We start from the raw sequence: 544,972 nt of genomic DNA, 5'->3' as shown, positions 1-544,972 counted from the left end.
AACACACACACAGAGCCGGGTACACAGCCATGTCCATAATATCACACACAGAGCTGAGCACACAGCCATGCCCATAATAACACACACACAGAGCCGGGTACACAGCCATGTCCATAATAACACACACACAGAGCCGGGTACACAGCCATATCCATAATAACACACACACAGAGCCGGGTACACAGCCATGTCCATAATAACACACACACAGAGCCGGGTACACAGCCATGTCCATAATAACACACACACAGAGCCGGGTACACAGCCATGTCCATAATAACACGCACAGAGCAGAGTACACAGCCATGTCCATAATAACACACACACACACACAGAGCCGAGTACACAGCCATGTCCATAATAACACACACACAGAGCAGAGTAAACAGCCATGTCCATAATAACACACACACAGAGCCAAGTACACAGCCATATCCATAATAACACACACACAGAGCCGGGTACACAGCCATGTCCATAATAACACACACACAGAGCCAAGTACACAGTCATGTCCATAATAACACACACACAGAGCCGAGTACACAGTCATGTCCATAATAACACACACACAGAGCCGGGTACACAGCCATGTCCATAATATCACACACAGAGCTGAGCACACAGCCATGCCCATAATAACACACACACAGAGCCGGGTACACAGCCATGTCCATAATAACACACACACAGAGCCGGGTACACAGCCATATCCATAATAACACACACACAGAGCCGGGTACACAGCCATGTCCATAATAACACACACACAGAGCCGGGTACACAGCCATGTCCATAATAACACACACACAGAGCCGGGTACACAGCCATGTCCATAATAACACGCACAGAGCAGAGTACACAGCCATGTCCATAATAACACACACACACACACAGAGCCGAGTACACAGCCATGTCCATAATAACACACACACAGAGCAGAGTAAACAGCCATGTCCATAATAACACACACACAGAGCCAAGTACACAGCCATATCCATAATAACACACACACAGAGCCGGGTACACAGCCATGTCCATAATAACACACACACAGAGCCAAGTACACAGTCATGTCCATAATAACACACACACAGAGCCGAGTACACAGCCATGTCCATAATAACACACACACAGAGCCGGGTACACAGCCATGTCCGTAATAACAAGCACAGAGCCGGGTACACAGCCATGTCCATAATAACACACACACAGAGCCGGGTACACAGCCATGTCCATAATAACACACACACAGAGCCAAGTACACAGTCATGTCCATAATAACACACACACAGAGCCGGGTACACAGCCATGTCCGTAATAACAAGCACAGAGCCGGGTACACAGCCATGTCCATAATAACACACACACAGAGCCGGGTACACAGCCATGTCCATAATAACACACACACAGAGCCGGGTACACAGCCATGCCCATAATAACACACACACAGAGCCAAGTACACAGTCATGTCCATAATAACACACACACAGAGCCGAGTACAAAGCCATGTCCATAATAACACACACACAGAGCCGGGTACACAGCCATGTCCATAATAACACACACACAGAGCCGGGTACACAGCCATGTCCATAATAACACACACACAGAGCCAAGTACACAGTCATGTCCATAATAACACACACACAGAGCCGAGTACAAAGCCATGTCCATAATAACACACACACAGAGCAGGGTACACAGCCATGTCCGTAATAACAAGCACAGAGCCGGGTACACAGCCATGTCCATAATAACACACACACAGAGCCGGGTACACAGCCATGTCCATAATAACACACACACAGAGCCGGGTACACAGCCATGTCCATAATAACACACACACAGAGCCGGGTACACAGCCATGTCCATAATAACACACACACACACACAGAGCAGAGTACACAGCCATGTCCATAATAACACACACACACACACACACACACAGAGCCGAGTACACAGCCATGTCCATAATAACAAGCACAGAGCCGGGTACACAGCCATGTCCATAATAACACACACACAGAGCCGGGTACACAGCCATGTCCATAATAACACACACACAGAGCCGGGTACACAGCCATGTCCGTAATAACACACACACAGAGCCGGGTACACAGCCATGTCCATAATAACACACACACAGAGCCAAGTACACAGCCATATCCATAATAACACACACACAGAGCCGGGTACACAGCCATGTCCATAATAACACACACACAGAGCCGGGTACACAGCCATGTCCATAATAACACACACACAGAGCCGGGTACACAGCCATGCCCATAATAACACACACACAGAGCCAAGTACACAGCCATGTCCATAATATCACACACAGAGCTGAGCACACAGCCATGCCCATAATAACACACACACAGAGCCGGGTACACAGCCATGTCCATAATAACACACACACAGAGCCGGGTACACAGCCATATCCATATTAACACACACACAGAGCCGGGTACACAGCCATGTCCATAATAACACACACACAGAGCCGGGTACACAGCCATGTCCATAATAACACACACACAGAGCCGGGTACACAGCCATGTCCATAATAACACGCACAGAGCAGAGTACACAGCCATGTCCATAATAACACACACACACACACAGAGCCGAGTACACAGCCATGTCCATAATAACACACACACAGAGCAGAGTAAACAGCCATGTCCATAATAACACACACACAGAGCCAAGTACACAGCCATATCCATAATAACACACACACAGAGCCGGGTACACAGCCATGTCCATAATAACACACACACAGAGCCAAGTACACAGTCATGTCCATAATAACACACACACAGAGCCGGGTACACAGCCATGTCCATAATAACACACACAGAGCCGGGTACACAGCCATGTCCATAATAACACACACACAGAGCCGAGTACACAGCCATGTCCATAATAACACACACACAGAGCCGGGTACACAGCCATGTCCGTAATAACAAGCACAGAGCCGGGTACACAGCCATGTCCATAATAACACACACACAGAGCCGGGTACACAGCCATGTCCATAATAACACACACACAGAGCCAAGTACACAGTCATGTCCATAATAACACACACACAGAGCCGGGTACACAGCCATGTCCGTAATAACAAGCACAGAGCCGGGTACACAGCCATGTCCATAATAACACACACACAGAGCCGGGTACAGAGCCATGTCCATAATAACACACACACAGAGCCGGGTACACAGCCATGCCCATAATAACACACACACAGAGCCGAGTACAAAGCCATGTCCATAATAACACACACACAGAGCCGGGTACACAGCCATGTCCATAATAACACACACACAGAGCCGGTTACACAGCCATGTCCATAATAACACACACACAGAGCCAAGTACACAGTCATGTCCATAATAACACACACACAGAGCCGAGTACAAAGCCATGTCCATAATAACACACACACAGAGCAGGGTACACAGCCATGTCCGTAATAACAAGCACAGAGCCGGGTACACAGCCATGTCCATAATAACACACACACAGAGCCGGGTACACAGCCATGTCCATAATAACACACACACAGAGCCGGGTACACAGCCATGTCCATAATAACACACACACACACACAGAGCAGAGTACACAGCCATGTCCATAATAACACACACACAGAGCCGGGTACACAGCCATGTCCATAATAACACACACACAGAGCCGGGTACACAGCCATGTCCATAATAACACACACACACACACAGAGCCGAGTACACAGCCATGTCCATAATAACAAGCACAGAGCCGGGTACACAGCCATGTCCATAATAACACACACACAGAGCCGGGTACACAGCCATGTCCATAATAACACACACACAGAGCCGGGTACACAGCCATGTCCATAATAACACACACACAGAGCCGAGTACACAGCCATGTCCATAATAACACACACAGAGCCGGGTACACAGCCATCTCCATAATAACACACAAACAGAGCAGAGTACATAGCCATGTCCATATTAACACACACACAGAGAGCCGAGTACACAGCCATGCCCATAATAACACACACACAGAGCCGAGTACACAGCCATGTCCATAATAACACACAAACAGAGCAGAGTACATAGCCATGCCCATAACAACACACACACACAGAGCCGGGTACACAGCCATGCCCATAATAACACACACACAGAGCCGAGTACACAGCCATGTCCATAATAACACACACACAGAGCCGGGTAAACAGCCATGTCCATAATAACACACACACAGAGCCGGGTACACAGCCATGCCCATAATAACACACACACAGAGCCGAGTACACAGCCATGTCCATAATAACACACACACAGAGCCGGGTAAACAGCCATGTCCATAATAACACACACACAGAGCCGGGTACACAGCCATGTCCATAATAATACACACACAGAGCCGGGTACACAGCCATGTCCATAATAACACACACACAGAGCCGGGTACACAGCCATGCCCATAATAACACACACACAGAGCCGGGTACACAGCCATGTCCATAATAACACACACACAGAGCCGGGTACACAGCCATGTCCATAATAACACACACACAGAGCTGGGTACACAGCCATGTCCATAATAACACGCACAGAGCAGAGTACACAGCCATGTCCATAATAACACACACACACACAGAGCCGAGTACACAGCCATGTCCATAATAACACACACACAGAGCCGAGTACACAGCCATGTCCATAACAACACACACACACAGAGCCGGGTACACAGCCATGTCCATAATAACACACACACAGAGCCGGGTACACAGCCATGTCCATAATAACACGCACAGAGCAGAGTACACAGCCATGTCCATAATAACACACACACACACACAGAGCCGAGTACACAGCCATGTCCATAATAACACACACACAGAGCAGAGTAAACAGCCATGTCCATAATAACACACACACAGAGCCAAGTACACAGCCATATCCATAATAACACACACACAGAGCCGGGTACACAGCCATGTCCATAATAACACACACACAGAGCCAAGTACACAGTCATGTCCATAATAACACACACACAGAGCCGAGTACACAGCCATGTCCATAATAACACACACACAGAGCCGGGTACACAGCCATGTCCGTAATAACAAGCACAGAGCCGGGTACACAGCCATGTCCATAATAACACACACACAGAGCCGGGTACACAGCCATGTCCATAATAACACACACACAGAGCCAAGTACACAGTCATGTCCATAATAACACACACACAGAGCCGGGTACACAGCCATGTCCGTAATAACAAGCACAGAGCCGGGTACACAGCCATGTCCATAATAACACACACACAGAGCCGGGTACACAGCCATGTCCATAATAACACACACACAGAGCCGGGTACACAGCCATGCCCATAATAACACACACACAGAGCCAAGTACACAGTCATGTCCATAATAACACACACACAGAGCCGAGTACAAAGCCATGTCCATAATAACACACACACAGAGCCGGGTACACAGCCATGTCCATAATAACACACACACAGAGCCGGGTACACAGCCATGTCCATAATAACACACACACAGAGCCAAGTACACAGTCATGTCCATAATAACACACACACAGAGCCGAGTACAAAGCCATGTCCATAATAACACACACACAGAGCAGGGTACACAGCCATGTCCGTAATAACAAGCACAGAGCCGGGTACACAGCCATGTCCATAATAACACACACACAGAGCCGGGTACACAGCCATGTCCATAATAACACACACACAGAGCCGGGTACACAGCCATGTCCATAATAACACACACACAGAGCCGGGTACACAGCCATGTCCATAATAACACACACACACACACAGAGCAGAGTACACAGCCATGTCCATAATAACACACACACACACACACACACACACAGAGCCGAGTACACAGCCATGTCCATAATAACAAGCACAGAGCCGGGTACACAGCCATGTCCATAATAACACACACACAGAGCCGGGTACACAGCCATGTCCATAATAACACACACACAGAGCCGGGTACACAGCCATGTCCGTAATAACACACACACAGAGCCGGGTACACAGCCATGTCCATAATAACACACACACAGAGCCAAGTACACAGCCATATCCATAATAACACACACACAGAGCCGGGTACACAGCCATGTCCATAATAACACACACACAGAGCCGGGTACACAGCCATGTCCATAATAACACACACACAGAGCCGGGTACACAGCCATGCCCATAATAACACACACACAGAGCCAAGTACACAGCCATGTCCATAATATCACACACAGAGCTGAGCACACAGCCATGCCCATAATAACACACACACAGAGCCGGGTACACAGCCATGTCCATAATAACACACACACAGAGCCGGGTACACAGCCATATCCATATTAACACACACACAGAGCCGGGTACACAGCCATGTCCATAATAACACACACACAGAGCCGGGTACACAGCCATGTCCATAATAACACACACACAGAGCCGGGTACACAGCCATGTCCATAATAACACGCACAGAGCAGAGTACACAGCCATGTCCATAATAACACACACACACACACAGAGCCGAGTACACAGCCATGTCCATAATAACACACACACAGAGCAGAGTAAACAGCCATGTCCATAATAACACACACACAGAGCCAAGTACACAGCCATATCCATAATAACACACACACAGAGCCGGGTACACAGCCATGTCCATAATAACACACACACAGAGCCAAGTACACAGTCATGTCCATAATAACACACACACAGAGCCGGGTACACAGCCATGTCCATAATAACACACACAGAGCCGGGTACACAGCCATGTCCATAATAACACACACACAGAGCCGAGTACACAGCCATGTCCATAATAACACACACACAGAGCCGGGTACACAGCCATGTCCGTAATAACAAGCACAGAGCCGGGTACACAGCCATGTCCATAATAACACACACACAGAGCCGGGTACACAGCCATGTCCATAATAACACACACACAGAGCCAAGTACACAGTCATGTCCATAATAACACACACACAGAGCCGGGTACACAGCCATGTCCGTAATAACAAGCACAGAGCCGGGTACACAGCCATGTCCATAATAACACACACACAGAGCCGGGTACACAGCCATGTCCATAATAACACACACACAGAGCCGGGTACACAGCCATGCCCATAATAACACACACACAGAGCCAAGTACACAGTCATGTCCATAATAACACACACACAGAGCCGAGTACAAAGCCATGTCCATAATAACACACACACAGAGCCGGGTACACAGCCATGTCCATAATAACACACACACAGAGCCGGGTACACAGCCATGTCCATAATAACACACACACAGAGCCAAGTACACAGTCATGTCCATAATAACACACACACAGAGCCGAGTACAAAGCCATGTCCATAATAACACACACACAGAGCAGGGTACACAGCCATGTCCGTAATAACAAGCACAGAGCCGGGTACACAGCCATGTCCATAATAACACACACACAGAGCCGGGTACACAGCCATGTCCATAATAACACACACACAGAGCCGGGTACACAGCCATGTCCATAATAACACACACACACACACAGAGCAGAGTACACAGCCATGTCCATAATAACACACACACACACACACACAGAGCCGAGTACACAGCCATGTCCATAATAACAAGCACAGAGCCGGGTACACAGCCATGTCCATAATAACACACACACAGAGCCGGGTACACAGCCATGTCCATAATAACACACACACAGAGCCGGGTACACAGCCGTGTCCATAATAACACACACACAGAGCCGAGTACACAGCCATGTCCATAATAACACACACAGAGCCGGGTACACAGCCATCTCCATAATAACACACAAACAGAGCAGAGTACATAGCCATGTCCATAATAACACACACACAGAGAGCCGAGTACACAGCCATGCCCATAATAACACACACACAGAGCCGAGTACACAGCCATGTCCATAATAACACACAAACAGAGCAGAGTACATAGCCATGCCCATAACAACACACACACACAGAGCCGGGTACACAGCCATGCCCATAATAACACACACACAGAGCCGAGTACACAGCCATGTCCATAATAACACACACACAGAGCCGGGTAAACAGCCATGTCCATAATAACACACACACAGAGCCGGGTACACAGCCATGCCCATAATAACACACACACAGAGCCGAGTACACAGCCATGTCCATAATAACACACACACAGAGCCGGGTAAACAGCCATGTCCATAATAACACACACACAGAGCCGGGTACACAGCCATGTCCATAATAATACACACACAGAGCCGGGTACACAGCCATGTCCATAATAACACACACACAGAGCCGGGTACACAGCCATGCCCATAATAACACACACACAGAGCCGGGTACACAGCCATGTCCATAATAACACACACACAGAGCCGGGTACACAGCCATGTCCATAATAACACACACACAGAGCTGGGTACACAGCCATGTCCATAATAACACGCACAGAGCAGAGTACACAGCCATGTCCATAATAACACACACACACACAGAGCCGAGTACACAGCCATGTCCATAATAACACACACACGGAGCCGAGTACACAGCCATGTCCATAATAACACACACACACAGAGCCGGGTACACAGCCATGTCCATAATAACACACACACAGAGCCGGGTACACAGCCATGTCCATAATAACACGCACAGAGCAGAGTACACAGCCATGTCCATAATAACACACACACACACACAGAGCCGAGTACACAGCCATGTCCATAATAACACACACACAGAGCAGAGTAAACAGCCATGTCCATAATAACACACACACAGAGCCAAGTACACAGCCATATCCATAATAACACACACACAGAGCCGGGTACACAGCCATGTCCATAATAACACACACACAGAGCCAAGTACACAGTCATGTCCATAATAACACACACACAGAGCCGAGTACACAGCCATGTCCATAATAACACACACACAGAGCCGGGTACACAGCCATGTCCGTAATAACAAGCACAGAGCCGGGTACACAGCCATGTCCATAATAACACACACACAGAGCCGGGTACACAGCCATGTCCATAATAACACACACACAGAGCCAAGTACACAGTCATGTCCATAATAACACACACACAGAGCCGGGTACACAGCCATGTCCGTAATAACAAGCACAGAGCCGGGTACACAGCCATGTCCATAATAACACACACACAGAGCCGGGTACACAGCCATGTCCATAATAACACACACACAGAGCCGGGTACACAGCCATGCCCATAATAACACACACACAGAGCCAAGTACACAGTCATGTCCATAATAACACACACACAGAGCCGAGTACAAAGCCATGTCCATAATAACACACACACAGAGCCGGGTACACAGCCATGTCCATAATAACACACACACAGAGCCGGGTACACAGCCATGTCCATAATAACACACACACAGAGCCAAGTACACAGTCATGTCCATAATAACACACACACAGAGCCGAGTACAAAGCCATGTCCATAATAACACACACACAGAGCAGGGTACACAGCCATGTCCGTAATAACAAGCACAGAGCCGGGTACACAGCCATGTCCATAATAACACACACACAGAGCCGGGTACACAGCCATGTCCATAATAACACACACACAGAGCCGGGTACACAGCCATGTCCATAATAACACACACACAGAGCCGGGTACACAGCCATGTCCATAATAACACACACACACACACAGAGCAGAGTACACAGCCATGTCCATAATAACACACACACACACACACACACACAGAGCCGAGTACACAGCCATGTCCATAATAACAAGCACAGAGCCGGGTACACAGCCATGTCCATAATAACACACACACAGAGCCGGGTACACAGCCATGTCCATAATAACACACACACAGAGCCGGGTACACAGCCATGTCCGTAATAACACACACACAGAGCCGGGTACACAGCCATGTCCATAATAACACACACACAGAGCCAAGTACACAGTCATGTCCATAATAACACACACACAGAGCCGGGTACACAGCCATGTCCATAATAACACACACACAGAGCCGGGTACACAGCCATGTCCATAATAACACACACACAGAGCCGGGTACACAGCCATGTCCATAATAACACACACACAGAGCCAAGTACACAGTCATGTCCATAATAACACACACACAGAGCCGAGTACAAAGCCATGTCCATAATAACACACACACAGAGCAGGGTACACAGCCATGTCCATAATAACACACACACAGAGCCGGGTACACAGCCATGTCCATAATAACACACACACAGAGCCAAGTACACAGTCATGTCCATAATAACACACACACAGAGCCGAGTACAAAGCCATGTCCATAATAACACACACACAGAGCAGGGTACACAGCCATGTCCGTAATAACAAGCACAGAGCCGGGTACACAGCCATGTCCGTAATAACAAGCACAGAGCAGGGTACACAGCCATGTCCATAATAACACACACACAGAGCCGGGTACACAGCCATGTCCATAATAACACACACACAGAGCCGGGTACACAGCCATGTCCATAATAACACACACACAGAGCCGGGTACACAGCCATGCCCATAATAACACACACACAGAGCCAAGTACACAGCCATGTCCATAATATCACACACAGAGCTGAGCACACAGCCATGCCCATAATAACACACACACAGAGCCGGGTACACAGCCATGTCCATAATAACACACACACAGAGCCGGGTACACAGCCATATCCATATTAACACACACACAGAGCCGGGTACACAGCCATGTCCATAATAACACACACACAGAGCCGGGTACACAGCCATGTCCATAATAACACACACACAGAGCCGGGTACACAGCCATGTCCATAATAACACGCACAGAGCAGAGTACACAGCCATGTCCATAATAACACACACACACACACAGAGCCGAGTACACAGCCATGTCCATAATAACACACACACAGAGCAGAGTAAACAGCCATGTCCATAATAACACACACACAGAGCCAAGTACACAGCCATATCCATAATAACACACACACAGAGCCGGGTACACAGCCATGTCCATAATAACACACACACAGAGCCAAGTACACAGTCATGTCCATAATAACACACACACAGAGCCGGGTACACAGCCATGTCCATAATAACACACACAGAGCCGGGTACACAGCCATGTCCATAATAACACACACACAGAGCCGAGTACACAGCCATGTCCATAATAACACACACACAGAGCCGGGTACACAGCCATGTCCGTAATAACAAGCACAGAGCCGGGTACACAGCCATGTCCATAATAACACACACACAGAGCCGGGTACACAGCCATGTCCATAATAACACACACACAGAGCCAAGTACACAGTCATGTCCATAATAACACACACACAGAGCCGGGTACACAGCCATGTCCGTAATAACAAGCACAGAGCCGGGTACACAGCCATGTCCATAATAACACACACACAGAGCCGGGTACACAGCCATGTCCATAATAACACACACACAGAGCCGGGTACACAGCCATGCCCATAATAACACACACACAGAGCCAAGTACACAGTCATGTCCATAATAACACACACACAGAGCCGAGTACAAAGCCATGTCCATAATAACACACACACAGAGCCGGGTACACAGCCATGTCCATAATAACACACACACAGAGCCGGGTACACAGCCATGTCCATAATAACACACACACAGAGCCAAGTACACAGTCATGTCCATAATAACACACACACAGAGCCGAGTACAAAGCCATGTCCATAATAACACACACACAGAGCAGGGTACACAGCCATGTCCGTAATAACAAGCACAGAGCCGGGTACACAGCCATGTCCATAATAACACACACACAGAGCCGGGTACACAGCCATGTCCATAATAACACACACACAGAGCCGGGTACACAGCCATGTCCATAATAACACACACACACACACAGAGCAGAGTACACAGCCATGTCCATAATAACACACACACACACACACACAGAGCCGAGTACACAGCCATGTCCATAATAACAAGCACAGAGCCGGGTACACAGCCATGTCCATAATAACACACACACAGAGCCGGGTACACAGCCATGTCCATAATAACACACACACAGAGCCGGGTACACAGCCGTGTCCATAATAACACACACACAGAGCCGAGTACACAGCCATGTCCATAATAACACACACAGAGCCGGGTACACAGCCATCTCCATAATAACACACAAACAGAGCAGAGTACATAGCCATGTCCATAATAACACACACACAGAGAGCCGAGTACACAGCCATGCCCATAATAACACACACACAGAGCCGAGTACACAGCCATGTCCATAATAACACACAAACAGAGCAGAGTACATAGCCATGCCCATAACAACACACACACACAGAGCCGGGTACACAGCCATGCCCATAATAACACACACACAGAGCCGAGTACACAGCCATGTCCATAATAACACACACACAGAGCCGGGTAAACAGCCATGTCCATAATAACACACACACAGAGCCGGGTACACAGCCATGCCCATAATAACACACACACAGAGCCGAGTACACAGCCATGTCCATAATAACACACACACAGAGCCGGGTAAACAGCCATGTCCATAATAACACACACACAGAGCCGGGTACACAGCCATGTCCATAATAATACACACACAGAGCCGGGTACACAGCCATGTCCATAATAACACACACACAGAGCCGGGTACACAGCCATGCCCATAATAACACACACACAGAGCCGGGTACACAGCCATGTCCATAATAACACACACACAGAGCCGGGTACACAGCCATGTCCATAATAACACACACACAGAGCTGGGTACACAGCCATGTCCATAATAACACGCACAGAGCAGAGTACACAGCCATGTCCATAATAACACACACACACACAGAGCCGAGTACACAGCCATGTCCATAATAACACACACACAGAGCCGAGTACACAGCCATGTCCATAATAACACACACACACAGAGCCGGGTACACAGCCATGTCCATAATAACACACACACAGAGCCGGGTACACAGCCATGTCCATAATAACACACACAGAGCCGGGTACACAGCCATGTCCGTAATAACAAGCACAGAGCCGGGTACACAGCCATGTCCATAATAACACACACACAGAGCCGGGTACACAGCCATGTCCATAATAACACACACACAGAGCAGAGTAAACAGCCATGTCCATAATAACACACACACAGAGCCAAGTACACAGTCATGTCCATAATAACACACACACAGAGCCGAGTACAAAGCCATGTCCGTAATAACAAGCACAGAGCCGGGTACACAGCCATGTCCATAATAACAAGCACACAGAGCCGGGTACACAGCCATGTCCGTAATAACAAGCACAGAGCCGGGTACACAGCCATGTCCATAATAACACACACACAGAGCCGGGTACACAGCCATGTCCATAATAACACACACACAGAGCCGAGTACACAGCCATGTCCATAATAACACACACACAGAGCCGGGTACACAGCCATGTCCATAATAACACACACACAGAGCCGAGTACACAGCCATGTCCATAATAACAAGCACAGAGCCGGGTACACAGCCATGTCCATAATAACAAGCACAGAGCCGGGTACACAGCCATGTCCATAATAACACAAGCACAGAGCCGGGTACACAGCCATGTCCATAATAACACACACACAGAGCCGGGTACACAGCCATGTCCATAATAACACACACACAGAGCCGAGTACACAGCCATGTCCATAATAACACACACAGAGCCGGGTACACAGCCATCTCCATAATAACACACAAACAGAGCAGAGTACATAGCCATGTCCATAATAACACACACAGAGAGCCGAGTACACAGCCATGTCCATAATAACACACACACAGAGCCGAGTACACAGCCATGTCCATAATAACACACACACAGAGCCGGGTACACAGCCATGTCCATAATAACACGCACAGAGCAGAGTACACAGCCATGTCCATAATAACACACACACACACACAGCCGAGTACACAGCCATGTCCATAATAACACACACACAGAGCCGAGTACACAGCCATGTCCATAATAACACACACAGAGCCGGGTACACAGCCATGTCCATAATAACACACACACAGAGCCAAGTACACAGCCATGTCCATAATAACACACACACAGAGCCGAGTACACAGCCATCTCCATAATAACACACAAACAGAGCAGAGTACATAGCCATGTCCATAATAACACACACACAGAGAGCCGAGTACACAGCCATGCCCATAACAACACACACACAGAGCCGGGTACACAGCCATGTCCATAATAACACACACACAGAGCCGGGTACACAGCCATGTCCATAATAACACACACACGGAGCCGGGTACACAGCCATGCCCATAATAACACACACACAGAGCCGGGTACACAGCCATGTCCATAATAACACACACACAGAGCCGGGTACACAGCCATGTCCATAATAACACACACACAGAGCCGGGTACACAGCCATGTCCATAATAACACGCACAGAGCAGAGTACACAGTCATGTCCATAATAACACACACACACACAGAGCCGAGTACACAGCCATGTCCATAATAACACACACACAGAGCCGAGTACACAGCCATGTCCATAATAACACACACACAGAGCCGGGTACACAGCCATGTCCATAATAACACACACACAGAGCCGGGTACACAGCCATGTCCATAATAACACACACACAGAGCCGGGTACACAGCCATGTCCATAATAACACACACACGGAGCCGGGTACACAGCCATGTCCATAATAACACACACACAGAGCCGGGTACACAGCCATGTCCATAATAACACACACACAGAGCCGGGTACACAGCCATGTCCATAATAACACACACACAGAGCCGGGTACACAGCCATGTCCATAATAACACACACACAGAGCCGGGTACACAGCCATGTCCATAATAACACACACACAGAGCCGGGTACACAGCCATGTCCATAATAACACACACACAGAGCTAAGTACACAGCCATATCCATAATAACACACACACAGAGCCGGGTACACAGCCATGTCCATAATAACACACACACAGAGCCGGGTACACAGCCATGTCCATAATAACACACACACAGAGCCGGGTACACAGCCATGTCCATAATAACATACACACAGAGCCGGGTACACAGCCATGTCCATAATAACACACACACAGAGCCGGGTACACAGCCATGTCCATAATAACACACACACAGAGCCGGGTACACAGCCATGTCCATAATAACAAGCACAGAGCCGGGTACACAGCCATGTCCATAATAACACACACACAGAGCTGGGTACACAGCCATGTCCATAATAACACGCACAGAGCAGAGTACACAGCCATGTCCATAATAACACACACACACACACACACAGAGCCGAGTACACAGCCATGTCCATAATAACACACACACAGAGCCGAGTACACAGCCATGTCCATAATAACACACACACAGAGCCGGGTACACAGCCATGTCCATAATAACACACACACAGAGCCGGGTACACAGCCATGTCCATAATAACACACACACAGAGCCGGGTACACAGCCATGTCCATAATAACACACACACAGAGCCGGGTACACAGCCATGTCCATAATAACACACACACAGAGCCGGGTACACAGCCATGTCCATAATAACACACACACAGAGCCGAGTACATAGCCATATCCATAATAACACACACACACAGAGCCGAGTACACAGCCATATCCATAATAACACACACACACAGAGCCGAGTACACAGCCATGTCCATAATAACACACACACAGAGCAGAGTACACAGCCATGTCCATAATAACACACACACAGAGCAGAGTGCATAGCCATGTCCATAATAACACACACACAGAGCCGGGTACACAGCCATGTCCATAATAACACACACACAGAGCCGGGTACACAGCCATGTCCATAATAACACACACACAGAGCCGGGTACACAGCCATGTCCATAATAACACACACACAGAGCCGAGTACACAGCCATGTTCATAATAACACACACACACATTCACACACACAGAGCCGAGTACACAGCCATGTCCATAATATCACACACAGAGCTGAGCACACAGCCATGTCCATAATAACATGCAGAGCCGAGTACACAGCCATGTCCATAATAACATACACACACACGAGTACACAGCCATGTCCATAATAACACACACAGCCTAGTACACACCCATGTCCATAATAACATACAGAGCCGAGTACATAGCCATTTCCATAATAACACACACACACACACACACACACACACGTACACAGCCATGTCTATAACACACACAGAGCCAACTGCCTGCTCCCCATTATAACACCTCCCAGTCTGCTCAGAGCCCCACAACTAACTCCAGAGCACCATCAGCCACACACTTCATTCCTGAATGCCCCCAGCCTCATACTTAACTCCAAGGTGTCTCCAAACCTTTTTGTCACCATAACCCAGCACAATTCATTCCAGAGTGCCTTTAGCCCCACAAGCCACATGCCAGAGTGTCCCGTTCCACACGCCTCATGCACCTGATTTCAGTGTTCCCCCAGTCTCAGGCACCATATGCCAGAGCACTTACAGCCCCATGCACCTAATTCCAAAGTATCTCCAACCCTACTCTCTGCATTCCATAGTGCTTTCAACCCTGCCTGTCTCATTCCAGAATACCCCCAACCCCACATGTCTCAATCCAGAATACCCCCAACCCAACGTGTCTCATTACAGAATACTTCCAACCCCACGTGTCTCATTACAGAATACTCCCAACCCCACGTTTGTCATTACAGAATACTCCCAACCCCACGTGCCTCATTACAGAATACTCCCAACCCCACGTGTCTCATTACAGAATACTCCCAACCCCACGTGTCTCATTACAGAATACTCACAACCCCACGTGTCTCATTACAGAATACTCACAACCCCACGTGTCTCATTACAGAATACTCCCAACCCCACGTGTCTCATTACAGAATACTCCCAACCCCACGTGTCTCATTACAGAATACTCCCAACCCTACGTGTCTCATTCTAGATACTCCCAACCCCACGTGTCTCATTACAGAATACTCCCAACCCTACGTGTCTCATTCTAGATACTCCCAGCCCCACGTGTCTCATTCTAGATACTCCCAACCCCACGTGTCTCATTCTAGATACTCCCAACCCCACGTGTCTCATTCTAGATACTCCCAACCCCACGTGTCTCATTCTAGATACTCCCAACCCCACGTGTCTCATTCTAGATACTCCCAACCCCACGTGTCTCATTCTAGATACTCCCAACCCCACGTGTCTCATTCTAGATACTCCCAACCCCACGTGTCTCATTCCAGAATACTCCCAACCCCACGTGTCTCATTCCAGAATACTCCCAACCCCACGTGTCTCATTCCAGAATACTCCCAACCCCACGTGTCTCATTACAGAATACTCCCAACCCCACGTGTCTCATTCCAGAATACTCCCAACCCCACGTGTCTCATTCCAGAATACTCCCAACCCCACGTGTCTCATTCCAGAATACTCCCAACCCCACGTGTCTCATTCCAGAATACTCCCAACCCCACGTGCCTCATTACAGAATACTCCCAACCCCACGTGTCTCATTACAGAATACTCCCAACCCCACGTGTCTCATTACAGAATACTCCCAACCCCACGTGTCTCATTACAGAATACTCCCAACCCCACGTGTCTCATTACAGAATACTCCCAACCCCACGTGTCTCATTACAGAATACTCCCAACCCCACGTGTCTCATTACAGAATACTCCCAACCCCACGTGTCTCATTCTAGATACTCCCAACCCCACGTGTCTCATTACAGAATACTCCCAACCCTACGTGTCTCATTCTAGATACTCCCAACCCCACGTGTCTCATTCTAGATACTCCCAACCCCACGTGTCTCATTCTAGATACTCCCAACCCCACGTGTCTCATTCCAGATACTCCCAACCCCACGTGTCTCATTCCAGATACTCCCAACCCCACGTGTCTCATTCCAGAATACTCCCAACCCCACGTGTCTCATTCCAGAATACTCCCAACCCCACGTGTCTCATTCCAGAATACTCCCAACCCCACGTGTCTCATTCCAGAATACTCCCAACCCCACGTGTCTCATTCCAGAATACTCCCAACCCCACGTGTCTCATTACAGAATACTCCCAACCCCACGTGTCTCATTACAGAATACTCCCAACCCCACGTGTCTCATTACAGAATACTCCCAACCCCACGTGTCTCATTACAGAATACTCCCAACCCCACGTGTCTCATTACAGAATACTCCCAACCCGACGTGTCTCATTACAGAATACTCCCAACCCCACGTGTCTCATTACAGAATACTCCCAACCCTACGTGTCTCATTCTAGATACTCCCAACCCCACGTGTCTCATTCTAGATACTCCCAACCCCACGTGTCTCATTACAGAATACTCCCAACCCTACGTGTCTCATTCTAGATACTCCCAACCCCACGTGTCTCATTCTAGATACTCCCAACCCCACGTGTCTCATTCTAAATACTCCCAACCCCACGTGTCTCATTCTAGATACTCCCAACCCCACGTGTCTCATTCTAGATACTCCCAACCCCACGTGTCTCATTCTAGATACTCCCAACCCCACGTGTCTCATTCCAGAATACTCCCAACCCCACGTGTCTCATTCCAGAATACTCCCAACCCCACGTGTCTCATTCCAGAATACTCCCAACCCCACGTGTCTCATTCCAGAATACTCCCAACCCCACGTGTCTCATTCCAGAATACTCCCAACCCCACGTGTCTCATTCCAGAATACTCCCAACCCCACGTGTCTCATTCCAGAATACTCCCAACCCCACGTGTCTCATTCCAGAATACTCCCAACCCCACGTGTCTCATTCCAGAATACTCCCAACCCCACGTGTCTCATTCCAGAATACTCCCAACCCCACGGGTCTCATTCCAGAATACTCCCAACCCCACGTGTCTCATTCCAGAATACTCCCAACCCCACGTGTCTCATTCCAGAATACTCCCAACCCCACGTGTCTCATTCCAGAATACTCCCAACCCCACGTGTCTCATTCCAGAATACTCCCAACCCCACGTGTCTCATTCCAGAATACTCCCAACCCCACGTGTCTCATACAGAATATCCCCAACCCCACGTGTCTCATACCAGAATATCCCCAACCCCACGTGTCTCATTCCAAAGTACCCCCATGCACCTCATTCCAGAGTACCCCCCAGCCCCACATGTTTATTCCAGAGTACCCCCAACCCCACGTGTACCATTGCAAAGTACTCCCCCCAACAGCACACAGACACATTAATTCATAACCAAGTGCTCTCATGGTATTTGACAGTCAATAAATCACTATATTGATTACATTGATGGTGTGTGCCCTGCGTCTATGAGTTTGGTTTTAGGTGTTGAATAACACAAAGTGTGTTTGCTAAATTATAAGCATAGAAGAATGAAAAAGTTATTTTCAAGGTAGCCTGGTATATTACAATAAATTAAAAAGAAACATCTTCAACAATGGCAATCACTTACTTTATGAAGGAATTTAGATTGCCAGAAACACACGCTGACTTATTGTTACCCTTAAAACCAATACATGTCATAATGTCAGTTAATGTGCTCACATTCCACACAGCAAGATGCATCCTTGTCTCTATTGTTATGTTGTTAACAGAATATTTTGAACAGCGATTAAGGAGACAAAAGAAAGATCACTTCTAAACATCTATACATGAGGTGGACTAAACAAAGACAGGGAATAGAGACTTAAGGCCAAAGCATTGTCCTTGAATTGCTATGAACATTATAAGAGATAAGGTTTAAGGGTACATTAGCCAGCCCCCAAACAAGCGAGTAATTTTCCCTTTGCTTTCATACATAGGTAGGTCTACCTTTTATTTATATAGTGCTCGTTCAGTCCATTGTATCAAATATTCACTCAAACATTAATGGTCTAACTGCATTCTGTCCTCAACCCATATTGTGTTTTGTTAGGTATCAACCGCATGTAAATAGTTTGACGTTACTACCAAATGCAGATGGGTGAAGCAACCCCCACAGATGGAATGTTAAGTGAAATGTGTCAAGTTATCATGTCTATGAATTGATTATACCATTAGAAGTACTATAAGCACCTCTTGAACCTGGCTAGTTTACTTTTTAGCTTGCTTAATGTGTAAAATGTTGTCTGTAAGAGGTCTCGTGTTTAATAAAATTTTTCTGGATTCTTGAATCGCTAATTGTGTTTTTGTTTGCTTACCCTGAATATCAATATAAACTTTTTTGTATAATGCTTAACACTTGAAACTAGCCAAGATATCATTATTTCTTATTACGGTGTTGTTCTTGTAATAATGAAATAGAGCTATTTAAAAAAAAAAAAATGGTTGTATGGACCATAGTGTGCACGGTATCTGACAGAAACTCAAAATGAAATCATTCCTCCCTCTGTAACACTTTTGCCAAATATTCCACTTTTGCAGCACCAATACCCATGACATAGGTAGCAACAGTCCAAAATTCGCAGGGATAGTCCCCGGCTCCCTCCTTGCTTTTTTTATTTTTTTGCACATGTCAGTGCTTTTTTTGTCCTAATGGACGAAAACAAAATATTTTTTTTACCGAATTGCGTTCGAAAACGAATGGTTTGCTGACGAAATTCGGGATTGACGAATGAAATTGTTATTTAGTACGAAATCATTCGTACAAAACCAAAATTTCACTGGTGTACATGTCTAGTTGGTGACAAAACAATTGGGATTAAATATTGGAGAACAGAGGACGTAGGGCTGGAGATGGAGAGTGAATATAGGACATGACCTGCCAGGTATTACATTAATAACAAATATTAGAACAGTGTACAAGTTGATGAAATGGCCAATTTATAGTCAATACATTTATCAGCTTTCAGTTCTAGTTTTTCGCTTTGTGCATCATACATCATTCACCTGTCACCGACACGGTATGATGTCATAGTGAATGAGTTACATCACAAAGACAATCTTCACTAAATGGGTTGTTGTAAGAAGAATGTGTGACCACTTGCAACCAGATGCTACCTGGGTAAGGTATCTAAATGAACAGCTGGGAAGGAGGTGTTTTTTTTTGAGAAATATAATTTCATACAACACAAATGTTACCTTTTGGGAGAACACGTCCATCAAGGTAAGTTGTTTTTCTTCCTCCCAAATGCATGCCAAAGTCTAAATGTATTAAAATGTTTGAATGGTTCACCATGAAACATGTAAGAGATTTCTGTGTCTGTCTGTACAAGAAGCACAATGCAGAATCAATGAAATCGCCAACAATTAACGAATAACACTTTCAGGGTTATTCACTTAAGTGGGAATTCAAAGTGAATTTCAACTTCAAAGATTTACTCCAACCACCATGACCACTTGCGTGGTGCTAGGAGTATGTAGGCGCCGTGTTTCAGCTTAAGACACTCCACAAACAGAGATATTTGTAACGGACCCCCTATCCTCTGGCTGGGTATATCCATTGTGATTCTGCCAACCCCCAAGTGAAGCAGTGATTAGAGCTCTTGGTTATCCAAACATCAGCCGAGACTTGATGAAGGGTATCACAGGAATGAACAGATGTTTATGTGGTTACACATGGCTTTTATGCACAGGCCCCATGCAAGGGGTCTCCAACCCAACCCCCCCCAGGGCAATCCCTCCCATGATCCTCTGTGCCTGAGAGGCAATTCAGTCCCCTCTCAGGTACAGAGGAATCCACAATAGTTCCAAATCCCCCAACACACATTTGAACTATTCAAAAAGGGGTTAATTGATTGTATGGAAGGACAGAGCTCACAACCTGAGTTGCTCTTAGAAAGGGAGTCCTTTGATATATAGACGCAGGTGGCCACTCAGTGCAGCATTTACTTTGATTAACACACAGAATACATTTCACACCTTACAGTCTATAAAGCTGCGCTCCCCCCATCCCCCCCCTCCTTTGTTGACCCACAGTTGCATATAAAAAAACATATACAGGCACACAACAAAGCCACATCTAGACAGACAGACAGACAGACCCACACACACACAAGCACATTAAACCTACCTGTCACTGGAGGCTGTTGCTGGTGGTCAGACAGCCATCTTTCATCCTTTCCAGCAGCAGCATGGGCTGCTGCTTAACGGTGGGGACGGGGCTTATGTGCGGGAGGCGGGCTTCGTTTGGGGGCGAGGCCTGTGCCCGGGAAGCTGCTGAGTGCTGAAAACACCCAGCACTGTTCCAGCTGCTCTGTCCTGCATTCCCTCGGGCTGTAACAGGCTGTTACAGGCTGCCCGAGGGAATAGAATTTAGACACATGGCCAGCAAGTTGCTGGCATTTGGGGGGGCACAGCATGATGTAGGGCGGGCCATGGCGCCCTCTACCCCCCCCTAGCGACGCCACTGGGCCCGTCCTTGGTCTATGGCTATCAAGGCCCACCGAACATTTTCTGCATAAACCATCATTGCCCACCTGAAATCCCAAACCGCCCACTAGTGGGTGGTAGGGACCAGGTTGACTACCCATGCAGTAAAGGGTACTGAGAACAGAAACCATGATAGCGCATAGTAAATGGGGCCAGAGGAGTTTAAATACTGCTGTGTGTGATTTGATTGGTCCACGTCATGCCTGCAACCCCAGAATGTGTTTGAACGAGGATGCCGGTCTGATGTGTACCAATCTTAGCCGGAAATGAAGTTATGTCTCTTGTGTGTCTTTAACCCCTTAAGGACACATGACATGTGTGACATGTCATGATTCCCTTTTATTCCAGAAGTTTGGTCCTTAAGGGGTTAAGAACACACTTGAAATGCAAGCATTGCTCTCAATGCTGGATTGGAGCCACGCGCATGGTTATTTCGTTTGTCAAGCGGCCATACGGAGGTTCCAGGTTGGCTCAAGGACCGGGTATATACCGTTAAACTATCCAGCCCCTTCTATGCTCCTTCAAAACTGCCTATATGTCCCACAATCAAACCACCAAGTAAGCCATTATGATTGCCTTGGATAAATGCGACACAATAAATATACTTCACCTATATTCCTCTATGGTGAAATCACAACACTTCTAGAACTGGTATACTAAGACCAAAAGGGAGAAAATCAAACAAAGAAAAGTTCTTAGAACATCTTTTAAATCCCAGTTTAATGAATGAAAGCACCCACAGCATCAATAAAAGATCCAAGCTTAACCTGGCACTAATGGACAAACGTTACTGCTGTATTTTCTCACTGTGGGACATGGCGTGGGAATGAGCTCCTTAGCTATTACGGCCGCTGCAAACGCTTGGAGAACAATCACTACAGAAACCTAAGTACTGGTGATCCAAAATCAGCATGTTCTTCAGAAAAGGGAAACACTTTATAATTTAATAGGATTATATGTTTGTTTTTTAAACACAAATTCTGTGAAATACATGTTGAATAATGTAAGCCATTTAGTAAATAACCGTAAACTCAGACTTTTGCAGTCCTAACAATGAACTGTTGGAGCGATGGGGACTGTGCTTTTATAGAACCGATCTCGGTTAATATTATTGCAGTATGGTTGTGTGCAGAGCAGTTGAGGGAGAGTACACATATCTTGGTGTATACTCCACTTTGTGCTATGTTGATCCATAATAAGGAGGGGGAAAAAAGTTAAAGCCAACTAACTTAACCTGATGTTAAGCTTTCTCCCAAAAAGTTAAAAACATAATTGACTCAAAAGTGGCAAATAGAATTAACCTTGCACCAGAAGCTATTGCCAACGTGTAATTAAGTGTTCTTGCATTGCAAGACCACTTAATGTTATCTCACATATATATTATTCTTATTATAGCCAAATTTACCACCCTAACTCCTCCCACAATTTTTACACTACATAGACAGCAATATACCGAAACGTGCGGATTGTTCCCGATTGGTGTACTAATCCTTTGTGGAACGTTTCGCCGAATGGTTCACGATATATCGTCGTTTTTGTGGTGAAATTGGTCCCATAGGAATCAATGGCGAAATGTTCAAAGCTAGAGTGGGAGCTGACAAAAGCAGAAAAATCAGGACATGATTTCTAAACTGCCACCACTCCCTCATTTTCAAACCCACCTAAACAATCTTATCTTATATCAAAACGTTCAGCTATCCCTGCTGCCACTAAAAATGTCCACGGCTAAGCCATAGTCCTGATAGTTTTCACAATATGACCATTTGTTTGCAACTCACGCTGTCCATTGACATTCATTGAAACTTCACTCTAGCCAGCTCAAATTTGAAGGGCAATATCTAAACTCTGAGACTGTGCCTTCATTTTTAATATTTCAGAGACATACTATGCATCAAAATGTAGGTCTGGGTCTTGTGATTCTCACAATATAAAGCTCTTCACTTCATCTTCACTAACATATGACCGTTTGAAGATGGCAACCGCCAGTGAAGTGAGCAATTTGGAGCAGTTTGTTTTTAACCGCTCTTCTCTGCCCTATTTGAAATCTTTTAGTTCCTGTTGGCAGTTGGTGGAATGTTCGGGGGATTTGAAAGATTTGAAAGCTCTTCTGTGCCCTATTTGAAATCTATTAGTTCCTGTTGGCAGTTGGTGGAATGTTCGAGGGATTTGAAAGTTCTTCTCTGCCCTTGCTGTAGAGTGAGTGAACCACACTCTAACCTTTCAACAGTTACTCCAGCCACTCCAACCACACAACAGTTACTCAAGCCACTCCACCCAGTTACTCTGCCCACTCCAGTTGTAGACTACTGGTGGAGGCAAAAACACTTCACACAATTTCCCCAGAAATTGTAGCTTTTCTAGTTATAATATATTATAATTATTATAACTTTACAAACAAAAAAACAAAAAAAAATCATCCAGGCATTTTAAAGACATTAAGTGAATTTGATAAAACATCTTCTCTCAATTAATGCTTGAGGTTAAAGGAACACTCCAATGGCAAGGTTTTTCAATAATTTAGCAGATATGCCCTCATTATAAACATGCATACAATAAATTATGCATTTTTTTCATTGGGAGTGTAATTAAAACAGCCTGCAAAAGCTGTAGATCTCTTATCTGCAACCTTTGCAAGCCCTTCCCTTTCTAACCCCGCCCAGACTTTCTGTGGCTGTCCTATCACAGGCTTCCCAATGCAGCTCAATGAGAAGTCTTTACAAGGCAGGTGCTCTGGGCTATTGCTGCCTCTTGAGTTTAGTTCCACTGACAGCCCGGGGGAGTAATCATTTTAATTTATAAAAGTGCTCATTTCTATTAAAACTAGTACTTTTCATAAAATGAAAAAAATAGGACACACTTCATATGTAAAGCACTTCAGCAAATATTAAACACTGGGTTTAATAGTTTTACAATGTATTTAGTGTCTTTCATCGCCATGGACGATTGCAGTAGAATGTACTGCTCTTACCAAAGCTCAGGAAGGGTAACATTTCAGTTTAGGAATAGCTTTACTGGGTATGGAGTGAAGGGGTTTTTCATCGTTAATGTTTCTCGATTTACTCCAGAAAATATAGTGTTTCCACAGAATAAGTCAGTATGCCGTATGGTATATAACAAATGGCATGGCGGTGTCTATGTCTAAGGAGCCATTTTCCTCTCCCTTGAGTCTGTTTGTTTTCTGGTGCACTGCTTAGCCAAATAGCCAGTTGCATTTTTTTTTTTAACCCCTTAAGGACCAAACTTCTAGAATAAAAGGGAATCATGACATGTCACACATGTCATGTGTCCTTAAGGGGTTAAAGATTTCTTATTTTTGACAACTATAATTGGAAATCATTCTGAATGTGTACATCTATAGAGGATTAATAAGGATTTGATGCGGGAACAGATAAATTAATACCCTTGTGACCAAAGACGTACAGTGTGTATTGTGGTCGTTATACAATTGGTCAAAAGTTTATTTTTAAAGCAGGTCTCGCTGCAGTTTGTGAGACTAGGCTATTTCAGGATGCTGTCTGGAGGTCCCTTCTGGCAAATGATAAACAGGATGGTGACCACCAGCCCCTGCGTCACAAGTCTATCAGTATAAGGTACCAGGATGATATCCATTTAAACTGGTGCTCGCTGCAATTTCTGTGACAGTTTAGTTATAGCCCAAATGCCATAAAAACAAGGCAAACATAGAAATAATTCTGCAATCTATAGATTCTGTAATAGATAATATAAGACATAGTAGTATACTCCGTAAAATAAAATGTCCCAGGCCAATGATTTATTTTAGGATTTTGCTCACTGAATGTAGAGCCTTTTAAATGCTCATTTTAAGCACTTCTGTGTCGATACCCAGGAACCAGGCTTCTTCCTGAATAGATCAATAAAAAGATTAAAATCCAAATATAAGCATATAAAAGTTCCGTTAGTTTCCAGTTTCAGACATGTAAAGGTAGTCACAGCATTGCACTTTTAGGCATTATGTCTCAACTCCTCAATGTGTTCTCGATTTGTTTAATACAGACCTTTTCCCGCAATTTATTTCTCCATAAACTTGACTTCATCAGTATTGCTGTACTCGGGAGATGCAGCTGAATACAAATCTGGGGTCTGTGAAATATTAGGACATACAAGACATGTGAAATTCACCATCAGAAGTCATTATTTGGAAAAAATAATATACTGCTAAATTTGTCATAAAATCACAAAGAAATGACAAAGAGAAATGATTTAAAATCCCCCGTATTAAATAGACTCTAGTGTCTATTAATATATACCTTTATTTAGTTGTTTTCGATTTTCTGACTTATTCTGTGATTTACAAAGTCTCAACGTGCTAAATTGTACACAGGCTTAGCTTTAAATCCTCATTTCACTGCAATTTGTCCTACACCTTTCAAAATGTAATTCAAATCCTAGACACGACACATTCTAAAAATCAGGACTAACTCTATTCCGTGTTGTTTTTCTTTAGTTGTTTAGTAATAACCCAAATAGATTATATGTATTGGGGGCACTTAAAGAGAAAGCATTAAATAACAGTGGAATGAACACATAGCAAAGGTGCCAAAAAGACCTCGGTCTCATGCGCATGTAGTCTTAGAAAACCTTCGGTCACGGAGGGGGTTAAAGAACATTCAAATTAAAATGCAGTGTGCAGCGGTGATGTACCCTCTATGTCATTAGTGAAAGGCTTCCTAAGGTCAATTAGATAAATGAGACAGTGCTGAAGGTCCCTTCTGCTGTAATGCCCGAATGATTTGCAGTTTGGAACTTCATGATTAAACAGTGAACAGTCAGTGAACAGTCAAACCGTAGTGGAACCCTTGAAGGTGATTTTGAAGATGGAGGAGCCACTGGGTAGCACAAATAGCAATCAGAAACAATTAGGAGAAATTGGGCAAGTGGTTTATTCTCTTGTAAGGACGCAGGGAAATTATTCTTCACATTTCAGGCTTGTCGTCTTTGAAGTGTGGCTCCTAGCAAAGTCATTAGAAGTCCGACTCCAATCAGAAGATACTGCGGTCTTTTATGGCTTAAGTGAATGGATTGATTGTCTATGCTGATGAGCTTTAAAATTGCTTTGTAAAATAAAAAATAAATAAAATGGTAGTTTTGTCTCCAAGCCTGATCATCATGATGTTTCAATCTCTAAAATAAATAAATACCAAATTTCAAAAACGACATAAAGGATTGAAAGGTTTCTTAAAATAAGACCATTTTATGTTGTTGCTGGTGATCCTGTTTGGATTGCAAAGTAAACGAAGATAAGCAAATTATATGTGTTTTTATTTATTCAGGTGGTGCGAGCGTTTAACGTTATTATGTAAAGACAATACAGACAAAATAATGGCAGATTTTACAGATAGGGCATATATGTGATGTGAATAAATTAGGACAAACATTTTTTTTTCCAGCAAAGTAATATCCTAAACCTTTTTTTTTTTTTCATTATTATTTTTCTTATTTAAAAGAAAAATTGATCATTTTTAATATTTTTTTTAAGTGATAAAAACCTACTGCTGTTACATATTACCTTCTTGACATTTGTGGAATTTTGTTTAAAAATGTTATAAAGATTTTTGGTTGCTGCCCCCCCCCCTTGCTGCCTATTGTGTTCTTATACTCCACCTTCTCTAGACTGTAACCTCCTTTGGGTAGGGTCTTCATCGTTTCTCTATCATTTTGTAAATGTCTAATTTATTGATAAATTTCCCCCTTTCATAATATTGTACAGTGCTGCGGAATAAGTTGGCGCTATATAAATACCAATAATAATAATAATAAAGAACCACATGGCCAGACTTGTTCATGATACTACATTGTATTTGCTACAGTGCACAACCGCACATATTTGATATTTCTGTGCCAAAGTTCAATAAAATGAAATTTAAAACGAGTACTCGAAGAACCATAACCACTGGTGCTTTCCCACAGTAGGTACCATTTTGAATGCTTTTAGACCTACCTAGGTTCCCCGGGGACCTGTAGTCCATCTTGCTTTTGAATTGTAGCTAAAGCAGAAGTTCCCCGTCTACTTTAGATCCATAAATTTAATCCTCATTTGAACTGATTTTATTGACCTAGACTAGAGCATAAGCGGACAATCTTAGCCAATAAATCCCGGCCAAAGTTAGTTGGATTTGATATATGTAATGAAGTAATAAAGATCTCTTAAGAAATTCTTTAGTGATATCTGAAAAGGGAGAGGAACTGTGGGTGTGAGGGGCTTAGGTAAGTGTCAAACCATTCAAATTTGTTTGAATAATTACCATGGGATTGAGCCCTTATCTTATAGTAACACAGACAAAATAATTTCCTGGTTTACACTACAGTAATTAAAGGCACCCAGTTTTAAAATACAGAAAGCTTTATCATGGAGCAGATTTTGGTAAAGATTCTGAGACCTATTGCTTGCACATATGGATTCAATACTAATGAACTTCAGAGAAGCTGAGAAGCCACGATTAGCAATTTGATAATGTAATGCCGGATCCAATTCGAATAGGGTTATATGCTAAAGTGTGAATTGACAGTAAGTCAAGGTGAATTCAAGGAGAATTGAACATGATAGGCCAGAATAGCTCAGTTAAAGAAATTCTCCAAGTAAGCTATGGGTACCGTTAGAGTACAGAGACCACCATGGAAGGAAGAGTGGGGTGGTGGAGAGACCTTTATGGGAGTGGGAGGGGGGGGGGGGTGAGGAGAGACCACTAAGGGAGGGAGGGGGGTGGAGGAGAGACCACTAAGGGGGAAGGGGAGGGGGAAGAGGAAAGATCACTAATGGAAAGGGGGGAGAAGAGGAGAGTACACTAACAGAGGCGGGGAGGAGAGTAGAGTCCACTGAGGTGGGGGAGAGGAGAGACCACTAAGGGACAGGGGAGGAGAGGAAAGACCACTAAGGGACAGGGGAGGAGAGGAAAGACCACTAAGGGACAGGGGAGGAGAGGAGAGACCACTAAAGGGCAGGGGAGAGCTCTAAAGGACAGGGGGCAGGGGAGAGCTCTAAGGGGGGGGGTGGGGGTGGTAGGAGAGAGCACTAAGGGATGGGGGGAGCACCAAGGGGAAGGGGGAGTTAGGAGAGAGCTCTAAGGGATGGAAGAGCACTATAGGAAAGGGAGTGGGCAGGGCCAGACTGGGGATACAAAGCAGCCCTGGAAAAAAAAATCTATGCCAGCCCCATAAGTCATTGCGCCATATATATATATATATATATATATATATATATATATATATATTGCTTTTTCTAATATAATATATTGGTCCTTTCAGAGTAAAACATTTAATTATACAGTAAGCATACTCACATGTAGACACAGACAATCTCACTGACACACACAAGCTCATTGATACACAGCCTCATAGACAAACAATTTCACTAATATACATAAGCTCATTGACATAAAAACACAAGCTCACTCACTAGCAGGCACACACACACACACACACACAGGGATGGACTGACAGCTTTCTGGGCCCCCGGACAAAATTAGATCCAGGGCCCTTCAAATACAAAATATTAAAGGAGCACTATAGTGTAAGAAAAACAAACGTGTTTTCCTGGCACTATAGGATAATTAGGTCCCCCCCCCCACCCTTTGGGCTGAAGGGCCATGCGTGCATTTAAACCGAACATTGGAAAGCATTACTCAATGCTTTAATATGGATGTCCAGCGTCTTCTCACTGTGATTTTCACAGTGAGAATCGCAGAAGCGGCTGTCAGTGAGACAGCCACTAGAGGCTGGATTAACCCTCAGTGAAACATAGCAGTTTCTCTGAAACTGCTATGTTTTCAGCTGCAGGGTTAAAACTTGAGGGACCTGGCACCCAGACCACTTCATTGAGCTGAAGTGGTCTGGGTGTCTATAGTGGTCCTTTAAGGACTAAGTAAATGTTAAAAATGATTTTAAAGTAAGTAGTCAAGCCGTTTAAGAACAGTTTGACAACTTACCTGGGGTCTGCTGGGATATCAGGCTGTAGTAGGGCATAGGAGCAGTGGTGTGTGTGAGTGGTGCAATGTGTGAGGGCTTGTGGGGCACTGTGTGTATGGGGGGCTGTGTGTGTGTGTGTGTGTGGGGCAATGTGTGTGAATGTGTGTGTGGGGCAATGTGTGTATGGGTGGCCAGTGTATATATGGGTGGCCAGTGTATGTGTGTGGGGGTGCGTGTGTATATATGGGTGGGCAGTGTATGTGTGTGTGTGGGGGCAGTGTGTGTGTGTGTGTGTATGGGTGGGCAGTGTATGTGTGTGGGGGCAGGCAGTGTATGTGTGTGGGGGCAGTGTGTGTCTATATATGGGTGGGCAGTGTATGTATATATGGGGGGCAGTGTGTGTCTATATATGGATGGGCAGTGTATGCAGTGTGTGTATAAATGGGGCAGTGTAAGCAGTGTGTATATATGTGGGGGCAGTGTATGTGTGTACATATGAGTGGGCAGTGTATGCAGTGTGTGTCTGTATATATGGGGGGCAGAGTATGTGTGTATATATGGGTGGGCAGTGTCGCAGTGTGTGTATATATGGGGGGGCAGTGTATGTGTGTATATATGGGGGCAGTGTGTGTGTATATATGGGTGGGCAGTGTGTATGTGGGTGGGCAGTGTGTATATGGGTGGGCAGTGTGTATATGGGTGGGCAGTGTGTATGTGGGTGGGGGCAGTGTGTATATGGGTGGGCAGTGTGTATGTGGGTGGGGGCAGTGTGTATATGGGTGGGCAGTGTGTATGTGGGTGGGGCAGTGTGTATGTGGGTGGGGGCAGTGTGTATGTGGGTGGGGGCAGTGTGTTTGTGGGTGGGGGCAGTGTGTATATGGGTGGGCAGTGTGTATATGGGTGGGCAGTGTGTGTGGGGGGGCAGTGTGTGTGTGGGGGGGGCAGTGTGTGTGTGGGGGGGCAGTGTGTGTGTGGGGGGGGCAGTGTGTGTGTGGGGGGGGGCAGTGTGTGTGTGGGGGGGGGCAGTGTGTGTGTGGGGGGGGGGCAGTGTGTATATGGGTGGGCAGTGTATGGGAGGACAGTGTGTGTGTATGGGCCTGCTTACCTGTACAATCTGATGTTTTCTTCCTCCAGCAGCAGTGGGGCAGACAGGCTCCTCTTCTCATCCTCCATCCCTGGCTGTAAGTATGCTCCGTGTGAGAGGAAAGCAGGGGGTGTGATGTCACTTCCTGCCCCGCCTCCCATCCTCACACTGAGCAGGGAGAGCAAGGTATGCTGCCAGGTCTCTCACTGGATGGGGGGGTTCCAGTCATTATGGGCCCCCTGCAACCTTTTCCTGGATTTTTTTTTGCATAACTTCTGCTGTGGAGATCTCTGATCTCCACAGCAGAAGCATGGCTGTGCTGCCGGGCCCCTGACTGCCTCGGGCCCTCGGTCAGTGACCGATCTGCCCGACCTGTCAGTCTGCCCCTGCACACACATACACATGCAAGCAAGCTCACTAGCAGGCGCACACACACACAGCTTAATGTAGTGGTTCTGGTGTCTATAGCCTGTCCCTGCAGGCTTTTGAATGTAAACACTGACTTTGCAGAGAAAAGGCAGTGTTTACATTGCTTCCTAGTGACACCTCTAGTGACAGACACTCAGACGGTCACTAGATGCGCTTCCTGTGTCAGTGCGGATTGGCTGAGATCATCAAGCTTAATGATCTCAGTCATAGAGGCAGAGACCAGCACGACGTTGGAAAAAAAAAAAAAAAGGTGAGTAAAACACTATTTTTAAAAACACACACAGACACCACGACTGACACACACACCACAACTGACACACACACACACACCATGACAAAGACACACACACACACACACACCATGACTGACACACACACCATGATACAGACGACACAGTCAGACACACAGCATGACACATACAGACACACACACACAGCGTAACACAGACAGACACACACACAGCGTGACACAGACAGACACACACAATGACACAGACACACACACGCACACTGCATGACACAGACAGACACACAGCATGACACAGACAGACACACACACCATGACAGACACAAACCATGATACAGACACAGCATGACACAGACAGACACACAGCATGATACAGACACACACACACACAGCATGACACAGACAGATACACAGCATGACACAGACACACACACACAGCATGACACAGACACATACACACACCATGACAGACAGACACACACACAGCATGGAACACACACACACTCCCACTGACATACATATTTTTTAGTACCTGTGGGTGCGCAGACTGGTAGCTGTGCTGGCGGCCGCAGGGAGAACTTGAAAGGCGGCCGCAGGGGAAGCTCTTCATGAGGCCGGAAGCAGGCTCTTCTGGGGGAGCAGGCTGTTCTGTCTCCGCTCCCCCTCCCTCGCGCGCAGCTTAATGAGACCGGAGCCGGAATATGACGTCATATTCCGGCCCCGGTCTCTTTCTAGCGCGCGAGGGAGGGGGAGCAGAGACAGAACAGCCTGCTCCCCCAGAAGAGCCTGCTTCCGGCCTCATGAAGAGCTTCCCCTGCGGCTGCCTTTCAAGTTCTCCCTGCGGCCGCAGGTCACCCGGCCCCAGGTGCCGACGGCCCACCGGGAAATATCCCGGTATCCCGGTGGGCCAGTCCGGCCCTGGGAGTGGGAAGATCACTAAGGGACAGTGGGGCAGGGGAGAGCTCTAAGGGACACGAGAGAAGAGCAGTAAGGGACAAGAGGGGAGAGAAGCTGAGGAAGGGGGGAAAGAGAAGCACAAAAGGGCTGGTAGGACTCAGCCCCTATCCTACCCCACAAACTCTCTCACACTACACACACACAATGCTTCCCTATACATACACAGAAACAAACGATGCTTCCCTTACACACACAGAAACATACAATGCATCCCTTGTACACATACACAAACACACAATGCACAGTGTCCCTTTAACTCCAGAAGAATGCCTTTCTAGACGAAAGGCACGGGCAGAGTCCGGATTAGAAACAAACCAATCAAGACTAATAGTTAAAAGCAGAGAATTGAAATGTGTATCAGAGCTAATTTTATATTTTAGTATATATAGCAACCCGAATGAATGGATCTATGAAAAGAGTAGAATAATTCACTGTTTTTTAATTTTATTTTTTATCAGCCTGGCTTAAATAAAAAAAGAGGGCTGCTTAAAATAACTAAAAACCATGTAAAAGGTCAGGAATTCACAAATTTTCTATGCCCCGAAGATTAATTCTGGTTTAACCTTTTCACTGTACATGAGGTTGAATCTTCTTTTTAAGTCTGACTAATTTTGGCATCAGAAAGCCAGCTTCCATTTTGTAACATAAGGAATGTAATAGGCATAGAATGCTGAAGTCGGATTAAGATTGTATTTTGTATCATTGTATCCTGCATGCAACCTATATGGGTGGCGTCAACTCCTTCATTTTTATTTATTGGCACCTTCAAGACGAACATTTTACTGTAAAAGTCTGATGATTAATTTGACAGTTGCCACTTGTGGGTAGTTGTCACTTGTGGGAAAGTCATTCTACTCCTATTAACTAGAATAGATTATATAAAAATCCTAGGTTCAGCGCTCTGTTCGTCCTTATTGTCCATAAAACAGCAAGGATGCTAATAAATACCCACATTCCCTCCAAATAAAAAATAAATAAAAGACACAAATATGTAGTTTGTACAGAAAAGGTAGGGATTAGTAGTGCCCACTAATAATATGTGAAAAGAGACTTATGCAAAATAATACTTAGGTTTTCCATTCTTCTGTTTGAGTGATACGGAGACTTGCATGTCTATGTAATGTTTGGAGAAGTAGAGAGGACCATGCAAGGTTCAGAAAGGTTTGTGATTCAGAAAGCTGACATTGTACTTGTAGGGCGGATGAGTGTCAATCAGTCTTGGTAGAACAAGCCCAAATGAAAAAAAATGCCAGAGGAAAAATTATCTTTTAATTTAGCAATCCCATGTTTGTTTTGAAATTGTCTGCCCCAAGAAGATCACCAGAAAAAGAAACAGATTATCTTGTCTGCAAAATGTAAGACATTTGTGGATATTTGGGTGCAAGTCTCACTTACCATCAATGCAATGACACTTTCCTTCTAAGGCTGTTCTAGGAGTCTGACAATCTAGGCAGCGATCCGAAGAATTCATCACTTTATAGTGAAACATCATATAGGCTGGACTGACGGCAGAACCTGTAATTTTCTGGGATTATCTAACTGCATTTAAAAAAAAAAAAAACTTTTAAATCACAGTCCAAAAGTAATTTAAACTGAGATTTGCATAAAACGTTAAGGACAATATACAAGTTCAATATATTTATTATTATTATATTATTTATATAGCTCCAGCAAATTCTGTAGTGCTGTACAATGGGTGAACTAACAGACACGTAATTGTAACCAGAATACTGCACGTACAGGAACATGACTGCTGACCCATACCAGTCCCCAAAACCTTTGCCCCCCAATAACACACGACACATAGTTACATAGTTACATAGTTAGATAGCTGAAAAGAGACTTGCGTCCATCAAGTTCAGCCTTCCTCATATTTGTTTTTTGCTGTTGATCCAAAAGGCAAAAAAAAAAACCAGTTTGAAGCACAATTTTGCAACAAGCTAGGACAAAAAATTCCTTCTTGACCCCAGAATGGCAGTCAGACATCATTCTGATGGATAAGGGCAACGGCCACAGCTTTAACATAACCAGTTTTAAAACGCTGTCCAACTCTGTCAGCTATTGGGTGGTTGCCCAACAGACAGTTCTCCCAAATTGTGTTCCATGAGCTTTAACAGCCGGCTACTCGCCATCAACTCCGTGCAGGCTGTCGTCTCCCCAAAGTTCCTTTTCCATCTGCGCTGTCCAGGGAAAACCCGCCAAACTGTGACAACACAAAACAAACCAGACAAGCCACAACACCAGAAACATGGTGGGACGGTGTGAAAACAGCCAGGAGCCCTCAACTGATCCTCCTGACTGGTAAGTCCCCTCCCTCTCCCTTTTGCTAAGAACCCCAACTTTGCTACAATTGTAACCTTCTTGACCCAGCCCACAATCTGAGGTATGACAGTTTTAGTGTTTTTGGTCGATAATTTTAATTAATTAGGCCCCATCATAATTGTCAGCACCAGGCCCAATGGGCTCTTAATCTGGCCATGCTTACTGGTACTGCCTGTGCACATACAGCTGTAAGAGTCTTAAAGGCAAGCATGTTTGCTATTTATTTTGTTTTTAATTATTAATTTATTTATTTTGTACATATTTTTCATGTAACTCATCTGTATGGTGCATTATAATAGTGGGTCTGGAATGTACCTTGAAATATCTAGTCTGCATTATTAATTGAAAAGGATTTTCACACTGGTTAATTGAACCTGTTAACATATTGCATTAGTAAAATGAGTGACATGCCTTCATTAGATAAAACTAAATCTTACCACCACTACGTAAAAGACAAAATACAAAATACAAAACAAGACAATCAGGAAACAGGTCACGGCCGACCTGCAATGCACTCATCTCCGATCATTTCAATATATCAAATAAACATAAAATCAGATACAGTAAAAAAAAAAAAGCAATTGTCCTTAACAGTGCAAACCTGCTGGGGGGACCACGCATAACAGAGAATGTACACAGTTACTGTTCTGCAATGTGAGAACTCAAATTGCAGCTTCAAAAGATTTATTTCAATGTAGCCATTATGATTTTAAAGTTTACCTTGCTTTACAGAGTATTGTTTGCAAGGTAAATCAACATATTAATCATCAAAATTTTAACTTCTAGATCACGGACGAGGTTATTTGTTTTATTTAGCTACAAATCTTTCTATTCTACTGATTATTAATATTGTTCTAAAATCCCAGCTTATCTTTATTTATTTTAAGCAATGTATAGATGGATGTCTGAGCTTTGTCTATTGTTCAAATTTTATATAGTATAAAAAGATCTGCAGTGTTTGACTCTGCCTATTGTCACTGGCTTGCCCCTGGTTCACCGTTTGCCACAGTTTACTTGTAATTCTGTGTTTCAGGATTCATTTATGTGTATTCTTTTATTTTATACACACTTGTTCAATGGGAGTAGCGGACTATTCTCTTTATGTATCATATTGGTTGATTGTCTTTCTTTTCTTTAAAAGAGTACAAACAAAACACAAAAAAAATATATAAATTAAACAAACACTTTCTAAAATGAAAGAGCGCAACAAATTAGGCCAGGAGTGTTTGCAAATGTTTTTTTCATTAATTGAACATGTAAACATGCTACTGATGCTGAGAATCCAATAAAAAGTGTAAAAAAAATTAAGAATTTTGTGCACAATATATCACGTCTCACAGATGTACTTTTACAATTTTGGTACGATGATTTGCAGTAGACATGTGCAATTCGTTTCGGTCCGAATATGAATTCGGACGAATTTCGGGCATTCGGGTACTTCCGAATGTCCGAATTGCCGAGGTCCCGAAATTACCGAATTTCCGAAGTGTCGAAGTTGCCGAAGTTCCGAAGTGTCAAAGTGCCGAAGTTCCGAAGCACAGTATTGCCTAAGTACTAATATACTTACCCAGTGAAAGAAGAAGAATGTTACATTGTATACAATTTTAAATAAAAAGTATACAAACATAGCCAGGATACAGCTGTAAGCATTTGCAACACTTACAACGATCAAGTAACATACATTCATATAAAATGTAAGTTACTTAGCCTGTCAATGTAATGACAGGAATGAATAAGTAGATAACTCCCTAATTCCCACGGTATTAGGGAGCTATCTACTAAAAGGCTGAAAGACCTAAATTGGTCTTTCAGACAAATTTACTAATACTAAGTAAAGATTACTTAGTATTAGTAAATTATGCCCCTACTCGCTATACAGCAAGTAGGGGCATGTCTATTATAAAAAAAAAAAAGGTCCCCCTTCCCGAGCCACCACCCGTGCTTTTAAACTAAAGGGGGGACCAATTGCCCCCCCGCCCCCACCCCTGAGCAGCGGGTGGGAGCCCTAAATTATAATAAGGGGGGGACCTAATGTCCTCACCCCTGGCCTCCACCCCTGAGCGGTGGGTGGGGGTCCTAAATACTAATAAGGGGGGACCTAATGCCCTCCCCCCTGAATGGTGGGTGGGGGCCCTACAGTAAAATAAGGGGGGGGACCTAATGTCCTCTCCCCTGGCCCCCACCCCTGAGCGGTGGGTGGGTGCCCTAAATACTAATAGGGGGGGACCTAATGTCCTCCCCCCTGACCCCCACCTCTGAGCGGTGGGTGGGGGCCCTACAGTAAAATAAGGGGGGGGACCTAATGTCCTTCCCCCTGGGCCCCACCCCTGAGCGGTGGGTGGGGGCCCTAAATACTAATAAGGGGGGGGACCTAATGTCCTCCCCCCTGGCCCCCACCCCTGAGCGTTGGGTGGGGGGCCCTAGAGTAAAATAAGGGTGGGACACCTAATGTCCCCCCCCGGCCCCCACCCCTGAGGGGCGGGTGGATGCCCTAAAAAAAGTCCCGTCCTCCCCCAGGTGACTAGGGGTCCCCCAAACCCCTAGTCACCCCCTCCCCCCAAAAAATTATCCCCCTACCTACTCCCCTCACGCTAAAAATAATGAGGGGGGGACCTTTAACTAAGAACCTGTAAAAAAAAAATAACTTACCATTCGATGTTTTCTTTCTTCTAAAATCTTCTTTTTTCAGCCCCCAAAAAGGGCAAATAAAAAAACATAATAACCGACGCAATAAAAAAAAAAAAACGAGCGCAAAAATAAAATAATCCTTCTTCACCCATGGAGGGCTCACGCAGACTGAGCTCTGCAGGGCGGGGGGAGGCTTATAATTTTATTTTTAATGTGTATTTGGAAAAATGATCTGGCTCAGAAAAGCCACAGTTTGTCTATTTCAGCCTGTGTGTTTGCTAATCATTTCCAAATTCACTATAATTCAGTATTCAGTAAATAAACCCTCTAAAGATTGATAAAGGACACCACATAATAGCAGGACAAATGGGTATACGGACAAAACAAACACAGAATAGTATTTTAATATTTTCAGAAGAATAGCAATTTCTTAAAATGTTTATCCTACCTCCACATAGACAAAGTAACCTGTTTATTTCCTGTAATCAAACTCCAACACATGAGAGTTTGAGCAGTACAAGTGTTTTACTTACCGGTAATTAAAAATGCAAAATGTAGGACACGACAAATTGAGTGGAGTACATTTATCTTACTTTAAATTAATCAAATATTAATCGTTTTCAATATGTCGTTAATATAATATTCATATTAATGAAAGTAAAGTAAAAGGCCTCTGACCACTGGTACCTTTTAGGGAAAGCCAAGATTATTAACCAGATTGAGAATTGCTGCAAATTCCAAGTAAACTTTAAATTTAAGGTTAAAATATCCAAAATGAAAACAGAGTTGGCTTGAACAACCTTTCTAATTTGGCTATTTTGGCCTAAGTTTAGAAATTCAAATTTTATTTCACTCTGAATTCTCGGCAATTTAAATTTAAATTTAAAAAACAAGTATGAAAATAAATGAATGGTATTTTTTGTACAAATTAAATAATGTTTAATGAGTACAATTCTTGATGTAAATAAACCATTTCAATATAAGTTTTGATTATGATATTCTAAATACTGGTGTTGCAGAACTTTGTCTTTAAAGAGTAGCTTTTTGGAATCGGATCGAATCACGGCAGAGAACTCTACTACTCACCTTACCTATGACAGACGAGGTCTCCAGAGCTGTCCCAGCACTATGCTCTCCTCCGGGACCAAGAGCCGAGATAGACGACATGTCCACCAGCCGCCCACAAATCGGTGGGGCCATTCCCAGAGCCACACAGGACATTAATCCTACCACTGGAGGGCTGGGTGGTGACCGGGCATCGACTTGCGCGCTGGACTGGGCCTGGGGAGCAAGGATGCGCCGACCTGCTGATTCTCACGGTCTGGGCGATCCTCTAGTGCACCCGGGAGGCGGTGGAAGCGCCATTAAGCTGCATACGAACACTAGCAAAGTCGATCACCCTCTGAAGCTTGCGAGAGGAATTTGTTGAAATCTCTCTGCTGCTGAGAATCTATAATGCCCTTGTTATGTGGTGTAGTCAGTTGTCTAGAGTTTTACTGCACTTCCTCCTAGGTTGTTTAGTTTCAAATGCAACTAACCTTTCACTACTTATTTCTTGTTATGGTATCTCGATTCATGAATGTTGTTTTATACCTGGTCGTGTTAATCTCCTTACCCCCTTCAGTTAATCAAGCATGTTTTATTCACAAGCATGGCCACACTCAATATGTTCGAATATTCCCCTACGCCATGTTTTCTTCACTTATATCACTACATGTTTGACTAACTTGATTGCTATTATTTTATATTTAAAAAAAAAATAATAATGTGCAGTTCCTCTTGACATTTTGTTCCCTAACTTTAAGCCTGTATTCAATCACTTTGCATTACATCAAATGTCACGGCCACTATATTTCACTGCACAAAAATAAAGAATATTAAAAAACAAAAGTCAGGAACTATGAAATGTATTTAAAAAATCTCTTTGTGTGTTAATACATTGATGTGAAATTCAGACACTTGCACAATATTACTGCGGATTATATGGGGGTGGTGGGGAGTCTAATATGTGAAAAAAAAAAAAAAGTAGGATAGTCTCCAATTATGAGGTATGCAGAATATTGTTTTTATTACTAATTTTGCAACATGCAATAATTGAGAAATATTGAGGACATGTTAATGTAGTCACAATGTTTATAATATTGCTTGTATAGTTATTGTATTCAGATCACACAAATGGTGGAGTATGTAACTAAACAAAGGTGAACATTTTCATGGTCTCATATATTGTAACCATATTTTTTTTTTTTTTAGTTAAACTATTAATATAATTATTTATAAACCATTAACATGCTCTTCAGTCTTTTAGCTTGGAATTATACTACATTTTAAATAAGCATATCAAATTAATCATTTTACACTCATCCAACGTGTGATTTCTGCATATAGATAAGTCACTATTCTCTGTTGTAAATTGACAAAACAAACACAATGACAAAAACTGCACATATTCGTAAGGATTTTGGTTAAAAGTATACATTATAGAAATATAAATTATTCCACGATTACCTAAGGTGGATTTATGAGAAATCATGGTTACAAAAAATGTGACTACCGGTTTCCTTTAGATTATTATAAAAGGTTGCCATATATGTTATATTTCCAAATATGGAGTATTGGAAGCTATTGAAAAAAATGTTGTGGTTGTCATGTGGACAAGCATAGTTTAAATTAGTATTGGGCAGGAATATAACAATGGAAAAGGCTATCTGTTGTGTAGAATAACAATGGGCCATTTTCTGCAAAGTACTGCAATCGGCAGATAAAAAATATTTAGAGGTCACAAAAAATACCACAACTACAGAGACATTGCAATACCATAGTCCGGATATGTGGAGCAATATAGACAGGAACCACAGAGATACATTGTATTCCCAGCAGTATATCAATAATTTATAAATGAGTCAGCCAACATCAACATCTATACACATTTAATGGATAAGACAGAGCTTTGCAGACACTTACAATACCCATGAAATCCACAATGTGTATGTGTGTATATTATATACACACGTAGGGTATAACATTTGAATTCCTGTACTACAGGCTAAGCCCTAATAGTTACATGCCATTGCAAGGGGTACTCAACAATGGCTTAAGGGAATGGATTTTGGCTTACTTTGCATAAGGCAGGCTTCCCCAATCTCCGGCACTCCAGATGTTGCTGAACTACAACTCCCATGATTCTCAGCCTATCTATTTTATTCATAGAATCATGGGAGCTGTAGTTCAGCAACATCTGCAGGGCCAGAGTTTTAGGAAGCCTGGCATAAGGGCTGAGCTGTAGTATAAAAGATGGTACAATATTCTTGTACTGAACAGACTGATACAGGATGGAGACTCTAATCAAATAAATCATATCCAATATCTTTTGACCTCATGTATGGGTTCTGAGGCTTGAGTCCGCAATCGCTGCTTTAACCAAGTACTGAGTTAAGGGTCTGAATACTTGTGTCAATGTGATATCTTTTTTTTCTGTTTAATGTATTTTCAGTGGTGATAAATTGTTAGTTTCTGCTTTGTTATTATGGGATATTGAGTATAGAGTGATGTGGAAAATAAAATCCATAATGTAAACAATTGTAGCATAATGCTGCTACATTATAAAACGAGACACAATGAAGGGGTCTGAATACTTCCTGAATGCACTCTTAAGTGATTTATAATGCTTTATGTAAGAACTGTGACATTCTGTTGGGGAAGTTGGTCAGTAAGAGGTGAAGGGAGCTGATTTAGTCAATAGCGGTGTGTCGAACTATATTTCCATAGACATTAACTGTTATCACATGATCTGATAATATAAGGAATGGAAAGTTGAACAAAGAGCCAATGGCTCATATTACAGCTATAACAGCCTTGCAGCAAATATGTGCTTGGGTGAGACGACAAATTAAAAGATGTTAAGGTATATAAAGACTACTGACGACTAATGATTTTATCTGCCCCTGTGTACTTATCTTAAAGGAACAGTTACTTCTGGCAGGGTACCGTCACATTGGCACGAAACATGTTGTGCTGCTATCTATAACGGATCAAAATCGCAGCCTTGGAAGTGACAGCATCGCTAACTTGCCTTCAAAATGTACACATATCTCAAAATACACTTAGAATGAAATCATATATGCATTATATATGTATAATATATTATAAAATGCTTTAATTATAATATATTATACATATTTAGGAAATAAAATACACACACACACATATATATATATATATATAAAAATATACACACATAAATACACACACGTATTATGTGTGTGCGCGCGTGCATATATATATATATATATATATATATATATAAATAAATTGGAGAATTTTTTTTTTTTTTTAAAACAAATAAAAACACTAACTTTGGCCAGTGTTTGTTATTAAGTGGCTACAACAAAAGACTGGAAATACCCCATTTGGAATACCCTGGGTTATCTACATTTGAAATGGTATGCCACGATGTTTTTTTTTCACATTCCTGGACTACCAGGAAAGGCAACACAGACCCAGCAAACCAATCTGATAAACTGAATTGGGCAAGCCCTATATTGACCCTGTAACTTTCCAAAACACCATAAAACCTGTACATGGGGGGTATTGTTATACTCAGGAGACTTTGCTGAACACAAATATTAGTGTTTCAAAACAGTAAAACTTATCACAACGATGAAATAACCAGTAAAAGTGCAGTTTTTGCGTAAAAAAAATGCAAAAAACCCCAAATAAAACCGCTAACTTTAGCAAACCAATCTGGCAAATTTCAATGTGCAAACATGGAAAAGGGGAAAGCCCTACATTTGACCTCTGTAAGTTTGCAAAAAAAAACATCAAACCTGTGGATTGGGGTTGTAACTCAGGAGATGTTGCTAAACACATATTGGGGTGTTTGTTGTCAGTAACACATAACAGGAACTGAGAACCGATGCCTAAAGTACAATGTGAGAGAAAAATAACACAATAAATGACTACCCAAAAGTTTGATGAAGACTGGTGCTAGAATTAGTGCATGGAAAGTGTTAAAATACCCTAGGGTGTCTACTTTTCAAAAATATATGGTTTGATGGGGTAAATTACATTGTCCGGCTTCAAAAATGTCCCAAATAGGACATGGGTGCATGATGACCAGCTGTAAAAATTCCAAGTTGGAAAACTGGAATGCGCACCCTCCAAATAAGGTCTATTAGCCCCCAGAGAACCAGACACACCTATACATGGGTAGTATCACTGTACTCGGGAGATGTTGCTGAACACATATTGGGGTGTTCTTTGGCAGTAGCCTTTAAAGTTCTCCATACATGTATTCTTAAATTGCTATATGTGTCAAAAAAAAAAATCACCAATTTTTTAAAAATGTTTTTCATTTGGCATAGATTGGTGGTAAAATGGTTGCATGAAAAGAGTCAAAATACCCCAGGTTTAATACCTTAGGTTGTCTTCTTTTAAAAAATATATACATGTAAAGGGTTATTCAGGGATTCCTGACAGATATCAGTATTGCAATGTAACTTGTGTTAATTTTGAAAAAAAAAATGGTTTGGAAATAGCAAAGCGCTACTTGTACTTATAGCCCTATAACTTTTCAAAAAAGCTAAACAACTTACATGGTGGGGTGGAACAGATAATGCCTGACGTTATTTGCGCCAATAATTCAGGCAAGGACACTTCTCTGACAAACAATTTCTCAGTTTCAGTTTAGCATTAATATGCTCATTATTAGCATTTATGTTATCATTATTAGCATTTATAGATCATTATATTCTGCATTATTCTGGGGGTATAACAGTAAATCTGACTCCATAATGTGCTTTAGGCACACTGAGCCACGTTAAATTATTTTGTCTTGTTTTAGACAATCATTAATTCTGCCTGTGTTTGACTTGTGCATCAGGAGATATAAAATGGAAGTAACTCTACATTTAGCGCTGTTAATTTCTCTTATTTTAAACTGCCAAGAAATTAGTGTTGTACCTATGTCTACGTTACACAAATAAGAAATCATTGCTGATGTTACAAATTTAAGTTTCCTGGAACAAAAATGGGAACAACACTTGGCTGCTTACTGTAAGGGTGTCTGTCATTGTCCACTTGTCATTGTTGTTGTTTGAGTACATTCTGGGAAACTCAGTCCTACAAGACAGAGAATCAAGGCTGGATGCCCATGGATTAGTGCATTGATTGCTCAGATGAAGTACATTAATTCTAGAAGTAACAGAAAATACTGCAAATCCCCAGCAAAGTTATCTACAAGAATAGATTCAAGGATCAAATAATTATCCAAAGTAATCGAGAAATATCCATTGAAAATGTGCTACAGCTAATACAGTTATGTAAAAAATACAATTCTGTAACACTGCAGGTTCAATAGATTGTTAGAATAACCTAAGGAAACATAATGACATACATTCTGTTTTATACTTAGAAAAAAAAAGACATCCATTGTTTAAATTCAAGGAACACCAATTGTTGCTACTGGATTATAAGAAATGTGTTAATTAAATGAATGTAGGGGCGGGGCCTGACTGTGATGGCGGCCGGACGCATTTCCAGAGAGCTCCGGGTAAATCGTCGAATCTAAGCTACTTACCCGCACTACCGGAGCTCTCTTGGGACCAGACAGTGCAATACTGCACACCAAGGACAAACGACCGTCTTTGCACGCCCGGTAGCAGCCGTCCAGACTCAGCTCTCAACGGGCCGGAGTGGGGCCCAGCAAGCAGCACGGAGGGGAGAGGCGGCCGCTCTCCCAGCCAGGCACAGGCGGGCCTCTGACCGACCCTTGATGGCACCCTGCAACCCCCCCCTTTGGACCGGCGGGGGAGATCCCGGTCCCCACCCTGGAGGCCCACTCCCTTCGCCAGGATTAAGCGACCCTGCTTCAAACAGCATGGCCACCCCGCATGGCATACCAAATATGGCGGAGGCTGCGGACCCCAAGCTTGACTACGGCACTGTAATGCCTAGAACGCTGGCATTCCTGGACAAACTCCTAACCGACTTCTGGGGGACGCTGTCCCTCCAACAACCGGCACCTGCCCCACATACCTCGCACGAGCACCTACCTAAACCCACTCCCCGGCAGCCTCAAAAGATACGCAACACAAAGGAAACTCGAAAATGGCGCCAAAGACGGGGGCAGCGGAGCACAGAGAGCGGGAAGCGCAAACCTGCATCAGACAAGGGAGCCTATGGAGCCGTCAGCCAGAAAGACAAGCAGAATGAAGCAGGGAGAGGAGAGCAGGGGATGCAGAAGACGACAATAATCATCACGGACACTGCATCAACCTTGGTCGAATCACTGTGCCTCATAAGTCATTTCAATACCTGGTATTGCACTCTGCCACAGAAGACACAGCACAGAGACTTTACTCAACCCACGCAGGGAATCGGCTGAAGAAGCATGGGGTCCGGGACTTAACCTCTGGTATCATTCCATTTCAATCCCCCCCCCATGCTTGCACTTGTTATGCTTTATTTTCGAGACTGTGTTTTCAAAAGCTGAGCTGCATTCTGTACATAGTGCAGCCAATCTGTCCTTTACTGTCTTTCCTCCCCACACACCCTCACACAGAGCCTGTTTCAACACTAAACTCTGCTCACCCCCAGTGGTCATCTGCTTACTGGTATAATTACGTTTAAACGACACCTACCACTTAACAAGCAACTGCCCAATGCCCATAGAAGCAACTGCAGGAGTGCCATGACCAGCATGTAACTTAATGTTTAAATTACACACAGGCAGCTCCTACCAAATGTGAGTTATACTACCTCTTGATAGGCAAGACATACCAAAGCGTAAATAATCGTATCAACTTACAATTTAATTATAAAATTGTGCATGCACCAATATATCCCATAATGTTACAATTGTTTATACAAAGCGTGAGGATTGCTGTTGGGGTACCCCACGCATGTTGTTTCTTATATGCACTGCAAAAAATAAAGAATTAAAAAAAAAAAATGAATGTAGGAACACTAATAATTTGCCGCTACCAGGAAATAACATTACCAAGGTTTTTGCTGCTTAAGCAACACTTAAAGGGACATTATAGTTCAAAAACAACCGCTTAGGTCGTCGGCCATCCTTACCTCGGGTTAGAAAGGTAATTCACTCATGTTTTTCCAGTGTAGTTCGGGGCTCCTAGTGTCTGGCCGTGCCCAGATCCGCTTACTTGGCTGACATAATGAGAATAGATGATCTCAGCCAATCACCATATTTTCCCATAGGCAAGCATTGGATTGGCAGAGATTGTCAATTCTGATGATATCAGCTAAGAAGGCAGGGTGGGGGTGGAGCCAAGGGCTACACTGGCCAATCAGCATCTACTCATACAGATGCATTGATTCAATTCATTTCTATGAGGAAAGGGGGGTGTCAGTGTGTGGGGACACTGAATGTAAGTGCACTGCCCTAGGATGCACCTCCAGTGGCCATCTGAGGAGTGGCCACTTGATGTGTTCCTAGTCTGTAATGTAAACACTACCTTTTCTCTGAAAAAGCAGTGTTTACATTAAAAAACCTGCAAGGACATACTGTACTCGCCAGAACAAACACATTAAGCTGTAGTTGTTCTGGTGACTATAATGTCCTTTTAATAATTATAAGTTTAGTTCCATTTTCTGTTAATCCAAATGAAAAGAATGTAATTTAGTGCTATACTCTGTAGTCTTTACATACTGTCGGAACTTGGGAATAAATGAAGCAAATCATTAAGAATGACAACCCAATTCAGGTACAAATATATAAAATTTTAAATGAAACCTGGTTGGTGTATATTTTAAAACATTTAAAATAAATTGTAATCAGTAAACTGTTGTTGTGAAGAATTGACAAGTTAATTGCAAATTTATGGACTAAATAACAATTAAAAACATTCTTCAAATCAGCTATTTCCATTACTCTTGTATTCTCAATTTAATGGCTAACAAATAAGAAGCACGTAAAATCAGAAATAACCATCATGTATGTTGTTGCTAATATTTAAAGTACATCAGAGCCATCTAGTGGAAATTTGCAGAATATATATTTGCACATATTACAAGTGTAATGGAACTACGTAAACTCACACATCACACTAGGCCAATCCAGACCGTGAGCACTTATTTTTTTGTCAATGCCGTTTTTTTGTTTTTTTATTTAAAATTTTTTATATTTTGATTTGTTTTTATTATTATTAATCATAGCTTATTTTCTTTTTTGATTATTGTTTTTTCACGCATTCATTTTTCATTTCAGCTTTTCAAATTTAATTTTGGGACTATGATATTTTGTGGTAAGGTGCTTCAGGTTCCCTCATCATGTGTATATGTACAGGATTTCGCCGAGGTTATGCTCTACCAGGGTGACCACGGCACAGTGGTTCTTGTGCATGCATTTTTTGCTGCAATGAGGAATTTCGGAGGCCATGTTTTGGGTGGCTGATTTATCGGCTTTCAGGATTTAGCCCCATGATTATCTTGGGTAAGGTTCTTGCCGACGAGGACCGCATGGGAGAGGAGTATTAGGTTGGACATCGGTTACGACGGATTTTGTTTCTGTATAAGATCTCGGCGACCATCTTTCTGATAAGGATCTGGAGCCTATTATATGACATACGTGTGGTAATCGGAAACCCATGGAACTTAACGGAGGGGTTATTGAATGGGTTTATAAGGTGAGACTTTGGACATTATGATTCAGGTCTACCTTAAGAAAATTCTGGAGACGAAACCTGTTTTTGATTTTGAGCAGTTTGTGCGAATTGTCATACTACAGCCTGGACCTCTTCCAGTCATCAAAACAGAGGATCTCCTGCTAATTTAAGGGATACGATATTTCAGTGAGTGTGGAGGATTTACCATTGGGAACATCTCTGGAGACATCCTGCAGCACTTGATTGTAGATATTTTAACCTACGTATGTGCCCTTCTATACTTAGTGTTGGTAAGTGAAATATGATCCTCTTATTATCATGTGTGGTTTTCCACTATGTTTTACATTTTTCTATATTTTAAATATCCGATTTACATTTGGATCATTTTATACCTATGCATGGACTTTGAAGATCCCCAATAGTATATGTAAGCCAATTTATTTGATTGGTGTTTTCACACATTTTACATAGTCTTGAGATTACTGTGCACCACACTAATTTTTGCATTTTGTTTTTTCATTTCATGGTTTTGGAGTTTTGGTTTTGTGAGTGCAACTGGCGTACACACAATTTGTTTTGCATCAATGTATTAGAGTAGTGAGTGAAAGAAAATTAAGCTCAGTCTCTCTCAACAGCTGGTAAGCAGTTTTTTTTCTCTCCAGGTTTGACTCCCACTGGAGATTTGCGACACTTCCTAATGCATAACGAGGCTTCAGAAGAAGATTGGGAAAGCACAGATCCTTGGTTCCAACTACATACATCATGACACTACATCCAGAGTCTGTGGCCAGTTAAACTGCTGAATGCTTTTGAGAATTTCTTGGAACCTAGAATGGGTGGCTTTGTCTCACTGTTATCCACTTTTCTAATACTTACGGTTTCCTGTAAGAATTGACAGGACTGCGGCATCCTATAGCCATCAATGAGGCAGCACAAGAAAGGATTCTGTTAAAAAAAAAAAAAAAAAAAAACTGGAGCCTAAAGGGATTTCTTCAGGACAGATTCCAAGCTAAGAAGGCACATTGCTTCATTTAAATGGAGTATTTCAGCAGAGATGGGTGGCACAGTGCTTTTAGTGTCCATACAACACTTTTCAGTTCCAGTCTTGGCTTTTATCTCTAATTATGTAGATTTCTAGAATGCTTGACTTAACTTGAATTATGATGTATTTACCTCTGGAACATAGAACTTGGCTTTCCTCCATGGAGGTGTTTTTCTATTAAATGAAAAGTGAGCAGGAGTTGGGGGAAGGTACGAAAAAAAAAAAAAAGAAGAAAATGTAGCCAATGTAGACACAAGGAAGAAGAAATAAATAGGGGCTCTTATCCCATATTGCGTGTCAATTCTCTAATATGTTTCAAATAAAAATGAACTTGTTTGAACAAAACAGCTATGTCTTAAAACAAAAACTTAGCAGATAATAAGTAGGGAAACATTACAGATTATTGTAAAAAGACCCAAAATTGGAATTTAATTAAATCTTAAATGCATCTCTTGATAAAAACATAACCATTAATAACATTACGGTCTTAATTTAACATCCTTATTGGAATTAAGTTTCATACAGCGGACTCTGGATGCTGAGAACAGAATCGTCAGATACAGGCCAATCGACAGTTTAGGCACCACATAGAGATGGTCAGAAATTATCCATGTTGGATTGACAAAGAGTAAAGTAATAACGCCTGGTCACAAGAAGGACAAAAATCACACCCGTGACAAAACCCATGGAAAACTGGAGTTAATGCAATGCATGTCAAGCCACAACGTCGTACAAGGCAGAAAAAACAACAACCATACATTGAGTGTGCCAAGACATAGATAAAACATATGCATTTTTTGTAATGGTCTTATTTATTGTTAAATCTCCCCCTTTTAGAATATTGTAAAGTGCTATGGAATCTGTTGGCGCTACGTAAACGCCAATAATAATAATGCATATAATATTAGAGGACAGACAAACAGTACAGTGTCCTGCACACCCACAGTGTAATAATATGACTCCTTATCTGGGGACTGGCGGGTGCCGCTTGCTTCCTCTATAGAACCTGACTAACAGTCCAGAGGCTGGTGTGTTCTAATCCCACCATGGCACCGAGGGTCCATCTCCAGACAAGTAAATCCAAGGATCCTGGCACCAGCAAGAGGTTTAACAAACACATAAACAACATGGCGGGCAGGGAAAGACGAAACAACATGACGGAACAGACCCGTGCTATCTTTTGTCCTCGTACTAGCCACAATTGTTTCTCCAAGGAAATTTTAACCTCCATGTTTAGTATTTTGGGGCTTTCATATCTTTTCAGAGACAGTAATACATGTTCATATCAATGTGATTGTTATTTAGTATGGATCAATGCATTTTCCTTCATAAAAAATAATTAAAATATTCACTTATTTTATCCTTTCAATAAATATTTACATTCCTTTAAGAATTACACATATTACACAAATGATTTATATATATTTATATTGGACATTCAATAACTTAACCGGTAATGTTCGATCTGTGGTAAATCTTGTGTTGGTGAGTAAATCATTGCTGATAAAAAAATATTACTAGTTCATTCTTCATTTGTTTCCTCTGCTCTTATTTTCCATTTTTCCATAGGCTCCCATTTCCCTGTAGCATGAAGAGAAGAAGAGAAGATAGATAGACCGTGTAAAATTCCATATACTTACTATCTCACTGTAAGCACGTAGCAGTGTGGAGGAGATAACTAGCTTAAGAACTGGGCAACTGTTAGGTATGACTACAGGTTAGAGGGGGGCGTAACCAGTTCTAATTTTGTCTATCCTTAGAGATGTGAAGATTGCATTAGCATAAGACAACATTAGCTATTTTGCCATACATTTTCGGATTTGGTTTTCAATTAACCACAAACTCCAAAGATATAGAACTTACAGAACAGCAATTAGATGGCCTTAAAAATAGTTAAATAGAGTAATCCTCATGTACTACCTCCTATACAAACATAGAGCGAGGGCCAAAGATTTAGCACCCACGCTAGCCCACAGAGAGTGCCCATTTCCTAGCCGTCAGTAATAAATTCATGAGAGCATATGACCCGATGGAATCACCTGCCATTTTTGGTTTGGAAAATCCCAAATCTACTGAATTTATATACCACACAATGGAGGCTAAAAACAGTAACATGCTTTAAAAAAAAAAAACAAAAATACTTGGAATCATAGCAGAATGCTGGTAAGAAAATCCTTTGGATAACAGATTGTTAACCTTTGCCACTCTCAAGTTCATGGACCACAATTCCTTTCATACTAAATAATTCAGCTATTTAGTTGTAGTCCACAGATAACATGCCGAATGATACATTTAAAACTCACAAGAAAAATATGGAAGTTGACCCTTTTTAGTTTTGGCAACCAAGTCATTCTATTTCAAAGAGCTGTTTGACCAACGTTGTCACTCTGGAACATATATATAACAGAATAGTTACTGTGAGATCATACACACCTTACTTCATGTTCCTGATTGTTCTGGTATGGGTGCAAGACTCTGTTTTGCCCATTCTGCTGCGGCAGATAGCATGGAGAGATATTTATTCCACCTCGGAGTTGTTTAAACTCTGTATAGAGGGTACGAGGATTATTTAGAACACCTGTAGCATGGTGTTTGGATTTTTTATCTGAAATGTAACATTTATATTTATTTAGCATTAAAGAACAATAATAAAACCATATTCCACAATAAGTTTACTATTTAGATATACAGGGAGTGCAGAATTATTAGGCAAGTTGTATTTTTGAGGATTAATTTTATTATTGAACAACAACCATGTTCTCAATGAACCCAAAAAACTCAATAATATCAAAGCTGAATATTTTTGGAAGTAGTTTTTAGTTTGTTTTTAGTTATAGCTATTTTAGGGGGATATCTGTGTGTGCAGGTGACTATTACTGTGCATAATTATTAGGCAACTTAACAAAAAACAAATATATACCCATTTCAATTATTTATTTTTGCCAGTGAAACCAATATAACATCTCAACATTCACAAATATACATTTCTGACATTCAAAAACATAACAAAAACAAATCGGTGACCAATATAGCCACCTTTCTTTGCAAGGACACTCAAAAGCCTGCCATCCATGGATTCTGTCAGTGTTTTGATCTGTTCACCATCAACATTGCGAGCAGCAGCAACCACAGCCTCCCAGACACTGTTCAGAGAGGTGTACGGTTTTCCCTCCATGTAAATCTCACATTTGATGATGGACCACAGGTTCTCAATGGGGTTCAGATCAGGTGAACAAGGAGGCCATGTCATTAGATTTTCTTCTTTTAAACCCTTTCTTGCCAGCCACGCTGTGGAGTACTTGGACGTGTGTGATGGAGCATTGTCCTGCATGAAAATCATGTTTTCTTGAAGGATGCAGACTTCTTCCTGTACCACTGCTTGAAGAAGGTGTCTTCCAGAAACTGGCAGTAGGACTGGGAGTTGAGCTTGACTCCATCCTCAACCCGAAAAGGCCCCACAAGCTCATCTTTGATGATACCAGCCCAAACCAGTACTCCACCTCCACCTTGCTGGCATCTGAGTCGGACTGGAGCTCTCTGCCCTTTACCAATCCATCCATCTGGCCCATCAAGACTCACTCTCATTTCATCAGTCCATAAAACCTTAGAAAAATCAGTCTTGAGATATTTCTTGGCCCAGTCTTGACATTTCAGCTTGTGTGTCTTGTTCAGTGGTGGTCGTCTTTCAGCCTTTCTTACCTTGGCCATGTCTCTGAGTATTGCACACCTTGTGCTTTTGGGCACTCCAGTGATGTTGCAGTATGGTTGCAGTATGAAATATGGCCAAACTGGTGGCAAGTGGCATCTTGGCAGGTGCACGCTTGACTTTTCTCAGTTCATGGGCAGTTATTTTGCGCCTTGGTTTCTCCACACGCTTCCTGCGACCCTGTTGACTATTTTGAATGAAACGCTTGATTGTTCAATGATCACGCTTCAGAAGCTTTGCAATTTTAAGAGTGCTGCATCCCTCTGCAAGATATCTCACTATTTTTGACTTTTCTGAGCCTGTCAAGTCCTTCTTTTGACCCATTTTGCCAAAGGAAAGGAAGTTGCCTAATAATTATGCACACCTGATATAGGGTGTTGATGTCATTAGACCACACCCCTTCTCATTACAGAGATGCACATCACCTAATATGCTTAATTGGTAGTAGGCTTTCAAGCCTATACAGCTTGGAGTAAGACAACATGCATAAAGAGGATGATGTGGTCAAAATACTCATTTGCCTAATAATTCTGCACTCCCTGTATTAAATACATAATATGATATTTAACATATTACAGCAACATGCACATCATTGTATGTATAACACACGGGCACGCTATGCATATCTATGGCTATGTAGCATGCTGATTGGTTGGCTATGTGTGTGAGTAGCATGCTGATTGGTTGGCTATGTGTGTGAGTAGCATGCTGATTGGTTGGCTATGTGTGTGAGTAGCATGCTGATTGGTTGGCTATGTGTGTGAGTAGCATGCTGATTGGTTGGCTATGTGTGTGAGTAGCATGCTGATTGGTTGGCTATGTGTGTGAGTAGCATGCTGATTGGTTGGCTATGTGTGTGAGTAGCATGCTGATTGGTTGGCTATGTTTGTGAGTAGCATGCTGATTGGTTGGCTATGTTTGTGAGTAGCATGCTGATTGGTTTGCTATGTGTGTGAGTAGCATGCTGATTGGTTGGCTATGTGTGTGAGTAGCATGCTGATTGGTTGGCTATGTGTGTGAGTAGCATACTGATTGGTTGGCTATGTGTGTGAGTAGCATGCTGATTGGTTGGCTATGTGTGTGAGTAGCATACTGATTGGTTTGCTATTTGTGTGAGTAGCATACTGATTGGTTGGCTATGTGTGTGAGTAGCATACTGATTGGTTGGCTATGTGTGTGAGTAGCATACTGATTGGTTGGCTATGTGTGTGAGTAGCATGCTGATTGGTTGGCTATGTGTGTGAGTAGCATGCTGATTGGTTGGCTATGTGTGTGAGTAGCATGCTGATTGGTTGGCTATGTGTGTGAGTAGCATGCTGATTGGTTGGCTATGTGTGTGAGTAGCATGCTGATTGGTTGGCTATGTGTGTGAGTAGCATGCTGATTGGTTGGCTATGTTTGTGAGTAGCATGCTGATTGGTTGGCTATGTGTGTGGGTAGCATGCTGATTGGTTTGCTATGTGTGTGAGTAGCATGCTGATTGGTTGGCTATGTGTGTGAGTAGCATGCTGATTGGTTGGCTATGTGTGTGAGTAGCATGCTGATTGGTTGGCTATGTTTGTGAGTAGCATGCTGATTGGTTGGCTATGTGTGTGAGTAGCATGCTGATTGGTTGGCTATGTGTGTGAGTAGCATGCTGATTGGTTGGCTATGTGTGTGAGTAGCATGCTGATTGGTTGGCTATGTGTGTGAGTAGTATGCTGATTGGTTGGCTATGTGTGTGAGTAGCATACTGATTGGTTGGCTATGTGTGTGAGTAGCATGCTGATTGGTTTGCTATGTTTGAGTAGCATACTGATTGGTTTGCTATTTGTGTGAGTAGCATGCTGATTGGTTGGCTATGTGTGTGAGTAGCATGCTGATTGGTTTGCTATGTTTGTGAGTAGCATACTGATTGGTTTGCTATTTGTGTGAGTAGCATGCTGATTGGTTTGCTATTTGTGTGAGTAGCATGCTGATTGGTTGGCTATGTGTGTGAGTAGCATACTGATTGGTTTGCTATGTTTGTGAGTAGCATGGGGATTGGTTGGCTATGTGTGTGAGTAGCATTCTGATTGGTTTGCTATTTGTGTGAGTAGCATGCTGATTGGTTGGCTATGTGTGTGAGTAGCATGCTGATTGGTTTGCTATGTTTGTGAGTAGCATACTGATTGGTTTGCTATGTGTGTGAGTAGCATACTGATTGGTTTGCTATTTGTGTGAGTAGCATGCTGATTGGTTGGCTATGTGTGTGAGTAGCATACTGATTGGTTTGCTATGTTTGTGAGTAGCATGGGGATTGGTTGGCTATGTGTGTGAGTAGCATGCTGATTGGTTTGCTATGTTTGTGAGTAGCATGCTGATTGGTTTGCTATTTGTGTGAGTAGCATGCTGATTGGTTGGCTATGTGTGTGAGTAGCATACTGATTGGTTGGCTATGTGTGTGAGTAGCATACTGATTGGTTTGCTATTTGTGTGAGTAGCATGCTGATTGGTTGGCTATGTGTGTGAGTAGCATGCTGATTGGTTTGCTATTTGTGTGAGTAGCATGCTGATTGGTTGGCTATGTGTGTGAGTAGCATACTGATTGGTTTGCTATGTTTGTGAGTAGCATGGGGATTGGTTGGCTATGTGTGTGAGTAGCATTCTGATTGGTTTGCTATTTGTGTGAGTAGCATGCTGATTGGTTGGCTATGTGTGTGAGTAGCATGCTGATTGGTTTGCTATGTTTGTGAGTAGCATACTGATTGGTTTGCTATGTGTGTGAGTAGCATACTGATTGGTTTGCTATTTGTGTGAGTAGCATGCTGATTGGTTGGCTATGTGTGTGAGTAGCATACTGATTGGTTTGCTATGTTTGTGAGTAGCATGGGGATTGGTTGGCTATGTGTGTGAGTAGCATGCTGATTGGTTTGCTATGTTTGTGAGTAGCATGCTGATTGGTTTGCTATTTGTGTGAGTAGCATGCTGATTGGTTGGCTATGTGTGTGAGTAGCATACTGATTGGTTGGCTATGTGTGTGAGTAGCATACTGATTGGTTTGCTATTTGTGTGAGTAGCATGCTGATTGGTTGGCTATGTGTGTGAGTAGCATGCTGATTGGTTTGCTATGTTTGTGAGTAGCATACTGATTGGTTTGCTATGTGTGTGAGTAGCATACTGATTGGTTTGCTATTTGTGTGAGTAGCATGCTGATTGGTTGGCTATGTGTGTGAGTAGCATACTGATTGGTTTGCTATGTTTGTGAGTAGCATGGGGATTGGTTGGCTATGTGTGTGAGTAGCATGCTGATTGGTTTGCTATGTTTGTGAGTAGCATGCTGATTGGTTTGCTATTTGTGTGAGTAGCATGCTGATTGGTTGGCTATGTGTGTGAGTAGCATACTGATTGGTTGGCTATGTGTGTGAGTAGCATACTGATTGGTTGGCTATGTGTGTGAGTAGCATACTGATTGGTTTGCTATTTGTGTGAGTAGCATGCTGATTGGTTTGCTATGTGTGTGAGTAGCATGCTGATTGGTTTGCTATGTTTGTGAGTAGCATACTGATTGGTTTGCTATGTGTGTGAGTAGCATACTGATTGGTTTGCTATGTGTGTGAGTAGCATACTGATTGGTTTGCTATTTGTGTGAGTAGCATGCTGATTGGTTGGCTATGTGTGTGAGTAGCATACTGATTGGTTTGCTATGTTTGTGAGTAGCATGCAGATTGGTTGGCTATGTCTACGAGCAGCACGTTGACAAACAGAACGTGTAACATTATGAATGGTCAGCCGAATGTATGGATAACAAGGTAATAGACTTACTGTGTGTATCTGTATAATGCTGACTGGATGAATATATGTCTAACAGGCTGACTGGCTGAATGTGCAGCATGGTGATTGGCTATATGTGCAGCACGAGGACTGAGAGTGTGTTAGATCACTAGCCATATATATGTGCAGCAACAGGACTCATTATTAGGCTTGTAAATTCAGATTTGGCTGAATTAAGGCAATCTGTTTGGGCAAATTCTGAATCGTGGAAGCACCATATGGACATATACTTGAGAAGTGATTGATGGGGAAAAAAGAGGATTGATGGCTAAGGGATACCCACTAAATGTTGATTTTATCAAGTGAGAAGTGACCAAGAGAGGGAAAAACGGAGGAGCAGTATAAAAAAAAAGTATATATTAATATATTAGAAATGTAGATTTTGTAATGCTTCTCCTCTCTGTAAAATTTTGCAGTACACTTTTACAAACTTTTTTAGTTTGCCTGTATGTTTCTCCAAATAACCGAACCATCAACACGAACGAGCGTCAAACATCACAAATGAAATATAAATTTCGGAAAAAATTATTCAGCCAAACCGAACAATCGCAACGTGCATAAATCTATGATTACCTGTTGGCAAATCACTAGCTGTGTATATGTACGGCATTAGGACTGATCATGTGTTGGTAGATCACAAGCAGACACACATTTCCTGCTACAGCTGTCTTTGTGCAATTGCTAAATGCACACTGATATCTTGGTCCTTGTTTAATTGTTACTGATTGACATTTTGTTTGCCAACATTAAGCGTATGTTCAGAAATAGGTCTGTAAATTTTAATACATGAGCTTAGAAAGAGAGCTATGTTTAGTGTTGTTCAATTATGTCAACAGTCCTTGTAAGAAAATGATTTGAACAGAAATTAGCACTTAACAGCCACTCTACTCATCACAGACCAGTCAAGAGCTCAGAGTGTGAGGCTTGAATGGAAGTAGGAATAGGTGCCATAATTAAGGTTCTTTTTTTATGTTCTGTAGCCATTACCATACGCACAGAACACAAGCATTTAAATGTATTTACCAAACAGTGAATGCACTGCAAATGACTTACACCTATTTGCCTCATTTCCAAGACTTTCTTCATGTGCATTACTTAAATGAATGTCAGCTCCAGAAAAGTGATTAACTCGTAAAGGTGGAGGTCCGATCATGATGAATGATGGGACAGGATACACTACATCCACACCAGAATTTGGAAGTGATAACGCCTGCAAAAGAGAAGAAAATAAATATTTAAATGTATAAAATGTAAGACATTTTTATTCTATGAAGAATTTTTAATTCTCTATTTCAGAGATTTTAATAGGAATAAAACACTAAATTCTATGTAAAAATTATATTTGTTGTCTTTCTTTTTATTCAGTATTTTTTAATTTCAGAGGCATTCAACAATGACCCATCATCTTCTGTTTGTCTACAATTCCCATTATACAGTGGGGGCTCTGGAGCAGGATTATATATATATTATTAACATATTTTTATTTATTAATTACCCTCCTCTAGCACCAGCCTAGCCTTCAATTGGCACAATGACGTGTAAGCGCACATGATCAGGCCTCTATTCTGTTATATTTTACATTATTATTATTATTCTTTTTTTTTTTTTCTGAGAATGTGTGGAATGCCAGGTCTTTCTCCCATCTCCCCCATTTTACTCTCCTTTTTTTTTCGGGAGTGCAGTAAAGGTTGGGTAAAAAAAAAATAGCACTGAATAGTCACAGAAGTTAAACACACTAATAAAGTAAGCATTTAGGATGATAACAGAAAATGTTAAAGGATCACTATAGTGTCAGGAAAACAAACCCGTTTTCCTGACACTATATAATCCTTGGGGGACCCTCACCCTCAGGGTCCCCCTCCCCCTTCAGCCACTTACCTTAATCCTGCGCTGGGCCGGGTGACCTCTCCTCCGCGCCGACGTCAGCTCCAGAGTGGAGCGGAATGCGCATGCGCGGCCGTAGCTGCGCGCGCATTCTAACAGTCCATAGGAAAGCATTTCTCAATGCTTTCCTATGGACGTTCTGCATTTCAGCATCCAGCGTCACAGAAGCGCCTCTAGTGGCTGTCAGGAAGACAGCCACTAGAGGCTGGATTAACCCTGCAATGTAAACTGTTTCTCTGAAACTGCTATGTTTACATGTGAAGGGTTAAAACCTGAGGGACCTGGCACCCAGACCACTTCATTGAGCTGAAGTGGTCTGGTTGACTATAGTGTCCCTTTAAAGAGGAACTATAAGCACCATAACCACTAAAGCTGACTGAGTGGTTATGTTGCGATTTACTTCAAATATTTTACCAGAAAGGGTACTGTGGGTGCTGTTTTTTAAGCTACTCAAACTGATTAAGGCTGGTGAAATAGCTCAGTGGGCTAATGCATCAGCAGAATCTGTTCTAACCCTTGGGTCGCAGGTTCACATCCAGTCAGAGTTGACTCAGCCCTTCATCCTTCCGAGGTAGATAAAATGAGTACCATTAAATTGGGTGATAGTAACAACCCCTGGATGTTGGGCTAAGGTAACATCCCCAGGACGTACTTGGAAACCAGAGTAATCTGAATTTGTGGTTAAATACTTTGTTATTATTGTTATTATTATTTAACAAAATCCCAGGGTAAGCTGTTAATACATAGCACAATAGCCACTACAATGAGTGGCTATTATATTTTTGTTTGACTTTTCCTTCAATATTCTCTTTAATATTTTGATAGATATGCGTACAAATTCAGTTAGGAAGTTCCTGGGTCACAGTGGCTAAAGAACATAAAATTTGCAGTATTATTCCAGATGTACTCATTAGCATTTGTGTACATTTATAAAAAATGAATCCTTTTCACCACATACGTTACATGTTTTATATGCATGTGACATACATACAGTTGCTGATCTGGACACATGCTGTGTCACCTGATCACTTGCAGATTCCTGTATACTGACTGTATGTGACATGTTGTTCAGTCATCCAAATCCAATTCTTAAATGGGTGCCCTTAATTCTCATTGGGAATTCCACCTTCTTCTTAGATATATGTACAAATCAAATAAATGCCCACATGTCGCTCCCCACTAATTTCAGAGCAAGGTCATGACAAAAAGTGATGACAGTATGGACTCTCTAGTAATTACAATTATATGTTCTACTGTAAAGTAAAATTAACAAATATACCAACATGTGCTGCACAATAAGATATGGTAAGTATATGTGTAATACACCTGCAGATAGATTGTATGTGTGTACATAAAAATACATTTAGACGGAAAACACGAACCCAATTAAATGTTCTTTTCATTTCATATGAGCAGTAATAAGCGAACAGTTCATTTTGATTTTTGCTCAGAGGCCCAATCTCTTTGAAAGCTATAATCTGACAAGCATTGTATTAGACTATATACCTTTACACGATTTTCTGCAGCAGAGGTCATACCGGTATATATTTTAGCAAGCTTAGAAGGATTCCATAGCCCAGAATTCCAACTACAGCCCGCACAAAGCTTTCTTCTATAGCAATGCTTTATGAATAGATCCAAGGAACCAGTGCATTAATTTCCCAATGTTTCCTACCCATCTCTCTACCACTTACAGTCTTAAATAACAGAAATGCCAGTTACACCAATCAGAAATATAGGCCACATTACAGGAGTAGCATCACCATGCTATTTTGCAATGCACATACCTGTTACCATAAAAATTAAAACATTTTTACATGGGTTAGCGACCTGCTATGTCTTTATCTATTTGTCCTTGTAGACAGGGTTAATGGACCTACTGGGGCACATAATACAATTTACATTATGGGAAATTAATGATTTATATAACACTCTACATAGCATTTGCAGCAAAAACAAAAAAAACAACCGTCCCCCCCAAAAAACCCACAACAAACAAGTGATTACAGGGAGTAACTGATCCCATTGCTTCCAAAACTTACCTTTTGACACAACTGTTAGTTGTTTTTTGCTTGTCATTGTCGGTGAAATATACTTTCCATTAAAATTAATAGGCCTGCTGAACATTATGAGAAAGGAGTTCACTAATGTGTGGGATGGCAGGGTTAGCTATCACTGAGCTATTGCTAATACAGTATTTATTGTATTATAAAAAATCAAAAAAAAATCTATAGAATGGGGAAAAGGTCATTGCTAGTTACACACATTATAACCTACAATATTTAAAAGGAAAACAAACAATTTTAAATCCCTGTTTATAGTGTGTTTATTACTTGTTGTTCCAGGAAATGCATCTCTGCCCTTGCTCTCTCCTCTGCGGTCACTGCAATTCCATCTAATATTTGCAGATTTTGCAACCGAAGCACAAGAAGCGGACGGTGAAACGTTTTACTGGAAACCTAAAGCACAAATAAAATCCCGGTTAGTATATTTTAAGAAATTTTCAGTAAATAGAATGGCGAGTAATATTTTAGGCATTGGTAACACATATATACTTAATTCTTCTTAAAGGGAAACTGGAAAACCACTTTAAAGGACCACTCTAGGCACCCAGACCACTTCAGCTTAATGAAGTGGTCTGGGTGCCAGGTCCAGCTAGGATTAACCCTTTTTTTCTATAAACATAGCAGTTTCAGAGAAACTGCTATGTTTATAATAGGGTTAATCCAGCCTCTAGTGGCTGTCTCACTGACAGCCGCTAGAGGCGCTTCCGCGCTTCTCACAGTGATTTTTACAGTGAGAAGACGCCAGCGTCCATAGGAAAGCATTGAGAATGCTTTCCTATGGACTGGCTGAATGTGCGCGCAGCTCTTGCCGCGGATGTGCACTCAGCCGATGATGGCGAAAAAGAGGAGGAGAGTTCTCCGCGCCGAGGGAGCCCGGCGGGGGGAAAAGGTAAGGGATTAACCCCTTACACCTCCTAAAGCGGGAGGGGGGCCCTGAGGGTGGGAGCACCCTCAGGGCACTATAGTGCCAGGAAAACGAGTGTTTTCCTGGAACTATAGTGGTCCTTTAATAAGTTGGAGGTTGTGTTACTTACAAAGACCCTGGCCTTTTTTTCTTACCCTGTAAAGCAGATTAAAAGCGTGGTTTCCATTTTGCCTAAACCACACCCCTAGTGGCTGCCATGAGCCTGATCAGGCACTGAATTACGGGTTTAAAAGCTTTTTATTTATTTCTTTGGTGGGGTTGAATCTAAAACCATAACATCAACATCTAACTTTAAAAAAAAATGTTTATTTTTAAAGTTAGAGTGTTCCTTTAACAAACCATTGTAAAGAAAGCAGTTTGCCCCTATTTATTTGTAATATAGGGGTGGTGAATGGGGCTTAGCTTGGCCAAGTACCTTCATGGTTCTCTTGCCTTTGTTTAGCCCCTGGGCCCCAGGCAGACATCTGACATCACCTTCGGGTTAATCCTGCTATGCCCAGAATGATTTTACATACTCCATCAGCAATCTATCTGCACAGAACACATTAGGAGCTGTGACACATGTCTGCATAGGTTTACCGACACACACAATGAGATGCAGATGTGTGACTTCGATTCCCTTGCTCGTATTAGTTATACACATTAGATTAAATGATTGCATGGGAAATGCCTGCAAACTCTAGCCATTGCTGATTTATTTTAAGTTATTGTGTTCACGCTGTACATACAGATCATTGCCCTTTCGTGTCTTTGTACACTGAATCGCATCCAAATGCTTGCTCTTTCCTACTCAATCATTGTAACTATAATGTGGTATACATTAGAAAATGGTAGTGTGATTTCTGATCTAGCAGCCTTTTTTTTTAGTATACAGGAAGAATAAAAGGTGTGAATGATGACGGGGAGGTTTAAAATGTTTGGGGTTGAGGGAGAGTGTAGTATACTAATAGAAGAGAAAAAAATAAGTCAATTTATTTCAAGGAACACTCTAGTGTCAGGAAATCAAATATGTTTTCCTGACACAATAGTCTTAACCTATTTAGGTCTCCAGCCCCCCTTGCATCGCTTTGAAAAGGTGTTTGTACTTACCCTTTCTCCCTCACTGCGCTTATGTCGCAGTAGCTGTTTCCGACTCCACGGCTGAGATCATCAAACTTACTGATCTCAGCCAATCCAATGCCATGCTACGCCAATCAGCATCTCCTTATAGAGGAGTTCCACGTTGCGTTCAATGTTGGTTGTGATTGCGCGCTGGGCCCTCCTTGGTAGTCGCAGTGCTTGACGCGAGTCTGTGCGCCAATGCAAGCGACGAGACGGAGGTTAAAGCCTTACACGCATGCGCACGTACCAAATTGGACGCAAAGATTTCCGGTATTTAAGAAGAAAACACAGAAGGGGTCTTTAGATTCTTTCCAGCTCCTGAGGAAGTCCTGACTACAACGGGACGAAACGCGTAGAGCCACGAGATCCACAACTCAGTACAAAGACCTCAGTACCACCACATTATCTGCATTGGAAGGTATTCCTTAGTCCCTAGGAGTCGAGACCAGTGGGGCTTTCGATTGGTTTGGGATATTTATCCTGGTCTTGCAATATTACTGTGTATATGTTTTTTGTTCTTACCGTTTTTATATTCAAGCAATAAACTATGTTATTTTAATATACGCATAGATTTGATTTAAGCCAATTATTGTTTAATCCCACTATTTATTGGGTACTTAGTACCCTCTGGTGTATGTTTGGGTACTTACCCGTTTCTACACTCATTTTTTTCTAGTTGTTTATAGGGGCCTTTAGGAGTGTGCCTACTGAGCGGCAGCTTTTTACCCTTGCACCCATACCAGCTGGATCTACCCCTATATTGTTTTTCACAGTGCAGTACTGACCCAGGAAACACCTCTTGTGGCCACCCGAGTGACTGCCACCAGATGTGTTACTAGGCACCAATGTAAACACTGCATTTTCTCTTGCATTGAAAAGCCTGCAAGTAAAGGCTATAAACATGAGAACCACTACATTAAAGTTCCTTTAATTTTGTTTAGTTAAATAGTGCTTGCAGAGGGCAAGACACATTTCTTGCATTACACATGGGTGGAAATGGCTTTTGAGAACCCGATAGAACAGGGATAGGCAACTCCAGATGTTGTAGACTACATTCCCCATAATGCTCTTACACCCATAATGCTGGTAAAGCATCATGGAAGGTGTAGTCCAAAACATCTGGAGTGCCGAAGGTTGCCAATGCCTGCGATAGAATATGAATCTAAAGGAAAGAAGAATAGGGGATACACATTCCAAATGACTTTTAGTGAAATGTCACCTACTTCAGCTTCCAACATAGACTTTTAATGACAAGCTTTGATTGTATTTACCGGATTTCCAGAAATGGACAGTTCTAACAGAGCAGGGAGGGCTTCAAGTTTTTCCACATCTGATATTTCCTGTTCAAAAGAAAAAACGCTCTGTAATAGCTGATAATGCTATACTGTGCATTAAAACATTTTGAAGAATAACAAAGTACCAGGATTTTATCATATTGAAAGATACAATATATCCCTAATATTAATTGTATTCATCTAGTACAGTAAGCTGAAACACCTTTGCTTCCAATATATGTTAATAAATATGTATTTAAGAATGTATGTTGATATACTCGTCTGTTTAGTGTGGGTGTACAAACTTACATAGATGAATGTTAAAAGGTTTATCAAAACCTGTTACTTGAAAATGCTATCTAGAATAGAACTCTGCTGCAGACGTGGTTGTACACTAGTCCAAGAAAACAATACTGAACATCTACAATAGGCTCTCTGAAGAATAGTTTTCTTTTTAGCTTTAGAATAAAAGTGATGTTTTTATTTTCTTTTCTTTAAACACATTCAGTAAATACGTCAGTACTTTGCTAGAAGAGTTATGAAGACATCCATTCATTATTAAACCCTGCGTTCTCCAACTGTCTTACAAATTAGGGCAAAGAGAAAAAGCAAATGAAAAATGAACTCCCAGCTGCCCCATACCTGTCCTCTAATTTTATGAGCCATGAAGTACCTGTATTTTATTGAATCCCAGTAATAGTTTCTTTAGCTTCATGAGAGGAGGTAAATTCAGTTCTCTGATTCGGTTTTCCTCTAGATGGAGAAAGACTAGAGAGTGCTGCTTAGCAAATGAAGTTTCGGTAACGCGTTTAATACGGTTATGGTCCAGTACAAGCTCCTGCAGAAACTCTAGACTTTCGAGTCCTTCCACTTGGCTGATTTCATTTCCTGATATGAGAAAATGTGCTTAGCTAGTGTTTTGTTCCTTTGTGAAGTTTAACACAAAAGACTGCTAATAATTTAGGAAATTGTGTTATAAGGGGATTGAAACATTAGTTGTTAACTTTGGCATCATTAGAAAAGTACTTTACAACCATCAACAGTCAAGTTCATCAGTGAAATAACATTGCCTCTCTTACTGAAATTGCATTTAACCCTGGACCTGGCACCCAAAACTTGGTCCCTGTTGGCTGACACTGATATATCTTTAGCAGTAAAGTAATACAACAATGTAACTTGGTATCTATTGTATGCCAAACATATATCCAGCAGTAAATGACACAACAACATTTTTGGGTCCCCAATGCATTTTTTAATTGAATATAAGGATGGATGAATGGATGGATAGATCGGTGTGGCAATTTCTTTCTTAAATTTTCAGGTTTAGAGGCGGATGTTAAGTTTAGGAACCTATGGCTATATAGGTAAGGAGAGAGAATAATGTTTTTTTTTTTTAACATTTTTACAGGACCTGTAGAGAGAGGAGAGGTGTGGCGGAACCAACCTTGCCACTTGGCATTAGTGAAGCCTGTTTGCCCGCCTCCTACCCTGTGATTATGGTCCCTGGGAGGTCTGGCCCTTGAAATAACTGATTTGGGCATTGTATTATGCTGCTACTGGCCCTTTAAGAACCATCTGGGGACATACTGTGGAGTTACTGGGTGGCCACCATTTCATGTATCAGAAGCACATGGTGAGAACAATGGATGGCGGCCATTTTAACTCACAGACACTATTGTGACTTTTCTACACGGTGCAATCTCGCCGGTATTTGGTGCACAAAGACATCGTGCAGTAGTTTTAACCTATACAACAGGTAATTATACAGTAATTATTTTTTATATAATCTGTAAATGTTCTGCGGAATCTCCATTAAACTGTATCTTCCAAACTAGTGAACAGATTTTGGATATGTGTATACTTTATATGGGGTTATTGCATGTTTTGGGGTCCCTGTGACATGTTTTATAAAACTGTATTCCTCTGCCTGTGATAATAAGATTATCCATTGTGTTCAGTAATCATATCACAGGCAGAGGGGAGGATTTTGTGTGGGAGTGTCTGTGTGTATTGTACAGATTGATTGGTTGTTTTGTAAAACCCTGTGGGCTGTACTATGTTTGTGGATTGGGAATTGTGGCGAAACCAACTTCGCCACTGTGAACTGGAGAAGCCTGGTTGCTAGCCTCCTGCCCTGCGACTACGGCCCCTGGACATATTGCTCTATAAAAACTATATGTGGGCATGTAATGATTTATATTACTGCTACTGGGCCTTTAAGGGTCCTCCGTGAACTTATTGGGACTTTTGTGATACTGTACCTTTAAGACTGTAGAACATGGTACTTTAACCCTGCTAAATATTATGTAGGTATTTATGTGTTCAGTTAAACTGGGGATATGTAGAAATGTGTGTTTTATGTGTTAAATGTATCAGTATGTAATTTTATGTCTTTTACTGTCTTTTTGCAACCATGTGGTTAATGGAGTCTGACTCTAGTCCTAGATAATTGGATTACTTCTCCAATTATCTCCAGGGCAGAAGGGAGGAAGCCGGGATGCATTGTGGGGGATGTTTTACTTCTGTTTGAGCCAGATTGTGCCATGCTGCAAGCCAGGGCCCAAAAGATACTTTTAGTAACTTTTAAACCCCTGGTCGGATTCATGCCATTTTTTAATATGTTGTTCCCCTGAATGGATTGATTGTGGATATGTATTTTTATGTGAATGTGATGTATGGTTTTAAAGTTATGAAAGTTGTGTAAAAGTACATTTTAAACTGTATGCATAATGGGATTATGTGTCACACTAAGGGGAGGGGATGTGTGGGAGGTAACATCTATGTCATTGGTTCTTTTATGCCTCCCCCTGGGTGTGGCCTGTATGTGTGAGTTGGAAATAAAAGCCAGGCTGGATGAGCCAGTCCTCAGTTCCTGTTTAACCCTCAAAATGAAGTGTCGTCTCGTTCTTGGGGGGAATTGGATTGTAAGCTGACTGCCAAGAGTGTAAGCCGATTGTATGCTTTTCTTGTTCAGCTGTTCCAGTTCGGAGTGTTATTTCGTATCCAGATCGGGAGTTTGGTGTTCTGCAGTAGCTGTGCCTGTCTATGGAAAAGGGGATTATCGCCTAAACGGATTTTTCCCTTTTATGCTGAAACGGTCCGTTACAATTGGTGGCAAGCGGCGGGATCGTTCCTACAACCAGAGGGACAGCTACAGACAACACCATTCCTGGATTACAAAGTGAGGGCAACGCCAGTACCCGTACAGCGCCCCTACCTACAAGGAACCAACTGCAGCAGAGCAAGCATGGCACCCAGCTACACTCAAGAGGCGTATGACAGAGAGGTCACCGCGGTACTGGCTTTATGCGGACCCAACCTCTCAGAGGATCTAATACAGCGTGTGAAGAAAGCGGTGCGAGAGTACTTGCCGTGGGAATCAGAGCGGGCCAGGGGGTTTGCAGACCTCCCTCCCCAGCGGCAATGTGTGCCCCAGGGAGCTGATGGTGTCGTCCATCCTCCCCAGCAGCCGTGTGTGTCCAAGGGAGCCGAAGGTGCAGTCCTTCCTCCCCAGCGGCAGGCTGAGTTACAGGGGGCAGAGGTTGTTGTTCCTGCCCCCCCAGCAGCAAAGTGATATGCCAAGAAGGCAGTGTGAAGTGAAGGGAGAGGAGAGCAGCGTCCTCCCTCCCCAGCGGCAATGTGTGCCCCAGGGAGCTGATGGTGTCGTCCATCCTCCCCAGCAGCCGTGTGTGTCCAAGGGAGCCGAAGGTGCAGTCCTTCCTCCCCAGCGGCAGGCTGAGTTACAGGGGGCAGAGGTTGTTGTTCCTGCCCCCCAGCAGCAAAGTGATATGCCAAGAAGGCAGTGTGAAGTGAAGGGAGAGGAGAGCAGCGTCCTCCCTCCCCAGCGGCAATGTGTGCCCCAGGGAGCTGATGGTGTCGTCCATCCTCCCCAGCAGCCGTGTGTGTCCAAGGGAGCCGAAGGTGCAGTCCTTCCTCCCCAGCGGCAGGCTGAGTTACAGGGGGCAGAGGTTGTTGTTCCTGCCCCCCAGCAGCAAAGTGATATGCCAAGAAGGCAGTGTGAAGTGAAGGGAGAGGAGAGCAGCGTCCTCCCTCCCCAGCGGCAATGTGTGCCCCAGGGAGCTGATGGTGTCGTCCATCCTCCCCAGCAGCCGTGTGTGTCCAAGGGAGCCGAAGGTGCAGTCCTTCCTCCCCAGCGGCAGGCTGAGTTACAGGGGGCAGAGGTTGTTGTTCCTGCCCCCCAGCAGCAAAGTGATATGCCAAGAAGGCAGTGTGAAGTGAAGGGAGAGGAGAGCAGCGTCCTCCCTCCCCAGCGGCAGTGTGTGCCCCAGGGAGCTGATGGTGTCGTCCATCCTCCCCAGCAGCCGTGTGTGTCCCAGGGAGCCGAAGGTGCAGTCCTTCCTCCCCAGCGGCAGTGTGTCCTGCAGGGAGCAGGGACAGTCAGTCTCGCACCCCAGCAGCCGGACAAGAGAATGAAAGGGGAGACAGCTGGTTCCCCTTTCCACCAGCAGAGAGAGTGCCAGGGAGAGGAACCTGCTAACCCCTCTCCCCAGCGGCAGTTTACCATCCAGAGAGAGGAGCTTGTTACACCCTCTCTCCAGCGGCAGCCTAACCCACCAAGGGGAGATGTTAAGCCCCACATCTGTGCAGATGGGACCGTAGTCTCTGCACTTCCAGCACCAGGGGTAGGGACGGTTGGTCCTACCCCCCCACGACAGAGCTGTGTATCCCAGGGGGAGACAGTCCTTCTCCAGCAACCAGGCTCCAACCAGACTACTCCGGTGGTAGTGCTGGCACCAGGACAGAGTACCGCTGGTCTCTGCCCACTCAGCAACCCACCAAGGCAGCCTACCGGTCCCACCCACAGCCGTGGTGAGACACCTGGACATGGACAAGATTCTCCTCTACCCAGGTGTGGTGGCCATTTATTGTGGGTGGGCTGTACTGTTTTTTCTGCTTTGCGGGTGGGTTGCTGGACTAACCAGGGCACTGACCGGCAGGAGGTCAGATACCCTGTTAGTCTAATTGGTAAAGGGGAGAATTGTGGCGAAACCAACTTCGCCACTGTGAACTGGAGAAGCCTGGTTGCTAGCCTCCTGCCCTGCGACTACGGCCCCTGGACATATTGCTCTATAAAAACTATATGTGGGCATGTAATGATTTATATTACTGCTACTGGGCCTTTAAGGGTCCTCCGTGAACTTATTGGGACTTTTGTGATACTGTACCTTTAAGACTGTAGAACATGGTACTTTAACCCTGCTAAATATTATGTAGGTATTTATGTGTTCAGTTAAACCGGGGATATGTAGAAATGTGTGTTTTATGTGTTAAATGTATCAGTATGTAATTTTATGTCTTTTACTGTCTTTTTGCAACCATGTGGTTAATGGAGTCTGACTCTAGTCCTAGATAATTGGATTACTTCTCCAATTATCTTCAGGGCAGAAGGGAGGAAGCCGGGATGCATTGTGGGGGATGTTTTACTTCTGTTTGAGCCAGATTGTGCCATGCTGCAAGCCAGGGCCCAAAAGATACTTTTAGTAACTTTTAAACCCCTGGTCGGATTCATGCCATTTTTTAATATGTTGTTCCCCTGAATGGATTGATTGTGGATATGTATTTTTATGTGAATGTGATGTATGGTTTTAAAGTTATGAAAGTTGTGTAAAAGTATATTTTAAACTGTATGCATAATGGGATTATGTGTCACACTAAGGGGAGGGGATGTGTGGGAGGTAACATCTATGTCATTGGTTCTTTTATGCCTCCCCCTGGGTGTGGCCTGTATGTGTGAGTTGGAAATAAAAGCCAGGCTGGATGAGCCAGTCCTCAGTTCCTGTTTAACCCTCAAAATGAAGTGTCGTCTCGTTCTTGGGGGGAATTGGATTGTAAGCTGACTGCCAAGAGTGTAAGCCGATTGTATGCTTTTCTTGTTCAGCTGTTCCAGTTCGGAGTGTTATTTCGTATCCAGATCGGGAGTTTGGTGTTCTGCAGTAGCTGTGCCTGTCTATGGAAAAGGGGATTATCGCCTAAACGGATTTTTCCCTTTTATGCTGAAACGGTCCGTTACAGGAATAAAAGAGGCTGTATGTGCCAGTACAGTCAGTTCCTGCTTAACCCTCAAAGTGAAGTGTTGTCTCATTATTGGGGGAGGATTTATTGTATGCTGTTCCAGTTTGACTGCTAGGAGTGTAAACCTATTCGCATGGTTTTTCCTATTCGGCTGTATACAGCATTCATATGCTTGAGAGAATTTATATGTTTCTCCGGTTCGGTGGTTGTGGTGTCTGCTGCAGTGCTTGGAGTCCTCAGGAAGTGCTAGGAGCATCCTTCAACGGAGGTACCCAGTCGGGGTGCCCGTCGATCCGTTACAAGAGGTAACTAATTTCCTCTAGCTCTCATAATAATACTTTTTGCCAAATGTAAAACAAAGTAAACGTATGACGAGTTACCTAACTCAGAGCTTACCCTGTAAATATAGCGATTTCAGATGGGTTAACCGGTTTAGCTGTAGTTGTGGCAAGTTGCTGATCCCGTTGTAGCCCAGATGAAGCACTTCTAAACTTTGCATTATTGGTGTCAGAGGTTCGCTGAACAAAGGATCCCTGGAGTAGCACAACAAACAGTAAAACTGTATTTTAAACTGAAATGTTCTGGTGATGTTCAATACAACATAGCTTGATACTTGTTTCTGCTACCAATCAGTGATTGATTCACGAAATTCCAAATTGTTGCAATTTAAAAATGTATGCTAAAGTACCAACGCTGTGACTACAGGTGAGGTGGTGGATTTAGACATAGGGAGGGAGAAAGGGTTTGGAAATATGGATGTAGACTGAAGGGCTGGTACTGAGACAGGGGTTGGCACAGATAGAGAGAGGATCTGCTCAAAAACAATATATTCATTTTTTCCCAAATGAGGTCTGACCCTCTGTTGTTTTGATATCCATAAGCAGAATGCTTGAGGACATTTGATAGCTGAATGGGCAAATAAAATACATTTTAGAATAACAACAAACTGAACTAAGGCATTGTAAAACAGGGAGGACTTACCACTACTTACAGAGGTGTAGATAGGTGGAATCAATGTTGGCACCCCCACCCGAATTATGAACCTTTGTGTGTGTATCTCATGGCCTAATTCCCCTTCGAACTGGTGTGTCTCTAAAACCAATTCACTTCTTGTGTGTCTCTCATCCCCCTTTACTTCTGGTCTGTTTCTTAACCCTCTAACCCTTTTTGTCCACCCTCCCCCACACATACACCTTGACATTCATGCATACATAGGTATGTAATCATACATGCACTCACATACAAACATGGACACGTACAGTCACAGACACACAATCAAACCGAGTCGCAACACAAATAATTACACAATTATGCACTCACGTATACCTAGATACACAGTCAAGTTAGGTCAAACTGGAAAAATTTTCCAAGTCACTCATGACACTAATGTGGACTGAATTCTGGAAGTTCCTGATGGATTCGCAGCATTTCATAGTTAACTGAATTAACGTGAGATGTGCTATATATTGTCCAGAATAATCGATATATATATATCTGAGAACACATTTAAAACAGTATATTATATGTGTTACTTGTTTCCCCTTGATGTTCCTTGCTTCCCATATCCACTAGAATTGACAGTTTGGTGAAGGATCTGCCGGTTTGTTAAATATTGAGATTTCTGTCTTGGCAGTATTGATTCAATGTGGTTATAGTTAAGGTACAGGATCTACATAAGAAAAGAAGAAAAAAAAGTCTTCGATTAGGATTTCTACAGAATGATCATTCAACAGAAAATCACGTTTTAATTAAACTCTACTTGTTATTACTTGTTACAGTGAGAAAATGTCACCCATCATTAAAATGACATCGAAATTGTCCAAATATAAAGTATACAGAATCCCAAAATGTTGAAATAAAGCAATTTTCTTCAAAGGGACACTATAGTCACCAGAACCACTACAACGTAATGTCTTGGTTCTGGTGTCTACAGCCTGTCCCTGTAGGCTCTTCCATGTAGTCAATGCCTTTTCAGAGAAAAGGCAGTGTTTACATTGCAGTCTAGGAACACCTCTAGTGGCTGTCACTCAAACGGTCACAAGAAGTGCTTTGTAGTCCGAAAGTCTGCAGAGCTGGCGTTCAGAGTCTCCAAGCCCTGTATGGAGGCGCTGAATGTTCCCAATAGAGATGGATTTATTCAATGCATCTCTGTTGAGGAGATGTTGATTGGCGCAGCGCAGTGTTTAACAGCACATGCAAAATAGCCTCCTGATTTTTCTGCTATCAGTGGGGGGGTATGTATCCAGTTGGTCATTAACAGTCTGGGATAGAAAGGATTCAATAATGTTTAAAATATATTTTTCATTGTATAATTAAATGGACACTTTACTGTACAAATACAAAACAAAAATAAATAAATTACTGTTGAGTATATATACCCCTAATGAAAACAGGCATTTAATTATGCAGTTTTTCATTGTTGTGGTATATCTAAAAGCAGCTTGCAAAAGCTGCAGATCTCTTGTCTGTAGCCTTTGCAAGACCTCCCCTTCTAACCCCGCCCAGACTTTCTGTTTCTATCCAATAACAGACTTCCCAATGCGGCGCAATGAGAAGTATTTGCAAGGCAGATGCTCTAGGCAACTGCTGCCTCTTGGGTGTATCTCTACTGAACTAAAGAACCAGGAAGTAACTGGACCGGGTGTCTGATTGACAGCCAGGGGTGTAACTAGGTTCATTTCATAACAAGTGCCATTTTCTATGTGAATTTGCATTTTATTTTTCTTTTCTTCAGAGGACAACCCTTTGAGACCCAAAGCATCTCAGCAAGCTAAACTGCTTTAGGTGTCTGGAGTGTCCCTTAAATAAGTGCTTGGGTTAGGCTTATTAGACTACAATGAATATAATCCCAAAAATGGTGTCTCAAACTAGAAATGGTTATTCACTAAAACTGTGTATTGCTGGGAATTTTAAAAGATCAGAATATTTACTAAACCGTGTAATAAAACACATTCAAGTCTTAATTAAGATAGCTCAGTAGTAATTACTAGATATATTGTTAAAATAGATAAAATTGAATCTTACCTTTATATTTGAAAGAAAAATTAATCCACTGAACGATTCAAGTTTATTATTCTCTAAATTGACTGTATGAATATTTGTAAACTGCTCTGCTGGAACAAGTGACACAGATCTGGATCATAAAAATATATAGTAATAAATAAACACTTTTGCGATTTCATTCTTATTGAAATTTATTAGTGATACAGAATAAAAAAATATCGCAAAACAGAAAAACAAATGGCAAACTGGGGGAGAAGAAGGAGAGATGAAGATGAAGGAAGAGGAAAAAAAATAGGGAAAATTGTAAATATTTAAATTAGATATGATGTCATCAATAACCACATCAATTAGATGAACTGGTTACTATGCCTACAGCATCCCTTTAAACCACAATCCCAGGGTAATAGATCTCCTTTTTACTTTTAAAATGTAGACATGAAAATTTTGAGATAAAAAATGTAGTTATTCCTTATTGATATTCAATAATGGCATTATATTAAAATGCTTGCAATGCAGATTGTAAGTACACCTCTAGGTACTGTAATGATACTGTATCCCCATGTTGTAGGTATAGGTGGCGTAAGTAAGACATAAGGGGTATTTGAAGAGAGGGTGCACAAATGCCTATTTAAACCCCCCTACTCACCTTCCTCCGTCCCGTACGTTTCCAGCGACTCGCATGTCCCCACCCTCCACTCCCTCTATCTGTACTTTCATTACACCTCATGGGTGGGCCCTCTTTTATTACAGGCCTACCACGACGTCGGTTCCGGCACACCTCAACCGACTTATTTCCATTTTACTTCCTATACAGCCTTATTTGCCCCTCACACAATAATAATAAATACATGTTTTTACAACGATTCCAAAGCGTTTGATCAGAAAAACCAAATAAATAAAATGTGTATATTTTATAATATAATATATAAATATTTTTTGTAGCTAGTTTTCAAGCATGACTTGGGTTCTAAATATTTTTAGCCAAGTTAATCAAACTAATTTGATCACAGCTGGAAGAATGCAAAGTGAGCTGACCTGTCCACAGAGCTCTCACTCACTGTAGCAAAATACAAAGAATATTTCTGTGGGATTACCTTATGATTCCATTTTTCTTTTAGCCACACTTTTATGAAACAATTGGCATTACCACCACCAGGTACTTTTACTATGCCAATTCCTACAATTTGTAATCTTCCCTTAATGAGCCTTGAATGTGTCAGTGAAGGTAATACGCAATACAGTGAAATTCACAATCAGCATAAATGAAATCATTATGTCCATTAATTGAATTTGCCACATACTATAAAAACGATTAGATATAGGCAGGGCCGAACTGGGAAAAAATTCGGCATTTTTTTATCACAGCGGCCCACTAAGAAGTGGGCGGGGCAGAGAGGGTGTGTTTTGTCATCACTAATGACAAACACGCCCCCTCTCAAAGTGAGCATGTTGGTTCAATGCTCTTCCAGGGCAGACCATGCGCAGAACTCTGCTAAAGAGCTCTAGCATGAGAAAAAAGCCCTGTGTTTGTTCTGCACAGCGCAAGCAAATTTAATAACATGCTTACACTGTGTTTCCTTGCAACTTGTCTCTGGTGTATTTATAAATGGATACCAGGAGACAAAAATGCCAGGAAAGAGTATTGTGCATGTGTTTGGAGCCTGCTTGTGGGATTGTGTGTGTGTAGAGTGAGCTGATTGTGGTGTGGTATTGTGTAATAAGGTCGGTTTTAGTCGTGTTGCGTTTGCGGTGTAATGTAATGCATATGTGGCTAGGGTCTGTAAAGAATGTGTGTATAGGGGATGTAGCAAGTGTGTGCATACAGGCTATAGTGTGTGTGTGTGTGTATAGGTGATGTAGTGTTTGTAGAGAGTGTGTGTTTAGGGGTGTGGTATGTGTTTGCTTACAAGGAATCTGGTGTGTGTATAGGGGATCCAGAGTGTGTGTGTGTGTGTGTATATATATATATATATATATATATATATATTGTATGTATAGGAGTCTAGTGTGGGTTTTGAAGGACCCACAATGTGTATAGGAGACCTAGTGAGTGTGCGTATATAACGGATTCAGTGTATATAGGGATCTAGACTAGTGTGTGTATGTGTGTAGATGATCCAGAGTTGGGTAAAGGATCTAGTGTGTGTGTGGAATGTAATGTGTTTAGGGGTGCAGTGTGTGCGTGAGGGGTGCTATATAATAGAAATCTGTTTGGAAATATTGTGTATGTGTGTGATGCAGTGTATCGGGGGGGTTGTGTTGTGTATGTGAGGAGTGCAGTATGTGTGTGTGAGGTGTGATGTGTGTGTGGGTGCTGTGGGTGCTGTGTGAGGGTGCTGTGGGTGCTGTGTGTGTGAGGGTGCTATGGGTGCTGTGTGTGTGAGGGTGCTGTGTGTGTGAGGGTGCTGTATGTGATTGATTTGTGTGAGGGTGCTGTGTGTGATGTGTGTGAGAGTGCTGAGTGTGTGGGTGATGTGTGTGATGTGTGTGAGTGCTGAGTGTGAAAGTGCTGTGTATTATGTGTGTGAGAGGGCTGAGTGTGAGAGTGCTGAGTGTGAGAGTGCTGAGTGTGAGAGTGCTGAGTGTAAATGTTGTGTGTTGGGGTAAATAGACAAATATAAAAATATAAGGGGAGTAAATAAACAAATAATAAAACTAGGGGGTAAATAAACAAATAAAAAAAACTAAGGGGGGGGGGGTAAATAAACAAATAAAAAAACTAAGCAGGCATTAAATTCCCCCCTCCCTTTTTACCTTTAGCCTGGGAGGGGGGGACAGGCATGGTGGTATCTGGGAGGGGGGGGACCAGCACTCGCACACGATCCCTGGTGGTCCAGTGGTGAGTGAACTCTAGCCTGCGGGCTAAAGTTCATTCTCGCGAGATCTGGTTGTTGCCATGGCAACGCTCCCGATCTCGCGAGACGAACCCGGCGGAGCTGCAAGATAAAACTCTGCCGGGTCCTCTCCCTCCCTCCCCAGCCGCAGGTCTATTTAAATGGTCCGGTGAGGGAGATCTTTGATCTCCCCACGGCCCATAAAGGCACACAGGGCTGCCATCAGAAATTTTGGGGCCCCTGACACAGCTCAAGGTCTGGGCCCCCTGGCGCCTGCAACCGAGTCCCCCCCCCCCCGAGTCCGCCCACAGGGATGCAGTGTCTGCAGGGCCGGTGCAAGGATTTTTGCCGCCCTAGGCAAAAGTAAAGTTTGCCGCCCCCCCATGTGACATCACAGTGCCCCACCCATATGATCTGCCATGTTAACTAACACAGTGCTGCAGTGCCGCCGTGTTTACAATAAAAGGCCTGCAGGGACAGGCTATAGACACCAGAACCACTACATTAAGCTGCAGTGGTTCTGGGGACTATAGTGTCCCTTTAATGTGAGGTAAATTAAAGATTAGTGCCACGAATAATATACTAGATTGCCTACTTACAACCAGATGAGCAGGGCCGGTGCAAGGATTTTTGCCGCCCTAGGCAAAAGTAAAGTTTGCCGCCCCCCCCCCCATATGACATCACAATGCCCCATGTTAACTAACGCAAGTGCTGCAGTGCCGCCGTGTTTACATTAAAAGGCCTGCAGGGACAGGCTATAGACACCAGAACCACTACATTAAGCTGCAGTGGTTCTGGGGACTAAAGTGTCCCTTTAATGTGAGGTAAATTAGAGATTAGTGCCACGAATAATATACTAGATTGCCTACTTACAATCAGATGAGGATGGTGATGGGCTCTAGCTGCAGTCTGGCTCCACTCGTCTAGTGTATAACAGGCTCTCTGGAGGCTGTTTGTGTTCTGGGAGAACGGAAAGCAGCTCCATTTTTTTAAAGGCCCTTTACACAGCTCATGGTCTGGGCCCCAGGGTCCACCTTCATGTTCCACCAAATAGTTTGTTCACAGGAGTAGGGGATGTCCTGATATGTGTGTAAGGAATGCATTGTGTGAATCTGTGTTTGTATGTGTAAGGGCTGCAATGTGTGTTTCTGTGTATGTACGGGATGCAGTGTGTGCGTCTGTAAGGGGTGCATTGAGTGTGTGTAAGGAATGCATTGTGTGTTTCTGTGTGTGTAAGGGATGCATTGTATGTAAGGGTTGAATTGCTTGTGTGTGTGTGTCTGTGTGTGTAATGCATTGTGTGTTTTTCTGTGTGCAAGGGGTGCATTGTGTGTGTGTGATGGACGTCGATCTCTCCCTCCTCCCTTGTCACTCTCTTCTCCCCCTCTCGTCACTCTCTTCTCTCTCCCCCCTTGTCCCTCTCTTCTCTCCCCCCCTTGTCCCTCTCTTCTCTCCCCCCCCTTGTCCCTCTCTTCTCTCCCCCCTTGTCCCTCTCTTCTCCCCCCTTGTCCCTCTCTTCTCCACCCTCTTGTCCCTCTCTTCTCCACCCTCTTGTCCCTCTCTTCTCCACCCTCTTGTCCCTCTCTTCTCCCCCCTCCCTTGTCACTCTCTTCTCCCCTGCGTGTCCCTCTCTTCTCCCCCCTCCCTTGTCACTCTCTTCTCCCCTCCCCACTCTCATTCCCCCTCCTAACCCCGTCAATTCCACTCCCTGTCAATTACTTCCCCCCACCTTGTCAATTTATTTCCCCTCCCTTTCAATTTATTCCCCCACCCTGCCTGTCCATTTATTCCCCCACCCTCCCTGTCCATGTATCCCCCCCTCCCTGTCCACCCTTCCCCTCCCTCCCTGTCCACTTATCCCCCCCTCCCTGTCCATTTATTCCCCCCCCCTCCCTGTCCATTTATTCCCCCCCTCCCTGTCCATTTATTCCCACCCTCCCTGTCCATTTATTCTCCCTGTCCATTTATTCCCCCCCCCTCCCTGTCCATTTATTTCTCCCCCCTCCCTCTCCATTTATTTCTCCCCCCCTCCCTCTCCGTTTATTTCTCCTCCCCCCCACTCTCTCCATTTATTTCTCCTCCCCCTCCCTCTCCATTTATTTCCCCCCCTCCCTCCCTCTCCATTTATTTCTCCCCCCTCCCTCCCTCTCCATTTATTTCTCCTCCCCCCCACTCTCTCTCCATTTATTTCCCCCCCCCTCCCTCTCCATTTATTCCCCCCCCTCCCTCTCCATTTATTCCCCCCCCCTCCCTCTCCATTTATTTCCCCCCTCCCTCCTTCTCCATTTATTTCTCTCCCCCCCACTCTCTCTCCATTTATTTCCCCCCCCTCCCTCTCCATTTATTCCCCCCCCTCCCTCTCCATTTGTTTCCCCCCCCTCCCTCTCCATTTGTTTCCCCCCTCCCTCCCTCTCCATTTATTTCTCCTCCCCCCCACTCTCTCTCCATTTATTTCCCCCCCTCCCTCCCTCTCCATTTATTCCCCCCCCTCACTCTCCATTTATTCCTCCCCCCTCCCTCTCCATTTATTTCCCCCCTCCCTCCCTCTCCATTTATTCCCCCCCCTCCCTCTCCATTTATTTCCCCCCCCTCCCTCCCTCTCCATTTATTTCCCCCCTCCCTCCCTCTCCATTTATTTCCCCCCTCCCTCCCTCTCCATTTATTTCTCTCCCCTCCCTTTATTCCCCCCCCCTCCCTCCCTCTCCATTTATTTCTTCCCCCCCCCCCTTTATTCCCCCCACCCTCCCCTACCTATGTTGTAGCGTGGCCGAGCTCTGTACTGTCCGCGGGTACAGGGAGCATTTGTTTCCTGTACCCGGCCGGACTAAAAGGAAGTGAACACTCAGTGTTCACTTCCTGTTAGTCCGTCCGGGTACAGGAGACAAATGCTCCCTGTACCGGCGGATCATACAGGGCTCGGCCACGCTACAGTGAGGGAGTGACAGGAGGGAGCGCTGAGCGCTTCCCTCCTGTCAGCTCCTCTCTTCATGCTGCGCCCGGGCGGTGCGCCCTCACGGACGCACCAGCCCGGGCGAAGCTGCAGCTGCCTGAGGCTCTCTGCAGAGCGCTCGGGCGGCTGCAGCATTAGGGGGGCCGGCGCTCCTGGCGGCGCCCCTTCCCAAGGGGCGCCCTAGGCGGCTGCCTAGTCCGCCTTAATGGTAGCGCCAGCCCTGCAGATGAGGATGATGATGGGCTTCAGCTGCCGTCTGGCTCCACTGGTCTGGTGTAGAACAGGCTCTCTAGAAGGGGTTTGTAACTGTGGACACAAAAATCAATGCTCTGGGAGAACGGGAAGCAGCTCCATTTTTTGAGGGCCCTTTACACAGCTCAAGGTCTGGGTCCCAGGGTCCACCTTCATGTTCCACGAATGAGTTTGTTCACAGGGGTGTGTGGGGGGATGTCCTGATGTGTGTAAGGAATGCATTGTGTGAATCTGTGTTTGTATGTGTAAGGGCTGCAAGGTGAATTTGTGTATGTATGGGATGCAGTGTGTGTGTCTGTAAGGGATGCTCTGAGTGTGTGGAAGGGGTGCATTGTGTGTTGCTGTGTGTAAGGGATGCATTGCTTGTGTATGTGTGTCTGTGTGTAATGCATTGTGTGTTTTTCTGTGTGCAAGGGGTGCATTGTGTGTGTGATGGATGTCAATCTCTCCCCCTACCCCCTCCAATTTCCTTCTTCTTCCCCCCTCCAATTTCCTTCCTTCTCCCCCCTCCAATTTCCTTCCTTCTCCCCCCCCTCCAATTTCCTTCCTTCTCCCTCCCTCAAATTTCCTTCCTCTCCCCCCTCCCTCAAATTTCCTTCCTCTCCCCCCTCCCTCAAATTTCCTTCCTCCCCCCCTCAAATTTCCTCCCTCCCCCCCTCAAATTTCCTCCCTTCCTCTCCCCCCCTCAAATGTCCTCCCTTCCTCTCCCTTCCTCTCCCCCCTCAAATGTCCTCCCTTCCTCTCCCCCCTCAAATGTCCTCCCTTCCTCTCCCCCTCCCTCAAATTTCCTCCCTTCCTCTCCCCCCCTGAAATTTCCTCCCTTCCTCTCCCCCCTCAAATTCCTACCTCTCCCTCCCCTCCCTCAAATTTCCTTCCTCTCCCCCCCCAAATTTCCTACCTTCCTCTCCCCCCTCAAATGTCCTCCCTTCCTCTCCCCCCTCAAATGTCCTCCCTTCCTCTCCCCCCCTCAAATGTCCTCCCTTCCTCTCCCCCCCTCAAATGTCCTCCCTTCCTCTCCCCCCTCAAATGTCCTCCCTTCCTCTCCCCCCTCAAATGTCCCCCCTTCCTCTCCCCCCCTCAAATGTCCTCCCTTCCTCTCCCCCCCTCAAATGTCCGCCCTTCCTCTCCCCCCTCAAATGTCCTCCCTTCCTCTCCCCCCCTCAAATGTCCTCCCTTCCTCTCCCCCCATAAATGTCCTCCCTTCCTCTCCCCCCCATAAATGTCCTCCCTTCCTCTCCCCCCCATAAATGTCCTCCCTTCCTCTCCCCCCCATAAATGTCCTCCCTTCCTCTCCCCCTCCCTCAAATTTCCTCCCTTCCTCTCCCCCCTCAAATTCCTACCTCTCCCTCCCCCCCAATTTCCTCCCTTTCCCCCCCACTCATTCATATTTCCTCCCTCCCCCCATTCATATTTCCTCCCTCCCCCCCTCAAATTTCCTCCCTTCCCTCTCCCCCCCACTCATTCAAATCCCCCCCTCCCTCAAATTTCCTCCCTCTCCCCCCCACTCATTCATATTTCCTCCCTCCCCCTCCCTCAAATTTCCTCCCTTCCCTCTCCCCCCCACCCCCACCCCCACTCACTCAAATTTCCTGACACCCGGCGGGCGCGCGAGGGAGCACTCTCCTCTGAGTGCTTCCTCTTCAGCTCCCTCGCGCGCCGCGTACTGATGCCGGAGCCGGAAGATGACGTCATCTTCCGGCTCCGGCATCAGTACGGTGCGCGAGGGAGCTGAAGAGGAAGCACTCAGAGGAGAGTGCTCCCTCGCGCGCCCGCCGGGTGTCAGCAGGGCCAGCCTCTGGGGGGCCCTGAGGTGACCGGCTGCTGGGCCCCCCAGGAGAAGAGGCTGGCCCAGTGGGAACATACCGGGTCGCAGGGCCCCCTGCGACCCGGTATGTTCCCACTGAATGTGGGGCCCGGACGACCTGAGCAGTCCGGGCCCCCCAGGACCGCCGGGCCCATGACAACCGTTGCGGTTGTCATGCCCTGATGGCGGCCCTGAAGGCACACAGCGGGGCCGGCGCTCGGATAGTGCCGGCCCTGCATAGAACGGCAGGGGATGTCCTGTGACCTCCCCTGCGGGCCTCGGCCCATGGCCACCGGGCCCACCGGGCATTTGCCCAGTGTGCCCGATGACCAGTCCGGGCCTGGATATAGGTATCAGACTATATAGCCTCTGTAGAGTTTTGGAGCTGAATACAATCATTTAAAGTATGCGATTACTTCTCTAAGCCTATGTTGCATAAAATAAATTATATAGGGAAATCCCAAGCACCTGACAACCCCTGCACGGCCAGGATCATTCACTAAAGTATGAATTGTCAAAAATAAAACTATAGCTGATAATTTTACAGTTCAGCAAATTTGGTCTACAATTTAAAATCGACTTAGAAAATGTGATAATACAGGCTTTAGTAAATAACTCTCAGGTTATATTCATTGAATTACAAGTTCTAGTGAATTAAAGGAGCACAATACAAATGTATTCCTGACCCTATAGTGTTAAAACACCATCTAGCCCCCCTGGCCCCTCTAAATATAGAAACATCTTATCTTTATTGCAGTCTGCTGCTGCTGGCTGGGCCTAGAACTGCTGCTTGGTTGACATCAGAGGTGGTGGTCTGAGCCAATCACAGTGCTTTCTTATTAGACTGGCGGAGACTGTCAAGGAGGCACAGCCAGCACAAGCCCAACACAGCCCTGGCCAATATGCATCTCCTCTTATAGATACAGTTCAGTTTCCCCATGCAGAGGGAGGAGACATTGAATGTCAGTAACACTGTGCAGCACTGCCTCAGGAAGCACCTCTAGTAGCCATCTGAGGAGTGGCCAGTGGAGATATCCCTAGGCTGTAATGTAAACACTGCATTTTCTCTGACAAGACAGTGTTTACTGCAAAAAGCCTGAAGGGAATGATTCTACTCACCAGAACAAATGAAATAAGCTGTAGTTGTTCTGGTGACTATAGTGTCCCTTTAAAATTCAGGCTAAAATAGTCAAGCTGTAACTATAGCAGAGTTGGATGAATATTTCTAGAGCAGTTATATTAACCGTTCACATTTTACTTTCTGTACATTCTGTTGTGGCCTAAAATGAAAATTAAAGTGGCAAAGCTATGATGCGAGATATTTCGGCTGGGGTCCATGACAAGCAATTAGTATTCCTTCCGTTTTTCAGGCCATTGCATCAGAAAGGTAAACATGAGGGCACCATTAATATCTCTGCACAAATCATCACTGGCAGAAAGATGAAGGGAAAGCAAGCCTCGCTGAAGAAGTATAAATAGCCTACTTTATACATTATTCCTCCCAATTTCTCCCTCTTGTGAAACACAGATAGCTCCAGGCATTCGGGAGCTGACCTTTCCACCAGTGCACACAATGCGCTGGGGGCCTTTACATTTGTTTGTACGTATCTGGAGATAGATTTCCTTTATCACTTGTTAGGTGACATTTAGATACGGTTTCTAAGCAATTCCACCGAACATATTTAAATGTTCTGTGGTGACAATTTGCAGCCATGCAGTGTTTTAAAAAAAAAAACTTATACTTGGATGACTTTGTGCTAAGAATATAAATATATATATATTTAAAATGTATTTTATTTTCTGGCTTTCCAATAAAACGCAGGCCCACAATTTTATGTAAAGAAAAAAATTCTACCTAAATAACCCTTTACTTACCGTTTTCTCCAGCGCGTTTTCTCAATGCTCCCAGCTGCCCACTCCACCTCTTGTCTTCCCGCAGGCCCACTTCTTTGTGACTTCTCGTCCCATTACATGCTTCTCATAGAGAAGCATTGAGGATGAGCAATGCATGAGTGGCAAACTACACACTCGGCCAATCACTTCTCTATAACAAACATCAGTGCAGCAGGCATTGTGCAGATAGGACATTCTTCGTCCTCATGCAAAGTGTGAGGGCGTTGAATGTCAAAGAATGTAGTCTGACTCGATTGTAGATGCAGAAGCAGCATCTAGCGGCTGTCACGGAGATATTAGAGGCACTTCACCCCAACACTCTTCATATACAGGGGCTCCAGTAAAGGTCTCATAAAAAAGAAATTCTAGATCATAATGCATTTGTGCATTAAGTCACACAAAAAGTGATTCTCGAAAATAAGCCTACTAGCCATAGATGTGCATGACCGTGTGTCTGCAGTTACATTCCTACTGTAACATTATATTCCATTTCTTGTGTATGGTAAAGCTATACCTGATAGATGATGTTCTCCAATTTAATTCTGTAAGTTCAAGGAAGTTCTGATGACCAATCTTCTCAGCAATCATATCTGATGAAAGTCTGCCTCCGAACACATCCTTAGCATTTTCACTCTCTGTCGATTCCTTCCAATAATTGAAGAGTCTATTAAATATCTTGAATAAAATATTATGCCAAGTAAAAAACTAACTTTTACTACACCTACACCTACTTTACTACACATATTGTCAAATCTTTAACAAAGCAATCATTTAAAGCAAGCATGCCAATCTCAAAGGCTAACACGGGCCAAGTAAACAGGGTTGTGCATGAGTGGCAAAAAGCTGCACGGCCAATCAGCATCTCCATGCAGACCCAATCTAATACACTGCCCTCTCCCCTCATTCTAATACGCTTCTCACAAATCCAATACATTTCCCCCAAATCCAATACACTGCACTCTTCACCGAATTTAATACACTGCCCACTTCCTCCCCCAAATTGATACACTCTCCCCCCTCCCGAATTTAACACACTACACAGCAAGGTCCCCCAAGTTCTTGTCCTCCAGTTCCAGCTATGCTATTCTCTGCAAGCAGGCCAGACAGCCACTCTGCCCTCTTGTGACTGTGGGAGGGAAGATAAGAAGCAGACAGGAAAGATCTTACCTGTCTTGCGGCTTGTCGTAGCCACAGTACAAAGTGGCCCCAGGCCAGGCGGGCCACAATTATATTTATTGTGGGCAACATGCGGTCTGCAAGTTCGATATGCTTGATTTAAAGGGACACTATAGTCACCAAAGCAATTAAGTAATTTGTACCTACTGCAAAAAGTTTTTAAGGAGCCAGGTGTGCCCTGCCGCTGTCCCATGGTAAGATGTCATACTGTTTAGTACAGTTACCTGGGTCCCCCTGTGCTATATCCGCTGCATCCAGTCTTCTAAGTAGGAGAAGTCTTCTCAGTAGGAGAAGCCAGTTTTATTCTCTTTAAAGCAAAACAGGACTTTGCAAGGCTGCAATCATTGTCCGAGGGAGCTCAGCTGATACTCTCAGCCAATGATTGTGGGTCAGTATTAGTAATGTAAGTTGTCAAACAATGCTAAAATGTGCTTCAGTCAAACACATTTGGCTTCTGCATGTGGCTTTAAAAACTGTAGCAAAACGGTTATAGATTATATATTATCGTAATGCAGGGTACTATTCTATTCTTTAGGATCCCAGTATTATCCAGGGGAAAAACTGCCGGGGGGCAGGAGGCAAGGGCATGCACTCAAGATGGTGTTATTGTTTTTGTCCTAACTGTCAGATAAATATTTATTTATTCTAATTTAATAATAAAGAGACAAAAAAGTATTTAGATGCAAGTCTATCCAATTCCAACAAGCAATTTCCACATCAAGGTCAAAACTCTCAGGCTAATTTATAAGCAGACAGACAAGACCAGTTGAGCACATTCTGCCTCTAAAAAGCAAAACACACGCATGGAAAAACAAGTACATGACAAGAGAACCTACAACCTAAATCTCAGAATTATTACCTGCATTCTCTTTAATCAGTCTTTAATTGAGCGTGGAACCAGATGTGGCCATAAGGCCATTGAAGTGTAAATTATAGACAGGCTGTTGACGTGTAAGTGATATTAAAATAAACTAATTTTAAGTTTTGCGAACAGGTCTTTTTCATTACTTACCACGGCCCTTCCATCCAGAGCTTTCAGTGTTGGATGATGGAAAATAACAAACAATCTGTAGTCATTTTTCAATGAAATTGGATTCCCCAACAAATCCAAGATGACTAAATTGGTCAAGCCCTGATGGAGGAAACATAGTTACAAGTTAAATAAGTATTTGTCTTTTTTAAATGGTAGAAATGCTTAATGTAGTTGTTCTGGTGTCTATAGCCTGTCCCTGCAGGCTTTTCAGAGAAAAGGCAGCGTTTACATTGCTGCCTAGTAACACCTCTACTGGCAGTCATTCAGATGGCCACTAGAGGTGCTTCCTGTGTCAGTGCTGCACAGTATGCAGCACCTACAATCAGTGTCGGCACGCTCTGCATGGAGGCTCTGATCATTCCTCACAGAGATGCAACGATTCAATGCATCTCTATGGGAATATGCTGATTGGTGCATCGTGGCGTTTTGCCACAGAAGCACAATAGCCTCCCACTATGGGAAAGCATTGTATTGGCGGAGATCTTCAAGATTGATGATCTCAGCCCTGGAGGCGGAGCCAGTCGCGGCGATACCAGTGAGGGAGAAAAGGTGAGTTAAAAACACCTTTTCAAAGTGATGCAATGGGGCATGTGACCTAAATAGTTAGTTTAAAACTATAGTGTCGGGAATACAGGTTTGTATTCCAAACACTATAGTTCCTTTACTATCTCCTCAAGAGAATGAGAGACCTGAAAAGAAGGTTTCCCCTAACAGACTGGGTTTCATGATTTGGGGGCTGTACTCCCACAGTGGCTTCACATGGAACCTGGCTTAACATTTTCTTTAATACTTTAAAAGTCATAAGATAATAAGTCAAAGCACCAGCATTTTGTAAAGAGGAAAGAAAACACACAACCTAAACCCAAAACTGGCTGTATATGGAATTTGACAAATCTCAAAAGAATTATTTAGGTATTACACATTACCGTATTTATCGGCGTATAACACGCACTTTTTCTCCCTGAAAATAGGGGGAAAATGATGGGTGCGTGTTATACGCCGATATCCCATTATTACTTACCTGTCTTGAAGCATGGGCCGGTGTTCAGCGCGCACCGCGGTACTGGAACTTCAATTGCACACTATTGTGTGCACACTTCCTTTCAGTCCCGCCGGAAACCGGAACCTGCAATTGAAGTTCCAGTACCGCGGTGCGCGCTGTGAAGCCGGCCCACGCTTCAAGACAGGTAAGTAATTATGGGACAAGGGGAGGGAAAGTGCACTAGGGGACACTATGGGAGGGGGGGGGCACTATGGGAGGGGGTGGAGAATACTATGGAAAGGGGGGGGACACTATGGGAGGGGGGGGGGAGAATACTATGGAAAGGGGGGGAACACTATGGGGGGGGAACACTATGGGAGGGGGGGGAGAATACTATGGAAAGGGGGGGGAACACTATGGGATGAGGGGGGAACACTATGGGAGGGGGGGGAACACTATGGGAGGGGGGGAAGAATACTATGGAAAGAGGGGGAACACTGGGATGAGGGGGGGAGCACTATGGGAGGGGGTGGAGAATACTATGGGGGGGAAGAATACTATGGAAAGGGGGGGACACTATGGTATGAGGGGGGGAACACTATGGGAGGGGGGGAGAATACAATGGGAGGGGGGGGAGAATACTATGGGAGGGGGGGAGAATACTATGGGAGGGGGGGGAGAATACTATGGGAGGGGGTGGAGAATACTATGGAAAGGGGGGGGAACACTATGGGATGAGGGGGGGGAATACTATGGGAGGGGGGGAAATTTCCTGGAATTTCCTTCTGAAAATGAGGTGCGTGTTATACGCCGGTGTGTGTTATACGCCGATAAATACGGTAATTAATGCAGCCATGGCGATAGATCAGGAAAAAGAAAAATTGTTTCCCTACTTCCCATTATTTCCTTTTCCTGATCAATCATTACAGTAACATTACATTCCCAATTTTTTATGGGGTGAGCAAGTTTGTTACGAAGTTTGTTACGAAGACGGTTAGACAGGCGGTTCACACTGACATCAGAGGTTTTTACATTTAAACTCCATCTTGTTAATGTTTACAGCAATGAAAAATCTGAACATATTAATAGCAATCCATCCAAGTGGGAACAATCACATTACACATTACCCAACAGTTTAATAATTTTAGGATTATTACAGGACTACCATAGGATCTGCAGACAGAATATAAAAGCATAACGCTACCATGGGCCATGATGTTTGCGTTCTATCCAAATTATTTCATTTAAATAAACAGTTTAACCCCTTAACCTTAAGGACACGACATGTGTGACACGTCATGATTCCCTTTAATTCCAGAAGTTTGGTCCTTAAGGGGTTAAATGAAGGGGGGGGGGGGGGAGGGGGGGATTAAAAATCACCCATTCAGTAAAAAGTACCTTTACATAGTAGATTTCCTGATTGTTATCAATTTTATTATAGCTTAAGTAGAGTTCGAATAATGTAGTGGCTTTTTGCAAACCAGCCAGAGAGGTGATGTTATTGTATTCAGCAGAGAGGAAGTGAAGATGATTCAGTTTATCAATATCGCCATCAAAGCTTGCCAGCTGATTGTTATTGATGCTAAGATGTCTTAGTTCAGTCAATTTTGACAGTCCTGGAGGAAAAGAAGAAGAAAAACAAAAAACAAGATTGGTACAAGCCAAAGTAAAAGAGATGTCAATACTTTAATGAAAAGCTTTGGTTTATCTGTGCTTTCTCTCATGAGGGACAAAACTTGAATTCTAGCTGTATTTTTATTGGGTAGAAACACAATGAAGCTAATGAAGGTAACTCTCAAAGGTAATTATTGCAGTTTATCAAAAACCTTTGCAGGGTTAAGGGACCTGGAACATTGAAGTGGTCTGAGTGCCTATGGTGTCTCTTTGTATACAGACATTACTGTCCATAAGAAGCGTATATAAATAGTGCTGGGAAAATTGCCAGCAAATGTATAGACATATTTAGCGGCAGATTGCACCTACCTCCCCCATGATAAATGACACATTGAATAGGATTTGATGTACATGCACGGCATCTATGGACAGAAGATGCTTGTACACCATCCCACAATGCCATATTTTGTTTGTCCATGATGTGATTTTAGGTTCTGAGCACAAACATTTGACAGTGTTTTATTGAAAACCTTTCAACTAACGGCCATGATGCTCCATGGGGATGCGGGGCCCGAACAGGGAATACTTACCATTTGGCCAAGCGTACAGCTCGATCTGCTGGTTCACGTGGGCCGCAATCCTCTTCCCTGCATAATATTAGACGCTGCCCGATGGCGCAGCTTTTATAAATTCAAAAGTGTTGAATGGCGCAGCTTTTATAAATTCAAAAGTGGTGACGTCAAACCCACCGTTAAAGTGACCACTTCATCCAGACAACCTCATTAGCAATCATTTTGGAGTCACAGATGACGTGGACCAATCAGCAACATTGTTAGCCTATATAATGCTAATTTGGACTCTTATTCTTTGACCTATCGTGGTTTCTGTCCTGATAAAAGTTACTGTTTACAGTAAGTCTATCTTTTGATATTGACCACAGCTTGTATTTGACTTTGCGTTTTTAGGGTACCCTGATCCGGCTTGTTTCTGGCCTTTAGTATTTCTGTTATCCTGACCCGGCTTGTTAGTCTGTTTACCGCATTTTTATATTGCCGACCTTGGTTTTCCGGATTCGGTCTTTATCTTTATTAACATTAAGTTAGCCACTCCAATGCCCAGTAATACATCTATCTAGAACCTTTGTTTGTGGGATTTGCTATTCCTGTAAGTTGGGGTACAACCCCCGTGACAAACTATATATTGGTGAACAGTCCAACTATCATAATATTGTGATAAAATAGGCTGTATTTTAACATGGGACTGTTACCATAATAATGTTCTTCTAATGATAAATACAATTATAAGACAGTTATATGCCAGACAACTACAGATACAGAGGTTTGATGTATAAGCACCTTCCAGATTCACGATGCAGTTTCCATCCAGAGAGAGTTCTTCTAACTTTACACAGCGTTCAAGTCCTTCAATTTTTGTCAGAAAATTGTTGCTGAAAGATGCCCATCGCAAATTTTCTAACTTTTCTAAATTTGTTATTCTGAAGATATTCTGGCCATCAAAATTCACTGATGTAATCTAAAAGATATATTTCTGATTAAAATTTACAAACATACATAATGCCGTTAATTTACTGAATTTGGGAAATGCCAAAAATAGCCAACCAGTATTACTTGGTTTTTTGGGGGGGGGGGTTAAAATTCTTTATTTTTCTTGTGCGTGTAATTACAACAAGCTTGCAGCGCCACGACAGCATGTACAAGCTTTTCAGTGTCATACAAGCAAACAATGTCATGGCAGTTTAAACAGCACATTTACATTTTTTAAGATATAACAGGCTTGGTACAAGTGATAGTTGAGTTATGCATGCTTAGTTGAGTAGTTATTATGCAAGTATTAAGTTACATGCTATGTAGAATAACGTTGTATAGATTTCTCTACACTGCTTAAGATTTACCACCAGGGGGCAGAGAGTCACTGAGCTTGCCGGATAGAGCATATATGTTGGCTTAGACATTTTTAAATGGTTTCTATGCAGATCTGCAGATATAAAACAACTGTGTTTAAATCTAAAATAATATTAAAAGGTAGATGCTAACTAAACAATAAACAGTGCGCTGCTAAAACTTTAATTCTTCATGGTTAGCAGCCGCTTGGTTACTCCTGCAGCTGTGCTGGATCGGCTGGTTTCCAGGTTGTGGTCAAGTCTCTTGTGTTTCCTGCTGGATACTTGGCTGCTCAGGAACTTGTTGGTCAGGAATGTGTTCGGTCTTATGCTTCTACTTTAGGTGCAGAATGAAGCCTGCGTGTTGTGGCTGTTGCTCCTCTTTGAGTAAGTGGAGTGAGAGTCCAAATAAAGTCCCCTTAAGTCCACCAGTAACCGTTGGAGTCGCTGTCTCCGATAATGCAGGTGGGAGCTTGTTCTCCGGCTCGTAATGGGCGCGGTGGCCATCTTGGATTTTGCCAATCGGTCCCAGCTTAAACATTTCGCCGCTCAGATGGTGTAGGTGTTCGTTGCTTCCCCGGTGGGGTCCGGGATAAACCCCCCGGCCCACAGGGGGGGTGAACGGGGCCCTCAGTAGGTGCTTGGGAGGTCCCGCCGGACTAAGAACGGGAGATCGGCCGTTTCTCCCGCCAAAGCCTCACGACGGGCCTCAATCCCAGCTGCCCAGTCAGCATTGCCGGTAGGACGGGGGCCGATATCGACTTCTGGAGGGGTTGCATGAGTCCCCTCTGCCTTCTTGGGCTGCTGCCTGTTCTTTTTTGGGGGGGGAGAAAAGGTAGTTTTGGGCTGATTATGAGTGTCTCATTGTGGAGCCGAGGTGCTCCACGTCCATCCAGCGCGGCGGTCAGGCCCCGCCCCCCTCCTTGGGATTTTTTATGACCTCACATATGGACACAATCAATACAAAGTGTAGACATTTTGTGTTTTTTATCCTAAATAATTAGCTGCATTTTGTGCACCGCTGGAAACGTACAGCATTTAGCAGGAACACAGCACTACTGATATTTGGCCATAACGGTAAGCAGAAACACAACATTTATACTGCTTTAAAGGACCACTCTAGGCACCCAGACCACTTCAGCTTAATGAAGTGGTCTGGGTGCCAGGTCCAGCTAGGGTTAACTAATTGTTTTATAAACATAGCAGTTTCAGAGAAACTGCTATGTTTATCAATTAGTTAAGCCTTCCCCTATTTCCTCTAGTGGCTGTCTCACTGACAGCCGCTAGAGGCGCTTGCGTGATTCTCACTGTGAAAATCACAGTGAGAGCACGCAAGCGTCCATAGGAAAGCATTATGAATGCTTTCCTATGTGACCGGCTGAATGCGCGCGCAGCTCTTGCCGCGCATGCGCATTCAGCCGACGGGGAGGAACGGAGGCGGAGAGGAGGAGGAGAGCTCCCCGCCCAGCGCTGGAAAAAGGTAAGTTTTTACCCCTTTCCCCTTTCCAGAGCCGGGCGGGAGGGGGTCCCTGAGGGTGGGGGCACCCTCAGGGCACTCTAGTGCCAGGAAAACGAGTATGCTTTCCTGGCACTAGAGTGGTCCTTTAACAGTTCATTTCCTTCTAGATGCTGAGAGTTCACAATCCGTTCCCATCAGAAGAAGAATACTCCACATACATAAAGCAATTCAGCTTGCTTAATGTGTCTGGAGTTTGTATTATATAAGTTTTTATAACTGGGGAGCAGAAACACCCTCCTGGCTGTCAATCCAAAAGGTTCACTTTCCTTAGCTCCACAGAGCCAATGGAAGTGGCCGGTTGCCTTCCCTTCTTCTCAACGAGCATAGGAAAACTGCGATTGTGTGTGCGCGCATGCTAGCAGCTCTCAGCGAGAAGCTTTGAAATAGTGTGTACGGCTTGCAAAGGCTGCGCACAGCAGGTTTTCCCATATAACCCCAATGAAAACATGCAGAACTAATAAAAAAATTGCTAAATCTACAAAATTGTAAAAAAAATTCAATGGAATTCTGTAAATAGAAAATGTTTGCACATCCTTCCCCATCTCCACCTCCTACAGACTCCAAATTGTAAAACTGAGGAGGAAATTATGCAAAGGGCATTACCCAAAAGCATTCACCTATAAGTGACCCCGTCCCCCACCTTACAGGTTTAACATTATGCCCTGAAATAGTACAGATCATACCTCTATAATTTTGTGAAAATAATGTCTATTGCAAGTCACTGACAGTTAAATTAAAAGGATTATCTTTCCCCAAGAATCTATTGCTTCTCGACGTTTTTTTTTTCCTTTTTCAATTTATTGCTTGGGTTGCTTTGGCAACTGTTATAAATGTGCATCTCATAATATCTAGAGAGCTGAACACTATGGTTATCAGATAAGATACATTTTTCTCCCAGCAATTCTGGAATCAACATTTGAAATTGAACTGACAGAGATGCTCTTAACCTTTCATTGTTGGAAGAATTGCATGATTTCACTTGATTGGTCACATCAGAATACAGAAAAGCTGTACTTAGGAAATTTGAGTTTCTGAGCCTCTATCCCAGTCACACATGTTTTCTTTTGCTCAGAATCGCTCTTAAAAAAAATAAACCGTAAAGGATTTTGCTGCACTGTCCTACTGATTAAATGTGTTCGGTAGCCTCCTATTTCTATCTCTGTGACTCCCTTTTAGAGACTAAGAAAAAAAAAAACAATAAAACTAATTTCTGATCTTTTCCATCGTACAAATATGGAAATGTGACATTATCAGTAAGAATCTGTTAACTGCAGGCAATATTGGAATTGGTAAAAATAAAACATGATACATTTAAAACTAAATATACGGCAAGTACTGTCATCAATACTCATTACCTCCCTAATGAACTTCTTTGATTTTGATTGGTATTGGCATATTATATTGACTGCCATAAGTTCGATTTCGATGTATACTATACAGATAGATCATTTTATTTTTTTCAAGTCTGTTCTCCAAGTTAATTTCTTTTTCTTTTTAATTTGTGCTTGTTTAGGTTTGTTTTAAGGATTTCTTACCATGCTATAGCAGTTGGCATTGACTTCACCTGGTAAAATGCAGTTTGGGCTGATTCGAGAGAGGATTTGAGCAGAAGGCATTATACTAAGGCAACGGGGTCGTAAATCATCAGTTCTACAGTTCGTCATCAGTGACATCTGCAAAAATAAACATAAGAATGTCAATTTTACTTCTTAGCAGGAGAGAAGAGTAGGTCAAGTAGATTATTTTATCTTTCAGACACAGCTATGGATAATCCTTTTAGCCAAAGGTCCAAGCATAAACTTTACACTTCAAGCTTGCGGATTTGGGAGTAATTATTGCCTTTTCCTTCACCACTAATGCCCAGTCGATCGAAGAAATGACTGGCAAAAGACGCACCTAAAACTCTTCTTCACACGACCATTTGAGTCTGTTCACCAAACAGGGTAATTGTGTAGAACAGATATGGCATTTGCAAATAGTTGTCCAAAATAGCTTAATGGACCAAAATCGGCAGCTAAGCTATTGATTGAAATCCGTTATTTTGGCTTAAATAACGATTCAATTCCATTCTCAATTCTCTAAAATTCTAAATTTAGTGAATAAAACATCTTGCAAACCTTCAAAAATCACGTGGGCTCTAAAATAAATAAATAAAATAAAGATGGGGTTTTAGGGGTAATTTAATAACAAACACTCATAAATTGTTTTATTACAGATTTCACTTTACTTTTAAAATAAAGCCATGTTCCACAAGCTGGCAAGCCAATGTACACAGGCCGGGTTCCCTCATTCTGTGATTACTGGAGGTATATGCTGCTATGTACAATAACCTCTGCTATGTCTAACATTCAGCTCATTTGCTAATATATCTTGTGGTATACGTTTTCCACCATACTATGGGATTGATTATTTTATTTTTTTAAAAGTGTTTATGGTTGACCAACCAGAAATGTGTGCCAAATTCTGAGACCACAGTCTCAAGAGAGCCTTGGAACCCTAAATTGGTACATTACATTGCTGGCAAATGTTGATAGTTCTAAACGACAATATATTCCTTCTGGTTTCCACTTTGTGTACAGAGAAATATACTCCAAAAAACATGCACACTTGTCTAACCTACGCTATCATCCTTATGGACTATGGAGCTACATTTGTCTCAGTGACCACAATTTAAGAATTTTACAGCATCAATGAGAGAAATTCTAAAACTGATATTTTTTTCTAACCAGAGAGATCCTTGTTCCAGAGAAAAACAGCTCAGCTTCAGTAATGTCATCTTCGGTAATCAGGAGTCCATTCAAATGAGTCAGTGACTTTAATTGCCCAATCGCAATCTTGTTCACTAAAGATGGCTTAAAAAGAACACAAGTCAAAATGTAAATAACTAGAATTATTACACCTTAAAACTTAAATCAGCACTAATTCTACCCACAACAAAAAGTACCTTTTATAAGTTTTATGAGGTTCTACATAAGGCAAATAATGAGAATGTTTTACGAGAAAAATCTACAGAAAATATTACAGAAAGTCTTCCCTCTGAGAGGTTTTCCCAAAACTAGGTCATGCATTCAAAGCTGCATTCAAACCCCATGAAAGGGGCTGCTGCAATTGTTCATCTTCGTCAGCCCATAACATCCTTATTACAGTATAAACAGGTTTTCTTTTCTTGTTTTCCATCTTGGCTGCCGGATAATGAAGACGGTGAGAAATGCTTTTGACAATCACAACGGTGAAAAGGCTAAAACCCACGTGTTACACAATCCATTAGATTTCAAAATAAACAAAAATATATATGGCAAACATAGTGTGCGGTGAAGCCAAGTAATTGGCATTTTGTTCAATCAGAGATTATGTTCTTATCAGATGGTGCAGGCAACAAGGAGATAACGATCACAGTGGTTAGAAATCTTCTTTTCAAAAGGACTGGAACATTAATGTGGCAAATTACCAGCGCCAGTCATTGCTTTTTCCTATACCTTACTGCGTTTTGAAAACATCACAACGTCAAATGTTTTTATTTTATGTCAAATGTAATCATGCATTGTTATTGTCGTACTATGAACAAAAGTTAATAGCAGAAGTAATATTAGGGCATTAATAAAACATACTTATTACTGCACGTGCACAGTTTACAGATGACAAGAATATCACATTTGACAGCATCTATAGAAAATATAGCCAAGCAGAACATTACGAAGCAATTTCTCTTTCTGAAGTGTAATGAAATTAAATGTTCCCTAAAAATGGAGCTTTGATATATTCACAATATATGTATTGATGTAAATTTAGTAACCCTTGCAAGTAATTCTCTTTTGAACTTAGAAAAAAATGACTTGAGGTATGGGCACATCTAGAACATGGCTGGTATAAATTCTAGATGCCAAACACATTTCTTAAATCTGCTTCAAGGGGATATCTGAGTAATCCCCTAAAATGGTCACCTGTGAGTGGGTTTGGAGTTCTCATACCATGGAGTCTTATGGACACTCTACACACAGAAAACAAAAATAAAATAATTAGGGGAGTGGGCAGTCAGAAAATCCATTTCTTAACCGTGGTGCATTTCATATGGTCAGGGCTGGCGCAACCATGGGGTGGCACAGTGGCAGCCATATGGTGCACTGGCCAGGAGGTGCAATTTTCGTGGTGATCATCAGAAAGGAGGCAAACAGCATTCTTCCCACTGTCAGTCACTTCATGTAGTGTGCACACGCTTGAGAATCTTCTGTATCCTCTACCTGATGAGACTACAAAGGGGCTGTGGGAAGAGACACAGAGGGGGATGGGGAAGGTAGAAAAGAGACACACAAAGGGACTGGGGGTAGTGGGAGACACATACAGAGGTTGGGGGAGAAAGAGAGACACAAAGGCCCTGGTGGAAAGTGAGAGACACACAAATGGACTTGGGGGAAAGTAAGACACACAAGGGAGGTTGTAAGAGACACAAGGGGGAAAATTATGGATAAGATACACTAAAGGGTGGTGTAAGACACAAAAGAGGGAATAAGATACACAAAAGAGGGTAGAAATTCAAGAGGGGAGTTAAGAAAAACATGTGAAGATGCATTTTTTTTAAGGGAGAGGGCAGGGCGAAATGCATCTTTGCCTGACTAGTTCAAAATTCCGGCTCTTCGTATGGTTTAAGTAGTCTTCTAAGATCTGAAACTGCACATTTTTTTGTGCGAGTGTGCTGTATGTGCAAATTTAGTTCTTTATGCAGCACCACTAGTAAGAATGGAAGAAATTCCAAAAATTCAGAAGACCAACAGAACCTTTTCAAACCCTACCTGGAATCCTGACACATCGTTTGAGAATCTAAAAGCTGAGGGAGAAGATATGGTACCAATAGATACACTTTAAACATGCCTTAGTGGAAGCCTCTCACTGGAAATCATGAATACCTGTAGGGACAGGGCCCGCACCTTTTCTGGAAGGGGCTGATCGCTAAAAAAAAATATCCTCTCTCAAAAGTCCAGACTAGGGACGTGCAGAACTGCTGGCAAAGCTATGTATGACTCTTTGCCCTATCGCCCCTTTCTTCGGAAATTAAATACATTTGCCAAGTTCATAAAGGTTTATTCAATTCTTAGGACTTTTTTTCACTACACTTACCTTGAGCCATGGGTTACATTGTATATTCAAGGACTGAAGCTGCGTTGCTTGCTTACACAAAGTACTTATTTCTTCTTTGGTCTTTGTTAACTGGTTCCAACTCAAGTCTAAGTATTTCAGCTTTTCCAAAGCTCTTAATCCTTCCAGTGTGAGCACTCGATTATGGCTGGCATCCAAATATTCCAAGGAAGGCTGAATTTCATACAACAGAAACGGTTTAGCATGTTGATAATTTTGTTAATGTCCAAAAACACATAACGTGAAATGGCTAAAACTGATGACATAAGTGACAAGTGCTAATAAATGAGAAGACAGACGGAGTTGTTGTTAGAATTTCAGTATGTTTCTGTACCCAACAATGAAGATGGAAGGAAGCCTTTTTACAAAATGAGACTAAGTTCAGTGTCATTGGAGCTCTGAGTAGTTTCTTCATAATTTTTCACCTGTGAAGTTAATTATCATAATGGTCAGAGTGTTTACCAGGAAGAATATATCCCGATTTCCTTCTGTTTTCAGGTATGTCCTAAGGCAAAATCATATTTACCCAACCCTGCAGATATGTGGCTGACAAAAGAAAATCTCTACTACAATCAATAATGATAAATAAGCAGCATTACTCACCAGGTAGGAAATATCTTCCAAGGTAGAAAATTCATTAAAACTTATAACGAGCTTTCGAAGGCCATTAAGTTTTGCGATTTCCTTTAATTTGCTCAGACTGTTGCCATGTAAATTCAGAACCTGTTGAAAATGAATTTCAAAAAAATGCAATGTATCTTTTTAGACCTTTTTTATTGAGAATGTATGATATGAGAATTGAACATCACATGCATGGGCGTCCAGGGGGTTGGCAAGGTTACCCCACCTTCCCCCCTTGATTTTTCAACTTGCCCCCCCCCCCCAATACAGGATTACCTGAAGTGGGTACTTTATTAAATAAATGTAAAAAAGCCAGCACTTGTCTGCACTTACAAATATTGTGTGCTCAGCCACACTGCACACTAAGCAGCTGAGTGTTCTGGGCTGCAATATAGAGCAGGGATAGACTATCACTTCCCCCTCCTACCTGCAGGTGGCACCAAAAAGCACTGAGTTCTCTGCAAGAACTACCAGTCCCACGCCACTCAGCCAAACTACCACCAGAGCAGGTAGGGAGAGAATGATTATACAATTGGGAATGGAGGGTATAGAGAGAGACAGAATGAAGGAAGGGAGGGGGGATATGAAGGCAGTTGAAGGTGTGTGTAGGCAGGGCCGGATTAACATAGGGGCTAATGGAGCTGCAGCTCCAGGCCCAGGCCCAGGCCCAGGCCCATGGAATAGGCCCATTTAAAAAAAATAAAAAATTTTTTTTTTTTTTTTTACACACTACTCTTAGGTTTGCCACCTGACTGGTATTTTACTGGCACAGCCGGTATTTGAGGCTGCCTGGCCGTGCCGGTATTGCAGTAATAAGTAATACCGGCAATACAAATGCAGGTATTTTTCTCAGAATAAATGAGAAAATAAATATATTACACTGCAATACCAGCACCGGCCAGTAGTGGTCACTGTGTGTGTGGAGAGAGGCAGGGATAGGAAGTTACAGCATATCCCTGCCTCTCTCTACTACTCACTGATCCGTGGGGGAACAGCAACACAGCACAGAGTCCAGACAGCAGCTCTACAGCTCAGGTAAGTGAGGGATAGGGGGAAAGGCAGCAGGGACACATGGGGACACTGAGACATCAGGGGACACTGAGACACCTGGGGACACATACACTGGGAGACCTGGGAACACAGACACTTGGGGACACTGGAAAACATGGGGACGCCGAGACACTAGGGGACATATGGGGACACAGACACTAGGGCACACAGACACTAGGGGACACATGGGGACACAGACACTAGGGGACACATGGGGACACAGACACTAGGGGACACTGAGACACTAGGACACGTGGGGACACAGACACTGGGAGACCTGGGAACACTGAGACACTTGGGGACACTGGAAAACATGAGGACACTGAGACACTAGGGGACACTGGGATACATGGGGATGCTGTGAGACATAGGGACATTGAGAGACACTGAGACATGACTGGGTCTCGCCATGTCTCCCAGTGTCCCCATGTCCCCCAGCCAGTGTCCCTAGTATCTGTGTCCCCAAGTCTCCCAGTGTTTGTGTCCCATGTCTCTCAGTGTGCCTAGTGACCCCATGTGTCCCAGTGTCCACATGTCTATGTCCACAACTACCCCCATGTCTCCCAGTGTCCCCAAGTGTCTGTCTCCCAGCCAGTGTCCCCTAGTCTCCTATTGTCTGTGTTCCCATGTCTCTGTGTCCCTAGTGTCTGTGTCCCCAGTGTCTGTGTCCCCAAATGTTTCAGTGTCCCCATGTCTCCCAGTGTCTGTGTGCCTCGTGTCTCGGTGTGCCTAGTGTCCCCATGTCTCCCAGTGTCCCTATATGTCCCAGTGTCCCCATGTCTATGTCCACAATTGTCCCCATGTCTCCCAGTTTCCCCAAGTGTCTGTCTCCCAGCCAGTGTCCCCAGTGTCCCCTAGTCTCCCAGTGCCCCCTAGTCTCCCAGTGTCTCTGGGAGTGTCTTAGTGTCCCCAAATGTTTCAGTGTCCCCATGTCTCCCAGTGTCTGTGTCCCTAGTGTCTCAGTGTCCCCATTTCTCCCAGTTTCACTAAATGTCTCAGTGTCCCCATGTCTCTCAGTGTCCCCATGTTTCACTGTGTCCCCAGTATCCTAGTGATGGGGACACACAGACATTGGGACCCTGGGAGAAATGGGGACACTGAGACACTGGGAGACTAGGGGATACTTCCCCATAGGATTGGCTGAGACTGTCAACTAGGCAGATCAGGGGCAGAGCCAGCACAAGTCCAGCATAGCCCTGGCCAATCAGTATCTCCTCATAAAGATACATTGAATCAATGCATCTATATGAGGAAAGTTCAGTGTCTGCATCCAGAGGGTGGAGACACTGAATGGCAGTGCTGCACACCTCTAGCAGCCATCTAAGGAGCAGCCAGTGGAGCTATTTTCTCTGAAAAGACAGTGTTTACTGCAAAAATCCTGAATGGAATGATTTACCAGAACAAATACAATAAACTGTAGTTGTTCTGGTGACTATAGTGTCCCTTTAAGCTTGGAAGCTTAAGAGGGATGTATGGGAACAAAACTTGTGTGGATTGTCTGACAATAAAATTAGTTTAGGTAATTGTCTCTCTAACCATTGGTCTCTCTAACACTGTGGCATGTCCCCTTTCTTCTACACTCACTACATACACCTTTTATCTGTCTCAGACTATACATCAGGAACTTCTGCCTGCTAGTAAGAAGGTAAGGAGACAAGTGGACACGTGAGTGCTAGGGGACAGTCCTTAGAAAGCATGGAGTGAGCGCATCATTAGACGCATTTATGTCAAGCTCAGGGTGCTGCCTGCATAGTATGCCCTTAGTTGGACAGCCTGCAGGATTGGCAGGTAGCGTGACATGCATTCATGCCAGGCTGACCTTCCAATTCTTTGGACAAACATGCCCCCTTTTTGGGCATGTTCACTCCTTTTGGCAGGACTGGTCACGTGATTCGCGCCAGTGGCACACCCTTTTACCCTGCCCATTGACTTCCTGCTTCACTGGACACTGCTGTTAGGGGTTATGGATTTACTTGTAAGATGAAAGCATAAATTAGAGAGAGATTGGCATAGAGTATGTGTTTTCTTCTAGCTGCATCCTATGAGTTTCCCTCCAGCACCATCTCCATCAGATACATGATGCTTGGGAGGTATGACCGTTTTAGTGTTTTTGGTCGATAAGATTCCGTAATTAGGCCCATCATAATTGTCAGCACCAGGCCCACTGTGCTCTTAATCCGGCCCTGTGTGTAGGGAGTTAGAAATGGACACAAGGTATTGTGGAGATTTTTAAGAAAGCTGAAGGTGTGTGTGAAGGGGATATGAGTAAAGGGGCAGATGTTGGGGAGGGGGAAGGTGTGTGTCTAGTGAAAAGTCTAGCAATACGAATAAATGTTGGCTGCATGCTGTCTGATTATAATAGAGACGTGTGGGGAGACTATAGAGAAAGGCGAAAGTTTGAGGGGTGAATATGGAGAAAGCTGAAGATGTGGGGGGGATATTAGAAAAGGGAAAACAAAAGTTGGCGGTATAATATATACATAAGGACAGAAAGTGGGGGATGGAATGTGGAGAAAAGAATACTAGGGGAGTATGGAGAGAGGGACACCACTGGAGGAAGGGACAATATGGGTAGACGCTCACTATTACAGAGTAATGTGGGGGGGGGAGGGTAGGTAAATGATCATGTGATATAAGAATGTTATTGCCGTTCATACACTAAATATTACATTAAGGAGCTCTGCAGAAAATTAAAATACACACAAGGTCTTCATGAAACTATGATTTATAGTAAATTGAAAAGGGTGACTGGCAGGAGAGGCGCACACAGCACAGCGTTTCCCTTCCTGCCAGTCAATCCATGAAGCGTGGCTGAGCTGGGTAGAAGAAACAGAATACCCTCTACCGCGGTCTGCTCTGCCACACTACTTGGAGGAGGGAATGGTGGTAAGACACACAGAGGGGCTGGGATGTGAAATGAGGCACATGGAGGGGCTGGAAGGTGAATGAGACACAAGTAGGGGTTGGTGTGATGAGACACATGGAGGAGCTGGGAGGAAAAAGAGACATTTCTTCTTTGGTCTTTGTTAACCAGAGGGGTGAAGGAAGGGGACCAAGAGACACACGGGCAGAGCAAGGGGATCAAGAGACACACAAAATGGTGGGGGGTAGAAATATTGAGGGTATGGGGAAGAAGACAATGACACAGAGAGGGGCTTGCGAAGGGGATAATGACACACAGAGGAGCTGGGGAGGGGACAGGGATACACAGAGGAGGCAACTTGATTATTTTATTAAGCTTTTGCATAAGGTTTCTCAACCCTTTGCAATGTATGTGCTTTATGCGATAATGACTATGCCCCTCCCCTTCATAACAGGACACTGTCAAAAAGGGGCAGAGCATGGATGTCATTATAATTATACTCACCTCCCCCCCGGAAAAATTCCTGCGGACGCCCATGATCACATGACATTGGTGTACGTAAAGACAACGTTCTCTTTTTAGCTTTTAAACAACTGTATGGAGGAAAATGGAGGGAGGGGGGCTGTGTGGATGGTAATGGAACGGTGAAATAGTTTTAAGATAATGGATTAGACTGTCAGTGAGTCCATCCCTCCAAGAACTAAACCATAAAACCCACAAACTCTAGAAACGACATATTTGCCATATGTCTCTTGACTCTGGAAATCATGGAAGGTAGGTTTGTTTGTTTTCTGTTAAATTGCAGAACCAGCTACACCCAGGACTCACAGCACACAACCCTGCAGGACTTGCCATAAGCAGAGGTAGCATTTCTGGATGATCACTTCCTTCCCACCCACCCGACCCCACACCCCAAACCCCCCATGGTAATCATTACATTTATAGATGGCTCAAATTACCTAGCTTTCCTGTTAAACCAATTATGTCCACCAAGCCCTCCACACCCAAAAAAGCTATACTCACACAATACCTCTTTAACCCTTAACCCTCCTAACCACAGCTCTTAAAAACACAGCACCTATTCTCCTACTAATGTTCTCACTTCTATTTTTCACTTTCTCTCTCACTTCCCTCATCATTAAAATCTCTCTATCATTTCACTTACCTGTTCCTGCTAACACCATCTTCATTGCTCCCTCCCTGCTCCCCTCATCTCTGTATTCATCACATGCACTTTACTCATATTTATCCAGCCTTTCTCCACACACCCCTCCTAAATCCCTTAAATACAAGCTCTCATCCCCAACATTTAAATCTTACTCCCACCTTCTCTTCCTTTCCATCCTACTACTCCTAGCAGCAGGTGATGTCTCTCCAAACCCTGGTCCCTCCACTACTCAGCCACCTGGTTCAAACACCAGAAACCACAACAACCTAATACCCATTCCATGTAATTCTCACTATAATTCCTCTTTTAAAGCTGCCCTCTGGAATGCACGCTCTGTGTGCAGCACCTTTAAATCTACTTCCATCCATGACCTATTTATCTCACACTCCCTAAACCTACTTGCACTAACAGAAACATGGCTCTCTCCCTCGGATACTGCTACCCCTGCCTCACTGTCCTTTGGTGGTCTTCACTTTACCCACAATCCAAGACAAGCGGAGATTAAAGGTGGCGGTGTAGGTTTTCTTCTCTCACCCCACTGCTCCTTTAAAACCCTGCCCACCCCCCCTTCCCTCTCTTTCCCATCATTCGAAATTCATTCAATTCGCCTTTTCAAACCCTTCTCTGCTAACATTGCCGTCATCTATCGTCCCCCTGGTTCCCCTCTCCTCTTCCTTGACCACTTTGCTGCCTGGCTACCCTACTTCCTCTCTTCCAACATTCCATCCCTAATTCTTGGAGACTTCAATATTCCCATTAACCCACCTTTAACCCCAGCAGCCTCTAAACTACTTTCAATTACTTCCTCCCTTGGACTATTGCAGTGGGCTAATTCTCCCACTCATGTAGCTGGCAATACCCTCGACCTTATTTTCTCCTATTCATGTACATTATCTAATATCTGCAATACTCCATTTCCTCTCTCTGATCACCACCTCTTATCGTTTGCTCTCAATTACCCCCTCACCCAACAACCTCAGCCTAACCCCCCTCAGCTCAGGAGGAACCTTAACTCTATTGACCTCCAGCAGCTGTCGGCTGACATTGATTCACAACTGCTATCCATCCCTTCCCTCTCCTGTCCCTCACTGGCCATCTCCACATATAACACTACCCTCACATCTGCCTTGAACACTGCAGCCCCACTCCAAACATGCACCTCGAGGAGAACACGACCCCAACCTTGGCATAATAAATCAACACGCTATCTGCAGAGTTGCTCCCGCTGTGCTGAACGCTCCTGGAGGAAGTCCCGCACCCAGGCAGACTATCTTCATTATAGATTCATGTTGCTTTCGTACAGCGCAGCCCTTGCCCTCGCCAAACAGTCCTACTTTTCCTCTCTCATTAGTTCATGCTCCCGCAATCCCAGACGTCTCTTTGACACTTTTAATTCCCTTCTCCGCCCTGCTGTGGCCACCCCCCAAACTAACCTTACAGCTGATAGCTTTGCATATTACTTTACTGACAAGATTGAACAGCTAAGGAAACAATTCTCCCCTCCTTGCCGTTCTCTTTCTCAACCACACATAAATCATGCTTTCCCTACCCTTCAGACTTTCTCCCCAGCTACTGAACAAGAGGTGGCTGCACTTCTCCATTCCTCTCGCCCCACCACTTGCCCACTTGATCCTGTCCCATCTCACCTCATCAGATCTCTCTCCCCTTGTCTTGTGCCTATCCTAACACACATCTTTAACTGCTCTCTCTCTTCTGGCACTATTCCTGCTGACCTTAAACATGCCACTGTAATACCTATCCTGAAAAAACCATCTCTTGACCCGTCCTCCCCCTCTAACTATCGTCCCATATCCCTGCTCCTCGTACCCTCCGCTCTGCCCGCGACCACCTCCTGACCGCTGCTCGCACCCGTACGGCCAACTCACGCTTGCAGGACCTCTCACGGGCGGCTCCTCTCCTATGGAATAACTTGCCTACTGCCATCAGACTCTCCCCTAGTCTTCAATCATTTAAGAAGGGCCTTAAAACCCATCTCTTCAGGAAAGCGTATGGCCTCCCAGAGTAATCTCTCCCTTACATACCTGTCTCTTGCTCTCCTATGGGATAGTGCTTTGCTCTCTCCTCCAGCTCTGCTTCACTCCTACTTGATATTTCCTATCCTAATGTTTCTAATACCCCACCTCCTATAGACTGTAAGCTCATTTGAGCAGGGTCCTCTTATTCCTGTAAGTTTTCTTGTAATTGTCTAATTTATTGTTACATCCCCCCCCTCTCAAAATCTTGTAAAGCGCTACGGAATCTGTTGGCGCTATATAAATGGCAATAATAATAATAATAATAATAATAATGTCAAACTGGAGTGGAATCAGTTATGCGGAGATTGGTATGGCTGTGCGGAGTGTTGGTGTGAGATTTCCTCCCAGAATTTCTGAATCACTGTGTGGTGTATCACCAAATTAATATATATATATATTACACAAGGTTCGTCTACATTAAAAGGTATTTATTTAGAAGGCAACAACACAATACTATAAATGTATCACAAACACACAGCCCAGACCCACGGAGCAACAACCCTTTTAAATCTATCTATCTATCTATCTATATATAGTAATCCCCTTCCCCACACATTTGATCTCACCCACGGTTAGGCCTTCACATCTAGTAATGGCTCACTGCTGCAAGTCCAACATCACATCCACCAAGGAAGAAAAGGAAGCAACAGAGTATAACATGGTTCCCCATGCTAGCACATGGCGTCTGCACATCTGCTCAGCAGCACAGCCAAGAAGGAACAGAGAGGAATGAGGATAGAGGGGGAGTGGTTATCTCTTTCCTGACTTGTAAAGGTATTGAATTACCGTATCAAAGGTTAAGCTTATCCCCCTGTAAGAAAGATCTACATGAACTTGGTCACATGACCCCTGGTCACCATGTTAGTTTGATGACAGAATGTCACCACACACTGGACAGTCCCAGAAACAGTGTTGCATATGTGCACTTTTGGCTGGACATTTAAAACATTTTGTGTTGGGTTTTCTATTCATGGCACAAATCTTGAAAGGAGGACGTTGACAATAATTGAATTAAAAATGTGTGTGCTTTCAAAATGTATTGTGTGAGAGTCTACTAGCGATTGAGAGATGCCATTTGTATTTTTTTCCCCAGTAAACGGTGTGCAGAAAGAGAATAGAGTGTAGACGTTGTTTAAGTATGGGTAGGTGTGTTTAGGAGGACGTTGTCGAGGAAATTATACCAATTGGTGTCGGAAAGAACTTTTGGAGATGCAACAGCCAAGACTGGCAAGACATGGTTGAGGAAGAGGTTAGCTTCAGTTGCTGAGGTGATAGAGAGGGACCTTCCCGCAATCCACAGGCGTAAAGTGACTGGGTATGTTAGAGCAAATTGGATGCCATTTTTGTAAAGTTGAGTGCAGATTGGGGCAAATTCTTTTCTGGGTCACTTGAGCCGAATAGTCCTTAAATAGGAGCACTTTTAGTTTTGGTATATAACTTGCTTGGGGTCTCTTCTATATGCTGTTAATATCGTTAATACATCATTTTAGTTGAGGCATTTTTCTATGACAGTATATCTACTAATCAGTGATTTTTATTAATTTGACATTTGGGCAGTGGAGTGTCCCTTTAATATTAATTGAGGAATAAGGCAAAAGAGCTCTGGACACACAGTGAGACATGTTGGAATGTTATCTCAAATACAGATACTTGGTTTCAGCAGGCAACTTTCCTTACTGTATATTAGCCATGTTATGCCAATTCCATAAGAGCAGGAGTCTTCCCCCTCACTCAGTCCTACTTATCGGACATCATTGCTTTCATACAATTACTACTTACTGTTATCTGGCTGTAAATATTGGCTTTAGCTACTGATAGAATAGTGGTTTCATCCAGGCTGACGATTTTTGGTTTCGGCTTAGAGACTGGCTCCATTTTAATAATGGTCTCATCAATCTGTAGTTCATGTGATAAATCTTCAGTTTCAAAACTGTTTGCTTTTGGAAATAAGGATGAATGTTCCTAGAAACAGAAAAGAGGTTTGATAAAGCTGTAGCATAACTACAGGAATAACTTAAAAACAAAAATCATAATGACCCCCCAACAGAGCAACTTTAAATGTATTTATGGAAAGTGGGTCAAATATTTGGCTTATTTTTCCAGGAGAGAATGCCACTTGTCACCTTACACCCTAATCCTTACTTAAAGGGAAACTCCAGTGCCAGGAAAACAATCTGTTTTTCTGGCACTGGAGGGTCACTTACCTGAGGCAGCGGCGATGTCCCTCGTTGCTGCCTCCTCCACCGCTGCCGCTCCTCCCTGTGATTCCGTCGGCCGGTGGGCGAGACTGATCCTGCCCACCGGCCAAGGAGACCTAATTACGTCTCCCAATAGGAAAGCATTGAAAAAGATTTTCAATGCTTTCCTATGGGGAAATGAGCGACGCTGGAGGTCCTCACACAGCGTGAGGACGTCCAGCAACGCTCTAGCAAGGAAAATCCTTGCTACCGTGTTTCCCCGAAAATAGGACCTACCCCGAAAATAAGCCCTAGCCGAATTTTCGGGGTGGGTTGCAATATAAGCCCTACCCCGAAAATAAGACCTAGGCATTTTACCTTTGCGGCCCGGCGGGATTTCCTTCTTCTATGAGGAGGAGGGGGAGGAGCGTTGTGGGCCGCGGCATCGCGCAGCGTGATGACGACGTGCGCAGCGTGATGACGACGTGCGCAGCGCCGTCAGTCTGCCTTCACGGATCTTCAGCGGAAGGATCCATTCCGGGCGGTGAGGCACCCAGTGGTCGGACTCTTTGAACTGTGAGTAGATACCGGTATTTTATGTCTGGGACTTAATTAATTAAAGGGGGGGGGGGTGAATTAATTAGAGGGGTGTGTGGATTAATTAGAGGGGGGTGTGGATTAATTAGAGGGGGGTGTGGATTAATTAGAGGGGGGTGTAGATTAATTAGAGGGGGGGGTGTGGATTAATTAGAGGGGGTGTGTGGATTAATTAGAGGGGGTGGATTTATTAAAGAGGGGGGGTGGATTAATTAAAGGGGGGGTGGATTAATTAAAGGGGGGTGGATTAATTAAAGGGAGGGTGGAATTAAAGGGGTGGTGGAATTAGAGGGGGTGGATTTATTAAAGAGGGGGGTGGATTTATTAAAGAGGGGGGTGGATTAATTAGAGGGGGGGTGTGGATTAATTAGAGGGGGGTGTGGATTAATTAGAGGGGGTGTGGATTAATTAGAGGGGGTGTGGATTAATTAGAGGGGAGTGTGGATTAATTAGAGGGGAGTGTGGATTAATTAGAGGGGGTGTGGATTAATTAGAGGGGGGTGTGGATTAATTAGATGGGGTGTGTGGATTAATTAGAGGGGTGTGTGGATTAATTAGAGGGGGGTGTGGATTAATTAGAGGGGGTGGATTTATTAAAGGGGGGGTGGATTAATTAAAGGGGGTGGATTAATTAAAGGGAGGGTGGATTAATTAAAGGGGTGGTGGAATTAGAGGGGGTGGATTAATTAGAGGGGGTGGATTTATTAAAGGGGGGGTGGATTAATTAAAGGGGGGTGGATTAATTAAAGGGAGGGTGGATTAATTAAAGGGGTGGTGGATTAATTAAAGGGGTGGTGGATTAATTAGAGGGGGTGGATTAATTAGAGGGAGGGTGAATTAATTAAAGGCGGGTGGTTTAATTAAAGGGGTGGTGGATTAATTAAAGGGGTGGTGGATTAATTAGAGGGGGGTGTGGATTAATTAAAAGGGGTGGATTCATTAGAGGGGTGGATTTATTAAAGAGGGGGGTGGATTTATTAAAGGGGGGTGGATTAATTAAAGGTGGGGTTCAATGTACATACCGGTACCGTAAATAAATAAGCCCTACCCTGAAAATAAGCCCTAGTGTGTTTTGTGTGACTAAAATTAATATAAGACCCGGTCTTATTTTCGGAGAAACACGGTATAAATCAGGAAGTGACATCTAGTGGCTGTCTAGTAGACAGCCACTAGATGAGGAGTTAACCATGCAAGGTAATTATTGCAGTTTATAAAAAAAACTGCAATAATTACAGTTGCAGGGTTAGGAGTAGTGGGAGTTGGCACCCAGACCACTCCAATGAGCAGAAGTGGTCTGGGTGCCTGGAGTGTCCCTTTAAATGCACACTCCAGTCACCATAACAACTTCATCTAAATTAAGTTGTTATGGTGCCAGAAGGCTCATTTAAAAAAAAAGGTGCCTCTTGTTTATGAATCATTGGGGAGCTACTGATTGGCTTAGAGTATCAACTGATACCAATCAATCATCGGTGCCCCTGCCCAGCAGCACTCCGCACTTCCTAAAACTGAGATTCAGAAGTTGAATGCTGCCTGGGAGACCTGCAGATTGCGCTGGAAGCACACTTCGTGGCTAAATCATTCGAGAACAATTTAACCCCCTAAGGTACACGTGGCCAGGGGGCCTCCTGGAACCACAACAACTTCTTGAAGCAGTTATTTACAGTCCCCTCACTGACTATCTCTGTATGTCTGCTCCAAAAACATCACACAAGCTTCACACTATTTTCATAGTGAAATGTTCAGACTTTTTCCTACCCCCCACCACCCCATGACGTACCATAGGGACATATTCAAACTCAATGACGTATTCTGGCAGAACTAGTTCAGGATCAAACACAAACCATTCGCACTGTCGTAGACGGCACTCACAATTTCTGTGTTCTTTTGAGAAGCAGATTCCTACAAGAAAAATAACAGTAAATTTGAGTAAAAAAAAAAAACAAAAAAAAAAAAACAGAAAAAAAAAGGAATATTCGAAACCTATTTTGTTGCTGCTGATAAAAAAAAAAAAAAAAAAAAAACACTACAAAATTAAAAAATATAGGAAATGTCTTAAACATGTAAAATGATTCTGGAGGTGTTGTACATTATTATGAGCATTTCTGTAGCACCAACATATTCTGTAGCGCTTTACATTATAGAAGCGGAATATTTGACAAGTAATTTACCTACAGTATATAACAGAGACAAGGGGTTAATAAAGCCCTGATCAAAAAAAAAAAAAGCTTACAATCGGGGGGCGGGGCCTGACATCTAACATGGCTGGACGTGGTTTCCTGTAGCTCCCCAGACTCAAGTAGAGAGCAAGCAATTATATGCAAAAATCCCTGCTTACAATAATCTTGATCTACCGGTTGACATCTGTGCAACACGACACACTCTTCTGAGGCTGAAACCGAGAGATTTCACGCATACCACACAAGTCCGAGTCAGAGGCCTACTGAGATAGTGGCACGGAAGGCCGGGAGAAGCGTCTGATCTCCTGGTACGCGGCGCAACTTTCCATATTGGACAGTGACGGCCCTGTAACTCCCCCCCCACACACATGCACTCTTAGCTGGAAATGAGAGACCAGAGACGTGTACAACCGGAGGGGCCACTTCAGGGCAATCGGCGTAACCAACCCAAGCAACCTGTTACTAACCCACCAGGACCGAGAGCCAAACGAGGCTTAACTGCCTCACATCGCCCACGCAGGCAGAAGATTACCCTTGAGAAGTGGACACTACCATCTGAATCCTCCGTCCCTCTGCAGAAGGCTTAGTGTCACGAAAGCACCCTACTTCAAGAGTGTGCATGACGTAGTTGTGGTGGTGAAAGGGTTTTAAAGTTCACTATTTGTCTGCACTAGGCCAGAAATAATAATAAAATCCCCCTTAACACCACCCACACTTAAGCACAATAATATAAATATTACTATTTTAACGCTGCCACCACCAAGTCAATTTATAAATGGGGTGCCATGGTCCCCCTGGTAACTTAATAATAAAAACCCACCAAATTTAACTTACCACAATATCTATGTAATTGCAAAACACTAATTAGTCTCTTCAGGTAATGTGACTCTTTACCAAACAAAGGCAGAACTTAATAAAGGAACATTTATTATGAGCAAATAATCACAGTGCATACAAAAATATAGATGGCAATCAAATAATTTACACCAACAACAGATAAAAACAAAAAGGATAAAATAACAGAAAAAAATAAAAATAAATAAAAAGCTTACAATCTACAAGATAATGGAGCTCTGAGACTGCAGGGGCACAATCTACACACCACAGCCACTTCATTAAGCTAACATTCTTCTTGTTGCTTAGAGTGTCTCCTTAAAGATATAGAAATTACATCCAAGATCAGCTCAAGCCTGGCACAGCCAGGGCACACAATGCAAATGACGATAAATAAAAACAATTCTCCTCTTCTCTGTATGATCTGTTTGTTTCTCTAGGATGACTGCGAAATGCAAAGGGCAGCATAATAGATAAATGCAATCAAGTGAAACTGTGAACACTGCAAGTTCAAAAGGGAAGAGAAGCAGAAAAGGACGGAAATGGTGGAGAAAAGACAAGCAAGTATAGTAAAGAAAGTAAGTGAGAGAAAGTTAAATAATCTTCTGGGGTATTCCATGCCCTAACCACTTTTTTTTTTTTTTAACAAAGATCTTTCCAATTCAGGGCAGTTTAGGGACAGGTACAAAATGTGCCATTTCTAAAGATCTATGCATGGTCGTCAGAATAACCATGTTTCCATAAGAGGATATTTAAAAGATAAAATGCATTAGAATATGGGTCCACCGTTTATGAAGTACAGTCAAGGGGTCAAGCAATCTACAGTGAAGCCTTAGATCGAGCACTCATAGAACAAGATAAAACAGATTCAAATGAAAATTTAATCATTTTAACCAATCAAGGTACAAAATTGCCTTTTTGCAGAAATGGCAATGCTTACCTTAAAGGGTTAAAGACAGCCGCTACATTTCATATGCTGAAATGAGAGACACACTTAAAGAACAAAGACCTTAAGAAGACAGGGGCTGTAACCTCAAGAACGGTTACTTCTTAGTTGTTATGACAGATTGCTGGCACTGTAAGCGCTAAAATCTATTTCAATTTCAACATGTTTTAGTGTATATTTTAAAATACAAAAAATATATATCTATACTACACTACATCTGCATGATACATGCTTTTATTTTTTCATGTATTATATGGAGAGAAGGTCGGCAAAGTACTTTTGGTATAATTATTCCTGCATCTCACCACCATTAGTAAGAGCTCCACTCCTTTTCTTGATTTGTTTTTCTATGTATCACAGAGCTGGGGGTGTATGATAAAAGTGTGAAGCTGCTGTTTGATCTAAGATAGGTTTCAATTTCTAACAAACTAACCATATCTACACATATATGGTTAGTCTATTTGACATCTTTGCAAACAAAATTACAATTACCTTTTTATTTGGAAAAACTTACCATCACCCGGAGAATATAAATCACTGTTCTCATAGTTTTGTGGTTTAAAGACAGAATTTGCCGTTTCATAATTCTCAGGTATAATTGGAAGATTTGGACATGCCTGAACACTGTTTGCAATGAAAACTTTGGAGATGACAACTCTACCTATGGAAAAATAATAATAAAAAACAAAAAACAATATTCCATGATGTAAGTGATGTTTAATTTCGGTATTTCAATTTGTAAATTATAATAGTAATAATACAACTAAACAGACATTCAAACAAACCGTTTTAATGGAAAGTAAATCATTAAAATCGAATGTCATGGACACCTGGATATTCGTGGTGATTGACAAGTATTATGAAACCAAAAAAAAGCAATTTGGTTCTCAAAACGAGATCAATGCTAGATTTAAAACACCTTTTAAAGTGAGGAATGATGTGCAACTTTGATAAACTACAAAATATTAAAATTTCAAAAAACAAATATCACATATAAAAGATATCAATATCTCAAAAATATTAAAATATTTTTCCAAATTTTAAATCATTTTAAAAGTTTATCCCAAAATATTAAACATGAAAGTCACTTCCACCAAAAAAAAAAAACACAACAAAAACACACAACAGTAATAGTTTCATCAATTGCATCTTAAAAGGACACTCCATGTACTGTAATCATTAAAGTGTCAAGTACTATAACAAATACAATGCACTTCAGAGGTCAGGGTGCTTGGAGTGTTCCTTTAAGCCAATTCATAAAGGAGCATAAGTACCCTTTAATAATCAAGCATGCAACGTATAAATATATTTCAGCTAGCAAAAAATAAATGCTGTTAATTATATGTTACTAATTTTAGAAGTTCAAAACAGCCTAGTTGCAATAATGTGCAAGTTCTTCCGTAAGTGCTTTTGTTAAAATAGATGTTGTCACAATTAAGCCAAATAAGGAATGATATCAAAGTATTATTTATCTATCTGTGGTAGCTCACAGATTTCCTAATAAATGTGTCTACTGAACCATGTTCTCTTTTTGACACAATTCCAAAAAAATCCTGAAGTGATTAAATAAAATACGAAGATTTTAATTGCATTCGTTGGTAGTACGGGAAAGGCACTTGACGCGTACAGTTGGGTTGAAAATGTCATTTATTATGTATTGTATCATTTTTGTGGTGGGGTAATTAGGTTACCATATTTAAAGAGCTCTGGATCGTAATATCTGGATTCCTTGGTCACTGCCTGCTTTCGTAAAAACTCTAATCTGGAGCCTTCACAAAAACCCATACTGTTGGAAAGCAGAACAGGCTCGTCTTGTTTCTGTTCATACATCTGCGTAAAACATAACATGACACATTACAGACTAAAACAATGGTGAATTAAAACAAATACATCAACATCAACACACTATGCCCACGTACATGCTAATGTTCAGTAACTGTGCCGGAGACGTGAGAAAATGTTAACCTCTGAAAAACGGCAATCTGTTCTTTAACCCCTTAAGGACACATGACATGTCTGACATGTCATGATTCCCTTTCATTCCAGAAGTTTGGTCCTTAAGGGGTTAAAGACTATTGCACTAATTTAGGGATATTACTGTGTTCATAGAGCTGTTGGCAAAATACCTTTAATTATCATATTGTAATAACAGGAAAGGGTAATATTGATTCTTTAAGATTTTAAACAAAAAAATGTTGATGTTTGTCATGCATTAAGTAGGAACAAATAGATTCAAGAGATTCCCAAAGTTGAAAGTCTCCCTATTATAGTGTAAACTAATGGTCAAATATACTGGATTAGTAATGTTGCATAAAAGAAAGTATATAAAATATATATTTAAAAACATAAACCATTCATGTGTTATAGTTGTGTCTCATGAAAACTACAGAAAATTCAGTTTCCTAGGCTTTAATGTATATCGCCTCACTGGTTCATTATCTCCCAACAGTGTTCATCTACTGGTTGCCTAAAGATTAAAGGGATACAATGTTCACTAAAACAAGTTTAGCTCATTGAAGCAGTTTTAGTGTATAGATCATGCCTCTAAAGTCTCACTGCCATTTAGGAGTTAAATCACTTTTGTTTCTGTCCATGTAGCCGTAATCACACCTTCCCTGCCTGTGACTGACAGCATGCATGAAAAAATATAATTGTTTTCATTTTCAGTCAGGTGTTAGCTTACTTTAGAAGTTTGTATCTCCTGCTCTATAAATTAAACTTTAATCACGCACAGGAGGTATCTGCAGGGAGTTTATAGAAGTTGTTATAGTGCCTGCAGCCCTTATTTAACTCCTAAATGGCAGAGAAAGGCACAGTGAGACTGCAGGGACATAATCTGTACATTAAAACGACTTCATTAAACTAAAGCTGTCTTAGTGACTCTACTGTCCCTTTCAGTATCAATCATACAGCTTTTACTCAATAGCTTCTCTGTTGTGCTGCATACACTACCTCAATTCTGATTCGGTATCAGAAGAAAAATACTGCAGAAGAGGGATAATAAAAGCCCAGATTAATAGGTGGACCTGGCCTGCACTAATGTCCCTGTGCTTGGTACACCCTCTGTGCATCAAAAGCAAAATACTTAGGGGTCACTTATAGACTAAACATGCACAGCCCGCTACCCTTCCCTCCCCTGCAGCATTAACCTGCTCTATGAGCTATGAAAGAACTTAACTATCAGCATCTCAACGAATGGCCGCTCAAGAGACACACATTTATAAACATAATGCTAAAGTGTATAAAGTAAAATAACTATAGCTTTGTTTTTATTTTAGCACCACATGAATATATACTTTGAGCTAAGCCCTTTTCCAGTACTAGTTGTGAAATGACCTGGCTTTTGTTTACACCCAGATCTGTATTCGGATACATTAAGTACATGGCCTGATTACTGCTTAGTACTTGAACAGGTGATGTGCATTAGCCAGGTCATCCTTTATCTAATAAAACAGAGTTGTACAAAACCCCTTGAATATCAATACTGACTTTTTTTGTTTTTACCTTTGATTGTTTGGTGGTTCTGAAACCGTCCCGAAGACATTTTAACAGATCCTTCTTGTTTACAGGGGATTTGGGGTAAAATACTTTAAAAAGATAGTCCATCATCTTTCTGTAGTTCCTTGTAAAAAAAAAATGTAGAAGAAAACGTATTTATATCATAGTAGAATATCAGAGGCATAGCTCAGTGTGAAATACCTCAACTGGAATCTGTCAAAGATGCTTTGGGAACTTTTCCCCTTGAACCATCACGTTTAGCTGTGGACTGGATTTTCCCCCTCACTTTGTTTACAGAATTAACAATAAAATGACTTACTTGGAGAATCCGGTTTGTTCAAGATCCAACAAATACTGCAATTTATCCTCAAATTGTTTCCTAAGAATCCGATTGTGCACTCGAACTATCCGGTTTATTTTCAAGCGGGAGATACCAAAAGCTTTAAAGTCCCTTTCACAAAATCGTGATAAGATCAAATCAGAGCAAGATTTAAACCTGTGGATCAATACAAAAAGGAAGCATCAACTGACACCAAGAGCACATAACCGAGCCAAAACGGAGCAGTACAGCTGCAATGCAAAACAAATACTGCCATATCTCTACCGGCTCAGCCAAACTACAAAACAAATACTGCCATATCTCTACCGGCTCAGCCAAACTACAAAACAAATACTGCCATATCTCTACCGGCTCAGCCAAACTACAAAACAAATACTGCCATATCTCTACCGGCTCAGCCAAACTACAAAACAAATACTGCCATATCTCTACCGGCTCAGCCAAACTACAAAACAAATACTGCCATATCTCTACCGGCTCAGCCAAACTACAAAACAAATACTGCCATATCTCTACCGGCTCAGCCAAACTACAAAACAAATACTGCCATATCTCTACCGGCTCAGCCAAACTACAAAACAAATACTGCCATATCTCTACCGGCTCAGCCAAACTACAAAACAAATACTGCCATATCTCTACCGGCTCAGCCAAACTACAAAACAAATACTGCCATATCTCTACCGGCTCAGCCAAACTACAAAACAAATACTGCCATATCTCTACCGGCTCAGCCAAACTACAAAACAAATACTGCCATATCTCTACCGGCTCAGCCCAACTACAAAACAAATACTGCCATATCTCTACAGGCTCAGCCAAACTACAAAACAAATACTGCCATATCTCTACCGGCTCAGCCAAACTACAAAACAAATACTGCCATATCTCTACCGGCTCAGCCAAACTACAAAACAAATACTGCCATATCTCTACCGGCTCAGCCAAACTACAAAACAAGTACTGCCATATCTCTACAGGCTCAGCCAAACTATAAAACAAATACTGCCATATCCCTACAGGCTCAGCCAAACTACAAGACAAATACTGCCACATCTCTACAGGCTCAGCCAAACTATAAAACAAATACTGCCACATCTCTACCGGCTCAGCCAAACTACAAACCAAATACTGCCATATCTCTACCGGCTCAGCCAAACTACAAAACAAATACTGCCATATCTCTACCGGCTCAGCCAAACTACAAAACAAATACTGCCATATCTCTACCGGCTCAGCCAAACTACAAGACAAATACGGCCATATCTCTACCGGCTCAGCCAAACTACAAAACAAATACTGCCATATCTCTACCGGCTCAGCCAAACTACAAAACAAATACTGCCATATCTCTACCGGCTCAGCCAAACTACAAAACAAATACTGCCATATCTCTACCGGCTCAGCCAAACTACAAAACAAATACTGCCATATCTCTACCGGCTCAGGCAAACTGCAAAACAAATACTGCCATATCTCTACCGGCTCAGCCAAACTACAAAACAAATACTGCCATATCTCTACAGGCTCAGCCAAACTACAAAACAAATACTGCCATATCTCTACCGGCTCAGCCAAACTACAAGACAAATACTGCCATATCTCTACAGGCTCAGCCAAACTACAAAACAAGTACTGCCATATCTCTACAGGCTCAGCCAAACTACAAAACAAGTACTGCCATATCTCTACCGGCTCAGCCAAACTACAAAACAAATACTGCCATATCTCTACCGGCTCAGCCAAACTAGAAAACAAATACTGCCATATCTCTACCGGCTCAGCCAAACTACAAGACAAATACTGCCATATCTCTACCGGCTCAGCCAAACTAGAAAACAAATACTGCCAAATCTCTACCGGCTCAGCCAAACTACAAGACAAATACTGCCATATCTCTACCGGCTCAGCCAAACTACAAACCAAATACTGCCATATCTCTACCGGCTCAGCCAAACTAGAAAACAAATACTGCCATATCTCTACCGGCTCAGCCAAACTAGAAACCAAATACTGCCATATCTCTACCGGCTCAGCCAAACTACAAAACAAATACTGCCATATCTCTACTGGCTCAGCCAAACTACAAAACAAATACTGCCATCTCTCTACCGGCTCAGCCAAACTAGAAACCAAATACTGCCATATCTCTACCGGCTCAGCCAAACTAGAAACCAAATACTGCCATATCTCTACCGGCTCAGCCAAACTAGAAAACAAATACTGCCATATCTCTACCGGCTCAGCCAAACTACAAAACAAATACTGCCATATCTCTACCGGCTCAGCCAAACTACAAAACAAATACTGCCATATCTCTACCGGCTCAGCCAAACTACAAAACAAATACTGCCATATCTCTACCGGCTCAGCCAAACTACAAAACAAATACTGCCATATCTCTACCGGCTCAGCCAAACTACAAAACAAATACTGCCATATCTCTACCGGCTCAGCCAAACTACAAAACAAATACTGCCATATCTCTACCGGCTCAGCCAAACTACAAAACAAATACTACCATATCTCTACCGGCTCAGCCAAACTACAAAACAAATACTGCCATATCTCTACCGGCTCAGCCAAACTACAAAACAAATACTGCCATATCTCTACAGGCTCAGCCAAACTACAAAACAAATACTGCCATATCTCTACCGGCTCAGCCAAAATACAAAGCAAATACTGCCATATCTCTACAGGCTCAGCCAAACTACAAAACAAATACTGCCATATCTCTACCGGCTCAGCCAAACTACAAAAAAAATACTGCCATATATCTACCGGCTCAGCCAAACTACAAAACAAATACTGCCACATCTCTACCGGCTCAGCCAAACTACAAAACAAATACTGCCATATCTCTACAGGCTCAGCCAAACTACAAAACAAATACTGCCATATCTCTACCGGCTCAGCCCAACTACAAAACAAATACTGCCATATCTCTACCGGCTCAGCCAAACTACAAAACAAATACTGCCATATCTCTACCGGCTCAGCCAAACTACAAACCAAATACTGCCATATCTCTACTGGCTCAGCCAAACTACAAAACAAATACTGCCATATCTCTACCGGCTCAGCCAAACTACAAAACAAATACTGCCATATCTCTACCGGCTCAGCCAAACTACAAAACAAATACTGCCATATCTCTACCGGCTCAGCCAAACTACAAAACAAATACTGCCACATCTCTACCGGCTCAGCCAAACTACAAAACAAATACTGCCACATCTCTACCGGCTCAGCCAAACTACAAAACAAATACTGCCATATCTCTACCGGCTCAGCCAAACTACAAACCAAATACTGCCATATCTCTACCGGCTCAGCCAAACTAGAAACCAAATACTGCCATATCTCTACCGGCTCAGCCAAACTAGAAACCAAATACTGCCATATCTCTACCGGCTCAGCCAAACTACAAGACAAATACTGCCATATCTCTACCGGCTCAGCCAAACTACAAACCAAATACTGCCATATCTCTACCGGCTCAGCCAAACTAGAAACCAAATACTGCCATATCTCTACCGGCTCAGCCAAACTACAAAACAAATACTGCCATATCTCTACTGGCTCAGCCAAACTACAAAACAAATACTGCCATATCTCTACCGGCTCAGCCAAACTACAAAACAAATACTGCCATATCTCTACCGGCTCAGCCAAACTACAAAACAAGTACTGCCATATCTCTACAGGCTCAGCCAAACTATAAAACAAATACTGCCATATCTCTACCGGCTCAGCCAAACTACAAGACAAATACTGCCACATCTCTACCGGCTCAGCCAAACTACAAAACAAGTACTGCCATATCTCTACAGGCTCAGCCAAACTATAAAACAAATACTGCCATATCTCTACAGGCTCAGCCAAACTACAAGACAAATACTGCCACATCTCTACAGGCTCAGCCAAACTATAAAACAAATACTGCCACATCTCTACCGGCTCAGCCAAACTACAAACCAAATACTGCCATATCTCTACCGGCTCAGCCAAACTACAAAACAAATACTGCCATATCTCTACCGGCTCAGCCAAACTACAAAACAAATACTGCCATATCTCTACCGGCTCAGCCAAACTACAAGACAAATACGGCCATATCTCTACCGGCTCAGCCAAACTACAAAACAAATACTGCCATATCTCTACCGGCTCAGCCAAACTACAAAACAAATACTGCCATATCTCTACCGGCTCAGCCAAACTACAAAACAAATACTGCCATATCTCTACCGGCTCAGCCAAACTACAAAACAAATACTGCCATATCTCTACCGGCTCAGGCAAACTGCAAAACAAATACTGCCATATCTCTACCGGCTCAGCCAAACTACAAAACAAATACTGCCATATCTCTACAGGCTCAGCCAAACTACAAAACAAATACTGCCATATCTCTACCGGCTCAGCCAAACTACAAGACAAATACTGCCATATCTCTACAGGCTCAGCCAAACTACAAAACAAATACTGCCATATCTCTACCGGCTCAGCCAAACTACAAAACAAATACTGCCATATCTCTACCGGCTCAGCCAAACTACAAAACAAATACTGCCATATCTCTACCGGCTCAGCCAAACTACAAAACAAGTACTGCCATATCTCTACAGGCTCAGCCAAACTACAAAACAAGTACTGCCATATCTCTACAGGCTCAGCCAAACTACAAAACAAGTACTGCCATGTCTCTACCGGCTCAGCCAAACTACAAAACAAATACTGCCATATCTCTACCGGCTCAGCCAAACTAGAAAACAAATACTGCCATATCTCTACCGGCTCAGCCAAACTACAAGACAAATACTGCCATATCTCTACCGGCTCAGCCAAACTAGAAAACAAATACTGCCATATCTCTACCGGCTCAGCCAAACTACAAGACAAATACTGCCATATCTCTACCGGCTCAGCCAAACTACAAACCAAATACTGCCATATCTCTACCGGCTCAGCCAAACTAGAAAACAAATACTGCCATATCTCTACCGGCTCAGCCAAACTAGAAACCAAATACTGCCATATCTCTACCGGCTCAGCCAAACTACAAAACAAATACTGCCATATCTCTACTGGCTCAGCCAAACTACAAAACAAATACTGCCATATCTCTACCGGCTAAGCCAAACTAGAAACCAAATACTGCCATATCTCTACCGGCTCAGCCAAACTAGAAACCAAATACTGCCATATCTCTACCGGCTCAGCCAAACTAGAAAACAAATACTGCCATATCTCTACCGGCTCAGCCAAACTACAAAACAAATACTGCCATATCTCTACCGGCTCAGCCAAACTACAAAACAAATACTGCCATATCTCTACCGGCTAAGCCAAACTACAAAACAAATACTGCCATATCTCTACCGGCTCAGCCAAACTACAAAACAAATACTGCCATATCTCTACCGGCTCAGCCAAACTACAAAACAAATACTGCCATATCTCTACCGGCTCAGCCAAACTACAAAACAAATACTGCCATATCTCTACCGGCTCAGCCAAACTACAAAACAAATACTGCCATATCTCTACCGGCTCAGCCAAACTACAAAACAAATACTACCATATCTCTACCGGCTCAGCCAAACTACAAAACAAATACTGCCATATCTCTACCGGCTCAGCCAAACTACAAAACAAATACTGCCATATCTCTACAGGCTCAGCCAAACTACAAAACAAATACTGCCATATCTCTACCGGCTCAGCCAAAATACAAAGCAAATACTGCCATATCTCTACCGGCTCAGCCAAACTACAAAAAAAATACTGCCATATATCTACCGGCTCAGCCAAACTACAAAACAAATACTGCCACATCTCTACCGGCTCAGCCAAACTACAAAACAAATACTGCCATATCTCTACAGGCTCAGCCAAACTACAAAACAAATACTGCCATATCTCTACAGGCTCAGCCAAACTACAAAACAAATACTGCCATATCTCTACCGGCTCAGCCAAACTACAAAACAAATACTGCCATATCTCTACCGGCTCAGCCCAACTACAAAACAAATACTGCCATATCTCTACCGGCTCAGCCAAGCTACAAAACAAATACTGCCATATCTCTACCGGCTCAGCCAAACTACAAAACAAATACTGCCATATCTCTACAGGCTCAGGCAAACTACAAAACAAATACTGCCATATCTCTACAGGATCAGGCAAACTACAAACCAAATACTGCCATATCTCTACAGGCTCAGCCAAACTACAAAACAAATACTGCCATATCTCTACCGGCTCAGCCAAACTACAAACCAAATACTGCCATATCTCTACCGGCTCAGCCAAACTACAAAACAAATACTGCCATATCTCTACCGGCTGAGCCAAACTACAAAACAAATACTGCCATATCTCTACCGGCTCAGCCAAACTACAAAACAAATACTGCCATATCTCTACAGGCTCAGCCAAACTACAAACCAAATACTGCCATATCTCTACCGGGTCAGCCAAACTACAAAACAAATACTGCCATATCTCTACCGGCTCAGCCAAACTACAAACCAAATACTGCCATATCTCTACCGGCTCAGCCAAACTACAAAACAAATACTGCCATATCTCTACAGGCTCAGCCAAACTACAAAACAAATACTGCCATATCTCTACCGGCTCAGCCAAACTACAAAACAAATACTGCCATATCTCTACCGGCTCAGCCAAACTACAAAACAAATACTGCCATATCTCTACCGGCTCAGCCAAACTACAAAACAAATACTGCCACATCTCTACCGGCTCAGCCAAACTACAAAACAAATACTGCCACATCTCTACCGGCTCAGCCAAACTACAAAACAAATACTGCCATATCTCTACCGGCTCAGCCAAACTACAAAACAAATACTGCCATATCTCTACCGGCTCAGCCAAACTACAAAACAAATACTGCCATATCTCTACCGGCTCAGCCAAACTACAAAACAAATACTGCCATATCTCTACCGGCTCAGCCAAACTACAAAACAAATACTGCCATATCTCTACCGGCTCAGCCAAACTACAAAACAAATACTGCCATATCTCTACCGGCTCAGCCAAACTACAAAACAAATACTGCCATATCTCTACCGGCTCAGCCAAACTACAAAACAAATACTGCCATATCTCTACCGGCTCAGCCAAACTAGAAACCAAATACTGCCATATCTCTACCGGCTCAGCCAAACTACAAAACAAATACTGCCATATCTCTACCGGCTCAGCCAAACTACAAAACAAATACTGCCATATCTCTACCGGCTCAGCCAAACTACAAACCAAATACTGCCATATCTCTACCGGCTCAGCCAAACTACAAAACAAATACTGCCATATCTCTACAGGCTCAGCCAAACTACAAAACAAATACTGCCATATCTCTACCGGCTCAGCCAAACTACAAAACACATACTGCCATATCTCTACCGGCTCAGCCAAACTACAAACCAAATACTGCCATATCTCTACCGGCTCAGCCAAACTACAAAACAAATACTGCCATATCTCTACCGGCTCAGCCAAACTACAAAACAAATACTGCCATATCTCTACCGGCTCAGCCAAACTACAAAACAAATACTGCCATATCTCTACAGGCTCAGCCAAACTACAAACCAAATACTGCCATATCTCTACAGGTTCAGCCAAACTACAAGACAAATACTGCCATATCTCTACAGGCTCAGCCAAACTACAAAACAAATACTGCCATATCTCTACCGGCTCAGCCAAACTACAAAACAAATACTGCCATATCTCTACCGGCTCAGCCAAACTACAAAACAAATACTGCCATATCTCTACCGGCTCAGCCAAACTACAAAACAAATACTGCCATATCTCTACCGGCTCAGCCAAACTAGAAAACAAATACTGCCATATCTCTACAGGCTCAGCCAAACTACAAAACAAATACTGCCATATCTCTACAGGCTCAGCCAAACTACAAACCAAATACTGCCATATCTCTACAGGCTCAGCCAAACTATAAGACAAATACTGCCATATCTCTACAGGCTCAGCCAAACTACAAAACAAATACTGCCATATCTCTACCGGCTCAGCCAAACTACAAAACAAATACTGCCATATCTCTACCGGCTCAGCCAAACTACAAAACAAATACTGCCATATCTCTACCGGCTCAGCCAAACTACAAAACAAATACTGCCATATCTCTACCGGCTCAGCCAAACTACAAGACAAATACTGCCATATCTCTACCGGCTCAGCCAAACTAGAAAACAAATACTGCCATATCTCTACCGGCTCAGTCAAACTGAAAGACAAATACGGCCATATCTCTACAGGCTCAGCCAAACTACAAAACAAATACTGCCATATCTCTACCGGCTCAGCCAAACTACAAAACAAATACTGCCATATCTCTACCGGCTCAGCCAAACTACAAAACAAATACTGCCATATCTCTACAGGCTCAGCCAAACTACAAACCAAATACTGCCATATCTCTACCGGCTCAGCCAAACTACAAACCAAATACTGCCATATCTCTACCGGCTCAGCCAAACTACAAACCAAATACTGCCATATCTCTACCGGCTCAGCCAAACTACAAACCAAATACTGCCATATCTCTACCGGCTCAGCCAAACTACAAAACAAATACTGCCATATCTCTACAGGCTCAGCCAAACTACAAAACAAATACTGCCATATCTCTACCGGCTCAGTCAAACTACAAAACAAATACTGCCATATCTCTACCGGCTCAGCCAAACTACAAAACAAATACTGCCATATCTCTACCGGCTCAGCCAAACTACAAAACAAATACTGCCATATCTCTACCGGCTCAGCCAAACTACAAAACAAATACTGCCATATCTCTACCGGCTCAGCCAAACTACAAAACAAATACTGCCATATCTCTACCGGCTCAGCCAAACTACAAAACAAATACTGCCATATCTCTACCGGCTCAGCCAAACTACAAAACAAATACTGCCATATCTCTACCGGCTCAGCCAAACTACAAAACAAATACTGCCATATCTCTACCGGCTCAGCCAAACTACAAAACAAATACTGCCATATCTCTACCGGCTCAGCCAAACTACAAAACAAATACTGCCATATCTCTACCGGCTCAGCCAAACTACAAAACAAATACTGCCATATCTCTACCGGCTCAGCCAAACTACAAAACAAATACTGCCATATCTCTACCGGCTCAGCCAAACTACAAAACAAATACTGCCATATCTCTACCGGCTCAGCCAAACTACAAAACAAATACTGCCATATCTCTACCGGCTCAGCCAAACTACAAAACAAATAATGCCATATCTCTACCGGCTCAGCCAAACTACAAAACAAATACTGCCATATCTCTACCGGCTCAGCCAAACTACAAAACAAATACTGCCATATCTCTACAGGCTCAGCCAAACTACAAGACAAATACTGCCATATCTCTACCGGCTCAGCCAAACTACACTGAATTCCAGCCATGCTCAGTCCCAGAACCACTGGGGATCACGGCCTTCTTGATTCCTGTGATCCTTTAGAGTGAATTTGCTCACTGATGTAAATTTGGCTACTTAACTTGGCTTGTTTGAGTATACTGTTCGCTGGTAACCAGATTTAGGCTTGATATTCTAGTTCAACACTTTTGATTTCCCAACTTGTGCACCACCTTTGGGCTTTCTGTATATATGTATTCTGATAGCCTAAATTTCCTCAAGTCCACAAAAAGCCGGCTATGTAACATTTTTCTCTGTTTTCTCAGTTGACCTCTGTTTGTGTTCAGAAACTCAGCCAGAGACCAAATCAGGCTACCAGCTGCAGGTTAACAAAGCAAGGCTGCACAAAGGTCCATTCAGCAATCTGGACTAACAGAACACTGCCAGAATATAGCACAAGCTGCAGATTCCCCAGTAGCAGACAGACAGGGAATGTGAGACATTTAGTAATATTTTCCAACGCAGCACTCTGTCTGAATGGATGACAGGAAGTCTATCTAGTTAGAAAACGACTTTGTAAGTATGCATTTCAGCAAAAAGCTAATTTATGGAAGTTCCGACTTAAGCAAATAATCTTCAATTCTAATTTGTACAATTAAAGCACCTGCAAAACATCAGCATGCAACATGCTATTCAGAACCATCATGCATCATTCTTTAACTCACAGCAGATGGAGACACTGGGCTAATTATTCAGCTTAAATAGGAATGGTTCTAAATTAATCTTACCAGGCATCTGATGGAGAACCTTCTTCAAAGCGCACATTCCCTACGGTCTCAAGCTCTGTCTGAAGGAACTGGACCAAAAGATCAAAACTCTCTTTTGTCTTCAGAACTTCGTTCTCATAGAAACGGTCTATCCTAACACATGAATTAAACATAAGAAAAGAAGAAGAAGAAGAAGAAGAAAAAAAAAAAAGACAGATTAACTTTTATTTTTGTACTTGGATAACTGTATTTACATGTGCCAATGTATCAATAACTAGATAGTTCTAAAAGTATCTGAATATATAACAAGGCCTGGTAATGGCTGAGCGAGACCAATCAAACTATAATTGATTAATAGGTTGTCAGCCACTACGGGAGATGTTGAATGAGCCCTGCCTGGAATTTCCATTCTGGGTAGCCTCTGGGACTGGTATGATACATAAATATGATAGAACTCTAATGGCCCATGTGAACTAAAACATGATCTCTCCTTAAAACTAGGAACTACCCATACAGAAAGCTATTAAAATAGGACAGAGTTTAAGAGAGACACACAGTGAAAAAAACAATATCTTTTGCTGAATATTAAAGGATAACCCCAAAGTGGTACCTTTGTTCGGCATGCCTAGGGGGCATTAAGTGTGCTCTGATTGAGGAGGTCTTTGACTCACAGACTATAAGAAACTACAAAGTTTAAGGGTTATTGTGTATTACTTTTGCACCTTGTTTTTTCTGCTATCCATAAGTTTAAAGGGTAATCCAGATGTGGACCCCTTGCTCACAGTGCCTAGAGAGATATACGCTATGCCTCACTGATGATGCCTAACAAGGCTGAAACGATTTTCTGGGGTTGCTGTATCTCTCGTGCAGAGGGAACTTGCTGGCATTTCGGATCTGGACTGTCCGTATGGGTGGGACCAGTCTGATATGCTTCAGATATGTTCTCTCTGTAATGGCACAAGATGAGCTAAAACCAGCTTGAGATCTGAGCGGGGACCCACCGAAGGGCAGGCTATTTCAGCTGCTGTCCGTTCTCAGTACACTCTTGCGCCTTGTTTTTTGCTTTCCTGCGTATCGCCTTTCATTTATTACCTGGACTGTCATTTGTAAGTGGGACCAATGTAATAAGTATTAGTTGAGGAAATTCTTTAAAACTGCACGAATGAGCTTAAATCAACTGAAATGTGACCTTGAGATTAAGGTTTTGTCTGTTCTGAGTAAGAATTTCTTACACATTGCTTTAACCCCTTAAGGACACATGACATGTGTGACATGTCATGATTCCCTTTTATTCCAGAAGTTTGGTCCTTAAGGGGTTAAAAACATATATGAACCATTTTTGAAGGGACTTACAAAGCTATTCTAGAGAAACCCCTGAATATAATATTCTACTCCTACAATTGTATATTATTGAAAACAAATATTTGCTTTAAAGTTTTCAACAATAAGTCTGCATCTGGCTTATTTGACATTTGAACACCCCATTCAGCATGTTTTAATTACAACGCAATCTTTTATATAGCCCTAACCATTATAGTAAGTGCTAGTGTTTCATGCTTTGTATTTCTGACACATTAACAAATGTGCTACTCTATTTTACCCGTGGAATCTGCTAAAGGAAACCTGAGGCTAAATTGTTGTTTTGTTTAGGATTACGACAAGACAAGATCGACATCATGCGAACATCGAGGTTAAAATCAGGTGCCTATATTAATGGGTTTTCATGTACCAGTGAGGGAGTCTTGATGACTGTGACACGGCCACTCAAATGAGAATGTCGTGGTGCTGCCTTTGCCTTTCGAGAAAAAAAGCAAGTAGACAACACAGGCAGAGGCCAAAATGTTTTTTTCTTTTTGGTTCCAGTTAAGGTGTACCTAAATATGTGTTAAGGGAAGACCCACGATTCTCTGCTTTTGCCCATAAACTTATCAAGAACGTGTTGCTTAAATTCTGCATGACCCACCTCTATAAAGATTAATGGCGCCTGTCCCATGACTCTTTTTAAATTCAGTTCTTCAGTTTCAGGGATAATGTTTGCACACTTTTATTTTGGTTTGAAACATTATACTTTAGTAATAAATGTATGTACCGGTAATAATAATCTATATGTTTACTTTTAGACATATATATATCACACACATTATATATATATATATATATACACACAGCACAGTTCTATGGAGTTGAAAACAATTGCTGTAACAGAAAAGCCAATAAATGTTTGATGATAGCACAGAGTTGCGGTTTCATCTTATTTCTAGTTGTGTTGACTATGAATACTCCAATAACGTTGCGTACTGTTGGAGGCGCTCTGTCCAGAATAGAATCCTTCCCTTTAGGGAATCTATTTTTTTGCACATCTGTTCCTTCAGATTTGAATCATTCCTCGCACTTTCCTCCCGAGACATGCGAACGGACTCTTCAATGTCGTCTTGACTTTTACAGCTGCCGTGTGAGACAGGAGCTCTCCTCGGAATATTACCGGATAACTGCTGGTAGTGAAGTTCGTTTTCTAGCTGAAATAAAGAAACAGAACTGAAATTCCAACATTAAGTTCATTACGAAAATGAACAATATTAAGACAATAGAAACAACAGCAAAAAAAGTGACTAATAACATCTGAACAAACAAATAAAATGTAAGACATCAATCAAGAGTAGGAAGAAGCAATACGAGTAAAGATCCAAAATGGATTACGGAAAAATAGAATACCGGTAGTTCAAATACAATATAAAAAAACTAAAAACAAACCAATAATCCTGAAAAGGATAAACATATTATAACAAAGCCCTTACATATTTACATATACACATATATACAAAATACACAAAATGTAATAATGTTGATTGGCAGCACATTAACTTGTTCAGTATTAGTGGCAAAATGGAATAAGGGAAGATATGTGAGAGCAGACTCGCTCTGTTCTGTATTTACTTATTTTAATCTAATATTTGGCACTCCAAACATATGCAAGATGGAGCCCAAATTATTTTGACACTCTGCCGTAAAGTTAACAATGTACAATGTATAAGCTGCAGGATTCCAGATTGATTTATCACCTGATTTACTGTCTGCAGCATCTGACCTCCATACTGCATGTTGCCCATCAATTTGTCCATACATTAACCAGAAACTACTGCTACTGTGTTTGCACAGCAAGCATCAGTAACAAACAGGCCGCTCCCTCACCAGAGAGAAGTTCTATCAATCATGAGGATAAAACTGCTTTAAAGTGGATAGCAGCCACACTGCCCATTCCCAGTCTGGCTTTTCTGCAAAGCTTTCCATGCATTTTAGAAGAGTGATCCTATTTTATTTTTTGCCTAACCCAAACTCTCAGCAACCTGCTGCACCTTTTAGCTGTAGGCACTATAAACATTTAATCTCACTGAAGTGGTTATAGTGCCTGGAGTCCCTCGGTGCCGCCCCTCCATTCAGTGTTAAATAGTTTTTGAATAGTTTAATACTGTATGAGAAACCCTGTCTTCCCATAGCCGTCGGGCTGGAGGTGTGGATAAAACAGATAACACACTTCATTCTAGCCATAACGATTCATATCAGCAGTGCGCACTGTGATAGGCTGAATGTGGTCAGCTGACATTCTCAGCCAATCACGGTTGCTCATTGCTACTGAGGCTAATGTTTCCCAATTGTTAGCCCAAGCAGCACAACATTTAAAATGGTTTAACGCTGAATGGAAGGACAGTGCCAAGGACCTCCAGACCTATAACCACTTTAATTAAACAAAGCAGTTATGGTGCCTACCGAGTCCCTTTCAGGAGCTAAAGAGGTTTCTACAATGGATGACCAGGGATAAATGTATCTTACAAAAACATATCCTCAGAGCTTCAACAAGAGCTATATTTCCAGTACGAGGTAGAACTGGAACTCGGGATCAAGAAAACACATGATCACATCTAATTTTGCTTACTTAAAAAACAAACAACACATCGACAGTGAGATAGGACAGGGGCAAAGCAACTACAGAACTCCGTCAGCATAAAAATAGCTCAGACCCAGAGGTGTGGAGTTAAAACTCATCATTACTTTCTTTTCGGTTATGTTGTTTAGTTTTTCTTTTGTTTTTTGTTTTTAAATAAACTCAACATTGACCTATGATCTACTACCAGAGAACCAAACATGAGTACCTGACACCCAAATATCCTGTAAAATAAATCATATGGCGATAGATGTTATGTTATTCGAACATGTTGTGAAACTTGATCACCAATTGTTCATATTAACACTGTAATTACCGTAACCGTAATGTCAAATACCTATGCATGTCAATTCTTTATGTCAATAATAAATAAAGAATTATTAAAAAAAAAAAAAAACTTACATTTTTCACCATGAATTGAAGTTCTTTCATTTGTTCTTCTGGTAAACGTTTCACTGCGTATTTGATTTGATTAACTTTTTCAATCTCTTCCTCTTGTTGTCTTTGGATGGCCTTAACACGCATGTTGTAGTACATCATTTTTTTCAGTACTGTGGACTTTCAACAAAAACACAGTATTATTATAGAAAATAGGTTTATATTAGCTGCTGATTTAAAACATCACCTGCACAGTTCAGGCACTTACAGGGTTTTTACTAAAGTGATAATTGTTTGGATTTCTGAATGAAATTCAAATTTTGGATGGACTATATAAAACAAGGATTCACAGGGTATCTGTATTGGGGTGAGTTATATATAAAATGTTTGTCGTAGAAAATGGAAGTGATGGGAAGAATATGTAAAATGGGATCGAATGTACGAAATTAGGGAGGAGTAGTCTAAAAATGGGAATGATATGGAAGATTATGAACGGGATATATAAAATGGGAATGATATGGAAGATTATGAACGGGATATATAAAATGGGAATGATATGGAAGATTATGAATGGGATATATAAAATGGGAATGATAGGGAAGATTATGAACGGGATATATAAAATGGGAATGATATGGAAGATTATGAATGGGATATATAAAATGGGAATGATATGGAAGATTATGAATGGGATATATAAAATGGGAATGATATGGAAGATTATGAATGGGATATATAAAATGGGAATGATAGGGAAGATTATGAATGGGATATATAAAATGGGAATGATAGGGAAGATTATGAATGGGATATATAAAATGGGAATGATAGGGAAGATTATGAACGGGATATATAAAATGGGAATGATATGGAAGATTATGAACGGGATATATAAAATGGGAATGATATGGAAGATTATGAATGGGATATATAAAATGGGAATGATATCGAAGATTATGAATGGGATATATAAAATGGGAATGATAGGGAAGATTATGAACGGGATATATAAAATGGGAATGATAGGGAAGATTATGAACGGGATATATAAAATGGGAATGATAGGGAAGATTATGAACGGGATATATAAAATGGGAATGATAGGGAAGATTATGAACGGGATATATAAAATGGGAATGATAGGGAAGATTATGAATGGGATATATAAAATGGGAATGATAGGGAAGATTATGAATGGGATATATAAAATGGGAATGATATGGAAGATTATGAACGGAATATATAAAATGGGAATGATAGGGAAGATTATGAACGGGATATATAAAATGGGAATGATAGGGAAGATTATGAATGGGATATATAAAATGGGAATGATAGGGAAGATTATGAACGGGATATATAAAATGGGAATGATATGGAAGATTATGAACGGGATATATAAAATGGGAATGATATGGAAGATTATGAATGGGATATATAAAATGGGAATGATATGGAAGATTATAAATGGGATATATAAAATGGGAATGATAGGGAAGATTATGAACGGGATATATAAAATGGGAATGATAGGGAAGATTATGAATGGGATATATAAAATGGGAATGATATGGAAGATTATGAACGGGATATATAAAATGGGAATGATATCGAAGATTATGAACGGGATATATAAAATGGGAATGATAGGGAAGATTATGAATGGGATATATAAAATGGGAATGATAGGGAAGATTATGAACGGGATATATAAAATGGGAATGATAGGGAAGATTATGAATGGGATATATAAAATGGGAATGATAGGGAAGATTATGAACGGGATATATAAAATGGGAATGATATGGAAGATTATGAACGGGATATATAAAATGGGAATGATAGGGAAGATTATGAATGGGATATATAAAATGGGAATGATATGGAAGATTATGAATGGGATATATAAAATGGGAATGATAGGGAAGATTATGAATGGGATATATAAAATGGGAATGATAGGGAAGATTATGAATGGGATATATAAAATGGGAATGATAGGGAAGATTATGAATGGGATATATAAAATGGGAATGATAGGGAAGATTATGAATGGGATATATAAAATGGGAATGATAGGGAAGATTATGAACGGGATATATAAAATGGGAATGATAGGGAAGATTATGAATGGGATATATAAAATGGGAATGATAGGGAAGATTATGAATGGGATATATAAAATGGGAATGATAGGGAAGATTATGAACGGGATATATAAAATGGGAATGATAGGGAAGATTATGAATGGGATATATAAAATGGGAATGATATCGAAGATTATGAACGGGATATATAAAATGGGAATGATATCGAAGATTATGAATGGGATATATAAAATGGGAATGATAGGGAAGATTATGAACGGGATATATAAAATGGGAATGATAGGGAAGATTATGAATGGGATATATAAAATGGGAATGATATCGAAGATTATGAATGGGATATATAAAATGGGAATGATATGGAAGATTATGAATGGGATATATAAAATGGGAATGATAGGGAAGATTATGAATGGGATATATAAAATGGGAATGATAGGGAAGATTATGAATGGGATATATAAAATGGGAATGATAGGGAAGATTATGAACGGGATATATAAAATGGGAATGATAGGGAAGATTATGAATGGGATATATAAAATGGGAATGATATCGAAGATTATGAATGGGATATATAAAATGGGAATGATATGGAAGATTATGAATGGGATATATAAAATGGGAATGATATGGAAGATTATGAATGGGATATATAAAATGGGAATGATAGGGAAGATTATGAATGGGATATATAAAATGGGAATGATAGGGAAGATTATGAATGGGATATATAAAATGGGAATGATAGGGAAGATTATGAACGGGATATATAAAATGGGAATGATAGGGAAGATTATGAATGGGATATATAAAATGGGAATGATAGGGAAGATTATGAACGGGATATATAAAATGGGAATGATAGGGAAGATTATGAATGGGATATATAAAATGGGAATGATATGGAAGATTATGAACGGGATATATAAAATGGGAATGATAGGGAAGATTATGAATGGGATATATAAAATGGGAATGATAGGGAAGATTATGAACGGGATATATAAAATGGGAATGATAGGGAAGATTATGAATGGGATATATAAAATGGGAATGATAGGGAAGATTATGAACGGGATATATAAAATGGGAATGATAGGGAAGATTATGAATGGGATATATAAAATGGGAATGATAGGGAAGATTATGAACGGGATATATAAAATGGGAATGATAGGGAAGATTATGAATGGGATATATAAAATGGGAATGATATGGAAGATTATGAACGGGATATATAAAATGGGAATGATAGGGAAGATTATGAATGGGATATATAAAATGGGAATGATATGGAAGATTATGAACGGGATATATAAAATGGGAATGATAGGGAAGATTATGAATGGGATATATAAAATGGGAATGATATGGAAGATTATGAACGGGATATATAAAATGGGAATGATAGGGAAGATTATGAATGGAATATATAAAATGGGAATGATAGGGAAGATTATGAACGGGATATATAAAATGGGAATGATAGGGAAGATTATGAACGGGATATATAAAATGGGAATGATAGGGAAGATTATGAATGGGATATATAAAATGGGAATGATATGGAAGATTATGAACGGGATATATAAAATGGGAATGATATGGAAGATTATAAATGGGATATATAAAATGGGAATGATAGGGAAGATTATGAACGGGATATATAAAATGGGAATGATAGGGAAGATTATGAACGGGATATATAAAATGGGAATGATATCGAAGATTATGAACGGGATATATAAAATGGGAATGATAGGGAAGATTATGAACGGGATATATAAAATGGGAATGATATGGAAGATTATGAACGGGATATATAAAATGGGAATGATAGGGAAGATTATGAACGGGATATATAAAATGGGAATGATATCGAAGATTATGAATGGGATATATAAAATGGGAATGATAGGGAAGATTATGAACGGGATATATAAAATGGGAATGATAGGGAAGATTATGAACGGGATATATAAAATGGGAATGAAAGGGAAGATTATGAACGGGATATATAAAATGGGAATGATATGGAAGATTATGAACGGGATATATAAAATGGGAATGATATGGAAGATTATGAACGGGATATATAAAATGGGAATGATAGGGAAGATTATGAACGGGATATATAAAATGGGAATGATAGGGAAGATTATAAATGGGATATATAAAATGGGAATGATAGGGAAGATTATGAACGGGATATATAAAATGGGAATGATATCGAAGATTATGAACGGGATATATAAAATGGGAATGATATGGAAGATTATGAACGGGATATATAAAATGGGAATGATATGGAAGATTATGAACGGGATATATAAAATGGGAATGATAGGGAAGATTATGAACGGGATATATAAAATGGGAATGATAGGGAAGATTATGAACGGGATATATAAAATGGGAATGATATCGAAGATTATGAACGGGATATATAAAATGGGAATGATATGGAAGATTATGAACGGGATATATAAAATGGGAATGATATGGAAGATTATGAACGGGATATATAAAATGGGAATGATATGGAAGATTATGAACGGGATATATAAAATGGGAATGATATCGAAGATTATGAACGGGATATATAAAATGGGAATGATATCGAAGATTATGAACGGGATATATAAAATGGGAATGATATGGAAGATTATGAACGGGATATATAAAATGGGAATGATATGGAAGATTATGAACGGGATATATAAAATGGGAATGATATGGAAGATTATGAACGGGATATATAAAATGGGAATGATATCGAAGATTATGAATGGGATATATAAAATGGGAATGATAGGGAAGATTATGAACGGGATATATAAAATGGGAATGATAGGGAAGATTATGAACGGGATATATAAAATGGGAATGATAGGGAAGATTATAAATGGGATATATAAAATGGGAATGATAGGGAAGATTATGAACGGGATATATAAAATGGGAATGATAGGGAAGATTATGAATGGGATATATAAAATGGGAATGATATGGAAGATTATGAACGGGATATATAAAATGGGAATGATATCGAAGATTATGAATGGGATATATAAAATGGGAATGATATGGAAGATTATGAACGGGATATATAAAATGGGAATGATAGGGAAGATTATGAACGGGATATATAAAATGGGAATGATAGGGAAGATTATGAATGGAATATATAAAATGGGAATGATATCGAAGATTATGAATTAGATATATAAAATGGGAATGATAGGGAAGATTATGAACGGGATATATAAAATGGGAATGATAGGGAAGATTATGAACGGGATATATAAAATGGGAATGATATGGAAGATTATGAATGGAATATATAAAATGGGAATAATGGAAAAGTATATAAAATGTGATGCATGGTTAAGTAAATGACATTTGGATTTTGAAAAAGTTAAAAAGATAAATGAAATGAAAGATAAATTAAATAAAGAGAAAATGGCAAAACGGAATAAGGAAAGATATGCGAGAGCAGACTCTCTCTGTTCTGTATTTACTTATTTTAATCTAATGTTTGGCACTCCAAATGTATGTGAGATGTAGCCCAAATAATTTTGACACTCCTCCATAAAGTTTACAAATCTATAGTTGATTCTTTAAAGTGTGTTTAGTCTAATGAGTATTAGCAAAGCAATTTATTCTATCAAACTCAAGGAAGGAAGTGTCGAGTTTACTGGGTAATCACTGTCCACATTTTAAATAATGCATACTTTACAACTCTTCCTACAAACTGACTTACTTGTTTACTTGAATTGAGACTTATACAGGTAGTATGCTTGAGACAAAACAACAACAATTATCTTAAATGCAATTTGCTTTGCATTGGAGAGGGGAAAAAAACACAAAAAAGCATATCGAAATATCTGCTGTAATGAACAGTTTGATGTCTGCTCACTTACATCAGCCAAGTCCTTTATCTGTTTGTCAGACACATCATATGTATCAAGTCTCTGTAGCTGCGGTATATGATATAAGACATGGGTGGCATAATTACATAAGAGACAGACAGGATTGGGTCTAAATTGGGGATCCTTTAGGCTCAAATCCTTTAAGTTTGCCAGTCTTGCCAAATTGGTTATTTCCTGAAAAGAAGATAATAAGAAAGTACTGAGAAAGCAAGTTGCAAGTTTAACAGACATTAAAATATACAAATAAAAAAATGATATTATACTTTGGTGGGTTCATATAAATATTCACTTTTCCACATATCTATATATCTAATCAGTACCAGAAACCTGTATTCTGACAATTACCGCAGTCTACGCCTTAAAGTATATATCAAGGAAGACGCCTCAGGCACCCTGTGTTCAGATATAAAGCATTTTATTGGACCATCTTTGTCAAGCGAAAACCACACAGAACAGTGAACAACTGTCAGTAACTCTCCAGATCCTTCCTAATGTTGCAGATGGGCAAAATAGACAAGGCATGGTACCAGGAAAAACTGTGCCAAACAGAGGAACATAATAACATCTACTGAAACGCAGTAAATGACTCCCCATAGTGGGTGGAACCCAATCATAGAACCGTACCCAGAAATACTGAAGCTATGTCAATTATTTCTAGAGTTCTATTGACATGCCCACTGTCTGTTTGCTTCAATGCAGTTAAAGGACCATCTTGGTAGAGTCAGTATAATCCTAGGATAACTATACTGTACCTGGAAAGATGAGATTTTATTGCCAGACAGATTTAACCTCTCAAGTTGTACATTGAGATCCAAGCACTCACCTGCAAAAGCGTAAAAGTGTTAAAAACACATTTTAATGACATTTGCAATTTGATGCTTATTTGAAAATCTAGTTGACAATTGCTCATTCACAAATGTATATATGGCTTGAGAACAAGTGTTAAACCAAAAGATGAGCACACTAGTTTTTTTCATTTATTTGAATTAATTGTTAAATCATAATCCTAAATCTATTTTAACCAATTATAAGAACAATATCAATGAATATACCATACGAACCTTTATAATCATCTCCTTGTTGCATAAAATATAATTTACATTATTCAAGTACTATTTATGGGGCACCATAGATAGATAGAAGGATGAGAGAGAATGTCCAAAGTCACAATCAAATGCCAAGCCAAATGCAAAACCCCACTATCTAACCAACTGGTGCCTTCTATCATTAGGAGTAAATGGACTAATTACAATTAGAAAACCATGAGAAAGGGATTTCTGGCACTTTATTGGCTTACCGATTGAATGTATCAAATTCCCAGCAAGATTAAGCTCTTTCAAATTGTGCAACTGATCCATTCCCTAGAAAAAGAAAAAAAAAACCAAACAAAAAAAAAAAAAAAAATCACAATAAACACATATTTTATGTATGTATATATGTATTTATATTCATTCTAGATATTGAAATGTATATTTAATTAATAGGCCAGGCATATATGTGTGGATGTGATTAATGATTTATAAACAGACATCAATTTTAAAGGGACACTATAGTCACCAGACACATTACAGCTAAATGTAGTGGTTCTGGTTTCTATAGCATGTCCCTGCAGGCTGAGCAATGAAAACACTGCCTTTTCAGAGAAGTAACAGCTCTAGTGACAGTCACTCAGATGACCACTAGAGGTGCTTCCTGGGTCAGTGTTGCAGAATAGACTCCCAATGCTTTCCTACGGGAAAGCTTTGGATTGGCTAAGGTCGAACCCTGAGACAGGTAAGCAAGATACATTTTTACTCCACTCTGGAGAGAGGGCAAACACCGAAACAGATAGAGTACCGTATATACTCGAGTATAAGCCGAGTTTTTCAGCCCATTTTTTGGGCTGAAAAACCCCAACTCGGCTTATACTCGAGTCAAGGTCTGTATTATGGCAATTTGCATTGCCATAATACAGACTGGGGGAGAGGGGGGCTGGCAGAGCTGTACTTACCTGTTCTGCAGCTCCTGTCAGCTCTCTCCTCCTCTGCGCCGTCCGGTCAGCACCTCGGTCAGCTCCCAGTGTACAGGCTCTCGCGAGACTTACAGTGTAAGCTGACAGAAGAGCAGAACGGACGGCGCAGAGGAGGAGAGAGCTGACAGGAGCTGCAGGACAGGTAAGTACAGCTCTGCCAGCACCCCTCTCCCCCCACTGAACTGCCACTGGACCACCAGGGAAGGAGAGCCCCCCTCCCTGCCATATATCAAGCAGGGAGGGGGGACGAAAAAAAAAAATATATAAATAAAATAAGAAATAATAATAAAAAAATAATAATAATAAATTTTTTTTTAATAATAACAAAAAAAAGGGGTATAAGGACCACTATGGGAGGGGGGGGGGGTATAAGGACCACTATGGGAGGGAGGGGGGGGATAAGGACCACTATGGTAGGGAGGGGGTATAAGGACCACTATGGGAGGGAGGGGGGGGGGGATAAGGACCACTATGGGAGGGAGGGGGGGGATAAGGACCACTATTGGAGGGAGGGGGGTATAAGGACCACTATGGGAGGGAGGGGGGGTATAAGGACCACTATGGGAGGGAGGGGGGGGATAAGGACCACTATGGGAGGGAGGGGGGTATAAGGACCACTATGGGAGGGAGGGGGGGGGGATAAGGACCACTATGGGAGGGAGGGGGGGATAAGGACCACTATTGGAGGGAGGGGGGTATAAGGACCACTATGGGAGGGAGGGGGGGTATAAGGACCACTATGGGAGGGGGTGGGATAAGGACCACTATGGGAGGGGGTGGGATAAGGACCACTATGGGAGGGAGGGGGGGTATAAGGACCACTATGGGAGGGAGGGGGGGGGGGGTATATGGACCACTATGGGAGGGATGGGGGGGATAAGGAACACTATGGGAGGGAGAAGGACCACTATAAGAGGGAGGGGGTGGGATAAGGACCACTATGGGAGGGGAGGGGGAAGTAAGGACCACTAGGGGAGGGGAGGGTAAGGACCACTAGGGGAGGGGAGGGTAAGGACCACTAGGGGAGGGGTGAGTCAGGACCACTGGGGGGGGGGAGTGAAGGAACACGGGGGTGGGGAGGTAAGGACCACTGAGGGAGGAGGGGGGGGAAGTCAGGACATATGGGGGGGGGAGGGGGCGGCAAATATCCTTGCACCGGCCCTGCACACACTGCATTCACACACTGCATTCATACACACACACACTGCATTCATGCACACACACACTGCATTCATGCACACACACACTGCACTCATACACACACACTGCACTCATACACACACGCTGCACTCATACACACACACTGCACTCATACACACACACTGCACTCATACACACACGCTGCACTCATACACACACGCTGCACTCATACACACACACATACGCACACACTGCATTCATTATACACACACTGTAAATAAATATTCAATTAATATATTTTTTTTAGGATCTAATTTTATTTAGAAATTTACCAGTAGCTGCTGCATTTCCCACCCTAGTCTTATACTCGAGTCAATAAGTTTTCCCAGTTTTTTGGGATAAAATTAGGGGCCTCGGCTTATATTCGGGTCGGCTTATACTCGAGTATATACGGTACATGTGAGCAGTGATTTAGTAAATCAATACCTACATTAGGAAATTTCAGATAACATATTAAACAGTGTTATTACTAATATGAGAGCTGTGGAGAAGTGTCAGACGTAAGTACAGCGAGACATGCATCACAAGTATTATTTCCTATTCTAACACTCATTTTAAACGTTTGTTTTTCAGTTCACTACAATTCAATGTTTAATGAGCATTACCACTTAGAAATGTCAAATTTAAGATCAAAATATCCAAAATGGAAAAGTTATCCAAGTCAGCTTGGCTTTCATTTCAAATCCCCATTGAAATGCAATTTGAAATAGTAAATAACATTACGAAAGTTACATTTCTAGGTTGTTAAAACAGACATATAACCTACAATAAATCATTGCTAAGTGAGGCAGCGCAACCCACAACACATCCTTCTAACTTTTCAAATTGCCAAAACCAGACTATTTCATTTTTGATTATGTGGCTGGAGGCTTGGCCATGTGGCAGGGCTTTTCAAGAAAGTTTTGATTATATAATACCGACCGGTAAGTATTTTCTGTTACATAAATATTTATCAGTAGGTATCTGCCCATGTAAACTATTTTTTTTTTTAAAGTTCTGTTCTAAAATTGATAAAACTAATTTATGTAACAGAAAATCAAGTTTAGAACCTGATCAAAGTATTTAATTTACACAGAACTATTTTCACAATATAAACAAATATGTTTAGTAGTTTAAAACACATTAGCGGTGACACTCTGTTATACACTCCTACACCCTACCTCACCCCCCAAAAAATGGTATTCATTAGAAGAGGGACCAAGAGGCATTGACATTCCTAGAGAAAGAGACTTGGAGTTTTTCACAATGTTTAAAAGGATACCATATGTGTCAAAACAACTTTAGCTCAATGAAGCTGTTTGGGTGTATAGATCATGCCCCTGCAGTGTCACTGCTTAATTATCTGCCATTTAGGAGTTAAATCACATTTGTTTCTGTTTATCAAGTCCTAACCACACCTCCCCTGGCTATAAGTGACACAGCCGGCATGAAAATCAGACGTTAACTTGTTTTAGAAGTTTTTATTTCCTGCTCTGTAAATTTAACTATAATTACACACAGGAGGCTCCTGCAGGCACTAGGCAGTTATTAACATGATAGGAGATAAGAAGTTCTAAATTAAACAAAATGTGCAATAAAAAGTTTAAACATGACATGTCTCTTTACAGAAAGTGTTTAGGAAAACTCTGCAAGTCACATGCAGGGAGGTGTGACTAGGGTTTCATAAACAAAGTGTTTTTACTCCTAAATGGCATAAAATTGAAAAGTGAGACTGCAGGAACTTGATCTATACACCAAAAAAGCTAAAGTTGCTTTGGTGCCAATAGTGTCCCTTTAAATATTTACATAATATTAACATTCTGGAGACATGATAAATATACCTTTATCACTTTAATTTCATTCTCGTTCAACCATAAAACCTCCAGCTTTTGAAGTGTTTCCAAGCCTTCAATGTTTGAAATATTGTTATGATAAAGAAAAACCTTTTTCAAATGCGTGCAGTGATGAAGTCCTTCAATTGTCTATAAGAAAAAAGAAAAAATACAATTAATTCAAGATACAATCTGTCTGACTTTTCTTTTGTAAAGGCAAGCTAACAAAGACAATATCGTAAAGGTTTATTCTTTTAAATATATGGCATATTTTAAGCGTATGGGGAAGATTTATCAAAGTGTCAATGACACTTTTACGTCACATTTTCTGTGACTTTTTAGTGTAAATGTTCATCATCAGATGCAAATTCTGCAATCCAACTGTGTGTTTTTTTTTTTTTTATGCCATTTTTTGCAATGCAATGAATTTATCAATATTTCCATCACATTTGCCAACAGAAAAGTCTTCTGTTTCACTTCTCTTTTTTTCCAGCAGCTCTAAATATAGTTGTCATCACTTTTTGTTAAACACGATCAAAATAAAGAAAGACTTAAACCATTTTTTAGAACACTTAATAATAATAATCCCCCTGTGTGTCTTGCAATCGCACCGGTTTATTACCATTGTCAGACTAAGCTAAATAGTAGCAGAGCTCCAAACATTAATAGTCATGAGACTGGAAAATAAGAGGTACTGTACACTGAGCGGGCCTGTCTGGCCAGCCCCAACCTACAGGACCCTGCAAAGAGGGCTGCTCTCTGCAGAACCCTAGTCCCTGTTCACAGCGCAAGCTTGTCTAATGACGCACTCACGCTGTGCTGATTGGGACACTTCCCTGGTGTCCCCGGATGCATGACACCAGGGGAAAAAATTGGGACAGTGGGATAGGGAATTCGAGACTGTATTTAGCATTAGACGTGATGAAAATGTCTACCGTAACTTACCGTTAAGTTACATTCGGCTATCCATAGCTCTTGAAGTAACGGACATGACTCTAAGCCCTCAATGGCTTGTATATTTTGACCAACTAAAATAAGGTGGATCAGATTTGGGAAATAAGAAAGTCCCACCATTTTCGGATAACCAGAGAAAAACATCTCAAGGGTTGTTGTTCCCGGCCCATCTTGTTCGATATTCTCTGGAATTAAACCATTGCATGTACACTGCAAATATAAAAAAAAAAAAGAGAAAAGGGAAGGGTCACATTTTATTGCAGATTGGTAAATGTTTCTCAAACAGGGACCCCAAATAGTGTATTGAACACCATTTAGAAAACAGAGCATTAACCAGCAATATAAGAGTAAATTGTTTGATACTCTAACAAAACAGTATTTTTTTCCATCTCAGTTAAGGGTATATTTAATTGATACATCCATACATACATAAACATACATATTCCTTGTAAGAACATGCTGCATGTGGACGTCCATGTATGAACCCAAACTTAGGTCAGATTTGCTAAGCACCAATCTTTGAAATTACAAAATTTGAATTCTAGAAGGGAACTAGAAGTACATTATCACTTCTTAAACAATGCAACAAAGAAATAGTAGAATCTAATTTTGGTAACATGTTTAAACAATGTGTGAGGATTACAGAGGCAGGGCAAATATATAAAAAAAAAAAAAAATTATATATATATATACAAAAAAAAGTTACCGTATATACTCGAGTATAAGCCGACCCGAATATAAGCCGAGGCCCCTAATTTTATCCCAAAAAACTGGGAAAACTTATTGACTCGAGTATAAGACTAGGGTGGGAAATGCAGCAGCTACTGGTAAATTTCTAAATAAAATTAGATCCTAAAAAAAATATATTAATTGAATATTTATTTACAGTGTGTGTATAATGAATGCAGTGTGTGCGTATGTGTGTGTGTATGAGTGCAGCGTGTGTGTATGAGTGCAGCGTGTGTGTATGAGTGCAGCGTGTGTGTATGAGTGCAGTGTGTGCATGAATGCAGTGTGTGTGTGTGCATGAATGCAGTGTGTGTGTGTGCATGAATGCAGTGTGTGTGTGCATGAATGCAGTGTGTGTGTGTGTATGAATGCAGTGTGTGAATGCAGTGTGTGCAGGGCCGGTGCAAGGATATTTGGCGCCGTAGGCAAAACATTTTTTGCCGCCCCCTCCCCCCCCATATGTCCTGACTTCCCCTCCTCCTCCCTCAGTGGTCCTTACCTCCCCACCCCTGTGTTCCTTCACCCCCCCCCCCCCCCAGTGGTCCTGACTCACCCCTCCCCTAGTGGTCCTTACCCTCCCCTCCCCTAGTGGTCCTTACCCTCCCCTCCCCTAGTGGTCCTTACCCTCCCCTCCCCTAGTGGTCCTTACCCTCCCCTCCCCTAGTGGTCCTTACTTCCCCCTCCCCTCCCCTAGTGGTCCTTATCCCAACCCCTCCCTCTCATAGTGGTCCTTATCCCCCTTCTCCCTCCCATAGTGTTCCTTATCCCCCCCCATCCCTCCCATAGTGGTCCATATACCCCCCCCCTCCCTCCCATAGTGGTCCTTATACCCCCCCTCCCTCCCATAGTGGTCCTTATCCCACCCCCTCCCTCCCATAGTGGTCCTTATACCCCCCCTCCCTCCCATAGTGGTCCTTATACCCCCCTCCCTCCAATAGTGGTCCTTATCCCCCCCTCCCTCCCATAGTGGTCCTTATACCCCCCCTCCCTCCCATAGTGGTCCTTATACCCCCCTCCCTCCAATAGTGGTCCTTATCCCCCCCTCCCTCCCATAGTGGTCCTTATACCCCCCTCCCTCCCATAGTGGTCCTTATACCCCCCTCCCTCCCATAGTGGTCCTTATACCCCCCTCCCTCCCATAGTGGTCCTTATACCCCCCCCTCCCTCCCATAGCGGTCCTTATCCCCCCTCCCTCCCATAGTGGTCCTTATCCCCCCCCTCCCTCCCATAGTGGTCCTTATCCCCCCCCTCCCTCCCATAGTGGTCCTTATCCCCCCCTCCCTCCCATAGTGGTCCTTATCCCCCCCCCCCCCCTCCCATAGTGGTCCTTATACCCCCCCTCCCTCCCATAGCGGTCCTTATACCCCCCTCCCTCCCATAGTGGTCCTTAACCCACCCCCACCCTCCCATAGTGGTCCTTATACCCCCCCCTCCCATAGTGGTCCTTATACCCCCCCCTCCCATAGTGGTCCTTATACCCCTTTTTTTTATTAATTTTTTTTTTATTCTTATTATTTTTTTTATTATTTCTTCTTATTTTATTTATATATTTTTTTTTTTCGTCCCCCCTCCCTGCTTGATATATGGCAGGGAGGGGGGCTCTCCTTCCCTGGTGGTCCAGTGGCAGTTCAGTGGGGGGGAGAGGGGGGCTGGCAGAGCTGTAACTTACCTGTTCTGCAGCTCCTGTCAGCTCTCTCCTCCTCTGCGCCGTCCGTGCAGCTCCTTCTATCAGCTCACACTGTAAGTCTCGCGAGAGCCGCGGCTCTCGCGAGACTTACACTGGGAGCTGACCGAGGTGCTGACCGGACGGCGCAGAGGAGGAGAGAGCTGACAGGAGCTGCAGAACAGGTAAGTTACAGCTCTGCCAGCCCCCCTCTCCCCCCAGTCTGTATTATGGCAATGTAAATTGCCATAATACAGACCTTGACTCGAGTATAAGCCGAGTTGGGGTTTTTCAGCCCAAAAAATGGGCTGAAAAACTCGGCTTATACTCGAGTATATACGGTAAACTGTACCTTGCACTCAGGCTCCAACATTATCAAACCAGGTGCAGCACCAAGGCTTAAACATCCAAATAGAAAAGTAGTTGGTTGCACTCTCGGATTTCCATTAAAATATAACTTTTATTCCAATTACTAAAACAGATCAACGTTTCAGTCATGGATCCTGATGAAAGTCAACAAGATGGACTGAAACGTTGATCTGTTTTAGTAATTGGAATAAAAGTTATATTTTAATGGAAATCCAAGAGTGCAACCAACTACTTTTCTATATATATATATATATATATATAAAAATAAATAATAGCTTGGCACTCTCCTGAAAAATATAATAGGATACCTGCCTGGGTGCAATCCACGTTGCGTTGCATATATAACACGATAGAGAATATAGGATGCACTCACAGGACTTGGTGAAAAAAATCTTGTTGTTTTATTTAATGCAGGTGTGAACCCAAAACCGACGTTTCGACCTCTGCGGGTCTTTATCAAGATATATATATCTCAAATGAAAAATAAAAATGCATAACATGGCATGATGCTGTTTATTAATAGATATATATTGTTTCCTATATAAATAAACAGCATCATGCTATGTTATGCATTTTTATTTTTCATTTGCTCTGGATTTTGGGAAAACAAGAATTAACATGTCCTTAAAGCGGCTCTGTCACTTCTTTTTTTTCAGATCATCAGTGTTGACTGTCACACGACCACAAGAGTCAATGGAGGTCTGTGTAAGCAGTGGGCAGGGGTGGTGTAAATTCATGCACAAGCCCAGAGAAGGGCAGAGGGCAGCATTTCTGGGCACCGCCATCTTAGTACACTGTAAGATGGAGGAACTGTATGAAAGACCCAGCAGGACGGCCACATCAATAAAAGGGTACATTGTGCCAGTCCTGAGGTTTAAAAAAAGTTTGGGATGTCAGGGGGCAAGAGGAAGGAATCCCTTAGCTGGCAGAAAAGGGATCCAATAAGTGACAGAGCCACTTTAAGTTACGTACATTTTTATACGGTTTGTAAATGCTTTTACACTTGAATGTGGGTATTGTTCTCACTGTGAATATTTTGTACCACTATAGATAATTTCTGTGTTATTCTGTCTGTGCTTACTGCATGTGAATACCTTCAACTCAGCATTTAAGATGCTACTCTCCTCCCCCCCTCTGTTTGCCAACACGCCACCTTATTCTTTCAGTATTATAAAAAGGCATCTTACCAGCTCTCTGATGATTTCTTCGGAATTAAGATTTTCACTTGCACTCATTTTCAAGGATTAGGGCTTAAAATAGATGCTATGATCATCCCTGTGTCAATAATAAATATTATACCTGGAAAATTAAAAATAAAAAAAACATAATAAAGGTTAAAATGACAATTAACTGGAGATGGCTACAGGTTTTTAATCAGAATTCTATGGCTTTGAAAATATAATTACCGATTACATCACATAGACAGATATCTATTGGTTTGTCTGTTTACTGGAACCTTCTTGGGGTATACATCACGGTTAAAACGTTCTTCTGAATTGGTTTATGGAAAATGTCATAATTTCCCTGAAATTGAAATTCTGAAACAAAGATATTTAGGAATTGAAATTAAACTCAAGAGAAATTAGTGGTCAACTTCAACAATAGTTTTATTTGTTAAAACACAAGCCCTAAAAAGACACAGTTTCTAAATTATGCAACCCAACCATGGATAGAACACCAACATCTGCTGTGTTGTGTGGGAGGATGGCAGGACAGGTGCAGGATGCTTTAAACGAGGAATGGGAGACACAAGAGCATACATGTAATAGATAGTGCAGAAAGGAGGTGGAATTAATTTGGCGTCATAGGCGGTAGAGATGAGGAGGAGGGGGAGAGGTAAGTTTAGCAGACTGAGAACGGAGTACATATATTTAAAAAAGTAAAAAAAAGAAAGACAAATGGTAACTTTAAATGAACACTAAAGCGTTAGGAACACAACGTCATCACCAAGGTCTGCTCCGGCGCGACCATGCACGCATCCAAGCTTCCCCATAGGAAAGCACTGAATCAAAGATTTCCTATGGGGGCGTCTGCATCATTTTACTGAGTTTTTCCCTACAAGCGCCTTTAGTGGTCAATGAAGTGGTTTGGGTGCAGTTGTCCTGTCATTTTAACCCTACAATGTAAAACATTTGCAGTTTTTTGCTTTAGAAACGGCTATGTTTACAAATACACTTTAGTCATCAGAACCACTACAGATTAAAGGGGCACTGTAGGCACCAAGACCAGTTCAGCTCATTGAAGTGGTCTGGGTGCAAACACCCATCACCCTTAACCCTGCAGTGGCAATTATTGCAGCTTTTATAAACTGCGATAATTACCTCTGAGGGTTAACTCCTCCTATAGTGGCTGTCTACCAAACAGTCACTAGAGGAACCTCCGGAATTGAACTTTTGGTCGGTTATCTGACACTGGACGTCCTCATGCTCTGCATAAGGACTTCCAGCGTCAGATTTTCCCCATAGGAAAGCATTAAATAATGATTTCCCTATGGGGAGATCCTAATGCGAGTGCGGCCGTTGCTGCGCATGCGCATTAGGTCTCCCCCACCGGCAAGGGACATCGGCGCTGGACCCAGGTAAGTGACTAAAGGGGTTATTAACCCATTAAGTGCCGCGGGAGGGGGCCTTGACAAAGGGGAAATCTATAGTGCCAGGAAAATGAGTTTGTTTTCCTGGCACTATAGAATCCCTTTAATGTAGTGGTTATATTGTATATAGCATGTCCCTGCAGGCTTAGTCCTGTAAAAGCCTCATTATACCTCTAGTGGCAGTCACACACACGGCCACTAGACGTGCTTCCTAGTTTAGTGCTGCACAGTGTGCAGCACTTGCATTTAGCACTGAACGCTTCCCATAGAGATGCATTGATTCAATGCTTCTCTAAGAGTAAATGCTAATTGGTGCAATTACCTCTTGATGCTTTCCTATGGGAAAGTATTGGATTGGCTGAAATCATCAAGATCGATGATCTCAGCCATGGAGGCGGGGCTAGCCACAGAGATACCAGCACAGAGATGGAGAAAAGGTACGTAAAATACCTTTTAACTTCTTACTGAGGGGGCCAGAAACCAAAATATGTACTCTAGCACTATAATGTTAGGAATATATGTTTGTATTCCTAACACTATAGTGATCCTTTCATTTTAAAAAGCCTAATTATTATTATTATTATTATTATTTATATAGCGCAAGCAAATTCTGTAGCGCTGTACAATGGTGTCAACAGTATAAGGAAATCTTTAAAACTAATCGACTGGCAGGAGCTATTTACTGACAAAGCCAGAAGATAAATTCAACGTCTATAAGGCCGTATAATTGAATAGTTCAACTTGGCTGTGGGGGTGAAAGCACCACTAGTGGCGGTCAGACAGCCACTAGAGGCATGTTAACCCTGCGATGAAGAGTTTGCCAATAAAAGGAAGATCAGAACAAGACAGAAATTCGGTATTTTCTTATTCTCAATATATAGCAAAGAGGACTCTATGGCTGTAAAACCCCAGTTGCAAAAGCCTTATAGCAAACAAGTGATTGGTTAACACGGGATAAAGTGCTACAGTCATTAAAGTTAAAGCAACTGTCACCCCTCCCCCCCAAAACTGAATATTTCATAAAGAGAAAAAAACTGAAAAATCTTTATGAAATGCTCACATTGACTGTTGAAATTCCACTGAAAATCCAAAGCAGTCAAAGTCTATCATAAGACTAAGTGGGGGTTACTCCGTCTTATGTATTGCCCTCCTTTTAACAAAGCTTGACAAAAGGTGGAGCTAAAGACACAAAGTTCACTAGTGACCGCTATAAGGAAAAAGGCAATGTCCACGGATCCTCCACAGATCCTCCAAAGTGTTTTACTCTTGTGCATGTCCAAGAGTACAGCACTGATGTGAGCTCCTGGCACATGAAGCGCCAAGGGCTGAAGGGTCCCTTGAATAATGAAGCCAGTGGCCGTGAGGGACTGCTTCAGATAATTAAAACCTACCTTTGCCTGCTGCCCCTTGCCACTGCATATCAAGTGGCGATGTCACCATGGGGAGTCTTTTCAAAGTAGGCAAAAACCCTAGAAGTGACAGCATGCTTTAACGTAAATAAAACCCTAGGGTCAGACGGTATTCACCTACAAGTACTTAGGGAGCTCAGTGTACAAATATCCAAACCACAGTTTTTAGTCTTTCAAGATTCTTTTCCTTCAGGAATCATACCAGAAAACTGGAGAAAAGCAGACGTGGTACCTATAGTTAAAAATCTGTGGTACGGAAGTTATTTGAAAGGATGTGAGCTACTTAGATTTTACACATTAGGTCTCCCCATTGGCCAACATCAGCGGTGGAGTGCAACCCAGCATCGGTACTGAAAATATGCAAGTAAAAGAATAAGTTTTTAACTCTTTCAAGAATAGGTGGGGCACTTTAATGTTATAAATACATCTTTGTTTTCCTAACACTAAAGTGTTCCTTTAATGAAGCAGTTTTTGTGTACAGACCATGTCCTTGCAGTCAACGCACAATTATCTGCCATTTAGGAATTAAACCACTTTTGTGCCAGTTTATGCAGCTCTAGCTACACGGCCCCTGGCTGTGACTGACACATCCTGCACGAAAAAATAATTAGATTTTCAATCAGATCACTGTGTGTTTACTTGAGAAATTCTGATCTCACACTATGCGGATTCAGGACTTGAATTTTGGATAGGCAATGACCTCACCCCCCAAGACAGTACTAGTGGGTACCCAGAAAATATATAAAAAATATTTATAATTTTCCTCTCCCTATAACTTACTTTAGTAACATGGCTGAGCAACATTGAAATGACAGTTCTAAGAGTGATCGTGTTTTCTCAGGACGCTTTACGGGGACACCATATCTGATGCCATGTCCACGTTCTATTAGTAGTCACAGCAACTGGTGCACCAATGAAGCATCCGGAGGACGGTCACTCACTGGACTGTCATTTCAAGACAGCACGGCCATGCTACCAAAGTAAAATAGGGGGGGAAAAATAAAAATATTTTTATAGACTTTCTGGGTATCTGCTGATGCTGTCTTCGGGCTGGGGGCACTAGACCGGTGACCCTCCCCTCCTTCTGGATATGCCTCTGTATTCTGTTAAATTAACTAAAATCACAAACAGGAGGCTATGGCAGGCTATTAACAAAGGAGAAGATAAGAAATTCCAAATTAAAACACACTGTTCAATTAGGGAAGCTAAACATATTGACCATTTTCAGGATGTGTGTAAGGGGGCTGTGTGAGTCTAGGTCAGGGAAGTTGTATTGATTCATGTAATAAAAAAAAAAATATTTAGTTTCTTTATAAATTAATGGGTTAAGAACCCACCTTGTATATACTATGCATTGTTGGCCATGAGTTTTAAAAACCGATATTACAGAACAAGAAAAGGACAAGCTACAAAATTAATAAGGGGACTGGAAAACATTAGTTATGAAAAAATACTAGAAAAACTGCATTTGTTTTCTTTAAAATAAAATCAAATCATCTCAGAGGGGGTATGATCGCACTATACAAATATATACAGGGTCAGTACAAAGCACTGTATGTTAACCTGTTCAATAGTAGGAATATGTAACAGACAAGAAAGGTGTTTTTGGTAACAGCAGAAGAAATTCTTCCTTACAGTAAGGACAATAAAGACAAAGGTTGTCTAATCAAATTCTATAGATATCTTTTCAAATGGGCCTGGATGTATTGTTTTTTAAACAGAATATTCAAGGATATAATTAATATGTATGAAAACAGCTTGTTGATCCAAGGAGAAATCTGATTGACATTATGAAATCAAGAAGGATTTTTATTCTGTTTTTTTAATTATGGCTTACTTTCTAAATTAAAAATTCCATCTCTGATTACCTGCTATATCTTGTATTAGTATCACGTTACATTGCACTGTATTTCACAATAACCTAACTCAATCTTATTTTTTATGTAAACACTATTGTTGCCAATCACTATCTTATTCACAAAAGGTTAATTGCAGTAAATGCATTTAGACACTAGGTGGCTATATAACCATTGAATAGACCTACAGGCTGAGTGCATATCGGGTTGCCTTAAATGGAGCAGTCATAGTCAGACTAGCCAGGGGCTACATTTTACAAAGCCGCTCATCTTGTATTTTCCCATAAAAATATTTATAGTGTAGCAGCACAATAACAAACAGTATTATTGATTTGGGAGTGCATATTAGGTAACATTTTAGTTTAACCCATTTTGCAAGCATTTTACATTTGGACATTTTGCTATTTGCTACAAAGTGTTTCCAATTAATTATAACAAGAAAGACAGTACAAATAATGCATTTTAATGCTATACATTTAAAGAGAAATACATTCTTTTTATTCTTTTAAATTAACGATTTCTGTGAAGTCAATTTGGATAGCATTTACTTTAAATAGCTGAAGGAAATTAATAAATGAATCATGGCGGTAATTCCATAAGAACATTGTGGGTTTCCTGTGGCAACAAACACCTGTTATATAGGAGATTGCCCGTGTACTAACAGCTTTCTGCATAGATGCCGCTTTTCTTGGACAATATAAAATAATTCAGCTTCTCAGAACAGGCAATGTTTACATTTGGCTGAAACGGTTCTCTACAGGTTGGCTATCCGACTTTTCTGCCTTTCAAACCTTCACTTCGTGGATTCACTGCTTCTCTTGCAAGACTTCTCTTGAAAGCACTGGATTGGACCAAAGATTATCAAGCATGAAGATTTCATCATGGGAGGATGGGACTACAGTGAGGAAACTGGCTCGGGATTACCGCTAGGTACAAAGGTGCACTCTAGGCACCACAACTACTTAATCTCATTGAAGTAGTTATGGTGCGTGGATTCTCCTACTTTTCAATATTTTTGAAACAGTGAATGAGGGTCCCCAGCCACACGCAGCTTGGCCCCACTGGAGGTATTGGCTAAAGCGAAGTTTAAGTGCCTTAGCATTCATCTCACCAATCGGAGAGCAGTCGGGTGACACTTGCAGCTAGTCACTGCAACCCATTGCTGTCCAGGCGTAATGTGAAAGCATCATCAGGCAGCTGGGGACTTTCATTTGGTTGAATTTAAATCTGAAAATCTAAACTAAAAAAGGAACAACTAACTTAAAAACATATTTAAGTTTAAAAACTGAGGGATCCCATAACGGTGGCCCAAGTAATCATACAGAACAATCCTTCAAAGGGACTCTGTAGGCACCCAGACCGCTTCAGCTCATTGAAGGTCTCTGGGTGTAGTGTTCATTTTGCCCTTAGAGGTAAAATGTTAAAAATTGTAGTTCCAGAGAAACTGCAATGTTTACATTGCAGCAGTAAGTCTGCCCTCAGTGGCTGTCTGGATCGAAACGGACCTTTGTTCCGGTATCTGACGCTGGACGTCCTCACGCTCTGCATGAGGACATCTAGCGTCAGATATTTCCCAATAGGAAATCAGTGAATCAGTGATTCCTATGGGAAGGTCTAATCCGCGTTGCACTCGCCACACTCGTTGAAGGACATTAGAGGAGGCGGAGGGTCGACCCAGCGCTGGGATAAGGTAAGTAAATAAAGGGTTTTTAACCCTTTATTTAAAGCGGAGGGAAGGGTGCAAGGGAGGGGGGAGGCAGGAGGAGCAATAGTGCCAGGAAAACAGTTTTGTATTTCTGACACTATAATGTCCCTTTAAAAGCAAATTCAAGGTTTAAAACCCTGGGACTATTTCTGGTCCTCACTGGTTCCCTGGTGTAGTAGAACACAATATTATTAGAGTTCATGCAACATGAACTATCTACAATCTGGTTGATGGTGGCAGGAGCACATAGACACTTCATTATTACTGCACCAATGAATGTTTATTACTAAATCATAAAGAATGCTAACTTAAATTAGTTAAATTGAAATGTATTTTATTTTAAAATAACCAGATGTACAATGTAGCGGAGAGCTGATATTCCACAGCTATTCTCCACTTAAGATCCCAGTGAGGCTCAGGAACAAGTATTATAAATCCATAGAGTAGTACTTCCAGCAGGCAAAATAATCCAAGAATATCCCAACATCAATCCCAATGACTGGACGACACACAGCATCAGGAGCAGAACTGACGTTTATTCCCACAGCCTCCTTTTAAGACATTCTCCCATGCAAGGGAGGGATTTGCAATAATTAAGACAGTAGCCAATACAGCAATAGTTAACTCCCACACATCTCCTCCCCTCAGTGTGACACATAATCCCCTTAACTGTACTGTACATTTCCCCCAAACCTGGATGTACCCTAAAATAAGCAGATAGCCTAATACTTAGGGTACCGCCTGGTAGCCCTCATCTACATATCCAAAATTCACCCAGATCGGACCAGGGGTTCGGGAGTTAGGTGGAGGGTGAAGTTTGACCGACCGCACACGAGGTGGTATCCGGAAAAGGTTCCATGTGTTTTGGCCCTGCGGTCGGTCTCCGTTCGGCAGTTAAATTGCATAGAAATCCTTGCCATCCACAGCTATTAATACCTTCGCCTTTATTCCCTTGTTCGGTACATTGTTTTAACCGAACGGGGGGCTGTCTAGTCCCTCCGTTCGGGAGTTATGGCACTCAGGGGGTCTCAGCAGTGTTCGGTTGTTTGAGTGTCCGATTTGAGTTCCAGACACTCGACGACCAAACACCGCTGAGATTTTTGTGCATAAGATGGCCGCCGCGCGTGGTTCGTTTTCCGAACAGCGGCCACCCAGGCACTTAACAAATATCAATTAGCCTGCGGTTTTGAGAAGTGTGAACGCTTAACGAGGCGCACACTTCTCACTGGGGTGGTCTGAGGGTTCGGTAGTTTCATTTGTATGAAAACTACCGAACCCTCATACGAAAAATACATACATTTTTACAATACATAGAGATACAATTAAACGAATGCAGTTTTACACGAATTATACAGGACAGGCTTAATACAATCCGCTACATACAATAAGGTGCTTTATTTTCCACCAGATAACGAGCAACTAAAAATAATTCAGAACTAGAGATTTTAATCAGGGTCAGGAAGGACAAACTATTCAACAGCCACTAGAGACACTTATTCTGCAACTACCAAGTGTCACCAATGCAGTTTACCAAAAAGTATTGAATTATATGCTTTCCTGTGAGAAACAAATACGCCACTTGCTGCACACCTTGTCCCCCATGCTCTATGATGTGCATTGGAATGGACATTTATTATGGAAACAATGCCTCTATGATAATGTCACAGGCAGAAACACTGGGGGAGCCTCGACACTGGAAAAAAGGTAAATGAAACTTTGAAATTCCAATGCAATCCATAGATACCATTAAAGGGACACTCCAGACCACTTCTGCCCATTGGAGTGGTCTGGGTGCCAACTCCCACTACCCTTAACCTTGCACCTGTAAATATTGCAGTTTTCATAATATACAATAACTGCAATATTTACATTGCAGGGTTAACTCCTCCTCTACTGGCTGTCTACTAGACAGCCACTAGAGGACTCTTTCAGGTTTATAGCACAGATTTTCTGTGCTATAGCGTCGCTGGACGTCCTCACGCTATGTGAGGACCTCCAGAGTCGCTGAAATCCCCATAGGAAAGCATTGAAAGCATTTGCCACGCATGCGCATAAGGTCTCCCCCTCCGGATGACGTCGGCGGGTGAGGAGCATGGGCGTACCCTGAACCAGCGCCGAGGGACATCAGCGCTGGATAAAGGTAAGTCACTGAAGGGGTTTTAACCCCTTCAGCAACTTGGGATGGGGGGTGGGAGGGAGAGGGGACCTGCAGTGCCATTAAAATTTATTGTTTTCCTGGCACTGGAGTGTCCCTTTAAACAAAGTAGGGACTGGGCCAGGGCTGGGGCTGTTGTGAGAAGTTTTAGGTGACTTACTAATAATGTATACAACTAAAATGTAATTTAGAACAAGATGTGTTATTTACACAGACTGATTTCTAAACACATTTATTGTAGTTTAAAGACTCATTACTGGGAGTATTATTGCTGTGGAGCTCTGTTATACACTCAGACACATTACTGGGAGTATTATTGCTGTGGAGCTCTGTTATACACTCAGACACATTACTGGGAGTATTATTGCTGTGGAGCTCTGTTATACACTCAGACACACCAACATAATGAGAAGGACAGTAAGGTAGAAAAGAAGGACAGAAGGATTAGGCCCAAAATAGGGACAATCCCTCCTAACCAAGACACCTGGGTGGTATGATGCTACTATACACATCATGTGGGACAGTAAGAAGTGCAATACGTCCACCAGTCCCGATTACATGTGCCCGCTCCATACATGACCCCAATACACACACAGTCTACATACACCGCCCACATTACATGGACCCTCTATATATACAAGGCTGTGTCTGTGGGCTCTCTGTATACTGGGCGCTGTGTCTGTGGGCTCCCTGTATACTGGGCGCTGTGTGTGTCTGTGGGCTCTCTGTATACTGGGCGCTGTGTGTGTCTGTGGGCTCTCTGTATACTGGGCGCTGTGTGTGTCTGTGGGCTCTCTGTATACTGGGCGCTGTGTGTCTGTGGGCTCTCTGTATACTGGGCGCTGTGTGTGTCTGTGGGCTCTCTGTATACTGGGCGCTGTGTGTCTGTGGGCTCTCTGTATACTGGGCGCTGTGTGTCTGTGGGCTCTCTGTATACTGGGCGCTGTGTGTCTGTGGGCTCTCTGTATACTGGGCGCTGTGTGTGTCTGTGGGCTCTCTGTATACTGGGCGCTGTGTGTGTCTGTGGGCTCTCTGTATACTGGGCGCTGTGTGTGTCTGTGGGCTCTCTGTATACTGGGCGCTGTGTGTGTCTGTGGGCTCTCTGTATACTGGGCGCTGTGTGTGTCTGTGGGCTCTCTGTATACTGGGCGCTGTGTGTGTCTGTGGGCTCTCTGTATACTGGGCGCTGTGTGTGTCTGTGGGCTCTCTGTATACTGGGCGCTGTGTGTGTCTGTGGGCTCTCTGTATACTGGGCGCTGTGTGTGTCTGTGGGCTCTCTGTATACTGGGCGCTGTGTGTGTCTGTGGGCTCTCTGTATACTGGGCGCTGTGTGTGTCTGTGGGCTCTCTGTATACTGGGCGCTGTGTGTGTCTGTGGGCTCTCTGTATACTGGGCGCTGTGTGTCTGTGGGCTCTCTGTATACTGGGCGCTGTGTGTCTGTGGGCTCTCTGTATACTGGGCGCTGTGTGTGTCTGTGGGCTCTCTGTATACTGGGCGCTGTGTCTGTGGGCTCTCTGTATACTGGGCGCTGTGTGTGTCTGTGGGCTCTCTGTATACTGGGGGCTGTGTGTGTCTGTGGGCTCTCTGTATACTGGGCACTGTGTGTGTCTGTGGGCTCTCTGTATACTGGGCGCTGTGTCTGTGGGCTCCCTGTATACTGGGCGCTGTGTGTGTCTGCGGGCTCTCTGTATACTGGGCGCTGTGTGTGTCTGTGGGCTCTCTGTATACTGGGCGCTGTGTGTGTGTCTGTGGGCTCTCTGTATACTGAGCGCTGTGTGTCTGTGGGCTCTCTGTATACTGGGCGCTGTGTGTGTCTGTGGGCTCTCTGTATACTCGGCGCTGTGTGTGTCTGTGGGCTCTCTGTATACTGGGCGCTGTGTGTGTCTGTGGGCTTTCTGTATACTGGGCGCTGTGTGTGTCTGTGGGCTCTCTGTATACTGGGCGCTGTGTGTCTGTGGGCTCTCTGTATACTGGGCGCTGTGTGTGTCTGTGGGCTCTCTGTATACTGGGCGCTGTGTGTGTCTGTGGGCTCTCTGTATACTGGGCGCTGTGTGTGTCTGTGGGCTCTCTGTATACTGGGCGCTGTGTGTGTCTGTGGGCTCTCTGTATACTGGGCGCTGTGTGTGTCTGTGGGCTCTCTGTATACTGGGCGCTGTGTGTGTCTGTGGGCTCTCTGTATACTGGGCGCTGTGTGTGTCTGTGGGCTCTCTGTATACTGGGCGCTGTGTGTGTCTGTGGGCTCTCTGTATACTGGGCGCTGTGTGTGTCTGTGGGCTCTCTGTATACTGGGCGCTGTGTGTGTCTGTGGGCTCTCTGTATACTGGGCGCTGTGTGTGTCTGTGGGCTCTCTGTATACTGGGCGCTGTGTGTGTCTGTGGGCTCTCTGTATACTGGGCGCTGTGTGTGTCTGTGGGCTCTCTGTATACTGGGCGCTGTGTGTGTCTGTGGGCTCTCTGTATACTGGGCGCTGTGTGTGTCTGTGGGCTCTCTGTATACTGGGCGCTGTGTGTGTCTGTGGGCTCTCTGTATACTGGGCGCTGTGTGTGTCTGTGGGCTCTCTGTATACTGGGCGCTGTGTGTGTCTGTGGGCTCTCTGTATACTGGGCGCTGTGTGTGTCTGTGGGCTCTCTGTATACTGGGCACTGTGTGTGTCTGTGGGCTCTCTGTATACTGGGCGCTGTGTCTGTGGGCTCCCTGTATACTGGGCGCTGTGTGTGTCTGCGGGCTCTCTGTATACTGGGCGCTGTGTGTGTCTGTGGGCTCTCTGTATACTGGGCGCTGTGTGTGTGTCTGTGGGCTCTCTGTATACTGAGCGCTGTGTGTCTGTGGGCTCTCTGTATACTGGGCGCTGTGTGTGTCTGTGGGCTCTCTGTATACTCGGCGCTGTGTGTGTCTGTGGGCTCTCTGTATACTGGGCGCTGTGTGTGTCTGTGGGCTCTCTGTATACTGGGCGCTGTGTGTCTGTGGGCTCTCTGTATACTGGGCGCTGTGTGTGTCTGTGGGCTCTCTGTATACTGGGCGCTGTGTGTGTCTGTGGGCTCTCTGTATACTGGGCGCTGTGTGTGTCTGTGGGCTCTCTGTATACTGGGCGCTGTGTGTGTCTGTGGGCTCTCTGTATACTGGGCGCTGTGTGTGTCTGTGGGCTCTCTGTATACTGGGCGCTGTGTGTGTCTGTGGGCTCTCTGTATACTGGGCGCTGTGTGTGTCTGTGGGCTCTCTGTATACTGGGCGCTGTGTGTGTCTGTGGGCTCTCTGTATACTGGGCGCTGTGTGTGTCTGTGGGCTCTCTGTATACTGGCCGCTGTGTGTGTCTGTGGGCTCTCTGTATACTGGGCGCTGTGTGTGTCTGTGGGCTCTCTGTATACTGGGCGCTGTGTGTCTGTGGGCTCTCTGTATACTGGGCGCTGTGTGTGTCTGTGGGCTCTCTGTATACTGGGCGCTGTGTGTCTGTGGGCTCTCTGTATACTGGGCGCTGTGTGTCTGTGGGCTCTCTGTATACTGGGCGCTGTGTGTCTGTGGGCTCTCTGTATACTGGGCGCTGTGTGTGTCTGTGGGCTCTCTGTATACTGGGCGCTGTGTGTGTCTGTGGGCTCTCTGTATACTGGGCGCTGTGTGTGTCTGTGGGCTCTCTGTATACTGGGCGCTGTGTGTGTCTGTGGGCTCTCTGTATACTGGGCGCTGTGTGTGTCTGTGGGCTCTCTGTATACTGGGCGCTGTGTGTGTCTGTGGGCTCTCTGTATACTGGGCGCTGTGTGTGTCTGTGGGCTCTCTGTATACTGGGCGCTGTGTGTGTCTGTGGGCTCTCTGTATACTGGGCGCTGTGTGTGTCTGTGGGCTCTCTGTATACTGGGCGCTGTGTGTGTCTGTGGGCTCTCTGTATACTGGGCGCTGTGTGTGTCTGTGGGCTCTCTGTATACTGGGCGCTGTGTGTCTGTGGGCTCTCTGTATACTGGGCGCTGTGTGTCTGTGGGCTCTCTGTATACTGGGCGCTGTGTGTGTCTGTGGGCTCTCTGTATACTGGGCGCTGTGTCTGTGGGCTCTCTGTATACTGGGCGCTGTGTGTGTCTGTGGGCTCTCTGTATACTGGGGGCTGTGTGTGTCTGTGGGCTCTCTGTATACTGGGCACTGTGTGTGTCTGTGGGCTCTCTGTATACTGGGCGCTGTGTCTGTGGGCTCCCTGTATACTGGGCGCTGTGTGTGTCTGCGGGCTCTCTGTATACTGGGCGCTGTGTGTGTCTGTGGGCTCTCTGTATACTGGGCGCTGTGTGTGTGTCTGTGGGCTCTCTGTATACTGAGCGCTGTGTGTCTGTGGGCTCTCTGTATACTGGGCGCTGTGTGTGTCTGTGGGCTCTCTGTATACTCGGCGCTGTGTGTGTCTGTGGGCTCTCTGTATACTGGGCGCTGTGTGTGTCTGTGGGCTTTCTGTATACTGGGCGCTGTGTGTGTCTGTGGGCTCTCTGTATACTGGGCGCTGTGTGTCTGTGGGCTCTCTGTATACTGGGCGCTGTGTGTGTCTGTGGGCTCTCTGTATACTGGGCGCTGTGTGTGTCTGTGGGCTCTCTGTATACTGGGCGCTGTGTGTGTCTGTGGGCTCTCTGTATACTGGGCGCTGTGTGTGTCTGTGGGCTCTCTGTATACTGGGCGCTGTGTGTGTCTGTGGGCTCTCTGTATACTGGGCGCTGTGTGTGTCTGTGGGCTCTCTGTATACTGGGCGCTGTGTGTGTCTGTGGGCTCTCTGTATACTGGGCGCTGTGTGTGTCTGTGGGCTCTCTGTATACTGGGCGCTGTGTGTGTCTGTGGGCTCTCTGTATACTGGGCGCTGTGTGTGTCTGTGGGCTCTCTGTATACTGGGCGCTGTGTGTGTCTGTGGGCTCTCTGTATACTGGGCGCTGTGTGTGTCTGTGGGCTCTCTGTATACTGGGCGCTGTGTGTGTCTGTGGGCTCTCTGTATACTGGGCGCTGTGTGTGTCTGTGGGCTCTCTGTATACTGGGCGCTGTGTGTGTCTGTGGGCTCTCTGTATACTGGGCGCTGTGTGTGTCTGTGGGCTCTCTGTATACTGGGCGCTGTGTGTGTCTGTGGGCTCTCTGTATACTGGGCGCTGTGTGTGTCTGTGGGCTCTCTGTATACTGGGCACTGTGTGTGTCTGTGGGCTCTCTGTATACTGGGCGCTGTGTCTGTGGGCTCCCTGTATACTGGGCGCTGTGTGTGTCTGCGGGCTCTCTGTATACTGGGCGCTGTGTGTGTCTGTGGGCTCTCTGTATACTGGGCGCTGTGTGTGTGTCTGTGGGCTCTCTGTATACTGAGCGCTGTGTGTCTGTGGGCTCTCTGTATACTGGGCGCTGTGTGTGTCTGTGGGCTCTCTGTATACTCGGCGCTGTGTGTGTCTGTGGGCTCTCTGTATACTGGGCGCTGTGTGTGTCTGTGGGCTTTCTGTATACTGGGCGCTGTGTGTGTCTGTGGGCTCTCTGTATACTGGGCGCTGTGTGTGTCTGTGGGCTCTCTGTATACTGGGCGCTGTGTGTCTGTGGGCTCTCTGTATACTGGGCGCTGTGTGTGTCTGTGGGCTCTCTGTATACTGGGCGCTGTGTGTGTCTGTGGGCTCTCTGTATACTGGGCGCTGTGTGTGTCTGTGGGCTCTCTGTATACGTCTGTGGGCTCTCTGTATACTGGGCGCTGTGTGTGTCTGTGGGCTCTCTGTATACTGGGCGCTGTGTGTGTCTGTGGGCTCTCTGTATACTGGGCGCTGTGTGTGTCTGTGGGCTCTCTGTATACTGGGCGCTGTGTGTGTCTGTGGGCTCTCTGTATACTGGGCGCTGTGTGTGTCTGTGGGCTCTCTGTATACTGGCCGCTGTGTGTGTCTGTGGGCTCTCTGTATACTGGGCGCTGTGTGTGTCTGTGGGCTCTCTGTATACTGGGCGCTGTGTGTGTCTGTGGGCTCTCTGTATACTGGGCGCTGTGTGTGTCTGTGGGCTCTCTGTATACTGGGCGCTGTGTGTCTGTGGGCTCTCTGTATACTGGGCGCTGTGTGTCTGTGGGCTCTCTGTATACTGGGCGCTGTGTGTGTCTGTGGGCTCTCTGTATACTGGGCGCTGTGTCTGTGGGCTCTCTGTATACTGGGCGCTGTGTGTGTCTGTGGGCTCTCTGTATACTGGGGGCTGTGTGTGTCTGTGGGCTCTCTGTATACTGGGCACTGTGTGTGTCTGTGGGCTCTCTGTATACTGGGCGCTGTGTCTGTGGGCTCCCTGTATACTGGGCGCTGTGTGTGTCTGCGGGCTCTCTGTATACTGGGCGCTGTGTGTGTCTGTGGGCTCTCTGTATACTGGGTGCTGTGTGTGTGTCTGTGGGCTCTCTGTATACTGAGCGCTGTGTGTCTGTGGGCTCTCTGTATACTGGGCGCTGTGTGTGTCTGTGGGCTCTCTGTATACTCGGCGCTGTGTGTGTCTGTGGGCTCTCTGTATACTGGGCGCTGTGTGTGTCTGTGGGCTTTCTGTATACTGGGCGCTGTGTGTGTCTGTGGGCTCTCTGTATACTGGGCGCTGTGTGTGTCTGTGGGCTCTCTGTATACTGGGCGCTGTGTGTCTGTGGGCTCTCTGTATACTGGGCGCTGTGTGTGTCTGTGGGCTCTCTGTATACTGGGCGCTGTGTGTGTCTGTGGGCTCTCTGTATACTGGGCGCTGTGTGTGTCTGTGGGCTCTCTGTATACTGGGCGCTGTGTGTGTCTGTGGGCTCTCTGTATACTGGGCGCTGTGTGTGTCTGTGGGCTCTCTGTATACTGGGCGCTGTGTGTGTCTGTGGGCTCTCTGTATACTGGGCGCTGTGTGTGTCTGTGGGCTCTCTGTATACTGGGCGCTGTGTGTGTCTGTGGGCTCTCTGTATACTGGGCGCTGTGTGTGTCTGTGGGCTCTCTGTATACTGGGCGCTGTGTGTGTCTGTGGGCTCTCTGTATACTGGGCGCTGTGTGTGTCTGTGGGCTCTCTGTATACTGGGCGCTGTGTGTGTCTGTGGGCTCTCTGTATACTGGGCGCTGTGTGTGTCTGTGGGCTCTCTGTATACTGGGCGCTGTGTGTGTCTGTGGGCTCTCTGTATACTGGGCGCTGTGTGTGTCTGTGGGCTCTCTGTATACTGGGCGCTGTGTGTGTCTGTGGGCTCTCTGTATACTGGGCGCTGTGTGTGTCTGTGGGCTCTCTGTATACTGGGCGCTGTGTGTGTCTGTGGGCTCTCTGTATACTGGGCGCTGTGTGTGTCTGTGGGCTCTCTGTATACTGGGCGCTGTGTGTGTCTGTGGGCTCTCTGTATACTGGGCGCTGTGTGTGTGTCTGTGGGCTCTCTGTATACTGAGCGCTGTGTGTCTGTGGGCTCTCTGTATACTGGGCGCTGTGTGTGTCTGTGGGCTCTCTGTATACTGGGCGCTGTGTGTGTCTGTGGGCTCTCTGTATACTGGGCGCTGTGTGTGTCTGTGGGCTCTCTGTATACTGGGCGCTGTGTGTGTCTGTGGGCTCTCTGTATACTGGGCGCTGTGTGTGTCTGTGGGCTCTCTGTATACTGGGCGCTGTGTGTGTCTGTGGGCTCTCTGTATACTGGGCGCTGTGTGTGTCTGTGGGCTCTCTGTATACTGGGCGCTGTGTCTGTGGGCACTCTGTATACTGGGCGCTGTGTGTCTGTGGGCTCTCTGTATACTGGGCGCTGTGTGTCTGTGGGCTCTCTGTATACTGGGCGCTGTGTGTCTGTGGGCTCTCTGTATACTGGGCGCTGTGTGTGTCTGTGGGCTCTCTGTATACTGGGCGCTGTGTGTCTGTGGGCTCTCTGTATACTGGGCGCTGTGTGTGTCTGTGGGCTCTCTGTTTACTGGGCGCTGTGTGTGTCTGTGGGCTCTCTGTATACTGGGCGCTGTGTGTGTCTGTGGGCTCTCTGTATACTGGGCGCTGTGTGTGTCTGTGGGCTCTCTGTATACTGGGCGCTGTGTGTGTCTGTGGGCTCTCTGTATACTGGGCGCTGTGTGTGTCTGTGGGCTCTCTGTATACTGGGCGCTGTGTGTGTCTGTGGGCTCTCTGTATACTGGGCGCTGTGTGTGTCTGTGGGCTCTCTGTATACTGGGCGCTGTGTGTGTCTGTGTGCTCTCTGTATACTGGGCGCTGTGTGTGTCTGTGGGCTCTCTGTATACTCGGCGCTGTGTGTGTCTGTGGGCTCTCTGTATACTCGGCGCTGTGGCCGTGTTAATGCCTGTTTGGCGCCGATAATCCCCTGGGCCCAGTAAGCCCAGCCATCACTCCCCAATACTCACTCAGTAATCGTCTAGCGGCCCTGCGCGTCCGTATCCCAGGCAACGGTAACCATGGCAGCAAAGCTCTCCCGTAAAGCCAGGAAGAACCAGCGAATGGGCGGTAGACAGGGAGTCACGTGGTATGCATATAGTCCCGGCAGTGAGGACTCCTACCTGCCTGCAGCTACACCTGGGTTTGTATTAATTATCCTTTCGCCTGGACCGCGTTACCTGCTCACGGTTAGTTTGCACTCGAGTTACAGATATCCTTGCGCAAGCTTGATGGCATTGCCCAGCAGTGTGCACAATGCAGGTCACGTGGTCACACATGACTGGCCCTAGTCACACTGCATTGTGGGCATTAATAATTATAATACTACCACTGATAACTTGAAAACCCCAGTGTGAAACATCAGGGAAATAATCCTTGGCTGACAAATATTCTCCTTTCCCCACTGAACTATTTTATGATTGTGCATTTTAGTGAAACAAATCACCTTAGAGTCCAGTCCTAAAAATACAATAAATGTGTCAGGATTGCATCATTGGAGTAATTATTGCATCAAGTGTGAGATAATCTTATTATTAAAGCATTCAGCAACACATTAAAACACTTAAAAAAATCAATAAATAAAACTATCCTGAATGTGTGTTTTGTGTAGCGCCATAGAGTTGCCACCTTTTTGGGAAAAAATTATTTGCTAATGGCAAATATTGCCGTTGTTTTTTATTTTAAATCGAGACCAGGATTTAATTATTTCGGTCAGGCTGAAGTTCGGACCACGTTCATACTCGTTCAGGTTCTGAATTACAAAATCTGGATATTGTTAAATTCCATCGGGATTTTGCAGTCCGAACGCTTGACAAATCTTGACATATAATAGAGCTTAGGAAAACTCCACTTCTTTTGTCAAGTATAATTTTACCATCGTACTCTCCTTTCCATCGAGTCTATGTCGCCAGCTCCATATCTTCGATTCCAAGCCGTGCGTATTCCGAGAATGTACAGGATATAGAGCCCATCGTATACTATGTGCAGACAATGGAACTGGCGGTACGGTAAGTGAAGATGGCAGCCCCTTGAAAAAGAATCCAGTGCCTAAAAGTATCTTAAAAATTAAAGGTGATTAAGGCAGGTAATGTTAAAAATAGACATATTAGGGACATAAGGAACTAATGGGGGGTAAACAATAAAGGCTCTGTTATAACAGACCCACTTTAAATTGCAAAATACATTTAGAAACATTTGTTTTTGGTGGCGGAGCTTGCTACCTGACCTGTATGGATGCCATTTCTATCAGCTCCCAAATCTTGCGGACTATATCCATTTAATTTTGGATTTTCCCACTTCCATCCAGCCTTGTCACATACCCAGTCGGCATCAGCGCAGCAAACCGCATCGTCCGATGCCTTTCTTTCAGCCACAAAGGCTGCAGAAACAGAGATGAAAGGCTGGGCCTACCACACGCCATCGATCCTGGGCATCGAGGAAATCTTGCACGGACACCCGGCAAAGCACATCGACACCACTCACTCTCCGGAACTACCCGACACCATTGCTCATATGCCGGCTATGGGACAACGCCCCCAAAAACCCCAAGGTACGACTGGAGACAGGGACATAGGCACTATGCTGAAAAGGCCCGCACAGTCTAAGCCTGCACCCGCGGCAGCAACACCGTAGCCTGTCCAGGCACCCACTACAGCTCAGCAAAGACCAGATTCATCTGGGCCCCCCCAGACAATACAGCCGGACAGGGCACAAAATAAAGTGCAGCAAGAGCCTGACCTCTCTAGGCACCCCCAAACGCCACAGCTTGACAGGCCACACATCCTGGCACAGCAAAGCTCTGACTCACTGGGGCACCCCCAGGCACTACAGCCTGACAGGGCACACACCCCAACACAGCACAGGCCTGACTCCCCCGGGCACTCACAAGCACCGCAGCCACCACCACCGGAGTCCTCAGATGACTCTGCTACCAACTGCAAAGCGCAACCTAAAAATCCTTTTAGCAGACATCCACGAACTCCTGGCAGCTGACTCAGCCCTCCTAAAGACTGAACTACGCACAGTCACGGAAAGGGTGAGCGCCACAGAAGAAGAAATGGTGACAGTCCATGCTCACATAAACATGATGGGAGAATCTATCCAACAAATCCAGCAGCAACAAACGTATCTGTCAATCAAAATGACAGCCATGGAAGACCAGCAATGCTGCTCGCACATAAAGACCCGGGGCACCCTTATGGCGGTATCGGCCAAAGAACTGCCACATTACTCCAGGCGCCTTCTAACTACAGTACTTCCCTATGTAGTGGCAAAGAAAATTAGCATTAAAAGGATATACCGCCTGCCTGGTTCTCACCACCTAAAGACCCCAACAGCCAGAGATGTCATCCTCAGATGTGTCACAGTGCAAGACACCATTGACACCATTTAAAAGGCAAGACACCATTGATTTTAGAGAACTCCTCACTAACGCTATTTCAAGACCTATAGAAAGCCACCCTCCTGTGGTGCAAATCTTATGGACCGCTCACCACACAGCTACGCTCAGCAGGCATAACCTACAGGTGTGGTGCTAACGAGACTCTAGAGGTAACCCATGATGGAACTACCCATGTTGTAACCTCTGTTGAGGGAGCATCTCCCCTCCTTGCCACCCTGGGACTGCCTAACTCAACGGCTATGCCACAGGGGAGCCCTCATATAGAGGCATGGGACCCCAGAAGCACCATCCCGTTGGAACCGAGACCCAGCGGATCACAACACCCTGTACCATGAGCGGTGTGGACTGATACCACAAGTTTTGCTAACAACTGTTTTGAGTTCCTAATGTTTATTTAATTTTTTTTCTTCCACCACAGGTCAATATTTAATTCACCCTATCTCATAAGGAGCCCAGACTCTTTAACTCAATGAGAGCCAGTCCAAACTTGGCGTATGAAACACCCCTTCCCCCCACCACCACCGCCCTCTTGGTTACGGGTAAACAATCTAGATGCATCACTCACAAAAATACGCTCCACTCCACTAAAGCATACAGACACCCTAAACCAGCACAGCACAAAGAACCAAACCAAATGGCATCGTTCTAACGCAATCCTGTTACTTTACACCTTAATGCTCACATGGAGTACTAATCCCACCAGAACCACAATACACATGCGCTGCCTCAGTACACCATGTCGCATCCCAAACCCAAGGGTACACAAAACATCTTGACACCTCTGTATCGATCAGAATGTATTGTTTAACATGTTAATGTTGTTCCAGAACCTATTATTGCTTTACCCAAATTATGATGCAAATCTCTAACGACATTGTATCTGTCCTTTAATGGTGAACTTCCGTACACGCATGTATGTGAAACTTAAATATGACGCACCAAAAATGAAAAATAAAGAATTTGGGGGGGGCGGAGCCTAACCGCCGAGCTGGGAAGACGCTCCGAGAATCAGCTCCCGACGAAAAACTACCTAACCAGGGGTAAATACCCCCAAAACTGGAGCGTCTACCAGCCGGAGAGCATGGGACACATCAGGGAAACCCAGGGCTACACAGAGACACCAAAGCTGAGCTCCACAATGCCCGGGAACCCACAGACGCAAATGGGTCCTACATGCGGACGAGCAGGGGAGAGACGGCCACTCTCCCCATTGGTAAAGCCACGCACAGACTCCTCAGCATTCTTACCTCCCTCCCCCCCCCCCCCCCCCCCCCCCCCCATGGACCGGCGGGGGTCATCCCGGTCCGCGCTGCAAGTCTGGAGCAGCCAGCCAATCCTGAACCACAAGCTTGACCACGAAGTATGGAGGTGCAACCCCACACGTGGCGCACCCAAGATGGCGGCTGAAAGCATACTGCAAGAGCAGGGCATACTGCCAAAGCGAACACCTCAGAAGGACCTCTTGCAGCGTCTGGAGGAGATCTTCACCCGCTTCTGGGACACACTCAGAGAAAGGCAGCTGGCGGCTCAAAGCGACACACTTACCTCACGGACTGCAGGTGAGACGAGCCGCAAGCGGCGGGAGACTGGGGGCAGTCCCTTGGGCACCAAACCTCACCTCTCAACTACCCATACAAGAAATGGCCCACCCAGGCTGCAGACTACAGGGGTAATCACCCGAAAGCATCGCCCACACTTACGGAGACGCAAGCACCGCAAAAAACAGAGGACCAGAACCTCCGTCACTCCCGAAAGTGGAGTAAACCCGGGCCCTAGAGGTAGCCGAGTTTGTAGCCAAAGGATGCAGGCCTGTACAACAGACTGGGACTGGAGGGACGCCCTCAACGTCATCCACAGAGCGGCGGAAAGCCGAGACCCACTGCAGGGCGCCTGCTGCTTCCTGAAGGAAGGCATAGGATGAAGAGACATTGCACCAATCATGCCACGCAAATGGGACTGCAAAGCTTAAAGGACGGCATGCCACCCAAGACCCCAGACCACAGTGAACATATTACAAGCTTTAGCATGTTTATCAGCTGTTTAGCATAGTCTAAAATAGTTATTCTACCTAGCACATAGGTAGCAAATCAGTCCTTACCTAATGCATATCTTTACTGCAATTGCGCACGTTTTAATTAATTTCGTTATTTTTTCACTTTCCACTTACTGATTTGCTTCCTATTACTGCCTTAGCTTTGCAGCTTAGCATTAGGTGCATCACCAATTTGTATTTAATATATTGATCCCCAGGCTCTGCAAGTTATTAGCCAGGATACTATACAGGGAGTGCAGAATTATTAGGCAAATGAGTATTTTGACCACATCATCCTCTTTATGCATGTTGTCTTACTCCAAGCTGTATAGGCTCGAAAGCCTACTACCAATTAAGCATATTAGGTGATGTGCATCTCTGTAATGAGAAGGGGTGTGGTCTAATGACATCAACACCCTATATCAGGTGTGCATAATTATTAGGCAACTTCCTTTCCTTTGGCAAAATGGGTCAAAAGAAGGACTTGACAGGCTCAGAAAAGTCAAAAATAGTGAGATATCTTGCAGAGGGATGCAGCACTCTTAAAATTGCAAAGCTTCTGAAGCGTGATCATCGAACAATCAAGCGTTTCATTCAAAATAGTCAACAGGGTCGCAAGAAGCGTGTGGAAACACCAAGGCGCAAAATAACTGCCCATGAACTGAGAAAAGTCAAGCGTGCAGCTGCCAAGATGCCACTTGCCACCAGTTTGGCCATATTTCAGAGCTGCAACATCACTGGAGTGCCCAAAAGCACAAGGTGTGCAATACTCAGAGACATGGCCAAGGTAAGAAAGGCTGAAAGACGACCACCACTGAACAAGACACACAAGCTGAAACATCAAGACTGGGCCAAGAAATATCTCAAGACTGATTTTTCTAAGGTTTTATGGACTGATGAAATGAGAGTGAGTCTTGATGGGCCAGATGGATGGGCCCGTGGCTGGATTGATAAAGGGCAGAGAGCTCCAGTCCAACTCAGACGCCAGCAAAGTGGAGGTGGAGTACTGGTTTGGGCTGGTATCATCAAAGATGAGCTTGTGGGGCCTTTTCGGGTTGAGGATGGAGTCAAGCTCAACTCCCAGTCCTACTGCCAGTTTCTGGAAGACACCTTCTTCAAGCAGTGGTACAGGAAGAAGTCTGCATCCTTCAAGAAAAACATGATTTTCATGCAGGACAATGCTCCATCACACGCGTCCAAGTACTCCACAGCGTGGCTGGCAAGAAAGGGTATAAAAGAAGAAAATCTAATGACATGGCCTCCTTGTTCACCTGATCTGAACCCCATTGTGAACCTGTGGTCCATCATCAAATGTGAGATGTACAAGGAGGGAAAACAGTACACCTCTCTGAACAGTGTCTGGGAGGCTGTGGTTGCTTCTGCACGCAATGTTGATGGTGAACAGATCAAAACACTGACAGAATCCATGGATGGCAGGCTTTTGAGTGTCCTTGCAAAGAAACGTGGCTATATTGGTCACTGATTTGTTTTTGTTTTGTTTTTGAATGTCAGAAATGTATATTTGTGAATGTTGAGATGTTATATTGGTTTCACTGGTAAAAATAAATAATTGAAATGGGTATATATTTGTTTTTTGTTAAGTTGCCTAATAATTATGCACAGTAATAGTCACCTGCACACACAGATATCCCCCTAAAATAGCTCAAACTAAAAACAAACTAAAAACTACTTCCAAAAATATTCGGCTTTGATATTAATTAGTTTTTTGGGTTCATTGAGAACATGGTTGTTGTTCAATAATAAAATTAATCCTCAAAAATACAACTTGCCTAATAATTCTGCACTCCCTGTAGTGCTCTTGAGCTGCCATTATGTGACACCATTCACAAACCTTATCTCGCTAATCACGGACTTGCACACACTCCTGCGGGCAGTTGCCTCCCTGTACCCCTAGTGGTATTCCCTGGCACCCAAGCCTGCATGTCAACCAATTAACATGTTTAATATGTCTTTGTTGCCTATTTTGTTTTTATTCTTAGTTGGAGGACCCACAGGCTCCCACTATAGACACCAGGACTAAAGCATAATCAAACCATTGTTTAGATACTAAAGCGATGACACTCAATATAACTATTAACTCTAAGCTACTGTTACCAAACGACAAGTAACTCATTATGACAAATGTAACTAGCCAGTTTGTACCTAGCCTGTTTTATTAACCAAAAATGTGTGCGTTTCATCTAAATGCTACACAACAGTTAACAAATATGTGTGCTCAAACTGTCTGAAAATGCTGTTGTGGCATTACTGACACGCTCATGTTATTCATGCACAGCAAAAATAAAGAATATAAAAAAAAAAAAAAAAAAGATTTTTTTTTTAAATAATTGTTTTGGAATTGATACCTACGTGGGTTGTTTACATCAATTATTACATTCAAATAATGTAGTTGCCAATAGAATGAATATGTTTACCCAAGACTAATGCTGATAGGGCAATAAAGATGTTGTTACGTTGGACATAATGATTAAAGAACCTTGGAACACTATCCAAATTCTGTTGGTAAACAATTATATACAACGCTGCTTTTTTATTGAAAAAGTAGTTATTCGTTGATATTAAGACGAATGACTACTTATGTCTTGAGCAGTTATTCGTTGATATTAAGACGAATGACTGCTTATGTCTCCAGAAAGTATATCAGTTTTGCTATGACATACACGGTAATTTCAACATATATAATTATTTGATATGCACTAAGTATTGTGAAGCGTGATAAATTATTTAAAAAGCTTGCTAAAAATAATACTGTGGAAGTCTCTGAGTGCTTGGGATACTTTCCAAGTACCATGCAGTCCACGTGACTCACAGTTGTGCATCATATAAGTGATTTTAACTAACTGCCTTAAAAAACAAATCAGTCCAAGAACAAACTGTTTTATTCTAAACCAATTTATTGGAAATCGGTTGTTTGTCATAATCTGAACTTTATAAAACCATGCTGTATCCATTCGTAATATTGCCATTCTCAATTAACTCCTGAATATTATTCCTTAATAATCCACCAAATGATTTCCCAATCATAAAAGTTGATGTTTTAACTCCTTTTTAATTATAGTGGCCATATGCGCTATAGTTGCTGTAAGTACTCCTCTAGAGAGTACTTCTCGTCATTCAATTCAGCATGTTGGGATCATTGTTGAGAAGAGGGGCCTATGTTGGGAATGGTTCCCAAGCAGGGCCAATCACACCAGAGGAAGCGGGGACATAAACAGGGGCCACAGGTTAGTTTTAATCTATTGTATCTCCCACAAACACTGGATCGTAGCATTATTTACATAATTTTATTTTAAGATCTCATCTAAATAATAAAATATAAAAAAATAAAAATACATTTTATTGTAAAGCGTTGAGGAATAAGCTGCCGCTATATAAATACCAATAATAATTACTATTATTATTATTACTGGCATTTATGTAGCGCCAGCATTTTCCGTAGCGCTTTACAATATTATCAAAGGGGGAGATTTAACAATAAATGAGACAATTTCAAGAACTTACAGGAACAATAGGTTGAAGAGGGCCCTGCTCAAACGAGCTTACAGTCTATAGGAGGTGGGGCGTAAAACATTACAGGACAGGAGGTAGTAATCAAACAAGGTAGGGTGAAGCAGAGCTGGAGGAGAGAGTAGAGTGCTGCCCTTTAGGACAGAGCAAAGGAAAGGTACGTTAGGCAGAGGTTACGCTGGGAGGCCATAAGCTTTCCTAAAGAGATGGGTTTTGAGGCACTTTTTAAATGATTTTAGACTAGGGTAGAGCTTGATGGTTGTAGGCAGGCTATTCCATAGGAAAGGAGCCATCCGTGAGAAGTCCTGCAAGCGCGTGTTGGCCGTACGTGTCCGAGCAGCGGGCAGGAGAAGGTCACGGGCAGAGCGGAGAGACCGAAAGAGATATAAGAGGGGCTAGAATTGGTGCTTTATAGGTGTGGATTAGTACCTTGAATTGACTCCTATAGGATACAGGAAGCCAATGTAAGGACTGACAGAGGGAATAGGAGCGACAGGAGAGGAATATCAGTCTGGCGGCAGCATTCATTACAGACTGTAGCGGGGCAATATGACTTGTGGGAAGACCTATTAGGAGAGGGTTACAATAATCCATGCGAGAAATTACTGGAGCATGGACAAGCTCCTTAGTAGCATCTTGCGCAAGAAAAGGTTGGATGCGAGCTATGCTTTTAAGGTGGAATCTACATGATTTGGTTACAGACTGGATGTGAGGCCAGAATCAAGTATAACGCCAAGACAGCGCACTTGCAAGGATGGACTTATATGGATACCACTAACTTTAAGGGAGAGTGAAGGAGGAGGATCAGTATTAAGAGGAGGAAAGACAAGGAGTTCAGTTTTAGAGAGATTGAGTTTCAGAAAGCGGGAGGACATCCAGTCAGAGATGGAAGAAAGGCAAGCAGTAACACGTTGCAATGTTAGATAGATAGATAACGGCAATGTTAGCAGAGATGGGGTTTGAAACGGCGAATTTAATTAATTTCAAATGATGAGAAAGAGAGGGAAGGGTGTGTGTAGAGGTTTGAAGGAGTAGTGAGGTGAGAGCAGAAACCCTACATCACCACCCTTGCTTTCAGAGTGTCTTGGGTTGTAGGAAAATTGAAGACCACCAAAGGATAGAGAGGCAGGGGTAGTGGTGTCAGAGGGAGAGAGCCATGTTTCAGTTAAGGCCAGTAATGATGAAGTGGTTATACCTAAGTCATGTCAGGTTTACTTTAATATATATAAATATATTTAAAAAGATCTATTCAATAAACAGTAAGCTTCTATGACATTACGCACAAGTATAAAATGAGGACAGCTGTTCTCGATATATCATTCCAGAGTGGCTATTTTGACCTCAATTTTGCAGCCCGAGTGTCAATTCACCAAAAACAGGTTTTTTAAGGATTCCAATATATATATAGAGAGAGAGAGGTTGGGTCCTATCGAATGTGATATAAATTCATGCTCTATAGTACTGGAAGATCTGTAGTTTGCCACAAATAGGATTATGACACCTAAGCTTATTACTGTACATTCTTATCCAGAGAATAATCTTGCACATTGCTCTCTAAGGACACATCTAAAACAGAAAGCTTTTATTATTAATTTCATTCTAATTTTCCGAGTCTCATGGGCTGCGCTAAAATATTTGCTGAGAAACTGAAGGCAAACCAGAAAGAAGGCAAAAAAAGAAAATATGACTGAGTTATTCTCTAAATACAGCAAATTAACTCTGAATGAAAAAAACTGAGGATAAAAGCGCCACTCTGGGACTATAGCTGAGCAAAGCTATTTTATCCTTAATTTTGTAATGCAGATGTATTTCTCTAATTTGGAGACAGGAGAATAGACCCCTCTGTGTTCAAGCTCGAAATAAGGAGGTCCTATATCGCCATCATGCTTTAGTTCCCCCGGTATCCAATATTTGGCGACACCAGGGAACTGTCCCCGGGATAGCACATCGCAAGCACATGCGCAGCGGGCACTAGGACCATGCAGAGAGAACTTCAGCCTTGTTTCCTGCAGGGTCCTGAAGGCTGGGGGCCAGCCAGGCAACCTGTCAGCCCACCACGGGCATCATTAGTGATAATTCTGCGTCACTGGCGACACACCGTCAGAGGCCCGTCTAACCCAATTCACTGCTACAGGACCGTATGTTAGGAGGTATGTGTATATGTTATATGTTACTCTTTTCCTTTCCTGATGATTACACAATGGGAAGATAATGATTATAAATGAAATATACACATTAGAGCAACATGTCATGTTATTTAGTAAATAGTAAATAATCTGTTAAAAAATGTTTTATTTTTTCAAGTTTATTTCATTTTTGTCATATGACATTTGCATGTATGTCCATTTGTTCCAAAAAGCACTTTTACCTTAATGTGTCCGTGGGATGCAAAGTGCAGCTAATGTATTAAATGAGACATTCAGAGGGTCAATAGCTGCAAGCAATTCCAAGCAGAGTGGATGAATGGTAGTCAGCTAATTAGAATGGATATGTTGGGCAATGGGCAGCCAGTCCCAGGCTACTCCCCAGGATTACTTGGGAATCGGCTTAACAGAAATTCACAGAGCTGTTAAAGGGACACTGTAGGCACTATAAACATTTCTTCTCATTGAATTGGTTATAGCGCCTGGATCTCCTGGGGCTGCCCCTCCATTCAGTGTTAAACCATTTTTGTACAATTTAGAGCTGCACTATCATCACCCCAGCTTCCCGAAAAATGTGTGTTTAATAGAGATAGATTCTTTATGAAATATTCATATTGACTGGGTTGGAATTTCACTGAACATTTCAACCCAGTCAAGAGATATACTGAGACAAAGTAGAGACAACTCTGACACTACGCTTGACACTGGGCAGAGTTACCGTTGTCTAGAAGTGTCAATACCCCATCCATGACGGCATGCAGGAAGTTGACTTTATGTATCGAGAATTTCGCAGGATCCTCTATACACCTCAATACTGTACTCTCGTGCATGCGCAAGAGTACAGCAATGATGTCGGCTCTTGGCACTGAAGAGGACCCGCCGGAGGAAGAGTAGAACTCACCTTTACCTGCCCCTCCAGCCACCAGATCACCAGCGACGATGTCACAGTTGGGGGTATTTGCAAATTCCGCAATGTCACCAGACGGTGAAAGTGTCGCTTTAACATTAAAAAAAGGTCCCTGGCTTCCCACAGCCTAGCCCCCACTGGAGGTGTGGCTAAGGCAGAGATTTAACACTTGCTTCTAGCCATACCAATGCATACCAGCAATGGGTACTATGGTAGGCTGAAAATGGTTAGCCAATCACAGCCGACCACTACTGCTCATACTAACAATTTCTCATTAACCTAAGCTGTGCAAGGAGATGGGTTGCTCGGGGCTCTTGTTTAGCAGGAAAACAAAACTGTTTAACTCTAAATGGAAGGAAGGGACCCGGGGAAACAGTCAATACAACCTTCCATGCAGGTATGTTAAAGGAACACGCCAAGCACCATAACCACTACAGTTTATTGTAGCCCAAACTGCGACCTGCCTCCGCTATCATTGCCAAAGAGCCAGAAGTTCCTAAGCAGGAGCTACTGTTAGCTCTCCTGAGCTAAGCCCTGCAATGCAGACCTTTACAGAGGGTGGTCAGCTGATGTTTATGGTGCGCGGAGGGTATCTTCAATAGGGCCCATTAACTGCAGGCGAGCATTATTGTACATAATGCAGTCCTTGTAAGGACTCACTAAAATATAATACTCATCACAATCCAAGCATGACATGCACTTGCAATGCGGCCAAATGCCATCTTTAACCTTAAATAGTTGATTTTACATAGATCATCTCTATGATCACATCTCAAAATATGTACAAAATGTGTTATGTGGTTATGATTTGCTCCTATTTTTGTAAATATAGAAGTAGGTGTGCATTCATGTGTATGTGTGTTACTGTATGTCATAGTTAAAATGTAAATCAAAAAGATTTGTGTCAGGGTGATAAATTTTCTATAAGTAGCCAGTTCCATCTCATTTATTTTTGGGGTATTATTTTTGTCTGAGGCAGCCTTGCTTGTCAAACTGGATCACTTGCCAGCTCTCAAGATGATATTCTATGCAATCTCTCTAGGTAACCTTTAATATTATTTTGCACATAACTGGCAGTATGCACTTAGCTTTTCAGAGCATCTTGGGGTAAGCTGATGTATAACGTTGACACCTCTCCATGTTAAATAAGAGACACAGATTTAAAAAAAAAAAAAAAAACATGTTAGCGATGACAGTGGCAAATAGTTCGGATTTGGTTTTTTTTTTGTTTTTTTTATAATTCTTTCATTTAAGCTCTGGATCAAATTCATGCCCGTTCTTGGCTGAAATACAAAATTCCATCAACAATGCCCAGATTTTGCAGCCCAAATGGTTCCATATGCAGCCGGATGGTTTTGCCCCATTCAGTGGGGGATCATTTGAACTTTTGTGAATAACCTAGATAGTCTTTAGTAGCCAAATCACGTTTTCTTCTAACAGAATGGCATAATTTCTGTATTTCTGATGAAAAGGAATTAAATAGAGGTTAGAAAAGTTGTGCTAGTCATTTACTTACAATGTTGTGAAAAAAGTACTTAAAAAGTAAACACAAAATTCAGTTTTTTAAATGATACGTCTCTGATACGTTGAGCTGCCATACAATCTACAATACAATACAATTCATACAATGGTACCGCTCATGCGCACAAAATATAGTAAGTGCATCTCTTTTTCTATATTCTATGTTAAAAGACATACCACACCATACACATCTCCATAGTCCTAGCCTTTTTCTCGTCTGACAACAGTTCAAGGCGCTACTCCTATTTCCTATTGTAAATACAAGCTATGTTCGATCCGATCCAGTCCAGGTTTGTCATAAACTCGAAGAGGTTTGTTTATTCTGTTTTCTTTTTCTTTTTTATTTTTGCCATTATCAAAGTGGTACTGTTACTGGAAATCTATATCCATAAATCAATTTAAAATAATAATTGACTCATATAATTAAACTATAGTAAGTTTGGCTAAGGTTCAACACTTGACGATCTGCCAGTTTATCAGCATGGAGGTGGCCATCTTGAAATTCCATTACAATTTTTAAATCCAGAATGACATTTAATCAGGGAGGTTTAACCATAGGAATACCCTGGGTGGCCGTCTAGGGCCCAGTGGTTAGACAGGGGCCTCGAAACCATGAATTTGCTTGGCCCCATTAACCTTTCCTATGTGAAGAATAAAGGGGAAGAAATGGTACGCTGCCTGGGGGCCCATAGGATCTTGACCCTTCTAGAAAAACAAGGCAACAAAGAGCTGGGGAGGTAGATACAGTGCTAGCGTCATGGCAGCTCTCCAGTGATTAAGCTTATAAAAGAGGCAGGAGGCATTCTGGAAGAGGTGACCAATTTGGTAATAAATAAACCAGCGCAGCATGTAGAGCCGTACGTTTTCTGAGACCCCATGAACAATCACAGGAAGGGAGGAGAAGGCACGGGAAGAGGCATGTTACGTGAATGCTTCGCTATGCTGTCACAACACCTCCCAACCGCTTACACTTGCGGCGGCCTTTACTGCTTCTTATTGCAGCAGTATACATTACAGTATAACCTAAAATCCTGAAAATAACAGTTGTTTTTTGGGGGCTATAGGTTCCCTTCTGTCCACCCGTTTTGGTATTAAAAAAATTTAAGTTACCTAATCATTACTTACTTAGTTTCCAGCTCTGTAGCTGCCCGCCCCGCCATCAAAGATGTCACCTTGCTTGCTGACATCTTCCTCGTAGAGAAGCACTGTATTGGATATAGGTTTACGCGTCCAAACGCCTTGTTGCTCCAATCAAATGTTACTATCAGCAGCATTTAATTCCCGAACTGAGTTTTCATTGGTTCTGCCAATAGAGATGTATTTAACCCTGCAATGAAACCATTGCTATTTCTACAATACTGCAATGTTTTATATTGCAGGGTTAAAATAACAGGACCACTACACCCAGACCACATCATTAAGATTAAACATATCAGTTTTGGCATTAGCTCTAGACAGGGGGTGCTGGGGGACTCAGGTAAAATCTGTATAAGTATTTACTATTAAACTGTGCCAGGGGACCTCGACACCATAAGGACTACAGTGCATTGTAGTGGTCATGGTGCCTAGGCTGACCCTTTAAATATTGTGCTGTTGAAATTAATTTCCTTTATGGTTTCCCTCAAATTAAGCAGTGGGCAGCTAGCCAAGATATACGTTGTATATCATTGTGGCAACAAGGGTGTGTTATTTATACACTGCCTGCAAAGTCATTGCCTATAATAAATCTGTTAAGACATATACTTTTAATTTGCTTATTGAATAACATTTGGCTTAAAGTAATTCACATTCTTGGTAAGACAAATTGAAATGCTGACATTTGTTTTTCTGTTTTTTATTTGAAAAAGAAAGGCACTATAACCATGCTATCTCATCAAATTGGTTATAGTGCGTGGAGTCTCTGGGCACTGTCCCTTTATTCAGTTTATTTTTTTCAACATTGAATGAGGGTGCCTGGCCATCCATAGCCCAGTACCAATGAGAGAGGTTACACACTTCCTTCTAGTCAATCAATACCAAGAATGGGTGCTGTGATAGGCTGAAAGCCATCAGCTGACACTTTCAACCAATCACAGCCACTAATTGCTGCTCAGGCTAATACTTCCTGGTTAGCCAAGGCACCACTGAGGGGATGGGCTACTGGGGACTCTTATTTACCATGAAAAAAAAATTGAAAACGGTTTAACGCTAAATGGCGCCAGGTGACTCCAGACACTATAACCATTTCATTGAGATGAAGCAGTTGCAGTGTCCCTTTAAGTATTTCCGAACCCTTGCTCCATATGAAGCACCAGTATATTAAATAGACGTTCATGTTCTGTTTAATATTGAAACTTTCTTTGAAGTCATCTTATTTTATATTGTTCAAAGTTATTCCTTGGTTAAATGGGTTGCAGACCTCCGGCCTAAAAGCTCTGGAGAGGGTTAGAAGAAAGCTGAACTGAATTATATGCGACTTTTTACCAAATGTGTGAGGATTCACTTTTAGGCACTGAGAATTAGACAGCAGACATTTAAATAGGACAATGTGAATTAGACAGCAGACATTTAAATTGGACAATGTGAGTCAGCAGACATTTAAATTGGACAATGTGAATTAGACAGCAGATATTTAAATTGGACAATGTGAATTAGACAGCAGATATTTAAATTGGACAATGTGAATTAGAAAGCAGACATTTAAATTGGAAGGTTTGCATTCATCTCTGTCTTATTCATTTATTAGCGTAACCTTTGCAATTTCAGGCCAGGAGGTTTTTTATAATAATAATAATTATTATATTTACACATCTATAATTGTAACTGTAATTTCCTATGATCTAATTTATTCCCTATTTTAACAAATGTGTTTCTGAGGTTTAGAAATGTAAACAAAATGCAAGAAATGACACGGCTGTATTTCTGACTATCCTGGAACTGAGCGGATTCTCCCCACACAGCCCTTCTCCTGCCCCCTGGCCCACACAATGCTGCAGACTAGTTGTCTGGCCAAATCCTGCTCTTCTCATCGAGTTGCTGTTAATCTGATATTGTCATCCAAAACCTGAGAGCTGTTTGAATCCAGCAGTGTGACTCTGACGGACAATATCACACTCGGCATCTGGAAACAGACTACACCAATACTAGACATCTGTTACCCAAATGCATAATATTCATATGGTTATAATGAAGCGGGCTGGTTATCAAAGAAAAGTGCATCAGCCCTGGAGCTATTTAAAGGGGCAGTGCTAGCACCATAAGCACTACAAGCTGATGTAGTAGTTATGGTGCCATCAGTCTGCAAGCATCATCTGCCAGTTCTGTAAATTTGAAATGCAATATCCATATTAAAAATATGCTTAAGAGTGGCAAAAAAAAAGTAAAAAAGCAGAGTATAATTATTTGAATATACTGCACCATGTTTTTGTGGTTTATATTTACAGAATTGTATTACATTAACATCCGTAAGGTAACATGGAGGCCAAAATAGCCACTCTGCGCCTATAGCTTACGTAGAGATGTTCTTTTTCTTCCAGATCAGCTATTTTTGCCTCCGTCGTATCATTTGGATTTTAATTTGCTACAATTTGAAGTTCAGTAAATAAAAACTTCTAGTTTTTCTTTTACCATCACCCTCGTGTTTACCGCTTCTGTTTCTGCATTACTCCTACCACCTACATTTGATATTCATTATAAACTAAAAACGAGATGTATCAACACAAATAATAAAAAATAAAAAAGGCAAATACCAAACATGTGACATGCAGTATAATATATCTTGTATACAGAATCTGTGTTACAATACCCCAATTCTACACATTTAAAAAGTAATGATGGCATTGTCTAATAGATATGCATACTACCTTTATCTCTTTACCCCACTCTAGAATGTAAGCTCTTTGGACCTTGAACACTTTGTTACTGTGCGTCCAGCTCGTCTTGTTGCAAATACATGTCTGTTAGCCCACCTATAGTAAGGCGCTACAGAATTTGTTGGTGCTTTATAAATAATAATAATAATAATAATAATATATTATTGCAATTCTTCTGGTGGCAGGAGAGCAATTCCATGCACATACAAACACACCTTCTTTGTATTTCTATTAAAAGCCTCAAATAAAATATAAAAACCATATACAGTAATGTCCCATTTTTACAGCATCCCAGTAACCCCTCCAAGGATGCTCTGCCTGCAATGCACAGCAGGCTCCCAGCAGTGGAAGGGTAGCAGAGGGGGGCGTGGCTTGCTATGGTAAACGCTCGGCTGTGATTGGCCGCTCGCGGGGATGACGTGGAGGTGGAACTAGTGGAAACTACACAAGCCATTTCCACCTGCGTAACGGTCCAGTGGTCGTGGCGCCCTGTGGGAGACACTGCAGCAGTGACCGCTCCCTCCCTCCGTCCGTCCGTCCTCCTCCTCGGCCAGCACGCTCAGCCCGGCCGCCATGGCTGCTAATCCGGGGGATGTCAGCCCTCAGCAGGAGGGAGCTGCGGCAGGAGCCGCCTGGAGCTCGCCGGACCCGAGAGGGACCTTCAGGGCTCAGCCAGCGCAGCATCCGCCCGTTACCATGGAGACAGCATCCACAGGTAAAGTGGTACCCAGGGAGGCAGCCCATCACATCCTGCATCCCCTATAGAGCATCCCCCCCCAGCGGCAGCCTGTGTGCTGGGGAACTCATCACAAGTCAGCACAATTAACACAACACTGAGATAATCCACTAAAAAAAACCATAAAAACTAAAAAAATATTAATGTGTTTTAAAATAGGGGGGTTTCCTCCCTCTCCCTCTGGGTTTAGTTCTGTGGCTCCATGGTGGCAGTGTTGTTGATGTTGTACATTTCTAAATGATCAGTATTTATTTTATATATATATATATATATATATATATATATATATATATATATATATATATATATATATTTATATATATTTTGGAGGGAAACTAGGGTGCAATGTTTTTGTACATGTATATGTGGGGTCAGCAGTGTGTCTGCTAAGAAAACTACAGGTGAATGGTTGATTTGCAGAATTAAACATCTCTAGTATACATGTAGGAAAGTGACAGGTTCTTTTTTTATTATTAGATGCATTGGAGCATGGTGGATGCGGTTTTCATGTTGGATCATAATTAGGCACACCCACTTTCTCCTAATGATACAGGATTTGACACTATTTTTCAAGTTTTTATTTGTATTTTCTAGTTTAAACAAGGCTTCTAAAATGATTTAAAAAAAAAATAAAAATCCCTGAAAGACATTACAGCTCACACAAAATGCAGCTTGTCAAACTGTCAGATCTGATGCCTTTGTACTGGTAATCTCATCTAGTAGATAATTTAGGTAATTTTAGTCCAAATAAAGTTTAGCAATGCAAGGTTCTCGCTCAAAACCCCCCACATCTAAGTCTCTAGAAATTTGTAATTGTATATAACTTGAGAAAATAAAACCTCATATCGATCTAATGCTTGAACGCATACAGCTATTCTCTAAAAGTAAGATATATGTGTTCTTATTTCTGTAAAACACTTTAAAATAAAAAATGGGTGTCTTTGGAAAACTCAATATTCGTATGTATAATAGAAGTATTGTGTTTTTTCTTAGGAAGAAGTCTAATAAACCTGTACTGCTCTTTAATCAGTACTGCCACACGGACAGTACTGTAATGTAAATAAAGGAATTCAGTTCTAATAGTTAAAAACTGTCAAAATAAGTACAAACAGCAAAGTGATTAACGTTATTTGTTAATTGCTTTAATGCCTCTTTCATTTTATATAGTAAGGTTATTCTCTAAACAGTGATCTGGGGTGAGTTGACACTTTCAGACTGACCTAATGAGATTAGAAAACTAATTTTGCTGAGATTTTAGTCTGTTATTTCTCCAGAGCCCACAGTGCTTAGTGAGTACACTTTTTAGTGTGCTTGATGCATGTTGTCTACAATCTATTTCATTTAGACGTTGCCTGGAAAATTGTATTGCACTTAAATATAGCACACGGGTCACTAAACAACCTTTAATGCCATGGTTTAAATTCAATGAGCAGCTACAAAGTGACCTATATATAGCCATGCATACTCTATATACAACTGGCAAAATGGATATACGTAGAGAGACCCGGATTAGAGGCATATATATGGAGCTACAACAAGCAGAGAGACGTTGGATACACTGAGAAGGTCTTCTGAATGTGGCATAATACAGAATACATAATGCTCTATTCATAGTGACACTTTACAGAGAAATGGCACTATGCACATGTTATACATTATATATGGAGACGCAGACACACCATAGACAGAGACACTACATACAGACTAATAATACAGAGGCCCAGATACATGTAGCAGTGTGACACTATACAGAGACAAAGGTGGTCTCCTTGTATTCAGAGGGACATTGTACAGACACCAGGCACATAATTACAGATGGAGCAAAAGCCACTCTGATTGACATACTACAAAGATTGACAGACTGAAGACACACACACATTGATCGATACATGGAATGCGCCTTTTGGACAAAGTTAAGGACTAGCTTCACATTATATTTACTATAATATAATGCTTATAATGTTCTCACTACAGCACCTTACACAAGAGCTTTGCTATTTTTTCATTTACTTTACAGATTGCTACATTTATCATCTGAAAGATTAAGATTTATTAAATGCTCATCACAATGATTTATATAAACAGTGCTAGACGCTAATAATTTGCCATTCTGATATGTATATTTAAAATAACATATAGTTGTATGCTGCATTGATAGTGTCCCAATGGCTTACACCTGTGTTAACATAGGTAAAATATGTTGTTCTGTTCTGTATGGCAGTGATGTAAAATGTCTGCCCCTCTCCCTCCGGATATTGTTGGCCTACAAATCCCAGAAGTCTTTGAATGTAGTAGATGGCCAGAGTTTGAGATATCTGCTGTTGGGTTAACAATGGCATAAAGGACAGTTGGACCCATTTATGTAGAATTAGGTAAAAAGAGGAAATTTGTATTATCAGCCTGTGCACAGATATTACCCGAAAAGAAAGAATCAGACTCAAGATACCAATAATGAGAACAGTCATAAATATGTCAAAATGCTTGTGCTGGCAGGAACAGAGCGATAATCATTGAACAAGCCAAGTAAGCAAAGCCAGAAGCCATAAATCTTTAGAGTAAATACAGGCCGGGTCAGAGCATGTGAACTATATTGAATCATGATGGGCCCGTATGTTTCTATTTGCACTACAAAAATAAAGAATTATATAAAAAAAAAAAAAACTTTATTGGATTGGTCACATGTGCAACAACCACACAAGTCCACAGAGCATTGGAGTCACCAGTCTCGCCACTGACTCTCCATTAAGAAAATCTGTATTAAAGATACACTCCACACAGCTGGAAAAGTGGCCACAGACACCACAGATTGCTTAGACTAGTGGCTATGGAAAGAGTGTTTGCGTGGCGTCTCATTTGTTTTTGTCAGACCACTTTTGAGAAGTGTGACAAAAGCTCTCCTGGCCACCAGCTGCCATTAAAGAGATATACAATATTTCCATCCACATTCACTATACACAGCAGCCAGTCTTTGGAGTATAAATATGTAAGCTTCTTCCTTAATAACAAGTTCCTATGCACATAGATATTCTGTTCCTACATTTTGGAACTCTGGGACCCCTCTGACCAGAGAACCCCATTCACTACATAATATATCAATACTCCCTCTTTCTCTCAAAGCTACACTTAGTTCAAATGGGTGTCATTTACAACTGCTCCTGTGAAGTCGAAGAGATACCTCAGGCTGAACTGGAGAGCCTTACTTCCCCACCTCTTTAATTCTTTATGGATGCAATGTGTGAAAATTCTGAAAAATATTAATTTATTGAATTTTATTTCTGCAAAATTTCAAGATTCCATGAGTTTCCCCATTTTGTCATAGTCCTACCATTGCAGACCCCGTGGGATATGTATTTTTTTAAATCAGTTTTAGAAATTAATTAAATTGCTCAACAAGTAATAATGGCTGTTGCTCAGCCTCTATTAGTTTTATGTTGTTTTCATGAATTCCTTCTGTGGCTTAGTAATAGCAAAGTTATTAAAGCTGAAGAATTTCACCGAGTCCTTGTTAGCTCTTTAGATCCAAACAAAGTTTTTTGCTCACTCTGAAGTGGTTTTAAAATTGGCTTCAGAAAGGATAATAAAAATGCCTTCCTGACTCCAAAATGCCAAATTAATTTATTATATTGACTATTTTAACTTTTTATATTCTGAAAATGCATGTAGGTCTCTTTTAAAGGGATCTATGACATTTGACATTATGACTTTTCTAGCAAGTGAGTTCTGTATCTTTGTTTTATTTAATGGAAAAAACAACAACTTTCCTCCATCTTAAAGTCTAAACTGGTGCCTTGATTCTATTCTATAATGGCCATGTCACTAGAAAGGTGTATTAGTTCTGCATATATTTCATAATGTTACTGTAACCTTCAAAGACAACTTCGCTAGCTTTTCTTTATAACAGGAATCTCCCATTACCTTTTCTTAGCTGCTCTTATCCCTTTCCGACTCCATTATTATGCGTTTGTTAACTGGTGCTTTCCCCCCCTATTTCTTAGTCATTCTGGTTCCATAACATCCAGAGTACGATTAGGGTGATGCTAGGCAGCTGCCTAGGGCCCAGCGGGTAGACACGGGCCCCAGAACAATGTATTTGCTTAACCCCATTAACCATCCTTATGTAAAGAATGAAGCAGGGCCCGAACTAGTAGCTTGCCTCAGGGCCTCATGAGATTTTAATCCTCTCTGCTGACATCAGCCTGATTACGTACCATGTTTACCATATTGGGAGGACCAATAGTACGCCGTGCTATTCTTTTATCTCTGTTTCGACTCTCTATCAGGCCTTGGTGTACAGCTTATGGGGAACGTCTGATGCCAAACATTACACTATGTTGTGGGGTTGGTTGCATACTGAACCAAAATAGATGTTCTTTTCCAGATGATAGGATTATGAGAATTCATTTAGCCAAAAATATGACTCTTATTAAGTAGGAAAATAAACAGGTGATATTCTTTACATATGCACCCAATATTTCAAAGTGTAGACTTAAACAACCCATGGCAATAAAAGGGAGGTCAGTTCTCACCTTGAATCTTTGTTCATAGCGCGATATGTGTGAGGAGGTGTAATGTCCCCTTGTGGATCCAGCATAGTTGCTTTCAAATATTTTAAAGTTGCCTATTTTAATTTATTGGACTTTGAATGTTTTGTGTCCCTAGCTCGCACATGTTTCAGGATGAAAGGAACACTCCTGTCACCATAACAACTTAATCTTAGTTGTTATGGTGTCAGGATGCCACTTTATTGATTAAAATGTTCTTGAATGGTTTAACCAGAAGCGCCGGTTCTGCAGTTCCCCCAGGCCGCATCTGACTTCTGATATTGAATAGAGGTGCTGCTGACTGGTTAGAGTGGTCAGCTGACGCTCTAATATGAATGGGGAGATACTGATTGGCAAATCAGTGACACCCCGGCCCGCAGGCACTCCGTGCTTTGTTTAAAAACAAGAAAAAATAGAGGGACAAAACAAGTGAAATTTAAAAGAGAAACCTGCATATTGACAGGGCTGCTTTAAGTATTACCAAATGTAAGGTTCTGTGATGACCATCATTACACAGTATAATATTCAGTAAATTTTATTTTAGCAATTTGCTAAGGTTGCATTGTGAATATGTCAGCGGCTGATGGTGTTTACTATATGACTTAATGATGATTACTTTTGTTCATAATGCTTATCATTAATTAAAGTAATGCTAGATATCATTAACCTGAAAATGATTTTGCATGGTACGCGGCTTTATATTTCCTCAACTCAATTATGTGCAACATATTTTATTTTAATATGAGCTGATATAAATTAGTATGATCACGTCACAAGCCCATAACATAAAATCCCAGTGTCTCTGTTATAGCACAAACGCTCATTCACACTTTGGCTTTGATTTTATATTTTTGGACAAGCTTTTTAAGTGATCACAATCCGTGTGAAAAAGGTTTCAAATGATTTATCTACAGAAGTCACTAGGTGACGATGACCTGCAAAACTTAGGCCCAAACAGCTGATATCTAATTCAGCTGAGATGGGATGGATGGCCTAAATTTTACAAGTTTGATGTCTGTGCAACACAGCTTGCTGTTAAGAGAGTACAAGGCAGACTGACAATAATATTGTACACAAATATTTTCAACGCCAAGCGTTTCTTTCCTGCCCCAGTTCCACAAATCGTGAATCCTCCACTTCCTCTGGCAAGTGACTGGATTATTTTTTCTACATGAAAAATATATGTAATATGTGCATATTGTGTTTTAACCATCAACACATTCCATCTGTGAAAGTCCTGCATTATTTGTATGCATAAATTATTTACTGTTCTCACAGTAATTGCTTTTTTAAACTCAGTACCACATCCCCTGTAGACTCCTTGACTTGGAAAATGCCTGCGCCAGATTTGGGTGTATATTATTACCCTTGCAGTGGGTGTGGGTTGGAAAAAGTGCTAAATTTATGGTGACCAAACTACCACTTTAATTTAAGATGATTGAGTACTACAAGAAAGCACAGATTTTATTGCAACATAGAATTTACTATAATTACCTCTAAGAAAATGAAATATGATTGCACTAGTTATGAAACAATGATCGCTGCACACTCTTAAAGAAACACTCCAAGCACCATAATCACAACAGCCGGAAACTGGCACCCAGCAGCCCCCAGGTTTGTTGTCAATCTATTGGCAAATATTTTGACTATTTACATGGGGGGGTGCCAGAGCACTCCTGGCACTATAACCACTGCACTGTGTTGTAGTAGTTATGGTGTTTGAAGTGTTCCTTGAGATTTAATATTGAAGATCAGTACTCCTACAAGACGGTTCTCATTTTTCTAATGTCCATACAATCAAATATTTAAAGTAAACCTTTCATCAAATAACCGTGTAAATGACAAGGTCAACTTTTGGGTAGGCATTACAATACAATTTATATGTTGCGTCGGCTAAATCATTATTGATACACTTACCTGAAATATTGTTCCTCGTCCAAGATGGCCAGCAGTGGATTTAAACAAGTGCATGCGCATTTCCATCATTTACTAGTGACGAGCTCCAGAAAAGTCCAGACTGACTCACACATGGTTAAATGGTGGACTGCATCAAAGCCCAAGCACTTTACCTGTAAATGGAGGTGAATGTTAAAGGAACACTATAGTGCCAGGAATTCAAATGTGTATTCATGACACTATAGGTCTAAATAGCTGTTTAGCCTCCCAGTCCCCCATACTTCCCTCCCCCCTTGGCTGATCTCATCAATCTTGATAATCTCATCCAATCCACTGCTTTCTCATAGGAAAGCATTTGGAGGCTATCACGCATGCATGACAAAACGCAACGCTGCACCAAGCAGCATCTCCTCATAGATATACTTTGAATCACTGCATCTCTATGGGGAACGTTCAACGCCTCCGTGCAGAGCGTTACACGTTGTGCAGCACTAACCCAGAAGGCATGTCTAGTGAGTGACGGCCACTGGAGGTGTCCCTACGCAGTAATGTAAACACTACCTTGTCTCTGAAAAGGCAGTGTTTATATTAAAATGCCTGTAGGTACTGACTACACTGAACAGAACAACTACATTAAGCTGTAAGTATTCTGGTGACTATAGTGTCCCTTTAAATGAGCACTTAATTCAGCCAGACCATTTTATCTCAATTAAGTTATCTTCTGGGTGCAGTAGCTGTGTCCTTTTAACCCGCCAATGTAAGACACTGCAGATTCTTAGGAATGGTCCTTTATGAAGAGCATTGGATCATACCATTGTGGCACACGGGGGCAGAACCTACATAGAACTGTGAAGTTCGCAGTAATGTAAACACTACCTTTTCTCTGAACACTAGGAATACTGAGTGTCCCTTTAAGGGGAACAATTCAATAAGGCGGTGTTAAAACAAACAGTTTGAAGTTTACAAACACAATGAGACCTGTATTCTATGAATAGATCCAAACGTGTTGAACTAAGTGGTTTATGCTCACTACAAATCACAGTTTATGGTACCACCAGTTATTTCAAGTTAATGGTGGTCACCCCAGACTTTGTTCAGATACAAATGAGTAAATATTGCAGAGAAACACTATATTATTTATACCATTGATGCACATTTTAAACCATAGTACTGATAATACTAGCGTGAGTCTCTTAGTGAATAGGATGTACTTTCTCTCCTTAGCTATGTTCTGGCCCATCACATTTCTCAGCATCTATAATCCTTATCGGGTCTAATCCAGGTTCTGGAAATACAACATCACCAGATAGCCAGTCCTACGGTGTGTATTGCATTATGAAATAATCTCAGCCTGGAAGACACCCTACTCAATAACTATGGGACCTCTCTATAAATCTTACACCTAATATATACGCAAATGAGTATGTTGGATGGCTGAGAACATTATCATGGAGATCCACCACTCAGGCAGATCTTAGAATCTGGAAGGAGCTTTGCAGTCACTGTTACCTTTTAGTACAATGTCTGAATTCATCATTTGTGTATTTTAGTTTTGCATCATCCTGATGTCATTACTAGTATGATGTCATCAGTGTATCTGGATGTCAGATATTTATTTGTCTTTAAAACAGGAATTCATAAGTAGTTTATTGTTGTTTTCTGTAAATACAATTTAAAACAGGTAAAATTGTTACAAATATTGCATAAAACATCCCACATCCTGACAAATAATTGCAATTTGTAACAGTATATTATAGACAGATCAGATACGATATAATTCACAAGGAAAGTTGTTATTTAAGAATATTTTAAAGTAGAGTTTATCAGTTATACATTGATGTATTCCTTTACAACCAGTTTGTTTTAACACTACTTTCTTTATTATTACTTGTGTGTTTTCTCCGTAAAGTTACTGCATTTAATTTTTTTTTTACCTTTGCACTTTGGGCAGAGATACAATAAAAAAATAAAATAAAATGTACACATAGGCGTGCGCACGGGGTGTGCCGGGTGTGCCTGGGCACACCCTAATCCCCGCGGCACGTCTATGGATTGTCCTGCAGGAACAGCGTTCCTGCACTGTTATTTGCGCAGGAACGCCGTTCCTGCAGGCACTCAGCGCAACTTAATGTCCCCCTTCCTCCCCCTGTGTCCCCCCGTCCTTATCAGCCTCTCTCTATATCAGCCGCGGCGAGGGAGCTGTGAGCTGTGAGCTGTGTGCTCTCTGCTTCCTCTCGCCGCGCGCTGTTTGCTGATGCTGGGAGCCGGAATATGACGTCATATTCCGGCTCCCAGCTACTGTAGACAGCCCGCGCGGCGAGAGGGCGCAGAGAGCACACAGCTCACAGCTCACAGCTCCCTCGCCGCGGCTGATATGGAGAGAGGCGCCCGCCCCACTGGACCCCAGGGACAAGTCCATGCCAGCACTCCAGGTAGGGAGGCTGGGTGGACAATTTTTTTTTTTTTTTTTTATTAAAAAAATAATTTGTGAATGTCTGTATGTGTGTGTGTGTGTGTCTGTATGTGTATGTGTGTGCAGGGCTGCCATCAGAAATTTTGGGGCCCCTGACAAAGCACAAGGTCTGCCCCCCCCCTCCCCGACCCCTACCTCCCGGGCCCGCCCACGCCCTACCTAGTCCGCTGACAATGATGCGGGACTGAATGTGGTGTGTATAGTGTAAGTGAATTAGAATGTGTGTAATGGATGTAGTGTTTGTGTGTATTAGATACTGTTTGTGCAGTGAATGCAGAGTGTGTTAGTGTAGCGGATGCAGTGTGTATAGTGAACGCAGAGTGTGTTTGTGTAGTGGATGTAGTGTTTGTATGTACTAGATGAAATGTGTTTAGTGGATGCAGTGTCTGTAGTTGATGTAGTGTGTGTATTAGACGCAGTGTCTGTGTATAGTGAATGCAGAGTGTTTCAATTTGTGGTGGATGTAGTGTGTGTACTGTGAATACAGGATGTTTGTGTAGTGGATGCTGTGTGTACAGTTAATGCAGAGTGTGTGTCGTATAGTGAATCCAGAGTGTGTGCATAGTTTAGTGAATGCAGAGTGTGTGTTAGTGTGTAATGAATGCAGAGTGTGTGTTAGTGTGTAGTGAATGCAGAGTGTGTCAGTGTAATGAATGTAGTGTGTGTGTTAGTGCAGTGAAAGCAGAGTGTTTGTAAATGTGTAATGAATGCAGAGTGTGTGTTATTGTGTAGTGAATGCAGAGTGTGTCAGTGTAATGAATGTAGTGTGTGTGTTAGTGCAGTGAAAGCAGAGTGTTTGTAAATGTGTAGTGAATGCAGAGTGTGTGTTAATGTGTAGTGAATGCAGAGGGTGTGTTAGTGTGTAGCGGATGCAGAGTGTGTGTTAGTGTAGTGAATGCAGAGTGTTAATGTGTAGTGAATGCAGAGAGTGTTTGAGTAGTGGATGTAGTGTGTGTACAGTGATGTAGTGTGTGTTTGTGTAGTGGATGTAGTGTTTGTATGTACTAGATGAAATGTGTTTAGTGGATGCAGTGTCTGTAGTGGATGTAGTGTGTGTATTAGACAGTGTCTGTGTATAGTGAATGCAGAATGTTTCAATTTGTGGTGGATGTAGTGTGTGTACTGTGAATACAGGATGTTTGTGTAGTGGATGCTGTGTGTACAGTTGGTGCAGAGTGTATGTTAGTGTAGTGAATCCAGAGTGTGTGTCAGTATAGTGAATCCAGAGTGTGTGCATAGTTTAGTGAATGCAGAGTGTGTGTTAGTGTGTAATAAATGCAGAGTGTGTGTTAGGGTGTAGTGAATGCAGAGTGTGTCAGTGTAATGAATGTAGTGTGTGTGTTAATGTGTAGTGAATGCAGAGAGTGTGTTAATTTGTAGTGAATGCAGAGAGTGTGTTAATGTGTAGTGAATGCAGAGAGTGTCTTAGTGTAGTGAATGCAGAGAGTGTGTTAGTGTAGTGAATGCAGAGAGTGTGTTAATGTGTAGTGAATGCAGATAGTGTGTTAATGTGTAGTGAATGCAGAGAGTGTGTTAATGTGTAGTGAATGCAGAGAGTGTGTTAGTGTGTAGCGGATGCAGAGTCTGTGTTAGTGTAGTGAATGCAGAGAGTGTGTTAGTGTGTAGCGGATGCAGAGTGTGTGTTAGTGTAGTGAATGCAGAGTGTGGTAATGTGTAGCGAATGCAGAGTGTGTGTCAGTATAGTGGATGCAGTGAGTGTGTTAGTGTGTAGTGTATGCAGAGTGCATGTTGTATTAGTGAATGCAGTGTGTATTGTATTAGTGTATGCACTGTGTGTGTTAGTGTATGCAGTGTGTGTTGTATTAGTGTATGCAGTGTGTGTGTTTGTGTATGCAGTGTGTGTTGTGTCAGTGTATGCAGAGTGTGTTGTGTTAGTGTATGCAGTGTGTGTTGTGTTAGTGTATGCACTGTGTTGTGTTAGTGTATGCAGTGTGTTGTGTCAGTGTATGCAGTGTGTGTGTGTTGTGTTAGTGTATGCGGTGTGTGTGTTGTGTCAGTGTATGCGGTGTGTGTGTTGTGTTAGTGTATGCGGTGTGTGTGTTGTGTCAGTGTATGCAGAGTGTGTGTTGTGTTAGTGTATGCGGTGAGTGTGTTGTGTCAGTGTATGCGGTGAGTGTGTTGTGTCAATGTATGCAAAGTGTGGGTTGTGTAAGTGTATGCAGTGTGTGTTGTGTCAGTGTATGCAGTGTGTGTTGTGTCAGTGTATGCAGAGTGTGTTGTGTCAGTGTATGCAGAGTGTGTTGTGTCAGTGTATGCAGAGTGTGTGTTGTGTTAGTGTATGCAGTGTGTGTTGTGTTGGTATATGCAGTGTGTGTGTTGTGTCAGTGTATGTAGTGTGTGTTGTGTCAGTGTATGTAGTGTGTGTGTGTTGTGTCAGTGTATGTAGTGTGTGTGTGTTGTGTCAGTGTATGCAGTGTGTGTGTGTGTGTGTGTTGTGTCAGTGTATGTAGTGTGTGTGTGTTGTGTCAGTGTATGCAGTGTGTGTGTTTTGTCAGTGTATGTAGTGTGTGTGTTGTGTTAGTGTATGTAGTGTGTGTGTGTGTTGTGTTAGTGTATGTAGTGTGTGTGTGTGTTGTGTCAGTGTATGCAGTGTGTGTGTTTTGTCAGTGTGTGTGTGTGTGTTGTGTTAGTGTATATAGTGTGTGTGTTGTGTCAGTGTATGTAGTGTGTGTGTGTTGTCGTGTCAGTGTATGTAGTGTGTGTGTGTGTTGTGTCAGTGTATGCAGTGTGTGTGTTTTGTCAGTGTATGTAGTGTGTGTGTGTGTTGTGTCAGTGTATGCAGTGTGTGTGTTTTGTCAGTGTATGTAGTGTGTGTGTTTTGTCAGTGTATGTAGTGTGTGTGTTTTGTCAGTGTATGTAGTGTGTGTGTTGTGTCAGTGTATGCAGTGTGTGTTTTGTCAGTGTATGTAGTGTGTGTGTGTGTGTGTGTTGTGTGTGTGTGTGTGTGTGTTGTGTGTGTGTGTGTGTGTGTTGTGTCAGTGTATGCAGTGTGTGTGTTTTGTCAGTGTATGTAGTGTGTGTGTGTTATGTCAGTGTATGTAGTGTGTGTGTTGTGTCAGTGTATGTAGTGTGTGTGTGTAAATTTGCAATGAGGAGGGGGAGGGGGTGTCATTTTAACATTATTTAAAAAAAATTAAAAAAAATTAATTAATTAAATTGTTTCTCCCCCCTCCCTGCTTACCTGTGTCTAGGGAGGGGGGAGATTCCATCCACGGTGGTCCGGTGGCATGGTGGGGCCCCCCGGTTCCCTGTTACCGCAGAGGGGGCCCAGGCCTCCAGCTTCTCCTCTTCTCTCCTCCAATAACTCTCGCGAGACCCGCGGAGCGTTGCCATGGCAACCGGGTCTCGCGAGAGTTATTAGCAGGGAGGAGAAGAGAAGAGGCTGGAGGCCTGGGCCCCCTCTGCGGTAACAGGGAGCCGGGGGCCCGCGGCTGCACACATAGATAGCGATATTCGCTATCTATGTGTGCAGAGAGGGAAAGTGGGGCCCGGGACTGCCAGAGCAGTCCGGGCCCCCCAGGGCCGCCGGGCCCGTGACAACAGTCACGGTTGTCACCCCCTGATGGCGGCCCTGTGTGTGTGTGTCTGTGAATGTGTGTGTGTGAGTGTGTGTGTCTGTTAATGTCTGTGAGTGTATGTGTGTGTGTCTGTGTGTGTCTGTGAGTGTATGTGTTTGTAAGTGTGTATGTGTCTGTGGATATATGTGTGTGTCTGTAAGTGTGTGTGTGTCTGTGAATGTATGTGTGTGTGTGCCTGTAAGTGTGTGTGTGTGTGTCTGTGAATGTATGTGTGAGTGTATGTAATTGTGTGTATGTGTCTGTGAATATATGTGTGTGAGTGTATGTGTGTGTACGCGTATATATATATATATATACGCGTACACACACATACACTAACAGCACCCTCACAAACACATACAGCACCCTCACACAAACAGCACACACAGCACACTAACAGCACCCTCACAAATACACGACACAAACAGCACCCTCACACACACATATCACACAAACAGCACCCTCACACACAGCACACTACCAGCACCCTCACCCACATAGCACACTACAAACACCCTCTCACACACACACACACACATCAGTATATGTATGTGTGTGTATGTATATAGATATAGATGTATATAGATCTTGATAAAGACCCTGAAGGGTCGAAACGTTGATGTTGAAGTTGTGATTAAACACTTTATCCACTGTTGAAAAATCCAAGCGAGTGCTCCTGATTCTTACCTTTTATATATATATATATATACATGCGCCGTGTGTTTGTGCTTTAGGGTGCACACCCTAATGCAATTGGCTGCGCACGCCTATGAATGTACAAATCTGTGAACAACAAAAAACTTTTTACATAAACTGATGTTTTTCTACAGTTAACCACCTCACAGCTGATACGCTGGTGTTTTTATTTCAATGGACATCCAAATGACAAAATATAGGGCAAAATAACTAAGTTCGGAAAAAATATCTAACCATTTAATGGTCAGTTCTTGTACTTTTCATTTTGCATTCTTCAGATGTCACGCAAAATGCTAATTTTCTTTTACTATTACTGACTTTAGTCTTTTTCACAAAACTTTTTATTCTTCGTTCCTCATAAGCCCTTGTTCCTAATTTCTCATTAAACCCTTACCCATTTACTTCAAAGAACTAGAAATCTGTCTTTGTACTTTTCAGCTAGCCTCTATACAAGGTGCACCTTTACTGATTGGGTATCGCCAAAATGTCTGGCTAATTCTACTTTAATATGTCAACTAAAAAAATAAATGTCAAATAGCAAACTTAGGACACCTTGGGATTTATTCACTAAACAAGGAAATGTAGTAAATGGCAACATAAATTTGTACAACTTCTGTAGCCTCAATTTTGCCATTCACATTTTTAATTTGGAGTTTAGTGGATATACCACATGTGCATACTGTTACGCGAGTGGATGGCCAGTGATAGGTTGAGTACATCAGTTGACGCTCACAGCCAATTAGCGGCATCCAATGCTTCCCCTCTCTGCTGAGTACATTGGCAGATCAGCGAAGGGAAAAATCAATGCGCATGCGCGTCCAGGGAATACCTTAGGTGTTAAGCTGTTTGAAAATGGTTTATCACATTCAAGGAACACTCCGCACACCTATAGCTTGCTGACATACTTTATGTGTGAAGAGTGTGTCCTCTTTTTAAATTTTACGGGAAAAAAAATTCAGTTTTTAATAGAAATTGGCACTTTGTAAATTAATGTGATTGGACAACCATAGAAAGTCTGACCTGGGGAAGAAGGGGAGGACTTGCAAAGGCTGCAGACGAGATCTGCAGCGTTTGCAGGCTGTTTTAGATATATACCCCTATTAAAAAATTAAAATGCATTCATGTTTTCATAGTGCATATATATTTTTTGTATTAGGGTAGCAGAATGTCCCTTTAATATAAAACGGCACCCAAGGATGTTGAGGGAAGAACGTCCTTTCAAAATGCTCTACTTCACTAGTGCCATCTCTCTTGGAACCCCAGGTTTGCCTCAGTGTGATTCTTATATACAAATATGATTCCTGCGGGCAATCTCCCACTATTCCTGGGCGGCAGCAATGACTATGGTACACATCAGCGCCAATACATACAAATATAGTGTGATTCCTGCTTAGAAATGTTGTGAGATATGAATCAGATTTGAATAATTTTTACAGTTATAAAAGTTACATATAACCACAAAAGGCTGTTTATTACTATTACTAATACTGTATAAGCAGTACCATGTATAGCATTCTCTCCGTGGCTATAACATGCCTTACTAAGTTTCAAAAAGTGATACATTTTGTGTACCCACTTCTCCCAGTTTGATTTTAAATTACTTTAGGGAGCTGAGTAATTGGATAACTGTCCTCGATATATTTTGTCGTTGTCATGGGACCTAACATAAATACATTCAGTAAGATAGAACTTGGTTTGGCACATTTGCCATTAGCAATCTTCATTTCAGTAGTGTCTGAAGATGTGCGTGGAATAATAGTTTATTTAAAATTTACACGCTAGTATAGATTTTGCACCAGGCTTCTCCCTTGTAGAAGCAGCAGCACTTGCATTGATTGTAGGTATGGGTCGATACTGCTGCATGCAATCTGCAATGTGAATTCATTTCATTAATATGTATGTGATCATTGGATGGTTTATCATTTTATTAGATCCTTGCATTTTTTTGTGCTAATTTGCCATCATTTATCATGTGCACAGTCCATAAAACATGAAGCCATATTCATGTTTTCATTATTCTGCTGCATAAACAATTTGCCTGGTAGTTCCATCATAGCCGAATAAATGTTTTCAGCCATGTCTGCCTTCTGAATAACACTGTAACTTCATATGAATTTATAGGGACAGTCCATGCCCCATTACCATCACCACAACCACTACAGCTTATTGTAGTGGCTGTAATTCAGGACGTCATTGTGTGCAGTCCCTCTTGCTTTTGTCATACAATTTTAATTTTATTTTTTTTACCTAAAAACATAGCTCTCCATTTAACAATCACAGCCTATTTTTGAGTACCAGTTAAAAAAGATAAACACTATTTTAGGGAATGGACACCCCAATACACATAAAATATAATGATTGAGCCCTGCAGGCCTTAATAAACGCTACATAAAAAAAAAAAAATCAATATACAATACGATGTGATTGGACCAGTCATTAAGAGATCATGTGATAGACTGTGCTCATGTGACCAGTGGTCATATGATCAAAACACAATCCATAAACACAACAAAAAATTGTTTTTCAATCAAATGCACAAATATATATAAAAGAACAGTGGAAGAAAACGCCACTAAACAAGTTACATAGTGAAAAGAACGTTTTGCTGTATATATTACATATGATCACTACTTGAAAATATGTGGAAAATTAATGTTGTCTCAGTAACATGCGACATGTAGTCCCTACAGTAGAAGAACATATGTAGGTGTAAATTCATCTGAAAATGGATTAGCATGGTGTCACGGTAATATACCCCAACACGCAGGAATAGTTCAGATAGTCAAGAGACAAGAAACCAGGGTACGTCTTACCGGACCTTAGAATGGCCGGACTAGGACGAGTATAAGAAAGACAGAGTCTAGAACAAGCCGAGGTCAAGGGAACTGAGAGACAGCGTAACGTAGAACAAGCCGAGGACTGGTACACAGAGGACAAAACAGCGGATAAGCAAGCAAGGATAAAGAGAGAGCGGAGTCAGGAACAAAGCCAAGGTCAAGCACCAAAAAACCAACTGAACGATACAAGCACTAAAGGGAACTGGACAGAAACCACGATAGGGCAAGGAGCAAAGGAAACAGGTGAGTATAAATACCCTAATGTTCACTTTGATTGGCCCCTGTCATATCCACGCCCCCAAAACGTGAGTGTATGGGGAACGTGGCATGACAGAGGCCAATGGGAGACTGATTCTAATTTAGTCTCCCACTGTCCCTTTAAGAGCGCGCCCGAGACGCGCGGCGCGCTCTTAGTGTCGGGCGGGACACGTGACCGCTTCTCGCGGTCACTGCCCGCCTGACTGATCTTATCGTTGGCTGAGCCGCGCGGGTCGTGCAGGAGCAGGACCGCGCGCGGCGAGAAGAGAGGACCCCGGCCGGCCCCTGGAGAGGGTAAGTACCGCTACAGTACCCCCCCCTGAAGACACGCCCACCGGGCGGGGAGGAGCAGGCCTGGCAGGAAAACGAGCGTGGAAAGAACGCACAAGGCGAGGAGCGTGAACAGCGTCAGCGGAAATCCAACTGCGTTCCTCAGACCCATAGCCCTTCCAATGTACCAGATATTGGAGGCGACCCCGAAGAAAACGAGAGTCAATTATAGCCGCCACTTCAAATTCCTCATGGCCCTCCACAGAAACCGGAGGAGGAGGGACATGCCGAGTATAACGGTTGCACAGGAGGGGTTTTAACAAGGAGGTATGAAACACGTTAGGAATGCGTAGATTCCTAGGAAGATCCAATGCATACGAGACAGGATTAACCACATGCAAGATACGAAAAGGACCAATAAAACGAGGGGCCAACTTCATAGAAGGCACACGAAGACGAATATTGCGAGTAGAAAGCCAAACCCGGTCTCCCACAGCATAGGATGGAGCCGCCCTGCGATGCTTGTCTGCCTGAACCTTCTGGCGAGCAGCTGAAGCCACCAAAGAACACTGAACCTGCTCCCAAGTATTACGTAGACTAGCCAAATGTTCGTCCAGAGCTGGCATGCCCTGTAAGGAGAATGCAGCTGGAAGAACCACGGGATGCCGGCCATAAACAACGTAAAAAGGGCTGTTACCGGAGGATTCATGAGCAGCATTATTACGAGCAAACTCAGCCCAAGGAAGAAGGTCAGCCCAATTGTTCTGATGGTGGGACACGAAACAACGAAGATACTGCTCTAGAGATTGGTTGGCACGTTCAGCAGCTCCATTAGACTGGGGGTGGTAGGCGGAAGAAAACGAGAGGGAGATACCCATCTCTGTACAAAACGTTCTCCAGAATCTGGAGATAAACTGGCTACCCCTATCGGACACGATCGAAATGGGAATACCATGCAACCGAAACACCTCCCTGGCAAAGATAGAGGCAAGTTCCTTGGATGATGGCAATTTGACAAGAGACACAAAATGAGCCATCTTAGAAAAACGATCCACAATCATCAGGATGACAGTTTTACCATTAGAGGGAGGTAATTCAACAATAAAATCCATGGATATATTGGACCACGGCCTCTCGGGTATGGGCAACGGATGCAACAACCCACAAGGAACTCTGTGGGAGGACTTCATACTGGCACAAGTACTACAGGCATTAACGTAATCGGTGACGTCCTTGCGCAAGGAAGCCCACCAGAAATATCTAGAAACTGCTGAGAATGTCTTAGAAATACCGGGGTGTCCAGCAGTTCTAGTGTCATGATATAATGACAAGATGTCTCGTCTCTCCGGTATATCAACGAATAGCTTATCAGCAGGCCTCTCCCCAGGAGCCAAGTTTTGTTTAGCCTGAATAGCTTGTAAGAGGGAAGACGAAATAGAAAGAACAGTAGTAGCTATTATTCTGTCAGGCGGAATGACAGGGGTAACATCGACCTCGAGTTTGTCAGTAGTCTCGAATTGTCTGGACAGAGCGTCAGCTTTAGTATTACGATCACCTGGTCTGTATGTGATTATGTAATTAAAACGAGACAAAAACAGAGACCACCTGGCCTGCCTAGAAGACAATCTTTTTGCTTCACTGAGATAGGAGAGGTTTTTGTGATCTGTTAAAATGAGGATGGGATCCCTAGTACCCTCTAGCAGATGTCTCCATTCCTTGAGCGCCAAAATGATAGCAAGGAGTTCACGATTGCCTACATCATAATTCTTCTCTGCTTTGGACATCTGTCTGGAAAAGAAGCCACAAGGGTGTAACGGCTTTTCAGGTGAATCTCTTTGAGACAAGATAGCACCTACCCCTATCTCAGAAGCATCAACTTCAAGAATAAAGGGCAGTGAAGGGACAGGATGCTGTAAAATAGGAGCAGAGGCAAATGAAGCCTTCAGGAATTCAAAGGCCTCGAGTGCTTCTGGTTTCCAGACATGAGTATTACCATCCTTCTTGGTCATTCTGGTTATAGGTGCTACAATGGCAGAAAACCCTTTAATAAAACGACTATAATAATTTGAGAACCCCAGAAAACGCTGAATGGCTTTCAAACCCTGAGGTAGAGGCCATTCCATAATGGCAGACAGTTTCTTGGGATCCATACGAAAACCCTTGGCAGAGATTATATAACCCAAGAATTGGACTTCAGATTGATCAAATGAACATTTTTCGAGTTTGCAATAGAGACCGTTAACCAGAAGAGTTCTCAACACTAATTTAACATGCATGTGATGAGTCTGTAAATCAGTAGAATAAATTAATATGTCGTCCAAGTATACTATAACGAATGTATGTATATATTGACGTAGGACATCATTAATAAATTCTTGAAAAACTGCTGGGGCGTTACAAAGGCCAAAGGGCATCACAGTATATTCGTAGTGGCCACTCCTGGTATTGAATGCGGTCTTCCATTCGTGATCCTTTTTGATACGTATGAGATTGTAAGCACCCCTAAGGTCCAATTTAGTAAAAACTGTGGCCTGTTTAAGCCTATCAAATAGTTCTGTGATCAAAGGTATGGGGTACGCATTTTTGACGGTGATTTTATTTAGGCCCCTATAGTCAATACAAGGCCTTAATTCGCCATCTTTCTTAGATACAAAGAAGAAACCAGCCCCTGCCGGGGAAGAGGATCTTCTTATAAATCCCTTCTCTAAAGATTCCTTAATATATTCCTCCATAACCAGATTCTCCTGAGGAGATAAAGGATATATTCTCCCTTTGGGAGGCATCGTACCAGGTAGTAAATTAATAGCACAGTCGTAAGGCCTGTGAGGTGGCAATTTTTCAGCCTCCCTTTTATCAAAAACAGATTTAAGAGACAGGTACTGAGGGGGTATGACCGTAGGCACGGGAGGAATATTAGTAGAATTCAAAGGGGTGATTTTAACAATACAAGACTCTTGGCAAGAATCACTCCAAGAAACTATTTGTCCTGACTCCCAATCAATGGTGGGATTATGAGTACGTAACCAAGGATACCCTAACACGAGGTGAGAGGAAGGAGAAGTAATGATCTGAAACCGAATGGTCTCAGAGTGTAACACCCCTGTAGACATATGTAGTGGAACAGTTTCATGTGTGATAACTGGAGAGCATAATGGTCTACCATCTATGGCCTCAACGGCCAAGGGTGTCTCCTTCTCTCTGGTGGGTATGTTATTCTCCTTGACAAAACTGGAATCAATAACGTTTTCGGCCGCTCCGGAATCAACCAGGGCTAGTATATTCCCTACTATGCAGTTACTACCAAGGTGCAGGGAAACAGGGAGAAGTAATTTATTAAGAGGCAAATGTGAGGACTGTGATGTCACACCCAAGGCCAGTCCTCTATACGGTCTTAGGTGCAATAGTTTCCCGGACGCACGGGACATTCTTGTCTCATATGACCCCTCCTACCACAATAAAGACAAAGTCCCTCCTTTCTCCTATAAAGCTTTTCAGCGTCAGTAAGTTTGGCAACCCCTAACTGCATAGGTTCCTCCTCAGAACCTTTAGATCCCTCGGGAGTCTCAGCTCTAGGTGAGTTAACGGGAACAAAACGTCTATTTCTGGACCTGGTATATAACCTGTCACGGATCCTGTTATCTATATCGATAAGATAGTCAATCAGGTCCTCCAGGGGTACAGGAAGGTCCTTAGCTGCTACCTCATCCAACATAGTTTCAGACAGACCTTCCATAAACGCAGTAGTAAGACCATTATTAGTCCAATCTACCTGTGAGGCAAGGGTACGGAACTGAATAGCATAATCGGCTACAGATTTAGATCCTTGCTTTATTCTCATTAATGCCCTGGCGGCATTTTTTGACCTTTTAGTCGTGTCAAATGTTCTACGAAACGCTGTGAGGAAGCTATTGAAGTCGTGTACCATAGGCCCATTAGCCTCCCAAATAGGATTTGCCCATTCTAGTGCCTTATCCGTAAGCTGGTGCATAAGAAAACCCACCTTAGATCTATCAGTGGGAAATGAACGTGGGTACATTTCAAAGTGGAATTCCACTTGATTAAGGAATCCCCTACATGTCTTAGCGTCCCCTCCATACCTAGGTGGCGGGGTTAGATGTGCTGAAGCATTAGGCATATTAGCTGTGTCTGGTATAGGGTTTACAGGAGGCGCAGGTACAGGTACCGGAGCTGATCTGGATAACAGTGTCTGGATGGCTTGAGCCATTTGATCCATACGGTGATCCTGTTCTGCGAATCTAGCCTCATGAGTGGTCATCTGTTGTCCTAAACCTGCGGGGTCCATGGCCCTATCGTAATGTCACGGTAATATACCCCAACACGCAGGAATAGTTCAGATAGTCAAGAGACAAGAAACCAGGGTACGTCTTACCGGACCTTAGAATGGCCGGACTAGGACGAGTATAAGAAAGACAGAGTCTAGAACAAGCCGAGGTCAAGGGAACTGAGAGACAGCGTAACGTAGAACAAGCCGAGGACTGGTACACAGAGGACAAAACAGCGGATAAGCAAGCAAGGATAAAGAGAGAGCGGAGTCAGGAACAAAGCCAAGGTCAAGCACCAAAAAACCAACTGAACGATACAAGCACTAAAGGGAACTGGACAGAAACCACGATAGGGCAAGGAGCAAAGGAAACAGGTGAGTATAAATACCCTAATGTTCACTTTGATTGGCCCCTGTCATATCCACGCCCCCAAAACGTGAGTGTATGGGGAACGTGGCATGACAGAGGCCAATGGGAGACTGATTCTAATTTAGTCTCCCACTGTCCCTTTAAGAGCGCGCCCGAGACGCGCGGCGCGCTCTTAGTGTCGGGCGGGACACGTGACCGCTTCTCGCGGTCACTGCCCGCCTGACTGATCTTATCGTTGGCTGAGCCGCGCGCGGCTCGTGCAGGAGCAGGACCGCGCGCGGCGAGAAGAGAGGACCCCGGCCGGCCCCTGGAGAGGGTAAGTACCGCTACACATGGCAGTTCATAGGTTGATGTAATGCTATAAATGAACTAAACATCAAAATAAGATAATTGACCCACACAATCAAACTTGAATGTCAAAAACAAAAATATAGATCATTTACTACTACATGATAAAGGTAATTAAAAGGAAAAATGGAGAACAAACTCCCTATTTAAGACCCTTCCGCTGTAAAGAATCAACGTGTAAATCCAAAATATATCTAGTTCCTGCAGTACATTAATTTAACCCTGTCACCTATCCTTCATAGTGAAACATTCAATCATATGAAAGTGTGGCTGTGAAATTGTAGGATATGTGAAATAACGTGTTCGTGAACAGATGCATCACGGTAAACTTGTGTTTTGTCAAGCAATGTTTTATTCTCATCAGAGTTTTGTCCCTGCAAATTTATCCACATGGACATTACAACGCCACTTGATAAACATGTAAATTACCCTGTGTGCCGAACGAAATAACCATTCGTGTGGTCCGAATTCTAGCAATGAGAACACTTTCCGGCTCCGCATGGTCCATGCCAGTCGGGCTTCCCGGTCACGCATGTTCTCTGGTCACAGGCATGACGTAGAACAATCAAATCACACCTCCTCTGACCCCATTTACTGTGCCCTATTGTGGTTTCTGTTCTCAGTACCTTTTATCGCATTCCTTGTTACATTGTGATATTTCTGGTATTGACCTTGGCTAAGTTATTGACTCAAGAGTTTCTCTGTAGCCCTTTCCTGGCTGGTTGATGTGTATGATATACCATTTTTCTTTTCCGCTGTCTCTCTGTTATCCTGACCTTGGCTTGTATTTGACTACGTTTCCTCTCTTTTGTACGCTAAGCCCATTAACTCAATGGATGTTTTTTTTATCCTAGACTCTGCGTGTTAGAGTAATTCCCAGTGACAGAAACATTATTACTAAGCTCCCTGTAGTTGCTGACAAGAGGTATCCTACATGAGCCCTGCCATATTGGTTTCAATCGATTTCTAAATATACGACACCTCTCCACTATTTCTGTGCAGACAAAAGAAATTAACGTTAGAAGCTACATTTCAGCAACCCTACAACAGCCAATTATAGGATGGTCCGTGCAACACCATGGCAGGAGGAAAGGTGATCAAGACGACAAGCGTATGGAAAAGAACAAAGTCCTTTTTCCTTTCCCCAAAAAAGGAACCAAAACTTGCTATCATAATAGGAAGAAAATCTAATGTCTCGATTCCTAGTAAAGTGAGATCATAAATCACAAAGCAACTGTACAAGCTGTGCACGGTACATCCTAATAGAATAAAAAGAATGGGGAAGAAATAATATATATCCAGAAATAGCAAGTAATTTAGAACAACTGGTGCACATAACTAAGACAAGAGAAAGCTAAACTAAGCAACTGTATTAAAGGCAGATGGATGGAGGTATGTCATCAATAACGGGTTACCAAACTTGAGCTAAAAGAGAAAAACTAATCAGCGATAATAACCAGAAAAAAAGTATTTGGGGAGAAATCTAATCATTATATCATGGATATGCCTAATGCTTATTTTCTGTGAATAGTCCCAAACCGCGTCTTCCCGTGGGTGGACTGGTCCAAAATAGAGTGATGGCAAGTGGAAAATGCTAGTGGAAAAACCTACACATTATCAGAGGGTTCTGGGGAAATAAATACTGATCTAAACACCCGACAATAAGGAGTCAAACCTGGAGTCTCTGAGACACGTTCCCAAGTATGCTAAGGTTTAACCAATGTATATTAAAGTAGGAGGATCGTCATATTTTTTCTGATAGTTCTGTATATATTATGCAGAGTATAACCCAATGAATATCTGTTGTAATAAAATCCTACATTTCTGACCGATTGGGGGCAGAAAAGAATGGATCCATTTGTACATAGAAACATGTCATTTTTTTTTTTACACATGAATACCCCCACCAACTAATAATTCAATGCTTATTTTAGCATTGACGCCAGTAGGGAGATTACAGGTAGACTGTTCAGTTCTATAATAGTTTTCTAGGCCCAGTAAAGTTAAGATAAATGAGCCCATTTAAGTTTTAATTTTTCGGTAAAAGGACATCTCTCTCAATTTCCTGGCAGTCAGACTTGTTTTGTGAGATCGAAAGCAGTGGTGAGTACCTCTCCGCAGATCCCGGTATCAGCAGAACATGCCAACCCAGAATCCTGATTTATTCCTGTATTCTAGATACACTATATAACTGCTGCTTCAAGGAATTGGATTGCTGTCAGCTAGGGCTTGAGGAAAGAAGAAAAATATATCATTTTAACACTGCAGGCTTCAATTATTGAATCACTTCAATCACCATAACCACATCAGTGATTTAAAGTGGTAATGGTGCCTGGGTCTGTATATGCAGTATTTTGCTATGAAACTTTGCACATACAGAGTTTTATCCCCTCTGCTCTAACTCCACCTCCAGCAGTTTCATTGGGTCGTCATTATCCAGCCCGGAACAAGAATTCTGGGCTGACTACTATTAATTCTGCGCATATTTAGGTCATATAACCAAGCAACTCAATCATGCAATTTATTATGGTTTTGAAACGCCTTGCATCTCATCATATATTGTATCAGGCACTTAATATTTGTTTTTATAATATATGATAGTTTTATCTGTTGTTATATATGTCCATTAGTGAAAGCCAGTACCATGACGTCATCACGTCAAAATTATGTGACTAAAACGTCATTTATTTTATAGGCTTTTGGTGTAGCCTATTAAATAAAAACACACCAGGACTGTTTAGATGTATTGATAAAGCCTTATTTTATGTGAAATGCGTTGGTGTATTTGTTTTTTTTTTAATTCTTTATTTTGGTTGTGCGGGTAGGTACATCATAACATCAAACGGCACAATAGCGTGCATATATATTAGTATGATTGACATTTGGCATGGGAAATCACACAGTTTTATAATTATGTATTGAAGCTTAGCATAACATGTGACATGCAAAGATAACGTTAAATATGCATATAACTGAAGAATGTATTACAAGGGTATTATATGTTTTAAGCAGGCAAAATACCTAACATTAAGCACAGATAAGCTAGGTCTGTAACCGTATATTGGATCCGCGATATAGGTATATCAGATAACTCCTATCGTTGAAAATACGTTAGACTGTAGTGTTAAACTACCGTGTAAACTACTCGGCATACACTGTAATAGAGGTGAGATGTCTCCCCGCCGTATATGCTGGTATCCTGGCTGTTATCAGGTTGAATTATGTCACACCTTAACACCCGGTGACAGCCTTGGTTAGGGGAAAATATATACATTAGCAGGCTACTCTATGGAGACACGTATCATTTAGGCGCATTTCCCAATAGCGCCTGTTCTTAGTTCTAGGGGAGAGGATGTAATTACTTTGGCAGGTCACGTTAGCGGCCCCTATGGAGTCAGATCAGGCACGTCAATCACTCTGATTAGCAACACCTATGAAAATAAGGTAGACGCTGCTATGGGGTGCTTATAACAATTCAAGCTAGAGCAAAGTAATTCCTTAGATGGAACGGGATGGCAATTCGTATGTAGTAAAGATAAAACATTATTTCTGATATTTTACGTTCCGATTAATGTCAGCGCGTAAAGTAAGGTAAATGCTTATTAGCGATATATATCGCATGGGTTGATTGCAGACTTGTAATCTAAAATCCTTCTGAACATACTACCAACGAAAACGTTTCAAGCTGACATGTCTGGATCTACATCTAATCATTCTGCCCCAAGTTAGGTCAGATGATATGTACCCATTATAGTATCCAGTATGCGGAAGGTAAGAGCATTGGGGTCGACCGTGATAACCTAATCATGGCTTGTAGGTGGGCATAGTAGGGTGCATGCGGTTATCAAGTAAATAAAACAAATAAAAACAAATTGTGTAAAGACTGGCCAAATAGAAGTAACAGGCAGGCTATGTATGTTGCTTGCAGTAATCTAGCCTGGGATCATAGAGCTATAGGTGGGCACAATTTGCTAAGTGAGGCATAATTAATACCATGCAAAATAAAAAAAAACAAAAAAAAAACAGCAAGTGCCTATGTGTCAATTTAAGGACAAACAGTGCCTAATCTATGCAATTAAGTGTAATTGGGTCTGTGATTGGGGAAGCGCACCATGGGGGCAGTATTGCTCAGTCCAAGTGTCCCGGTTCATCGTATGCCAACCCTGGATAAAGCTCTGGGGTGGTAATTGTGTTGAAGTTGGCTTTCAGTGGTAATGAGAGCAGGACTGAACCGTTATAATTCAACCACCATATGCGTGCTGGTTGTTGGGACCGGTAGTCCATGTGGTCGCCCATCATTGTTCAAGTGGTGATGGTAGCGTAAGAGTCCGGTGTGAGGCCTTGTGGGACAAACGGGACAGTCCTGGTTGGGTCCCATCGATGTTGCAGGGAGGCTTGGCTCTGCTGGCCTGTTGGTTTGAGGGAGTCCATAGTTAGGCCTAAGGAGTGCAGGAGTGGCGCCGCGTCACTTAAGTCTCGTATCTGATGTGATTCAGGTCCCTGTTGGACCGCGAGGGTGTGAGACGGCCGCCAGCAGTAGCTGAGGCCTTTTTGGTGGAGGAGGGCGGTAAGTGGCTGGAGGGACCGTCTCCAAGCTAGGGTGTTGTTGAAGAGGTCTGCGTAGAAATGCAGAGCCTTGCCCTCATACTGTGGAGGCGTCTTACCCCGCAGGGCGTCCAATATCGCCATTTTGTCAGAGCCGTTCCGGAATGCGATTATGGTGTCCCTGGTTGATCCAGCGGGCGCCTTTGGTGACTTGGGGACCCGGAAAATGTGTTCTGGGCGAATGTGCTCAGCCTGTGCCGGTGGCAGTATCCTTGCGAGCAGGCGTTTGATGGTCTGTGGTAGGTCTGCATCTGCGGCGTCCTCTGGGAGCCCCCTGAGTTTCAAGTTGTTACGCTGCCTGGCATCTTCATTCTCGGCCATGTGGTGGTTGTGAGAGCGTAGCCGCAGCTGCAGCTCCTGCACGGTACGTTTGAGTTCCCTTATGTCCTCAGTGTGCGTTTCGGTTCGGTTCTCTATGGTAGTTAGGCGGTTTGTCACCCCCTTTAGGTCTCCCCTCAGTGCAGTGATCTCCTTGTGGATGTTGTTGTGGTGGTCTGTTAGCATTTGCTTAAGGATCGCCACTGTCACTGGTATGGAGTCTTGTGTGGCGTTGGTCGGTGGTGAGGGTCGTCCCGTAGTGTGGGTCGGTAGGTATTCCTCACCTGAGAGGTCATCAGAGAAGTCCGAGCAGCCTCCGTGGAGTGCTGCCATGTTGGCTTCACTTGCGCCTCGGGCCTGCCGCCACATGTCTTCTATGGTGAGTCCCGGGTTGGTTTTCCCCGGATTTTTTTTGCCGGTTTTGCAACCCATGGTGTTGGGGTGTGTGACGAGGGCTTTTGCCGTGGTCTGGTTGCAGGTTGGATGGGCGTTTGCCCGTTTTTCCTCGCTTGGGCCTCGGAGCTCTAGAATAGTGCGACCGCTTGTCTCGGCTGTTAAGCTCCGCCCCCGCGTTGGTGTATTTTAAATAGTTATTATTATTATTTTTTTTTGGATGTGACAATAAACTACTTCTAAATTATATTCTGGATCTTCAATGTCTTGCTGTACCTGGGCTGTTATATCGATGGTGGGAATACATATGCCAATCTCATATTGCTCTCTAATCAGCGATTTAGGTTTTATACTTATTTGTATCTGCCTATTGCTGCAGGTAGCAATATATATATATTCTTTTTTTTGTGTTTTACATATCTATATATTTATCAATGGAATTTGCCCCTATAACATCTTAGAGTAGGGTGTCATACTACAGGACATACTACACAAGGGGTGCCCAAAAGATAGATCCCAGATATTAATATATATCTATATCCAATGGTGTAGTACAGGGGCCCAATGATAGATCCCAGATATTAATATATATCTATATCCAATGGTGTAGTACAGGGGGCCCAATGATAGATCCCAGATATTAATATATATCTATATCCAATGGTGTAGTACATGGGGCCCAATGATAGATCCCAGATATTAATATATATCTATATCCAATGGTGTAGTACAGGGGCCCAATGATGGATCCCAGATATTAATATATATCTATATCCAATGGTGTAGTACAGGGGCCCAATGATAGATCCCAGATATTAATATATATCTATATCCAATGGCAGGGCCGCCACCAGAAATTTTGGGGCCCCTAACTGAGCTCAGGGTCTGGGCCCCTGGGGGCCCGCCTCCAAAACCGCCCACAGAGACCGTCTCCAAATCCCGCCCACAGGAATACACACACAGACACAAACACATTCACTGATACAAAAGGACACACACACACACACACACACTGATAAATACTAACAGACACACATACTGATACGCATATAGGCATACATACTGACACACAAATACTGAGACATACACACATATACAGACACACAGGCGTACATAGTGACAGACACATACTAACATAGATACAGACACACATGCATAAGGACATACAGACACATTCATAATGACATACAGACAGGCATTCATACTGACATACACACATTCATACTGACATGCAGACATACATACACTGACATTCATACACACATAATGACATGCATACAGATAGACATACATGCATACATACATACAGACATACATTCATACTGGCATCCATACAGACACTGACATCCATACATACACACATTCATAATGACATACATTCATACTGGCATACATGCATTCATACAGACACACATTCATAATGACATGCAGACATACATACAGTGACATGCATACACATAGACATACATGCATACAGACAGACATACACACATTCATAATGACATGCATACATACATACACTGACATTCATACACATAATGACATGCATACAGATAGACATACATTCACACACAGACACACAGACATAGACAGACATACACACGCACAGACAGACATACACACAGACAGACAGACATACATACACACACACAGACAGACATACACACAGACAGACATACACACAAACAGACAGACAGACATACACACAAACAGACAGACAGACATACACACAAACAGACAGATAGACATACATACACACAGACAGACATACAGACAGACATACATACACACAGACAGACATACACACAGACAGACATACACACAGACAGACATACACACAAACAGACAGACAGACACACACAAACAGACAGATAGACATACATACACACACATACATACATACATACATACACACAGACAGACATACACACAGACAGACAGACATACACACAGACATACACACAGACATACATACACACAAACAGACAGACAGACATACAGACAGACAGACAGACATACACACAAACAGACAGATAGACATACATACACACAAACATACATACATACACACAGACAGACAGCCATACACACAGACAGACAGCCATACACACAGACAGACAGACATACACACAGACAGACATACACACAGACAGACATACACACAGACAGACATACAGACAGACAGACAGACAGACATACACACAGACAGACAGACAGACATACACACAAACAGACAGATAGACATACATACACACAGACAGACATACACACAGACAGACAGACATACACACAGACAGACAGACATACACACACACAAACAGACAGACATACATACATACATACACACATACATACATACACACAGACAGACATACACACAAACATACATACACACAGACAGACATACACACAGACAGACAGACATACATATACACAGACATACATACACACAGACATACATACACACAGACATACATACAGACAGACAGACAGACACACACAGACAGACATACAGACAGACATACGACACAGACAGACATACACACAGACAGACAGACAGACATACACACACACAGACAGACATACACACACACAGACAGACATACACACACACAGAGCTCATTTTCCAGCCACCCTCCTGTTTCTTACCTTGTCTTTGCAGGAGGGTGGCTGGCTGGGGCTGATGGGACTGTCAGTCGGCTGGCTCTCCCTCTTCATTGTCGGGCGGGCGGGGCTCTTCCTCTTCATTGTCGGGCAGGCGGGCGGGCGCTCCCTCCTCCCGCGCGGAGTGAACTGGGAGGAAGTGACCACTTCCTCCCAGCAGCACTTGCGCTGCGGCGGCAATTTATTTTTTAAAGGGGCCCGGTCGCGCTATACCACGGCCACAGCGCTGACCGGGCCCCTGAAGATATGGGGCCCATCGGGTGGCCCTAAGGCCACCCGATGGGCCCCATCAGCGTGCGGGCGCCGCAGTTCCGCTGCTACACGTGGGGCCCGGGCGGCCGGGACCCCCAGGGCCGCCGGGCCCGTGACAACCGTTATGGTTGTCACCCCCTGATGGCGGCCCTCTCCAATGGTGTAGTACAGGGGGCCCAATGATGGATCCCAGATATTAATATATATCTATATCCAATGGTGTAGTACAGGGGCCCAATGATGGATCCCAGATATTAATATATATCTATATCCAATGGTGTAGTACAGGGGCCCAATGATGGATCCCAGCTATTAATATATATCTATATCCAATGGTGTAGTACAGGGGCCCAATGATAGATCCCAGATATTAATATATATCTATATCCAATGGTGTAGTACAGGGGCCCAATGATGGATCCCAGATATTAATATATATCTATATCCAATGGTGTAGTACAGGGGCCCAATGATGGATCCCATATATTAATATATATCTATATCCAATGGTGTAGTACAGGGGCCCAATGATGGATCCCAGATATTAATATATATCTATATCCAATGGTGTAGTACAGGGGCCCAATGATGGATCCCATATATTAATATATATCTATATCCAATGGTGTAGTACAGGGGCCCAATGATGGATCCCAGATATTAATATATATCTATATCCAATGGTGTAGTACAGGGGCCCAATGATGGATCCCAGATATTAATATATATCTATATCCAATGGTGTAGTACAGGGGCCCAATGATGGATCCCAGATATTAATATATATCTATATCCAATGGTGTAGTACAGGGGCCCAATGATAGATCCCAGATATTAATATATATCTATATCCAATGGTGTAGTACAGGGGCCCAATGATGGATCCCAGCTATTAATATATATCTATATCCAATGGTGTAGTACAGGGGCCCAATGATAGATCCCAGATATTAATATATATCTATATCCAATGGTGTAGTACAGGGGCCCAATGATGGATCCCAGATATTAATATATATCTATATCCAATGGTGTAGTACAGGGGCCCAATGATGGATCCCATATATTAATATATATCTATATCCAATGGTGTAGTACAGGGGCCCAATGATGGATCCCAGATATTAATATATATCTATATCCAATGGTGTAGTACAGGGGCCCAATGATGGATCCCATATATTAATATATATCTATATCCAATGGTGTAGTACAGGGGCCCAATGATGGATCCCAGATATTAATATATATCTATATCCAATGGTGTAGTACAGGGGCCCAATGATGGATCCCAGATATTAATATATATCTATATCCAAAGGTGTAGTACAGGGGCCCAATGATGGATCCCAGATGGTTTTAAACTACAGTTTTCTTAGAATGTGCACATCTGGGAAACTATCTTTTGGGCCCCATGTACTACACCATTTTATATATTTATATGTATATTATTATTATTATTTTTTTTTTGTTATCCTTTCTGAGATCCAAAGCCGTAACCTTTATCTGCCCTGTAAGCCATGGATTAAAAGACATTTGATTTGGACAAACAGGTCTGCATGAATTTTTGCACAAATCTACTAGGCAATGAATAAGTTAATCAGATTTCATTATTATTGGGTTTAGCTGAGAAAGGACTATAACCACCGGAGGAGTAGCAGCCAGCTATGGAGTGAGCAACATTAATTAGGATGTGCAATTGATCATCTTGGTTAATTCAATGTACCAATACCTCTCCTTATTGTATTTGTCTGATACATAGCCAATTCAAAACAGAGCTGTGTTCTTGCACATCTTTTTGTGGTCTTAATACATAAAGTTATATAATCCAGAGATTTAATTTCCGTAATGCACTCCCAGTTGCTTGAAATGGCTGGCCTGCTTCATACCATTACTGTCAGAATGTATTATCGTTTTAATAAGTAGTTTTTAGTTCTAATGGGAGCACAAAGAAAGATGCCATCATAAATCAAGATCAGTCTGAAATGTCACATTGCAGATTTGATGAATATGGTACCGGTGATATCATTGTCATTTTCTGAATCAAACCAACCAGTAAATAACATCGTCGTCATTCTGTGCTTTCATTTCCCATGATACCCTCATCGTTCGGATTTAAGCTTCTCCAGACCTGCCCTCCGCAAATGCTTGCAAGTACTTTATAGATTTACCATGGTAACCGGCATCAGTAAGAAGACAATAATGCTCTGGAAGATTAGTGTAGAAGAATGCATTCTGCTTTCAACTCACATGTCACATTTCGACAGTCCAATCAAAGCCAGAGGGAAAAAAATGAATCTTTCCTGTAAGGCTACAAAGCTGAATACATTCATAAGTACCATGGACAGCACCAAAGAATATCTTGGTTTATATAAGTGATGGCCCTCCAGGTGCAGTGGACTGACACCCATGATGATCAGTCAGTTCTTTGGAACGTTAGACACTGCTGGCTTATAATTTGTAATAGGCTCAACTAATTATTTGATGGCATGAATTTTTCGAAACATTTTGTTAAATCTTCAGATGTTCATGGTTTATCTGCATTTTGTTCAGTACATCACGTGTAACTCTCTACTAACTGGCTATCGCTTTAGTAGGGGTGTGGTAACTGATGCACTGAGTTTATTTTGTGTTGGGGACCATTTTGTTTTCGATTAAATGGACACTCCACACCCCTAAAGCACTTTAGCTTGCTCAAAAGCTTTATGCGTGAAGAGTGTGTCCTCTTTATTTCATTTTGTAAAAAGTGCAGATTTCAATAGAAACTGCCAATTTTATACATTACCCTTAATACACCCCATTGGTTTTTCAAGCAGACAACAGGTTCTGTTACTTCCTGATTTGATTAGATCAGTGGAGCTAAACTCAAGAGGCAGCAATTGCGCAGAGCACCAAATACTTTTCATTGAATTGCATTGGGAAGTCTGTGATTGGACAGTTACAGAAAGTCTGGGCGGGGTTAGAAGGGGAGGGCTTGCAAAGGCAGATCTGCAATTACAAGCTGTTTTCAGATACACCTCAGTTAAAATATATATATATTTTGGGTATATCTACTAAACAGTGATATTTATTTTGGATTTGGGCAGTGAAGTGTGCCTTTAACTTGGTAGTTTCTATTCAAGTATTTAAATAATATTGACAAAGTTACTTTAAAAAGTTAATAGGTATTAAATAAAATGTGACTTTGGATTAACTAGCTATGATATGGAAGTGTTAGCTAGTGTTTATGGTGCATAGAGTGCCCTTTAAGTTTGTTTTGCATTATATCTCAATCTGTAGGTAATAATTGGAAGGATATCAGCTCAATCAGTTTATACCAGGGGTGCCTAAAATGTAGATCCCTAGATGTTTTAAAACCACAACTTCCATGATGCTTTGTCATTCTAAAAGTATTCCAAAGGAATGCAAAGCATCAAGGGTGTTGTAGTTCTACAACGTCTGGAGATCTACCTTTTTTTGTACCCCTGGCCTATAGCTATACCAAGCCTCTAGACTCAGACATATTATTTTACAGCCTCTCTCACAAACTCAGTCAATGCTTTATAATAGTCTAACAAAATGTGTCTCTGGCTGCCCTTTTCAAACATAGAAATACAGCCGTATATGAGTTGTATTTCCCAAGAATCTCACCCAGCTATCTATAAAAATAATAATCTGTGAATCTCTGCGTAGGCTATCACAGATCCCTGTGTATTGAATACAACTAGTGATTTACCGTTCACAGTGTGGATGGCATTTCAAAATCTGCCGTTTTTATATTCTTCCATAACACATTTTTAACTACATTATATACATTTAACCCCTTAAGGACCAAACTTCTGGAATAAAAGGGAATCATGACATGTCACACATGTCATGTGTCCTCAAGGGGTTAAAATGTGTTTTGTTTCTCAGCATGATTGGCCTGTGATTAGCTACCTAACATCATTTACCCTACCCTAGGTGGGCCTAAGCATGAGAATCTTGATATTATTAAAAAAAAAAAAAAAAAGTGCATTGACTCAGACATGTCATGTACTCTATCAGCGAATACTTTTTGTGAAACCTTTGCACTGTCTGTGTTTATATGTGAAATTTGCAAAGCACTACACAAAAAAAAAAATAAAAAAGTGTTTTGTTTCCTTACCGATGACAAATAAAAAAACATATATATTTTTTTAAATCCATAATTCTTGATATTCCGTCTTGCTGTGATGCCAAATGTCAGTTACGATAGCATGCCATCTGTTCTTTCGATATTTATAAAGCACTTTTTAACCAGTTAAAAGCCAGGAGTTTGGCATTGCATTACCTGTTTATTATAAAACAAAAAACGTTGTCAGATATAATGAGAACTGAGTGGGATTTAGAAGCCAGAAAACACATACACGCAGAAATTTGTATACAGTACCGGGGGAAAAAAATAATAAAATCATGGCTACCTTGGTTCTGGGATTCGTGTTACTTTTGAATGAAGAACCGTAAATAATGTTTATGTACCTACAATCAAAAACACAGGGAAGATCATGATTGCCTTGTGTAAGAGTTGCTTGAATTGTGGATAACTATAAAGGAGGGCCAGTTCATCAAAGTACCACTCAAAGTACCAAAACCACTGTAGTGCTCTGCCAATGCCCCCTGCCAATGTAAGCAGTCAAACAGTTTTAGAATGGTTTCCCTTCTCACCTGGGTGCTCCCTGTTTCTCCTTTTCCAGTCTGAGAGCTAGGTGCTTCTATTAGCTCTCTTGAGTAAAGGCTCGCCATGCACGGGCAGCTTATTGGCTGAGAGCAACGGCTCATCTCTCTCAGCCAATGAGCTACGCCCTGCACCACTGGACTTAGCTTAGGCAGAGAGCTCACTGAGATGTGGGGAATGGCACTCCGCAGAACCCTGACTACTTTCACTGGGGAGCACCATAACCACTACAGCACACTCACTGGGAAACTGGAGACAATAAATATCTGCCATCTGTTACTTCTAACAACACATACCTCCCAACTCTGACATCCCGAGAAGCGGAGAGGAGGTCAATGGGTTTGATCACATTACTGGCTCCACCCAAAGGGGGTGTACCTTCCTGGAAAAGAGGTGGGTCCACCCAAATTGCTGAAAGGTCAGCCTAGTTTGAATGAATGCCAGGGTGCCTGCCAATCATGTAAGGCCAGCCCACTGAGGGCAGACCATACATGGAGCACTGGTTCAGGGTCTCTACAGGGTCCTAGTACCTTCAAAATAGCACAAGCACGTCAAATGATGCGCTCGCGTTGTGCTTGTTGGGGACGGTTCCCTAGTGTAGGAAATCGTGACTCTCTCGCTAAAATTGGGACAGTTGGGAAGCCCAAAACAGGTTATGAGTGATATTGAACAACAGCACTGGAAACAAGCCCTTATTAGGAAAAATCAGCTTGGCTGAATTGATGATTTATGTTCCAACCTGACTATTTTATTCTATGTTTTGCAATTGGAATGTGAATCTTGACGTAACTCACTGTTTAGTAAATATTCACCGTAACAACGCTGCTATCTGTCTGAGGACTCCCGTTCACCCAGAACTGAAAGGAAGGTTCAATATTTACCTAGACTGACCCATACATTCTTGGAAAGTACTTTCTCTTGCCATGGTAATTGAATGTTTAAATACTTGGATCTGTTTGTGCTTTCTGGTTGCTTAAGCAGTTGAGTGAATCATTGAACAAATATTTAATTTCACATCCCTATTGAACCTTTTTCTTCCCCCAGATGGAAGCACTAGCCAATATTTGCTCATTTTCTAAAGCTTTCTTTTAAGATTTCTTGTAGCCAATATTACTTTTCCTTGTTGTTGGTTCTAATTTTATTTTCACATATTTTTAAGTGTGTTTCCTTTAAAAATGTTGTTAACTCAGAAATGTAATAGTCACACACGGAGAGTTAAATTTATTTAATAGCGTTCTCTAGGTAACTGAAAAAAAAAAATATTCATAGGACACCATCCAAGTCCCACCATCCAATAGAACATTACAATCAGCTATAAACTGCTTTAATCTTTTTGAAACAAATGATGTTCCATCGTCTTGGTATTGCCCTCTTCACCTCCTGGAGGAAAAACAGAAACGGTTTATTTTTTTAAGTGAATTTTATATAGACAGGGTTATTCGCTATAGTGAGAATTCAAGGTGAATTCAAAGTTAAAGGTTCACTATAGTGTCAGGAAAACAAACTTGTTTTCCTGACATTATATCATTCTTGGAACCCCCCCACCCTCAGGGCCCACCTCCCGTGACGCTAAAGGGGTTAAAACCCCTTCAGCCACTTACCTTTATCCAGCGCCGGTGACCTCTCCTCCCTGCGGACGTCAGCTCCCGAGTAGAGCGGAATGCGCATGTGCGGCAAGAGCTACGCGCGCATTCAAATAGTTCATAGGAAAGCATTTCTCAACGTTCTGCACGCTGGGTGCGAATTTCACATCCAGTGTCACAGAGGCGCCTCTAGCGGCTGTCAGTGAGACAGCCACCAGAGGTTGGATTAAGACCTAATGTAAACATAGCAGTTTCTCTGAAACTGCTATGTTTACATCTGAATGGTTAAAACCTGGGCGACCTGGCACCCAGACCACTTCATTGAGCTGAAGTGGTCTGGGTGACTAGAGTGTCCCTTTAATATCAAATTTAAGTTAGGCTGTTGCCTAAATCTTTAAAGCCAATTTGAATTCAAATTGAATTCTCATTCTCTATTTAGTAAATAACTGACGATTTCATTAGAACATACAACATTTTATTAATTGTACAATAATAGGGCAAACTATTCTAAATGAATAAAACGTATAAATGTGTATAATAATGGTGTCTACTTTATAGTTGCTCTTGCAAGCAATTAACCAAAGGCTTTATAAATCTGTAACGTAGCATCCTGCTCCGTGTCCTTGAGTTTCACCCCTCCTAGATCAATCGATTTCTTTAGTAATGCAATCCATTTTAAGCTTCATAAAGGCCGTTTTGGAACAGACTCAAAGTGTTCATTGATTCTTATGACTTATTTTTGGAGGTGTATAATATATTTGCGTTATAATACAGCTTGGTATCATCACAGAATTAAGCCGTAGGAGTGCCAAAAGTAGATGCGTTTAAATTGTTTTACAAAATATGAACTTTTTCATGTTATGAGATTTTTCGACAGCCACCAGTTTTGTGTCCAATTCTAGCAAGATATATTGAAGCAATTATCACAACTTATTTTATGAGCTACTGAGCTCTGGTACACGTTCAACACTAAATTCTGATGTGCTGGTGCCAGTTAGCAAATGTATCAGGAAACCTGTAAATATTATAGGTTTTACAACCATCGCAGGGTCCTAGGGTAAATGTGCAGATTTTGGATATAGGGACCTTCGTAAGCATGAATAATTCACAGCTTTACTTACTGGCATGCATGCCTCCAAAGGTGTGAGATCAACACTGCAGGGCGGGAGTTGGGGGGTGAGCGCGCAATCGTCAATGACTTGATTCAGATGAGCCTGCCCTGAAAAGGGGTGTTTTCACCCCTGCCCATTTATGGGGCATTTATTAACTGGCCCCCAATCTACAGGACCTTGTTTAAATGCTCTCTGCAGGGTGCTAGTGCAGGGTGCAGGTTCACTGTGCAAGTGTGTCTAATGATGTGCTTGCGCTCTTCTGCCCGAGGACTGTTCCCTGGTGTCCCCAAAATCAGGACTGTCCTGACAAAATTGATACTGTCCAGCCACACTGTTGTAAAGCCTGTGAATGTCAGTTGAAATTCATTGCTTATGTTCGGATTATTTAAGTGTAAATTTAGCCATACAGAGTTCAGTTTGCTATAATATAGAGTTTATTGAATAACCTTTCATATGTAGGGCTATTCAGTAAACTAGGAATTGTTAGGAATTCTCCAGGAAACTGCAAATTTTACGCCAAAATAACAAAACTAGAAACATAGCAGTATCTTTCCTGTACCGTTATCCTGGCCAACATTTTGCAACTCTCCGGTAAATTCATTGTATGCGTAATAACCCCAACCGTGAATCTCGCTCATACTGGACTTTGTAAAATATAGACACAAATCAAAATTACATTTCATTTATTAGTCCATTAGATTGGATTGACTGTTGACTGTGAAGTAATGGTGCATGAAGCGATGTGCACGGGAGCGAGCCAGATCAGGGATATTTAAAAGTTGTATTCATTTTATTTACCTTGCTTTGCTCGTTGTGAAGCTATGAAGATGGACTTTCTAAACGCCCGAAGCACACCAGATACAATATTTATTTGAAGAGGAAGCTTCTAGAAGCACTGACTGACCTAGATTTGTCTGCAAACTGTGATACATATTACAGATTAATGAGTTCGTAAGGGAGGAAACGGGAAGAACAGGAAGAATGTAATGAATCCAGTGTGTTTTTGGTGAAGACTTCATCATACCACAGATAATGGAAAAGAAATGACAGAGAGATTGATGATTATTACGACTAAAAGATTAATAAGATATATTGCAGTTTCCCAGAACAGAAAACTTAGAATTCAGCACAAAAATAGGGTCTTGTAAAACAAATCTAAATATAATCTAAATATGTTTAACAAGGAAGTCAATTCTGGTATGGACAGGCAAACTAACAGTCTCTTCGTCAAGAAAGTTTAAAGATAAATGGCGCCACAATAATACCAAGTTACCAGTGCAGCACAAATTCACCCAAGTGGTATGCCAAAAAAAACTTATACATACATAAAATCTTAATGAGAAATAAGGTGATAGCGCAAAAATGGTAAGTGTATTGCACACTGGCAGAGGTAGGCAGGATAAAACCTATTAATAAAAACATAAACGCGACATAGCGCAGACTGTACAAAGTGGTATCTGTATAGCAAATATAAAGGACACTCACATATTTAAGAGCCCTTCAGGTTGGCTCTGAACTCAGTAGGTATGATAAAACCACTCAAAGTATTTCTGTGTAGATGGTCCCAGCTGTATTTTTCTCAGATGAAGGTCAGGAACCATAAATTATATAAGTAATATACTTTATTACAATAAATAAACAAACACAACAAACTTAGGGGTAAAAGCGAATAGCACAACGCGTTTCGACCGTAGCTGGTCTTCCTCAGGTGCATGTCCTATTGGGTTCAAAATTTTCTGTTTTATACCATAGTTGATTAAAAGTTAATTTTGTATTTACACAGACATGCATGTTGTTGTTTTAAAATAGTAATCGGTTTTGACAGTATTTATCTTGAACATATCATTACAACGTTTCAGTCACCAGACCTTCATCACAGAAACAATGTTTTCCCAATAAACCTGCGGTTCTGGTGAATTACCAGTAACAGTGAGTATTGAGGAAAGGATCCCGCTCCTGCATTGGCTGCAGTAGAGTAATTATGTTTTTGATTATGTGATATAAATCATTAATTCTGCAGTCCTACTTGCTATAGATCTACAACCAGTGAGGCTGCTTCTTCTTGGCATTAGTCTAGGCTTCTTGCTTTCATTGTTTAGATTTGAGTGTGTTTTATTTTTGTTCCAGAGATGAAGCAGTATTTTTAAACATTACATGTGAGCAGAATATTTTTGGACAGTAGAGATATAAAGATTCTGAAAGCTCGGCTGCCTCATGAATTATTCCTGAGTAGTAATCAGGACAGGATGACTCTGTGCGAGTTTTTGATTTGAAGATGACTGACACAAGGTCTGGTTACACTGAGCAGATCCGCAATGTGCCACATGGCTAAATTTGCACTATAATAAAAAAAAAAAAAAAATAATAGATGACATGCTCATCGTCATTCCAAAACTTCTTCTGCCCCTCAGAAAACACCTTTTATTAGAGCTATGGCTAATAATAAGATTTATTGCTGGGTTTTACTAAAGGAGGTGTTTAGAAATTAAAGGAACGGTAAATATAATTTTGTTTTCATGAATGCATCAAAACGTACTCACCCGAATCGAAATAGTAGCGGTAAGTTCTGGGGCAGTGTTTCTATAAGGAATGCTTCTTCTAACTCAACATCTCAACATAATGAAGCAAATTAGGAGTCTGCCTTGTTAGCTGCCTGTCTTGGCTTACCATTGATTTTCCTGCCCTTCTCGTGTGTCACATGTAATGGATGGTGAAATACAACATTAAATCATCAGTTACACATTTAGTAAATCTGGTGAGTTTATGCAATGCGTCATGTATTGATGAATCAAATGACAGTGCCAGGGAGCAGCAGCAAATGTCCCCTGGGTTGCTCTAATTTGTAAGATTTTATTTAGCTTTTTTTTCTTTTCTTTTTTTTTCTTTTTTTTTAAACCTCACATTTGGTTGTTTGGTTTTAAACCTCCTCCTGGGTTGCTGGGCATTCATACATTATTATATACTTGTGATGTTTAGGTAGCTCCTTTTCAAGTGTGTGAGAAGTCAGTTTTTATTGAGGAAGTCAGATTATTAAAGGAATTTAAAGGAACACTATAGTCACCTAAATTACTTTAGCTAAATAAAGCAGTTTTAGTGTATGGATCATTCCCCTGCAATTTCACTGCTCAATTCACTGTCATTTAGGAGTTAAATCACTTTGTTTCTGTTTATGCAGCCCTAGCCACACCTCCCCTGGCTATGATTGACAGAGCCTGCATGGAAAAAAAAAACTGGTTTCACTTTCAAACAGATGTAGTTTACCTTAAATAATTGTATCTCAATCTCTAAATTCAACTTTAAAGGGACACTCCAGGCACCCAGACCACTTCTGCCCATTGGAGTGGTCTGGGTGCCAACTCCCACTACTCCTAACCCTGCAAGTGGAATTATTGCAGTTTTTTATAAACTGAAATAATTACCTTGCAGGGTTAACTCCACCTCTAGTGGCTGTCTATTAGACAGCCACTAGAGGGAACTTCCTGCTTCATAGCACAGGAAACCTGTGTGAGGACCTCCAGCGTCGCTCAAATCCCCATAGGAAAGCATTGAAATTCGTTTTCAATGCTTTCCTATGGGGAGACGTAATGCGCATGCGCGGCATTGCCGCGCATGCGCATTAGGTCTCCTCGGCCGGTGGGCGGGATCAGTCTCGCCCATCGGCCGACGGAAGAACAGGGAGGAGCGTCGCGGAGGAGGAGACAGCGGCGAGGGACATCGTCGCTGCCTCAGGTAAGTGACTGAAGGGGTTTTCACCCCTTCAGTAACCGGGGATTGGTGGGTGGGAGGGAGAGGGACCCTCCAGTGCCAGGAAAACAGATTGTTTTCCTGGCACTGGAGTTTCCCTTTAATCACATACAGGAGGCTCTTGCAGGGTCTAGCAAGCTATTAACATAGCAGGGGATAAGAAAATCTTAATTAAACAGAACTTGCAATAAAGAAAGCCTAAATAGGGCTCTCTTTACAGGAAGTGTTTATGGAAGGCTGTGCAAGTCACATGCAGGGAGGTGTGACTAGGGTTCATAAACAAAGGGATTTAACTCCTAAATGGCAGAGGATTGAGCAGTGAGGCTGCAGGGGCATGTTCTATACACCAAAACTGTTTAATTAAGCTAAAGTTGTTCAGGTGACTATAGTGTCCCTTTAAAATAGAGTACTCCAATTTAATCTCAATATTCCCTGTGCCCTAGGCAGACATTTTCCAGATTAACCATGTATAGTAAAGTGGCAGAATAAAGTTAAGAATCATAGATTTTCTCTCTGCCATGATACTTACACATAAAATAATGTTAATACATTATACATTGAATGTTAAATATATAATAAATTATTCCTGTGAGATAATCTTCAACCATTGAGCACTGAACTCGTTCTATATAGTTAGCATATCACCGAACTGCTCAGACCTGATTCCAGATGAAATGGTGTTGTGATATTGTGGGTAGTCTGCCGTTGATTTTGATCAAGTCATTCCTTCCTGATATTGTTTAGTGAGTGGATTAAGAGGCAAACATTTTGCCTTTTATTTCTGCTCATCTTTTGCTCTGGTCCTTCACTTCCTGGGATTTGTTTTTATGTTATTTTCACTCGTCGTCTAAATTTGAGAAATATGTGTTTGTGAGATCTGAAAAATTTAATTAAATGTAGAAATCCACACACTTATATTTACCTTAAAGGAACACTTTATTATTACTGTATTACTGGTCCTATAGTGTTAAAAACACTATCTAGCCCCCATCCCCCTTGCCTCCCTAAATATAGTAAAATCTGCCTTCTTGGCTGATCTCATCCGATCACAATGCTTTCCCATAGGAAAGAATTGGATTGGATAAGATTGTAAGTTTTGATGATCTCAGCCAAGGATGCGGACCAAACGCCACCCTGACCAATCAGCATCTCCTCATAGAGATGCATTGTATCAACGCATCTCTATGAGGAAAGTTCAGTGTCTCCATGCAGCACTGACCCAGGAAGCTCCTCTAGCAGCCATTAGAGGAGTGGCCACTGGAGGTGCCCCTAGGCTGTAATGTGAAAAGACAGTGTTTACTGCAAAAAGCTTGAAGGGAATGATTATTCTCGCCAGAACAAATAAAACACGTTGTAGTTGTTCTGGTGTCTATAGTGTCCCTTTAATCCTGAAAAAAATGTAATTGCTGTAATCTCTGCCCCTGTTTATCATTTAACAAAGTATTTGTACATGGTAGTCGCAATATCGAGAGTATGTGTCCTCTTCCAATGCAATGTGTGCCCTGATTGCGCCTGAACTGAACTGAATTGTGATGTCATTATTCAAAATCTTTTATACAAATTTGAAGAATCTCATCCCAAAACAACTTCACCTTAACAAAGTGGTTATGGTGGCAAGAGTGTCTCAACCCCGAATTTGGTCCTAAGGCACTCGACAACACCGATATCTAAATTCCTTCCACGCAATCAGTGCACATACTATACACTGTTGGGGCTCTATCCTCTACAATAATTATTTTAAGATTTTTTTGTTTGTAATCAGATCTAGGACATTATGTCCTCTGGAAGAGCTACAGGCAGGGCATGTGTATGACTTAGTGTTCCTCCTAAATCAGTGCTTACCTTAGACTAGCAGATAGTTTCTTATACAGAATAGGTGCCCTTGAAGGCACAGCTTAGCAATTCATAGGACGACTGGTAAAAGCACTATTTAGGATAACAGTCATGCATTTAGTGATTTGATCTCTTTATCTGGTACCAGAGATTCCCAGGCTGAGTTCCTTGTTTTGTAGAGTCTATAACCTAAGCACAGTGATACGGATAGGTCCCTTCAAGGGAAACTGAAACAATTGTATACCAAACTATAGTTTCGATTAAAGGACCACTATAGTGCCAGGAAAACATACTCGTTTTCCTGGCACTATAGTGCCATGAGGGTGCCCCCACCCTCAGGGTCCCCCTCCCGCCGGGCTCTGGAGAGAGGAAGGGTTTAAAATCTTACCTTTCTCCAGCGCCGGGCGGGGAGCTTTCCTCCTCCTCTCCTCCTTCCTCGCGACGTCATCGGCTGGATGCGCATGCGCGGCAGGAGCCGCGCGCGCATTCAGCATCTATGGACGCTGGCGTCTTCGCACTGTGATTTTCACAGTGAGAAGCACGCAAGCGCCTCTAGCGGCTGTCTGTGATGCAGCCACTAGAGGCTGGATTAACCCTAATATAAACATAGCAGTTTCTCTAAAACTGCTGTTTATAAAAAAAAAAAAAGGGTTAACCCTAGCTGAACCAGGCACCCAGACCACTTCATTAAGCTGAAGTGGTCTGGGTGCCTATAGTGGTCCTTTAAGTGGTTATATTTACTCTTCTGATACTTTGTGTCTCTTAAGATTGTCAGTTTCAGATTCACCGGCATCTCTAAACTAACACTATAAATGTCTTATACTTGGGCTCATCCTGCAATCCCAGAAACAACTAATAGGCTATTAATTCATCTCACATATATTTTTCATCTTATATTGGATAATTTGATATTAGTCTTTTTTCTTTTAAAAAATATATTTTTTCGTTTCTTTAAACATTAGTTTTTTGGTCTATGCTATTGATGGTTTTAGAATTAAAGGACCACTATAGGCACTCAGATCACTTCAGCTCAATGAAGTGGTCTGGGTGCCAGGTCCATCTAGGATTAACCCTTTCTGCTGTAAACATAGCAGTTTCAGAGAACCTGCTATGTTTCACTGAGGGTTAATCCAGCCTCGAGTCTAGTGGCTGTCTCATTGACAGCCGCTAGAGGAGCTTTCTGCGATTCTCACTGTGAAAATCACAGTGAGAAGACGCTGGACGTCCATAGGAAAGCATTGAGTAATGTTTTCCTAAGGGCGGTTTGAATGCGCGCATTCGGAGCTGACGTCGGCAGAGGGAGGAGAGTTCCCTAGTGCCCAGGGAGACCAGCGCTGCAGAAAGGTAAGTGGCTGAAGGGGTTTTAACTCCTTCAGCCCAGCGGGAGGGGGGCCCCTGAGGGTGGGGCTCCTAATGACCCTATAGTGCCAGGAAAACAAGTTTGTTTTCCTGGCACTATAGTGCTCCTTTAAGCAATATCTTTTAGTTTATCTGTTGATTTTCAACAGTAATATTTTAAAGGAATTTATGAAATGTTATGTTTTAATAAATTGATACTAGTAGGTGAGTACCTTTCTATTCAATTACTCTTTACCTAGGGTTATCCCCTTTCTTCTTGCCGCAGCTTTTCTGATATTCTCAGTTGCTATCCCTTTCCCCATTAAAATACTATACACTGTAAAAGGCTTACTGAGCGATACATACATCTACTGTGTAGAAAACACTACAAGACATGCACTGGACGGATTCTGATTTAAAGCATTGGTCAGCAAAAAAAGAAAATCAGAGAGAAGGACACAACATACTTCAAAGAAACATCTTTTCCTAATTGGATTTGACAAATCTAATTTCATTAGATTGCCTCCAGTAATGTGCGACAAATCCATCGTAAATAAATTCATTTGAAGCATTCTGCAATCTGAATGTAAACACATTTATCATGTCTCTCCTAAATAAGCAAATACAATGAAACAATCCCTATAATATTGTGAGTGTGAGTCATCAATTCTAGTGAGGATATCAACAATCGTCTTTAAGGATCACGCTTTATCTTAGACTTGACTTATGCTCATCATTTATTGCCCGGCTTATTTCTTACTGTAGGGCTTTTATTGAGTATCAGAGAATCGAGTCTTACAAATTATTGTATTGTATTATTATGTGTTATCTGGTGAAACATTCTAAAATGCAAACTGAAAAAATAAACATTTTACAAGAGCTCTATAGGGTCAGAAACACAAACCTGTATTCCTGACCCTATAGGGTTAAAACCACCATCTAGCCACCCTGGTCCCCTCATGCCTCCCTAAATATAGTAAAATTTTACTTGCATTCAAGTCTGCAGCTGCTTACTTTGTCCCTGTTTCCGTTAGACCTGCCCACTGCCTGCTGACGTCAACAGAAGTTGTAGCCTGATCCAATCACAATGCTTCCCCATAGGATTGGCTGAGACTGACAAAGAGGCAGATCAGGGGCAGAGCCAGCACAATTCAAACACAGCCCTGGCCAATCAGCATCTCCTCATAGAGATGAATTAAATCAATGAATGTCTATGAGGAAAGTTCAGTGTCCGCATGCAGAGGGAGGAGACACTGAATGTTTGGATGCATTTTAGGCAGCCATGACCCAGGAAGGATCTCTAACAGCTATCTGAGGAGTGGCCAGTGAAGTTATCACTAGGCTGCAATGTAAACACTGCATTTTCTCTGAAAAGACAGTGTTTACAGCAAAATGCCTGAAGGTAATGATTCTACTCACCAGAACAAATTCAAAAGTGTCCCTTTAATTATGAAAATGAATTTGTTTGTTTTTTGTCGCTTGAGATCCTTTATCAATTTATTTTCATAGATTTCTTAAAAAAACAAATGTGAAAACACTTAGCTGTAGTCAAGAGCCAAGACAGACTCTCCACTGCAGCCCGATCTGCCCTCGCTGCAGTCATCAATTGAACACGATCTTATTAATCCATCCATTGTTTCTCTTAGAGCTACATTGCAGACAATTCACCAACAGCAAAACAGTCGAGGTAAGTGTATATTCTACTGCTAACGGACAGGACTCCATTGAAGGTCACCCTTAGATCCCTCTACAACACTATTGGTGCACAAGTAGCTGTCAGGCTGCTGTAGGACTGCAATTCCCATGATCCCTTTATTCACCCAACTGAAGACTGGAGAAAGCATTGTGGGAGATATACACAGCACTTAGCACTACCTGTTGCCAATATTTGCTCTTCAGTCATCCTGAAGAGAATCTAAATGTATTTGTAATTTAGAGAACCACTGTAGTTGGAATTTCTTTAAAATTAAATTTTATCCTTAATTCAAAGTAATCTTACTTCTAATATAACTGGCCACTTACCGTGGAGAGGTAGAATGAACACCATAATCAGGACAAAATCTAACAGTGTGTACATTGTGTATATCAAATGGTCTATATGTTGCCATAGCAGCATTAAAAAGTAAAAGCCATGTTTGTGAAGTCAAAGCAAGTATAATTCTGGTACAAATTGCTAAACAATGATAAATCACCATGGAAACCAATAGAATCTTTCTCCATATTTCGATTTAGCACATTATCCCAGAATTCCTCCAGTTTTGCTTTGAGAAATATTGTCCTACGTTAACAGCTCAAAGGGGTAAAGCGATCATTAAAATTGTTTCATACTTAGCTATCAATGCAGGCCAGTATGCTCTACTCATAGACATTGCTTGGGGGGCTGAAGCCCCTAATGTGGGACTGTTTAGCCAAGATCTCTACAATTAGCGGAGAGGGCAGACACCTATTATAAAAATAATGATTAGTAGTGTAGCACTCTGCTAGGCTTCGGAGGGGGACTGCCCGAAAGGGGGTGCTGGAGAACAGAACGTTGCTACTCGCCCCTCTGTTAGCTAGGTTGCGTGGTGGGATTGCTACTCGCCCCTCTGTTAGCTAGGTTGCGTGGTGGGATTGCTACTCGCCCCTCTGTTAGCTAGGTTGCGTGGTGGGATTGCTACTCGCCCCTCTGTTAGCTAGGTTGCGTGGTGGGATTGCTACTCGCCCCTCTGTTAGCTAGGTTGCGTGGTGGGATTGCATATCTGCAGCACATTTTTCATGGGTTTAGAGGAGTGGACATGACATAGAAAGAGTGGATATGTCATAACATTTTTCTACCTGTTATCAGTATATGGGGCATCAAGGCAGGTGATCATTCTCCGGCAGCCATTGGACTTCCATAACAAGTTGTACCCGGTGCAATCTCAGTGACCGCGGCATACACATGATGTTAATGGACTGTCTCACTCCTGAGGCCAAAAAGAGCCAAACGTCTAATACAGCTATGCTTTCATGAAATTCCCATTAAATTCAATAGATGTTCTAATTTTAATAAAAAATAAATAAAAAATGAATTGAAATCCTAGGCATTGTTACAGTCAGGACTAATGAACAAAACTTTGGGAAAAATAAACTGTTTTGTTTCTTCTTTTTCCCCCATTTTTAGTATTTTGTTCATAACTAGTTTTGTGTTAATTACACAGATAGGGTTAATTACACAGATATCAGAAGAAAGCCTTCGCGAGCCTTTTAAAAAATAGTGTAATTTGTGTATATGGAACAGACACAAAGGAAAAAGGCCTCAAAATGACAGCATTTGGGAAAATGGGGTTGCATGCCACTTGTGGGATGCGCATGTCGTTCTATAAGTTCTACTCTGACACGTTTTTATTTTTGTGGCATATATATGGAATGAAAATGTGGGAATGTGTTAACCATAAGAAAGGAAGAATATGACCGTGATAAATAATGTATATGGGCATGTGGCTCTAACAACAATTTTATTTCAGCATGGCTTCCCCCGGTGCTTCTCTCCTTTTACATAAATGATGTTTTAAAACACAGTGACTCAGCGGGGGCACTTTGACCCAGATTTACTAGATGGTAATGAGTTTTAGGCTCAAAAGGTACAGAGCTGTTCAATTAACTGTTTGTTTTTCAGAGAGGAGATCAGCTTATCCTATTTTACATCAAGGTCCTGCTTCATTCTTCTCCACCAGCACATGCCAACACAAAGCAGCACACGCATTGCCACCAGTGTCCCCTAACATGCAGACACACCCTGTCACAACACAAACAGGTACACACATTGCCACCAGTGTCCCCTAACATGCAGACACACCCTGCCACAACACAAACAGGTACACGCATTGCCACCAGTGTCCCCTAACATGCAGACACACCCTGCCACAACACAAACAGGTACACACATTGCCACCAGTGTCCCCTAACATGCAGACACACCCTGCCACAACACAAACAGGTACACGCATTGCCACCAGTGTCCCCTAACATGCAGACACACCCTGCCACAACACAAACAGGTACACGCATTGCCACCACATTGGTTTTCTGTTGGTTTTTTTAAGTAGTGCCCGGTTAGAGATATAAAATGATCCATGATGTGGAGAACAAAGTGACATAAATGGGATTTTAACAGTTCTCAAATAGAGCTAAACTGAGAGTACGAAATTTAGCAATTAATTATAGGTGAAGTTACAGACAGGGTTATAAACTTCCTGTTACAAAGGAGTACAGAAACCTGAGTGTGTTTCAATCTAATATGTTTCATACAAAGTTGACCTGTGAGCTTACAGTCACTTGCACTAAGAGCACACAAAATGTGATGATTATTATTTATTTATATTTGTGAAATGCTCAGTTTAATTTGTAAATGACTGCTTAGATGCATTAATTGCCTACTGGTTTCTGGTTTCAGCAAGCCATTAAAATAATACTTAACAATTAAAATCACTTTTCCAGCAGTTGGATGTTTCCATTACACAAGATTCATTATTCGTGTAAAAACTTAATTATTGCAGAGCTGCTTTAAAGGGACACTGTAGGCACTATAACCATTTCATCTCATTAATTTGTTTATGCAGCCTGGTGACTCTGGCATTGTCCCTCCATTTAGTGTTAAACTATTTTTGAGCAGTTTAACATTAAATTTGTGTCCTTGGCTTCCCATAGCTTCACCCCCACTAGAGGTATGGTTACTGCAGATATTGCACACTTACGTCAAGCCATACCGATCAAGCCAACAAGTGGATGCTGACACTCTCAGCCAATTACAGCCGCCCATTGCTGCTCAGACTAAAGCTTCCTTATTAGCCCAAACAGCACAGTGGTGATGATGGGCTGCTGGGTACTTGCGTTTATTATTGAACCATTAAAAACTGTTTTAACACTGAATAGAAATATGGTGCCAGTGGACTCCAGACACTATACCTACTTCAATTAGATGAAGCAGTTACAGTACCTAATAGACTTGTGCACCGTGTTGGTTGGTTGGTCATGGTTTATGTTAGCTCTTGTCTGGAGTCAAGTTTGTATTCCAAACACTATAGTGTTCCTTTAAATAAATCACTATGTAAAATGTTACCGTTATAGGTTTGAATTTTGAGTTCCAAAATTGCCGTAACAGTAATTTTTGTATTTAAAGTAAGACTGTCATGTCTTATCATTTTTAATATTATAATATTATGTTAACTTATTCCTATAGCTACATTTAACAAATATGTATTTATGTGATTTTATAAATAAAATTAAACAAAGGAATCCACAGTTCTTTTTCCTGCAACTGGGCGCCTCCATCTTAGCTCCCTATCAATCATCGTTAGAAGTTCTGTCTTTGCACCTGGCAGTCCGCATAGAGAGAGCATTCAGAGAAAAGGGGAAAGGATACAATGTTTCTACTTAACCGCCTTATTTGCAAAGTGTGCCCTGGCTATGCCTTTATTGAACTGGATTGTGGTGCCATTTTCTAAATCTAAAATTAATTTCAAAGTAAAAAGAGCATCTCCTGAAAAAAAGGTTAACACAATTGATATGTGATTTAAAGTGTTTTATTCAGTGGTAGAATTTCAAGGCAAGCCACAGTTCCTTTAATATATTTTTCTTATTCCGTACATTGAACTAGTTTCCTTTGCATGTGTGTCTGCATTTTTTGTGAGGGATTAGGAGTAATATAGAAATTTAGATTGTGTATTCTGATTGTCTACCCACTGTGAAGTCTGATTTGTTTATTTCTTCATAAAAAGCTCAGCAACACAAATCTTCAAAATAAGATAACTAGCTGATTAAAAACTGTTTCTTTCTTTGTTTAGATTATACCAAAACTTTCGACATATCGGAACATAAATCAAAAAAATTAACTGATGAGGCAGACGATGGAGCCCTTTATACCTCTCTGACTTCCATCGGGCATTTTGAGTCTCAAGCCAATTCGGCCTACTATACTGGCATCCTAAAGAAAGGAAATGGAGGTACGTCTTTAGATGACTCCGAGCAATTCAACATTGGAAGTCATTCCCCTCAAGAAATCCCAATATTCGAGTCTCGTGGCCTGTTTAGTTCAGATTCAGGAATTGAGATGACACCTGCGGAAAGTAGCAATAAAATGTTGGCAGATCCTGTGGAAGAGGATAAAATAGATGTGTATAAATATATGGACATAAGCAGATCACCAGACGTAAAACCTCAGCAACCACTTGACCGAGAGGTAGAGGAAAAGAAAATAAGTAGTCTGAGCTATGGGTCTCCTGAACAGCGGGAGCATGAAGTTCTCATAAAGTCTTCTCAGAAATACTATCACAATGATGAAATATCTCAAGATCTGTCTTTTGTTTCATATATGGAAGATCATGACTTGGGAGCATATAGTTCCACAAAATTCAAAGACACTAAAGCATCCCCAATCAAAATTACACTTACTGGGACAGAACCTCTGGTAGAAGCGGATTTCTTCGGAACTCTCCAAGAAAAATCTGAAAAGGGCTTAAAACCAAGTCCAGACATGGTACCAACTGTCACAGTTTCAGAACCGGAGGATGACAGTCCCGAGTCTCTGACACCTCCAGAAACAGGTAAACAATTTGCCTTATTGTGCTGTCTATCCTTCTTAGCACTAGAAACCAGCATACAACCAGAGCAGTATTTAACCCCAAGGGGTATCTTCTTAGCTGGCAGATTTTAAGAAGGCTCACTCTGGGCAAGTAGCAGATCTAGTCTCCATTTCCAGCATACAAAGGACAGAACTTATTGTATTGTGGTTTGTATATAATATTTACACAATTGGGGGCAGACAATTACAGAAGAGTGTAGGCCTGATGGAGGACTTAAAGAAGGGTCAGGGAAACTAGGTAGACCTGGTCTGAAAGTCCACTTCTGGAACAGTAGAGACATGCTCTAGGTTAGTGAAACAAGAGGGGAGGGGAAAGTTATGTACACATAAACACTGGCTACATTGTAACTTAATTATAGACCAACAGGGCAGTATATACCAACAATTTGTGACAGGAAGCCACAGGACATGGACTCAGGTCTGCAAAGTTCAGTTCAAGCTAATGCTAAAAACTGCCCTGGGTCTCTGGGCCGGATGCCACCCAATCCTCTACACTTGCCGTACAATCTTTCCAGGGTAGGTAAATGTCAGTGAAGAAGAGGAGTGGCTGTATTGCGGACCCTGTTATAAATGTATCCACCAGAGGGAGCGTGTATCATAATAAATATTATATGGTACCTTTACCTTTTTGTGTTACCAAAAGTATCATAAGGAACATAGGAGAAGGTTTTGTCTTCTTTAAGCGGTTAGTGACAACAGAAGTCTGTGCTTTCAGTAGCCTGCCATCGTACTAACTGTATATAATCCCCATAGCTTTGCCACTCTCGCAGATAATTTCTGACTATCACTGTTTTTCATTTGAGAGCTTTGTTTCTGCTGTAGTTCTTTAACGAGGAGAGGGGCAAAAGTTAGGTAATAGGTTATAAGTATAAGCTTAGGGTTATAGCAATCATACAATATCTTGCACTGCTAACAAAGAATGCAATACTCAAATTGATTATTCTTTATCATTAGGGCACTTGGCAGTGAGGAGTTGGTGGATGATACTTAGACCTACAGTTTTTGACCCATAAAAAACAATCCAGGATCGGGTGGACCCCCTGATTTTTTTTTCATAATTCAGCCCTAAAAATTCCCAAGTCTAAAATGTATTTGCAAACTCAAACAAAAAATTGCTGTTTTTGGTTCAAGGATTGTTTACTGTCAGTGTGTATGAATGTAGGAATATGTGTGGCCTGTTAGTGTGTGGAAATCCATTTGAGTGTAGTGTCTGTGTATGTGAATGCAAGATTGGTTATAGGTGGAGGGTCTGCACAAAGGGCCAATCTGTATTTTACCCCAGCAGGAGTGAGATGTTTATGGTACAAAAGTACTCCCAACAACCACAGCACCTGCACTGTTCCAATAAAAAAAACAGGAGAACTCCTTATAAGAAGGGTCTCCGCTTTCCCCTATATCCTAATTGTTGATATAGACCTCTATGCAATTGGCATTTTGGAGGCCAGTGGTGACAGTGCAGTAATATATTGACATTTCTGAGACTCAGAAGCAATAATGATCACATCCCAGGCCATTTGTGGTTTACTAAATACACCCTGTGATGGCCCCCTACGGTTTAGGCCAATATTTTGGATGATAGTCTTGGTTTAGTAAGACGATAAGTGTAATAATTACGAGTTACACAGTGGATTCTCAATGCTAGTCTTTTAACACTTCCTATTGTCTGTTAACATGTAGATTTTCTGTTGTTTACTTCCAGATGGATATTCAGAGCAGATTGCAGAAATGCAGAGTAAATACAGAATATCTGAAGATGAATTTAACTCTGCCATGAAAGCAAAGGAAGGGACAAAAGGCTTTTCTTATGAAACAAATGCAGAGCTGAAATCTGAAAGTGTTTATACAGATAAGCAGGATTATCAAAGCATGTCTGTGAAACCAGCTGCGTCCTCTCCAGTAGATAATGAAGCCTCTAGCGCTGAATCTGGAGACTCGGAAATTGAGCTGGTATCTGAAGATCAACTGGCAGCCGAAGATGCCATGCACTCTGCCTACATGACCTTCAGCCACATTTCTGGTCCTCCACCTTCACCGGCCTCACCGTCCATTCAATACAGCATACTAAGAGAGGAACGCGAAGCTGAGCTGGACAGCGAACTTATCATAGAGTCATGTGATGGTTCCTCAGCCTCAGAAGAAAGTCCAAAGAGAGACCAAGACTCCCCCATGATGAAACCTATGATGATGATGGACATTATAGAAGAAGAAAATGGCTCAAGAACTGAAAGTTTTGATGCCATGGACTTTGAATTGTCCAGCTCCACAGAGAGGAAGCTAAACATGGAAAACTTAGCAGAATCTGCAGCTTATTTAAAAAGTGCATACACTACAGAATCAAAAGCAGATTTACCGCTGATGAAGAAAGATGACAGATCGCAACAGAAAAAAGCATCAGAACCCCCAACTTACCAAAGCAAAGTATCTGGAAAGACGGTTGCTGTTCTGCCAGCCGCCCCGGTGCCATTTCTCAGTAAGAAGAAAGGTAAGTACAATTTTATTTTCTAGACTGTAGCATTCAACTTGTGTCTGGGGGGGGGGGCTGTGGAGACCGTAATTAAAGGACCACTATGGGCACCATAACCACTTCATCTAATTGAAGTGGTTATGGTTTCTGGAAATCCCTTGCTTTGTCTTACAGTTCAATGTTAAACTTAGACATGATGCCAGGGTATTCCTTTAACAGGAGGTGGCTATGATGCTTAGAGTGTCCCTTTAACTCCTTGTTCTAGTGCAATTTCAATCATGCAAGTCGCTGGCTAAAGCCCTTAACATGACATGAGCTTTAACCCCTTAAGGACACGTGACGTGTGTGACATGTCATGATTCCCTTTTATTCCAGAAGTTTGGTCCTTAAGGGGTTAAATGAGTTTTTTATCGTAGGTGTAATTATGTTCCTCAAATTACTAACTTTAAAATACGATTAAAATAAGATTTTTTGTAACTGTACTCTGTTTAAGACTTTAAAATTCTTTCTTCTATTATATATACCGGTAGTTATTTTTGAGAGTAGAATTATTACATGGCTGAATCACTGATTTTTTTTTAATTGTGCCGTGATGTTATTTTTTTGCATTGTCACTGGGCCAGATTCCCTATAAAAGAACACAGAGCCACGAGGGGCATATATAAAATATTGCAGCATTATCGGCAATACACACTATACATCACCAACGAGACAGCAAGAGACGGGGGACATGCCTTATGCATTTGCAAACCCTCGGACTGATAAAATCCCTTCCGGTTCTGCTGTGTTTGAAAAGAGCAAAAAAAGAGCTCAACTGAAGGATTTTTCCAATGCAGCTGTATTGTTTTATTGTTTGATTTTTCAAATCACCAGATTCACTGATTAGTGAATAAATACTTTTATTCATGTGTTTTACTCTGCTAAATCGCGTGACCGTACTTCCTTTCGATTGTCCATGGTTTGTCCTATGATGGAGAGCTATGAGCAGCATTGCGTGGCTAAAAATGTCCGCCCTGTTCTACTTTGCTATCTTTCATTTTACCTACTGTAATAAATCTTCGATCTCAAGAGAACAACAATGGAAATGTAATTTCCCCCTGAGAGATTCAGCTCTGGAGCAGGTCCTGCCTTTTGCAGACTCATCTAGCTCCTCAGTATAATATGCTATAACCTAATATACAGGCAGATAGGGTGAAATATGACAAGAGGGGTATAAGCCTGTGTGCGTGATTGTCTTCTGTCTGTCTTAGTGCTCATGACTGATTGCCAGTTCCTCCCAACAGCCCCAATTCTAGGCATATCCGCCCATAACAAATAATGGTTCTCCTCTTTGGGCCTGCCCCTTATCACAAGTTAACACCTCCCAGTGATGGGTAGTATGTTAAAAAGATCTTCGGATTTTCTGATTGTCCGAGTGAAGGACAGGTGTTCACCAGCGGTTGCTAAAATCCATCTGCAGAATGTAACATAGACCAGTAGAATTCTGGCCAGACAGTTAAAGGGACACTTTAGGCACTACAACCACTTAAACTAATTAAAGTGGTTATGGTGCATAATGTTCCCTGCCACCTGCTCAGTGTCATATTGTTTTCTGTTGTGGTACTGGATGTGGGTCCCCAGTGCCTAGAGCCAGCTGCTCTCTGCATCTGGGGCTATTGTTTTCTTATATGGGAGAAACAATGGTCAGCAGTGAAAGGCTGGGAGTATTATGTTAGTGCTTTCAGCCTATCGCTGCTTCCCATCACGGGTAAGAGTTGTTTTGGCTAATGTGTTATAGCCTCCGCGTTAGCCGTGCCTTGAAATAGGAGCCGACTCACAGCGACTTTCTTGCCACCACTTCCTTCTGTCAATGTATGAAGGGCAAGGATTTATTATACACACGGGTTGAGGAATGAGGATTATATTAAACTATTAATTATTCATGATTAATTTCCAGTTTGACTTATGAAATATTGAAGTTATAAAATGAATTTCCCCACTTCCATGGGCATTAAATTTAAATCATTGTATCTGCCACAAGATTTTCCAAACTGGAAACGTTCATCGGTAGTTCACCTAAAATGTGTCTTTTATTAGAACGCTGAATTGCAACAATTAAGAAATTGCTGTTTTAAATCGCTGTTGGAATGTACTTGCTTTGAATATCATTCATTTATAACCGAAGCATAAATGTTATGGGATATTCTGCCCACGCTGGCCCAGTGCTTATTAAAACAGGACGTGGCCATTCTTTATTTCCCTTGCCCTAGCAAATCCTAGTTGTGCTGCAGTCGTTATACATTGTGTGTTTGCATTGTGTTTTTGCTTAATGCGCAGTTTGATCACATGATAGAGGCAGTGTTATGAATGGATTTTGCCTGTTTTTGAAGGGCAATTTATTGTTCTCTGAAAAAGAAAGTATTTTTTTCTATTCCAAAATACATAAATAAGCAGAGAATGGGGGAACAAAATGAAAATCCAAACAAATATTGACATATAAACGTGTTTATTTAATTAAAAAAAAAAGCAAATGGTCACAGCGCCAATCGGTGCAGTGATATGATAGCGACGCCAGACGCATCCTTAGGTGACCTCTTACTGTGCAGTGAATGCCGCTTCAGTCTGCCTCCCATGCTGCCCCATCTCCTTCCGGCGTTTGGTTGAACACTGGCTGCCTCATGCTAGCACCGCCTCCTCTAGTCTCATTAGTAAAGTAAACATGCTTATGTCATAGCGCTGACAGCAGCCATGCACATTTTGGCATCACATGGGCAGAACTCAACAATCACTGACCTCGTCAGGCTATTAAAACTCATTTTAGCTTTTTTTACGGGCTTTGTCGTGGTTTCCATTTGCTGGATACCCTTGACCCCGTTTTTCTTGTTTTTCTTGCCCTTGTTTTATTATATTTGTCTCATTCTGTATCCCCGACCTTGGTTTGTTTCAGACTGTTCTATTTCACGTTAGGTCCGACCACGCTAAGGCACAATAATAGACATTTTTCACCTACATCTATTGACCCTCTATTTGCTAACTGAGGCACTGCGTGTTGGGTCATAGTGTATTCTGACAGAAATATCGCATATGTAATTAGAATATAGAGTGTTAAAACCAGTGAGTTTAATCATCACAAACATTATACAGTATCACATTGTAGAGCGTTCTATTGAATCTGATGATATTTTCAGCCAATTAATTTTCATCGACTCCATTCATTCCTCAGGAAAGCTTGTATAACTGTTTGTGTTTTCTGTCAATAAGATTCTGTAATTAGGCCCATCATAATTGCCAGGACCAGGCCCAATGGGCTCTTAATGCGGCCCTTACACAGATACACATTCCCAGACATATATACAAAGATATGCATTCATAGACACACACACAGATGGACATACCAATACATATATTCAAAGATATGCATTCAGAGACACACACACAGATACACATTCCCAGACATATATAAAATGATATGCATTCAGACACACACACACACACACACACACAGATATACATTCCCAGACATCTATACAGAGATATACATTCATAGACATACACAGATACACAGACAGATACATTCCCAGACATATATACAGAGATATGCATTCAGAGACACATACAGATCCACAGACATATACACATTCCCAGACATATATACAGAGATATGCATTCAGAGACACACGCAGATACACAGACAGATACATTCCCAGACATATATACATAGATATGCATTCAGAGACACACACAGATACACAGACAGATACACATCCCCAGACATATATACAGAGATATGCATTCAGAGACACAAACAGATACAGACAGATACACATTCCCAGACATATATACAGAGATATGCATTCAGAGACACATACAGATCCACAGACATATACACATTCCCAGACATATATACAGAGATATGCATTCAGAGACACACGCAGATACACAGACAGATACATTCCCAGACATATATACATAGATATGCATTCAGAGACACACACAGATACACAGACAGATACACATTCCCAGACATATATACAGAGATATGCATTCAGAGACACAAACAGATACAGACAGATACACATTCCCAGACATATATACAGAGATATGCATTCAGAGACACACACTGATACACAGACAGATACACATTCCCAGACATATATACAGAGATATGCATTCAGACACACACAGATTCACAGACAGATACACATCCCCAGACATATATACAGAGATATGCATTCAGACACACACTGATACAGACAGAAACACATTCCAAGACATATACAGAGATATGCATTCAGAGACACAAACAGATACAGACAGATACACATTCCCAGACATATATACAGAGATATGCATTCAGAGACACACACTGATACACAGACAGATACACATTCCCAGACATATATACAGAGATATGCATTCAGACACACACAGATTCACAGACAGATACACATTCCCAGACATATATACAGAGATATGCATTCAGACACACACACTGATACAGACAGAAACACATTCCAAGACATATACAGAGATATGCATTTCTATATAGACACACACACAGATATACATTCCCAGATATACATACAAAGAAATGCATTCATAGACACAGACACATACACATTCCCAGAGACACACAGACACACACTACTAGACACATACACACATAATGAAATCTATCCTTATTGGTTTTAGCTCCTAGGTGCAGGAGGGTGTGTTCCCTGGTGTTTAGGGGAGCAGACTCCTCTTGCTCTCCTTTGTGGTGTCCTTCGAGAATCAGAGGATTTGCAGCCAAGCCAAGTAGATGGAATGGCAGCCATCACTGAATCCTGGAACTGGTGCTGTGTAGGGGTGCGTCTAATCCGACTGGCATTATAGCTACCCCCTATTAAAGTACTGCCTGTACCCCATGATGGCAAATATTGTTCATGCTTTTATTGTAAGCATTTAATGGCTAATGGTGACCATTTCAATTTAATGCTAACCTGCTGCTAGTGTCCCTAGCTTTTAAATACATAATGTATTGTACTAAAAGGTTTAATGCAGATCTTGTGACTACCCCCAGACTGAGTTAGCAAAAATGTCCTATATGTGTAATTGAAATCCGCACTGAGCATCTTCAGCTTAAAACTGCTCCTGACGGCTAAATATAGCATCAGATCATTAAACGGTGCCGGACTTATTGACAAGTCGCCTTGGATAATGCAAGTCATATCTACAGAGAACGTGAAATAAGGCTCCTCTATCTCGAGCGGGATGAACAGTGCATGTATCTCTCTTCGTTATTATCTCTGTACCTGAGACAGTGTGACTCCCTGATCAATGGATCCCTATCCCTGATCTCTTACAATGTAACAGTCCAGTAATAAAGCTGTGTAGATCTGGTGCAGAGACTCCCTGATCAATGGATCCCTATCCGTGATCTCTTACAATGTAACAGTCCAGTAATAAAGCTGTGTAGATCTGGTGCAGAGACTCCCTGGTCAATGGATCCCTATCCCTGATCTCTTACAATGTAACAGTCCAGTAATAAAGCTGTGTAGATCTGGTGCAGAGACTCCCTGGTCAATGGATCCCTATCCCTGATCTCTTACAATGTAACAGTCCAGTAATAAAGCTGTGTAGATCTGGTGCAGAGACTCCCTGGTCAATGGATCCCTATCCGTGATCTCTTACAATGTAACAGTCCAGTAATAAAGCTGTGTAGATCTGGTGCAGAGACTCCCTGATCAATGGATCCCTATCCCTGATCTCTTACAATGTAACAGTCCAGTAATAAAGCTGTGTAGATCTGGTGCAGAGACTCCCAGGTCAATGGATCCCTATCCGTGATCTCTTACAATGTAACAGTCCAGTAATAAAGCTGTGTAGATCTGGTTCAGAGACTCCCTGATCAATGGATCCCTATCCCTGATCCCTTACAATGTAACAGTCCAGCAATAAAGCTGTGTAGATCTGGTGCAGAGACTCCCTGATCAATGGATCCCTATCCCTGATCTCTTACAATGTAACAGTCCAGTAATAAAGCTGTGTAGATCTGGTGCAGAGACTCCCAGGTCAGTGGATCCCAATCCATGATCTCTTACAATGTAACAGCCCAGTAATAAAGCTGTGTAGATCTGGTGCTGAGACTCCCTGATCAATGGATCCCTATCCCTGATCCCTTACAATGTAACAGTCCAGCAATAAAGCTGTGTAGATCTGGTGCAGAGACTCCCTGATCAATGGATCCCTATCCCTGATCTCTTACAATGTAACAGTCCAGTAATAAAGCTGTGTAGATCTGGTGCAGAGACTCCCATGTCAATGGATCCCTATCCCTGATCTCTTACAATGTAATAAAGCTGTGTAGATCTGGTGCAGAGACTCCCTGACCAATGGATCCCTATCCCTGATCTCTTACAATGTAACAGCCCAGTAATAAAGCTGTGTAGATCTGGTGCAGAGACTCCCTGATCAATGGATCCCTATCCCTGATCTCTTACAATGTAACAGCCCAGTAATAAAGCTGTGTAGATCTGGTGCAGAGACTCCCTGATCAATGGATCCCTATCCCTGATCTCTTACAATGTAACAGTCCAGTAATAAAGCTGTGTAGATCTGGTGCAGAGACTCTCTGGTCAATGGATCCCTATCCCTGATCTCTTACAATGTAACAGTCCAGTAATAAAGCTGTGTAGATCTGGTGCAGAGACTCCCTGGTCAATGTATCCTTATCCCTGATCTCTTACAATGTAACAGTCCAGTAATAAAGCTGTGTAGATCTGGTGCAGAGACTCCCTGATCAATGGATCCCTATCCCTGATCTCTTACAATGTAACAGTCCAGTAATAAAGCTGTGTAGATCTGGTGCAGAGACTCCCTGATCAATGGATCCCTATCCCTGATCTCTTATAATGTAACAGCCCAGTAATAAAGCTGTGTAGATCTGGTTCAGAGACTCCCTGGTCAATGGATCCCAATCCATGATCTCTTACAATGTAACAGTCCAGTAATAAAGCTGTGTAGATCTGGTGCAGAGACTCCCTGATCAATGGATCCCTATCCCTGATCTCTTATAATGTAACAGTCCAGCAATAAAGCTGTGTAGATCTGGTGCAGAGACTCCCTGGTCAATGGATCCCAATCCATGATCTCTTACAATGTAACAGTCCAGTAACAAAGCTGTGTAGATCTGGTGCAGAGACTCCCTGGTCAATGGATCCCTATCCCTGATCTCTTTGTCACGACTACTAGTGTGGTCCAGCACGCAGAAACTATGTAACCATATACATAAGAAAGGAAAGAGAAATGAAAGGACAGAGCGTAAACCGGACCTTAGAATGGCCGTACTAATACGCTAGAGACAGAGAATGGTCAAAGGGAAAGCCGAGGTCAAGGAAGCCAGAAAATACTCAATACCGTTTAAACAAGCCAAGTCAAGGAAACCAGAAAATCGGAATAACCAGGGAAACGCCAAGATCAGGATACCAGGAAATCAGAAACACGAAAATAGCACTCTCAGGAAACCAGGAAACGGAAACCACGACAGGGCAAAGTACTGGGGTGAATTAGGGGTTTAAATACCCCTCTCTATGCTATGATTGGTCAGATGGCGACCTCTGACCCCAAAACGTGCGTGTGCGTTGACGTCGTGACGTCACGCACACGTTGGTATAATTCTCGGGGGCGGGGCTATCCATAGACGCGACCACGTGGTCGGCGCCATGTTGGATTCGGGCGTGATGCCCGGAAGAACTGAGTGAGCGGTTCCCGGCTCGCAGGTAAGCTCGTGTTGTCGGCGCGGTCGTGCCGGTCGGGCACGGCCGTGAGGCTCGGCGGGCCGGTGACCGCAACACTCTTACAATGTAACAGTCCAGCAATAAAGCTGTGTAGATCTGGTTCAGAGACTCCCTGATCAATGGATCCCTATCCCTGATCTCTTACAATGTAACAGTCCAGTAATAAAGCTGTGTAGATCTGGTGCAGAGACTCCCTGGTCAATGGATCCCTATCCCTGATCTCTTACAATGTAACAGTCCAGTAATAAAGCTGTGTAGATCTGGTGCAGAGACAGCTGTAACTCTGTAACATCAGCGTTGAGCAGTTTAGCCCTGTGGCATAAAGTCTATAAAGAAGGAATACTTTTTGAACACAGTCTATGCCTGCATTGTCCGAGCATTGACTTTGCGCCCTCATTAAAATTGTTGTGTAAAAATCTCAAAGAAGATGCATAGAACTATAGAAGGATTTTTGCAGCCTTGATTTTCCAAGTGGCCATATGTGGTACTGCAGGTAAAAATATTCATATCTCAGCCCCAAGTAGCATTTGTTTCACTATTGTCCTAGCCCAAGGATAGACAACATTCGGCACTCCAGATGTTGTGGACTACATTCCCCATAATGCTCTTACACCTAAAATGCTTGTAAAGCATTGGAGGTGTAGTCCAAAACATCTGGAGTGCCGAAGGTTGCCTATGCCTGTATTTAGCTAGCCCATTGACATCTGCGGACCTCTCATATGACATCAACCAGAAAGTATCTGGACCAGTAACTGTCTCCAACAAGGTTTGATGTCCCTATACATCCTTTATAAATGGCCTTATTTTATTGGTTTAGAAATGAGAATAGATTGTATTATCACATATAATTGTTTATATCATTTCATAATGAGCTCACCGAAATATTTATTGGTGAACTGTTTTAAAAATCAGCAAACACAGCATCTATAATGTTGTGCTTAGTGAATAACTGTACAGTTATAGCAATTAAAAGCTCCAACAATAGTTTAATGGTTTTGTGAATGCATGGAATTTCATTTCATTTATTTATTTTGGACATTACATCATTCCCCTCTCCCATGTGCCATCCTTTCCATGCTTTGAGGGGAATCGTTTCTGGTAGATTAGTGGTGGGTATGAGTGGGCTGTTCTCTAACACCCTTCTCCCTGGCATGACCTATAATTTATATACCAGTTCTGCCCAGAGTGACGGTCAGCAGCACAGTGTGGCAAGGGGCACCAGGAGGTGACGAAACTATAACTGAGCTGGGAATTCAAAGTTCTCATTCTCTATGGCAAAGCATGGGCTAGGCAGAAGAGCCCCTGATCACCCCGGATTCTCTAGGATACCAGCTGTGCCATGCAGTGCCACACAGTGCAGATACCGGGCTGACTGGTAAATAACGCAGTCTGGAAGATAAGTTCCCAGAGCACCTGACCTGTGGGCGAATCTGTGTTTCTTTGTTAAATATAATCATGGTGCCTTAACCCCTTAAGAACCAAACTTCTGGAATAAAAGGGAATCATCACATGTCACACATGTCATGTGTCCTTAAGGGGTTAAGGAACCCTTTGAGTGCCAGATGTATGACCAGCACTTTGGAAAGCAATGTGGGTGGTAGATTTCCATATTGTGATTTTCTAACGAATGTGTCTGATTAGCAGCCCATTGTAATGCAAAAGGTGAAAGTAACTTTGTGTTTTAAATCAATTATTTATTTCTAAAAGACGTGTTCTAATAGAAAACTATACATTCAATTACTGTATATGAGGGCTGAACAAAATGCGTGATCTGTTTTCATATTATGAGTAAAACGCTTTGAATGGGATTTAATTAACTATCAAAAGCTTTATTCAGACCGAGAATAGGGGAGTTTTATATTTTCAGCACTCTCTTTGTATTCCTGCTATAGCAGAATCATTAATATAGAGAACAGTGTCTCAATTCTTTATATTAACAATTTAACTCTAAGAGATACTGTATACTATGCAGTAAGAATTAGGCGTCTTTGCTAGTTTAGCTAAATACTTATCAACTTGCGCCCTCCAGTGGCAAAAGTTAGGAAACACAACATCTTTTATGTCCACATTTGTACAGCTGTAAAACACCAGGAGCAGTTATTCGTTGTTCTGTGGGGTTTTATTGTAAATGGAATTAAATGTTCCGTTAAAGGGTATTCAGGTTGACAAGCCCATGTGTCTCTTACATAATTACATACAATAAAACAAAGGAGTGAATTTAGTGAATAGAAAGCTCATTGTTTTATTTCAGAGAGATTGCGAATAGTGAGTGGCTTGAGTTTTATATTTCAAGGGAGACAATACAGCCAAAGGGACTCCCTTTTATTTAATGCAATATACAGGTAATACAAAGGAATAGAAATCAATGATAAATTATATCAAATTTCAAAGAATAAACATGCCATGAAAGTTTCCATTTTAGGGAGCGTTCTGTGGATACAGGCAGCTCCCTACTTCACCGACAATCCAATCAGGAGCTTCTCACTCTGATCAATGGCATCTTATGTTATGCCATAAACTCCTGTGCAACTGGTGTGGTGGGATAAGCAGTGTCTTCTCCCAGAGTATTTTCACTTATCACATAACGCCATGCTGAGGATTCTATCAGTTTACAGCACACAGACTCATTTATTCTTGGTAGCACTGGGATTTGGGATGTTCTGCTGCCCCTGACCACCTGTGCTGTGTCTCTCTGGGGTGGACCAAGAGATGCTGTCTGCTTGTGTGCACGCTACACGTGCTGAGATTTAAAAATGTGCAAAAGGAAAGTGTATAATGTTAAAGAGACACGACTCCCTCCCATTGTCATGCATTTAAAAAGATGCACAAGTAATAAAGAGATGCCCATTTGTGAAGATCCCTGGTTTCTTATAGATCTGCTATAGCTTCTGCAGTGACGTCTGCAGGGAGCAGGACATGACTAAGACCTCTCTGCCAATCCCGGTCCTCCCATTGTTTTCAATATTAGTGACTTTGTAGTGTAGTTATATTTGTTTAAACCATTTAAAGCATTCTTTTTCACTCCCCTGTTTATAATGTTGATCCAAAAGAAGCCAAAGCCAGACATTTAACAGATTTCTGATTGTTTCCCAAAGTAGGAAATGTTTTGTTTTTTTACTCGAAGCACCATAACCACTACATCTGTAATGTGGTGAATTTGTAAGGCGTTATTCTGTTTTACAATGGGTTAGCTTCTTACCCCGGGTCTGCTGGGAGCCGCTCCCATACTCCACTACAGCTTACTGAGAACTGAAGCTCCAGCATAGGGTCTTCCATTAGTTCTCCTGAGCTAAACCCTGCAGTTCTGTCATCCAATGAGCTAAGCCCTGCAGTTCTGTCATCCAATGAGATAAGCCCTGCAGTTCTGTCATCCAATGAGCTAAGCCCTGCAGTTCTCTCAGCCAATGAGCTAAGCCCTGCAGTTCTGTCATCCAATGAGCTAAGCCCTGCAGTTCTCTCAGCCAATGAGATAAGCCCTGCAGTTCTGTCATCCAATGAGCTAAGCCCTGCAGTTCTCTCAGCCAATGAGCTAAGCCCTGCAGTTCTGTCATCCAATGAGCTAAGCCCTGCAGTTCTCTCAGCCAATGAGATAAGCCCTGCAGTTCTGTCATCCAATGAGCTAAGCCCTGCAGTTCTCTCAGCCAATGAGCTAAGCCCTGCAGTTCTGTCATCCAATGAGCTAAGCCCTGCAGTTCTCTCAGCCAATGAGATAAGCCCTGCAGTTCTGTCATCCAATGAGCTAAGCCCTGCAGTTCTCTCAGCCAATGAGCTGAGCCCTGCAGTTCTGTCATCTAATGAGCTAAGTACAAACAAAATAGATATCTACAGTGGGGAGAATAGAAACAACTCAGAGTAGTATGTCCAAACCAGTGAATATATATGGTTCAAGATTGCACTCACACAAGTTAGTTGATTGCAGGCATGTCAAAAAAAGATATAAAGATGAGGTTGGAATAGTATGAACTCCTCAGACTCCAAACAGAGGGCATGTGGGAAACAAGAAAATATATACAACAATAAATGCAGACTTAAAAGACCAATTATTGCGCTAGATTAAATAACACTTACACACTGGAAGTGTAGTTCAGGCATATAATGGTCTCAGACGATAGTTGCTCCAAAAATTGAAGGTGACTTCTTGGTAATAATATAAACAAATTTATTAAATGTAACAAAATAATAAAATAAAAATAGAAAAATAAATGAATAAAACATAAATAAATAAGAATTAAATGAATAAAAGTCCCACAGGGGCCCAACCCTACGTGTTTCGTCCGGTAATCCGGACTTCCTCAGGGGTATCGTCTGTTAAATCCTCAAAGTGGAGTCAGTCTGTTGTCTGGCTGTTCGCGTCTTTTAAACCTCACTTGCCGCTCTTTTTTCGACCGCAGACCAATCCGACATCATGGGCAGCAGCTGTACTCCACTTTGAGGAAGACGATATATTATTACCAAGAAGTCACCTTCAATATTTGGAACAACTATCTTCTGAGACCATTATATGCCTGAACTACACTTCCAGTGTGTAAGTGTTATTTAATCTAGCGCAATGAGCTAAGCCCTGCAGTTCTGTCATCCAATGAGCTAAGACCTGCAGTTCTGTCAGCCAATGAGTTTAGACCTGAAGTTTTCTCAGCCAATGAGCTAAGCCCTCCAATTCTCTCAGCCAATGAGCTAAGCCCTGCAGATCATTCAGCCAATGAGCTAAGCCCTGCAGTTCATTCAGCCAATGAGCTAAGCCTTGTAGTTCTCTCAGCCAATGAGCTAATCCCTGCAGTTCTCTCAGCCAATGAGCTAAGCCCTGCAGTTCTCTCAGCCAGTGAGCTAAGCCCTGCAGTTCTCTCAGCCAATGAGCTAAGCCCTGCAGTTCTGTCAGCCAATGAGCTAAGCCTTGCAGTTCTCTCAGCCAATGAGCTAATCCCTGCAGTTCTCTCAGCCAATGAGCTAAGCCCTGCAGTTCATTCAGCCAATGAGCTAAGCCTTGCAGTTGTCTCAGCCAATGAGCTACGCCTTGCAGTTCTCTCAGCCAATGAGCTAAGCCTTGCAGTTCTCTCAGCCAATGAGCTAAGCCTTGCAGTTTTCTCAGCCAATGAGCTAAGCCTTGCAGTTCTCTCAGCCAATGAGCTAAGCCTTGCAGTTCTCTCAGCCAATGAGCTAAGCCCTGCAGTTCTCTCAGCCAATGAGCTAAGCCTTGCAGTTCTCTCAGCCAATGAGCTAAGCCTTGCAGTTCTCAGCCAATGAGCTAATCCCTGCAGTTCTCTCAGCCAATGAGCTAAGCCTTGCAGTTCTCTCAGCCAATGAGCTGTGCCTTGCAGTTCTCTCAGCCAATGAGCTGTGCCTTGCAGTTCTTTCAGCCAATGAGCTATGCCTTGCAGTTCTCTCAGCCAATGAGCTATGCCTTGCAGTTCTCTCAGCCAATGAGCTAAGCCCTGCAGTTCTCTCAGCCAATGAGCTAAGCCTTGCAGTTCTCTCAGCCAATGAGCTAAGCCTTGCAGTTCTCAGCCAATGAGCTAATCCCTGCAGTTCTCTCAGCCAATGAGCTAAGCCTTGCAGTTCTCTCAGCCAATGAGCTGTGCCTTGCAGTTCTCTCAGCCAATGAGCTGTGCCTTGCAGTTCTCTCAGCCAATGAGCTGTGCCTTGCAGTTCTTTCAGCCAATGAGCTATGCCTTGCAGTTCTCTCAGCCAATGAGCTATGCCTTGCAGTTCTCTCAGCCAATGAGCTAAGCCCTGCAGTTCTCTCAGCCAATGAGCTAAGCCTTGCAGTTCTCTCAGCCAATGAGCTAAGCCTTGCAGTTCTCAGCCAATGAGCTAATCCCTGCAGTTCTCTCAGCCAATGAGCTAAGCCTTGCAGTTCTCTCAGCCAATGAGCTGTGCCTTGCAGTTCTCTCAGCCAATGAGCTGTGCCTTGCAGTTCTCTCAGCCAATGAGCTATGCCTTGCAGTTCTCCCAGCCAGTTGTATTGGAGGCACGGAGTGGCGCACAGTAGTCCCCAGGTATCACGACAAATGTCCTAAAATGGTTTGACTCGTTACAATTGGGGGTGCCAGGACATTCCTTGCACCATAACCACTATACAAGCGCAATGTAGTGGTTATGGTGCTTGGACTGTTCCTTGAACTACTAGTCCTGGTATCCCCAACCAGTGTGACCTGCTTCTCCTTTATCCTGTATCATTGTCAGTGTATAACCATTACCTGCCAAGTCATGTGTTTCCCACCAGGTGTCTTTTAATACTGGTTATGCCGTACTGTTAATCATATGGCAACAGGTCTCGCTCTACGATTCAATCTCCGGAACCTCATAAAAAATAAATAAATAAAACTAACCAGTATCACCCTATTCTGTGCTAATCCCATGGAGAGTTATGGAGATTTTCACTGTCTCTATCAGATCTTAATTTTACGTTTTGTGTGTGTACCATGCAATTCAGTGTTCAGTTCACTGCAGATTACAATTTAAACCCCAATATCTATGATGGCATCATGCAATACAGTGTCTTAGAATGACTGCAAAAAATCCTGAATTTTTAATACATTTAATAAACCCATCATTTTACCTTACCTGTTCAATGTGTATGCAAGTCAGCAGAGTTTCCTATTTAGAGTTCAGAGCATCTGGGCATCCTCATCTCCCGATGTTCGAACATTCTACACAGTTTTTTAACATGACGGAGCAAATACACATTGCTACGTAACATTTTACAGGATTTTACAGCCATACAGTCCTCATGTAATCCTTATCATTTTATTACATAATGTTTATTAATAGAATGATTGCCCTGTTAAATGGTATCATACCGGTACGCTGGTCATGGGCACCGAGACAGCCAAGGTACACCTTCCCTGCCTGACTTTGTCTCCATGATGTGTGTGACACCGATGGCTTTGTTGCGTAATTTTAAAAGTCCATCTCATGCCTAAAGTAATGTGTATAGACTGGATGGAGACAAGGTGGGTAGAGAAGGAGGAACGAATCGAGGCACCCGTTAAGGGACTAGGGAGTGCAAACGGTCCATGGGTTATAGGATGCAATACTGGTGCTGGCAACCCACGCTACACCTCTGCCCTAGTTAATTAACTGAAAACAGTGAAAAGATTGTTGTGTCTATTCCATAAACTTGTGCACAGAAGGAGTTTATGGGATATACAGTTTAATTGCCAGATTTCTGTTGAAGGCTGTGCTGCAAGAGGTACCAAGGCTGCTATTATCATCATTCCTGGAAAAAACAACTTGAATTAAGGTATGTGTGCAGTGCAACGTCTTTTAGCGTGTGGTAATTACTTTAATCATGGTTTCTAATGAATGTAACTACTAGTGGCCAGGTCTGCTTCCCATGCTTTCCAGGTACGTTGCTGCTTCACAGAAAAAACTAAGAGAATTCATTAAGCCGATGTGGGTTCCTTATTCCAAAATGCATGACTTTACATTTATCTATATTGAATCTCACCTGCAACTCACCTGCCCAGATCTATAATATTTTACATTTATGAAAACAATATTGTAATATTGTGATATGTTTTCACAGTAACAAGATGCTGAGTACTGTTTTGTTTGATATTTTATATATATATATATATATAAACACACACACAAACACACACACACACCAGATCATGTGAACATGGTTTGACTACGTACTGTGGTTCAGCACCGAGGACTCTTGCCCCATAACCACTATAGCACACTGTAGTGGTAATGGTGCCAGTTCTATCCCTTTAAAAGCTGTGCATACCTCAGTTTCATAGTTCCAGTTCCCGGTAAGGTCATCCTCCCAAGGGGAATACAATGATTGATGACAGCACTTCCTAATAATCTACCAATTTGGTTAAAACAATACGCCAGCACTCTGATGCGGTCAGTTATGTTATGTATTGCAATTTAATTCAAGTATTTATTAAAAAAACATCACTGATTTTAAATAGTTTTTGATAAATATGAATTTGAAGAATGTTATTCGATTATTATTTTGTATTTAAACTGTATGTTTTTTTTTTTAAATTCATGGATTGTCTAATATGCATACCCAAATATTTTAAATGTATAGAAATGGACAATATAAATATTGCTGACAATATGCAGTGCAGCTTTAACTAGAGAACCCGACATCTTTGTGTAGTTAAAAAAAAATATATATATATATATATATAACAGCTTAGTTAAAATTCACTCTGTCACCCAGCAGCACTGCTGTTGCCATGGAGACACAGTCTGCGCTTGCTTGCAATCAATAATTTTGCTTTGCTCTAATTCTTAGAAGCCAAAAATAGCCTCTCTCCTTTTTTAGTCTTTTTGTACAAAAATACGTGTGTCGGAGAAAAATGAGACAATAACACTACTCGATAATTGGCAAAATAAACTGATTTTTATTTGATTTTATCATTTGATTAACTGTTTGTGACTGTATGGATTTTTGCTTTGCCACTAGATTACGTAATTATTAACCATTTCATTGCAGCATTGGTGCAGTGCAGTCTGCCTTCGTGTCACTGCAGATGACATTGTTTGCAAGGTATCGCTATGGCGATCTGTCTTTGTACAACATGGGTTCTTCTACAACCTCCTTGATTCTATTCCTATCACCTTAGATCTTATAGCGACACGTTGAGCTGTGGCAGCTCAGTTGTTGTCGGACTATAACTACCATCATTTTCCTTCAGCCTATGACCAATGGCTGACTGAAAATTACAAGGGTTTTAGATTAACAGCAGGTAGGTAGCAGAGTGCAGTTCTCCACCCATACCTGCACATTTGGTTTAATTAAAAAAAATATAATTCTAGAAGAAACATGTTCCCTTTAAGCAGCAGCGTGGATACAAAGCAGGCAGTGAATGGTGGCATTGTACGGACTGTCGCCGTGGTGGCCGATTTGATGCTCTGAATGTTTCTGGATTACTGGAGCATTGGATGAATTTAGACCCTGCATCCTCACACCCCCTCAGTATAACTTACTCTCTAAGATTAGTGTTAATGTTACATACCACCCAACTTTCCCTATTTAGGAGGACAGTCCCTAGTTAGGCCCAGTAAACTTACTTTTCTATTCAGATGTCTGTCTTTTCTAGGAGCTCCATATTGTTGGCGAGTCTAAGTGTATAACTCACAGTAATGTGTCTTTAACCCCTTAAGGACCAAACTTCTGGAATAAAAGGGAATCAGGACATGTCAGACATGTCATGTGTCCTTAAGGGGTTAAACCACAATAAATGTGTTCAGTAAACAAGATACATTGTTCTCGTTCTAAAATACATCTAATATCTAAAAGTTACGTTGATTGTTATTACTAAGGCACCTCAAATTTATCAGGATAGCTTTGTTCCAGGCCATAAGCCAACTCACACCCCTAAAATGAAAGTGTCCCCTCTTCGTACATCTGAAACGTTCGGAGGTAGGATGTTAGGATTAGTTAGGGTTAAGGTTAGTGCACGTATTGGAGTTAGTGTTAGGGTTATATAGAATTTGCCTTTAGTTGCACTTGTTGCATTAAAATTATAATAGACAAAAGTGATAAAAAAAAATTAGATTTGTTTTCCCTTCATTTATATATTTTTCATACTGAATGATGAGATAATTATATCCAATCACTGACTTCCCAATGCAGCTCACCGCCTCTTGAGTTTATATCCACTGAGGTAACCAAACCAGGAAGTACCAGGACCTGTTGTCCGATTGACAGCCAAGGGGGTGTAACATGCAGGGCCGCCATCAGAAATTTTGGGGCCCCTGACAAAGCACAAGGTCTGGGGCCCCCGGGCCCGCCCACGCCCTACCCAGTCCGCTGACAATGATGCGGGACTGAATGTGGTGTGTATAGTGGAAGTGAAATGTGTGTAATGGGTGTAGTTTTGTGTGTATTAGATACTGTTTGTGCAGTGAATGCAGAGTGTGTGTTTGTGTAGCGGATGCAGTGTGTATACGGAATGCAGAGTGTGTTTGAGTAGTGGATGTAGTGTGTGTACAGTGATGTAGTGGATGTGTTTGTGTGTACTAGATGCATTGTGTTTAGGTGATGCAGTGTCTGTAGTGGATGTAGGGTGTGTATTAGACGCAGTGTCTGTGTATAGTGAATGCAGAGTGTTTCAATGTGTGGTGGATGTAGTGTGTGTACTGTGAATACAGGATGTTTGTGTAGTGGGTGCTGTGTGTATAGTTAATGCAGAGTGTGTGTCAGTGTAGTGAATGTAGTGTGTGTAATAAATGCAGTATGTGTTAGTGTAGTGAATTCAGTGTGTGTTAGTGTGTAATGAATGCAGAGTGTGTGCCAATGTGTAGTGAATGCAGAGTGTGTGTGTGTTGTACTTGTGAATGCAGAGAGTGTGTTAGTGTGTAGTCAATGCAGTGTGTGTGTCAGTGTAGTGTATGCAGTGTGTGTCAGTGTAGTGGATGCAGTGTGTGTCAGTGTAGTGGATGCCGTGTGTGTCAGTGTAGTGAATGCAGTGTGTGTCAGTGTAGTGGATGCAGTGTGTGTCAGCGTAGTGGATGCAGTGTGTGTCAGTGTAGTGGATGCAGTGCGTGTCAGTGTAGTGGATGCAGTGTGTGTCGGTGTAGTGTAAGCAGTGTGTGTCAGTGTAGTGGATGCAGTGTGTGTCAGTGTAGTGGATGCAGTGTGTGTGTCAGTGTAGTGTATGCAGTGTGTGTGTGTCAGTGTAGTGGATGCAGTGTGTGTCAGTGTAGTGAATGCAGTGTGTGTCAGTGTAGTTGATGCAGTGTGTGTCAGTGTAGTGGATGCAGTGTGGGTCAGTGTAGTGGATGCAGTGTGCGTCAGTGTAGTGAATGCAGTGTGCGTCAGTGTAGTGAATGCAGTGTGCGTCAGTGTAGTGGATGCAGTGTGTGTCCGTGTAGTGGATGCAGTATGTGTCAGTGTAGTGGATGCAGTGTGTGTCAGTGTAGTGGATGCAGTGTGGGTCAGTGTAGTGGATGCAGTGTGGGTCAGTGTAGTGTAAGCAGTGTGGGTCAGTGTAGTGTAAGCAGTGTGGGTCAGTGTAGTGTAAACAGTGTGGGTCAGTGTAGTGGATGCAGTGTGTGTCAGTGTAGTGGATGCAGAGTGTGTGTCAGTGTAGTGGATGCAGTGTGTGTCAGTGTAGTGGATGCAGTGTGGGCCAGTGTAGTGGATGCAGTGTGGGTCAGTGTAGTGGATGCAGTGTGGGCCAGTGTAGTGGATGCAGTGTGGGTCAGTGTAGTGGATGCAGTGTGTGTCAGTGTAGTGGATGCAGTGTGTGTCGGTGTAGTGTAAGCAGTGTGTGTCAGTGTAGTGGATGCAGTGTGTGTCAGTGTAGTGGATGCAGTGTGTGTGTCAGTGTAGTGTATGCAGTGTGTGTGTGTCAGTGTAGTGGATGCAATGTGTGTCAGTGTAGTGAATGCAGTGTGTGTCAGTGTAGTGGATGCAGTGTGGGTCAGTGTAGTGGATGCAGTGTGCGTCAGTGTAGTGAATGCAGTGTGCGTCAGTGTAGTGAATGCAGTGTGCGTCAGTGTAGTGGATGCAGTGTGTGTCAGTGTAGTGGATGCAGTATGTGTCAGTGTAGTGGATGCAGTGTGGGTCAGTGTAGTGGATGCAGTGTGGGTCAGTGTAGTGTAAGCAGTGTGGGTCAGTGTAGTGTAAGCAGTGTGGGTCAGTGTAGTGTAAACAGTGTGGGTCAGTGTAGTGGATGCAGTGTGTGTCAGTGTAGTGGATGCAGAGTGTGTGTCAGTGTAGTGGATGCAGTGTGTGTCAGTGTAGTGGATGCAGTGTGGGTCAGTGTAGTGGATGCAGTGTGGGTCAGTGTAGTGGATGGAGTGTGTGTCAGTGTAGTGGATGCAGTGTGGGTCAGTGTAGTGGATGCAGTGTGGGTCAGTGTAGTGTTAGCAGTGTGGGTCAGTGTAGTGTAAGCAGTGTGGGTCAGTGTAGTGTAAACAGTGTGGGTCAGTGTAGTGGATGCAGTGTGTGTCAGTGTAGTGGATGCAGAGTGTGTGTCAGTGTAGTGGATGCAGTGTGTGTCAGTGTAGTGGATGCAGTGTGGGTCAGTGTAGTGGATGCAGTGTGGGCCAGTGTAGTGGATGCAGTGTGGGTCAGTGTAGTGGATGCAGTGTGGGCCAGTGTAGTGGATGCAGTGTGGGTCAGTGTAGTGGATGCAGTGTGGGTCAGTGTAGTGGATGCAGTGTGGGTCAGTGTAGTGTAAGCAGTGTGGGTCAGTGTAGTGTAAGCAGTGTGGGTCAGTGTAGTGGATGCAGTGTGTGTCAGTGTAGTGTAAGCAGTGTGTGTGTGTAAATGTGCAATCTGTGGAGGGGGAGGGGTGGGGAAAGTGGCATTTTTACATTAATTTTATAATTGTATATTAAATTAATTAATTAAATGTTTCTCCCCCCTCCCTGCTTCTTACCTGTGTCCAGGGAGGGGGGAGATTCCATCCTTGGTGGTCCGGTGGCATGAAGGGGCCCCCGGCCCCCAGTTACCGCAGAGGGGGCCCAGCACACAGCTTCTTCACATTCAGCTCATTGCCTCCAATAACTCTCGCGAGACCCGCGGAGCGTTGCCATGGCAACCGGGTCTCGCGAGAGTTAATAGAAGCGAGAAGATGAGAGGCTGTGTGCTGCCCGGGCCCCCTCTGCGGTAACAGGGAGCCGGGGGGGCCCGCGGCTGCACACATAGATAGCGATATTCGCTATCTATGTGTGCAGATAATGAAAGAGGGGCCCAGGACTGCTAGAGCAGTCCGGGCCCCCCAGGGCCGCCGGGCCCGTGACAACCGTCATGGTTGTCACCCCCTGATGGCGGCCCTGGTAACATGGTCCATTTATAAAAGTACCAATTTCTGTTGAAATCTGCACTTTTGGTAAAATGAATAAATAGGAGAATATTTTTACATGCAGTCAGACAGCCAGATGGGATTTGTTCCTGATTGTTTTGTAGGCAATCTCTTGGTGGGCAGAGTGGTAACTCGCTGGACTAGAAGTAAGTTTACTATTTGCAGGAAGGGAGGCGAAGGGGGTCCAGGAGACACCCCCACAGTCCTCCATGATATTTATAAATCTAAGGTGTCTCAAGGTGTCATTTAATTTCTAGTAATGGGTCCAGACCAAGCTGTACAAGTAGTCTGAAAATATCAAGTCTTTGGATGTGCTGCACTGATATATCAGCTTACTGGTACTTTCTGGTGTAACCCATCACTTGTTTAACACAAGAGATATTTTTTTACAGTATAACGTATACAAACACTGTGATTAGCAAAACCAGCCTGCTGTTACATTATCCTCGTTAGAATTTCTCATTTTCTCATGGTGTTCTAATTGTTGGGTTTGGAACAAAACTGAATCTGTGTGTTCCTTTTTATTCACTTACCATTATAAGATAAAATACCAATTTTAGTTAATCAGTCTGGCAATTCTTAATATAAATGGCAAGACAATTATTTTAGTCTATTGTTTTTGCACCTTCCGAGATGTGATGTTCCCTTTCAATCTCCAGTTGAGTTACATTTTGGATGCAGATATTGTCTTACAAGAGGAATACCCTCTCTGGATTTCCTTCCTTGGGAACGCTGCCACTGGATTTTCCAAAATATATCACAGTAATACTGCTAAGAAGCAAATTCACCCCAAAGATGACCACAAAATATGAGGGCTGAGAACAGGTGTGAGAAAAGATGCACATCAGCTGATGTCTATGTACAGGTCACGCAATGGCACTTTCTATGTTTCACTAGAATATGCAAAACAAATATTTTTCTAGGGTAGTGATGGGACATAGATGCACATAGACTGTTGTTGAAAAACTAGCTGGAAGTCAGAGCATTGCGCAGACATGCTTGGACAACTTAGGTACAGTAACAGTACCTCCGCCTCGACGCCTACCTCGGCTCTAACCATTAAACCTGGAAAGAAAGTAGGTGACGTACTGCCATATCCATCTTGGTCAGATCAGGGGCAAGCACTCCAGATGTGGAGCAAGATATTACTTTGCTGCAGAGGGAATTAGATATATTGGGGGACTGGGCACTCAAACGGCAGATTAAATCTAGTGTACAGTAGATAAAAGCAAATGATGCACAAGCAACTTATACCTTTATAATAGTGAATTAGGGATAACAACACTGAAGAAGGATTTGGGAATTGTTATAGACAACAAACTAGGCAAAAATGTGCAATGTCAATAAGCAGTGGCTAAGGCCAGTAAGAAAGCTGGAATCCCCTCAGCACTCCCAAAGGTAGGGAGGTTGGGGGATTAAATGGAAAAAAAAATTGAGTGTTTATGTGTGTTAGTGTTAATGCTTGTCAGTGAGTGTTTTACTGTGTGTGTGTCTGTTACTGAGTGTGTTAGTTGTGTGTTTGTGTGTGTCTGTTATTTAGTGTGTGTCTGCTAGTGAGTGTCAGTGAGCGTGTTAGCTTTTGTGTGTTACTGTGTGTGTGTCTGTTGCTGAGTGTGTTAGTTGTGTGTTAGTTTGTGTGTGTCTGCTAGTGAGTGTCAGTGAGTGTGTTCGTTTTTGTGTGTCAGTGAGTGTGTTACTGTGTGTGTGTCTGTTACTGATTGTGTTAGTTTGAGTGTGTCTATTAGTGAGTCTGTTATATATTTTGTAAGTGAGTGTGTATGTGTGTCTGTCTGTCAGTGAGTGTGTATGTATGTCTGTCACTGAGTGTGTGTCTGTCAGTAAATGTGTGTGTCTGTTAGTGTGTATGCGTCTGTTCGTGAGAGTGTGTGTGTGCTTGTCTGTTAGTGAGTGTGTGTTTGTTAGTGAGAGTGTATATGTGTTTGTGTTTGTGTATGTGGGTCTGTCACTATGAGTGTGTGTGTGTCTGTATGTGTGTGTGTGTGTATTGTATGTGTCTGTATCTCTTGTTTTCCTTAGGTCCCCCCCATCATTGTGGCCCTCCTCCCGCTGGGCTGAAAGGGTTAAAACCCCTTCAACACTTACCTTTCTCCAGCACCGGGCTCCCTTGGCGCTGGGGATCTCTCCGCCCTGATCCGCCTCTCAGCTCTGAATGCCCATGATTTTCACAGTGAGAATCGCGGAAGCGCCTCTAGTGGCTGTCAATGAGACAGCCACTGGAGGCTGGATTAACCCTCAGTGTAAACATAGCAGTTTCTCTGAAACTGCTATGTTTTCAGCTGCAGGGTTAAAACTAGAGGGACCTGGCACCCAGACCACTTCATTGAGCTGATGTGATCTGGGTGTCTGTAGTGGTCCTTTAAGTGTATGTGTATCTGCATGCACTGGCGCACATACCGCGGTCGCACCAGGTGCCCACCGCCATGTGTTGCGGCCCGGCCCGTGCAGTGTAAGTCACGGATCAGTTTTCGCACCGGGGCCCCATGGATCGTGTGTACGTCACTGATTCAGGGCCAATACAAACCATTGTCTGGAAATCTATTCATAAACAGGAATTTACATAGGACACATGGTCACATGTTTAGACTCGAAGAAATGAGATTCAGTCTAAGGCAAAGGATTTTACAGTATGAACAATAAGGATGTGGAACTATCTGCCTGAAGAGGTGGTTATATTGGAGTCTGTACAGATGTTTAAACAGCAATTGGATAAATACTTGCAAAAGCACAATATACAGGGACATTTTAAAATTGTGAGATAATGGCTTTTTGATCCGAGAATAAATCTGACTGCGATTCTAGGGTCAAAAAGGATGTGTTTTCTAGTTTGTTGCAAAACTGGAAGTGCTTTAAACTGAGTTATTTGCCTTATTTTGAATCAACAGCAAAAACAGATGTGAGAAAGGCTGAACTTGATGGACGCATGTCTCTTTTTAGCCTATGTAATTATGACTACATCTCCCCTGATGCTTTGCCAGCATTATAGCTGTAAAAGCATCATGGGAGATGTAGTCCGGAACATCTGGGGTGCCAAAGGTTGTCTACCACTGATCTAGCTGAAAGAACTGCCTCCAAAGATAAATAAATTAATACATTTCTACCTCCCCACTGCCTCTCCCCTTGCGCGCATGTGCTCTCTTCTCTATGAGAAGCTTGTCATTGGACTGCGCAAGACCCTGGCTGACATCAGGCAGGAACATATAAGGCAGCTGCAGGGGCTTCAATCTGGGCTGGATTCCAGGTAATTCAAAAAATTTTTTTTATTTTTTTTTGCAGGAATTACTGCACAATGGGGGGAGGGGGAGGGGAATAATTAATAGCACTCACTTGGGCATTATACATAGAAAAATGTCTACCCCCTAAAAAGGGTTGGGTTTTTACACTCCCTTTAGCTTGGAAAGCCTTTGATACCTATTGAAGAGGAATTTTGGTGACTCCAGAGATGGGGCAAGAGTTCCAAAGAGCTCCATTGGAATTGCTGGCAAAGCGTGAGTAGCTGCAATTTCAGGTTTACTTTAGATTCTTAACGTATCACAGTGTTATCTGTTATATATTATAAGTCCATTCAATCAATCATCGTGAAAGTTATCGTGTGGTGAGGTATTTGGGGCTGCTGGTGCTTTGTGTGCTCCCAGTATACCATTCACATCTTTATTTATTAGTATGGTCCTTGATGTCCCTAATGTCTGAGGTCGGGAATGACAAGTGAAGTACCACCATTAATGTGTTCTCAGGTCTCCGGGAGTTGGGGTATGTGTATGTGTGGATGTTATTGCTGGGATGGGAGCAGTACTGTTCATATAGTCGAGTTAAGAGACCACCATGGTTCCATGGCCAATTTAGATACAGGTTGGTGTGTGACTAGTTGGGAGGTCTGGCTGTAATGTCAGATAAACAGACAATATCTCCAATAATTACTGCTTTTGTGGAGCCATTCAAGGCCATGCCTATTGAAATATAATATTGCCTCTTGTCTTTTCGTTTATAAATGAAGGTCACAGGGCAGCGTGTCACACAGCTATTGGGTTAAAGCAGCATTTTGCATTGGAACATATGAAAAAGCTAAATTAAACAAACAGGTAGCCCAGCAGAGCAGCGCATGTGATTTATCTTTATATCTGGTCAATATCTTTGAATAACGAGGTGCACAGAGCAGTGTATGGTCATTCTGTATCTGTACATAGCAGCATATTCTTAGATCCGTATCCAATCATCTGCGTAATCACTCAGTAGATAGTGTGTTGGCTGCTCGATCATTACTGAAACTATGCCTCATTGTCTAGTAGATAATAAAAGATTAGAATGCAGTTCTAATAACCAGCCAAGAGAAAATAGATAATCAAAAAACACAGGCAAATTATGTACAATAAAAAGCATGAATGAACTGCAAAATTGACAATAATTTAATCAGTGTGTGAATTTATTTAGTTGTTTTCTGAACAGTAACGCAAAAGGCAGCCTGGCCTTGTATTAAAGGAATGTCTATAAAAGCAAATATTTCATTATCTGAAAAAGAATGGACAGATACAGTACATCTAAAAGACAAAAAAATAATAGTAGTTTCTGTGTTTGATTACAATACAGCAGCCCACATCAGATAATATTCAATATCCTTTATTCAATAAATCAATTACAAATAGCAAACGTAAACTGAAAAAGAGGGTTCGGTAATAACATCAGTCCACAAATTCCAGCAACTAGCATACCAGAGTGAGACACGTCATCGGAACCTCCCAACGTTTTGGCAACTACTGGTACCTTGATCAAGGGATAGTTTCCTGTTTGATCTCAGTTTGATAGTAGGTCACTTGAACATTATTGATTAGGGTCAACGTGATTATCAGCTCCACTCTTAGGATGGGCTGTGGGGCTCCTGCCCCAGGCCCGGGGCTTTGGAGGAACCTCAAAAAAAGACAAGTACATATGACAGCAGCTGTTATGACCAAGATACCCACCAATTTATCCACCGTTTTAAATTTCTCCACCAATATATCTACCCTTAGAAATGTCGACACCAATTCATCTACCGTTTTAAATGTCTCCACCAATTCATCTACCCTTATTAATGTCCCCACCAATTAATCTACCCTTATAAATGTTCCCACCAATTCATCGAACCTTTTAAATATCTCCACCAATTCATCTACCCTTTTAAATGTCTCCACCCATACATCTACCCTTTTAAATGTTCCCACCAATCCATCTAACCTTATAAAGGTCACCATCAATTACTGTACTCTTATAAATGTCCCCATCAATTCATCTACCCTTTTAAAGGTCCCCATCTATTCATCTGTTTTTACAAACATCTCCAACAATTCCTGTATTCAATCCATTTCATCCAACCTTATACATGTCCCCACCAATTCATCTAGCCTTATAAATTTCCCCACCAATTTATCTAACCTTATAAATGTCCCCCATCCCCCCAATTTATCTAATCATATAAATGTTCTCATTAATTGATCCCGCGTTATACATGACCCCACCAATTCATCTAACCTTACAAAGGTTGCCATCGATTACTGTACTCTTATAAATTTCCCCATCAATTCATCTACCCTTTTAAAGGTCCCAACCAGGTAATCTACCCTTATAAAGTTCCCCATCAATTCATCTACCCGTATACATTTCTCCACCAATACACACCTACCCTTATAAATGTTCCCACTAATTCAACTAGCAGTCATGATCTTGCTCAGGTCAGATAGGAGGCTTTGGCCAGAGTTGACAAAAGAGGCTTTATCGGCAGGTTTTGATATATCAGCAGGTTAACTTATAGAATGAAATAATAGGGATAAGAAAGTGAGAGAAATAAACATTAAGGTAATATGCCCTATAAAGATAATAAACAGTTGTGCAAATAATAAGAACGCTAGAGATAACAGTATATGAAGAATAATAAGACGGGTATAAAGAATAAGGTTTCAAGGTAAGAAAATAACACCTTGTAAATAAAAGTAAGCAGCAATGTCCAGATAGGGGTTAAGCAGGATTGGTATGGAGCAGGGTTGGTAGTAAACCAGGTTGGCAGGATAACGCAGTGTTACAGGTAATCCAGGTTGGTATGAAGCAGGGTTGGTATGGAGCAGGGTTGGTAGTAAACCAGGTTGGCAGGATAAAGCAGAGTTGTAAATAATCCAGTTTGCTGAGAAGTAGGGTTGGTAGAGAATCAGGTTAGAAGCAATGAAGGAAAGTCCCAGGTTGCTTCTCAGGAGCAGGATCTGAAGTCTTTCAGTAATAACATCAACTTCAATGTAAAGGCCACTTGGATTGTCGGGTGTAGCCTTTTATAGCATACTTGATACATGCTATGCAGGTGTGAGACTGAGGTGGCTAGTGGCTAGGGAGGCCACTAGAGGCGAAAAACACATACTGTATTTAAAGGTACAGAAATAAATGAAGATAAAACATAGTAATAAACACCAAGAAACTTTGTGGTGGGATATTGGGAGTACCCACAGAGTGTATTCAGCAGCTAAAGATAACACAGTTGAATACAATAATAGACAAGCGCCACCATTTCCCACACCTGGTTGTGTCTGAAGATAAAACACAGTTGTCAGGATAGGATCCTGACACTAGCCTTATAAAGGTCACGATTAATTCCTGTACTCTTATCTATACTTATCTATTTATCTATCCTTACAAAGGTCTCCAACAATTCCTGTAGTCTTATAAATGTCCCCACCAATTTATTTAACCTTGTAAATATCCCCACCAATGCATCTACCACCAATATATCTAACCTTGTAAATATCCCCACCAATGCATCTACCACCAATATATCTAACCTTATAAATATCCCCACCAATGCATCTACCACCAATATATCTAACCTTATAAATATCCCCACCAATGCATCTACCACCAATATATCTAACCTTATAAATATCCCCACCAATGCATCTACCACCAATATATCTAACCTTGTAAATATCCCCACCAATGCATCTACCACCAATATATCTAACCTTATAAATATCCCCACCAATGCATCTACCACCAATTTATCTAACCTTATAAATATCCCCACCAATGCATCTACCACCAATATATCTAACCTTATAAATATCCCCACCAATGCATCTACCACCAATATATCTAACCTTATAAATATCCCCACCAATGCATCTACCACCAATATATCTAACCTTATAAATATCCCCACCAATGCATCTACCACCAATTTATCTAACCTCATAAATATCCCCACCAATGCATCTACCACCAATATATCTAACCTTATAAATATCCCCACCAATGCATCTACCACCAATATATCTAACCTTATAAATATCCCCACCAATGCATTAACCTTTTAAAGTTCATCTAACCTTATAAAGGCCCCCATCAATTAATATAACCTTAAAAAGGCTTCTATCAATTCCAGTATTCTTATAAACGTCCTTATCAATTCATCTATATTATTAAATGTCCCAACCAGTTAATTTACCCTAATAAAGTTCCCCATCAATTCATCTACCCTTATAAATGTCCCCACAATTCCACTCCCCTTCTAAACGTTTTGTTAATTGATATAAAGAGAATAGAAAGTGATATAAAATTTGTATAATTTTCAGTGAATCATCTATATAATTATGTGCTAACGTGTGTGTGCTACTTTGTTCTGATCACCTTCCAGAGCAGAGGATATTCGTGGTATAATTTATTTTACAGCATTTCGATATGAATCGCATCTGTCTGGAAATAGAAGCACCGTTATTCAGTATTGACTGTTCTGATAATGACAAATAAATGTTAGTCCTGATGCAATTTATGCTACCAGGAATTAAAGCTAAGTCATCTGAACCTTCTCAATATCTGGAATATATACATTGGGACTCAAATACATGGTTAACACAGTAAGTTGTTGTGTTAGCTGTTTTTAATATAACTAACATTCCAGATTATGATTGCAACACACAGATATAACAAAAACAGTTGATAGGGGTTTTCTCCCTAGGATAGGGGAGAACCAAAATGGTTTATAACATAGTCTAAGGTGGTACAAACACATAGAGTACCACGCATTACCTTCCGACTTATTGGAGAGTGTCATGATGATTGTCTCTCTAGAACAAAGGCTACCAAATAGACCTGATAGACCTTTACAATTTTAGAAAAAGTGCCCTACAGAACTATAGCTCCATAATTTTAATTTTCAAAGATGATTTAACTAAGATGGTGCTGTCACTCCCATGAAGACCATTCCGATGGTTCCATAACCTGCGTCCACATTTAAAAAATAAATAGTGAGTCTCAATGATACTCCTAAAAAACATAATTTCTGCCTGAGGAACTCATTCTATTGAACATCTAGATCTGATAGATCTTTATCAAACTTTCTCTATGGTCTTCCCAACGTCTGTGCGGGGAGTGAAGCTGGGAAGACCATAGAGACTAACTGTCGGAATTCAAATACATTTTGACCCAAGGTGTGTGTATATGGCTGATGCATCCTGTCATATACTAATGCTAGGAATGAGTTTTTCTAATTTTTTACATATACTTCATTTAAAGACAACCATTTCCTTTCAAAACTTAGGATGGATTATTTTAATAAAAAATAGTTTTGAGATGACAGTGGTCCTTGTATGATTGTGTAACCTTTCCTCGATGTTGGTACTTCCTGTCCCTCATACATCTTTCTTGAAACCCTTAATTCTAGACTAATTGTAACGGATCGTTTCGCTCACAAGAGGATAAAAACAGTTTAGGCGATAATCCCCTTTCCAGATTTACAGTCATTACCAGATGCACCAATCACACATGGATTACCTCCCACACATCTCCTCCCCTCAGCATGACACATAATCCCCGTAATCATGTACATTACTTCCCCACTTTCTGGATGTACCCCAAATACCTAGAGTACACTCCCAAATAGGGGAACAAGAGACACACGAACACTGGAAGCAGCCGAACAGGAAAAGCCCTATGAACAGCTTACACTCCTGGCAATCGGCATACAATCAAATTCCCCCCAAGAATGAGACAACACTTCACTTTGAGGGTTAAGCAGGAACTCACGTTTATTAACACAACTGGCTTATAAAGGATTCTCCCATGCAAGGGACGGATTTTCAGTCATTACCCGATGCACCAATCACACATGAATTACCTCCCACACATCTCCTCCCCTCAGCATGACACATAATCCCCTAAATCATGTACATTACTTCCCCACTTTCTGGATGTACCCCAAATACCTAGAGTACACTCCTAAATAGGGGATCCACTGATAGCCCTGATCTGGGTGAGTAACATACTCAAAGATCACCCAGATCGGACCAGGGGTTCGGGAGTTATAGAGGTTGAAAGATATGACCGACCGCACAGGCAACAGTAGCCGAAAAAAGTTCCATAAGGATTGGCCTTGCGGTCTGTCTCTGTTCATGGGTATAACTGGCTGAAAGTACCGAATGCAATAGCTGTTGACTGCCTTCATTGTAATCCTCTCGTTCGTATGAGTGTTTCTACCGAACGGCGGCCCGTTCGGTAGTTTCGGCACGAACCCATGGAGGTCTCAGCGGCGTTTGCCTAGTCGAGTGTCCGATTTTAGTTCCAGACACTCGACGGCAGAACACCGCTGTTCGGGAGTTCAAGATGGCCGCCGCCACGTGTTCGTTTGACGAACAAAGGCCACCCAGCGTTCGTCAATTAAGCTGCGGTTAAACGCAGCTTCAGGGAGGTCAATTGGCGGCACACTCCAGCTCCTAGGTGGCCGGGCATTCGGTAGTTTGTTCGGTAGATAAAATCTACTGAACACCCCGGCAGAAAGGCACGAATAAGCCTTTCTGCAGGGAAAATAAAGGTTTGAACTGCAGGGCCATAGTCTAAAGGGAGCAGGCGAGCAACCAGGCTTCTCCAGTGTACAGTGGCGAGGTTGGTTTCGCCACACTAATATTCTGATTTAGTGCATTCTATTCCTGCTCCCACCATACTAGACCAGAGCAATAAGTAAGCTTTCTAAGGTCCTAGTCTTCTGTTTTTATTACAGTAACCTACAACAAATTTTCAGAAGGGCAGGTCCCTGTTCGAAGAGAGCCCATGGACTCATAGGAGATCTGCTTGTACCCAGTCATTCACTGACTGTGTCCTCTTTTCGTAGTTACTATCGCAACACGCCTTTCCTCCGGCACATGGACGATGCTGTGTGCTGATGCTTTGCCCTGGTGCCAGAAATCTATCCTGCTCCGATCAATATCTTTTATGCAGTCTGCGTAAATACAGCATTTTTAGATAGATGCTTGTTTAATTTCTTAGAATACTTGTGAAAATCTTTTTTTTAGATTAAATACAATGTATGGACAGTGTGGTTGTAGTTTTGGTGCCTTGATCACAAGCATTGCTCCTTAGCTAAACCCTTGCCTCCACAATACATGGCACCATACCTGTAACTTATTAATACCTTACATACCTTGACCTCCAGGCTGTGACCTAATCGTACTACTCCGTTCACCTTGCTCTCTTACTGGGTACACCTTGTTTGCCTTTTAGCCCAGGCTCCTAAAACAAGTTGATTATTTTGCATAATCAATTCAGTCCTATTCAGACAATACTTATATTATAATAAAAACGTATTTATCCACGAAAGGTACATTCAGATTACTCTGGTTTTCAAGTACTTCCTGGGGGTGTTCGTTTGCCCAACATCCAGGGGATGGTTCTATCTACATTCATACAATGGGGTTGAAGTTCAGGCAGACAGCTTGTCCTGTGATGCCTACTACAAAGCTAAAAGCTGCTGAATCTGACACTTTTATCTGCATGAATGTACTATAAACACTTATTCCTAAATATGAAAGCTTTCCTTCCTCGATATAGAAAGACAAAATCTTTTTCTCCCCCGATACCCCGATACTTTCTTTCAACACACCAGTGACCTTTGTCCTCGGTATTGGAGATCAGCAGAACATTCTGTTTCCCGGTAAAGGGAAAAAAACGCTATAACTTTAACCCTGGTTAAAGGTACCTTAACCCTTTCTCCAAGCGTAGAAGGGGATCAAACATTTTATTTTGTCCCAAATAAAGTGTTCTTCATCCTTTCTGTTTACATTGCTCTACATTAAATATTAAACTATAACATTTATATTTTTGCTTATCAGAATGTATTTTTTTTCGACCAGAAGAGAATATTGATTGGATTTTGCAAGCACCATCCGTTAGACATAAGATATTGATGGAATGTTAGAGCAACCGAAGCAGACTAATTAATGTAATTACCAAAAAAAAGAAATCATGTCTGTAAGGAGGGCACATTGATGCAGTAATACTGACATGGATCATCGGAAAAGCATATCGGTCCATGTATGATGTAAGCTCTTATTTACTTCATGGATGTGTGATGCCGTAAAGCCAGACAGCGATTGCTTTTCATTTGAAAGAAAACTGTGCATCCTTTCTCTCTTGATACATCCCCAAGGCAGTCACATCGCCATGCTGATTTGCTGCAGTGAAGACTGCAGCGTCTCTGGTCCGCCCTCCCCCTTTCCCCGTTCTGCTTAGAGCATCAGTCTGTAGCCAGTGCATGTGAGCAGCAGTGAATCCCTCATACATTCATGCTTTGGAATGCTAAAACAATAGCCCTGTGCCTCAGCCGATCACACCCGTAATTCGACAGCCCCTCGAGATGCAGACCAGTGCCGACTCAACAAGGATGGAATGCTTTTGGACCAACTGGAAATGTCAGGGTATATTTTATATATGTTTTAGTCGTGCATGTGTACAAAGAACGGGGAACGTTTTGCATCTGTAGGCAAGATCGTTTCGTGTTATTCACTTGGTATATATTCATTTCTTGCATTATTTATTTATTTATTGAACATTTATTTATTTATTTTTACAATTGAAATCTCCAAAGCTCTCCATCATGTACTCGCCATGTCGATAATACAGTATAATCTTTCATTTTACGAGCTTAGAATTTCAAGCCGATTCTTTCTGGTTAAACCGTCCACTTAGATTCTGTTCATACCTGCTATTTAATCTCTGGGTTTTATTTTCCAACAATGTTCTTTGAAATGAAAGACATGGATATTATTGCTCGGTAGAAACAAAGCCGTGGGCTTATAATAAAGGGGCTCCATTTGACGGGTACACACCCATTGTGAAATTCGTGTCTGCTCCACAAAGAAAAAAACCAGCTCCGTCTGTTATCAGAATATTGCTAAATATAGGGGGGCAGGATGCTCAAAACGTAATAACCTTCATATTTACAGAAATTCAAACAGATTGATAGACATTTACCATTTTAAAGATTCATATTATTCATTGTATGCTTTAATCCGAGGCTGCAGCTTTATTTAATGAATTAATATTATATTATTGGGACTGGGTGTGGCCGTTGATGATATACCTCTGTCTGTACTTCAGCCATATTTTTTTAGCATCCCGTTTGGTCCCTCCTTTGTTTTTGCTAGAAGATTCAGAGCCGGCTGTGCACAGTGATATTGAAACAAAAGGCGTATGGGACAGTATATTAAACCAACCAAGGTTATAGCTTTCTCATATGACATATTCTATGAATGATCAGCATTAACTAGAATAGACACCACCCATCGCGTCCTAATACATTAAACAAATATATATTTTCCATTTACGTGCATGATTTTTGTGTGGAAATCTGTAAAAATGTATATTCTGAGCAAAAAAACAAAAAAAAAACATGTTAGAAAAAAACAAAAAAACAACAACCTGATCAATCTGTTGTGTTGTGAATGATTTAATAATTCCAGGCAGATTGGCGAAGTCCTTGGTTGTCATGGTTACAAAGCTCATCCTGATACCAGCCCGTAGGTGAAAAATATGTTATTTACCGTTTATTTGAAGAGGCCTAAATAAAGGCTCAGACGTCTCTGCAAAATATAAATATAAACCCAAAGTGTATAGATAATTGTCATTACTTCCGTATTATAATAGTCATTATTAGATATAATGCATATTGATACATATATAATTCATGTATAATTTTCAGGTGGTTCCCAACAGAATACCGCCGGCCTCTTAGTTAATAGTAAAAGGATGTAAAATATGTTTCTCTTGTTGCATGAAATAATTACTGTTTGTTACAATAAATAGCTAGAAAATAGGCAAGCGACAAAATGGATGTAATGACTCCCATTAGAGATATTAAGGATATAAATAATTGCTGTTGTGGCTACAGGTTTAGCTACAGGACTGCAATAGATGTACAATAATTATCCATATACCTCGCAGGAGGTTTTTACAGCAGAATTCATTCTCTACTTCAATGATTATTTTCCTTCAAATTAAACCCCAAATTGACTGGTAACCTAGTATATCGAAGAGCTTCATCAGAGGAAAAATACTATAAAAATAACAATAGCCCTAAAACAATAAATAAAAACAAGTTCAGCTGTGGGGAACCATTAAATGTGTTTAATTTGGAATATTTAGGATGGTAGGCATATAGCACTCCATATGACTAAGCAGCAATTATGTAAGGGTACTAAGGGTATGTTGATATATGGGGCTGGTGATCCATCCTGTCTACTCCACCCAGGCAGTCGTTGGTCCAAAGAGTCAAGTGTTGGAACGCTCCCTACCCCCTAAATGTTTGATGCAATAACAAAATAATAAATTGATTAAGTGTGATAAGGACTAATGATAAGTGTGAATGTATTGTGTGTGTGTTAGAAAAGCACATGTATGTGATATGATTAGTTCTGCAATCCTCCCCCCTCCTCCCCCACTTATTGATTGCAGCTCAGAGGGACAGCAAATAACTATGTCAAGATTTTGTCGTATATTTGAAGAAAATGCCCCATTATCTGGGTACAGAACCTATATACATGCTCAGCTTGCTCCAACAAGAGCATCGCCCATTGCTTTAGTATTGGGCTGTCAGACTCTATAGGACAGGCCTACAAATTGTTCTGTCTTTTGGGGCTGTTATTGGGTAACAACGTAAGGGGTGGAGTCAGGCCTGTTTAAAGTGGTTATTGTTTCCTAAGTGTGTGTTATTATCTAATAGATAATTAATATCAATATGGATTTTGGTGAGAACATAGAATGACTGCTCATTGAGATGGGTTGAGAACAATACGAAAAATAAAAAGAGCCCAAAAAGTCAGGGGGTCTAGATACAGCCCACCTTTTTTAAACTTCGCCAGTCGCTATGTCTCCACCTTAAATGAAGATTGGCATTCATTTCCAAGCAAGCCTTTATATTTTTGAGTGATGTTTTACATGTGGCTATTGCTCTTGTAGGCCAAATTGTGCAGTCCATCAATGGATCGTCTAAAGTAAACTCATTTTAATTAATTGTAGAAAACCAAATAAACATCTGATGTAGAACAGGTAGAACATGAGTATTAGTAAAGAAACTTCCGAATCACGTGGCCACAGTAGCCCAATACTTTTGCTTATAACCATCGATGGATAGAGTCATCAATAAATCTGTATGAAAGAGGCAATGGACTATCATATTACTTTCAAACCTGACACTTTTGTAAAGGCCTTCAATGAAAATAAAGCTGTATCTCTGTTGGGCAGTTTGGAGGAAGAGGAGGAGGGTTCAAACAGCACTGTGTCCGCCATACCTCTGTTCTGCCTCCATTGAGTCCCTTGTGTTCTAGAATTATCTAGATGGACCTGTAGGGTCTGAGCGAAGGTCTAATTTCTATAAACGTTGGCCAGTCGTTAAGGCCTCTGTTAGTTATATTGGTGCCATAATAAGGGACCATAGCGTACAGAACAAGGTCAAAGCTTGGAACTGAGGTAATGTATGAATGGTCTGCATGGTTTACAATAGGATTTTGATAAAAAAAAAATTTATACCTTGCTGTTACAAGTGTCTATATCAAACGGACTGCAAATTGTAAACATTGGACTGTTCCTTCAGTAACTGTTACAGTGAGGAAAAAAAGAATGTGATCCCCTGCTGATTTTAAACGTTTGCCCACTGACAAAGAAATGATCAGTCTATAATTTTAATGGTAGGCGTATTTTAACAGTGAGAGACAGAATAACAAAAACAGAAATCCAGAAAAGCGCATGTCAAAAAAGTTATAAATTGATTTGCATGTCAATAAGTGAAATAAGTATTTGACCGCTTTGACTTAGTACTTGGTGGCAAAACCCTTGTTGGCAATCACAGAGGTCAGATGTTTCTTGTAGGTAGCCACCAGGTTTGCACACATCTCAGGAGGGATTTTGTCCCACTCCTCTTTGCAGATTCTCTCCAAGCCATTAAGGTTTCGAGGCTGACGTTTAGCAACTCGAACCTTCAGCTCCTTCCACAGATTTTCTATGGGATTGAGGTCTGGAGACTGGGTAGGCCACTCCAGGACCTTAATGTGCTTCTTCTTGAGCCACTCCTTTGTTGCCTTGGCTGTGTGTTTTGGATCATTTTCAAGTTGGAATACCCATCCACAACCCATTATTAATGCCTTGCCTGAGGTAAGGAGGTTCTCACCCAAGATTTGACGGTACATGGCCCTGTCCATCTTCCCTTTGATAGTTGTCCTGTCCCCTTAGCAGAAAAACATCCCCAGAGCATAATGTTTCCACCTCCATGTTTGATGGTGGGAATGGTGTTCTTGGGGTCATAGGCAGCATTCCTCCTCCTCCGAACACGGCGAGTTACATTGATGCCAAAGAGCTCGAATTTGGTCTCATCTGACCACAACATTTTCACCCAGTTCTCCTCTGAATCATTCAGATGTTCATTGGCAAACTTCAGACAGGCCTGTACATGTGCTTTCTTGAGCAGGGGGACCTGCAGGATTTCAGTCCTTCATGGCGTAGTATGTTACCAATTGTTTACTTAATGACTATGGTCCCAGCTGCCCTTATTAACAAGATCTTCCCGTGTATTTCTGGGCTGATTCCTCACCGTTCTCATGATCATTTAAACACTACGAAGTGTGATCTTGCATGAAGCACCAGACCAAGGGAGACTGACAGTTATTTTGTGTTTCTTTCATCTGCGAATAATTGCACCAACTGTTGTCAACCACTCACCAAGCTGCTTGGCGATGGTCTTGTAGCCCATTTCAGCCTTGTGTAGGTCTACAATCTTGTCCCTGACATCCTTGGACAGCTCTTTGGTCTTGGCCATGGTGGAGAGTTTGGAATCTGATTGATTGATTGCGTCTGTGGACAGGTGTCTTTTATACATGTAACGCTGAGATTAGGAGCATTCCCTTTAAGAGAGTGCTCCTAATCTCAGCTTGTTACCTGTATAAAAGACACCTGGGAGCCAGACTAAGGGGGCGATTAAGACACACAAAGAAGTTGGGAGGATGTCGGAGACAAACAAAGATGGGGGGGGAGTTAAGAGACAAACAAGGGGCTTGCAAGAGATACACCAAAGGGGGATGTAAGACGCAAAACATAAAAAATTCATTAGATTTTTTCTGCTCCCCTCTCAGCCCCTATCCTACCCCACAAACTCTCTCTTTCACAATACACACACACTCACACACACAGTGCATCCCTATACACACACATAAACACACCATGCTTACCTTACACACAGAGAAACACACAATGCATCCATTACACACACACACAATGCATCCCTTACACACAAAGACAATGCATCCCTTGCACAAATACACAGAAACACACAATGCATCCGTTACACACAATGCATCCCTTACAGACAGAAACCTTACATTAAAAGGACACTATAGTCCCCAGAACCACTGCAGCTTAATGAAGTGGTTATGGTGTCTATAGCCTGTCCCTGCAGGCTTTTTACTGTAAACACACAATGTGTGCAGCACTGATGTTGGTTCATGTGACAGATCATATGGTGGGGCATTGTGATGTCACATGGTAGGCAGCGCATATGGGGGGAGGGGGGGAAGAGGGGCACATTTTTATTTTGCCTAGGGCAGAAAAAATCCTTGCACCGGCCCTGTCAGTGGAGCTAAACTAAAGAGGCAGCAATTGCCCAGAGCACCTGCCTTGCAAAGACTTCTCATTGAGCTGCATTGGGAAGTCTGTGATTGTACAGTCACAGAAAGTCTGGGCGGGATTAGAAGGGGAGGGTTTGCAAAGGCTACAGACAAGAGATCTGCTGCTTTTACAAGTTGTCTTTATATTTACCCCAGTGAAAAACCGCATAGTTAAATGCATCCATATTTTAATAGGAGTATATCTACTAAATAGTGATTTGTTGTTTTTTTTTGTATTGTGCAGTGTTGTATTTAAGCAGTGGAGTATCCCTTTAAAGAGATTAAAAATACAAGATTTAGGGAATCAAAAGTAGCAATAAAAACTGAATTCAATAATAGCGCAAACTCCCAACTTAACTCCAAAAATGAGAACAGTGGGGTACATAATGACATAGAACATAACAATCAGAATATTGTATGGTGTAATAGAACGGAAGACTAATACAGGTTCAAGAAGTACACAGCGAGCTTAACACAAAGGAAATAAAACACAAGGATTGTATTCTCGGCATGATACACGTAAAGCAATAATAAGGAGCAAGGAAACACCCACACCGTCGATACACGAAATTACATTTTCAGCCTGCAGGGTATCCGTTTTTCTTTTGATGGCTGTAAAATATATAAATTATTTCAAATGTGCCCTCCTTTTTAAATAACCACCTTAGTGACAAGTGGGCATTAGTTATTTCTTGTAATGATTCATCACTTGGTAAAGACTGGCGTCATATTTGCGTACCGGGTAGATAACTATTTCATTTTCTGAACAATCTACTGAAAGTGGACAAGCTTAAATTGTGCTAGGGCAGATAAGACTCGCTAAGGAAGATTTTATAAAATAATTTTCATATGTTGATATAATTACTGATAGTTTGTTCGCTAAATAACGACAGCCGGGTTGCAAAAATGTTATATAATAGAGATTTTGTTCAAGCTTGGTTGTTTTGCTAACATTTTGCAATGTAGCCATCATCTCACCACAATTCACAGCAAAACCGGATGTAAGAAAGGCTCGCGTTGATGGAAGCATGTCTTTTTTCAGCCTATGTAACTATGTAGCTATGGTGAATAATGTATCGCCTAGAGTAGGCATAGGCAACCTTCAGCACTCCAGATATTTTGGACTACACCGCCCATGATGCTCTTACACCCATAATGCTGGCAACGCATCATGGGCGGTGTAGTCCAAAACATCTGGAGTGCCGAAGGTTGCCTATGCCTGCTTTAGAACGTATTCAATACCAGCTTTATCGGTGTAAGAGCATTATGGGTAATGTAGTCCACAACATCTGGAGTGCCAAAGGTTGCCTATGCCTGGCCTAGAGCATATCCACACACGCTTTGAACAAATCAACATTAAATATGGTTAGAGAGATCTACTTATTAAAACGTTTGTGGGTATTGGTTGGCTTCATGGGCGGAAGATTTCTTTCTGTGTTTGTGTTAAATGGGTGGATTTATCACTAACCATAAATTCTTCTTCCGGTTTTCCCTTCCAGCTATTGACTTGTTATACTGGCGGGATGTAAAGCAGACCAGCATAGTATTTGGAAGTGTCCTTCTAATGCTCTTCTCACTGACTCAGTTCAGCGTGGTCAGCGTCATCGCCTACCTAGCTCTTGCTGCACTCTCAGCCACAATCAGCTTCCGAATCTACAAATCAGTCTTACAGGCCGTACAGAAAACCGATGAGGGACATCCTTTCAAGTGAGTTGTATCACTGACCAGATCATTTCAGATGGCATTTGTAGACTGTATTTGTAATACCCCTCAGTACTTGTTAATTTAGCGGCATCATCCTGTCCCGTCCATCCTGCAATGTTTCCTTACTGCTGAGTGTGATGTCATGACTAAAAAAACAATATTCAATGTAGGGGACTGCAAGCAAACAATATTCAATGTAGGAGACTGCAAGCAAACAATATTCAATGTAGGAGACTGCAAGCAAACAATATTCAATGTAGGAGACTACAAGCAAACAATATTCAATGTAGGGGACTGCAAACAAACAATATTCAATGTAGGAGACTGCAAGCAAACAATATTCAATGTAGGAGACTGCAAGCAAACAATATTCAATGTAGGGGACTGCAAACAAACAATATTCAATGTAGGGGACTGCAAACAAACAATATTCAATGTAGGGGACTGCAAACAAACAATATTCAATGTAGGAGACTGCAAGCTCCTATAGTAAATATCAGTCACTGCCTGCTCTGGTGAGGGATCATTGCAAATCCGGCACAGCTTAGAACTTTGCAGAAAATGCAAGTTCTTCAAATATGAATCCAGTTTATTTGATCACTTTGTTAACCATTGACCAGATTCAGCAAGCACCACGTGCACATTCAAGTTCCCCATAGGAAATCACTAAATGTAGTGCTTTTCTATGGGCTTCCTCATCACGTTACCATGTTTTACTCGGTCAGTGCAGTATAAGAGCCTTGGTACGCCATCAGGAAAGAAGCCACTAAAACTACATTGCAGGGTTAAAACACAGTCATTGCACCCAGACCACTTCATTAAGCTGAAGTTGTCTGAGTTACTATAATGTTCCTTTAACTAAAACTATAGGCTTGCTATTGCACAATTTTGTTTTATTGCAAACAAAACCCCCCCCCTTTTTTTTTTTCAAAGCAAACATATCATCAGAGGGCAGAGCACTGGAATACCTTGGTTAAACAGGTCATAATAGGGTTTAAAGAACATGTATTATATAAATTATATTTATTGTACTGTTAACCATCGTATCATAGATTATATGTGATATGTAGCTGAACTATGCAACATAATATTGTATTGCATTGAATTAACCCTCCTAGACCCAGTTAAAATTATTGCGGAGCAGCTCCATGATTTTTAGATACATACTAAAAAAACGCAGTTTTTATAAGATTTTATTTTTTTTTAAAAACCTACACTAAAAGCACAAGTGAACTTGTACATAACTTAACTGTCCGCTCTTCTGGCAGGACTTTGTCAGTGTTGCAGTCATTGCAGGGGAATCTCATTGAATATGGCTCATAGATAGTGCTATAAAGTGCTGTGCATGCGCAAGGCTGTGAGTGAGTGAGTGAGTGAGTGAGTGCATGTTACATTATGTAACTCCCGTTCAGCGCTAGATTGCACGTATATCACAGCTGGCATCACCCCATAAGAAACTCCTTTCTTTTTCTGTCTGCTAGTTGCAGGGTTGCAAGCATCCAATATTGGGAGATAGCCCTCTGCCCCTTTAAACAGCTTGTAGTGCGGGTAACGTCTGGCTAGTACCTTCTGGAACACTTCATTGTAAAACATTATAATAAGCCAGTAATAGAACAGGATTTTGTTACATCATTTCAGAAGCTACTTGGATGTGGAAATCTCCCTCTCCCAAGAGCAAATCCAGAAGTACACAGACTGTCTTCAAGCCTACACAAACTGCATTGTTAAAGAACTGAGGAGGCTTTTCCTAGTGCAGGATCTCGTGGATTCATTAAAGGTAAGTGTGGCCCTCTTTTGGGAACACCAGGGAACTGTCCCCAACAATCACAGCGCGAGAGCATCATTAGACACATTGCGCTACACTGAAACAGGGCTCTTTGCAAGTATGATTGACAGGCAGCCTGGTGTGCATTAATGCCATTCTGACCTGCCATCAACTCAGGCGTGGTTGGGAGGTATGATATCTGTACTTACAACCGTCTGATATCCAATGTCCCATTTAGTTTGGTGGCCAAACATATCTAGAAATTTACTTTTACATAGAAAGTGTGCATAGAAAAAAAACACTGGACCCTGCCTATATAAATAGTCTTCTATAAAGAAACTCCGCAGGGGTGTGGAGACATCAGCGACACTAGAACCCTAAAAATATAGGAGGTGTTGCTGTAGATAAGGAATAAATGGGACAATATGCTTGGCTGGGCTATTCCAGCCAATCATATTGACTTGCAGCTGCTGCACAGGGGCTGTAAATCTCTTATGTCGAAGTAGATATAGTGTCATTTTACGTAGGCTACGGACCTATGGCAGTTATGTTTGTAATTGTTGCAATGTTGTATTTTCTCATTTTTATTAATCTCTCTCTCTTTTTTTTTTTTTTTAAGTTTGCTGTTTTAATGTGGCTGTTGACGTACGTCGGGGCTCTTTTCAATGGACTCACGCTTCTCATCATGGGTAAGCTGTTAGCTTCTTTGGTGCAATTCCAAGAACTGGTTTATATTTGCATAGTTCCATAGTTCCATTCAAACATCAACAATGGTATATATCGCATCATCATGATTGTGCAATAAAGAAAATTATACCTGGAAATTCTTTTTATAAAAAGAATGGGCCAACACCACTTCCTAAATAGTATATATATATATATTTTTTTTTTTTGGATGCAGACCCAGGGGAGTATACTAAGCTATATTCCACTCTACTAAATATTATCCGTTAATGAAGTATAATCTGGAATTGACAAGTTCCTGGGGACGCTAAAGATTTTTCTTCATTTTGTATTTTGCGCACAGACATTTGTTCTAAATACTGCAAACATTCGTTAACCCTTTGTTTTACAAATCCATGAAACGTTCAAGAAAAATTTTTTTTTAAGTAACGTAAAAGCTGTGAGAAATAAACCGTGCACACATTCAATGTAATTCGATATAATAGGAATTGCTGCGAATTAGAAAGAGAATCGCACATTTTAGAAAATAGCTGGTCAGCAAAAATACTCGTTTTTTTTTCCCCCCCAGCATTTCTCTAACCGTGTTAGGATTTCTGGGTATAAACCTTCTGTTGTTATCACGTAATAACTTTACATGTGTTGTAGACAGGTGAGTAACATGCATTGCGTGATGATGTTTGTAACCTCTTTTGTTTTGTAGCTGTGGTGTCTATGTTTTCACTTCCAGCCGTCTATGACAAGTATCAAGTAAGTACTCAATATTTCTTGTCTAAAAAATGTGAAAGTGCACTTTTTATAATATAATAATCCAAATTACCATTCCATTCTAGGCGCAGATTGACCAGTATTTGGGACTTGTGAGGACAAATATTAACACCATTGTGGCAAAGTAGGTTAATACGTTCAGCTGTGAAATTAAACTGTATTGTCTATAGGACATGTTAACATGTTTTAAAGCAAAGTTGTATATTGTAAGATAATAGAACCTTCCAATTAAATCATTGTATTATTTACTGTTGAGCGGTACAAATATTTTGATTGATCAGTCATATTACTTTAACACAATAAAAATCTTTATTGAAAGCTAGCTATAGGCTGATCTAGTTTTCAATGTATCCAGTCAAAACATTTTTGCTAAAATAATTAAAAAAAAATACAAATCAAGGACATCTTACGAATATAGCATTTTTTCACAACAGATGTTTTATTTGCATTTTAGCAATTTAAATTAAACAGCACAGGTCAAACAACATAGAGTCTAGAAACCCAGAGTGTCACGGGTGGCGGCCTGAAGACCTGGACCGCTGAGTGCCTGATGATGATGATAGGAGTCTCAGGGTGGAAACAGACAATCAGGTTCTGGTGCAGGGTAACCCCCCCTATCCCCACTGGTGTTGAGCACCAGGGTTTGTGCGGCGACATACCAGGGCCCTGATGCAGCATAAGCAGATGCCAGGAGCTGATATTAAACAGATAAATATCCAGTACTAGAAACAAGGTAAGACTAGAACAGGCACCAAACAAGATAACAAGAAAAGACTTGAAGAACCCAGAACCGGAGCAGGACAGAAAGCAGAACCCAGAACATGTACACAGTACATGAGGGGAACATGAATAGGACATGGACAGGGCAGGGCAGGACTGTGCATGAACTGGGAATACAAGACAAAATGAAACAAGACAAGAGATACAAGGCAAAACAAGAGGATACATAACCAAGTACTATATGTGTAATAAACATTGAAGATTTAGACATACATAAATGGCCAAGATGTATGCAGCCCACCACTGTGCCAAAGTACTCCAAGTACAGTGGGTCCTAACTGCCTAGATATGCATGACTAAATAAACAACAATAAAACATACACAGTACTTACCTGCAAAGAACGGAGCTGAGCTAATGAGACCACCGCTTGCAGGAACAGACTGAAACAAAAAGGATTAATGGCAAAGGAACCGGTGAGGCAACAAAAAAACAAACATTTAAAGAAATCAAGGAGACTGGGAATTCCAGGAACGGAATAAAGGAATGAACCCAGAAAATCCAGCATAAAGAAAACCAGACATAGAATAGAAAACCAAAAAAAAACCAAGAAAAACTAAACAAGAATTGTAAAAAGAGTACTGGATAGCAGAAGCCATTGCCAGAAATGATCCGCAACAGGAACAGGATGTGACACTGAGTACACGAGAGAAACGTCATGTTAGATCTAATAGAGGCTCTTGAAAAGGTTTAACCCCTTAAGGACACATGACATGTGTCACATGACATGATTCCCTTTTATTCCAGAAGTTTGGTCCTTAACGGGTTGAACTGTATACCAAGTACCAAGGAATACACATTTATGTTTGTGCATTTTCATAAACAACTATAACATGAAAAGATGACAGACCATGGTTTAAAAACAATAAAAAAATCACAGCGATGAGCAAGTGGAGGTTTAAAGCAAGCTGGTATTTAATATATTCTAAAGCAGGCATGGGCAACCTTTGGCACTCCAGATGTTTTGGACTACACCTCCCATGATGCTTTGCCGGAATTATGGGTATAATAGCATTGTGGGGGATGTAGTCCACAACATCTGGAGTGCAGAAGGTTGCCTATCCCTGTTCTAAAGGTTTGTGTATGTGGAAATGTGTTATTTAATGTATATTTACAACTTCTCGACATTCAAAAAACATAGCAATTCCGTATAAAAGTGCTGTATTCTGAACAGTGATCTAAATAAAGTACCAAATGTGGGACAATCACAGTGGTAACAAATCTAACGAGAAGACACATTCACATTGTTGGTTCCACTATTTTCCATTTTTAGACCACTTTGTAGAACATAAAATTTTTTTACATAACCCTTATAGTTTACTTCAAATGTGGAGACGTTTTAGGTTCAGTTGATTAAAATAAAACTAAAGACGTGTCAGTTTAAAAAAAAAGGTGGAGAACGCGTCTAGAAACCAGCTAGGTGGAGAACTCATCCAAAACCGTAGGCTCTAGAACACTACAGCAACCCTGGAGAGAAAGACACATTGGGAAATTAGAATAATCTAATCAGGGTTTATCATTTCAAGTCCCATGCTACTAGGCAGGCCTAAACGTTACTAGCCATTCCAAGTCTAAAAGGTCCTTGGCACACAGCACGGGTGAATTTCTACATGCCGATGCCAGGGCTGAATTTTTACTTGCCAATGGCGAGTCAGTTAGTGGACATTTTGAGCTCTGACGTAATAATTCGAAAACACAAACATATCTATTATTTATTTTTAATGGGGTGCATATTTTTGTCTTTCATTTGTTCTGCATCGTGCTAATTGTTGATTGTATTTCCAGGATCCAGGCTAAAATCCCAGGTACTAAACAGAAGGAATAAATACACATTGAAGGAATTCAAGTACTTGGTAAATAACGTGAAGTCCGATGTGGAAACATACGTTCCTACACTTCACTTCTGATCTACTGCACCATTCTGTAAACACACCGCGTACCTACAAACATCCAAATACAGAGCAGCTCTTCGGAATCTGCCTCGACGCTATTAGAAAAATTGCAATCAGCTGTGTCAAGCACTCGAGTATAGTGAAGAAATACAAAGTGTACTAGATGTGGTTTTTTTTCCTGTGTTGCTTACAAAGTGCATGATGTCGGAAGCCTACGTACCATTTGATTTTTTTTATACGATTTTTTTTTTTAACTTATTTTTTTTAGTGTTCTTTCTGCTAAACTTGCTGACGCTTCTATAACTTAATGTGATGTGAAGGCTTCACTCTTAGAGCACTGACGCAAATCGTACAAACTTGCTTCTTTGTCTCTGGGCCGCTGGTTGGGTATATCTCAATTATATATATATAAATATATATATATATACGTAGAACTGTAGAACAATGTTTCGTGTTTTCGAGCACAAAAAGTGAAAATCATGTCTGTCCGTTTTGTATGAATAAACCTGCAGTACTCTTGTTGTAAGGGATTGCGAAGCAGATATACATGTATGGTATATAGACCGGTCCAGCTTGTTAAATTTATTACAATTTGTATTACATTCTCTGTAGTTCCTAGTGAACTTATGAACTCTGAATATTTGCACTTATTATGTACTTGACACTGAATGCAGAAATAAATGGTAATAAATGTACAAGGGTCTCTCTTGTTGAGCTTGTAAATTAATATCAATCAAAACCCCCCACCCCTTAAGATCCAATGTGAAACCAGTATCAATTACAGGATATTCTCTACAATTACCTTATTGTTGGTGTGGATTACATAGGTACTGTAACATTCTGCTGGTGGTTTCATACACTTTAAGTACAAATGGGAATAAAGTAAAATTATTAAAATAAATTTGTGTTTTCCATGTACCACGTGAATACATATGGATGTGTATTTTTAATTCAATAGTTCGGTTTCAGCTTCAACTTTATTATCACTGTACAATGTACGTACAAGAAAAATGATCAGAAATACATTAGCGATTAATAAAAAAAAAAATACTATATATATAAAAAAAAGTACTCTCAATGTAAGCTTTAGCATTCCTTACCTAATACCATACAATCTCTTCTTTATTAATAGAATTAGATTTAACAGCCTAATAATGCATATAGACATTACACAACACTGCCACCAATAATATTGTTTTATCGTCACATGTAGTATTTTTGAAAATACACACTCCCGCAATTAAATCTCCTCTTAATTTATTAGGGTAGGGGGCAATACAAGGATTTCAGATCAGGGAGGAACAAACTGAACGGCAAAACTAATAAATAGAAAAGCTTGTTAGTTTATAAAAATTGAGCTGATTAGTTCGGACCATAATAACCATATGTGTTGGCCAGCACCAGTTCTCTTCTTACCTAATGTTTGTGGGTAAGGGATATAATAGATAATTACAAGGATTTTACTGCCTTCCTCAGGGGTACCATGTTCCATTGTGGGAGGAGTTCAAACTATTAGCAATGATTCCCCCCACCTCCCCCCAACAGGGCAATGGTTTCCCTTCTTTCTCTTCATCCAATGTTCAGCAGACAAGGTGTTAAATATAATTGGCAGATTCCATGCAGCCCCCCTATTCCCACAACCCATGTGCAATAAGTACATCTAACATATGTCCATTCCCATTACAGCATAATAAGGCCTCTTAGCGTAGCTTTGTCGTCCATCTTAATGGAAAATTATCTCTTACTTCAAAAAGGAAATGGAGGATAATGACCAGAAATCTCTTTAATTGACAAATTTTCAGAATCCCCATACCGAACGCTAATGGCGATCGTGTATATTAAGTCCACAACACAGCCTGCATTTGTTTATTTATTTAGTCTAGTTTATCCACTAAATGGTGAAGACTTGAGAAGGGTATTGCATATTTTAGGTCAGAATAGCCCAGCTGGAAAAACAACCGAGTTTGAGACATTTTAAATCTGGCTATTTTCCTTGAAACTTGCCATTTCCTGGTCAATTCCCAATAGTTCAAGGTTTAATCAATAATCCTGTCATGAATTCATGAGTGTGAGAGAATGGAAGTTGCTGTTACCGTCCATTAAGTGACACTTAACGGTAAGACTTCTAATGAGGTGCACACGCTGTTTACGAAATATACGCTTTTGAGATTATTCACTAAACTGGGATTTGTTGAGAACTGAAGGGAATTGCTACGGTCAAAGTAGCTGAAATGGCATATAAACGGAGTTGGATCATTTTTCCTCAGTTTGAGATAATGTCTTCAGAATTCCACGCAGAGCAGGATTAACTTGAAGGAATCCGTACAATAAAATTTAAAAACTCTTATTGTAACTGAAAAATATCCAAAACTCTTTAACATAATACAAATACATAAAATGAAATGCTGCTAATAACGTGATGTTCCTCATCATGCCTGGTTTTAGAAACTAGTCATGTACCTATCAATGAGTGCGGGAAGTTAAAGATGTGGGAAAAAGCACCACACTGTGACTAGCATTAGCCCAAAGGAAAACTAAATGACCGCTACTTCACCATCTCCTCAATAAGTTTAATGGTGGCCACTGAAATGCCTCCTATTGCTGTAGTGACATCCCAATTTGATGACCACCATCTTGGCTCCAGGTCTAGAGGCCCATTCTTCTGCCCTTTCACAGACATCATTACCATCTAGAACGGTATTACCAGAGGACCCTGCGAGGCGAAGCTCCAACGCTGTGATCTTAGCCAGCAATGTAAGAGGGGTCGGCATAGGGCAAAATGCAATTAGCCCATGAAGAAGTACAGGGCTAAATTGTTGTTACCCTTCCCTGTGGTTATGAATATGGACCACTAAAGGTCTAGTTACAACCACAAGCTGTCCATACGTTCTGCATCAGTTTTCCTAGGTTATTTAGTTTATGGCATAAATGGCCATTAACAATAGTAATTAGTTTACCTATATCTCATTGAAATGTCCTTTTCCTTCACTTTCTGACATATGTATTGCTTTCTATAAGCTGTTTACCCTGTAAATACTATAAAGGAGACAGAGACTTAATGCAAATATCTCCAGAAGACCGGATGCGATGCTGGCACTTGGTGGGACCCATGTAAAATGGTTTGATAGATTATTCTGGAACGGCGACTGGACACTCCTGTCAAAATAACCACTACAGTGGGCGACAGGGCTCTCCGGTCACCATAACCACTATACTGGCAGTAGGGTACTCCTGTCACCATAATCACTACAGTGAACGACAGGGCACTCCTGTCACCATAACCACAACAGTGGGCGACAGGACTCTCCTGTCACCATAACCACTATACTGGCAGTAGGGCACTCCTGTCAAAATAACCACTACAGTGAACAACAGGGCACTCCTGTCACCATAACCACAACAGTGGGCTGTAGGTCACTCTTGTCACCATAATCACTACAGTGGGCGACAGGGCACTCATGTCACCACAACCACTACAGTGAAAAGTAGGGCACTCCTGTCACCATAACCACTACAGTGGACTGTAGGTTACTCCTGTTGTTATGGGCAAATGCAAATATTACAAGTTTTAGAATGAAATGTTGTATTTCTTAAACTGTGTACTTTGTCTTTAAGAGATATTGCAAATTGACAAGGTGTTAGAAATGGAACATATTGTTTTTCATAACTGTTTCTTTAAGCAATAACCTCAGTGCATATTATGTTTGCGCCATTTTGTCCCAGACAAATTACAATAACAATAATGCATAAACAAGCTTCAAGGCTATACTACGACTCTTTCAGTACACAATATACTGTGGTAACCCCAAGTTAATGGAACTTCCCCAAATCCGGGAATCTCCCACGACTGTGCACTTACGTCTTAGTATAAACAACAGATAAGCTATTCAGACTTTAAGACACCATCTTGTCTCAATTTAATGGAACTTCCCCAAGTCAGGAAAATTTCCATGACGTATGCACCCTTTAGTAATGGACTTGTATGTTGGCCAAATTAAGGGAGGTCCTAAAATTAAAGTAAAAGAAGTGTTACTTTTTCCTATATGAACTACGGTAACGCTAGAATGAAGACACCTAAGGTATAAATAGGTGTTCTTTTAAATGTTAAGACACAGAGGAGAGACTTGGAGACAGATGCTGCTCCATCTTAAAATGACAGAGAGACTGACATGATGACATGTTCAGAAGGGTATGTTAACCTACTAATGATATTTGCAAGCATTTAATTTCATCTTATAAACTCTGCTATAATGGATTTTATATGTCTATATTTATATTTTTATATAATAAATATCTAAAAGACAAAATCTATTGCTTCCAAGACAATCCTTATTTTATATTGTATTCTCAATTATTTATATATGTAAATAGAGGATCTCTTACTAACTATATAACATTATGGCTAAGATATCTGTATGGTTAGCCCTACTAAGTTCTATGCTTTAAGACATTATAGTGGTAAATAAGGGAACCGCCAGCGGTTACACTGTCACCATAACCACTACAGTGGCAGTAGGGCACTCCTGTCACCATAACCACTACAGTGGGTGGCACTGGCAGGGCATTTCTGTCACCATAACCACTACATAGCACCCTCAGACTGTGTTGTGGGTGATTTTTCTCTGGTGTTCCCAGGTTTGGGGGGCACAATATAAAATAAATTGGAGGTGGTACAGGGGTTCCCAATCCCAGTCATGATCTCCCTGCCTGTATGACCATGATTACTCAGCCTCCAGTTCTCTATAAAATACAATGCAGTCTATAATAATAAACTGATTAAATAAAATGTACTTTATTATAGGGGTATATTATATATATATTTTATATAAGATATCAATATCTATATACAATGAATAGAAACAATGTATCCTAATCACAGATAAACCTATTCAATCCTCACTGCTAGGAGCCAATAATATCAATCCAGATACAAACTGAATTTAATATCTGTTAATAATGTCAAACAATAAATACACCAATATTATATCAGCCCAATAACACAGCTCTATACTAATACTGCTCAGTCTACTCCTCCCCTCTATGAGCGGCGTTTGGTTTGTGCTGCCCTCAGAGCGCATTGCACAGTCCCAAGGGAGCGGCTGGTTGGAACATTCCATTGCGGTCCCAGAGGGGAAGGCGTCTGGTTGCTATAGGAACGAGCAGTGTTAGTGAGCGGCCTGGATTGGAGCCGGTACCGGCGGGATGGACTCAGACCCGGGACCGGAGAGCCCCGCCCTGGCCGCCGCCCTGCAGCCACTCACCGACATAGGTAGGTACTGCAGGTAAGGAGAGGGTTAATGCAGTGTGTACAGTGATGGTGAGTATCACCCCCTGCACCCAGCCAGCCAACCAGCCACCCAGCCAGTGTGGGCTCAATATTATTATTATTATTATTATTATTAATTATAGTGACTGTAATACTAATTACTCTTAGAATTATTATTGTTATTATTATTATAGTGACTGTAATACTAATGGCTCTTAGTTATTCTGGTTTATTGGTTGGAAAATAAATACAAAAATTACAAATAATGTCATATATTTCAAGAAAATATCAAACCCAATGTTAGGAATATTTAATATCAACATTAAAGGTACACAGTACAGAGATGTCTCACTGTGCCATGGTTAGATTCCCCCGTAAAGGCACACTATAGTCACCAGAACCACTACAGCTTAATGCACAGTAAACAGCTTAAAGCAGGGCTGTCCAACCTGCGGCCCCCCAGATGTTGCTGAACTACAACTCCCATTATTCCCTGGCTATCTGTTTCATTGAAAGAATCATGGGAGTTGTAGTTTGGCAACATCTGGGGGGCCGCAGGTTAGACAGGCCTGGCTTAAAGGGAAACTATAGGGCCAGGAAAACAAACTCGTTTTCCTGGCACTGTAGCTTCCCCCTTTGTCAAGGCCCCCCTCCCGCGGCACTGAAGGGGTTAATAACCCCTTCTGTCACTTACCTGGGTCAGGCTCCACCCACGCTCCTCCCCCACCGACGTCCGCTGGTGGTGGAGACCTAATGCGCATGCTCGGCAATGACTGCGCTTGCATTAGGATCTCCCCATACGAAAGCATTTTTCAATGCTTTCCTATGGGTATTCCGGCGACGCTGGAAGTCCTTATGCAGAGAGTGAGGACGTCCAGCGTCATTTAGACGACCAAAAGTTGTCTAAGACGCCAGAAGTCACTCTAGTGGCTGTCTAGTAGACAGCCACTCGAGGAGGAGTTAACCCTAGCAGGTAATTATTGCAGGTTATAAAAACGGCAATAATTACCACTCTAGGGCTAAGGGTGATGGGAGTTGGCTCCCAGACCACTTCAATGAGCTGAAGTGGCCTGGGTGCCTGCAGTGTCTCTTTAATGTAGTGGTTCTGGTGTTTATAGCCAGTCTCTGCAGGTTTACAGAGAATAGGCAGTGTTTACATTGCTGGCTAGTAAGATGACCACTAGAGATGCTTCCTAGTCCAGTGCTGCACAGTGTGTAGTAACTACATTCAGCATCTCCACGCTCTGCATGGAGACGCTGCACGTTCCCCATGGAGATGCATTGATTCAATACATCTCTATGAGGAGATGCAGATGGGCGCAGTCCAGTGTTTTGCCGCGCTTGTGCAGTAGCTTGCCAATGCTTTCCTATTGGAAAGCATTGTATTGGCTGAGATCACCAAGATTGATGATCTGAAACATGGAGGTGGTGACAGCCATGGCAAAACCGTAGCAGTGAGGGAGAAAAGGTATATTTTAATTCTTTTTCACTGCAATCTGTGGGGGCTGGAGACCCAAATAGCCACTCCAGCACTATAGTGTAAAGAATACATGTTTGTATTTGTAACACGTGACTATAGGGTTCCTTTATATTTGAAATTTACTGTAAAATTCCCTCTTCAGTAAATAATCCTATAAAAAAGGTTTTACTTTTTTCCAGCATTAAGGCTTACTCATTGCTGCCTGCAGGGCTGCCATCAGGGGGTGACAACCATGACGGTTGTCACGGGCCCGGCGGTAATCCAATGCGTGCCCGCGCCCCCGGTCCTTCAAAGTGCATGCATATAGCGAGTACCGGCTGGCTTCCAAGCAGGGCCCAGGACACACTGACCTTCCCCTCCAGCACTCTCGCGAGCCACGGCTGTAAAGCATTGCCGTGTGTTGTAGTGACAACGCTCTGCGGCACACAATGCATGCTGGGCTCGTTACAGAGAGCACTGGCTGCTGGAGGGGGAAGATGGAGTCTGCCGGGCCCCTCAATGCTGGCCCAAAAGCTGAGCCACCGTACCACCAGGGAATCCAGTGTCCCCCCTCCCTGGCTACAGGTAAGAGGCAGGGAGGGGGAAATACATTTTTTTTTTAAATTGTAAAAATTCAACAGCTAAAAAATACCCTCCAGCAGCATTTGTCACACATCCACCACACACATACATCATCAAACAGACAAAATGCATCCACTACACAAACACACACATCATCCACTACACAAACACACACACACAACATTCACTACACACACACGCACACACATCTTTCACTATACACACACAAACATCATCCACTACACAAACACACACAGCATTGACTACACAAACACACATCATCCACTACACAAACACACACACAGCACCCACTACACAAAAACACATCATCCACTATATAAACAAACACACATCAATCACTACACACTACATCCACTACACAAACACACACTCTGCATTCACTATACACACACTCTCTATCCACTACACAAACATTCAATCAGAATCCACTATAAACACCGTATCCACTTTACTCATGCACTTTGCATCCAGTGCACACATTCTATAGCCACTATACACACACAACCAAATTCAGTAGACACACACACACACTTCATCCTTGTGGGTGGATTCAAGATGGGCCCTGTGGGTGTTTTTGGGGGCGGGTCATGTGGGCGGACTCGGGGAAAGGTCATGTGGGCAGGCCCTGGGGGCCCAGACCTTGAGCTGCGTCAGGGGCCCCAACATTTCTGGTGGCTGCCCTGGCTGCCTGCTTCTCCTACCACAAAGTAATCCTGGAGGTGGCTGCCTTCTTGTCCAATCCAGAGCACTTCATAGAACAAAATTGGGGAGGAAACATGCGTGCACTTCCAATAACCCAGTGCTTCCCTATGAACTGCATTTAATGACATTCAATGTCTTCATGGACTACGTACATGCTAAAAGTACAGGGTCACGGCACCTAGACCACTTCATTGAAGACATCTGGGGGTGTCTTTAAATTTGTGTGAGTAAGTCTGATTGTTCTTAGGCACTGTGTGAAATCTGGAGCATCCTCCATCACTCTCAGCCAGGAGTGTTCAGACACAACATAGCAGACCTGGTTGTGCTGGGGCAACTCCCATCAGGCAAAGTATTAGTTTTGCATCTGGCATCTCTAGCATGAGGTGGGGAAGTTACCAGGTGGAGGTAAAGGGGCCGGAAAGGAACTACTCCCATTACACGCAAGAATTTATTTGCTAAACTCCAAATTGCAACACATTGAATTTTAATTTGCTAAATTTTGTCTAAAATGCCAACTGTGACTAATTTTGAGCTGGAGAATCTTTTTTTCAAATCTGCTATTATCTAAATTGTGATTTTTCCATCTCCAATTTTCAAATTCAGAGAAGCAGCTAAGATATGACAATTCAGAATTTTGCGAGGAGGTTTCAAAGCACCTTGGGTCATTTGCTGATGCTGTCAAAGAACTGGTAATTATGTTGCTGACTTTGCAAGATTGTAGTTAAGTAAAAATGATCAAGACTTTGGCAGGTTTAAGGGAGCTGTACTACAACTATGGCTGTGGGGTCACACTTTGACATTCAAGGGTTTATTCAATAAACCTGCAACTAAACATTTTAAGCGAAAAATGGTGTAGATTAATACATTTGCAGTATTTTAATTCAATATTTTTCAATCAGGAAAATGTTAGGAGGACGACACGTGAGCTCCTGGAAATGGAGACAATTGAAACAAGCAAACTACGATATCAGATTCTGCATCTCCCAGGAATCATCGCACAGGAGATAGAAGGTAACCAGACAGTGAGGAGAAGCCTTACTGCTCACCCATCATTCATTTAATTGCATTGTGTGAGGAAGTTAAAAGAAGTACAGATTGGGGGTTATCAATGGATGAGATCAAATAAAACATTCATTGGTATGCAGTTCCCTAGAGGATGTTACTGTACGAGTTGAAAAAAGGGTTTGGGTGAAAATGCTTGTTTTTAGGTTAAAAACTGGCTTAAAGATGTAGAGTAGGGACTAAATGCATAGGAGTACTTAGGTTACATGGCATCCAGGGCAGAACACATTTATGTACACACACACAGACATTCATATGCCTTCAGAATTACTTGCATACACACACTTTTTTTTTATTTTTTATTTTTAATAAATAATAAATATATTTTAAAACTGTGGTCTACCCAGCCTCCCTGTTCTTGCCTTCACTGGCTAGTGTAGAACCTCATCCCTGGGGTCCAGTGGGTGCTGTTGGGACCAGTCTATATGGACTGTTATCGTAACTCACTGCTGCCCTATACTGCGCCTGGACTGGGATGACTTTATATCGCGGCTCCAGAAACAGTACCAGGTACACAAGGGAGCTGGGAAATCAGTGATGCCAACAGCCCAGTTGCAACACCCAGAGTACAGCTGCAGAGCAGCAACGTGCTGGTAGGCATGTGCCTGTCCTGACAGGATGTGGTGCACTGTGCACCTCCCCTGCCACTTGTTACTTTCCCCTTAGAACATCACTTACTAGTTGTTGAGTTTGAGCTGGATAAAAGTGGTAAGTGGAGTGCCTCGGGGCTCTGTCATGGGTCCACATGTCTTCCGTGTGTTCAATATTAATTATTTTGAAATTGGCATTGGAAGTCACGTTTTTGTGAATGATATCAAATTCAGTAAGGTAATCCAGTCTGAGAAGGAAAATTTATTTTATATAGAACCGGTAAAAAAAATAATAGCATTTTTATTTTTATAGCATTATTAACCTATGCTCAGGGCCCGTGCAAATAGTTCCGATAGGCATTAACAGCATTGTATAAAATACACAGTAGGTTTTCCACTGAGATTTGAAGAAAGCTTGTGTGTGCTTCTCTCCCTCCCCATGTAGCTGCCGTTTCCAGTGCTCGTACATCTAATGAGTCTGAATTGATGCAGTTACAAAATGAACTGCAAGACATAACACTGCAAATAGAAAACACTGCAAAAAGACAAATGGACCTGGAGGAAATTAACTCGTGTCTCAGGTAAAGTCCAATTATTGCCTTAATGAATTGCACACCTTTTTGTGCTAGACAAACTCTGATGCATTATCTAGATTTATTGATTTATTTTCTTATATCTTCACCAGAAGATGCTTACAGCCGGTCATTGCTATCCAAAGTTGACCAGATATTGCTTTATTTCCGCTTGCTCTGCAGTGATGCTGGGCTTTAAGTGCTGGAAGAGCAAGTTTTTGTCATACAACTGAATGCTTGAACAAACAGAGGCCTTTAGGCTGCCCTCACCACAGTGCTCTGTAATCCTAGATATATCTCCTACAATGATGGGCCATAATATGCCACTGCTTTCTCTCAGTTACTGCAGTTAGTATGTGAAAGCCTCTGCTTTCTCCCAATTACTGCAGTTAGTATGTGAAAGCCACTGCTTTCTCCCAATTACTGCAGTCAGTATGTGAAAGCCACTGTTTTCTCCCAATTACTGCAGTTAATATGTGAAAGCCACTGCTTTCTCCCAATTACTGCAGTTAGTATGTGAAAGCCTCTGCTTTCTCCCAATTACTGCAGTTAGTATGTGAAAGCCACTGCTTTCTCCCAATTACTGCAGTTAGTATGTGAAAGCCACTGCTTTCTCCCAATTACTGCAGTTAGTATGTGAAAGCCACTGCTTTCTCCCAATTACTGCAGTTAGTATGTGAAAGCCACTGCTTTCTCTCAGTTACTGCAGTTAGTATGTGAAAGCCTATGCTTTCTCTCAATTACTGCAGTTAGTATGTGAAAGCCACTGCTTTCTCCCAATTACTGCAGTTAGTATGTGAAAGCCACTGCTTTCTCCCAATTACTGCAGTTAGTATGTGAAAGCCACTGCTTTCTCCCAATTACTGCAGTTAGTATGTGAAAGCCACTGCTTTCTCACAATTACTGCAGTTAGTATGTGAAAGCCACTGCTTTCTCTCAGTTACTGCAGTTAGTATGTGAAAGCCTATGCTTTCTCTCAATTACTGCAGTTAGTATGTGAAAGCCTCTGCTTTCTCCCAATTACTGCAGTTAGTATGTGAAAGCCACTGCTTTCTCTCAGTTACTGCAGTTAGTATGTGAAAGCCTCTGCTTTCTCCCAATTACTGCAGTTAGTATGTGAAAGCCTATGCTTTCTCTCAATTACTGCAGTTAGTATGTGAAAGCCACTGCTTTCTCTCAGTTACTGCAGTTAGTATGTGAAAGCCTCTGCTTTCTCTCAATTACTGCAGTTAGTATGTGAAAGCCACTGCTTTCTCTCAATTACTGCAGTTAGTATGTGAAAGCCACTGCTTTCTCCCAATTACTGCAGTTAGTATGTGAAAGCCACTGCTTTCTCCCAATTACTGCAGTTAGTATGTGAAATCCACTGCTTTCTCCCAATTACTGCAGTTAGTATGTGAAAGCCACTGCTTTCTCCCAATTACTGCAGTTAGTATGTGAAAGCCGCTGCTTTCTCCCAATTATTGCAGTTAGTATGTGAAAGCCACTGCTTTCTCCCAATTACTGCAGTTAGTATGTGAAAGCCTATGCTTTCTCCCAATTACTGCAGTTAGTATGTGAAAGCCACTGCTTTCTCCCAATTACTGCAGTTAGTATGTGAAAGCCTATGCTTTCTCCCAATTACTGCAGTTAGTATGTGAAAGCCACTGCTTTCTCCCAATTACTGCAGTTAATATGTGAAAGTCACTGCTTTCTCTCAGTTACTGCAGTTAGTATGTGAAAGCCTATGCTTTCTCTCAATTACTGCAGTTAGTATGTGAAAGCCTCTGCTTTCTCCCAATTACTGCAGTTAGTATGTGAAAGCCACTGCTTTCTCCCAATTACTGCAGTTAGTATGTGAAAGCCTATGCTTTCTCTCAGTTACTGCAGTTAGTATGTGAAAGCCTCTGCTTTCTCCCAATTACTGCAGTTAGTATGTGAAATCCACTGCTTTCTCCCAATTACTGCAGTTAGTATGTGAAAGCCTATGCTTTCTCTCAATTACTGCAGTTAGTATGTGAAAGCCACTGCTTTCTCTCAATTACTGCAGTTAGTATGTGAAAGCCACTGCTTTCTCTCAATTACTGCAGTTAGTATGTGAAAGCCACTGCTTTCTCCCAATTACTGCAGTTAGTATGTGAAAGCCACTGCTTTCTCCCAATTACTGCAGTTAGTATGTGAAATCCACTGCTTTCTCCCAATTACTGCAGTTAGTATGTGAAAGCCACTGCTTTCTCCCAATTACTGCAGTTAGTATGTGAAAGACACTGCTTTCTCCCAATTACTGCAGTTAGTATGTGAAAGCCACTGCTTTCTCCCAATTACTGCAGTTAGTATGTGAAAGCCTATGCTTTCTCCCAATTACTGCAGTTAGTATGTGAAAGCCACTGCTTTCTCCCAATTACTGCAGTTAATATGTGAAAGTCACTGCCTTCTCTCAATTACTGCAGTTAGTATGTGAAAGCCACTGCTTTCTCTCAATTACTGCAGTTAGTATGTGAAAGCCTCTGCTTTCACCCAATTACTGCAGTTAGTATGTGAAAGCCTCTGCTTTCTCCCAATTACTGCAGTTAGTATGTGAAAGCCACTGCTTTCTCCCAATTACTGCAGTTAGTATGTGAAAGCCACTGCTTTCTCCCAATTACTGCAGTTAGTATGTGAAAGCCACTGCTTTCTCCCAATTACTGCAGTTAGTATGTGAAAGCCTATGCTTTCTCCCAATTACTGCAGTTAGTATGTGAAAGCCACTGCTTTCTCCCAATTACTGCAGTTAGTATGTGAAAGCCTCTGCTTTCTCCCAATTACTGCAGTTAGTATGTGAAAGCCACTGCTTTCTCCCAATTACTGCAGTTAGTATGTGAAATCCACTGCTTTCTCCCAATTACTGCAGTTAGTATGTGAAAGCCACTGCTTTCTCCCAATTACTGCAGTTAGTATGTGAAATCCACTGCTTTCTCCCAATTACTGCAGTTAGTATGTGAAAGCCACTGCTTTCTCCCAATTACTGCAGTTAGTATGTGAAAGCCTCTGCTTTCTCCCAATTACTGCAGTTAGTATGTGAAAGCCTCTGCTTTCTCCCAATTACTGCAGTTAGTATGTGAAAGCCACTGCTTTCTCCCAATTACTGCAGTTAGTATGTGAAAGCCACTGCTTTCTCCCAATTACTGCAGTTAGTATGTGAAAGCCTCTGCTTTCTCCCAATTACTGCAGTTAGTATGTGAAAGCCACTGCTTTCTCCCAATTACTGCAGTTAGTATGTGATGACGCTGAAGCCATTAATAAACGTGTTTTTTTTACAACTGTTAGTACATGATGTGTGCTGTATGGAAATGGATCTATATTGAAGGGACTGCCGTGGTTTTATCTTCCAGTTGCCGTGAAAAGACGTTGTCAGATGATTACCAGCAAGCTGTTGATTTACTGAACCAGCAGATGGCAGAGAAAGCTAGTAAGAGCATCTATCTCAATGAGACCCACAACAAGCGGAAGAAAGCCCAAGAAGCAGTCGTAGAATTTAAAACCAAAATAGAAGACCTCGCTGAAGACATGATCAAAGAAAGACAGCGATTTGCTGAAGAGAAGAGTAATCTGACTAATGAGGTGCTTCATTAATAAATATATAGCTCTATATATATCATTATGAATTATTTTATCAGGACTCAGGACCAGAAATCCGTACATATTGAATGTAAGATGTATCACCTGCAGTGTTACTGATGTGCGAATAGAACACACGAACAAACAGAATGAATACATTAGGAAGTGAGCGTGATCTGTTTAGTTACTGGGTATCGATTTAGCTACTTTATCTCTTGTTCAAACATAACGTTTACTGGTTCAATCCCAACAGGGTCAACTCAGCCTTTTACCTTCCAATGTGGAGGAAATGAGTGTTGTTTTGTTGGATAATATTCGCACCAATTCCCGAGTTCATATTTAAAAGCTAGTGCAATTTTAAAGTGTTATCCTTGATTATAAATATTTATTTTATTCACATATTATTGACATAGCATATAATAGTTAATGCATGTGTAGAAGGGTTGGAGTGATATGAACGGTCTGATTTTATTTGTGTAGGATCTATCACTGGATTGTATATTCTGGTTATATTGATCTCTTCTGATAGCTGAGGGTTAAACAATCGACAGGCTGTGTTTATGCAGTTTGGATCATATCCCATCATTCAGTTGTACTCAAGCCAGATTTGCTATGAAGCATACTGGGCAAATGACTGGTGGATTGCGGATAGAATTGTAGTGCCAACCACTGTATGTCAGACTTGAGATCATATGAGACCAGAAGCTCCTTCTCTGCTTCCTCTTTCCCATGATATCCAGGTGTTTCTGCTTCCTATAGAGATGGTAAGGTTTACAGAATTCTTATGTTCTTACTACACGTGTCAATGGTGAGGTATTGCTGTGCTGTGACAGTGTGACTTTCTATCTCTGACTTCCTTCTTCCTAGAATTAAAAGAAATATGAATGACCAACAAATGACTTTGTGTGTGGTGTGTTTAACTTCCTTCGTGATAGGATTTACCAGCTTTTTGTTACAGATCACGGAAACCAGGAGTCAAACAGAAGCACAGGAGGCGCAAAACATTGAGCAAAAGAAACGCTTAAGTCAAACAAAATCTGCATTTTATGGTGTTGAACAAAAGCTGAAAATGGAAAGAGAGGTGAGGGTGACAAGCTTGATAGCACACTCTTTGGGGATTATAGTAATGGGTTGTCTTACACATATTCTTTCTGTTAGTGTGTCTGTCTTCTGGAGTTTACTGGTTTTAATATGCCATTAACTTGTTAGAGGATGGCAATTTAAAGTGCTCCTGTTATGGATATGTCACATGGTTACAGTTTATTGGCTATAAATGTTAATCTAGAAGACATACTAGCATAATATAAGATACAAGTCAGTACAGTTGAATGTTTGCTAAGATTCTACAAGTTACCAGCATAGAGGTATAATGTGGCAGTGTGGTAGCTGCGGTTGCTGCATAGCATTGTGGGGCTGTACAAATATACAAATACAGCTTTTCTAGCCAATCAATAGTGCATTGTGGATAAAGGTGTTTTTTACCTTCCTCTGATACGTGCTTCATCCAGTCTTAAATGGCAAGTTTAGTGGGAAGAGCAATGACCAACAGGGTTATCATTTATTTTTAACTTATCACATACACTCCATTGTGTTTAATTTACCATAAATGTATATTTATTTGTTTTCATCGACTCTCTTTGGGTTCATGTATCCTCCATATCTGCTGATATCATGTTGAGAGTCTCTAGAAGGATGCACAATTCTGGACTTGACTTACATCTGTTCACTCTTAAATCATGTCCCAATTTAAACATGATCTCAAACTACAATGAGAAACACTTAGACCAGGAGTAGGCAATCTGTGCACTTTAAATGTTGTGGACTGCATCTCCCATAATGCTCTTACAGCCATGAAGTTGGCAAAGTATCAGGGAGATGTAGTCCACAACATCTGGATTGCCGAAGGTTACCTATCCCTGGCTTAGAAAAATAATTTGTATTGGGTGTTGCGGAGAGCATGCTTACGGTTTTCCCCATTGTACTCTGCAGTCAATCAGTGTGAGGCTGCACTGCTTGCTTTCGTAAGTACAAAATTGCCCTGTCTCTAGTTAATCACAATAACACACAGTGTATATTTCTGGAAGTGTGCAACATATTTTCCATATTCTCTGGAGAGGTATATACTGTGATATTTCATTATGATGGATATGAAAGGTTATGAAAAAATTGCAATACTATATTATTTGTGTATTTACTGTTTTTTACTGTTTTAAAAGGATCTAAATTCTGTGAAGGGCGATATTTTACTTTTTCAAGCCTCCCACGCACGTTTGGCTAATAAACTGGAAGTTCAAAGGATTTTGTTTGCTGAGCTCTCTGACAAAAAGTAAGGCTACATCATGACGTCTCTGTGGGGCCATTTTTTATCTTGTTATTCTGAAACCAGCTCTCGTTATTTCTATTGCAAGTTTCAGTCTTCTCAGACCTTAAACAAATCTAATCCTAAAAATTAAAAATGTTATGTCGTTACAATTATGGAAATAAAACCTCTTAGGAGCACAAAGAAATTTTGAAAGCATGTATTGGGACCTTAATTCTTTCCAGTAATGCTCAGTTAACACATATTCATTAATAAACAGAAACCATTTTGGCCTCTCCCTAGCCAAGCTGTGTAATTACCAATGCCTCTCTTTAGCCCAGATACATAGCCTCACAATATACTTAAGGTGTCTTTGCACGGCACTCAAGGCTGCTAGAGCCAAACAGGCTCTGGCCTATCAGGAGTCCCAGTGAAACTTCAGATATCTGCTAATACGAAAATCTGGTGAAGGACAATCCGTAATTTATATATTGCAGCACGTAGAGGAAGTGACCTCAGATCACTTCCTCCCAGCACTTGTGAATGGGAATCCACACTGTGGTAGAGCAGCCCACAGCGGATATTGCAGCTCCTGCCCTTCACCAGTACCTGGCCAGCCTGGTCTCCACTGGAACCCAGGGAACCAACCCACACTGCTAGATATACACAGAAATGCACAATAGCCCTCCCCTCATACAAATAATACAAACAGCCCACAAACAAACATACACACAATCTGCACAAACGTAACCCGCTAACAATCCACATACATGCACACAACCCCACATGCAGCCTCTCACATGCAATACCCCAAACAGCCCCCACACATATACACACCACCAAACACACAATGTGACATATCCATCCACACACACAATTCCACAAGTAGCCCTCATACACAGCCCACATTCATAGGTACACGATACCACAAACTACTCCTGAACATATACAATATAATAGCTCATATACGCACAAATACAAAGATACAAAGCAATTACAATATAAATAACACAAGCAGAATACGGCAGCATACACACCTCAATTTTAAAAAATAGGAACGGCACGCTACGGGACATCACAATCCTATATTGGCACAGTGCTGCTAAAAGGTTGCCTACCCCTGTCCTACACTATACTGAAGGCTACACGCTGCCTACTGCCGGTAAAAGCCCTACCTCCCCCCCACTTTTTTGTGTATTTGGCGGAATTGCTGTTTGAAGCCAAGTTGGCCGTAGACGAATTTCCACATAATGAATTTGTCAATACCATAGTCCTCCTATTCTGTTAGTCCATAAATCAAATCTGATGGGGAATAAATACATTTATAAAAATGTATAAGAAATCACATCAATGGGTTTATTCAGTATGTAATTTGGGAACCTACATTTTCTGTACTTTTTTTTCTGTTCTATTAAGACATTTTGCCTGCATACTAATTCCTGTAACTAGAGATGGACAGAAGTATTTGCGATGTACTTTGTTCATCATCTAACCCCTTACAGTCTTTGTTCATTGTGTAAGAATGTTTTTCCCCTTATTCCTCAACTGGTGGAGGGTAGGGGGCATTCTCTGATTACTAATTGGGTTAAATCCTATTTTCTTCTCTTCTAGCAGTGATGGACACAGTGATCCAGTGTCCGTCAGGATTTTAAAACATTCCTGTGATACAGAGATTATAATATATTTTTTCTCTCTTTTAGGGATGCCCTTGAAAACCAGATGAAAAAAATGAAACATGATTTTAGCAGAGATAGCAATATCTTAAATGAAAAGATATCACAGGTAAGAGCATGTATGTAATCAAATGGCTATTCCTGTTATGGTAGTCACAGGTTATGAAATTGATTACAGTGACAGTGCGTTGTAACACTTTAATCAATAGTTTTTATACCCTTCGGTTTAGTGTTCAAAGTGTCAGAAATTGATTTAATGAAACACGGTCCCATGCTATCCGTTAAAGGCCAGTTTTATGTGTGGCCAGTTCAATAGACTCACATTTGAAAGTATGTTCAGAGTACAGTGAAATCTCCAAAAAGCTCAATCCGAGCAGTACAAAGATGTGACCTATTGCTGTATGGATTTCTGTAAAGGACAACTTTGTATGTGGCCTGCCGTGCCCTGGGTTCAGCTTTTTCAGTAAAGCCGTCACCAGAGAAACCAATAAATGATCCCTACTGATTGCTCCATTATAAAATAAAACATTAATACTAAATTCCCATCGCATTCTTCCCTGGAAACAATGAGTGAAATATCCCTCTCCAATCCAGAGACAGTGGAATTATTCCCTGGATCACCCTTCCATAAGCAGATCCTTACTGTTCTAACCGTGTATGTCTCTGTTTGCTGAAAGGCATTCTGTGCGTGTATTCTGACCGCTGATGTTGCATTTATTTCTCTTAGTTGGATGAAGAAATGAACACGGCTGAAATGCTACATCAAACTCTGACAGATAAAAACCAGGAGCTATGGAAAGAATACCAAGCCATAAAGGAAAGTGAAGAGAAGGAGCTGGCAAAGAAAAAGGATACAGTGAAACAGTACGATACCAAACTTATCAGATTGCTTGTTTTTATTAATGTATACAGAGAGCACATACTGCACTGTGGAACATATTAAAAATGTCTACTAGGATCTATCCTAAACGCCTAATTGAATGTCTGACACCTTTGAATCAGCAATGCCATCCCTACCTACAGCTGTGGAAAATTTAATTTCAGATAATCAACTCATTCAACCTAAAAAATTCTTCTTGCCCTATTGCATTCATGACTGTCATACAGGGGCAAATAGAGAATTATAAATGTGATCTCTTAATGTCTTGGCTTGTATAATCACCCACCTATCCCCTTTATAGATCGCTGAGGAATAGATTCTGTGTGATCAGTTTACTAAACAGTAAGAGTGTGAGTTAAACGTGTTGGCTGTGAATTGACCATAGTGTACCAATTTACAAACACACCATGAAAATTTTAGGTCGCGAATCCCCCCTTTCCCACACACACACATATTTTGTCTAGCATGGCCTAAAGTTTGCAATTCTTAATGTCTTTATAATAGAAATTTCAGGAGTACTCTTGGAATTTGTAATATTTGTATGATTGAGTTAATATCGGATCTCTTGATGTTAACCATTTATATATAGGAGTGCTACCCCTAAATTAAGAAGTGCAAGAGAACAGCTATTATTTTCTCATGGCCAGGGCCGGATTAAGAGCCCAGTGGGCCTGGTGCTGATAATTATGATGGGCCTAATTACAAAATCTTATTGACCAAAAACACTAAAACAGTCCTACCTCGTAAGCGTCATGTATCTGATGGAGATGATGCTGTAGGGAAACTCATAGGATGCAACTATGAGAAAACACATACCCTTTGCTAATCTCATGCTTTCATCTTTCAAGTAAACCCATACCCCCTAACAGCAGTGTCCAGTAAAGCAGGAAGTCTATGGATGCGGTAAAAGGGTGGGCTACTGACACAAATCACATAACCAGAACGTCCGAAAGGGCGAACATACACAAAAAGGGGGAATGTCTGTGTCCCTATGTCTCCCAGTCCGTTAGTGTTTGTGTCCTCATGTCTCCCAGTGTCCCCATGTCACTAGGGGACATTGAGAGACATTGGGACACTGGGAGACATGGGGACACAGATACTAGGGAACACTGGGAGACCTGGGAAATCTGAGACTCTTGGGGACACTGGGTGACAGACACGAGGGGACACAGGGAGACATGGGGCACTGAGATACTGTGATATATAGGGGACACTGGAGACTTGATAAAAACCTGGGTACAGGTCAAAATGTTGTGGTGTCCAATAAACCTGCTTAAAGCTATCACAGTGAGTGCCTGAGATTTTTTTCTTTTATACTAGGGGACACTGAGACACTACGGGCACAGAGACACTACGGGCACAGAGACACTACGGGCACAGAGACACTACGGGCACAGAGAGACATGGGGCACTGAGACACTGATACATAGGGGACACTGATACATAGGGGCCTGGCAGGGAAACTTTGGACCTTCTCATCTCCCCAGGTAAAAACAAACAATATCAGTGTTAATGTGTTCACTTTTATTTACTGAGTGTCAGGAAACACAGAGGGCCGCTGGGTAGGGGTGCCGCTGATTGGCTAGATGGGTCAGCTAGCACTCTAAGCCAATCAGTAGCTCCCCATTCATAAAAACGTAAAACATTTTTATGAATCGGGAACTAGCGATTGGCTTAGAGGGTCAGCTGACCACTCTAGCCAATCTGCAGCACCCATGCCTGACGTCAATCTGCACTTCCTGACACTCTGTTTCAGAAGTTGAATACCACTGAGCGACCTGGAGATCTGGAGCTGAAGGAATCCTTTGGGGGTAAACCATTTGAGAGCGGTTTAACCCCTTCAAAGAAAGAGCACCCAGGGGCCTCCTTGCATCACATCATTTTCATTTAGATAAAGTTGTTATGGTGACCAGAATGTTCCTGTAATTTGATGAAAGGAACACTATAGTGTAAGGAATACAAACATATATTCCTGACACCATAGTTGTGAAAACGCTATTCACCCTGGCTTCATGTGAAAATGACTATGCTCCTTCCCTTTCATGACACTGTCAAAAAGGGGCCAAGCATGGATGTCATTACAATTATGTCCCCCCTCCCCCCCGGAAAAATTCCTGCGGACGTCCATGCTCAGGGTCCCCATGTTACCCAGTGTCCCAATGTCTCAGACTCTCAGCGTCCCCATGTCTCGGAGCTGCTGTCTGGACTCTCTGTGCAGAACTGGTCCCCGCGGATCAGTGAGTAGAGAGAGGCAGGGAGGGAGATGCCGTAACTTCTTATCACTGCCTCTCTCCACACAAACAGCGACCCCTACTGGCCGGCGCTGGTATTGCAGAATAAACTATGTTTATACTGAGACAGACATTTGTATTGCCGGTATTACTGCAATACCGGCACCGGCTAGGCAGCCTCAAATACCTGAGAAATACTTCTGAGAAATACCTGGCAACCCTAAGAAATACATGAGAAACACCTGGCAACCCTAAGAGTAGTGTGTAAAAAAAAAAAAAAAAAATGTAAAAAAAAAAATATTTTTTTTTTTTTTTTTTAAACCAATGGGCCTATTCCATGGGCCTGGGCCTGGAGCTGCAGCTCCATCAGCCCCTATGTTAATCCGGCCCTGCTCATGGCAATCTCTTTGTTTCTAGTAACGGCTTGCTGAATAACAGTGCGTATCCCAATCCACATTAGATATAGCCTCCTATATTTAGGTATGATACCACTTTAATTAAAGTTGGTTAATTCCACCCACTTCTAAACATAGAACCAAATTATGCTAATTAGTATGAAAAAAATTCACCACTCCTTCTTAATGAGCCCTGTACAGTTACTGGAGCTAAGGTGCTGTTAATTCTGAACTAACCCCTCTAAATATATCGCTGTGCAAATATACTCCACTGTACGCAGGTATCAAGGTTTCTTGAGGTTTTGAACCAGCAGTTAGGAAATTGATAATTCTATTGTCCAGAGATTAATCCAGATATTGTTCATTATATTTTGTTTTGAATAACTGCATTGTGGGTCTTGTCCTGCTTCCTTTTTGGACTTATACTTTATGCCCCAGAAATCTGGTTCTATTGTTTTTTTTGTTTGTTTTTTCTATACAACATATAGGTTGCTTTTTTAATCCCTCTGATTGACAAAATGTATAAATTCAATGATTTACAAGTAGCAAAATAAACTATTCAGTGTAATAACAGTGAAATGTTGTGAAATCATAGTTGTTGTAGAATTGTGATATACGATTTTTATTTTTTTGATGTTATATTACTGAAAATGTTAGGTACTAATATTTCCATGATAGCAAATCACATGTAGCGAGCTGGCCATCAGAATTAAAGCATTAATTGTAAAATCAAAATTATTGAACAGACTTGAAACTTCAAGAATGGGTGTCAACGAAAATATGGAAATGTATGGAAAACTGAAAACTGAATTAAAAGAGATGGAACTTGAATCCACTAAACTGGCAGAAGTTAGTAGGTAAAAATCTATTTTGAAACAATAATAGCGAATGGACTTAGAATGCTTGCAGACAATGATCATTCTGCATCATTTATATATTTATTTCAGAATCAGTATAGAACAGCTGGCTCGCCAGGTAGACGAATTCAAGGAAACTCTCGAAATTGAAAAACAAAAAAGGTAAAGACATTTAAAATGAAAAATAAATGGAAACCAGTGTTTATTAATGTGACTGATCTATGCCTTCATATTTCAACCTACCCAGACCATCACTGGCCACTGCAGTTAACCTATGTAAACCAGCATTATTAGTTTGTTTCATTACCTTCTGGATTGGCTATGGGTTCCCAAGGTGTTTTAATAACACATTGCGCTTCCCTGTACGTAGATGGACGTTATCCCTGCATAGGCGGCTTCTTATGACCTTGGAGTTTGGCATATGCACCAATTAGTGCCAATTGGCAGATTCCCCATCCATGGGTAACTCAGCTGTTTATGGTCTGTGGGGATATTTATGGGATAGTAATAGTAAACAGTTGAGAATTGCCCACTATTTCAATTCTCAGATCCCAAAGATGGTTATCATGTAAGTGAAATGTATTCCATATAAAAAAATTACAATTTGTTATAAAAATAGATACAATTTATTGTGACAATTTAAATAATAATAATATGTAACATGCGTGATAATAATCAATGAATATTCAGTATAACATGGTATGCAATACAATGGCAATACACTTTCCAATGGTTAAGACAAGATTTATGACTGTCTTTCACAGAGAAACGAAAGTGAAACTTACACACAGACACAGCTTTGCAGCTTAAGGCCATAAAACTTTAGCTGACAGTTAAAATAACCATTTCAATGCTGGCTAGACCTCCTAAGTAATTAAGACCTATTCTCATGTGATTTTAAATAAAATAACATTTATACCAGCTTATTAGTAATTTCCTGGAACCATCCAATAAGAGTAATCCAGAGAGTCACCCAGACATTGCACCCCGCCACTGCCGGTCACCCAGACATTGCACCCCGCCACTGCCGGTCACCCAGACATTGCACCCCGCCACTGCCGGTCACCCAGACATTGCACCCCGCCACTGCCGGTCACCCAGACATTGCACCCCGCCACTGCCGGTCACCCAGACATTGCACCCCCCCTGCCGGTCACCCAGACAATGCACCCTACTCCTGCTGTTCACCCAGACATTGCACCCCACCACTGCTGGTCACCCAGACATTGCACCCCACCACTGCTGGTCACCCAGACATTGCACCCCACCACTGCTGGCCACCCAGACATTGTACACCACCCCTGCCGGTCACCCAGACAATGCACCCCACCACTGCTGGTCACCCAGACATTGTACACCACCCCTGTCGGTCACCCAGACAATGCACCCTATTCTTGGCAGTCACCCAGACATTGCACCCCACTCCTGCCAGTCACCCAGATATTTCTCCCCTTCCAGCCAGTTACCCAAACATTGCGCCCCACTCCTGCTGGTCACCCGGACATTGCACCCTATTCCTGACAGTCATCTAGATTTTGCGCCAGGTAACACTAGAGGTAAAAACTGCGTCCTATATTCAGAAAAATGCAGTATATTGGATGGAGGGACAGATTGGGTTCTGCAGTCGCAGCCCCTGCCCACCCATACAGCCCAACTTCATATCTCCCAATATTGGAAGCTATGCATTACACACACAAACACACACTCATTCCGGCTAGTAGGGAATATGCATACTGAGCACTACTAAAAATGGGGCTTGCATATTTAGTATGTGAAAGACACAACAAATCATGCTTTTCACTAAAAATACTTTGTATTGTGAATACAGGAAGGGCAGGCTGAAGCAGCCGTGCATTAAACACTCATTTTAACTCAATAAGTAACATGGGAATGTAGGCTTGGGTTTACAATAAATGTACAATCACTGCTTTAACCAGTGGACGGTTTTTATATTTCTTGTTAAATAAAAAAAGAAGAATTTTAACATTTCATTTTTTTTTTTTTTTAAAACACGCTGTTATAAAAAAAATTTTAGTTCACAAATCAACAAAAAGAATTTCTTTTAGAATGTAAGAGTTAAAAGTGCTACTCCAACCTTTTCTGAGTGCATGGTCTTTTTAATTAGTCACGCCCTACTGACTCCCCCGTCCCCTTAACCCCTTAAGGACACATGACACATTTTAAAAAAAGCAATAAACGTACCTGGAATCCTGGCGCAGGGCGGAGCTCAGAACCTTATGTTGTCCTTTCAAAAGCTTTTGATAGAACAGTTTCAGGGCTCTTAGGCAGTAACGGGAGGGATGATTTTAAAACAAAACAAAAAATAAAAATGGCTGATTAAAGGATTAGGGAGGGAGGGGAGATGAACACTTCCCCTTGCAGGCAGCGTAGAAGCTCTGTATATCGGTCACCAGCGCACTGTGCACACCGACAACAGATGTACATTTTGCACAAAATTCACATTAGGCAACTCAGAACTCAGAGTGCCGGGTGTGTAACTAGTCCCCAGCATGAAAGTGCAAATCTGTGGATATGCAGAATTTAAAGCTGCAAAACCGCACAGACAGACCCTAAATAGAAGTAGTTGTGGTAGTTGGAGTGACCCTTTAAGTTTGTCAGGATAAACTGGACATAAGCGAACTTTCCTGAAATGTAAGCGCTACAGAATCTGTTGGCGCTATATAAATGGCAATAATAATAATAATAATAATAATGTATATTTCAAGAAATGAGTGCAGTCCAGAGAGTTTATTCCCTTTTTCTCATGCGTCTTCCTCATTTCCTCCCTTTCCTACCTTGTTACATTTGTAGCATTTTGCAGATCTTTATTTTAGAGTGACCGGAGAAAGAAAAAAAAAAAGTCTACTTTTTTTTCTAAAAATTCCTTAAAAATAACTGAAAAAGTAAAAGACTTTATAGGAATTGCATTAGTTAAGGTGTCCTTCCTCTAGGCCCACTGAGAGAGAAAAAATCCCCCCAAAAACAGCCGTTAGGAGAGAATTGTGACAATTCCTTGCAGTGATTTAGCGAAAGGGAGAATAGATGTTAATAATATCACTTGCTGTCAGACAGACGTGTTATTCACATGACCCCATAAACTTTACTTCAAAAGCACTCACAATAAATTTACCGAGAAAATGGCTGTAAATGTTTAAGGGAAGCTATTTTAATATGAAATATGTAAATAAAATAAAAAGCAGACCAACATTTGTATTTAACCCCTTGTGGCGAATACCGACCTCGCCACGTGTCCTTGGAGGGGGCTGCTTGCCCGCCTCTTGCCTTTGGACTATGGACCCGACTTTAAGTGAATGTGTTAACCCAGATAGCTATGCCATGGAGCCCATTCGTGTAGTTAAAGACTTCGGCTCCATGGCAATTGAACTGTGTGAATAGGATCTGCGCGCTATTCGGTTGTTTTGTGCACTCAGATCCCAGCTATCTGGGGATATGTGAAATGTCTGTGTGTTATGTGTAAAAGGTGACTTTATGTATTTTAAAGTGTTTTACTGTCTTTGTGTCCCCATGTGCTCAATGGAGTCTGTCTCTGTCCTGGGAGGTAATTGGATTACTTCTCCATTGTCTCCAGGAGAGAGGGCTCTGTAAAACCGGTCTGAGCTGGAAAGCCATGCTGGCAGGGGTTTTAAAAGATACTTTACTAACTTTTGAACCCCTGGTCTGATTCATGCCATTTTCTAATATGTTGTTCCCCTGAATAGATTGATTGTGGATATGTATTTTTATGTGAATGTTTTAACTGTATGTATAATTGAGTTTCCTCTCAGGATAAGGGGAGGGAATATGTGGGATGTAGCTGATGTGTGAGTGGTTGTTTTATACCTCCCTGTGGGCGGACCTGTATTTGTAACAACTGCAATAAAAACCAGGCTGGGTGTGCCAGCACCCGAGTTCCTCTTTAACCCTCAAAGTGAAGTGTCGTCTCATTATTGGGGGAGGATTTATTGCATGCTGTTCCAGTTTGACTGCTAGGAGTGCAAACCTATTCGTATGGTTCCTATTCAACTGTCTACAGCATTCAGAGGCTTGAGAGGATTTATATGCTTCTCAGATTCGGTGATTGTGGTGTCTGCCAGAGTGCTTGGAGTCCTCAGGAAACGCTAGGAGCATCCTTTAACGGAGGTACCCAGTCGGGGTGCCAGGCGATCCGTTACACCCCTCAAGGACACAGCTTCAGAAGCTTGTCTTACCTTTAAGGACACAAGCCATGTTTTCATTTTTTGCTGTTTGTGTTCAAACGCAATTTGCACCTCTGTCATTTACTGCACCAAAACATATTGTATACAGTTTTTTTAAAGGGCAAACAGGGCTTTAATTTGATGTCACATATACATAGATAAATTCACATTAATTATCCCCCACTACTAGCTATTCCCAGCTACCATCTCTCTATCCCATAGATGGTACACTTAGGCTGTCTGTATTAGCTCTATTCAGAGATAAACAAATATATCATCCATTAATCTAACATCCATATAACTACAACACGCACTGTTTAGTTATCTGTTATCCTCTTCTTCTTACATTGTGGATAATGATAGGTGATTCCTACAATCACTCACTATCCAATATTGTAATTTAAACTCCGGATACCCATCCCATATAAACAAGCTCTATTATTAATTCCCTATATCTACTAAAGGGTTAACTATTTACATCTGCCTACCAGGGGGATCTCTACACTCCCATTGGCCCATGAATTTTCAAACTGACCAATGAGAGGGGTTCTATACCTTTTTATACAGGGCTCTACCAGAGGTCCGGTTCCCCTCTGATGAGCCAGAGTGGTGAAACGCACGTCAGGGGAACACACCGGCGCTATCCACATGTCACTGCACCAACAGTGACCTCTACTATATGCTCGAGTTTCAGCAATCTTCTGCTACTCGCTCAAGACTTGGTAACCAGCCGCCGCACTATTTACCGCAACTTAGCCTGTCCGAGCAGGTTGAAACCTCCGATACCATTCATTTGTGGGTACACTACCTAAGCGTTCTCTGGCAGCAGCAGCCATACCCTTACTATAGCCTTTCTGTGCAGGGTCTTGGTGGGAGGTCCTCTCTTTCAGAGTGTGAGGGTTTATGTAGGTTTTTTTTAAGGGGTGCCCTCGAAGGCACGAGTGCTTAGGGCAGTTTTGATATAGGATATTTGAATCCCTTCCTTTAGACCCAGGCTAAGCTTTGACATTTCAGGCAGAATACGAACTACATTGCCACCTATCACTATATCACGCTCTCCGACTACAATTTACTTAATCGCTTAGTCTATAGCACTTTATCAGCTACCCTGCCCAGACCTCCCTCTTCACTATTAATTTAGCAGACACATTATTTATATATATTGTGAAGATTAATAGCTCATAGCCCTGCCCACTTTGCTACCCTGGCACGTTATCAGATGCCAAAAAAGGGTTATGCTTTGTGACCCATTGTACATTTACGATTATGTGCGCTTCACTAGGAACAACGTTTTTGCATGGGATCAAAATTACACTCAGAAGTAATTAAGGCAGGTTTAATCGCAAAATTGCAGCCAGGTCATTTTTTTACAAAACTCAAAAGTTATAAAGATTTAACTAAATGTTTTTGGGCAAAAGCAGCTTTAAAAGGCTGCAAAAGGACGACTAAGATAAAACGTGATGTCAGGGAACCCATAACAAGAGAGGCTTCAGAACCTGATAAGCGTATCAAGTCAGGTTTGCGCATCAGATGAGGAGTCAATTTTGTTCTCCACCGCTTTCATTTTGACGTACCACGCAGCATTAAGATCAGTGGAATCACAGCAGCGTCCAAAAAAGTACTAGGAGATGGTCTAAGACAGGAAGACGTAAGACTAGAAGGCGACAGGGTAATAATTTTCAAATCAATATCAAAAACAGACCAGATGACTCATTGGCAGGGGTAACGCAAGATAAAAGGGGAAAGAAATCCTCAATGCAATTTTCAATGTTGATAAATAACTATGAATTATTAGATCTTTGGAGGATAAACCATCCATCAGAAAAAGACTATACCTGCTTTTCGAAAGCACACTGTACCTATTCTAGACTAGATCTGTTTTTGGGTTCGTTAGAGGTCTCATACAAGACTAAAAAGGTTCTGATTCATGACGTAACCTGGTCAGATCATAACCCAGTAATACTTGATCTCACTATCTCACCAGATATTAAAATTAGAAATAGTTGGAGACTAAATGAATTCCTTCTTAGGGAGGCTCAAGATATAAATACCATAAAAGAATTAACAAACAATTTTTTTGAGGAGAATAAGAATAAAGGAACTTCAGATGCCATAGTTTGGTGTACATATAAGGCCGTGCTGAGGGGACAGTTTATTAAATTAGGTACAATCAAGAAAAAACAAAAAGAAGCTTCCCTGACAGAATTATATGTGTCTCTCTATAAACTAACAAAACTTAACAAAAATAATCCAAATATAGAGATAAGTGAGAAAATAGGATTAATAAAAGATAAAATCAATAAAATTCTACTTTTACAAACCTCAAAAAAACTCGAATATCTAAAAATAAAATGGTACTATAAAGGAAATCGAGCAAATAAAATGCTCACAAATCGAGTTAAAGGTGCGAAATTAAACAAATTAATACAAAAAATTATTACAGATGATGGCATCTAATTAACGCCTGAAAATATAGGTAAAGCATTTAACTCATTTTACCAAAAATTGTATAATCTACCTGAACCCCCTTATAAACCAGAAACATACTTTCAAAATAAAACCCTAAAAAAATTATCAAGGGAACAACTGAATTCTATTAATGAACCCTTTTCAAAACTAGAAATAATAAATGCAATAGAGTCTTTAAAAAAAAACAAAACCCCGGGGCCGGACGGCTTTCCAAATATATTTTACCAACAGTTCCAGGACGTGTTGGTAACACACCTTGAAGATCTTTTCAATAGCATAGCTAGAGAAAAAGATTTGCCCAACGAATTACTATATGCTAATATAATTCCCATACAAAAGCCAGATAAATCGACGGAATCAGTGGGGAATTATCGTCCTATATCCTTACTAAATTCCGATATAAAAATATATGCAAGTATTTTGGCAAAGAGATTACAAAGAGTACTCCCGTCCATAATCCATGGAGACCAGGTTGGATTTATGAAGGACAGACAATCAAATAATAGTATAAGGACAGTGATTGACATTTTGGAACACGTTCAAGAATCGGGCACTCCATTGCTGGCCCTGTCATTGGACGCGGAGAAGGCCTTTGACAGGGTCAGATGGGATTTCCTTTGGGAGGCATTAAAGGCCTTTGGTTTCGAAGGCTGGATTCTGAGCGCTATCATGGCCCTGTATAGCTCCCCAATGGCAAGAACAATCGGTAGGGGAATAACCTCTGAGTGGTTTAACATAAGAAATGGGACAAGACAGGGGTGTCCTCTGTCCCCGCTGCTATATTTGATATATATAGAACCCTTGATTTGTGACATCAGGTCTAATGAGAAAATAAAGGGAATAACAATAGGTCAAGAGGAACTTAAAACTTTACTTTATGCAGATGATGTCCTAATCACTATATCAGACCCTATATTATCAATAGACGAATTGTTAAAGGCGATTTATGAATTTGGGTACTATTCCAACTGTAAGTTAAATGTAGATAAGACAACTATTCTTGCCAAAAATATAAAGAAGGAAGAGAAAATATATATTAAAGCGAAATATAGTTTCGAATGGGCAAAAAAATGTATTACCTATCTAGGCATTAAGATTTCCAGTAATCCTTTTAGGATTATGGAATATAATGTTCTACCTCTAATGATGCAAATTAATAAACAACTAAAGGACTTGAGAACAGCAGAGATATCATGGACAGGTAGAATTAACATTGTAAAGTCTTATTTGGTTCCTAGATGGAGTTATATATTCCGTATGTTACCATTGAAAATGCCTAAACCATGGCTCATGATGATTCAAGCTGCTTTAGACAAATATATATGGCTGGGGAAAAAACCCAGAGTTAATAAAAAAATTCTGAATTTAAAGCCTAAATTGGGAGGGATGGGAATCCCTGATATTATGGACATATATGAAGCTTGTTCATTTGCGCATGTTATTTCCTCTATGAAAGAGAGTTCTTGTGGTGAAACATGGGAAAAAATTGAGGCTAGGAAAGCGGCAGTTCCGGACTTAACGACTTTATTCTGGAGTATAGATAAGTTTGAGAAAGATGATATGGGTATAATCCTAGCTAACCTATTGGGTCAATGGAGAATCTGGAAAAAAAGACTCAAGATTGAAGATAAAATTATCATTGATCTACCACTGCACGTATTGGCCAGTAATATGGAGGATTTAAATCTAGAGCCATGGTTAAGCAAAGGTATTAATAGAATAGATCAGCTATTCCAACAGCAACAAATTAGACCTTTTGAGGAGATTAAACAAATTTTTTTGCTTTCTTATAGAGAAAGTTTTGCGTATTTAAGGATAAAACATTTTCTAATGAGACACAGAATAACTGAGATTTCCGAGGGATTACAACTTTTTGTAGACTTGATAAACATCAGACATAATAAAAATTTAGTTTCTAAAAGCTTAAAACTTTTTAGTAAGTATAAGGCAATCCCTGAATTTCCAGCCCTAAAAGCATGGGAAAGAGACTTACAAATTATAATTACGAGAAAGGAATGGCTTAAGGCCAATAAAGCGGTACTGAAAGCTTCACATTGCCTAAACCTAACGGAAAGTCATTATAAAGTCATCAATAGATGGCATTATGTTCCAACTAAATTAACAAAAATATATCCAGGATCTCAATATCTCTGCTGGCGTTGCGCTTCATTGAGAGCAGACTACGTCCATATATGGTGGTCATGCCCGATTATATCTTCATTGTGGCAAAAGGTAGCGAAATTCTGCAGGGAAGTAATAGAGGTAGATCTTGATTACACCTGTAGTTCTATGATATTGCACTTGGGCTGGCCTATAATTCCAAAGGATAAAAAAGAGTTAATAATCCACATTCTCATTGAAACTAAAGCTACTCTTGCAAGATTCTGGAAAAACCCAGACTCCCCGACTTGGGAGCTGATAAAACAGCAGGTCTTGAATAACTGTAAAATGGAAATAGGGATATTAAGACAAGAACACTACTTTAATCCGAGAATTGAACAATGGCAGAAATGGATTATAAAATTAGGTAGAAGAAATGATTCTTAATTTACACTAAGATGTATATGCTATGGATCTGTGGCTGGGGGTGAACCCTGTGCATTCACCTTTAAGATACTTGTGGTTATGAGAAACCTGATTAGTAGTTAGAAGGATGTGTGTTGCCCTTCGGGTTCTTAAGACTGACTCGGGACTGACCCTCGGCGGGAGTGTGATTTTCTTTTTTTTTTCTTTTTCTTTTTTTTCCCCCTAGGTTTTGTTAATAGAGGGCCAGGGCAATAGGGAAATCTAGGGCAAGGTAGAAACATCTAAGAAAGGGACTTATAACCAAGAGGAAGGAGGAAAGGGGAATTAGAAAAGGAAAGGGCCTTAACAAATTATTACACATACTTAATACCATCTTCTTCAGAATGAAAATTGCCAAATTATGACTGAAACGTAATACGTTTCATAGAGTCTTCCCCAGTCTTTCTCTCCATGACTCTTGCAACAACACATGATGTGGGTCTTAAGGTTATGGGAAAATAAGAACGATAGACCGATAGGTATACAAATATAAGGCTCTGTAGTATAAAAGGACGGTTGGAGACAAGCATCTCTTGAACCCTGGTTATTGTGCTTCATAGCGCTTGAAAAAGTTTGTTCCCCCTAACCCTCTCCCCCTCGAATCTTGGTATAGCGAAAGGTGTGTGTGTGTGTATTGTTGTTTTATTGGGAAAAAATTGACATAGAGAGCTTGGTGCTTCTTAGTACAGGCAGATGGAGTCTGACCACCTCATTAAGATAGGCTGTGCAAGTTTACAGAAAAGAATTTTTATTCTTATAAACTGGACATTTGGGGATGGGGAATGATGGTAGAAAACGGAACCGAATACCCAAAAATCCATATGTAATGTCAACATCGGAGAATAAATGTTTTGATTTTTTTGTATTTGTCTGTTGCATGATATGGAATTATTGTTAGAAAAGAAGGGGAAAACACAAAAAGACTGGTTCTGAATAATAGAATTTGTACTGCAATTGAAAGAACTTTAATATGCAATTTTTGTACCATATCTCTTTGTAAAATGACAATGTCTTTGTATGAATGTTTATATATATCTATGTTAAAAACTTAATAAAATATTATAAATAAAAAAAAAAAAAAAAAAAATAAAAAAAAGAGTAATCTACCATGTTCTATAAGCAGAATTTTAACTTGCCTAAGCAGATATTTTATCTTATTTTAGAGCAAATCAATACACCTGGATAAATATCACGATATGCTAACATGTGATATGTCACATAAATACATACTTATTCTAATTCCATCTGCAGCATGGAATGGTTATAAATATATACTTCTTAGTTAACTAAGATTTCTAAACATCGAAATCTGATCGTGATTTATCCAGTCATATATCATGCTATTAGAAAAAATTTAATTAAATTAGATTAATTAAATAAGGCCAGTATATTTACCAATTAAAGAGATGTTCTCATCAGATGTTCTTGGGTAGCTAAGTGTCCAGGAATGTTTCTTTCTCGCTCTCTGCTTTTCTTTCTTAGCCTGCTTTCGCCTGCCTTGCCCCCGACTGCACACTCTCTTGCTTTCTCTGCATACCTCTCTCTTCCCTTTGTCTTAACTTTTAAAGGGAAAATTCACTAGGTGATAGACCAATAGAAACACTGGAGGTGTGGTTACCTTCCAGATAACAATTTAAGTATTTGGTCTATAGAGGGCAGTCTCGTCCCACTAAACATACCTATCCAGGAAAGAGTTAACTTTTCCTGGTGGCTATTTTGACGTCATTTAGCTTATCTTTATGGTTAATATAATTTAAGTTTACTCGTCAGTTCAAAGGGTTTTCTTTGGGCTTTCTTCAGACTATGTGTCTGGCAAATTCTGCTATAATTTCTAATATGACAGTTATAACTAAGTATGACCCTTAAATTACAATGGGACTCTATACAATATCGAAAGTAACATTAAATTATTTAATCTTCTCTGTCACAAATGTATGGGTTTTAGAATTGAATATATATACCATTAGCATTTAGACAGTCTGTCCATCCCCCGTTCTCATCTCTTATCAACAGGTTTGTATATACTAAGCATTCCTTAGCTTCTGGCAAAGTGGTTAGTTTTACAGAAAGGATAGAAATTTCGTGTCTCTTTGTTAACTTGAAAATAACAAAATGGAGTCTGCTCTGTTCAGAGTGACTCTGACAATATACATTTTAATTTCTATCATAGCACAACATGTCTGCCGATATAAATACCCTGACAGGTCTTATCAGTTATTTGTTGCTGGACAGCAAATCTAGTTTGTATGACCTAGCAAACTACAAACACATTACTATATAACAACTTAATTACCATCCCAGAGACAGTCTGTTAATGTAACATGGTATAAAGTAATCAGTTAAGTGTTTAAGAGAATGATTTATGATCCTGAATTTATAAATAGAAAACGCATGAAACCGAAATCAAGTGAAACTTTTTTCCTGTTCACTATTTTATTACAGAATGGCAAATCAGATAAAAAAAGATCAAGTTTTAAAGGAGCTAGAGCTTTGGAAACTGGCTGAAGAAAACTTTATCAGTGAAATGAAGAAAAGGATGGAAAACGGGCAAAAACTGCAGCTTTCATTATTAGATGAGGTGAGTCTGAGTTTACATGCTTTATTCAATATAGAAAGAAATTAATCTCTTTAACAGTGAAGGCTTCAATCAATAGTATTTTCCCATCAACCAATATATAAACACATTATTTGGTTCTGTTACAATATTTCAGCATTTTAATTACATTTTAGTTGTGTCATCTGCGCTGGGATCAGGTAGGTAAATAAAGGGTTTTTACAGGGGTCAAGTCCTGGGGAATAAAGTGTGGGAACTCACTCGAGTTCCACCCCCACCCCACCACCAAAAAAAAACCAAAACTTGCATGCATATATAAACACGTACACACACACTCAGGTGCACACATACACTTACAGACACACATGTACACTCACAGACACACAAAGACACACACAGACACACACAGAGACACACACACACAAATTCACAGATAGACACACACTCACAGACACACACACACACAGACACACACATACACTCCCAGACACACACATACACTCCCAGACACATACACACACACACCCAGACACACACACTCCCAGACACATACACTCCCAGACACACACACACTCACAGACACCAACACACAAATATACATACACTCACTCCCAGACACACACTCCCAGACACACACACACACACACACACTCCCAGACACATACACACACACACACACTCCCAGACACATACACACACACACACATACACTCACAGACACACACACTCACAGACACACACACTCCCAGACACATACACACACACACATACACTCACAGACACACACACTCCCATACACACTCACTCACAGACACATACACACACATACATACACTCAGACACACACACTCACTCCCAGACACACACATACACACACACACACATACACTCACAGACACACACACTCACAGACACATACACTCCCAGACACATACATACACTAACAGACACACACACTCCCAGACACATACACACACACATACATACACACTCACTCCCAGACACACACTCCCAGACACACACACACACACACACACACTCCCAGACACACACACTCCCAGACACACACACACACACACATACATAAACTCACAGACACACACACTCCCAGACACATACACACACACATTCCCAGACATACACACACACATACACTCACAGACACACACACTCACACTCCCAGACACATACACACACTCACAGACACACACACACACACATACACTCAAGAATTATTGCATATTTTTTTTTAAATTAAAAATGTCCACCCACCCTCCCTACCTGGAGAGCTGGCGTGGACCTGTCCCTGGGGTCCAGTGGGGCTTCAGTGCGGCCGGCTCTTGTCTTGCTGTCAGACGCGGCGAGGGAGCTGTGTTCTCTCTGCTCCCTCTCGCCGCGCGGGTTGTCTACTGATGCCGGGAGCCGGAAATGACGTCATATTCCGGCTCCCAGCATCAGCAAACGGCGCGCAGCGAGAGGGAGCAGAGAGAACACAGCTCCCTCGCCGCGTCTGACAGCGAGACAAGAGCCGGCTGGGGGGGGTCCTTCAGGTGGCCATTAGGCCACCTCTTGGGCCCCCCATGACAGGGGGAACAGGGTGAAATTTTTTGCCGCCCCCTGAGTGCCTGCAGGACCACAAATGGGAACGGCGTTCCTGCTCTAAAAAAAGTGCAGGAACGCCGTTCCCACGTGTTCCTGCAGGACTCGAGCCCTGGGTTTTTAACTCTTTATTTACAGGGAGGAGAGGGGGCGCGAGGCAGAGGAATTGGTAGTGCCAGGATTACACCTTTGTATTCCTGGCACTACAGTATACCTTTAAGGATACCTGTTCTTGACTGGCTTCTCTTTAGACAGATGTTCTACAACATCTGGGAGTCTACCTTACCCCTGGTATGACGCCTTATTTTGTATCAAAGCAACATGGTCTCACGTGGGGACTCTTCATTTGTTTGCAGCAACCCCCATGATAACATGTCCACTTGTAGGGTGCAGAAGCAGTTTGGGTGGTCTTATCTTACGTTCTCCCTCCTTGGGAGCTGTAGTTACTATATACTCTTGTGCATGTTGAAGAGAACAATCGTGGTCTATGGGAGATAGTCTTGCACTTGCACAGTAAGATGCATTGCACAAGATGGCACCTAACGTCTGTTGCAAGGGCTGATGGGAAAGGGTGACAGTAACTCCACCTTTTGCCAAAGATTGACTGCTACATAAAAAACAAAGGAGTCCATATGTATCTTTTGATTACACGGTAGTTTCAAATAAATTCGTTTACTTAAAGATCCTGTTTATGAAAAACTCAAAAGTGCTGGAGCCTATTTAATAATAATTAGAACTCTGTGTTCATCATCAAACCACCACAACGAGCAATGGGCCTTCTGTGTGTACAATGCAGAGCCTCCAGTGGTTTCCAACCCTTTTTTTTTTTTTTTTTTTTTTTTTTTTACTAAGGCACAGTTTTTTTTGTTGTTTTTTTGTTACATTCAGCAGCTTATAAATATCACATTGACGTGAAGCCCAACTAGAAACATGTGCATACGTCTAGCCAAACTGGCTTATTTTTAAAGGGACACTCCAGACCCCTAAAGCACTTTAGCTTGCTGAAAAGCTTTACGTGTGTAGTGTGTCTTATTTCTTTTTTTCTTTTGGAAAAAGCGCAGATTTCAATAGAAATTGACACTTTTATAAATTAGACTGGCTACACCTCCCTGGCTTACATTCAGTCACTTCATGGGGAAATAGCCAATCAGAAATGGCTTATAAGCTGAGTGTTCCTGCCACTTCTGTTGGCCCCAGGGAGCTAATCGAAGCTGGAAGAAACCTCATTGGCTGTTTGTTTGACAGCCAGGGGGTGTTTCATTAAGTAATGATACAAGTGCCAATTTCGTATAGAAACCTGCACTTTTATAAAGGTGTTAGTTTTAATTAGTTACTCCTTAGCTGAAGTGTTTTACGGGTGAGGAGTGGCCTTTAGTGCACTGCTGGCACTTATTATAAAACACATTTTAAACACCGCATGTTGTTTGTGAACACTGTGAGGTGGCTTTTGGCAGACCAGGGTAACACGGAACCCAGCTTGAAAATCACTGCTCTACAGTGCAAGTCTAAAGCAGAACTGTCACTAATTCTATATTGGCACGAGCTAATAGCTAACCAAAATCTAGGTGTTAGTTGCGCTAATTTTAGGTAAAGTTTGGTATTGTTGCGCAGGTGATGCCAATAATAAAATACTGCTTTAATACTTCGATTCTTTTTTTTAAACTGATATATTTTTTAATAAGATATATGTTTTAATATTTTGAAAAAAATATATACTTTTAAAAGTTTATCCAAAAATATTACACAATTTGAAAAGCTTAGACCATAACTTGTGTCTCAATGCACAGAAGATGATCAGATCTCAGGACTCCTATCATGGAGGTTTTGACAATAGTAGGTTGCTGAAACTTTGCAGTAAAAAAGGATACATTAACACACGATTTTCCTTTTAGTTTTTTTTCTATTTATAAGCTATATGCCCGGAAAGGCTTTTATTTTTCTGTGACATTTATAGTTTTTTTTTTTTTATTCAAATGTCATTTTTAAGTACTTGTTCATCTTGACTTTTGCATGCACTTCTGACCTATTGAGCTCCAGTTAGTTATTTTAATTGATTTATAATATGCCATGGCATTAATAAGCCAGATGCCTAAAATTTTAAAGCTGTTGTCGTATTTACTGATATTCAGATCCTGTAACGACCTATGTGTCAACTCTTAAGAACCCCCTCATTTGGCGTCCCTTTAATCAGGCACTATAGCCCTAGGCAGCGTTGGCTTCTGCAAATAACTGGATTATTTATCTAACTTAAAGCAATTATATATCACATTGACAAATGGAGGAGGATATGCAAGAATAATCTGTACACGCTCAGTCTATGTAAATCAAATTACATGTAAAAAGCAGATGAAATATTACTGTTTCCCAAATGTAGTCACTAACACAATGGGATGGGTATTTATGGATGTAAAACACAACTAGAATATTTTATTTTATTCTCAATATCTAGGGCAACATCCTGCAAAGGGAAATAGAGAATTTTGATGAACAGATTTTCATATTGAAAGAAGAGGGTGTGAAAATGAATGAAAACTTCTCAAATATGGAGCAAAGTCTCGCTAAAGAGATCGAAATGCTTGAGGTAAGAGATTCGAACATTTATCTGAGAATGTTCTGGGAAGGGTTTCTCTATATTAATAGATTATAATATAAAATAAGGAATAAACAAAATGCTAACACATCCAATAATGGCCTCGATGTGATATCTCTGGATCAGGCTTTCAAATAATGATTTCATATTTTTGGATAAAGTTTTAAAATTATTTCAAATTTTGAAAATATTTTACTATTTTTAATTATATATTAAAGTATGATCTACTTTAATATTTTGAAAAAAAATAAATCTTAAATCATTTGAAAATCTTTCCCAGACCTATTTTTTTTTTTTTTTCAATTCTTTATTTTTGTTGTGCATAAAGATATAACAACGCGTATGAGGTACCCCAACGGCATTCCACAAACTTTGCAATGACAGGTATAACAACGGAGTACATGGTAGTACTTGCACAATTTTATATTATATTAACATGAGAGGTCAATTCTATTTCTGATAGTTTGTGTGTGGACATATTACGTGAGACAATCGAGTTAATTTAGGTCATGCATAGCGTTTCGTCGATCAATATGTCCCTGAGATATGTATAAGATTGAAACTATGCCTGTTTTAAGCAATGGGGAATTAACAAGATTAACAATTCAGGCATGTAAAGTAGAATAATAAGTCGAGTATTATGCAACAGTATGTACAATCGAATATAGATCAGTTATAGTAACTGCAGTGGGTTAGCTACCATAGCTTTGTCAGGATGCCACAAGAGAGCCCATCCACTATGATGCTGAGAGCCCATCCACTATGCTTATGGCACAGAAAGGCAATACAGGTCCGGTCGGTTACATTACAGGCAGAGACAAATACTATCCGCATAAACAAACAAAATCATAACTGGTGGAACATGCCCAAAAAATTGCTGTAACTAAACCCTGTCTCCCTTTGGAGGGTAATGTAGTTTAGGTTACTATTTGTAAAGAAAGAAATAACAAGCTTAACTATACGTTTATATTGTCAGAGTAGCAGTAGGTGAATAACGTTTAGCAATGCTAGTGTGGCTATGCAACAGACAAAAAAAAAAAAAAAAAGAAAAGAAACAGAAATATAGTCTGCTTGAGTGGTGCCTCAGGCCTCTGAGTTTGGGTACTTAGGTTTTGTGGAAGCTCGGATAAAAGTACCCTTGTGTGGCAGTGTGGTAGGCGCTTCAGCCTATACCCAGCGCAGGAATGTTCTGGAGTTTGGCGTTGGAAGCCCTCTTGATGGTGTCTCTGCATTGGGATTCGGCTTCTTCAGTAGGCTGTGGGGTGGACCCTTGTATTGCGACCCAGTTGGAGATTTTGGTCATATGGGGCAGGCGTGTGCCGCGCTGGTCCCTGGTGCTTGCATCCGATGAGGTGCATGGGGCTTGTTTGGGGCTCCCACGAGCGTGTGAGTGGGTGTTTATGTACGATGTTCTTTGCGCCTTTTCCGACTTTGTCGGACGCTTGCCGCTGTGTAGCCGCATAACTGCTCTGGGGGGCTGAGACCGGGGATCATAGTGGTGGCGCCGGGTTGCAGGGCGGATCAACTTTGCCACTGCTCTCACCGCTTGACTGTGAGTCATACCTTGCTTGCACAGTATCGTCCAGAAGCTAGTACACAGCCTGTCAAATGCCTCCAGAGCCTGCGTTGGCGGTCGGGTGCTTGTGCTGTCGAGATTGGGCCTTTGCTGGGCCGCCATCTTGGCTGCGTCTCGTCAGAGTAATACTCCTGCAAGCTGCACGGTCAGTAACCCCTTCAGTGGACTCAGAGTGGCCAGTGGGGACCGGGATAACCCCCACCGGTCCAAAGGGGGGGGGGGGGTAGGGTGCTTGCTGCGTCGCTTCGGAGCTCTGAGGTCGGGAAGAGCGGATGCTACTCCCAGGTTCCAGCTCAGGTAGGCCGCACTTGATTTTCGGTGCCCCTAGTCCCGACGGGCGTCGGAGTGGTATTCCCCGCTTCTATGGTGCACCCCCAACGTGGGTAGTGCACCCTGGTGTTTCTTTGGGCCCCGAGGCCAGCGTTATTCAGCTTTTTCCTGCCCGCCGGACAGGAGCTCATGGAACCCACGTCCACTCCGTTTGGCGGTCAGGCTCCGCCCCCCCTTCCCAAACCTATTAAAGGAACACTATAGTCACCTAAATTACTTTAGCTAAATAAAGCAGTTTTAGTGTATAGATCATTCCCCTGCAATTTCACTGCTCAATTCACTGTCATTTAGGAGTTAAATCACTTTGTTTCTGTTTATGCAGCCCTAGCCACACCTCCCCTGGCTATAATTGACAGAGCCTGCATGAAAAAAAAACCTGGTTTCACTTTCAAACAGATGTAATTTACCTTAAATAATTGTATCTCAATCTCTAAATTGAACTTTAATCACATACAGGAGGCTCTTGCAGGGTCTAGCAAGCTATTAACATAGCAGGGGATAAGAAAATCTTAATTAAACAGAACTTGCAATAAACAAAGCCTAAATAGGGCTCTCTTTACAGGAAGTGTTTATGGAAGGCTGTGCAAGTCACATGCAGGGAGGTGTGACTAGGGTTCATAAACAAAGGGATTTAACTCCTAAATGGCAGAGGATTGAGCAGTGAGGCTGCAGGGGCATGTTCTATACACCAAAACTGCTTCATTAAGCTAAAGTTGTTCAGGTGACTATAGTGTCCCTTTAAATAAAGGTCAATATTTTAAATGCAAATATTTTGTTGGAAACAATATATCTCGGTCACTGTGTAATATATCTCGGTCACCGAGAGGATAATGTAAACTGGAAGTAGAAATACAAAATCGATGACCTGTTGAATTTGTTTATCTACAGAATGTGTCAATGGCCAAGTAATCACCCTGGTATGCTATATAGAATACACTATAGTGTTAGAGACGAGGGATACCAGAGTTAAAAAAAAATTACTGTAATCCCAACGTTTCGGTAAAACTGCCTTTGTCAAGGGAGAACATGTGAAGGCGTTTTTGCTGAAACATTGGTATTGTGGTCATTTTAATTTTTGCTTTGGAATCCCTCTGGTGGGGAGCCCACTCAGTTTAGCCTTGATATTATACTTTTACCCACATGTACCACCAAATGACACAAACATAATCTTTTTTATCTGTAATTTAAGGAAGAGGTCAGTTCCATGAATGGGCTCCTTGGATCAAAGACTGAAGACCTTTCAGCCAAAATTGCTGTTCTGGATGAAGCAGAGGACCGGCATAACAAAGAGCAGCAAATATATGAAGACTTGAAAAAGAAAGCTGGATGTACACAACTCTTTTATTGCTTTATTTAGCATTTGGGAGCAGATATGAACATGTATAATGGCTTGATAAGTTACCAAGATTTAATCTTTAAACTAAAGGAGAAAATGGATCCATATTGACAGCAATTTCCTTTTTCTGTCAATTTCCTACTGCAGGGTCCCTTATGGGTTAATTTCACTCCTCAGCAGATAGGAAAAGAATTAGGAAATTGTGGAATAGGGAAAAATAGAACAGTAACCTTTGTTAGGAAATCCGGTAGCAAATGAAAAACCAGTCAGTTCTGTAGAACCAAATTGTGAGCTGGCGTGATAAATTATACTGAGTCTGGGGTGAAGCTGTGAAAAGAGATTACATTTTTTTAAGAAATAATATTATTCCTACCTTCAGCTGAAGACAGAATTAAAGGACTGAGGGGCTTACAGGGGGACGGGGCATTTATACTTATAATTCAGTAGCAATTGTTTAATTCCTGTCCTATCAGTGGAGTTAACCATAATTATTTCTATCATGGTTATCCAAACAATATGTAACGTGTGTCAGTAGTTATCATAAAAACATGTACGTTTCACTTTATTATCATTCATGTTATAATTTAAGACATTTTAGAAAGTTCTACAGCAACAAAATATTTGCTTGTTCAAAATTTGTATGAAATTTTGTCTTTTCCACTTGTAGTGCTCAAAAGCCAAAAGAGATCACTAGAATCTTCCATCAACACATATAGCAAGGACATAGAAACCAACTTACAGAAAAAGGTATTTATTATTTTGGAAAAATTTTTAAATGTACTTAATTAAAGCAGACTTTCCACTCAAAATTACAAATCCCTGCGACAATTAATTACAAATTACGTGCAAAAACATCATATACAGGGATATAAAGTTTAATCAGTGGAGTAATAGCTTCTTGATCCAAGGAGAAATCTAACTGCCATTCTGGGGTCAAGAAAGAATGTTTTCCAAGTTTGTTGTAAAATTAGAAGTGGCTCAAACTAGTTTTTTTGCCTTCTTTTGGATCAAGAGCAAAATCAAATGTGATAAAGTCTGATCTTGATGGACACTTAATGTCTATTTTCAGCCTATGTAACTATGTATGTGGGCGTGCACTTTAAATATTTTTGTTTTTACTATATATTTCTAATATTGTGAGATTTGTTTTAGTTTTCACGACCAGTTATTTTATTTGCAATAGTTCATCCGTGGCCTTGTTACATTACCTGTAGGCTTCTTTTGTGTTTACCCCAAACATCTGCCTCCTTCCTGATACTAGTGATCTTGTGTTATTTCACACATCCACAATCTTGTATAGGAAGCCTAGATTGTGCATATGTACATAGACCTAAAGTCTAGTGTTGTAGTTTCCTGCTGTGAATCTAATATTGGCTCCTTTCACTAGATTACCTAATACCTGACTTTACCTTGTGCATTAATCTATTGATCTCCCTTTGTTTGCTGGTTCAATTTTCTTTGGTATCTGTTCGTTTAAGCCCATTTCTTTCCCTTGCTGTATTTTAATATCTATATTCAGTAGGCATGTGCATGGGAAAAAATTTAGGTTCGGCATTTGGCAATTCGGAACTTCGGCTTCGGATAATTCCCACGGTATTAGGGAGTTATCTACCAAAAGGCTGAAAGACCTAAATCGGTCTTTCAGCCAGATTTACTAATACCAAGTAAAGATTACTTAGTATTAGTAAATTATGCCCCTACTCGCTATACCGCGAGAAGGGGAATGTCTAGTAAACAGTGAGCAGCCTGTGGCTGCTCTCTGTTGAAAAAAAAAAAAAAGGGTCCCCCCTCTCGAGCCCCCACCCGCGACATGCGAGAGGGGGGCTTTTAAACTAAAGGGGGGCCTAATGCACCCCCCCTGCGCCCCCACCCCTGAGCGGCGGGTGGGGGCCCTAAATTATAAAAAGGGGGGGACCCATTGCCCCAAACCCCCCGGCCCCCACCCCTGAGCGGCGGGTGGGGGCCCTAAAGTAAAATAATGGGGGGGACACCTATTGTCCTCCCCCCCAGCCCCCACCCCTGAGCGGTGGGTGGGGGCCCTAAATTAGAATGAGGGGGGACCTAATGTCCTGGCCCCCACCCCTGAGCGCTGGGTGGGGGCCCTAAATACTAATTAGGGGGGACCTAATGTCCTCCCCCTGGCCCCCACCCCTGAGTGGTGGGTGGGGGCCCTAAATACTAATTAGGGGGGGGACCTAATGTCCTCCCCCCTGAGCAGTGGGTGGGGGCCCTAAATACTAATTGGGGGGGATGACGACCTAATGTCCCCCCCCAGGCTCCCACCCATAAGCGGCAGGTGGGGGCCCTAAATAAAATATTAACCCCCCCCTTCCCCAGGTGACTAGGGGTCCCCAAACCCCTAGTCACCCTCCTCCCCCAAAAAATTAACCCCTACCTTCCCCCCTCACCCTAAAAATAATGAGGGAGGGATCATTTAACTAAGTACCTGTAAAAAATTGTTTAATTAAATAAAACTTACCATTTGATGTTTTCTTTCTTCTAAAATCTTTTTTTCAGACCCAAAAAAGGCCAAATAAAAAGCCATAATAACCGACACACGAGAGGGGGGCTTTTAAACTAAAGGGGGGGCATATGCCCCCCACCCCTGAGCGACGGGTGGGGGCCCTAAATTAGAATAGTGGGGGACCTATTGCCCCAAACCCCCCGGCCCCCACCCCTGAGCGGCAGGTGGGGGCCCTAAAGTAAAATAATGGGGGGGACCTATTGTCCTCCCCCCCAGCCCCCACCCCTGAGCGGTGGGTGGGGGCCCTAAATTAGAATAAGGGGGGGGGGACCTAATGTCCTCCCCCTTGCCCCCACCCCTGAACGGTGGGTGGGGGCCCTAAATTAGAATGGGGGGGGACCTAATGTCCTCCCCCCTGGCCCCCACCCCTGAGCGCTGGGTGGGAGCCCTAAATACTAATAAGAGCACAAATTCTTTTTTATCCATCTTCACCCATGGAGGGCTCCGCGTAGACTGAGCTCTGCAGGGCGGGAAAGGCTTATAAAGCCTTGCCCCGCCCTGCAATTAGGCTCAGAGCACTATGATTGGTGGGTTTAAGCCATCCAATCAGAGTGCTCTGACAGGTAAATGAAATGAGACTGACAGGTACTCATAACACTCTGATTGGTTGCTTAATCCAACCCTACATTCCTGTCATTCCATTGACAGGCTAAGTAACTTACATTTTTTTATGAATGTATGTTACTTGATTGTTGTAAGTGTTGCAAATGCTTACAGCTGAATCCTGGCTATGTTTGTATACTTTTTATTTAAACATGTATACAGTGTAACATTCTTCTTCTTCCACTGGGTAAGTATATTAGTACTTAGGCAATACTGTGCTTCGGCACTTCAGAAATTCGGTAATTTCGGAACCTCGGCAATTCGCCACTTCGGAAGTACCCGAATGTCCGAATTGCCCAAAATTCGTCAAAATTCATATTCGTACCGAAACGAATTGCACATGTCTAGTATTCAGGTCACCTTGTTTAGTAATTCTGCGGGCACCCACCACAGATCAGCCTAGAACAAGAAACTATATGGGTGATATTCACTAAACAGGTAGCTTGGATATTTTGCACATTCGGTTTGGAATTTTTCCACATTTCATTGGGGTAATTCACTAAACTTTAAATGTCCTCCAAATGGCAACATCCTGAGAACTTCTGAATTTATATGAAATATGCAATTTGGATATTTAATAAAGGCATGTCAGTAGCAGATTTGTATATTCGCTGCCTGCATACATTTTGAACATTTTCTGCTGTGCTTTTTTTTCTTTTCTTGCAATCACTAAATAGACAAATACCCAAATGTGCAATTCTGGGTTATTTGACTAACTTTTCTGGTCAATTTAAAAAAAAACTAAATTCTGCACAGCTAGAGGGTAAATTATAAAGGATCCAGTTGATATGTCCATCCCCTCACAATTCACACTGCAAAATGATTCTACTACATTACAAATGGTAATAGCATGTCAGATACTACAGTTTGCTCTTTTGCCAACATATTTATATACATATAGATATGTACTACTGATTTCTTAATCATGTCATCAATTATTACAGGAATCCAAGAAGAATTCCTTGAAAAATCTTCGAAAATTAGTGTTTGAAAAACTACAAAATGAACTTGAAAATATAAGATTGATTGAAAAAGACATCTATGAAATAAATAGAAAAATGGAGATTGTGAACATGGAAAATTGCAGACTTAAATTAGTGAGTAATCTACGTACAATAATTCTGTAATCTGTGAGTGAAAATTCATCTGGTGTGAGCCTTTTTCAGTATTTGTTTTATAATTAGTTTTTTTTTAAGTTAATAATAGAATCTCATATTGTTTTCTATGGCATTATGTAAAGCTTAACTTGGTCCACACTTTATTAGATTTAACTTATAACCAGAGCACACTATGTGACCGCAACTCATATATAAAGCATGTACACCTGGACAAAAGGTTTCGCTGATTTTCAGTCACATACATATATCAGGATGTATAAAGACTTAATAAAGGAAACATCCATTGTATTATTACTGAAAATGAAAGCTTGTATGTATTATAGCCTCTGTGCGTAGGATGTACTGCATACGTATAATGAGATACCTATTGGCTTACCCTTTCTTCATGGAAGTGGCCATCCTTTAAGGACCACTCTGGGCACCAACTACATCGCAATTCTGTTTTCTGCTTCCTTTGTGCATCACATGGTCTTCCAGTTAATTTTGTTTGTTGAGTCTATTGTATTTTTACAGATCCAAATAGTAGTTTAGTGATTATAATTAGGTAATGTTTTATCTGTTATACTTACCACCTTCTTATCACCTATTTATATTGCAACTTAAACCCCGTTCGGAAGTCAGAGCATTGAGCAACATAGCATGCCAATATCTGTTACAGCAATTGTGACTCACAGACAGTTTTCTCTTGTCTAAATATTTATTAATAGCGCAATGCACAGTTCAAAGAAGATATTGATAAATCGGTAAATGAAGGAAAGAATCATGCAGCCGCTATTACACAAATGGAGAGCGGGTTAGCTTCCCTACTTCGTGAGTACAAGTTAAATGTAACCATTCTTTATTTTACTAAATATATACTATGCTCGAGCTATATTTCACATAATTTATCTTTTATTCCTTATATAGAACACATCAAAGAAGGATGGGAAAAGGATAACTTTGTGTGCAACGTAAGTTTCATTTTGAGTTTGTTCAGCTTCAGCTTTTCAAACACAAATTACTTGCATTTTGTTAAAGGAACATTGCAAGCAATGTAAACACTGCAGTGCTAGGAATGCCCACCTTCCCCCCCACTGTACGTAGTTAGAGTTTTGTTTTTTTACCAGGAGTCCGCCTGGCTCCACTCCTCACTTCTTACACTCTGGAAAGCTGCAAGCTCCTGCTAGGATCTCTCCTGAAATAAGCCCAGCAGTGACTGGTGTTCTAGGACACTCGTGACATCATAAGCACTACAGCACATGGTAGCGTTTATGTTGCTTGTAGTATTCTTTTACATTTAAAGGCTAAAAAATGAATTTCTTGCTACCATGGTACAATACATGTGTGCTTTCTTGATCTGATCGCTAGTTCCAGGAATCTGCTGAGTTCTACAAGCAGGAACATTGATGTCTTCCTGTTCTCACCAGATCCACCCTAAAATAGTGGTGTCCTGAACACCTTAGTGGACGTCCCAATCCAATGGCGGGACTAAAGCCTTTTAGAACAGTCCTTGTCACTTTTTAATTAGGGTCAGGAGTCTTACTGGAGTTAGAAGGGGAAGGCTTGCAAAGGCTGCAGATGAGAGATCCGGTAACATATCTATTTAATAATAATAATTATTATTTTGCATTTGAGCAGTGGAGTGTCCCTTTAACAACTCTCTAAGGGTTGAAATACAGCGATTATAATCTCCTAACTACGCTACTGCTTATATATTAGGAGATATGCTGGATACCACTGCACATATCTGGATTACTGAAAACGCTTGTTACTCTATGAAGTGAAATACATTTACTACAATGTTGATTTATCTTGAATACATTAAGGACTTTTTGGAGCGAGATCAGTGTATTTTGGATGCTATTGCAGAGCTGATGAAAAAACTCAACCTTCGCAAAGTGAAGCTTGGACATCTCAGCGGCATACTTCAAAAAGAATATATTGGAATAGCTTCACTTCTCAAAAGTAAATCAGGTATGTGACATGCTATATAGGCTAAAGAGGTAATTTACTCGTGTGAATTTCGTATCAGCAAAGAGTGACAAACTTAAAATATTGTACCCTTAGGCATCTCATTTTAGCCATTTGCAATTGCGCCTGGAACACAGGCATCCTGGAGACGCATTTGTTTTTTGTAGGAGTAACCCTTTAAGATTACACACATCACTTTGAGAAAACAGTCTCACTCAAAAGGTTTCTTAAGCTTTGAATGAGATTGTTGCCACACTCTGCATGATCAAACAGAAGCAGGTAAATATAACTCCACCCCCCCCCCCCATATTTACCTGCTTCTTCTTCCTTCTGCTTTCCTCACGTACTCCAGTGGCGGCACTCATGTAAACAATCATTGTTGTGGATGCCTGACAGATTAAAACATGTGCAGTTGGAAGATATCTTCACTTTGCAGTATCCTGACAGGGGGAGAAGAGAGGGAGTCTGATCATTGTGATTTATACAGAACAAGCTCCGGTGTCAGGGTTTTCAGTCCCTGCAGGGAACATGAGGAGCTTGTTGCTTTTTTTTACAATGATGCCCTGTTTCTGTCACTAGTGCACTGGTCTGAAACGGAGATGGGTGGGTAGGACAGGTGGAGAAGAAACTCCCCAAGCTGAGAAGTGAGCCCAACAATAGAATGTAAGCTCGTTTGAGCAGGGTCCTCTTCAACCTATCGTTCCTGTAAGTTTATTTGTAAATGTCCTATTTATAGTTAAATCCCCTCTCATAATATTGTAAAGCGCTACGGAATCTGTTGGCGCTATATAAATGGCAATAATAAATAAAATAAACAATGCAATCTGGCCAAGTTTATAAAAAAAAATGCTTCTTTGATTGTTTCTTCCTGTGACGTATTCTGTGAGAGTTAAAGTAACTGTTTATTTTTAGGAGGTGTGTAGGGAGGCTGTCAGTCACAGTCAGGGAAGGTGTGGCTAGGGCTGCATAAACCGAAACAAAAGTGGTTTTACCCCTAAATGAAAGAAAATTGAGCAGTGACACTGCAGAAGCAGGATCTATTCACCAAAACTGCTCCTTTGAAATAACACTACAGACACAATACTTCTGCTTGCTTAAGTACTTTGTGTCTGGAGTCTCATTTTTTCCACAAGTTTATGAAAGTGACGATTCCAGTAGAATTTGGCATTTTTATAATGGTTTTCCGAAACACTTCCCCGGCTGTTCAACAATTTTGATCTACTGGCTGTACAAAGCCAACGGAAGTGGTTTGCCATTCCTGCCTTCTCAATGAGATGTATTACACTGGAAAAGGAGCCATCGCGTGCTTGGCTAATAGGTCACTTCCCCAGCACAGACTGAACGTTGGTGGAAGTAACTGCTTTTGCAACCTATATCAACTAAATAATGAAAGACATTTCAATGGAGTGTTCCTTTAAGCTAAAATTTGTTTTGGTGCTTAGGCTGATCCAAACAAAATGCATCAGTAAATATATCCATTGTGCATTTGTCTGTAATTAAAATAATGTTTTACTTTGTTTCAGTAGGAGCCGAAGCTACATTGCATTGAACAGAAACAGATGAAAGATTTCTATATATTTTGTTTGTTAATTGCTTTATTTTTCATGGAAACAGCAAATTTACAACAGTGACTTTCTAATAGAAATATATGTTTGTCTTTCCTCCTTTATATTGAATAAAAGTTATTCTTCAAATAAATAGTAACGTTAAAAAAAAAAACTACTTTCACTAACATTCCCCAAACATGGGGCAGATTAGACACATGCGATTTTAAACGCAGCAAGGGGTTGTGTTTTACTAGTTCTATCACTTTGTCGGGTGAGGAATGTCAGCAATTCAAAGAGAATTTAACATTTTGGCAAAACAGACAAACTGGAATCATTTAGCAGAATTTTTCCAGTTCTGCTATTTTGGCTTTACATTTGAAACTTACTTTGAATTCCTGACAATTATCTTAAGTAAATAACCCTGTCAATGTAAACCTGCATCTCAGAAGGCCCAACAGAACACAAGCTCCATTTACATACACAGTACAAGGTCCTATGTGTTCTGTAATACTGTCTTAGACTTGCTTACCTGAGAACTCTACATATTACATCAGTCCAGCCTCTGAGAAAAGGAGAAAATGGAACTAAAGATGGAATGACTGCAACAAGTCTGCTGTTGCTATTGTATCATCCAAAAGCAAACAATGCAAAATAAAAAGTGCAAAGATCTGCCTTATCAGAATATTGCAATTCAACCTGCAACACACTGGCAAAAAAACTAAATGTGTCCTGCTGCCATCACAGCTTACTGGGTCCCTGTAGAAGCTGCTCAGCTAATGAGCTAATGGCCGCTGCCCTCCTCCAGGTGTATCCGTGACGGGTCTGTAAATTTGGCAGTAAGCAGATAAAAGAGTGTAGGGCCTGGGATCAAAGCAAGAAGGGGCAGGTCCCGTTCCAGTTTCTCCACCTTTGAAATCGAGATGATGCCATAGGCGTGAATTAGCCAGTGACTGAGAAGAACAACCAGACGCTTCTTTTTCACAAGGAGATCCTTAAAAGACTAAAAAAATAAAAGAATATTAGCATGTACATAACTAGACGTTTTCAAAGCGTCCAGGTTTTTTTTTAACAGTAAACCATTAGACACAAACAAGGGCTATGAAGCCCGCAAACCCTGTGCACTATGAGCGCTGTAATGAGTGTAGTAAATGGTGCTTGGTGTGACAAATTTAGAAAACCACACACCACCATACACAGGGGGTCAATATGATACATACTCTCTCCTATAGCTGCTAGTGTGCATCTACCTTAGAACCAGCTCATTTCTTGCAGTAACAGAATAGCAATCCTAAAGTGATAACATATTTATAGTGTGTAAAATATCACCCATGGAATAATCACACAATTCCACCTAATAAAAAAACAAAAACCAGAAAAGGGTTAAACACTACACTGTGTGCAGAATTATTAGGCAAATTAGTATTTTGACCATATCATCCTCTTTATGCATGTTGTCTTACTCCAAGCTGTATAGGCTCGAAAGCCTAATACCAATTAAGCATATTAGGTGATGTGCATCTCTGTAATGAGAAGGGGTGTGGTCTAATGACATCAACACCCTATATCAGGTGTGCATAATTATTAGGCAACTTCCTTTTCTTTGGCAAAATGGGTCAAAATAAGGACTTGACAGGCTCAGAAAAGTCAAAAATAGTGAGATATCTTGCAGAGGGATGCAGCACTCTTAAAATTGCAAAGCTTCTGAAGCGTGATCAACGAACAATCAAGCGTTTCATTCAAAATAGTCAACAGGGTCGCAAGAAGCGTGTGGAGAAACCAAGGCGCAAAATAACTGCCCATGAACTGAGAAAAGTCAAGCGTGCAGCTGCCAAGATGCCAGTTGCCACCAGTTTGGCCATATTTCAGAGCTGCAACATCACTGGAGTGCCCGAAAGCACAAGGTGTGCAACACTCAGAGACATGGCCAAGGTAAGAAAGGCTGAAAGACGACCACCACTGAACAAGACACACAAGCTGAAACGTCAAGACTGGGCCAAGCAATATCTCAAGACTGATTTTTCTAAGGTTTTATGGACTGATGAAATGAGAGTGAGTCTTGATGGGCGAGATGGATGGATTGGTAAAGGGCAGAGAGCTCCAGTCCGACTCAGACGCCAGCAAGGTGGAGGTGGAGTACTGGTTTGGGCTGGTATCATCAAAGATGAGCTTGTGGGGCCTTTTCGGGTTGAGGATGGAGTCAAGCTCAACTCCCAGTTTCTGGAAGACACCTTCTTCAAGCAGTGGTACAGGAAGAAGTCTGCATCCTTCAAGAAAAACATGATTTTCATGCAGGACAATGCTCCATCACACGCGTCCAAGTACTACACAGCGTGGCTGGCAAGAAAGGGTATAAAAGAAGAAAATCTAATGACATGGCCTCCTTGTTCACCTGATTTGAACCCCATTGAGAACCTGTGGTCCATCATCAAATGTGAGATTTACAAGGAGGGAAAACAGTACACCTCTCTGAACAGTGTCTGGGAGGCTGTGGTTGCTGCTGCACGCAATGTTGATGGTGAACAGATCAAAACGCTGACAGAATCCATGGATGGCAGGCTTTTGAGTGTCCTTGCAAAGAAAGGTGGCTATATTGGTCACTGATTTGTTTTTGTTTTGTTTTTGAATGTCAGAAATGTATATTTGTGAATGTTGAGATGTTATATTGGTTTCACTGGTAAAAATAAATAATTGAAATGGGTATATATTTGTTTTTTGTTAAGTTGCCTAATAATTATGCACAGTAATAGTCACCTGCACACACAGATATCCCCCTAAAATAGCTATAACTAAAAACAAACTAAAAACTACTTCCAAAAATATTCAGCTTTGATATTAATGAGTTTTTTGGGTTCATTGAGAACATGGTTGTTGTTCAATAATAAAATTAATCCTCAAAAATACAACTTGCCTAATAATTCTGCACTCCCTGTAGAAGCACACTGATTAGTGATTTATCAATGTACTTCTACTGTTATACCAATGCTGCTCGCTGGTTGGAGAAACCTTCTTCTCGCTTTTATAAAAAAGCTGCTCTTTTTTTATTATTTATTTTATTGTGTATTATATTATATTACTTTCACCTTATTTTTCTAATAGCACATCATAAAGTCCTAAAAACATTTTCCTCTTTCCTGCATAGGAGAACGTTGGAAGCTATTGAGCTAATCACAGATTCTGATTGTCAGAGAGGTTTTAAAAAATACGATGTAATACCACACCAAAGTGCCAATTAGATCTACACCCACTATAGCTTGGTCAGATCAAGGTAATTAAATATGTGGGGGTTACTGTTTAATATGGATTTATGTAAAAGGATTTTAGTGATCACTGACACTTAATACAATTTGGTAGGATACTTTACATTCGTCTCCAAGTCCTGTTTAGTCAGTTTGATGAATAAGTGACAAGAAAGAAAGGATTGTATCTTAGCACCAACAATATTACATGGCTACGGTGCTTACAATGTCCCTTAGAGGGAACCTGTCAAGCTTCAAACAACTTCTGTTCATTAGATTGTGCATAAGATTTATTTATACATTGTGCCAGCAGTTTTGCTAGCAAATTTATAGGGAAGGAGAAAATCCTATTTAAAAATCGTTTTTTCTCCATTCGGCATTGACTGACAAAGGAGAGCTGAAAAGACCTCTGCTTTGCACCCATAGGAACCACAATGTATGCGCTGTGGTTGTTATAGAAATTCCCTAGTTGGCGATTTTAGTTTCGGCTATGGAGTATAGGAAAGGTGTGACGTCACCATGTTCTGACGCTAGCAACAAAGCCAGCATGTCTACGTCACTGAGGAGATTTGTCCTGTTTGGGTATGTGCAGTCAGAGCAGAGGGTGTTAAACAGTAACAATCAAAGTGGACTGGAATACAGGAAAAGTGAGTAAATTAATGTATTTTACATTGATACATGGTGTATTCAGTGTATATGAGCGATTTCAGGTTTATGTTAATGTAACAGTAAATATAGCATTAGGTGGACAGTGAAAGAAAAATGTGGTCTTACCTCAATCTCTGATGCAGACATATAAATAGCCAAAGTTATTAAAGATAATACGAGAATAATGTACGGAAAGGCGTAGTCTAAAAAAAATGTACATAAGAGAAAAATTAAATCAAAGACAAACAATATTCATTGACAAAAGACAACCTAACAGTGTTCAATTAAGACAGAGAAGCAGTATAATTTGATAATTATCAGATCCCCCTTCACATTGGGGAAAGCCTTTATAGAGCCATAGCCTCTCACATAAATCTCACAAACATAAAAGATATGCATCATGCCCACCCTCATTGTCCTCTGTCCAAAATAAATCTGCCAATAAAGTCCGTGATATTGAACATCAACCTGCAGGCAGACAAGTCTATAGAAGGGTTATTTATCATAGTCTGACCGGTTGATGAGCCGCCACCACTTGTGCTGAGTACCAGTGAGTAAATGTTTCAAGAAATTTCTTACATAATACTTGGACACATGGCTCTTTTCCGCCTATGTAACTATGTAATACACAGCCTAATGAATTAATAAACACCCTCCAATTCTAGAAAATATATATATTTTTTTCTTCATAAGACACTGACATGGAGCAATTTGAATTGGAGCGTGGGACCACTGGACTGCTGTGTTTGAGTGAATTTTAAATTTAATTTTAACCAAGATGGTAAAAGTTAAATTAGAGTGAAGAATTAAGGTAATCGTGACTTTTTTCCAGAATCGTTGGATCCTAACATTCACCCAGGTTTGGTGGTACAGATCGGTGGATATTGCGACGATGTAGATCTAGCTGGAGGTATTATGTTTAACAAGGAATGAGATTTGGAACCAAATACGTAACATTGATGAAAGTCTGAAGGTAATTAAAATGAATCTCAATTGGTAGATAACATCCACACAGGTCAGAAAAAAAAATATGGTAATTTATTTATTTATTTATTATTGCCATTTATATAGCGCCAACAGATTCCGTAGCGCTTTACAATATATGAGAGGGGATTTAACTATAAATAGGACAATTACAAATAAACTTACAGGAACAGTAGGTTGAAGAGGACCCTGCTCAAACAAGCTTACATTCTATAGGAGGTAGGGTGTAAAACACAATAGGACAGGAATTTACAATCAAATAAGGTGGGCTGCCCTTTAGGAGAGGGCAAGAGAGACAGGTATGTGAGGTAAGGGTTAGTCTTGGAGGCCATAAGCTTTCCTAAAGAGATGGGTTTTAAGGCACTTCTTAAAAGATGCAAGACTAGGGGAGAGTCTGATGGCGGTAGGCAGGCTATTCCATAGGAAGGGAGCCGCCCGTGAGAAGTCCTGCAAGCGCGAGTTGGCCGTACGAGTGCGGACAACGGACAGGAGGTGGTCACGGGCAGAGCGGAGAGACCGAGAAGGGACATACCTATGGATCTGTGAGGAGATATAAGAGGGGCTAGAGTTGTTCAGTGCTTTATAGGTGTGAGTTAGTACCTTGAATTGACTCCTATAGCATACAGGAAGCCAATGTAAGGACTGGCAGAGGGGTGAGGTGTGAGAGAAACGACTAGAGAGGAAAATCAATCTAGCAGCAGCATTCATTACAGACTGTAAGGGTGCAGTACGGCTATTGGGAAGACCAATCAGGAGAGGGTTACAATAATCCATGCGGGAAATTACTAGAGCATGGACAAGCTCCTTGGTAGTATCTGGTGCAAGAAAGGGGCGGATGCGGGCTATGTTTTTAAGATGGAATCTACAGGATTTGGCAACATGCTGGATGTGAGGCTCAAATGTGAGACCAGAGTCAAGTATGACGCCAAGACAGCGCGCTTGCAAGGATGGACTGATGTTGGTACCACAAACTTGGAGGGAGAGCGAAAGAGGAGGATCAGTATTAGGAGGAGGAAAGACAAGGAGCTCAGTTTTTGAGAGATTGAGTTTCAGAAAGCGGGATGACATCCAGTCAGAGATGGAAGAAAGGCAAGCAGTGACACGTTGCAGGACGGCAGGGGAGAGGTCCGGGGAGGAGAGATATAGCTGGGTGTCATCAGCGTACAGGTGGTAGTGAAATCCAAAAGAGGTAATAAGTTTGCCAAGAGAGGCAGTATAAAGAGAAAATAGAAGGGGACCAAGGACGGAGCCTTGGGGAACTCCAACCGAGACGGGGCAAGGGGAGGAGGTATCATTAGAAAAGGAGACACTGAATGAGCGTTGGGAGAGATAAGAGGAAAACCATGAGAGGACAGAGTCACAGAGACCAAGCGATTGAAGAGTTTGAAGAAGGAGAGCATGATCAACGGTGTCAAAGGCCGCTGAGAGGTCAAGAAGAATTAGTATGGAGTAGTGGCCTTTGGATTTAGCTGCGATTAGGTCGTTAGTAACTTTGATAAGGGCAGTCTCTGTAGAGTGGAGAGGGCGGAAGCCAGATTGAAGGGGGTCAAGGAGAGAGTTGGAATTGAGGAAGTGAGACACACGGGTAAAGACAAGTCTTTCCAGAAGCTTTGAGGAAAAAGGGAGCAGGGATATGGGACGGTAGTTAGAGGGGGTGGATGGGTCGAGGGATGGTTTTTTTAGTATAGGTACTACAGTGGCATGTTTAAGGTCAGCAGGGACGATGCCAGAAGAGAGCGAGCAGTTGAAAATGTGTGTTAGAGAAGGCACGAGACAAGTGGAGAGAGATCTGATAAGGTGAGATGGGACAGGATCGAGCGGGCAAGTGGTGGGGCGAGAGGAGCAAAGAAGAGCAGCCACCTCTTGGTCAGTAGCTGGAGAGAATGTCTGAAGGGTAGGAAAGGCATGATCTATGTGTGATTGAGAAACAGAAAGGCAAGGAGGGGAGAATTCTTTCCTTAGCTGTTCAATCTTGTATGATAAAGACTAAAAAAATATTCTAACATATCAGAAACATGTATAGTGACTTACACAGCAGGCCGCCTCCTACTGCCTGTATCACAGTTAGGATGGGAAAAAAGTAAAGTGCAGCGTAGATGCTTTTAAACCGATCAGATTTCCCCAGTCCACAGGCAATCTTCTTTATCAAAAGAGGTCTCAAAAGCATCATCAGCACCAAGCAAAATGCATAGTAAATAAACACAATAGTGTATCTGTGGGAGACACAAGTAAGATATATCAAAAGTTATGATAAAAAGTAAAATCCTGTTTTATTGGCCAATTTATATCAGAATTTCGAGACGTATCACTATCAAATATACACAAATATAGGGGGTAAGTCAAGGCTGGAGATCCCCCCCCCCATTTTGAATGCATAATATAGATAATGTGCTTAAAATAGGCAGATAAAAAAAAAGGAAAATCTTAATCCCATTCGAAGTTCCTGCATTTGCTGCTAGCTTGGAGACTTTCCAGCATTAGCAGCGAGATTAGGTCAGATCAGAAAGTGGCTCAGGGGAGCTTAGCCACTGTCTGCTGGCACGTAACAGTCTCTGCTACTGCAATGGGATATTCCAAATTTTATATGTAATCATTTGACCCCTCTGCTGATCATATGTAAAAATTGTAGTTTTTTGCTGCAGGTAAAAATGTATGAAAGACATGAACCAGCACAGTGTGCGTGCGTCACACGAAAACCTGGAGACTTCCTGAATAAAAGGGCATGTTTTAAAACACATAACTCCCCCAAATAACCACACGTATGGTTAAATTATACTTCTATAACAAAAGAAAAGGAAGAAAATACAAATTGAGTTACTTTCACAAAAGTGTGCATTAAAATAAATGCTTACAGAGGATAGACAGCTTCTTGCGTGCAGTGAATAGTGTTCACGTAATCAGGGCTGGGATTGTAAAGCATCGTATACCAATCTGAAAGCATCTGGACCCGACAGGACCGAATGTAGAGATACCCAACGGGTTCATTCACAAGTAACGTAATCAGGGCAGCTGCGGTACATTCCAACAAGGCCGTGATATGCTGGAAAAGGGCACTGGAACTAAAATAAAATAAATATATGCTTAGCGTACCGTTCAGATTCAGTATCGATAGAACTATTTGCTCATTCTAATCACTGACCGAATACAAAACTTGTTATAACTGGTAATGTTTAATGAAGCCCTTATGGTGTAGCTTGGTAAAATAGACAGAAACAACAAGACTTTCCACCATTACTTGTCTGGAAATTCTGCCAACGTTTTGATAATTAGTGTGTTATATTACTTCAGACAAAGTATTGCAATAGATTGGACACTCAAAATAAAGGAAGGATGAATGTACACAATGCACGACTGAAAAATGACTGTGTATACAGAACAGATTAACCCCTTAAGGACCAAACTTCTGGAATAAAAGGGAATCATGACATGTCGCACATGTCATGTGTCCTTAAGGGGTTAAACATTGTACTTGCAGAAATGGTGGGAAACGATCATGTGCGGCTCCAAGGTTGCTCAGTGATACACTCACAGTAAAGTGACTTCAAGGTACTAGTTAAAAGAATCTCACTTTCAGACGCTCTGGACCAATAGGAGTCTTACCAATGATCTCTCAATGTACCTCTTTGCAAACACCCCAATTCTATTTAAACCAACTCCACCTTTCCTGTTTAATTTCCAACACGTTTCGCTTCCCAATTCTTATGCCCAAATCCTCCTTGGGTTATTGAAACCTCCTACAGTTGGGTTCTAGCACCTTTCCCTTCTCTCCTCTCTCTCCTACCCCCACAGTTTTAACTGTTGTTGATATTTTGGCTTTCATTCTCCCATGTGAGATAACCTGAATCCTTTGTATCAACTGTGCCCTACATGCTTTATAGATCCAGTAACAAAAATCTAATAATAAAAATAATATGATGAAATCTATATTTAAAAGTAAAAAGTACTACATACCTCTTTTTACCAGAATACCATTCTATAAAGAACCAATGTAATATTAATGGCAGCATGGCCATGAACCCAAGGTACAGCCAGTCATACAGCTCAGGGGACTCCATGCATTTCTGACAGATTTTAGTTGTGATATTCGTCCTCTGACCTCTTGGGCAAACCTTGAAAAAAAATCATAAGAACAAACCTCAATTTCTGCCCAGGGATTGCATGCCAATGCTAATCTAATTTATTTAAAACACACACGTATAAACTTGAAAATGCAAATGAATAAACAAAAAGATACTTCAAATTAACAGCACATCTATAGGACTGAACATACAAACGTCTTGAAGGATTAGGAATCTTTAGGAGACAAACATTCATTCTTCTTTGCCAAACCGTCAGCTGGCATTCCCATAGGCTCATGTTCCTTCTATTTTTCTCCTTCTGTTTGTAATCAAAGGCAGGCAAGAAAACTATCAGAAGAACTTACTCCACAATCTCCATAGATTTCAGTTGTTCCATTGATTGCCACAATTGGTTTCCCACAATAAAGGCCAAAGCATGTTCTTTGTATATCTACAGCTGAAGAAAACAATAACAATAGCAACATTAGCAAAAGCAAGAACATAAAATCCCTCTTGTCCACTCAACAGCCTGAAAGTGTCAGCTGACGCATTTATTTTAAATATAAATAATACAAAAAAAAATAATTTGGGCAGAAGAAAAAGAGGATTAGGCCGGTTTTGGAAGTCACCAACATCCCCAGCCTACAAACATTTAGGAGGTTTGGCAAATTTGGACATCCCTCTGGCAATCCACCAGACTTCAGCTTAAAGGGATACTATATTCACCAGAATACCTACAGCTTAATGTAGTTGTCCTGGTGTCTACTACCTGTCACTGCATGCCTTTTAATGAAAACACTGCCTTTTTAGAGAAAAGGCAGTGTTTACATTACTGCCTAGGAACACTTCTAGTAACAGTCACTCAGACAGCCACTAGAGGTGCTTCCTTGGTCAGTGATGCACAATGTGCAGCACTGACGTTCAGCATCTCCACGCTCTACATGGAGGCGCTGAATGTTTCTCAGAGTTGCGTTGGATCAATGATGAAATGCAAATTGGCGCAGCGCAGTGTTTTTCCGCATATGCATGATAGTCTCCCAATGCTTTCCTATGGGAAAGCTTTGGATTGGCTGAGATCATGAAGTTTGATGATCTCTGCCAAGGAGGCAGAGCAGGCCACGAGGAGCCCTACGCGGCACTGAAAAATGGTGAGTAAATCACCTTTTACTACAGGAAGAGAGGGACTGGCCACCTAAACTGCAATATTAGAGCTATAGTGTCAGAAATGCAGGTTTGTATTCCTGACACTATAGTATTTCTTCAACTATGTACGAATTACTGGTCCCCAGGAAGCTTACTAATTATGGGGCTTGCACATTTATTTAAGGGGAAGGAGTAGGTGGACATGGAATCCCATTCACATTAACCATCCTACCCTGGTTAATAAGAGGTCCTCGGGACCACTTAACGTGTGGAAATATCAGACAACCATTATTCAGGGCTGAGCCTAGTAAAGTTCCTTATAAACATAAATCGTCAATGGTGATTTCAGGGAACAGTGACCTTAGAAACCATTGTTTGTGAGGGAATTTTGGTGTAATTAACAGATTACTCCAAGCACTGTGCCCATTTGACCGATTTGAAGTGATCATGGTGCATCTTTGGTCAGGCTGGAGTGAGATCATAGCATAGCAGTGACAGACAATAAATGGTGGCGTGGTGTCTCCAGGCTGGAGTGAGATTATAGCATAGCAGTGACAGACAATAAATGGTGGCATGGTGTCTCCAGGCTGGAGTGAGATTATAGCATAGCAGTGACAGACAATAAATGGTGGCATGGTGCCTCCAGGCTGGAGTGAGATTATAGCATAGCAGTGACAGACAATAAATGGTGGCATGGTGCCTCCAGGCTGGAGTGAGATTATAGCATAGCAGTGACAGACAATAAATGGTGGCATGGTGCCTCCAGGCTGGAGTGATATTATAGCAGTGACAGACAAATGGTGGCATGGTGCCTCCAGGCTGGAGTGAGATTATAGCATAGCAGTGACAGACCATAAATGGTGGCATGGTGCCTCCAGGCTGGAGTGAGATTATAGCATAGCAGTGACAGACAAATGGTGGCATGGTGCCTCCAGACTGGCGTGAGATTATAGCATAGCAGTGACAGACAAATGGTGGCATGGTGCCTCCATGCTGGTGTGAGATTATAGCATAGCAGTGACAGACAAATGGTGGCATGGTGCTTCCAGACTGGAGTGAGATTATAGCATAGCAGTGACAGACAATAAATGGTGGCATGGTGCCTCCAGGCTGGAGTGAGATTATAGCATAGCAGTGACAGACAAATGGTGGCATGGTGCCTCCAGGCTGGAGTGAGATTATAGCATAGCAGTGACAGACCATAAATGGTGGCATGGTGCCTCCAGGCTGGAGTGAGATTATAGCATAGCAGTGACAGACAAATGGTGGCATGGTGCCTCCAGACTGGCGTGAGATTATAGCATAGCAGTGACAGACAAATGGTGGCATGGTGCCTCCATGCTGGTGTGAGATTATAGCATAGCAGTGACAGACAAATGGTGGCATGGTGCTTCCAGACTGGAGTGAGATTATAGCATAGCAGTGACAGACAATAAATGGTGGCATGGTGCCTCCAGGCTGGAGTGAGATTATAGCATAGCAGTGACAGACAAATGGTGGCATGGTGCCTCCAGGCTGGAGTTATATTATAGCATAGCAGTGACAGACCATAAATGGTGGCATGGTGCCTCCAGGCTGGAGTTAGATTATAGCATAGCAGTGACAGACCATAAATGGTGGCATGGTTCCTCCAGGATGTCACATTAGTCTGCAGGGAGAACTTGGCCTCGGGTTGTGATCCCAGGTAACTTTATCTTTATTTTAATTTATTTTAGGATGTTAAAGCCAGCAAGGGTCACTCTAGCCAAACACAGTGTTGTATTATTATTATGTTGTGATAGGTCTTTAAAGCATTGTTTTGCTGACAATGGTGCAATGTGATACATACTGGGGGGGGGGGGGGGGGGGGGCTGTTAATTTCATGGTTTCCATGGTGATTGATACTGGGGGGGGCTGTTGGTTCTATGGTTTCCATGGTGATTGATACTAGGGTCTGTTAATTTCATGGATTCCATGGTGATTGATACTGGGGCTTTTAATTTCATGGTTTCCATGGTGATTGATACTGGGGGCTGTTAATTTCATGGTTTCCATGGTGATTGATACTGGGGGCTTTTAATTTCATGGTTTCCATGGTGATTGATACTGGGGGGCTGTTGGTTTCCATGGTAATTGCCCTGTGTTGATATGTCACTCACCCATTGGGCTCCTCTCTGGGTTCCCTGAGAAGCTCACACTGTGTCTCTGCTGCTGACATAACCTCCACTTCCGGGTCTCCTTCTCTCGCGAGATCTCAGTCCAGGAAGATAATGGCGAGACCCTCGGCGGCCATCTTTACTGTGGGCAACCCATCGCACTGTACCTCCCATTAACCGTGACATTCCTGTCAGCTCTGGTCACAGTATTCCATCTCAGCGTTACATACCGTCACATACACACCGTATTGCACAGAATACACAGTAACCCGCCAGCAACAAACATGGCGGCCGCGGCTTCTCGCTGATGACGTAGTCAGCCTGCGCCGGTTGCCGTGCTCCCGGTATCCAGGGATGTCGGCTGTGAAGCTGCCGCCGCACGATGGGCCGGTGCTGTCGGTGGTGGACATGCACACGGGGGGCGAGCCGGTGCGGATCGTGCTGAGCGGGGCCCCGGTGCCGGAGGGCGGTAGCCTGCTGGAGAGGAGGCGCTGGCTGCGGGACGAGGCGGACTGGCTGCGGCGGCTGCTCCTCCTGGAGCCCCGGGGACACCGCGACATGTACGGCGTGCTGCCGGTACCGAGCGAGGAGCCCGGGGCCCACCTGGGGGCCATCTTCATGCACAACCAGGGCTACAGCACCATGTGCGGGCACGCCGTCATCGCCCTGGGCCGCTTCGCTGTGGATTATGGGATAGTACAGAGGGCCCCTGAGGGCCCCGAGACCCCCGTGAGGATCCACTGCCCCTGCGGGCCGGTCCAGGCCTATGTGAGAACCAGCGGGGGCCGGAGCGGGGCCGTCCGGTTCCATAGTGTGCCAGCATTCACCCTGGCTACAGGTAAGGCCCCCTGGACAGGCTGCCCCAGGGAGGGAGATTGGGGCTATTTACTGTATTATAAACATTATATTATCACCTGACCACAGGTAAGGCCCCCTGGACAGGCTGCACCAGTGAGAGAGATTAGGGCTATTATAAACATTATATTATTATTATTACCTGGCCACAGGTAAGGTCCCCTGGACAGGCTGCACATGGAGGGACATTGGGGCTATTTACTGTATTATAAACATTATATTATTATTACCTGGCCACAGGTAAGGCCCCATGGACAGGCTGCACAGGGAGGGAGATTAGGGCTATTTACTGTATTATAAACATATTAATAATAATAATATTACCTGGCCACAGGTATGGCCCCCTGGACAGGCTGCACCAGGGAGGGAGATTGGGGCTATTTACTGTATTATAAACATTATATTATTATTATTATTATTACTACCTGGCCACAGGTAAGGCCCCCTGGACAGGCTGCACAGGGAGGGACATTGGGGCTATTTACTGTATTATAAACATTATATTATTATTATTACTACCTGGCCACAGGTAAGGCCCCCTGGACAGGCTGCACAGGGAGGGACATTGGGGCTATTTACTGTATTATAAACATTATATTATTATTACCTGGCCACAGGTAAGGCCCCCTGGACAGGCTGCACAGGGAGGGAGATTAGGGCTATTTACTGTATTATAAACATTATATTATTATTACCTGGCCACAGGTATGGCCCCCTGGACAGGCTGCACCAGCGAGGGAGATTGGGGCTATTTACTGTATTATAAACATTATATTATTATTACCTGGCCACAGGTAAGGCCCCCTGGACAGGCTGCAAAGGGAGGGAGATTGGGGCTATTTACTGTATTATAAACATAATATTATTATTACCTGGCCACAGGTGAGGCCCCCTGGACAGGCTGCACAGGGAGGGAGATTAGGGCTATTTACTGTATTATATTTACCGAGTGCCTGCTGGCCTGGGAGGGAGATCACTGATCTCCCCTCGCCCCCCACTGTCTGCATTAGGGTCAATATCGGTATCTTTATAGGCCGATACTAAAATTGCTAAAAATGCAGAATATCGGCCAGACCGATAATCAGTCGATTCCTAATTAATATTTCATAATTATTAATCAGAAATTATTTTGTTTTTGAGTGAGCTATTTTACGACAATACTAGACCGTGCTGTCTTGCAACCCTTGTAAATTGCTGATATCAGTTCTCTCTTTTTACCATGTTGCATGTTCAAATACTGTTGTGTGTTGAACAAATAATTTGAAAGGCTAAACTAGATCTTAACATTGTAACCGTATTGCATTTCCCTGCTATCAAGGTGCCTCCTCTTTGCAGTATCCAATCTTTATATTAAAGGACCCTTAAACGAGTTTGTTTTCCTGGCACTATGTAGTCCTTAGGTCCCCCCTCATTCAAACCGCCCATAGGAAAGCATTACTAAATGCTTTCCTATGGACGTCCGCGTCTTCTCACTGTGATTTTTCACAGTGAGAAGCGCCTCTAGTGGCTGTCAGTGAGACAGCCACTAGAGGCTGGATTATCCCTCAGTGTAAACATAGCAGTTTCTCTGAAACTGCTATGCTTTCAGTTGCAGGGTTAAAACCTGAGGGACCTGGCACCCAGGCCAGTTCATTGAGCTGAAGTGGTTTGGGTGCCTATAGTGGTCCTTTAACTTTACCCCATGATTCACACAACCTTAAACATGTACCTTTCCATGTGTTTATAAACTACATTTCCCACGATCCTCAGCTACCCTACATGTTTCCTAACAATCATAAGAAATTTCATCTATAAAACTCTAGTCCACAAACAATGGCTAACCTTGTCCTCACACACATGCCCCATGTCTCTTATTCTAGCCATATTTGTGCATTATTAAACTGTCCCTCCCCAGGCTTAGACATGTCTGTCCTCTCCGTATGTCCCTCCTTAGCCATTCCACATGTCACAATGTCATTGTATTGCCATCAAACAGTATAATGACAGGTCTCTCGTTGGTATTTTTTGCACTCAGATGTTTCTGTTGAAGTTCCTGGATATGGGAAGGTAGTAGTGGACATTGCATATGGCGGTGCATTTTATGCGTTTGTTAGTGCAGAAAGATTTGGTCTGGATGTTTGCACTTCGAAGACCAGAGATCTTGTAGATGTGGCCGCGGCAGTGACAGCCTCTGTAAAAGAGCAGGTAAATGGCCGATGCATGCCAGTATAGTGGCCCTGGCTAGTTTATCTGCTATGCTCTGTGAATGATCAGTATACTAACTGTATACTAATATTTCATGCTAGGATCAATAACATTGCATGTATGGGGATTGCAATAACATCTTTGCTGGTGACCCCTTTCCTCTGCAGGTAAATCATTAACGTGATCTCGTGTTTAATGTTTTGTAGGTTAAACTGGCCCACCCTGAGAATGACGAGCTGGCCTTTCTCTATGGCACAATACTGACTGATGGCAATGATGGTTACAGTGAACAGCCGACAGCCAATATCTGTGTATTTGCAGATTCCCAGGTATTTATCAATTGTATACTGCCCTCTGTGTACTTAACTGATATAGAGCAACACTGAAAAGCTGTTACGCATGTAGTGGGTTTAAATGTTTCCAATGTATGGATGTCTAGATCTCTCCCCCCCCCCCCCCCCCCCAAATAAAGTAATTTGTAATGCTAGTAAAATTTATATTTAGTTTAACCTATTCACTACCAAGTTCTTTTTGTTAAAATAGATCTAATTTATAAATATACGTGATACAGTGTGTGTGCTTGTATGTCTGTGTAATGCTAGTTAGATTAGGAGGGGGCAACTAGCTCTCTCTCCTCTAGTCCGCTAGCTTAGTCTCGCTTTCCAAAGCCTGGCTCTGCCCATCACCATGACTAACCTGTAACGCATTTGCGCTTACGAGATTTGGAGACAGCAAGAAAACAGCCTCTATTGCTGACCGACATCAGCATAGAATTCGTGCAGACTGTGTTTTATCTAAAAATCTATTCGTTGGCTAGCACAATATCTAGATAGTTTTAAAATGAGGAATTTATTTCTAAATAGTAAAAAGTACCACAACAGTTATCCGTTATAAATATGTTGGAATGAATAGTTGGAAGAGTATGGTTAATTATATGTTCCCAGTGAGAAGTTATGTTTGTGCGGATGAAGAGCATAAGGATAAATGCTTGAGTGACTTGGACAGGGCTTCTTAAACCGTAATAGTAATCCTGTCATTGGCAGAGAAACCGGTTTCATAATCAGAAATATAAATCTCTTTAATCTTTAAAGGAACACTCCAAACACCATATCTGCTACAACACACCGTAGTGGTGATTGTGACAGGAATGCCCTAGTAGCACCCGCATTGTAGGCAAGCGGTTTGACTACTTAGGGCACTGCTGGCACCATAACCACTACTATGCGCTGTTTTGGTTTTGTACTTAAAGTGTTTCTTAAAATTGTTAAATTGGAATAATCACCAGTGTGTGTGTATGTATGTATTGTATGCCTGAAAATTCATTTAAAGAGATCCTCAGGCTGGTGGTGATGCCAATTTTATTAGTGCATTGCATAGAAAAGTCATTAAAAAGGAACTTCTAAAAAGAGATTAAGGCTTATATTTTGGGGACCTAAGCCGTTTAAGTATTTAGATAGGCAATGGGAAGAATACGCTGACTGAGGAGCATTTTGCAAAGTATGGGATCTATGAGACATTTCAATTATTTGCCAGGTCTGAATTTGAATTTGCCAATGGCTAGAGGCAAATGGAAATATTGAGACCTGCCTATACCAAAAGCACAGGCTGCTATGATGCATGATGTTAAGAAGCTTGCCCTTTTTGTGTTTTCTGGACAGCAGTAATTCTATATATTTTATTTATGTAATTTGAAAGACTGCTCCCCAACTGGTTAAATACATTGGTTTATAGATTCCCTTTAAGTGAGAAGAGGTGATCTGTGTAGTGGAGAGCTGATTTCCCACAGCTGAACTCCACCAATATGTCCAGAGGATGCAGGAACAAATACAAATCCAACAGGGTAAATAACACGATCAGCAATATAATCCACAGATATCCCATCACCTTTCCCAATCACTGGACGACACACAGTATTAGGAGTAGAACTGCTGGCTGGCACATCCAGCCTGGCTTTTATTTCCATCTTACACATATAAGACCGCCCACAAGGGAGGTGTAAAATAGCCAATAGCATGATGGTTGCAACCCACAGATTCCCTCCCCTTAGCCTGAGAGGTAATCCACTTATTCATACAGTTTAAAGCATAACTTTTACACAATATTTATAACTTCTACAATATACATGTCACAAACATAAAACATACATTTTCTTAATCAGCATACTTCAATTAGGAACACTCTCAAAAATCATACCAATCCCTCCAGTAGATAAAGTTAGCTGGAGGTCCCTTTATGACCGACCGCAAGCACATTTTCCTGCCCAAAACAGTTCCATGGATTTGGGCTGTGCGGTCGGTCAGTTTCCTGCATAAAAACGGCTAAGTCCCGTTCGAAGTGTTGCCTGTACTTCGACTTGTGTCGAAGTGGAGGCGATGGTAAGGGTCGGCGGTGTTCGACGTTAAAATGCCCACTGCCACGTTGTCCTTCGTCCGATGCCGGTCACTTCGACGACTTCGACTATTTCGGCACTTCGACTGTATCCGAAGTGCCCATTTAAAGTTGCAACACTGCTCCAAAGTAATCAAAGGGCCAGGAACAGTATTTGTCTTTATGGACAAGGTAGGGTAGGTGAGGGCAATAAAACAATACAGGGGGGACAGCCAACAAAGGGTTTCCGCTACAATCTGTGTGCCCCTAATGGTTTTACGTGACTTGTAAATGGGAGTAATCATGTTAAATGTATCTGGTCTGTGACCTCTCATATCCTACAAGCTGGTCTTAGTGGGAGGTCATTTTCCTAACACTTTTGCTTTCTATTTGTGCGTTAGGTTGATCGTAGCCCTACTGGTTCGGGAGTGACTGCTCGTATTGCTTTACAATACCACAAGGGTTTAATACAGCTGGATCAAACACGCTCTTTCAGAAGTGGCGCCACGGACTCCGTGTTCACCGGAAAAGCCGTTAAGGTACTGTACATTTCCAAATATAACATTTAAAGGTTTGCTTTTGGTTAAATAAATGGTTTGCTTGTTAACACCGGTAAATGTAGCATGCGTTGGACATAACCACTAGCGACTCTTATTACTACTTTTCTGCTTAATTTGCCTGTCGTCTTGCTAAGAACTATATATATTAGATACTAACTCCATGATAGGAACAATCAGATCTCTTTGCGGTGCATGTACAACTTCTAAACTCGCATACAACGTTTGCTTGCAAATGACAAATCATTGATATCAAACTGATCGTTTTCTCGCTATAAATCAAGTAACAAACTATAACTGGCAGAAATGGATAACAATCGATCTCTTAACAATGGTGGGGGTTTGTGACATGCAATGCATTCATTGTTGTTGTTTTTTTGACGAGTTTCCTTTTTCCTACATAGGAAACCACGTGTGGCAATTTAAAAGCTGTAATTGTAGAAGTGTCTGGCCAGGCTTTCTATACCGGTGCGTCAAGCTTTGTTCTTGAAAATGAAGACACGCTAAAAAATGGATTTCTTCTAAAATAACATTTTTCTATAGCAGAGCTCCAAAGATGTTTTTCTTACTCCAACCCATCTCCATTTAAACATTGCTTATACGTTGGGTTGATGATATTTTTATCTGTAGTTATCCGTTCTTTGCTTTAAATATACAAATTTCATAAAATACATGTAATGTGCTTTACCTGTGTTCCCTCTTTAGGTTAGGCTTTTCTTTTTTATAGAGTGCATTTTAACCCATACAGTGATGGAAAAGCCAAGTGAAGATCGCTTGTACATTAAAGTCATGCTGGCTGGTCTCTTGTGATGAGCCAAAGACATAGATATATTGTTGTTTTTTTCCTTGTACTTATTTAGGAGCTTTTTCTTGGGTTTTGTCTGAGGTACTGCATTCGAAATGGTTTTTATATTCCATTTCTAAATGTGTATAAAAGTATCCTGCTGGAAGTTTTGCATAAAACAATGGAGAACATTAATACTCAAATAAAACTTTGGAAACTGTTGCTTTTTTCCCCTAGTGGTTCTCATTACAATACCAAATCTGATATTCTGTTTGTGTGTGCATTTATTAACATACGTGGGTGGGGGGTATTGAATTCTGTAGGCTTCTCTTGTGTCATAGTTGTCGTGGTTCTGTATCTGCAAGATAACATGTACCTGTCATTGTACACACAACAATAAGGTAATCTATACAGTGTTCTAACAGACGTTCTACAAAATGTGCTCATTCCTCCCCGTCAGTGAAACCTCAGCTTAGACCTCTTCATGCCAGCACCATGAAGAGAGAAGTCGGGATTGAATGATGGGGAGAGCAGGAGAACCTTTCTACAACCAGTCCTCCTGCTCTTCATCCGTTAGATTCCCTCGGTAAGCTTTTCTCACACTTGCCGGAGGAATGTTGGATGTTTTGGAGGAGAATTGCCCTTGTTTGGGTTAATGGCATCTTAGAGGGGGCAGGACTCGAGCGTGGTGCTGTACTCCGCAATAGTTTAACACCCACAGACCTCAAAGCATGGCGTCACTGGAGCGAGGGGTCGAAGGTAAATGCTAATAAGCAACGATAATTTAATACTCTGATAAATTAAAGATTTACTTCTTTAGGAGTTTGTATGTTAAGGTGAAGTGGTGTGACCGGTGATACTGCAGAAAGGCCAGCACCCAACGATAAAAAAACATTTCTTTGTTTTCCTGCTATATCATAGAAACGATCAATACAAAGAACACTCCTGTAGCCATGTCTTGTGTTATTAAAGTGTAGCCCCAAGTTAGTTTTACATTATATAAATGTACCGGTCCCACTGCAATATCCCTACTTGGTTATGTCTACACATGTGATCACTCAGTATATGTGAGGAAGCTCTCTGCAGAATTATCATTGTGTCTGACTGATGTCTTTATAAGAGACTTCCATTTATATCCGGGCATTTTATTGTCACAATCAGCTTGAGTGAGATTTCTATATAATGGCTGACCCTTGTCATTGCTTCCAAATGTCATTACCTCAGGGGAGGTGTTTGCAGTGTTTTATTTTGTTTTAATTATTTTTATTTATGTGGAAAACTGTTTTCTGGTGTTCATGGTATTTTGTTAATAAGTAGAAAAATTTCTGATTTTTTTTTTAAGCCCTTTTGGCTGTTGAATTTATACTTGAACAATTCACTGCTTAAAGGGACACTAATCTGCCCACATAATTAAATCTCACTGTTTAGTAGATCTCTTCTGCAGCCTTTGCAAGCCCTCCTTCTTCCCCTGCCCAAACATATTTTATGGCTCTCCAATCACAGACTTCCCTAATATCGTGCACGTCCCCCTCATGCCAAAACAGCTATGATGTTTCGAAGCATTTACTCCACAAGACCTCTCGTATCCTGTGGTGTCTGGCACCAAGACATTAGCAGCAGGTCCTTTAATTACTGCAAGTTTCTAGGTGGGGCTCCAAGGATTGAATTTGTTGTTCCAGCACATCCTACAGATGCTCAATTGGATTGAGATCTGGGGAATTAAGAGGCCAAGTCAACATTTTCCTCAACCCATTCCTGAACAATTATTGCGGTGTGGCAGGGTGAATTATCCTGTTGAAAGATGCCACTGCCATCAGAAAACAGAATTGCCATTGCAACGGAGCTTCCTGTACCCCAGTTGGGGTACCCCGGCTCACCATCCTTTACCCACCCTTTACCTACGAAAAGGCTCCATGTTCTATTGGGTGAACCTCTTCTTCAAGAGAGAGTAGCAGGAACAGCTCTTAAAAGAGCTTAGTGATTATAGCCCAGGGGAGTATACAGAGTATAGCAAGCCCCAGTGTAGATGCAGCCTTTCCCCCCCACACATGAGACGAGGCTCTATGTTGAGGGTAAAACAGAAACTCAGCAGATCTGACGGTTTATTGAACAGCTTGGTCTTTTATACAGTTTTCCCCACAAGGTTACCACCCAGGTGGACCTTGTGGGGCACAAGGACACAGGAACAACAAGTCAATAAAAACATAGTTTTACATTCAGTCACTCCCATACAGTGTACACAAGCCCTCCTCTCTGCCTGTGATATAATTAACGAAGACCATGAACTAACTCAATTAAAGGACCACTACAGTGCCAGAAACACAAACTTGTTTTCCTGACACTATAGTATTAATAGGTCCCACCCACCCTTATGCCCCCCCTCCTGCCGGGCTGAAGGGAGAGAAAGGGGTTAAATCACTTACCTTTCTCCAGCGCCAGGCTCCCTCGGCGCTGGGGACTCTCCTCCTCCTTTGGACGTCATCGGCTGAATGCGCATGCGCACGCATTCAGTCAGTCCATAGGAAAGCATTCTCAATGCTTTCCTATGGACGCTGGCGTCTTCTCACTGTCAAAATCACTAGAGGCTGGATTAGACCATATGTAAACATAGCAGTTTCTCTGAAACTGCTATGTTTACAGCAGGCAAGGTAAACCCTAGATGGACCTGGCACCCAGACCACTAAATTGAGCTTAAGTGGTCCTTTAACTCTAAGCAGAAAAAACATACATTTTTACGGACCTCAAAAAGTACCCCAAAATACAACATATCCCCTGATAGCCCCGATCTGGGTGAACAACATATCCAAAAATCACCCAGATCAGTTCAAGGGTTCAGGAATTTCCTGGAAGTCTTATTTTTGCCCCACCGTGCACATGGTCCCATGCCCAAAACGGTTCCATACACCCATGCCCAAAACCGTTCCATACACCCGACGACAAAACACTGCTGGACAATTTAAGATGGCCGCCGCCGTATGTTTGAATCTGTTCCAGTTAAAAGTCCAAGGGGCAGAAACAGTACTTTTGAACATGGGTTATCACAGGGCCCATAGTCCCAGGGTAGGAGGCTGGCAAACAGGCCCCTCCAAAAAACAGTGGCGAGGTTACTTTCGCCACAGCCATGAATCTGTGAACGAGGTCTGACACGGACCACCTACTTTGTGAGTGTTGCAAAGTAACATCGTCATGAATGCATGACATTTACCACTTTTTTTCAGCTTAAAGCTTAACAGTAATTGGACACTATAGTGGCCCAGATCACTTCGTCTCAATGAAGTGGTCTGTTGGCAGTGGTTCTATATGTTTAACCCAGCATTGGAAAACATTGCAGGTTTTTCTCTACAATGCTTTCCTATGGGAAGTTTAAATACACTTGCAACACATGTGTATTCGATCCCTCAAGAGACCATTGCGGTGGAGTTCATACCTCCACCATTATGTCATGGGAGGCGAGATGTGAGCTCAAAGCTGGAAAAAAGGGGTAAAAACAACAAACAACCTTTTATATTATTTTTATGGCAAATGGTGGAGGGACCTGTATTTTACTAGGGATGCTTTGCTGTGGTGTTGCTTTTTATCTTTAAGACAATTATGAATCCAAGAACCAAGAATGTTGATCGTTATACTAGATGTGTGGGACCATATAACATACTTCATCAAAATCCGAGTAGTTCATATAAAAAAAAATATTTGACACTATGGTATGCAGGTGGTATATAGGGACAACACCGAATACTGTAATGGGTGTGGGGGTCATCTTGTTTTCCCAGAATGATAGGCACTATCAACACCTTTTTAGCGTGTGGCTGCCCCAAGCATTAGGGCACAGTTTGAAGGGGATTGGGTCAATGTCTATATTAATTGTATAGTGGATTTATCAAACTTACATTTTATTTCTAATTTTTCAAAGGCAGAATAAAAATGTGTAAATTGTACAGAACTCATTTTTGGGTAAAACAATACTTCTGTAGCAGTCGCTCATCCAATCAAGGCCAGCTGTGTTTTTTGCTGGCTCTCTTGGCATTGCTGGTCAAGGGGAACTGGTAGCGTATGCCCAGCTGCATGTATTTTTTTTTTTTAAATCTCTGCTGAACGACAACTCCAATCAACCTCATCCAGTAGTTGATCTGTCACCGTTTTAATAGACACTTAAATAAAATGGAGCGTTAAAGTATGACTCTTTTTATCTAATCTCTCTATCCCATTGTATGGGAAGGATTGGACTATAAGTTTGTCAATGCTTTTGTATAAGAATCATTTGATTGGGTAATGCAGATATTAATTCCCTGCAGAGGCAAGTATTGCAGCTAATGAAAGGTATTTATTGGTGGCCAATTCATCTCAGCCATTCCCTGTGATTGTCCTCCCTCTGGCATTAACTGAGATCCAGCATGGAGAGGGTTACCTCTGGCACTGGCTGTGATCCAGCATGGAGAGGGTTACCTCTGGCACTGGCTGTGATCCAGCATGGAGAGGGTTACCTCTGGCACTGGCTGTGATCCAGCATGGAGAGGGTTACCTCTGGCACTGGCTGTGATCCAGCATGGAGAGGGTTACCCTCTGGCACTCTAGCTGTGATCCAGCATGGAGAGGGTTACCTCTGGCACTAGCTGTGATCCAGCATGGAGAGGGTTACCCTCTGGCACTGGCTGTGATCCAGCATGGAGAGGGTTACCCTCTGGCACTAGCTGTGATCCAGCATGGAGAGGGTTACCCTCTGGCACTAGCTGTGATCCAGCATGGAGAGGGTTACCCTCTGGCACTAGCTGTGATCCAGCATGGAGAGGGTTACCCTCTGGCACTGGCTGTGACCCAGCATGGAGAGGGTTACCCTCTGGCACTCTAGCTGTGATCCAGCATGGAGAGGGTTACCCTCTGGCACTAGCTGTGATCCAGCATGGAGAGGGTTACCCTCTGGCACTCTAGCTGTGATCCAGCATGGAGAGGGTTACCCTCTGGCACTAGCTGTGATCCAGCATGGAGAGGGTTACCCTCTGGCACTCTGTGACCCAGCATGGAGAGGGTTACCCTCTGGCACTCTAGCTGTGATCCAGCATGGAGAGGGTTACCCTCTGGCACTAGCTGTGATCCAGCATGGAGAGGGTTACCCTCTGGCACTAGCTGTGATCCAGCATGGAGAGGGTTACCCTCTGGCACTAGCTGTGATCCAGCATGGAGAGGGTTACCCTCTGGCACTCTGGCTGTGACCCAGCATGGAGAGGGTTACCCTCTGGCACTGGCTGTGATCCAGCATGGAGAGGGTTACCCTCTGGCACTCTGTGACCCAGCATGGAGAGGGTTACCCTCTGGCACTCTAGCTGTGATCCAGCATGGAGAGGGTTACCCTCTGGCACTAGCTGTGATCCAGCATGGAGAGGGTTACCCTCTGGCACTAGCTGTGATCCAGCATGGAGAGGGTTACCCTCTGGCACTAGCTGTGATCCAGCATGGAGAGGGTTACCCTCTGGCACTAGCTGTGATCCAGCATGGAGAGGGTTACCCTCTGGCACTAGCTGTGATCCAGCATGGAGAGGGTTACCCTCTGGCACTAGCTGTGATCCAGCATGGAGAGGGTTACCCTCTGGCACTGGCTGTGACCCAGCATGGAGAGGGTTACCCTCTGGCACTGGCTGTGATCCAGCATGGAGAGGGTTACCCTCTGGCACTGGCTGTGATCCAGCATGGAGAGGGTTACCCTCTGGCACTAGCTGTGATCCAGCATGGAGAGGGTTACCCTCTGGCACTGGCTGTGACCCAGCATGGAGAGGGTTACCCTCTGGCACTGGCTGTGATCCAGCATGGAGAGGGTTACCCTCTGGCACTGGCTGTGATCCAGCATGGGGAGGGTTACCCTCTGGCACTAGCTGTGATCCAGCATGGAGAGGGTTACCTCCTGGCACTGGCTGTGATCCAGCATGGAGAGGGTTACCCTCTGACACTCTGTGACCCAGCATGGAGAGGGTTACCCTCTGGCACTCTAGCTGTGATCCAGCATGGAGAGGGTTACCCTCTGGCACTAGCTGTGATCCAGCATGGAGAGGGTTACCCTCTGGCACTCTGTGACCCAGCATGGAGAGGGTTACCCTCTGGCACTCTAGCTGTGATCCAGCATGGAGAGGGTTACCCTCTGGCACTAGCTGTGATCCAGCATGGAGAGGGTTACCCTCTGGCACTAGCTGTGATCCAGCATGGAGAGGGTTACCCTCTGGCACTAGCTGTGATCCAGCATGGAGAGGGTTACCCTCTGGCACTCTGGCTGTGACCCAGCATGGAGAGGGTTACCCTCTGGCACTGGCTGTGATCCAGCATGGAGAGGGTTACCCTCTGGCACTCTGTGATCCAGCATGGAGAGGGTTACCCTCTGGCACTCTAGCTGTGATCCAGCATGGAGAGGGTTACCCTCTGGCACTAGCTGTGATCCAGCATGGAGAGGGTTACCCTCTGGCACTAGCTGTGATCCAGTATGGAGAGGGTTACCCTCTGGCACTAGCTGTGATCCAGCATGGAGAGGGTTACCCTCTGGCACTAGCTGTGATCCAGCATGGAGAGGGTTACCCTCTGGCACTGGCTGTGACCCAGCATGGAGAGGGTTACCCTCTGGCACTGGCTGTGATCCAGCATGGGGAGGTTTACCCTCTGGCACTGGCTGTGATCCAGCATGGGGAGGGTTACCCTCTGGCACTAGCTGTGATCCAGCATGGAGAGGGTTACCTCCGGGCACTGGCTGTGATCCAGCATGGAGAGGGTTACCCTCTGACACTCTGTGACCCAGCATGGAGAGGGTTACCCTCTGGCACTAACTGTGATCCAGCATGGAGAGGGTTACCTCCTGGCACTGGCTGTGATCCAGCATGGAGAGGGTTACCCTCTGACACTCTGTGACCCAGCATGGAGAGGGTTACCCTCTGGCACTCTAGCTGTGATCCAGCATGGAGAGGGTTACCCTCTGGCACTAGCTGTGATCCATCATGGAGAGGGTTACCCTCTGGCACTCTAGCTGTGATCCAGCATGGAGAGGGTTACCCTCTGGCACTAGCTGTGATCCAGCATGGAGAGGGTTACCCTCTGGCACTAGCTGTGATCCAGCATGGAGAGGGTTACCCTCTGGCACTGGCTGTGATCCAGCATGGAGAGGGTTACCCTCTGGCACTGGCTGTGATCCAGCATGGAGAGGGTTACCCTCTGGCACTGGCTGTGATCCAGCATGGAGAGGGTTACCCTCTGGCACTGGCTGTGATCCAGCATGGAGAGGGTTACCCTCTGGCACTGGCTGTGACCCAGCATGGAGAGGGTTACCCTCTGGCACTGGCTGTGACCCAGCATGGAGAGGGTTACCCTCTGGCACTGGCTGTGACCCAGCATGGAGAGGGTTACCCTCTGGCACTGGCTGTGACCCAGCATGGAGAGGGTTACCCTCTGGCACTGGCTGTGATCCAGCATGGAGAGGGTTACCCTCTGGCACTGGCTGTGATCCAGCATGGGGAGGGTTACCCTCTGGCACTAGCTGTGATCCAGCATGGAGAGGGTTACCTCCTGGCACTGGCTGTGATCCAGCATGGAGAGGGTTACCCTCTGACACTCTGTGACCCAGCATGGAGAGGGTTACCCTCTGGCACTAACTGTGATCCAGCATGGAGAGGGTTACCTCCTGGCACTGGCTGTGATCCAGCATGGAGAGGGTTACCCTCTGACACTCTGTGACCCAGCATGGAGAGGGTTACCCTCTGGCACTCTAGCTGTGATCCAGCATGGAGAGGGTTACCCTCTGGCACTAGCTGTGATCCAGCATGGAGAGGGTTACCCTCTGGCACTGGCTGTGATCCAGCATGGAGAGGGTTACCCTCTGGCACTAGCTGTGATCCAGCATGGAGAGGGTTACCCTCTGGTACTAGCTGTGATCCAGCATGGAGAGGGTTACCTCCTGGCACTGGCTGTGATCCAGCATGGAGAGGGTTACCCTCTGGCACTCTAGCTGTGATCCAGCATGGAGAGGGTTACCCTCTGGCACTCTAGCTGTGATCCAGCATGGAGAGGGTTACCCTCTGGCACTAGCTGTGATCCAGCATGGAGAGGGTTACCCTCTGGCACTAGCTGTGATCCAGCATGGAGAGGGTTACCCTCTGGCACTAGCTGTGATCCAGCTTGGAGAGGGTTACCCTCTGGCACTGGCTGTGATCCAGCATGGAGAGGGTTACCCTCTGGCACTGGCTGTGATCCAGCATGGAGAGGGTTACCCTCTGGCACTGGCTGTGACCCAGCATGGAGAGGGTTACCCTCTGGCACTGGCTGTGACCCAGCATGGAGAGGGTTACCCTCTGGCACTGGCTGTGATCCAGCATGGAGAGGGTTACCCTCTGGCACTGGCTGTGATCCAGCATGGGGAGGGTTACCCTCTGGCACTAGCTGTGATCCAGCATGGAGAGGGTTACCTCCTGGCACTGGCTGTGATCCAGCATGGAGAGGGTTACCCTCTGACACTCTGTGACCCAGCATGGAGAGGGTTACCCTCTGGCACTAACTGTGATCCAGCATGGAGAGGGTTACCTCCTGGCACTGGCTGTGATCCAGCATGGAGAGGGTTACCCTCTGACACTCTGTGACCCAGCATGGAGAGGGTTACCCTCTGGCACTCTAGCTGTGATCCAGCATGGAGAGGGTTACCCTCTGGCACTAGCTGTGACCCAGCATGGAGAGGGTTACCCTCTGGCACTGGCTGTGATCCAGCATGGAGAGGGTTACCCTCTGGCACTGGCTGTGATCCAGCATGGAGAGGGTTACCCTCTGGCACTGGCTGTGATCCAGCATGGAGAGGGTTACCCTCTGGCACTGGCTGTGACCCAGCATGGAGAGGGTTACCCTCTGGCACTGGCTGTGACCCAGCATGGAGAGGGTTACCCTCTGGCACTGGCTGTGATCCAGCATGGGGAGGTTTACCCTCTGGCACTGGCTGTGATCCAGCATGGGGAGGGTTACCCTCTGGCACTAGCTGTGATCCAGCATGGAGAGGGTTACCTCCTGGCACTGGCTGTGATCCAGCATGGAGAGGGTTACCCTCTGACACTCTGTGACCCAGCATGGAGAGGGTTACCCTCTGGCACTAACTGTGATCCAGCATGGAGAGGGTTACCTCCTGGCACTGGCTGTGATCCAGCATGGAGAGGGTTACCCTCTGACACTCTGTGACCCAGCATGAAGAGGGTTACCCTCTGGCACTCTAGCTGTGATCCAGCATGGAGAGGGTTACCCTCTGGCACTAGCTGTGATCCAGCATGGAGAGGGTTACCCTCTGGCACTGGCTGTGATCCAGCATGGAGAGGGTTACCCTCTGGCACTAGCTGTGACCCAGCATGGAGAGGGTTACCCTCTGGCACTGGCTGTGATCCAGCATGGAGAGGGTTACCCTCTGGCACTGGCTGTGATCCAGCATGGAGAGGGTTACCCTCTGGCACTGGCTGTGATCCAGCATGGAGAGGGTTACCCTCTGGCACTGGCTGTGATCCAGCATGGAGAGGGTTACCCTCTGGCACTGGCTGTGATCCAGCATGGAGAGGGTTACCCTCTGGCACTGGCTGTGACCCAGCATGGAGAGGGTTACCCTCTGGCACTGGCTGTGACCCAGCATGGAGAGGGTTACCCTCTGGCACTGGCTGTGATCCAGCATGGAGAGGGTTACCCTCTGGCACTGGCTGTGATCCAGCATGGGGAGGGTTACCCTCTGGCACTAGCTGTGATCCAGCATGGAGAGGGTTACCTCCTGGCACTGGCTGTGATCCAGCATGGAGAGGGTTACCCTCTGACACTCTGTGACCCAGCATGGAGAGGGTTACCCTCTGGCACTAACTGTGATCCAGCATGGAGAGGGTTACCTCCTGGCACTGGCTGTGATCCAGCATGGAGAGGGTTACCCTCTGACACTCTGTGACCCAGCATGGAGAGGGTTACCCTCTGGCACTCTAGCTGTGATCCAGCATGGAGAGGGTTACCCTCTGGCACTAGCTGTGATCCAGCATGGAGAGGGTTACCCTCTGGCACTGGCTGTGATCCAGCATGGAGAGGGTTACCCTCTGGCACTAGCTGTGATCCAGCATGGAGAGGGTTACCCTCTGGCACTAGCTGTGATCCAGCATGGAGAGGGTTACCTCCTGGCACTGGCTGTGATCCAGCATGGAGAGGGTTACCCTCTGGCACTCTAGCTGTGATCCAGCATGGAGAGGGTTACCCTCTGGCACTCTAGCTGTGATCCAGCATGGAGAGGGTTACCCTCTGGCACTAGCTGTGATCCAGCATGGAGAGGGTTACCCTCTGGCACTAGCTGTGATCCAGCTTGGAGAGGGTTACCCTCTGGCACTGGCTGTGATCCAGCATGGAGAGGGTTACCCTCTGGCACTAGCTGTGACCCAGCATGGAGAGGGTTACCCTCTGGCACTGGCTGTGATCCAGCATGGAGAGGGTTACCCTCTGGCACTGGCTGTGATCCAGCATGGAGAGGGTTACCCTCTGGCACTGGCTGTGATCCAGCATGGAGAGGGTTACCCTCTGGCACTGGCTGTGATCCAGCATGGAGAGGGTTACCCTCTGGCACTGGCTGTGATCCAGCATGGAGAGGGTTACCCTCTGGCACTGGCTGTGATCCAGCATGGAGAGGGTTACCCTCTGGCACTGGCTGTGATCCAGCATGGAGAGGGTTACCCTCTGGCACTGGCTGTGACCCAGCATGGAGAGGGTTACCCTCGGGCACTGGCTGTGACCCAGCATGGAGAGGGTTACCCTCTGGCACTGGCTGTGATCCAGCATGGAGAGGGTTACCCTCTGGCACTGGCTGTGATCCAGCATGGGGAGGGTTACCCTCTGGCACTAGCTGTGATCCAGCATGGAGAGGGTTACCTCCTGGCACTGGCTGTGATCCAGCATGGAGAGGGTTACCCTCTGACACTCTGTGACCCAGCATGGAGAGGGTTACCCTCTGGCACTAACTGTGATCCAGCATGGAGAGGGTTACCTCCTGGCACTGGCTGTGATCCAGCATGGAGAGGGTTACCCTCTGGCACTAGCTGTGACCCAGCATGGAGAGGGTTACCCTCTGGCACTGGCTGTGATCCAGCATGGAGAGGGTTACCCTCTGGCACTGGCTGTGATCCAGCATGGAGAGGGTTACCCTCTGGCACTGGCTGTGATCCAGCATGGAGAGGGTTACCCTCTGGCACTGGCTGTGACCCAGCATGGAGAGGGTTACCCTCTGGCACTCTAGCTGTGATCCAGCATGGAGAGGGTTACCCTCTGGCACTAACTGTGATCCAGCATGGAGAGGGTTACCTCCTGGCACTGGCTGTGATCCAGCATGGAGAGGGTTACCCTCTGACACTCTGTGACCCAGCATGGAGAGGGTTACCCTCTGGCACTCTAGCTGTGATCCAGCATGGAGAGGGTTACCGTCTGGCACTAGCTGTGACCCAGCATGGAGAGGGTTACCCTCTGGCACTGGCTGTGATCCAGCATGGAGAGGGTTACCCTCTGGCACTGGCTGTGATCCAGCATGGAGAGGGTTACCCTCTGGCACTGGCTGTGACCCAGCATGGAGAGGGTTACCCTCTGGCACTGGCTGTGACCCAGCATGGAGAGGGTTACCCTCTGGCACTGGCTGTGATCCAGCATGGAGAGGGTTACCCTCTGGCACTAGCTGTGATCCAGCATGGAGAGGGTTACCCTCTGACACTCTGTGACCCAGCATGGAGAGGGTTACCCTCTGGCACTGGCTGTGACCCAGCATGGAGAGGGTTACCCTCTGACACTCTGTGACCCAGCATGGAGAGGGTTACCCTCTGGCACTGGCTGTGATCCAGCATGGAGAGGGTTACCATCAGGCCCCGCCCCCTCCCCCCTCTCCGAGGACCATGGCAGAGATCCTGTTGCCCCGGTAACCGCCGTGACGTGCCAGGCCCAGCATCCTCCGGCCGCTGTCTCCCCGCTCCCTCCCGGGATGCCGCCAGCCGGGCCGGAGTGCCGAGCCCCATGGAGCCGCCCAGTAACCGTAGCTCCCCGGCGGAGGCCGGCCCGGTGCTGCCCGGGGTGTCGGTGGCCTGCCAGGCGCTGCTGCTGCTCGGCCTGTTCGTGCTGTCCGGCCTGGGGAACGTGGCGGTGATCGCGGTGATCGCCAAACACCGGCAGCTCCGCACGGTGACCAACGCCTTCATCGTGTCGCTGTCCGTGTCCGCCCTGCTGTGCGCCCTGCTCTGCCTGCCGCTCTCCCTGCTGCTCCTGCTGGGCCGGGGCCGGGCCTGGCTCTGCTCCGCCAGCGGCTTCTGCAACTCGTGTGTCGGCATCGTGTCCTCGCTCACCATGACCCTCATCTCCCTGGACCGATACTACGCCATCGTGCGGCAGCCCCAGGAGAAGATCGGCCGGGCCCGGGCCGCCCAGCTGCTGCTTGCCGCCTGGCTGACCGCCCTGGGCTTCTCCTTCCCCTGGTACCTGCTGGCCCGGGAGCAATGGGTGGTCCACAGCCAGGGCTACCAGCATTGCATGTATGTCTTTCACTCGGGGGGCTCCAGGCTGGGGGCGGCCTACAGCATCTCCCTGATTGTACTGTGCTACCTGCTGCCCTTCTCCTTAATGTGCTTCTGCCACTACAACATCTGCAAGGCCGTCCGCCTGTCCGAGATCCGCGTCCGGCCCGTCACCACCTACGCGCACCTGCTGCGCTTCTACAGCGAGATGCGGACGGCCACCACCGTGCTGATCATGATAGTCTTCATCATCTGCTGCTGGGGACCCTACTGTGTGATGGGCCTGGTGGCGGCGGCAGCGGGGGACTACCCCTTCACGCCGCTCATGGATTCCGTGGCCGTTTGGATGGCGTGGGCCAACGGCGCCATCAACCCGCTCATTTATGCCATCCGCAACCCCAATATTTCCATGCTGCTGGGGCGCAATCGGGAAGAGGGCTACAGGACTAGGAATATTGCCGCCTACCTGTGTACACAGGGTCAGAGCAGAGAGGCCAGGGGACGGGCTGACCCCATACGTGACCGTTACGGTAACCGTCACGGTCAGGGGAGCCGGGTATCGTCCTCCAGTCCAGCCAACGGTGGCGACGTGGCCATGTGGGCTTGTAAGAACCCGACTGTGCTGTTTTGCAGGGACAGTCATCCGGACACTGTGACCGAACCGCCACTCATGAAGTCCGAGACGGTGGACACGAGCCTTTAGTGACCCTGACCATAACTCTGTCCACATGGTACAAAGGCCGGGGCATCACGTGTAGCTGGCTTGGGACATAAAAAGCTCCGGGACTTTAAAAATGAAATCTGCATAATGTGAAAAAGGAGAAATCTTAACCCGAACATGACCCAATAGGGGATTCATTTGCCAAATATGGTGTTTACATGGGTTGGCGGTCACCTTGCATAATTTTGGCCAAAATAGCTAAGATGTAGAAATTTGCCATTTTGGTCATCTTTCCCACCTGGCTAGTTTGATCTCTGTTTTAAAAGTCAGTAAACCCCTACACCAGGCCATACTGTGACACTCCGAAATGCTCTTAATGGCAGTGATTGCTCTTTTTATACTTTTCTTTCCCTTAATATTTTTGATGGGTTTTTTGTTGCTTTTTTTTATGTAAAGTGTATTATATCCAAAAAAAAAAAAGGATAAAACATTTTGCAGACTGTCCTGTTAACAGGGCTCTATCACGGGTAAACATATTTATTTTTTGTGAAATGTGTGATGCAGAATTGTACAAAGTGTATTTATTTTGTTTTGTTTTTTTGTTCTTGCTTGCTAATCATATACACATGTTTTCCCAGGCTCTGGAAAATGCAGGGTTAATTCGGAGGGCCATTTGGTTAATGAGATCTGATAGACTCTTGCTGTGTGATATTGTTTACATTTCATTGCTACAGTGAAACAGAAGAAATGATGTTATTAGTGTGAAATTGTTTCATTTGTAGTTCATGTATTGCAGAAAGTTGAGCTGAGAATTTTAGTTGGCACATTGCTATATCCCTTTAAAATGCACAAGTCAAGGTACCAGTAATTCAGTTTAATCTAGTAAAGGACAGGTTTTTGGCAGAGTCCTCGTACTAAATGGCAAAAAATGACCTTATGGAGTTAATGCACTCGTCCGTTAAAATCCACATGAGAATTAATTGGGACATATTGTAGCGTTTCAGTGGCAACATTTCATGGCATTTCACTTAGTGTGTTAAGCTCTCAAATGTACACTTGCTCCAGATGTGCTCAGAATCAGACCATCCAAATTAGCCTTGAATGGGCCCCCAAAAATCCTGGGTAATGCATCCCTGAATAACGAGCTGTAGTCCCCACTAACTCCATGCGCACTAAAGGTTTCCCTTTATGTTGCTAATATAGCGATTGGGCAGCCCCTTGCACTCTGATTTGTAATTTTTTTTTTTTTTTCATCAGTAATTTTATTTTACCCAATACCAGATATTGCAAATTCTGCTCCTTTCCCTGTAGAAGTGCATAAACACCAGCATCTCCAACTCTGCTAGTCTGGAGGCAAATCCGTAAATATTCAGTGTCCCTGTCATACTCCTATATGGCTATCTGAATATTTTCCTGCTAATTTGTAGCATGCACGAATAGTTCAGATCGAAATTTCTATCAAATGTTGTAATTCAGGGATCCGTTATTGACTTTCTCCAGGCATCCTTATCGAGCGATATCTGTTATTGAATTCACTACTTAATCCTGGTCAGCATGTGATGATGTTAGTTTATAATGTCAGTTTACATTAATCCTGTTGGCGACACACTGCAAAGTTTGTCAGTTTGTAATATCTGTGTGTATTTTTTATGTGTGTTTTTTTCTTTGTGGTTATTTGTGTGTTTGTATACAGACACAAACACGCAATGAGAGCAGTACCAAAAGACCAAGCAAATCATCTTCTTGTGTGAGATGGAGGGAGGATGTAACGACATAGATAAACATGTAAATAAAGAGGAAGAGTACGACTTAATATAGTGTAGTATTTCTGGTGCAACTTAATACGAGAGAGAAAGAAATCCACTTACAGAGTGTGGAGCTTAAATGAACTACTGTCATGCGCCTGGGCGGTATAATCCTCGCCTAGGGATACCTGGTGTTTTATTTTTGATTCGGTAGTGAATATGTGAAATCAACAGAGAATAAAACCAAATGTAGTACAGTATTTTTTCATTTTATTTTTCTGATGAGGCTGAATTAATATTTCACAAAATACTGCACTTGATTTTTTTTTTCTCTGTTTATTTCAAATATTCATTGCAGCACTTACTACTGGATCAAGACACAACATGCCAGATATCCCTAGGCAAGGATAATACCGCCCAGACGCATCAAAGCTCCACACTATCTAAGTGCATTTCTTTCTTTCTTTTATTGAGTTGCACCACAAATACTACACTGTATTTTGTAGTACTTTTCCTCTGGCTTTATATATTTATCTGTCTATCTCACACACTTTTAACTGGACGGGAACAGAGAGACCCTGGTTTGGGTTGCTTGCGCTGCCTTCTGTATTCAACTGTAGTGGTAGAAACCTGTCACCTGTATATTTTAAATCATGTTCTTGCTGAGACTGTGTGTTCCACTACAGAATAGGTTAACTCAACCCTTCACCCTTTAGAGGTTCATTTAAAATGATCTCCCTTCTATTTTGAATAACACCCCAGTACACCTCTCTCATTTCACATTTGATGTTCATTTTGAGTTATTGTCCTGGAATTGGCTTCTAGAGTTGTTTTCCACTTGCCCATCGAGTTCTCTATAAAGGCTCTTTTTGTCTTATTGACCTTGTATAGAGCCAAGCATTGCAGTGTGTGTGTGTGGCGCATTGTGACATAGGATTTTTTGTAGTCAATCCATGCACAGATAGGTCTGTCTGGTCTTAGAATCCTGTGTGACTGCTTGTTCTATCAGTAGTTGGTGTTTTAATCCTCTGGTGTTGTTTCCAATCTTTTTTTGAGTATTGCTTGTGTACTGACTCATATGCCCATCAATCTTGGAGGCTATGATGCCTGACTGGGCCCTCCGTGTTGTGGGGAGGCAAGTTGATTGGTCGGTAGTTTGAGATTGTTGTTCCCTTGTATTCTTCATGACCAGTATTGTTCTGCCTTGTGTTGGCCAGGCAGGGTGGGAGCTTGTTTCCTAGGCGTTCATGCAGCTTCTGTTATATCTTTATTCTGTAGGTGTGGATCACATCAGGTCCTGGGGCTGACCAACTCGTTGTTGGAGATCTCCCACTGTGACAGTAGGTACTGGACCTTTGGTGTTATGTGATCCTTCTTTCTCACAGATATTCTTCCAGTACGGTTTAGTCTCTGCTCTGGGTGGGTCTTGGGTGAATATATTGTGGTTACCCTGAAGCTGTGTGCACACCTGATGGTTCTTTGGTAAAGAACATGTATTCCGTTAGCCTCTGCTTGTCTGGTTCCCAGCACTGTCAGACTATGCTTATGCCTTTGGTATGGTCATATCCTTGGATTTCCTCAGCAGTTCGGATCTATCCACCTCTGTGAAGATCATTTAGCTTACTTAACTACCTTACGTGTTGCCTTTATCTCGGCCTCCAGTCTTAGTCTACATGGTGGGCATTGTTTCTCCTTCAGCCTGTAGTCAGGTATTTGGAGAACCACTGATGCTGTGGCATATATGGGTTTGTTGGGATTGTGGACAGTGCCTCATTAACCGCGGCTAGCATACTGTCTGGTGTTAATCTACTCCGGTGGTCACGGACTGCTAGCTTTTATATGATCATCTCTCTCTCCCTCCTATACATGCCAGTGTTGGATGGTGTGCCATTACCCAAAAACTTACACTTCCAGGTTAAATGTTTTGATTCTAGCTGCAGCATGGAAATCTAGAAACAGGTCATGTATTTGTGGTTAAGTTGGCCCTAATCAGAAATGGGAATAACAGAACTCTGAAACATTGATTTATAGCACAATAGTGTCCCTCTGAAATGGCACAAGAAAGCCTTATCAGTTACAAATTGCATCAATATCTTCAGTGCGAAAATCCAGATTAAAATAAAATAATAAAACTGAGATCACAGAATTACCGTGGTGAAGTGGGAGATTTTGCCGAATACGTATGTGTTCTGAGACAGTACCTCGCGTACCCAAACCCAGCTCTTTTTATACTTCATATAATGGGTTATAGAGCTGTATGTAACAAGGAGATCTCTCCGCCAATATGAATACATTTAGAGCAGTCAGTGTTTGCTGTGTATGAGGTGTCGGACAGACATGCTCAGTAATTCTGATATTAAAGTTAATAGAGGCGGCTCGTGAATTGTACATTATGCAGATATAAAAAAAATCAAAAAAAAAATCATCACATCCAATTAATAATGCCTACCTTGGGATCGTATGGGTTAAAATGCTTATATATTCATTATATTTTTATGCGGCTTTAGTCCAAACTGAGATCCCACAATGAATGCAGAATCTGCCACCTTTCCCTTTAATAATTATTATTATTATTATTATTATTATTATTATTATTATTATTATTATTATTATTATTAAAATAGAACGGTCACTGCCTTTATCACTTTTGGACCCTGGTGTATATGTTTTCAATCCTGATTTAGCCAAATCGGGCAGCAATGCTAAACTGTTTGTTAATATTGTTCTCAAGAAGTGGTGTCTATTTCCATTGTCAGCATTTAGCCTTATCTTTCAGATATAAGCGTTGTATTAATGTATTGCACAATTTTGGGGAATCAAATTATACCTGAAGATTTATTGAGATCCTCTTATGACGCACAGCCATATTTAATGCAAAACACTGTGAAACAAGTATTAATTAGATTTGTTTGAAATTGAAATGGCCAGTCTAAGCACCAAAACCACTTAATCTTAATGAAGTTATTTTTGGGGCATTTGAAAGCAGTGCCATTTTCTGAAAAGCGCCGCTGTTTACATTTTGCAATTCTCACACCTGGCGACTGTCAGTTGGACAGCGACTAGGGCTTTGGGATTAAAATCGATTCATTAACTGAATCTATTTAATGTCCAGCGTTGGCAGGCAGAGTATGTGTGCTGGGTATTTGTCCAGTTTTTTTTCACAGGGACGACTCAATCATGGTATTGGAGTGCATACTCTGCGTGTCCTTCGTGCTTCTCAATGAGAAACTTTTAATTGGGTAAAAGTTCTCGATGACTTCTCGATGAGGTCAGATTGGGCTGCAGTAAGGAGTATATCCCGGCGCTGGAATAAAGCTTCAGTTATTTAGTATTGTATTCTAGAGGTTTTAAATATGCTGCTTGATCTCTTGGTACACATTAAAATGGTGCGGGTTCATTCATCAAACAATAAACTGTGATGCAGAACGAAAACAAATTGTCCATCTCTACACTCGCACTGTTCTGTCCTAAATTTAGCAAATTCTGTTTCCAGTTTGCCAAAAGTCTAAAACCACGTGGAGCTTTTCATTTGAAATATTCTTAAATCAGTGTTGTTTTGGCCTTCATTTTCCCTTTTTTTTAATCAAATGCGTTTTTGATCTTAAATCTGTATTTCCCTTGTAAATTCTGTACAATTCCTATTCGTAAATAACCGCCGTGCCTTGCAGTCACATACTTTGGGTTATTTACTAAACTGTGAATTATCTAGATTTACCGGAAAATTCCAAATGTTGGTATTTAAATAAATAAAAATCCTGAATGGTAAAAATTGTTTCCAAGTCATTTCCCTTGTGAAGTATTGCATTGTTTGTGGTATTGAAAGTATTTTACATACAGTAACTTCGGGTAGAATGCAACAAATCCGTATATTTAGAACTTTGACATATTATTTATATAGAAACATAGAATGTGACGGCAGATGAGAACCATTCGGCCCATCTAGTCTGCCCAGTTTTCTAAATACTTTCATTAGTCCCTGGCCTTATCTTATAGTTAGGATAGCCTTATGCCTATCCCACGCATGCTTAAACCCCTTTACTGTGTTAACCTCTACCACTTCACCCCTAAATCCCTTTCCTGAGAAGTTGAGGTTAGACTCGCTCAAATATTCTGTACTCTGCCTCTGGGGTTTAACGTCCAAGATGCATTATAGAGCGCTAAATAAAACCAGAACCACTTCTAGCAGATGTCTAAATTAGTTTTTAAAACTTTGTCATAATAATGGTGATTTATTTTGATCATATCACAAGGACACTGCAGACACTGGAACATTTATGCAGTTTGTAGCTTATGGCCTAAATAATTGACAGTTGTTTTTTTTTTTTTTTCCCAGTTTCATGCAGAGTTTCATATATTAATGGCAAAAAATTAATGTTTTTTATTATTCTGCTTTTTACTCCGCTGCCTCTGTCTTCCGTATCTTCCATTCTGCTGAGTTCTGTTCATAGCGACACCAATGTAATCACAGAGCACAGCAAAGCCTTCTGGGAGTTTACCCATCTCGTTCAGATAGGTGCTGGCGTAACTGCGGCTTCTCTGGTTCGTATAACCACATTTGGTGGGAATGTCCAAAAATAGGTCCATTATGGAAGGGAAGATTTAATTTCCTTTTAGCCACTTGGAATTGATCTATTAGAACTACTACCTATATACCATCAGTAATAAAAATATCTACTCTGGAGGTCAATAAAACGTGGGGGAAATGGTCCATTTGGCCAACGGATCTGCTCTAATCCTACTAATTTTATTATATTTCATTACTTCTAACAATACAAATTCTGATAAAAATATTCCGATAAACACATAATGAGAAATAATAACTTTTATTATTAAATTATAAAAGCCAGATAGGTTTGCTTCCTCCTCCCGTTGGCTCCACTGAGATCTTACCTGTCCTCTTGGCCCCTGCTTCCTCCTTCCGTTGGCTCAATGAAAAGCCACTGATTGGCAGTTTGCTGAGGGGAGGGCTTGCAAAAGCCGCAGGAATAAGAACGGCAACGTTTGCAAGCCTCTATGCCAACATATATGCATGCATGTTTTCACTGTGGTATGTTTACTAAATAGTGATTAATTTAATTTTCCTGATGAGTGTTTCTTTAACAGAACTGCAAGTCCCATAAGCCCTTGGTTTGTGCAGAACTGAGGATGTACACAGAGAGCTTTGAAATTTGCTTCATCCTCTACAGACTGTTAGACCAGTAGGCAGTGGGACAGCTTCTTAGGAGAGATTTATCTTCTGTCTAAGCTGGTATGAGCGCAACATTTCCAATCCATTTCCAAGGGTTAAAGTGTATATTGTGGCACGTGCTGGGTTAAATCTGTCCAAACTTGCAGAATTTGTAGACTAGAATGGCTCAACCAATTGCCAAGGCTAATGTTATGCATGGATTTAAAAAAAATAATTATAATCTTTAAACGCTGGTATGTAACTGGTATGTTTTTCATATTCTTATTCCAATGCATCATATGTTCTGTGCTTTACAAATACAAATGGGGCATTTCATTTACATTTCCAATTGGATGTTGTTTGTACCAGTTCATTTATTTATTAAAGTTATGGAGGATTTTATTTGGCAGATTTTAGCCTAAACTTTAGCAAATAGATCAGGGGAGCCCAAAAGGTGTTTTAACCCTACAGCTTCCATGACGGTTTGTCATTATAAATCATTCTGAAGGCATGCAAAGCATCATGGGATGGGAGTTGTACTTCTACAACATCTGGGGATCTACCATTTGGGCACCCCCTCGAATAGATCGGTGAGAGTCCTCTCTAAAGGGTCCATGCGCTCGTTTGCAAATTGAGTAAAATAAATCCAGTTTGGACTTGACATATTTTAATGCATTGCATTAATAATGCTTTTAAAATGATCCAAAATCCACCAGTCCTGAATAATAAAAGATTAAAAGGTTACGGCCATCTGACATTCCTGCATTTATAGTAGATATAGCAGACAAGGCCGTGGTCTGGGATAGGCCATTCGGCATGCTCCAGTAACATTCTATGGAACCATTCAAGGTGCACACTTGATCCTTTTTAATCCTTACCTAGCAGGGCTATATGGGCAGTGCAGGGCTTTCCAGATGTTTGCAGAACTGCAATTCCCAGAAACCTTTGCTGTGCTTCCTGACATGACATGCATAACTGTGGACGGTGCTATGACATCACATGTGCATGTCCAATAACCAGCAAGAAGGAAGTGTTTAGAATGTGTAAGGTGGAACAGAAGATGATACATTCAGTTGCTAAACACAGTTGGTTATTTAGGCCAAACACTAAAAATAAAAATGCATACAAGTTGTGATGGTACCTGTAGTGTCTCTTTAATGTATCACCTGGTTGTTTAGTGACAATCAAATAAATTCAAAGCGTTAGACCTTCTATTTATCTTAAAGGACCACTCTAGGCACCCAGACCACTTCAGCTTAATGAAGTGGTCTGGGTGCCAGGTCCTTCTAGGGTTAACCCATTTTTTCATAAACATAGCAGTTTCAGAGAAACTGCTATGTTTGTGAATGGGTTAAGCCTTCCCCCTAATCCTCTAGTGGCTGTCTCATTGACAGCTGCTAGAGGCGCTTGCGTGATTCTCACTGTGAAAATCACAGTGAGAGCACGCAAGCGTCCATAGGAAAGCATTATGAATGCTTTCCTATGTGACCGGCTGAATGCGCGCGCGGGGAGGAGGATCGGAGGAGGAGAGCTCTCCGCCCACCGCTGGAAAAAGGTAAGTTTTAACCCCTTACCCCTTTCCAGAGCCGGGTGGGAGGGGGTCCCTGAGGGTGGGGGCACCCTCAGGGCACTCTAGTGCCAGGAAAACGAGTGTTTTCCTGGCACTAGAGTGGTCCTTTAATGAAATACATTGTTCCCTTCGAAATTAAATACATTTTGCTAAATATTTTTACATTATTCAGCCTTCACCCTTAATTAGTAGTGGATTTGCTGTGTACAAAACCTGTCAATATCCAGTTATAAATTGATTAATCTGTTCTGTAACTAGATCTAGATTCACGTTTGCACCTTATTGTTCCTATCATTAGTAAATGTGACAGCACAATATGCATTGCTGCACAGGTAACATCTATTGTACAGCGCTGTGGAATTTGTTGGCGCTATATAAATATTAATAATGTATACAGGTGATATCTATTGTACAGCGCTGTGGAATTTGGTGCTATACAAATATTAATATTATATACAGGTGACCTATTGTACAGCGCTGTGGAATTTGTTGGCGCTATACAAATATTATTATATACAGGTGACATATTGTACAGCGCTGTGGAATTTGTTGGCGCTATACAAATATTATTATATACAGGTGACATATTGTACAGCGCTGTGGAATTTGTTGGTACCATATAAATATAATATGTACAGGTGACATATCTCTTAGCGTTTTATTCCACCCAAATCTAGGATGTCAACTCCTTAATTCCATTTGCAATCAGGCTTTGTAGTTCCTCCCGAGACGGACGAAAATACAAACCCTCTCAATGTAAACATAATGACAATATTTTTCACGGACCGTATATAAGAAACAAATGCTTTTACTTGTATTTCAACTGTTTGTGAAGTGATGTTGTTTTGTAAATAAGGCTAATAAACTCTCAAAACAACAAAATAAGAATTTGTGTGATATTAGAGCTCAGTTTAAATTTCAACTGTGGTGGTAAAATTCTTTAAAAAATAGAGGGGGCTTCTCCTTTCTAGGCTATTAACACGATTATCTGTTTATCAGTAATGAAAGGTAATAAATTAGTAGGATTAGAGCAGATTTGTTGGCCAAATGGACCATTTCCCCCACGTTTTATTGACCTCCAGAGTAGATATTTTGTATTACTGATGGTATATAGGTAGTAGTTCTAATAGATCAATTCCAAGTGGCCAAGAGGAAATTAAATCTTCCCTTCCATAATGGACCTATTTTTGGACATTCCCACCAAATGTGGTTATACGAACCAGAGAAGCCGTATTACTCCAGCACCTATCTGAACGAGATGGGTAAATGAGCCAATCTGGGGGGTCCCAAGTACCATCAAGGTATTATTTTGTGTATGAGTTTTATATGAGTAATTCAGTGGGACGATTCCCATAGATTATCTGCTGATTATTTCCATTCTTCTTCTGGAAACGTACAATTTAATCATTGCCACAAATTCCTGGTCACTGGCTTTAACCTCCGGGACTCTGGATTTTGTTTTGGTCCCATTTTAGTGGGAGCTCTGTGTATTCTGGGCCCTTTAAGATTTATGGAAGCCAAGGTGGCAGCAAGTCGTTGGTTTTGCAGTTTTGGGACTCATTGGGGTGGACCGTATGATTTTCTTAGTATTGTATTCAGCGAGTGTCTCTGTTCTCTGCCTCAGTGGTAGTGATTGCGTGACTTGGCATCTAGATCACAAGTGGCCATTTTTCTCCTAACTGTACCAGAGCCACGCATAATGTTTATGGCAGCCATCTTACTTTGTGACACTATTGCCGGCCGTGCTGTCACACTTTTTCATTAATTTAAGTGACGCGCTATTTATCATTATACCATACTTGGCATAAACTCGACATTAATGTTTCATGCCATATATCTATGAAACTTTAGTGCAGACAATATGTAAAAAAATGAACATAATATTAAAGTCTAAAATCTTTCGGAATCACACTCACATATACCAGAGCCCCTTTTACCCGGCTCAGGGTTTGTACAGCTCCAAACTGAGAGGGAGTATGTGGCAGACACCATACATGTGAGTGTGATCCCCCAAAGATTTCAGTATTAGATTGTCTGCACTATAAGGTTTTATGAAGTTTTACAGGTATGTGGAATTGGACATTAATACTGAATATATGCCAAGTGTAATAAGTAGCGTGTCACTTTTATTGGTATAATAAAGTGTTATTCGTGAGTGGGGGTGTTTGCTGCAATGTTTAAAGATTTAGCTCACTCCATACAATGCTGTATATCTATTCTATATAGTTTGGCCCAAATCGGTTTCAATTCATTTTTTTTCTGGGCACTGAACACATGATTTTGGGTTTTGTAACCAATTTATTATTTTAACATAACTGGTCCTATTGGCGGTTCCAACTTAGTGGTTTTTGCTATAATTTTTGGGTTTTGCGGTGGTAACATCTGTTTTTCTTCTGCTAGAAATTGAGGGATTTAATTGGCTTCACTGTAGAAAAATATAATTCTTTCTAGAATTTTTGAAATAAAAACTTTTCCTTTTTTTTCGTTTGTTATATTAATGCCACATTTCTATATGTTAATTTCACATGGGCTTCAAAAGATTAGACAGACATGTACCATCTCATTGTCAAAATAGGTGGTTATGAAACTTTGCCCACAGGCCAATTCTCAGGAATTCCACTAGATGGCACTAAACTGTAGTATTGATGTTTTTAACCCCTTAAATACAAGATCACGGTACTTAATATTACTGTAATGTAGATGTATACCAAATGCTGATTTTTGTAACAGAGCTGTCGTTTGCTCTACGATCAGTAAAATATTACTACTTGGACATAACAAAAATCCACATTTATTACAACACATGGAATTCTTGTTTTTATTGCATATTTCCATTGTTAAATGTACATTATCATAAAAACAGTCTACTAAAACATCTTGTTCATATTAACTAGATTTCACTACTAGCTCGTACGTAGTTTGTGACACACACACATTTACAAATGAAAACTTTTTTGTTTGAATCATTTGAAAAAAAAAAAAGTTTTAAAACAAACTCCTTTAAGCAGTGATTTAATGAATTGCATTTCAATCTGTTTCTGTATCATAGGCCAACGTAAGCCATCCCTGTTTTAATGGCTACAAGCCGTCAGGACTGATCTAAACATATCTTTAAGTATTTGCACCTTACACTCTGCTAGTGGCCACATATTGCAAATGCCCTGTTAGCACATTGGTTTATTGCAGATGTAAATTTAACGTGTAATAAGTTCACACCAACTTACTGGGAATGTGCAAACCTCTACAATTCTCCATCCTCAATTTACGGTAATATCGTATAAACATAGGAGGCACTTAGAAAACTAATTTAAGGGCATAACAGTGAGCATTTAGATTCCATCCAAAAATCCCATTCCCTCTGTGTGCAAACAGTCTTCCTGGGAGAGATTAAGTAAATCTGATTATACCTGAACTTGTTTTCAATGTTTTATTTCCGCCGTGTTTGATAATAAATGCCAAGCAGGTCAGTGGAAGTACGTTACTACATATAATATGACTAAGCAGATTGGCTTGTACCATTTAAATCAAGGGTAGGCAACCTTCGGCACTCGACATGTGCCTATAGACTACATCTCCCGTAAGGTTTACTGGCATAACGATGGCAAAGCATCAGGGGAGATGGAGTCCTGATGGTTGTCTATGCATAGTTTAAATAATCAATTTTAAGTGATGTTTTCATGCCAGATCTTCAGAATTTAGTGCAATTCCCTCCATCCCCCCCACATTGTGTTAAATTTGAATGATTTCTTTCGGTGCAAAGTAGGGTGATGTTTGACCCTCTTACAGCAAACTTTTTGGGGTTATTCCACGTCAATTTAGTGAAAATAAACACATCTTAAAAACTCTCCTGTAGGATTTTTTTTTTTTCAAAACTTTTCAGAAGCACAAAAATCTTCAGTGTGCTTCGAAACAGTTTTAGTATTGTGAACAGCACACCCGTGTAGAAAGTCAATAAAAAATATAAAGACTTAATTAAATAAATGTTTAGTGACTTGAAGGTGCATTAACCCCTTAAGGACCAAACTTCTGGAATAAAAGGGAATCATGACGTGTCAGACATGTCATGTGTCCTTAAGGGGTTAAAGAAAAAAAAAAGTCAAACCTATAATTGATCATTACTAAATGAAACTTTAGGGAAACCCGTTCTGTATATCATAACGTAGGCAGTGTTGTACAATTAGAATCAAATCATGTACATATTAGCAGTCATCTTATAAAAGATCGTTGGAGACAAATGGAATGTTTGCTTTTTAGTTTTTGCCAAATTTATCAACAAAGTAAAACTTAGTTTGTTTGTCTGATTTTGACAGATGTGAGTATTTGCCAACCAAAAGTAACGTATTTAGAAATTAACCTTAAATAAAATGTCCATTCATTTTCCAGCTGCTACCAGTGAAATGACATATACTTTGCATATAGTTTAGGAATATTTAGAACACATGACGGTGCACCTAGTGAATGTCCTTTTTGGGACTTTATTGTACAATTTAAAAAACAAACAAACAAACAAACAAAACACACAACTTGGAATAATTGTTTATGAATTAAAAATCTTCTCTACAACAGTTTAATAGTCCAGTCTCTCTGTAGAGAGGAAATAACAGTGTTTATGAAAATTAAATAAGTTAAAAACAGTACTAACATATTGCAAAAGTATTGTATTGTCTTTTTATTTAAGCTACACATGGCAAGCACCAACTTGCAGTTCATTTGAGGGAAGTTTGATCTATGTCCCTGAGATGTGTGCTCACTGGTAAAATTGTAACAGTTTGCATTGCGCAAAGGAGAATTGGCCGTTAACAGAGCAATGGTAAGGGCACAGAAACAGTTGTATCGGGTTGGTTTTTTGTTAACCCGAACAATGAAAATTCTATGAATCGGTTAGATTCTTACAGCAAACACTCTATTCTTTTTGAGTCAGCCAGTAAAATGCTCCGGTATAAAAAATATTTTTAATTTATTTTTATTTTAAATTTCTATACAGCAATGAGCAATCTTTTTTGAAAATGTTAATAAATCTGATTTATACCTCTAACCGAAACCTTCTAAAAGATCAAGTGTCAATTGTGTAGAAACCTTGGAGCACAGATTAACGCGTTCAGTAGTAGTGAGATGATGGTTGGAGTTATGGGTTTTAGTGCAGTCTCTGAGAGGGAACTATTGGTCCTATAAGCTACAGACGGATGCATGCACTCAGAGGTTTAACCCCTTCATGACAAGCAGTTGGGCATGAATATAGCCCTGTCATATTCAGGAAGGGTTTAACATTTTGGAAGATGCTACCACACCAGATATTTTTGGTAATGTTATCTAAATCACCATTTCTCGGTTCCAGAATACAATGAAAAAAAATGGAATATTTAAGGAATGATTTTGCTTTTATTCTGGAGAACATGGTTTGTGCTTTTGCACTAAATTAAAGGGGGGAGGGATCTTCCACTATAGGAAGAACCCCCACTCAAAAAACCCAACTTAACAACAGTGGGTATGTATACATGTGTCCACATCTATACACATATATACATAATACTGCAATAAGAACACATTTTATATGTGCATCAACTCTTCCAAACTATATACATATGTGTGCATAAATATACTTTATGCACATACATATGCACACACATTATATTACATAGAGTACATATATACAAACATCTTCCCACTCCCCCATAAAACCCCGTGGTTACAGTAACGGATCCCAAGGCAGTGTGATGGAAAGTTCTATAGAGTCTGTTAGAAGTCTATAAGGGCGGGTTCTGGTAGCAGATCAATAATTCAGTTTGGTCACAGGTCGCTCCCGGCTGCTCTCGGTAGTTTGGCTGATTATGCGCTTGCGGTTCCGTTTTAATTTGGAAAGGTCCTTATCAAAGACTTCGCCTGAACGTAAAGCTGAAACCAAGTCGTCAAACTCTCCCTCTTCCTCGCCGCTTTCCTTCGCCTTCCTCGCTTTACGTTCACGATCACGTTGCTCCTTAAGCTGAAAGGGGAAAAAAATAAAATAAATTAGCAGTAGGTCACACACCGCAACAGAGGAACATTTGATGTAAGAATGTTAACCTGTACATATAATCTATTGGTGACACTCCAGGCACCATGAATACTACGGAGAGCTGTAGTGATTATGGTGGCAGAAACACAGTGGCGCCCATTGTAAGCAGTGAAACGGTCTTAGTGCAGTTTGACTTCTTACCTGGGGTCGGTGGTGCTGCTCCCACCTCCACTACAGTTACACGAGAGCCCCAGAATCTTATCTTAAAGGAACACTACACAGGAATATAAATAATGTCCCTATAATGTGTTTTGATTGCTAGCGTTGTACTATTTCTTGAAGATAATTTTTTTATACACTTTTTGCCAAGATATCACATTGCCTTCTATATACGGTTCATTGATATTTGATTTTTCCTGTTTATTCAATGATTGGGGCAGTGTTCTGTCTGTTCTCTGACAGACTGTCTATTTCCGGTGGTTTTCACTAAAGCGTGAACGGTTAGGAATTCAAAGTGACTTTAAAATTTGACTTAAAATAGCAGAATTGAAGGGGAAAAAACACAGTTCTCCAAGCTATGTATTCAGTTTGTCTGGTTTGCCTTAAATTTCACTTTGAATTCTCACCATTTTACACGTTGGTAAATAGCCTCTTTAGGTCTGTTTTAGAACAAATATGAAGATAGGACTCCTGTCTTTTCCGGTGATTCTGATATCTGTGTAATAAATAATACTGCACGGATATATTGGAAGGATGTAAAGTTGGCTCTGTCACTTCTGAGTATTTGATAACACATTCTTTAGGGGACTACTTTGTCTCAGGGCAAGCCTGAGGTTGACAAAATGCAGAGTTCTGCTGTCCTCTTTTGTCCAATCCCAGCAGTGGGAACCGGATAAGGTCTCGCTCAGCGCTAAACATAATCTATGGAGGATTCCACAGTTTTGAGATCTGCCATAGACTTCAGTGTTGTATTCTTATGCATGTGCGAGAGTACAGCACTTATGTGGCTCCAGGCAGATGAAGAAGACTACCTACCTTCCATTACACAGCACGGCCACCTGGCCGTAAGAGGAGAGGTCACCTTCGGGGGTCTTTGCAATATACACAAGTAATCATGAAGGTGAAAGATCCACACATACCTGTTCTTGGTTAGAACATTTATCAACTGGTAAATGTAAACTAGAAGGGCCCCACCTTGTTCAATTCAAGCAAAGGCACACAAGTGGTTATATAACATTGAACTTTCATGATTTGTACTATGTGTGCACTGTCACTCTCTGTAATAGAATATATAGCAGAGAAACAACAACAGGTTGTGTCTGGTGGAGCCTAATTCTTGCAGTGAATCAAATACAACAAACCGTAACAAATATTACAATCCTGGGTATATTTATCTTGTAGTTTGGGGAAGAAAGTCTGTCTTTTTCTAAGTGCTGGAGTTATATCCAGGAGTACATGTGAAGAAAAGAGAAAATCTAATAGTGCAATATGTCTTGTAGGTGGGATACACACAGCATACAACTTTGTGATTGTCAAGTCTATACCGGATCTTGTCTTAAGCTCCATTCCGTGTTAGACAGTCACGAAGTTGTATGTTGTGTGTGTCTCACTGACAAGACATATTCCTCTGTTGGATTTTCTCTTTCTTTTCTTCATATGTATTCCTGGATATACCTCAAGCACCTAGAAGAAGCCTGACTTTCTTCCCCCAAACTACATGATAAATATACCCAGGACTATATTGTAATATGTTACTGTTTGTTATATTTGATTTACTGTAATAACTAGTCGCTATCTGATTTGTTTCTTTGTTGCCCATCACTTTTTGGGGCCTTCGCAGGAGCCCCTTTCTCAAGGTTTGCTCAGTTATTTAGCGTTTAGAAATAATTTTTTATAGCCTATATCTCTACATATCATCTCAAAACGGCTCATGATGGTTGTGTGTTAGCTCCAGTATGTGGTGACTAAAGATCACATGAACTGAACATCTGATACTGGTCTTGTATCCGTTTCGGACGCACTCGCTCGTAAACGATGCTATCTCCACTCTAATCGGCTAGGACTTCACCATGCTAAAATTGGTTTCCTTTTCTCAGAAGGCTTTGATTAGAGGGCTCCCATGACAAGACGAGTTACAAATTCTCTAAATTAACTGTATTCTAGAGCTGTGGTTCCCAAGTACTATAGACTAGGATTTAACAATGAAAAATTAGAGGGAAAAAAAGCATTATTTACATTAGTGCAGAGGTCACAGACCAGGACTGTCAAGAGGGACTAAACCTAAAATTGTTTGTAGATGGAACAGAACGATTGTACTGTAATTAAGTATTCCATTTTTACCTTGAACTACGAGAAATAGGGTTTAGTTTATATTCCTGTTGGAATGTTACTACATTTACCCTCCTCACTCCTAATCATACAATTTATCATTTAGGCAACCTCATATTAAAGCCTGATGGTGATCTCCATCTTGCTACAAAGTAATATGGTTTAAGCGTTTTTTGCTTATTTATGCAGAATAGTGGTTACACTTTAGATATTATTAAATTACTTTAATTCACAGCACTTGATCATTCTAATCTATGTGAAGGGATAAAGTACCAGGTTAAAGTGTCCTAGGTTTGTAGAATCTCTGAATATTTTTGTTCTAGGATTTAACAATTACTCGGTTGTGTTCCCATGTGGAAACAATGCAATTTGTTGGTTATGGGGACTTGCTTGAGACCCTAAATATAGCAGAGATTACACGATACCGGATACCACTAGTGAGACCAGACTAGATAATCCAGTGGGGAGCTGGTCTATAAACATGTTACGGGACGAGCAGTGTTTAATGTTGAGCAATTTGAGGATTGTAAAAGTAACTGTGTGATCCAGCTTTAGCACTGTTCTCTTATAGCAGATTCCGTTTGTGCGTTTATATTTATGAATTGGATATTTCATGTTTGTATTGCCTTATTACACCATGAAATGTATTCATTTATTTCTAAGCATATTACAATATTGGCTGTGTGCTCCAATTCTATATGATGAAAAGGAAAATGATAGCTACAGATGGAAGTTAGACACAACAAGGGGAAGGTAGGTAATATGGGCATAACGCAAACAAGTAGTGATGGTGGAACCCTTCCACTAGAATTACCACCAATTAAAAGGTCATTCTAGATTAGAAGATAATTTGAAACAGTTTTATTAGAAAAATAATTTACAAACATACACAGGACAGCAAGAGCTGCAAAGAGAGAAGTGCTTTAGGTGTCAAATGTGCCGTATAAAAAGATTGGGGAAACCAAATGTAATCCTAATACTTGGAATAGATAGGGCACAAAGTGTCTCACTGAGCTTCACTAGTAGCATGTAATGTTAAACTGGATCTAAAATACATAACAATGCAGCAGGACATTAGTAATTAGAACAAAGATCCATTTAATCAGTCTGATAGATCCTTGAATAATGTGGGGACTGTGGAGCAGTATTCAGGGTCAGCACATGGATTTACCTGAACCATAGAGGAAACTACACCTCCAATCTTTATCTTTATTTATTTGGTCAGCACTTTTGTTGACCTGTGGCAACACATAGGGAGCTTTAATAGTGCTATAATATATTTTTCCAACTATCCACAAGCTACCTCTGTTTTATTCCATGGGTTCTACCACTTGCTAATGATATTGAACAAACTTTACTTTAACCCCTTAAGGACCAAACTTCTGGAATAAAAGGGAATTATGACATGTCACACATTAGTTAAGGGGTTAAAATACTCCAATAAGAGGGACCATCTCCATTTTAGAACTCTGTATACGTTTTGCAAAGTATTACAATAGGGTTTCTTTTCATTCTCGCACCCACTAGGTTTTGATCACCCCATTATTCTATATATTTTTCGCTCACAATCATGCTCTTTCCTCTATGGTTCAGGTAAATCCATGTGCTGACCCTGAACACTGCTCCACAGTCCCAACATTATTCAAGGATCTATCCGACTGATTAAATGGATCTTTGTTCTAATTCGTAATGTCCTCTGCATTGTTATGTATTTTAGATCCACTTTTTTTTCTAATAAAACCGTTTCAAATTATCTTCTAATCTAGAATAATCTTTTAATTGTTGGTAATTCTAGTTAAGGGGAGTCTATGAGGGGTTCCACCATCACTACTTGTTTGCTTAATAACAATTCTATATTATGTTAAGCTGTATTCATTATTTGGCTGTAATTATAGGCACACAGTTTGGCACCCCAACAGGTAGATCCCCATATGTTGGGGAACTACACCTCCCATGGTACTTTGTCATTCTAAAGGCATGCAAAGCATCATGGGAGGTGTAGTTCCCCAACATATGGGGATCTACCTGTTGGGTGGGCAGCCCTGGTCTATAGTACCTGTGCCACAGACAGTGAAATAGCAACAGGAGGTCAATGTGCGGCTGAAGTCGTGGTGTACGGAGTGCTAGGCGATCATGCAGCGCATGGGAAGAGGAGACACCCAATGTTACAATATGTATCGAGTTCAGGAATTGTTTGGTGAGACGGCCAGAGAAAATGGCTGTACGTTGTTTAGGAAGGGAGAGGGATGAATTAAATCCTAGTACTAACCTGTGCTTCCATCCGCGCTCTGCGTTCTTCCTCTTCCTTTCGTTTTCTGATGTTTTCATTCTCCTGTTTGGCTTCAGAAAGTGCCTGAAGAAACTGATCAAACATTCCAAAAAACTCATCTGGCTGCATTTTGTTGGCTTCCTCTCCAAAATGTTTGGTTGACTTCACAAACTGAAATGACAGGACAGGAAGTGTTAAATTACCGCAGATTTCCATCACAATCTGACCGTGCTCAGTATGATTTTAACAATGTTCCCCTATATCATATTCAAATGGCAATATTAATATTGGTGGAGAGGGACAAAGGGCTCCCCCTCCCCCATTGTACAGTGTGTGAACATATTTTGGAGCCATCATTATTTGGCCCTTGTCAAAGTCAGATTTTTTTTTTTTTAACTTGCCCATTTTTCTTGCTTCCAACACATGGAATTTAAAAATTGACTGTTCACTTGTTGCCCCTGTAACAATATAATCACTGTTATTCACTTTACCTGTCTGGCTGTGATTAGGGAATATACATTGTATGTAAACAAAACCATAAAGGAAGTGGAGATTTGTGTAAAATTAAAGATTTTCAACATATTACTTCTCAATGAAAAGATAAAAACAGAACAAATGGTAAATATAAAAAACCCATGTGTTAGTCATCTAGCTTTCTCCTTGCACTTCGAGTGGCCTCTAGCAGTCCCCTGCTTTGTAGGGCTATTACCCCAGCTGGAGCTGAGCCCCATTTTTACTTAATTGTAATAAGAAATAACTCAATTTTAAAGGTAATTTCTTTCTAGAGATCCCTAGGAAGTGGCTGACATGTGTCCGCCAATCCTTGCACACAATTAAACATAATAAGAGGAGGGTATAGTGGCATTTTTAGTTTAGGATGGGTATAGGACATTTCTGACAGTCATCAATAACTAGAATGGGCTCCTTTCACTATAACCAACGCTATGAGCAATATTTCTTAAAGGCTGGTGGAGAGTCAAAACCTCCGATAGGAAGTCCAGGTCACCACCTGCTAAAAATCAGTAAATCTAAGAAAATCGTTTATTTTTTTCATATTAAAAAAATATTACTAATCCTATAAAATAGGACCCCAGGAAATCAATATCTTTTTACATACTTAACCAAGCACATTAAAGAAATCCACATCTGCTAAGAGACCAGCACTTCGGCCAATTTCTGACTTTTACCTTTTTATGCCTTTTTGCTGGTAAGTGGCCTGAATCTGGTTTAATCATTGAAACAGGCGTGCTGGTTAACCACTTCCTACTCTTTCATCTATTTAGGATCAGGAAAAGCGAAGGGTTAGCTTCTACACATAAAATTTATAGTTTGCACCACAGGAGTTATGAAACTTACTCCAAACCTCACTTTGAAGTTGTTTTGTTCTCCGTTACAACCATATGTTTTTTATATTAAAACCAAATGTGTGCTAGGCAGCTAGGCCAATGAGATGCGTTTAACACGGGCATCTGTAAAGAGACGCTCTCAGTTGCAGAACTGCATTATGTAACTTTTTTTGTTGGTGTTTTTTCTATATAATTTTGAGGATTTTGTCAGTTTATGTTGTGGTTATCGTATGGGGTTGTGTAACAAACTTAGGCCATTTTTATGACATTCCTTTAAAAAGAACATTCTGAGCACCAGAACCATTACAATCCATTGTAAGTTGCCCAACTATTTGACAACTAGTCTGGGTTTCACTGACGCACGCTGCCATTGAGTGTGGTCCTACCTAGGACATTGGAGCCAACCAGATTCTCCTGCAAATAAAATATGTAAATATTGCCTGAGGCCACCTGACTGGACTCAGGTAAGTTGTGAAAACATTCTAAAACAGTTTGACAAATGATACTGGTGCCATGACCACTTCAGTGGTTGTGGTGCTTAGAATGTTCCTTTAAATAATGGTCAGACTTACCTTTTAATCCACCATAGAGAGACTCCTCTGTGTTGCCCGACCTCTGTCTACTATGAAGTCAACAAGCTTGATGACATTTGCCCAATTATGTTTCTCATAAATGATCGTTGAGGACACACAGTGCAAGCTTAGCTAATGATGCCTCTCTGAGAAGCATTGAATGTACACTCTGTCTGGAGCCTGCACTCTGTATGTACTGACAGCTGGTGTAAAATAGAAACAATTGTTGAATAAATGTTAGTCCAACGACTCTAGTAGCTGTTTGATTGACAGCCACTGGGGGTGTGGTCATTACGAAATGGCAAGGCTACAGGGGAAAATCTGTTCTCACTTCATAACTTTATTAAAGGAATACTCCAAGCATCATAAGCACTACAGTGTGTTGTAGTAGTTATGGTGTCAGGAGTGTCCTAGCGTCCTTCCAGAGTGAATTTATCAAACCATTTTAGAATGGTTTAACATCTTAGCTGTGGCCATAGCCCTGTTTCCTGATTCTCCAGTTCGCTAATCAGTTCCATGTTCATTCAATGGGCAGTCCTGTATTGGCCCTGCTTAGCTCTGTTAAAACAGCTGTATTCTCCTGCAACAGGGGCAGACTCTGGTATCAAAGTTTAGGCTTAAATAGCGGATCTGAAATGTATTTAGTATTCCTGAAACACTGCCGTTCACACTAGTTATTGCTAGATGCTCACGGTGGATGTATTCTGAGATTTATATATGAAACGGAGAGTGATCAGATAACTGGATTGGAACAGTTTGCACATCTCCAAGTAACACACTTTGGCTGAAATCTCATTTTAGTGAGTAAACTACTACTGTGTGAAAAAAAAAAAAACTTTTAAAAATATATTCGAATTTTATAACCTGTGCGTGTCCCCCATCCCCTTTATATTCCAGTGAAGTCATCATCCTAGATAACTTTTGTCCAATCCAATGCTTTCCATTCTGAGATTCATGGCATTTTGTCTGCATATTGTCCTTGATTATAAATCTATTTATTTTCATTTCTGGTGAAACAATGCAATTCTGAAAGACTGACACTGCATTTTACCTGCTCTCAGTCAGTGGTGGTTTCTGTCTGGAGTTCGGTAAATTACACATAACTGGAAACTGGATTTTGATACTTTGTGTCATGGTCTACTCACCAGATCTTTGGATTCAGTGAGCAGGTCCTCCACGTCGGAGAAGCTGAACCCAGCTACAGTAATGAACTGACTGACAACAGACACAAATTTATCTCCTGGCTGGGACGACTGGTTCTTCTGGAAATCCAGCTCCTGGAAAACAAGTTTCTTTAATTAAATCCGAAACCACTAGTATTAGAACAAACACATACAGGCGGGTAGGGATGCAATGCCTTTAGTAACATGTCTCATTTCTCACATGTCAACAGAATGTTTCTGAATTTATAATAATAAAAAAAACTCCATATTTTACATTTGAGTGCCCATTCGTAGGATGGGAATAACGCTCAGTCCTTCACGTTAGAGCTAGTAAACACCACTCAGAGCCTGGAGGAAGTGATCCATCAGAGGCCGGGCACAGTATGGACATGGCAGCAAACTGTCCTAGCACCCATCACATGTAGGCTCCGTTGTTTACATTCCTACAGCCAGTGGTAACACCCTTATTTATTAAAATGAGAATTATGGAGAACAAGGAATTCTAAATTTAAGACTACAAATACTCCCTTACCGACCGGGTTCCGTTCCTACGACCCAGTCGTAAAACGAATTGGTCGGTAAGTGAGGAGTTAAGGGATTCCCTGCTCTTGTCTGTATTTGGGGAAAATTCCCCGAACATAGACAAAGGCAGCAGATCAGGAATATGCTCTAATTCCCACGAAGGTTCGCACTTACCAGCCTGAGAGAGAGCTGGTCGTAAGTTTGAGCCATCGTAAAACAGGTTGCAAAACGAGAATCACCTGTAGAACAGAGTTGGATAGTGTTTAAATTTTAATACAAAGAAAACAGATAACCCAGGTGGAACAAACCACTATAGGTGTCTCTTAGTGGAGCGCTAAGAAAGGCAAACTTACCCCTATATACAATGGGGAAATGTACACTAATAATATTCCTGTATGGTAAAGAGATATACACAATGGTGAAGTATATCAAGGTCCAGTAACATAAATGAGACGATAGTGGGGACCACACTCACATGGTTAAGAGCCACATACGGATAGGCTCAAATCACTTCAGCATAGGTATATTAAGGTAATACCAAAACCTTCTTATGCTCTACTGTCCGTATCCTCACCAAAAAAGGAAGAAAGACAAGATAACTTCTTTGTGCAGTATTATCAAGAGATTAAATTGCAAATAGCCGTATAATATGAAGTAATTGCTCACCTTGTGAGGAGCCAATTGAAGTGATTTGAGCCTATCTGTATGTGGCTCTTAACCATGTGAGTGTGGTCCCCACTATCGTCTCATTTATGTTACTGGACCTTGATATACTTCACCATTGTGTATATCTCTTTACCATATAGGAATATTATTAGTGTACATTTCCCCATTGTATATAGGGGTAAGTTTGCCTTTCTTAGCGCTCCACTAAGAGACACCTATAGTGGTTTGTTCCACCTGGGTTATCTGTTTTCTTTGTATTATACTTTGTGTGTAAAATATGGGGGTATTTACACGTGCTCTTTTTTCACCTGCATCCATTGTCTGATTTATCTACTAAGCACCTTCTATACACAGAGCACTCTTTCTATATTGGTTAATGTTTACATTTTGTTCAAGAATTCCATCGGACACGTTATGCATTAGTGAATTTCACTGTGTGGCTATGTAGTAGCCCCTCTAAAAACACACTTGAATCCTAGGGGCTATTTTATAGCACATACAACAAAGGTACAGTCCAGGCTCCATAACTTAATTAACATTAAGTTGTTATGGTGTCCAAAGGTCCCTGGCGCTGGCTTACTTTTTAGGGTTCATAAAAATGGCTAGAAAAACGTGTTTCTCAAGCCGTTTTGCGAATGGGGAGTCATTGAGTCAGCTGACTGCTCTAAGCCAATTAGCGACTTCTCTGCCCAAAGCACTTCTAGGCTTCCATCTTCACACTTTCCTGAAAGAGAAGTTTGGGAGTGCCGAGGGAGCTGAAGAGGGAGACCTTGGTGGTTACACTATTCTGAACGATTTAAACCATAAAAGGGAAGCCAGCACCAGTGACCTTCTGGTACCATAACAACTAGATTTTGATTATGTTTTTATGGCACCCAGAGTGTGTCTTTAACAATCTCAAAACTAATATTGACTCAATCAAGAGTCGGTTAATAAAAATTCATTTTTACCTTTAATCATCAGTCCAAGAAAACAGTCCTTTTAATGATTGTTGCTTAGTGAAAAGGTCCCAATAATAGTTATAAGGAGTCTTGGAAGGACAACAATGTATTCCAAAGTTTTAAAACATGTTCTACAACCCACACTAGCTTACTAACCGATGAAAATATTAAACCATATGTACTGGTACATTCATCCCAGCTCGCAGTATACTGCACCACATACTTATACCAAAAAGTCCCCTTAGTTGGAGGTAGAAGTTCGTAAATGTTCCTTCTGTATGCAATAAAATAGCGTGTGTAGTTTAGGACCCGAGTTTCCTGTAAACCGCTTGGATCCCATTGAAATAATAATATCCGTCGACGTCTCGGCGCGCTCTGTATTGTCGGGTGACAAAGTTCACTTCAAAAGCTATCGGAGAGACGTCGAAGTCGACTGATATCGTTATTTCAATGGGATCCAAGCGGATTACAGGAAACTCGGGTCCTTAACTACACAAGCTATACAGAAGGAACTTTTATGAACTTCTACCTCCATCTACTATTAAGGATTGATATTTGGTCTTTACTGAACGAAGCTGGTGTACTTACACTCTCCACAGCCTTTAATCCAGTTCTAAGCGTGCTAATTTCTTTATCCAGTTCAGTCATACTGAGGGTAATAAGACAGCGTTAATGTACGTTGACCCACAAAGAACTCATGAAACTTAAGCAAAGCTTTCAGTTAACAGCTATTTAAAGAAACGGTCCAAGTGGTTATGGTTTCAGATGTGCCCTGGCACTGCTCATCTCCACTAACTCTGACAGAGAGCTGGAAGTGCATGTATCCTCCCCTGTACTAATCTCTGCGGTGCAGGGACAGTTTATTGCCCTCAGACAGAAAATCTCTGGCTCTGTGTTGGAAGTAGTGGAGGCGGGCAGTGACACTTTGCCAATCCTAGGTAAGAAGTTAAACTGTTTTCGTACTGTTAGACTACGTAACATGGGAGTTGGGAGTTGCCCAGACACTGGTAAATATACCCACTACTGTGCACTGTAGTGGTTATGGTATATGGAGTGTTCCTTTAACATGCCTCCCAACATTTCAAATAGACAAAAAAAAAAAAAAAAAAAAACCTTAATATTAGTTGAAAGACACATTACTGGGAGTATTATTGCTGTGGAGCTCTGTTATACACTCAGACACATTACTGGGAGTATTATTGCTGTGTGGCTCTGTTATACACTCAGACACATTACTGGGAGTATTATTGCTGTGTGGCTCTGTTATACACTCAGACACATTACTGGGAGTATTATTGCTGTGGAGCTCTGTTATACACTCAGACACATTACTGGGAGTATTATTGCTGTGGAGCTCTGTTATACACCCAGACACATTACTGGGAGTATTATTGCTGTGGAGCTCTGTTATACACTCAGACACATTACTGGGAGTATTATTGCTGTGGAGCTCTGTTATACACTCAGACACATTACTGGGAGTATTATTGCTGTGGAGCTCTGTTATACACTCAGACACATTACTGGGAGTATTATTGCTGTGGAGCTCTGTTATACAGACACACATTACTGGGAGTATTATTACTGTGGAGCTCTGTTATACACAGACATTACTGGGAGCTCTGTTATACAGACACACATTACTGGGAGTATTATTGCTGTGGAGCTCTGTTATACACTCAGACACATTACTGGGAGTATTATTGCTGTGGAGCTCTGTTATACACTCAGACACATTACTGGGAGTATTATTGCTGTGGAGCTCTGTTATACACTCAGACACATTACTAGGAGTATTATTACTGTGGAGCTCTGTTATACACTCAGACACATTACTGGGAGTATTATTGCTGTGGAGCTCTGTTATATACTCAGACACATTACTGGGAGTATTATTGCTGTGGAGCTCTGTTATACAGACACACATTACTGGGAGTATTATTACTGTGGAGCTCTGTTATACACAGACATTACTGGGAGTATTATTGCTGTGGAGCTCTGTTATACATTCACACACCAACAATATAGAGCTCCTCCAAAATAGGGACACTTGGGAGGTATGCTTTAAGTAGAAAACAGAACTTCCAAGGTGTGTTATTTTAGTTTTATGGATATAATCAGATTATTTAAAACTTACTTTACTTTTGCGGCTTCAGGGATGCTTTTCAACTCTTCATGCAAATTTAAGATTTTCGGATACTTCTTCTCAACAACCGTTATGAGATAGTGCAACAGGGTGATGTTTCTATAAAGGAAGCCGTATAGATCAGTGTTACCAGAGTGAATGATATTGATATCTTAGGAATCAACGGCTGCAGATTGATAGAATGATTGTGTTTGCATGGCGGTATCTCTGGTTAATGTCCACACTCAGGGTGTAGTAGTCCACCAACGTTACACTGGTATTTTTACATCATGATAACACTGATATCAAGGGACAATTTATTAGAAAAGAAAATCCATAGATTCTCTTCCTGCAGTTTTTCCAAGATGCAACCCGAGTAGCGGGTCAGGTGGGGTTTGTACTCTTATAGCAGTATGATCGTATACAATCCAGGTCTACACACAGAGCGAGAGATCGATGCCTCTGGCATCATTCATAACTTACAATGTGTGATAACGCAGCACAAAAAATAGACCAGGAATCTTGAAGGAAATTAATGGATATCGTAGACAATATTCTGTAAGCAATAACCCCGCTAACGTTTACGGAGAGGAATTCTATCGTTATATTTTGCTTGGAAAGGCATCCGAGCAGCATTTGCTGTGTTAGCAGTCTGATCACGCACACAGACTCCCATTAACCAGATATACACTTGGATCCTCACATAGTGCAGCGTCTAGTGGGAGTGTAACGCCCTAAGTAAAATGCGTGACATCTACAGGGATCACTAACATATGGTAAAAATTACAAGCAGGAATGAAGAATCGTGAGAATTGTCCTCAGAGTTCTATAAACCAGAGTAAACGCCTCTCTCTCACAACCTGGGATCAGGTTGTGAGAATTTGTGGTCAAAGTTCCCGATCTGGAACAACTCTCTGTCCTCTAAGTTTCCACTTCAGATATTATGGAATTCACATTGAAATCTAATTTTAGTAAATAACCCTCTAAATGTGTTGACTTGTAATGAGCTGCTTAGGCATTTCCTTACTTAAAACAACAGGGATTTAATTGGCAAATTTCCACAATCCCTTCTCCAGAGGAGCAGAGAGTTTAGGCTGATTTAACTTCTGGTTTAGCACCAATCCCCTCTGTATAAAGGTCAGCAATCAGAAGATGCCCCTTGTTACATCACTTAATGACTTACTTGTCAATGCTGGATTTCGTGTCTGCAATCTTGTTTAAGCTGGAGATTTTAAACCCATAGGCATTCCCTCTCTGGCCTTTGTTCATGTAGTTTCCAAAGGCAAGGACCACCTCTAAGAATTGTTTTAGGCTCTTACTGTGCAGAACTTCCTTTGAGGCCGAACGAATTGCTGTTTAAAACAAAAAGCACATGGCTTATGTCAGTACCCCAGCCAGACAATCACACAGACTTCACATGATTTCAACGAGATAACATGTCAGTCTTTGCTTCTTTTTTTTTTTTGGTACAGTTAAGATTCTAGGAGTACGTGGCCCACTCCCCTGGTAATGGGGCAAACCGTTTACTACTGGTTTGCCCTCTTACCTGGGTCTCTGAAGGACCTCTCCTCAGTGACACGGTGCTGCAGAAGCCAATACGTTAGTCACCCAATGAATGGCATTAGCCAGCGGGTTAAACTCTGCATGTGCAACGTTCACAGTGAAAGGCTGCAGATACAGGCTCCAGGTACCATAACCACTTCAAATAACTAAAGTGGTCATAGTGCTCTAGTAACCCTTTAAAATTTGACAATGTACTTTATCACGGCAAATAGCAAAGCAATGCATTGAAACACTCTGGATCATTTGTAACGGTAACATCTATCTAGAATAGTCTTCCTGTATGTGTGGCATGGGCACCGACCCCTAATGCCAAGTGTCACGCTCGTATTGCAATATTTGTGGACATTTCTTATAAAATGCTGTCATGCATGTTGGTTTTATAGCTTAGTAATTTGTTCTATGTTCAGGGGTTACAGAGAATATGATACATCCTGCCCAAGGGTTTATAATGCAATGTTTGATTAGATAGACACATTCTACCTCTTCTCTAGAATCCAATTTTAGAACTTTACCTTCCACCTTTGGTTTTACTTCGGCAACTCTTTCAGCAAACTTCTTTTTGAAGTATAGAGACTGCAACCTCTGCTGATAATGATTAATCCTAAAAAATACAAATGGTAAAGTCATTGCTTAGTACAGTGCATCCCAGCGGTCTGGGAGAGAATCGACTTCTTTCCACAATCATAGTCTATTTACCGGAGAGAAAGGCAGGCATACCTTCGAACTTTGTTTTACTTAAGGGGTTCCTCTGAACACCATAACCACTTCAACGGTTTGACGTGGTTATGGTGCCTGGATTCTGTAAGTGCAGCTTTCACTATGACATGCTGCACATACAGAGTTTGACCCCTTGGCTGCTGGTGGTCAAACTCCATCTCTGGCAACGTCATAGGGGGCAGTCTTAGATACCCAGGAACAAGAGTTCTGGGCTGCTAATGTCAATTCTGTGCAAATGCCTTTCATTCATTGGCTGAGAGCAGTTAGCTGATACTTTCAGCCAACGAATGACGACTGAATCTGTTTCTGGAAGTGCGTCATCAAGAACGTGAAATAGGCTCGGGACCCAGATAAGAGGGCAAAATGTTACTAAGTGGTTTGTTCCTTAATCTGGGATACAGGCCAGAGTACTTCTGGCACCATAACCACTACAACGGGCTGACAGTAATCCTAACTTGAAAGTTATTGACTATTCTTTAAAGGCACATTTAAGGACGGCATTCAGCTTATTACAACTATGAAGTCAATGTGTTCATTAAACAATTACAAATAGAAATAAATTAAAGTAAGAATCGTGAGAGAACTACACAGGTCAGTTTAGATCTAAATTTGCTTTTAAAATACTTTAAGCACTATAACTACTTCATTGAAGGAGTGGAGACCTGATGAGAACCATTTTCAGATTCGAAATCTTGTGATATTGTTATAAGGTCCCTACTATCGTTCAATGTTGCAGGCCGCTATTTTCTGTATTTTACATCGGGATAACAAGTCAGTCTCTCAGTTGGTGAAAGTGTAAAGGATCATGGGTGCTGTATATCCACAGTCTAACCTATTGAAATGATGTAACTGATTAGACCTCAGACCTACATCAATCAAACGAGCAAAGCAGTAGGAAAACGCTCTAGTATTTGATACCTGCTCATCTCGAACAGAAATCGGTCTGCTTTGGCCATGCGATCTAGCGCATGTTTGTGCTCTTCCAGCAAATCGATGTCACTCTTTTCTGGAATAAACTTCAACAGCTGCAGAAAGAAGATTAAATTCCAAGTCAATAATTATTGGCAACATTTCAGAGTACTGAAAAAAATGAAATCAGAATATTTCATTTATAGAGGCTGCATGGTATTTGTTTCATTTAAGAGGAACAAGAATGGATGTCATTTCTCTCTCTCAAAGTTTAGTATTACCCTATAATACCCCCAGGAGGCGCTGTTGCACAAAACATGTAACACGCTACCTTGAACTGGCTTTACATCACGTTTGTCATTATTGTGTTGAATTGATTTTGGAACATAATCACCTGCAACAAAATGCACCACTGAAAGCACTCGGTACCTGGTCACATTCCCCACCAGGCAATTTTGCTGTGGTTTCAATCTACACTTTTGACGAGTTACTAGCTCTTTAAGGCTTTGTAAAGGCCCAATAACTTCCATATTTTACTGATCTGGTTATTTGGCGGCACCTTCAATTTTGAGAGAAATAGTTTGGGCTTGTTGGGATATATATAATTTTTTTTTTTCCTTTCAATTTTAAACCTAATCATACATTATGGAATTGAGAATATTATAACGCCGACTTACAACCATCAAAAAACTACAGTAGTCAGACGTAAAAATTATCTCATCAGGTAGGAATCTTGTTCCTATATAGAGTTTAATCTGGAATGCCATATCTATGAATTAAACTAAAGCCGGCGTGGCGTATAGATTTTCAGTAACGCGTATCCTCCATGAGTCATTTATAAGAATTATTAGATCATTGTGATTGTTGTGATAATTCTCTCCGTATAATCTAGACCTCAATTGTGCTATAACAGAACACTAATTATTTAATTTACAGAATTAGCTCTGCCCAGTCAGTCAACACGCACAGACCAAGAGACACCATGCCTGTTACATGTTTGGCGGTAACATTAGCTCTTTTGACCCTAGATTGGAGAGGAGGGTAGGGACAATCAGACTATGTGTGTAATAGATCCTCACCTGTTCCAACATGTCCTTTGGAAGATCTTCCTGCTCGTCCATTGTTAAGATCGCACGCTTAATTTCATCATTTGACAGCTTGAGTCTGAAAGATTCGATACATGACAGGTCAAGGATTAATAATGGGGTCAGAGCCAAGAGGTCGAGAGACAGGTGATGATTGAAAACATTATGCTGTCAGAATTAAATGTGATCTCCAGGCTGTAGGAGCTACTCGAACTAGTCACCTCTGCCAGCTGTTAAACGGCAAATCCCATCAATTGGCAATGTACTAATGTTGGCTACAATCCCCTTTCCAAGTGTCTTTCGAAAGCAAGTTTGGTATGGTGTACCGATTGTTTAAATTAGACTGCAGCACAATATCATTTTATTGGAGATAACTCTATGGCAAGCTATATATTAATAGACTTTACATCATTTCACAAAATCCTAGTTCAGCAATCTGTTTAAAATAATTTTTTTTTTTTTAAAAATACACAAAGTTATTCAACAGTAACATTATCAACATAATCATTGTAAATTATTTTAATAGAAAATTATCATAATCGTAAAGCAAAATATCAGGATTATCAGATCCACAGAACCAAATTAAGGCTAAATACACTGATTTTGCATTAAAACAGGTACAATTAAAAAACAAAAAGAAAGAAGCAATGTACGGTAATATTAAGAGTTGGGCTGTGGGAAGATTGCTAGTCACAAAGCACGCAGTCTATAATCGCATATCTGCAAGTCTGTGCTGCACCTCTTCCATCGCACAGACATAAACCCTCGCAGGAATGTTAACACACCGTGATACACGTACAGACACGCTCAAAGTATATCGACTGAAACAGAGGATTCCTAGAAGTTGGACATTTGTATTAACCCACAATTAGCTGTTGTGGTGTTTGAGGGAAAGGACTTTGTTTCAAAATCTCCCATAACAGGAGTTCTCAAGGATGGACTAAATGTAGATCCGAAGTTGTTGTACAACTCCCATCATCCTGTGCTAGACGTAAGGTGGGGTATCTACCATTTGGACATCTCTTATGAGATAAGTACATAACATGTGTTGAAGTGTATCCAAATTTACGCTGATAAACCACGTCTGTATTAACTCAAATAACAAACATTACTGGCACAGGAACAATTACACACACTGCGTTCGAACAATCTCCAGTGATGTGTTGTATAATTATTCCAGATAAATACTTGTGTTTAGTTAAGCAAATAAGGTTAAATGCCAAAGAACATACGTCTGTCTGTGTGAAATGCGGAGTCTGGTTTCATTATTTTATTTCACATTGAATAGCATGCATAACTATACACATGTGTAACAAAGAATTAATAAACTTCTTGGCTGTCAAACAAGACAATATAAGTATTACGTTACGTATTTAGAAACCAGACTTGGAAGAAAACTGTGTATGCAGTTAGACCGAAACACATTTATTTTCCTTAAAGGGCTTTAACTTGTTAACAGGACTGTACAAAGGGACAAGACATCACCCGGGGGGGGTAGCCTTTAGTGGTGTTACCCCATGGCTTACCCCACGGCTTCCCAAAACCAGTCCTCCAGCTCCAGGACCACCAACAGTCCAGTTTTTAACTCACATGCAGAGAGAACTTGCATTTGGGAACTGGACTGTCCTTTTTAAGTGTTCAGTCTAATATACAAATGGTTTAGGTTCTCTTTGTAATTGTACAAATGAGCTAAAACAACCTGTAGACCTGAGGAGTGACTAACCACAAGCTGATTCAATGCTTTCCCATGTTCTCTTGGTCTGTTTTGATTAATTTTCAGTTGCTCCCATGGCAATTAGTGTAGAGAAGATATAGGGTTGGTGCCTTACAGTAAAATATAGAACTGCATGTTTTTTTTTTTTATTATATTCTACTCTGTATTACCATAAACCTTTAATGTTGAAATAAACCCTTTAAGGATAAAGGCAATTGTCCAAATTCTGAGACATAACCTAGATTTTTCGCTATGTTTATTCCCCTGTGATATCAAAGGGTTACTCCAACCACCATGACCACTTCAGTGATTTAAAGTTGTCATGGTGGTAGGAGTCTGGATGTGCATGTGCTTGAAACATTGCACATTTAGAGGAATTTGCACTATGTGGCGGGGACCAGCTGCAGCCCTGGCATGTTAGCAATAGATACATGGATATTCTCCCCTTGCAGGCAGAGCTCACTTCTACCTCCCAGTGTACACTCCCTCCATTACAGCCAGCGAGAGGGGAAGATTCCTCCAGCCTTCCCTTTGTGCTGTTGCTGGATTCCAGGTAATAAAACACCATTTTTTTTTATAATTTTAGCAAGGGGACTCTCCAGAAATTACCAGTAGGGCTTTTTGAGGTAATACAACCTCAAGTTTATAAAGGGTTACACTTTAAGTGCCCTCATACCCAATATATATACCCAATGCAACATTAAGCATGAATAAAATGTTAAATATGAGCAAAAACTATTATAAAGTGAAAATGTGCAAAATCCGGTGTAACTAAAAATAACTCAAAACAGATTAATTTGTCAGTCATGACTGTTAAACGCCTCATGTCTTGGATCTAATTTAATTTTTAGTAGTTGATGCTAACCTTATACCAATCCTACCACAATGTATACCTACCCTAATCGTACCCTTACACTATCCCTAACCCTAAAAACACATTAACCCTTATCTTACACGAACCCCAAAGAAACCCTCTGCTAATAACTTTAATATCAGAAAATGGGTTTTCTAGTTAATCAGTAGTTCATGGTCTGTGACGGCCGTCAACTGGCTGTTTTTAGAATAAATGCACTCTAATTATAAGTGGAGGCTGCTTTACAATTGGCTTGGGGACAGCCAGGGTCAATTCAGACCCCGTGGGATCTCCGTGAAGTCGCCTGCAGCCCAGCACAATCGCTCAGCCATGGTTTTATAAATTGATTTAAAGTCACCCCGGGACACTAAAATTGGCCCCACAGTCAGAGGGGAGCCCCATGTATTCATCTATACATGGGGCTCCCTGGTGTGAGCAGGGATTTAACCCTGCACATACCATATCTGCAGAGCGTTCCATGCCATCCTACAGGCGTTAAACCCACTCTGTGTAGATCGGCATTGAACATCGGGAAGGGTTTAAGAAAGAAGTGTTGTGGGCTGTGGAAACGTGCTAATTGGGTCTAAATTGAGATGCTTGTAGTTGCCCCTCAGACTAAAAGTAGCCAGTCCTCTCCTCTTAAAGAAAACAGATTTCACCTAAAGCAGAATAAAGGGTTCTTTACAAAAGAACGGTACATATGTGACATTTTATGGCTTAAGTTTTTCTTGTTTATTTTTCATATCTAAAGAATTTGAGAAAACATTTATTTTTAAACCATTACAATTAAAATGGAATAGTTCATAAATAACCGCTTACTGGGAAATCTGGCATATTGGAGTAAAGAATATCTTTTCTCATTTCTCAACAGAATTGAACAAAATCGTTCCTATGGAGTCCAATCAGCTGCTGATAAAATTCTGGATGACATCGCAGGGTGAGCTACCCACCATAATCTGAATAAAATGACCAAGGACAAACCTACAGAATCGGGAGATTCCCTGCAGTAACAGTAAACTGTACAAGCTGGGTCCATCCAACCAATAGAATATAAAAGAACAGGAAGAGATCCGTCACTCCTCCGAGCAAATTAAAGTCCCACTTTTTTGTCATTTTAACATAAATGAAGAGAGAAGTTATGTTGTGGAGCGCTAGCAATTAGCTTTCTTCCTTGGCATTTTACATTAACCTGGACTAAAAAAAAATAATATACCAACAACAAAAGCCAGATTCGCCTATCCCAAAGGGTGGTAACAGATACTGTGGTTGGAGTGAATTATAAATACTACTTTGTAATAATTCCTACCTTGACAGGAGAATGTTACAGTTTTGGGCTCTCCTTCCATCGATCACAGATAGTTCCTTTACCTTCTTTGATCCAAGTGTGTCTTCATTGGTTTCTGTTTCTTTCTATAAGAAAATAAAAGATGTTATTTAACAACAGGAAAACCCCTGACTGTTAAAGGACCAGTACAGCTATAAGTAAAATATAGCAGCTTTGTTATGAATAAACTAACTCAAATCCTGGAGTAAATTTACTTTTATCAGTTAACTAGCTAGATTTAGAGTACACCTGGATTTACAATGCCATGCATTTTTACAGCTTTAGTTGATCTACATTAACCTTAGCTGATCTCTTCTAGCAGAGAACAAGCCGTTACTGTTCCTTTAATTTATTTTTACCAAACAGAAAACTTGTTAGAACCTTCAGCAATGTCAATCTGTTTAATACGCACACAACTCTAATATTTTCGAAATAAAAAAACCACACCTGTTAATGACTCACACTTCAAAAAGTGCAGCATGTAAGTCGCACAATGTTTTGCTCAATCAATAGTGAATAAAATTAATATACATGCATTATACGAGAAGCCTTTGTTATAAAATACAAAACAAAATGCAAACAGCTAATACAATACCGGAACATTTAATGTGTCTCTTCTTGAGAGCACCTGTGTATTTAAAATAAACAAACATGCTTAACGGGCTGTTACTACATCCACGCAAAAGGCTGCTAGACCTCCATCAGATACAACCAAGAGTTAATAATAATTCCAGTAATAGACCAGGCAGGCCCCTAAACAGGGTGAATGCATTACAGTGCAGGGTACCTTCACAATGTCCCCAACAAGATAAATATCTTCTGGTGGAATATGCTTTGCAGTTGGAGAACTGATGCATTATGACTGCCCTACAAAGCACTATACCAGGTGTGTCCTGTGTATTAGTTTACCAGGTGCTGTTAGACAATATTTTCTAAAACTCCCAAAAAAGTTTCCTAACAATACCTGGAGGAATAATGATTTACACCAGTGGATAACACAATAATAATGAAAAAAAAATAATTAGTATGGACTTTTACATATCATGTGCATTACACGGCCACCAGGATTAAAAAGAAACATGATTGTAACACTGGGCAGTTAGGAAACATGCACTGAAATTAAAAATGCCCATTAATTCCTTAGGGCATGTACAGCACAGGGGTGACCAGTAGGACACGTCCAAGAGTTTTTAGACCCCAACCACTATGTGTCTAGCAAAGCATCATGGGAGAGCTGGTATATTGTGCAAGTTACTCATTTTAACCCCGCCAATTAAACATGGAGAGTGGTGCTCTAAGAGTAGATCCCTGATAAAACGACCATTTGTTCTTTGGAACAGGTTTGGCTATTTCAATAAATGTTAGTACTGCTGTAGAAGTAAAAGCGGCAGCTCACTCACCTGTTTGATCCCGTTGTTCATGAAGAAATCCTGTAGCCGTATCGCAAGCATGGTAAAGGGCAATCATTGCGTGCAATTCAGCGGTCGCAGCAAATAAGAAGAGAATAGAGAGTAGCCAAAGCAAAGTCAGCAAGATATAATCAAGTACGTTTTGCAGCGGCAAAGAATTCAGATTTAAAAATAAAATGAATAGGTGCTTGGTGAAATCACTTGTGATAAAGCTGAATTGCGAAAGCATGCACAATTAAAGAGACTCTACAACGGTTTTATGTAAAACTCATGCAGGTGACATTAGATTATGCAGTATTGACCAATTTCTTTAAAACTAGCCGATCATAGAGCCTGTAGTGTGCTCTAGAGCTGTGCTTTTAATAAAGACGTGCAACAGAAATTTGCAATAAGCTTCTCCAGTTAAAGAGACATCCAGTAGATACACAGTAATGAATATGTACCAAAAACATTAATCATTGCCAGACTTCACTAAACAGTCGGAACATGAGATTGCAGTCCCGCTTTATTGTATGTTATATTGACTCGAGACTTGAATTCAAAAGAAATTTCCTTCTAGATTATCTGTTTGGTGAATTCTAACCACTATGGTTTAACCTATGGCTTTCCAAGGGAGGTGATCAGCGACTCAAATCTTACTCACATTACCATACGTTGCCTATAACAGACTATAAATTATCATGGACTGTATCTCCTGCAAAACACGTTCTACATAAGTTTTATAAAACTTGGTTCTAGTGTTGAAGATTTACCAAAAATTTCTATTTCCTGGTTAAATTCCATAATTTGTATTAATATAATATATATTTCCATAAAACTATATATTCACGATATTCGATTGATCAATTTCAGAAAAAAAGGAAATCTACAATAATTTCACCAGAATAAACCACAGAGCTCTATCACCAGCGTGGTCTGATTATAGCTGGCTCTTAATGAATGGAAGCTTTTACAAACTCTGTATTTCAACTATAGAAAAATCGCTCTCTGGCTAAAAAAATTACATAAATACTTCTACAGGTGTGATTGTCTTTATAAAAACCATACAGTAAGTTAGACGGGGACATTACCTGCTGTCTTTGGTAAGCTGAGAATGTGCGTTCTATATCATCTAGATCCAGGATCTTGAACACCTTGGTATCATCAATATCAACCCACAAGGTACCGCTCAGCTTGTTCTAGAGTAAAACCCACATATTAAGGTTTGCCAGACATAACACGTTATATCTTTAGATGGTCAGTTACAATATCAGCAGCACATTCATGAAACATTCCAAAAACCAACCCTATAAAGAATTATAACTTTTTTTTTTTTGCTGTTACACGCACAAACACACGCACGCATTACTTACCTCTGGTAATTTAGACCAGTTGAAAGACTTGAGTGGATTTGTTGGTTGTGGGATATTCTTCTTTTTAAGTGATGGCCCCAGAGGGGCTCCCAGAGGTGCTGCCAAACCCCCTAAAGGTGGAGGGCCGGGAGGAAAAGGTAGACCTCCTGGGGGAGGTGGAGGAGGTGGTGGGGCCATTCCACCTGGTAAAGGCGGTGGTGGTGGAGGTGGCATGAAATTCCCAGGAGGAAAAGGCACAGGGCCACCAGGCATGGGAGGAGGAGGAGGTCCGCTAGGTACAGTAGCAGAGATAGCCCTCTGTAATACAGTCAAACAGAAAAGGAGATTTACTTAAGAGCCAAACAATGCAATGTATCAGCCATTCTACCAGAGAATGTTGCAGCTGAAGCCAAATATTGACAGACATTCATTGCAAGTACAGGATATTGGTTTCAATCAATAAATATTTTGATTTATCAGATGATTTTTGCACTGCATAAATATTAACAACTATTCGGCCCTTAGTGAATTCCATATGCCTGGGGTTGGTGCATGTGATAGAAAAATATAAGTAAATACCTGTAAACCTACTTTATAATAACCAAGATAAAGTTAAACAGTTTTATTTAAACAATTGCCATCCTGTTACATGTTACAGGCAGCAATTTTGTTGAATAAAAAGGATTTTGTAGTAATTCTGACACAGTTTGCCAGTAATGGCCAATAAAAAGGTCGTCTTGAGAGCTTATCATTTTGTGTGTTGACTTTCAGCGGTGATCACTACTTTCCATTTTCCAAGTGATGCAAACAGAAATCTATAAACCTGTTGTCCACACACATCAAGCCACAGGCACGCAGTGTGCCTCAGAAATCATGTGCTCGATGGCAGTTTATTTGCTTAAGCAAATCCTCAGCCATGCCACAAATTTATATTCGCATTTTCAAGGTATATTAACAGTAAATAACTCACAGCTATCCAAAGTAAGTTTTACATTATTTCATCTTAAAATATAAGGCAAAATGTAGAAACAGAACTTATAATGCTATTAACCCCTTAAGGACACATGACATGTGTGACACGTCATGATTCCCTTTTATTCCAGAAGTTTGGTCCTTAAGGGGTTAAAGGAAGGTTAAAGGATCTTAACATGTATAGCTTGGAGGAAAGACGAGACAGGGGTGATATGATAGAAACATTTAAATACATAAAGGGAATCAACACAGTAAAGGAGGAGACTATATTTAAAAGAAGAAAAACTACCATAACAAGAGGACATAGTCCTAAATTAGAGGGACAAAGGTTTAAAAATAATATCAGGAAGTATTACTTTACTGAGAGGGTAGTGGATGCGTGGAATAGCCTTCCAGCTGAAGTGGTAGAGGTTAACACAGTAAAGGAGTTTAAGCATGCGTGGGATAGGCATAAGGCTATCCTAACTATAAGATAAGGCCAGGGACTAATGAAAGTATTTAGAAAATTGGGCAGACTAGATGGGCCGAATGGTTCTTATCTGCCGTCCCATTCTATGTTTCTATTTCAAAAAGCAAGAGCCGAGAGAAGAAGTTGGTGGAGTCTGCAAACACCAAGTGCTCCATAAGGACCGTGGAGACCACCGGAATGAGCATATCCTTCAGAACAGCTATAATAAATGTAATAAACCATGCCTTACACTGCTCAGCTCCTGGATTTGTGCCGTGAGCTCCACCACCTGCTGCTTTACTTGCTTGTACTCGGTGGACTCTTTCTCCAGCTTCTCTTTCATTTTATTCAAGGTTTCCATCATCTCTTCTTTCTCTTGAGTCTTTGCATCGCATTCTCGCTCTTTCTTTTCCAATTTCTGCTGCAGTTCTTGGTGTTCTGCAATGGGATAAACAGAGATTAGGGTTAAAATATCCTAATTTGAATAAAAATGGAACAAAGAGTGCGGCTGGCTTCTAAGGTTCGAAATAAGTTATATATCAGGTGGGCGATTATCACACACCTCAGTAGCAATCTTGGCTAAATAGGGTTTTAGTGGGGCTAGCATATCCACGTTCCACACTTCTCCCATTACTGACATGTAACTCATGGCCAGATTTCCTATAACAAACACTAGAACGTGGATGGCTACCCTGTCCCATAAACTACAACCACGTTCCTGGGGATTTTCAGTCGGCTGAGCTTCATGGCAACAATAACCCAGAAAGCACTCCAGAGAAAAGATTAGCCATCACCGCTCTAGGTCTTCTCTGCTCTGCTCTATGAAACCTCTTGTGCCACAGGGGTGATCTAGATATGGTTTATTAAATGGCTGTGCCGCTTTTGCCCGTACTGCGTCTCTTCAATCATTTCCAAGTCTTTCTAACCACACATATAGATTGGAACAGATAGGTCACCTTTTCTCATTTTCTCCGCTTGTTCCTTCCACTGCTTGACTTCATTTTCGTTAACCAGCCTGGCGGAGAGCAAAGGATGCAGCATTAATTCCCATTGATAATTACACACAGAGCATATTCTCCTTCTATACAGATGGTTATTAGAGAAGACATTTAAAGATGGCTTATAAAGTTGCGGTGATACTTTGTTACATTATCATATCTCATGTAGAAGAGACATAAACCTGCAGCAATGAGCTTGAAGTACTCCAGTCAGGATTTCCTGGAATAAACTTTATGCCATACCAAAGTTAAAAATAAAAAATATATATATTCATTATTAAAATATTTATATATTTAAACCCACCCATGCCTACCCACCAAGATATGATGAAAGGTTTTATTTCAGAAAGCTCTTTGTGCCGAGGTAATTAGGCAATATGTCAGAGTGTCAGGGTAACAATTTGTGCCAATGTTTGTGACATCCATATGGCGTATAGTTATTTCATGGCCCACAGACTTCCCAGCCCATTCTGTCACTGGACTCCTTCAATCTGCAGGTATTCATTGGCATTCACAGAAAATGAGCTAAAACACAATATTTTTCTTAGCAAGGTGCTCTACAATGACATGTTGAATGTTTGCAAAGGTCTAGAAACTACAAGGCACCCATGGATCCCAGCTAAGTGTGAAATATTATTGTGCTGTAAATACAAGCATCTAAAATCCGATTATTACTTACATTCGGACAACATTTTTAACATTAAAATTCTCTATTGGTGAAATGTCGGGATCCTGTCCTTTGTCGTTCTGGATAACTATTTGCTGTACTATTCGGTCCAGGAGAAGCCAGTAATGCACAGTGTTGCCACTTCTTTTATCTGTAAAATGAAAAGGATAAGGGGATTCACTGTAGATCAAAACAGATTTTCTTTATTCACAGAGCACAAAACAATGTCTGTACAATGTGACCTCGAGGATACATTATCTCGTTCTTTAAAAAGAAACAATTGACGCTAGAACTCAAGATCTATTAATAGGAGTGATGTTTTAACATTGAATCCTAGATAAAACAGTTATTTGCAGTCACGAGGGAAGATATTTCTACTCTTGTGTGAAACAAACGCCCAGATTCTAGAAGTGATGTTGTTGCATCAGATCATTATAAATAAAAGATAGCAGCAAAAAAACAAAAAGAAACAATAAGCAAATACACAAATCATGTACTCCTTCTCGTGCCATATAATGTGCTTTTACACAAACTATTTCACAGGAAATATTGAAGCCCAAATAGAGACAGAGTAAGAGATTTCTAGAAATGGGTTCTAAAAGTGAATCCATCATCATGGAAAATAACAGAATCAATAGACTTGTTTCTAACATTCACTGAATATTTGGAAAATATTCTGGTATCTTCATTAGAAAGCTGCCAGAACCAACTGAGACTCCTAACTAAATCCATTGGGAACTGACCTGTATCCCTACAGATATAACAGACAGACACTGTCCTGCATCGTCTCCTGTATCTCAATATATTACTTATGAGCAAGCAGGAACCAATTTAATTTAGGTTTCAGTCAGTGATCCTATGTGAGCCCTGTATAGAGCATCCCTTACAGGAAGCAGAGACAAGATATGTGCAGCTGGGTCGAGAAGATCTAGAATTGGAATAGCCCAGTTCTAGATCCCGACACATTGCCCTACCACATCCTCTGCTTTGTTGCAGCATTGTCCTGTCTACCAAGATGTAACAGAAAATTTGACGTATTCACGGTCTGTCCTTCATTGAAATGAAATGCTGACATTTTGAAGAGGAGCTCTTAAGTGTTTTGGATCTTGCAAACCAATCTGGCATCGATCACTCAAATTCTCAGAGGTCTTTGATCAAATACTTACAAGGCATTTGTAGGCAGTGGTGAAGTATAGATGTAAAGTGAGGATAGGAATCTGTGTGAGTTAATCTTTTCCTTATTAATTCAAACATCTGGGTGGCACTTTTAGTGTCTATATGAACCTGTAAAATCACAAAAAAGTTTACAAAAAAAAACAAGAACATCTGTACATTTGCATAATTGAAAGAAACGTCAGAATGACTTACCAAATCAAATCTTTTGGCAAATTCTAGCTCGTCTTCATTTCGCAGCATTTCAAAAAAATCTAGATGTCTGCAAAGAAAAATCCCGCATGGATTGGTGAACGCAGAGTAGACCTTATTATTTTATTTTTTATTTATAACTTTGAAAATAAAAGCAAAATTAAAACAAATAGCATTTAGTCCAAACCAGATAAGTAGTATTACATTTAACCCCTTAAGGACCAAACTTCTGGAATAAAATGGAATCATGACATGTCACACACGACATGTGTCCTTAAGGGGTTAAAGGTAAATAATAGAAGAAACGTGTTTTATTCAGTTACCTGTCGAGTGTTGAATTATCATGTTCTCGCAGTTTATCTATAACCGGTTGTATTCCAAGCATCAAAAACTCATACCGAAGATGAAGTCTGAAGTCTAAGCTTTCCTTTAAATAAACAAGGTTAAAAAAAATATATAGATATTATCAATCTTTATTTAGGTACAGAAAAGATGTAAAAAACGTCCTTGTAAAATGCCTGGAATTGTGGATTCCAAAATTCGGTTAGTTCATAAATGAACCAAATTGTACGAATTAAGATTCTTTCAATCCATACATGAAAAAAGAAAAAAAAAAAGATTGTGATTTGGGCGATTCAGTTATGAACAAATCAAATTTCCGAATCTATTAGTTTGACGATTGCCAGGCATTTTATTTTGATTAATCACTTTATATTAATTTTTGCACATGTCTAATACATAATGATCCCATTACAGATGAGCAGAGTGTTGGAGATACCAGGGGAAACCCATCTATCAAGGCTTGTCCAGCCATAGTCGAATGGAAAACTCTAAACCACAAACCACCCACCAGATATCTCCCAGACATGTTCATGTATACGCGTTACGTAGTGGGGAAATTTTATACATACCACTCCAGCACCTTGACTAAGGACTGCATTAATAAAGGACATGATGGCCGTCTTCAAACTAACTTCATCCCGGTACCTTCCTGTGCTCCGATCTAGATCATTAATCAAGGTCTGAGAAACATAGAAAAAAATATTAAATAATATTAATTTCATTAAATCATCTGTCACATAACAATCTCTACTTTGTAATGAATGCTCAGCAGTTTACTCACTAAACATTAAAATACCAGGGCAGCTCGGGGACACTTTGGGATAATGAAGGGGAATTTTGTACTGGGGAAAAAACAATTCAACAAAATTGGCATTGTTGACTTGAAATTCTAAGGATTTCAATTTTGTCTCGTTTCAACTAAATTCGTTAGGTATTTGACAGTTTAAAAGCCTTTCCAGTTGAGTTAAACCCTCAAAGCTCCCCAAATGGACCTGGCCGGCAGTCAGTGTGATTTCAAAAATGATGTTCGGAGCAGCCCAAAACCAGTAAAAATTACACTGTATGATCGAGAGCTGCTAAACTAGTTACAGTTTTGTTTCGTTTTCTAGCCCCAACTCAGCTTGGTTTTTGTTGCCGTATTACAAACATCTAAATATGTGTGACATGTATTTAATCTACTTGTATGTGTCCTCTGGTTTACAACTCCTTTAATTGACAAGGAATGTGACATCCACGATTCATGTATTAAAACCACGGCTAGGGTTTGCCTCAATGAGGAACACACAAAAATCACTGGATTGCGCAATGTTCCTCATCGGTTTAATATCGATATATAAGGGATAGGAATATAAACGAGTCATTTGGCAGATGTGTAATAATTCCGCACAATGAAACATTAATATCAGGAGAGGTAGAGATTAAACGGGAGCTATAAACGTAGCTTCACCTTAGTAAGTGAGATTGTCAGACAGCTATAAGAGTTCTGGGAACACCAAAATTAGATACATGATGGGGGAAGCATGATGCGGTCAGTCACGTATTACTTTACAACAAGGAATGCAAAGGTAATCTCAACTTGGGTTTGTTTTGATCTATACTTGAGTAATAAACTATACCTACTTAATACAGTATTTATTGCACTATTAAGAGTCTGTATTTGCACATTTGTGTGTAAAACAGCTAACCTGCCTTAAGAGTTAAACTGTGTGCAGGCTGCATATCAATAATCCAATCAGCCCATCTAGTCTGCCCAATTTTCTTAATACTTTCATTAGTCCCTGGCCTTATCTTATAGTTAGGATAGCCTTATGCCTATCCCACGCATGCTTAAACTCCTTTACTGTGTTAACCTCTACCACTTCAGCTGGAAGGCTATTCCATGCATCCACTACCCTCTCAGTAAAGTAATACTTCCTGATATTATTTTTAAACCTTTGTCCCTCTAATTTAGGACTATGTCCTCTTGTTGTGGTAGTTTTCCTTCTTTTAAATCTAGTCTCCTCCTTTACTGTGTTGATTCCCTTTATGTATTTAAATGTTTCTATCATATCCCCCCTGTCTCGTCTTTCCTCCAAGCTATACATGTTAAGATCCTTTAATAGCATTATAAGTTCTGTTTCTACATTTTGCCTTATATTTTAAGATGGAATAATGTAAAACTTACTTTGGCTAGCTGTGAGTTATTTACTGTTAATATACCTTGAAAATGCGAATATAAATTTGTGGCATGGCTGAGGATTTGCTTAAGCAAATAAACTGCCATCGAGCACATGATTTCTGAGGCACACTGCGTGCCTGTGGCTTGATGTGTGTGGACAACAGGTTTATAGATTTCTGTTTGCATCACTTGGAAAATGGAAAGTAGTGATCACCGCTGAAAGTCAACACACAAAATGATAAGCTCTCAAGACGACCTTTTTATTGGCCATTACTGGCAAACGGTGTCAGAATTACTACAAAATCCTTTTTATTCAACAAAACTGCTGCCTGTAACATGTAACAGGATGGCAATTGTTTAAATAAAACTGTTTAACTTTATCTTGGTTATTATAAAGTAGGTTTACAGGTATTTACTTATATTTTTCTATCACATGCACCGACCCCAGGCATATGGAATTCACTAAGGGCCGAATAGTTGTTAATATTTATGCAGTGCAAAAATCATCTGATAAATCAAAATATTTGTTTTGTTTCATTACCCTAGGGTTACCCCCTTTCTACCCAGTCTAGGTGACCATCCCTTACCTAAGAGACGGTAATAGGGTAGGGTTTTGTCCTCCCTGTTTTCTGGTCCCTTAAGGTTTCATCTATACTGATAAATCAAAATATTTATTGATTGAAACCAATATCCTGTACTTGCAATGAATGTCTGTCAATATTTAGCTTCAGCTGCAACATTCTCTAGTAGAATGGCTGATACATTGCATTGTTTGGCTCTTAAGTAAATCTCCTTTTCTGTTTGACTGTATTACAGAGGGCTATCTCTGCTACTGTACCTAGCAGCCCTCCTCCTCCTCCCATGCCTGGTGGCCCTGTGCCTTTTCCTCCTGGGAATTTCATGCCACCTCCACCTCCACCACCACCGCCTTTACCAGGTGGAATGGCCCCACCACCTCCTCCACCTCCCAGGTCTACCTTTTCCTCCTGGCCATCCACCTTTAGGGGGTTTGGCAGCACCTCTGGGAGCCCCTCTGGGGCCATCACTTAAAAAGAAGAATGTCCCACAACCAACAAATCCACTCAAGTCTTTCAACTGGTCTAAATTACCAGAGGTAAGTAATGCGTGTGCGTGTGCGTGCGTGTGCGTGCGTGCGCGTGCATGTAACAGCAAAAAAAAAAAGGTTATAATTCTTTATGGGGTTGTTTTTGGAATGTTTCATGAATATGCTGCTGATATTGTAACTGACCATCTTAAGATATAACGTGTTATGTCTGGCAAACCTTAATATGTGGGTTTTATCCTGCAATCCATGAACCAGTTTAGTAGCCCTACTCTGAACTCTCTCTAAGGTATCAATATCCTTCTGAAGATATGGTCTCCAGTACTGCGTGCAATACTCCAAGTGAGGTCTCACCAGTGTTCTGTACAATGGCATGAGCACTTCCCTCTTTCTACTGCTAATACCTCTCCCTATACAACCAAGCATTCTGCTAGCATTTCCTGCTGCTCTATTACATTGTCTGCCTACCTTCAAGTCATCAGAAATAATCACCCCTAAGTCCCTTTCCTCAGATGTTGAGGTTAGGAGTCTATCAAATATTCTGTACTCTGCCTTTGGGTTTTTACATCCAAGATGCATTATCTTGCACTTATCCACATTAAATGTCAGTTGCCACAACTCTGACCATTTTTCTAGTTTACCTAAATCATTTGCCATTTGGCTTATCCCTACTGGAACATCAACCCCGTTACATATCTTAGGATCATCAGCAAATAGACATACCATACCATCAAGACCTTCTGCAATATCACTAATAAAAATATTAAAGAGAATAAGTCCAAGTACAGATCCCTAAGGTACCCCACTGGTGACAAGCCCAAGCTTTGAATATACTCCATTGACTACAACCCTCTGTTGTTGTCACTCAGCCACCGCCTTACCCATTCAACAATATTGGAATCCAAACTTAAAAAGATTGCAGTTTATTGATAAGCCTTCTATGTGCAACAGTGTCAAAAGCCTTACTGAAATCTAGGTAAGCAATGTTTACTGCACCACTCTGATCAAAAAAATCAATATGATTAGTTTGGCATGATCTCCCTGAAGTAAACCCATGTTGTCTCTGATCTTGAAATCCATGTGATTTTAGATGTTCAACAATCCTTTAACATGGTTTACATTACTTTTCCCACTTCTGAAGTCAGGCTTACTGGCCTGTAGTTGCCCGACTCCTCCCTACTACCTTTCTTGTAGCACAACATTCGCTAACTTCCAATATTCTGGGACTACTCCTGTTAACAATGATTGGTTAAACAAATCCGTTAATGGTTTTGCTAGTACACCACTAAGCTCTTTTAATAACTTTGGGTGTATTCCATCAGGTCCCATTGACTTATTTGTCTTTACTTTTGACAGTTGAAATAGAACCTCTTTCTCTGTAAACTCACATGTAACAAATTACTTATTTGTCCTTTTTCCTAACTGAGGCCCCTTTCCTTCATTTTCATCTGTAAATACTGAACAAAAATATTCATTGAGGCAGTCAGCTAGACCTATTTTATGCTATCTTTCACATACAGGGCCACCCCTCCCCCTTTCTTGCCCTTCCCTGTCTTTTCTATATAAAGAGTACCCTGGTATGACAGTGTGGAAGCAACCTGCCGTATATCATTGGAAAAAACACAAAAAACTTCCTTAACCTCTGAAACCTCATTGCAAGCCAAGTCATTTGTCCCTAGATGGACAAGTACATCAAATTCCCCTTCCTGCTTTGCCCGCTTAACAATATTATAAATACGTCTCCCGTCTCTGTGAGCAGTAGCTCCGGGAAGACATTTCACAAGACCACCATTGTCTATCTGCACACCTCTTATGATGGAATCCAACAACAACAACTGCTTTCTGTCAGGCCTCACCACAGTCTGCAAACCTGTCTCCATAATATCTCTACACTCTGTGACTGAGCCTGTCTCCACAACACCACTAGCCTCAGTGCCTGAGCCTGTCTCCACAACACCCAGTATGCTCTATCACAGGTGTGTGTACTACATCCATTTTAATTAATAAAATCTGAATTTTGTGTAACAGTCACTGGAACGCCTGGGAATAAGACCTGGTGGACACAGTTTTTTCAAACTGCATGATGATAATGGAGGTAAGAGATTGAAGTTTGATGGATATCCAGTAAGGAATTGTATACCTTCTTGCTGTCATATATATGAAGATGTGTACATTTTGTGTCTTAGATTATTTACCAAAATCCAGAAGTAAATTTTACAAGGGTTTTTCTTCAATTGCCCCCTTTGCACTTTCACTGTACCATATATTTGAGCTCTTTAAATTAACATCAATCTCTTAATATGGATTATTTGTATGTTACCCTTTGTGCCTGTATACAGTGTATGGTTATCACAAATAAAGGAATCAGGTTTCATGGTCTGGAGACTGGATCTTTTTTTCTTAGTTACTATCGATGTCCTGAACAGCACAAATGTCACAATGAACTTCATGGCAATGGAAATCAAGCTCCCGGACAATACCTACTTTTCAGATCATTAGCTTTTAGGGCAGTAAATGTTTTAGAAATGACACAGTTTTGCTAGTATTTCAGTTCTATGAGCCATGCTTATTACATGGTCTTTCGAGAATGGTAATGAAGTTAAATGGTTCTATTGGTCTGTCGAGGCCGAAGGTTACCTGAAAGCGCGTCCTCTCGCTGGCGTATTTCTGGTAGTGCAGCATGGCTTCTAAAACCTTCTTGTGACCTCCGGGAACTAAACAGACGGCACCCATAATTTCCAGCACGGCCACTTTAGTCTTTATGTTCTCTGTTGCGAGACTCTGTGCGATGACGTTGATGCTCTCTGAATGGGCCAAGACGTGAGCTCGTCCCTGGGAGTTGTTCATTAGTGCCTTGATGCAGCCAATGAGAGAGGTATGTATTTGGGACTCTGCTATGTCATAGTCCATGCTTTTTAGGAAGTTCAAGATGCATGTTAATCCATCCAAATCTATAAATCTGGTCACAAACCTACACAAAAGAATGGATAAGTAAACAAATCAGCATTTTACCGTCAAATTTAAGAACAGCCCAATCACTACTGTACACACATTTAACCACTTGGTTGGTGGAGAGATGGTTGGTGTTTTTTGGGCTGGGGAACTGCAACATGGAAGTATTACCATTTAAATTACAAGGGCAGTTTACATCAACAAGAAGGCACAGTTTAATCTGTACATAGCATTTCGTCTCAGGCTGGATTCTTTCTGGGTTTCATCTATGGGCTGTCTCTATATGTTATATAGGACTGGGTAGCTTGCATTTAGCATTGAGCATTGCCAGTGTGGTCCCGGTCTTTTTAAATCAAAGCATTAAGCGTTCAGGCTGTGCACGAAAAAACAAAAACTGCTGTGACACCAACACGTGGAAATTCCAGAATGTTAGACATATGGAATTGCTGTCTATTGGCGCCATATTGGCACTGCCCATGAATGTAGAGCCTGAGAAGGTCTCAATATATTCTAAAGGACCAGCTGAAGGAGTGTGTTATAGAGTGACAGCCTGAGATAGGGCGAGATAGTGATAAAGAATACAATGACGTTTTCATAGTAACGGATTAACAAACGTCTGATACAGGTAAACAGACTGCGGCTAGGTTTGTGGCACTGCCCATGTTTGCTCTCCATGGATGTTAATCCTTAGAACTACTTGAGAAAGTTGCCACGCTACAATGAAACACGTGGCTACTGTACACGGAAACTCAATAAAAATCTTCACCCCGGCCAAGAAATATTTAAAGTTGAAAGCATTGGTAAACTTTACCAGCTTACTATCTGGTTTTGAGGATCCTTACTGAGTCACAGTAATTAAAAGCCACTGTTAATGCCACGATAGGGAAATTCTCAGCCAAGTGAGACTTGATGGGGAGAGCCCCTTCTGGCAGTAACAGTCAGTGGGACCAATCTATTGAGATTTGTTTTTTTATGCTGCTGTGCCCAGATTAATATTGCCTACACTTAATAGCTAATAGAGTTTCAAAAGTAGAATTTCCCGAAAATAAATAAAAATAATAAAGTGCCCAATGCAGCAATTTGTGAAAAACTAAAATATACCTTTATTTCGTAGTTTACAGTTCTAAACTGGACAACAGCAAAGGGTAGCGGGATGGGGGTGGAGGGGTTGGAATTTACACCCCGTATATAAGACGTCTATGCGTTTCGTGCCTCAGTGGCACTTTACAAGTTTAAACAACTCCATATAACCACAATAGATTACCTCATTGGCTTCGTCCTCAGCGCCGTTTTCAAGCTCTCAATGGTTTTATTTCTCTCATCTTCGTCTTCTTTCTCCATTGCCAGCAATGTCCTCCTCTGTAAGAGTCAAATGGTTCATTTTTATTTACTTTTTATCACAATTACTTTAAATTATTAAGTTTGGCAGAGAAGAAAAGCACCTATACAATTTATTTTATGCAATAGCCAAGAGGTCAGAACTTTTTATAATATTTGGGATTTCTTGTCACCTACCACCGAGCGGATGTATTTACAGCAGAGCCTTACTACCATAACCACTTATTCATTAACTAGCTCTCATACAATGCTATGTCCCAAGCACTCAGAGACCACATGGTCTCTGTAATACAAGAACCTATTTAGTACCATGCCAAAAGATCTCTTTTAATAAACTACCAAACCAGATAATGAACCATTGAAGGCATAATCATACATCCCAAGTGTCTCTTTTAATGACGGACAGTCCCTCTTTTTAGGAATTCATGATTTGTGCTGAATATGAGTACACAGAGCTTCACAGAAATGTGTCGATAGTAAAGTTTTTAAAAATGACTGAAAATAAAATACTTTATCTTGTTCTAAATTATTACTCAGTTACGCTATTGGAGGCTCATGAAGTACCCTAAAACATCCTTTTTTTGAATGACCCTTACCGCACCCCTAGTTTCACCCATCAAAACCAACGTGTCTTTGGAAATTTGAAATGTTGGGAGGTATGTTCGGGGGCTAACCAATAAACAGTATGATAGTTGCTGTGTATATCTGGCAAACTGTAATATGAGATTGTAAGTTCACACGGAAATAGGCCCCTCGAGGAAATTGCGCCGGTCGAGTTCACAAGAATGGGGACGCACTTTGTTAAATATCAACAAGATCAGAATTTGTTCCCATTAGCAAGTCTTAATACCCAGTGTGTGTATATTAGCAAAGTCAAATCTTAATCCCTCTGCTCTCAAAGAAACGCTTTAAATTCAAAGTCGTTGTGGTCCAATAGGACACAGGCTTGAATTCTGGCTAGCTGGCAGGCTAATGGTGATGAGATGTGCACTCCATACCGAAAAGGGGGAACAAAAAAAACACAAACATAAAAACAGCATTATTTGTGGAATTGCTTTGTGCTCTGCTAGTGTTGGAGTCTCCCATTGTTCCTTTCCTTATTTTACGCAGATCCTGAATCAATGCTTTTCAACATCTACTGAGAACATAAAACCGTCTGACCGGCTGCTGTCTTCCAGTAAGATTTAAAGTAACTTTCTTATAAATACAACACAAGCCAGCTCTCAGCACATGCTGTTCTGTAAGGGCTAGATCATTATGGGAAGAGACTAAGATCCTGAGAAAGCAGTATTCGAAGAATAGTCCTGTACTTTACAGAGCGGAGAGCGAAGACTGATGTCTCAGCACTTCTAATGACCATATAATGGGCTGTCGGAGTCTTCTTTAATGCTAATGGGAGCATGGGAAATATCGGTTTGTGGGGCCCTAATGCACAGATTGTAAAATCTTTAGAACAGATTTGAAGCTCTGATTTTTAATCTTTGATCGCTCTTAACCTTTTATGACCAAGAAGAAAAGGCACAATATGAATATTAGGGATCTCAGGTGTTGGTAGTTGTTCCTTAAATGCAATGCTTCCATAAAAGATTTCAAAAATGTTTTTTTATATTTTATTCTCATCTTCAAAATATGTGATGGTAAACAGCGTTACAATGATCAAAATACGGGAGGACATAATGCATGCGCAGGGCTGGATGTCCCATTAGGCAGAGCAGGCTCCTCCACCATCTGTGAGTGAGGCTGGACAGGAAGTGGAAGCGATCACTTCTCATCTGTCACTAACAGCCTCCACACATGCCATGCCTTGCAGGAGGAGCAGGGACAGAGGGAATGATGCACTGTATATCATAGGACAGCACTGAGCGATACACACTGTATATCATATGACAGCACTGAGTGATACACACTGTATATCATAGGACAGCACTGAGTTATACACTGTATATCATAGGACAGCACTGAGTGATACACACTGTATATCATAGGACAGCACTGAGTGATACACTGTATATCATAGGACAGCACTGAGCGATACACTGTATATCATAGGACAGCACTGAGTGATACACACTGTATATTGTAGGACAGCACTGAGTGATACACACTGTATATCATATGACAGCACTGAGTGATACACACTGTATATCATAGGACAGCACTGAGTGATACACTGTATATCATAGGACAGCACTGAGTGATACACACTGTATATCATAGGACAGCACTGAGTGATACACTGTATATCATAGGACAGCACTGAGCGATACACTGTATATCATAGGACAGCACTGAGTGATACACACTGTATATTGTAGGACAGCACTGAGTGATACACACTGTATATTGTAGGACAGCACTGAGTGATACACACTGTATATTGTAGGACAGCACTGAGTGATACACACTGTATATCATAGGACAGCACTGAGTGGTACACACTGTATATCGTAGGGCAGCACTGAGTGATACACACTGTATATTGTAGGACAGCACTGAGTGATACACACTGTATATCATAGGACAGCACTGAGTGGTACACACTGTATATCGTAGGGCAGCACTGAGTGATACACACTGTATATTGTAGGACAGCACTGTATCAACCACTAATTATCCTAATCACTTCTAACATTATATTTAACCCTGCATTAACCCTTATCTCTAACAACTGCATACACTCACTGTACTGACAGATGGAAACGCAATACATTACAAGGAGAAATATGCACACATACATACATACATACACACATTTATACAAACATACATACACACATACACACACACATACACACATACATACATTTATCCATATGCAGTTGTCCAATATAAAAGCTAGTTTTTTTTAAGCCTGGAATTTGCAGTTAATAAATTCATTATATTTATTTATATGCCATTTTTTGGGTTGGGGAGCAGAGGGTGCTTAGATTTTTGTGCCTACAAGCCATGTGCATGCATTTAACCAGTATCTCAAGGCTGACTTAGCGTATTGTCGGTCTGTGGCAATTAAATGGTTTTTGTTTTGTGCCTAAAGCTCGTAACTGTAAACTGATGGAAGAAAATCATGTTCCAACCCCTCCTTTTATTTTTGTCAGCTACTTCTACCATACCTACCATCTGCCCTACCATTATGCTAGCATAATCAACATCTAGAGCTGTAATTTGGGAGCACAGATCTACCTACAGCTGAGCCGAGACGTGTTGGGCACCCGAGACATAGGACGGGACAAATGAAAAATATAGAACCTCACGACAAGTACGTTGAACGTTGGCGACTCACTACCAAATTCCAAACTACCTCTAGAAAATCTTTTCATCATGAGCTTCATGTGGTTTCCACTGCCAAACAGAATATGTATATACAGTTATACTGTTTGACAATTCTTTATTTCCAACAACGTACAAGGGGCTGAATGGCAGTAAAACCCTGCAGCAAACTTTCAATGTCTGTACGACAATCTATCCAGAAGAGCAAAAGACAAACCAATTCTTTAATAACCTTTTATTTTGGAAATTAGATCGCAAATGTATGCGATCACCTACTCTTAGAATATTTGGCAGAAAGACATTACAAACGGTTGATATCATAAAAAAAAACACAAAACACCACTTGCTTTGATCCTTTTGTCTTTGAGAGATATGCCCCATGGTAATGCATTAGTACAGCTGTCAGCAGCTTTACAAGGCAATAATCTGCCCTGCAGCGATATCGACTATTGATGTCCTTCACTCCAGCACCCCCCGTGCAACATTCACCACTGAAAGGGGGAGGGCATGCTTAATCCGTCAATGCAGCTGTGATACAGGAATTAATATATATATATTAACTCAGAGACATTGTCATAACTCATGAGACCCAAGGTCGAATGGGTGATCAAATGTTTCCACAGTCCCCAGAACATAGTTAACTTGTTAATGAATTGTGCATCTTTTATATTGTGAAAAAGACGGCCTCAAATCTTACTAGGAAATCAATCTGAATTATTCCTAGAATTAAAAAACGCTGTAGGAGTGGCTCCAGTAGGCGATATCTACTGAGCGGCAAATAAATGTAGGAAAGATTAGATGAGGAGGTAACCTCTAACTCATTCATGGTCAGCGTAGCCGTCTTTGCCAAAAATGGGTTTGTCTCTTAGTTCATTCTATTTCAGTGAATTAATCCAAGTGTCTGCATACATTGCAGCCTTGATGTCCTTCATTAACCGAAAAGCAATTGGTTCAAGAATCAGCGTTCCACACAGATCAAGCCATGACCATTATGCTTCTAATCAAACGATTATACCATTTAACTGATCTTAATAAGGTAATTAGTATTTTTTCCAGCAAATCTTATCAGTTAAATGAACACAGCTGGCTGGAACTTACAACTTCTTCCTGTACCGTTCTCCTGCTTTTGTGTATTATACACATTGAACAGTTTGAGTAAATCTGTTTTCCTGGATGGTGGGTGTGAGATTTTTATTTTATTTTCAGTTTTATTTTTTCTGTTGGTCCTGTGTTCAGAGAATTACAATTCAGATATGTTTACGTGTGACCTACCTATTTTATAAAAAGCAAATAATGTAATATTCTAGTCGGATGAGAGGATTCATATTAGTACTGAATACATGGACCATGATCCCAGGACAGCTGCAATAGCTGAACTCAAAAGGGTCATTTTAGGAATGTAGGATAGCAATTGCGCCCCATGAAATCACCCTGAAGCTCAATAGGCAAATGAGTCTACAATGTATCCGCTAATTTGCAGAGAGTCACACTGTGATATTGCAACAAGTACGGAGAATTAATTGTAGCTTAAAACCACTGTTTCTCTACATCTACCGTTAACCTGCATTGTTGGCAAAAGAAGAAACAGAGGCCAGTAAGGCATGTTGACAAATTGTTGATACTTAGCCAATTGCTTGAAATTCTTTATCAGATGCTGGGGTGGTGGATCAAGGACACTTCGAGGATTGAGCAAACAATATTTTTGTCATCTCCATGTAAGTTTCTATTTGGTTTTATACTCTGACACAATGGTGTGCACTATATCAGTTCCATATCTATGTAGAGAGGCCCTGCACCACCCACATATCCTAGAGTGGGGATAATATCACTCCACGCAATATGTTAGGAGCTATTGTAGGACTCCAAAAAATGTGAGTGTTTAACTGCTGACACACTATATCATTTTATTCTGCTCTCCTATATCCATGAGACCTTCGACCATACCCCATAAGGGTTATCCACTTGCAAAGCAAGAGCTAAACTATATTCATAAGTGGTGATCATACTACTCAGGTGCATAAGTTGGAGCTACGCCATAGCTCCAAAAAAAGTGTAAGTGTACCTCTTTATTCTTATCTTCCAAATACTAAAGATATACCATCAGTCTGTGTATTCTCTGCTGGTTTTGTCGTACCATATACCACAAAGGACGTTAAAGGCGCTACATCCACCTCCCCTGTTCTACCCTATTTCTATTTACCGGAGAAGAGAGACCCGTATTCTGTTGTTGAGCTGCCAGTCAGAACTGTATAGGTATAATCCAAGAAGTGAATTTTTCTCACTACAATGTTTTTGTTCACCTGTCAGAGTAATATAAGGGGGTAAAATGTTTTAAAGATAATATTATATTATGGTCTTGCATTATAACACACATGGTCTGAGATATTAATGCAGAAAGAGATCTACCAAATCTACCAAAGAACAACCAAAAATACTGTACTTCGGGCAATGTAAAGGAACCTAGTGAGATTTTTTGGGAATGCAACTTCCCAAAAATTAAACTATGTGCAATGTATGTATGTAAGCACATTGAGAAATTACAAGAACATACACATAAATGTTTTTTTAGTTGTCCTGTAAAATACATAACGGAGCAATAAAAGGATAAATGGTTCCATAAAACATACATAACCTTTCAACTTCTAAGTTTGATTGCAAATTACCTCTACCGACTCCAACTCGTTAGCGTGTGTCTTGGGTGCTGAAAATATTGAAGGAGTCAATCTTTCATAACATTTAAGCCTGGTTTATTAACATGTGGGATAGTAGCACTCAAACTACATTATCGTATAGTCTGCCATAAAAGCTGTATGGCTCTTCCAACATTATATTGCGTAGTGAATCAATTTACCCCAGAGGGATGAAAACAGGCATGTTAAGTGCATCATATCCCCAAAAGAGGCATTAAGGTTTTAAATATAATTATTGAATGGATCAATAAAATGGCACATGATCAGGAAAAAGAGCAAAGATAGAAACCTAAAAACAAAGATTTTAAGATTAGTTTAAGTTGAAAGGGAAAGGATTCTCTCTTGTAAAATAAGAAAAAATATTCGTCTGGGAAAGTGGAAGAATGTGATGTCTTTTTAATATTAAAGGGAGAATTGTTCATTCCAGTTATTTAAACATCGACAATCGCCTGTAACTAACCCTTTTTAGGGGTGGTAGTCCATGAATAACATCATGCAAAAGGCTCCATTAATATTTTGGGAAGAATTTCCTGTGATCCTGAGCTGTATGGTAAAATCAATACATGGCTGTCTACTTGGTATCCATGTAATGGAGTTAATGAACATAACGTGTCCAGCTGTCCATAGTATGTGTTTGAACAAAGTGCGTATTAGATGCAGGGAGAGGGCATCTGTCTGTTTGATGAAATTAGATTCTCCTTGTTTAGTTATCTAGAATGATGGCTGGAGATGTCCCTCCCATATGGGATATGAGCCTGGCCCCTTCCCACTGCAGTTGTTCAACAGCTGTGCCATCCAGCGAGCTTCTAGCATAACCAACATACTGCCCCCTTGTAAATGCGATCACTGATTGCCATTCATGGACATGGATAAAGGGAATAAGCAAAACAAGAACACACTGTGTGTGACCGATGAACACACTCAATTCACAATCTGAAGGCTCTCCTAAAACGGTCTAACGGTCTTTACTAAACTAAGAACTGCAAGAATTGACAAAGGAATGGCACATTTTGGTATAAAAGTGCAAAATTTGCCAATTCCCAGTTGGGAGATTTAAAAAAGAAAAACAACAACTTTCTCCAACATCCACTCATGCCTTTCTCCTCAGTGAGGCTACTAGGACAGACACCGGGGCTCAAACGAAGACAATCAATTAAATAAACCTATGTCACTTCTCTTACAAAGGATATATCATCCCACGACATCCAGCATTTGTATGTCATAAACCAAGACAACATGCGGTGTGGCGTTAAAAGGGAGTGTGTTGGCTAGACCCCTCGAAAAGCCCTGCCTTGTATATATAATAGATACACTGCAGGATTACTCTGATTAGTGATGCAATTTCCCTCCTGCTGTATCTGTACAGAGTATTGTCCATTAATTCGTACACACAATACACGTTCAGAAACATGATGGATCTGCAATACTAAGTTTGGCCGAACCCCTGGAGCCAACAGAAAGACAGAGGAGTTAGCTCAGCACATATGGTTTAGAGAAAATAAATCTAATGTTCACATAATTGTATTGTTATCTACAGATCCAATCTGGATGTTATAGGGGACCGGTCACTTCGCCTACAGCGGGGGTACCCGACCCCTCCAGTCCACAGTAAAAAAAAAAAATAATAATAATAAAAAAAAAAAAAAGACAGTCTCTGCTTATTATTTTAATGAACACATACTATTTCACTCTATGACTCACTCATCCATCACTCCCATTTACACAATACATGTTTTTTATGGAGTTTCCTTGCAGTCTTATTCTTGAAACCGGTTTCTCTGCCACTTGTTTGGTCTCCCTTATTGATTCTGCCTCTTTGTGCCAACTGCTCTAAGTTTAGCATTTTCATCTAGACTTGCTCCAGATCTGTCTTATTAAATACGGCAGATATAAAGACACGTTTTGGGTGATCTAATGACTCCCATGATCGCTTTATCCTACATTATCAAGCAAATTGCAATTTTGTGTGCAGTTGAAAGAAAAAAAAGAAAAAAAAGGAAGAAAAATAAATCAGCGAGACATTTCTGAAAAAGAAATTTATATAAAATGTTAAAAGAAATAGTTATTTATTGCAAATGCAACTAAAGCATTGGCTTGAGGGCAGGAATAAATATAGCCCAGTACAACAAAAACAAAACCGTGAACACAGACAATACGGATCTCCGACAATTCCTTTTCTGTGCACACGATTTATTGAAAATTGTTTTAGTATCCCACTTGGACACATTTCATATGAAAAGAAAATTGAGAGCATTTTTCATAAACAGATTCCGACCTCTCCGTACAATATCCTCGAAGTACTTTATAAAGAATGCTCACGTTTTGCAGCTAAAGTCAAGGAATACTTACAGCAGCCATTAAATTCAGCTGATCGATGTAGAATTCAGGCCAGCTCGTAGCTCCTTTGTTTTCTTCCTGATCCTAGTCAAAAGGAAAAAAAAATATTATTTAGATTTTTCATAAACCCAGCATCTTTATTTTAAAAAAAAAATGTATAACTTTCAGGAGTAATAAAAAAAAAAAAATCTAACATTGTATTGCTTCCAACGTGGATCATATCTGGTGGTCGTGGTCTAAAATGCATGTTAAGATTAACACGCTATGTTAATGAGTAGAACGTTGGAGAGAACATGTTACATTGCGTCTTCTTAGCTAAAAAATTCCACAGTATATGTTTTGCAGGTGACACAAAATCTGGGAACCTATCAAGGTAACCCCCTGTTTAACAGATCTGATGCATCGCTGTGGCATTATGCTATTGTTCTAGGTGAGTGGCTCAAGCTGTGGTTCTGTCCAAACTTCATTCAGTACTATAAAACAAACGATAACTAAGCTGCCATACAACATTATTTTTTCGTGTATAAAGAATCATTGTATGACTGTGACTAATGATATACTCTCCCCATTAAACTCTTGGACAGTGCTCGTACAACCACGGTCTTAAAAGAGTTGCAGAAACATTGCGTGGTAGAGCCGCATACTGGACGAGATTCTTAATATTGTTTCCATAGAAATATATCTCAGCTTCAAAAATAACTAGTTTGGAAACGCTTCAGACACAGTTGATCATCATTTTAGTCATCTATTTATACAGAAAAGCCTTTAAATGTAGCGATGACCTTGGAAAACAAGCAAAATAAACAGGACAAAGTGTAGTAATTTAATGAAGTTTTGGGAATGGCTTCATCTAATGAGACTTCAGGAATGGTTTACATTTAAAATGAAAAGAAAGTTTAATTATCTTAGGCTGCAAGTCTAGCTTTTAAATCCACAATTTATTTATTTTTTAAAAACAAAAGCAGAATATGGTCCCCACATTGCCTATGCTTGATGGTCTGATGAAGGCAGCAAACTACATCTCAAGCCCAGATTTCACATCTATGTACGGACACTAAGCAACAAATGTGTTTTATTAGAGGGGAGGGAGACCATGAAATATCATGGAGGAGATCTGGTTAATAAAGTTAGCATAGATCCTAAACGTGTCCATTTTCAGATGTTAAATATGGATAAAACAGAGAACACACATGTTAGAGAGAACTGCTGCAATACTCCTTAGTAAACCCAGAATGTGTCCGAACACTATGGGAGAGTCAGGTGCAGTGTTAATTTGGCCGACTAACAATTTTAGTCAACTACTATAATCCACTGGAGATTTACTGGACTAAAACAAAAACCATTTAGATAAATAAAATACGACTAAAATGGCTTTTTAGTCAAAAGACTAGGACTACAACTAAATTGAAATTTGCCACCAAAATTAATACTGCAAAGAAGGCCTGGGGAAGGGTCAAAAGAGACCGACCAGGGCTGGGAGGACACAAAGACACAGAGGGGCTGGGAGGACACAAAGACACAGAGGGGCTGGGAGGACACAAAGACACAGAGGGGCTGGGAGGACACAAAGACACAGAGGGGCTGGGAGGACACAAAGACACAGAGGGGCTGGGAGGACACAAAGACACAGAGGGGCTGGGGTAACAGAGACAGACCAGAGTGGCTGTGGAAGGGGCAAAAGAGACAGACCAGGGCTTGGGAGAGACATACCTATAGGGGCTGGGATGACACAAAGAGACAGAGTGGCTGGAAAAGGAGCAGATGAGACAGACCAGGGCTTGGGAGAGACACACCTAGAGGGGTTGGAAGGACACAGAGAGGCTGAGGATGGAGTAAAAGAGACGGATAGAGGCCTTAACTAAACCCATTAGATTGTAGTTGTGTTGTATAAAATCTACCGGAGATTTGGTCGCCTAAAACAATTCAGATGACTAAAAAAAAATACTAAAACGGCTTTTTAGTCGAAAGACTATGACGAAAACTAAATTGAAATTTGACGCCAAAATTAACACTGGTCAGGTGCTACTCAAGTGTGCAAATAAAAATAAAAATAAATTGCAGCAACATTACCGGTTTAGGATATGCACCAGCTAATATCAATGGCAACTTGACTTAGGAGCTCAAAATGCTAAAGTTTGCATCAGATTGATCTTGATTTTGATAAACTTGCTTTTGATGTCCAAAACATGTAAAAGTTAAAGTTCTGCGGTTTATACAATAAGACCCATTTATTGGCCCCTTTTATTTTGAGCGTTTGAAATCTTGTGGGTGCAATAAATCAACCACCTGTGTGTGAATTCATTTGTATCCAAACGGAGGCCTATTTTTGTACTCTTGTAGATTCGGGGCCTTGTAGTTTACTGCAAACTTTAGGTGTCAAATGTCAAGAGTTCTTGCTCAGTTTTCCTTTTAGAGGACAGAATTTCCGTTCGTTTTTCACAAAGGTTGCTCGGAAGAGCTTACACAGGATCTGGTTAGTTTTCCTGTTGAGCTCATGTCTCTAGCGAGGGCACTTTATAATAAGTCGATTTTACAGAGAAAATGATTCTTTGTATCACTTAACTAATAGTTGAGAAAATCCTTACATCTGACATTCTACTCGATAATTAAATTGTTCCACAGCGCTGAAGCGTATCAATAAAATGTTTCAGTTCCTCCCAAGGTTGTACAAATGACAGATCCACGCATGGAAATTAAACATCTGTCATTAAATGGCTTTGTTCTGAATATTATGTTTAATCTGGTATTGCCATAGGACAGGGAAGCGTTAGAGGCAGGCTGAGAATCTCACCAGATGTAGTGCTAAACGAGTGATGTATATAGATTGTGTGTTGCTCTATTAATGCATCCTTTTCCTTAAAGAAACACTAGCCTGTATGTCACATGCTTATGTGTCCTAATCACTAGTTATAGAAGCTCCCCCCGTCTTAAAAATAATAAAGTTAAGGATTTTACTCCCCCATTTCCAGCACTGAGGCTTCCCAATATGACAATACCACTCTGTACCCAGACCACTTTATTGAGTTGAAATGGCCTGGGTGACTTTAGTGCTCCTTTAAAGGACAACTGTCTCCTATATAAAAGATTTTTTATATTTTTTGGTATAAAAATAATTTCATCGGGGGGCGGAGCCAAGCAGCGGAGCTGACAAGACGCATGGCATTAGAGCTCCGGAGAATATCTCCCAAACTTGCCTGTTTTAGGGTACATCACCCGATCAAAATACCGGCAAAAGCCCAGAGGCAGTGGGAGAAAGCATTATGGGTCGAAAGACCAAAAAACAGAAGCCAGATCAACCCAGACAAGGCCTGGACATCGGAGCCATGTGGAGGCAGGCCCACGGAATAACAAGGCCCAAGATGGCCGACTACACGGAGACGTACTCTGAAGTTTCGGACGACTTCTCCCTGGGCGGAGAGGTACCTGACTTACCCAGCCTGACTGCACCCACGAGACAGCCCTCAAACCCCGACACAGCACCAGTGACCACAGCGGTGGTCAAAAGCCTTTTGGCAGACCTCCAAGCCACGATACAAGCGGACATGGCTACATACAAGGGCTATCGGGTAGACTGGGCGCCCTGGAAAAAACCTCTATGACCAATTCTGCCCACATCTCCTCCTTACAACAGGAGATCAAGGGTCTACAAAGCCGGAATGACGACTTCGAAAGGAGATTTGCCTCCCTAGAGGACACAAGGCGGGTGAATAATCTGAAAGTAAGAGGGGTGCCGGACGACATACCGCAAGCCGAACTGCCGCAACTCGTGCGGCGGCTCCTAGGAGCTTTACTGCAACCACGACATGCCAAAGCGGTCACCCTAGACGGCGTCTTCAGGACCCAGAAACCTGCAAGTGCTCCACCGGCGGCTACCCGAGACCTCATTATTTGTTTTCAGCAACGAAAAGACAAAGCGGCAATGTTAGCGGCGGTCAAGGACTGCTCCCCTTACCTATTTGAATCAATGCAATTGACATTCTTTGCAGACCTCTCAGGGAGCACTCTGGCCTGGAGGAGGTCCATGCGACCGCTCACTGAGCTCCTACGCCAACACGGACTCCCGTACAGATGGCGCCTCAACCGTACCATAAGCATCGTAAAAGGCAACGAGACACACAAGGTCAGTGACATGCTGGATGCACGGGAACTGTTACCTAAACTGGGACTTCCTCAAGAGGCCCTGCAGCACACAGCACCTACCGATCCAGCTGGCCCTTCACACAGATGGGATCCGGACAAAGTGACAGCCTTCATACCGGGACAACCTGGACGAGGCTCCTATGCAGCGGCAACCACATGAACTCTCGGCAGACACTGAACTGAATCTCAACCAGTTCTTTTCTTACTTGCCTGTTTAGTTGGTCTTTTAAACCATGCGTACCTGTTCAACCTTTCTCTTGTATAATGTTAATGATGTCTCCCCCTCAACACTTTTCCACTACTGCTCGGTTAACCACCGGCAGTATGAGACTACTTGACTGGTTCTAAACCATAGTACTCAGTTATGGGCCAATGTTACCGCTCTAGGCGACACACTAGGCAACTGCTTTAGACCACTGGCTCATGCAAGCTTTCCATCTACTCGCTCTATATCACAGTAATGTAAACGGAGCCAATGCTATTTTTCTGTGGGCTGTATTTTTATTATCCTCATTTTCTGCAACTTAATTGAGCAACAGCACTATGCAACTGACTATACAAATAAATTCTTCTACGCAACTGTTCAACACAACTCATATGTGTACCCATAAACGTTGTAAACACCTCCTTACACTTAAATTTAACCTGTACTCACACACTAAACCTTGACGCAGCATTAGACTTTTATGAATAGATAGCAAAGCGGTGTTACGTAGGGAGATGAAAATGTTTAACTCTTACCTATTGTTAAGTGTTGCATTGTTTCGTTCGTAATTTAAACTGCTGAGAACCATACCTAGACACGTCTACCTAGCCTGATCATCACGCATTTAAAAATGTGCAGTTATCTTCATGCCATAGTTATGTCAAAAGGTGATGTACCTGAGTTTTTATTTGGCGACGTGACACTGTAGAATGTTTTATAAATTTTTAGCACACTGTTGAAACGGCGGACCATACTAGATTCTCTCATAAAACTAAAATGTGCTGTATAATTATATGCCACGTTATGTTTCCTCTGTTTGATGTATTTCTGCTTGTGACCGCTGTTGTGGCTGAACAAGCTTTTTGTTATACCACGCACAACCAAAATAAAGAATTTAAAAAAAAATAAAAAATAAAATAAAAATTATTTCATCAAGTATTGAAAATAAATTTTTTTTTGTGGTTATTTTTTTTTTAATGGCATATATTTAAAAATATGAGAAAAAAAATTGAGAATTGAACTGGTTACATACACTGCATGCAACCAGTGCACCAGATGGAAACACCAAGACCGTCCAGGACTTAATCCAAATAATATAATAAACAAAAAGAAGTGAAATATCAAAGTATTGCTACCTGGAATGACATGGCCAATTGACGGAGTATCTATTTAGTCTTTATGGTCTTCCAAGTTTCTGTGCTGGGAGTGAAGCAGGGAAGACCATCGAGTGTCTGTTTCCAAACACTGCCTGACCCAAGTTGCATGTATATGGCTGAAGGATCCTGTCCTACACCAACAGATATATAGTAACTATACTAACTTTACAGATATTTTCACATTAAACAAAAAGTCTATTTCCTGCTAATACTTCATAAAAGGATTATATTGAAAATATATTTCTTGAGAAACACTTGTCCTATATACATATATTTGCCATAACGTCTCTCAACATGTTCTACTCTAGGCCCCACGTCCTGCTCCCCAGACATACCCACAGTCATTTATAAATGTGATTTACGTTTCTAAGATTCAGGGTCATGTTCCAAAAATTGCCTTGTAGTTCGTTTTATGAAAAGGGTCTCCATGAAACAGCAGATGCTCACAGGTCCAACACCACCCTTTATGCAATGGTAAGCATCAGCTGGCCTCATTGGACTCCGGAGAGAAGCCCATATTATAATGGTTTGTCAACATCAATGTGAAAAACGCATTGGATAGCACTGAGCTCTGCCACATCTCATCGAGTAATTGTGGGATAAACTAGAATGCTGACTGCGAGCCAGGACTAGTCGATGCCTGACCTGGCTACACCCATGTGTATTGATAAAATGTCTAGTAGAAGTGTCGAGGCCAATATCCTGCAATGTTTTAAGAGTTCTGGATGTTCTGAATAATATGAGAAACATTACGCTATCACACTATTTCATAATAAAATATGTTACAGCTATGTATTGGATAATTGCCCTGTTAAGGTTGTTTTTTTAATTAGATGGTAGAGGTTTTCCCCGAGCTTGTGATTGTGTTTTGTTCTGAATAATTTATTTTGAGCTGCAACGGCATCATAGACACAAACTAACGAGGCAGCTTATCATGGAAATAAACATATTTAATTCATATCATCATAAACATGATGTTTCCCTACGGGGATTTACAGTTCGGTGTTTATGGCTGTTCAATGTGTTATTTGGTGCATGTTGTATTAACAGCCAGGGGCATAATGTAGATCTGGGATGCTAATTTGGGTTATGAGTGTGTAGGTGTTCACGTCTGTGCTGCCAAGCCTTAATTAGTGCCATGACAATCTATGTCTTTACATGCCCGTCCATGTGTTCCATTAACGTCAATGTTGGCTGCTTTGTTTGATCTACACAGAACACGGCAAAGTAGCGCCTGTAACTTATATGGGAATTCACACAACTTACAGACTCTTAATGTGTCTGTTACACGATTTCAACACCCAACTCCTGGCTACTGTTAATACACTCCCCAATATCTCGATTGTCCTACTTGGGAGGGTTTTTTCAAAGTAGAAACCTCTTTCCATATTGGTTTCATTGCCATCTGAACAGAATGAGTTTTTTTTAACTCCATTTCTATATTACTCTGGTCAATCTCGAAAGGCACTCACCAGAGGAATAATCACAGCAACTACAGTGTAGGTAGAATAGCTGCTGGCAAGGGGAGCAGGAGAACCACCTGTAGCAGGGTTCTCCAGTTTTCACTCAATTCTTGGCATACATGCTTTGTATTACGAGATCTGCATACGCGAGTAATTCTGCCAGCACAATGTATAGCTAAAATGCTAGCCTTTTCCATTATAGCAGAAGCCCTACAAGGCCAAAAATGGTGAGATATGTTTAATTAGCCTTGAAAGGCATCTGCAGCTTTGTAGAGCTAACAATTTATAATACTTTGCTTAAAGTTCTGCCCCTGTTTTAAAGAGACTTCTTTAGGTTATAGATTCAAAGAGAAGTAATAAAGCAAATGTTAAGGGCAATTAACATAAAACATGTGCGTGTTGCTTCAGAATCCCCTAAAATATGGGGGGGGGAGGGGGGGGATTGTTATAGCTTTTGTCTCATATTTCGGATGATGGAATACGTTATTTTCCACTCTAAAATGAATCACAAAGGAGTTATATACCAGATATATCCATTTCTTTAATGAATAATAAGAAACAAAGTAGCAATGATCTGCACTTTGTTAGACAACATGATGATCCTCTCCAGTCTGTCATGATTTTAAAAGTGAGCGATAACCGATGTCATGTTAAACAGACTATCAGGGATCCAGTGACTGCCACTATATGAGTTATAGATAGACATTTTAGGAAAAATAAAGAAAAATTCTATCCAATAACCTTTCAGGTTTCTACGTCATGTAATATGTGCTCATTACGGATATATTATAGTAAAACAGATGGAGCCAGTTAGTAAGTAGCTCCTGATTGCAAACATATTATGGCATGGCTCTGAGAAAAGGGAGTGTGGCCACTAATAAAAAGGTCCCAAGCACAGCCCACCCCCCACCACTGAGTTCTGCAATGAGTGCGCCAGCAAATTTCAATGAAAGAACTGACATCAAAGTGTTCAGACGTGGCTGACATTCAAAGATAATCCGTTTGCAGGTTTTGCAATCAGTCTACGCTGGGGTCAGGGACATTATGAGAAAAGGATGTGCTTTATTGTAAAATTTGCATCTGCATCCCAGTAAACCTCCCAGTGTGAGCCATACCAACGTCACCTTCTCAGCTAAAGCAAAGATCCCAGAGGGCCCCCTTTCATTCACACAGGGATGTTGAGTGGGGCCATGGTTCCGAGGGCCACTGCCTAGGGTCATCTTCTGGCTAATCCTGCTCTACAAATTGGAAGGGGACAGTTCTGAGCCTGGCTCCTCTATACACAGACACTGTTACTCTGAACTGATAGCATTTATAGTGCTCTGTGAAAAAGAATGTATTGTTCTGAGAATGATCACTGTCAGTTGTCATTGAATATTAGTTTCAACAATCGACAAACTAATTCAATCAACTACAAACTACAGCCAGTTCTTTACCTGCGCCCAACGTGTTCATGGAGATCGGCATCCTCTCTGGCATCAAATGATAGCCAGTTCGAGAGGAACTTACAAGCTGAAGAGTGTAAATTTACCAGGGATGATTTGAAGGTCACAAATGTAAAATTCCCGCAAAAAGGTTCCTGAATATTAGCCGTCTGATTCCGTAGTAAAGTTCAGAGTTTAGGAAAAAGATTCAAGAAAATTTCAATAGTACTGTCGAGAGAGATGTTCGCAAAGACAGCAGATGCCATAACTGATCAGGTAGCAAACTAATTAAGCCAAGGAGACCACAGTGAAACTTTGGGTACATTTGTTGGATGGTGGCTGTCATATGTTCCACCGCTCTGCTATATGTGATATTTGAAGGATTTAAAGAATATTGAAAGTATGAAACCTTACTTCCATTTATAAAAAGCCACAGCTGCATGGCCAGGCATATTGTAAAAACTAAATTGTTGACAAATTACAGAAGCTTTAGAAAGACACTACAGTCAGCAAAACAGCTTAACCTTAATGAAGCAACTTTGGTGTATAGATCACATCTCTGCAGTCTCACTGCTCAATTCTCTGCTATTTAGGAGTTAAATCACTTTGTTTACACAGCCCTAGTCACACCTCCCTGCATCTGACTTATGCAGCTTTCCTAAACACTTCCTGTAAAGAGTCATCTAATGTTTACACTTCCTTTATTGCACAGTCTATTTAGGCTAGAATGTCTTATCTCCTGTGCTGTTAATAGCCCTCTAGAGACAGCAGGAACCTCCTGGGTGTTAATAAAGTTCAATTTACAGAGCAGGAGATACAAACTTTGAAAGCAAATTAACATCAGATTGAAAATGAAATATTTTTTTTTCATGCAGGCTGTATCAGTCACAGCCAGGGGAGGTATGGCTAGGGCTGCATAAAAAGAAACAAAAGTGATTTAACTCCTAAATGGCAGAGATTTATGCCGTAAAACTACAGGGACCTAAATCTGATTCATGCATGCACCAAATCTGATTCATTGCGCTAAAGTTGTTTCGATGCCTAAAGTATCCATTTAAGGTACTATACGTTCTATTGAAAGGTTTGTAGAAACTGCAGCTCTCTTGTCTGCAGCCTTCGCAAGCCCTCCCCTTCTAACCCCGCCCAGACTTTCTGTGGCTGTCCAATCACAGACTGCCCAATGCAACTCAATAAGAAGGTGAAATCTTTGTAAGGAAGATGTTCTGGGCAATTGCTGCCTCTTGAGTTTATCTCCACTTAGCTAAACAACTAGGAAGTGAAAGGGTATTTGACAGCCGTATTCAGTTGAAATCTGATCATTTTTGTAAAATGAAAAGAAAGAAGACACACTCTTGACACACAAAGCATTTCAAGTAAAGTGATTTAAGTGTTTTTAGTGTCCCTTTAAAGTCTCTTTAAGATAATGGGGATAAATAAACCTGACTTGGTATGTTCAGCCCTTCTTTCATCTTCTGAAGTGCTCCTGTCGTGTGGACATGGAAGTGGTAGTTAAAGGGTTATACACCCCACACATATAATTAGAAAACAGAACTGCGTCTAGAGAAGTAGTTCAACTTCAGTGATACCATACTTCTCCCTGGAGCCACTTAATTACAGGTAGATCAAAGAGAGTTTTGAAAGACAGGATGAGACCTACTGGAAAGAGTGATCCTATATGGACATATCTACAAGTTTGTCATCTTAGAAGGGTATTTACCAGGTGAAAATAAATCTCTCTTGAATGAAGTGTATACATGTTCCACCCCAATTCACAAATTTAACCCCTTACAATTAGCATTATGCTTCTCCTGTCAGGCCAATATTCTTCTGAAGGACCTCAACTGGTGGCCAAGACCATCCCATTTTTCTAAGGGGCTCTAGTAGTCAAAAGTAAGGAGTATGACATTACTAAAATGTATCTTGAAGCAGAAATCCTAACCTCCCAGTTGATAACAACATTTTAATTTTTAGATAAACAGATTTTTAGATAGAATTTACATTTTTTTGAAAAACAATCTTACTTTTTTCTTGCTGCAGTAAATCTGCCATTTCTTCTCAGCCGGGAGGGCAAACATAGCTTCTCGGTGCTTGTCACTGAGGTCCAGTTCATCCTAAAGGGGAGCAAATATAATATATAAATATTTATTCTCGGTCTACCTTTATATTCACATGAATTGCATTCCCAGTAGGTCATAATGCACAATAAAACAGATTTATATAGAAATGATGTCCACTCCATAGGTATTACCCCGGAAGGAATTCACAGAGGACATTCACATACATTTGGTGTTCTTTTTGAATTGAATGTTAAGTTACAAACAATAGACCAAATATGCTGATTAGTATATATGCCATGAGTTGTAAAAGGAAAATGAAGAAGGAGATATAATTATTTTTTTTATCCTAAAAGCTTGAATGGAGTACACAAGTCACACACGCACCTGTAGCAAAAGTAAATACAAGCGCTTGTGTCAATATTGCACATATCTAAAAACTTTCACTAGGAAAGCCATGAAATCTAACGCGCATGCATCCATGACATCACATCGCCTGTGCGCATGTGCCATGTCACTCGATTTATGTGCATGACGTCATACACCCACATGAGTGAGCCACGTCCTGAGTGCAGAAAGTAAATTGAAGTTCATAATGTAGGATGCAGTAATTTTGTGTAATTTTTCTGCGATGTACTGCATTGAAGTGCATGCTCTGCGACTGCATCACACCAACAGCTAAGTACATCTGTGCAATTCTGGGACACTCCGATGGGAGTCTTGCTTCTGAACGTTTTGTGCATTTTTACATCATAAGAGCAATTTTGTGACTCAAAACTGCAGTGCTGCTCGCGGGGCTGGCTGAGAGCCTGTAACAGAAGTGAAATATCCATTAATGTAGGCTGCAGGACATGTGCTATCCAACTGTTCACAGTTAGCCTTGCTTACCTACAAAAAGGAATGCTGTGAAATGTACTGTGAAATCTGTAACAAATGTTCCATGACTGAACGCTCGCCACTTATCGAATCTATTATGGAAGCTGCACTTTGAACATACATCTTGATGTGACTCCTATATTTATACTGGCTGTACAAAAAAGCGAATTCACCAAAACGGAATGACCAGAAAGTTAAAAATTTTTAGGTAAAATGAACCCAGTTCTAAAATTTTGCCAATTGATCTAAAATGTGCAATTCCTGTGTCAGTTCTCCACAAGTTTCAGTTTAGGGAATAATCTGGTTTCCGGATCTAAACAGGGAGTCTTGGTGGTCCATCAGCCCACCGCAGCTCACAGTTTAGTGGAAAAAAAACGTTATTGTTTTAATTTTACAAAGAGATTTATGGGACATAATTAATTTTTCAATTTCATCACCAGACACAAAAAAAAAAACGAAAAACTGTGGGATTAGATGCTTGATTTTAAGGATGTATATATATATCCATCTTTCTCTCTCACCATTATATAAAAATCCGTGATTCTACACAATTTCAATGTAATGTAATACAGAGTACAGGAAACACAATGAAGTGAACAACATACGTATTATTTTTCTTTAGATCATTCTAGGTGAATGTAATAGTTTTTGCAATTTAAAAAGACACACATTTTGTGTTTATTGTTTTGTGGTGCTTTAAACCTTTCCAATCCCCAGCTGATGGTTTTGAAGGCCACCTCCAGAAGATAAGCAGGTCTTGCTGTTATGGATTTAGAGCTGCCCTTGTCACCCTATCTCAGGGTACAGTGGTGTGATCCTGCTGTATTTGGTTGTGTGAACTGTGTCTGCTGTTTACACCTGCTTATCACACAGGCCCATATTTCAAAAAAGTTATTTTAACAGTGGTTGCGTATGGGAAAACGTGACAGAGGGCAAGTCTGGGTGCTTACCTTTTTACTTTGACTATTCACTTTTAATTCTGGTATTAACCAGAAATTGTTTTAAAGACTATTTCCCTCCTCCTCATGAGCTAAACAAACATTAAACAGCTTGCGCTTACAATTTCATTACCCTCTTTCAGTTGTCTTTCACTGCTCTATGCAAATTAAAAGCAGATGGGCGCAAGGCGACCCGTTTGAAGTACAAAGAGTGGCAGAATTTTCTCTCCCAGGCCAAACAAGTTGCTATAAATCAACATCAAACAATTATATAGAACTTTTTAACAGGTCTCGCTGCCTTTCATATTAAACCAGTTGGGCCAGGGTCAGAAAATAAATGTTTTTTGTTAAGACGCCAAATTCTTTTTATGTCCCAAACTTCATAATTGTATAAACTTGTAGGTTGTACTTAGTATTTTTAATGAGGAAATTATGGGCCTAAGACCCATGTAGTCAACATTCTATACACTTCATGAAACAAGATTACAACATTGTACAGGATAGACATGATAGAACCCGTATACACATCAAAGTTAACTTTTCCCCATAAAATATAAATGTATATGGTTCTGTCATATTAGTGAATAATTTTTTTCTAGATCATTATCAGTCCCCTTGTGTGAGAAAGTGACCGTTATTATTATAAAGACAAATAATAAAATATGTTTGAGCGGGACCCTCAACACCCTCTCTGTTCCTGTGCGTCCAAATTGTCTAGTTGCAAATACTTGTCTATTAGTTCACCTATTGAACAGCGCCACAGAACTTGTTGGCACTTTATAAATAATAATAGAATAAAGAAAAAATAAATAATGTCATGATTTTTCCAAGCAGACAGCTCTTGGGATATTAAACACATGAATGTGTATTTTCTCAAATACAGTAAAATGGTATTTAAATGGCATCAAAATTAACAAACAAACAAAAAAAGTATAAATGATCTAAAAATCACGGTGTGAAAATAAAGAATCGCAGATATAAGTAAACTTTCACATCCCTCCGCCACTGATTTAAGCCAGCCTTGCGCTAATCCTTAGTGGTAGAGAGGACTTTCCTTAACCTTGTAAATAAAACGTCAAACAAAAGCAGGATGTCACTAAAGGAACATTATTGCAGTTATTAATGGTTCGTTTTAGAATCCGGGCACAAACTACACACCCAGACATGAATCAGATACTAGATTAAACTTGAACGTTGTAATTACCAAATGTTACAGTCAACAGGAAACAGCCATAAGTCTTTTAAGGTTTTTATATTTAACCCCTTAAGGATCTACGATGGTCCGTACTATCAGAACAGTATGTTTTTTTTAAGGATTCTATTCCAAAATTGAACGACTCCCTCAATAAACAACTGCAGTGCTGACAATAACACACAGACAATACTCCATGCTGACTAACGCTTCAGAGATCTGACTGTGATCACAGCAGAATGTAGCATTTGGTCCTTGTACATGTACACTTGGCGCAGTGTAATGATCTCTCTATATAAGCAGTGGATTGTATCAGCTCAAACCTTTATCGCAGTGTTAGTGTATACCTCCCCACATTGCTTGCTGCTACTAAGGGACACTTTTGCACATAATCGCTATAGTTCTGTGTAGTGGTTATGGTGCAAGATGTGCATGGAGAAATTTCATAAAAGAGGGTCCTCCCTGCTTCCTAAATCGGTACAGATTTGTACATATTATAAAGAAATTACACGTCTCCACTGTAACGGTAGTAGCTGGGTTTGAGTGCTAGGAGAGCCCTGTTTTGTGTATATTTTCCCAGACTACGTGAAACTGGTTAAATGTAAAACGGAAGGATTCCAATAAAATTTAGTAGTTCTGGTGTTTAGAGTGTTCGTTTAAGGGAGAGGGCCATGGGAAAAGGACTGCTGTTAACGTGTACACTTCTCAAAACAAACATTGTATGCTAAGGACAAACTGTTAATGCAAATACAAAGTATGTAAATATTAAACAAAGCTTTTAAGCTTTCTACGAAAGACACAACACAACCAGGGTTATTTTCTGCTCCTTGCAGGTCTATGAAAATGACCATAATGACCATGATTCAGCTATGCGCCAAGTCATAATATTCAGTACTACTGATAAAAAAAATTCAAACAATTTACATATTCAGCTTCAGAAAAACACGTGTTTTACTCTAAGATCTTATTTTAGTTTACTCTTCAAAACCAGCTGGTGATATACAATTACATCACAGAGTCCATCCGAACGGCCAGACATATCATGCCACAAAATATTGTTATTATTCTAATAATATTATACACACTGCAGGTCAAACTCTCTACTTACTGTAACGAAAACTAGCGATGGTAATATATATACACACCTGTATACATAACCAAAGCGAATTCACCATGCAAAACAGTCTCTAATCATTTAATGTAGAGGGAGATAAAAAAAAAAAATCTGGAAGATGGAAGTTCTGCAAACCTCCCAGCCACTTTAGATAAAGCTATGTTCACGGAAACCTGGTGGAGTCTGGGTCATTGACTGACTAATGTTCCAGGTACAGCGTAATGAATAACAAATCTAAAATATAAAATTATACTATAGTTGGAAGGTTTTTGTGGTTTGCAAGCTGCACCAATCTCAGGATGACGACCTGCGGCTCAGCTATCTGTATTATATAGTTTATATCTGGGTAGAAATTTATTTTAATTTCAGAGTAATTGAGAGCAGACAGAAGAACAATAGCTACGGACGGGTCACAAACCCCATTACAAAATGTAACAGCTTCTAACTCTCCCAACGACACTTACCACCAGCTCTGCAAACATGGTGTCCAGCTCATCCAGGGGAGGAATCGGTAACGACGGCTCCATCGTCTGCAACGCAAAGTTGCTGTCATTCCGTAACCGGTATGTGATCTCCGGGTGGTCATTGGTCCGAAAACAGCAGAAGATAAAGGAGATCCCACGACTGTTTCTTTTTCTCGGAGCCATGGCCGAGGGTCCGCAAGTTGTTTCTACCTAAGAAATCCTAAAGGGGATACAGAAAAAAAATATTTCAAATTTAGTCAAGATATCAATCATCTATGGTTTGCATAACGAGAAGTGTGTGAGCACAATGCATTATTCTACATAATATTTGTATATAATAACAGTGCAAAAATGTTCTACATATTATGCATTCAGTATCTAAAAAGTATGGAACAAGGCTTCCCAAACTTTTATATTTTTCTCCGAGAACAAATTTGTCAGTTAACAAATGTTCTAATACAGTCTATAGAGCATAGCATTAGTACATAAACACAAAGCCACCTCGGAACTATAACAATATAATGAAATAATGCTTTTAATTAAACAACTCTTTCACAATGACATACAAAACAGAAGATGATGGGATAGGGCAATGGAGAACCATTTAAATTATTTTACATTTTATCGGACCTGAAAATACAATCAGTAACCGGTATCGAGGCTTTCCCTTTTATCGTTTTATGTTAACAGTTAATAAATTGTTCCTTCTATCACTTTGACAGGATTAAACATACTGGAATTCTTTTATTGAGAATTCTTTTATAGTAATACGCTGCTACCATGGGGAACAGATCACAGAATTACTGTATTCAACTCTAAAAGTCCAGCAGGGTTACTCACTACAGTGTCAATTTAAATACCGTACATGAAACCATGAAAAGGAATTGGAGAATTTTGCCAATCTATTTTGGCCTAAAAACGTGAAATTCTTGGAATTTCTGGCAACTCACTCTTTAGCGAATAACCTTGAATATTTTCCATTCATCTCTTGCCTCCACAAGAGGAAATGATGAAAAACTTGGCTACTAACCCACCACGTTCTCGTGTGTGGCAACCAACAAGGTATACAATGAATCTGTGATGGCAAGTTGGAGCAGAGTTGCCAAATCAATCACTATTCATTCACAGACACTTATACCCAACAGCCGTACAGTATGTATTGTCTTGTAATGCCCAGCACACTATTCAATGTATTTTTTTCCCCAAATACAGTCATAAAGTAGGTTTTTATTTTGTTTTAGACGTACCCTAATAAAATTGACAATACGCCTCCCTCTTCGCCTCCTGGGATTTGACCCACACTAGTGTCTAAGGGTTTAAAATCAGTATAGTGATCAAGTTCTAGGTACAGGTGTGAAGTGCGGCAAATACTGGTGCAGGACTCAGCGGAAAGAGTCTCTGGAATTCTACAAATGTTTAAATATTCCCATGTTCTAGCAGCTGCTGAGTGACAAAAACAAGAGTGTAAATCTAACTAAGTCTTCTCAGGGGAACGGCTTATATAGCAAGAAAGAAAGTGATTTGTCTGCCCACGAGGCAGCAATATTCAAATATGGGACAATAAGAACCATCGCAGTGCCAGATGCTTTTAAATGGTAAATATTCCTCTTTTTAGATGTTGTACAATTAGCTAGTGTGACATGATGTACAATTACAAAACGACGAGGAATAGAATATCCTTCATCTGCAGCTCACAATACAGGTCACGGCTTATCCTCATTACCCGTCTGGCTTGAAGGCATTGCACATGCAAATACTGCCTGCAAAACTGGAGCAACAGCTAATATAAACCAGGAACACTCCCAATATTCCAAAACGCACCATGGAATTCTCCAACATGGGAACCTCGGCTAACAAAAAGACCTAATGTCCTGTAGGGGAACCTTTCACCCATCACAAATTTTTTTTTAAAGGGGATGGGGGTCTAATAAATAGCTATATGTAACATGGAAACATGAAATTATGATTTTTGTCCCGTCCCCCCCCAAAGTCAAAATGAATACATCAGTCCCACAGCTTGGAAGGTTTATTGTGCAGTGCAGATAAATTCAAAGCTATACAGGACTCCTACTAACCTAGCATGTTACATTAGCGAACATCAAACTTCTGGCTACACATCTAAGAGCATTAATGAAGGGAGAGGAACAGCGCGGGATAATTTATGATAAACATATCTCTCAGTTTAATACACTACAGGACGGTATCCTAAGATCAAACAATACCAAACTTTACATTGGCCAGAACACACTAAGAAAATATGGCTAATTAAAAAAATGTAAATTAAAAAAAAAACAACAACCCACTCTAGTCAATGTATATTTCATCTCTTATGTTCCCCTAGACAGGAATTCATCTAAGATAAGTTATTAAAAAATAAACATTAAAATGAATAATCCGACTTACAGCACTAGTTAGTGTGCCGTCTATTGATGCCGAGGTGATTTAAACGTTAACCTATGGAAGAATCTCTCTCCTCTTATCTCAATGCTGCATGGCTACTTTTTATATTATTTCTAGTCCTTCACTTTGGGAGATCAATATGTGCGGCTTGCGTGTACGTGTTATCCTTGTAGATATCTATCTAAAGCAAAAGGTTTGATGTGTTGTTTTGCAGCAGCAACAGAAATATTGGACCCCCGATGACAGAACGTCAAAGCTCGAGCTTGATATGAAAATGACTTAAAGTCCTTAATGGTTTATAACAAAGCTATGTATAAAAATAAGAAAGCACAGGGGTCCGGGAGGATACTAAACAATCTGTTGTGTTTTGTCCAAAGGGCAAATGGGGCTTTAAACACACAAGACCTATGTAACTTGGAGAGGTAACTGACCTGCAAGCCACTTAACAGGCGTAGAGTGCAATGTGAATGATAAATGAAAGGTAATCTTTTATTTAACACCCGCATTACCTCAGCCAGAGGGCAGCCCGGAAATGGATAGTGTCAGGAGATCCCATTCATCTTAGGGATTACTTAACACATTCTGAGGGGTTAGAATGGATCTACAAAGGATTTACAGGACTGGGATCTCCAGCAGCAGAATACCTTTTCCCATGACTGTAATGTGGCTTTGGGTATGGCTGAGTATCATCAGAGCTGTAGTCTATAGCAAACAACTCCTGATCTATTTCGTGCATCTAAAAATCTGTAGAATAAGGTTCCTGGTAAAGGGCACATGGTTTTATGCTCTCAGACAAGGGAGTGACAAAAAAATGCTAGGAATAATCTAGGAAACAGACACATACTTCAGTCCACAAATCTATCAGTCAGAAATACAATGTAAATAGACTACGATACAAACACATTCTAATACATGCGACTGCGCAACAGTTCAACCTCTATAAGGGACACTATCGTCTCTCATAATAATTCATCACATTGACCCTTAACCCTGCAATGTAAAACATTCTAGTGTTAGAGAAACTGCAGTGTTTATATTGCAGGATTAAGACTGCCTCTAGTGGCGGTCTCCTGCGCGTTCAGCGTTTAGGGAAGGCATAATGTGTGCGCTGCACTCTCTACGGATGCGCATTAAGTTCACCCTCACGCTGACGTTGAAAGAGGTGGAGCTGGAATCAGTTAAGTGTTTAAAGGGTTGTTCAATCCTTTATCCGCCAGGGGAGGGGCCGCGGGGGCAGAGGAACACTGCAGTATTCGATATACAGCTTTGTATATCTAACACTATAGTGTTCCTTTAAGAACCAGTTGTCTGTGTTGTGAATATCGACTTGGGTCTTAACAACTGTATTCCACCATGGATACGATTGTCCTACTTCTTTACGGAGAATTGTGGACTGCAGAACAGACAACGCACTTAAAATGAAACAAGGGGTCTGAGACTGAGCCAATGACCTACAAGTGAAATTAAAAATTCTCAAGAAACGTGTTGTGACTTGCGATCCATACAGAGAGATTGTAGAGTTAGGTACCTAGTCAATAAACAAATATGGGATGAGGAAAAAAGCAGTTATTCCAGAGTTTTTTTAAAAGGAAGAAAAGACAATAACAATCATATATGTTGTTGGGGGATTACAGGGGCTGAAACTCAAGATGTGGTGCATACTAGCCCCGGATCCCTACTGTTGATGAAAGGGGCAGGAGGATACTGGTACGTTGTATAGTATACATTGTATAGTCCACTGCATGGCTACTTGGTGGCCCCCACGTTACTGTTTGGGAGGTGGTACTAGGGAAGAGAACATTAGTGAACCCCCTCTATTAAGTAGTATGGCAGAATGGCATTGAACACCTGCCTATGCTTTAACAGCGTATCAGTAGCACGCGGTTTATAAAATAGTATTTATGGATTCACGTAATACCCCTGATAACAACAATAAATATTGGGGTGGGGGGAGAGAAAAAATGGTTAAGAAGACGTGTTTGTGGATAAGGATAGATGGGTGGTAGGTGGTAATGGCAAAAAAAAAAATAATAATATTAAAAATACCTCATTCAGTAAAACTTTGTAAGAAAAATGTAAAGTTAGCATCTCATCCAAAAATAAAAAAAAGATCTCTCACCCAGTCCACATGAAGACAGATTATGTAAACCTGCTAACTTTTTTTTTTTTTTATTCAACACAGTCTTAGCTATCCTGACACTTACAACAGTAAAAACGTAGGGTGTTTTTTTTTTGTTTGTTTTTTTTTTTTTAATGACCGGGTAATGGACTGTAGTAGTAATATAGGCCTACCGGAATATTTAAGCCACTTTTGTAAAAAAAAAAAAAAAAAAAAAAAAAATTTAACGGCCTCACTGTAGCATTAACTTTTTCTATCAAAGTCTTACAAAATATTTCAGTGTGTACACCAATGTGACCGTCACGGTGTGTGCCATTATAGTAATGCATGCTCGTTTAACTGCTACACAATGTGGAACGATTCTGCAGACTGCTACAGAACGGGATCACTAAATTATACATCACAAACCATACATTATAGATTAACTTACTGGAAAACAAAGTATAACCTGCATTCAGGGCTGTAGACAATACAAACCCTTTCACCGCCAGGGACAAACTATTCCTAACACTTTCGTTGCTTTCTTATAGAGTGCCAACTCCACCCGTACCTATTACTTTGTATTTCAGAAATCGGACCCACCTCCAATCACACAAGCAGATGGTGACTATGGCCGACCTATTCACAAATATTCAGTATTCTCTAACATTACAGTATCTTGACTCTGGACCTACAGAGGATAAATGATGACACTTCTTACATAAAAATTCCACTTAACTCAAAATTTGGCCAAATGGACTTAAGATAATTCTCAGGTGAAAAGCAAAGGGTTTTCACCACTGGCGTTCCATAACACAGGGGTGCTGTGTACCCTATTGGTTACATGGAAAACATCCCACATTTCTCTGCAAACTCCATGGGCAGCAGAAAACGATATTTCACAATGTAAGGGACAACAGAGCCATACATTTTTGTATGACCCATTCAATACAAGCAGCTATGAGCAGCTATGAGCGGTACAGCTAGTATCACCTGTGTGATCTCAGAATAGATTTGTTTATAAATTAGGTTCCGTAAAGTCAGTGTGTGTATTTGTGTGGATACTGACTGATTTCATATAGCCATTTTTAGTCTTACACCGGCATCATGAACAAGTATTGACAAATACCTGTTATGAGTCGAATCACTTGTTTTCCAAATATGAAACATTTGTTTTAAATATTAACAGATACTATGAAAAAAAATAATAAAATATTCCCTGGGTGGTGGCTTCGATTTCCCAGAAATCCTTGCACAGGCACTGGTCTACATGGGCAAAGCTCAGGGAATCATGGGATACTTTGCTTTTTGCATCAGATGCCAGTCTGTGCCAACACAGTCTTTCATTGTATGCAAATGCAAATTATTTTAAAGACAAGACTCAATTAAGGGACATTTAGGGACATTTAGGCACCATAAACACCACAGCCGTATCACATATGACCAAAAAGGTTAAGCCAATTTGGACGTGCTTTAATGTAAGCACATCGACTGCAGAGCTGATCACATAACAAGAAGGAAGTTTCCCTGGATTCTGTTGCAATGTCCTTCCCATACCTGGCTGTGCATCCTTGCTGATGTAGGGGTGAATTTCTGTTTGGGCAGTGGCATGGCCTAGGAATAGTGAGGGACCAATGATTGACCCCCATCCCATGGAAAAACAACAAAGTTAAAGATTTGTCCTTTATTTTGAGAATCCAGAAACATCCCGTTCCACGGATCCTGCTGGCTGTGTTTGCCGTAACACTGTACTACTGTCACAGACTTACTTTCACAACCAATAGATCATCTTTGTCAAAACAGAGCCTAAATCGGTTTTAAATTATTTTTCCCATAATGCCACTGCTAACGTGCAAGTCTACACTACATTAAAATGTACTTCCCAAAACCATCCTGAAAATTCAGACCATTCACAAAGGGTTAATGAGTCACTCATCATATGCCATTAAATGACAAAATAGAGAAAGTCTGTTGTTGCCATTTTACTGAGCACATCATGGAGAAGGAAAATATAGGCCAATGTCTATTGACGTCCAGATCAATAGGGATCAATAATGTGCTTTTCTGATGTGTGATCAGCTGGTGTGATCAGCTGCTGTGATAGTGATGTACTATGGACCCTTTAGGTTTTAAAAGAGAGACAATTTCATAAACTATATATAAAATACATACACCCTTTCAGCTTAAAAGTGGTTCGATATTGCATAAAATAAATAACGTTTTGCCCCAATATAGTTTTATTAGCATGGTTTTCTGTTTAACAAGAAAGCAAGTATTTGGTTAGATCTTAATCCCGGAAGAATTACATTCGAAAAATACAATTCAATGAACAAGGACTTTATTTGTATCTACAGTATTTATTTAATTTTAAAGGGACACTATAGTCACCAGAACAAATGTAGCTTAAAGAAGCAGTTGGGGTGTATAGATCATGCCTCTGAAGTTTCACTACTCAATTCTCTGCCATTAAGGAGTTAAATCACTTTTATTTCTGTTTAAGCAACCCCAGCCACATCTCCACGGCTGTGACTGACACAGCCTGCATGAAAGCAAAATAGTTTAATTTTTAATCAGATGTAACATTCTGTAAAAGGTTTTTTTTTTAACTCCTGCTCTGTAAATTGAACTTTAATCATAAATAGGAGGCTCCAACAACGTCTAGCAAACCATCAACAGAGCAGGATATAATGAATTGTACATTAAACAATTTGTGATAAAGGAAGTATAAACATTAGATGACTCTTTACAGGAAGTGTTTAGAAAGGCTGTGTTATTCACATGCAAAGAGGTATGACCAGTGCTTTATAAACAAAGTGATTTAACCCCTAAATGGCAGCAAATTGAACAGTGAGACTACAGGGGCATTCTCTATACACCATAACTGCTTCATCAAGCTAAAGTTGTGTTGGTGACTACCATGTCCCTTTAAGGTTCTGCTGCCTTATGACCTTGGCAATCATAGGCTCAGGGACAGAAATTGAAAGAAACAATGGAAAAAGAGAGGGACAATGTGAAATTGGTTATTAATCTAATTCCAAACAGCGTCCATTCAGTGCTGAGAGAATGGGAGCCCGACAGACACCAGAGCCTGCATTATGCAAACTGGAAGAGTCCGGATATATACAGATATTCTCTCAGGGCAAAAAAAATGTTTGCTAACAAATCAAGATTCTATGTGACGTACTCACTAAGGAGTGAGGTGTGCTGGGGTGATCTGTGAAAATATCAAAAATAGCAATATTTATTCTAAAAGTGGAAAAAAAAACATTTCACTGTCGACTTTAAAGAAATTAAACGTGATCTCTCGGTTTAGCAGACCAATCCCTTAAAAATAATTATTTTATGCACCCGTCATACATTTTTTATTAAAGAAGTGCTTTCATTAGTAATGTCCGGTATTTATTTATTACATTTTATTTCAGAAATAGGAGATTTCTAACTAATGGAGATCTCTTGGACACAAGGGGCATACAATGAAATAGGTTCAAAACAAAGAACGAAAAAAAACAAACAAACAAACAAAATGAAAACCCACAAGATGGCCACCTCCACACTCACAACTGCCGGATTTTTAAGAGAAAATTGTAAGTAACTCTGCCTTAAATGTGTTTGGATGGAAATAGAATTACATCTCCACATATTATTGTGAAAGCATGACTGATAACTCTAACCTCAGATCAGATTAGATTTTGTTTTAGCAAGCGAACAGTTGATCATCTGTGGGTTGCGTTTCGTGCATACAAGGTTTTGCAATTTTCTCAGAATACTGCCTGGCATTTTTATGGTTAAAGCCATTAAAATGCCCAACACTTAGTGGCGCCTCCGCACCACAACTTCACAAGATGACTTCCTACTGTTTTACTCAAGTTTCCATGTATTTTAACGAACAATTAGCAACCAAATAAACAGCTTAGCTTTATGTTAAACCCCACGCCCCATCTTTTATATGAATGGGAGCTTGGTAAGGAAGCTATGAAATCGCTCACATGTTAATGCTCAGCAGAGTTTCCATGAAATCATTAAAGGAGATTGATTGAGACCATTTAAGTATATACATGTTCCCACAGTAATAACAGCATGCAACACACGTGCATTTATGCGGGGTCTCTGAGACGGATGTAGTAGTAGAGACAAGGAGTGGATAGGGTAGTGGTGGTCTAAAACTGGATCTTTGTCAACCGCCGGCCAAAATCAGCACATAGATCGCAGATCACACAAAACGATGGCAGCTACCAGCTGGATGTCTGGTATAAAGGGCAAGGATTCGCAAAACAGAGGTTTTAAAAGGATCACTGCCGGCACGTTTTTTGGGGGTTTGGCATTTTAAAGGGCTCTGTAAATGGAAATCTTTCCAAGTTTCTAAAGCAAACATAAAATAAAATGCCACCAAGTTCTGGCATAACAGGTGCACGCTAGAAACGGTGATCTATTTTATATTCTTATTTTTTTACTAGAATTTTTGTGTTTTTGCGGCTATGGTTTGACAGAACATGTGCTTTTACCACCATGGCATAGACAGCCAGAGAAGACACACTGCCCCAAAGATAATATAAATAAACCATAGAGACATGCTGCCAGATTCCAAACTGCATCATACAACTCTATCATACCTCTCCCAGAGAATATAAAGAAACCATAGAGACATGCTGCCAGATTCCACCACGGCATCATACAACTCTATCATACCTCTCCCAGAGACTATAAAGAAACCATAGAGACATGCTGCCAGATTCCAAACGGCATCATACAACTCTATCATACCTCTCCCAGAGACTATAAAGAAACCATAGAGACATGCTGCCAGATTCCAAACGGCATCATACAACTCTATCATACCTCTCCCAGAGACAATAAAGAAACCATAGAGACATGCTGCCAGATTCCAAACGGTATTATACAACTCTATCATACCTCTCCCAGAGACTATAAAGAAACCATAGAGACATGCTGCCAGATTCCAAACGGTATCATACAACTCTATCATACCTCTCCCAGAGACTATAAAGAAACCATAGAGACATGCTGCCAGATTCCAAACTGCATTATACAACTCTATCATAGCTCTCCCAGAGAATATAAAGAAACCATAGAGACATGCTGCCAGATTCCAAACGGTATTATACAACTCTATCATACCTCTCCCAGAGACTATAAATAAACCATAGAGACATGCTGCCAGATTCCAAACGGCATCATACAACTCTATCATACCTCTCCCAGAGACTATAAATAAACCATAGAGACATGCTGCCAGATTCCACCACGGCATCATACAACTCTATCATACCTCTCCCAGAGACTATAAATAAACCATAGAGACATGCTGCCAGATTCCAAACGGTATCATACAACTCTATCATACCTCTCCCAGAGACTATAAAGAAACCATAGAGACATGCTGCCAGATTCCAAACGGCATCATACAACTCTATCATACCTCTCCCAGAGACTATAAAGAAACCATAGAGACATGCTGCCAGATTCCAAACTGCATCATACAACTCTATCATACCTCTCCCAGAGAATATAAAGAAACCATAGAGACATGCTGCCAGATTCCACCACGGCATCATACAACTCTATCATACCTCTCCCAGAGAATATAAAGAAACCATAGAGACATGCTGCCAGATTCCAAACGGTATCATACAACTCTATCATACCTCTCCCAGAGACTATAAAGAAACCATAGAGACATGCTGCCAGATTCCAAACGGTATCATACAACTCTATCATACCTCTCCCAGAGACTATAAAGAAACCATAGAGACATGCTGCCAGATTCCAAACGGCATCATACAACTCTATCATACCTCTCCCAGAGACTATAAATAAACCATAGAGACATGCTGCCAGATTCCAAACGGTATCATACAACTCTATCATACCTCTCCCAGAGACTATAAAGAAACCATAGAGACATGCTGCCAGATTCCAAACGGCATCATACAACTCTATCATACCTCTCCCAGAGACTATAAAGAAACCATAGAGACATGCTGCCAGATTCCAAACTGCATCATACAACTCTATCATACCTCTCCCAGAGAATATAAAGAAACCATAGAGACATGCTGCCAGATTCCACCACGGCATCATACAACTCTATCATACCTCTCCCAGAGAATATAAAGAAACCATAGAGACATGCTGCCAGATTCCAAACGGTATCATACAACTCTATCATACCTCTCCCAGAGACTATAAAGAAACCATAGAGACATGCTGCCAGATTCCAAACGGTATCATACAACTCTATCATACCTCTCCCAGAGACTATAAAGAAACCATAGAGACATGCTGCCAGATTCCAAACGGCATCATACAACTCTATCATACCTCTCCCAGAGACTATAAAGAAACCATAGAGACATGCTGCCAGATTCCAAACTGCATCATACAACTCTATCATACCTCTCCCAGAGAATATAAAGAAACCATAGAGACATGCTGCCAGATTCCACCACGGCATCATACAACTCTATCATACCTCTCCCAGAGAATATAAAGAAACCATAGAGACATGCTGCCAGATTCCAAACGGTATCATACAACTCTATCATACCTCTCCCAGAGACTATAAAGAAACCATAGAGACATGCTGCCAGATTCCAAACGGTATCATACAACTCTATCATACCTCTCCCAGAGACTATAAAGAAACCATAGAGACATGCTGCCAGATTCCAAACGGCATCATACAACTCTATCATACCTCTCCCAGAGACTATAAAGAAACCATAGAGACATGCTGCCAGATTCCAAACTGCATCATACAACTCTATCATACCTCTCCCAGAGAATATAAAGAAACCATAGAGACATGCTGCCAGATTCCAAACGGCATCACACAACTCTATCATACTTCTCCCAGAGAATATAAAGAAACCATAGAGACATGCTGCCAGATTCCAAACGGCATCACACAACTCTATCATACTTCTCCCAGAGAATATAAAGAAACCATAGAGACATGCTGCCAGATTCCAAACGGTATCATACAACTCTATCATACCTCTCCCAGAGACTATAAAGAAACCATAGAGACATGCTGCCAGATTCCAAACGGCATCATACAACTCTATCATACCTCTCCCAGAGACTATAAAGAAACCATAGAGACATGCTGCCAGATTCCAAACTGCATCATACAACTCTATCATACCTCTCCCAGAGAATATAAAGAAACCATAGAGACATGCTGCCAGATTCCACCACGGCATCATACAACTCTATCATACCTCTCCCAGAGAATATAAAGAAACCATAGAGACATGCTGCCAGATTCCAAACGGTATCATACAACTCTATCATACCTCTCCCAGAGACTATAAAGAAACCATAGAGACATGCTGCCAGATTCCAAACGGCATCATACAACTCTATCATACCTCTCCCAGAGACTATAAAGAAACCATAGAGACATGCTGCCAGATTCCAAACTGCATCATACAACTCTATCATACCTCTCCCAGAGAATATAAAGAAACCATAGAGACATGCTGCCAGATTCCACCACGGCATCATACAACTCTATCATACCTCTCCCAGAGAATATAAAGAAACCATAGAGACATGCTGCCAGATTCCAAACGGTATCATACAACTCTATCATACCTCTCCCAGAGACTATAAAGAAACCATAGAGACATGCTGCCAGATTCCAAACTGCATTATACAACTCTATCATACCTCTCCCAGAGACTATAAAGAAACCATAGAGACATGCTGCCAGATTCCAAACGGTATCATACAACTCTATCATACTTCTCCCAGAGACTATAAAGAAACCATAGAGACATGCTGCCAGATTCCAAACGGCATCATACAACTCTATGATACTTCTCCCAGAGACTATAAAGAAACCATAGAGACATGCTGCCAGATTCCAAACGGCATCACACAACTCTATCATACTTCTCCCAGAGAATATAAAGAAACCATAGAGACATGCTGCCAGATTCCAAACGGCATCACACAACTCTATCATACTTCTCCCAGAGAATATAAAGAAACCATAGAGACATGCTGCCAGATTCCAAACGGCATCACACAACTCTATCATACCTCTCCCAGAGAATATAAAGAAACCATAGAGACATGCTGCCAGATTCCACCATGACATCATACAACTCTATCATACCTCTCCTACCATAGTAACGCTCTCAGTATTCTACAGTAGGAACCGCAAGATCTCATTAATGCAGGAAGTATCTGCACAGAAAAAAAAATCATATCTACTAAACTACAGCAGCATGAACTGTCAGATAAAAGCATATTTTCATAGAACACCAATTCACTTAAATGGACATCATCCCCTGACTAAGTCACACCATCTTTGTCACAGAAGGTCCCATGTAGTCCAGCCTCTCACTTGGCATATTGCCATTACAGGCATTTCACTTTTGCATTGGCAATACCCATTTTGGACTGCAGTGACAGCTGACACAATCATCCAAAAAATGCTCCCCAAATATAGAAATGAAATTGATGTTATACACATAACCAGGGATGGTGGTAGGGGCATTGCAGAGGCCGAGGGCTGTAGTGGCTATGGTGCTTAAAGTGTCCCTTTAAGAATAGGAAAAAAATGATAAATCAAAATCATTCTTCTGCGGTTATCAGCAAGTGTTTTTCCCATGACTGATGGGACGAATTGGTCAGGTTCCCAAGGCACGCACTTTACAACTCTTGTGAAAATGAAATGCTCCCTCATCTGGTTGCACCCTTCCTGTTTAGACAGATTGCGGCTCCCACAGGAGAGTAACAATGTTTTAGACAGCTCCTGATATCTCTGAAGCATCAGTGGGATTAGTTTACTTTCTGCAGGATGCAAACAGCAAACAAAAGCTAATGAAACCTGTCACCTCAATGAGGATTTCCTGATCGCTCATGACATTACCGGCTTACGAGAAAAGGAGAAGAAAGAAGAACTCACCCCACCCAGTGTATTCTAACACAAAAATAATTATACCTTAAATCAGGGTTGCCGGCTTAGATAAACTGAATAGGCAAACATCATGCATATACGGTAATGTGGTGGCCAAGACGGCCATCTGTCTCTTGTGGAAATGCACCTCCCACCCAGCCACAGGTAAACTTTGTTTTAGAATTGCTGAGCACTGTGGGACTTGTAGTTCGCCGCTAATTAGTTCAAATCTTGAGACTGTTCATTTAATAGAACCATCTAAAATCCATCATGGTCAAAGCTGCAAGTAATATTTTGTAAGGTTTGTCTCAAAACGGGCTAAATTTACTATTTTTTTATATTTTTAGACTACGGCCTGAGAACATTCTAAAATTGGCCTTTTACGCTTTTAGCAGCTTGAGTAATCAGCCAATTTTCAGTCCAATGTACACGCATGTATTCTCTTCCCGCACACACGTGTGAAATACTAGCACAATAATGTAAAGATTCTGAGCACTGAAATAGCACAAGATAGCTATACGTAGAAACAATGAAAACAGAAATGTGGTTTTGCCTTTTTATACAATCTATGGCAAGAACAAACCTAAAATATAAAGTGCAATAATAATATAATATATTAGGGATACAAAGTAATTACAAATATGCAGGGAGGGAATTTCTATGAGGAATACACAATCTTAGTTAAGAAGGAATTATAGAAAAACTACATCTTGTGGCACAACTGGCAAAGGGTCAAATATTCTTCTTGCCTTACTTGGAGCAACGAGAGACCAACACGTGAAAGATTAAAGCTGATGGGCGGGAGTTGATTTTTCAATGTTCACTGACTTACAGGTGAAAACATTGGAGAAGAGTTTACAAAAGGGGTGATCGAATTAAAAACTTTCAAAAGGGAGCTTTCTCTTCACAGGTGCAAACACCATCAACACTTGGCCTACAGACTTTGTATTTGAAGTAATGAGTCCATGTGACGGTCTTTCATTCACGCATCTTATCATCACTCAGTACACATATCTATAGATCAATTTCAGCTTATAGCATTTACAAAACATTCTACTTCCTCCAGAACCTTAAAAAGTATTACAGAGGCTGTCAAAGGTGTCCTTGTATCTTGAGCCCTATCCTAAATACTGAAAACGGGCAACTTATTCTTAATTCTGAGAGTACATTGCCTGCCAAATATTGGATCTGGAATTGGCGATAAAGTCTAAAAACATATTTTTCCATATAATTGCACAGTATTGAGGATGACAAATTTATAGAGAACATTAACATGTCATACACACCCTGTCTGATCCGGATGATACAACAGAACCCAAACAAAAAGTCATTCAAAACAGATTTAACTCCTTAAACGAGCAATCATGGCCATTATTACAACCAGGACCGTACAAAGATTCTATTCCAAACGGACAGGTTCTCCCCATTTTGGTAACGAGAGGCCCTGTAGAGCGGTTAATGCGAAACAAGCAGAATAATCTATTCTGACATATCGTTTTTAGAGACCAGACTTCCAGGACAGCAAGGAATCACATTGGTCCTTCGGGGGTTAAGTACAGGGTCAGAAATCGCAGCTCAGTAGCTGTTGGCACACTACTCGCACGGGACCAGGGCAAGAGAGCTACGGGTGGGCTACCATAAATTAAAAAAAAAAAATAGATTATAACAAAGCATAGCATGATATGAATGGAACCTTAGCTTTTCCACAGCTGCTGCAAGGATTTGCAACACATCTGTATACAGTTAATTTTGGGGTATAATAGAAAACAAAGGGCCAACCAGGTTAATCATGCAGTGGTTGTTTATTGGTCAAACTGTCTGGCTATCAAAGTACGTTTGCGCATGGCCGTCACCCCTCCATGTTTCCTGCCAGATTAATTTGTCATTTATTGGCTTCCTCTATATCCTCACTATAAAAATGAACGTGCTGGGAATTGGCTGCCGTTCTATAAATCAGAATGTTTTGTGACAGGAGACTGTTCTCTAAATAGTGCTCATGTAGAACATTCAGTCAATATTCAACAAAATATTTTTCTGAGAATACATTCCTCGTTAAATAAATAAAAATTCTCTCCCCAAAATTTTTTATTGAATAAGAGTGCCTAGTTGCTAGGATTTTTCTTGCACTGCACTCCAGTTTACTATTAATCCTGAGAGACAATCTGTGCTTTTGCTGGTGCGCGTAATGAGTTCCTCCTGTTAAGCCTCTAATTAATTTGGCATGGAGTCTCGCAGAAATCTTTAATCATCATACGGCACCAAGCACTTACTACGCTCACCAATGCGAGACGCATCTACTATAATCGCCATGGTAACAGACTTTCTTTTCAATGTCAAACCCACGATAAGGAATTTCATTGATTGATAGTACGGTGATTAACAAGAATGTTTAAAATTGTCAAGAACAGAAATGTCAACACAAATGTACGAAAGGGATGCATGATATATCAGCTTGAAGACTAATAATACCCCAGTCTCTCTTTTAAAATAAAATAACGAGGAGGATGGGGGAGGCACCACCTTAAAAACTAAATCAAGACATTGTATCAACCTGTAAGCCAATATTAATAAAATAAAATAAATGGGGACAGAATATTGTATCTGTTCATGCATCACGTAGGGCAGGTATGTACATTGAATGAATCACAAGTAACACCGTCCTTAGCGTACATATTATATATAAATATACCGTATACACACACTATATTACACATACATACACACAAGCATTAAGCATACACCACACGTGCTTACACACAGCATATTCAAATCTCGATACAGACATATATTGAGCTGTGTGTCCTACACAAACCATTTACTGATCATATATGAATGAACACGCACATTCTAACAATTCAGCAACGAACGTGACACACACAGATCTTTAGTGGTGGCAGACACACACACACACACACACAAAGATGTACATATACAGCAGGTATGCCTGTGTGTATTACCTATTAAGACGATGGCTCACAATGAGATTCTATAAATCCATTTTACGCCTTATTTCTCGTGGTAGCCATATAAACCCACCGTCAGCAAATCTGTTTCCGGCCACCAGTCCAAATTAACCAGCGGTTTCCCATGACAGATGATGAGGATGATATGCCCCCTTTTTAGCTGACTCTCGGGCTGTGCAGCAGCACACAGAGTGTCACAGCTGTGACTGCTCACTGAAGCAGCAGAGAGACCTCACCCTCCCTCTCCTCCTTCCCCGAGAGGCTGAGCTCTGACTGGATGGCCATGCACAGGGCAGGCCCAGCGTTAACAAGCCCCAGAGCTCAGCTTCCTCATACCAGAGTCAATAAAGGTGTGCACACAGCACAGCATACATGTCACACAGCTGTACAAACCCATCCTGGGATACAGTGACTGCAGTTACAGAGGAGACCACTAGAGGCAGAGCACCAGGAAACCGGCCAACAGGATTAACCCCTTCATGGCAAATGACGTGCCACATCCGTCATGATATCACTGGATTTCCCTAAACCTTTGTCCTCAAGGGATTAGGGAAATGCATGCAATAGCCCCGGACTAATAAATCATCAGGTCTACATCCAATTCTGAAATTTATCAAATTGAAGCAAAAATATCTAATCTGGATTATCTATCCAGCTCTGCTCTAGACACAGCTTGGCTACTTTAGCCTAAATTTCAGATTTCATTTATTTATTTATTTTAGATGTGGAATTTAGTGAACTATAAACAGACAACGCTACGGAATCTGCTGGCGAAAAATAATAATATTTTTTGGGATACAGTCTCACTCCACATGGCCATTACCAGGCATCAAACAACCAAAACTGGAAGACACACAATGGTTAGTGCAGGTTAGGGCTGTGAGTGACAGTTTTTCATAGTTTCACATGCATGTTTTTTGTTAAGAGCCTTAGATTGCTATGACAACAAATGTAAGGGTGACACCTACTGTCCGGTATTTTGGGGTTTGTTAACAACCCCAGCAGTATTGGGATGGAACATGCAGTCAGAGAGGGCTGGCTTACCCCAGTGATTTATCCTTGTTCTTTAATTTAAGTTATAAATGCGGTAAACGCGACAGACCTAGATACTGCACCTAATAAAACAAACAAGACATTTTAATGTCAATTCACGGGTAATGATCCCACTGAGCCATGTCCAACATCACACAGTCTTAAGGGACTCGTCAGCACAGCACTGGTTGTGGTTGGAAATCTCTGTGAGAGCATCAGTAGATATACACAAGATATATGACTACTGGTTTACTTTTGGCATATCTTATGTTGAACATACTGCACCATATTATTTCATTATGTTCTCCTCCTAGGTTTATGAGATCTTCTAGCATACCTCACCAGGACTAACCACTTGTCATACAAGTGTTACACCGTATCCATATTTGGGGGTCATTCCGCACAGGAGCTAAGGTTGGAGCTGCATTACAGCTCTGGAAAAGTGTACATGTTCCTCTTTTATTTTCATTTTCCTACACCAAAGACTCACTGCACTATCAGTCCATGTATTCTCTGTGGATTTTGTCTTTTCATAAACCACAAAGGACACTCAAGTCGCTACATCTCCCTCCCCCCCCCCCCCTCCCCTCCTAATTCTACCTCATTTCTATTCACCGGAGACTCCGGATTTGGTTGTCGAGCTGCCTGTCGGAACTCTATCAGTATTATCGGATTGTTCTCACCATACTCCATCTTTTCTTGTCTGGACTGACATATTCAGCAATGATTGGCAAAGGTTCCCATTCTGCAACAGATGTAACAATTTATTTCCTGTTTTCACAGAAATCATTGGCTGAAAAGTTGCCCATTAGCAATATCCAAGGAACCTTGGTTAGTGTTAAAACCTAGGGACAGTGCCAGGGGACTGCTGGCAGCATACTACTTCATGCAGTAGTGGTTATGGTGCTATGACTGGTTGACTGGCCTTTTAAGCACGCTGGCAAGTCTGGAGGAGGGGTGGAAAGTCCAGTTTCCAGGGCAACCTTCTAAACACCTAGGAAAACACATTTTGTGCTTCATCAATATCCACATCGGATGATAATTTAACCGCAAGCGTGTGCAGCTAATTAGGCGACCACATCTTCCCTGGAATGCCTGTATGTGTGTGTGTGTGTGTGCGTGCGCATGTGCCAAGATGGAAAATTAATATTTAAAGGGACACTGTAGGCTCCTATAGTGCCTGTGTGGTCCTACCCCACGGTATAACTTCCCAAAGCCCAATATTAAACTAAATAGAATCAGGGAGAGCGCCGCCATGTGCCTACATTGCCCAATCTTCCACTGTTAGCAGCGCTGAATTGGCCTATCGTCCAAGAGGAACACCCGCAGGATGATGCAACCCGAGGAGATGCTGTAAAAAAAAAAAAACGAGTAATACCTTTAATTTTGCTTTTTTTTTTTTTTGGTATAGATGGGGAGGGTAAAATGACAATGGGCTGATAAATATTCCCACTACAGTGTTCCTTTAAGGTAAAAACGTGTTTCATGTTTGTAAATGTCATAAATTGTGTAACACGAAGTGGAAAAAAAAAACCCTCAAAAAAGAACCTTTGATGGCATCTTACAGGAGGGAAAAAATAAATAAAGTCTCCTGTCAGCTTTGTGCTGATCAGTTTAATGGTAACATCATGCCATTTTTGGTTACTTTGTATAGAGACCCCACCAACAGAACTCAGGTCTTCACAGGGGTCTATTTATTTTTACAACAGGAGCTCTTCAAACAGATGAACGTACAGTTTACACAGGGCGGCAGGAACTTCAAAAAGAGGGAGTGTGCCTTTAATAAGTAAACGTGGAATCCTGTGCAGACAAGACATTTCATCTGTAATTTTAGTGTAGAAAAAAGGGGGGGGGGGGGCATGGGGGTCCTGACAGTGGTTTGCATTAGCAGAGGAAAATATACATCACACAATCACTGGTGCCAAAAACAGAGAAATCCCCCCCAGATGTTCAACCTATGGTACAATAGCGTCTCTAGAAAGGGGAAGCAATTCTCCATTGTATTTGGTGTTAGGGGGCACTAGTGTGCAAAAATGCACCCCAATATCTGCTGAAAACAATAGGTGTAAAGGTAATATAATTTGCTTATACAGTAGACTAGACCAGTACACGGCGGAAAGTTTCAGATTGTTTGAAAGAATTTCGACGAAAACACATTTTGTTTTGTTCAAAAGTAACATTCCATTAGGCGATTCACGTTGGACGAAATTTCAGTTATTAATCATTATAGTTCTAATACATTTAAAAAAAAATTACAGATATCCCAGTCATGTTCACAAAAGATGTGCAATTGATTTATTGGATATTCTCAGTGGTCTTACGTGCTCCCAACTTGCGCCATTACAGTCCATAATGAACGCGGCAGCGAGGCTCATCTTCCTGTCCGCCCGCACCTCCCATGCCTCACCCTTCTGTCAGTCCCTACATTAGCTTACTATAAGATATAGGGTTCAATTTATAATTCTGGTTCTTGCTTTCAAATGTCTACATAATGCTGCTCCCACCTATCTATCCTCTCTTATACACAAGTATGTCCCATCTAGGCCCTTACGATCTGCTGAAGACTTACGTCTATCTTCTGTCCGTACTCCCACCTCTGATGCTCGCCTTCAAGATTTCTCGAGGGCTGCACCGTCCCTGTGGAACTTGCTTCCCTCCTCCGTTAGATGCTCACCCAGTCTCCACTCCTTCAAAAAAATCGTTAAAAACCCACTTCTTCATAAAAACGAATCAATTAAACTGTTAATAGCTCCCGACTGATTCCTCTTCTGCAACTGTCATTAGTCTAATATTATCCTTACCTTTTTGTGTCATTTTACCCCACTCCCTCTAGCATGTAAGCTCATTGAGCAGGGCCCTCAACCCCTCTGTTCCTGTGTGTCCAACTTGTCTGGTTGCAACTACAGGTATGTTCGTCCACCCACTGTGAAGCGCCGAGGAATTTGATGGTGCTATATAAATAATAATAATAAAAATAAATGTAGATCAGCATTCATGAAAATACCTCAGTGACAGAGAATACTTAGAAAGCAAATCGAAGCCCACGAAGCCTTGCAGATTGGAAAGGAGTTGGGCAAGGTATTTGGAATGTGCCTTTCCTTTAGAACAATTCAATTCTGGAAGCAGTTTCCTCGTTCACTAAAAGTTTGGAAAAATGCTCTATAACTATCCGATGGTAATAAAAGGGGTTCTTATTTGTCATTACATACGTTAAGATGCTGCAGATTATTATTATTATATTATTCATATAGCGCCAACAAATTCCATAGCGCTGTACAACGTGTCCATTGTATAGAGGCCAATGGTTGAGAGACAACATCTCTATCTGGAATTTATCTCGAAAACGGTGGGTGATTGGAACAAGGCTGTCAGTTTGTTGGGGGGGAGAGGGAGTTTTTTTTGTTTGTTTTTTTTAAGAATACTTTATTTTGGTGTGGATGAAACCACAGATTTTTAGTTGCATTGTACATGGCATATATGAAACACAAAAAGAAATGTATAAAGAGGTTTTATAATAAGCAGTAAACAGATAACAGTAATGGCCATTTTTAGACTGTAAGCCGTGCAATTTCGGTGTTGGTGCTATGTCCTCTACAAACTTGGCTATGACAGCACTCTAGGATAGGCAAACGAGGTATTCAAAACTAGACTTTGGGATTGGTAGATTCTTCTGCTATGGAGCGGACGAGTACAATATGTGCTGTTTTGAGGTATGATAGTCCCGACCTAACTACAGCAACAAGGCACCCCACCATAGTCCTACAGAGGTTCCTGTAACCGCAAGGGTTGAGTGTCTTCTGTTGTCCGGGGCTTAGCTGCTTGTGTCACTGCGGAGGGTTGAGCCTCTTGGGACAAAGCTCTCTGCTGTTCCCTGGGAGGTCTGGGCAGAGGAGGCAGCTGCAGGCATGTCAGAAATGCTGTTGGGTCTTCTGTGACCAAGAGGACAGAGACCTTATCCACGCTTGTGACCACCAGGGTCCCTTGGAGTCCCCATCTGTACCTGATGTTGTGCTCTCTCAGGAGCTTAGTGACTGACATGAACCTGCGTTGGTCCAGCAGGACAGAGAAGGGTAGGTCTTCAAAGACTGTAGTTTGCAGTTTTCGATCACAACACTGGGGTATTTTCTGGAGCGGGCCATTATTGCGGATTTCGTGGCAATGTCCCGAGTGACAGCAATTGTGTGTGTCTGCTGGGGTGTCAGTGCCTTCCTAATCCTGAATGCCGATACTATGGGGGAGGATTCCCTGTCCCCCTTCACTTCCAAGGCCCGTGTCACTTTTTGGGTGAAGTCCACCAAGGCCTCTGGGCCTACTGTTTCTGGAGCTCCACGGAGCCTAATATTTTTTCGATGTCACGCCTTGAGCGAAGTCACCATGCGGGAGAGACGCTGGACCTGCTGCTCAAGGGAGTCCACTTGGGATTGGGTGTCTGTCAGTCATCTGTCTCGCTCACCTTCTCTGGACTCAACGACCCCAGGCGCTGTTGCAGCTCGCCAATGTCCGCCTGCACTTCCGCAAGGTCTGTCTTCCAGACCTCTCTCAGGTCTAAGCAGGAGTTTTTTGAGATCTCCTTTAGTGGAAGGTGAGGTGTATGAGTCAGTCGGCCCTCATTGTGCCTTATGGCACAAATGCACCTTCCCTCCCCCAAAATACCAGTAAACCCCCACGCAGTTGCTTGACAAATAAGATTGTGAACAGATCACTGTATCATTGAAGTAATTACAAATGCTCAGTATTTATGTCACTTTTCAATAGGCAAAAATTCATTGTTTATTTTTCTGTACAGCTTATTGTTAATGATCTGTTGCTAGAGTACACAAGCTCTTGTGTAATAAACAAACAAAGACAAACCTATCTGTTCTCCTTACTGCAGACATTGCAAATGCAGTGACAAGAATAAAAAATATGGTGGCAAAGGCAAAGTGGGAAATACATATTTGAAATATTTAGCAGACCAAAATAGAGAGGTAACATTGAGCGCATTCCATTCTTGGTATGCTTTGATGGGGGACTTGGCCTGCACAGATAGGACTAGTTCTATCTTGTAGAGAAGTTGAATAGTTTGCCAGACACCTTCACACATGATACCAGGAGGAATGTCTGATCTGAGTCACCTTGTAATGTAATCTCCAGTTTCAGGTCAGACACCTATAAGGCAACAATGTCTCTCAACATTTCGAAAGAGGGACACTTGATTCAGACACGGCAGTTGGAGATTTGGGATAAACAAACAAGAAATTCAAACGGACGCCAAGCGAGAAAAGTAATGTTGCTTATGGAACCAGAAGGGAACCAGAAGGGAGACTTGTGAGCTACGAGATTTCACTCAACCTGCAATATGTTCTGGGTATCACTTTAATAAGAGTGGGCTGGAAAATCAAAATAAACAAACAGAAAAAAATCAAAATAAATATAACTATGAACAGCTTGGATGGGGAACTAGGAACGGTGCTACGAAGTTATCCCTGTAAATGTAGCTTAGAAATCTTCACCATTTACGCTATGTTCTTGTTATGCACTGCTTCCCCATTCACTGTCCTAGTAAATTATGGCGTGAACATTTCAGTTAGCCTTCTGAACCTGCAGGAGCTGGTCTGTGAATCCAAACACATACGCCACTCTCGCCGGCCTGGCTCAGAGCGCAACAAAAAAAGAAAAAATGTCAGGATTTGAGATGTAAAAGCAGCTTCCAGTACTTAGCACCATAACCAAAACTCTAAACACCCGATCTTTGAACAGCTACTGGTGTAAGGAGCTTCCTCTCTGACAAAGTGGAATGTGGGCTCCTGACCATGAAGGAGTATGCGATATATATCTCTACGATCTCTGTACTGCACTACAGTAATGTGTAATTAGGCCCATTTATCACTTCTATTCACAAACCAGATAATACTATAGCAAAGGGGGCACTCCGGGCCGGACTCTATAGCAAAGGGGGCACTCCGGGCCGGACTCTATAGCAAAGGGGGCACTCCGGGCCGGACTCTATAGCAAAGGGGGCACTCCGGGCCGGACTCTATAGCAAAGGGGGCACTCCGGGCCGGACTCTATAGCAAAGGGGGCACTCCGGGCCGGACTCTATAGCAAAGGGGGCACTCCGGGCCGGACTCTATAGCAAAGGGGGCACTCCGGGCCGGACTCTATAGCAAAGGGGGCACTCCGGGCCGGACTCTATAGCAAAGGGGGCACTCCGGGCCGGACTCTATAGCAAAGGGGGCACTCCGGGCCGGACTCTATAGCAAAGGGGGCACTCCGGGCCGGACTCTATAGCAAAGGGGGCACTCCGGGCCGGACTCTATAGCAAAGGGGGCACTCCGGGCCGGACTCTATAGCAAAGGGGGCACTCCGGGCCGGACTCTATAGCAAAGGGGGCACTCCGGGCCGGACTCTATAGCAAAGGGGGCACTCCGGGCCGGACTCTATAGCAAAGGGGGCACTCCGGGCCGGACTCTATAGCAAAGGGGGCACTCCGGGCCGGACTCTATAGCAAAGGGGGCACTCCGGGCCGGACTCTATAGCAAAGGGGGCACTCCGGGCCGGACTCTATAGCAAAGGGGGCACTCCGGGCCGGACTCTATAGCAAAGGGGGCACTCCGGGCCGGACTCTATAGCAAAGGGGGCACTCCGGGCCGGACTCTATAGCAAAGGGGGCACTCCGGGCCGGACTCTATAGCAAAGGGGGCACTCCGGGCCGGACTCTATAGCAAAGGGGGCACTCCGGGCCGGACTCTATAGCAAAGGGGGCACTCCGGGCCGGACTCTATAGCAAAGGGGGCACTCCGGGCCGGACTCTATAGCAAAGGGGGCACTCCGGGCCGGACTCTATAGCAAAGGGGGCACTCCGGGCCGGACTCTATAGCAAAGGGGGCACTCCGGGCCGGACTCTATAGCAAAGGGGGCACTCCGGGCCGGACTCTATAGCAAAGGGGGCACTCCGGGCCGGACTCTATAGCAAAGGGGGCACTCCGGGCCGGACTCTATAGCAAAGGGGGCACTCCGGGCCGGACTCTATAGCAAAGGGGGCACTCCGGGCCGGACTCTATAGCAAAGGGGGCACTCCGGGCCGGACTCTATAGCAAAGGGGGCACTCCGGGCCGGACTCTATAGCAAAGGGGGCACTCCGGGCCGGACTCTATAGCAAACGGGCACTACGGGCCGGACTCTATAGCAAAGGGGGCACACTATATCAAAGGGGGCACTCCGGGGGGCACACTATATCAAAGGGGGCACTCCGGGCCAGACTCTATATTAAAGAAGCACTCAGGTGAGACGGACCCAGTTTTAATGCACTGTCTATATAATTTGTTGAAAAATATGCAAAAAAAATGAATCAAATCCAAATTTAATAAGTGAAATCCAACTTTTTATTTTATAAAAATGGTCAAACATTACAGCATGGTTCAGTATGAGAGGTTCCTATCAGCCAGCCATATAACCGAGCTCTGCAGATAGGGCACTGGATGTAGAACTTGCTTTACAGAGGTTGGACATGTGACAGTCACAGGTGCACACGCACACACCTCACTCAGAGAATTTACACATTTTGAAGCAGGGATCCACACGATTCTTTCACAACAAACTAAGATCAGTCTCCTCACACAGTTTGCGTGAGGGAATAGGTCTGTCTGTGCAAAACAATACCTGTGAAAGTACAGTCGCAATTTCCTCTGCCTTCTTTCCAAGGATTTCTTACACAAGTGACGTGAGGAAATCTATAAGTCAAGATGCCCTTCACAGACTTTTTCCTGGTACCAAAAACCCATCAATAGTCCAGTAAAAGCCAACACAGCCCTCTACAACTCAGGGCTTTAAGAAAAGTTGAGGATCATTTGTCAGAGGGCTCATTACGTATTCCATTGAGCAGAGGAAATGTGCCATGATTTACCAATCACAGCCACCTCCGCTTTCTCACAGCCCTACACAATGCATCCTTGCTTCTGATTGTTTCATTGGTAAGAGAACACACTTCGCTGAGAAAATGTACCCTAGCAATCTAGTGGGGACCTGGAAATGTTCTTTAAACCCAGTTATTTTACCACAAGTTTTAAAATACATACATATTGCAGAGATGTCCAGAGTGGCCCTTTGGTTTTAGAGTAGACGGTCTATTCCACTCCTCTGACTTTGTATCGGCACAGACCTGCTGTTGAAGACAGATCAAAAGAAACAAGAGACAACTTGTCTACGGTTTCAAGATGTTTACCTGTCTGATCTGCTTGGAATCAGGAGATTTCCGACTGAGTTTGCCAAGTCAGACTAATTTTGGAACACCAAGCAAACCACATCTTACTATATACTTATAGAGAAATAAATAGAAATAAAAACAAACCGAAAACAGATGTGAAAATAGAAGTGCAGCCACTGTTACACAATAATAAGCTTTGCTGGAAGTGATGATAGATAGCTTTGGCACGGCTTATGTTTGAGGGCTCTATTTCCTAATCCATAATGAATACAAAGTATTGCAATGCAAAGATTAGCCATTACTGACGCAGAGAAACAGTCCGTGCATCAACACACAAGGACATGGTATAAGCAAACTATGCCATAAGGGTCTTGACTACCACTGGGGGTCTCTCAGCGGACAACTGGAAAGAGACCTAGTCAAGCAAGGCCCAATGTTAACAAACTTGGTTTTTGGAATGCAGATATATCATACTGTAAGGACTCAAAATGTTCATTCAAAGTAGAGAGGGTCACACCAGTGGACTGGGCAGATTCATACCTTTTGAGCAGAGATGCAGCTTCAAACCCCTAAGACTCACTCAAACTGATTCTTCTTCTCCCTCCAAAGTTAATGGTGACTCAGGAAAAAAGTTATTGTTCTGACTTAATTAAAGCAGCACAGTCACTTCTATTTCATTAAGATTAAAATCATGATAATGTTGAAATTTCATTGTTTTAGTGTATTGTTTCATTGCATTGGAATTCAAAGTAGGGACTGTTTTGTCTTTGGATTTTTCCTATGTTTGATAAAAGGGGAAGCTACTTTTTTGATAAAAGGGGGATCTACAGGATCTACCCTTGTATGCCCCCCCCCTTCCAACTTTCACACCTTCAAAATTTGGAAAGCATGCTGGAGATGGCCCCCTTCAATCTTTCACCAAACCCCCCAAAAGCTTTCATTCTTCCTAGACATAGTACATGATAATTTTGTTTTGCTTGACAGCCACAGCAAGAACCTAGTATGAGCATTTTTTAACAAACAAAAATAAATGCAGAGTTAAACATTTCTCAAAATATTTAGAAAAGATTATAGCCTACCTGCGGTGAAATGCATTATACAACGGGCATTTTGGCTCAACATAAATCCACTCCTATTTCATGTTTTCTGTGCGGGTTACAAACCTGGGTACAAATAAAAAATAAAATAATAATAACGATTAATGAAAAGCAACAATAAACAGGGGTTTTGATGTATTTTGAGCAACACCTTCCCACCACAGAGACCACAATACATGTGCAAATATATTATTGAAAACTGTTCCATCATTTCAAATGAGTCAATACCCCAATATAGAATGTTCTGATGCAGCATACTACTTTAGGTAAGGTGCCCAACTGGAGCTACAAAGATATGTGTGTAAACAAACCTCACTCAGCCAACCATTGACCCCCAAAAAGACAAAAGGCAGCCTGTGTGACGGGCCGATGTGAAGATACGTGCAGTTCTCTGAGCAGGGTGATGTAATGTCTGAGTATGTACAGGCTGTGATTATAGGTCTACAGGTGTGAAATGAAACCAGGCAAACATGTTATTTATCATCCTTCGAATACAACACACAAGAAATGGTAACTAGAACCTGCTCTGCCAGTTTGTGCCACTAGGTGTCCTAAAATACTGACCTGCACAAATCCAGAAAACAGTATTAACCCACAAATAAAAGTTTGTTTTACAGATATAAAAACTGGGAAGTTATGTTCAAAATTTTGAATAACAAAAGTGCAGAGAAATGTGGGATGGGATGGACATGGTGATAGTATATCAAAATAATTTCACTACTGCTATAGGCAGTTCACCATTTAAGGAGGCATCTCGTTGCCCTTTTATTACAGCAGGAAATGTGATTATTAGACAAGTACAGTAAAAATGTAACGACATAAGCAAATCATTGTCCAATGCAGGGGTTACATTGTTAGAAATGGTTCACGAATACAAATCTTATACATTGCACCATAGAAGGCAGACTTACAAATTATTAACTCAAAAGTGTATATTCACTAATATAATAATTCACTGTATATTCACTATTTGTGATGAACTGGAAACACTCGTAAAATCATGTCAACAGTTCCAATAGACAAAAAGGGACACAGTGATTTTAAGAGTATGAGTGGGGGTGTGGCTGAGGGTGGGGCAGTTCTGACACATATGGGAATTGCTAATAATTTATGCAGCTACATTGTAATCTAGAGCAAGAACAATGTATCATGTTTACACAGACTGGTTTCTAAACACATTTATTGTAGTTTAAAGACACATTACTGGGAGTATTATTACTGTGGAGCTCTGTTATACACCCAGACACATTACTGGGAGTATTATTGCTGTGGAGCTCTGTTATACACTAAGACACATTACTGGGAGTATTATTGCTGTGGAGCTCTGTTATACACTCAGACACATTACTGGGAGTATTATTGCTGTGGAGCTCTGTTATACACTCAGACACATTACTGGGAGTATTATTGCTGTGGAGCTCTGTTATACACCCAGACACATTACTGGGAGTATTATTGCTGTGGAGCTCTGTTATACACTCAGACACATTACTGGGAGTATTATTGCTGTGGAGCTCTGTTATACACCCAGACACATTACTGGGAGTATTATTGCTGTGGAGTTCTGTTATACACCCAGACACATTACTGGGAGTATTATTGCTGTGGAGCTCTGTTATACACTCAGACACATTACTGGGAGTATTATTTCTGTGGAGCTCTGTTATACACTCAGACACATTACTGGGAGTATTATTGCTGTGGAGTAATGTTATACACCCAGACACATTACTGGGAGTATTATTACTGTGGAGTTCTGTTATACACTCAGTCACATTACTGGGAGTATTATTGCTGTGGAGCTCTGTTATACACTCAGACACATTACTGGGAGTGTTATTGCTGTGGAGCTCTGTTTATGCACACCAACTATATGGAGCTCCTATAAAAGGACATCCGGATATAAAAGAGACAGAGGAATGTAGGCCTGAAATGGGGACTGTCCCTCCTAAATAGGGACACTTGGGAGGAATGCAAAATTAGTAATTGGCATGCACTTGGAGCAAAGAACATCAAACACCAGCCACCACGTGAAGAAAACTGAAATGTACACTGGCATCTGGAACTAAACATGACACAGGATATCCCGTGGCCTTCATGGGTATCATGTCATAGCCTGCTATCCCAGCATTTCTAATGCAACAGTTTTATTGTGTGTAGTTTAATGGTTTATTGTCCTACCCATATTAAAGGGAAATTTGTCATTTTTAAAAAAAAATTTTTATTTAAACCGTTATAGGGACTTACTTTCAGTTTATGTTGTATCTCCTTTAATATGTAATTAACACTTCTGTATTATCAATTAACTCCCACTAATCTTAGGCAGGGTGCAGTTATAGGAGTTTTTAAGATCGTAGGCAGTGGCACTTTAGATTAGCAGTAAACTCAGTCGCTACACTGGAAACAATACAAATTTGCTGCTGACGAAGAGACGCAACAAAATCTGAATATTTTCATAGCTTATCACACAGATCCTATGCTGTGACACGCTGGAACACACACACACACACACACACACACACACACACACACACACACATATAACATAACCAAAAACAAAAGTCAAAATACATAATGGATCTGGACCTGCCCAGTCGTCACCACAAATCCCAGGTATGATTAAAAATATATAACCACTGATAATACAGTAACATTTTATTATGGGCTTCAAAGCCTATAAAGCAATCATGGCAGAAACTCTCTGCTCTGTCAAATTTACATACATACATACATACATACATACATACATACATGATCCCAGCTCCCTGTTCAACGGCATTCTGGGTTTAACCATGTGTTATACCAACAGTTTCCACCACTCCAACCACATCTTCGAACATGCAGCACAAAGCTTAGATATAGTTCTGTGTGCCGCAGATAGATTTACTTTCAGGCCTATATCCTCAGGAGACAGGGTTTAAAGACCGAAATTCAGACATTTCCTTCCCCACCCAGGTGTACAGGATACAGTCTCTTCCCTGTGTTTATTCAGTTTAGTTGCTTGTTTCCTTATAGGGAGGAACTTGTTTGGCAAAAGGAAAATGGAAAAAAAAAATGTAATTAAAAATTAAAAAAAGTTTCAGTATAATCTGAAAGAAGCGTCGCAAAAAACAAAGTCCAACTGCTACTTAACACATTTCACAATATTAAATCTTGGTGGCGCTACATGGGCACATTATAGTTGTGGCAGAGTAATTCTCGCCTTTCCTATACCCCCAATGCCAAGTGTAATGTAGAGGGGACTAGTCTAAATTTACATACCGCTAATCTAGATAAACTATTCTATTTACAACATAGAGCCATTGGCGCAAGACTTGCCATCTACCATGCTTCACTCCGCCTAATGTATCTAATTCTCACAGTATTTGCTGCTACCATTTTATGGAGCGCTTCCAGTTATCCCATGATTCCCTACTTAAACTTTAGGAGATTTGATTTGTCCCCATAAATCAGAATGAGATGCACCAGTTGGGAGCATTGGAATGATAACATCCAATCAGCACTGCCCTCAAGAACTACCTTGAAATGGTATGCAAGTTTGTGTGTTAATTTCCTCTCCATCACTCTGTTCAGATTCTGAAGCACTGGCAGTGAAGCCAGCGTGTTGGAGTAATGGAGGAGGTATGCCCTGCTTGGGAAAAGGTGTCCCGTAGCAGGTCAAATCAAATCCGAGCACAGTCAAGACTTGAGGAGGGTGTTCCAGTAAAGTAAAACCCACAGAGCTGCCGTCATGGGGCGCTGGGCAGACGATAAGTAATAATACCTTGACCGTTTATATAAAATATATATCCAGTGACCAGTGAGATTTTGAGATCAGTAAACTTGTCAGGACAGACACCAAACACCAAGCAGGATCCTTTTGGCAGATTTTCATTTAAAATCACAATGACCTGTAAATTCACTAAATTTACAATGAAGTAATGTAGTTCTGAGTTCATATATGAACTCAGCAGGAAACCCCAGCAGATAACAGCCAACTCCATAAATAAAAAAAGTCCCAAGGGCAAAACAGAGACATTGATTAATCATTACATTAGCATTCCAAAATAATTTTCGTTTTGGCCCATGTGTCTCAGACAGACCGGCTGTTGGCAGGTAATGTATTAATATAATATGTTCGGTTGTTAGATATGATCCTTCCCTGGAGTGTGAACCACACGTGTCAGCAGATGGCCACTATTTCCAGCAGACGGCTACCGCACAGTCTCATACAAAATCTGTCAATTTCACTAAAGTCACCCAGACCACACCATTGAGATGAAGTGATCTGGGTGCAGGGGTCCTTTATGTTTATCTCTTCAAGGTAAAACATTGCCTAAAAGCAAGCAAGCAAGCAAACACTTAACTAAATATACAAGCCAAAATAAAGCAAGAACAACCTTGAAAAGTATGTAATTAAAGTTTATAAGCTTACTATAAACTTTGTCAGATTGCATCGTTGGGCACGCCTCTCAGCTCGGGAATTGCCCCTTTTAACCATCCAGTTCTGTGATGCATTTGCTTTTTGACACATTAAATTCTCAAACTCTAAACATTTTAGGGGAAAATCTGAAGTTGTGCAAAATTGATAAGGTACTTGCAGCTTAATGATTAAGTTTCTTACAAAAACAACAGCACACAATGTTTTCTTATTAAATATGATAAAATCAGGACAGTTCGTTATCAGCTATAATTTCTGTATATTTTCTTTATGGCTCATACTTTGCACAGTTAGTCTCAATAAAGAATAATAAATACACACACATACAGCTCTCCATCTAGCTAAATTTAGACTATGATCATTTCTAAGTAGTTGGAAACACATTCATTAGACATTGCAGAATTAGAATCACATGTCCAACTGCAAACAAAGTCTCTTTCAACCGGGATAACACATAATTGTATGCTCACACAAACAGAAAAAAAAACCTCCAGATTTTTTAGTCAGATGTTAGTTCTGTAATAGTGCTTTAAGCCAACACCAGACTTGGTGACCGGATGTTTGGATTGTGACCTCAGCACCACATGTCCCTTAAAGGAGGTAAGGAGTGTACATTAACCCACTCCTGACCCCCACAGTTCCATCACTTGCTTCAGCCATACTCCGTGTTTCTATATAATTTTATTCTGCCTGGGCTTCCCATTTCTATACCCAGTGTAGGCTTCATGGGGGTAAAAACACAGAGTGGAGGATCCATATAGTCGTTGGGGCCAGCTGTCTGTGGTTGGATTTTGAGCATTAGGAAACAGTCCTGATGAAGCTCAATGTTCTCTTAAACTAAAATTGTAATAAGTACAAATTTATAGATTGTAAACGCACCCTTAGAGTTCACACAGTACGGAGAGAAGTAGATTTAATGTGTCGAGCATGGTGTAGAATGCCCATCTCAATTTTCCTACACCTTTATCTAGATCAGGTGTAAGGCAATGAAAACACTCTTCACTCCAGGTATTGTGGACTACATCTCATTGTGCTTAGAGCCATAATGCTGGCCAAGCATCAGGGGATATTTTCTCCATACACGCAGTGCTGATCATGGCATATATTGCTGCACGGGTTCTCCCATAATGGAATGTTGGTCCAGAAGGGTGAGCCTGTGATATTGAATCTCTGCTAAGGATACTATGTGTATAGTCTCACCTTCCATCACCCTAATTTCATATAAAATGTACTCTTGGTAGAATTTGATCTCTGGGCTTTTCTCGTCCTGCACTTTCCCTATGTGCAACACTGCCTTTGAATTCGAGCCGGGCTGCCAGGAGACTTGTTCTATCCCATTTCGGTGTGTCCCTTCTACAACACCCAGGAGCCTCATCTTCCCGGCTGCAGCTCGCCCCATGCCTATATAAGCGAGGCCATTCATGTGCTCCTTGTTTGAACATTGGAATCAGACCCTCTGTTTCTCCTCATGTGATTGCATTTGTTTTATCTACCTCTTTTGTTTACATGCAACTTTGTCCCTTTTCTAATATCACACAAGGGATACCAGCTCTACTTTGGTTTGTCTGTTTAGCATGTTTCTCTGGGGTCAACACATTTTAGGATACTAGAAAAAAAAAATCCCTTAAAAGTGCAGCAAGGCACACCGTCAGGGGTACAGCCAATACTCCGGTAAAGGGCCCACCTGCACACTGGGGTGCGATTGGAGCCCTGTCACACAATTCCTCTTACCCTATCACATAGTGCCATAGAGCAGGATCCCTTCTGCAGGAGGGTGGCTAAAGCCTTGAGGGCTTCATATAAGCACAATTGCATAGAGAGAGAGAGAGACCAATGCATTTCTCCATATATGAGAAAATTTCCAGATTGCTGTGTGTATGGGCCAGGGCCGGACTGGGGATACAAAGCAGCCCTGGAAAAAAAAAAAAAAAAAAAAAATAAAAAATCGATGCCAGCCCCATAAGTCATTGCGCCATATATTGTTGCATGTAATATGTAAGGCTATGTCTTGCCACCCCAGATGACTGAGTTTATATATATATATATAGAGCTTTTTCTAATATAAAATATTGGTCCTTTCAGAGTAAAACATTTAATTATACAGTAAGCATACTCACATGCAGACAGACAATGACACACTGACACACACAAGCTCATTGATACACAGCCTCATAGACAAACAATTTCACTAATATACATAAGCTCATTGACATAAAAACACAAGTTCACTCACTAGCAGACACACACACATGCAAGCAAGCTCACTCACTAGTGTGTCTGTGTCGTGTGTGTGTGTTTTACTCACCTTTTTTTTTTTTCCAACGTCGTGCTGGTCTCTGCCTCTATGACTGAGATCATCAAGCTTGATGATCTCAGCCAATCTGCACTGACACAGGAAGCGCCTCTAGTGACCGTCTGAGTGTCTGTCACTAGAGGTGTTACTAGGAAGTAATGTAAACACTGCCTTTTCTCTGAAAAGTCAGTGTTTACATTCAAAAGCCTGCAGGGACAGGCTATAGACACCAGAACCACTACATTAAGCTGTGTGTGTGTGCGCCTGCTAGTGAGTGAGCTTGTGTTTTTATGTCAATGAGCTTATGTATATTAGTGAAATAGTTTGTCTATGAGGCTGTGTATCAATGAGCTTGTGTGTGTCAGTGAGATTGTCTGTGTCTGCATGTGAGTATGCTTACTGTATAATTAAATGTTTTACTCTGAAAGGACCAATATTTTATATTAGAAAAAGCAACATATACACATATACATACATACATACACATACATACACATACATACACATACATATATATATCTCAATCATCTGGGGTGGCAAGACATAGCCTTACATATTACATTTGACAATATATGGTGCAATGACTTATGGGGCTGGCATAGATTTTATTTTCCAGGGCTGCTTTGTATCCCCAGTCCGGCCCTGCCAGACATGCCCCCTGCCACCAGGCTGCTGCGCATGTTGCTCGACTGTGAGTCACCCCCACATGTCCTGGACTTTACATGCACGCATTCTAAGCAAAACACATGATCTAATAAATATGTAACCCTTTATTTTTGTTAATACAGTTACCACCCCGGATTCAAGCAATTTTCCATTTCCATTTTTTTCATGCTACTTGTGACTTCTGTGAATCCAGTTTCATTTCCAAAACCAAGTGTTACAAACATGTGACAAATGCATGATAGCTGGAAATTCAAGCAAACACGGAACCAGAGCTCCTTATAAGGAACACTCCGGACAAGAGTTATCCCATTTAATGCATTATATTGATAATACCTTGCAAAAACAATGGGCAGAAACCAGATACAATTAGTAAAAAGAGACACACACATTGTGTTTGCAGTCCCTGCATTTGTTATAAATTCCGAGGGTTTAAAGAGGTTTTCTAACCCTTTTTAATTTATGATAGAATAATGCCCTACTGACATTCTATTGGCCCTCCCTTACAAAAACACTCAAAGAATGTTTTAAAAAGACATTTTAGTTTACCATAATCCAGCACCAGGCAAAGCACCTGGCGCTGCTTGGAACAACCCCGTCTCACGTCACAGAAGCCGCACCGAGATCCAATCAAAGGCTTATCACCGAGAAACCTTTCATTGGACCATTTTTACCGGCTTAGGGTGCATGTGGGTGCTCTCAGGTGGCAAAGGGAGGGGAGGGAGAGAAGGTGGGGTGTAAAAATATATATATATTATGGATGGGATAGGGAGAAGGGTGTGGGGACAAGAGCTTCTCCCTTGCATGCTCTGCCTGCAAGGAAGAAGCAGATATGTCTGCACAGATGCCATTGTGCAGTGCGCACAGGCGATAGAAGTAAATTATGCACAGAATTAAAGGATCACTATAGTGTCAGGAAAACAAAGCGGTTTTCCTGACACTATAGTGCCCTGAGGGTGCCCCCACCCTCAGGATCCCCTTCCCATGACACTGTAGGGGTTAAAACCCCTTCAGTTACCTTACTTTAATCCAGCGCCGGGCTCCCTCGGTGCTGGTGACCTCTCCTCCCACGCCGACGTCAGTCCCCCATCCGACGTCAGTGGAGCCGAATGCGCATGGTCGTTCTGTGCGATGGATGCGAAATTCGCATCCAGCATCGCAGATGCGCCTCTAGTGGCTGTTGGAAGACAGCCACTAGAGGTTGGATTAACCCCAAATGTAAACATAGCAGTTTCTCTGAAACTGCTATGTTTGCATCTGAAGGGTTAAAACCTGAGGGACCTGGCACCCAGACCACTTCATTGAGCTGAAGTGGTCTGGGTGACTATAGTGTCCTTTTAACATGTCAGGTGTGTTGGAGGTGCAATTTGCCCCCTGCACACAATTAAAATATCTCTTTCAAGCAAAAACCCTGCACATCTAGACTCCTGCCACCAAGACCACTTCAAAAAGCAAACATGGTCATTAAGGCTTCTGCATTATGCTCCATGGTTGCAATAATGTTTCGGATTTTTCTGTACTGGGAATGCACACATTTAACATCATACTTTGACACATGAATAATATTTATTAAAGGCTGTTATGCATGATTGGTAAATACAGAGATATCTGCTCAATCGACAACTCCTTTCAATATCCTGGCTCCTCGTATGCCCCCATTAGTTGTGCCAACACAATGCTCTTCATACATGAGTACACTACATGTGCAAACAAGAAAAACAAACAAACAAACTGAAAAAACACCACAAATCTCAGTGTTATCCATTTGAGCAACATGGGTGTTCTGATCTAGATAACGTGATTTGATTTCTAACAAAACTATATATGGAATAATGACCAGGATTAAATTTGTGTCTTTATGTTCCATAACATTCCATTCTCCACTCACAAATCCGAGTCTAGAATTTAAAAACCATTTAAATTCTGTGTACTGAGCTGTCAATTAGAGGGGCAGGGAGAGAAAAAGTATTGTCAGGGTTGTTTAAAACTAAATGCACAACACTTTCTCCCTTTCCCCTCCTCCCCCCTCAAAAAAAAACACCCAACTTGTTTAATATGAATTTTTAAAGCAAGTTTTTTTTGTTTTTGTCCAGATTTACGACACAAATAATCAAAAGACTATTGAAAAGAAGGAAAACTAAATCACATAACTACAAAAAAAATACATACACTTTATAAACAAAGTCAATGTAACCTTATCAGCTTTACACAAATTGACAATTAAAACAACACTCGTGAAGTATCACTCAGTGTCCAAATCACTATTAAGGATGGGCAACCGGTTGGCACACTTGCAGACTGCTTTTGTATCAAACACTTTGTGACAGCCCACAGGCAATTTGTGTGACCCAGATTTCATTGTGTGCCTGTCTGTAAAGTCTGACCTATTTTTTTTCCCCCAACATGTGAGCAGGACAACCGAAGAATAGACTCAAAAAGCTAGCTACCGCAGATCAATCCAAAATCCCAGACATATCAGTAGGACACATCTAAAGAGAATGCATTGAGCAAATGACAGCATTTTTCTATTAATAAAGAGAACACTATCACACCAGGAGAACAGGATATTTAACAGCCCAGCAAAAATAAAACAACAATATGTTGGAGCCCATGAAGCTAGCAGTTGACAGTATAACAGTCAATCAGAAATAAAATTTGAAGAGTGTGTAGAATACTATGATACTGTGGGTGATCCCTTTACTGTGCGCCAAATCGGCAAATGGAAGCAAAAAAAAAAAAAAACTGGAATTTCATTGGTATGAGGCATCTATAGAGCGCAGGAAATGGCCAATATCAAATCCAGTCCTGGGCCTTCTGATATTCACTGAATATTAAAAGGACATTGTAGTCCCCACAACAGCAACTTTAGCTTAAATTAATACTATAGTGTTAGGAATGCAAAACTGCGCTCCATTGACTTAATTTCATCAACGGACAGTTAACGAAACAAAATACTCGGCCAATAATGCAGATGATTGCAGGAGAATGATGGTGAATACCAGGGGGTGTAGAGTGCCAAAACTGCATAATATTTATTTTTAAAAGCATTAATGTTTATCCCCCCACTTTTTATCATAAATTAATATTCCACTGATGGGTCTGGGTATATATTCACACACGTTGGAGCCAGTCGAATTTAAACTTCACATAGAACTCTGCTCACATCGCAAATTGTAAAGTTCAAATACACCAGCTTAGTCTAATAACGCTTCAGAGAGAAATATTAAAAATCCATCTTGGTTTGTTCAACGGACAAGAAAGTAATGAGTTACTTGAAAGGTTCAGTCACCACGAGCTTTCATTGCTACAATAAATACTGAATTGAGATCGGTTTGATAATCAAACAATAGACTATTCTCAGTCAGTCAGTCTCCTAAGTGCTAGGGTCTGAAAGAGTATAACACTCTGCAAATTGTCCGGACACATAATTAATGAACACTTGTACTTGAGAAAGTAAATAGGTTAGCTTTCCAAATCTTATTTACTAAAGTGGGAAATGGTCAGGAATTAAAAAAAAAAAAAAAAAAAAACAATAGTTCACATTTAAAGGGACACCAGACTCATCTTGCTTCACATAAAGACATTCAACGTCTTTAAAAGTCCCCATAGGAAAGTTTTGATCTGATGCTTTCTTATGAGAAAGCGTTGCATGCTGTCATGACATCGCAAGACGAGGAGACTTTACCAGCGCCAGGGGGGCCCTCTACACTGAAATTAAGGCAAGTAAGAACGGGATGTAGGTTTGGTGAGGACCTAATAAGTTAAGAGACAGGGAGGCAGGTTTGTATTTCTAACGCTATACTGTTCCTTTAAATATAAACGTTTTGATTACGTCCTTTGGAATCTTTCTTAAAGTCGCAATAAGTAACGTGAAATAAAAATGCCAATGAAAGAGAAAGAATATTCAGACAGCTTGGCTTCCCAGGATCACAGAGAGGATCAATGAGGAGGAACTCCAGCTCTGGGCATCCAATGGAATGTACGGAGAACCTTTTTAAAGCATTATCTGGAGACACAGAGCTTATCACAGAGGTTAAGTGAATCGTACACTTGGTTACATCAGGTTGTTGTTTTTTTGAAGCCATCTGGGGTTTCGTTTTTGTTTTTACATTAATACTTTGACTCCATAAGGCCATCCTTTCTGCCGCTTCCTTTTAAGTTGCAGCGTTTGCCTTTTTTTCCTCCAAAAATAAGTTTGACTAGAATGTGTGAGGATTCTGGAAGATGTAACTCAGCATTCTACAGAAGAAACGTCTCAGTTTAACTACCACTCTCAACATAAAATATGGGAGGAGCTTAGCTATGTTCTAAATAGTTAAAAGGAGCACTATATAGACACATAGACCACTTCATCTAAATGAAATAGTCTGTGTGCAGTTTCCTTGTCCTCTAAATCCCCCCAAATTTTAAACATCGGCATTTTTGAGAAATTGCAATAAAAATTTACATTGCAGGGTTAAGTCGCTTCTGCCGCACATGCGCATTAGGATTTGACCCTTACGAAGGAAGCCATACCTCGTCTGTGACATCACTGGGGGAGGGGAGCTAAGCAACAAAGAAGGAGCCCTCTGTGCAAGATAAGTTGAAAAATTATTTTTAACCATTTATATGCCAAACAGGTAAGTTAGGGAGGGAACACAAGAGAGAAAATGCTATGTTTACATTTGGGGTTAAGCCAGCCTCTAGTGGCTGTCTTCCGGACAGCCACTAGAGGCGCATCTGGGACGCTGGAGGCATATTATGCCTCCATCGAGCAGAGCGTCCATAGGAAAGCATTGAGAAATGCTTTCCTATGGACACTTTGAATGCGCGCGCGCGGCACTTGCTGCGCATGCGCAATCAGCTCCGCTGACGTTGGCAGAGGGAGCTGACGTCGGCAGGGGAGGAGAGGTCACCAGCGCCGAGGGAGCCCGGCGCTGGATAAAGGTAAGCTGCTGAAGGGGTTTTAACCCCTTCAGCACCACGGAAGAGGGAACCCTGAGGGCGGAGGCACCCTCAGGGCACTATAGTGTCAGGAAAACCACTGTTTTCCTGACACTATAGTGATCCTTTAAGTGAGCATGCCAGGCTAAATAACTTTCGGGTTTTGCTAGTGTTCATTGTCGATGCAGAGCCAAACGCTTTTCAGCAAATGCAGGAACTTAAAACGAGTATCATATTATTGGGTAAAAAAATATATATACACATTTTAATGCAAATTTTTTTTTTTCTTTTTTTTTTTTTTTTTAAAGGATTCAAATTCAACCAACGATATCCCTTTAAGTGAGGCAGGGATATCAGGCAGAAATCCTCTGTTTCAGGAGTTAAGTACTCTTAATTCATTAAAAAGATTGTACATTGAACCATCCACCTTCTGAGTCTAATCTGAAGACTCTTGGTGGATTATGTATTTATGTAGGTTGGATCAGGGATAGGAGGTAAGGGAGGTGCGGGGGAAGGGACTGACAAAATGTATTGAATATAAATGAGCAAATTACCTAAATATCAGAAGAGGCACATTGTTGTCAGTTTTCAATTATTCATAAACCAGCATCTTATCCTGAAGAAAGGAAAAAAGCAAGCCTAATTTTCTTTTCTTTGAGTGGCTCATATGGGGCCCATTTAGGATAAATAGGTAATAAATCATGTCCGTACAGAATGAAAGCATAAAAAAACCAAAAGGTTTTTAATGTTTCAGACGCTGGAAAGGCATAAGCTTGAGATCAAACAAAGGACTGTTACTGTGGGTGTTTGAGTAATATTTATACATACTTACATACATGTACACACAAACACACAACAAAATCTAAAATATCAAACAGAGAAAAAAGAAATGCAAGCAATCTTGGGGGGAAAAAAATCTGCTGTGTCGGGTTCTGCACGCCATGGCATGTGTTACCCAGAGCACAGAAATAATGATAATATGGAATACTTAATAATTGTGCTAAATCCCAGAGATCAATGTACCATTAAAATGGACAATTAAAAGAGGACACGATGAGAACATTAGGTGAAACGTCGACATAACATTTTTACAAATCGCTTGAAACATTTTGAAGATCCAAAAGACAAAGTAAGCCAGTCATACCTTGGCATTAAGCTAGTATCGAGATAGTGATACACACAGACGCCCATTTTCATGCACAAAATGCTTTCCTTTAAATGAAAACATAATGGAGGACTCTGTCTGTGAATGGATTCTTTGCGAGTTTATTAGAAACGTACAGCAAGACAGAGATTGACTGAGAGACGTTCCTGTGGAACAAGGGGGCCTATAAGGTAGTTCCTACAACTCCCATCATGCGTTGCATGCCTTTACAATGACAAAGCATCATGGAAACTTTAGTTGTAAAAGGTCTGGGATCTACCTTTTAGAGCACCCCTGTGAGAGGGTGTCTTGGGATTATCTGAAGATGATGAAGTGTCTTTTTTTATTTTAATATATGGTTTTTATAATGTATACTAAAGGTGGTGAAGTACATCCTTAAACATCGCATTAACTAATAAAAAAAAAAAAAAAAAAATGTAAATATAGATATGTTTCCCTCCACCATGTTCTTGACAATTGGGACCAATTTCCAGATGGGATGTGGAGCTGCTTTAGCTACGTACTAATTACCTCCATATTGATCACCCTCCTCCATTCTTACAGTAGCACTAAGAGGCGTTTTTATTGAGGATATTTATAAATGAGTTCAGATGGGTCAATTAGCTGGGTCAGTCTCGGTTTGAATGGCCCACCTGTAGACAGGGTCCGTAGTACCACTATCTTTAGCTACTCTAAGGAATAAAGCTTTGCTGTATCGCTGGGTAATGGAAACCCATCCATCTTTAATGATGATGGGGTCGATTAGTCAGCATCACGGGGGGGGGGGAGAGAGAGAATGACTGAATATTTCAGTGGTGGAGTTTGTCCCTTACTCAGATCAAAGCTCATTTCAAATGCTGCATTCCTCTCCTGGCTTTAGCAATCAACCGCAAGATAGCTGAATAACCAGGAATCAGCAGCCTAGAACCACAGTCAAAGCGGTCCGGTGCATGAAGAACACGCCTCTCATTCTATAAGTGCAGCGGCACGCAACCATCACGCAAGATGGCAACAATTCAGGGGATTAGGCTAAACCGCGCTGGACTATTCCAAAAAACGATTCTGTCCCCATTTATTAAATACTTTTCCAGTTTTAGAGTAACCATCGTGAATGTTGAATATTAAAAAAAAAAAAAAAACACTTTTTCAGCATTTAGATAAACTCTACTAATAAAGTTATACATATTAACTAAACTTTTTATATTTTCAACAAACGTGTATAAAAGACCTGTTTTCAAGCATTGTATTGATGAGGGCTGTAGAAGATAGAATTTGTGAACATTGGGATGAAGGAAGGTTTATGAAGAGGTTAATTTATCAATGCTTTACCGCAGGTCTTCCGCGTCACGCAACTGATAACTCATCCGTCCTAATGTTACACTGGACAATACAATGGATTTTAGTTCACATGGAATGATCTGCTTCCAAAATAAATGTATCTACTAAATCGGCTTTGGCCGGAGTTCAGAAGTCATAATGTGCATATACTGCAATAAACCTCTATATAAACTACGCACGCACGCAAAATAAAACAAATTCAAAGCAATAGTCATATTTATGTTTCATTGGCCTCAGGAGAAGTACACACACTAACCTTGGGGGAATATCACGTTACCCAGGGCCTAAAAGGCATTAAAGACTTAAAGGAACACTTTAGTCACCAGAAGCACTACAGCTTAGTGTAGTTGTTATGGTGTCTATAGCCTGTCTCTGCAGCCTTAGCAGTGTAAAATCTGTATTTTCTGAAAAAAGGAAGTGTTTACATTGCTGGCAGTCAATCAGACGACCACTAGAGGTGGTTCCTGGGTCAGTGCTGCATGGTATACCATGCCTCCACACCCTGCATGGAGACGATTCAATGCGTCTCTATAAGGAGATGCTGATTGTCGCAGCTCAGCGCTTTGCCGCACATGTACAATAGCCTCCCAATACTTTCCTATGGGAAAACATTGGATTTACGGAGATAATCAAGTTTAGTATTCTCAGCCACAGCAAGACTGGCATGGTGAAGGAGATAAAATAAGTTTAACACCTTTTAACTCCACTCTGAGGGGGGGAGGGGGGGAGGCTACCTAACCATGTACTCCAGCACTATAATATTAGGAAACCATCTTTGTATTCCTAACAGTAACGTGTCCCTTTATGTCTTATAAAAGAGAAGAGGTTTATTGGGAATGATCAAGCAGCAAAAACAAGAAAATCTTTAAGGTTAAAACTGAACACAGAAACTAAAAGAATTCTTTGAATAACTTTGGGTTGTTTCCTTTTAATTCCATTAATACCAGGGAGGCAAGCACTGTGTATACTGTAACAAGTTTGCAATGTAACAGCTGCTCAGAATTCTAACTATGTGCCATGGACATTGCCAAGGAAGGGCTTGGAGGGGTTAGAATGATGAAAACTACGGTATACATTTTATTTATTTTGCGTATATAAATGCTAGAAGTACACAGCAGGACAAGCTCGGACTCTCGCCTGCTGCAAACTACGACTCCCACAATGCTTGGCTGGCCACTGGCTGTGCATTATGGAAATCCGGACTTACCCCTAGTATTTGACACACAGAGAGGAGACCTTTGTTTTCTGAAGTCTAGCAGTCCTTACAGTGTAATATGCCCATTATAAAATGAATAAAAGAAAACTGGTAAAAGCTCTTTATTCATTGCATATCAAACAATATTTATCGCGGTGGGGACAGTGATTGTCGCACCAACGTAGAAGATATAATGTCTCAATGGCAAGTTGCAGGTGGTGGGGAGTCAAGGGGTCATATCTGGCATATTGGGATGTTTTACAATTGTACTAATAAGTACAGCAAGGCTATACCACACAGTCTTTATGCAGTGTATTGCTCCCACTTACAGAATAAAGGGGTGTGGAGAACATTGCGGAACAATTACCAGTGTTGTGTTCTGCAAAACGGGGCAAAGTATCAAACTTGGGCAATCCCCATAGAAACATTCCATTGGTGACTTCTCCCATTTTACCTGTATACCAGGCCATGGTATACAACGAACACACAGATCTGCATTAACCAACCTTAGATCTGGGTTGGGCTTGTTGTTAAAATGTGGAATGGGTTATGGCCAGAGTGTTTACGTGATTGGGCGAGAGATGTCTGCTGTATGTTATTTATGTATTATGGGTACCGTGTGATGTATTTAATTAATCCCCAGCTCTACAGACAAACAATGAACACACACACTGATACAAAAGGAAAAGGAGGTCCTGCCCCTCGCAAGTTTACAAACTATCTTCCAAAACCCTTCAATTTCTCAAGCACTGGATTAAAATGATGTTTCCTCCCTCCCCCCGCCCCCCACATATCTGTCTGCATACTAAAATACCACTTATAGAAAATTAACAATTTATATTTAACATTTAGTAATTGATGCAAAACGCTGTGCAGGTCAACATTGAATTGTTTTTGCCAACCATCGACCTCGGATGAGGCTTTCATCATACTAAATACATTTGTCAGGAATGTAAAAATCCAGAGATACAATGTATACATCGCTGTCAAATATGGCTGAAAACTAAAATGTAGAAAAAGTCGACTCATTTCAGGTAAAGGAATCTCGACAGCCAGCAAGAAAGATCAAAGGCTGAACTCTCGGACCAAGTAACTAAAGGAGGCTTCTTCCAATTTATCGGAGTAATTGTCTTAGAGAAAGACTACAAGATGTGACAGCCAGGATTGGGTCATTGCAGGAACAATAAATGGAAAGATCTGTGGGAATTATTTTTAAAGGACGAGGTTTCTCATTCCATGTATAAAACGGATTTCAGAAAAAACAATAATCAAATGGGACATTTAAATGTTTCCGTAACGATGCTTTGTCAGCAGTTACATTTTTATTTTGAAAGTATTGTTGTTCAGCTACTTATTGTTAATGGACAAACTGGTATTGTTTTATCATCCCACAATGACTCTTCTTTAATCCTTAATATTATTGTAATAGTGGTTGACAGATCATGGTTGGATCATAAAATACAAGGGAAAAAAACCCAAGCTTTGATGCTCCCGCAGTTGTGGACTAGATTCCTCATGAAGCTGGTCCAGCCCAGCAAAGTTTTAAACGCCAACAGCTGGACTATTGAACATAAATCAATGCTTCATTTGCAATGACGTAAATAAAATCTATTCAGCTGTATTGCCTCGAGCAACTCAGAGATTTCATACATTGCACAATAACACGAATCTAGGGACCATGAAACTAGCCATGATTTACACCATAACAGACCGCAGGGGGGCCTCCAGGTCATAAATTAAAACATAATAACACAAAAATAAAAAAATGTCAAGATAGTCCTCACATGTTGCCAGAGGAAGTCAGTCATTTCTAACTACAAGTCCAGAGCCTTGCTGGTTTCTATGTATTTGAACTCTGCAGAATGTTGGTCAGCTCTGTTCATGTACCTCCTTAAAGGAAAACTATAGTGCCAGGAAAACAAACTCGTTTTCCTGGCACTATAGCTTCCCCCTTTGTCAAGGCCCACCCAGTGTTGCAGAAGAGGTTAATGACCTCTTCAGTCACTTACCTGGGTCCAGCGCCAATGTCCCTTGGTGCTGGCTCAGCTCCACTCATGCTCCTCCCCTGCCGACGTCGACCGGCAAGGGGAGACCTAATTCCGGACGTGGCATCACTAAGAGGCACGCGAGGGAGCTGAGCAGGGAAGATCACTGCTCCCTCTCCGCCTGCCGCCACTCTGCGCCTGGCAGCCTGCCCACCCGCCGAGCTGCAGCCAGCCCCAATGGACACCAGGGAAGAATCCACTCCAGCACTCCTAATGGTAAGGAGGCGGAGTGGATTGAACTTGAATGTTCTTTTTTTTTTTTATTGTAAGTGTGTGTGTTAGTGTGTGTGTCTGTTAGTGAGTGTGTTAGTGTGCATCTGTTAGAGAGAGTGTGCGTCTGTTAGTGAGAATTAGTGTGTGTAAGTTAGTGAGAGTGTGTGTATGTTAGTGATTGTGTGTCAATGAGAGTGTATACTTGTTTGTCAGTGTAAGTATGCGTATTTCAGCATGTCAGTGTGTGTATCCGTGTCTGTCACCGAGAGTGTGTGTCTGACAGTGAATGTGTATTTATGACCGCGTGAGGACGTCCAGCGACGCTCTAGCACAGGTTTCCTGTGCTATGAAGGAGGAAGACAGCCACTAGAGGTGGAGTTAACCCTGCAAGGTAATTATTGCAGTTTATAAAAAAAACTGCAGTAATTACACTTGCAGGGTTAGGAGCAGTGGGAGTTGGCACCCAGACCACTCCAATGGGCAGAAGTGGTCTGGGTGCCTGGAGTGTTCCTTTAAACAGATAACAGGGGCTGACAGAGGTTACTGTAATAAAAGGGAACTATTCGTCCTAAATGCAGAAATGAGAACAAACTAATGGCCGCCCCTGTCTGCAGTAAAATACAGCCTTCCTGGAGTAATAAACATTAACAATAGACAGGTGCCTAAAGTTCTACCAATACATTTCTCATCATCTCCAGAAATAATGTTATGTAAATATAATTCTATTTATTATTTATAGTATATAACCGGATTTCAGATTAAAGGCATTACTCTGTATCCTGGGCTTAAGTTGCAGAGACAAACCGCACTTGTAGACAAGCCTGGAATACAGACAACCAATCGCATGACATAGGATACTATCCCTTTAATTTGAAAACGTACAAACGATGGATTTTACTGAAAATCTAATACCCGTAATGGAACCATACATTATCAAAAGCAGACAGTCCCAAATCAAATATATCCAGACTGTCAATGTAGAAAACGCTTAACAAATTAACTTATTTGTTCTGGAGGAATTAAATAATTAGCATTCTGTGCATAAAGCTATACTTTAGGAGCGTTTGCCAATGGAAAGGCTATTCCTGGGACTGCAGCAGCTGGTAAAGTTTAACGATGGCGGGGTGCTGTCCCCCCTGATTTGTTGGGTTTTATACACTTAAAGGGACACTCCAGTGCCAGGAAAACAATCCGTTTTCCTGGCACTGCAGGTCCCCTCTCCTTCCCACAGCCACTAGGGAAGGACTTAACCCTGCAAGGTAATTATTGCAGTTTATGAAAACTGCAATAATTACAGGTGCAGGGTTAAGGCTAGTGGGAGTTGGCACCCAGACCACTCCAATGGGCAGAAGTGGTCTGGGTGCCTGGAGTGTCCCTTTAATCCCACGTATGCAGCGTCTAATACAATGAGAGGCCATGCCCGGTTCAAAACCAGCAGCATCTCCAATAAAGGGGAAGATTGAACCTGTATATTTCTATTTTTATTCTATTTGCATCAACAACCGGGGGTGGATCTACCCCACCGGCTCCATGGAGCTGCCTCCACTCCACAGCTGTAGTACAACGTCACATTTTGGCTCTGTCCCAGGCAGCTCAGCCAATTAGGAAGATAAAAAACAGTTGACATTAAATATAGCAACTCTATATGGACACTGCCCATTCTGCTGTAAAACTTCAATGTACAAATGACACGGATGTAGGAATTTTGCACGAGTGAGATGTAACGCATTTAATGTTTAAAGAGGGATGCCAAGGATGGACCTGTAGTAACCATGTCAAACCACTAATGGTACCTTTTATCTGGTTGGCAGAGAAGAATACAACCCTCCAACCAGTCAATTTCTATATACTGTCATATATTATAACAATTGCTATAATTAATATATATAATTATGACTTTGTTGGCTTTTCTGTTCCAATGACTTCTTCCCATTGGAAATATAAGGTCATAGCCAGAATGGGGTTGAAACAGAACTTTATTTTGTGTATTAATCTCACTAACCCAGCAAACTGCAGTCATACGTTAGAATATTAACCAGCCAGAAACATCTCCCTTCATGTGGGCTGAGAACTGTGTGTTTCACTGCACCCAAAGCCTAAACAGCGTTCACACGAGATGAATGGCTTTGGGTAGCTGTCTCTTCCCACCACTCCCAAGCCTTTTTATTTATTTTTATTTTAAATAAGAAAAAAAATAACCCACATTTAAATTACATTTTCCATCTTGTATCAGCCAGGATAAAATCAAGTCAGATGTTTGACAACCAACCCGTATTGTAAAATTGAGACGTATAATTATATCACAGTACTGGTTAGCATTTCAATTTACTTTTCCCAGCACAAACCCATTAATGCCAAAACAAAAACACACAACCTACAAATGTCCTTAAAACAAACTTTTCACCAAACTGGTGGCACCAAAGAGATGTTCTTCTTGTCTAACCAAATTGTTACTTTACGCAAGTCTGACTAGAACTGACGGAGTTTGGTTAAAAGTCATTCCGCTGCTGCACTTGCTGATATATAAGTGTTACATGGACCCCAACGCAGTGATGGCGGCTAACACGGACACGACACATGATGGCGGATACAATTGCAAATGATGCTTGCCAAGTTCTGAGAATTATGGGAAATGTTTCTTATACAAACACGGTTTGCCAATATTACCCGACTCTACTCTTAGAGGTGAGAAAGTGCAAGCCTCTTCTACACACACTTCAAGGAAAAATAACTCAAAAACGGTTGCTCCAGGCACTATGACCACTTCAGTGATTTGAAGTGGTGATGGTGCCTCACTGCTGCTTGAGGTGTAACCACCTCCGATACGGTCTTCGTGGTGTCATTGCGAATGTGTCATTTTGCACAGAGAAAAGCCAACAGTTTTTAGACCATTTGTAGAACAAAATGCAATAAACACAGAACAGCCTGGAAGGAAAAAAACACAACAAAAAGAAGACACTTTTAGCAAACTCCCCCAACAAATCATATTTGATTGAACAGCAATCTAGTTACTTCAGCTATAACTTGATACACAAAGAAAGATGGATGCTCCTAGCATCGGTCTCACACAATTTTGCAAACAAATCGAAATAACGCAATCCTATTTTGAGTTATTTTTCCTTGAAGTGTGTGTAGAAGAGGCTTGCAGCAGTGACAGCCCTCTCCCGAGTCAATCATCCCTCCCATCACCAGTGACAGCCGTCTCCCGATTCAATCATCCCACCCTCCACCACTGACCGCTCTCTCCAGATTCAATCATCCCACCCTCCAGCAGTGACAGCCCTCTCCCGAGTCAATCATCTCACCCACCACCAGTGACAGCCCTCTCCAGATTCAATAATCTCTCCCGCCACCAGTGACAGCCCTCTCCAGATTCAATCATCTCACCCACCACCAGTGACAGCCCTCTCCAGATTCAAAAATCTCTCCCGCCACCAGTGACAGCCCTCTCCAGATTCAATCATTCCACCCTCCAGCAGTGACAGCCTTCTCCCGAGTCAATCATGCCACCCTCCACCAGTGACAGCCCTCTCCCGATTCATTCATCGCTCTCTCCCGTAATAAAATGTATTTTGCTCCCCCTGGTCCATCCATTGCGAAGCCACACTTTCTACTTTCCGTCTGCTCAATGCTTGAGATGGAGAAGCATTGAATGTTATTCTATGTGAAGAAGCTGAATGATGCATGCGCAGTGCGTCCATCAATGCTCAGCAGTGAAGAAAACATCTTTACAAACAAGAAGAAAATAAAAAGACATGTGGAAGCGATTTTTTAAATATAAAAGTGATTGAAGTAACCTATTAAAGTATGGCGGCCTGAACATATATACATTAAATGCAAAGGAATATTGTACTAAAATAGCCACAAATGGGAAATACACAGGAATATCTGCACGTTGATCTCAGCAGCAAAATATGCTAATCTTCCAACTTTCAAATAACTATGAGAAACAGTGAACCCTGTTTATGAGTTTACAGATCTGCACATTCCAACCTGAGTTGCTTCATCATGTCACTCCCTAAGGAGAGAGAGGAGAAAAAGCAGAACGGGAGGGACTGAACTGGCTATTTATGCCCTTTGGAATATTAATTTTCTGCTGGAACAACAGAACATGGGCAGCGGTTTATCAGCAGGACATATCATTCAGCCTTGGGAACATAAAAATAACCGTCATGTACAAAACGTATGGATATGGAATGCATTCTAGTACCATAGATTCATCTGTACTAAATTGTATCTGTCCAGCAGGGTCATTCACTTATCTCCAAACGCTCCTGGTTTGGACAAGGAAAAAAAAAAAATCAGGGACCGGAGTGTGAAAATCTGAACGGTTTGACCAGCTGGCAAAACAAGATAAAATAAGAAAAGTACAAGAAATAGGGAGGGCATGTCAGTTACCCCTTCTCACAATTAAACCCACCACCCAGTAGGGTCAGCGGTTTCCAAGAAAACTTGGCACTAGTGGACAAAAATGTCATCCTCCTCCCATGCCTGTATACCAATGTGGGCAAAGACAAGTCTCTTTCATAACCTTGAGGGTTACCCACACGGTACATACTTTGCTGTAGTAGATTTGCGACCCCAATGATGCTCAGCAAGCCTTACAGCTGGTTGGGCTGCAATCCAACAATAACTAGAAGTATATCATACGGTTTACCTAGCTGTTGGAGAAAAAAGTATTGGGAACCCATGCCCTCACTGTACTACATTTTTCCCGATAAGATGAGAATGGGGGTAGGGGGTAGGGAGGGGGCAGCACCATATAGAACATAAACCATGTGCACTTTAATTAAAAAATACTCTACATGCTCGATTGTCCATTCAAGTACTTGGTCAAGTGATGTGTTGCACTAAATTGAATGGTACTGGAAGAACCAGTTAATCAGATCATAGGTAATCCAGTCAAGGTTTTCACCCATCTAAACTTATTCCAATTAGTCGGAGAAAGCGATAGAGCAAAATAATGTCACTGTAGATGCACCATCAGTTAGCATCATCAATTTGAATCGTTGCTCCCATAAAATATTGACCTCTACTGCCAGCTTAGAGGTCGGCCCCACCACAATAGAGACTGAAGATCTGCGTCAGGGCACTGCGCATAAATTTCAAAATAGTCATTTGTAAACTATGGGGTTTATTCAATAAGAGAGAACTGTGAAGAACTCACATATCACTTACTACCCCCAAAAAATCTCCAATTCTACAACCGACCATTCATGCTTTCGGAATAACTCCAACAGTTTCCCCCCCCCCCCCCTCCCCCCCCCCCAAAAAAAAGTATTTTCCCTCTTCCCCACATATAGTTTAATCCAACCTCTATCTACCTCCCCACCCACCCCCCTCCCCCTCAGATAAGGATTTTTGGCTGTTGAACTAAATTCTAGTATTATAAACGAGGACAGAATAATGGAAGCCAAAAAAACAAAAAAAAATAACTATTTATGTTTATATTTGAACAAAAATATTTGCTTGGGTGTGTGAAGGAGAACATGAGAAAAGCGGAAATTTTTTTTTTTTTTTTTTTTTTAAACTTGTGTGCTAAACGAACCTTTGTTCTCCTTGACAGTTGAAATATAATAGACACAATTTAAAAGTTTTCTTTAAAAAAAAAATGAAACCAGAACAATAGTCTGACTTCTGTGAGTACATTCCATTTGATAAGCAAAACATACCAGGAATCTTGCCGGCCTGTCAGGGCCAGTAATACTGAAACAATATGCAGTATCGTGTGTCACACACAAAGTAAACTTCACTTCCACAGGTTGCAGTAGGCATAATGACAAGAACATGTGCTAAATGAGGGGGAACAGGGAAAAAATAAATAAATTTCAGCGAGAACATCTATAAATATGTCAAGGTCAAAAGAAAGCTTGTTGTGAACAAAATGTCCCTAAATACTGTGAAGTCATGTAAAAGCGAAGTCTCAAGGATCGTCAAGCCGTAAACATGAAATATTAAAGCAATATTAAAACGAATGCTCTAACGCCAAGGGTGTCGGAGTGATAAGCAGGTTTTGTTGCACAGCTATGCATCATGCACACAATGTAATGAAGCAAAGTGTAAAAACACACATCCAACCACTATACGTCACATTCTAAAGGATGCTTACTACGCTGGGAAATCGACCAGGAAATTCAGAATTTTAGGGCAAAATATATGATCTGTAAAAACGTAGCTTGAGAACTAATCTAAATCGGCTATTTTGGTCCAAATTTTAAATGTCCCTCAACAATACCCAGCTTATTAAATACCTCTGATAGTACAAACACCAGCGCAATTTTCTGACGATATTATCTTTATATGCAAAGCAAAAAATAAATGAAAAAAACGACTCAAGAAGAAGAGTGTCTTGGTGATAAGTTAACGATGGCAGATTATACCCACAGAGAGAACACACAATATTACAATTATCCAAGACATGTTTTACAACATGAAATCGAGCAGGCAGCAGACTCCAGCATTTAATATCCCAGTCACGTTAGCAGTGTACACACCTAGGGGTAGGCAGACAGATAGCCAGTCGTATTCCGCAGCATTTTTTGCAGGGGTGACAGTAAGGTGGCAAGCCAGCCCTGATCACAGTCCGTCTCCACCAGCATGACGGCCATAGATAACACTACATACCCCCCCCCCCCCCTGGAATCTGGAGATAGATGAGGCAATAGTGACTGTTTAGGGTGAATATGCAGCATGAAAGGCCTGAAACCCAGAACCAGACAGACTAGCAATGGTTCAATGAAACTTACAGACAAAACCACAGAATATTTATGGGGCTATTGAGATCATTAGAAGACAGATTAAACTATCACATGCATGGCCAACAGGTAAAGCTGCCATCAGTCTTGGCAAAGCGTCACTGGGGGTGAAAATCTACATTGTATCTACCTCTGGCCTACAGCATACAAACCAATATCTAGACTTATCTAGGTGTTCCTAAACTCTAATAAACGTGGGTGGAAAGTTGATTATGGGGCCTGAAGCCCTGGATGTGTGGCAGTTTAAATGCGGGTTTCTCCAGGGGCAGAAGACCAGCTATAGATCGAGACAGATGAATGAGGGTGACATGGAAAGAGATGGAGGGCAACTTATCAATGTCCCCGTCTTTCTCACTGCAGGTCAGAGACCGAATGAAGTTGCCAACAGGTACAGACACATCTGAGTGCATGTAGCCAAAATCACAACTGACAAGCCTTCCTTTACCTTCCATCCTCAGCCACCGAGTCAGATTAAAACATTTTATCTACGTTCAACAGATTTTTTTCTGCAGGAAATATCCCAGTTCACATATCAGCATAACATATAAATAAACAGAATTTATTCATTTACAAAAATAATAAATACGTTATTAACTATGCATGCAGCTTCACATTATCACTCAAAGCAGCCAGTGCCTCACGTGCCACTCACAGACCTTATCTCCTTAAAAAGATATGTAACCTTGAGCAGTGCAGGGATTGCGGAACACTACTCCCATCACGCTCCACTGCACTGTGAGTGCCAGGGGTCACCAAACAGCAATTTCAATGTTCCCATGCATCTTGCACACCAGTGCCCCATTTACTGGTCTGTGGACAACAGCGCTACGGGATGGCGTTATATAAATAATAAAATAATAATAATAACAACAACAACTGTACCCCGCTTTCAGATTGTCTTATTTGTTATTTTAGAGGGAGGTAATGTGCAATTTAATATGCAGCATAAACAGGTGAATGGTGAAACAAACACAATTTAGTAATAAGGAAGGCTTAAAAAAATGTAATTATACAAATAGCCACCTTCAAATTTTATTAAACTGCAAACAATACTTTTGGCTAAAATTTAACAGAAAATATAAATGAGACACTAATAGCCCAAATGCAGCAGACACAGCAACATGCGAAGTGCTTCAATGAGAAGAGAAGATATGTTATCAGATCCATATATGTATCCAGTGTTCAGTACATGATTTTAAACACAACAGCCAAGCCAGGAGCATGGACCAGTCCTCCCATTACCTGCGACTCTGTATAATGAGCAGGTTATAGAGTACAATAAGGGACAGGTAGTATTGATTTAGCTCTGTGTCTATAGATGTCCCTTACTGAAGCAGTAATATTTGGGGAGGAGGTGGGGGGAGGGGGATCAGCTTTCTTGGACATGCCTGCAGCTACATTGAGAGATAGTATGGCAGCATACAGGTAATTAAATAGCTCTCACCTCCTCTGTGCCTGTCCCCTGGCTCTCTGCAGACTGCCTGCATCACACACCAGGGGCTCACTAGCGTGTGCTCAGTCCCCGCCTATGTCCCCTGTCCCCACCCCTTCAAGCCTCCAGCACAACCCGACCTCTATAGCAAGCAGACAGCAGAATTGAACACTCCAGTAGCAAGAGAAGTTACCATGGCAACAAGCAAGGCCCCCTATCTCCCCCCTTTTCAGACTGATAGGCAGTCAGCCAGACCCCTCTCTCTTTCAACTATCACACAGCTGTGTCAGAATACAAGCTCAACCTCTGTCAATGGGGACAATCAGGGGACGGCTCATTTGTCCCTCTGCCTTTTCTGTGCTATTGTTTTGTTGGGTTGTGATTGTTAACACATACATGGAAACTTTGTTGCACAGATATGGATATGGTTGCCATTTCCAATTCATACGTTTCACTGAAAGTATTTTTTCTTGAACAGATGGATTGATTTGACATAACAAAAAAATTAAATAAAAATGATGGGCATTGCGCAAATCTTCCTCCGTGACATCCTACCAATACTAAATGTTATCGCCCCCTCCCCCCAAAAATATCACATCTAAAAAGGTGGAAAGCAACACTGCAGAATAAATTCTCTCAGACTGTGCCCCCCCCAAACACCATCTATAAATAAATCTAGATTGTAAGCTCCCTAGAACAGGGCCCTCACCAATCTACTGTTCCTGTAACATTTTGTAATTGTCTCATTTATTGTAAAATTTCCCCCTTTTATAATATTGTAAAGCGTTACGAAATAGCTGGCACTATATAAATACCAATAATAATAATAATAATAATAAATAATAGAGTACAGATCTGGGCTAGGCCTGGTGCCCCGTTCTATTTTTGAAAGGTTATGCCAGTGACTGCTGCTCCATCATAATTTCAGCTGCACACTGTATGGAACCGTATCTAAAAAAATAAAAACTCAGTGATATTTTGGGGGTGCCTGTACACCCTTCTGCCCCGACATATTTGTGCAGCACGCGCAGCTCTTTCAAGCACTCTTACAGACCGGTTGCACAGCTATCTTCCCAAAGCATGAATAGACTAAATCTCAAAGCCATCAGATAATTTGCAGCTTCACTCAAATCCAGCAGTAGTTTCATTCATATTTTTTCTTGAATGAAACTACTGCAGAGTACAAGACTTTGAAAGGTTTGTTTTCTCTTAAAAATAAAGATAGTTTGTTTAACCCCTTAAGGACCAAACTTCTGGAATAAAAGGGAATCATGACATGTCACGTGTCCTTAAGGGGTTAAAGATTGTAGTTATTTTTTAGCATCTTATATATAGAGGTCAAAAGGAACCTGGTTTCGCCACTGAAAAAAGGCACAAACTAAGCACTATAGCCGTTACAGCTCATTAAATAGGGCATGGAGCTAATTATTTCTAAAATATTTTACCAGGAAGGATACATTGATATTTCTCTCATTTTCAAGAATGTCCTGAATGCACAAAACATTGCATTGATACAATAGGGTACAATAAAATACAAAAACAATATTAATACACAATATATACAAAAGAGTCTGTGGAATCTGACCCAAACAAAATAAATAAATAAAATACGTTGGCTCGCCCTGTCACCCATAACCCACCTCCTTTTTATCTACACTGATGATATGGAGATTTCAGTCCACATTCCAACCAGTATGGCAGTATGAGGCTGAGACTTCTGCAGGGGGTTAGATCCCAAATTTGAAATGTTATCTTGTAGTAATGCTGTTTAATCTATATACGAAGATATTCCAGTAACGTATGTCCCTCTCTGGGTAAGCCCACGTGCCTCATTAATGGTGCCCAAATGATCAGAAGTACAGATTGCCCATAATGAAATATTTTATTTGACAGAAAATTGGAATGTCAACTCTTAGTGTGTCCACTACTTTGTAAAACGGGGTAGGCAACCTTTGGCACCTCAGGTGTTGTGGACTACATCTCCCATAATGCTCTCACAGCCGTAATGCTGGCAAAGTATCAGGAGAGATGTAGTCCACAGCATTTTGAGAATAAGGTTGCCTACCACTGGTTCTTAACGGTTTATTGAGGATATGGGCATTGAAAGTTACAAGTCAGCAAAAGCCATGCAAAAACAAGGTGAAAGACTAAGCAGGATATTACTTCTTGCAGAGGGATCTGGTCAAACCAGGGGGCCGGGCAGGCAAGTGGGACACGAGAATTTAAGGATGAGGAATAATTATACATAACCTGTAAATGGTGGTTGTGGTAGAGATCAGGTTAAAAAACATGGATGACTACATAGGCTTATAAATTTCATGTATAAAAATAATATATACAGATTCGTGTGATAAAAATATAATATTGCCACTATATAAATACATGTTGAGACCCTCTACCTCGGATACACTGAGCAATTGTCAGCACCAGGTTTTAAGCAAGGAATTTATGGAACTGGAAAATTAGGTGGATTACAAGATTATTAAAGGGACACTTTGTCACCCAGACCATTTAATCTCAATGAAGTGATGAAGTGGTCTGGGTGCAGTATCCCGGTCGTTTTATCCCTGGAATGTAAAAACTATGCAATTTCTGTTTACATTGAGGGTTAAATCCACCTCTAGAAGCTGGCATACGGACAGGCACTGTAGTCACTTCTGCAGCACAGGCCAAGTAGAACTTTGTCACGTAAAGAGGAAGCCCATAGGGTAGCAGTGAATACAGCTTCCTATAGTGCTCCTTTAACCTCTTAAGGACCAAACTTCTGGAATAAAATGGAATCATGACATGTCACACATGTCATGTGTCCTTAAGGGGTTAAGTGGAATAAGCACCATTTGGTTATAAAGAAAGGTTAGAAAACATACGTTTGTGTACTTTAGAAGAAGGCAGGAGAGATCATCTGTAAGGGGATATGATAGCATATAAATATAATCAGGGCCAGTACAAACAGCTCTCTGATGACCTATTCATTAACAGGACTGTACAAAGGCCAAGAGGTCAAAGAGATTGTGCCTACAGCTGTGGAAATGATTGCTTTCAGTAAACACAATACAGTTGCAGAATTCTCTGTCTAGAAAGGTTGTCTTAATGAGATTTAAATAAAAAAAATTAAAGGTTGGGACACTTTTTTGTATATTCAATGCTAGACCAGATAACATGCACTTTAATGTCACAAAGGATCTCAATTCAAAACGTCATTTTATGTGGGATCAACAGTGTATACTGCACGAAATATTGACATCATGGGTCTTTTATCCCAATCGACACAACACTCCCATAAAGATGTATTTAAACAATGTATACTTGTATGGAATCAATGAAACGTCCTAATAAGATGCAAAGCTAGCTACAAGTTTAGCTCGGCCACAAGTCGTCATTTATCTATTACATACGTAGAATTAAATGAAAATGGAAAGTTACCAGTCACAGAGCATAGTATTTCCATTTTTAATAGAGCGTGCATTGAAACAACATAATGCAAAAATTAAACAAATCAACGTGCATTCAACATAAACACGTCTAGTCACTAAACAGAGACTTGTAAAACAAATGTCTACGTTTAGGCCAACAAACCTCATTCTAAGAAAAAAATGAAATCTCCAACTAAGCCATAGCCATGGTGTCACTGTTTTAGCCCGGAAAGCAATGTGTAATCTGGGTTTCGGGTCAATCTAACTCACTGTTTAGTGAATAAGCCTAAAAAGTCACATTTCATGATCAATGTTCTGTCCTGAAAAGCTGAAAAGAATAGATTTATGTTTGTTTTGTGCCCTTAAACAATCTTCACATACCTAGAAGTCTACGCATTGGAGAAACCCGTTAAAAATAATTGCTCCCTACATTCCCTTTGAAAGATTTTTTTTTTTTTGTCTGATTTAAGGTTCCATGAATCGGAGAGCTTAAACTGCAAAAATTCCATTGCCATGTTACTAATAGAAGCCAGCAGAAGGCAAAAAAAGAGATAATAATCACAGCCTTGGGGTGGGGAAAGGCGTACTCAAGAGATGTTTACCATTACAGTAAAAACCGGATGATCTAGTCTACCTGTGAAGAACTTGCTAAAGAAAACAGATATGCAGACTGTAGGGCCTGGTGGAAGAAAAAAAAAAATCAGAAACTTCATGAATTGGCTGGTAACAGGGGTCAATAGTCCCAAATCGTGCTAGTTAACCATTTATCCTGATACTGGATAAGGTAATCCATCATCAATCTAGACTGTAACCAAAAAGTTTAGGCCCTTTCTAGATGCAGCGTAGTCTCAGCAGGTAACTGGAATCTAACAAACATGTCCCATTGGGGACCCAGTGACATAGCACGAGAACCGAATTTAGGGGCAGAAACCACTGCCATGGGGCTAAATCCTGAAAGATAAATTCATCGGATACATTCACTTTCTCAAAGCTGCCGGTTAATTTAGTGCTTTATAAACTGATGTTTTTAATACGTACAAAAATATACAAACAAAATACAATAGCAAAATAATTTATATTGACTGTACAGACAGAGTGTCCTTGAGTGTATTCATTCCTTTTGTTGCTTGTTATGATTACAATGTTTCGCACTGTGAGTTCTATGCACTAAAGCATTGCACTCCAGTCCATGCAGATTGGATTAACCCTGTAGTAAAACACAGACTGGATAGAACTATAATGAATATGTGTGTCAACTAAAAGCTCCACACAGGCCAAACCTTTACATCCAGAAGCACTATACAATATGGCCCAGCAACAAAGGAGGGGATCACCCCAGGACCACTTATACTATTCAAGCAGAGTAAGCAAATGAATCAGAAAGGCATCTGCTCACAAAAACAGGAGGATTTGCTCAATTAACCCCCATTCAACAGAAAACAGCGGCATATCTAAAACCTGATAATACTGCAAAGCTCATTTCCTAGACACACACACACACATTACTTTAATACATGTATGGACAGCACATGAAAAGGGCTTCCCTGCACAGTGTGCACAACTCAAGGAAATCAGTTTAATCACTAAGGAATGAATAAATGTGATTTAAATTACAGGACAATGATAACCCCAGCAGCAAATCCCCCATTATTGCAGCCCATGCCCTGCTGTATGATAGCTCTGGGGTTTTAACAGAGAATAAATGGCTACAGTGAGGGCTTTTCCTGTCACACCCAGAACCTGCAGGGCTGCTCTCTATGTACCTTCCAGTCTCCACCTTTCCAGAAAAGGACATGTTACTTGGTGCCCCAAAACCTGCAGTGCTGCTCTCTATGTACCTTCCATGAGAGGACATGTTACTGGGTGCCCCATGGAGCCTGCTCTCTATGTACCTTCCATGAGAGGACATGTTACTGGGTGCCCCATGGAGCCTGCTCTCTATGTACCTTCCATGAGAGGACATGTTACTGGGTGCCCCATGAAGCCTGCTCTCTATGTACCTTCCATGAGAGGACATGTTACTGGGTGCCCCATGAAGCCTGCTCTCTACGTACCTTCCATGAGAGGACATGTTACTGGGTGCCCCATGGAGCCTGCTCTCTATGTACCTTCCATGGGAAGGCATGTTACTGGGTGCCCCATGGAGCCTGCTCTCTATGTACCTTCCATGAGAGGACATGTTACTGGGTGCCCCATGGAGCCTGCTCTCTATGTACCTTCCATGAGAGGACATGTTACTGGGTGCCCCATGGAGCCTGCTCTCTATGTACCTTCCATGAGAGGACATGTTACTGGGTGCCCCATGGAGCCTGCTCTCTATGTACCTTCCATGAGAGGACATGTTACTGGGTGCCCCATGGAGCCTGCTCTCTATGTACCTTCCATGAGAGGACATGTTACTGGGTGCCCTGGAGCCTGCTCTCTATGTACCTTCCATGAGAGGACATGTTACTGGGTGCCCCATGGAGCCTGCTCTCTATGTACCTTCCATGAGAGGACATGTTACTGGGTGCCCCATGGAGCCTGCTCTCTATGTACCTTCCATGAGAGGACATGTTACTGGGTGCCCTGGAGCCTGCTATCTATGTACCTTCCATGGGAAGGCATGTTACTGGGTGCCCCATGGAGCCTGCTCTCTATGTACCTTCCATGAGAGGACATGTTACTGGGTGCCCCATGGAGCCTGCTCTTTATGTACCTTCCATGAGAGGACATGTTACTGGCTGCCCCATGGAGCCTGCTCTCTATGTACCTTCCATGAGAGGACATGTTACTGGGTGCCCCATGGAGCCTGCTCTCTATGTACCTTCCATGAGAGGACATGTTACTGGGTGCCCTGGAGCCTGCTCTCTATGTACCTTCCATGAGAGGACATGTTACTGGGTGCCCCATGGAGCCTGCTCTCTATGTACCTTCCATGGGAGGACATGTCACTGGGTGCCCTGGAGCCTGCTCTCTATGTACCTTCCATGAGAGGACATGTTACTGGGTGCCCCATGGAGCCTGCTCTCTATGTACCTTCCATGATAGGACATGTTACTGGGTGCCCCATGGAGCCTGCTCTCTATGTGCCTTCCATGAGAGGACATGTTACTGGGTGCCCCATGGAGCCTGCTCTCTATGTGCCTTCCATGAGAGGACATGTTACTGGGTGCCCCATGGAGCCTGCTCTCTATGTGCCTTCCATGAGAGGACATGTTACTGGGTGCCCCATGGAGCCTGCTCTCTATGTACCTTCCATGGGAGGACATGTTACTGGGTGCCCTGGAGCCTGCTCTCTATGTACCTTCCATGAGAGGACATGTTACTGGGTGCCCCATGGAGCCTGCTCTCTATGTACCTTCCATGGGAAGGTATGTTACTGGGTGCCCCATGGAGCCTGCTCTCTACGTACCTTCCATGAGAGGACATGTTACTGGGTGCCCTGGAGCCTGCTCTCTATGTACCTTCCATGGGAAGGCATGTTACTGGGTGCCCCATGGAGCCTGCTCTCTATGTACCTTCCATGAGAGGACATGTTACTGGGTGCCCCATGGAGCCTGCTCTCTATGTACCTTCCATGAGAGGACATGTTACTGGGTGCCCCATGGAGCCTGCTCTCTATGTACCTTCCATGAGAGGACATGTTACTGGGTGCCCCATGGAGCCTGCTCTCTATGTACCTTCCATGAGAGGACATGTTACTGGGTGCCCCATGGAGCCTGCTCTCTATGTACCTTCCATGAGAGGACATGTTACTGGGTGCCCTGGAGCCTGCTCTCTATGTACCTTCCATGAAAGGACATGTTACTGGGTGCCCCATGGAGCCTGCTCTCTATGTACCTTCCATGAGAGGACATGTTACTGGGTGCCCTGGAGCCTGCTCTCTATGTACCTTCCATGAGAGGACATGTTACTGGGTGCCCTGGAGCCTGCTCTCTATGTACCTTCCATGGGAGGACATGTTACTGGGTGCCCTGGAGCCTGCTCTCTATGTACCTTCCATGAGATGACATGTTACTGGGTGCCCTGGAGCCTGCTCTCTATGTACCTTCCATGAGAGGACATGTTACTGGGTTCCCCATGGAGCCTGCTCTCTATGTACCTTCCATGAGAGGACATGTTACTGGGTGCCCTGGAGCCTGCTCTCTATGTACCTTCCATGGGAGGACATGTTACTGGGTGCCCTGGAGCCTGCTCTCTATGTACCTTCCATGAGATGACATGTTACTGGGTGCCCTGGAGCCTGCTCTCTATGTACCTTCCATGAGAGGACATGTTACTGGGTGCCCTGGAGCCTGCTCTCTATGTACCTTCCATGAGAGGACATGTTACTGGGTGCCCTGGAGCCTGCTCTCTATGTACCTTCCATGGGAGGACATGTTACTGGGTGCCCTGGAGCCTGCTCTCTATGTACCTTCCATGAGAGGACATGTTACTGGGTGCCCTGGAGCCTGCTCTCTATGTACCTTCCATGAGAGGACATGTTACTGGGTTCCCCATGGAGCCTGCTCTCTATGTACCTTCCATGAGAGGACATGTTACTGGGTGCCCTGGAGCCTGCTCTCTATGTACCTTCCATGGGAGGACATGTTACTGGGTGCCCTGGAGCCTGCTCTCTATGTACCTTCCATGAGATGACATGTTACTGGGTGCCCCATGGAGCCTGCTCTCTATGTACCTTCCATGAGATGACATGTTACTGGGTGCCCCATGGAGCCTGCTCTCTATGTACCTTCCATGAGAGGACATGTTACTGGGTGCCCTGGAGCCTGCTCTCTATGTACCTTCCTTGAGAGGCCGTTACTGGGTGCCCCATGGAGCCTGCTCTCTATGTACCTTCCATGAGAGGACATGTTACTGGGTGCCCCATGGAGCCTGCTCTCTATGTACCTTCCATGGGAGGACATATTAGTGGAGCCTTACCTGGGAGAAGCCATGGTCCCAGCACAGGATACAATGTGTAACAATAGGCTCTATAGAACCCGCTTCCTTCCCAGCCGCTGGCACAGTGCAGGTGACATCATAGGATACAATGTAACGCTGTGCCTGCGCGTGGGGACTGCTGATAACGCACGGGGAATGCCGGGAAGTGTAGTCTCTGCAAGGGAACCAGTGCCTGCGCTGCGCGAGCTCGCGAACTACAACTCCCAGAGCAGCGAGCGTGTTATCTGCTTTCTCTTATCTGCAGGAGGGGAACAGTGCGGCCAGCGGACAATAGGGGGCGAGAACAAGCCCAGCTGCTCGCCCAGGACCGTCCCGTCAGTGGCCACTGCCTTCAGAGGAGGGCTCCCAAAAAGGGGACTCCAAAATCCATAGCAGGCATAACTACCTAAAAAATGTGCGATTTGTCTAGAACTATGAGGGGCTTACTTACTAAACATCGAACTGTGGCGAGTTGTAATTCAAATAACTAAAATGGAGGATTGAATATCCAGGTGGGGACAATGGCTGACTCACAGTGTATTTCAGATTTTAGGGAGAATATTGAAAAATACAAACAGCTCGGAAAGATCTTCAAATTCAACTAACTCTGGGTAAAATTGGGGAAATCTTTTATTATTCCCTTTAACAGGGGGATTTACAGAAAATTTCAATAACCTGTAAATTCCTGAAAATTCACAAAATAATGACTAACTTTGAAAACGCTAACCACATTTGTTTCCATTGAGCGTTCATTGATTGTATTAAAGCTGTTGTTGTCAGGAAACATTTAAAGTGAATTTTTTTAGCAGAATGTTTTTTTTAAACAAATTCCCAAGCAATGTTCATTAAGTTACAACGTTTCTATTAAACCCATTCTTTGTACAGATTAGCACTGCTTTCCAATGGGTTCAGAACAAAAAGAACACTGTGTGGATAAGTAATTCTTAACATAATTATATTTATGCAACAACAACCTTTGTATTTATATTTATCTAGTTTACATTAGTTGTATTGCCATTTATACAGTCTCAACCTATTCCGCTCACTTTACACATTTTTTTAAAGGAGAGGATTTACAATAATTGATAGAAACAATAGGTTGATGAAGAGCCTGCTCGAATGAACTTACAATTTACGAAAAAAACAACTCGTGTTCTTCGCTGATTTGTTTTGCCCTGGAAGTCAGATTGTGTCCACATAATCTTGTAAATCCTTACGTATGTAGGCAAACGATCAACATATTTCCTGCAATCCAAACAAATCGCATAACCCCTCCATTCTAATTTTTCTTTTTTAAATCAACGTGACTGCATTGTTAATTTTGTTTACATTCAGCGGTATCTAAATCAGGAATTGTGCAACTGGTCACTTACCTTTTCTAAATAAAGATCTGCTAATCTTAGTCGTCATTTTATGGCCACCGGCCCACCACATTTATTCAGCTTTTGCCAATGAGGAAAAATAATAGAGTAATTAATGGAGATAATTATTAAGAAGAAAATACTAATTTACAGTCGTAGCAGATGGTTCGTCTGAAATAAAATGGCTTTTAATTCAAACCAATTGTCCAGGATATACCTGTGGAGTCTTTGTTCTAGAGGCTCCTGGTTTGACAGCTGACAGTAACCATTGAGGGTCATATTTCTGCTTGTAGCTGCTATCTCATTTTCTAGCCTATCGATTGCTGCAATCTACTCCTTTATGCTCCTTTCATGAGTGAATTAAAGAAACATTATAGGGTAAGGAACACAAATGTATTCCTGACCCTATAGTGTTAAAATCACCATCTAGCCCCCCTGACTCCATCCCTTTCTTCCTAAATATAGTATAATCTTACTTGTATTCAAGTCTGCTGCTGCCTCTGCCCCTGATCTGCCTGCTTGGCTGACATCATCAAAAGTTATTCTCAGAGCCAATCACAATGCTTTCCCATAGGATTGGCAGAGACTGTCAAGGAGGCAGATCAGGGGCAGAGCCAGCACAAGCCAAACACAACCCTGGCCAATCAGCATCTTCATGCAGAGGGTGGAGACACTGAATGTTAGTCACACTGTGCAGCACTGCCCCAGGAAGCACCTCTAGTAGCCATCTGAGGAGTGGCCAGTGGAGGTATCCCTAGGCTGCAATGTAAACACTGCATTTTCTCTGAAAATACTGTGTTTACTGCAAAGAGCCTGAGGGTAATGATTATACTCACCAGAACAAATTCAATAAGCTGTAGTTGTTCTGGTGACTGTAGTGTCCCTTTAAGCCAATTTTCACTTGAGGCTGTGGAACAGTTGAGGATTCTGGGTCACTGACCCACTGATGTTCCAAATGGTATTGAGGCCATGCATCCGTCTCGTTCAGTGACTAATAAGAGTATGTCACCATGCCAAAAAACACGGATGTCCGAAAGGAAACTTTATCCCAATCTAAACCAACGTTAGCTAATTTCTCATAATCTACTTTCTTCTCGTTTAAGAAGCAGAAATAGTATCTGCATTCTCTTACCCAGTTTGTGTCTTGTGCTATGATTTCATTTTGATATAGTGATCTTCCCTCTAAACTTTGACATATCGATGTAATATAAATAAAGCGCGTAAACTGCAGTCTCGCACACGTACAGGGAATTCTTTATTTGTTCTTTATAAAATAATACACAGCTGTAGGGTGAGCTCATGTATTTGTCCAGGGTCAATCAGCAGCAATATATCTTAATTTCTCTATTATTTATTTTTTGCTCATGTATAACCTGTTATGAACTCTCCATTTTTGTATATTTAGAGCATATTCAGATATTCTGCATATACAGTTTTTAATATATTTTGACAACCACAGCTGCAATTTCAGGCGTTAGAGTAGGGGTCCTCAAACTCCGGCCCCCCAGATGTTGCTGAACTACAACTCCCATGATTCTCTGGCTACCTATGTAACTCAAAGAATCATGGGAGTTGTAGTTCAGCAAGATCTGGAGGGCCACAGTTTGAGGACCCCTGCGTTAGAGGGATGTGGCCCTGGATGTGGCCCTGGATTCCACCGTACTGGAGTTTGTGTTCACTGATATTCTGGGCCTAAATAAAAGGAGTCAGGGCACAGTGCTGCCCCCCACTTCCCCCCCCTGCATCTTCCAGAGCTCAATAACTCAGAGCACTGAGGGCTGACTTTAACTCCGGGCCAGGTAACAAGTGGGGCCATAACTGTCACACAACAGGAAAGGTCTCCTCCGAATAGGAAAGGCAAGTGAAGATGTGCCCATGAATGAGGCAAAGCAGTGTGTGGTGTAGGAATCAAGGAGGAAGATTAGAGCATAGTAGAGAAGAGTAACAACTACAATGAATCCGATCATCTCCCAATGTGTGTGAAGCACACATGCCACACCATTCAGCAGAGATAGAGTAACTATATAGTGACATAGTAACCTAAGGAAAAAAAGATTTGTCTGTTAAATTCAGGCCTTCACACATCTGTTCAAACAAAAACACCCAGAAAAATAATTTAAAGCGACTGCCAATTTTGGCACAAAATAAAAAAAAAATAACATTCTTTCTTCACTCCAAAATGTTCATAATCAGACTTGTCATTGGACAAACAAGTTGTTCCCAAGTATTATAAGTATTATACATGGAATGTTTTATAAAAAACATAAACCATTCATACTTTTCATAAATAAATATCTACTAAAACAACTCCCTGTTGCACAGAATTCCACCTTTTCATTGTTCGTACTGTAAATAAACATTTCTTCCACTGTAGGATAAATCACCTTTATTCAAATATGAGAGGTTGATCTCTTGTCCTGTGTACAGTTCTTTTTATAAGCAGGCTACCTGTAAAATACAGTGGGATATTTCATTATGTATCATATATTTGTTTACTATTATAGAATGTCTTTTAAGGAGGGATGTTCATGAACGCATAGTTGTGAGCTTTAGCGTAATATTTGTACTTATTAGTATTGCATGTTGTGTTATACATTAACAGGCTTACAACCCTGTTTTGAGCTCCGGATCAATTTGTAGGTCTTTGTATAGTGAGTAGGCGGTGTATCATGTATAAAATGCATTAATATGCAGTTATAGTTAAAAAAAAAAAAAGGAATATTAAGTGTATGATGTGTCTGAAATCTTCTTTTAATTGGATTTTGTTCTATAATTTACACAATGTGGCTATGGAATGTAGAAATATGATTGTATGGCAATTTATTACCACGTTAATAAAATAAACACCTAGAGCACTACTTCCTTTAATTATACCACTATATATCAAACAACCCTGGAGTTCTGCTTCAAAATTTCGGCTACATTTTGTGGGTCTGTCCTGACCTGGAAGATGCCAAAGAATAACAGCAACTGTTAATTAACAGGATGCTTAGTTGTTACTTGTGGCCTCAACCTTGAACTGTTAAGCTGTGTCAGGTCATCACACACACACCAAATCTAGCAAATATTCTAATTAAACTAGATACCGCATAACTATAGTGTGGGGAGTTGATTACTGCTGCTAAAAGCTTATTATATTATAATCAGCACATTCCCAATGAAGACGTAAGTTATTTTAGAGTGGGGGGAATTAAGAACAGCTTTTTCTTAGATAAGTTACAATTTAATAATTGGTTAAATGTAAGATTTGGTGCGTTAAAGGTGTTGATTTTCAGATTACGCTAGAAATGACTTTTTCCATTGATATATGAAATACTAGCCCATACCGTGCGCGTTAAATAAACTGCCAATCATCAGGGAGTTTCTGAACCGCGGAATGCAAGATGGTTAGCAAAATCCTTAACACACATACTATGAATATCATGTTCTGACAAAATATACACAAACGAGTGCTTGTATCTTTATAACAGAGCGAGGCTTTGGCTTAAAGGCACACCCCACTGCCCAAATACAAAATAAATAAAAATCACTTTTTAGTAGATATACCCCAAATGAAAACTTGCATGCATTTAGTTGTGCATTTTTTGTTAATTGTGGATATATCTAAAAACAGCTTACAAAAACTGCAGATCTCGTCTGCAACCTTCGCAAAGCCCTCCCCTTCAAACCCCGCCCAGACTTTCTGTGGCTGTCCAATCACAGACTTCCCAATGCAGCTCAATGACAAGTCTTTGCAAGGCAGGTGCTCTGGGCTATTGCTGCCTCTTGAGTTCAGTGCAACAGAGCTAACCAAACCAGGAAGTAACAGGACCTTGTGTCTGCTTGAAATGTCAGGGGTGTAACCAGTATAATTTAGAAAAGTGTACATTTCTTTTGAAATCTGTACTATTTCCAAAACGAAAACAAGAGGACACACTCTTCACACATGAAGCTTTTCAGCAAGCTAAAGTGCTTTAGGGGTTTGGAGTGTCCCTTTAATAGGCAATCTTCTCAATACTGAAACGCATAGATTGCCAGGGTACAATAGACTTATGGAGCTTACCAGTGTACATCAGTTTTGTAAATTGTTTATGATAAAGGCATTTTGTTGACATACTGAACAAGCAGCTGTGGATACATTGAGAGGATCACCTACATTTTTAGTTATACATTGGAGTTATACGTTGATTAAATGTCCCATTGGCGCCCACTGGACGCAGGCTGCCATTAAGACACACTTGTGCCGTCACAGCGATATTGCACGTTTTTTGATTAAACACTGGTACCTTTCCAAATAACTTAATACTGGTAGAAAGGCTTTGAAAATTATATATCTACAAAAACTCCCATGGACTTCAACAATGAGTACTGTGAATGAATAATTAATAATTTGGAACGGTTTACGAACACTATCAAGTCATTTAAAAAGCTTATCAAATTAAAGCCTTTGTTCGATTGCAGTGCGCACAAAACTATAATTTTCTTCTAAATCGAAAGGATAAGAGAAATAGTATTTGGACACTGCAATCAAAAATGTTATATATATATATTAAACAGTTCTAGTCTGTTAACAGTTCATTAAACCTTTTTTAATTGTATAATTTAGTTGTTTTACTTATAATATTGCATATAAGGGTCCACCATGTCCTTCCTTATACTGTAATGTTGCACCCCAATATGACGTTTAAATGGAGGGGTAGGGCAGATGGGTAGCCTGACTGTCACCAATCCCTATGCATAATATAAAATAATTCTATTTTATAGTGGTTCTCTCACTGGGGCGTTTGAATAACTTGCACAGACCCCCGACTGTGACATCACCACTGGGGGTCCAATGACCTGGGGGTGCAGAGGAAGGTGAGTTATACTTACCTGAACCTGTACATTGTGTCTTTATAAGCTTTGACAAGGCTTAACTCCAACTTTTTGTTAATCTTACAATAATTTTATCTATTCATCTTGCAGTTATTTTTAAATATTAAATGGTTACCCAAATCCGGGTCTAGTCCACATTAAACACAAAATAACTTCCTAGGCTTGTGTTTGGAGAGAACATTTGTTAAATAAAGTCTAACACTATCATTTTACCATTAAACTAAAAAGGATTTTTAATTTTCTTTTTTAAATACATTTTAATATTTTCAGTTGTAGAGACATTTAAAGAACTAATTTAAAGTGATTCACAGAAATCGGTTAAAGTGTATTCATTTAGCAAAGAACAAATATTCCTGACACGCATCACGTTGTGAATCTTTCACACATACATCATCAGTGATAACTGGAAAACCAGAGCAAAGGGGGGTCTGCCAGGAAATTTCACATGTGTCTCTGCGATTGCAACTGATGACACACATAACAAACTGGAGTTTATTCGCTAAACGCAGAATTTTAGTGTACTGAAACCCCGTAATAATCCAATAAAAAACACAAAAAAAATTTGGCCTAAATTTTGAAATTCACCTTGAAACACCGGCAATTGTCACTTTAGTGAATAATCCGTTATTCTCTTAAATGTTGTGATTAGAGTCCGTGCCAATAGTAGCCACTGGTGTGTTTATTTCTGTCTCAGATCCAGAATGGATCACAAATATTAAAGTATCAGCTATAGTTTAAAATTGTTTTTTGGGGGTTATCGTTAGAGCGCAATTATTTTGTGTGATTTTTGTGCCCCGATAAGTGATTAAATGATCAGTGATTTCCTGTGATACATATTCTATTTGTTTAATAGTTTGGACTTGCACGCCTTGGCAAACTTTTAAAGGTGTCACACATCACAGCCTGGAGAGGTGCAATAAAAGAGCTGGAATCAATGCTTGCTAAAGAGTTGGAGCTGACAGAAATGGATCAAGCGATAGCAATACAATAAAGCCTTAAGGTGTAGACTTGATCTCACATACAAAAATTTCCAGTAAGTGTTAGACGATCTTTGTCACTTACAACCCAGAGGCAATATTGATTGGAACATGTGAGTCATTTTGTAGGATCTTTGTTGAGGCCAAAAAACATTCTTGAAACTACAGCTATACAAGACATTATACTGCTTATAAATGTAAACATTAAATGATACTCTAACACCATAACCACTACAGTGCGCTGGCTCTGGGCTTTCTGTGCAATGATGTGATGATATCGACCACCCAAAAGGCTAGAAAAGTGGTTTTATATCAAATATAAAAAAATAAGGGTAGGGCAGGGATTAGGAACAGAATGTGCAAGACTGAAGGCAGAGCAAACAAAATTTACCACTCAACAAGAGTAGTTTAAGTTAAAAAAAAATGTTGTTCAACTGCATAGCACAGATTCGTTGAGCAGAATGGTTTTCACAAACATAAATCTCTATTGGGGAGTTCATTTTTCATTGTAAGGAATTGAAAGTAAATTTAAAGTGAGTGTCATATTTAAGACCAACATAGCCAAATTGGAAAAAATCTCCAAATCTCTCAACTATGCCTCCAGATCAACTATTTTGGTCTAAAAATTGAAATGCACTTTGAAGCCTTCCGTTACAAGATTCACTGACATTTGCAGGCTAACTCATCGAGATTTTGTGGCCTATGGGGGTTTGTCTGGTAACAAGTGTAGATGAGAGCCTAGAATGTTTGGTAAGATATGGGTTTGGTCAGAAGGCTTGATCTAGCACAGGAACATGAACTGACTAGATCTAACCGAATTGAAGTTTAAGGGATATCATTGGGTGTAACAAAATTATACTCAAGTGTACTTGTCATTATAGAACAGAACTGTACTGAGGTCACTGTATGGCAATGGAATTTAATACAATTCCCATTGAACATCTTATAAGTCATAGTCCACATTACATACCTGCCAAGTGTCCCTGTTTTAGAGTAGCAGTCCCTCTCTTGGGCCTCTCTTTTCTATCCTAATGTTCTCCTTTTGTAGGAACTCATTATTCTTGTTGTGTCTGAATTTATACATTTCATAGAATGTGTCGTAAAACTACAATAAATGTGTTTTGGAAATCAGTCTGTGTAAATAAGATAGATCGTTTTTTGTTCTGAATTACCTTTTATTTGCATAACCTTTTATTAGTAAATCACCTGAACTTTCTCAGAAGAGCCCTGCCCCTGGCCACAACCCCTGTCACACCCCTAATATTATTATATTGAATTCTTTGTCCCTTTGAAACGTTGGAAGATATCTGCACGTCTAACTTTACTTTATATGAAACTAGCTTGACTTAGGAGGGCAAATTAAAGTCCATCTTACGACCTTTGCTTTTATTAAGTATTTTCCTTTCACAAGAGCCGGATTGATTTCTGCGTTCCAGGAGCTTCGCCAAAAACATTTTGTACGGCAGGTTCTCTATTTTTGTTATGATTACCTTGTTCCGCTAATTGCTGATCCGACCAACTGAAAGCTTTTAGCAAAAAAACAAATGGACCTATCCTTAAAGTTGTTCTGTCATCTTTGACTATTGCTGTGTCATTAAAAGCCTCCGTTACTTTGTTTTTCATGTAAGTTTAATAGCTCCACAAATAATAGTTCCAAGTTTAATAGTTCCAAAATGATTGATCATATAAAACATTCAGAAAATATCTAATAACGCACAATAAAAGTAAGGTGCGGTCTGCAGTGGCGTCTCCAGGATTCATTTTTAGGGGGGGCACATGGTGGGCCAGGGACAAAAGTAGGGGGGCACATTTAACCCCGCCCTCACCGCAGTTTGACCCCGCCCCTGCCGCATGTTAAGCCCCGCCCCCGACACAATGTTTTTTTTTTATATAATCCCTGGTGGAGAATTCATTATTTTCCACCAAGGATTATTAAAAAACATTTCCCTTGATACAGTCCATACACACACACAGACTGCTGAGTCCATACACACACAGACTGCTGACCATACACACACACAGACTGCTGAGTCCATACAAACACAGACACATAAACTGCTGAGTCCACACACACACACACTGCTGAGTTCATACACACACAGACTGCTGAGTCCATACACACACGCACAGACTGCTGAGTCCATACACACACACACAGACTGCTGAGTACATACACATACATACAGACTGCTGAGTCCTTACACAAACACAGACTGCTGAGTCCATACAAACACAGACACATAGACTGCCGAGTCCCTACACACACACACACACAGACTGCTGAGTCCAAACACACACACACACACACAGACTGCTGAGTCCATACACACACACACACACTGCTGAGTCCATACACACACACACACACACACTGCTGAGTCCATACACATACACACACACTGCTGAGTCCATACACACACACACACACTGCTGAGTCCATACACACACACACACTGCTGAGTCCATACACACATACAGACTGCTAAATCCACACACACACTGCTGAGTCCATACACACACACAGACTGCTGAGTACATACACACACACACACACAGACATAGACTGCGGAGTCCGTACACACACATACACAGACTGAAGAGTCCTTGTACACACACACACACACACAGACTGTGGAGTCCTTGTACACACACACACACACACACACACACAGGCTGTGGAGTCCTTGTACACACACACACAGACTGTGGAGTCCGTGTACACACACACACACACACACAGAGACTGCGGAGTCCGTACACACAGACTGCTGAGTCCATAGACACACACAGATTGCTGAGTCCATACACACACACACACACACAGACTGCTGAATCCATACACACACACACACACACAGACTGCTGAATACACACACACACACACACACACAGACTGCTGAATCCACACACACACAAACACACACAGACTGCTGAATCCATACACATACACACACACACACACAAGCTTCCTCACTAGCAGACACACATCAAGCCTAATCAAAAGAAAAAATGACTACCGGGTCAGAGAACGCTGACCCAAGAGTCAAAAGAAAGGACTAGATGGGCAACAAATAAAGGGCATAATCCAAAGGCGATAATAGATAGAAAAATCCCAAAAGTCAGAGTTTCTGAAAGTGGAGCAAGAGTCCCACTTACAAAACACGCTGACAGAGGGTGTGCCCATACACACAGGTATATAGTATAAATCCCCTGGTATATGACGTAAAAAAGAAAAAAAAAATCTTTAATAGATAAACATATATTAATACATATAAAAATAAATTGCTGCATCCTAAGTAGAAAAATAATAATAAATAAAGAACAAGAACCGTGAAAGAGAAAGTACTATGTACACTGGGTATGAGTCTGAGGTAGAATCTAGCTAATGAGATTAAGTTATCTTAGTAATGAGTTTCATAAAGTAGGTAAATATCAAGCAAGGATATTGTAGGATAAGTTAGACTGGTAAAAAAATACCTTAAGGTTAGCCTGCAAGATAGACTCGCATATAGAAGTGTATAGGACAGGAGTATCTGCATATGTAGGTTAAAGCTACTATTATGGGAAAAATATCCTCCCTGTTTTCTAAATCAGGGTGGTGTGTATTCCCTGTAGTCTAAATCAGAACGCTGTCCTGTATGCTTATATAGTAAAGGGTTCTAAAGTACTGGTACAAATGGCTAAGTAGGCACACACAGTTGAAAATCAAAGTTCAGTATGTGGAGAGAAAAATCCCTTAGAGTGGGTTTAATGTTAATATTCCCCCACGTATATAACTTCCCCAATGCCTCAGTCTTCAAAGCAGATTAGTAAATAAAACAGCAAGCCTACCAGTTGCTGGGGGGGTCAGCCATCTTCTGGCCTTTGCAGCAGCGCTTAACGGCGGGGGCGGTGCTTATCGGGAGGCGGGGCTTCGTTTGGGGGCGGGGCCTGTGCCTGGGAGCCTGTCAGTGCTCCCTCCAGCCACAGACAGCCCCCAGCCTTCAGCTGAACTGCTCTCTTCTGCATTCCCTCGGGCTGTCACAGACTGTTACAGTTGCTGGCATTTGGGGGGCCCAAGGGGGGGCACAGCATGATGTAGGGGGGGCCATGGCCCCCTCTGGCCCCCCCCTAGCGACGCCACTGGCGGTCTGTACATTTTGTTTAGTCAATTTTACCTCCTTATAGGAAGCCTGGGTTAAATATATCATTTAAAAAAAACATTTTTATAGCTTATATAAGTGACCACGGGGGTATAAGATACATTGTTATTCTATTATTTATTTTATCATATTCTTGGAACTTGCATGTTTGTATACACAAACAATACACAATAAGTCACTGCATTGTGGGCCCAGGAAATACTTGAAAACGAGAGATATCTCAATGTATCATTCCTGGTAAAATAAACCATAAATAAATACATTGTTAATTGGACATGAAGCTGTCCAGTAAGGGACCGCTGTGGGAGAGAAATGTGAGCTTTGGGGCACAGATATCTCATTCTTTATTGTATTGCATGGATCAGATCGCACATTAGAGGCACAGATCTCTTTTTCCAAGTTCTCTTGAGCATAGTGGTTTATTTTTGGATAATGTCTCTCCCCCATTGCAAGTACTGTATAGAAATAACTGGACAGAAAATACAACTCTGCACGGGATGTGCTTATAGTCAACTTACTGCTTCTCATTGTTATTGTAAAGAACTGACACGGTTAATAGCGTGGATCTTGAATTAAATGTTTTCCATTACATTGTTTTATTAGTTGGTAATTAATGCATTCCTTTGTCAGACCCTCATAAAATGTGCACCGTGCAGCAAAGCTAAATGCCGGAGTTCTGGAATCTATCAGAATCCTATCAGTATATATAACATGATTCATTCTCTGTCACAGCGAGGGGAGTTCAGTTTGCTACAGTGAACACAACCCTTACTATAAAGAACGAGTTATGTCCATTCACGGGAAAAGTATTTGAAAACTCTGGATAATTGCAAAATGTAAACTTTGCCAGGAGCAGGTCAGAGCTCTGATGTATTAGTGTACAATGTTATACTCTGTTTTTCTTTATTACCATGGCAACACCAAGCCCTCCACGTCGTTGTCTATAGGATAGGTAGCGTGTGGCGTGGTTCAGGATAATGGGATTTATAACCAAACAATAGCTATTTCGTACTGATGCTCTAAAGATTTGTCCCCTTCTGTTTCCATAATCCATCTCTAACTTGTGGTTTTATTTCATGAGATGCTGTTTTTTCTTTTGAATTTATAATAACATTTTAGCAAAATGCATCATAATTAATTTCAGAAAAGGTACAGTCAGGGCACACAATGCATGAAGAGGAGATATAGAAACATTGTTTAATTTCTCCTCCTTTCTGTATGCTCTCTCTACACAGACTGCCAGATGTAAAGGGCGGAGCTTGTAAGAATGATTGACTGGGAGCTAAGATGGAGGCGCCCACTTACAAGACGAACAGGTGTGAATTTCTACATTTAATGTTATTTATCACATCTTATAAATACTTATTTGTTAAATATAAGGAAAAGTAAACTCAATATTACATTTAGTGGGAAGTGTCTGTAACCCATTAACTCTTTACAATGCAGTTTTGGTAGCATGCCTAATACAGATGGTTAGCAGACGTTATTGGACACAATTGACATTTCTGAGAAACAGCAGTTTGGAATTTCCAGACCTACAAGTGCCTGTCAGTTAGACAACCACGAGGGCTTCCAACTAAAATAGATTCATGTAATGAACCTGTTTGAAATCCAAAATCAATATGTAACTATGCAGCTTTATTTTAATCTCATTAAAGGGAACCTGTTGTGCAATATTTAAGTTTACACAAATCAGCCCCAAGTACATGGAATATATCATATATCAGAGAGATACTCAATGTATTCAATGTAAAATTTGGAGATAACCTCCTGAGACCCAGCCCATTAACCTGTGTCCTCTGTCTGTACTGGGCATTTTGTTCACATGCATCTCCTTTTATTCTTTGAGTTACTCTATCAATCCCTGCTGTATTGTAAAGAGGACATCCTGGGTTTCCCAGTAATATGTCATGTGATGGGCTGGGATGCTGGGACCTTCCTCTTCCTTTTTACCAAACATGGTGGCATATTGGAAGACATTATTTCCTCGGTTCCCAGGAGGACATCATACTTTTTTATATAACACCCACCTCCGGTCTGCCAGCGCTCTGATGGGTCTCTTAGTTCATCTGCTCTAACAGGGGGCAGGGCAAGCCTCCCGTGTGACGCTGAGATGCTGACTTCGTTGCCAGCATGTCGGCATCCAAATAGAGTGACATTAGTAACACCGTTACTATACTTGAGCCAGCAATAGAAGCGTCCGATCGGGGTTTCCATAGCAACCATAGCACATACACTGTGGCTGCGTGCTTGACAGAGCAGAGAGACCACCTGTGGGAGCTCCTTTCTGCTCTTCCTTGTCAGCCAAACCGTTGGCATACAGTCTACGCCGAAGATTTAACTGAAAAGTGGGCGAAAGACCTTTTTTAAAAATATTTTTTTCTCCCCATTTCTCCATTTGCTAGCTAAACTGGAGCACAATGTACAGATGAAATGTCATGCTCTTTAAAATGAGATACGTTGTAGGTACTATGACAGGAGACCTTTAAAGTGAATTTGACATAATGTGTCACAAAACTGGAATTAGAGACCCCGAGAGTTGCCAGGCCTGGCTTTTAATCTTTGTTTACAGAAACATTTTTTTCCATGTTGTTTAATAATTGTAAAATGAATTATCGCTGCTCTAGGTTCCGTTTATATGCTTCTGATATATTGCTCCTATTCTTTTCTCCTCCTCTCATTTAATTCCGTTCCATTCTCATTAATTCTCACTCCCTCGTCTTCTCCCCACTCATTCTTCCATTAACTTCTCTTCTTTCATTTTCCTCCCGAATCGTTCTCTCTGTCTTTTCCTACATGTCTTTCTTGGAAGGAGGGAGTAAAGGCAAACTATTAAAGGAATGAACAAAAATAGAAATTCTAATCTTTTTTAACTGTTTTGTGTTCACTTTTGTTTACTTTTTCGAACCCTATTCTATTTTTCTCTTGTTATAACTTCTTTCTTTAAATGATTTTCACATTCATTTTACCTCACTTTTCAGAATCTTTACATTCAGATATTGTCACGTTTCTTACTTGGGAACCATATTGATGTTGTTTAAACATTCCGCACAGTAACTATAAACACTAACTTTGCTACACAGTCCTAGTACGTGCAGAATCAGCTCCTATTTGACCCCGGAGGGGGAGAGGTCACCAGACCTGGGCATATTGTTACTTCTGTTTAAGCAGCTTCCTGTATTTGGCTACTAGACTTGAGCATTTGGTTTCAAACAAATTGTCATTTGGCCAAATTTTCGGCGATTACCAGTTTGTCCAAAATCCAAACTCCAAAACGCTTTTTGGGCAAATCACAAAGGAAATGAAATGGACAACGCTTCTTTGATTTGTGATTTGTAAGTTCTGTCTGTGGCAGTAGAAAAGAGGTGATTGATGGGGAATAAAGATAATTGATAACTAAGGGGCAGCCTCTAAATATTGATCTTATTCACAGATTGAGTTAAAAGTGACCGATAAAGGAAAAAAATATAAAACCAGTAAAAATAAAAATCTAGAAATCTTTTGTAGTACACCGATTGGCCAACCTTTGTGCCCTTTTGGTTCGTCTGAATGTTTTTTCCCAAACTGATGGCATGGATGAATTTATCAGAAGCGAAAGGCTACATGTATAAAACCTGGATCACCAAAAACATTTATTTTTAGAACTAGTCGATGTGGAAGAACCAAGTTATGTCACGGTGCACAAATCTATTGGCTGCTATCTTATTATACCAAAGTGGATTAGTGAATACTTAGTTCTCTCTTTTTCTATGCTATGTTTGTTGCATTGTTTAAACACACACTTGACGCACCATAACTACTGTGGTCTACGGTAGTGATCATGGTGCGAAGAGTGGCACTCCGGTGTCATGTGATTCAATATTTCATAGCTGCGACCAAACTGTTTTTGACAAGACTATAGAATTACTGACATTGAATTTTTCCTAGATATATTATTTAAAAATGATAGCACATTCTGCATGTGATCCTGTTTGTTCTCATGTATACTCACCTGACAAAAAAAAAAAGAATACAAAATAAAATACTTCCTCTGCACACTGAATGCTATTTATATCCAAGTAATAAAAACCCCAGACATATTTATTAACATTTGATCTGGGCATTTGATGGCACAATGCTAATCATAAAAAAACTTTTTTTTTTCTGGGACATGTTTAATGTTTTATTAGAGTTCTTTATCAAATATTTCTCGGGTAATTTATTATCCTGTGAGTTCAAGACTTATCCTTGGTGGTTTTACTGTGGGAGTGTGCCACCTTTTCCTGTTCATCATTCCGGGCATAGGGCCATAACGAGGAGGATTCAGCACAAACTGATACATTGTAAGCAAAGTACAGAGTACAAAATGCCTACTTATCTCTGCACTGAGACAAACGTTCCAGCCAGAGGCTTGTCTTAAAAGTTTGAAGGCTGATGCTAGAAAAACTCACGGAATTTAACAAGTATTGCAAACTTTGAGGTTAAGGCCGAAGATTAAATTGGGTTAAGTTTTCATTTTGCATGCGCATTTAAATATACCCAGCGTTCCTTCCTTGCATTTATGATTCCGTAAGTCAGGTATTGTAACATATTTTACTGTACCCCTCAAAAATATGGGTGCAACTAAAGATGCCTCATTTATACCTGTTCAGTGATATGCAAGATGTGCTTTATTCCATTGCTAAAGGCATACTCTATGCACTCTAGGTAAGAATAATTGTAGGCAAAGCACAATGTAAAAAAATATTTTTTTCCAGTTCTCTATGCATATTTGTTTGTTTTTGACAAAATGCTGAAAAAAAGACACATCAACGTTTGAGTTAATATTTCCCCTATCTTATCTCCCCTGTTTCTTCAATAATCCAATTTTCCTTCTCCTCTCCCCAAATCATGACATATTTGCAGGCTTTTATATTGAACCCAGCACTCCATGTTTACTTTGGACAGGCCGCTGTTTACCTTCTGTGTATTTTCACCTCATTTCTGTCACGCTGTCAGCTTGTTTGCGCTGGGTCTTCACCACCTTTTGTTCCTGTAAATATACTCGTTTTGTTGCCTTTAGATTTCTCGTCCACCCATTTTGAGTTTTTTTAACACAAATTTAATGAAGCAGATCGAGTTAGTGATGGGCGCTACGTTATTATATACTGGGAAAGAGCAAAAAGAGCACATAGAAAATGTAGGCATTTGGGAAAAAAATAAACAAAAAAATAGACAAGAACAGTAGAGAAGTACAAAAAGAACCAAAGAGACGTGCAAGACACACACAAATAATACACACAGATAAAACATGATAACAGAGAAAATAGGTTGGAAAAGCCACTACGCAAAGTGGAGAGCCACTGTTGGGAAAAACCACTGTTTTTTAATTCATTCATTTTATTTTTGTAAAATTGTATTTATGCTTTACAGAAATAAAAGACAGCTGTGCCACTATATTAATTATCAGTACCAGGTGCCCACATTTACTCCTTCTCAGAATACTTTGTAACCATTGGAAGTCAAACGGAATCAATAATTTAATCTATTTGTATTGGAAGCCCCTACTGCTGTCTCTCTGACAGTATATAGTAGGTGTGGAATATGTTAAATATAAACAGTGCCATTTGCTGGACACGTCACTGCTTGCATTTGTAGCATCTTTGTCCCAAAGTCATTTCATTAAAAGCGGCCGGAGACCTGCCCTTATTCAAGTAAATCTTACGTGACTTTTAGACCTATTTCTGATTATTCTTTAGAATCTCAACAAAGTAGAATATTTACCCGACCACATGTATTACTAAATTTAAAGCAGTCCGATTCTACGTTAGAAGCGCAGAGAACCAGACAGTAACCCACTGTGTCTACAAAATCAAAATCTACAGTATTCCAGAACCAGAATGCAGACACAATCCAGAGACAACGGGACAGTCAGGTGACAAACATAACTCAAGCTTTATTTACTTGGGTTTGTATTAAGTCTCACAGTTTGTCGTTGTGTTGCTGTGTTATTTATTGTGTTTGCATGCTGTGATGTTAGCTGGAAGGGGAAACATTGGAAAGGTTTTAGGATACCTCATCATCTGTAATAACCAGAATAGGAATGGACAGGGGCTTTATAAGAAGTGGGAATTCGATATCCTAACACATTTGTTCCTAAAACAATTTTTTTTTCTGTTTTATTAACTGTACTTTTTGGTAACATACACTCTGCCCTCAGCTAACCCCTTCTTTGCTCCAGTGACCCAAGATCACTTATCAAGTCCTCAAGCTATCCTAAAAATATGCACTCTGCTCATCTTTCCCATGTAAGAGAGGAAGATGATACTCTGACAAGTGATGAAGAATCCCATTCTGCAGCATATAATGGTCCATAATCGTTTCTTTAATTCAACTTGTTCAGTAGTCTGTCTTAAACCATTGTCTACTAATATAGCTTGTGTCATGGACAATCAACCTGTCTTCAACAACATTTGTTGGGGGAAAACCTTCTACTCTGTCACCACGGTCTTTGGTGAAGCATTTCACTCTAGATGGGAACAGCGTTACTAATCAGAAGAAGACATAATTACAATGCATCTCCAGCTCCTCACCACTGATATGGAAGGTTTAAGGATGTGGATACATAATATTCGCCCTGTCATTATCTTCTGATTTATGGCACTTCATGTTTCCTTATTAATGTTTGGCATGTCCAATTTATTTCACTTCCATGAGAAAAAGATATCTTGAAAAGCTAACTTTGTCTTGGAAGACAGTCAGAAGTTTTAGTCTCATAGATCATCGAAGACTAATTCATCATAAAAATGCATGGAGATTTTTCACAGTTCTTCAAATCCGGGTCTGCTAGTCATGCACAGAAATGATTTATCTGGAATTGCAAGTAGGTGCATGTTTTCAAGAATGAAGATCCAGCCACGGGAGAACTTCCCCATGGAGATATAATCTTTCAGTGTTCGTAACTCAGGACACATAGCATTGTTCTGATTTATTCAGCTTTTAACTTAACAATAACAAATCCAACAAGCTAGCTCATGGCTGTCCAAATTCATTCCTCTAGGGCAATTGTCAGGCCAAGATTCTGGGTAATACATTCCTAAATATATTGCTTATTTATGTCTTTAGAGCAAATACAACTAATGTTTGTTACAGAAAAATGTCACCTTGGCCAATGTTTCTTTAAGCCCATAAAGTTATAGGGCCTGGATTCTTACATATTCATCCATCCCTCTATCCATCCATCCATCCATCCATCCATCTATCCATCCATCTATCTACCCATAGAGCCACCCATTCATTTATATCTCTATCCATCCAGCCATCCCTCCATCCCTCTATCCATCCAGTTATCCATCCATCCCTTTATCCATCCATCCTTATACCCATCCTCCATCCATCCCTCCATCAATACCTTCATCCCTCTATCCATTCATCATTCCATCCCTCTATCCATCCATCAATCCATCCCTCTATCCATCCATCGCTCCATCATTCTATCCATCAATCGCTCCATCCTTCCACCCATCCTCCATCCATCCCTCCATCAATACCTTCATCCCTCTATCCATTCATCATTCCATCCCTCTATCCATCCATCAATCATCCCTCTATCCATCCATCGCTCCATCCCTCTATCCATCCATCGCTCCATCCCTCTATCCATTCATCAATCCATCCCTCTATCCATCCATCATTCCATCCCTCTATCCATCCATCGTTCCATCCCTCTATCCATCCATCGCTCCATCATTCTATCCATCAATCGCTCCATCCTTCTACCCATCCTCCATCCATCCCTCCATCAATACCTTCATCCCTCTATCCATCCATCGTTCCATCCATCAATCCATCCCTCTATCCATCCATCCATTTACCCATCCAGCCTCCATCCATCACTCCATCCCTCTATCCATTCACCGCTCCATCCCTATATCCATCCATCCATTTACCCATCCAGCCTCCATCCATCCCTCCATCCCTCTATCCATCCATCCCTCCCTTCATCCCTCTATCCATCCAGTCAGGCCTTCATTCCTCTACCCATACAACCATCCATCCATGTATCCCACCATACTTTTTTCTGTCTGTCTGACAGTTGAAGAGGTAAAATGAGGGTGTAAATGAAGAAGGCTGAAATCGGAGGGAAGTAAATGAAGTGAAATAAAATAAGAGCTAATGGGAGAAGGCAGCATCAAAGAGATATGTCTCCAGGTTCTTCCAAAAAGCGAAAAATTTCTGGTCTGCTGCTATTCTGATGTCTAGAGCGAGAGGCTCATGAGACGTGTGCTGGTTGTGTAGAGCTAAGGTGATGAAAGGGGACATTAAATAAATATATATCCTGTAGATATTGTGAATCTGGTTTTCCATTACTGGTCCCACTAGTACTATATTGTCTGGTTGGGGATATATACATGTGTCCCCTACTAAGACAATATTCTAGATTAGAGGAAGAGCTGGACTCTTCACAGGCTGTATGGCCAGCCCCCGTTGTCAGATATCGTAAAAAATAAGTCACAAGGGCGAGCAGGGAAAGAATAGTGACTCCTGTTGACTCACCTGCAGCTATTTGTCTCATCTTTGGCTCTAACTGTCTTTAACCCCTTAAGGACACATGACATGTATGACATGTCATGATTCCCTTTTATTCCAGAAGTTTGGTCCTTAAGGGGTTAAAGCCATGCCTTTTGTCAGATTCAGGCTCAGTTCGTTGATGCCATTTCTCGGGACATTCTACCTACTCCTGACTCTCTGGTTTTTTATTTCTATTTCTGGACTATCGTTTTTGCATACTTCCTGCCGGCCCTGACTTCGGATTTGCCTTATACTCTGTTTTGGGATTTTACCTTGGCTAAAATGCACTTCCAGATTTGCCCTCCGTCACTGGCCCCCACGCACACGTTCACTATCCAGATGATTTATCTAACTAGTCACCATGGGCTGTAACATTTTTAAGGGTAAGCATTATCTCTGAACTCCAACCCCAGGTAAGCCATGACAGGATCCTTGCAGCACACGACAGTACCTTATAGGCCGGTGCAGCGTTGTCAGCCATGTTTACTTCTTGGGTGCAATTGGTCAGGAACGAGGTGATCCAAATCTCCATCCCTTGAGTAGGTCCACCCACCTGTCAAGAAATGTGCTTCCATTATAACCGAATGATGTCCTTAGGCTGTGCAAGAAGCTTGCCAGCAAACAGTTAAACATTTATCTTATTGTAATTCATTTAAAGGAGGGGGGGGGGGGGGGCACACATTATTCTAAATATCAGTTACAGTTAATTAAATATTTTGTAAATTCCCATTACTGTAACAGAATAAATTGTGCGATCTCTGCATATATCTTATTGCTGTAAATAACAAATTCAATGTTTTTGGAGGATAATTTATGGGAAAAAAATAACCCTATAAACCTTTTCGTTATGAAATGTGGTATAGAAACAGTGATAAAATAGGAGATATATTATTCATTGAACTGTGACGGTCAAATTGTTGACTACTTACCTTTATAACTGGCCGAAATATCTCTGCCTGCCACTGGCTGCCCAGCTTAAAGGGACACTGTAGTCACCACAACAACTTTAGCTTAACAAAGCAGTTTCAGTGTATAGATCATGCCCCTGCAAACACACTGCTCAATTCTCTGCCATTTAGCAGTTAAATCACTTTTGTTTCTGTTTATGCCGCCCTAGCCACACCTCCCCTGGAGGTGACTGACACAGCCTGCATGGAAAAAATGTTTTCAATTTCAATCAGATGTTACTTACTTTAAAATTTGTTGATATCCTGCTCTCTAAATTGAGCAAGCTATGAACAGAGCAGGGGATCACAGATTCTAACTTAAATATAATTTGTAATACAGGACATGTAAATATTAGATGACTCTTTACAGGGCTGTATAAACAAAGGGTTTTAACTCCTAAATGACAGAGAATTGAGAATTTAGACTGCAGGGACATAATCTATATTGCTTCATTAAGCTAAAGTTGTTTTGGTGACTATAATGCCCCTTTAAGCTTCCTCATATTATGGAGGCAGCGATGATGCAACCTACTTTTCTACCCTACCCTTACCTTTTGTGTCAGTATACCCCACTCCCTCTAGCATGTAAACTCACTGAGCAGGGCCCTCAATCCCCCTGTTACTGTCACTATACCCCACTCCCTCTAGCATGTAAACTCACTGAGCAGGGCCCTCAATCCCTCTGTTACTGTGTCACTATACCCCACTCCCTCTAGCATGTAAACTCACTGAGCAGGCCCTCAATCCCTCTGTTACTCTGTCACTATACCCCACTCCCTCTAACATGTAAGCTCACTGAGCAGGACCCTCAATCCCTCTGTTACTGTGTCACTATACACCACTCCCTCTAACATGTAAACTCACTGAGCCAGGGCCCTCATTCCCTCTGTTACTGTGTCACTATACCCCACTCCCTCTAACATGTAAGCTCACTGAGCAGGCCCCCAATCCCTCTGTTACTGTGTCACTATACCCCACTCCCTCTAACATGTAAACTCACTGAGCAGGGCCCTCAATCCCTCTGTTACTGTCACTATACCCCACCCCCTCTAACATGTAAACTCACTGAGCAGGGCCCTCAATCCCTCTGTTACTGTGTCACTATACCCCACTCCCTCTAGCATGTAAGCTCACTGAGCAGGGCCCTCAATCCCTCTGTTACTGTGTCACTATACCCCACTCCCTCTAACATATAAACTCACTGAGCAGGGCCCTCAATCCCTCTGTTACTGTGTCACTATACCCCACTCCCTCTAGCATGTAAGCTCACTGAGCAGGGCCTCAATCCCTCTGTTACTGTGTCTCTATACCCCACTCCCTCTAACATGTAAACTCACTGAGCAGGGCCCTCAATCCCTCTGTTACTGTGTCACTATACCCCACTCCCTCTAGCATGTAAGCTCACTGAGCAGGGCCCTCAATCCCTCTGTTACTGTGTCACTATACCCCACTCCCTCTAGCATGTAAACTCACTGAGCAGGGCCCTCAATCCCTCTGTTACTGTGTCACTATACCCCACTCCCTCTAGCATGTAAGCTCACTGAGCAGGGCCCTCAATCCCTCTGTTACTGTGTCACTATACCCCACTCCCTCTAGCATGTAAGCTCACTGAGCAGGGCCCTCAATCCCTCTGTTACTGTGTCACTATACCCCACTCCCTCTAGCATGTAAGCTCACTGAGCAGGGCCCTCAATCCCTCTGTTACTGTGTCACTATACCCCACTCCCTCTAACATGTAAACTCACTGAGCAGGGCCCTCAATCCCTCTGTTCCTGTGCGTCAAACTTGTCTGGTTACAAATACGTGTCTGTTACCCACACTTTGTACAGCGCTACGGAACTTGTTGGCGCTTTATAAATAATTATAATAATAATAATGCAGCAATGTCGGGCACCGGAGCCTTATGTGTTAAATTATTTACAATTGGTTAACCCCTGAAGGTGCAATGACACTCCTGTCCAGTGAGCTGAAGTGGTAATGGGTGTGGCAGTGTTCCTAACATTTTAATACACAATTTAAGGTTTTGATTACATTTTATAATCTTCTGGAACTGACATCTTGCCTTTTCATCTTCATTCACTGAATCAAGATTGATGCTACTGTACCAAAAGCATATATTTATGTCGATAAGGGGAGCATCTGTTACCAAACCTGAAACATCTAATGCCTGAATAGCAACAGTTCAGCAAAAACAACTGATTGGGAGAAAGTTGCCAACTTGTAAGCAATATTAATTTGCTAAATTTTGGAGTTCAGCGAATAGCCCTGTGTGTCTTAAACATGGGCGACTTACAGAACGCAAAGGGCTGAGTTACTTTGATAGTAATTGAGTTGCCAGTTATCCACTCTGTAGGAAAATCCTCCAGCACTCCTCTGTGTATTCAAATTATTTTATTTATTCCAATGCAAACGATAATATTTTGACTCTTCCTAAACCTGAGCCATTTAAGAGTAAAGCTACATACACTGGGGTTCCTACACAGAAACATAGAATGTGACGGCATATAAGAACCATTCGGCCCATCTAGTCTGCCCAATTTTCTAAATACTTTCATTAGTCCCTGGCCTTATCTTGTAGTTAGGATAGCCTTATGCCTATCCCACGCATGCTTAAACTCCTTTACTGTGTTAACCTCTACCACTTCAGCTGGAAGGCTGTTCCATGCATCACCTACCCTCTCAGTAAAGTAACACTTCCTGATATTATTTTTAAACCTTTGTCCCTCTAATTTAAGACTATGTCCTCTTGTTGTGGTAGTTTTTTCCTCTACCTGATATAATAAGGACTCATTCTTCCTGATGGTTTTTGGGGGTTAAAGCCAGCACAATATCCATACTCCGGGCCCCCAATATTTCTGTTAATGAATTGGAAAGTATGATTTTGTATGATGCATTATGTGCTAGAGAAAGCTTAAATAAAATGAGAAGATAACAAACAGAGACAAACAAATAAGAAAAGGTCCTGTTGTGATATCAAGTGGGGTTATACTGCCCTCTAATGTCTCTGCATATGTATTTTTCTTTTAAGAAACTCCCTAGAATCGTAGCCACTATACTATAATCTGCTGTAGGTTATATGGTGTCAGGAGTGCTCTGGCGCCCTCCCATGGTTAGTAGTCAAACTGTTTGCGAATGGACAAAGTTGCTTGGTTCTGCAATGTTCTGTCTGCCTCCACCTCTATAGCTGCAGCATTGACCAAAGCCTGGTGGGGAAGAATGCTCAGCTGATGTACTCAGCCCATGAACCGGACCAGCACTCCAGGGATTAGCTCACTGATTATAACGGAGTTTCTCAATCCAATGAAGGAGACAACCGGCACCCAGCAGACCCAGGGAAACTGTCAAACCATTTTCAAACAGTTTACTTACTATTGAGTGGGAGCCAGAACAATCCTGGCACCAAAACCACTAAAGCGCTCTTCAGTGGTTATGGTGCTTGGTGAGTTCCTTGGAACTGGTTATATTTCCCTATTACATCCGTGTCCTAAGTAAATGTTATTTACCGTTTTATTGTTGTTGTTTTTTTTATATTTAAATTTTCTGTAAGAATGTGTTTTTCCTTTGAAGTTACAGTTCTGCTTTTATTTTTTTCCACCACAATTTTTTTGTTGTTTTTCACCATTTTCCTTATAATGTAGGGCTGTACAAAGTATCCTGAGTAAGATTTTAAAGAGAGCGACAAAAGCCAAAAAAAAACTGGTCATATTAGGAGAAATGTATCTTAATTTAAAATAAATGCTTTGTTGTTATCCACAAATGGCCATCATTAAAAGTAGGACTATCAGGTTTATTCACGAAACTGAGAATTAAAGATGAATTCAAAGTCAATTTCAAAATTAAGGTTAAAGTAGTAAATTTGGGCCATTGGGTGAATAGTCGAATTACTAAACTTCGAGCCGAAATGTAACTAAATCTGAACAAAAAGCATTGCGCAACGGGCGAGGATTGTCGTTGAATTTGTCATTCTGAATTATGTCCATCGCTGACATGATTGATTGTTAAAGGGACACTCCAGTGCCAGGAAAACAAATAGTTTTCCTGGCACTGCAGGTCCCCTCTCCCTCCCACCCTCCATCCCATGTTGCTGAAGGGGTGAAAACCCCTTTAGTGACTTACCTGAGACCCCTGCCGATGTCCTTCTGCGGTGGTTTCGGGTCCCCTGCCAACGTCATCCGGCGGGGGAGACCGATCGCGCATGCACGGCCGCCGGTGGGGGAGAACTAATGCGCATTAGACCTCTCCATAGGAACACATTGAAAATGCTTTCCTATGGGGAATTGAGTGACGCTCTAGCACAGAAAACCTGTGTTATAAACCAAAAGTTTGGTCCTTAAGGGGTTAAGGGACAGCAACTAAATGTTGATCTTATTCACAGATCAAGTGAGAATTGACCAAAAAAGGGGGAAAAAATTGTGGCAGTAAAAAATATATTAAATATTTAATAAAATTATAATAATGAAATGTAGCTATTTTATGTTTGTTGCTTTTAGTTACTTTTTCTCATTTGATCTGCAAACCAAATGGAGGAAAATACGCCTATTCACCCCTCTATTAGTTAGGATGTGTGATGAGATGCATTGATTACCTGGATGTGCAGTGTGTGCTTGTTTTTGGTGCCTCACCTCTCTATCATTGTTGGGATCATTTAATTTAGATTTTCTCTGAACCCCAAGGGTTTCTGGAACCTAGTACCGATCCTGCACTGCACATAAATGGGGGTTTTATTACACCGGAGTTCTGTGATGTGTTCATCTGCTGCACATTACCGTGAGTTGTATTTGCTAGAGCTCTGTGATTTGTTCATACACCCAGCACATTACTGTGAGTTGTATTGCAATGGAGCTCTGTGATACTCCTACAGCCTGCACATTACTGTGAGTTGTATTGCTGTGGAGCTCTGTGAAAAACTCTTATAGACTACATATTACTTTCAGTTTTATTGCTGTGGAGCTCTGTGATACTCTTCCACACTGCGTATTACTGTGAGTTTTATTGCTGTGTAGCTCTGTGATGCTCCTACAGCCTGCAAATTACTGTGAGTTTTATTGCTGTAGAGCTCTGTGATAGACTCTTACTGACTGCACATTATTGTGAGTTTTATTGCTGTGGAGCTCTGTGATAGACTCTTATAGACTGCATATTACTTTCAGTTTTATTGCTGTGGAGCTCTGTGATAGACTCTTACTGACTGCACATTATTGTGAGTTGTATTGCTGTGGAGCTCTGTGATACTCTTACACACTGCATATTACTGTGAGTTTTATTGCTGTGGAGCTCTGTGATAGACTCTTATAGACTGCATATTACTTTCAGTTTTATTGCTGTGGAGCTCTGTGATAGACTCTTACTGACTGCACATTATTGTGAGATTTATTGCTTTTGAGCTCTGTTATACTCTCACACACTGCATATTACTGTGAGTTTTATTGCTGTGGAGCTCTGTGATAGACTCTTATAGACTGCATATTACTTTCAGTTTTATTGCTGTGGGGCTCTGTGATACTCCTACAGCCTGTGCATTATTGTGAGGTTTATTGCTGTGGAGCTCTGTGATAGACTCTTATAGACTGCATATTACTTTTAGCTTTATTGCTGTGGAGCTCTGTGATACTCTTCCACACTGCATATTACTGTGAGTTTTATTGCTGTGGAGCTCTGTGATGCTGCTACAGCCTGCATATTACTTTCAGTTTTATTGCTGTGGAGCTCTGTGATAGACGTTTATAGACGGCATATTACTTTCAGTTTTATTGCCGTGGAGCTCTGTGATATTCTTACACACTGCATATTACTGTGTTTTATTGCTGTGGAGCTCTGTGATAGACTCTTACTGACTGCATATTACTGTGAGTTTTATTGCTGTGGAGCTCTGTGATAGACTCTTACTGACTGCACATTGGTGTGAGTTTTATTGTTGTGGAGCTCTGTGATAGACTCTTACTGACTGCACATTATTGTGAGTTTTATTGTTGTGGAGCTCTGTGATTGACAATTCGGCAATTTATTTTGAAAAGTTCAGGGTTTATAAAGATATTATTCCAATAGATATTTGAGTTGCTCAGAATCAAAATAATACTAAGCATTCATTGGTTAGTAAGCTATCTTTCAACACACACGCATCTGACGTACACCATGTGTAGTTTTTGCCAATTTGTATAAAGTTTAACCCATTAATTGCAGATTACCAAATAAACTCTTAATACTTTTATCACTGTAAACTTATCACACTGCACTCGAAACATTCTGCTCTATCTTTAGATATATCTATGTTAATGGTATCAGTTAAATATCACTTCATTTACAGTTTGTGCTTATAGTGTGTTTACAATTAAACTAAAGTCTCGTTATTATGAGTTACTGTACTCGAATGTTGTGGCAGAGGGATACGAGATAAAAGAAGGAACACGTTTATCTGAGGTTAGATGAGGGTATGTTTCTTGGCGAGACGTGACTAAGCATATTTATTATTTTTATTTGAACACGTATTATGTTTATATTATTGAAGTGGCATAATTTTTTTTTTTTATATTTTTGCAGTGCATAAGCTTGGTACAGACAGACCTGTGGTACCCCAACGGCATTCCTCAGGCTTAATATCATGTAATACACTGGGGTAAATATTTAGCATGCACGATTTTATAATGGTTAATAAGAGTAGAGTCAGATGAGTGACAGAGAGTGAAATCATAAGGTAGAAGATAGTAAATTCAGGCTGGGTCAAAGCGGTGACTTAGCTTTAAATGCTCTAAATTATGCTGGTGCAACATATACATCATGAAAATAAACAAAAGCTTTGTGAATAGACAATAAGCATGCATAGGTAAATCGCTTCAACGCTTTTATCACCCCAGCCGACCGGGACCACCCCCGCTGCCTCTGCGGGTGGCCGTCTTCCTGGCGGCCCAGCGACCCCACATTCAATGAGAGTCCCACTATCCGTCGATACCTGCCTTATCTGTATACCAGGAAGCGAATGTCCACCAGGGCAGGCATCAGGACACAGTCCACCCATGCTGCACTGTGGGGTTCTCGCTGGTTCCTGTGAGTCTGCGGCTGTGCTGTAGTATGCTTGTCCCTCTCGTTTCTCTGAGGGTCGGCAACAGCCGTGAAGGGGAGCTCTGTGTCGTCGGCAGGAGGTTGTCGGATCCTGGATGGGTTTGTCGCAGGCTGGGTGTGGGGTGAGAGGTCGGTTCGTCTTCGTGCCGGTGGCATGTTTAATACATTCAGGTGGCGGTAGTCAGTGCGCTGGTTACCTCCTACTCCCCTGTGCCGCCGTTGTCGTCGCTGATTTAAGTGGCTGCGGGGGTAAGTGATCTCGCGTCTCGGCTTAGCCGTGTCTGAAGGCAGGAGCCGCCTTGTCAGCCGTGTGTACCAATGCTAAGTGCTGGTCTTCCCTTCATCGCTTGCGCACGTGGCGCCCGCCATCTTGGGCCTAGCGGTCTGACCCCCCAGCTTCGGCCGCGGCATCCCGATCAAGGCCTTAGGGTGAGGACCGGGATCACCCCCCCGGTCCATGGGGGGGGGAATGGGGCCAGGCCCGCTCGGATTTGTGCCCTAGGTTGGGTGCTGTATGGCAGGATAGTGGGGCAGCGGCCGTCCACCCCACTCACCGCCGGAGAAGGCCTCAGGTAAGTTAACGAGAATTTCCCCTCCAGGGGACTGTAGCTCGGTGAGCCAGCCTCTCCCTGGATCCAGCGGTCCCTCAGCTTTATGCTTCGTAGCTGTCGTCTGTTTTTCATTTTAAGGCACATTTTCTAGTCTTTTTTAGTGTGGTGTTGCAGGAGCTCTGCTTGCCTGTGACCGGCCAGCTCGGCGGTCCGGCCCCACCCCCGAAGTGGCATCATTTTAACTATGGTTTCCTAGCATACAATATGGCTGTATCAGGTTCACATTGTCTAACAATTCTACTAAATAATTCTCGCTATATACCGTAATCACAATTCATGAAAGAGTGGAGGGATTGCATTGCAGGAGAAACTGTGGCAATCAGGTAGTCTGACATAAAGTCAGTCTGGAGGTTTTTACAACACAACTTAAACATGTACTTAAAAACCAGAGTAATCTGAATGTACCTTTCCTGGTTACTTTGTTGTTATTATTCTATACCAGGCGATCGCCATAGAGGTAGGGAGGCTACCAGATACATGTAGGGTGGCCAACGAATAACTTTTAGGGAGGCCACCAGATATATGTAGGGAGGCTGCCAGATACATGAAGGGCGGTCACAAAATACCTTTTAAGGAGGCTGCCAGATACATGAAGGGCGGTCACAAAATACCTTTTAAGGAGGCTGCCAGATACATGAAGGGCGGTCACAAAATACCTTTTAAGGAGGCTGCCAGATACATGTATAGAGGCTACCAGATACATGTAGTGAGGCCACTTGGGACTATAGGGAGGATACCAGATATGTAGTAGTGAGGCCTCTAGCTACATGAATGGAGGCGATGAGGAACATTAGCCGATAAATGGCTTGATTAACCTCACAGTATACCAGATTGGTTTCTATACTCTATTCTATAATATATTGTGTGGCAGGATCCTGTGAATTACCCACACAGCTGCTCTGTGACACACGAGGCAAACAGTGAGGCAAGGACAGATAATTTGCATCGGAACCAATGACACTTTGTTACCTCCTGATTTCCTGCCCAATGTAAAACGGCATGCAAAACTGCACAGACATGTACACAGATCAGTACCAGGCAACCTGCATCTTGGCACTGCAGAATGAAATGTGAAATTGGGGAAAATGTAACGTGATATTTCAATCCAAACACTGAAACAGATGTACAGCTACCTGTCTCGCTAGCCTTTAGATAATAGGCATTGTTAACAAACAGGTAGTGTCACGGTGCCTCAAATCTAAATGATATGATGTTATGAGACTAGATATAATAAACGATTGAGCCAGATTTGCATTCATTGATATCTCCAGCATTGGGCTCCTCTGTTTGCTGTCCCAATGTCTTGTTATATTAAACCTTTTGCTGAGTGTAGTTTTTTTTTTTTTTTTCTTTTACGGTAAACAAACACTGCACTGTATAAACATTATGTAACAATGTACAGTGCTCCAATTAACTTGCAGGGCTATTTAAACTGTCAAAGTACAAAGTTTGAGAGACACTCTGTCCCACCCTGCCTGGTTTAATCGAGTGATCTTCCAAGTCAGACAGACCAACCCCACAGAAAGAAAGTTTCCGGCTCCCAAGCACTCCCAAGACATTTGTGTTCTATTCACAAAGAGAGAGTGTGTTTAAGAAGACTGTAAAGCAAGCTATTGCTAACAATATGGCGTGTATGGATATACTAAAGAGTGTCCTTCTGGCTGTGATATTTGTCATATATCTGGTGTTTGGGGCATTTGTTTTCCAAAGACTGGAGAAGGAAGCAGAAGATACTGCAAAGTCCAACACATATCTACACAGACTGGATTTCCTGAAAAACTACACGTGTCTAACCCATGACGCCTTGGATCAACTAGTTAACGTAAGAAAAAAGGCAAAAAAAACCCATTGTATTTCTGAGTGTGAGTGAGCCTAAAATCTGATTAGAATTATTGTTGGGATCTGTCATTGTTTAAAAGATAAAGTGAGAGATTTATCAAGGTAAATACAGAAGCTAGTCTTGGGCAAAGTGCTACATAAGCAGCAATCACCATGGAAACCAATAAAATGTATCTTAACATTTAGCACGTTGCATCTGGAATGGTACTTTGTATTAAGGATAGCACATACTTAGCCTAGATAAATCTCCGGCAATATAAGTAATAAGTAAAGCAGAGATAATGTACATAATGTTCAATATGCAAAATATATTAGAAACCTTTACAAATACTAAGACATTGAGAGAGATTGACTAAGCATCTGTTTTTGGCTACTTTATAGAAACCGGACATTTGTTTTTGCTTAGCTCGGATGGCATTGTGACCTTGTTGCTAATTTTATCTGAGAAACATAAAATACATATTTTTATGGCTGCACTGGCTAAACTTAAAGGAACACTCCAACTACCATAACCACTACAGTTTGCTGTAGTGTTTATGGTGCAAGGTGTGTCCTAGAGCCCTCCCAGAATAAGTAGTCAAACCATTTAAGAATGGTTTAACTACTTACCTTGGTCTTACTTGGTGCCCACTACTGACTCCCCTGCCACTAACCTAAGCTGCCACTCAACTGACACTCAGAAAAGAAATGTGGCCCTTCACAGCACAACTCTTTCAGGTGCTTCTGGCAGTGGGGGAGGTGATGTCAGACGCCCAGTGGGACACAGGTAACTTGTTAAGTCTTTCTTAAAAGGTTTTATTATATAATTCGTGAGGGTCCCAGGGCACCCCTGGGAGCATAATTACTAAAGTGAGCTGTAGTAGTTATGGTTCTTGAGTGTTCTTTTAAGGTTGCGACAGCTCTCTAAGCTAGTTGAGTTAGTACATATCTATTTTTGATAACAATAGTGATAAATGTAACAATGTGGTAGACCATTTTAATTGAGTTTAATAATAGGTTTTGGGGAGCTAGTGGTTAGAAATCACCCTAAGCAGAGGGAAGAGGGGGCTGAACAGCTTTGGTTATCTGCTGGATGGGGGATTATTTTATAAGGAGTAGGGGAATGGCATCCAGGGATATCCCTGGTTCATTGATCATTGGGGCTTGGGACCTACTTAGGAACTATTGTTATTATATTTCCCTCTCAGAAATCAGTGGGTGGAAGAAGGGGTAGGGGTCCTTCACCTGGTATTAAGTCTTTAGAAAATGGTATTGAAGGAAAGGAATGTCACTGGTCTCTAAAGGGACACTGTAGGCACTGTAACTGCTTTATCTTGTTGAAGTGGCTATAGTGTCTGAAAGTCCCCTGGCACTGTACCTCTATTCAGCGTAAACACGTTTTCATGTTTTAATGCTAAAACAGACTTCCCAGCAGCCCAGCCTCTTTGTGCCATTTGGGATAATGAGGGCTAATAAGTTGGCTCTGGACTTATAAGGCACATCAGCTCCTCAAATATTCAGAGTTTTTCCAGCTTGTCTCACAGGAACAACAGGGAATTCCAGGTCCAAAGTGGAAAAAAAAAAGCTTTTTTTTTTCTGTACACATAGTACATATAGAATAGATAAAATCATTTTAAAACACAATGCGTTTCAACCCACAGCTGGGTCTTCCTCAGGTGCAAGCATGTTCAAGTATTCAAAAACTCTGAATATTTGAGGAGCTGATGCGCCTTATAAGTCCAGAGCCAACTTATAATAGGCTCTAAAACTTGTGAGTGTGCTGACCTTGTATAGACCAATTATAAATATTCGTACAGGCTATACTATGTATTATTTTATTTCCTGTTTTATATAGGAAACAGTGCAACTCTTAAACAAATACCCTTTGCCAAGTATTGTAAGGTAAAAGGTATGTTTGAGCTGAACACCTTTTTCTTGGTTTAGTCTATTGCGTTTCAAGTGTATCTTTGTGACTGTACACTTTGGTGTTATTGTAGCAGCACTATTATTAGCGCCATCTATTCCTTCTTTTTTCTGTTTCCATAGTGCTTACAGTACCCCTTTAATAAGTCCAACAAAAAGATCCATTGCACTGTTAAATACAGGCAAGAGGATCTTCAGGAAAGGAACATCTAACAGTGCACTATTGTAAAGTAAAATCAATATATACCGAACAGTACTACACTATTATTGGTTTCTCTTTTATATGAAAGTTAAAGTTTAAACCAGATTTCAAATATTCATTAATTCTGCCTGTGTTTATTTTCTGTGATGTATCAGATTAATGTCATAAATGGTTCCTATTTTTGCTTTGCACCAAATACAATGTACTCTGTTTAGATCAACTAAAGTTTTTATTTATCAACTTTCATTCCATGTAAATAAGCTTGTTGCTCGACCCACGGACATGTATCTATTTGTAAGGGGAAAAAATGACTGTGTAAGGAACACCATCTGGTATTATCTCTTACTATAAACAAGATGAAATGATATTATCCTGTTTGGATATCGGTACACGCCAGTTCAATGTTTGCCTTAATAAATATTTATTTTTATGACCAGGTTATTGGAGATGCAGTTAAACAAGGGATAAACCCATTGGCCAATTCAACCGAAAACAGTCAAACGAACTGGGATTTCAGCAGTTCATTTTTCCTGTCTGGGACCGTGGTAACAACGATAGGTAGGTAACTAAATTTGGGGTAATCTGCACAGATAGGTGAAAGTTGCACACTATGGCCCGCACTACAATTTGGTTTTGGTAACTGGTAGGGAACATTTCCTGACATTCTGATTGTCCTCAAAGATCATAATTCCAATTTCAACAATCTTTTTTTCCACATTTTGTGGTGACTAAGTCATAAACGTTAGCATCTTAAAAATAGACCTGCATAAACAAAGGGACTTAACTCCTAAACGGCAGTGAACTGAGCAGGGAGACAGCAGGCACATGATATTTCTAGGTTTTTGATGGTCGCATGAAAGTGTTTATTGATCTTTTAGTAAGAGGGTTCTGATTGAGGAAACATGCATTTTTAAAGCGGTACTGACAGTCAGACAGATTTATTTTTCCCTATTCCATTAGTTCTTTGGGAAGTGACAGACGCACTCTGCTACAGCACACCTGCCTTCTCTCTCACCTAAATGCCTGTTTGCCAGCACTCATCCTCAGAGCCCACTTTAGCCCCTCACAGACTTCCAGTCTGGGACTCCCTGAGTGGCAGCACAGCGAACTTGGGCTGAAAGTTATGAATGTGTTGCTCAAAATCAGACGTTTTTCAGCGAGAAGCCTCTAGATTGGTCATTTCCCCGGCACTGACTGGCAATCTATGCTGGGGAAAAGGGGAAAAGCTTATATTTTAGATATATCCACAATGTAAAAATGCATAATAAAATGCATAGGTTTTCATTTGGGGTATATAGTGTTAAACATTTTTCCATTGGCGCTTTTCTGCAATATATTGTACAGGACCCATCTTCATTAATCTGATAATGGTTAGAGTGATGTTGAAAATTATCAGAATGCTGGGATTGTGATAACTCCAGTAATGTTAATGGCTCATTGGCAGCAGTTAACATTGTGATCCGTATTGACATTGTGACAGCAATTTCGCTATTTTTATTGGCCAAGCTTGGCAGTAAAGCATGTTTATTTAGGGCAATGTGTTCAGACGTCACACGGCCTCTTAATGTTGTCATACAATGGCTAACTATTTCTCTTATTGCTACAGAATCACTCAGACTCGGCGAGGTAGTGGCAACGCTACACTAAGGCCCGCAGTGCAGATGAACTCACTGTGTATATTGCAGATTTGTTACAAACATTATTTTCTTAAATGGTTACGCCAATCACAAAACAGTAACATATTAATTGTAATACATTCACTGTCTTCACATTTTGTAGGATATGGCACGATAGCCCCCCGAACGGCAGGTGGCCAGATCTTCTGCGTGTTTTATGCCTTGTTTGGGATTCCATTAAATGTAATTGTTCTAAGTCAAGTTGGTCAAAATCTGTCCACGTGGTGCAAAAAGTTGGGAAAATGCTTATTTAGCAGAGGAGTGAAAAAGGTAAGGGAGCTAAACTTTTTTTTAAATTTTTTTTTTTACCATTTATTGGAATAATTTATGTTACCTTAAATGGAAGTATCATTAAAAATAGTTTTCTAGGTGGTTAAAATTATTTACTGTATGTAAGTAAGGGGTTAATTTACTAGAGCCTGACATTTTATTCCTTATAAGGAAACGCGAATGGCATTGATTGTTTTCTTCTGTGTTTTAGCTTGTATGGTGACACATTCTCTTTATTGCACTTTTAATTATGTTATAAAATAATAAAGTATTTTTTTTTTATTGTGTGGCAGACTCTATATTCTGTGTATTATCCCAGTGCAACTCAAAAATGTATAATACTTGCTGATCAAACTAATTTTATCTCCTAAACCTTACCTGAATAAATGGAACTATCTAGTGTTTTAGTGTATTGTTTTTGTGTGGGCTGGCTATATAAGTGCTGTAGCTGTGTGTGGTAGATGTGTGTATTGCAGCTCTGCGTGGGTAGCTGCATGTGATGTGTATGTGTGTGGTTAGTTGCGAGTGATTCTGTTTTCTTTCTTTTTTCTGTATCTCAAACTATTTGTATAATGATGTGTATTTCTTTCTTCTCCAGAAAACGGCAAAAATTCTGACAATAATATTTTTTCTGGTGATTGGAAGTATTGTCTTTATAACGATACCTCCTTTAATTTTTTCATTTACCGAAGGCTGGAGTTACCAGGAAGGCATTTACTACGCGTTTATTTCACTCAGTACGATTGGCTTTGGTGACTATGTAGTTGGTTATGGTATGTATCTGTCTCTTTAACGTTGCTAATGGTAAGATCAAAGTCACATTATTAGAGCCGACTCACCTTACCATTCCTTTCAAACCAGGCACAATGTTCAGTCACTTTAACCCTGTATATATGTTTGTTGGCCACTTTGGTTTCTAATTTCAGATGACACAGAAATATCCAACAGGCAATTGTCATATAGAAAGAGTATACAAGATTGAAATCCCAAAGGGTATATCAACTGTCCCTAATTAGGATGGAAAGAATTTTGGGCCCAAATCCCTCTGTCCCTATGCAGCCACCTTAGGTCACCAAATGGTTAAACCAGCTATGAGATAGGGACTCTATCATGAGAAATCACACATTACATTTTATATAAAGACATCAATATCTTTTTTAATTTAATTTTTTTATTTTTTTTAGAGTCAGATAGCCACCGCATGTTTCCATTCTTTCGTGTGTTGGTGTGCTTTTGGATAATGTTCGGATTGGCATGGCTTTCACTTCTCATTAATTTATTGACTTCATTGTTTGAGGATACAGAAAAGAAGATAGTAAAAAATTTGCACAAAAAGGTAAAACAGCACAGAGCGCATGAAGAGACCCACTTGGAACCAGTCCACACAGATCCGGAGGACGCCAAGGTCTTGATAATGGATAAAGGAAAGAGTTCCAGCAGGAGATCGAATATGAGTGACAATGACACCAGTGAGGTGTAGAGCTTAAACAAATATCTCTATTCTTTATCTGAACTCCACACAAAATACAATTCACAGGAAGTTTTATTTTAACAACTGTAACATTTCCTGCATTGTATCTCGTTACCTGTACATCATTGTTGATGAATCTCACCTTGGGAGAGGAAAGGATTGAAGAATGGTATCAGAGTCAGTATGTCTGTAGGAACAATCTAGGTGATCTGGGTTTTCACTAAACAGTGAATTATGATTTACAAAAATATATATCTGAAAAATTAAAGTGGACCTGCCACTTGCGGGGTGTCTGCATGTGACATGTTAGGTAGATAATGGTGCCGGGGGTGGAGTGAGGACCATGTTTGGGGATATACTCACCTGAAGTTCTCCTTTTTAGTGTTACCATAGATTTCTACTGAACATCACGTAAAAAGGTGCTAGAACATATAGATTTTATTTAAAAAATCAATTATGGTCTTTCCCCCAACCTTTCATTCAATTCTTTGTCATAGACCTCTATGCTGATGAACTCAGTGACAGGACAGCAGAAAACCTAGGTGGGCTTTCTTGCTCTCGGACTCGGCTATTCCCCCTGAAAATCTTTGTCTTTGTTACTGGTAGAATATAGGAATGGAGTGACTGATGTTACTCAGCTCAGTGCTCTTATACCGGCAGTAACACCAGTGTGTTGATGTCATGAAGTATCGCTCTTCTGCCGTTCTGTTTGCTTGTGCGATGTTGTTGAGTGACTTTGCACATGTGTGCTTTGTTAGAGGCATTGCGCCGCTTGCATTTGCCAATTGCGTTCCACCTACAGCTTTGTCGTTTATTATTTTGGCTCCATGCTCTATTGCCTGCTCCTATTGACTGCCACGATTGGAAATATAGGGTAAGTAGTTATTAATACTAATTGTTTTTTTGTATATTGTGTATATATATCCCTGGCCCCCCTTAGATTACTCTGAAACTTACCAATTTTTTTTCTGTGTTGGTCTTGTTGTGGTGGGTTCTACCTGTCTCTGTCTCTGTGGCTGAAATAATCAATTTTGATGATCTCAGCCAATCCAATGCTTTCCCACAGAAAAGCATTGAGGAGCTATTGCGCATGCACAGCAAAATGCCACTGTGCGCCAATCAACATCTCCTCATGGAGATGTATTGAATCAATGCACCTCTATGGGGAGTGTTCATAGATGCTGAACTTAGTTGCTGCACACTATGCAGCACTGACCCATGAAGCAGCTCTAGTGGCCGTCTGAGTGACGGCCATTAGAAGTGTTACTATACTGTAATCTAAACATTGTGTTTGCATTGAAAAGCCTGCAGGAACAGGCTATAGACACCAGAACCACTTCATTAAGCTGCATGCTATACATTAAGCTGTAGTGGTTCTGGTGAGTACAGTCAGTACTACATTTAAGGTCAAAACATTACTTTGTGCGAGATGATGAAATAAAACTGCATTATGTTTAAATCCAGTGAGTGCCTTTGGATGTGCTGTATCTAGGGGAATCGCTGGCCCTGGTCCAGTTAAGCACTCTGTGGTTCCTTGGATGAGTCCTTTTATTTTATTTTGGAAATATACTATAAACTAAGTGACAGAGCGGCTGTAGCATTAACCAGGCAGAGGATATTGTTCCAGGCTTACTAATGATACTGCTGTATCTGGACCTACACCTCAAATAGCAACTATATATATCGTTTCATACTGAGTCATTGTACCTATAGACTGCTTACACCATCACCACTTCAAATCAGCGCTCGGAGGGACTCTTTAAATACACAATTTATTACTATAATAAGTTGTTTATTTAAAGCAGATTTTATTAGTCATGACAGGTTCACTTTCCCCCCCAAAATCCTAAATTACCAATATTTACCAAATGTAGGCTTAATTTGATACATTTGGAAAATAGTTTCCCATTCATTGGAATGTAATATTTAGTGAGTACGCCCTTTATGTGTGTCTAGGTCACCGTGATAGGTTACCATTACCCGTAACGGTCTGACACCGGTTCACGGGCGCTCTGCTTTGTGACAGTGACAAGTTTCGGCACGGATATGAAGAAATATATACATTCTGCCTTTTTAGATGGTTTTATGGAATTTTAGAATATATTATCCCGTTTGTAATATATAGCAATAATGCCTATTCAGTCCTATGGCTTTTGTTTACACGTTACGTTTTGTAGCTTTTGTAGCTAATTTATTAGTAGGTCTGTTTTTATATGTGTGATTTTTACATACTACTCGACTAGTGCTATGATACGCTGGCTTGAATTGTACAGTCTTTATTTCGTCCACAGCCATATATCTTAACATAAAAATAATAAAATCAGAAAGCATTACTTGTGTGTAAAAAATCATTACCATATCAACTGCAATAATATATTATATGGTATAATAGTAACAAGGAGCTCGGGAGACATTAAAATAAACAGCAAGACTGGTGGTCAAATGGTTTATAAATGTCTTCGGAGATATTTGTATATATATATATTTTTTTGTTAATCTTTGTTTTTTTATTGTGGCATAGATTGAACATGAAATACAGTGGTACAACCATGACATAAACAGGATGAGTCATACTAAGACAACATGCATACAGCGCCTGGCGTCCGCATGGAGGCAGGATATACATAACATTAATATTCAGTCAAGGTCACAAAGGGACTCAAATAAAACAAAATATATGCCTGGGGTTACAATCAACGCTAGACTATAGTAGATTCATTGGTATATAAAGACAAAATATATGCCTGGAGGAACAATCTAGACTAAGCAAAAGGCAATTATCTGGCATAGTATAGGTGCTTCATTACAGGCCATGTGTACAAGATTATTGTACCACTGGATCCACACAATGTTATGTGGCAGCACAGAATAGAACAAAATTATTGGCCCTGAAGGTTCTGGCCTCTACTCGACGACTTTCACACTGTTCCACTTACCTTGAGCCAGAATCCTGAAGTCTACGATGCAGGCAGCTACTGGGGCTGCTGACAAGCCCAAGATCAAGAGTTTTATGGCCCCCAAGGTGGGTAACCCTCGGCAACACTCTGATTGGCTGGAGATCGTGAGACACTTCAGTCTGCAGCTCACACCCAGCGGAGCTGCAGACTGAAGGCTGGCTCTCCCCCAGGGGAGACCGAGTGGAGGGGCATCGCACCCGGTGGCATAAAGGGCAAGCCGCCGGGCCCCCTCATGTGTCGGGTCCTCAGTCATAGACTGAGAACCCAACAGTTTAGTCTGCCCTAGGGTGATTTAGGTGGCCGTGAGGCCCCTGACTGTGCGAGGCCCGTCTCTGAACGCCAAGCACTGTGTCTCTTTTCTTGCTATAATTGTTAAAAATGTGCATTATTAACGCTATGCCACACAATTGTTTAACTATGCCTTTTGAATTGCTTTCTATAGCTGTTGTGGCTCTGCAAGTGGATGCAGGTTAACATGTAGTAGGCTTTCGGGTAGGCAAATAAGTGAGTCAGATTTCTGGCTAGCAGGGAGCTTGGGTTGTTAAGTTACGAGTCAGCCAATGCCCTGTGTCTGTGGCAGGATAAATAGTTAAGCGGTGTTGTGTGACACGGTCTGAGCAAGACAACCCCCAGCCCCAAGCCATCATGAAGGCTTGCACCCTGAGATCACGAACTTGGGAGCTTGATGGGGAGTTCAGGTTCTTCCCCTTTAGAGGGGTGGCAGAGCCTCGATGCCTGCAGCAATGGCTCTTTTGCGCCGGTGGTCAATGCATCGCGATATAACCCCTGTTAATCGTCAGCCCAGGAAGGCCATGGGTGGGAAACTGAAGTGCTGGTGTGGAGGAAGTGTCCAGGGGGGGCCCCGCTCACCTCCTTTCTCTCCTCTTTCCACTCTCTCTCCAACCGGAACTGGTGTCATCTCAAGATGAGCAGATAGTTTGGCCCAGAAGGATCCTCGTAAGCTCTTGTACACAAGGTTGCTGCACGTCTTCCATCTTAACGTAAACCGTAATGCCCAAGGCTATTGCTGGTGCAGGTGCTTGGGTTGAGCAGAGGTTAGTGAGGCTCACCAGTGGGGACCGGGATAACCCCCACCGGACAAAGGGGGAGGGGGGAACAGCTATATATTCGTCTCACTGCAATGATCAGAGGGCTGAGAGAGCGGCCGTCTTTCCTCAGCTCAAACTCGAGTAGGCCGCAAGCCCCGGTCCGGGTGATCCAGTGCTGAAACAGGCTTGTGTAAGGTATCCCCAGATGCACCGATGGAGGCATAGCAGGGTAAGTACTAACTGAGGTCAGAGAATGTGCATGTAGCCCACTGCTAGACCCATTTTTTCCGGTACCAGTGTGAGTGTACTGTACGGTTGATAGTGTTAGGGTTGTGTAGGAGCTCAAGGTTAGTGTGAGTGTAGGGTAGGAAAAAACATAATAATAATACCATAATTACAGGGCCGGTGCAAGGATTTTTGCTACTCTAGGCAAAAAAAAAAATTGCCCCTCCATTTGCTTCACCCACTCATGCAGACTGACATACACTGACCCATGCAGACTGACGTACATGCACTGACCCACGCAGACTGACACACACGCACTGACACACACAGACTGACGCACACACTGACCCATGCAGACTGACGTACACACAGTGGTGTATCCTGGTTTTGTGCTGCCCTAGGCAGGACAAAACTCAGGCGCCCCCCCTCCCCCCGCGCCACCCCCACCCAACCTTTCCCCCCGCCCCGCATTCTAAATACACACACACACATTCACTGACATATACGCATACACTAGTGTAACGGATCCACTGGCACCCCGACTGGGTACCTCCGTTGAAAGATGCTCCTAGCGCTTCCAGAGGACTCCAAGCACTCCACCAGACACCATAAGCACCGCAGGCTGCAGCTATCTCCCTTCAGAACGAAGCAGGAACAAGCTCTTACAAGAGCTCAGTGATTATAGCAAGGGAATATGCCTAGCATAGCAATCCCTTGTAGCAGATTCCCCCAATAAGAGACAGGACTCAAATTGAGGGTAAAAATAGAACTCTCTGGCTGCTAGCTTGCAGCCCTTTTTATTAGGTGCTCCCATGAAGGGGAGGGACACACACAGTAACGTACATTAACCAATCACACAATAGTTACATCCCACACATAGCCCTCCCCTCTAGCTGTAAACTAATTATCTGTACACACAGGAAAATACAATTATCCTAGGTAGGGAAAATACAGTTTTTACACAACATTCATAACTCCCAAAATATACATCACATTCGCATAAAAATACATATACACAATCAATCCATTCGGGGGAACAACATACTCAAAAATCATACGAATTGGACCAGGGGTTCAAAAGTTAGTACAAATGTGCATTTGACCTTCTGGAAGCATGGTTTTTAGAAGCTCAAACTAGTTCCCCAGAATCCTCTATCCTGGAGACAATGGAGAAGCTGATTTAATTATATCCAGGGACAAACACAGCCTCCATTAAGCACATGTTACCAGCAACCACCAAAAGACATAAAAATACATAACTCCTGTTATACTAAACAGAACCCCCACATTCAACCCATCCCCAGATGGCTTGGATCTGAGCGCTCAACATATCCAAACAGCGTTTAGATGCCACAAACACAGTTCAAACGCCATGGGGTTTAAGTTTCGTATGGGCTGATGAGAGGGCCCATAATCCTGGGGCAGCCCAATAACCCACAGTATGCCCAAATACCGTGCATAAAGGGCCAAATCGCCCAGGGGCCGTAGTCACAGGGTAAGAGGCGGGCAAGCAGCCCCCTCCAAACCACAGTGGCGAAGTGGCTTTCGCTACATATCTTCCCATTCGGGGGTAGACTAACCAGGTACCTGACCTTCTGCCGGTCAGTACCTAGATTAGTCGGGCAGCCCACCCATAAAACAAAATTAGCAGAGTAGCCCACCCACAAAACAAATTTAGCAGTGTAGCCCCCCCACAATAAAGAATTCACAGAATAGCCACCCAACAATAAGTCATACTGGCCTGTAGGTCCCAAGTTGTGGGGTGAAACTGTGGCACCCTCGGCCTTGCTGGGCAAATGGCTGTGAGTACTTGGGGGCCAGATGCCCGATGTGCTCTGCTCCGGGGTCAGAGCTGGGGTAGTCTCAGGGTAAGGAAAAAAGGAAGGACAGAGGCCAGCGGCGCTCTGCCCAGTTGCCAGCTCTTCCGCTGAGGCAGCCTGTAGAAAGTCAGGCTCAGGGGAAGGAAACAAGGGAGGACAGAGGCCAGCGGCGCTCTGCCCAGTTGCCAGCTCTTCTGCTGGGGGGTCAGGGAACAAAGAAGTTGACTGGGGAGGAGAAATATCACTTACCTCCCCCTGGTACTCCGGCTGCTGCTGGTGGGGGAGGTCGATGCTCTTCACTTTCTGTAACTCCAGCTCTAGTTGGGGATCTGGGCCAGTTGCCCAGCATCCCTGTAGGGCCGGTGGAGAGATCTCGGTCCCATCTCCACCTGCCTGCAGGGGGTCCTCCCAGGACCAGTCTATGAGGTCCTCTACCTCGGGTACCTCTGGTTGCTGTTGGGGAGGGAGACCGGTTGTCTCTTCCTCCAATAACACATTCTGCCGCTGGGGAGTGAGACCGACTGTCTCCCCTCCCTGTAAAACATACTGCCGCTGGGGATCTGGGCCGGGTGCCCAGCATCCCTGTAGGGCCGGTAGAGAGACCTCGGTCCCATCTCCACCAGCCACCTCGGTTTCTTCCTCGTCCCACTCTACCTGTGGCTGGAGTTTCTCCCAACGTGCCCACTGGCCTTCCCTCAACGCCCTGTGTTGTAGGTTCCAGGTCACCATGTCCCACCCGAACCGCACGTATTTCTCCTCTGGATTGGGTCCGTAAAACTTCAGGCGCAACCCTACCATCGTGCCAAACTCTAGTACGGAGTAGCTATACGCCATGCTTGCTGTAGCCACTGCTGGTTCCATTATGTTGCTGAAGATAGGGACGCTGCACAACTCCACACGTTACCGGTGTCTCTGAGCTGCTTCTCCTCGCACTAGGACGCCATCCCACCGCTTGCCACCAATGTAACGGATCCACTGGCACCCCGACTGGGTACCTCCGTTGAAAGATGCTCCTAGCGCTTCCAGAGGACTCCAAGCACTCCACCAGACACCATAAGCACCGCAGGCTGCAGCTATCTCCCTTCAGAACGAAGCAGGAACAAGCTCTTACAAGAGCTCAGTGATTATAGCAAGGGAATATGCCTAGCATAGCAATCCCTTGTAGCAGATTCCCCCAATAAGAGACAGGACTCAAGTTGAGGGTAAAAATAGAACTCTCTGGCTGCTAGCTTGCAGCCCTTTTTATTAGGTGCTCCCATGAAGGGGAGGGACACACACAGTAACGTACATTAACCAATCACACAATAGTTACATCCCACACATAGCCCTCCCCTCTAGCTGTAATCTAATTATCTGTACACACAGGAAAATACAATTATCCTAGGTAGGGAAAATACAGTTTTTACACAACATTCATAACTCCCAAAATATACATCACATTCGCATAAAAATACATATACACAATCAATCCATTCGGGGGAACAACATACTCAAAAATCATACGAATTGGACCAGGGGTTCAAAAGTTAGTACAAATGTGCATTTGACCTTCTGGAAGCATGGTTTTTAGAAGCTCAAACTAGTTCCCCAGAATCCTCTATCCTGGAGACAATGGAGAAGCTGATTTAATTATATCCAGGGACAAACACAGCCTCCATTAAGCACATGTTACCAGCAACCACCAAAAGACATAAAAATACATAACTCCTGTTATACTAAACAGAACCCCCACATTCAACCCATCCCCAGATGGCTTGGATCTGAGCGCTCAACATATCCAAACAGCGTTTAGATGCCACAAACACAGTTCAAACGCCATGGGGTTTAAGTTTCGTATGGGCTGATGAGAGGGCCCATAATCCTGGGGCAGCCCAATAACCCACAGTATGCCCAAATACCGTGCATAAAGGGCCAAATCGCCCAGGGGCCGTAGTCACAGGGTAAGAGGCGGGCAAGCAGCCCCCTCCAAACCACAGTGGCGAAGTGGCTTTCGCTACAACTAGCTAACAGAAATACACACACTCAGTAACAGACACACTCACACTCAGTAACAGACACACTCACACTCCGTAACAGACATACTCACACTCCGTAACAGACACACTCACACTCCGTAACAGACACACTCACACTCAGTAACAGACACACTCAGTAACAGACACACTCACACTCAGTAACAGACACACTCACACTCAGAAACAGACACACTCACTAGCAGACACACACTCACTCACTAGCAGACACACACACTCACTCACAGGCAAACACACACTAACAGACACACACACTAACAGACACACACAGTCACACACTAACAGACACAGACACACAGACACACACTAACACTAACAGACACAGACACACACTAACACTAACAGACACAGACACACACTAACACTAACAGACACAGACACACACTCACCCACCCACATTAACACTTTTTTAAAAAAAAATGTAACACATTTAAAAAAAAAAAAATTTTTTAACACATTTTTTTTTTTAAATTTATTTTTAACACATTTTATTTTTAACACATTTTTTTTTTTTACCTTTGGGAATGCTGGGGAGGGGGGGCGGTGTCTCTTCCTCCCTGGTGGTCCAGTGGCTGCTGGGCGATCGGGCGGCACTGCCTGGCGGGCGGCCGGCCGGCGAGGGAGCACTTCCCCTGAGCTGTCTGCTCAGCTCCCTCGCGCGCCTCAGAGTGAGGCTGGGAGCCGGAATATGACGTCATATTCCGGCTCCGCCTCCCAGCCTCACTCTGCGGCTGGCGAGGGAGCTGAGCAGACAACTCAGGGGAAGTGCTCCCTCGCCGGCCGGCCGCCCGCCCGCCCGCCAGGCAGTGCCGCCCGATCGCCCAGCAGCCCGCCGGCATGTCTGTTAGCCGCAAGGCTAACAAGACATTTGCCTTGGGCATTTGGGGGCGGCTTTTTTTGCCGCCCCCTGGAAAATGCCGCCCAAGGCAAATGCCTTGTTTGCCTCGCGGCTAATACGCCCCTGCGTACACACACTGATGAATGCAGACTGACGCACACACACACACACACTGTCTCTTGCAGACACACATGCTGGCCCATGCAGACACATACACTGACACACACTGATACATGCAAACACACGCAATGATACATGCAGACACAAGCTGACTGTAGATACACGCTGACCCATGTTGACACACACTGACCCATGTTGACACACACTGACCCATGCCGACACACACTAACTCATGCCAACACACACTGACCCATGGAGACACATACAAACACACACTGACGCATGCAGACACACACTGACGCATGCAGACACACACTGAAGCATGCAGACACACACTGACGCATGCAGACACACACTGACCCATACAGACACACACACTGACCCACACAGACTGACATACAGAAATTCTTCACAAATACACATTCCCTATTGAACCACTTACCTTTCTTAATATTTGGGGGGAACATAGAGTATAAAAATATACAGGAAAAATATAAAAAGTTCACTGAAAGTGGATTAGTTCCAGTGCATGCATAAGTGTGAGAGAACTTAGAGTTACAGGCTTGCCTGGGTTCCCAGGTCGTCGGTAGGTATGCACAGTAGTGTGCAGAGTGTTACGCTAGACCTGCAGGATATGTCCAGCTTCAAGTTGTGACCTTGGCATAGGGGTCTGCAGGTGTTCTACGGGGCACGAATTTCGGGGCTTCAGCTGAGTATCCTCCTGGTGGGCGCACTTGGCCTGTTGGTCGCGTCGGCTGAGCTAGTGAGTTCAAAGGGAGGCCAAGTAAGCCCAGCTTTTCAGTGGCCTCTTGTATATCGTGGATGATATGCCTGTTGCCCCCTGCTTCTATAGTAAGGGTGCGTCCTGGACCCCATCGGTACCGGATTTGCTGGAGGCGCAGGAGAGCCGTGAATGGGCTCATATGTCTTCTCCATGCCAGTGTCCCGCCCGACAAGTCCGCGTAGAATGAGATGGTCGTTCCCTTAAAGGGGTACGTAGGCTGCCCTTTAATCGCTTCCAGGACTGCTTTTTTGTCCCTGAACGACTGAAATTGGAGGATCAGGTCCCCTGTTGCAGTTGGTGGGGCCGTTGCTGGTCGCGGTAAGCGGAATATTCCCTCCAGGGCGGTTGCTTTCGCTGCCCTGGGGGTTAATAACGCTGTGAGCAATCTTCTAACAAAATGTGGCAGTTCAGCCTCTGGGACAGTGACTAAATGTTTTTATTCAAAGATCGAGTGAGAAGTGAGCAATACTGGAAAATAGGAGAAATATATTCCAATATATAGATTATTTTTAAAATGCTTATATATATATATATATATATATATATATATATATTGAGAATGCTCCTATCAATTTATATGATATTGTTATATTTATATAATGTAAATGGTTTGGTTTCCCCAAATTTCACTCCTTTTTTGGTTTGCTCTCTGACATCCAACATTGGAACTGAAATCCATCCGAATTTCTGCTATCCCGAAAACTGGTCTATCTTTGTGAAAAATGTAGGCAACCTTTGGCACTCCAGATGTTGTAGACTACATCTCCCATAATGCTCATTGGGAGGTGTAGTTCACAGCATATAAAGTGCCAAAGGTTGCCTACCCATGTATTCGGCTGGGCACTCAGAGAAAATGACCACCTAAACTTGTATGAAAACGTACTATTTTAATAAATATAATATTTTTTCTTTTTCTCGATAGCTTGTTTTTGTCAGTCTTTATTTTGTACATTTTCAGAGAATTGTGCATCGAAATACAATACAAACATTAAAGCAAAATGGCACGGAAGCTGCCAGCGTATGGTGGTGATTGATAAATAGAATAAACACAATAGTACATAAGAGGCCCTCTCCCCGAGGATTAAATACTGCATTCGGGCTCCAAGGGTGTGATAACCACATTCATACAGAAATAGCCAGGCTTTGTTTTCATAAACAACATAACATGGGAAACAAAGCTCATACAACAGTGACCACAGACCGCTTAGCAGGTGACAATGAGGACAAACTGACCACATTAGGGTGTGTCTGGGCACATGTGGTACGCCCAATTCGCAAATCTATGGCAGGGATTAATAGTTAGTGATAGGGGTTAATGGTGTGATAGGGTAGTAGTGTAGGGGTTAATAGTTAGTGATAGGGTAGTGTATGGGTTAATGATTAGTGATAGGGTAGTGTTGGGGTTAGTGATAGTGTAGTGTAGGGGTTAATGGTTAGTGATATGGTAGTGTAGGGGTTAATGATTAGTGATAGGGTAGTGTAGGGGATAATGATTAGTGATAGGGTAGTGTAGGGGTTAATGGTTAGTGATATGGTAGTGTAGGGGTTAATGAATATTGATATGGGAGGTAGTGTAGGGGTTAATGGTTAGTGATAGGGAAGTAGTTTAGGGGTTAATGGTTAGTGATAGGGTAGTGTTGGAGTTAATGGTTAGTGGTAGGGTAGTAGTGTAGGGGTTAATGATTAGTGATAGAGTAGAGTAGGGGTTAATGGTTAGTGATAGGGTAGAATAGGGCTTAATGGTAAGTGATAGGGTAGTGTAGGGGTTAATGATTAGCGATAGGATAGAGTAAGGGTTATTAGCTAATGTTAGGGTAGTGTAGCGATTTATTGCTAGTGTTAAGATAGTATGGGGGCTAATGGTTAGTGTTAGGGTAAACTATGGGTTATTCTTAAGTGATAGGGTAGTTTAGGGATTCATAGTTAGGGTTCGGATAGTGAAGGTATTAGTGTTAGGGTAGTATGGGTATAGGTATAGGGTAGGATAAGGGTTATTAGTTATTGTTAGCATAGTGTAGGGGTTAGTGTTAGAGTAGTGTAGGTATTATAGACTATTATAGGGTAGGATATGGGTTAATGGTTAGTGTTAGGGTAGTATAGTGGTTAGTGTTAGGATAGTGTAGGCATTATTGGTTAGTGTTATGGTATGATAGGTTTAATGGCTAGTGATATGGTAGAAATTATTATTTAGTATAAGTGAAGTGTAGTGATTAGTAGTGCTTAGTGTAAGTATCAGTGGTTAGTATTAGTGAAGTATAGTGGTTAGTAGTGTTAGTTTAGTGAAGGTATTATTGGTTAGTATTAGTGAAGTGTAGCGATTAGTAGTGTTAGTTTAGTGTAGGTATTACTGGTTAGTATTGGTGAAGTATAGGTATTATTGGTTAATATTGGTGAAGTATAGTGGTTAATAGTTTTAGTTTAGTGTAGGTATTATTGGTTAGTATTAGTGAAGTATAGTAGTTAGTAGTGTTAGTTTAGTGTAGGTATTATTGGTTAGTATTAGTGAAGTATAGTGGTTAGTAGTGTTTAGTGTAGATATTATTGGTTAGTATTAGTGAAGTATAGCGGTTAGTAGTGTTAGTTTAGTGTAGGTATTATTGGTTAGTATAAGTGAAGTATAGCGGTTAGTAGTGTTACTTTAGTGTAGGTATTATTGGTTAGTATTAGTGAAGTATAGCGATAAGTAGTGTTAGTTTAGTGTAGGTATTGGTTAGTATTAGTGAAGTATAGCGGTTAGTAGTGTTAGTTTAGTGTAGGTATTATTGGTTAGTGTTAGTGAAGAATAGTGGTTAGTAGTGTTTAGTGTAGGTATTACTGGTTAGTATTAGTGAAGTATAGCGGTTAGTAGTATTAGGTTAGTGTAGGTATTATTGGTTAGTATTAGTGAAGTGTAGCAGTTAATATTGTTAGTTTAGTGTAGATATTATTGGTTAGTATTAGTGAAGTATAGCGGTTAGTGTAGGTATTATTGGTTAGTATTAGTGAAGTATAGCGGTTAATAGTGTTAGTTTAGTGTAGATATTATTGGTTAGTATTATTGAAGTGTAGCAGTTAGTAGTGTTAGTTTAGTGTAGGTATTATTGGTTAGTATTAGTGAAGTATAGCGGTTAATAGTGTTAGTTTAGTGTAGGTATTATTGGTTAGTATTAGTGAAGTATAGTGGTTAATAGTGTTAGTTTAGTGTAGGTATAATTGGTTAGTATTAGTAAAGTTTAGCAGTTAATATTGTTAGGTTAGTGTAAATATTATTGGTTAGTATTAGTGAAGTATAGCGGTTAGTAGTGTTAGTTTATTGTAGGTATTATTGGTTAATATTAGTGAAGTGTAGCGATTAGTAGGGTTAGTTTAGTGTAGGTATTAGTAAAATATATGTATTATCGGTTAGTATTAGTGAAGTATAGCAGTTAGTAGTGTTAGTTTAGTGTAGATATTATTGGTTAGTATTAGTGAAGTATAGTGGTTAGTAGTGTTAAATAGCTGAAAAGAGACTTCAAGTCCATCAAGTTCAGCCTTCCTCCCATATGCTTTTGCTGTTGATCCAAAAGAAGGCAAAAAACCCAGTCTGAAGTGCTTCCAATTTTGCAACAAACTAGGAAAAAATTCCTTCTTGACCCCAAAATAGCTGTCAGATGTCTCCTTGGATCAAGCAGCTATTACCCCACTAATTAGAAATTATATCCCTGTATGTTATGTTTTTGCAAGTATTTATCCAATTGCAGTTTAAACATCTGTAGTGACTCTGACAAAACCACCTCTTCAGGCAATGAATTCCATATCCTTATTGCTCTTACTGTATAAAAACCTTTTCTTTGCCTTAGATGAAATCTCCTTTCTTCAAGCCTAAATGTGTGACCTCGTGTCCTATGTATAGCCCTGTTTATGAATAGATTTACAGATAATGGTTTGTACTGGCCCCGAATATATTTGTATAATGTTATCATATCCCCTCTCAGGCGCCGTTTTTCCAAACTGAAGAGATTTACATTTTGTAACCTTTCTTCATAACTAAAATGCTCCATTCCTTTTATCAATTTTGTAGCTCGTCTCTGCACTTTTTCTAGTGCCATGATATCTTTCTTTAGAACAGGTGCCCAAAATTGCACAGCATATTCAAGGTGTGGTCTTACCAGCGATTTATAAAGAGGTTAGTTTAGTGTAGATATTATTGGTTAGTATTAGTGAAGTATAGTGGTTAGTAGTGTTAGTTTAGTGTAGATATTATTGGTTAGTATTATTGAAGTGTAGCAGTTAGTGTTAGTTTAGTGTAGGTATTATTGGTTAGTATTAGTGAAGTATAGCGGTTAATAGTGTTAGTTTAGTGAAGGTATTATTGGTTGGTATTACTGAAGTAATTAGTAGTGTTAGTTTAGTGTAGGTATTAGTATTAGTGAAGTATAGCGGTTAGTAGTGTTAGTTTAGTGTAGGTATTATTGGTTAGTATTAGTGAAGTATAGTGGTTAGTAGTGTTAGTTTAGTGTAGGTATTATTGGTTAGTATTCGTGAAGTATAGCGGTTAGTAGTGTTTAGTGTAGATATTATTGGTTAGTATTATTGAAGTGTAGCAGTTAGTGTTAGTTTAGTGTAGGTATTATTGGTTAGTATTAGTGAAGTATAGCGGTTAATAGTGTTAGTTAAGTGTAGGTATCATTGGTTAGTATTAGTGAAGTGTAGCAGTTAATAGTTTTAGTTAAGTGTAGATATAATTGATTAGTATTTGGTATATGTAGCAATTAGTGGTGTTAGTTTTGTGTAGTGGCTATATAATTAATATTACAGAAGTTACAATACACTATAGGACACTGATGGCTAACCGTGGCACACCCCCTTTTGGCTGAGCATTGGGGCACGTGGAGTTCACACCGTTATGTAGTGCCAAGCTTTCATTGATCTAAGTAAATATAATTTGTTTACCAGATAAAACCTTAATTATAATACTGATTTACTTGGCACTACACGGGAAGTGTGTCTATTAAGTAATTATTCAGTGGAGCGATCAGAGGAGATATTTGTAATGTGTAGACAGAGATTAGAGATATTTACCAGGCATGCAGCACGTTTATTGCTGGCTGTTAAATCATCCTGTATTCTGTACCTAACATAGCTTATTGTATCCATCGAACCTCAAATTGTGTCCTGGCACAGCTTATTGTATCCATCGAACCTCAAATTGTGTCCTAACACAGCTTATTGTATCTATCGAACCTCAAATTGTGTCCTGGCCCAGCTTATTGTATCCATCAAACCTTGAATTGTGTCCTAACACAGCTTATTGTATCCATCGAACCTCAAATTGTGTCCTGGCACAGCTTATTGTATCCATCGAACCTCAAATTGTGTCCTGGCCCAGCTTATTGTATCCATCAAACCTTGAATTGTGTCCTAACACAGCTTATTGTATCCATCGAACCTCAAATTGTGTCCTGGCACAGCTTATTGTATCCATCGAACCTCAAATTGTGTCCTGGCACAGCTTATTGTATCCATCGAACCTCAAATTGTGTCCTGACACGGCTTATTGTATCCATCGCACCTCAAATTGTGTCCTGGCACAGCTTATTGTATCCATCAAACCTTGAATTGTGTCCTAACACAGCTTATTGTATCCATCGAACCTCAAATTGTGTCCTGGCACAGCTTATTGTATCCATCAAACCTTGAATTGTGTCCTTGTTAGTAATTATCTTACTGCAGACTGTCATATTACATATTACTTGACAATAAAAGAACAAATTAGCATTTTTTTGATAGTTGATTATGATTCAATAACCATCTAGCCTCTTCAATTTCTATTCTGATACTGTATTAGGGGCGGAAAACTGGGACGAAAAGATATTTTAAAAGTTTTGATGAGGAACTAACAGGAAAATGTTTTTGTAACTTCAGAGTTTATGGATGTCCAGACTAACAACCTATTTCATACTACAAGTAGTATCTATACTCCCCCTAGAGGTGACCCTTATGGAGGATTCCAAGCACCATAACCACTAGAGAATGGGTGTTGTAACATTTTCCTGCAGTGACTCCACACTTTAAACACTTTCACTTTGACATGTGACAATGTATGTGATCCATATAACCTTGGATGGCATTGATGGATAACAGGGGTATCCTGTGAATTTCAGATTTAAGGCTAAATCTCTAAATCAGCTATGATTCCAGTTTGGCTACTTTGACTCCCTCTGAATTCTCCCTCTCTACCTATTAGTTTAATCCAAGGTTGGACTTGATACTATAAAAGCCTGTATGGTAAGGAAGAGCGTAAAGTGCTTCAGAGAGTCGGGAAGCAACCCAGTTTTAGTCTAATCACTCCACAATAATTAGACAGAAAAACTGGGGATAGAGCCCAAGGACGCACCGCAACATAACCAAGCTAATGAGCTGTAGTGGTTATGGTGATTAGAGCACCCATATAGGTTTCATTTTGTTTGTCTTTGTATTGTACTGTATGGTGTTAAAAAACAAACCAAAACACATGTTGCGATACACAGCAAATGATAAAATATCACTAGACCGTAAAACCCTCATATATATATATATAAAGAACCATCACAATGTGATAAAACCTTTTACAAGGTAGGAAAACAATACAAACTATTTACTAAACAAACCGTAAAATAAACGTATGACAGAAAAATGTAACAATTCCGTTAATCAATCATTACCCAGTCAAGAGAACAGTATAAATGTTGTAATAGTTAAAGGGACACTATAGTCACCAGAACAACTACAGCTTATTGAATCATTACCTTCAGGCTTTTTGCTGTAAACACTGTCTTTTCAGAGAAAATGCAGTGTTTACATTACAGCCTAGTGATAACTTCACTGGCCACTCCTCAGATGACTGTTAGAGATCCTTCCTGGGTCATGGCTGCCTAAAATGCATCCAAACATTCAGTATCTCCTCCCTCTGCATGCAGACACTGAACCTTCTCTATAGAGATTC

The 544,972-nt window shown here is 41.7% G+C and overlaps 8 protein-coding genes across 15 annotated transcripts; 5 read left to right on the top strand and 3 right to left on the bottom strand.

Moving 5' to 3' along the window:
- Window positions 1–49,892: 49,892 nt before the first annotated feature.
- On the bottom strand, window positions 49,893–144,845 carry LRRC9 (leucine rich repeat containing 9). The gene is made up of 33 exons (XM_063439500.1): window positions 144,806–144,845; window positions 144,587–144,698; window positions 140,630–140,848; window positions 139,694–139,834; window positions 135,960–136,023; window positions 135,415–135,485; window positions 134,654–134,836; window positions 128,644–128,799; window positions 126,600–126,817; window positions 124,323–124,454; window positions 114,068–114,244; window positions 113,755–113,872; window positions 111,942–112,080; window positions 110,765–110,911; window positions 108,071–108,192; window positions 105,299–105,481; window positions 96,385–96,504; window positions 95,764–95,955; window positions 93,378–93,503; window positions 92,187–92,324; window positions 88,588–88,765; window positions 87,017–87,234; window positions 84,616–84,735; window positions 82,942–83,072; window positions 72,716–72,824; window positions 71,224–71,360; window positions 70,088–70,224; window positions 64,332–64,546; window positions 63,656–63,724; window positions 60,626–60,751; window positions 57,462–57,618; window positions 51,344–51,515; window positions 49,893–50,491 (listed from the first exon to the last, which is right to left on the bottom strand). Exons 2-33 carry the CDS (start codon window positions 144,632–144,634, stop codon window positions 50,440–50,442), a joined length of 4,515 nt encoding a protein of 1,504 aa, XP_063295570.1. The 5' UTR covers window positions 144,635–144,698; window positions 144,806–144,845; the 3' UTR covers window positions 49,893–50,439.
- Window positions 144,846–178,237: 33,392 nt separating this feature from the next.
- RTN1 (reticulon 1) lies at window positions 178,238–277,449 on the top strand. Of its 2 annotated transcripts, XM_063440066.1 has the most exons (9): window positions 178,238–178,526; window positions 228,418–229,176; window positions 230,914–231,696; window positions 270,663–270,870; window positions 272,506–272,644; window positions 273,252–273,321; window positions 274,017–274,063; window positions 274,147–274,205; window positions 276,645–277,449. In XM_063440066.1, the coding sequence occupies exons 1-9, from the start codon at window positions 178,385–178,387 to the stop codon at window positions 276,682–276,684; spliced, it is 2,247 nt and encodes a 748-aa protein (XP_063296136.1). In that variant the 5' UTR covers window positions 178,238–178,384; the 3' UTR covers window positions 276,685–277,449. The 2 variants fall into 2 exon arrangements, with proteins under 2 accessions (XP_063296136.1, XP_063296137.1); XM_063440067.1 differs by lacking the exons at window positions 178,238–178,526; window positions 228,418–229,176; window positions 230,914–231,696 and adding an exon at window positions 263,652–263,928.
- Window positions 277,450–281,892: 4,443 nt separating this feature from the next.
- Window positions 281,893–325,952, top strand: LOC134583437 (early endosome antigen 1-like). Its single transcript, XM_063440349.1, has 20 exons — window positions 281,893–282,020; window positions 285,385–285,470; window positions 285,681–285,792; window positions 286,879–287,014; window positions 290,356–290,584; window positions 291,540–291,662; window positions 292,798–292,907; window positions 294,581–294,662; window positions 295,281–295,417; window positions 298,806–298,916; window positions 299,007–299,078; window positions 310,589–310,724; window positions 314,749–314,880; window positions 317,985–318,123; window positions 318,799–318,878; window positions 322,203–322,355; window positions 323,084–323,186; window positions 323,283–323,326; window positions 324,182–324,333; window positions 325,853–325,952. The coding sequence occupies exons 1-20, from the start codon at window positions 281,954–281,956 to the stop codon at window positions 325,887–325,889; spliced, it is 2,241 nt and encodes a 746-aa protein (XP_063296419.1). The 5' UTR covers window positions 281,893–281,953; the 3' UTR covers window positions 325,890–325,952.
- A 634-nt stretch (window positions 325,953–326,586) lies between these two features.
- JKAMP (JNK1/MAPK8 associated membrane protein) lies at window positions 326,587–338,156 on the bottom strand. The gene is made up of 7 exons (XM_063440354.1): window positions 338,081–338,156; window positions 335,165–335,256; window positions 334,693–334,850; window positions 333,594–333,800; window positions 332,773–332,954; window positions 329,884–329,960; window positions 326,587–326,873 (listed from the first exon to the last, which is right to left on the bottom strand). The coding sequence occupies exons 1-7, from the start codon at window positions 338,082–338,084 to the stop codon at window positions 326,655–326,657; spliced, it is 939 nt and encodes a 312-aa protein (XP_063296424.1). The 5' UTR covers window positions 338,085–338,156; the 3' UTR covers window positions 326,587–326,654.
- A 124-nt stretch (window positions 338,157–338,280) lies between these two features.
- L3HYPDH (trans-L-3-hydroxyproline dehydratase) lies at window positions 338,281–345,046 on the top strand. The gene is made up of 5 exons (XM_063440326.1): window positions 338,281–338,915; window positions 340,947–341,116; window positions 341,323–341,445; window positions 343,885–344,022; window positions 344,445–345,046. Exons 1-5 carry the CDS (start codon window positions 338,432–338,434, stop codon window positions 344,568–344,570), a joined length of 1,041 nt encoding a protein of 346 aa, XP_063296396.1. The 5' UTR covers window positions 338,281–338,431; the 3' UTR covers window positions 344,571–345,046.
- Window positions 345,047–356,833: 11,787 nt separating this feature from the next.
- On the top strand, window positions 356,834–358,311 carry GPR135 (G protein-coupled receptor 135). Its single transcript, XM_063440015.1, has one exon. It carries the CDS (start codon window positions 356,834–356,836, stop codon window positions 358,028–358,030), a length of 1,197 nt encoding a protein of 398 aa, XP_063296085.1. The 3' UTR covers window positions 358,031–358,311.
- A 12,683-nt stretch (window positions 358,312–370,994) lies between these two features.
- On the bottom strand, window positions 370,995–492,489 carry DAAM1 (dishevelled associated activator of morphogenesis 1). Of its 7 annotated transcripts, none has more exons than XM_063440059.1 (28): window positions 492,367–492,489; window positions 457,610–457,693; window positions 430,924–431,143; window positions 426,307–426,396; window positions 415,909–415,980; window positions 407,529–407,623; window positions 405,950–406,283; window positions 400,661–400,771; window positions 400,073–400,176; window positions 399,753–399,819; window positions 399,551–399,668; window positions 398,397–398,535; window positions 397,676–397,734; window positions 396,970–397,157; window positions 395,321–395,617; window positions 395,039–395,146; window positions 393,960–393,989; window positions 393,155–393,187; window positions 392,542–392,645; window positions 388,663–388,747; window positions 387,593–387,699; window positions 386,470–386,558; window positions 385,578–385,746; window positions 384,407–384,514; window positions 382,858–382,918; window positions 380,123–380,254; window positions 377,060–377,230; window positions 370,995–372,450 (listed from the first exon to the last, which is right to left on the bottom strand). In XM_063440059.1, exons 3-28 carry the CDS (start codon window positions 431,104–431,106, stop codon window positions 372,241–372,243), a joined length of 3,264 nt encoding a protein of 1,087 aa, XP_063296129.1. In that variant the 5' UTR covers window positions 431,107–431,143; window positions 457,610–457,693; window positions 492,367–492,489; the 3' UTR covers window positions 370,995–372,240. The 7 variants fall into 7 exon arrangements, with proteins under 7 accessions (XP_063296129.1, XP_063296130.1, XP_063296131.1 ...); XM_063440060.1 differs by lacking the exon at window positions 492,367–492,489 and adding an exon at window positions 484,061–484,114; XM_063440061.1 differs by lacking the exon at window positions 492,367–492,489 and adding an exon at window positions 462,042–462,065.
- A 29,838-nt stretch (window positions 492,490–522,327) lies between these two features.
- On the top strand, window positions 522,328–529,132 carry LOC134583525 (potassium channel subfamily K member 16-like). Its single transcript, XM_063440461.1, has 5 exons — window positions 522,328–522,665; window positions 525,224–525,344; window positions 526,566–526,732; window positions 527,331–527,505; window positions 527,917–529,132. Exons 1-5 carry the CDS (start codon window positions 522,468–522,470, stop codon window positions 528,210–528,212), a joined length of 957 nt encoding a protein of 318 aa, XP_063296531.1. The 5' UTR covers window positions 522,328–522,467; the 3' UTR covers window positions 528,213–529,132.
- Window positions 529,133–544,972: the final 15,840 nt, after the last annotated feature.

The sequence above is a fragment of the Pelobates fuscus genome, chromosome 13, assembly GCF_036172605.1.
Source record: "Pelobates fuscus isolate aPelFus1 chromosome 13, aPelFus1.pri, whole genome shotgun sequence".
NCBI lineage: Eukaryota > Metazoa > Chordata > Amphibia > Anura > Pelobatidae > Pelobates > Pelobates fuscus.
The sequence above is the reverse complement of the archived record's forward strand: the minus strand, read 5'-3'. Positions and strand labels throughout refer to the sequence as shown.

What these genes read in the sequence shown, in the direction of transcription:
- LRRC9 (XM_063439500.1), bottom strand. Translation starts at nt 144,634, where the DNA reads ATGAGTGCAAGTGAAAATCTTAATTCCGAAGAAATCATCAGAGAGCTG. An exon ending in GAAATCGCTATATTTACAGG is followed by an intron (nt 64,547 to 70,087) that starts GTAAGCTCTGAG and finishes TTCTCATATCAG; the next exon opens with GAAATGAAATCAGCCAAGTG. An exon ending in AATCAGGAACATGAAGTAAG is followed by an intron (nt 50,492 to 51,343) that starts GTGTGTATGATC and finishes TTCATGCTACAG; the next exon opens with GGAAATGGGAGCCTATGGAA.
- RTN1 (XM_063440066.1), top strand. Translation starts at nt 178,385, where the DNA reads ATGGCTGCTAATCCGGGGGATGTCAGCCCTCAGCAGGAGGGAGCTGCG. An exon ending in TCTGACACCTCCAGAAACAG is followed by an intron (nt 229,177 to 230,913) that starts GTAAACAATTTG and finishes GTTTACTTCCAG; the next exon opens with ATGGATATTCAGAGCAGATT. An exon ending in ATCTCGTGGATTCATTAAAG is followed by an intron (nt 272,645 to 273,251) that starts GTAAGTGTGGCC and finishes TTTTTTTTTAAG; the next exon opens with TTTGCTGTTTTAATGTGGCT.
- LOC134583437 (XM_063440349.1), top strand. Translation starts at nt 281,954, where the DNA reads ATGGACTCAGACCCGGGACCGGAGAGCCCCGCCCTGGCCGCCGCCCTG. An exon ending in AAACTGGCAGAAGTTAGTAG is followed by an intron (nt 298,917 to 299,006) that starts GTAAAAATCTAT and finishes TATTTATTTCAG; the next exon opens with AATCAGTATAGAACAGCTGG. An exon ending in AGCTTTCATTATTAGATGAG is followed by an intron (nt 310,725 to 314,748) that starts GTGAGTCTGAGT and finishes CTCAATATCTAG; the next exon opens with GGCAACATCCTGCAAAGGGA.
- JKAMP (XM_063440354.1), bottom strand. An exon ending in AGTAGGAGGCGGCCTGCTGT is followed by an intron (nt 329,961 to 332,772) that starts GTAAGTCACTAT and finishes CATTTTTTTTAG; the next exon opens with ACTACGCCTTTCCGTACATT. An exon ending in TGTCTGCATCAGAGATTGAG is followed by an intron (nt 326,874 to 329,883) that starts GTAAGACCACAT and finishes TTATTTTTTTAG; the next exon opens with TCTTTTAAGGATCTCCTTGT.
- L3HYPDH (XM_063440326.1), top strand. Translation starts at nt 338,432, where the DNA reads ATGTCGGCTGTGAAGCTGCCGCCGCACGATGGGCCGGTGCTGTCGGTG. An exon ending in AGCATTCACCCTGGCTACAG is followed by an intron (nt 338,916 to 340,946) that starts GTAAGGCCCCCT and finishes TTTTGCACTCAG; the next exon opens with ATGTTTCTGTTGAAGTTCCT. An exon ending in TCACCGGAAAAGCCGTTAAG is followed by an intron (nt 344,023 to 344,444) that starts GTACTGTACATT and finishes TTTCCTACATAG; the next exon opens with GAAACCACGTGTGGCAATTT.
- GPR135 (XM_063440015.1), top strand. Translation starts at nt 356,834, where the DNA reads ATGGAGCCGCCCAGTAACCGTAGCTCCCCGGCGGAGGCCGGCCCGGTG.
- DAAM1 (XM_063440059.1), bottom strand. Translation starts at nt 431,106, where the DNA reads ATGGCTCCGAGAAAAAGAAACAGTCGTGGGATCTCCTTTATCTTCTGC. An exon ending in CAGCTTACCAAAGACAGCAG is followed by an intron (nt 393,990 to 395,038) that starts GTAATGTCCCCG and finishes ATACGGCTACAG; the next exon opens with GATTTCTTCATGAACAACGG. An exon ending in TGTAACATTCTCCTGTCAAG is followed by an intron (nt 388,748 to 392,541) that starts GTAGGAATTATT and finishes CGAATCTTTCAG; the next exon opens with ACTCAAGCTGTCAAATGATG.
- LOC134583525 (XM_063440461.1), top strand. Translation starts at nt 522,468, where the DNA reads ATGGCGTGTATGGATATACTAAAGAGTGTCCTTCTGGCTGTGATATTT. An exon ending in CCTTGGATCAACTAGTTAAC is followed by an intron (nt 522,666 to 525,223) that starts GTAAGAAAAAAG and finishes TTTTATGACCAG; the next exon opens with GTTATTGGAGATGCAGTTAA. An exon ending in TGACTATGTAGTTGGTTATG is followed by an intron (nt 527,506 to 527,916) that starts GTATGTATCTGT and finishes TATTTTTTTTAG; the next exon opens with AGTCAGATAGCCACCGCATG.